Genomic DNA, 576,716 nt, shown 5'->3' with positions numbered 1-576,716 from the left:
TCACTATTTTGACCCCTATTTTTTTTTCCCTAGGGAAACATGAATGCAAAGGGTACCATATGTTTATGAAGTTAGCCAGAAACAAAAGGACAGATTCTGTATGGTCTCTCTAATATGAACAGACATTAATGAACAAACTTTGGGAGTTAAAAGCTGACAACACAGGCGACCAGGAGATAGAAAGAGGGCAGAGACCAGCCATTTGATGCTGAAGGACTACAGAATGTTTAGGATTGATTGCATAGATCCAGAAATAGATAGCATAATACTGTGTGATGGTAGCACGGTATTGTAAGTACACTGAACAAAGATGTCTGTGAGAAAAGCTGAAAGAGGTGGGATAGGAGAATGTATGACACCAGAGATAAAGATAGATGATAAAGACTGGGACTGTATAACGTGGTAAAAACTGGAGTGGCCAATGACTTACTAAATATACAAATATAAAAATGTTTTTGCATGTGGGAAAGCAAATGAATGTCAACCATGTAGAGAGTTGAAAAGGGGATGGTATTCAGGAAAAAACATAATCAAAGCAAACTGGAGTCCATGGTCAACAGTAACATTGTAATATACCTCCATTAAAGGAAACAAAAGCAATATGCCAATGCTAAATGTATATGAGAGGGGTATATAGGGGAGGAATATGGAATTCTTGGTAGTGGTGTTATTTGCTGTCCTTACTAGTATATTGTATTGTATGATGTTATTTTTCTTTTTATCATTTTTTTTCTTATTGCTAAAAAAAAAAAACAATTTTTCTTGTAGTACTCAATAGGTTCAAGTGCTGATTGTGGTGATAATTATTATATAATTGTTTTCCTACAATTTTATAGAGTTATATTCACATACCATACATTTATCCACAGTGTACAATCAGTTGTTCATGGTATCATCATAAAGTTGTACATTTGTCACCACAATCAGCACTTGAACCTATTGAATCTGTCCTTTTGTTTCTGGCTAACTTCATTCAACATAATGTCCTCAAGGTTCACCCACATTATTACATGATCCATGTCTTTGTTCTGTCTTACAGCTGCATAATATTCCATCATGTGTATATACCACAGTTTGTTTATCCACTCGTCCTTTGATGGACATTTGGGCTGTTTCCATCTCTTGGCAATTGTGAATAATGCTGCAATAAACATCGGTTTACAAATGTCTGTTTGTGTCTTAAGTTTCAGTTCCTTTGAGTATATACCTAGCAATGGAATAGCTGGGTCATGTGGCAAATCTATATTTAGCTTCCTGAGGAACTGCCACACTGTCTTCCAGAGTGGTTGCACCATTCTACATTCCCACAAACAATGAATAAGTGTGCCTCTTTCTCCACATCCTCTCCAGCACTTGTCATTTTCTGTTTTTTGGATAATGGCCATTCTGGTAGGTGTAAGATGATATCTCATTGTGGTTTTGATTTGCATTGCCTTAATAGCCAGTGAAGTTGGCATTTTTTCATATGTTTTTGAGCCATTTGTATTTCCTCTTCAGAAAAATGTCTATTCATGTGCTTTGCCCATTTTTTAATTGGATTGTTTGTCTTTCTGTTACTGAGATGCAGGATTCCTTTATATATTCGGGATATTAAACCCTTATCTGATATGTGGTTTCCAAATATCATCTCCCATTGTGTAGGTTGCCTTTTTACTTTTCTGACAAAGTCCTTTGATGTTCAGAAATGTTTAATTTTGAGGAGATCCCATTTGTCTATTTGTTCTTTGGTTGCTCGCACCTTGGATGTGAGGTCTAAGAAACCACCGCCTATCACAAGATCTTTAAGATATTGCCCTACATTTTCTTCTAAGAGTTTTATGGTCTTGGTTCTAATGTTTAGGTCTTTGATCCACTTTGAGTTAATTTTGGTATATGGTGTGAGATGGACATCCTCTTTCATTCTTTTGGAAATGGATATCCAGTTCTCCAAACATCATTTATTGAACAGGCTGCTCTTTCCCAGTTGCTTCGGCTTCACTGCCTTATCAAAGATCAGTTGTCCGTAGATGCGAGGGTCTACTTCTGAACACTCAATTCGATTCCATTGATCAGTATATCTGTCTTTATGCCAGTACCATGCTGTTTTGAGCACTGTAGCTTCCTAATATGCTTCAAAGTCGGGTAGTGTGAGACCTCCCACTTCAATCCTCTTTCTCAAGATATTTTTGGCTATTCGGGGCACCTTACTCTTCCAAATAAATTTAGTTATTGGTTTTTCTATTTCTATAAAGTAAGTTGTTGGGATTTGAATTGGTATTGCATTGAATCTGTAAATCAGTTTAGGTAAAATTGCCATCTTAACTATATTTAGTCTTCCAATCCATGAACATGGTATGTTCTTCCATTTTTTTAGGTCTTGTTCAATTTCTTTTAGCAGTTTCTTATAGTTTTCTATGTAAAGGTCTTTTGTGTCCTTGGTTAAGTTTATTCCTAAATACTTGATTCTTTTGGTTGCTATTGTAAATGGGATTTTTTTCTTGATTTCCTCCTCTTGTTGCACATTACTTGTGTATAGGAACACTACAGATTTTTGCGTGTTGATCTTGTAGCCTGCTACTTTGCTGTATTCATTGACTAGTTCTAGTAGCTTTGCTGTAGATTTTTCTGGATTTCCTACATATAGAATCATGTCATCTGCAAATAGTGAAAGTTTTACTTCTTCCTCTCCAATTTGGATGCATTTTATTTCTTTTTCTTGCCTAATTGCTCTAGCTAGAACTTCCAGCACAATGTTGAATAACAATGGTGATAGTGGGCATCCCTGTCTTGTTCCTTATCTTAGAGGATAAGCTTTCAGTCTCTCCCCATTGAGTGTGATGTTAGCTGTGGGTTTTTCATATATTGCCTTTATCATATTGAAAAAGTTCCCTTCTATTTCTATCCTTTGAAGTGTTTTCATCAGGAAAGGATGTTGAATTTTGTCAAATGCCTTTTCTGCATCAATTGAGATGATCATGTGGTTCTTCTGCTTTAATTTATTGATGTGGTGTATTACATTAATTGATTTTCTTGTGTTGAACCAGCCTTGCATACCTGGAATAAATCCCACCTGGTCGTGGTGTATAATTCTTTTAATGTGCTGCTGGATTTGATTTGCGAGTATTTTGTTGAGGATTTTTGCGTCTATATTCATTAAAGAAATTGGTCTATAATTTTCTTTTTTTTGTAGTATCTTTGTCTGGTTTTGGTATTAGGGTGATGTTGGCTTCATAGAAAGAGTTAGGTAGCTTTCCCTCTTCTTCAATTTTTTTGAAGAGTTTGAGCAGGATTGGTACTAATTCGTTCTTGAATGCTTGGTAGAATTCACGTGTGAAACCATTTTGTCCTGGGCTTTTCCTTTTTGGGAGCTTTTTGATGACTGACTCAATCTCTTTACTTGTGATTGGTTTGTTGAGGTCATCTATTTCTTCTTGAGTTAATGTTGGTTGTTTATGCTTTTCTAGGAAGTTGTCCATTTCATCTAAGTTGTCTAGTATATTAGCATATAGTTGCTCATAGTATCTTCTCATTATCTCCTTAATTTCTGTAGGGTCAGTAGTTATATTTCCTTTCCCATTTCTAATTGCATTTATTTGCATCTGCTCTCTCTTTTTTTTGGTTAGCATAGCCAGTGGTCCATCGATTTTATTGATTTTCTCAAAGAACCAACTTCTGGTTTTGTTGATTCTCTCTATTGTTTTCCTGTTCTCAATTGCATTTATTTCTGCTCTCATCTTTGTTATTTCTTCCCTTCTGCTTGCTTTGGGGTTAGTTTGCTGTTCTTTCTCTAATTCCTCCAGGTGAGCAGTTAACTCTTCAATTTTTGCTCTCTCTTCTCTTTTAATATAGGCATTTAGGGCAATAAATTTCCCTCTCAGCATCTCCTTTGCTGCATCCCATAAGTTGTGATAAGTTGTGTTTTCATTGTCATTTGCCTTGAGGTATTTACTAATTTCTCTTGTAATTTCTTCCTTTACCCACTGGTTTTCTAAGAGGGTGTTGTTTAGCCTCCATATGTTTGTGAATTTTATGACCTTCTGCCTTTTATTTATTTCCAACTTCAATCCATTGTGGTCTGAAAAAGTGTTTTGTATAATATCAATATTTTTAAATTTGTTGAGACTTGCTTTGTGACCCAACATGTGGTCTATCCTAGAGAATGTTCCAAGAGCACTTGAGAAAAAAGTGTATCCTATTGTTGTTGGATGTAGTGTTCTATAAATGTCTGTCAAGTCTAGTTCATTTATCATACAATTCAACATCTCTGTTTCTTTAGTGATCCTCTGTCTAGATGTTCTATCCATTGATGAGAGTGGTGTATTGAAGTCTCCAACAATTATTGTAGAGGTATCTATTTCTCTTTTCAGTGATCGCAGTGTTTGCCTCATGAATTTTGGGGCATTCTGGCTTGGTGCATAAATATTTATGATTGTTATGTTTTCTTGATGAATTGACCCTTTTATTAATATATAGTGTCCTTCTTTGTCTCTTTTAATTGTTTCACTTTTGAAGTCTAACTTGTCTAATATTAATATAGCTACTCCTGCTTTTTTCTGGTTGTTGTTTGCAAGAAATATCTTTTTCCAACCTTTCACTTTCAGTCTATTTTTGTCCTTGTGTCTAAAGTGAGTTTCTTGTAGACAGCATATAGATGGGTCCTCTTTTTTAATCCATTCTGCCAGTCTGTGTCTTTTTATTGGGGAGTTTAATCCATTTATGTTTAGTGTTATTACTGTAAGGGCAGTACTTTCTACTACCATTTTGTTTTTTGGAATTTATATGTCATATCTTATTTTTTCATCTCCTTTTACCTTTCCTGATAATCTTCATTTCTGCACTCTTCTCCAACTCTCTCTCTCCTGTCTTTTCCTATCAGCCTCTAGCACTCTCTTTAGTATTTCTTGTAGTGCCAGTCTCTTATTCACAAACTCTCTCAGTGTCTGTTTGTCTGAAAATGTTTTAATCTCTCCCTAATTTTTTTTAATTCAGTATTATTGAAATATATTCACAAAACCATACAGTCATCCATGGTATACAATCAACTGTTCACAGTATGATCATATAGTTATGCGTTCATCACCACAATCTATTTCTGAACATTTTCCTTACATCAGAAAGAATCAGAATAAGAATAAAACATAAAAGTGAAAAGAGAATACCCAAACCATCCCCCCATCCCACCCTATTTGTCATTTAGTTTTTACTCCCATTTTTCTACTGATTTTTTTTCAATTTTTTAACTTTGTTTATCAAAAAATTAAAAACAAACAGGCAAACAACAACCAAAAAAACCCCACAATATTTCAAACAAAGCAATGGATTAAGGAAAACAAATAACCTAAAATAACTACTTTGCTTCCAATATGTTCCTACCATACCCCAAGAAAATTAATAAACCATGTCCAAACAGAGGAGTAAGAAAAACAAATAATCTAAAATAGCTACATTGCTTCCAACATGTTCCTACCATACCCCAAGAAAATTAACAACCCCTAAGAAAACAAAGGAATAAGAGAAAAAAAAAACCTAAAATAACTCTATTGCTTCCAACATGATCTTACTATATCCAAGAAAGTTTACAAACCATAATCATTCCTGAGCATTCCCATAACATTGAGATTACCCTCCATAGTTTATCTGTTCTTATTAGATTATCATTCCCCCTCCACTAATTGGTATCTCTAGGTCCCCTACATTCTACAGTATAAAACATTGTACATTTTTCACAGAATTCACATTAGTGGTAACATACAATATCTCTCTTTTTGTGCCTGGCTTATTTTGCTCAGCATTATGTCTTTTTTTTTTTTTAATCTTCATTTTATTGAGATATATTCATATACCATGCAGTCATACAAAACAAATCGTACTTTCGATTGTTCACAGTACCATTACATAGTTGTACATTCATCACCCAAATCAATCCCTGACACCTTCATTAGCACACACACAAGAATAACAAGATTAATAAATAGAGTGAAAAAGAGCAATTGAAGTAAAAAAGAACACTGGGTACCTTTGTCTGTTTGTTTCCTTCCCCTATTTTTCTACTCATCCATCCATAAACTAGACAAAGTGGAGTGTGGTCCTTATGGCTTTCCCAATCCCCTTGTCACCCCTCATAAGCTACATTTTTATACAACTGTCTTCGAGATTCATGGGTTGTGGGTTGTAGTTTGATAGTTTCAGGTATCCACCACCAGCTACCCCAATTCTTTAGAACCTAAAAAGGGTTGTCTAAAGTGTGCATAAGAGTGCCCACCAGAGTGACCTCTCGGCTCCTTTTGGATTCTCTCTGCCACTGAAGCTTATTTCATTTCCTTTCACATCCCCCTTTTGGTCAAGAAGATGTTCTCCGTCCCACGATGCCAGGTCTACATTCCTCCCCGGGAGTCATATTCCACGTTGCCAGGGAGATTCACTCCCCTGGGTGTCTGATCCCATGTAGGGGGGAGGGCAGTGATTTCACCTTTCAAGTTGGCTTAGCTAGAGAGACAGGGCCACATCTGAGCAACAAAGAGGCATTCGGGAGGAGGCTCTTAGGCACAACCATAGGGAGGCCTAGCCTCTCCTTTGCAGCAACCATCTTCCCAAGGGTAAAACCTGTGGTAGAGGGCTCAACCCATCAAACCACCAGTCCCCTATGTCTGTGGTCATGTTAGCAACCATGGAGGTGGGGTAGGCGAATAACCCTGCATTCTCCACAGGCTCCTCAAGGGGGCACTACATCTTTTTTTTTTTTCCTTGTTTTTTTTTTTTTTTAACTTTCCCTTCTTTTTTAAATCAACTGTATGAAAAAAAAGTTAAAAAGAAAACAAACATACAATAAAAGAACATTTCAAAGAGACCATAACAAGGGAGTAAGAAAAAGACAACTAACCTAAGATAACTGCTTAACTTCCAACATGTTCCTACTTTACTCCAAGAAAGTTACCTAATATAGCAACATTTCTGTGAACTTGCTCCTCCTATATCCATCAGAAATTAACAGACCATAGTCATTCCTGGGCATCCCCAGAACGTTAAATAGCTTATCTGTTCTTCTTGGATTATTGCTCCCCCTTCCTTAATTGCTCTCTATTGCTAGTTCCCCTACATTCTACATTATAAGCCATTTGTTTTATATTTTTCAAAGTTCACATTAGTGGTAGCATATAATATTTCTCTTTTTGTGCCTGGCTTATTTCGCTCAGCATTATGTCCTCAAGGTTCATCCATGTTGTCATATGTTTCACAGGATCGTTCCTTCTTACTGCCGCGTAGTATTCCATCGTGTGTATATACCACATTTTATTTATCCACTCATCTGTTGAAGAACATTTGCGTTGTTTCCATCTTTTGGCAATTATGAATAATGCTGCTATGAACATTGGCGTGCAGATATTTTCATGTGTTTCTTGGCCATTTGTATTTCCTCTTCAGAGAACTGTCTTTTCATATCTTTTGCCCATTTTATAATTAGGCCGACTGTACTATTGTCATTGAGTTGTATATGCAAGATATCAGTCTTTGGTCAGATACATGGTTTCCAAAAATTTTTTCCCATTGAGTTGGCTGCCTCTTTACCTTTTTGAGAAATTCCTTTGAGGTGCAGAAACTTCTAAGCTTGAGGAGTTCCCATTTATCTATTTTCTCTTTTGTTGCTTGTGCTTTGGGTATAAAGTCTAGGAAGTGGCCGCCTAATACAAGGTCTTGAAGATGTTTTCCTACATTATCTTCTAGGAGTTTTATGGTACTTTCTTTTATATTGAGATCTTTGGTCCATTTTGAGTTAACTTTTGTGTAGGGGGTGAGGTAGGGGTCCTCTTTCATTCTTTTGGATATGGATATCCAACTCTCCCAGCCCCATTTGTTGAAAAGACCATTATGACTCAGTTCAGTGTCTTTGGGGGCCTTATCAAAGATCAGTCGGCCATAGATCTGAGGGTCTATCTCTGAATTCTCAATTCGATTCCATTGATCTACATGTCTATCTTTGTGCCAGTACCATGCTGTTTTGGCAACTGTGGTTTTATAATAAGCTTCAAAGTCAGGGAGTGTAAGTCCTCCCACTTCGTTTTTCTTTTTTAGAGTGTCTTTAGCAATTCGAGGCATCTTCCCTTTCCAAATAAATTTGATAACTAGCTTTTCCAAGTCTGCAAAGTAGGTTGTTGGAATTTTGATTGGGATTGCATTGAATCTGTAGATGAGTTTGGGTAGAATTGACATCTTAATGACATTTAGCCTTCCTATCCATGAACATGGAATATTTTTCCATCTTTTAAGGTCCCCTTCTATTTCTTTTAGTAGAGTTATGTAGTTTTCTTTGTATAGGTCTTTTACATCTTTGGTTAAGTTTATTCCTAGGTACTTGATTTTTTTACTTGCTATTGAAAATGGTATCTTTTTCTTGAGTGTCTCTTCAGTTTGTTCATTTCTAGCATATAGAAACATTACTGACTTATGTGCATTCACCTTGTATCCCGCTACTTTGCTAAATTTGTTTATTAGCTCTAGTAGCTGTATCGTCGTTTTCTCAGGGTTTTCTAGATATAAGATCATATCATCTGCAAACAATGACAGTTTTACTTCTTCTTTTCCAATTTGGATGCCTTTTATTTCTTTGTCTTGCTGGATCGCCCTGGCTAGCACTTCCAGCACAATGTTGAATAACAGTGGTGATAGCGGGCATCCTTGTCTTGTTCCTGATCTTAGAGGGAAGGCTTTCAGTCTCTCACCATTGAGTACTATGCTGGCTGTGGGTTTTTCATATATGCTCTTTATCATGTTGAGGAAGTTTCCTTCAATTCCTACCTTTTGAAGTGTTTTTATCAAAAAGGGATGTTGGATTTTGTCAAATGCTTTTTCAGCATCTATTGAGATGATCAATTGATTTTTCCCTTTTGACTTGTTAATGTGTTGTAATACATTGATTGATTTTCTTATGTTGTACCATCCTTGCATGCCTGGAATAAACCCCACTTGGTCATGGTGTATGATTTTTTTAATGTGTCTTTGGATTCGATTTGCAAGTATTTTGTTCAGGATTTTTGCATCTATATTCATTAGGGAGATTGGCCGATAGTTTTACTTTTTTGTAGCTACTTTGCCTGGTTTTGGTATTAGATTGATGTTAGCTTCATAAAATGAGTTAGGTAGTGTTCCATTTTCTTCAATGTTTTGAAAGAGTTTGAGTAAGATTGGTGTCAGTTCTTTCTGGAAAGTTTGGTAGAATTCCCCTGTGAAGCCATCTGGCCCTGGGCATTTATTTGTGGGAAGATTTTTGATGACTGATTGGGTCTCTTTGCTTGTGATGGGTTGGTTGAGGTCTTCTATTTCTTCTCTGGTCAATCTAGGTTGTTCATATGTTTCCAGGAAATTGTCCATTTCCTCTCCGTTATCCAGTTTGTTGCCATACAGTTGTTCATAGTATCCTCTTATAATTTTTTTAATTTCTTCAGGATCTGCAGTTATGTCACCTTTTTCATTCATTATTTTGTTTATATGGGTCTTCTCTCTTTTTGATTTTGTCAGTCTAGCTAGGGGCTTGTCAATCTTGTTGATCTTCTCAAAGAACCAACTTTTGGTGATATTTATCTTCTCTATTGTTTTTTTGTTCTCTATGTCATTTATTTCTGCTTTAATCCTTGTTATTTCTTTTCTTGTACTTGGTTTAGGATTGGTTTGCTGTTCATTTTCTAGCTTCTTCAGTTGACCTATTAGTTCTTTGATTTTGGCTCTTTCTTCCTTTTTAATATATGCGTTTAGTGCTATAAATTTCCCCCTTAGCACTGCTTTTGCTGCATCCCATAGGTTTTGGTATGTTGTGTTCTCATTTTCTTTCGTCTCTATATATTTAGCAATTTCTCTTGCTATTTCTTCTTTAACCCACTGATTGTTTAGGAGTGTGTTGTTTAACCTCCAGGTATTTGTGAATTTTCTAAGTCTCTGATGGTTATTGACTTCTAATTGTATTCCATTGTGGTCAGAGAATGTGCTTTGAATAATTTCAATCTTTTTAAATTTATTGAGGCTTGTTTTATGTCCCAGCATATGATCTATTCTGGAGAAAGTTCCGTGAGCACTAGAAAAGTATGTGTATCCTGGTGATTTGGGATGTAATGTCCTGTAGATGTCTGTTAAATCTAATTCATTTATCAGATTGTTTAGGTTTTCAATTTCCTTATTGGTCTTCTGTCTGGTTGATCTATCTATAGGAGAGAGTGATGTGTTGAAGTCTCCCACAATTATTGTGGAAACATCAATTGCTTCCTTTAGTTTTGCCAGTGTTTCTCTCATGTATTTTGTGGCACCTTGGTTGGGTGCATAGACATTTACGATTGTTATTTCTTCTTGCTGAATTGCCCCTTTTATTAGTACGTAGTGGCCTTCTTTGTCTCTCAAAACATCCCTGCATTTGAAGTGTATTTTATCTGAGATTAATATTGCTACACCTGCTTTCTTTTGGCTGTAGCTTGCATGAAATATTTTTTTCCATCCTTTCACTTTCAGTTTCTTTGTGTCCCTGTGTCTAAGATGAGTCTCTTGTATGCAACATATTGATGGTTCATTTTTATTGATCCATTTTGCGAATCTATATCTTTTAATTGGGGAGTTTAATCCATTTACATTCAACGTTATAACCGTGAAGGCATTTCTTGAATCAGCCATCTTATCCTTTGGTTTATGTTTGTCATATTTTTCCCCTCTGTCTATTAATATCCTTTATTGTACCCATACTGAATCTCTTTAGTATTGAACCTTTCTCCAAGTCTCTCTGTCCTTTCTTTGTTTCTCTGTCTGTAGGGCTCCCTTGAGTATCTCCAGTAGGGCAGGTCTCTTGTTAGCAAATTCTCTCAGCATTTGTTTGTCTGTGAAAAATTTAAGCTCTCCCTCAAATTTGAAGGAGAGCTTTGCTGGATAAAGTATTCTTGGCTGGAAATTTTTCTCACTCAGAATTTTAAATATATCGTGCCACTGCCTTCTCGCCTCCATGGTGGCTGCTGAGTAGTCACTACTTAGTCTTATGCTCTTTCCTTTGTATGTGGTGAATTGCTTTTCTCTTGCTGCTTTCAGAACTTGCTCCTTCTCTTCTATGTTTGACAGTGTGATCAGTATATGTCTCGGAGTGGGTTTATTTGGATTTATTCTATTTGGGGTTTGCTCAGCATTTATGATTTGTGTATTTATGTTGTTTAGAAGATTTGGGAAGTTTTCCCCAACAATTTCTTTGAATACTCTTCCTAGACCTTTACCCTTTTCTTCCCCTTCTGGGACACCAATGAGTCTTATATTTGGATGTTTTATATTATCTATCATATCCCTGAGGTCCATTTCGATTTTTTCAATTTTTTTCCCCATTCTTTCTTTTATGCTTTCATTTTCCATTCTGTCATCTTCGAGGTCACTGATTCGTTGTTCAGCTTCCTCTAGTCTTGTACTATGAGTGTCCAGAATCTTTTTAATTTGGTCAACAGTTTCTTTAATTTCCATAAGATCATCCATTTTTTTATTTAGTCTTGCAATGTCTTCTTTATGCTCTTCTAGGGTCTTCTTGATTTCCTTTATCTCACGTACTATGGTCTCATTGTTCATCTTTAGTTCTTTGAGTAGCTGCTCTAGGTGCTGTGTCTCTTCTGGTCTTTTGATTTGGGTGCTTGGGCTTGGGTTATCCATATCGTCTGGTTTTTTCATATGCTTTATAATTTTCTGTTGTTTTTGGCCTCGTGGCATTTGCTGAACTTCATAGGGTTCTTTTAGGATTTGTAGACCAATTGAAGTCCTTATCTCTAATTTATCAGATCTAGAGCTTCGTGGAGTACACTTTCTCTAACTAACCAGCAGGTGGCGTCCACGAGCCACCTGTTCTCCACAAGCCAGTTCTCCCCTGCTTAGCCTTTTTGGTGAGTGGGGGAGTGAGTCTTGTGGGGTCCAATTGGTGTACCAAGCTTGCGTGTGTAGTTGGTGTTGCCTGCCCTGTATATGGGGCGTGTTTCTGGGCAGTCAGGGAGGGGCGGGGGTGGCTCTAACAATCAAATCTCCCTGGTGATCCTAGAGTTTTAAAGCTACTGCAATAGTCTAATCCTTCAGTTCAGTCCCGCCACAGTTTGTCTCTGCGACTGACCCACAAGTCCTTGGTATTGGCGTATGGCTCCTGAGACTTGCAAGTGGGCCCCTCTTCCAGGCTGTGCACCCCGGGTCCTCTGTTGAGGGATGACTGTGCTATGTCACAGGTGAGTGCCGTCCCCCCAGGGCAGTTCTGGGCTGCTGGGCTGTGTAGGGAGGCTCCCAGTCTGCTGAAATGATGGCTGAATGGGGCTTTGTTAATTCACACTGCTCTACCTTCCCAACTCTGGGACAATCAGCTGAGGTTGCAGGGAAGGCTAATGTCCACGCCCAGTTTTGTGGTGTGTGCCTGTTATTTGAAGCACTTCCGTCACACTGGGTTGTCTGGGGCAGTTCTGGGCTATGGGGCTGGCGATGGGCAGGAGTGTTTCCTGTCCACCAGGATGATGGCTGTGAGCAGACACCCCCCTTTTCTTGGGAAGTTGTGGTGTTTAGTGAATTTTCTCAGCCACTGGATTATTGCATTTTGTCTCAGAGCTCTCCTAGTTCTGCTCTTGACTTGACCTGCCCAAATTGCAAGTCTTTGAAGCTTTCTGTATTGGGCTTCTTAGAGTAATTGTTTTAGAAAAAGAAAAAAGGTTTAAAAAAAAAAAAAAAACGGGCCCTCCTCAGAGATCTAATGGGTTATTGAAATGCTAGGAGACAAAGCAACCAGGACCATTAAGGAAAGGTCCACAGGGCAGAGAGATCAGCTTTTCTTTGGGATTTGCATATGCGCCTCAGGGCCCTTCCCCTTTCTATGTTCGCCAGAACTCCAAAAATCCTCCGCTTTTATTTTGGAGTTTTTCATGTTGTGTTTTTTCTATGCCTGTCTCCTCTCTGCTGGGCTGGCTGCTCTCAGATTTTCTGGTGTCTGTTCTCAGTCTATCTATGGTTGGAGTTTGGATTAGTAGAATGAGTTTCTGATAAGGGCTGACACTGCAGTTCTCCCTTCTCCTTCCCGGAGCTGACAGCCCCTCCTCCCCCGGGACTGAGCCTGGCAGGGAGGGGCGTGGGTCCCCTGGCCGCAAAAACTTACAGATTTCTCTGATCTCAGCAGTTCCACGTTTTCATGAGTGTTGTATGAAGTATGCCCAAAGTCAGATTGCTCTGTGGTGTCCAGTCCACGCAGTTCCTGGCTTTCTACCTACTTTCCTCTCTCCCTAATTTTTGAAGGAAAGTTTTGCTAGATATAGAATTCTTGGTGGGCAGTTTTTCTCTTTCAGTATCTTAAATATATCATGCTACTGTCTTCTTGCCTCCATGGTTCCTGCAGAGAAATCTGTACATAGCCTTATTGACCTTCCCTTGTATGTGATGGATCGCTTTTCTCTTGCTGCTTTCAGAATCCTCTCTTTGTCTTTGACATTGGACAATCTGACCAGTAAGTGTCTTGAAGTAGGTCTATTGGGATCTATTCTATTTGGGGTACATTGTACTTCTTGCATCTCTAATTTTCTGTCTTTTATAAGAGTTGGGAAATTTTCAGTGAGTATGTCTTCTATTACTCTTTCTGCCCCTTTTCCCCTCTCTTCTTCTTCTGGGATACCCAATAGCACTTATATTTGTGTGTTTCATGTTGTCAGCTCCTTAAGACCCTGCTCATATTTTTCCATTTTTTTCACCATCTGTTCTTTTGTGTGTATGAATTCGAATGACCTGTCTTCCAGTTCACTGATCCTTTCTTCTGCGTGTTCAAATCTACTGTTGTGTCCCTCCATTGTGTTTTTCATCTCCTCCATGTGGTCTTCATTCCCATGAGTTCTGCCATTTGTTTTTTTAAGTTTATGAATTCTTCTTTGTGGTCATCCAGTGTCTTTTTTATCTCTTTCAGCTCTTTTGCTATATCTTCCTTCATTTCGTTGAATTTATTTAGCATTAGTTGCCTCCACTCCTGTATCTCAGCAGAGCTATTAGTTTGTTCCTTTAGCTGGTCCATGTTTTCATGTTTCCTGGTATGGCTTGTTATCTTAATTTGTGTAGGCATCTGATTTTCTTGATTAGTTTATTTTGGAGCTTGTTTTCTATCTTTTACTTAGTGGTTTGCTTGTTGGTTGGCTTTGTTCTCTGGCCTCTGTTATTCAGTTCAACTTATTGTAGACCTCTAACTTAGGTTCTATTTAGTTGACCAGAATTTTTCCCCTCTTGTTTTTTCTGTTTCTTGCTCTGCCTCTACATAACCTTTTGGTGAGTGGGTCTCCTCGCATATGGTTGACCCTAGTCAGATTTTCCCAGTCTGCTGAGGCCCAGGTCTCATTGGGAGGGTATGGAGTTTTCCTGAGAATGAGACCCTCCTATGAGGCCTTTAGAATTGGTGCTTTTCCTCTCCTGTCCAGCAGGTGGCGCTTGCCAGCCCGCAGCTCCCCCACCAGTGTAAGGAGGTATGTAGACTTTAGTTCTCCTGGTGACTCTGATCCTGTCGGGGGCGTGGCTGACTGAAGCCGGAATCTGAATTCCAGCCCCTGGGGTCTGAGTTCCCAGAAGGAGGACTGCCAGTTGAGCTGGACCTCCCTCCACTCTCCCAATCCTCAGAACTCCAGTTGTCTCTCAGGGGCACTATTCCCTTCTCCCCTCTCCTCTTTGGGGCCTCTCCAAGTAGATTCCTTGGTCAGCCTGAGTTGCCAATTAAAGACGGGGGTGGAGACCTTCAGTAGTGAATACGGAACTCAAAGACGCTGTGGGTACTCTGTCTCCCCCCAAGCCCAGCCTAGTCCCTCAACCTGGGCTTTCAGATAGAAAATAACCACATATATTACTTTTATATTAAAAAAAGAAATAGAAAAGAAAAACAAGAAAAAGAAAAAAGAAGAAAAAAAAAAGAGTCTCTTTTAAAAGTCTTTCCCCAGCCTGGAAGTTTTGTCAGTGTTGGAATAGAGCATTTAAAGATATGCTCCGGGGTATTGTCTGATAATTACTCTCCAACAGCTTCAGTTCCACCCCTGCTGGGGGCTATTGAAATGCAAAAAGATAAGGGATCAGTGAGAAGCCAGAAGGGACAAAATGTAGGGGGAAAACAAATGGCTTTTTTGGAGTCTGGGAATGGGTGCCCGCTTTTACGTGCCCCCACTTCTCAGAGCCCAGCCCTTCTTTAGCAACCCAGCTCCCAAAATTAGCTAATCAATTTGTTAATTAATTCTGTAGTTGAGGCTGGGTTGAGCCTCCCTTCTTGCCCTCAGCAGATTGCTGTTTTTTGGTCCCCCCCCCTTCAGGGAGCCGGCAGCAAGACAGTCTGTGAGGTCTGGGTGGGGAGGGGCGCCAGACCCCTGGTCCGGGGAACTTACAATGTTCACTGTGATCTCAGCTTTTCCTCCAATTCCAAACTTGCGTCTGATGCGTGACTGGTTACTGGAGACCCTGAAAACACTGTTTCATATAGTTCTTGGGTAATTGCCAGCTGCTCTAGGGGAGAGACGAAATTCTGCTCCTCACCACTCCACCATCTTCCCATTGTTCTTACATACCACATTTTATTTATCCACTCATCTGTCTGTGGGCACTTGGGTTGTTTCCACCTTTAAGCTATTGTGAATAATGTTGCTCTGAACATTGGTATACAAATATCTGGTTGAGTTCTTGCTTCAGTTCTTTTGGACATATACCTTGGAGTGGAGTTGCCAGGACATATGGTAATCTTGTGTTTAACTTTTTGAGGAACTGCCAAACTGTTTTCCATAGTGACCATACAATTTTCAATCCCATCAATGTGTACAAGGGTTCTAATTTCTCTGCATCCTCACCAATACTTATTATTTTCCAGATTTTTAAATAGTAGCCATCCTAGTGAGGGTGAAGTGGTATGTCCATAGGGTTTTAATTTGCAGTTCTCTGATGACTAATGAGGTTGAACATCTTTTCATGTGCTTATTGGCCATCCATAGATCATTATTGTTTTAATGTTTATCTTTTGGGTTGTGTACTAATTTCCTATTGCTGCTGTACCAAGTGACCACAAACTTAGTGACTTAAAAGGTACAAATTTATTATCTTACAGTTCTGGAGGTCTTACATGAGTCTCCGTGAGCTAAAATCAAGGTGTCAGCATTGCTGCACTACTTTCTGAAGGCTCTAGGGGAAAATCCATTTCCTTGCCATTTTTTTTCAGCTTGTAGACAGGCCACCCACATTCCTTGGTATGTAGCCATCTTCCTGCATCCTTAAGGAACCCATGAAATTGGATTGGTTCAACTGAGTAACTAAGAATAATTTGCACATCTCAAATTCCTTAATTTAATTACATTTATAAAGTCCCTTTTCCATCAAGGGCCTTCATCATGTGGCTTTGTGCCACTTTCCTGGCCTTGTGTCCTGCTACTCTCCTCTTTCTTGCTCAGACACTTCTTGCACTTCTGAGTAGACCCATCCATAATTTACTCTCACCTCAGGGATTCTGCACTGGCTTCTCTTTCTCTGCTGGAATACTCTTCTCTAGATGTTCACCTGCTCCATCTCTCACTTTCTTTAGCTTTCTGTCAAATATCACCTTATCAGTGAGAACTCCCCTGGCTACCCCATATAGGGCACCACCCTCTATCTGCTTACCCTGCACCATTTTTGTTTTCACAGCACTTTGCCCCACCATATGTTTTTATCTATCATATCACTGAGATCCGTTTCGATTTTTTCAATTGTTTTCCCCATTCTTTCTTTTGTTCTTTCATTTTCTGTTCTGTGGTCCTCAAGGAGGCTGAGTTGTTGTTCAGCTTCCTCTAATCTTGTATTATGAGTATCCAGAGTCTTTAATTTGGCCTACAGTTTCTTTAGTTTCCATCAGATCTTCTGTTTTTTTATTTACTCTTGCCATATCTTCTTTACGCTGTTCTAGGGTCTTCTTTATGTCTTTCATATCCTGTGCCATGCTCTTCTTCATGTCCTTTATATCCTGTGCCATGCTCTCATTGCCTGTCTGTAGTTCTTTGATTAATTGTGTCAAGTACTGTGTGTCTTCTGATCTTTTGATTTGGGTGTTTGGTTTTGGGTTCTCCATATCATCTGGTTTTATCATATGCTTTAAGATTTTCTGTCGTTTTTGGCCTCTTGGCATTTGCTTTACTTGATCTTTAATTTGTCAGAATTGCAGCTTGGTGGCGTACACATTCTCTAACTAACCAGCAGATGGCGTCCGTGAGTCACTTATTCCTCTCAAGTCAGTTCTCCCCAACTTTGTCTTTGTAGTGTGTGGGGATCTGATTCTTGCGGGGTCCAACTGGTGCACTTAATTTGGGTGTGTTGTCGGTGCTGTCCGTCCTGAATGAGGGGCATGTGTCTGAATGGTTAGGTAGGTAGGGAAGCTTTAATAATCAAACCTCCCAGGTGTTCCCGGAGATTTAAGGCTGTTCTCTGCCGCTGACCCAAAAGTCCTTGGTATTGGCGTAGGTTCCTTAGGATATCCGAGTGGTTTCCTCTTTCCTGCTCTGCTCTTCCAGGACCTCTGCTGAGGGAGGGAGGGCTCTGCCATGTCAAAAGTGAGAGCCAGCCTCCAGGGAAGCCCTGGGACACCAGGCCATGCAGGGGCATTCCCAGCCCGCTTCAAAGATGGTTGAATGGGACATGTTAACTTCCCCCTTTCCACACAGCTCTTCCCTCCCAGCTCCAGGACAATCAGCCATGGGTGTATTAGAGGCCACTGTCCACAGCCGATGTTGTGGCTATGCGCAGTGCTGCAGGAAAGACTCCCTGTCACAATGGGTTTCTTGGCGTGGCTCTGTGCTGTGGGTTCAGCCCCAGGCAGGAGTGCCCCCGCCTGCTGGGGAGATGGCTGCAAGTTGTGCATTTTTTTTCTCCTTTTGGCTCCCCTTTGCTCCCCTGGGCCTGAGACAATCAGCAGTGGGTGTGGGAAGGGGTATCCTCCACGCCAGACACCAAGGCATTAGCCCAGCCCGCTCCCGTCATATCTGCGGCTGCTCCCGGGCTCTATTTTTTTTTTTTTTTAAGAACTAGTCCATCTCCCACCATTTCCCCACACTGCAGCATGGCCGAAGGACTTTTAGCTGACTCACTCACTCGTTTCAGAATGCAGACTCCTGGTTTCACCAAATGCACGGTCCCCGTAGATTTAGCAGACCTTGTCTGGCTGGTGCTACTCTGGAAGTGGTGTTCTGGGTCACTTTCTGGTTTTTATCTAGTATTTTTCATGGAGGTGTTTTTTGCCCTGTCTCACCTAGCTGCCATCTTAGGTTCCTCCTCCACCATATGTTTTATGTGTTTAATAGTTTATCTCTATTATTCATCTTCAACTTGAACAAAATTCCATGAGGATAGGAGCTTTGCCTATTTCATTCATTACCAGACACTTATTACCTGGAACAGCTCCTAAGGTAGGAATCTCAGGAGAAAGACCAGACGGGAAGTGCTGGGAAATTTTGAGTATGGTGACTTTTGTGTTGCACATTGGACATAATGTATCCAGCTGACAGCTGGGGACTTATGCGTCTGGAACTAATGGGAGAGACATTAGTTTGTTGAACAATATTTGATTAAATCCATGGACGTAGGTGATAATGTCCAAGAAGAATATGTATAAAGAGAGAGGGGTCAAGGATGGAATTGTAAAAGCCACAGATATTGAAGTAAGACATAAGGGCTTTCCAAAGAGATTAAGAATGAGTCATCAAACGCATAACCATGTTATCATACTGTGGACAGTGGATTGTATATCATGGATGATTGTATGGTGTGTGAATGTATTTCAATAAAACTGAATTTAATAAAAAAAAAAAAAAAAAAAAGAATGAGTCATCAGACTGTGCCCTTTTCAGTTATGCTTGTTTGTGGGGAGAATGGGCCATTATATGTGTCCATTGAGCTGGGTACATCTGACTCCAGCTATTGCCCTGAAATTACTGGCAATAACACCAAAGATCAGCAGGTCAGTCGAATCTCCCTTAACAAGTTGGAGGAGATAGTAACCTGGCCTTAGACTACATCCTGGCTGGCTGAAATGAGATCTACTATTGCCCTTGAGATTATACACAGTTGCTCTAATCTGGGACTGGGGGACAAGGGTTAAGGTCAGTACTGCAGGCTGGTCTCTATTCTGCTCAGGGTCCTGCTGCCAGTAGCCTTAAATAATTACTGTATGAGACACATTTCACGGATTTGGTACCAGCTTCTGCTGGTCAGATTAATTAGAGTGGCCACTGGAGTGACATGCTCATATAAAACTTCAAGTTTGGCGAAAAATGTGTAACAACAAGGGGTAAATGATTGGGAGAAGCAATTCATCATGGGCCGTAAAAACAAAAAAAAAGCTCAAGTAAATAATAATGATAACAATGAAGTATCAACATTGTTTCATTTGTTGTGACATGTGCCTTACTAACTTAAGAAGTTAACAATACGAGAAACCAGGTGTGGGCTTCTAAGGAACTCTTGTACTATTTGTGAAACTTTTCTGTAAATCATAAACTATTCTAAAACAAAAAGATTATTTTAAAAAATATGAATGAGCCATCAGGGTAGAGGAAAAGGGTGTCTCAGAAGCCACGGAAGTAGAAATCGATTAGGTGAAAGGGATGAAATGCTGCAGAGAAGTTAAGTGAGATCATGGCTGAAAATTGCCCTTCGGGTTTGGCTTCTAGGGAGGCCTTTGTCCATGCTGGTGAGAGCTTTCGTGGAATGAAGGAATCAGAGTTCTGTGGATGAAGGAGTTAACAAGAGGTGAGGGAGTGTGGGCTTCTCTTTCAAGAAGACTATCTTTGAAAGGAGAGATTTCCTAACTAAAGGAGAGGTTGGGCAGTAAGTGAATTGCTGTTTTTAGGATGAGAGGCACTTGGACATGCAGCCTAGCACCGGAAATGAGCAACTGGAGCTGAGGGCAGAGGTCAGGGCAGACTTTGGAGTTCTTGGCTGTCTACACAGGGATCTTCTAGACTCAGTGTTGGACAAATCTGCACCCATAGAGGTGTTTTTTCCTGGGTCTTCAGCACCAGTGACAATAGGAAAAGCCCCATAGAATCAGTGGACCCTTCTGTTGTGTTCCAAGGGAGGGGGAAACCCCAACTTCTTTTCTCCAATTTTATAGATCTGATACCTAAAGAATTAGCAAAGACTCATACATTCCTCTTTTTATAATGTCCCTACAGAATCCAGGCCAAATATTCAAATATAATCCTTGGAATGGACAGACTGATATTACCCAGAGTTCCTCAAGATATAACACAGCGTTCCCCATGATAAACATGCAAACCAAGTTCTAGTAATTACCAGAGTGGGGGGAATAAAAAACTTAAAAGGAGTGAAATTTTTATATTTGTTTTTTAAATATCAGATTCTCGTAGGTGAAATTTAAGCCTCTGTAACTGATTAAACCCTTTTTTGTGTATATTGATGATATGCATTGACACATTGTATGCTGAGTGTAAAATAATTTCACAAATGTGTGATGGTGGGAGCTGTCTCTACGTAATGTATTGTGTATTTGTGGTGATCTGAGGCAGGAGGATTTGCAAGTGTGGTAAAATCAGTTTTTGTGGTTGGCCCACACTTTTCTCATTGAGTTTTAGCAACCCATACCCTGTGAGAACATTGGTATAAGAGCAGAGAATGTTGCATTCCCTGCCGTTACTGGTTTGTAGACAATTACATAAGACAGCACCCCTTTTCTGAAAGTAATAGCAAGAATAATTCTGTCTGAGGACTTTGCTGGAAGTGAAAAACAGCTTTAAGGGAAAAAACAGTGGTCTATTTTTTTTCCTTTTCCCATATTTTAATTACCAGTATTGCACGAATACAGCATACACTTTATATACATACGTCTTAAACTTCATTTTCAATTTTTCAGCAATTCAAATACACAATGTATGATCATCTTGAGAACACAAACAACACAACATGAAAGAAGATTTAGAAAAGAGGTTCCCAGTAGTTAGTCACTAGTGATTCTGTAGATTTTCTTTTTAGTGTTTTCCACTAGAATTTAAAAATGTCCTGCCATGGCTCTGCAGGAATAAAGCTGCCTGAAATGGGAGGCAATGAAAGAAAAATGGACCCAGAGGTAAGAAGAGATAACAAGGAAATTCAGGTAAAAGAATACGATTTGAAGCTAGATATAAGAACACTCTTCCACCAGAGTATACACATCCAAATAGGGACTACAGGAAGAAATTATATCTTTCTTAATTTGATTCTCAAAATTAACATACCAGATACATAGTTCCTACTCACCTGAAAGGAAAACTCTCTTCACAGCATTGTATAAGGAATGGAGGGGCACAGAGAAAATGGTGGGAAGGCAACTGCTTTTGAGATACTCTGGGTGATGGGTATCAATCTTGGGTAAACATTCCCGACTAAAGCTGTGACTCTCCAACCTCCTTCACAAATCATAAGAGATGTAAAAGCAACTTGCTATTGAAGAGCTCGATGGATTGGAAAAGAAATGCCTATGGGAAGGGGTCAGATATGCAGGCAGCAAGTCAATGTGGATACTGAACAAGAGTTAAGGCTTTCAACTGCTCTGCTCTTTAGATCAGTTTAAACACTCAAAACCCTTCAACTTTAGGTCAAATAATGGTTAAATTAAAAGTAAAACTGTGTTTCAAATGCAGCAAATAGCTGGAGCTGCAATAAAATAAACACTTCTCTAGATTATAACTTGGAGAGCACAGCCCCTTGAACTTCCTTCATCTGTGAGACACCCACCAGCCAAAGATGTTGCACTAGCCAACGAACAGAAGGAATTAGTGGAGATGCCACCAGCACCACCCTCTTATCATAGATAGAGACATGTAAACACACAAGAGGGTGATGGAGCTGCATCCAACGCTGGATGTTCACTGAATAGGATAAGCCTGAAGGATTATAGCCAAGACCCAGGAAACAGGTCTTTCTCCATATCTACTTCTATCAGAATTCTGAATTTGGAAACACTGAGGTCAGTCCGTTAATTTTTATAGCTTTGGGTTAGTGGAGAAGGGAGTTTCAAAGTTTTTGTCTCTCCTGAAATTGCTAAAAAGGGCTTCACAAAAAGGCACACAGGTTTGTGAGATTATTCTGAAATAAGTTAAGGATTACAAAAGATGGAGAAGAATTTTACAGATGTTAGAGTTCATTATCCCCTCAAATAGACCTTGGCTTTTAAAATCCTGCATAATCAGCCACAATGTGATAAGATTCATTATTCTTCCTCCTTGGTAGTGAACATGGGAGGGCATGTAAAGGGGTGTGACAAAACCAGCCTGAAAGCAGCAGAGAAGCTATGAAAAAGATTGCCCAGTAATTTTGGTTCTGGGGAGATAAGGGGTTTTTAACTTTCCTCACAGATTGTTGCCCTCAAGATCATTTTTATTCTTCAAGCGTGTCCTTAAAGTCCTGCCATTGCTATTCAGAACTGGACCCAGTTGGATGGCCGTGGAGCCTGGTTTAAAGCAGAGCTGGACACAGTGCTCAAGTCTCCCCACAAGTCATTGCCTGCAGAAACTGGAGCTCTTGCTGGTGTTGTGACAGGAGCAGGAAAATCCAAATCTGAAAGGATATCTGCATCACTGTCTCCCTGATTAGATTTTGGAGTGGGTGCTGGGGTGACATGATTACTGACGGCAACTGAGGGGGATGGGTGGGAAATAGTGACTGTGCCTCCAAGTTGGGGTAGGAGTAAGGTTAGGCCTCCAGCTCCTGAGGTCCTGGGCTTAGAAGCCCCTCCTTTCTTGGTTGTAATGTTCCCATTACTCAACTTGATGGTCTGTCCTCCCTTGAAGCCAAGATCTAACTTGGGATGAGTGTCCATTTCCAGACATTCTTTGGAAATTTCAGATTCCTGCTTTACCCACTTGAAATAGTCTTGCAAGGCAACATCACCTGATCTATAAGGCCAATGCTAATGAAAGCGCTATGCCCAGTGTCACCCTGGATCCGAATTACAAAATAGTGGTTGTAATTTGTCACTGTCTCCACAGCAATGCTTGATATTGTTCTACCCATGCTTCAGTAAAGAGCTCCCCTGAAACTTTATCCTGGAGTTTGATATAGGCAATCTTCCCTTTTGAAGTGATTTGGAGGCAATCAGTCCAATCAGGTTGGTCTAATTTCCAGTCAGATGCCCTCTAGCCGAGGATGGAGACCCAAGGCACTTACTGTAGATGCTCACATCTGCTTCGCACCCAAGACAGACTTGGCCGCCATCTTGCTCTGCTTGGTGATCTAATTTTGAAGCAATCCCTAGCAGAAGGCTGTTGAGAAACGAGGTATTCAGAAGAGCTCAGCAGAAGAGTCCACACTTAGCACACAAGGAGTGAACTTGGTACACTTAGTAACAAATCATGGCTTTTGTGTGTACAGAGCTAGGATCCCTCTGGATAGATTAAAATAACAAAACAAACAAACAAACAAAACAACCCACAGATTTCTTACCTTGACGTTTTTGGTAGTGGGAACAGATTCACCCACTCTGTCTAGTACCAACAACATCTTCCTTCTCTTCAGGCAGGGCAAGTCTGGTCTGGAAACTGGAAAGCTCAGTTGAAATCAATCTGAAAATTCTACAAACCACTTAAAACTAGTAAAAATTATGGTAATTTTCAATACACTGTATGCTGAACGAGTAGCATCTCCTTAATCAGAATATTCAACTATGATACTGTCCTTTATGGGTATTGAGGCCACAGGGCATTTTCCTGCTGACCCTCAAAAGGAAACCCAAACTCCTAGGAATTTATGCCATATATCTTATTTTAGGAAATTTACCAGACCTTGGTCTTTTGCATTTGTGTGACTCATATCATGAAGAGTATGTTAAATATTAAAGTCTTTCTAAATAAGCCAAAAAATATTTCTTCTTTCTTTACAATTAGAATGATTTGGCTCTTAGAGTTATATGTGATGTTAGGTTTCCTCTGGCTTCGTTTCATTTTATTATTTTGAAAAAATTATGTATTATTGTGCATCTGTGCTATTACTTTCCTTGGGCTTAAAGATGTCATAGCAGACAGAGCCTTTTCTTAAACTGAATTTCTCTTACTAGGGACCTATATGTTTTGGAGCTGGCAAGGACTATTAGTTTTCATAATGCCAGCTGTCACAGATAATTCAGCCTGCTCAATTCTAATACATTAGCGGAAGGCATAAGCAGTCCCTAGAGAGGAGAATTTTCAATATCAACCTTTTCTCCTTATATCGGTGTTCAGAAATTTCAATTATAACATTTTGGGAAGCAGACAAAAATGGTAATAACAGAATTAGATAGCGCTTTCCACATACTCATTTGACGTTGATCTACATTTAAATGGGTGTCCCTACTTCTTGAGGGTTTGATGTGTGCAGAGCGAAGTATGGAGACTGGAACTGACAGAGGATCTGCATTCCTAATAGCCCAGCCTGCTAGGATCTTTTTGTTCCAACTCTTAAGAATGAAACAAATGTAGAAAGAGCAGAATACTGGAGAGTGGGCTTGTTTCCTATTGCTACTCTTAACAAATTACCACAAATTTCGTGACCTCAAACAACACAAATTTATTATTCTATGGTTCTGGAGGTCAGACATCTGACACAGGTTTCACTGGGCTAGAATCACAGTGTCAGCAGGATGACATTCCTTCTGGAGGCTCTAGAGGAGAATCTGTTTTCTTGCCTTTTCCAGCTCCCTGCACTCTTTGGCTCCCGGCCCCCTTCCATCTTCAAAGCCAGCGGTGGTCAGTGGAGTCTTTCTAGCTGCATCACTTTGACTCTGACTTCTCCTGCTTTCCTCTTCCACTTTTAAGCAACCTTGGGATTACATTGGGCCCATCTGATAATCTAGGATAACCTCCCTATTTTAAAGTCGGTTGACTAGCAACTTTAATTCCACATGCAACCTTAGTTCCCGCTTGTCATGTAGCCCAACATATTGACAGGTTCTAGAGATTAGGGTGTGGACATTTGTGGGGGGTGGGGGGCATTATTCTGCCTACCACAGGGGCCAGCTGGGTGTTCTCTTCTCATCAGAAAGGTAGGTAGGTTTGTCTCAAACTGTCTTGTCTAGGAAGTACCTTTTACTGAATCATTGCAGCACTGGGTGGGGTAAGAGACAACACTAATTTCAGCCCAGGCCCAGTTTTTGCCTGATTATCTCCCCCATTCCCCCTGAATCCTTGGCTTGCAGCTACAGCACTTCAATAGCTGCCTCCACCATCACGGCGTTCTCCCCTTATGTGTCTATGTCTCTTATCCCCTTTTTATAAGGACTCCAGTCATATAGATTAAGGCAGAATCACCCTGAATCTCTTTTACCTTGTCTAAGTAGGATCTTCAAAGATCCTATTCATATGTAATTAACACCACTGAATTGTATATTCTAAAAAGGATAAAGAGGGAAATTTTAGGTTGAATATGTTACACACACACACACACATCACATAGAACTGTATAACACAAAGAGTGAACCCTAATGGAAACAGTGGACTAAAGTTAATAGCTTAATTATAATTATATTGTTTCATCAATAATAATGAAGATACTGCCCTAATGCAAGATGTTAATAATAGGGAAAATTGTGTGTGTGTGAGGGGGAAGTATATGGGAACTTTGTGCTTTCTGCATGATATTTCTGTAAACCCATGACTGCTCTCATTAAAAGAAAAGGGCAAAAAAAAAAAAAAATTAAATGATCCTATTCATAAGTGGGTCCACACCTTAACTAAAAATAACATTTCAAAGGTCCTATTTCCAAACAGGCTTACATCTTTAGGAACTTGGATTAAAACTTGAACATATCTTTTGTGGGGGTTTCAGTCCCCAACAGAAGCAGTTTCATTCTGCGAGAGGGCAACTGAATCAGAAAGCAAAGGGGGACTTGCCCAAGGCACGTAGCAGAGGGTCCACTCAGACAGAACCTGCCTCCGGTTACTCTCGCACCAGGGCTCTCTCCACTCTCTCCTGAGTAAGTTTAGCGCCTCCTGTCAGAGCCAGTACCTTGGGATATTTTTACTTGTTCCCTGCCCACACTACTCGTTCGGAGATTCCTTGAAATTCAATTCTGTCACAATTGGGGGCTGAGAAATAATGAACTGAGAGTGAGCAGGGGTAGGTGTCATCAGAAGGTGACATTTTTGACAGTATGTCCAGAGACCGCTCTTCATTACCGTGGCTTATTGAGACCCTCTATTGCCTTCTGTTGGAGTGATTTGCAGCAAGAGTAATTGTGAAACTTTCCCTCTGGGAAGTTTCCCTCACACTTTGATGTGATAAAGGAGATGAACAGCCTTAATTTAAGCTGAATTCAATTGTAGCCTCCTTAAACCCCAGAGTTAGGGCACAATTGGACAGTGTGTCAAAGGATTCATTAACACACATGAGAGACTTGTTAGAAAGAATGCATGAGTGAGGGTTGGCCAATTATTCTCGTGTTACCCATTCTGTCGTACTCTAGGTTGCATTGTTTTTCGCTGTGGTGCTATCCTTAGCTGTGGCCAATGTGTGTTTGCTGTTCAAATCCATGGAGGTAGTTTAATGTCTCTTTACTATATTAACTTAGCAGTGCTAAACACATTGAGAAGAGAGCCTCTGAGAGTAGAGAGCCAAGCAGATTAGTTGTCCATTTTCTTCTCTCAACACGCTGTATATAATAGCAAATAATAAAATCTCCCCATCCTTTTTGGAATTACAATGTGTCCAGATCACTGTTGAGAGCTTTCCGTGCATTAGCAAACATGTCCTGAAAACAGTCCTATGAGAGAAGAACGATAGCTCTCCACACAGAGATGGGGGATTAAAGCAAGGCGTGCACTGTTGGGAAGTGGCAAACATAGAACTCAACCCTAGGTCTCTCTGCCTGAGGGAACCTACTGCTCACTTCTGCTCAACTCTACCTTCTCATAGTACTGACCAAATCTCACCCCAAATGGGCTCCTTGAGTGCCAGGACCATATCATTCACCTTTGAATCCTTAATTTCTAGCTTGGTGTCTGACAGCTCAATAAGTGCTTCTTAAATGAATTGAGTGAATGAATGAGTTTTAGCCGTGATTGAGTTGCTCACACTGGCATTTTTTTTTTTAAATTCAGTTTTATTGAGATATATTCACATACCATACAATCATCCATGATGTATAATCAACTGTTCACAGTACCATCATATAGTTATGCATTCATCACCCTAATCTATTTTTTAACATTTTCCTTACACCAGAAAGAATAAGAATGAGAATAAAAAATAAAAGTAAAAAAGAACACCCAAATCATCCCCCCCATCCCACCCTATTTTCCATTTATAGTTTTTGTCTCCATTTTTCTACTCATCCATCCATACACTGGATAAAGGGAGTATGATCCACAAGGTTTTCACAATCAGTCACCCCTTGTAAGCTACATTGTTATGCACTCGTCTTCAAGAGACAAGGCTACTGGGTTGGAATTTGATAGTTTCAGGCATTTACTTCTAGCTATTCCAATACATTAAAACCTAAAGAAGGTTATCTATATAGTGCATAAGAATGTCCGCCAGAGTGACCTCTAGAGTCCATTTGAAATCTCTCAGCCACCAAAGCTTCACTTCGTTTCATCTCACATCCCCCTTTTGGTTAAGAAGATGCTCTCAATCCCATGATGCCAGGTTCAGGCTCATCTCTGGGAGTCATATCCTGCATTGCCAGGGAGATTTACACCCCTGGGAGTCAGGTCCCACGTAGGGGGGAAGACAGTGAGTTCACCTGCCGAGGTGGCTCAGTTAGAGAGAGAGGGCCACATCTGAGCAACAAATAGGCACTCAGGGGGAGACTCTTAGGCACAATCATAAGCAGGTTTAGCCTCTCCTTTGCAGTCACGAGCTTCATAAGGGCAAGCCCCAAGATAGAGGGCTCAGCATACCAAGTCGTCAGTCCTCAGTGTTTGTGAGAACATCAGCAATAATCCAGGTGAGGAAGTCCAACACTTCCACTTTTTTCCCCCAGCTCCTCAGGGGGGCCCTGCATATATATTTTTATTCTCTGCACAAATTACTTTGGGATGTGTTGCTATTTCACTCTAACCTACACAAACCTACCATATCTCACTTCCTACTCAAAGTTCCATGTAATTGTGGTGTTTGAACAAACTGACTAGAAGTTATATTGTTTAGAAGATACAGATCCTGCACCAAATAAACATCTCTTCCCTTGCAGACTGGCATTTTGATATCCTTTCTCTGGAGGAATTTCTTCCTGTGCTGTAAGAAGTTTCGCTAAAGTTAATGCATCTCAGCACAGTATCTGAAGTAGCTCTGTGGGATGGTTCATCTTTGTCAGGGACCCATCTATAGGAATCAATAATTGGCCAATCCAGGGAACAACTTGGTGTGATGTCACTGATCCTTTTGAAGAACAGGCTGTTGCCTTTTTGTCAGAGTAAGTAATTTGTTTTTCAGCTTTCTTGTTCTGGTACAGAGGGATTTGAGTTTGTGGGTAAATGATTCAGCACTTGGTTAATCAACCATTCTACATGGCAGCAAGCTTTTTGAATATTTGAATTGATTTTTTGGATTCCTCTCTTCTTCTGTCCTATTTAGCACCTCCTACACCTTGATATCTCCATTTCCTAAAATTCTTTCATCTTGAATTTCTCCTCCACATTCCCTTTCTTCCACTCAAAAAATCTCTGGGGAAAGCTACCTCTCAAATGTTTTCTGGTAACCAGAATGGAGCTGAGTTGTCATGTTGTTGCTATGGAGAAAGTGTGTTTTCTCATTGCCCTATTATATTCAGGCATATTCCTAGTCTAAAATGTGAGAGTGATGCTGTATGTGCACTCCCTTTTTAGGTCTATTGTTTCTCAGTAATATAATCTTAAATTTGCTGTTTTGTTTAGTTTTCATATTTTTTATTGTGGTAATATATAAATAACAACATTTGCCATTTTAATCTTTTTAAGTGTACAATTAATTTAGTGGCATTAATCACATTTGCAATGTTGTGTTACCATCACTGCCATCCATTATTAAAACTTTTCATCACCGTAAACAAAAACCCTGTACCCCTCAAGCAATAAATCCCCATTCTCCGCTTCCACTGCTTCCTGATAACCTCTAATCAACCTTCTGTCTCTATGGATTTGCTTATTCTAGATATTTCATATGAGTGAAATCATACAATATTTGTCATTTTGTGTCTGGCTTATTTCACTCAGCATGATGTCTTCAAGGTCATTCAGGTTGTAACTTGTACTAGAGTTTCATTTGTTTTTAAGGCTGGATAATGTTCCATCATATGGATGTACTCATTTTGTTCAGTTATTCATCTGTTGGTGGAAAATGGGTCACTTCCACCTTTTAGTTATTGTGAATAATGCTGCTATAGACATTTGTGTACAAATATCCATTTGAGTTGCTGTTTTCCATTTTTTTTTTCTGGAATAACTTAGAAGTTGGGTTACTGGATCATATGGTAATCCTATGTTTAATTTTTTGAGGAACTGCCAAACTTTTCCCCACAGTGGCTGTTTTATTTTTAAAGATTTTCATATTCTCCTTTTGCTGTCCAGTGTAATAGATGGTTCACCTCATTGGTTGAGGTAGTGGACCATGAATCAAACTTTGCTCCTTCATGGACTGCATGTATTCTGACTCCTTTTATGTGGAAAGAAAAAGCTCAAATTTTAGATATATTCATGGAAGCCATACAAAAAGGACATATGTGTGATTGTCCTAGTTTGCTAATGCTGCAGAATGCAAAACACCAGAGATGGATTGGCTTTTATAAAACGGGGATTTATTTCGCTACACAGTTACAGTCTTAAGGCCACAAAGCATCCAAGGTAACACCTCAGCAATCGGGTACCTTCACCGGAGGACGGCCAGTGGTCGTCTGCTCCAAAGCTCCGGCCTCAAAACGGCTTTCTCCCAGGACGTTCCTTTCTAGCAAGCTTGCTTCTCTTCAAAACATCACTCCCAGCTGCACTCTCTTTTCTCTCTTTGAGTCAGCTCATTTATATAGCTCCACCGATCAAGGCCCACCCCGAATGGGTGGGGCCAAGCCTCCATGGGAACATCTCATCAAAATTATTTCCCACAGCTGGGTGGGGCACACTCCAAGCAAATCTAACCAACACCAAAACTTCTGCCCCACACAAGACCACAAAGATAATGGCATTTGGGGGACACAATACACTCAAACCGGCACATTCCACCCCCTGGAACCCAAAATGGCATTATCTTTCCAAATACAAAATACATTCATTTATCACAAAAACTTAAATCATTTCAGTAACAAAAGTTAAGTACAAAATCCCATCAAAATAAGTTTAGGCTTGGTCAGTTCTAAGGCATAATTCCCCTCTAGCTGTGGATCTGTGAACCTAGAACAAGTTATGTGCTTCCAATATACAAAGGAGAGACATTCATAGGATAAACATTTCCATTGCCATAAGGAGAAACAGTAAGGAAAACAGGGTTAACAGGAGCAAAACAGTTCCTAAAACCTGCAGGACAAAGTCCATTAGATTTCAAAGTCCGAGAGTCATTTACAGAACAATGTTGCATCCTTGGGGCTTGAGAGAGCGGGAGCCTAACCCTTCCTAAGGGCCTTTTCGGCAGCCCTTTCCTCTCCAAACGCTTGAGTGAGTGCTCCAACATATCCACACACTGGGGAGACCACCTTCTCAGCCCCACCCTCCTCAAACATCGGGGCAGCTCCCGGATTCCCTTCCATCTCCGGGGCACACGCTCAACCCCTTCAGAACAGTGTGGTGGCAGCCAGGCTCTCCCCAATTCCCTGGGAATGTGCTCCACCCTCTTTGGGGCTTGGGGTGGCAGGACATTTCCTGAGCAAGGAGGCGGAAGGCCCGCCCTCTACCTCCAGGGCAAACTCACCCTTTCCCTGCGTGTGGGCTGCTCCACTCTCTCAGCCCTAGACCTCCTGACTCCAGACCTCAACCTCCATGGCTCTGTCTTTGAAGAGATTTTTCCTTTAATTTTTTCCTTGTCTGTCTCCTCCAGTCCAGACCGGCAATGGCTCTGTCTATAAAGATCTCGCAAAAATTCTGTTGGCTTTGCATGAAGCATGCAGGGGTCAAAGCCATCAGACAATAGGACTTTCCACAAATCCTTTCTGGATAATTCCATCTCCAATCCTGGCTTGTACTGAAATGGTGGCTGGGTTCCATGTTTGGTTACATCCTCACGTTGGGCTGTAGCTTCTGGGATTCCACCCCCTGGAAGCTCGTAATTTTCCAAGCCATCAGTTTCTGGTTTCTTGGAACCCAAGAGTTCAGTTCTAAGTTTATCTCTCTCTGCTCGCATTTTACTATAAGCTGCAAGGAGAAGCCAGGATATATCCTCCACAGGTAGTCTGGAGATCTCCTCAGCTAAGTATTCCAGTTTGTCACTTTTAAATTCTTCCTTCCATCTGATACCAGGACTCAATTTTGCCAAATTCTCTGCCACTTTAAAACAAGGTTCGCCTTTCTTCCAGTTCACAACAACACATTGATCATCTCTGTTCAAGGCCTCATCAGAAGTATCTTTAGAGTCCATATTTCCACAAACAGTCTCTTTAAAGCAGTTTAGGCCTTTTCTATCAAGCTCCTCACAATTCTTCCAGAGTCTTCCCCTCATCCATTTAAAAAGCCGTTCCAGCATGTTTGGTATTTGCAAACTCAGCAGCAAAAGCACCCCACTTCTCTGGTACCAAAATCTGTCCTAGTTTGCTAATGCTGCAGAATGCAAAACACCAGAGATGGATTGGCTTTTATAAAACGGGGATTTATTTCGCTACACAGTTACAGTTTTAAGGCCACAAAGCATCCAAGGTAACACCTCAGCAATCGGGTACCTTCACCGGAGGACGGCCAGTGGTCGTCTGCTCCAAAGCTCCGGCCTCAAAACGGCTTTCTCCCAGGACGTTCCTTTCTAGCAAGCTTGCTTCTCTTCAAAACATCACTCCCAGCTGCACTCTCTTTTCTCTCTTTGAGTCAGCTCATTTATATAGCTCCACCTATCAAGGCCCACCCCGAATGGGTGGGGCCAAGCCTCCATGGGAACATCTCATCAAAATTATTTCCCACAGCTGGGTGGGGCACACTCCAAGCAAATCTAACCAACACCAAAACTTCTGCCCCACACAAGACCACAAAGATAATGGCATTTGGGGGACACAATACACTCAAACCGGCACAGTGATGATTGCTAGTTCATTCTGTATCCTCACATCTAGAGGCTGTCTACTTCCAACTGGGTTTTATTTAAGAGTAGTGAATGCCTGGGGATTGATAGATTAATTTTTTTTTTTTTTTTTTTTTTTTTGCAGCAAGATCCTTTCTTTGGAGGAAACAGTATGGAAACCCAATATGGATTACAATAACTCAGGTGGGAGAAAGGGGCTCAGAGCTCACCACTTCTCTCCTTCCTTGCTTTAGTCCTTCAGGTATATCCAGACAACCCCTTGGGCATGAAGAATCCAGTTGGAAATCTATTCTAAGGGATGCCGCAAAGATGAAGAGACTACAGCTCTTTCTTTTGGGAGCTAACAGTTGAATGAGGGAAGTGTTATGTGAATTACATACACCTACCTGTTAAAAAGTGTGATAGTTGCTTTAATAGCAGTAAAGTAGGCCCTGGGATGGTGGATAATACCGTGGGCATTGCAGACTGGTCTGAATCCTGGTTCCACAGTTCTCTCTGTGACCTAATTAAAGTGCTTAGCCTCTCTGGGCCTCAATTTCTGATCTGTAAAATGGATGTGATGTTACCTGCTTACTTTCTTCAGGGTTGTTGAAAGGATCAGGGATAGGATAAGATATAATGACTGCAAGCTCTTGAGCCAGTACCTGGCTAGTTGTAGAAGTATTGATGATGATAATACTTGTGAAAATAATAGCTAACCTTGAATGATTCCTATGTGGTAGTCACAGCCATAGATAACTCTAAAAAGTTTGTATGAATCACCTCAGTGTCTTCACCAAACCTCTGTGAGGTATCTTACGCATAGACAAGGACATTAAATAACTCTCTTAATGTCTTATACATTCATGTGTTCACTCATTCACTCAACAAACATTGTCAAGCACCTCTTATGTGCCAGACACAGGTCTAGCTTTGGAGGGCACAGCAGTGATCTGTGCCCTCAGAGAACTTGCATCCTGACAGAGAAAACAGACCATAAACAGGTAAACAAATATTTATTACGTAAGATGGTGATGAATGCTATGACCAAAATAAGGCAGGATGCGGTGGAGAGTGACTGGAGGGATAGGTGGACCATTTCAGACAGAACTGTATTGTCCTCTTGTAAGGAATTACTGAATGAAGTAAGGAACAGGCCGTCCTGCTATCTGGGGGGAGATCATTTCAGGCAGAGGGAAAAAGAAGTGCAGTCAGTGAAGTGGGAGAATGATTGACATGACTGAGAATCCTGCCTGGAGACTCTTTTTGGTTATTACTAATATATCAGACCCACATCAAAGTGGCAGAGGCTAGAGATTAAGAACGTGCCTCTAGTGTCAGATTGCTTGAGGTCAATCCTGACTCCACCGTGAACTAATTGTGTGACATTAAGCAAGTTACCTGAAATCTCTGTGCTTTTATTTTCTCATCTGAGGATAAGGATAGTATCCTACCTCATAGTGGTATAATGGTTAATAAATTAAGAAAATGTAAGTAATAGACTTACAGCAGTGCCCGATACATTAAATTTCCAATAAAAACATTTGACTTGCTTAGAATGATTTCTAATCACACAATAAGAACGATAAAATTCTGTATGCAATGATATGGAAATTCTCCAAGATATATTGTTGAGTAAGAAAAGCAAGCTGTGGCACAATGTGTCTGATGTGCTAAATTTGTGTATAAAGGTTGGGGGTAAAATATAAGGATGTATTTGCTTATCTATGCATAAATAGTCCAGTTAGGAAAATGGGAAAGCCTAGGTATTTCAAACAGAAAAAAAAAATTTTTTTTTTTAGCTAGAAAACCTTTAATACAAAGTTGGAATAAAAGATAACAGATCTTAAAATGCAAAGGTATAATACATTATGGATGCATTTGCTAATGTTTGAATGAATCATGGGGGGAGGGGGTTTGAAAGCCAAGGACACTAAAATAAATCCTTGAAGTATGGTAAACAGAAACCAAAAACAATAATGCTCTTCTCTGCTTTTACCCAAGGGTGATGTGTGTATACGTGTGTGTGTGTGTGAATCTGTTAGTGTTTATGGGTGCACAACCAGAGGCTGCTCCCAGGGATACTTCCCTGCCCTCGTGGCCCATGGGTCTGCTTACTCTCCAGATGCAGAGCTAGCCTCAGCTTTCTCTGTCCTGCCATTGACAAGCCTTGCTATTATTTCCATCTGCCTGATTCCTAGACAGCTCACATCCTGCGCTCTCTTGGAAGGCCAGACTGGGTAAATCAGGCTGTGGACGGGCCCTCACCACAGCAGGAAGTATTTAAGATGATTCTGGCCAAAGAGGGATTTTGTCACACTGTCTACTGGTTCTGCTCTGAATATGTGGTTCCAGGGTCTCTTCCTTCCTGAGAACTTATTTGCTTACATGGATTCCCTTCTAGCTCTGAATAGATTCTGTCTCCCAGGAGCTTCCCAGATGTAGCCCCTGGAAAGGTCCAAGATCTACCCTCTTAGTCTTACTGTGGGACTCCTGGACTGGGACGTCGCTGTTTGTCTGCCACGGATCTTTCCCTCCATCTCTTGGGAACCACTATGCCTCCCACATTGCACACAACTCTTGGTGAGACTCCCAGTTGAAGTTTCATGCCCTCCCTTAGCATGCTTGAACTTTTGTGCACACTCACAAGTGGCACGTGAAAATCCAGGCCAATCAGAATCTCTCTTTAAGAATTTAAATCTTAAGCAGATTGACCTGAGGATGGAAAGTGGTTGGGGCAGTGGCGTGAGCAGTTGTCCAGTATTCTTACTTTTGAGATTCCCTGAGCTGCCCTTGTTTCTGATTGCTCTACATTCTAAGGTTTGGCTTTTCCTGAATTTTCGTGAACTGTTGAGTACCCTTCCCAAAATTTCTTTTTTATTGTTCAAATTAGCTGGAGTCAGTTTCTATTGTTTGTAACCAAAGAACTTTAATCCATTCAGATCCTTATTTATTTGAAACCACAACTGCCCAAGGGCAGGATGGCAGTCACTGAGATAATAAAGCCCTTTTTGTCTGAGTCTAAAGACTATCCACTGAGTGTTAGAATGAGACTATTTCCATCATGGTCATTTGAACCTAGACTGGCAACCTTTCTTTTTTTTTTTTTCTGGCCTAGTCCCAGTGGTCTCTCTTGTATAGGCCCCTGGTGGACTGTGCTGACTTTACCTGTCCCGATGCACATTGACAAATGGCCCTCCCTGCTTGGATGGGCATCTGCACATTGTTCTCTTCTCAACACCCCATTCTCTGTCTAAAAGTAATTTCTACCAAGTACAGCATGGCAACCTTTCTTAGGTTCTGCTCTCCTAGTTACTTTGATCTAGTGTGAACAAGAAATTAAGAATCAACAAATGATTATGTTTACTTAATCACTATATAGGTGTTTTTCTTTCTATATTGTATAATAGGCAGAAGTTAATACCATTCATGGTTGCATAGTTTCAGCCTTCTGTCCATGTATTGGTATTGGTGTATGTTGAAGATGTTAGTCAGTATCCACCCACCCACCCACATCCCACCCTTAGAAATTCCAAACAGAAATAATTTAATATAGGGAAACGGTTGCAAGGTGTTGGAAATGCTTGAGGAGCCAATGAGAGAAGAAGAGGGACAGGAATTACAGAAAGGAAACAAGGATAAAACCCTGGTATCAGAAGTGCCAATTCCCCCAAGTTGGAATAGATAAGCCGTAATGAGCTATTAGAGACCCTGGCATAGTCAGCTCTGCAAAGGAGGTGCCGCCTCCTCCAGGACTAGAACACTTCACAGATGCTGCTCCTATCCAGGATTCTGACTCTCTCTTGCAACCACAGCAACTGCCAGCTCTATCATCAGAGCTTTACTGTCCCAACTTCTGATCTCCTATTGACAGAAACTAAGAAGAAGCCAGCTGGGCAAGGGAGCCTGGGAAAAGCATTTTGCAGACTCTATTACAGAGGTAGAGAAGAGAAGATAGAAAAATGTGTTTGAGGCTGAGAGATACACAAATGTTTGTCACAGTTGGATACTCTTTTTTTAATGGAAAAGTTGTAGGTTTACAGAAAAATCATGCAGAAAGTACAGTGTTGCCATATGCCCTCCCCCTCTTATATACACAGTTATGACAGCAATATATACCTGGTACTTTTGTTAAAATACATGAAATAGTATTATTATAGTTATACTAATAATTGTAGTCTATAGTTTATGTTAGGTTTCACTGATTGTGTTGTACAGATCCATGGCTTTTAAAAATTTGTTATTCTGGTAATAGATACAACATAAAATTTCCCATTTAACCACTTTCAAATACATACTTCAGTGGTGTTGACTACATTCACAATGTTATCAAAATCATTGATTACCAAAACATTTTCATCAGCAAAGCAGAAACTCTGTACCAATTAAGCATTAACTCCCCATTACCTATTCTCATCCCAACCCCTGGTAAACTGTATTCTACTTTCCAACTCTATGAATTTGCCTATTCTAATGATTTCATTTCAGTGAGATCGTAACAATATTTGTTCTTTTGTGTCTGGCTTATTTCACTCAGCTTAATGTCTTCAAGGTTCATTCATGTTGCAGCATGCATCAGAACTTCATTCCGTTTTATGGCTGAATGATATTTCACTGTACGTATACACCACATTTTGTCTATCCATTCATCTCTTGATGGACACTTGAGTTGCTTCCATCTCTTGGCAATTGCAAATAATGCCACTATGAACATCGGTGTGCAAGTATCTATTGAGTCCCTGTATTCAATTCTTTTGAGTTGGTACCTAGAGTGGGATTGCTGGGTCAAATGGTAATTTCTTAACTTTCTGAGAAACAGCCAAACTGTTTACCACTGTGGATGCAGCATTTTACATTCGCATTAACAATGAACAAGTATTCCTTTTACTCCATCTGCATCCTCTGCAACACTTATTATTTTCCTTTTTTAAAATTAGCCATTTAGTAGTACCATGATATCTCGTGGTAGTTTTGATTTGCATTTCTCTAATGGCTAATGATGTTGAGCACCTTTTCATGTGCTTATTGTTCATTTGTGTATCTTCTTTGGAGAAATGTCTACTGAAGTCTTTTGCCAATATTTAAATTGAGTTGTTTTTTGTTGTTGTGTTTTAGGATTTCTTTTTTTTTTTTTCACAATAATTTAAAATTTATTCCGGCTATGATGCCGGTTATTCTGACTTTAAGGTAGCATCACATGGCATACTTCTGATCCATTCCTGAGACATTCTGTTGTACTTATCTCTGTTTTATGGATTCATGCCATCTCGGGCACTAGGGGTCATCTGGGTTTGGATCACATAGCAGGGAACAAATGGGTAAAAGAACTTTAGAAATAGTTAAAGCAGGAGACCACTGTGATCTTAGAATATTGAGACAAATGCTGCCATTACTGTTAATAGTTGGATGATAAATTCTTGTAAATGCAACCTTAGGTGGTTTGAAGGGGTAGTCTGTAGGAAAATTAATTGTCAAAAAAGAATATACCACCTTGATATGGGCTATCATTAGGTCCCATAATTGTGGCTTGCCAGTGAAACGTACCATCCCCAACTGGACCTGCAAAACATTGTGCTGGTGGGTCATGGGCCAGTCACTAAGTTCCTTATTAATCCGTTTCAGCACCATAGTCTGTGCTTTTCATCTGGTTCTGCACTATCTTGATGTGTGCTCAAAGGCCCAGCCCAAACTCTTGGTTATCAGGGCAGCAGGGAAGGATGGTATCTTCGTCTCACACCGGTTCTGCCAGACACAGGTGCAGAGGGGCTGGGGCCTCCCTCAAGCTGCAGTGGCGCCTCCTCCCCACATGGCACCTGGTGCCTCCCCCAGGATTTCTTTAGATATTTTGGTTATTAAACCTTTAGCACATATGTGATTTCCAAATATTTTCTTCTATTCTGTAGGTCATTTTACTTTCATGATAAAGTCTTTAGGTGCACAAGGTTGTCATTTTGATGAAGTCCCATGTATCTATTTTTTCTTTTGCTGCTTGTGCTTTTGGTGCAAAGTCTAAGAAACCATTACCTAACACAAGGTCCTGAAGATGTTTTCTTATGTTTTCTTCTAAGAGTTTTATGGTTTGGGTTCTAATATTTAGGTCTTTGATATATTTTGAGTTAACTTATATATAAGGTGTGAGGTAGGAGTCTACCTTCATTCTTTTGCATATGGATATCCAGTTTTCCCAGTCCCATTTGACAGAGACTATTCTCTCTCCATTGAGGAGACTTAATGCCCTTGTAAAAATTAATTTGCCATAGATGTGAGGGTTTATTTATAAGCTCTGAATTTAATTCCATTGGTTTATATGTCTGTCCTTTGCCAGTAGCACGATGATTTGATTACTGTAGCACTGTAACAAGTTTAAAAATAGGAAATGTGAGTCTTCCAACTTCATTCTTCTTTTTCAAGATGGTTTTGGCTATTCAGGGCCACTTATCCTTCCATATTAATTTTATTTTATAATTTTTTATTAGAGAAGCTGTTTGTTTACATAAAATCTTGCAGGAAATACATTATTGAAAAATAGCATTGAATGGTACCTTTGCTACAATTGATGAAAGAATATTATTATAATTGTACTATTAATAGTCTGTATTAATTGTACTATTAATATAGTTTACATTAGGTTTTACTGTTTCTGTTGTACAGTCCTATATATATTTAAAAATTTTTTATTCTAATAACATTTAGACAACCTAAAGTTGCCCCTTTTAACAACATTCAAATATATAAGTCAATGGTTTAATTACATTCATAATGTTGTACCATTATCACTACCATGCATTACCAAAACTTTTCTGTCATCCAAATAGAAACTGCAAATTTTAAGCATTAACTCCCCATTCCCTACCCAATCCCAGGTAATCTGGATTCTAGGTTCTCAATCTGTGAATTTGCTTATCCTAATTATTTCATATCAATAAGACCATAAATTTATTCTTATAAAGTTGTTCATAATATTCCCTTATTATCCTTTTAGTATCTGTAGAATTTATACTGATATCTCTCTTTCATTCCTGATATTGGTGATTTGTCTTTCCTCCTTTTTTGGCTAGAGATTTATCAATTTTATTGATCTTCTTAAAGATCCAGATTTTGGTTTCACTGATTTTCTCTACTGCTGTTCTGTTTTCTATTCATTGATTTCTCTCTTAGCCTTATTTCTTTTCTTGTACTTTCAGTTTCATTTCCTCTCTTTTTCTCTAGATTTTGAGATATTTCTTTATTTCTAATATAGGGCTTAAGATCTTGAGTCCATCGCTTACCCAGTACTTGTACCTCTTCCACATCATTCTAGACAGAGAGTATCAAATATTTATTGAACCACTTATAGTAATATTTACATTTTTCTTTGTGAATTAATAGGTTGATATTCTGAATTCATATATTAATCTCTGTATATTTAGTATATTTAGTAAATATTGAGTGCATTCCTGAAATTAAACTTCTTTTGGTGTGCTCCTAATCAGGTTTCTGAGGCTCTAAAGTATGGTAAATTTACCAAGGCAATGATGCCTTTCTGTCAAATAGCCAGATGCCTTCCACAGACAGATTCTTTTACATTACCTTGTCAAGGAGCCTTCCTTCTCTAAACTGATCTCTAGTCTTATCTCTTTTAGATTGCAGAGTCCTTGTGGACATGGGACTGTATCTGATTCCTTCCTGTGTTCTCTGCAGTACCAAACACGGTAGACACACAGTAAAAATTTGTTAAATTAAATCAATAATTTTGAGGTTAAAATGTTCTTATATTAGAGCACTTTGCCTTTTTAATTTTTAATCCAGTAGACCTAGTTATAACTTCTAAAACAACACAGAATTATTCAATATAAATATCTTGCATATCTTTTATTAAACTTACAATACAAAATACAAATATTGTAAATATTTTAAATGGAATTTTAAAATTTCTTTTTCCAGTTGTTTGCTTCCAATATTTAGAAATATAATTGATTTTTGTGTATTAGCCTTATATCCTGCAAACTTGCTAAATTTATTTATTAGTTCTAGTAGTTGTTTTATAGGTTTCTCAGAGTTTCTAGGTAAACAACCATGTCACTTAGGAATAAAGGTCATTTTACATCTCACTTTTTTTTTGTCTTATTATACTAAGAAAGACCTGCAGTACAATTTTCAATAAAAGTGGTAAGTGTGAACGTTCACAATGTGTTCCCAATCTTAGAGGGAAAGCATATGAAACTTCATTACTGATTAGCTATAGAGTTTTTGCATTTGCTCCTTCTCTTCCTGGTATATTTTCACTACTTAAAGGCCTCTCATTGTGGGTGCCTTCTCATTTCCTTCTGTATGTATTTTTCAGATATTTTCTTTGCAGTCACCATGGGACTTAAATTTAACATCCTAAATGTATAGCAATCTCATTTGATTTGATACTAGCTTAGTTTCAATAGCATACCCAAACATTTTTCTATACCCCTTACTCCCCCTCCTTTCTATCATACTTGTTACAAATTGTATCTTTATACATGTATGTCCAAAACCAAAGATTTATCATTACTTTTATGCATTTACATTTTAGAACCTATAAGGAATAAAAAGTGGTGTTATGTACCCCAAAATACAAACAATAGTACTGGCTTTTATAAATACAAATATGATAGATAGGAGGCGGGGCAAGATGGCAGACTGGTGAGCTGTATGTTTTAGTTACTCCTCCAGGAAAGTAGGTAGAAAGCCAGGAACTGCGTGGACTGGACACCACAGAGCAATCTGACTTTGGGCATACTTCATACAACACTCATGAAAACGTGGAACTGCTGAGATCAGCGAAATCTGTAAGTTTTTGCGGCCAGGGGACCTGCGCCCCTCCCTGCCAGGCTCAGTCCCGGGGGAGGAGGGGCTGTCAGCTCCGGGAAGGAGAAGGGAGAACTGCAGTGGCAGCCCTTATCGGAAACTCATTCTACTGATTCAAACTCCAACCATAGATAGACTGAGACCAGACACCAGAGAATCTGAGAGCAGCCAGCCCAGCAGAGAGGAGACAGGCATAGAAAAAAAACAACATGAAAAACTCCAAAATAAAAGCGGAGGATTTTTGGAGTTCTGGTGAACATAGAAAGGGGAAGGGCCCTGAGGCGCATATGCAAATCCCAAAGAAAAGCTGATCTCTCTGCCCTGTGGACCTTTCCTTAATGGCCCTGGTTGCTTTGTCTCTTAGCATTTGAATAACCCATTAGATCTCTGAGGAGGGCCCGTTTTGTTTTTTTTTTGTTTTTTTTTTTTGATTTTTTTTTTTAACACTTTTTTCTTTTTCTAAAACAATTACTCTAAGAAGCCCAATACAGAAAGCTTCAAAGACTTGCTATTTGGGCAGGTCAAGTCAAGAGCAGAACTAGGAGAGCTCTGAGACAAAACGCAATAATCCAGTGGCTGAGAAAATTCACTAAACACCACAACTTCCCAAGAAAAGGGGGGTGTCTGCTCACAGCCACCATCCTGGTGGACAGGAAACACTCCTGCCCATCGCCAGCCCCACAGCCCAGAACTGCCCCAGACAACCCAGTGTGAAGGAAGTGCTTCAAATAACAGGCACACACCACAAAACTGGGCGTGGACATTAGCCTTCCCTGCAACCTCAGCTGATTGTCCCAGAGTTGGGAAGGTAGAGCAGTGTGAATTAACAAAGCCCCATTCAGCCATCATTTCAGCAGACTGGGAGCCTCCCTACACAGCCCAGCAGCCCAGAACCGCCCTGGGGGGACGACACTCACCTGTGACATAGCACAGTCATCCCTCAACAGAGGACCCGGGGTGCATGGCCTGGAAGAGGGGCCCACTTGCAAGTCTCAGGAGCCATACGCCAATACCAAGGACTTGTGGGTCAGTGGCAGAGACAAACTGTGGCAGGACTGAACTGAAGGATTAGACTATTGCAGCAGCTTTAAAACTCTAGGATCACCAGGGAGATTTGATTGTTAGAGCCACCCCCCCTCCCTGACTGCCCAGAAACACGCCCCATATACAGGGCAGGCAACACCAACTACACACGCAAGCTTGGTACACCAATTGGACCCCACAAGACTCACTCCCTCACTCACCAAAAAGGCTAAGCAGGGGAGAACTGGCTTGTGGAGAACAGGTGGCTCATGGACGCCACCTGCTGGTTAGTTAGAGAAAGTGTACTCCACGAAGCTGTAGATCTGATAAATTAGAGATAAGGACTTCAATTGGTCTACAAATCCTAAAAGAACCCTATAAGTTCAGCAAATGCCACAAGGCCAAAAACAACAGAAAATTATAAAGCATATGAAAAAACCAGATGATATGGATAACCCAAGCCCAAGCACCCAAATCAAAATACCAGAAGAGACACAGCACCTAGAGCAGCTACTCAAAGAACTAAAGATGAACAATGAGACCATAGTACGGGAGATAAAGGAAATCAAGAAGACCCTAGAAGAGCATAAAGAAGATATAGCAAGACTAAATAAAAAAATGGATGATCTTATGGAAATTAAAGAAACTGTTGACCGAATTAAAAAGATTCTGGACACTCATAGTACAAGACTAGAGGAAGTTGAACTACGAATCAGTGACCTCGAAGATGACAGAATGGAAAATGAAAGCATAAAAGAAAGAATGGGGAAAAAAATTGAAAAAATCGAAATGGACCTCAGGGATATGATAGATTATATGAAACGTCCAAATATAAGACTCATTGGTGTCCCAGAAGGGGAAGAAAAGGGTAAAGGTCTAGGAAGAGTATTCAAAGAAATTGTTGGGGAAAACTTCCCAAATCTTCTAAACAACATAAATACACAAATCATAAATGCTCAGCGAACTCCAAATAGAATAAATCCAAATAAACCCACTCTGAGACATATACTGATCACACTATCAAACACAGAAGAGAAGGAGTAAGTTCTGAAAGCAGCAAGAGAAAAGCAATTCACCACATACAAAGGAAACAGCATAAGACTAAGTAGTGACTACTCAGCAGCCACCATGGAGGCGAGAAGGCAGTGGCACGATATATTTAAAATTCTGAGTCAGAAAAATTTCCAGCCAAGAATACTTTATCCAGCAAAGCTCTCCTTCAAATTTGAGGGAGAGCTTAAATTTTTCACAGACAAAGAAATGCTGAGAGAATTTGCTAACAAGAGACCTGCCCTACTGGAGATACTCAAGAGAGCCCTACAGACAGAGAAACAAAGAAAGGACAGAGAGACTTGGAGAAAGGTTCAGTACTAAAGAGATTTGGTATGGGTACAATAAAGGATATTAATAGACAGAGGGGAAAAATATGACAAACATAAACCAAAGGATAAGATGGCTGATTCAAGAAATGCCTTCACGGTTATAACGTTGAATGTAAATGGATTAAACTCCCCAATTAAAAGATATAGATTCGCAGAATGGATCAAAAAAAATGAACCATCAATATGTTGCATACAAGAGACTCATCTTAGACACAGGGACACAAAGAAACTGAAAGTGAAAGGATGGAAAAAAATATTTCATGCAAGCTACAGCCAAAAGAAAGCAGGTGTAGCAATATTAATCTCAGATAAAATAGACTTCAAATGCAGGGATGTTTTGAGAGACAAAGAAGGCCACTACATACTAAAAAAAGGGGCAATTCAGCAAGAAGAAATAACAATCGTAAATGTCTATGCACCCAACCAAGGTGCCACAAAATACATGAGAGAAACACTGGCAAAACTAAAGGAAGCAATTGATGTTTCCACAATAATTGTGGGAGACTTCAACACATCTCTCTCTCCTATAGATAGATCAACCAGACAGAAGACCAATAAGGAAATTGAAAACCTAAACAATCTGATAAATGAATTAGATTTAACAGACATATACAGGACATTACTTCCCAAATCACCAGGATACACATACTTTTCTAGTGCTCATGGAACTTTCTCCAGAATAGATCATATGCTGGGACATAAAACAAGCCTCAATAAATTTAAAAAGATTGAAATTATTCAAAGCACATTCTCTGACCACAGTGGAATACAATTAGAAGTCAATAACCATCAGAGACTTAGAAAATTCACAAATACCTGGAGGTTAAACAACACACTCTTAAACAATCAGTGGCTTAAAGAAGAAATAGCAAGACACATTGCTAAATATATAGAGACGAATGAAAATGAGAACACAACATACCAAAACCTATGGGATGCAGCAAAAGCAGTGCTAAGGGGGAAATTTATAGCACTAAACGCATATATTAAAAAGGAAGAAAGAGCCAAAATCAAAGAACTAATGGATCAACTGAAGAAGCTAGAAAATGAACAGCAAACCAATCCTAAACCAAGTACAAGAAAAGAAATAACAAGGATTAAAGCAGAAATAAATGACATAGAGAACAAAAAAACAATAGAGAGGATAAATATCACCAAAAGTTGGTTCTTTGAGAAGATCAACAAGATTGACAAGCCCTTAACTAGACTGACAAAATCAAAAAGAGAGAAGACCCATGTAAACAAAATAATGAATGAAAAAGGTGACATAACTGCAGATCCTGAAGAAATTAAAAAAATTATAAGAGGATATTATGAACAACTGTATGGCAACAAACTGGATAATGTAGAGGAAATGGACAATTTCCTGGAAACATATGAACAACCTAGACTGACCAGAGAAGAAATAGAAGACCTCAACCAACCCATCACAAGCAAAGAGATCCAATCAGTCATCAAAAATCTTCCCACAAATAAATGCCCAGGGCCAGATGGCTTCACAGGGGAATTCTACCAAACTTTCCAGAAAGAACTTACACCAATCTTACTCAAACTCTTTCAAAACATTGAAGAAAATGGAACACTACCTAACTCATTTTATGAAGCTAACATCAATCTAATAACAAAACCAGGCAAAGATGCTACAAAAAAGGAAAACTACCGGCCAATCTCCCTAATGAATATAGATGCAAAATCCTCAACAAAATACTTGCAAATCGAATCCAAAGACACATTAAAAAAATCATACACCATGACCAAGTGGGGTTTATTCCAGGCATGCAAGGATGGTTCAACATTAGAAAATCAATCAATGTATTACAACACATTAACAAGTCAAAAGGGAAAAATCAATTGATCATCTCAATAGATGCTGAAAAAGCATTTGACAAAATCCAACATCCCTTTTTGATAAAAACACTTCAAAAGGTAGGAATTGAAGGAAACTTCCTCAACATGATAAAGAGCATATATGAAAAACCCACAGCCAGCATAGTACTCAATGGAGAGAGACTGAAAGCCTTCCCTCTCAGATCAGGAACAAGACAAGGATGCCCGCTATCACCACTGTTATTCAACATTGTGCTGGAAGTGCTAGCCAGGGCAATCCGGCAAGACAAAGAAATAAAAGGCATCCAAATTGGAAAAGAAGAAGTAAAACTGTCATTGTTTGCAGACGATATGATCTTATATCTAGAAAACCCTGAGAAATCGACGATACAGCTACTAGAGCTAATAAACAAATTTAGCAAATAGCGGGATACAAGGTTAATGCACATAAGTCAGTAATGTTTCTATATGCTAGAAATGAACAAACTGAAGAGACACTCAAGAAAAAGATACCATTTTCAATAGCAACTAAAAAAATCAAGTACCTAGGAATAAACTTAACCAAAGATGTAAAAGACCTATACAAAGAAAACTACATAACTCTACTAAAAGAAATAGAAGGGGACCTTAAAAGATGGAAAAATATTCCATGTTCATGGATAGGAAGGCTAAATGTCATTAAGATGTCAATTCTACCCAAACTCATCTACAGATTCAATGCAATCCCAATCAAAATTCCAACAACTTACTTTGCAGACTTGGAAAAGCTAGTTATCAAATTTATTTGGATAGGGAAGATGCCTCGAATTGCTAAAGACACTCTAAAACAGAAAAACGAAGTGGGAGGACTTACACTCCCTGACTTTGAAGCTTATTATAAAGCCACAGTTGCCAAAACAGCATGGTACTGGCACAAAGATAGACATATAGATCAATGGAATCAAATTGAGAATTCAGAGATAGACCCTCAGATCTATAGCCAACTGATCTTTGATAAGGCCCCCAAAGTCACTGAACTGAGTCCTAATGGTCTTTTCAACAAATGGGGCTGGGAGAGTTGGATATCCATATCGAAAAGAATGAAAGAGGACCCCTACCTCACCCCCTACACAAAAATTAACTCAAATTGGACCAAAGATCTCAATATAAAAGAAAATACCATAAAACTCCTAGAAGATAATGTAGGAAAACTTCTTCAAGACCTTGTATTAGGCGGCCACTTCCTAGACTTTACACCCAAAGCACAAGCAACAAAAGAGAAAATAGATAAATGGGAACTCCTCAAACTTAGAAGTTTCTGCACCTCAAAGGAATTTCTCAGAAAGGTAAAGAGGCAGCCAACTCAATGGGAAAAAATTTTTGGAAACCATGTATCTGACAAAAGACTGATATCTTGCATATATAAAGAAATCCTACAACTCAATGACAATAGTACAGTCGGCCCAATTATAAAATGGGCAAAAGATATGAAAAGACAGTTCTCTGAAGAGGAAATACAAAAGGCCAAGAAACACATGAAAAAATGTTCAGCTTCACTAGCTATTAGAGAGATGCAAATTAAGACCACAATGAGATACCATCTAACACCGGTTAGAATGGCTGCCATTAAACAAACAGGAAACTACAAATGCTGGAGGGGATGTGGAGAAATTGGAACTCTTATTCACTGTTGGTGGGACTGTATAATGGTTCAGCCACTCTGGAAGTCAGTCTGGCAGTTCCTTAGAAAACTAGATATAGAGTTACCATTCGACCCAGCGATTGCACTTCTCGGTATATACCCGGAAGATCGGAAAGCAGTGACACTAACAGATATCTGCACGCCAATGTTCATAGCAGCATTATTCACAATTGCCAAGAGATGGAAACAACCCAAATGTCCTTCAACAGATGAGTGGATAAATAAAATGTGGTATATACACATGATGGAATACTACGCGGCAGTAAGAAGGAACGATCTGGTGAAACATATGACAACATGGATGAACCTTGAAGACATAATGCTGAGCAAAATAAGCCAGGCACAAAAAGAGAAATATTATATGCTACCACTAATGTGAACTTTGAAAAATATAAAACAAATGGCTTATAATGTAGAATGTAGGGGAACTAGCAATAGAGTGCAATTAAGGAAGGGGGAACAATAATCCAAGAAGAACAGATAAGCTATTTAACGTTCTGGGGATGCCCAGGAATGACTATGGTCTGTTAATTTCTGATGGATATAGTAGGAGCAAGTTCACAGAAATGTTGCTATATTAGGTAACTTTCTTGGGGTAAAGTAGGAACATGTTGGAAGTTAAGCAGTTATCTTAGGTTAGTTGTCTTTTTCTTACTCCCTTGTTATGGTCTCTTTAAAATGTTCTTTTATTGTATGTTTGTTTTCTTTTTTAACTTTTTTTTTCATACAGTTGATTTAAAAAAGAAGGGAAAGTTAAAAAAAAAAAAAAAAACAAGGAAAAAAAAAAGATGCAGTGTCCCCTTGAGGAGCCTGTGGAGAATGCAGGGGTATTCGCCTACCCCACCTCCATGGTTGCTAACATGACCACAGACATAGGGGACTGGTGGTTTGATGGGTTGAGCCCTCTACCACAGGTTTTACCCTTGGGAAGACGGTTGCTGCAAAGGAGAGGCTAGGCCTCCCTATGGTTGTGCCTAAGAGCCTCCTCCCGAATGCCTCTTTGTTGCTCAGATGTGGCCCTGTCTCTCTAGCTAAGCCAACTTGAAAGGTGAAATCACTGCCCTCCCCCCTACGTGGGATCAGACACCCAGGGGAGTGAATCTCCCTGGCAACGTGGAATATGACTCCCGGGGAGGAATGTAGACCTGGCATCGTGGGATGGAGAACATCTTCTTGACCAAAAGGGGGATGTGAAAGGAAATGAAATAAGCTTCAGTGGCAGAGAGAATCCAAAAGGAGCCGAGAGGTCACTCTGGTGGGCACTGTTACGCACACTTTAGACAACCCTTTTTAGGTTCTAAAGAATTGGGGTAGCTGGTGGTGGATACCTGAAACTATCAAACTACAACCCAGAACCCATGAATCTCGAAGACAGTTGTATAAAAATGTAGCTTATGAGGGGGTGACAAGGGGATTGGGAAAGCCATAAAGACCACACTCCACTTTGTCTAGTTTATGGATGTATGAGTAGAAAAATAGGGGAAGGAAACAAACAGACAAAGGTACCCAGTGTTCTTTTTTACTTCAATTGCTCTTTTTCACTCTAATTATTATTCTTGTTATTCTTGTGTGTGTGCTAATGAAGGTGTCAGGGATTGATTTGGGTGATGAATGTACAACTATGTAATGGTACTGTGAACAATCGAAAGTACGATTTGTTTTGTATGACTGCGTGGTATATGAATATATCTCAATAAAATGAAGATTTAAAAAAAAAAAAAAAAAAAAGACATAATGCTGAGCAAAATAAGCCAGGCACAAAAAGAGAGATATTGTATGTTACCACTAATGTGAATTTTGTGAAAAATGTACAATGTTTTATACTGTAGAATGTAGGGGACCTAGAGATACCAATTAGTGGAGGGGGAATGATAATCTAATAAGAACAGATAAACTATGGAGGGTAATCTCAATGTTATGGGAATGCTCAGGAATGATTATGGTTTGTAAACTTTCTTGGATATAGTAAGATCATGTTGGAAGCAATAGAGTTATTTTAGGTTTTTTTTTTCTCTCATTCCTTTGTTTTCTTAGGGGCTGTTAATTTTCTTGGGGTATGGTAGGAACATGTTGGAAGCAATGTAGTTATTTTAGATTATTTGTTTTTCTTACTCCTCTGTTTGGACATGGTTTATTAATTTTCCTGGGGTATGGTAGGAACATATTGGAAGCAAAGTAGTTATTTTAGGTTATTTGTTTTCCTTAATCCATTGCTTTGTTTGAAATGTTGTGGGGTTTTTTTGGTTGTTGTTTGCCTGTTTGTTTTTAATTTTTTGATAAACAAAGTTAAAAAATTGAAAAAAAATCAGTAGAAAAATGGGAGTAAAAACTAAATGACAAATAGGGTGGGATGGGGGGATGGTTTGGGTATTCTCTTTTCACTTTTATTTTTTATTCTTATTCTGATTCTTTCTGATGTAAGGGAAATGTTCAGAAATAGATTGTGGTGATGAACGCATAACTATATGATCATACTGTGAACAGTTGATTGTATACCATGGATGACTGTATGGTTTGTGAATATATTTCAATAAAACTGAATTAAAAAAAAATACAAATATGATAACTTAACTGGAGTTCTTTATTTCTTTGGGACACTTCAGTCCATTATCTTGTATCTTTTCCTTTCAGTCTGAAGAACTCCCATTAGCATTTCTTGTAGGGAATATCTACTGGAACAAAATCCATCTCCTACTGGTTTTGAGTTGCATTTTCTTGATTTGGCACTCACACAGTTACTGCAGCATTTTAACTGTTTTCTGAAGTTTTAAGAAAAATCACTCTACCAGTTTTTGCTAGTTGCTCAGATTCTTTCAGAGAACAGATTGTGGAGTGTCTTATACCTCTATCATGTTTGACTGGAAGTCAGTAGGCTAGTTCTTAACCCTGATTTTGGTTAAAGCTCCAGGTATATTTTCACTACTGAAAGTCTTTTTTTGGGTCAAATATGCTAAACTGGCACAAGGACTAAGAAATTAGTTCATCTAACTTAATCCACTTAGTAGTTTTAAAATCTAAGAGAAAGATTATCATGCCCCTTAGTGTTCTGGTTTGCTGAAGCTGCTATTATGCAAAACAATGGATTGGCTTTTTTTTTTTCAATTTTTATTTTGAAATAAATTCAAACTTACAGGAACAGTTGCAAAAATAATACAAACCCCATATACAGAACTCCAGCATACCCCAACCTCCCTCCACCAATACCCCAATCTACCAACTTTAATATTTTGTCACTTTACCATGTCTTTCTTTCCCTCCCTCCCTCCCTATCTATCATCCATCATCTATTGCTCTGTCTTCTGAACATATGAGAGCAAGTTGCACACATCCTTGAACAAAAATATAATTCACATATACATTTTTTATGAACAAGAATATTCATTTATGTAATCACATTAAGTGTAGTTAAGAAGTTCAAGAAATTTAACATTGATATAAAGCTTACATTCTATAATTCATTTTTTTCTTATGTCCCAATTGTGTCCTTTTGAGCCTTTTCTCCTCTATTCTTAGATCTCATCCAGGATCATCTATGGAATTTAACTGTCATTATCTATTTAGACTGTCTTTTTTTTTCAATTGTGGAAACATATCTACAGCATAAATCTTCCCATTCCAACCCCTCCCAAGCATTCCATTTAGTGGTATTAATCACATTCACAATGTTGCAGTGCCATCACCTTCCCACCATCCATTACTAGAAATTTCCCTTCACCCCAAACAGAAACCCTGCACTCATTTCTTGTTGATTCCCCATTGCCCCTTCCCCCACTTCTCGTAAACCATACTCTACTTTTCATCTCTATGATCATATTCTCTGATACTTTCTTTGTGTTTATGGTTGGGCTTAAATTTATCATCTTAAGTCTATAACAATCTTGTTTTCTTTGATATCAACTTAACTTCAATACACATAAACTATGTTCCTATACTCCTCCATTCCCCCACCTTTATGTAGTTCTTGTCAAAAATTATGTATTTTAAATTGAGTCCAAAACCACTGATTTATCATTACACTTTATGTATTTTAGATCCTGTAGGCAGTAAATAGTGGAGTTACAAATCAAAAATACAGTAATGTTGGTATTTATATTTACCATGTGATCTTTACTGGAAATCTTTATTTCTTCATGTGGTTTCAGTCAATTGTTTAGTGTCCCTTCCTTTCAGCCTGCACAATTACCTTTAGCATTTCTTATAGGACTGATCTACTGATGATGAAGTCCCTCAGCTTTTGATTATCTGGGATTGTTTTCATCTCCCCCTCATTTTTAACCTCCAGGTGTTTGTGAATTTTCTAAGTCTCTGTTGGTTATTGACTTCTATTTGTATTCCATTGTGGTCAGAGAATGTGCTTTGAAATAATTTCAATTTTTAAAAATTTATTGAGGCTTGTTTTATGTCCCAGCCTATGGTCTATTCTGGAGAAAGTTCCGTGATCACTAGAGAAGAATGTGTAACCTGATGATTTGGGATGTAATGTTCTATGTATGTCTGTTAAATTTCTCTTTATCTCTCTCTCCTTTCTTTGTTTCTCTATTGGTAGGGCTCCCTTTAGTATCTGAAGTAGGGCAGGTCTTTTATTAGCAAAATCTCTCAGCATTTGTGAAAAATTTAAGCTCTCCCTCAAATTTGAAGGAGAGTTTCACTGGATAAAGTATTCTTGGTTGGAAATTTTTCTCTCTCAGAATTTTAAATATGTCATGCCACTGCCTTCTCGCCTCCATGGTGGCCACTGAGTAGTCACTACTTAGTCTTATGTTGTTTCCTTTGTATGTGGTGAATTGCTTTTCTCTTGTTGCTTTCAGAACTTGCTCCTTCTCTTCAGTATTTGACAGTCTGATCAGAATATGTCTTGGAGTGGGTTTATTTGGATTTATTCTATTTGGAGTTCGCTGGGCATTTATGCTTTGTGTATTTATATTGTGTAGAAGGTTTGGGAAGTTTTCCCCAACAATTTCTTTGAATACTCTTTCTAGACCTTTACCTTCCTCTTTCCCTCTGGGACACCAATGAGTCTTATATTTGGATGTTTTATTTTATCTATCATATCCCTGAGGTCCATTTTGATTTTTTCCCCACTCTTTCTTTTGTTCTTTTATTTTCCATTCTGTGGTTCTCGAGGTCACTGAGTTGTGGTTCAGCTTCCTCTAGTCTTGTACTATGAGTATCCAGAATCTTTTTAATTTGGTCAACAGTTTCTTTTATTTCCATAAGATCATCTATTTTTTTATTTACTCTTGCAATTTCTTCTTTATGCTCTTCTAGGGTCTTCTTGATGTCCTTTATATCCTGTATCATGCTTTTCTTCATGTCCTTTATATCCTGTGCCATGCTCTCATTGTTTGTCTTTAGTTATTTGATTAATTGCTCCAAGTACTGTGTCTCCTCTGATCTTTTGATTTGGGTGTTGGGGTTTGGGTTATCCATATCGTCTGTTTTTTTCATATACTTTAAAATTTTCTGTTGTTTTTGGGCTCTTTGAATTTGCTTTACTTGATAGGGTTCTTTTAGGATATGAAAGATTATGCAAACACCAATCTCTAATTTGTCAGATCTACAGCTTGGTGGCATACACTTTCTCTAATTAACCAGCAGGTGATGTCCACGAGTCACCTATTCCCCTCAAGTCAGTTCTCCCCAACTTTGTCTTTGTGGTGTGTGGGGGTCTGGTTCTTGTGGGGTCCAATTGGTGCATCAAGTTTGGGTGTGTTGTTGGTGCTGTCTGCCCTGAATGTGGGGCATGTGTCTGAGCAGTTAGGGAGGCAGGGCAGCTTTAATAATCAAACTTACCAGGTGTTGCTGGAGATTTAAGGCTGTTGAAAGAGTCTAAACCTTCATTTCAGTCTCACCACAGATTGTCTCTGCCTCTGACCCACAAGTCCTTGGTATTGGTGTAGGGTCCCTGGGATTTCCAAGTGGGTCCCTCTTCCTAGCTGTGCCCTTCTAGGACCTCTGCTGAGGGAAGATTGTGCTACTTCACAAGTGTGTGCCATCCCTCAAGAGAAGCCCTGGGCCACCGGACCATGTAGGGGCATTCCGGCCTGCTGTAAAGGTGGCTGAATGGGGCATGTTAACTTCCCCCTTTTCACACAGCTCCGCCTTCCCAGCTCCGGGACAATTAGCTGTGGGTGTGCGAAAGGCTATTGTCCATGCCCCACATTGTGGCATGTGCACAGTGTTGCTGGAAACACTTCCCATCACTCTGGGTCCCTTGGTGCAACTCTGGGCTGTGACTCTGGTGCCAGGAAGGAGCGTTCCCAGCCCTTCAGGAAGATGGCTGCAAGGGGCATGGTTTTATTCCCCTTTTGGCTCACCTCTGCCCTCCTCACTCCAAGACAATTAGCAATGGGTGCGCAAAAGGCTATCTTTCACACCAGATATTGAGGCGTTCACACAGCCCATTCCTGCCACCCTTCACTGTGTGGTTCTCGCTGCTGTATCTGCAGCCACTTGGGGTTTTTTAAAAAAGAACTAGTTTGCCTCCAAACACCAACCCATGGTTTCCCCATACCACAGCATGGCTGCCAGACATTCAGCAGGCTCACTCACTCGTTTCAGAATGCAGACTCCCAGTTTCACCAAGTGCACGGTCCCTGTGGATTTAGCAGACCTTGTCCAGCTGATGCATTGATGGAATTGGTGTACTGGGTCACTTTTTGGCTTTTATCTAGTATTTTTCATGGAGGTGTTTTTTTTGCCCTGTCTCTCCTAGCCACCATCTTAGGTTCTTCCTGGATTGGCTTTTGTAAAGAGGCTATATTAGGTTACAGATTTACAGTTCTAAGGCCATAAAAGTGTCCAAACAGAGGCATCAACAAGAAGATACCTTCACTGAAGGATGGCCAGTGGCATCTGGGACACCTCTGTCAGCTAGGAAAGAACATGGCTGGCATCTGCTTGTCCTTTGCTCCTGGGCTGCATTTCAAAATGGCTTTCTTCAAAATGTCTCTGTCCTTCTGTCACTCTTAGCTTCTCTCAACTCTCTGCTTGGTTCTCCCAGAGCATTTCTCTCTAAGTATTTGGGGGTCCTCTCTTAGCTTCTCTGGGTCAGACTCTGGGCTTCCTCTCTTAGCTTAGTATCTCAAAAGCTCCTTCTGTCCAAATCTACAAGTGTCCGCATGCATCAGAGTCTCTGTGGGCTCTTGAGCTCTCTTAAGTATTCCAGTAAACTAATCAAGACCCACCCTGAATGTGTGGGGTCCATACCTCCATGGAAATAATTTAATCAAAAGTCTCACCCACAGTGGGGTGAGACATCTCCATCAAAAGATTCCACCCAACAAGATTGGATTAAAAGATCATGGCTCTTCTGGGGTCCATAACAGTTTCAAACTGGCACACTTAGGCTATCTCTCTGACATGCTCATTGCCATAACTAGGATATTGACAGCAGATTAACAGTCAATTCAATAACTGCTAAATGGTATTCAACTCACTAATGAGTTACCTTATGAGAAACTTGATGAATTATTCTGTGTGACTGATTGTAGGAAGGAAGATGCAAGTCATTAAGATATTAAATATACAAGTAAAAAGTTGACATATGTTGTAGCCAGCTGATGATCCTCACCTTCTGGTCCTACCCTTTTGAAGTCTCCTCCCACTTTGTTTAAAGGGTGGTCTGTGCAAATAATTGAAAATGATGGGAAGTGATAATGTGCATCTTCCAAGGTTAGGTCATAAAAGATATAGTTACTTTCATAGTAACTTTTTATAGTTACTGGCATCCTTTATAAGCAGAATGAAATCCAGACAGAGAGAAAACCACAAGAAGCAAGAAGCTGAAAGTCAGTGGAACCCAGAAGCAAAGGGAGAGGCCAGGTGAGGCTGCCATGTCCATTACGAGGTGACAGAGGAGCCCAGGACCAAGGATCTCTGGGAGCCAATACCAGAATGCCAGTCTTTAGGAAGAAAGTATTGCCTTAATTTGGACTATTTTTCTAACTTCAAAACCATGAGCTAAGAAATTCCCATTGTTTAAGCCATCCCAATTCATGGTATTGACTTGAGCAGCCAGGAAACTCAAACGATACTCAAGTAGTCTTATGGAAAACACCGTATGGCAAAGAACTTAGTCTTCTTGTCAACAGCAAGCCAGGTGAATAGCCAATCTGGATGCATATCTTCCAGCCTCAATCAAGCTTTCAGGTAATTACAACCCTAGCTGATGTTTTGACTACAACTTTATGAGATACCCTGAGCAGAACCATCCAGTTAAGCTATTCCTGCTTTCCCATCACATAGAAACTGAAGTAACGAATGTTTATTGTTGTTTGAGGCTACTAAGTTTTGAGATAATTTGTTACAAAAACAATAAACAAATGCACATTCTATTATGGAAACACAACTTGCATTCTATTATGGAAACATGACTTGCATTCTTGCTTAGATGGAGCTAGACAGAAGCTCTGAAATGATGATCAGGTTTTAATTTTGATATTTTTACCTGATAGTCAAGGTCTGGCCTTTCTCAAGAAATCACTAGCTATCTCATCTCTGTATGCCAAAAGAAATACTTTTTTTTCCTGGAGTTTGTGACTATGCTACATATGACACATTTATCAGGAGTTGTAATTTAAGGTTCTCACTTCGCCTCTTCACAAAGGACTTGCTTGGAGATTCTGTGCTTATTCATGCTTCACAGATTCAGTCAATCCATCCACACCAATTTCAAATGTCTCTGCTCTGAGAAACTGTTTAAACTCTCTCAGTTCTTCTTTGCACCTAGTACTTACCTCTATCATTGCAATAAACCTTTGATATTACAATTATTTGTTTCCATGCCTCTCTACCATACTATTGTGCATGTTCTTCGAGGGCAAGAACCATCTTTTATTTATGGACATTTGTAACCCCAGAATCTAGCACACATATAACTGGGTTATTTTAAGCTAATGATGAAGGAAAACACCAATGAAAGTTCTATAGATAAACGTGTAAGTATCTAAATACCCACACTGTGGGAAACTTTACATTTGTATCTCTCCATATGTTTCACTTTTCAACATTTGTTTTGTCACCTGCTATTTGGATGTTGAAGCCAGGCAGCTCAAACTCCTGGCTTTCTGGTGGTTCTTGTTAGTGGTGGTCAACTTTGTTTGCTTTTATCTCTTTGCAAAACCTGATCACGCTGTGCTGTTTAAAAATTATGCTTATAATAAACTATTATCTAAAAATTTGCTCTGGAGCACAAGCATCTTTATTTAGACATGCAGAATGACAGGCAATGAAACCTGTCCTAAACTAATTAATCAGTCTTGGTTCTCCTAGAGATTTTTTTTTTTTTTTTTGGTGCTGTAGTTACATCTTCCCTCAGCCTAGGATCTCTCAGATAAGGCTAGTTATAGCAGAACTTAGATAACAAGCTGAATGCCCCTATGGGAGGGATCAGGGATTATTTACTTGTTCCCAGTGTTACTTGATCTTGGATAGCACTAGACTGGTTCACCATCAGACTCTGTTCTCAAATGAAGCAGACATAATATAAAAGTTCTCAGTAACCTGTGCCTCTGTGATGTTTGCTTCTCCCATCTGATACACAGTATTTTTTCAGAAGAATCCTTTTATATCTCTTGTGAATGCTGTGCATTGACAGCTTCTGCTTCAGACCATAAAACACCAGAGAAGAGTGAAACTCTCCAGAGTTGGTCTGGCTTAGCGTTTATAATAGCCCTTAACATGAAAATGAGCCACCCCAACTCAGGGCCAGGTCTCAGTTGGGTACTACAGGCAGAATAATGCCTGGCACTCTTTCAAACAAAATTCATTTAAATGATTTCTAACATGTATAAAGAGGAGAGGAAAGTGCTTGGTCAGAGGAAGAGAAGAATGGGCACATGAGGATTCTGCTCAACTTCCTTTCTATTGCTTTCACCCCAACCCTGCATACCCCATGTACTATGCAGGTTACCACATCCATCCTCCTTTGAAAACAGTTTCTGGGCCTTGTCTCATTCTCATTCCACCTTCATCAGCTCCTCAAATTATTCTTCCATATCACAGGCAGTATCTTATGAGAGAAGTACTAATAAGTACATCTCAGTACCTGTCTTGCAAGGTTTCTGTGTCAGTTTGAATGTATTATGTCCCCCAAATGCCGTTATGTTTGATGTAATCTTGTGTGGGCAGATCTATCAGTGTTAATTAGACTGTAATTCTTTGAGTGTTTCCATGGAGATGTGCCCCACCCAGCTATGGGTGATGACTCTGATTGGATAATTTCCATGGAGGTGTTGGCCCACCCATTGGGTGGGTCTGAATTAAATTACTGGAGCACTATATAAGATCAGACAGAAGGAGTGAGCTTGCTACAGCCAAGAGGGACACTTTGAAGAAAGCACAGGAGCTACAGATGAGAGACAGTTTGAAGACGGCCTTTGAAAGCAGACTCTTGCTCCAGAGAGGCTAAGAGAGGACAAATACCCCAAGAGCAACTGAGAGTGATATTTTGAAGAGGAGCTGTGGCCTAAAGAGGAACGTCCTGGGAGAAAGCCATTTTGAAACCAGAACTTTGGAGCAGACGCCAGCCACGTGTCTTCCCAGCTAACAGAGGTTTTCCAGACACCATTGGCCACCCCTCCAGTGAAGGTACCCAATTGCTGACATGTTACCTTGGACACTTTATGGCCTTAAAACTGTAACTGTGTAACCAAATAAACCCCCTTTTATAAAAGCCAATCCATCTCTGGTGTTTTGCATTCCGGCAGCATTAGCAAACTAGAACAGTTTCATTTCCCCAGTATGTTTTAGTGTCCCTCACAGCCTGGAACCCTGGGCAGAGATTTCATGGCCCACTTTCTCAATCTTTCTCTGGATAAAAATATTGTTTATGTGACCTACTTTGTCCTTGAATCCATCAAATCTGTATTTTTCATGTTAAGCTTCTAAAAGAGTAGTTGGTGCCTTTGTTCTGAAGCCGACTTCGATCCTCTGTTCTCAGTCAGGCCATGATCCCATCTCAAAAACATAGCAGACTGCCCCCTATCTCCTGTGGCCCCATCTCTACTCCACTGGGCTAAAGGCCTCACATCTTTACCATGTAGCATGGCCCTCTTGGTTCTACTTCCACAACCCTGGGATCCCTAGACCAGTCATGTGGGCCACATTACATGGCCCCTCCAGGATCCCTGCACTCAAATAATAATCCCTCCTCAAATAACAGGGAAGACTTTGCCACCTCCCACCTGCTGCTGAGCAGTAGCCCTCTTAGCCAGTTAGCATCTGCTTCTAAAAAAGAGAAAGTTCACCCAAACAACATTCCACATCTGCCACCTTCTGGCCTGCATCATCCAGAGGATAAACCATCTAAACCTCCACCAGCACCAAGCCATTCTACCTTTACAGACCTCATCACTGGGTCCAAGTTCTCACCATTGTGCTTTAGGCTCCAGGGACTAACTCCACCATCTCTCATCCATGCAGAACTCTTTTCAGTCAGTCATCCATTATTTTCTAATATCTCAACCTATTTTGCTTTGTTTGCTACACTGTTCTCCACTACTAGATACAAGTCCCTTCACCCATTTTATTAGGTCTCCAGGAACTCATCTCAGTGGACAACAGAATCTGTACATCCTCAAATTCTTCCCTTCATTTTCTTTGTTTCCGTCTCATCTCCTTCATTGCCTCCTCTTAACATAAATTTTGTCCTCTGAGGACACTGCTTCATCTGCATCCCTCTCAAGTAAGGGTATTTATTTTCCTACCCCCACACGTCAGGCTAGAGAGCTGAGTTCTCCTGGTTCTCTGGTGCCTATCTCAGGCCATTACTCCCCTGCTCATTTATAGAACTTCAATTCCTTCTGATCCTGTGTCATTTGTTTTCTCCACCATCCACTTCCACCTTGCTTTGATTTTGAGACCTCCTTTAATTCATCCTTACTCATTAGTTTTTCACATCTGAGACTTAACTTCTTCTCCACATCTACTCCTGTCCTCATCCTTGGTGATATCAACGTGTTATCTCTCACCCTATCTTCTTAGTTTCTTGACCTCCCCACTTCCAGTCACTTTTTCATCCATTTTTTTTTCACAGCCACACACAGACACGGTCATAATCTGGTCCTTGTCTTCAACAGAAATGTTACCATGAACATTACGAGTTCAGACACCCTGTTCTCTAACCACCATTGCCCATCTTTCTAGTTCACTTGCTTAAGAAGCCCCAGGGAAACAACTGTTTTCTCTCATTGCAATGTGAAAGTTAGCTTTTGCTATATAGCCGTCTATCCCAAAAATGAGTGCTGGGTTCAGCTGGGCATTTCTGCAGTTCTGGATCAGGGACTTGACTGATCTCTCAGCTGTGCTCTCTCCAGCATCTGGCTAGCAGCTGGGTGGCTAGGCTGGCTGGCGTGGTCATGATGATCTCCCCTGGGATATTTGGGACAACAGGGATGGCTGGAGTCACTCTCTTAGTAGTCTCTTCTCCATCAGCAGGTCAGCTTGGGTTTCTTCCAGTGCAATTCTGAGGGTTCCAAAAGCAACAAAAGAGAAGCATGGAAGACTCTTGAGATGTAGGTTTAGAACTTGCACATCAGTTGCATTGCATTCTGTGGGTCAAAGCAAGTCATAATGCCAGACCACGTTAAGGAATGGAAAAACAAACTCTTCCTCTTAATAGAAGGAGATGCTAAGCAGGGTGGTCAATTTTGCTCTAAAAGACCTTCAATTCACTGGCCCTATCTCTCTCTCTTTTTATTTCCTGGCCTCACTTTTGTCCTTACTCAGCTTACATGTTTTGAGTTCATCATTATAATCACTCCTTTGAAAGGGCCCATGTGACTTGACCTTTTCTGCATCCAATATGACCAACTTAGTAAGTCCACAGCCCTAGAGAACCATTCACCTTTTCCTTGCCTGCTTGCATGCTGCTGAATTCTACTGGAAAAAAAATATTGTATAACTGAGTAGACCAGTGTTCCTATAGATAAATTTGGTATCTGAAAATTGGCACTCAAGACTGGATGGGAGTCACAGTTCATTTCTTCTGTAGGATCCCTCTCCTGCTTTTCTCAGTGACTCTTTTATACTCCTTCCTTATTTCTCTAACATCCTCATCCTCTCCACTAATGACCTCCTCTCATTCATCATAGAGAAATTTTAAATCTCACTGTTGAGAGTATCCTTCTTTCCTTCAGCAGGTGAAGATGCTGTGCTAGTTAGAGTTCTCTAGAAAATATAACCAATGGGAAATATGTATATGAAGAGATTTATTTTAAGAAACTGGCTCACATGACTGTGGGCTGGCAAGTCTGAAATTGGTAGGGCAGGCTAGCAAGCTGGCAGCTGAGACAGGAGTTGATGTTGCAGTCTTGAGGCAGAATTTCTTTTCTCTGGGAAACCTTGGTTTTTTCTCTTAAGGCCTTCAATTGATTGGATAAGACCCACCCACACTATTGAGAGTTTTTTTCCTTAAGGTCAACTGATAGTAGATATTAATCACATCTACAAAAGACCTTCACAGCTACATCTAGACCAGTGTTTGACCAAACAGCTGGGCACCAGAGCCTAACAGAGTTAACCCACAAAATTGGCCATGACAGATGATCATGGAAAACTCTTCCCTGACTTTACATTCTTCTCTAGCAACTGCCACCATTTCTGTCCTGCCTTCATTGCCAGGCTTGTTGAAGAAGTATGTTACACATGCTACCTTGGATTCTTGACCTTCTACAGCTTTTCAGTCTGCTCCAATCTAACTTCCACTGTCAAATACAATACACATTTTTCCTTTCCTTTCCTTTTCTATCTATGCAGTATTTGATGTTGTTGTCCAAAGTTCCCTTCCCAAAATGTGCTCTCTCTTGGCTTCTCTGACCCCACTCATTCCTGGCATCCTTCCCATCTTTCTGACCACCTCTTAGTTCCATTTGCTCACTCCTCCTCCTCTATATTATCACCAAGGTCTGGGGTTCTTTAGGGGTCTGTATTTGGGCCCTTTTATAATAACTGTTTAGGTGACCTCATCCATTCTCATGGCTTTAAAACTCATTTGTACACTGGTGAGTACCACATTTATATTTAAAGCCAAGACTCCTTCCTGGAATTTCAGGTCCATGTATCCTGTTGCTTACTCAACCTCTCAGGAAGTGATCAAACTGTCTGCAGTTTAACATAACCTAAATTGAACTTTTAAAATGCTCTCCAGTGTGTTGTTCCCATAACCTTTGGCATATCAGTAAATGGTACCACAATCTATCCAGCTTCTCAATTCAAAAACTAAGTTATTCTTGATTCCTCTCTCTTCTTACTTCTCACATCCAATCCATTAGTAAATCCTGAAAATTCCACTTTTAAATTAAGTCTCAAATCAATCCATTTCATTCTATCTACACTGCTACCTCCTTGGTACCAACAGCCATCATTTCTCTCCTAATTTACCATGATATTCACTGATCCTACTGGTCTTTCTAATTCTTTTGCTATTCAACTTCCATTCCAACCCTACACAGTACTCAGAATGAATTTAATAAATATGTAAATAGAATTATGTCATTCCTGAGTCTAAAGCCTTTTAATGATTTCTCAATGTCCTTCATATACAACCAAGTGTCTCTCTTGGTCTTCATGGTTTAATCTCTGACTTACATTTCAAATTTTATCTCATTTTGCTTTTCTCTCAATCACTGTGTTCCAGCAAATGGCCTTCTTTTAGTTCCTTAAATAACTTTTTTTTAATGCTGGGCATGATTCTCAGTATTTCACACAGACTAACACATTTAATTGTCACAACAATCCAATAAAAAAGACACTAGTATTTTCTCAGATGATGAAACTGAGGCATGGAGATGTTAAGTAACTTACCTAAAGTCACACTTATAATGGCAGAGCTGGGGCTTGAAAGCTAGACTGTATAAATTAGACTCGTTTTTTTTTAACCACCACACGCTACAGCCTCTTGCAAGCTCTATTCACTCCTGCCAGGAGCTCTTCCATCTTAGGATCCTTGTGTAAGCTGTACTTTCTACAGGGTATTTTCTTCCCCTCATCTCCACTGCCCTGGTTCTCTAGGTCTCTGGTTCATTCTCTCCCTTTCTGCCTCAGCTTAAATGTCTACCTCAGAAAGGCCTTCCCTGCATTTTATCTGTGATAACCTCCTTCTACCCATTCAGTATCCTGTTTGTTTCTTCACAAAACTTCACACATTTTTTTTTATTGCGTGTTTATTTTTTTTTAACTCAGTTTTATTGAGATATATTCATGTGCCAATTTGAATATATTGTGTCCCCCAAACGCCATTATCTTTGATGTAATCTTGTGTGGGCAGATGTTATCAGTGTTGATTAGATTGTAATTCTTTGAGTGTTTCTTTGGAATGTGCCCCACCCAGCTGTGGGTGATGACTCTGATTGGATAATTTCCATGGAGGTGTTGCTCTGCCCATTCAGGGTGGGTCTAAACTGATTAATGGAGCCATATAAATGAGCTGACATAACAGAAAGAACTCAGTGCAGCTGTGAGTAACATTTTGAAGAGGAGCTACAGCCGAGAGGGACACTTTGAAGAAAGCACAGGAGCTGCAGATGAGAGGCAGTTTGAAGATGGCTGTTGAAAGCAGACTCTTGCTCTGGAGAAGCTGAGAGAGGACAAATATCCCAAGTGCAACTAAGAGTGTCATTTTTGAGGAACTGCAGCCTAGAGAGGAACGTCCTGGGAGAAAGCCATTTTGAAACCAGAACTATGGAGCAGACACCAGCCACGTGCCTTCCCAGCTAACAGAGGTTTTCTGGACACCATTGGCTATCCTCCAACGAAGGTATCTGATTTCTGACGTGTTACCTTGGACACTTTATGGCCTTAAGACTGTAACTGTGTAACCAAATAAACCCCTTTTATAAAAGCCAATCCATCTCTGGTGTTTCGCATTTCAGCAGCTTTAGCAAACTAGAACAATTCACATACCATACAATCATTCAGTGTACAATCAATTCACAGTACCATCATATAGTTGTGAATTCATCACCACAATCAATTTTTGAACATTTTCATTACTCCAAAAAAATAAAAATAGGAAGAAAAATAAAAAGAAAAACATTCAAAACATCCCATCCCCCTCATTATTCATTTAATTTTTGTCCCCATTTTTCTATTCATATGTCCATACACCGTATAAAGGGGGTGTGAGCCATAAGTTTCCACAATCACAAGGGGTCATGCTGTGTAAGCTATATAATTATACAAATCATCTTCAAGAATCAAGGCTACTAGGTTGCAGTTCAACCAGTTCAACACTAGGAGAAGTTCCTCCTAGCTTTTCCAAATACACTAAAAACTAAAAAGAGATATCTATATAACGCATAAGAATAATCTCCAGAATGACCTCTTGACTCCATTTGAAATCTCTCAGCCACTGAAACTTTATTTTGTTCCATTTCTCTTTCCCATTTTGGTCAAGAAGGCTTTCTCACTCCCATGATGCCAGGAGCAGGCTCATCCCTGGGAGTCATGACCCACATTGCCAGGGAGATTCACATGCCTGGGAGTCAGGTCCCATGTGGGGGGAGGGCAGTGAGTTTACCTGCTGAGTTGACTTAGAGAGAGAGCACATTGCCTGCTTATTAACGTTCTAAATATCTTCCCTGTTTGACTCGAAGCTTTTAGAAAGCTGATAATGTCTGACTGCCTCACTTTAATACCCCAGCAATTAGTACAGAGCCTGGCACTCACAGAATTCAATTATAACTGTTGAATGAATGAATGAATGAATGAATGAATGAGTTTTTCACCTGTTTGGGATAGAATGGGATGCTCTGGGAGAATTTTATTGTTGAACGGTTTCATGCTTTTATGTAGGAAAGAACTTTGTATGCTCTAGAGGCAGTTGGACATATGTCAAAATCAAACCAATGTTTACATTTATATCAAATGTCTGCACTTGTAGTCTAATCATTTCCAATTCTTCTCCGTGTTATTTCTGGTGTGCTAAGTTTAATATTTGTGGATGGAGTTTTGAGTTGCTTTAATATTTGCTCATTCTTATTTTCTTAAATGATCCCTGACCCAGTGATCCTTGACCTTCTGTTCTCTCTCTCTCCCTGCTCCTCTCTACAGTAATAAAAGACTTAGGCAGAGGCGGGGCAAGATGGCAGACTGGTGAGCTGTATGTTTTAGTTACTCCTCCAGGAAAGTAGGTAAAAAGCCAGGAACTGCGTGGACTGGACACCACAGAGCAATCTGTCTTTGGGCATACTTCATACAACACTCATGAAAACGTGGAACTGCTGAGATCAGCGAAATCTGTAAGTTTTTGCGGCCAGGGGACCCGCGCCCCTCCCTGCCAGGCACAGTCCCGGGGGAGGAGGGGCTGTCAGCTCCAGGAAGGAGAAGGGAGAATTGCAGTGGCTGCTCTTACCGGAAACTCATTCTACTGATTCAAACTCCAACCATAGATAGACTGAGGCCAGACACCAGAGACTCTGAGAGCAGCCAGCCCAGCAGAGAGGAGACAGGCATAGAAAAAAAACAACACGAAAAACTCCAAAATAAAAGCAGAGGATTTTTGGAGTTCTGGTGAACACAGAAAGGGGAAGGGCGGAGATCAGGCCTTGAGGCGCATATGCAAATCCCGAAGCAAGGCTGATCTCTCTGCCCTGGGCACTTTTCCTTAATGGCCCTGGTTGCTTTGTCTATTAGCATTTCAATAACCCATTAGATCTCTGAGGAGGGCCGTTTTTTTTTATTTTTTTATTTTTTTTAAATCCTTTTTGCTTTTTCTAAAACAATTACTCTAAGAAGCTCAATACAGAAAGCTTCAAAGAATTGAAATTTGGGCACGTCAAGTCAAGAGCAGAACTAAGAGAGCTCTGAGACAAAAGGCAATAATCCAGTGGCTGAGAAAATTCACTAAACAACACAACTTCCCAAGAAAAGGGGGGTGTCCGCTCACAGCCACCATCCTGGTGGACAGGAAACACTCCTGCCCATCGCCAGCCCCATAGCCCAGAGCTGCCCCAGACAACCCAGTGTGACGGAACTGCTTCAAATAATAGGCACACACCACAAAACTGGGCGTGGACATTAGCCTTCCCTGCAACCTCAGCTGAATGTCCCAGAGCTGGGAAGGGGGAGCAGTGTGAATTAACAGAGCCCCATTCAGCCATCATTTGAGCAGACTGGGAGCCTCCCAACACAGCCCAGCAGCCCAGAACTGCCCTGGGGGGACGGCACTCACCTGCGACATAGCACAGTCATCCCTCAACAGAGGACCCGGGGTGCACAGCCTGGAAGAGGGGCCCACTTGCAAGTCTCAGGAGCCATACGCCAATACCAAAGACTTGTGGGTCAGTGGCAGAGACAAACTGTGGCAGGACTGAACTGAAGGATTAGACTATTGCAGTAGCTTTAAAACTCTAGGATCATCAGGGAGATTTGATTGTTAGGGCCACCCCCCCCTCCCCGACTGCCCAGAAACACGCCCCACATACAGGGCAGGCAACACCAACTACACACGCAAGCTTGGGACACCAATTGGGCCCCACAAGACTCACTCCCCCACTCACCAAAAAGGCTAAGCAGGGGAGATCTGGCTTGTGGAGAACAGGTGTCTCGTGGACGCCACCTGCTGGTTAGTTAGAGAAAGTGTACTCCACGAAGCTGTAGATCTGATAAATTAGAGATAAGGACTTCAACTGGTCTACAAACCCTAAAAGAACCCTATCAAGGTCAGCAAATGCCACGAGGCCAAAAACAACAGAAAATTATAAAGCATATGAAAAAACCAGACGATATGGATAACCCAAGCCCAAGCACCCAAATCAAAAGACCAGAAGAGACACACCTAGAGCAGCTACTCAAAGAACTAAAGATGAACAATGAGACCCTAGTACGGGATATGAAGGAAATCAAGAAGACCCTAGAAGAGCATAAAGAAGACATTGCAAGACTAAATAAAAAAATGGATGATCTTATGGAAATTAAAGAAACTGTTGACCAAATTAAAAAGATTCTGGACACTCATAGTACAAGACTAGAGGAAGTTGAACAACGAATCAGTGACCTGGAAGATGACAGAATGGAAAATGAAAACATAAAAGAAAGAATGGGGAAAAAAATTGAAAAACTCGAAATGGACCTCAGGGATATGATAGATAATATGAAACGTCCAAATATAAGACTCATTGGTGTCCCAGAAGGGGAAGAAAAGGGTAAAGGTCTAGGAAGAGTATTCAAAGAAATTGTTGGGGAAAACTTCCCAAATCTTCTAAACAACATAAATACACAAATCATAAATGCTCAGCGAACTCCAAATAGAATAAATCCAAAAAAACCCACTCCGAGACATATACTGATCACACTGTCAAACATAGAAGAGAAGGAGCAAGTTCTGAAAGCAGCAAGAGAAAAGCAATTCACCACATACAAAGGAAACAGCATAAGACTAAGTAGTGACTACTCAGCAGCCACCATGGAGGCGAGAAGGCAGTGGCACGATATATTTAAAATTCTGAGTGAGAGGAATTTCCAGCCAAGAATACTTTATACAGCAAAGCTCTCCTTCAAATTTGAGGGAGAGCTTAAATTTTTCACAGACAAAGAAATGCTGAGAGAATTTGCTAACAAGAGACCTGCCCTACTGGAGATACTAAAGGGAGCCCTACAGACAGAGAAACAAAGACAGGACAGAGAGACTTGGAGAAAGGTTCAGTACTAAAGAGATTCGGTATGGGTACAATAAAGGATATTAATAGAGAGAGGGAAAAAATATGGCAAACATAATCCAAAGGATAAGATGGCCGATTCAAGAAATGCCTTCACGGTTTTAACGTTGAATGTAAATGGATTAAACTCCCCAATTAAAAGATATAGATTCGCAGAATGGATCAAAAAAAATGAACCATCAATATGTTGCATACAAGAGACTCATCTTAGACACAGGGACACAAAGAAACTGAAAGTGAAAGGATGGAAAAAAATATTTCATGCAAGCTACAGCCAAAAGAAAGCAGGTGTAGCAATATTAATCTCAGATAAAATAGACTTCAAATGCAGGGATGTTTTGAGAGACAAAGAAGGCCACTACATACTAATAAAAGGGGCAATTCAGCAAGAAGAAATAACAATCGTAAATGTCTATGCACCCAATCAAGGTGCCACAAAATACATGAGAGAAACATTGGCAAAACTAAAGGAAGCAATTGATGTTTCCACAATAATTGTGGGAGACTTCAACACATCACTCTCTCCTATAGATAGATCAACCAGACAGAAGACCAATAAGGAAATTGAAAACCTAAACAATCTGATAAATGAATTAGATTTAACAGACATCTACAGGACATTACATCCCAAATCAACAGGATACACATACTTTTCTAGTGCTCACGGAACTTTCTCCAGAATAGATCATATGCTGGGACATAAAACAAGCCTCAATAAATTTAAAAAGATTGAAATTATTCAAAGCACATTCTCTGACCACAATGGAATACAATTAGAAGTCAATAACCATCAGAGACTTAGAAAATTCACAAATACCTGGAGGTTAAACAACACACTCCTAAACAATCAGTGGGTTAAAGAAGAAATAGCAAGAGAAATTGCTAAATATATAGAGACGAATGAAAATGAGAACACAACATACCAAAACCTATGGGATGCAGCAAAAGCAGTGCTAAGGGGGAAATTTATAGCACTAAACGCATATATTAAAAAGGAAGAAAGAGCCAAAATCAAAGAACTAATGGATCAACTGAAGAAGCTAGAAAATGAACAGCAAACCAATCCTAAACCAAGTACAAGAAAAGAAATAACAAGGATTAAAGCAGAAATAAATGACATAGAGAACAAAAAAACAATAGAAAGGATAAATATCACCAAAAGTTGGTTCTTTGAGAAGATCAACAAGATTGACAAGCCCCTAGCTAGACTGACAAAATCAAAAAGAGAGAAGACCCATATAAACAAAATAATGAATGAAAAAGGTGACATAACTGCAGATCCTGAAGAAATTAAAAAAATTATAAGAGGATATTATGAACAACTGTATGGCAACAAACTGGATAATGTAGAAGAAATGGACAATTTCCTGGAAACATATGAACAACCTAGACTGACCAGAGAAGAAATAGAAGACCTCAACCAACCCATCACAAGCAAAGAGATCCAATCAGTCATCAAAAATCTTCCCACAAATAAATGCCCAGGGCCAGATGGCTTCACAGGGGAATTCTACCAAACTTTCCAGAAAGAACTGACACCAATCTTACTCAAACTCTTTCAAAACATTGAAAAAAATGGAACACTACCTAATTCATTTTATGAAGCTAACATCAATCTAATACCAAAACCAGGCAAAGATGCTACAAAAAAGGAAAACTACCGGCCAATCTCCCTAATGAATATAGATGCAAAAATCCTCAACAAAATACTTGCAAATCGAATCCAAAGACACATTAAAAAAATCATACACCATGACCAAGTGGGGTTCATTCCAGGCATGCAAGGATGGTTCAACATAAGAAAAACAATCAATGTATTACAACACATTAAAAACTCGAAAGGGAAAAATCAATTGATCATCTCAATAGATGCTGAAAAAGCATTTGACAAAATCCAACATCCGTTTTTGATAAAAACACTTCAAAAGGTAGGAATTGAAGGAAACTTCCTCAACATGATAAAGAGCATATATGAAAAACCCACAGCCAGCATAGTACTCAATGGTGAGAGACTGAAAGCCTTCCCTCTAAGATCAGGAACAAGACAAGGATGCCCGCTGTCACCACTGTTATTCAACATTGTGCTGGAAGTGCTAGCCAGGGCAATCCGGCAAGACAAAGAAATAAAAGGCATCCAAATTGGAAAAGAAGAAGTAAAACTGTCATTGTTTGCAGATGATATGATCTTATATCTAGAAAACCCTGAGAAATCAACGATACACCTACTAGAGCTAATAAACAAATTTAGCAAAGTAGCGGGATACAAGATTAATGCACATAAGTCAGTAATGTTTCTATATGCTAGAAATGAACAAACTGAAGAGACACTCAAGAAAAGATACCATTTTCAATAGCAACTAAAAAAATCAAGTACCTAGGAATAAACTTAACCAAAGATGTAAAAGACCTATACAAAGAAAACTACATAACTCTACTAAAAGAAATAGAAGGGGACCTTAAAAGATGGAAAAATATTCCATGTTCATGGATAGGAAGGCTAAATGTCATTAAGATGTCAATTCTACCCAAACTCATCTACAGATTCAATGCAATCCCAATCAAAATTCCAACAACCTACTTTGCAGACTTGGAAAAGCTAGTTATCAAATTTATTTGGAAAGGGAAGATGCCTCGAATTGCTAAAGACACTTTAAAAAAGAAAAACGAAGTGGGAGGACTTACACTCCCTGACTTTGAAGCTTATTATAAAGCCACAGTTGCCAAAACAGCATGGTACTGGCACAAAGATAGACATATAGATCAATGGAATCGAATTGAGAATTCAGAGATAGACCCTCAGATCTATGGCCGACTGATCTTTGATAAGGCCCCCAAAGTCACCGAACTGAGCCATAATGGTCTTTTCAACAAATGGGGCTGGGAGAGTTGGATATCCATATCCAAAAGAATGAAAGAGGACCCCTACCTCACCCCCTACACAAAAATTAACTCAAAATGGACCAAAGATCTCAATATAAAAGAAAGTACCATTAAACTCCTAGAAGATAATGTAGGAAAACATCTTCAAGACCTTGTATTAGGAGGCCACTTCCTAGACTTTACACCCAAAGCACAAGCAACAAAAGAGAAAATAGATAAATGGGAACTCCTCAAGCTTAGAAGTTTCTGCACCTCAAAGGAATTTCTCAAAAAGGTAAAGAGGCAGCCAACTCAATGGGAAAAAATTTTTGGAAACCATGTATCTGACAAAAGACTGATATCTTGCATATACAAAGAAATCCTACAACTCAATGACAATAGTACAGACAGCCCAATTATAAAATGGGCAAAAGATATGAAAAGACAGTTCTCTGAAGAGGAAATACAAATGGCCAAGAAACACATGAAAAAATGTTCAGCTTCACTAGCTATTAGAGAGATGCAAATTAAGACCACAATGAGATATCATCTAACACCGGTTAGAATGGCTGCCATTAAACAAACAGGAAACTACAAATGCTGGAGGGGATGTGGAGAAATTGGAACTCTTATTCATTGTTGGTGGGACTGTATAATGGTTCAGCCACTCTGGAAGTCAGTCTGGCAGTTCCTTAGAAAACTAGAGATAGAGCTACCATTCGATCCAGCGATTGCACTTCTCGGGATATACCCGGAAGATCGGAAAGCAGTGACACGAACAGATATCTGCACGCCAATGTTCATAGCAGCATTATTCACAATTGCCAAGAGATGGAAACAACCCAAATGTCCATCAACAGATGAGTGGACAAATAAAATGTGGTATATACACACGATGGAATACTACGCGGCAGTAAGAAGGAACGATCTGGTGAAACATATGACAACATGGATGAACCTTGAAGACATAATGCTGAGCGAAATAAGCCAGGCACAAAAAGAGAAATATTATATGCTACCACTAATGTGAACTTTGAAAAATGTAAAACAAATGGTTTATAATGTAGAATGTAGGGGAACTAGCAGTAGAGAGCAATTAAGGAAGGGGGAACAATAATCCAAGAAGAACAGATAAGCTATTTAACGTTCTGGGGATGCCCAGAAATGACTATGGTCTGTTAATTTCTGATGGATGTAGTAGGAACAAGTTCACTGAAATGTTGCTATAGTATGTAACTTTCTTGGGGTAAAGTAGGAACATGTTGGAAGTTAAGCAGTTATCTTAGGTTAGTTGTCTTTTTCTTACTCCCTTGCTATGGTCTCTTTGAAATGTTCTTTTATTGTATGTTTGTTTTCTTTTTAACTTTTTTTTTCATACAGTTGATTTGAAAAAAGAAGGGAAAGTTAAAAAAAAAAAAAAAGAAAAAAGACAAACAAGGAAAAAAAAAAAAAAAAAAAAAAAAAAGATGTAGTGCCCCCTTGAGGAGCCTGTGGAGAATGCAGGGGTATTCGCCTACCCCACCTCCATGGTTGCTAACATGACCACAGACATAGGGGACTGGTGGTTTGATGGGTTGAGCCCTCTACCATAAGTTTTACCCTTGGGAAGACGGTTGCTGCAAAGGAGAGGCTAGGCCTCCCTGTATTTGTGCCTAAGAGTCTCCTCCTGAATGCCTCTTTGTTGCTCAGATGTGGCCCTCTCTCTCTGGCTAAGCCAACTTGAAAGGTGAAATCACTGCCCTCCCCCCTACGTGGGATCAGACACCCAGGGAAGTGAATCTCCCTGGCAACGTGGAATATGACTCCCGGGGAGGAATGTAGACCTGGCATCGTGGGATGGAGAACATCTTCTTGACCAAAAGGGGGATGTGAAAGGAAATGAAATAAGCTTCAGTGGCAGAGAGATTCCAAAACGAGCCGAGAGATCACTCTGGTGGGCACTCTTACGCACACTTTAGACAACCTTTTTTAGGTTCTAAAGAATTGGGGTAGCTGGTGGTGGATACCTGAAACTATTAAACTACGACCCAGAACCCATGAATCTCGAAGACAGTTGTATAAAAATGTAGCTTATGAGGGGTGACAGTGGGATTGGGAATGCCATAAGGACCAAACTCCACTTTGTCTAGTTTATGGATCGATGTGTAGAAAAGTAGGGGAAGCAAACAAACAGACAAAGGTACCTAGTGTTCTTTTTTACTTCAATTGCTCTTTTTCACTCTAATTATTATTCTTGTTATTTTTGGGTGTGTGCTAATGAAGGTGTCAGGGATTGATTTAGGTGATGAATGTACAACTATGTAATGGTACTGTAAACAATCGAAAGTACAATTTGTTTTGTATGACTGCGTGGTATGTGAATGTATCTCAATAAAATGATGATTAAAAAAAAAAAAAAAAAAAAAAAAAGACTTAGGCAGCCTGAGAGGGAACTGAACTCTTTTGTCATTTTATATCCCTTCAACATTGCCACAGTAGTTTCTCTAGGGGCTTTCCTGAATTTATGTTTGACTGGTTGATAATTTCTGAAAAGCAAAATAAAATTTGCAGCTGTCTCAATAAGCTTAAAAAAATAAATGATTTCCAAATTTGATATGTGTGAGGCCTGCCCTGGCATTATGGCTTTTCTTGAGCTAACCCAATGACCAATGACCCATCATGGTGTAAGCAAGTTCACCATCAACAGAGAAGCAAATCAATATTTTCTGTGCTGGGCGTTCACTCTGATATTTCTTTCTATGAGAGAACAAGAACATGTAGTCCCAAATCCTATACCAGAAGTTAGTGGTTGCCTAGCAACATCATTCCCAGCACAAGTTCATGGCTTTCTAAGTGGAAGAAAGGCAGAACCCTACCCTCTTTTCTCCCTCAGCTCCCTGTAAGCCTCTTGTATTTTCTCATCACGTTGATCTCAGGTTGACTGAATGCACATGAGATGGTATATGTAAATATTCTTTCAGACAGTCAAATAAGATATAGGATGGAATTGTTACCTCCCTTTTAATCTCTGGCTCTTTAGTGCAGTGTCTTTGCCACCAGGATATGAATCACTGATTTCCAATTTCTGGTATATTCTGCTGCTGCAGACAGAACTGTGAACATCAGCCCCAACAAGCAAATGAACCACCTCCTAAATTCTTTTGTTCTTTCTTTGGGAGATAAATGGCATCTATTATTTTGGTCTGTTTTTGGCCACTTATCTCTCAAGCATGGTAAGGCTGATTTGTTAGAATCTATATTTGTGACTGCCCTTCTATTTCCTGGAGAGTTTTAACTATCTAGTTTGGCTTTTTCAGGTATGTCTCTGTGTGCTGGTTTGAAGCTGTTATATACCCTAGAAAAGGCCATGTTCTTTAAATCCATCCCTGTGGGTACAGACCTATTGTGGGTGGGACCTTCTGGTTCAATTGAGATGTGACTCACCCAATTCAAGGTGGGTCTTAATCCTGTTCTATGGTCCTTTATGAGAGGATAAAGGACAGAAACACCAAAAGAGATGCCAAGAGAGCTCTGAGAGAGAAACACCCAGAGAAGCTTGGAAGAAAGCCCCTGGAGAAGCTGAGACAGCCACTGAAGCCAGGAGCTGAAAGCAACGAAACCCAGGAGTGAAGGACCAGCAGATGCCAGCCATGTGCCTTGCTATCTGACAAAGGAACCCCTGAAGCCAGTGACCTTTCTTCAGAGAAGGTATTGTCCTATTGATGCCTTATTTGAACATTTTCACAGCCTTGTAACTATAAATTTGTAAGCCAGTAACTTCCCATTGTAAAAGCCAACCCATTTCTGGTATATTGCATTCTGGCAGCTTTAGCAAACTGAAACACTGTATGTTCTATTTTGTTTTTTAAGAACAATTTTGAGGTTCTTGATACATATTACCAAAATGTTTGCTAAACAGGTTATGTGAACATTGTACCCATCAACAGTTATGAGATTCAAATTCATTTGAAGCAGGTGAGAGAGAAATGGAATTGGAGCATGATTAGCCAGGACTTAAACACTGGGAGTCCCTGGTTGTTCAAGAATTTATCATCTTAGGACCTATAATGAGATTCAGTATGGATGTATCATGACACAAAAATATTTTCTAATCAACTGACCCCTAAGCAAATAGTCCCTCAAAAAACATCCCTTTAACACTAGCATCTACAAACATCCTTATCAGATTCTCTGATTTCAGATATGGTTCCAAAAATATAATACAAGTTGATTACAAAGTGAAATGGCAAGTCTTGTTTATATTATGTCCCAAAGTAGAACCGCTTTTACCAAGAGCAAAACCGTTATCAAATGAGGATCTGACTGATTTGGATCTGACAACAGCATCTTCAAGAATGATTTCAGGATAGGAGTTTCAGAAAATAATCTAAGTATCAACTAGAAGAGAGGCCCTTAAGGAATTTAATGAGGTTTTCTAATATTTTCACAAAAATTTAAAAGACTCCCTTTATGATTATGTTGCAACTCAAACATAACAAATGTGGAACACCATATCTGATCTTTTTTGAGGGGGATTTGTACACACACATAGATACACATATATACACACCCACTAAATACACATACACACTTTTTATTCTTCAAGAATTTAAAATGTAATCTAAAACTTGTTTTTCTTAGTCTGTTTTGTTCCTCAGGATAAGATCCCAACCAGATGTTTCTGCCCCACATAGCAAAGACTTGCTGTAGACCACTGTGGGTTCTACATAATTCCTTCCCTGCTGGCCGTGCTGCCATCCATTTCACCTCCACCAAAGAAAGCACTTCAGAATTTAGGGGTGGGAAGGACAATATTCAATAGTTCAAGTTTTTATTCAAGGTAATCAACCTAAAACCTTAAAACTTTTAACTATTACTCATACTCAATCCTTACAATACACTTCATAGCAACAGTTCCTTTTTTAAAAAAATAACAATAGTTTTGAGAGTGGATGAGTCATTCAGATATGGGGAGAAAGTGTAATTTGTCTTTATATTTTTATCTATTTTTCTAATGTCTACTTTTTGTTTTCTAACATACATATTAGCACAGGAGTACATACATATGAGTTATACATCTCCATATTGGGGCTGTGTACATGATTTTTATTTTTTATTGGTAGGATGCAAAATCAAATATTTTGAAGGCCCCTGGTTGAAGAGGGGTGAACTGAGACTGATTCCCAATCTTAGCAAACTGGGGAGTAAATCCTTTCTCTTTTTTTTTCACTCTACTGAAGACTCATGAAGTATGAAAGCCAGTCTGCTGGACTGCATCATTTACTTCACGTGAAATCAAGCACTGTCACTTGCTTCTTGCTCCATTTCATACCTGCAAGTTAGGCCCCTATGGGGCTGGCTTCCAAGCATCTTACTGACTTACAAAGACAATATAAAGGAGACTATTCTACTTGGTATAACATTTTATCTTTTAGTAAACTGAGGTTATCCAATCAATGAGAACTGATTAAAGTGTTCTCTCTCAGCCCCAGGAAGCAATTAAACACTGACTAAACATAGCTTAGAAGTTTGGAAAGAGTTATAACAGATCAGTGATATCAGTAGTTAAGATTTTTATAAAGTTTAGAATCCAGAAACTCCAACAATGATTACAATTGATATTTCTTTAACAAAATACATTTGTAGCACAAATAGTTCTTAAGTTGTACATTTTAGGTTTTGCCAACTTCATCAAAATACTTTGGGGACATCTGCATCCATATTTCAATTGCATGATTATTTCTTTGCCCATTCTTCTCTCTTTTCTTTCCCAAATAACTTCTTTCAGATATGGTTCAAGATTAGAATTTATCCTCATATTTTGTCCACTGCTATTTAGGCAAGATCTACTGTCTCATGGTCAGGTCCAGTGCTCTCTTAATCCAAAACACACTGTCACTATAAAAGTTCTCAGGAAGCCTTCTTATGGGTTCTTTTACATCTTTGTTCTTGGCTATCATATCATCTCAACCCTGCAGCATTGTAATGCCATTTTCAAACACCGTCCAGCCACCAACCTGCAACAACAGGGTGGCCTGTCACTTGGACCCTAGCGCAAAGCATTGCCTACTCTACATTCTATTTTTTGAGCCACCTTACTTCTTTTTCTTTATGTTCTATGCCTTCAAAAGTTTTGTGTCATGTACTTGGTAAAGCAAAGCTAAGAACTCTAAAAAGTCAGTTGAAAATTGTAAAAACATTTAATTGTTAGGAGACAAATATCCATAGGTCCCTCACATTTCTGCATGACTTGTGAGCTGAGCTGATAGTCTTTGTGCTAGACTATCTTTTTAAGAATGTGTAGTTAACCTCTTGCAAGACATAGGTAGTGTATTATTTAGGGTTCTCTGGGGAAACAGAACCAACAAGAGAGGTCTGTAAATATAAGATTTTATAAAAATGTCTCATGCAACTGTGGGGGATGCACAAGTCCAAATACCATAGGGCAGGATGCACGAGTCCAAATTCCATAGGGCAGTATGCACAAGTCCAAATTCCATAGGGCAGGCATTGAACTGGCAAAACTGATGAAGGTGTTTGATGAACTCCTCAGGAGACGCTGGCTAGCCAAAGAAGAAGAGGAGGTTCTCTCTCTTTCTCCCTTAAAACTCAACTGATTGGATTAAATCCAGCTGATTGGATTTTCTTATTGCAGAAGACATGCCTTTTGTTGATGTAATCAGTCACAGACACGATCAATTGGCTGATGATTTAATAAACCAGCCACAAATGTCCTTGCAGTAGCGGTTAGGCCAGTGCTTACTTGATCAAACACCTGGACATCATCACCTGGCCAAGTTGACACGTGAACTTAACCATCACAGGTAGTATCTTCCTCTGGAGCAAAGGGCAAATTTGCCTAGTCTGGGAAAATAAAGATAATATCTCCCTCCAGAGCAAAAGAACAAATTTGCTTACTGCCCATTATAAAACATATGGGTTCCCTAAGCTCCAGGTTCCTTTCTTTTAACACATTCTACTGCATATGTAGGTATGATCTTGCTGTCTGCACATTGTCTGGTTGGAATTAGGGTTCAGAGAACTGGTGTAAATGCTGATGCTCTGACTACTGCTATTGCTGTGATCAATAAGGCCTTTCTCTCTGACCCAGGAGTCTTGTATCTTCTTCAGCATCTATGAAATTGTGGCAGCTAATATGTTGGCTTGAAAGTAGAGCAAAATTTGAGACTTCAGAGTTCTTGGAAGGTTCTTGGTGGCTTAATGCTTACTAGTTCAGTAGATAATATGTGTTGGTCTCAAGAAACATTTCTTTTAAGGAATGTTTAGGGATTTTAGAGGCCTGAGATGAGTTACTACCAAGGAAGGACCAAGTTTGGGATTCTTTCAGTACAGATACGGTCAGAGAACTGCCTTAGTCAAAAATCTTTGAGATCCTCATTTCCAATCATATTGAATTAAAACTTCCTCACTAGCATTCCATTACCAAGATAATATGGTCTTGGCTCACCTTACCTTACTATGTATGCTCAAAGCTCTAGAAAACTCAAATGTTCGATGCAACTAATCTACATCACTAGACTGTTTCTCTTCTGATATTCTATCAGTGGGTGGTGCTCTAATCTACAGGTGATCCAAAATAAATCCTGGAAATCCTTTGTTCTTTCTTTCCTGTTCTTCACCATCCACATCCAATCATTAATCTCCTAAATATTTCTAGTCTCTTAAATATGTCCCCTATTCTCAACTCCTACTAACACAACTCATTTCTTATTTATACCATTGCAATAAGCCTCCTACAAAATTCCTTTTTATATATTTAAAACCTATCCTCCAACCTTGGTTAATACTAGTATGATCTATCTGAAGTGCAAACCTGACGCATCTTAGCATGGTCTCCATAACCTGACCCTTTAACATCTCCTTGCCATCATATTTATTTTATGCTCTGTGGATGCAGTTTGGCTAGTGACGGAGAGCAAGGGCTGGAGTGTCCATGCTTGTATTCTCATCCTTGCCTCTATGAGCTGAGGGACCCCGGGCAAATTTAATTAACATTCTTTGCTTTCATTTCCCCATCTGTAAAATGGGAATAAAAAGAGCACCTGCCTCATCCTCATTGTCAGAAGGGTTAAATGAAATACTTGTCCTGGCCCAGATTGCGTTTGTGAAGAGCATGAGTCAGTGCTGCTGTGAGACTGAAAAACATGCCAGTCACTGAAGCAAATGTAGATTTATTAGGTCTTACGAACAGGAGAGAGTCTGGTGGTGGTGGTGGTTCAGAGAGGTAGCGCTCCACAGAGGGGTAGGAGTACAAGGGACAATATGTATACGATTTTAGAACAAAGCCATTCCATATAGTATAAGGACATCAGGCCACTAGAATTATCAAAGGATCTTAAGACCTGATGTTCTACTAAGATTAATGTTTAAGACTAAGATACAGTCGGTGTAGTCTGGCTCCCATCCCTTTACATCTGTGATTATGTTCTTTCCCTCCAGGAAGGCTGGACCTTTCTTGACCTTTGTCCTGGTCATGCAGGCTGCTACTGCTTGGGGCTTCATTCTTGTTTAGGAGGGACCCAGGCCCTGAGCCGCCACAGGGCTTTTACTCCACTATTAAGTATGTGGCACATAATAGATGTTCTAGATTGTGAGCCATGTTAACATTGGACTGCTTCTTTCCATCTTATGCCATGTTTTATTTTCAACTCTTTGTCTTTCTGTATTCTGTTGTTTTTCTTGAAATGCCTTTCTCCTTCTTTATCTGTGATATAGTGTTTGTTAACATGGGCTTTGGGTTGAGACTAAACTAGGTTGGGATTCAGACACTTTCATGTGTTAACTGTGTGACATTGTAAAGTGCCTAGCACAATGTGCTCAAGAAATGATTATCATTATCCTACTTATCTGCCAAGATTCAACTTGGGGGCAATCACTTCTGTGTCAGTTACTAGGTTCTCACCTTTTAGCTCCAAACAGGTCCTTCTACAGCTGGCTGAGGCCAGGACTTTCCAACTTGCATCTCTGCTTTGCTATAGGCTCCCTGTTAGACTCCACCCATGGAGGGTGGTAGAGGGAGACTACGGGCCAGAGGAGGAGGGAAGGGGCTTGCTCCTTCCGGTTTGTTTCCTGGGTGCCTCTTGGTAAGAGTTCCTATTAGCCGGCAACTCTTCTTCACCTAGGATATGATACCTTAGAATTTTCTTACCTTTTCACAGGACAGGGACTAAGGTAAGGCATTGAGGCCGTCACCTCAGACACCAAATTTCAGGAAGTGCCAAATTCTTAGGAATCAAGATAAATAATATTTTAATTCAATTTTTTTTAAATAAAAAAATCCATGGTGAACAAAACATTAAAATTTTAAATGGAGTCCAGTGTCACGCCAAGTCATAATTAGTGCCTGAGACAAAAGGGAAAATGTGTGCCACTGGTTCAATAGAAACAAACTCATGAATAATGTTTTCAAAATCTCCTTTTTTCCAACTGAGAGAATTGCCATGCTTTACAATTTCTCCTGTCACCGTGATGATAGTAAATAATTGTTAATTAGCTTAAGTCGATGTAAGATGATAAATTAGATTTTGGTATAAATAAAACATTTAGCATAAAATATCTTTGTGAGTTTTAATACACTTACTTTCCAATTTTTAAGTATTTTTCAACTACTTTAGTGTTCTGGAGAGAAATGCCATTAAAAATACATATAAACACATATATACGGGCACTTTTTTTCTTTTTAACCTCCACCACCAATGTGGCTCAGCACAGTCTTGCCTTTTCATTTATCTAGTTCACAATTTTATCTGTAGTTAACAATTTCCACTGTTGAAACAGCTGTTGTTATTTCTCTCTCGAATGTACCCTGACCTTATCAATATAACTTCCAAGAACAAAGTAGACTTCCTGTTCTCTTTCTTACTCCTGAACTTGTTCCCATGTTTGTACTTTGCTCATTTTTTATCAACAAATTACTGTCTCCCCTCCCCATACACATACAATTATATCTTCCTCCCCAGATCCAATCCATTCTTCAAACTCCTTTTCACATGCCATGAAATCTTTCCTCATCTCCTGCAAAATGAATGTTTTTCTTTCCATGGAACCATGGTGCTATTTTGGCATTTGTACCATCATATTCTGCCCTGCTCTGTTATTTGTCCAGTTTTCCCATTCCTCCCCACCTCACACCTGGATTTTAAACCTTTGAGGAACAGGGACTGGCTTACCTGTGATCTTACGCATCTTTGAACATTTCCTACTTGGTGAGGTTGGCTCTTGGGTCGCTGTGCACAGAGAGAATTTGAGGCACAGCTAGGTTGTGATGTTTAAAATGTTTCTAAGCAGATTTTTAAAATTATTTCTCTCTACTTTGCCACTGCGGTGGAAGTTTTCTTCCTTATGTGCCACCTCTGCCTCAGTGCTTAAATTTGGTTCTCAAAAGGGATGATTAACTCCTCCTCTTTCCTTGGCTGCTGAGCACAGGGTGTCATTTAAAAGTCAAGAACAATTTCCACCCCCTCAGAATTAAGGAGAGTGATTTCCAGGAAGTAGAAAGTCCCTATGGGATGTGTAACAGTGGGAGCCAAGTAACCCTAATGTGCATAGCTTTGTGTAACAAGAGCAGGCTGTTTTCATCACAGAAGAGATGGGTTGTTGGCAGGTCCCTTAAGGAAAAGGCCAAGGTAATTGCGACCAGTGGGGATATTCTGCTTATTTCTAAAGCAATAAAAACACCTCTTGCAAAATCAAAACATTGGTAACTGCCCATCCCCAGCCTCCCACATGCCCCAACTTTGTTCTATTAGAAAAGTCAGAGCTTTTTCTGACCCACTGAGACTGGGGGTATTTTGTAAGAAGTTTGTTTATATAGGATAAAGATGATATTTTCAAACTTGGAAGCCAACTGATTTCAGACCAGAAAAAGAATTTTCCAAAAATAAATCTGCAAGGTCAAGTTCCAGCGTCACAGAATGGGTAATTTGGGCAAACTTAGCCAACCACAATAGAAGATGGCATATTAAATTACTGCTCTGGAAAAAGAATTTGTGTTTATAGACTTCAGGCATCTCAGGAACTGTGAGTGCAGTGTGAACTGAGAGCTTTCCCTGAGAAGCTTGAATCCTTGTAATACTGACTGCTGACCCACTTTAAGCTATTTGTCTCCAAACTGTAGAGGGAAGGAACAAGGTTACGCAGGTCATAGAAGAGACTCTTACATCTTGGGTTATTTATGTGCCTACTGGCATGCATTGCATTTCCAGCCTAGGGCTGGAACATTATTTATTGAAGAACGATGGATAAAAGACCCAAAGTGTCATACTGGATTCATGGTCCTTTAAGTGCCATTTCAGAACCTCAGTGGGATTTTCTTTTAGCGTTGGACACATTAACTCTCCTTGATCACTGGAACATTCTTTGTGTTACCATCCTGTAGGTAAGGGAGACCTAATATACACCTAGAGACAGTCAAGGAAAATAAGTCCACATCTCCCTAGGTCTGTTTCTTTCCATTTTTCCTTCTCATTCATTCATTCATTCATTCAACCAGTACTTACTGAGAGCAAACCATTGTATGGAGCTGGTATAAAGGGTGAATAGGAAAGACATAATTTCTGGCCCAAGGAACAGCCTTGTCACCCCAAACACTCAAGCCTAAGTGAATTAATATATTTCCAGATATTTGGAAAGCATTCTTAAAGTGACAGCCTCTCACATGAGAAGTTTTAGATACCCTTGGTGCACCAAGTTGAAGCTTCAGAAAGTTGGACTTGTAGTTTTATGTGAAAACCCAAGTTACTTTTGAAGCACCATAAAGAGAGACTTCTTTTGTTCTTCTTCCTCTTACCAGTGGTTTCAACCAGGGGTGATTTTGACTCTCAGGAGACATTTGAGAATCTCTGGAAAACTTTTTTGCATCACAACTGAGTGGACAGACGCTACTGTCGTCTAGTGGGTAGGGGCCAGGGATGCTGATAAACATCCTACATTGCACGTGACCGTCTTCCACAACAAAGCGCTCTCCAGCCCAAAGTGCCAGTAGTGCCAGGTTTGAGAGAACCACTTTTTTACAACCATATTAACTCATTTTTTTCCTATTTAAAATCAAAATGGATAGCTTTGGCGTAGAATGTTTAATATGAAAGGATGTTATACTGGCTGAGTTCCTAGCTTATATTTCACATTAACAATAATAAATTGTCATTGGCATTTCCATGTACCTTGACTTGTAGAATATTTTTCCAACACTCTTTCACTTGTTATCATATCAGATGTTGGAAAATAGCTTATATTTGAGTCCCAGTAGCTCTACCTGACTCTACTTGTGAGCAGGCAACGCCTTTGACTTTCCCCTTCCTGCTTCTAACGGCCTCAGCAGACAGCCTGTGCATCTGCCCAGACACCTCTCTGCCTCTCTCTAACAACAGTGGGCGTTCAGGATCCTTATCTGGGAGATGGAGAACCCAAAACCAAAAGCTGAAGACTTAATCAGGTTCATTCAGCAGTGTTTGCACATGGGTTTTCTGTCTCTGACTACACTTACTAAATTATTCACCGCCCCCTTCATGGGAAATGTGCAATATAGATTAGATAAGACCATTATCTATAGTCCCCTAAGTGGGGCAAAGGTTAAGTTTAGCCAAGAAGGTGATCTATACTTGCTTATTTCTTTTATAACTCTACATGGAGAATTAAGAGATGTTTCAGCTAAGATGGCAAGGAAAGAAATCTAGTATGTTTAATGCCCCATTTGTCATTATTGTTCTTCAGGTATGGAAATATTAGTTTAAAAATTCTGTGTGTCCAGATCAGACATTGGATCAGAATAAATTTTAAGTCATTAACTCATTATGATTTGATCATATAAAAAAAGATCGGCATTGCTCCTATTAGGACTCTCTTAATGTTGCCAGTTTTGAGTTCCTAGGTTCTCAGCCATGCTGTGAGAAAGAATTCAAGGGCACAGCACGGGTTGAGCAAGCAGGTAGAAAGTTTATTAAGTACACATGCAAGAAGGGCATGCGGTGCTCTCTCAAGAGAAGAGGGAGGTAGGAGGGAGATGAGAGGCTCACAACATGCTGGGAAGGGTTTGCTTTTATTATAGCTTTTTGTTCCTTTTGTGATTTTCATTAGCTATTTTACTACCCACCCCTTGTTTCTCCTTGTTGATGCTTGATCTTACTTAGATAACTCACTCAGGCAGGGAAGGTTGGCCCCAGGTGCTACACACCGCTGTTCTCCTCAGAGATATCTTTCACCTTGTGGCCTGACTTAGAATTTCCCCTTTGCTCATCAGTCAGCCACCACCCTAATTCTATCCCTGCCTCACTAAAAGTGAAATGATCCATCCAAGCCAAAGAAACTGGACTATAAAAACAAAGGTCAAGAAGTCTAATGGAAACTGTCATAGGTTGAATGTTAAGGAGTTTTTTAAAAATGATATGCTAGAGCATGGTTTCAGTTATAAAGATCATAAATTAAAATGATACTCTTTATACAAGTAGTAGAACTTAAGGCCTTGTTTTCTTTCAAACCTTACCTAGATGGTAACTTGTCTGAGATCACATAGCTGGGGAGGAGGAGGATCAGGTCCTAGCTCAGATCTTTTTGTTCTCCATTTGAGTAATCTACACAGGTTTCTGTTGATTTAAATTGTTCCATGGCTACAACTGAGAATATCTTCAGGACTTAGCCATTGTTCATTGAGGCCCTGGTGGTCTAGGTTTTTTGTCAACAAGGCATTTGAGAAAACTTGGAGAGTCAGGAGTCTAACATCTGGTCTCCGATGCGGGTCTGGAGGGCTGATAGAATTCTAGCACATTGGCCAAGGGCAGATCTGTGCTTTGCCAGCCAGAGGCAGTGGAAGCCATAATACATTTTCAAAGTTGGAGGACCTGGCCACCTAGGGATCAGCCAGTAAAGTCATGGTTTTGGATCTGCCCCAGCTCCTGAACACCTGATGGAGCACCAAACCCCAGCAGGACCCGCTTTAGGTAGTCTGGGCCCATCCTGGACACCCTACCCAAATCTGGGGGTTAAGAAAAGTTTTCTGGAGGAAGTGGAGCTTCCTAAGAGATGAGGGGTAGAGTTAGCCAGGCAGAGAGAAGACGGCAGACTACTCCAGGGGAAGGAACGAGCTTCAGCAAAGCCTGAAGACAACATCAACAGCAGCATGAAGGAACAATTTGACCTATGTAGTTTGTAGTTTTCATGTAAATGTGACCACTGAGAAATGGAAACTGAGGTGGCTAATAATTTTACAGTGTCTTTTTGAGTTGGACACAGAAAAATACTTGCTTGCATTATGGATTTGTCCCTTACCTCAGTAAAAGGTGGTATGTGCACTAGCTTAGTACTGGAATTCAACAGCTTAGTATTTTGGGATCTTTACTGCCCACCTCCCCTGGGCATCTTTGAGGCTAAGACTTGTTTTCTCACCAGGGGCCTGAAACAAGATTATAGTATATAGTCTATGGAAAAATCACCAATTTTCCTTTATACCAACTTAAAATGCAAATGACTTTTTAGTGGTGAATAAATTGGATGTAGTAGTAAATACATTTTCTTTTTTCTGGGTTATGAAAATCTGAATGCCTCATTTTATGACAAAACATCCTCTGCAGCCAAGAGTATTTGTTAATTGTCTTTTGGTCTCAAAGTTGCCTGGCCTAGTTTCTTATGATAAAAATGACTTGGTAACCCCAAGCTATGCTTTCTAAACATGGCTCTCGTAAAAGCCAAAAATTTTTATGATGCATTTGCTTCATTTGGTTGAAGCCAGTGTTCTCTTTGTACAATTCATAACTGCTTTCTGTTAATTATCATGACTTTGTGTATTAGAATAGGATTTAATGGCGTTTAGTTGACTAAAGCATGGACAATTGATGGGACATGCCCAATGTTTCAACAATACGACTTAAGAAATGAAAGGCAGTGGTTTCTCACATTCATATATCATACATAAACATTAGCACTCTAGAAGAAAGCTCAGTGGTTCTTTGAAATAATCTGGAATTAACAGATGTAGCCCAGTTGTCTGTTTTTTGTCTGTGTTACATTCCAATAAATCTAAGAACTATAGGTTCAGGATCTAAAACTCAGCAGAAAAGCTTTGAAACCTCAGAGGCAGTGACAACAATAGTCACAAGTTGTGATTGAGATGTATCAAATCTCATGCATACACTCATGCATGTTTTCTTTTTACTTATTTCTTTTTTTAAAGGGGAAGGTCCACAGTTTTCTTCAAATTCTCAGTGGTTCATCCATGAAAAGAAATTAAGAACCATCTGTCTGCAAATCTGTATGATAACTGATATTACCATAATAACACTAGAATGTAAACTCCATAAGGGCAGGTATTTTGTCTATTTTGTCCACTGCCACATCCTAGCATCTGGAACATAGTAGGTCCTCAATACACGTTTGTTAAATGAAGGAGCAGATAACAGAAAAGCACAGTAAGATCTCAAATTTTCTATTAAATAATGAAACAAAACCAAATTTTATTCAGTACAAGTTTTTGATTTCTTTTTTTTTTTACACTGGAGAACCAAATGTGATTAAGGTCACATGACTAGAAAAATTAATTTTGCAAATATTTGGCTAAATGGTAGTTTCTCCACTTTTAATTTCACCCATTGGCTCATGATGCCAAAGGACTTGTGTTTTGTGCTGTACCTTGTAATTACCTGATCATATGTTAATTTTCTTCAGGTCTGGAGGAAAAAAGCAGCTCAGACAGCCCTTCTTTCCATTGCCCTTGGAGTGTCTCCTAGTGGCAAAAAGCAGGCATTGTAGTCCAAGGAAGCATACTGAAATTTCATTCATTCATCCATTCACTCATTTATTGCCTACACATGTTTCAAGAGGAATGTAGTGATCCCATTGCTGTGGGTTTGGGTAATGTTATGAAGGAAAAATTTTGCTTTTCCCAACATTTATCTCTTTTCTTGATCCCAGAAGATTTGTGGGACCACAGTTTGATGGCAACAGAACATATATTCAGTGTTGTGCATAAGCTTTTAATAATTAGAAAATAAAGTATGCCAAGGAACTATATTATACAGCACATCTATATAAGAGTATTCACAATAAAATGTATCTGTTTTCTTGGCACAAACAAAAGATAAAAGTCTAATAGTATACAAGGTTTAAAAATACATGTTAAAGAACTCTGTTGTAAATTGTTTAACATTATTATCAGGTTATAGGGCTGGTGAACATTAATGAAAGATCAAAATCAGAGCATTGAAGGGTAAATGGGGGACGGTTAAAGTAAGCAAACTGATCAGGAAGCTAATTGTGTAAAAATACATGGGGTCCCAAAGATAACCATTTCCTCCTGGATTTGGCCAAATTGATTTTCCCCCAGAAGACTGCAGATAGAACACATGTCAACAGTGAATTTACTGTTCTTTCTCAATTTCTGGGTTATCTGGCAAGTTTCATTGTTCCCAATTGTTTCTTCCTTAGTTTATATTTTGTGCCATTTACAATCTAAATCGACTCAAATTGGGACACCAAAGTGGTTTCACTGGAAATAGGTATCTCACTGTCCATGAGGGGAATTGGCCATTTCTAAATAATGACCGCAACCCTGAGGATTACCTTGATAATCGTCCAAATGAGGGACAGACACACAGCCAATCACAGACACACACAAAAGTCACACAGACCTGGTCAGATATTTTATACATCTCTGCTGACTTTCTTTTTTTAAGTTTTGTACTGGTTTTAAAGCAATTTACTTTGAATTAATTTTGGACTTATAGAAAAGGTGGAGAAATAGAACAGAACGCTCCCCTGTACCCTTCACCCAACTTCCCCCAATGTTAGTATCTTACATAACTGAAGCATAATTATCAGGAATATACTACTGGTTTGAATTTAAATTACTGTGCCCTACCTGACGGTGCTGCTGCCGTATATATCTCTCTCGTCTCATTAGATCTCCATCGCTTCTTCTATTTCAGAAAGAGTAAAACAGGTCTAGAGAGAATCCATTCATGATTGGCAGACCTGGGACAGGAACTCATTCTCCAAGCTCTGGATTCTTTTGGCTGGGTTCTTTTTTCTCAACAGCCTTAGGCTTCATTTCTTTTCTGCTCCGTGATGCCAAATGACATCTTTTTAGCCTGGGGCTCAGAATACTGGCTTGTTGTTCCCATATTAAGAACTCTCAGAATCTTCTTGCCAGGGGCTCATATTAATAACCCAAATCTCCCGCTGGTACATAATATCCAGTATCTAGTAAGAGGTTTACCCCCTTTTTAGTTAATGTCATTCCTTTAAAATAAAAAAGAAATTAAATATACATATCATGGAGCTAATGTGTCCAGAATATTTATTTCAAATTAGTTCCGAACCCTAGCCCCTGGTTTGTTATAATGGTGTTCATTGTGCTTAGATATGGTGACTATTTCAAACTGAAGGCAAGGAGGAATATAAATAACTCAAGAAGATTGACTTGAAGAGTCATATTTCTAGCTCATGGTTTCTTGTTAGTGTACTTCTCTAGCCTTGTTGTGTTGCATGTGTCTGTCTGTGTTTTGGGAGAGTATATGGCATCTTATCAAGAGCTGTTGGCTTAGGGTCGTGCCATTGCTGTCATCTTCCAAATCAATGGCAAACACAAGACAGTGGCTTTGTGTTCTCCATGACAATAGCCAAATCTCCCCTGGGATGTTCTTCATTGAGGAATATAAGTAAAATCCATTAGAAGTTTCATGTTGATCTTTCTCCTGTTACAGAGATTTTTTTAGCAGAAAGTGCCTTGGTTTTCCTAATTCAAGAAATGAAGGAAAAAGCCAAACATTGTAAAAATTTTCAAGGATCTATTTGCTATTCCGATTGGCAAAGAGTTATTTACCAGAAGCATTTATGGCTTCTCTGAGATCTTCCTACTGTTAAAAGAAAAACGCATGCAATTTAGGATCTCACCGCTTTACTGAGCATCAGTAAGGCAGCCTCTCATTCAGAAAGTAGAAGGGAGCATAACGGAGGAGTGGAAAGGGGGAGCTTATGAAGGTCATATGCAGAAGCAACTGAGGAAGTGTTCTGATTGGTTGACGTTAAGTTTGCATTTTACGTTGCCGGGGGTGGGTTTTACAATGTGGGGAGATGTACATTGATTAGTGTGGTATGTCCAATCTCATAAGCTTTCTCTCCTGGACTGAAACTGGTTTATCACCAGGTGTTGCTTACCTGCAGTTCTGCAGGGTGTATTCCACTGTTCTATTTCTTTGGAAAGCCTCTGCAGGTCAATTGTTTTGTCTTTTGGAAAATCCTTTTTTGGAAAGGGGTTCCTCCTGGCAGTGCCCAATACAGGTGGCCATTTTATTTTACTTAACACTAACTTACCTTGCCACTCCCTCCCTCCTCCAAAAAAAAAAAAAAAAGGGAGAGAAACCAAGGATTGTTTCAATTTCCATTAGAGCATCACTGCTCGAGAAATGATTAGAAACCACTGGGTCATGTATTGCAGGGGCACTGTGGGCCTCTGGCCCATCAAATTTAATCTAAAATGGCTCCACACTAGCAGTTAAGAGCCAATAATTACATCATTAACTTTTGAAATGTCTGAGGCATTTGTGCTGCTTTCTGAAGACTCGACTGCTTTGCTGCAGGAGAGAAGAGACAAGATCTAACAAGGGCGTTGGTGCCTGCTAAGTTTTTTCTCTTTCCATGACAGTGAAACATTGTACTGGTTGTGGATAAGACCCTGTGTTTTATCAGGCAAAGAGAGGGAGAGAGAGACTTACCCACTCGCCCGCTGGGCCACCCAAAGTAAATATCCTCTGAGTCTTGGCTGGCTGCAGACTCAGAGCCTTCACCTTTATTCCTCTCAAAAGTTTTACCACGTCTAACCAAGAACTTTTTTTTTTTTAATTAGGGTCTTGCTATTTTCTTTCCCTTAATTAAACCCACTCTTACATATGATGACGAGTAAATAAATCTATGTGTAGCAAACTATATAAATTTGCCAGACTCATCTGTTCAATTTTAGGAAAGATTTAGAAGACAGCGTAGAAAAAAATATTATGTGATAGCCTTTGAAAAAGGAGACATTGGATTGTTCTAGAAAAGTCACTGTGGAATTGAGGGCTATTATTGTCAAAATGATTATACCAGGAAAGGCAACATACATTTAAAAAAATCATGTAGTTATGTGTCTGAAACTACAAGCAGCAGGATGCTTTTTCATCCATTCCAGTCATCAGAATATTTTCTTCTTTTTTTTGCCTCTGGGCATTTAAAATGCAAATGATTCCACCACCCACAAAAACCATTAGCATAAACAATAAAAAATAAGTGATCAGACCACACAGCGATAGCATTGAAATTACTTTAGTAAAATGCAGATTATAATGAGGGTGTTAGTTTCAGAGCTCTTTGCATCACAATAGGCTGAACCATCTTGAACTTTAATTCTGGGTTCTTTTACATATGGCTGTTGTCCTGTTTTCTTTTTCTTTTCTTTTTTTTTTTTAAGAAAACATCTGGGCTTCGTTACTTTTTGCTGTTTTTATTGCTTTTTCCCAAAGTTTTCTGATGTTAGAATTTTGTCCACTGTCTAGAATAGGAAAAAAAAAAAATCCCTCTAGCTCTAGTTCTAATTGTTTCTCCTCTACAAAACCAAGTGTTGCCATGAAAATGATTGGCCAGTCAAGATATGTGGCAATATGTGGCAGATTTTTGTTTCCACGCTAAAAGGTAATTTCAGAGAAGCGCCCCTTTCCGTTCTTGACTTCTGAAAGGCAAAACTAAGACAGTGAGCACCTTTCAGCATTGCAGGGACAACCAAGGTGTCTTTCTGTCCTGGGCAACCAAGCCCCGTGGTGCATCTGTAGCTTTAGCTTAACTGAGGTAATAAAATTCTTTTTCCTCCTTCCTTCTGGAAAGAAGGGGCAAGAATACTTCTATGATATGTATTTTCCTTTCCTTCTTTTTTGCCTTTTAGAAACTAAGGGTTCTTCTTTTCTTTTCTTTCTTTTTTTTTGTTTTCATTCCTTCTAGTAAACTATCAGTAGCAATTTTCAGGCTCAAGCCAACCCTTGGAACATAAGCTCATCTGCTGGACCAACTAAATCATATTTATGTAAACTCTATTGAGGATGGGGTGGGGAACTTTGTAACACAAAGGTGAGAGAAATTTACACATGCCTTATCTGTGTGGCCTATTGAATGGCAACTTCCTGTTTTACATTAGTTAAAAGCACCCTTAAACTCAGCTTTCTTTGATGTAATTTGAAACTAATACACAATGTCTTTATACAACTTGGCTGTGGTGTTTATGATGAATTTGGCCATTGCAATCTAACATTTACCAATGTAAAAAGTAGCACATACTTTATCCTGCCTGGTAGCTGGGAGTAAAATTGGAGGATACTTTTTAGCTCCCTCTCTCCCACATGGGTCATCTCTCCCCTTAAGATTAGCCTAAGTGCTTTTGGAAAGTTTCCAGACCCCAACATGGGATGTTCTGCACTATACCATTGGGGAGGGGTAGCAAGCTGAAGGAAACAGGGTAGACTGTTGGTGGAGCCAGACTTTGTTTTAAGAGATGGCATTGTAAGCCCTAATATGGAGTCCTAAAAGGACAAAGAAATGGATGTCAGAGCTGATGCAAGAGGGGTAGAGAACTGAGCAGAGTCTGGCACAAATCCTCCGTAATCCACAGGCAAGTCACCTCCTACCACTGGACCTTAGTTTACCACTCAGTACAATAAGGGGATCAATCTAAACAATCTCTAATATTCCTTTAACATTCTTTGACCTGAAACACTTGGGTAAAATTTAGGTAGCTGGAGTGAGGCAGGCAGCATGGGGACCTAAGGAATACTTCATTCATTTTGTTAAGCCAGCCATAAAGTCAAGTATAATACAGTCAAATCTCATTATTTGAGGATTCTGTATTTGCGAATTTGCCTACTGGCTAGAATTTACTTGCAACCCCCAAACCAATCCTCACAGTGCTTTTGAAGACATGTGCAGAGTGTCCGGAAAATTGAGTTGCTTGATGTGTGTGTTCCCAGCAGAGGTCAACCAAGGCAGTGTTCTGTCTTCTTGTTTGAGCTCCCATACTGTTAACATTTTCTCTTCACGGTATATTTAGTGCCATATTGTTTTTGCTTTGCATTTTTGTGTGTTTTAATGGTGATTTCACTGCTTAAATTAGTCTCTGAGTGTAGGGCTGAAGTGTTGTCTAGTATTCCTCAGGGCAAGAAGGCGAAGGCTGTATGCAGAGCCTTACAGAGAAAATGTATGCATTAGATAAGTTTTGTTCACACATGAGTTATAGTGCTGTTGGCCATGAGTTCAATGGTAAGGAATCAACAATATTTATTAAATAAAGTGTCTTTAAACAGAAACACATAAAACAAGGTTATATCTTTTATTGGTTGGCAAAAATTTTGTGACCAGAGGCTTGCGAGAACCTAATCTTGTATTTCCCCTATGAGCAGTGATTTAGTATTTGCTAATTCAGTGTTCATGGCAACTGTATAGAACATAACTAGCACAGATAATGAGAATCTACTATATATTCCTCTTCTCTTGCAGGTGTAGATACAAAACCTTTAGCCAGAAACATTTTCAGACTCTTCAGATATATGATTCTTCATATATGCAGGCCTCTGCTAAGTAGGAACATGCTTGATGGCCTCTCCTAAGAGTCGAGTGTTTTTTACCTTTCTGTTTGAAAAAGACACTGCCTTCCAAAAATGCAGAGAGTTTAATAGTAGACAAAGTTCAAAATGAACCAGGAGTGAGTAGACACATGATTATTAATATACACTGAAATTGACAAGGACCTCTTTTCTCGTGGGCCTATTTCCTTGTAGACAATTCTTGGAACTTCTTAGTGGTTCTATACTGTATGTATCTTTGGTTGAATACTCTGGAGGTATTTCTACTTCACCGAGTTTGCCATTTTTCTCCCTCTTCCTAAGTATCCATCTGTGCTGGTTTGAATGTATTATGTCCCCCAAAACACCATTATCTTCGATGTAATCTTGTGTAGGCAGAGTATCAGCGTTGATTAGATTGTAATTCTTTGAGTGTTTCCATGGAGATGTGCCCCACCCAACTGTGGGTGATGACTCTGATTGGATAGTTTCCATGGAGGTGTGGTCCTGCCCATTCAGCATGGGCCTTGATTAGTTCACTGGAGCACTATATAAGCTCAGACAGAAGGAGTGAGCTTGCTACAGCCAAGAGGGACACTTTGAAGAATGCACAGAAGCTGAGAGAGTAGCTGCAGATGAAAGACAGTTTGAAGACTGCCATTGAAAGCAGACTCTTGCTCCAGAGAAGCTAAGAGAGGACAAACACCCCAAGATGTCACAACTAAGAGTGACATTTTTGAGGAACTGCAGCCTAGAGAGGAATGTCCTGGGAGAAAGCCATTTTGAAACCAGAACTCTGGAGCAGATACCAGCCATGTGCCTTCCCAGCTAACAGAGGTTTTTCAGACACCATTGGCCATCCTCCAGTGAAGGTACCTGATTGTTGATGCCTTACCTTAGACACTTTATGGCCTTAATACTGTAAATTTGTAACCAAATAAACCCCCTTTCTAAAAGCCAGTCCATTTCTGGTGTTTTGCATTCCAACAGCATTAGCAAACTAGAACACCATCTTTCAGGGTTCCATGCAATTCACCAAAGCATCTTTCATCATTTCTAAGCTGAAGTAAAATTCTTCAGTAATAGGCATACTTTTCATCAAACTATTGCTTTTGAGCTCTATCCCTTGGCATGAAAGGGGATTTGGCCTTAGATAAAACCCTCCATTTGGGCGGATGAATAAAACCTACGGAGGCAATTTAGGAGCTTTTTGCCAGGCCCTCCCACACATTTCCCCCACTCCTACACAGAGGAAACTACCACAGGAAACTGATGTAGGCAAAGACATTTTATTTAAGCTCAGTCAACATAATATGAAGAATGTTTTAAAATATTTGCTCTATGAATGATTCTTGGGAAAGCAAAACAAAATATGTGGCTACATCGGTTCTCCCTAGATTCTACATAAGATTTGTGCAAGTTATTCCCTTCTCATTTTTCCACCCCCTTGGCCCTTCCCCTGTGCTAGCTGACAAAGCCTGCCAACTTGAATTCATTCATTTATTCACCACAACAAATTCTCACTGAGCAACCATCATGCTTGAGGCATTGTTCTAGATCCTAAGGATTCATCAGTGAACAAGACAGACAAAAAACCCCTGCCTACCTGGAGCTTACATTGAATGAGGGGAGGGGGCGGCATGTGCAGTAAGCACATAAAGGAGTAAAACATGTAAGAGTCAGAAGAAGACATGAAGAAAAACACTGGAGGGAAGTAGTGTAGGGAGTGCTAGCAGGGAGGTGGTTCTGTTTTTGTTTTTGTTTTTGTTTAATTTAATTTTACTGAGTGTTCACATACCATACAATTATCCAAGGATCCAAAGTGCACAATCAATTGCCCATGGTACCATCATACAGCTGTGCATCCATCACCACAATTAATTTTTTTTTCCAATTTTTAGAACATTTTCATTACTCCAGAAAAGAAATAAAGACAAAAAAGAAAACTCAATTCCTCCCCTACCCCTAACTATCCCCCCTCCATTATTGATTCATAGTATTGGTGTAGTACATTTGTTACCGTTGATGAAAGAATGTTAAAATACTGTTAACTGTAGTACATAGTTTGCAATAGGTTTATTTTTTCCCTATATGCCTCTTTATTATTAGTGTCTAGTTATAGTGTCATACATTTGTTCTACTTCTTGAAAGAGATACCTAATATTTATACAGTTAATCACAGACAATGTCCACCACAGGATTCACTGTTTTCTACATTCCTATCTTTTAACCTCCAACTTCCCTTCTGCTGACATATGTGACTCTAAGCTTCCCCTTTCCACCACATTCACGCACCATTCAGCACTGTTAGTCATTCTCACAATAACATGCTACTGTCACCTCTGTCTACTTCCAAACACTTAGGTTCACCTAGATGAACATTCTGCTCATAATAAGCAACTGCTCCCCACTCTTTAGCCTAGTTCTATATCCTGTTAACTTATATCTCATGTCTATGTGTTTACATATTATAATTAGTTCATATCAGTGAGACCATAAAATTTTTGTCCTTATGTGTCTGACTTATTTCACTCAAGTAGTGCCTAAGGTTTTCCTCATCAACCCATTTTTTAAAGACGGTTTTGTTCACACATCATACTTTTCATCCTGAGTAAACAACTGATGGTTCCCTATATACATATTTATGTATTCACCACCATCACCACTGTCTATATAAGGACATCTCCATTTCTTCCACAAAGAAGGAGGAAGAGTCAAAGAAGGTAGAGAGACAAAAGAAGAAAAAGAAAGAAAGAAAAAACATAACAGCTAAAAAAGCAATGAAAGGAAAGATAGAATTAAACAAGTAGAATAAAAGAGTCAGACAACATAACCAATGCCAAGAGTCCCATACCCGTCCCTTATATCCCCTTCTTATAGGTATTTAGCTTTGGTATATTGCCTGGGTTATATTAAAGGAGGCATAATACAAAGTTTCTGTTAACTATAGTCTATAGTTTTCATCCTATTTTTAACACCTTGCAAGGTTGACATTCACTTATTCTCTCTCATGTAAAAACATAGTTGTACATTTTATCACAATTGTTGAGCAGTCTAGGACTGAGTTATACAGTCCAAGTCTTTATCTTTCCCCTTCTCTTCTGGTATCCCACATGTTCCTAACCTTCCTCTTTCAACCATATTCATAGTTATCTTTGTTCAGTGTACTTACATTTCCATGCTACCATCACCCAAAATTGTGTTCCAAACCTCTCACTCCTTTTTTTTCCCTGTATGTTTCATTTAGTATTTCCTGTAGAGCAGGTATCTTGTTCACAAACTCTGCCATTGTCTGTTTGTCAGAGAATATTTTGAACTCTCCCTCATATTTGAAGGACAGTTTTGCCAGATACAGGATTTATGGTTGGCGTTTTTTCTCTTTTAATATCTTAAATATATAATACCACTTCCTTCCTGCTTCCATAGTTTCTGCTTAGAAATCCACATATAGTCTTATCAAGCTTCCTTTGTATGTGATGGACCACTTTTGCTGCTTTCAGGATTCTCTCTTTGTCTTTGATGTTTGATAATCTGATTATTAAGTGTCTTGGAGTAGGTCTATTCAGCTCTTTTTGGGGTACACTGTGCTTCTTGGATCTGTAATTTTATGTCTTTCATAAGAGATGGGAAATTTTCAGTGATTATTTCCTCTATTATTGTTTCTGCCTCTTTTCCCTTCTCTTCTCCTTCTGGGACACCCATGACATGTACATTCATGCACTTCATGTTATCGTTCAATTCTCTGAGATGTTGCTCATATTTTCCCATTCTTTTCCCTATCTATTCGTTTGTGTGTAGGCTTTCATGTGCCTTGTTCTCCAGTTCCTGAGTGTTTTCTTCTGCCTCTTGAGAGCTGCTGTTGTGTGTCTCCATTGTTTTTCATCTCTTGTGTTGTGCCTTTCATTTCCATAGATTCTGCCAGTTGTTTTTTTGAACTTTCGATTTCTACCTTATGTTCGCCCAGTGTTTTCTTTATGGCCTTTGTCTCTTTTGTTATATCTTCCCTGAACTCATTGATTTGGTTTTTGATTTGATTTAGCATATTTTTTTTGAAAATCTTTAATAGATTGTTTCATTAAAGTGAAAGAATATCTCAACTGTATCTTGACTGAGGTGTAAGTTTGTTTCTTTGACTGGGCCATATCTTTGTTTTTCCTAGCATAGATTGTAGCTTTCTGTTGTCTAGGCATCTGGTTTCCTTGGTTACCCCAGTCAGATTTTCCCAGACCAGAACAGGTTCAGGTCTCGGAATGGGGTTATATTCAGGGTATATCTTAGAATAATGACAGACTTTCCTGTGAGATTTCCAGTTGCTGTGCTTTTCCTAACCTGCCCAGAAGGTGGCACCTTTCAGCCTGTCACTCCCAACTGCTGTAAGGAGGTGTGGCCTCCTTAGTTTCTGTTTTGGCTGTTTTCCCCCAGGCTCTGGGTTCTGATTCTGAAGGGAAAGCTGGTCTCCACCTCCTTACTCTTATGGAAGATACACCCCCTAGGGGGTTATCTTCTGCACTTGAACAGTCTCTCTGACTCTGTTATCTCCTCCCATCTGGGTCAGAGTGCTGAGAACTGAAAATGGCTGCATTCTATCTTCTGAGCCCCCCCAGGTTGAGAGAGAGAAAAAGGGACAGAAAGCCCCCTTTCGGAGCCAGTACACAGCCCCCCAGTGTCACTTGTCAGCCAGAAGGAACACCCAGTCTTCTGGGAGCCCCCTCCCAGGACAGATGAGTCTTCTGCTTCTTTAAGGTCAGTCACCACTAAAAGCCTCTGTCTGTGTGTTGGTGGTTTGTAGCTCGTGTTCAGCAGTCCACATTTGTTAATTAAAACCCCAGTTGGAGCTCAGCTGAGCTATATTTGCTTGCTCAGAGAGTGCCATGTGGCTCTCTACCACAGTGAGGTTTTGCATCTCAGCCTGCTGTGGGGAAGGGTCTCTTGGCATGGTTCCGCAGCTTTTACTTACAGATTCTATGCTGCAATCTCAGCCATTCCTCCCAATCCAGATTAGAGTATGATGTGTGGCAGTTACGGTTGTCCCCCAGCAGTTATTCCAAATTCTTTACTACTTGTTCCTTGTTGTTTATTAGTTGTTCCAGGGGACTGATTGAATTCCACTCCTCTCTATGCTGCCACCATGCCCCTTCCCCCTCTATTCATATTTTGGTGGTTCAGTTTTAACTAAGGTGGTCAGGAAAATCATTACCAAGATGATTTTTGAGCAAAGACTGAAGGAGGCAAGGGACGAGGTGAATGAATAACCAGTGGGTTGTGAAGGAAAGACTCCAACATTTTTGGTCAGAGCAACTGGAAGAATGGGTTTGTCATTAATTGAAAAGGGCAGGATTGAAAGAGGAGCAAAACATCTGGAGTCTGATTTTGGACATTGTACGCATTTCCTATTGCTGCTGTAAAAAATTACCATAACCTTGGTGCCTTAAAACAACACAAATTAATTGTCTTTCAGTTCTGGAGGTGAGAAGTCCAACACAGTTCTCATGGGGCTGAAAATAAGGTGTTGAAAGGGCCTTGTTCCTTTCTGGAGACTCTGGAGGAGAATCCATTTTCTCTCCTTTCCCACCTTCTAGAGGCTGCTAGGGTTTCTTGGCTTGTGGCCCCATTTCTCCATCTTCAGAGCCAGCAAAAATGGCTTGTTGATTCTTTCTCACATTGCGTCACTCTGAAACTGGCTCTTCTGCCTTCCCTTTCCACATTTAAGGATCCTAGTTTACACTGGGTTTACCTGGGTAGTCCAGGATAATCTCCCTATTCTAAGATCAGCTGACTAACAATCTTAATTCCATCCACTATCGTAATTTCTTCTTGCCATGTAACCTAACATATTCTGGAGATTAGGACATGGATATCCTTGGGAGGCTATTATTCTGTATATCACAGGCATGCCAAATGTAAGATGTCTGCTAAATATCCACTTGGAGATGTGAAACAGACAACAAGAGCCTGGAGTTCAGGAGAGAGGTCTAGACTGGAAAATTTAAAAAGAAACTGCCCTTCCCCAAGCATGAAGTTGCAGCCTTATATGCTCTAAGCAGTCTTTTATTAATAGTTTCTTTTGCTAGGAAGTTCAAGAGAAGGAAAATGGACATCACACCTACTTATTCCCAAAACAATATGTATGTTTTTCCTAATGTGATGATTTAAAAATAGGTTCACAAGTTCTTTGACAGTCCTCCCATTCCCATCAAGAGTTGGAGTCTATGTCCCCTCCCCTTCACCGAGCAGGTCTTTGTGACTGCCTCAGCAAAAAGGTACAATAGAGGTGATGCCCTGGAACTTCCGAGGCCGGAGCATACTTCTGCTCCTACCGCCTAGGACAGTCACCCTTGGTGGGGTCACCCACCAAGCTATGAGAAGGCCCAGACCTCTTGTAGAGACACATGCAGATAGGAAATGAGGCCCCCAGCCAAACTCCCAAACTGACAGCTAGCACCAACTCACCAGCCATGTGAGAGCATCATCTTGGCAACAGATCCTCCAGGCTTCAAGCTGAGCCGTACCTGCTCATGCTGATGCCTTTCCCACTGAGTCCTGCCCAAATTGTAGTATTACTGTATAAACCATTGTTATACAATAATTGTAAACTGGAGACCTAATGTATTATGTCTTGAGGGTGGGACCAGGTCTTTTCTTTCTTTTTTTTTTTAAACCATTGTATCCCCAGCACCTGGCCTTGTCTCAATGCATACAATAACTTTAGCAAATGAATAAATGCACCAAGACAAAGCAGTTGTGGCCATCTGAAAATTAGAGGAGGTAAGTTGGGAATACTGTGAAAGTCTGGAGACTTCTCTTTCTGGCAATCTGAATAGAGATATAAGAGCACAATGTTCAATTGAATTCAACGTTCAGTGCTACATCTTGAACTCTCCCCAGAGTAGCTAATGCACACATACCGTTTATTACCTATCAGGCACTTTTCTAAGCACTTCTAATATATTAACTCATTCTTCATAACCACCATATGAAGCACTATTATGTTACATTATAGATGAGGAAACCCGAGGCTAAATAACTGGCGAAGCCTGGCTCAAGAGCCTGTACTTCTGAGGCATAGGCTAAACTGATTTTTACTAAAACATAAAAACAAACCAAAACAGTGATTTGTGGTCAAAGATGTTGATTCAAACATTATAATAGTAAGAAACTTCTAAAGTCAAATTAAATAACCCTTCGCAGTCATTAAAAATGATTATTTTAGGAAATTATTAAGTAACATGAGAAAATGTACATATTAAAGGAAGTGAAGAAGCAAAACATGGGTTACAAGATATAGAAGAAAAATGGTAAATGCACGTGATTAAAAAATATTGAATGTATATATGAAAAAATATTAACAATCTCTGGATGATAGTATTATGAATTTTCTCTTCCTACTTTCTGCATTTTCTACAATTTTCAAAAATTGCATTTATAGTCAGAGTTCATATTATTAAAATAAAAATAGGAATTTGGACCTGGAACTCAGGGAAAAGGTCTATGCTTATTACATTGTACCTCAGTTACAATTAATCTTCTCCAGGTGCCCGAGATTACTCAGCAACAATGTACAGAAGACAAGCCTGAGGACAGCACTTCATGTTCTGTCAACCTGTAAGGCAGCAATTCTCAAAACCTTTCACAGTTTACAGTCACGGAGGTGGGTGGTGCTGCTTATTCAAAATGCACAGGACTTTTTTTTTTTTTTTGCAAGACTTACAGATGAGTCGTATACAGGTGAATGAGAAACACAGTTCTGAAGAATAGCACCCCATGAAGAATTCAGGAGGAGGAGGAAAACAAGTCATGGCTGGGAAGACAAAGGACTTTTGAGACAATATATATAAAATGTACTAAAAAGCACATTGGGACGTAATGGTTCTTCACCCAGGCTGAAACTCAGAATCACCTGAGTTTAAAAATATACTAGTATTGGGATGCTCTGATAATCGTGGCCTAATCTCCCCCCACCAAGAGGTAGTAATGCTGCAAACTTCAAATTATGTATAAGAAGAAAAAAAAACCCAAATTCCAACAGAGCGCCCACTGTGGATCTGCTGTAGCAACCACAAACCTCTGGGTGCAGAAACCAAGGGAGAGAAGTCTGAAAGATGGGAAAGAGTTGAGGGAAGCAGAGGAAATACAGACAAAAGCATCTCTAGAAAGAGAAAGTGAAGCAACATATGCAGAATTCTGAATCCAGATTAGGATCTGGTAGTCCAGCTCTGGGTAGACAGGGGGCCCGAGGTGTATGATACGGAGGTTTAGAGCTGGAGAAGCATTGCTTCTGGAGGAGAATCTGATATATAGAGAGAAGTGGTGGCCCTTGGAGAAGGGGCAGTGAAGGAAAAGAAGGAATTAAGAGAGTAAAATTAAGGATGCTGCAGAAAATAGAAACAAGACACACATTTTCTGTCCTCCCTCTGGCCCCACCCATCCATAAAACAAACTGCACACAAGGCAGTAGAACTGACAGTGGAATGGGTTCTTAGAGTAAGAACACTGTCCAGGAAATAAAATAGGAAAAAGAAAAAAGGAGACTACTTCCATACAGAACAACTGCAAAAAACTGGAAATTGTGAATAAAAGTTTTTCTGCTGGGTGATGTCTTCCCCTTCAAACTACTGTGAGGCTAACAAATGTGCCACACTAATAAAAGCTGTTAATAATAGGGGGGTATATGGGAACTCTGTATTTGATGCATGAGTTTTATGTAAACCTGTAACTTCTCTTTAAAAAAAACAAACTTGGAAGCTGAAGAAAATTTTAATACAATACTCCAAACCCAATTAAATATCCTCTAACTTGCATTTGGGGATATGGAATGCACCCTGAATTAGAAATACAAAAGCTAAGCAGGGAAATCAACCAAAAACAGGAAGGAATGAAATGCGAGTTGACTGAACTCAGGAAAGAAATAGAATAAGAACGACAAAGTCGTGTCAGAAATAAAAGAGATTACAAGGTGGCCAAAGGATGATGGGTTCAAATGAAAACTTAATGAAGGGCATTGAACAAAAGAAGGAAAATAACCAAAAGAATGACAATAAGATAAAATAAAAAGGGTTAGAGAGAGAGAAAGAGATTGAAATGGAAGTTGGGCAAAGGAGGTTGAATATTCATATTATTGGTGTCTCTAAAGAACATTAAAAAGAAAAAAAAAAAAAAAAAGGAACAGAATACTAAAAACTCTAATCCAATCCAAAGTATCAGGAATTAAAAAAAGACCTAAACCTACACATTGAAAGGTATTGGGTAAATTGATCTTAAGGATAAAGTAAATAATAATAATAATAATAATCATAAAATAATCCTCAGAGCCTTCAGGCAAAAAGATGAAATAATTTACAAAGGCAAGAGAATTGGATTAGGACCACATTTCTCAAAAACACTAACCAAGGTAACATGGAGACATATTTTCAAGAAACTCAAGGAAAACCAAAAGCTATCAGTCAAGCTGAGTTTTAAGACCATAGAATATCAGTTTTGGATGGGCCAGAACTCCAGAAATGTTTTACACATGAATCCTTCCTAAGGAATTTTCTGGAGCGGGAGCTTTACCCAATCAGAAGATGTCTAGGACCTCCTCATGTGCTGGAGAGCATTCTACATATTCACCTGTAGAGCTGACACTAAAACAAGGGATAATGGGTTGAAGAACAAAATGTAAACATTATCTGTTCTAACAAAGTGGAACAAATCCAATTAAAAATTGGGAGAAGGGACAAAAAAGGAGAAAGTAGAGTAAAATCATTGATTGTTGCATAGGTAACAGGTGGGAGCCAAAGAATATCATTTGGAACACAGGTAGTAAAAAGGTTAAGTAAGAAAAGAGATTAAGGGCACTACAAGAAGTACTAGTACAAAAGTAAACACTAGAATAAAAATACAAAGTTCCCTACGCACCAAAAGAAAAAAGAAGATGAACCACCGAATAGAGAAACACAGTAAATATCATAAACTCAGAAATGAAAATATATGACAGAACTGAAAGCAAACATCGCGGACATAGCAATAAAACTGAACAGGCTTAACTTGCGTATTAAAAGAAAAAAATATTCGAATTGGCTAACACACTTAAAACACAGTGATTCACAAAGCTAAAAATAAAAGGATAAGCGGACAGGTTGCAATCTTGATGCAAGTCTTTAAGCCAAAAAAATAAAGGCAAAGATGATTTGCAGATACAAAATCACATACGAAAGGATGTCCAACTTGATTCATAATAAGGTAAATGCAAATTAAAAGTACTCTGAGATCCCATCAGATTGGCCAAACTAACTTACTCCCCAAATCCCACTGATCTTTGGCTTGGGAAACTGCTACTAAAATTCTATTTGGTAACACTTCAGTTTTGTGCAAATTATCCTATTAATCCCCAAGGCTATCCGGCGAATCCTTTCAGTATACCTTAATTTAAGAACCAAAATTATAGGGTATTATCTTGTCATAATTCCTTTACATCTTTTAGTTTGAAATTGTTTTCATTAGCTCTGAAATGATCAAAGCTAAAGCTTGTAGTTAAAGATTGTTGAAGGCTAGACTGCTATGAACACCCAGACAATGTCATGTTTGAGAAAGTTTTCTTTTTGTGTGTGCCATTAGGATTAATATGTCCCCCTACTAGCTACCTCTCTTTGGCTCAGGCAAAATGGAACTATCTTACACACAGTGTCGGTCGCATATCACACCTTCATACAGAAGTCACGTCTAATTGCCTCAAACAGATTAGGGAGATACCCACTTTCTTCTTTTGCAAATAGGACACGCAGATAAGTTTTAATGAAGTCTTTTCTTACTGCCTATGAGATGATGAAACAATTGTGGTTAATTTTCTGTGCTTAGTATTTCAGTTTAAAAGGCTGTGATCTAAAGCTAAAACGTGCTACCCGAGTCTCACGTTACTCGGATTCCAAGGCTGACACAGCAAACACAACCAGGTAGATGTGTTCTTTGACTTTTGGAACAGCAGTCGGATAGGTGTCCATCCCCAGTGAAAAATTAGGTACACAGACACTGTTTGAAAATATAGAGCAGTGTTTCTAAAATGGAGGTGATTTTGTCCCTCTAAGGGACATGTGCCAATGTCTGGAGACATTTTTGCTCGTCACAGTTGAGGGTGCTACTCGTATGTAGTAGGTAGAGGCCAGGGATGCTGCTAAATATCCTATAATGCCCAGGAGAGCCCCCCCCCACCGCCCCCAACAAAGAATTATTCGGAAGAAAATGCCAATATTTCTGAGGTTGAGCAATCCTGCTTTAGAGATAACTATCAGCTGGTCTTAACTTTTCTTTTCTTAGAATTTTTTCTCTTCTTACTTGGGAGGAACTTGAGGGCCAAGATACGGCAGCACAGTCTTTTGGACTGAGTGAAAACTGTTAACTGGTCTTATGAAATATTTTAGCCTAGCACTGGGATAGGCGTGTTGACCCTAATTTTCTACTCAGACTTTCAATGAAGACATAATAGGATTGGGTACCCAACATTAGATGAAAGAAGAATGCTCACTCCTCTTTTAATCACTAAATAATCAAAAGGAAGTTACCATAGAAACAGTCACACCAGCACAAGGGCACTCCTCCAAGAATGTATTTATTTACATGAAAACACCATTTTATACAAATTGAAGACAAATTTTAAAGAGTTTGTCCAGGCATGCCTTCCCATTCCCTTATTTTGCCTATTCCCTTTTCATTTTCTTTTGATATCATAAATAAAATGTGTTAAGCTGGTTAAAGGATGTGGAATCTGCCTCTTCCCCACCAAATATTACTTTGAGTATTTAATTTCTATAGTCATCTTTCAAAGAAAAGTCTTGCCCAGGGTTGTTTTATTTAATTTATTTATGTAATAGAGTGTAGAAAGCTATCATATCATACGCAATGATTCTGTACAATCACCTGCAGAAAATTTTTTGGAGAAGTCTTGGTAATTTGAGACCAGCAGAGCACTCCCTCCCCCCTCCCCCTACCAGTAAAAGTGCTTATAATGAACAGGGTTTCTTTTATCAAAGATCCAAAGATACATGGACACAAAAAGTTTTGATTCTCAATGCCTAATGTGTGCACATAAAACAGGCACAAAGAAATAAATGTGTATCCTTATAATTCCTATATCACAAATATAGCAGAAGCAGCAATCTGTACATTAAAATGCAATCATGGAAAAAAAGTTCTCAAAATCATTTGGAATACTTAAAAAGGTTTTAACTTTAAAATGCATAGTGATCAGGAAAAGAATACTTAGGCAAGAGAAGCAGCTAAACTCCCACGTTCACATGAAGCATTCCCCCATCGAGTCTTAAAGCATATTTCAATTAGGACTTAATTGGGTCACAAGCCACAAGGATAATATACATCTGGCTAAGGGACTACATGATAAATAATCAGGAGAGAATCTATTCATGCACTAGTTTGATACAGCTAAATTCTTTACAGTACACAAAACCCATTAATAATGTAGTATAGAGACCAAAATGTAAAGAGAGAGAGTACATTACTGATTTGTGTATTAATTCAAGTTCAGGCATCTACTTGTGTTACAGCACAGCTGTCAAAAGGCGATAATGAGTAAGTAATAAAACAGAAGGGTTTGTTTCTTTCCGCGTTACTCTATAAATGAACACCGATGGGTAGTGAAGCAATGGTTTTGCTGTCCAACTTCAGAGGCGGCTGTGGTGGTGCTCTAGTTTTGCATCTGCTCAAAGAACTTGTAAGTTGGATTTTCATAGCCGTTCTGCTGCATCTTAGAGAGATGGCGCTCTTCTGGGGTCACAGCAGCGTCAACCTGAAAAGCAAGGGCAATGAGAGATGAGTAAAAAACAAACATCACTCTGTAAAGAGTGAATATATATACCCCAATGTTCATAGCAGCTCTATTCATAACAACCAAAAGGTGGAAGCAACCCAACTGTCCATAACCAGGTGAATGGATGAACAAATGTGGTATATACATAGGATGGAATACTACTTGTCCATAAAAAGGAATGAAGTTGCAAAACATGCTAAAAATGAATGACTCTTGACATCAGGTTGCGTGAAATAAGCCAGGCATAAAAGGACAACTATTGTATGACTCCACTTCTATGAAATACCTATGCAAATTCATAGATAGAAAGTAGATTACAGGTTACCAAGGGTGGGGTGGAGGTTGGGGAATGGAGAATTATTGCTGAATGGATAGTTTCGGTTTGGGGTACAAAAGGAGGATGGTGGTGATGGTAGCACAATATTGGGAATGTAATTAATGTCACTGAATTGTACACATGCAAGTAGATAAAATGGGAAACTGTGTTGTAAATAACATATTACCACCATGAGAGTGTAAAAAAAAAAAAGAAAAGGTGAACATGTAGATGTAATAAAAAGATAGAGCTCGGTACTCTTATTTTGTCAAGACTGCAGAACACTCATTATTTTCTCTTCTTTCTTCCCCACTTGAACACCTCAGAGCAGAAAACCTGTGTCCACTCAGATACTCTATCTGGTCTCTAGCCACCAGATGGCGCTTAATGCCCTTGACTGGCTGAGTCAAGCTTGCAAAAAAGCTCATTCGTTGCTTACTCAACTCACCAATAACTGGATATATATGTGCCATATATGTAAATTTTTTCCCCAGTTGGCTCAATAAAGGCCAAACAATCACAATGGAAGACTGTTTTATTTGAAAGGGTGGTGGGAAGCCAGAAAAAATCCAAGAGTATCATGGAGATAGATAGATTCAGCAAAGTATACTAGGTGATACTCAGTTCTGTGTCCTGGACTGCTCAATATTTCCCATACTGATTTCAATCTGTCCTGTTTTCATTCAATTTTCTATGTCAGACAGAGGTCCAAGATTCTTTTAGTTAAAATAATGGTGTATGCCTATCAAAGGGGCACAGGAAAAAGGAAAAAATGTAACAAGGACATGGCGGTGGTCTACATTATAGATTATCTATCTCTTTCATTGAGCACTAAGATTCTATAGAATTGTGTCTAACTAAAGGTTTTAAAAACAGGTCCTGTCTGTTAATATGGCGCTTTACCTTCGAGATCAGGCCAGTAGTTGTAAACTCCCCTCCCTCCCTCCCTTCATTCCTGTTACAACACAGCTGTGTGTGGGCATTTACTACCAGAGACTGGGTAGGGCATTTATCCCTGGAATTGGGGTAGGGGCTGCAATTGTTTCTACTATATTCGCAGTGTACAGAAAAGAGGAGGTACGGTCGTTGTCGAATGAATAAAAACTTAGTTTTCTTAAGTTTTAAAAAAATAATTCTCTTCTGTAAAAACCACGGGAAGATGAAGAGAATAAACATTGAGAGAGAATGAAGAAGCATGATTTCTATAAAAGTTTAAAATGGCCTTTTTTCCAAAGAGATACTTCTATACTGTACATGATGAAATTGGGCACTCCACATCATTTTTGGGAAAATGCAGACTCACTACTGCTGAGTGCTGCAAATACATTTGGCTCCATACACAGCTTTCCCCCTGTAACAGCCAATTTGTCATGATTCTGACTTCACAAAGCTTTTCCACTGAGGCCTTGTTCTTGAACCCAATGAGGGAAAAACCAGAGAAAGATGCGCTGGCACCAAGACACTGGGTCAAGGAATGGAGTGGGTATGTCACAACCAGAAGACACCAGCTCACAAACAATTCAGACAAACAGATTTGTTGATATAATCTGCTTCCCCCCACCCCACCCCATGGTCACTTTCTTTGACCCCATACCATGGACTGATTGACTTTTTAAGTCTGGGTATAAATTGGTTTTACCACCTTGGCTACACTCAAGGCAGCTGGAATAGATCCATATACTGCCCCCTCATGCCTTGGACCAGAGAGTTCCCCCCCTCATGTGCCTCCTTTCTTAAATTCCCATCCATGGAAGAGAACCAAAACATCTTGTGTGCCTGCAACATATCCTCAGAATATTTCAGTGACAGGACCAGGGGTTTCCCCTTACAACAGTCACCAACAAGCTCTAACCAAAAGTCAATACTGAGAGGACATTGTTTAAATGGAGGCTCAGCATCACTGCCTTCAGGGGAATAACTCAAAGCTGCTTTTCCCACCTTACTCCTTTCCTTTGATCTGTACTGTTGTCAACAAATGAGGTCACCTTGCTTTAACTGACAATTGTGAAATATGCCATGAACTTGTAAGTTAAAATACCACTACTAAAGATTAGCATCAACACAGAAAGATTTCATTCACTCTCCAAATCTGCTTGCCAGGAAATAGCCTGTCTACAGCATGCCATTGAACCTGGGACATCTTTTTGCTCTGTACCATCTCTTAATGGAATGGAGGTTTCAAAGAGGGTGAGTGCCAGGGTTAGAAAAAATGTATATCTCTTAGGATACCAGGCACAAAGCTGCTATGTTTTTAAAGTAGGAAAAAAACCACATCATACTGTTTGATTGTTGGAATATTATACTTTTATCTCCTTCAGGAGGCACATCAAACTTCACAGGGTCTGTCGACAATGATTTGCATTCATCAAGGGCAGGGAAACACCTGGTGATTTAATGGCTTCTCTCCTCTTCAAACTCCAAAGCCAAACTCTGTAGAGAGCCCCCTCAGAACTCCAAGGCTCAGAGGTGGGTGTGAAATCCAGGCATCTAACTTTCTCGTCTTTCTTTGGCTTCCTTTCTTTTTTTGAATCCTTATTACCCATTGCAGCTGGGACATGGCAGCTCATGTTTCATTCCTGCAGTGGCGGCTTAGTTCTCAGACCTCCCAGGGCTCAGGATCGCCAGAACGGATTATCATTTCAAGATGACAAGGAGTTTGGATTGTACCTTTTAATCCCCAAACTCTCCAAAGCCAGAAGCTAAAACCTGGGTACTCGTGTCCATGGATAAATCTACTACTAAAGCAAGAGCACTGGACAAAAGTGAACCTTTCTCTCCAGCAAGGCTTCAACCACGACTTGCTCATGGCTAAGCTACGGCAGTGGTGTGGGCCACCGTGCCAAGAAAGGCCTGTCCCAATACAACACCTGGATTTTATTTCCCTTGCAACATTGCTGGGGGAGGTTGAGCCAGAGGTGCTTGTTTTGGAAGGTATGATAGAACAATGAAGTTGGGAACAGAATCCCCACACCCTCCCACCGAACAAGCACAGCTGCCACTTGGTAAGATGAAACCATACAAACACACTGCCTCTGAACATTCTCTTCTGACTTCCTGGATTAGATAGCAGTAGAAACTGATTTGAAGTCTTTATCCAGCCACAGGTGCTGTGTACTATGTCTTCAAGAGAGACCCCTGTGCTCCTTGCACTGGTGCTGTAGAGCAAGGCTTCAACTGCCTTTTGCTGATGATGCACAGCAAAAAAGCTAAGCCCAATAGCCTGACCCAACTTGTTCTCTACCAGCCTTGTACAGAACTTTTTGTTATGGATTGAGTTGTATCCCCCCAAAAGATTCGTTCAAGTCTTAACCCCAGATCCCTTCAATGTGATCCTATCTGGAGACAGGATGCTATTAGTTAAGATAAGGTCACCCTGAATTAGGGTGGCCCCTAATCCAATATGATTGGTGTCCTTAGAAGAAAATTTGGACACTGTCAGCTAACAGAGTGACATGGAGAGACAGAGACAGAGATGGAGTTATGCCACCAGCCAAGAACCATCGATTGCTGGTGAGTCACCACCAGCACCCTACAGACCTCTGAGAAAGCATGGTCATAGTGACACCTTGATTTTGGACTTGTAACCTCTAGGACTACAAGACAAATTCTTGTTGTTTTAAGCCACCCAGACCATGGTACTTTGTGGTACTTAGGTAAGGAAAATAAAGCACTTTTGACTACTCCTAAATTTATGTCCCCATCCTACCTGGACTTGACTCTTTGGAGCCATTTATTCCTTCACTATATCAAGAGGAATTTATAGCTCAATCATCAGACTGTAGAGGCGAAATTCTTTTTGGGTCCATTTAGTGTAATCTCTTTTATCATAGCGCTTCTAGTGTATTTATTTTAAGGTTGGAGGAGGAGCCGTCAACACCACATTTTAATTATTAAGTATAGTAACCAGCGGGATGTGTGCTTCTAGGTGCTAATCAACATACATGGGTCCCTTTATTCACAGTACTGAGTTAGTCCAAGTAAACGAATCCCAGTCCCCTAAGATTTTTCACTTCAGGTCATGTAAGTGAACCAGACAAAGAGGGTAGAATGGCTAAGTCTTACATAACAACAGTGTGTAACAGCATCAAAGGAGTTGATGAGACGGGAAGGGAGAACGAAGGCACAGAAAAAGGCAATGATAAACTAGTCATTTAACTCATCCTTCCGAGTAACCTCCCAGCTTTGATTTTCTGCTCAGCAACTGTGCATGTGTTCATTTCCTCAATTATAATTCTATCTCTTTTTAATTAGTTCTAGTTATGCTTATTGCCAACATCAAGTAATTCTTCAGGCAGGCCCCGGAACTCCTTTGCTATCCCTCTGTAATCAATTTCTAATTTCTTCTTTTGACTTTCCAATTTACTATCTTCGGCTGTTCATTTTAAATCACAAGCAAATTTTTAGCCCACCCTCCTTTTTTCTTCTCCTTGCTTCTGATTTTACCTGACGATTCCCTCTGACTATTCTACGACACTCATGTTAGTTGCTTGGTGTTTCAGTCCAGTGGTCAGCTTCTATCGGGAGGACAGGACCCTAAGTACATGGCACATTCATCAGGAAAGTCATATATCATAGCTTTGTAAAAGCTAAATAAGCAACAAAATGAGGTTTCTGGCATCATCACAAATTTAATTAAACTAAGAATGGTTTGGAACAGATTTCCTAGAGGCTAGTGAGAAATCTAACTCACTGGAAACATCTGGACTTTTCTCTAATCGAAAATGCATTGGATTATATCTGGGGAAATCTGTACTTGGACTTATTAGTAGAGCAACATTGGGCCAAATTCTCCTTTCTGGTCCTCCATCTTTTTATTTACAGAATAAGAAGATCAATTTGACAGCTCTTTGTAATTTCTTTCAGCTCTAAAAATTACACAATTCTCAAAATGCATTAACTTACTTTCTCTAATAGCTTGCTAAAAATTTGCACATACCGTGAAGTTTTCTCCCCTCACGAAAATTGTATGTTAAAGGCATGAGAAGAACTTGTTTGTCGAGTTTTTTCCACTCCACTTACTATGTATCATAGTAAGAGGAGGCATACTCCAGTCTATAGTTACTCTTTTTAGTTGTAACGTACTTCTGTGCTGTACATTCCCTTTACTCACAGATTTGCCCTGTGTGGAGAAATAGTGTAAAGGGATACTACCATTTGACACTTTATTTTTCTTAAATACGTCAGAGCAATCACAATTCTTTAAGCCAAGCATTATTATTAGTATTAGTTTGATAATTTCAGTACAAACTTTAATAATTTGAGGTAGCAGTTAGTTTGATAATTTCAGTACAAACTTTAATAATTTGAGGTATAGCACACAACCTCAATGCCTTGGACATAATACTTAGAATAAACTGGGATAAATGAAAACCAAAGAAAGAAAAGAATCGTTGCAACTTGGACAACTTCTTTTTACCAAAGAGATACTTGGATGACCTCTAGCCTAATGCTAAGCATAATTTCCCTCTCAACCTTGCAACTTCAACTCCTACTTTACGTTTGCAATTCTCACTTGCAAACAGGCACCCAGTTTTACCTACCTCTACCACACCATGATGGATGGACGTGTACTGTTTCTTCTTCAGCATCACCAAGGTTATGACAATCACTGTTGCTATGACAACACCACCCACCATGAGTCCAATGATTGCACCTTTGTTTGAACCCACATCTTCTGCAAAGAAAACCTTGAAAACAAATCAAGAAAAAGGACTGTCATTGCACGAGACATTTGGATGAGGTGTGTGAAAAGTTTCAGTATATTTTCTGCCGTAACTCGATCTCAGGCTATCAGTTTGGGTTGGTTGGTCACTTTACTATTTTCTACTTTCTAAGAATGAACATTGTAGTCTATAGAACATAGCAGGTTTAAAACTGGAAAACCTAATGTGTGACTCTTAATGAATATGCTTTAGGTTTTTTTCAAACCCTCAGATTTCCTTGGAGAGAGATTTTTAATACACAGGAAAAAGTAATCTAAAACAAAGGAGTTCACACAGAACAAAAAACACATGTGGTTACCTACTTTCAGCAACAATAATTCAGCAGGATACTAATTAACCTTGAGAAGCATAATGCTTAAAAGACAGTTATTTCAAGGGGAAGAAGTAGTAGCAGCAAGAATTTTAATAATTACACATAACTCATGCATTTTTACTATGTCATCTCCAGAAACTAAAACAAAAACCATTGCTTTATTCTTGCTATTTATTTGGAATAAACATAAAAAGAATCTGGAGGACACTGGAAAGAGGAAATTTATTCAGTAAGATAAATTTATTGTGCTACATTTCTTCCATATTTTTTATAAAAGCAGGTCATTATTTTTCCAACTTTATCTACTGAAATGGAATGATAGAACCACTTGGAATTTTTATCATCTTGTCATATAAGGAGATGATCTTATGCCAGATCGAGTAAAAGAAAAAACAAACAAAAAAAACCCTATTATTAAACATATGCTACATTTGTTATATAAATAAATGAAAACAGTTCCTTAATTTTTTAGTATCACCTCAAGATAGTAAAAATCACTGAATTTCATAGCTAAAATTAGTACTAGAAATCTGAAAAGACAATATAAAATACAGCAAATAAAGCAAGTTTCTTAAAGAGTTTTTACTCATGGCATATCTGCAACAAAATTAGAAACTGTTTATAATTATTCCCCTTAGTAAACAAATATGCTAGCTCAACATATTATTAAAAAGTAAATCATTAATTAGCTAATAATGCTAGTTTGAGGTAATCGGGAATAAATGCAAGTCTGGACATCTTCCTATGTCTTGAAGAAAATACTGTAATTTTGTAACATTCATTGCACCAATTACAGTGCATTATCTTATCAGCTAGTTCAGTAGAGGGAGCTGATTTTTCTAATTGTTGCCACTGCCATTAGTCACTGTCACATTACAGGAATAAATGCAAGTGCAGAGATGGCTGGGATGACACCAGCCCCATAAAATGCAAATCAGCACATTAATCTTCAGCTCTGCCCCTCTGGCTCCATCCTGCCTCTTCAGCAGAATCCCAGGCTTTTTTTTTTTTCCCCAACTACCTCAACATCAGTCAGATCAAATGCACCTCTGATTCTATAACAATGAATACTGGATTAACCTGCCAATGGAAACGACGATTCAAAAGCTAAGTGTCTTTTTGCAACAAAAATTACGGGAGCTAAAATGCAAACCTCAACCTCAGCTCAGTTTCTTTTTTTTTTTTTTAATTTTAATTATTTGTTTTTCTTCCAACTCAGTTCTGATTGCCTACAATTTAGAGTGAAGAGACATAAACAATATCTTAAAAGCATCTTTTCGAGTGTAATTCTAGGATTTATAAACTTGATTTATGACTATTGAAAAGTTATTTTCCCCTTGCAAAAGTGTCCCCTGCCCTCAGAAAAACAAAACACACAAAAAAAAAACCAGACAAAAATAAACTCACACACGGAAACAAAAATAACAGAAGTGCTTGATGGAGTGGGAGTATGTCTCAAGTATTATTAACACAAGAAGTGTTTTATTACCATTTTTGTTCACGAGTGACTAGGCAATAAAGTTGCCTTCTTTATTATTTTAACCTCTTTCCTATGCTCCCTGATAAGACAGAACCGGAACAGAATCCAGGATTTCATTTATCTGAATATCTAAGCTTCTCATAAAGGATTTTATACAGCGTAGGGTGTTGCCTGCAAAGGAGATGGTTGCTTTTTGATTTTGATTTACTCCAATTCTAGCACTTTGGGGTCAGGGTGGGGGTGGGGGGAGCAACCTCATCTGGAAATTGTCCTCCTTGTCCAAGCCTTAGAAAAACAGCACTGTTGGGGTCAACCTGCAGCCCCGCTCACCTCCTGCCTCCGCCCACCTTGGCAGAGACCCCAAGATCCTATCCAGGAAGGAGAACTTAAACAGTGGGAGTGGGGAGAAGGGATGGGAAGGAGGGTGAGAGGGAGAGATGAAGAAGCAAAGGGAGACATGTAACAAATATGAACTTAAGTGGATGGCTCTAAAAGGTGTTTGGTGAAACCAAGTAGAATTTGGATGTGTTTATTTGAGATTCTGAACCTTTAAATGCACCTACCCTTTTAACATTATTCAGACAATGCAGAATCTGTGAACAGTCTTTACAATTAATACTTTCAAGAAATCAGGCAATTAGTGCAGCCAGTCGAGTAGGTGTGATGTGAAGATTATGATTGCTAAGTCCACGACTTGTGCAAATGGATGCTATTCGAACTGAAACATTCCCAGTACAGTGAGTGAAAATTAATTAAAATGGCTGTTATACAAAACTTAATTCCACTTTAATTCCTGTGGAAGCTTAGCTGCCTTCTAGTCATAAAGAACTATGGAGGCTCTTTTCCATTTCTTCGTATTTTCATGATGATCCTACCAGCAAACGTTTTATTTTTACTTTTTTCTTAATGTGATTTCGGGCACAAGATGAAAAGGAGATAATGAGTCATTTGGCAAGATGAACACCGTAGCAGAAAGAGGTAAATTATTTTACTTACCAGTTTTTGATGATGAACTTCGTATCCTGAATCATGTCGGAACTCTGCATCCATCTTCACCTCAGATATCTCCTCCGTCTTAATATTTGTCAACCCTGAGCCTGTGTTATATCATAATCAGCAAATGCACAAAAATCAATTAATTTTATAAATTTATAAACAATAAACTTACAACACAAAAACTGCTTTCTAGGCCTGATGTTAGAAAAATGACTTCCTAAAACTTTAACCACTACCTATTTTAGACAAAAAGAAACAAGGTTTTAAAGAGTCCCAAACTAAGGCTTCTTCTGCCTTTAAACACATGCTATGCTTTTTTTTATAAAAGGGGAGCAAAAGCAGAAGTAATATGCTTTTTTGGAGGCTGGCAAGGATCTGTTCCTATTACATGCTAGCTTGGTTTAGGGGCTGACTGCTTAGCTTATCATCTATCTTTATCCATGTGCTCTCATTCCTTCAGAAAAAAATAACTTAAAAGACTTTAAAAATGAGCATTAATTACCTGGTAGAACAAAACTGCTACTTTGGGACTTTAGTTCCAGTTACAAATAAATTATGTTCATGTATTGATGCAATGAAGCACTGTAAAAATTCTATCATTTAGTTAAATGTTATAGATAGATTCATCTGGTGAATGAAGAGTTTGAGTATGAAAGTTTTGAAAAATGCGTCTTTGGGACTAACAGAATTTAAAATTACTAACTCTTCCTTCTCTATATAAATTGCTGTATATTCTCACATTAATAATCTCTTTAGTTTTATTCACATATACAATCCATCCTAAGTGTACATAATTTTAACAAATTTCATTACTCAAGTAATAATCTGAAGCTTAAACACAATGCAGTCGTTTTTTAAATGAAATTGACAGTACAACTAAAATATCAGTTTCCATGCTGTAGTATTTAAATATATATATAAAAAAAAGTCGTAATCTTAGGATGAGAAGGACCTTTAAATCATCTCCTATCAAGGGGCAGACTCTCAGCTCCTCCTTGAACAGAGATGAATATAACAGTTCCAGGCAGCTTTTTTGCCTACTAGAACCTTTCTTGTATTAAACCAAGTCAATTTTCCTCTAACTTGCACTGTTTCAGCAAATCTAAACCTTCCCTTCCCACCGCAGTCTTGAACAGGTTTCAGATTCCTAGAGGTATCATGCTTCTAATGATGCTTCTTTTACTCGGCCACACGTTCCCAGTTCCTTCACTCCCAAGGAACCTAATTCCTTGCTCTTTCTAATCACTCTTATAATCTTGTCCACAAGGTGCTGGGAAACTTGTCACACACCCTGCTGAAACTGAAAAACACAATGTCCACAGCCCAAGATACGCCAGTGGAGCCTATACAAAAGAAATGAGAATTTGGCAAGACCTCGTGACCCTATTCCTTTTTATTCCTTGTTCAGTTGCTCGAAAAGCTTCCACTTAGTAACCCATCTGAAAACTGTCCCATGATCAATGTCACCCTATAGCTGGCTCGTTGATTGTGAAGCTGTTTTCTCTCCCACCTGCCTGTCAGTACATTTTCTTATCCCTGGCTTTCCAAATCTTCTGTTCTCCAGGATTCCACACAGATCATGGACAGTGGTTCTATTTTTTCACCTTCAAGTTCTTGTACCCTTTGATTTGTCTGGGTTGTAAGGACTTGGACTTAGCCAGAGAGGTTTGGTGGTTCTAAAATATGTCCACAAATTCACTGATACTGCTCCCTTCAAGAAGTGGCAGTTCATTCCCTTCCCTTGGAAGGTAGTGCCTTGCTTCTAATCAACAGAATAGGAAAGAGGTGATGGTGTGTGATTTCTGAGCGTAGGTTATAAAAGGCATTGCAGCTTCCTTCTTACTCCTTCTCTTGGATGTCTTGGCCTGGGGGAAGCCAGTTGCCATATTGAAAGGACATTCAAGCAGTCCTTGATGGCAACTTCAGGAGAGACCCTGAGCTAGAAACACCCACCTCAGCCATGCCCCAAATTCTGACCTACAGAAACTGTGAGAAACTTAACTGTTTGCAGGTGCAGTTGGTTGGGGGCCAAGGAACTCTGGGAGCCTGATTTTTTTTTAAACTATTATTAATTTTATCTTAAAGGCAGAAGATTAAAGACTTTTAATCTTCCTGGCTCTAATTTTCATAGGGCTGTGACACTAATACTTTTTTATTCCTCAATGGTTATATATCTTTTTCTTTCTGCAAGGCCTTTTAAATTCTGAGATCCTTGTATAAGCCCACAGATTTCTTTAGTCTTCCAACTGTTTCTGTCATCAGAATCTAGCAATGCAATAGTTAAAATTGTATTTCCAAGATTTAAAAAAAAACCTCTCTGAACAGTCTTCTCGTTTAATCCATGGGACCAAATAATTACACCAAAAAATAAACCAACACTGTTTCTGAAAGCATGCAGAGAATAATTTTGATGGTCAAAAAAAAAAGAAAATCCAAATTCATGTAACAAGTCAGAATGACAGATAATTAATTTTTATAGCTCGATTATAGCTCAACAGTTTAAGACACTCTTGGCTGAAACAGTTCTTCTAGTTCCTTTTTGTTTGGCATGTATAGTCATTTATTAAAACGACTTTCTATAGTTGAAGGAAATCTCACTAAAATGGATAATATCTAATCAACTTGCATACAGGGAAGCATCATCAATGAAAAGTTGGTATTGCATGTAATGAAATGTGATGGGTAGTTTCAAGTAAGTTGCAGTGACTTTTGCTTCAAGGCTTGCCAGTACTTTTGTGAGTTGTGCTAATTCTATTTCAAGCCCTAGTGACTTTAGTTCTCTCTTTTTTCCTCTACGTCATAATGTGTGGAGTCCCCAAATTTCGCTCTTTTGGGGGTTAAGGGAACTGTATCCTTCATGACCCCTCTGACATGGCTTGGGGTCAAGGTTCTCTATTTATTAGGACTGGAGAAGAGTAGTAATGAATTATTTCTTTAATAATAATTAACACAAAGGGAAGCTTTCTATCCCACAAGAAGAGCATGCTAATCTATTTTTCTTCTTTAATCTTGTTAGACGGTGTAACCTGCCTTTCAGAGTCTATTTTTTTTTCCTGGAAATAAGCCCAGGAGAAGTAGCTGCAACGGGCAACTAAAACTCTTATCAACTATGGCAAGACATCAGCACTGCTATTACCATCCCCCCCATTTGACACTACATTCTAGAAGCTTCAGTGCCCTGGCTTTTCAGATAAGAAGTCAAGGAGAAGTCATTTTCCTCAGTCATGTTATGCAACATTGTGTGAGGGAATGTGCCCCCCTCCACCCAAAGGAAAAAACAACGAAAAACAACAAAACCCTTTCCTTACTTGTTTCAGAGTGATAAAATGTGATTATTCAAAAACAACTGCACCATGTGATATGATATGACATGTCACGACAATCCGGGGTAGGGTTTCTAAGTTGGAAAGTCCAAAGATATAATTTGGCACATTACTCAACTCTGTTATCTCATAAAATGTGATGACGAAGAACCAAAACTCGTGCTCAAAACATAGGGGGGATTAGGCCACCTGCTTGATAAGTCACCACAAACATAAAAAATAAAGCATATGTATGCCTTAATACTTACCCAGTAAACACCCCAATATACCTTAACTAGAATCTTCCTCACTTAATATTTGAGCATTCGTTCCCACCTGTGGCCATTCTCTCATCTGTATAAAATCATTTCCCTCTTCTTTGCCAATCCCTGTGTCTGAAATCTTTCAAAGCTCGCTAGACCTCCTCATTAACCAAGCCCTTGGAGGGTCAGTCCTTCCTCTGCTCACACCTCAGAGCACAGGCATTTGCACTTTATGTTGCTTTGCATTCCCCTGCCTTCCTAATTCCAATTCCACCTTTCAAATTCCAACTTGCAAAATGTGCAAACTGTTTTCCCTCTACTATACTTCAAGCTCCGGAGAGCAGAAACCTTATCATTTAATTTCTTTTGACTTCCCACAGCATTTAGGGCACTGGCCTTTATGAAACTCAAAATGATGATTGTACGCTTTGTATGACTGCATGGTATGTGAATATATCTCAATAAAATTGAAATATTAAAAAAAATGAAATGATACTCATTTAAATGGACTTTCTGAATTACTATTCCAAAGAAGATTTTTAGATGGCTTTCTCCTGCCTATATATAATATCTCTAGCTATTTCCTTAAAACAGATGACTCTTGACAACTTTTGAAAATGTGTATCCTTTTCATGTTAGAATAAAAAGAAAAAAGGGAAAAAAGTTTACTTTGATGGTATCATCCTTTCCCGGTTATATCAACAGGCACATATAGGCCCACCTTGCCCACTGTAGGAACTTAATAAAATTGGTTGATTGAGTACTTCTAAGTCACATATTATGCTTGCAGATGAAAAGCATCTCTTCTTTTAAAAATGAAGTAGGAAATGCCATGAAAAACGTCCCAAGGCAAACGACCATTCTCTGAGCTGGCCTGGGATGCAGTTCCTAAAACTGAGCCATCAGTCTTGGGCCCCACCAGTTGGCAGTGCAGGATGAGAATGTCAACTTCTGGCACCCTGAAATTCACTGATGTGACACTGGCAATAAGGAGGACATTAGGATAACTGAAACAGCCTCCTACTTAATATAATTCAAGTTCCTTTTCAGAGCCCCACAGCCAGAGATTCATAAAATCAGCTAGATCAGCTGTCAAGATGTGTCACTCCACTTGCCTCTGCTGCCACCAGTAATCACAGTGTGAAGGCATGAAGATGCCACAAAGCAGACTCTCAGAGCCTTTATCAATGGCTCTGGTTGGAAAACAGACGTGGCTCCAGCCTACACTGGCGGCGAGCTTGGCGAGGCCTATTCCTGGTTCTGCTGCTGACTTGTATCCATATCGGGGGGCAAAGATCAACCTGCATGTATTGATATCTTTACATGAAGTTAACTCCTTGTTTCTTGACTACTGTACGGTGACATTATGAGGATAAAGAAGACAATAAATACGGACAGATAAGAGCTGTTGGGAGTGAAGTCTCCCTAGAATATGCAGAACTGTCAATTTGATAACTTCCCTTCTTTTCTCGATTCACTGAAAATACTGGCCACTATCAGTTGGGCAAAACTGTGCATGGCATAGATTCCAGGCACGTGTGAGCTTTGTTGTGATATGACGAGATTACTCTTAAAACTAACTTTGAGACCAACTAAATACAGAACAAAGGGTGGGAATGCTTTCTTGAGAAGCTGTAAAAAGTGTCTATTTTGGTGTTAATGGAATTTGTAAGTAATGCAAAAAATAAAGGACTCGTATGCAAAATTATGCATATGCATCTGCTATGTTATTTTTAGTCACTCATTGAGAATAAGTGTATCCGGCCCAAAAGGAGAGAAAAAAAGAAATGTTTCTAGCTCTAGAGATATTCTAATTCTGATATTTTTAGGAAATCATGTGTACCTCAGTAACTGGTTAAAGTGTGAGCCCAGTTCAATTAGAAAAGGAGCTACCAGGATATCAAACAAGAAAGAAAAGATGAGATATTGACAGTAATGAGTTACTGCAAGGTAAAGTTTTAACTTGTGTGCCCTTCCATTTTTGAGGATACCTCTCCATTTTAAAAGGAAAAAAAAAAAAAGGCAAAGGAAAAAGAGAAGCTGGAAGGGCTTCAAAGGAAAAGCCCAGGGTTAAAAAATTAGATTACTTAACCAGGAACTAGGAAAATGGAATGTAAGGAGATGCACAAGTGGAATTTAAAAAGTTTGATTTCCACGGTCATTTCCAATAGTCTTTCACAGTATCTGTAGGCTTAGAATGAAGAAAGGGGGTGACGTCTGCTCAGGCTCAAGCGCAAGATGCCAACGGGGAGAAGTTAAGCGAAGTCGTGTACCTGGTCGAGTGGTCAGTCCTCTGTCGGCCGCAGGGCGCGCGTCAACGGGTTCCACTGGGCCCAGGAAGCAAGACACAGAGAAAGCAGACAAGACAAATCGAGACAGTAAATAATGGCCCCTGAACCCAGAGCAGGGAAATGCATGTGCAATAAACAAGCTATCTAAGAAAAGGGGAAGCTGGAAGAGAACCACAGTGCGTTAATCCGGAACAGAAAAGACTGGCAGGGAGTACTGCTTCAGTTATAGCTCTTGACACGTCAATCTTACTCCTTAGTTTCCTAATAAAAGTAGTCACCAGTTTAGGCATCAACATCAAAGAAAGGGATTGGCGAGTGTGGCTTTCCCTCTCCACTAGCTTAGAGATGGTTTCTTGGCTTTGATTTGGAAATAAAATATCTGTTTACCTAGATTATACGCAGCCCAAGAGGAAACCTTAAAGATACCTCCTTTTACAACTCTACAATCTCATCTTATTTTACAGTTAATTTACTACAAAAGGACTCCATTAAATCTCATGGGAAAATGCAAATACAAATTTATCAGGATAGGAAAACTTCACCACACAATTTGCCATTTATTGAATCAAATATGTTCCTAGTTTGAGGATAGAAGAGGTAAGTAAACCAGAGAGTTTCTCTTTCTTTTTTTAAAGGCTGGTTTCCATTTGACAGATGCCACACAGTTGACATGTGTGAAATGTGACTATTTCCTTCTATATTTGTCAACTTTCAATTTTTCCAAGGCAACAGTGATCACTTTTGCACACCATTATCTGGCAATTTCAAGGTGTTTGTTTCTTGTATATATTTCCTTTCGCCTGGTACCAAGTCTTTAAAGAAACAAGTGATAGAGAGAGAAACAAAGCTTTTAGGATTAATAAATGGACAAGGGGCAAATGAAGCCAAGGTGGTGGTGGGGTGGGGTGGGATGGGGGAGCCCTTTGGTAAGGACTAGGAAATGTCAAGGTGAAAAGGTAAGAAAAGGTGAGTCCAGGTGTTGATGGGAGGGAAGGGTGTACGGCTTTTGGATCTGCAATGCTGATAAAACCATACAGCTTACGGACACATGTCCAGGCAGCCAAAGGTGGGATTAGAAAACAAAGCAATTTTGAATGTCACACACTGCCAGTAACAGTGAGGTGCAAGACAGCTGCTGCAAGCCAGGTTTTCAATATGAGAAGAAAACGTGGGAAAATGTTTCTGAGACTGCTAAGAAATATGGATAAATCAAAAGGGAAAGGCGCTTTAATCACGTAAGGAGGGTGGAAGCTTCAGCTGCCCTAGTTTTAGCTCAGACCCCAACACTTACAATGAAAATGATCTTGGGCAAATGACAACTTCTGAGGCCAATTCTTCATATATAAAATAGAAACAAAAGCAACTGAATCTTCTAATTGTGGTGAGGAGCTAAAAAAATGGTTTTTAAAACCTGTCTCATAAACTGTCAAATATTATAAAATTGTATTTATTAAATATCCTGTTAATTATATTTTCTGACAATGATTGCTGCAAGGATGATCAATGCTAGTCCTTTATTCACAGATTACAATAAGGCATTTCCTCCTGCAGCTCAAAGACACATTTAAACAAAGAACAATACGTTTCTTTTTTTTTTTCCAAGTGCAATAACATATAGGAAGTGAGTTTATTACTCCTTGTAAAATGGAGGTAGTAATTGAAGGGTTATTGGATTTTTAAAGAATTTCCTGGTGCTTCAGGTGCAAGTAGGAACACACCAAACCACACTCAAAGAGCAAATAAGTAAGTGGTGATGATATAAATCAACAGTTAACTGATCTGAAAATGTATTCTACTCTGCAAGAAGCAGTTGTGTCATGGTTTACTGAAGGTTGCAGAACAGCTGGGAGCCCCAGGTTCCACTGCTAGCTCTAGAACTTATTTTCTCTGTGATCTGGGTCGCAGTCTTTCTGAGCTTCAGTTTCAGTAAAAATCAACAGGGGTTTTTCCATGGCTCAAATCTGCGAATACGTGACAGAACCTTACCAGGAATAAAATGCTATTTCACAATTACTTAAGGGAATATTGAAAATCAGCTAGTGTGCAAAGAAAACAGTTTGAAAGATAATTACCACAAAATGTTATTGTTGGTTATCTCGAGTAAGGACATTATTTCTAAAAATTTCTCTGCCCCCCTTTTATTATGCAATGTGAACATGTTCTTTGAAAACAGTAACAAAACTTCTATTTTTAGAGAAAAAAAGTTTTCAGTTAATTTTTAGTGAACTAAATCCTAAATTCCTTTAGCAATTTAAAGGTGATTTTATATGAATAATCAAAAAATAAGCAACCCTGTGTTCAGTGAGCATATTAAGGAAGTTTTTCTTTTGTTCTTTTAAAGCAATTATAGCATTACAGGAAAAAAAAAGGAATATACATCAAAAAGACAAAGTAGTACATTATTTCCAATCTATTGCAAATGCTTTCTAATTTTTCACTCGCTGAGCCAGGAAGTAACTTCATCAAGATAGAGTGTTAATAATATTTTACACTGGCTGTTTAGAAAATTAAAAATAGGAAACAGATCATCTTAAAGAGTTGGAAGAAAACTTAAACAGAAATGCATTATTCTCCTGTCCTTGGTAACTTTGAATCAGATTCTTTCCTGTAAGAGGAGAGAAACAGAATGATAGAAAGTCTGGGAATTTTGAGTTTATCTGCAATACACCAGCCCTCAGCTAGCGTGGCCTTGCACAATCTCCCCACCAAGCCTAAGGTAATGGAGGAATCAACGGGAATCCAGTTTTACATACAGATAAGAAAGGCCTGATAAGGCCTGGCTTATAGTTTCGATGAAAGAGTTAATTCATTTAATCTCAATTTCACCATTTAAAGAGGTTTGCTCATCGCTTCTTAATGGCTAATTAAAAATATACCAGAATGCAACTCTGCTCTGAAATAAATATCTACAGTTTTGCAGGACTTGTTGGTCCTCTTTAAAATTATTATTTTCATGTACATGTATTATATGCATTCTACATTGATCTCTGTGGCTGGCCTCCTTGGGCAGCCATGGAAAAGCAGAACAAACACTGCTGCTATTGACACAAATGCTTTCAGCCAGATGGTTTCCCGCTCCTTGAGAAGAGTAACTCTGTAATAACAGCATCACCACAGGTTAGCCACTCATTTAGGTTCTGTGGATCTGAAACTCGAGAACTAAAAACTCCTGAAGGCCAACTGCAGCTGTTCAAGTGCCTATAATATTGGCAAACTGTATGCCTGTGATATTTCTATTTCTTTGACATAGGTTATAAGAATGCCTGGGCATCTTGCATTCCTTTTGGACTTGACAGATTGTTCTTGAGAAAAACAAGTTTTTGGTAAGCATCTGAAGCTTTGGTGATAAGGACTGCATGAACAATTAAAGGAAACCCTTCGAGAATTTCAGCGAGTTCCAACAGAGATTCACAAAGGAACAAGATCCTGGGGAAAAGGAGAATGGGTGGGGGAGAGGGACACGGGGAGTGGAGAAAAGGGGAGGTTTTAGGACTGTATCATTACATGGTTTGGTAAATTCATTAATTTTCCAGAAGGATACACTGTTTGGGTCAAGTGAGTGGCTCTCCCCAACACAGGTTGGTGAAATCTCTTCTGATAAGATCCTGATCCCATTAAAAAGAAAAAAAAATCCCATGGAACATTTTCTATGTTCCAGGTACTTTTTAAAGAATTTTTCATGAAGTCTCATTTAAACTCACACCTGATCTTGCAAATTAGTAACCTTGCTGTACACATTAGGAAACAGCCAGAGAAGCTAAGTAAGCTGCCCACCATTGCACAGCAGAGCTGGGATTCGAACTCAGATCTGCACAATTCAGGAGTGTGGGTCAGTGCTCACCCATGAGATCCTGGGAAATGTGACAGTGTTTTGGACTGTCACTTTGGCTGGGGGAGTGAAGTACTGGCTTTTTATGGACGGGACAATGCTCTGCATGGGGCAATCTCACACAACTCAACACTGTCCTGTACCTAACACAAGTTTCTAATTTCTTGCTGGACATTTACGTTATTTATGGTGAGTCCAGAACCAAACTCAATTTTTTATATAAACACCAAGCACTTTTGTACCGTTTTAATGTAACCTGAATTTTCTAGGAACACACCACTGGGTAAATAAAGGGAAGATTGTTTCATTGAGACCTTTACCAAGAGTTCTTTACTATTTTCAGAAATCATGTCCCTAATGTTGCTCCTGGTCATAAAACCTGAATTGCCAAAAACAGCCCCTTTTAACAGCCTGAATTTGTCACATCCACACAGGGCAAACACCCATGTTACTGCTTCCACTAGAAGTTGGGCCTCAGCACTTAATATGTTGAAATGTACATTGTAAATTATACCCATTATATTGATTTGCTCCCCCAAACTTGGTCAATTTTATTTAAAGACTGTTACGGAGGCTTTTCAAAACATTCGTATAAAAAGGATGTTGGGTCTGACTGCATTAAGAACCACACTTCAAGACTTTGAAGTCTTTAGTACTATTGCTTCCCAATATTTTTATGCAAGACTTTGCTGTTTATCAGTAATCGGTCTTTATTTAGCCAGCTCTTTTGATGAAGCCTAAACGAAGTAACAGCTGTATGCTGGCATCTTGGTCAAGGATTCAGTGGCATTGATTAAGGTTTCTGCCCAAATGAGTATCCTGGGAATAACGTGGGAAGGGGAGATTGTCTCCAAGGGTCAGTGCTGCAGTATGTGGTGTAAGGAAGTTGAACGCAATGGCCACACGCCACCCTCAAAGCTCACCCTTGATGACGGGCATCTAGTGCATCACTCTTTGGCTATCTCCAGGCTGTTCTGTTCCTGGCCTGTCAAAAACTGATCACTTTGGGGAAACCTAATACAGTTAATCCAGTCTTCTCTGGTTTATTTGGCAAGAGAGGAAGAAAATTGTAGCTTTTACAACATGCTTCTTTACTAGGACTGAAACTATTATTTCTTATTTGATTCAGGGGATTGGTAAGATGAAGGAGACCAGGTAAATAGTGGGCATCTTGAGGACAGCCTCAGGGGACAGTGGCAAACCCTGGATTTAGGACGCTGCTTTGGTGAAATCCTTCCTTCCTATATTTCTACTTGAAAGGAACAATCAGTATCCTTTTCTTCCCCCCTTAAACAAAATGGGTCATTTTGGCTTCTGGTTAAAAAAGTTAATATAAGCAGAATGCTCAGTAGAATACACATAATTTTTAGTGTAGACTGAATATATGTACATGAAAAAGATGAAATTCAGGGAGCATATAAAGGTAGATTCATTTATTTAATTGTTGGTCTTATTTATACTACCTTTGTGGTAAATCCAAAGTTAAACTTATCTCATTAAAGAGACCCAGGAAGTAAGCAGTTTGATATTTCACATAAAGCAGTTAAGCTATCAATAGTATAAGAAAATAAAGGGAAGATCTGAAATTCCTTCTAAGTTCTGTTGTTCTATACTGTGCTATATGGCACCAAGCTCACTGCATCTCACCATATTCACTGAATTTGTTGAACTCGTTTCCAAAAGAGTTATTATCAACAAGGGCCCTGGATCATCTTTTATCTTCCTTAGACTCTGTATACAGTATACATTTCTAAAAGATTCACAATATTTAAGGGAAATACCAAGTTTTAAAACCATACGCAGTAATTTCTTTAAATGAATTTCATTCTGATGCTCGATTATCTTACCTTTTGTTTATAATTTTTTTCCATAAACTTTAAATAAATTATAAACTATAATTCCATAAACTATAAATTATAAATTCTAGGTTTTATTACTTGAAAGTATATGTGCATGTGTGCTTAAAGATTTAGGAATGGTTTGAAATATATTTTGTCCTCCTTTTTCAAAAGTAACAAATAATGGAAAATGTTAAATTGGAGCATTTTAACATGTAGAACTTACACACTTGGAAAGCCAAGTGAAAATGCCTTACATTATGAGAAACTGATAGGAAATGCTTTATAAATTATAATTATAGAATCACATTGTAGATAAGTTTTCAAAGGTAGAGTAACTTTTAATAAAAAGAGAAGACTCTAGATATTTAAAAATTTTCATGAAAATTGAACATAAATGACAAGCTAAACTTTACTTATTTGCATTATGGATGGCAATTTTCTACCAAAGTAGGTGTGTTAGCAATTTTTCCTCAATTAAACAACCCAAAGTTCTAAAGGAAAAGGGGAAATACTAGTTGTCTATTCAATTTAAATAAATGAGATTTGAGCATTTTTCACAAAAATTTCTTATTACAGACTGAATGATGAGGACTTATTGCCAAAATATACCTACCATCTATAAAAGATATACAACTTAATAATGAAGTTACCCAGTTCTTTATAATTAAATGCCTTTTGACACTTTTCCCTCTTTATGAGTAAGAATTATTTCCATAAATTGTAAAGGCTTAATCATTTTTGCAGCAAAAATAACATTGCTGTTCATATTTGATGGTATTACCACAAAGTACCCTTTTTCAAATTAAGAAACAAATTTGGGGTGATTACTCACATTAAGAAAATAGATTTTCTTTAGTTCTTTAAAAACAAACAAACAAACAAAAAAACAAAAACCAAACTTCTCCAGTGCACTTTAGTTCTAATATCTGATTTGGATTTAGTCTGAAGAGAGCACTGATTACATTTGATGAAGTATTCATCTTACAAATATGAAGTCACCATCGAAGTTTGCTATTTGAAGAAGGAAATCTCAGGTAAAATCCTACATATTGTTGAAAACCATATCACAAGTATCTAGGAATCAGATTTCATGTATTAGTAATTTTATACTTCTAAAAATGATGAGGAATTTTAAAAAAACAAAAAACATGCTTTCTCCTAAACAGGTATTATTTGAAAGTTTCTAAGAAACTCCTGTGAAAGAAAATATAACATTCATTACATAAATTTTTGATGAGAAAATGCTACATCTTTGAACTATAACAGGAAAATATATTCAGAGTAATGTGCTTCTTCGTTTGACAGCTGCTTTAAATTTAACTTTCGGAATATAAAATTGTTTAAACTTTATTCAATATTATGTTTTATTTAGAAGTGGTTCTCTACATGTTTGCTTTCAACATTTAATCCCATCTGAAATTTAATGTAAGAATAAATATCCAAAGAAGACTATTTTGGTGCCTTTTAAATCTCCATTTTTTAGATTCTATCAAAACTTTTCTCCTTGCTTGGTGAACTGTGGTTTCCGTAATTTCATCACTGTCCTGAAGGAATCATTAGTATATCCTGTTTTCTCTGAAGGTGGCCATTCTTGGCCACTGTCTTATAATCAAAAGTTGAAGTGAGCTTGCATTGCAGAAACAACAAAATACCTCTCAATGGGGAAGTATTTTTAAAAATGTGTATTGAAAGTCATCATTACTCAAGAACATTAAAGAGATATCATACACTCATTCTAATATATCTGTCTATCTGCCTATTTGTCTATCTTTCTATCACCTATCACAAATCTACTATTTAAATTTCTATCAGTATGTACTCCTGTATTATTTGTTTGATTCATTATTCTCATTTCATTCAATGGGCTGGAAAACTTTGCAATCATTGTTTAGTTTGATGCTCATGTTGTCCCAGATTTGATCAGTGGGCGTTCCTTCAAGCTGGTTCCTGCGTACTTTTATATATCTATCTATAGATACCCATCTCTCTTTCTATCTAGATATAAATTTAGATAGATGGACACATGTTTCTATACCAAATGCTTCTCTTCCCTCCAGGACCCCTACCTTCGTTTTCGGTATTGGCAGGCACAGAGTCCACCCCCACAAAAGGATGCCAGGGCTGGAGATCATCCAGGCTGAACTCTCCGTTTGCGGGCAGAAGCTCCACAGTGGTTTTTGTTTCAGTCAAAGACGGCATGAGGGCATCATTTCCATAACTGATTCTTGGTTCGCTGATCATGTTGGCCAAGACGTCATCCGAGTAGTTTTGTTCTTTCTGAAGCAGTTCGTCTAAACAAAACAAAAATATCTCTTTGGTAAGTAACAATTACAACCACAGCAGCAGCACCTACCATTTGCTGTCAAAGCTTAACGGCTTTACATGCATGATCTCACTCAGATCATGACTTGGGTACCACTGTCATCTCCATTTCCCTGATATCAAAACTGAAGTTCACTTTTTTTTTTTTTTAACTTTTGCCAAGTCATAGATACCAAGTGGCCAATGGGATTTGAGATTTGAACCCAGGGAGAATGGCTCCAGTGGAGAAAGAATCTCAAGAGCTAAAATGCCATCTCCTCTGACACACAGTGAGATTCTCTAGGACACAAATGACCTCAGAGGAATAAACAGTGTGCTTTGGTATGGTGTCAGGGGCTGAAGGCCATACCCAGCGAAGTCCTCAGTTTTTCCCTGAACAATAAGTAATATGGGATACACATAACTGCCAGGCAGCCTGCGCCGTTTTGTAGAGTTCTCATTGTTTTGCCTTGAAGAAATCCGCCTTCCCCAAATGCTCACTTGGCTCTGCATGATGTACGTTCCGAGGGAACAAAGTAACCATCCCCTTACTTTCCAGATGCAGCCCTGCAGACAGGAAGCTGTGCAAGGCCTCCCTTCCCTGGGCTGAATATTAAATATCCCTGGCTCCCAACATTTCTCATGTGACCTGATACCAGATACCTTGACTTTCTCCCCTGTAGCTTTTCCTTTCCAAAAAATGCTATCAGTATTCCTTAAATTAAAAATTGACGAAAGAATATCAACATTATGGACTATAATTTACTTATCTAAAGGTCTTGTAGTCTAGTAAAAAAAATTCCCAAACCATACAATTTACAACCAAATGCATTTGTTGCTGGGGTTGGTTGCGGAGCTTAGAAAATAACCCTGCATTAAGTATAATTATTGCTCTAAAAAATGACCCTGGGGTATCACAAGATTTGCAAAGCTCTTATTACACTTATTACAAAGATTGATCAGGTTTTTCAGGCTGTTCTCCTTTTAATCAGGGACCCACCGACAGCGTATGTGCTATTAACAATAATGTTTGATTAACAGGAATATTTCATTTCCTAATCATGTGTGTCAAGTTTACTGTATTATATATTTCAAACCAATCACATGTTAATATTATTGCTATGGAAAACAAAGAAAGTAAGATCAGGTTTTAAATCTGATACATAAAATTCCACAATCATCCTTCAACTTCTCTTTAAAATTAACAAAAAAAGTGTCTGAAAAATGAAAATTCTGATCAAACGGATTCACTAAAACAATTTGATAGAACAGCATTAAAGCAGGGGATTAACATTCTTCCATGGAGTCAGTTTTACCGCCAGATCTTAGTTTAAATGACAGAATCTCAGGCAAAATCTGTCCTTCTGAAGTCTAATTTGAGTTATATATCTTCTGCTATGGCACCATTCTAAAATTCAATATTTGATGCTTGCTATGACCTTTACCATGCAGATAAAAGGCCCCCATTAGATTTCTTTCAACCTTCTCACATCTTACAGAGTCATGGGTAAATGGCCAACAACTTAGCCAATGTCTGATTTAATAAATTAAATGGGCATTTGTGTTTTACATAAATTTTATGCCTGTGGCTGTTAAGCACTTAGCTAGATTACAAAGATGAGATCCTGACATAATTTATCTTAAGAGTGGGTATAACCTCCACCAGAGCTATCAGCTCTTTGGGGACAAGTTGTTCTTGTTGGTCCATCACTTACCCTGCTCCTTCATCTGGGATTTTTTTCTCTTGCCTTCCATACTTACAACTGGGCTTCATTTTCCCTGTGACCCCTTCTCAATAATATTCTCCCTCTCTCTTTTTTCTAATGGTCAAAAAACATATTTAGAATTAGCCAGCTGAACTCAGTTTAGATGATCCCAATTTTGTTGGCAACATCCAAAGCATCATAGTCAAGAGCCAGTCAAACATATGCTTTCTTCTCTCCATCAGGCCTGAGCAGGGTGTTGACCTTGGCCATGTCAATGCAGAGAGCTTCCTCACAGCCTATTTGATCTGGTGCTTGTTGGCATGGCAACCAATGAACACAAATTGTTGTCTACCATCTTCTTCACGGCTGACTCAGTGGTCAAGGTGAACTGGATGATGGCACAGTGCTCAAGCTTGTTTCTTCTGGGGGCACTCTCCTGAGGATACTGGGGCTGTCTTCGAACCTGCCAGAAGGTGGGTGAAGTGCCGAACTTCTTTCAGTACTTTCAGTACTGCCTTCTTGGTTTTCAAAGCCTTTGCTATGGCTTCTGTTTTAGGAGAGCAAGGGGCTTCCTTAGCTTTCGGTGCCGTCTTAGTGAAAAGCTCAATAATACTCTTGTTCCTTTTTTCTAATCTCTCTGTCCCTATCTTTTTTCCATAGCATCTCTTTGCATCTTTCTATACAATTCTCTCCTTGGAAATCCCATACACTCTTGAAATCCTCAGGATCTCCTACTTTTGGATGATTCTGAAATCTATTTCAATTGTTCTGACTTCTCTCTTTGACTCTGGTTTATATATCTCTAACAGCTTGCTGGATATATTAACCCAGATATTCCTCCTCATCTACAAAGTTAGCACATTCATAGCTGTACTCAATGTCCCTTTTTTCCCCTACCCCCCACCCCCACCCCGCCTTCTTGTTTGTAATCATGGCAGCACCATTCTCCCAGTCACTGAGGCTCAAAACTTTCAGAACTGCCTGTGACACTTGGGATTTCTGTGTGCCCCATACTCACACTATTGATGGCTCCCTTTTACTTAAATTTCTAAATTCTCTCCTATCCAACTCTTGTTCCCCTTTTCTACTACCATTACCCCCTACCCCCAGACCAGCATTACATTTTGCCTGGTTAATTTGAGGGTCTCCTCAATTGCTCTCTCTACTCTAATTTTTACCCCTCTTTGTTCCCCTGATATTTTCCTTATACAGAGGAATGGCACTTCCCCATTTCAGTGGCTCCCCATTTTCTACTAAATAGAGCCCAATTCCTTTCGGCAGATGTTGAAGGCCCTTTGTGATCAGGGTTTACCCCATCCTTTCAGTCATGAGGCCCAGAGCTCCCTGCTGCTCAGTCTGATTTGTGCTTGGGTCATCCCCATAGGGGATCACACTTTTATTCTCTGTTCCTGGGATGCCCCTCTTCCGTTTCTGCTTATCTAACTGATATGCCAGCTCAAACACCACTTCCCCTATGACTGTCCTCTCAACAACTTTATGAAGCAGGTTATGATTATCCCTATGGGTCTGGAAGCTGAGGCCAGGAGAGATAAACTAAATTCTTCAAAGACACATGGCCAGTAAACTCAAGTTTTGGGCTGTATTACACCAAACTCCACATATTTACCACGACCTATTAAGCCTTGTACAGAACTAGAAGAGGTGGCTCATTTGTATGCTCATCGTGGGCTTGCTCATTTACAAAGTAAATGTAGAAACCAAGTAGTATATTTTAACTTGATTCTAATGTCTTCAGTAATGTCGTCCTCACAATATAAGGCTTACTGGGCTGCAAGCCGATTTAAATCACTACTAGCCCCATGGAAATGGTTATCACTTTCTTCTCCCTAATAGCCATTTCCCAGACACAGCTGGAGGGGGATTTTTATATCCATCTTGACGCTTGGCAGTAAAAAGTTAAGAGCAGGAAATTGTCACAGGTGGAAAATCTTCCATCTGTACTTTATGGACTATCCAGGCTATTCCAGGTTAAGGTAAACAGAGACAGTTCTTTTTTCTCTTTCATTTTTTTAAGGTGTTGGCAGAAAATTTCCTCCAAATGGCTGCCAGAATGTTAATTACTATGGTAGTTTGGCTGGTTTCTTATATTCATTTCCAGAAAATGAAGATGAGAGAATAAAACCTTAAAGAAAAGTTGCATCTTTTGCTGAGGGAAAAGGATTTAGGCTTTTTCTTAAAACAGCAGAAATCCATGTTACTGTCTGAAGTTAGGAGATTTATAGAAATAGGAGATTTAGAAATAACCACCCCTAGTTATGTGATTTGGAACAATGAGGTCAGAGTGTGGCTTTAAGGAAAACAGAGGGAAGAATGATGGATTACCATTAGCCAGAGTAGGATTCAATTTTGTGATCATAAAATGACTAAAGCAGGCAGCCACCTTTTGACCTCATTAAGGGCTCAAGATTTTACCAAGAGCTATCACAACTGGCATTGGGCAATTCTGCCTGTGACAAAAATCCAGAGCCAAATATGATGACTTCATTGCTAATTCTGATGGGGTCTTCATCTTTGACTTCCGTGGTGAAACTGATCATACAGACAGGACACTTGTACTGTGTTGATGGCCCTGATGGATTATCCTTTTATCTGAATTAATTTAGTATTTATTGCAATGCTATGAGGACATGTATTGGGGATTTCCAAAACTTTTAAACATCTACATTTCCCAACTACCTCATGAAACTAAGAAACCAGGCTCATTTACCCCGACTTTTTCTGACAGCTATTTGTTATTGCCCAAAATTGCAGCCATGACCTTTGGAATCGAATATTTTTTCTATAATACGCAGGCACTTGAGCCTTAAGAGTTAAAAGTGGAAATATTTAACTGAGTTCAATAATGATAATGTTTAACATATGGTTTAAGCAATAATGGTGCTACTTAAGTTCAAATATTCAACATATAACCAACCCTATTTTCTTGCCCTTTAAAATTGCTTTGAGGATGTATATTAAAGTAAATCAGAGAAAAAAAAAACCACTACTTGGCTATCATGGAGAATCTTTAAAATATTTAGAAGCAAGCAGCATCAAAAGATAACCCAGTAGTGGTATCAAATGGTTAGTATATTTTTTTTTCTGCAGAAGAAATAGAATTTCATCGTAGCTCATTTTTAGAGAAATGGTGTCATAAAAAGATCGCTGAATGCTAAACAGATAAATTCTAGACAATTATGTTACAATTCTTCTTTTAATTATTAATCTTCTACCTAAACTCCTTTTAATTGTCATATTTTAGACAGTTTAGGTTTCTCAAGAAAATTAAAGTTTATAGACATTCAATCAATTTTATTTTACATGGTTTAGTTTATTATCACTGAACTCTCTCTTCTATGTGTGAAACATATTTGGGGTAGAGAGGGAAATTTTCTCCAATTAAAGGAAGTGCAATCTCAGCCTTTCCCCAATAAAACTCAGCTATTAAAGGTCTGGTTGGGAAGACTTGTGAGAACATGAGCTCCCCCAGGCTTGCTGGTTTTTCTTCTATCTAGAATCTAACCTGCACTGCTTTTATTATTTTTTCTATTTTCTGATTTTTCTGGTTCCTGGTGGAAAACTATGCATTTAACTGTAGCCTCTCGCCAAAATGGAAATTTCCTTCCAACCTCATCTAACAAGGGATTCTCATATGACCAAGTCTTATTTTTAAAATAAATATTTACTTATGCATCTGTCAGAAATGACTGAGGATTACACCCCTATACAGTGTGCACCCCCCTGCCCCATGGCTGCACTGGAAGTACTGTAAAAGGGATGTCATTTTCTCCCTACCAAGAAGCGCCACTATTAATCAGATGCCAACCATTCTAGGCATATTGCCCACTCCAGGGTTGTGAGATCAGATTTAATTTTCTAGCCACGGCTCTGCATGTCTGATTCATGGCTCAGCAGATAAACACCACGTTGTTTATTATACTGAACGTCACTGTGGCCTTTCTGCATTCATAAAATCATTGGGGGAGGCTGGATGACATAGTATCTGTAGTTCCTTCACTTTAATCCTGTGATCTATATCCTTGCTACCTGGGCATCCCCTGGGAGCTTACTAGAGATGCAGAATCTCAGGCCACCCCTAGACCTGGGAATGAGACAGTGTAGGTTAACAATCCCCTGGTGAGGCTCTGCTCTCCAGCACTCTGCCACTGCCAGATGTGTGCCTCACAGCTGAATACACGCAAAAGTACCAGCACACAATGGCCTCAGTCATAAAAGACAAAACAAGCCTGAAAACAAAACAAAACAAAAAAAGTATGAAGGATGGGCATGGGCAACAAACAAAATTGCCAGAGAAAATGTCACTCCCAAATACCTTTAAATCAGGTTCTTAGAAACCCAGTATATCTGTGGCCTTGAATCTTTCACTCACTTTAACATTTCTGAATCGGAAAGCTACAGGAAAGGAAAGACCGGATATGAATTTCCCCCTTCACCAAACCATTAGGCAGGCAGGCAATCACAAACCAGCCAGAGCAGGAAAAGTGTTCAGGAAACCGGTGACTGTTGTTCTGACTTTGAAAAATCAATGTACTTATGAGGGAAGAAGGTATCATGGGACATAGTTCACCACTGTGCTCTTGCGGGAAAAAAGCAGCTATCCCTCCACTGGAGGAGTTTTAAACAGATCAGCCCTAGTTGGTAAACATGGACTTATGCATGGATCAGAAACTCTTTGGAATGCTCATTTGGGGAAAAATCACATGTGGTCTTCAACTGATTATTATACATGGTTGGGATGTTCTGATCAGTTTATTCCTCATGTTATAGCCACACTGATGGAATCGTGTCATGCTCTCACACCTTGATGGCGTGGGATCAATTGCATTAGTAATACCTTCCATTTCTGTGGCCTTTTCATATTCATCTATCTGCTTATCTGATACCCATGAAAAATCCTTACAGCTGGATCACTGGTCCCATAAACAGTGGCCTAATTCGACATCCATCCTGAGATATATATTTACGACTAGCAAGTGACAGAAATGGGAGCTGTAACAAAGTATGCTGATTTCCAGTGCAACCATCTCATTACTCACTACTTTTATGGAGAAAATGGCTTTTTAAACCTTGATTAAATACCATAGAGGTATTAACCCATCTGTTACTGCAGGCATCCTGTCTTGCATACATTTATTTTTGATGGATTTGGAAAGGGATGAATTAAATTGTAGAGGTCTCCCGCTCCCCCCCATATCAAGAGGTTAAAGCAATATTCCAAGGTTACAGAGCTTCTTGAGGTCAGAGCAGAGCTGAAAGCAAGGTTATCTGATTCTCAGATCCACAAATATGTGATGCTCTCTTCTCTTGTAATTGAGGCTGTAACCTGCCATTTTCCTTTTGATGGTCAATCCTCAGTAACAGTTGATCCCTCTGATAATCTAGCTCCCACTTCTTTAGATTTCCACTTTCTCTGTAAGACTGGCATGAATATGATAACCACAGGAACTGCCATTGGGTTTCACTGACACCAAGTCAAAATTTAAACTAATTTAGATTCTTCCTGATTTTGACCTGTTTAAATCCTTTGAACAGGATGTTGACTCTGTACCCTCAATTGCTCCAATTATCCCTTCGCATCCACAGTGTGGAACGAGGATGACCCAAGGCTGAGGGTGAAATGGCACTGTAAGATGCAGCCATTTTCCAACTCGGGAAAAAATTTATGTCACAAAGTAATGCTGCCCCACAAATCTAGCTTTTATTTTTGACCCCCAGAAAATTGGGTCATCCATTTTATTTTTAGCACGCTGTCAATCTTGGAAATCTGTCCGAGTCAAAATTCAAACTCCATGTCTGAATCTGGGTTTATTTTTCTTTCATAATTTCTTGGCCACAGATTTTAAATGGGCCATGCTTTATCCACTAAAGGCAACAAAATCATCTCTGGAGGGGGCATGAATAAGGTAGCTCACCAAGTTGTGAAAATATTCCTTATTACAAGTGATATTTTTCTAAAGTGTCACTCATCTGGCTTAAGACCGAGGGTATGGAAGAAGAACCTTTCAATTTAAGACAAATTTCCTTTTGGTTTTCAAACAACCGAGACAAAACGACTTCAATCTACCGATGGCATCAGCAAGAAAGCATGGTAAAAATCAGCCAGGCTCTGCTCTCTGGCATCTAAAAACAGACAATTTTCTTCATGTTTACTTGTGAAACATGTGTCATGTCCTCACCTCATTTCCAGCTGTATCAGGAATCTGATATAGCTTCACCTGCTAGGGGAAAATCGGCACGCATAGACTAGTTGAGAGATGTATGCTTTTAGGACCAATTTAAGGATTTTCAAGGTAATTCTGACTATATGAAATTCTCACCGTAATTCAGTTTTTAACAACCTGCAGCGTAAGCTGTGACATCATTGTGATTCCTCCTTTATTAATATAAAAAATTAATCTCTCATTACAAAAGTAATATAAATTCAATGCAAAAAAAAATGCAGAAAACAAAAAAAAGTGAAACAACAAATAAGTCACTTGCAATCCCACTAGAGATAACCAAGAGTAAAGCTTTACTTTTTTAACGGTTGTATCCTTTACAGAATTGATAATTTCATCTCTTCCTCATCATTATTTTATTATCTGATTTTTATGACTGTGGTCAATGAGAACAAATTTTGCGAGACTGCTGAGGTGTGCTGAAGGCCACTGTGGATTCAGATTCTTTGGTTTCAAGGACACAGCAATGGAATATCATGAGGCTGACTTTTCTCTTGTTTCATTCTACAGTATTTATTTTTCAAGTTTCTGGTAGGTTGTTCTGCATAATTGGTACACTTTGTTTTATTCTAAGTAAGTTCTTACGTGCTGAATAAATTGGAAAAATGAAAACTGAGGTTTGTCATATCTGGGAAGGTTAATGATTTTAGTGAGGACAAGAATGTAAAATAAGGAAGATTACTTTTTAAATATTCAAATGACAGGTGTACTGTTCTTCCATACGTTACTACAAAGACAAAGTCATGCATGATGTATGCAACCTGGGCTTATATTCTCCTGTAGGTTTTACTGGTGGAGTTGGGATGTTGCGGGGTCAAGCCACAACACCCCTTCTTCTCTGCTTGAGGTCTGAACCAATTAAGAGAGCACACAGAATTTAAAATATCACCTTTATTTCTGGACAAAGGCCAGATCTTTAGTAGTCCAACATGCCTTTTATTTTTTATTTTTTGGTTTACATCATTTTTTACTTTATTAAAATCTATACACATATTTTTATATATTAAATCATTATAGAATTCATATTTTTAGGCACTGAGTCTCCAAAATTAAGGTGCCTACTGTACTTTGCTCTCGGATTTCAAACATTAAAACATGAGAAGTAATACTCCAACTTACTATTGGATTGCGAGCTTAAATGCAGCAGAATAAATTAGGAATGCTCAGCAATCTCAAGTAAGGAATTACCAGGCTAGAGCCTGAATGAATAATCTTGACATGGGTTGATTATCAGTTGGTTTGTCCTTATTACTCATCAACCTTTTTATTTACAAACCTAAATGGAATGAAAATTCCCCCTTTACAGAGATACTAACAGAAGAGACACATCCATTCATTCTCCATAACTCTAGACATTTATCTTGTTATCTTTCATGTCTTGAGCCTCTTACTGAGCAGTGAATGTTTATCTGTGCACAACCCATTTCTCTTTCTGATGGAATTTTCTTTGGAGTCAGTGGAGCTGTCGCTGAGCAATTCCAAGCGTGCTTCATTAGGTATCTCGGTTCTGCATGGAGAATTCTCAGAGATCATACTTTCAGCTTTGGCTCCCATGGCTGCTTCTAAAACTGTTAGAATCTTATCAAGTTGGTCCACCATAGACTTTGCATCTTCTTTAGTGAAGCATGTTGGTGGTTTTATTTTAAGCACATTTCTATGAGGTTCATCGGCACTGAGAAGCGCTTGCTTTTCTTACATCTTGTAGATGATGTGTTGAGCTTTGGCTGTGGCGGGGGTCCTTTTCTGCTGGTCCTTCACTAAATCAATTCCAATAAAAAGGCCAACAACCCTGATATCTCCTTATCAAAGTGTGTTTAGCCTTCTGCTTGTCCGGTAACTCAATAAGGTAATTCCCTACACGTGTGGCACTTCCTTGACGGTCCTCATTTTCAATTATATCCAGCAAGGCCAGGCCAGCAGCACAAGATACTAGATTTCCTCCATACACGCTGAAATACTCCATCCAGAGCTACTGAAAGCCTCTGCAACTTCTCTGGTTGTTGCCACACATGCTACTGAGTGGCCGTTGCTCACTGGTTTTCCCATTGTGACGATGTCTGGAACAAAGTCTTCGCCATGCATTTGGAAGCTCCAGAAATATTTCCCAATTTGGCCAAAGCCTACTTGAACTTCATCAGCTATAAACACAACTTCTGCTCTGTGGATGTGTTCTGCCACTTTCTGGAAGTAGCCTGTTGGAGGAATTATTTGTCCACCACAACTCTCCATGGACTCAGCAATAAAGGCAGCAATCTTTCTTCCACTTTTATGAGCTTCTTCAATAATATTCTTTGCCTCATCTACATAAGCAGTGGCTGGGTCTGCAGGGTCTTCTCTACATTTTCCTCTGTAAGTACCTGAATTTGGTGCCACAAGTACAAATCCTTTCTTGACAACTTTGCCCCTTCGAAATTTATAAGGACTGATCTCAATTAAAGATGAAAGGTGACCATGGTAAACATGGTCGAGAATGATCACATCTTGGTGGCCTCTGTACTGCCGAGCCAGGAGTAAAGCTAAATCATTGGCTTCAGAGCCTGATTTGTAAAATAGCAAACAGAGAGTTTCTCTGGCAGGGTTGCTGAAAGGCGTTTGGCATACTCAACTATGCTGTCGTGGAGAAATCGAGAATTTGTATTTAGCAGTTCCATTTGTTGCATGGCAGCTTTGACCACTTCAGGGTGACAGTGTCCCACATGGGCAATGTTGTTGATGCAGTCCAAGTACTGTTCATATTTCTCAACAAACATGTACTGCCTCTGGGCTTGCACTATTTTGATGGGATCGCAGCAAAGAAAACTTTACGTGAGGGTCCAATGTGCTTCCTCCTTAGCGCCAGGGTGTCCTGCTTGCTGTAGCACTCGCACATGGTGGTGGGTCCGCCGGGCTCTGCGAGGAGTCTCCCCTGTCCCGTGGATGCACTTCCCTCGTGGGTGTGGGGCTGGCCTCAGTGGCTGGCGTTCCTCAAGTTTATTCCCTTTTGGGTTCCCTTGCCTTGGGCATCTGAGTTTCCTGGTGACAGTCCATATGCCTTTAAAAAAATTTTTTTTCTTGGGTGTCAAGCTGATTGTGGGCTGGATTTCAGCCCCAACTTGTAGTCTCAGCTGCACAAGAGAAGGGAGGGAAGATTCCTAGAGGGCTGCTGCTGAGACGGACTCACTGAGTGGAGCCCCGCAAATATGTCCTATCCAAGCTGCACAACTGTTAAGCTGTGGTTCTGCCTGACCAGCACCCTCTTCCAAATTCATGAGGAAGTCTCTTACCCACATAAGAGAAGACCTGGGGGTGGACCAAAGGAAATCAAATGAATGGAAAACAACAATGCACCCTCGCAATAGGTAGAAGCCATTCTCTGCTATGTTGTCAAGAAAGCACATTTTAACTGATTCATATTTTTTAAATTCTTAATTGGTGGAATTTTATGATGTAAAGTACTGGTTAGGAAGGCTGTTTTAGCTCATGGAAGAAAGGAAGATTTTCAACATCCATACCTAGTTAACTTCACTTAAAGAGCCTAAAGGACTTATGCTGATAATTGTAAGGGCAACAGGCAAATGTGGCTAAGATCAACACAAGTGTATCATCATAATGGAGGATGACCTCCAGTTCCTACAGACAGCACAGCATCTCTGTAGACATGTAGACATTATTTGAAATGTTCTTTAGGCAGATAAAAAATTGAAAAACCAAACCCTCTCTGTTGCATACTGGCCTATTTGTGTTTTCCTTAAAACATAATACTTGCTCTCTGGTGAACACGTCTAGCTATAGCAATGGTCCTTCCTATTTTTTTTACATTAGCTTATTTATGACTTCCCTCAACAATATATATATAGAGAAATCAAGCCAGGCAATAGGAATGGCTTGGCCTTTGGATCTTGGAGATGGATGGCAAGTGCCCAACTTCAGGCAAGCATTAACAATGCAGAGGGGTGGGAGAAGCTGAAACGATTCACAGTAAGACAAATCATCTGGAACCCAGGAAAATGAAACCACTGTATCAGACAACACTGATGTGAAATGGGGATGATATCATTGATGGAAGCTCTGCTATCAAGTTGCCTATTGTCCTTCCTGGTGACTGACAATAGTGACAGTCCTTCCTGGTGACTGAACAATAAATCCTGGTGTTAGAAGGTTTGTCCCATTCAATGTGCTGGAAAATTACCCCAGTGAGCCACTGCCTCCCATGGATCTATGGCTTATGGGCCTCAAATGGGAAATCCCACCCATCTCTCCAAACTGTTTCTGACTGCCCATACTTGCCAGTCTCCGCACAAGACCTCATTCAAGAATTCTAGTAATTAATGCACCTCAAAATCTAGAGCTCTCTACACTAATTGCATAGTGCTACCACCACCACTCTATTTTTTTAGTATGGTTTAAACAGTCTGTATTTGAATACACTTTAAGCTTCATCATAAATTAAAAATGATTCACGTTACGGTTCATTTATACATGTCTTTTCATTCTCCAAGTGTGGTAAACATTAATTAACCCTGGCTAATTAAAACAGCCATGGTTTACACATTTACTCATTAATCAGACTCAAGCAAATGCAAAGCATTTAAAATCTTTCATAATTTACAACAATTAAATATGGAAATTATTTTTTTTAATGAAGAGGACATAAATTCAAGACATGCAGTCTTTTGCTAATTTGATTGTATTTTAGAAAGAAAGCTGGGCAATATTTCAGAGTCTTAGAAGTCAAGGGAAAGAAAAATTGCCAATGTTAAATAAATATTAACTGCTGATATGATAAACTTTTCTGGTTATAATTAACATACTGGAGTAGAATGTAGTTTCTTATTAAGCCCTATATTCAGAGCTGGAATTGTATATATTAGGGTGAATAGGGAGCTCTATAATCTTTCTAATAAGTCTAATCTATCCCCATTTGCCCAGAGATTATTTCCCTCCTGACACCAAGATGTGTGGCAGTGGGGACAAAATGATTCCTTTGCTTCACCTCTCTGCTTCTCTCTTCCATCACCCCTTCCACAGGGAACACTATTCCACCTCTTGCCTTTCTTGATTTTCAGTGGCTGCAATATCTTATCCTGTTAAGACCACGGGAATTTTGGTTCGCAGTGAAGGATTCCAAGGAAGTGAAAGGGCCTCAGCTTCAAATAGCTTGTAAACACAGAGGTTGTGTCATTTCCTCTCTTAAGTAGCCTGAAGCTGAGCTGTCCCTGGCATAATGTGTGGCAAATGCCTGGCAGGTTTCAGGGTTTACTGACTCCCGGGTGATGAAAACACAACCATGTCTAATGCCTGACTGGGTTTGCTGTTACATACCTATGTCCAGCAACCAAATTTAGTAAAGTTGAGACAGCTAGAATAAATCTATAAAATTAGCATATCTATTTCAATTTTGGGTTAACATTTGAGAAGTTGGGTCTTGTACCCTAAAAGTCCTTTCTACTGTTATTCTGCTATGGAAACTGGATGGTGACTGGATTAGAATATTTTATGGAATGAGTGATCTACAGCAACATCTAGTTTATTTGTGATCCTGTGGCTCAAGATATAAGAAGCTATGGCTAACAATACCTGGCTATGGATTTGTCATGATAAGCTCTATCATAATAGCCAGGCTGTCCTCACCCTTTAATACTGCAAATGCTAGGTGTGATGGTTAGTTCATGTGTCAACTTGGCCAGGTTGAGGGTGCGCAGGTGTCTGGTCAAGCAAGCTCTGGTCTGTTACTGCAAGGACATTTGTGGCTGGTTAATAAACCAGAAGGCTGGTTTATTAAATTATCAGTCAATTGACTGCACCTGTGAATGATTATATCAACAAAGGGCATGTCTTCCTCAATGAGAGAATCCAATCAGCTGGATTTAATCCAATCAGTTGAAGACTTTTAAGGGAAAAAGAGAGAGGACCTTCACTTCTTCTTCAGCTAGCCAGAGAAGAATTTTCTGAGTTTTCTGAGCCAGTATGCTGTCTGCTCTACAGAATTTGAACTTGTGCATCCCCACAGCTGCATAAGACACTTTTATAAAATCTTATATTTATAGATATCTCTTGTTGGTTCTGTTTCCCTAGAGAATCCTAACTAATACACTAGGCTTTGATCACTCAAGAGACAAAGATAAGGGTGGGATAAACTAATCAAAAACAAAATTAAAAAAAAAATCCATTACATCCTTCCACAGCATGTATATGCTCTTTACATACGAAAAAAGTCTTGGATTTGAAGTTCATAAAAGGCAGAGGAAAGGAAGTCTAAGGAAAACCTATTTGGAAGACTTAGGGTGCAGAAGCAGGAACAATGTCTTTCACGCCCTCCTTAATGTCCTTAGGATAAAGAACCCCCATGCACTAAGCGGATGGTGGCTGAGGCACTGGAGCTATTCAAAAGCATGATTTAGCCCCCTCTAGTCACACCCAGACAAAAGGAAGATCAAAAGCCAGAACAGCTTTCTCGAGGGTATTCGGTTTTCTTTCTTCCTTATTTCTTCTTTTTATTTTTTGAAAAGGTGATGGCTGAGAATAGAAAAGACTAGTATAAATCACCAAAGGGGCACAGGGATGTGCAATGAATTTCTTGTACTGACTGAACCTTTATCAGAAATGACAAGGCTGTGAACTTTTTCAGATGTGATTCACTTCAGGGTTTAAAAGCACACTTGACCTTTGGGCTTTTCATTTTCTTTACTTTTTATAACCATTTTGCCAAGAAAATTTGTCTCAAGTGCGCTCCTTCTTCCACTACAGGTGGAGGGAACAAAATCCCAAAGATGGTTTCCCCATGTGTCTGGGACATTTACAATTATGTGGTGTATTTGCTGTGTTTACAGTTTGGGGTGCAATGGCAGAGGTAATATGTGATTGTTATACCAGGTCACTAAGTAAGATATTTTAAGAAGCAGAGAAGTATAATTTGTTCTCCTATGTAAGCTTCAAAACACATACACTGTTTTGCATAACAGAATGAGTTGCCTTTCAGTTTTGGCACGTGAAGTTGGTACACAGCATGCTTTATTTTCCTGGTAATTTTCTGTTCAATTTTCTAAGAAGAAACATGTTTCTTGACTTAATATCCCACTCTCTGACAAGGCCCCAGGACAAACTTTCATAATTTGTCATTTACAATGCTCACAACTCCAGGCTGTATTTATCAATTTTCTCTTTCATCACTTATTAGAATAATTTTACTTTGGGTTTGAAGAGAACTTGAGTGGATACTTTAAGTAAAATGCGAGGATCAATAAGGGAAAGTGAAGACCTTAAAGAGGGAGGAAAGGCTCCAGTAAATAGAGGAGTAGATTCATAATTTATAAGAGCAAATAAAAGGGCAAATGGGGGCAAAACATTATCAAAGATGGCATTTCATGACTTAAACCTGCCCTACTCTTGAACTGTATATTCTCTTTAGATACAGTTGATCAAAGTTAATAAAGCAGTTTATGACATTATCTCTTCATAGGTAGTAAGAAGTCTTAACTTGGATGAATAAAAATTAACCATCAATTCTATCACACACAAAGAAACTTTCAATGTATTGGAACTTAAAGGTTAATAACACTTCACTTTAATATTTTATAAACATCACCGCTTTGGAAATAATCATGAAAAGAAATATATAAGGCTAATTCACCAGGACATTAATTTTAAATGATCACATCTGCCATTCTTCTATGTTCAGGACCGATAAAAATATATAAATGTAACCTATGAATCTTTATATTTTTGCTATTGTGTGTAGGAGTTTTAAAACTTCTGACCATTTAAAAATCACCTGGGGGTATGTTTTAGTTACTCCTCCAGGAAAGTAGGTAAAAAGCCAGGAACTGCGTGGACTGGACACCACAGAGCAATCTGTCTTTGGGCATACTTCATACAACACTCATGAAAACGTGGAACTGCTGAGATCAGCGAAATCTGTAAGTTTTTGCGGCCAGGGGACCCGTGCCCCTCCCTGCCAGGCTCAGTCCCGGGGGAGGAGGGGCTGTCAGCTCCAGGAAGGAGAAGGGAGAATTGCAGTGGCTGCTCTTATCGGAAACTCATTCTACTGATTCAAACTCCAACCATAGATAGACTGAGACCAGACACCAGAGACTCTGAGAGCAGCCAGCCCAGCAGAGAGGAGACAGGCATAGAAAAAAAAACAACACGAAAAACTCCAAAATAAAAACAGAGGATTTTTGGAGTTCTGGTGAACACAGAAAGGGGAAGGGTGGAGATCAGGCCTTGAGGAGCATATGCAAATCCCGAAGCAAGGCTGATCTCTCTGCCCTGTGCACCTTTCCTTAATGGCCCTGGTTGCTTTGTCTATTAGCATTTCAATAACCCATTAGATCTCTGAGGAGGGCCGTTTTTTTTTTTTTTTTTTTTTTTTTTTTAAATCCTTTTTGCTTTTTCTAAAACAATTACTCTAAGAAGCTCAATACAGAAAGCTTCAAAGAATTGAAATTTGGGCACGTCAAGTCAAGAGCAGAACTAAGAGAGCTCTGAGACAAAAGGCAATAATCCAGTGGCTGAGAAAATTCACTAAACAACACAACTTCCCAAGAAAAGGGGGGTGTCCGCTCACAGCCACCATCCTGGTGGACAGGAAACACTCCTGCCCATCGCCAGCCCCATAGCCCAGAGCTGCCCCAGACAACCCAGTGTGACGGAAGTGCTTCAAATAACAGGCACACACCACAAAACTGGGCGTGGACATTAGCCTTCCCTGCAACCTCAGCTGAATGTCCCAGAGCTGGGAAGGGGGAGCAGTGTGAATTAACAGAGCCCCATTCAGCCATCATTTGAGCAGACTGGGAGCCTCCAAACACAGCCCAGCAGCCCAGAACTGCCCTGGGGGGACGGCACTCACCTGTGACATAGCACAGTCATCCCTCAACAGAGGACCCGGGGTGCACAGCCTGGAAGAGGGGCCTACTTGCAAGTCTCAGGAGCCATACGCCAATACCAAAGACTTGTGGGTCAGTGGCAGAGAAAAACTGTGGCAGGACTGAACTGAAGGATTAGACTATTGCAGTAGCTTTAAAACTCTAGGATCATCAGGGAGATTTGATTGTTAGGGCCACCCCCCCTCCCCGACTGCCCAGAAACACGCCCCACATACAGGGCAGGTAACACCAACTACACACGCAAGCTTGGTACACCAATTGGGCCCCACAAGACTCACTCCCCCACTCACCAAAAAGGCTAAGCAGGGGAGATCTGGCTTGTGGAGAACAGGTGGCTCGTGGACGCCACCTGCTGGTTAGTTAGAGAAAGTGTACTCCACGAAGCTGTAGATCTGATAAATTAGAGATAAGGACTTCAACTGGTCTACAAACCCTAAAAGAACCCTATCAAGTTCAGCAAATGCCACGAGGCCAAAAACAACAGAAAATTATAAAGCATATGAAAAAACCAGACGATATGGATAACCCAAGCCCAAGCACCCAAATCAAAAGACCAGAAGAGACACACCTAGAGCAGCTACTCAAAGAACTAAAGATGAACAATGAGACCATAGTACGGGATATGAAGGAAATCAAGAAGACCCTAGAAGAGCATAAAGAAGACATTGCAAGACTAAATAAAAAAATGGATGATCTTATGGAAATTAAAGAAACTGTTGACCAAATTAAAAAGATTCTGGACACTCATAGTACAAGACTAGAGGAAGTTGAACAACGAATCAGTGACCTGGAAGATGACAGAATGGAAAATGAAAGCATAAAAGAAAGAATGGGGAAAAAAATTGAAAAACTCGAAATGGACCTCAGGGATATGATAGATAATATGAAACGTCCAAATATAAGACTCATTGGTGTCCCAGAAGGGGAAGAAAAGGGTAAAGGTCTAGGAAGAGTATTCAAAGAAATTGTTGGGGAAAACTTCCCAAATCTTCTAAACAACATAAATACACAAATCATAAATGCTCAGCGAACTCCAAATAGAATAAATCCAAAAAAACCCACTCCGAGACATATACTGATCACACTGTCAAACACAGAAGAGAAGGAGCAAGTTCTGAAAGCAGCAAGAGAAAAGCAATTCACCACATACAAAGGAAACAGCATAAGACTAAGTAGTGACTACTCAGCAGCCACCATGGAGGCGAGAAGGCAGTGGCACGATATATTTAAAATTCTGAGTGAGAGGAATTTCCAGCCAAGAATACTTTATCCAGCAAAGCTCTCCTTCAAATTTGAGGGAGAGCTTAAATTTTTCACAGACAAAGAAATGCTGAGAGAATTTGCTAACAAGAGACCTGCCCTACTGGAGATACTAAAGGGAGCCCTACAGACAGAGAAACAAAGACAGGACAGAGAGACTTGGAGAAAGGTTCAGTACTAAAGAAATTCGGTATGGGTACAATAAAGGATATTAATAGAGAGAGGGAAAAATATGGCAAACATAATCCAAAGGATAAGATGGCCGATTCAAGAAATGCCTTCACGGTTTTAACATTGAATGTAAATGGATTAAACTCCCCAATTAAAAGATATAGATTCGCAGAATGGATCAAAAAAAATGAACCATCAATATGTTGCATACAAGAGACTCATCTTAGACACAGGGACACAAAGAAACTGAAAGTGAAAGGATGGAAAAAAATATTTCATGCAAGCTACAGCCAAAAGAAAGCAGGTGTAGCAATATTAATCTCAGATAAAATAGACTTCAAATGCAGGGATGTTTTGAGAGACAAAGAAGGCCACTACATACTAATAAAAGGGGCAATTCAGCAAGAAGAAATAACAATCGTAAATGTCTATGCACCCAATCAAGGTGCCACAAAATACATGAGAGAAACACTGGCAAAACTAAAGGAAGCAATTGATGTTTCCACAATAATTGTGGGAGACTTCAACACATCACTCTCTCCTATAGATAGATCAACCAGACAGAAGACCAATAAGGAAATTGAAAACCTAAACAATCTGATAAATGAATTAGATTTAACAGACATCTACAGGACATTACATCCCAAATCACCAGGATACACATACTTTTCTAGTGCTCACGGAACTTTCTCCAGAATAGATCATATGCTGGGACATAAAACAAGCCTCAATAAATTTAAAAAGATTGAAATTATTCAAAGCACATTCTCTGACCACAATGGAATACAATTAGAAGTCAATAACCATCAGAGACTTAGAAAATTCACAAATACCTGGAGGTTAAACAACACACTCCTAAACAATCAGTGGGTTAAAGAAGAAATAGCAAGAGAAATTGCTAAATATATAGAGACGAATGAAAATGAGAACACAACATACCAAAACCTATGGGATGCAGCAAAAGCAGTGCTAAGGGGGAAATTTATAGCACTAAACGCATATATTAAAAAGGAAGAAAGAGCCAAAATCAAAGAACTAATGGATCAACTGAAGAAGCTAGAAAATGAACAGCAAACCAATCCTAAACCAAGTACAAGAAAAGAAATAACAAGGATTAAAGCAGAAATAAATGACATAGAGAACAAAAAAACAATAGAAAGGATAAATATCACCAAAAGTTGGTTCTTTGAGAAGATCAACAAGATTGACAAGCCCCTAGCTAGACTGACAAAATCAAAAAGAGAGAAGACCCATATAAACAAAATAATGAATGAAAAAGGTGACATAACTGCAGATCCTGAAGAAATTAAAAAAATTATAAGAGGATATTATGAACAACTGTATGGCAACAAACTGGATAATGTAGAAGAAATGGACAATTTCCTGGAAACATATGAACAACCTAGACTGACCAGAGAAGAAATAGAAGACCTCAACCAACCCATCACAAGCAAAGAGATCCAATCAGTCATCAAAAATCTTCCCACAAATAAATGCCCAGGGCCAGATGGCTTCACAGGGGAATTCTACCAAACTTTCCATAAAGAACTGACACCAATCTTACTCAAACTCTTTCAAAACATTGAAAAAAATGGAACACTACCTAACTCATTTTATGAAGCTAACATCAATCTAATACCAAAACCAGGCAAAGATGCTACAAAAAAGGAAAACTACCGGCCAATCTCCCTAATGAATATAGATGCAAAAATCCTCAACAAAATACTTGCAAATCGAATCCAAAGACACATTAAAAAAATCATACACCATGACCAAGTGGGGTTCATTCCAGGCATGCAAGGATGGTTCAACATAAGAAAAACAATCAATGTATTACAACACATTAAAAACTCGAAAGGGAAAAATCAATTGATCATCTCAATAGATGCTGAAAAAGCATTTGACAAAATCCAACATCCCTTTTTGATAAAAACACTTCAAAAGGTAGGAATTGAAGGAAACTTCCTCAACATGATAAAGAGCATATATGAAAAACCCACAGCCAGCATAGTACTCAATGGTGAGAGACTGAAAGCCTTCCCTCTAAGATCAGGAACAAGACAAGGATGCCCGCTGTCACCACTGTTATTCAACATTGTGCTGGAAGTGCTAGCCAGGGCAATCCGGCAAGACAAAGAAATAAAAGGCATCCAAATTGGAAAAGAAGAAGTAAAACTGTCATTGTTTGCAGATGATATGATCTTATATCTAGAAAACCCTGAGAAATCAACGATACAGCTACTAGAGCTAATAAACAAATTTAGCAAAGTAGCGGGATACAAGATTAATGCACATAAGTCAGTAATGTTTCTATATGCTAGAAATGTACAAACTGAAGAGACACTCAAGAAAAAGATACCATTTTCAATAGCAACTAAAAAAATCAAGTACCTAGGAATAAACTTAACCAAAGATGTAAAAGACCTATACAAAGAAAACTACATAACTCTACTAAAAGAAATAGAAGGGGACCTTAAAAGATGGAAAAATATTCCATGTTCATGGATAGGAAGGCTAAATGTCATTAATATGTCAATTCTACCCAAACTCATCTACAGATTCAATGCAATCCCAATCAAAATTCCAACAACCTACTTTGCAGACTTGGAAAAGCTAGTTATCAAATTTATTTGGAAAGGGAAGATGCCTCGAATTGCTAAAGACACTCTAAAAAAGAAAAACGAAGTGGGAGGACTTACACTCCCTGACTTTGAAGCTTATTATAAAGCCACAGTTGCCAAAACAGCATGGTACTGGCACAAAGATAGACATATAGATCAATGGAATCGAATTGAGAATTCAGAGATAGACCCTCAGATCTATGGCTGACTGATCTTTGATAAGGCCCCTAAAGTCACCGAACTGAGCCATAATGGTCTTTTCAACAAATGGGGCTGGGAGAGTTGGATATCCATATCCAAAAGAATGAAAGAGGACCCCTACCTCACCCCCTACACAAAAATTAACTCAAAATGGACCAAAGATCTCAATATAAAAGAAAGTACCATAAAACTCCTAGAAGATAATGTAGGGAAACATCTTCAAGACCTTGTATTAGGAGGCCACTTCCTAGACTTTACACCCAAAGCACAAGCAACAAAAGAGAAAATAGATAAATGGGGACTCCTCAAGCTTAGAAGTTTCTGCACCTCAAAGGAATTTCGAAAAAAGGTAAAGAGGCAGCCAACTCAATGGGAAAAAATTTTTGGAAACCATGTATCTGACAAAAGACTGATATCTTGCATATACAAAGAAATCCTACAACTCAATGACAATAGTACAGACAGCCCAATTATAAAATGGGCAAAAGATATGAAAAGACAGTTCTCTGAAGAGGAAATACAAATGGCCAAGAAACACATGAAAAAATGTTCAGCTTCACTAGCTATTAGAGAGATGCAAATTAAAACCACAATGAGATACCATCTAACACCGGTTAGAATGGCTGCCATTAAACAAACAGGAAACTACAAATGCTGGAGGGGATGTGGAGAAATTGGAACTCTTATTCATTGTTGGTGGGACTGTATAATGGTTCAGCCACTCTGGAAGTCAGTCTGGCAGTTCCTTAGAAAACTAGATATAGAGCTACCATTCGATCCAGCGATTGCACTTCTCGGTATATACCCGGAAGATCGGAAAGCAGTGACACGAACAGATATCTGCACGCCAATGTTCATAGCAGCATTATTCACAATTGCCAAGAGATGGAAACAACCCAAATGTCCTTCAACAGATGAGTGGATAAATAAAATGTGGTATATACACACGATGGAATACTACGCGGCAGTAAGAAGGAACGATCTGGTGAAACATATGACAACATGGATGAACCTTGAAGACATAATGCTGAGCGAAATAAGCCAGGCACAAAAAGAGAAATATTATATGCTACCACTAATGTGAACTTTGAAAAATGTAAAACAAATGGTTTATAATGTAGAATGTAGGGGAACTAGCAGTAGAGAGCAATTAAGGAAGGGGGAACAATAATCCAAGAAGAACAGATAAGCTATTTAACGTTCTGGGGATGCCCAGAAATGACTATGGTCTGTTAATTTCTGATGGATGTAGTAGGAACAAGTTCACTGAAATGTTGCTATATTATGTAACTTTCTTGGGGTAAAGTAGGAACATGTTGGAAGTTAAGCAGTTATCTTAGGTTAGTTGTCTTTTTCTTACTCCCTTGCTATGGTCTCTTTGAAATGTTCTTTTATTGTATGTTTGTATTCTTTTTAACTTTTTTTTTCATACAGTTGATTTGAAAAAAGAAGGGAAAGTTAAAAAAAAAAAAAAAAGAAAAAAGACAAACAAGGAAAAAAAAAAAAAAAAGATGTAGTGCCCCCTTGAGGAGCCTGTGGAGAATGCAGGGGTATTCGCCTACCCCACCTCCATGGTTGCTAACATGACCACAGACATAAGGGACTGGTGGTTTGATGGGTTGAGCCCTCTACCATAAGTTTTACCCTTGGGAAGACGGTTGCTGCAAAGGAGAGGCTAGGCCTCCCTGTATTTGTGCCTAAGAGTCTCCTCCTGAATGCCTCTTTGTTGCTCAGATGTGGCCCTCTCTCTCTGGCTAAGCCAACTTGAAAGGTGAAATCACTGCCCTCCCCCCTACGTGGGATCAGACACCCAGGGAAGTGAATCTCCCTGGCAACGTGGAATATGACTCCCGGGGAGGAATGTAGACCCGGCATCGTGGGATGGAGAACATCTTCTTGACCAAAAGGGGGATGTGAAAGGAAATGAAATAAGCTTCAGTGGCAGAGAGATTCCAAAACGAGCCGAGAGATCACTCTGGTGGGCACTCTTACGCACACTTTAGACAACCTTTTTTAGGTTCTAAAGAATTGGGGTAGCTGGTGGTGGATACCTGAAACTATTAAACTACAACCCAGAACCCATGAATCTCGAAGACAGTTGTATAAAAATGTAGCTTATGAGGGGTGACAGTGGGATTGGGAATGCCACAAGGACCAAACTCCACTTTGTCTAGTTTATGGATGGATGTGTAGAAAAGTAGGGGAAGCAAACAAACAGACAAAGGTACCTAGTGTTCTTTTTTACTTCAATTGCTCTTTTTCACTCTAATTATTATTCTTGTTATTTTTGGGTGTGTGCTAATGAAGGTGTCAGGGATTGATTTAGGTGATGAATGTACAACTATGTAATGGTACTGTAAACAATCGAAAGTACAATTTGTTTTGTATGACTGCGTGGTATGTGAATATATCTCAATAAAATGATGATTAAAAAAAAAAAAATCACCTGGGGAGATGAGGAAAATGCAGATTTCTGCAGGTCCGGGGGTGGGGGCAGTAATCTGTATTTTTAACCAACAACTCTTCAGATTACTGGCTTCAGTTGGCCTCAAGTATACATTAAGGAACTCTGGCTTCAAGGATTACAATGTCAACAGGTAACAGAAAATGAGTTTTCTCCTGAGAGACCAGTGGGCAAGTTCTCGGGTGCTTTTCAAATCCAAGAACTGTCAGAGAAACCAAATGTCAGATACACTTCTTTATCTGTTGGCCCGACGGCAAAAAGGTAAAGAAATCACCCAGAGCAGTGAAGAAAGCTCAAGGCCCAACTAGTGTCTGTCAGCTAATCACACTAGCATCTCCTATTAGTGGTTTCAAGGACCTCAAACCCAGATTAACGAGGCCTTATATACAATGCAGAACATCGATCGGACATGGTGTAATTTGATTATGGGAAGAGGCCCATCTCTTGATTTCACTTCAAACAAATTTAGAAAACAAAGCCCCTCTTACATTTTCAAACAATATTTGACTTACATATGGATGCCATGTTAATCAAAAGACAGATTAGTTAGGCCTATTATTATTTTTTCTTTTGATTACTGTTAGGTAATCCACACAGTCTTAATTTCTCTTCATTCACCTGAATGAGGAAATTGAGGTACAAGAAAGGCTTCTGCCTCAAGATGGAAAGAAAGCACTCAAGGGTTGAGAGACTGGTTTTCTGCCCACAGGAAGGCGAGAGAAATGAAGCAGAGCCATAAACTATCCACTTCACATACATTTTGGCAGGACCTAAATGCTAGTTTAAAAACATCTCTCCCACTTCCCACCCTCTACTTATTTTTACTTTTTTTGGAACAGCTTATTTCTTCAGTTTTCCTGATGATAACTGGCACTGAAAACAGAAGTTTGCGAACTACTCAAGTTGATTCTAAGCAGACAAGTAAGGAGTTATTATTGTTATTAATATACTTAAAACAATTAATTAACTTTGGTTGGTTTGCTCTAAGAGTTCTCAATATTTAAAAAGATATATGCCCACCATACAAAATATTCGAAGTATGGTGTGTGAATATACCAATGAAATTGCACTAAATTAAAAAAAATTTTAATTAATTAAAATGGAAAAAAAAGATACATGCTCAAGAACTTCTAGAATTTGTTTTAATTGACATCAACTACCCTAATAAACCAGAGGAGAGAAGCACAATAGTGTACTAGGAGGTATCTCCTTTCCCTTCCCCAGACTTATATGGAAACTGAGAGCTCTAGAATATAAAATCTTAGAAGAGAGAGGCTCTTAGCAACTCTTGCTGATGATTAAAACTGATGGCTTCAACCATTTCCATCTAAAAGTTTCTTGAAGTTTTGCATTTCCAAACAACAATTCATATTTCAATTTCTCTATAACATTAAGGACACTGAACCCCAGACTCCACGAAGATATAAAATAAAAAGGAGTTTGAGAAGAGGAAGCCGAATCTGTTCTGCATTGTTTCCTTTCTTCATAGTTATTTTAAAGATAATAATGTTTTTTTATAAAAATGTTTAACTGAGGAGTAGAAAGTGACAAGCAGAAGGCCCTGTCTGCAGAATACTAGTATATCTGTAGAAGTATACTGCTAAATTAGACAAGATTACACATCTTAATTTATTAGGTAAAGCCAAATAGTCCCATACAAGGTTATGGTTCCACACCAATGCAAGGTGTTAATAATAGGGTGGTATATGGGAATCCTGTATTTTATGCAGGGTTGTTCTGTAAGCCCACAAATTCTCAGATAAACAATAATTTAGATAAATGAATAATTCCCTAATAAAGAAAAAAAAAAGGTTAGGGCCATTTCCTGATCAACAGCCTATGAAAGCTCCTTTCCCCTTACCCTTGTCATGACAAGGAATGACTCATTTAAAAAAATACCAATCAGATAATTAAAAATATATATAAACATGGCTGTTACGATTTGTATTATCAAATCCAATGTATTATCAATCTATGACTAGTCACCAATCATATGTCTTTTTTTTCTGTGAATTGGAGCTGTTGTATTTTATAAATTAATTAAATTTATTAAATCATTTGGGTCTTTGCCTTAAACACTATAGTGGCACATAATTTTATCACATGGAGTATAGTTAAATCCAATTGGCATCCCAATCAGGATGCTAGGACAGACCCTGACCTATAGATTAACTTTTCATCAGTCATCTGGAGAGCTTGTTAAAACATAGATTCCTGAGTCCCACCAGCGCTGATGATCCAGGAGGTCAGGGGAGGGGCCTGAGAATTGGCATTTCTCACACATTCCTAGGTGATGCTGATGCTACTGGTCCACCTAAGGACCCGACCTTAAGAATTATTGCTCGAAGTCATGAATTCCTTGCTGAGAGGTATATACAACCCCTAACTTACATCTCAAAATTTGTTTCAGGAGATACAAACACATGTGAGATTTGATTCATACACTCAAAGAGCTTAAAATTAATGGACAATAGTTGGCACGTACACATCAAAGCAGTTCTGTACATATGCAATGTATATGCTATATAATCAGACAGCTATAGACCACTTTGGTAATCAAAGAGTTAAAGGGGGAAGATGACATGAGAGTTGAGATTTTTAAAGCTGGACTGGATCCCAATTGCCCGAGACTGGGAATGGGCATTGTAGGCAAATGGAATAACATGAATAAATGCATCCAGGGGTGTAGACAGAGGATCAGTGTGGTTGGAAAGCCAGGTACATGAGGGAGAATGAAGGGAATGACGCTCTGCTTTGCCTGTTCAGGGTTATACTGAAAATAAATTGGGACTAAAAGAAAAATGCAAAGTCTATCATCAAAATGAGGATAACAAGTTAATAACACAAATGTAGAAAAAATATCCACAAATCTTTCATTAGATTCTTTTTCTTTATTCTTTTAGTCCCTTTCTAAATACACTCGAGTGTCAACAATTTAACTGTGTTCACAACCAGGAGAATGATTCACTTCCATAACCTGGGAGACGCCCCAATGAAAGGCTCAAGCCATTTATATAACTAAACCCTTTTTATCTGATCCCTCACAAATGATCAAGACTTGGCTGATGATTATGTCCTTATGCTTTCAGAGAAATTTTTACTTTTCCTCCATAAAAAAATCTAAGGGTAATTATTACATTGATGAAGACATATTTGTTGTCACATTTCATGTGTTTGTATATGATTTCTAAGCAAATATGGAATACTAGCATATCACAAAAATCCCACAAAATACACAATGTACCAGATACTTAGGTTGTCCTTAAAGAACCTAACACTGGCTTAAGTATTCAAAGGTGTTGAATCCTTAAGCTTGGGAAGCATCTCATTACTGAATGAAAATGCTAATGAAGAGAGACCTTCCTTGCAACTATAACATTTTGAATGAGAAGTTACTGAAGCCAAATGTAAAAATCCAGCTTGTTTAACTTGGTTCCAATAGTCTGGTAGAACAAATATCACTGGATACAAAGACAACGAAAGTACTTTCGGTCTTTAGTCTTATTAACCAGGTGTATGACCTAGGGCACACAATGGTAGATTTGAACAGACAGGAGAAAGGATCAGTGAGCTACAAGCCAGAGCATCTGAATTCAAACAGACAAAAGAACACAAAGAGAAAAGAATAGGAAAAATTGAACAGGGTCTCTAGTTGTTTTTCTGGGAGAGAAGTGAGCCCAGCTTCTTCCTCATCAGTAATAATGGATCCTCCCCGAACATGCCTTTTGTGGGGGTCATTTCCAACCCCCAACACTTTAGATAAAGGGAACTGAGAGAGAAGCTATGCTCATCGGTGTATGGGATGTTGTCTTGGAGATTATGAGAGAAGAGGAACTTAGTTTTCAGCTGGTTCAGCCACATTGTTCCATAGACTCAGAGAAACTATGCAACATGCCCAGTAGCAACTAAAAGAATCAAATACCTAGGAATAAACTTAACCAAGAACAGTCTCTTTAACACATGGGGCTGGGATAACTAGATTTGCATAGGCAGAAGAATGAAAGGAGACCTCTACCTCACAGCATTTACAAAAATTAACTCTAGATGGACCAGAGACCTAAATATGAAAGCCAGAACCCCAAAACTCCTAAAAGAAAATGTAGGGAAGCATCTTCAAAATTCTGTGGGAGGAGGTGGTTTCTTAGACCTTACACCCAAAGCACAAGCAATGAAAGAAAAAAGATAAATGGAACCTCCTCAAAATTGAAAACTTTTGTGCTTCAAAGGACTTTGTCAAGAGGGTGAAAAGGCAGCCAACCCAATGGGAGAAAATATTTGGAAACCACATATCTGATAAGGGTTTAATATCCAGGATATATAAAGAATTCCTACAGCTCAACAATAAAAAGACAAACAACCCAATTAAAAAATGGGCAACATGGGATGGTTTGCATGGTATGCGAATACATCTCAATACATGTACATTAAAAAACAAACACACAAAAATGGGCAAAAGATGTGAATAGACATTTTTCCAAAGAGGATATACAAATGGCTAAAAAGCATGTGGAAAGACGTTCAACATTACTGGCTATTAGGGAAATGCAAAACAAAACTACAGTGAGATATTATTTCACATTTACTAGAGTGGCCATTATTAAAAAAAACAAAAACAAAAACAAAAAAACAAAACCCAGAGAACTGCAAATGTTGCAGAGGATGTGGAAAAATAGGAACACTTATTCACTGTTGGTGGGAATGTAAAATGGTATAGAAGCTATGGAGGACAGTGCGGAGGAAGGTAAGTATAGAACTACCATATGATCCAGTAATCCCACTACTAGGTATATCCTCAGAAGAACTGAAAGCAGGGATGTGAACAGTCATTTGCACACCGATGTTCATAGCAGCGTTGTTTACAATTGACAAAAGATGGAAACAACCCAGGTGTCCATCAACTGATGAATGGATAAGCAAGATATAGAATATACATATGATGGAGTATTATTCAGCCATAAAAAGGAATAAAGTTCCAATGCATGCAACAACACGGATGAACCCTAAGAACATCATACCAAGTGAATAAGTCAGACACGAACGGACAAATATTGTATGACCTCACAAATATGAACTAAATATAACTAGTAAACTCATGGTGTTAATTTCTAGAACATAGGTCACCAGAAGACAGAGTGAGGGCAGAGGATAGGAGTTGATTTTTAATTTTTGCAAAATATGTAATAGGGTTGATTAGAAATGTTTGGAAATGGATGGAGGTGATGGGAGCACATTATAGTGAGTGTAACTAACAGCAATTATATGTGGGTATGACTGTGGTTGATAGGGAAAGTTAAGGATCATGTATTTCACTAGAAGGAAAGCCAGAGTGCGGGACACTGTTATCGAGTTCCAACTTGGCGGGCCTGGGCCAGGGGAACTGATCAGCCCCTAGGAAAGGTAGTGGGGCACGGGTGGTAGCGCCCTCCACGGCCCCCCGGGCCTGAGAAAGTGGAGCCGAATGTAGGCCCCATTTCCTCACCCCAAAGTAAAACCGTCAGGGGAAGCTTGCCAGAAAAAACCGCCCCCTTTACCTTGCCCGCCCACTCCCCGTTACCGGAGCAACTCCCGCCCCTTTTCAAACAACCTCCGCGCCCTCTCAGAACCAATCCAAACCTTTAACCTCTACAGCTACCCCGCCCTCTAAACCGCCCGATATAAGCTTGTACTCTCCCCTAATAAACTCTCTTGGCTTCTTCACCCTAAAAGAAACGTGTCCCGCCTGTTCCTTCTCGCCGCCCTCCACACCTTGCACGCCTCCGCCGGGGACCTGGCCAAGTCCCCCGCCTCGCCCTCGCCTCCGGGAAAGAGCCCCCGCCGCCGGTACCCTCCGAGCAGTCCTGAGAGCCTAGGATTTAGCAACCGGCCGCCACCCCCCCCCAGACGAGTCAACTGCGACCGCAACTGGCGCCCAACGTGGGGCCCGAACCCACGACCCTGGGATTAAAAGTCCTCTCCACGCAGCGGTCCAGTAAAACCACCCGCTCGCCCGAACGCCTCTCCAACTCCCCTTCTCCTCGCCTGCAAGGTAAGGGCCGCCTCTCCCTCGCCGCCCCGCGGAGCCGCCTCTCCCTCGCCGCTCCACGTCCGGAGCCGCCTCTCCCACGCCGCTCCGCGCCCGGGCCGCTCTTCCTTTCCCGCATTAACCTGGCTCTTGCCCCCGACTACCTTTCGTCTTCTCTTCCTATGTCCCCCCCATTCCTCCTAACACTCTTCCTCCAGTAGCTTTCCCTCTTCCCCTCCATTACTTTGCTGTGGCCCTCTGTGTCTTTGTTTCTTTGTTTGGCGCGGTGTGCCTCTTTGCGACCGCCCCCCCAAACTGCTCTCGCTACTAGAGGGTCCTGCTTTCTATTCTCGCCGTCTCCTTCGGCCTCGCGGCCACGGTTTACCTCATTTTCTTTACTCAATAATCAACCCCCCTTTTTCTTTTCTCCCTCCGCTATGGGTAATCGTCTATCTGCACGCCAAGCACCCCAAGTTCGCGCTCTGGCGGGTCTCCTAGACACACATCGCTGTAAGGTGTCTGTCCGGCAGCTGCAAGTATACTGGGACCTCCTGCTGCCCTTTAACCCATGGCTCACCACTTGCCATCTTTGGGACCCTGTTACTTATAATCGCCTTATTGATCGGGTCACCAACGCCATGGAACATGAGAGCAAGCGCTTCCCTCCCGGCTTGCTCCCCACCTTAATAACCGTCCGCTCCTGCCTTCAAGGCTCCCTCCCCCCTGATCGAGACCCCATTAAATCCAAGGAGGCCCTATCAACCCAGTCAACAGATTCAGACAGCGATACTAATGTAAACCACGATTCAGACACAGAATCCTTAGTCGAGCAAATTAACAACGCGCTCGAAGTCGCCCCCCAAAAACAAGGCAATACTAAACCTCTCCAAAATGGCGAACTTCCTCCTTCTTCTTCCACTGAGGGGAGGAAGTGCTCTAGTGATGACGTCAGCCCTAAGCCGGGCCGGAAACCGCGTGCGCTTTACCCCGCCCTTTCACAGGGCGGAGCTAGTCCGCCATCTTGTGTCTTAACCACGCCTACCGCGCCGCCATCTTGCGACGCTTGGGGCCTCCCACTTCCGCCTTCCCCTTCAACAAGCTCCCCCTCGGAGCCGCTACCGGCAGCTGCCGCCGCTCCTCCCACCCTGCCGACTAACAACCCCTGGCTGCCTTCTACACCTCAAGGCAACCCTTGGGGCAACGCTGCCCCTGCCCCCACCCCTGTGCCAGGCCCTCTGCAAGCGCGTCCTCCTTTCTCTCATGCTTTTCGCTGCTTTCCTCTTAACCTTACCCCCACACCACAGAAACCGTACGACTGGTATCCCATTGACTCAGATACTATCAAGCAGCTTCGCAGGGCCGTCAAGGAGGACGGGTTAGGTAGCCCATACGCTTCCCAAATACTGCAGAATCTCGCCATGGACTTTTGCCTCCCCCAAGACTGGGCCTCGCTTGCCCGTTCCATTCTTAACCCCGGCCAGTTTGTTGATTGGCGTGCTCACTTCCAGGCAGAAGCAGCTAAGCAAAGCGAGCAAGACGCAGCCACTGGAGTCTATCATCACTCCGAAGCCTACTTAGGCACGGGAGCGTTTATAAATGCATCTGCTTACATTAATGTACCTGCCACCTTTTAGCCTATCCTTCGGGTAATCGCCTTGCGAGCTTTTGCCAACTGTTCCGCCTGTCGGCCTACCAAATTCACCAAGCTCCTCCAGGAGCCAAATGAGCCTTTTGCCACCTTTGTCTCCAGGGTTGAAGAAACCTGCGCCAGGAAGGTTAGTGATCCCCAGGCCCAACTGGCTCTCACTCGAGAACTCATTCTCGAGGGAGCCAATCCCCCTTGCAAGCAGGCTATTCTTCCCTTGCGGGAGAAAAGCCTAAACGATTGGGTACTCGCCTGCAGCGCCTTTGACCCAGCTGCCGCGTCCCTAGCCCAGGCTGTCTCTGGCGCTGTCACTGCCGCCTTAGCCGCCACCACCGGTTGCTTTAAGTGCGGGCAGAGCGGTCATTTTGCCCGGGAGTGCCCCAATGCAGAAGTCAACCGCCCGCCTTTCATGCAGCGCAATGGGCGCCCCCCTCCCACTCCTTGCCCACGCTGCCAGCGTGGCTATCACTGGGTGCGCGATTGCAAAAATAACCCCAAAACCCTCTGCCGCTGCCCTGGTGTCAATCAGCGCCAAAATGCTGAGCAAGCTTTAAACTCCAAGCGGGGCAAGCCTCAGCCCCATCCCTAAGAGGCAGCGTGCCGGCCGGTTCTAATAAAACTAATCACTTCACCGGCAGTAAAACGCTTCTCTGGACAGTCCCTATCACTCCAGAAAAGCCTACTCGTAAGTTAAGAATAGAGGGGCAATGGTACACGGGCACGCTCGATTCCGGGGCAGAAGTCTCTTGCATGCCCGCTCAGTATGCCACCATGTGCATGGTTCTCGATGGTCCCTCAGTAGTGGGAGCCACTGGTACCTCCACCTCTCTCCAGGCCATAGGGCCCATTAAGTGGGAGGATGAAGAGGGCCACTCAGGCACCTTCCGCCCGTTATTTCTACACACCATAGACCAAATTTTATGGGGCCGTGACATCCTCGCCGCCTCTGGGGCAGTGCTTACCATGCAGCCCCCCCAATAATGTGCGCCACTGCTCGTTTAACACCTCCAGCGCCCGTTCCTCTGCAGTGGGATACTGAGGACCCTATATGGGTGGAGCAGTGGCCCCTTCCCACGCATAAATTAGTAGCACTCCAAGCCCTTGTCCAAGAACAATTGGACGCTGGCCACATAGAGCCTTCTACTAGTCCCTATAATTCACCAGTGTTTGTTATTCATAAAAAAGCCACAGGGAAATTTAGGCTCCTCAATGATCTGCGGGAAATCAATAAGCATATTCTTCCCATGGGTTCCCCGCAGCCTGGCCTCCCCCATCCGGTAGCCATCCCGGCCCACTATCATGTAGCCACCATTGACATCAAAGACTGTTTCTTTTCCATCCCGCTACATGAGCGAGACCGCCCGCGCTTTGCCTTTACAGTTCCCGTCCCCAATCACGCGGGCGCGGCTAGCAGGTACCAATGGAAAGTCCTCCCTCAAGGGATGCGTAACAGTCCGGCCATCTGCCAAATGTATGTTAATCACGCAGTGGCCCCCCTGCGAAAGCGGGCCATGCTCATCCATTACATGGATGACATCTTGGTGGCCTCTGAGGACGCCGAGGCACTTCCTCTAATCCTCAAAGACCTCACCACTAATTTAGCTGACCTCGGCCTTACGGTTCAGCCCGATAAAGTTCAAATTGTGCCACCATTAGCCTTCTTAGGGTTTAGTATTGATAGAACCATTGCCCCGTCCGCTCCCCAGCTGGACATACCGGATCGGGTCACTATCACTGAGCTTCAACAGCTCTGCGGTCAGATCAATTGGCTCCGCTCTGCGTTGCCGATCACCACCGCGCAGCTCCAACCACTCTTTATGCTGCTGAGTGTCCCTGAAGCCCCGCCGCTAGCAATCTCCCGGCGCATTAAGCTCACCCAGGAGGCAAAGGAAGCCATTGCTGCAATTAACAAGGCACTCGCCGCCTGCTGTCTCAACAGGTTCAGCACTAAAGAGGGCAATCTTATAGCACTCATCCCTACGCCCGGCACACCCATGGGCTGCCTGTGGCAGGAAGGCCCTCTACTTTGGGTGCACCCTGCTAAAAGCCGGCTTAGAAAAATTTGCCCCGCAGTGCGGCTCTGGATCAGCCTAGCTTCAGATCTAGTTACCCTGGCTGTTCATGTATTCGGAGAGCCGCCAGAAAAAATTGTTTGGCCCCTAGACGCAGGCCAAACCCGCCTGCTTATACGTGATAACCCGGACATGCAAATCCTCTTAGAAGGATTTCAGGGAGAATTCAGCTGCCACTATCCTAGCCATCGACTGTTACAGGGGCTCGCCAAGCTTCCCTTCCGCAGCCCCTTCCATCCTTTCCCCTCCTCTGCACCCATCCCGGGTGCCACCACCGTCTTTACCTTCCGTTTCGCCTTCCTCTCTTATTCACAGGACCACCCGGAACCCCGCCTATTCAGTTATGTCAACCTTCATTCAGTCCAAGTGGGGGAAATTCTGGCGGTGTCATACGCACTAAACGCCCACTGTAACCACCCAGTAAACATTTTCACTGACAGCCTCTACACTTATCAGGTCTGCCGAGTCCTCGCGTTTTCCACCTTTTTCCCCGGGGACTCGGCCATTGATAAAGCACTTTCTACCCTCAGGAGCATCCTGGAGCATCGACAAGATCCTTGGTTCATTAGCCATATTCGTAGTCACTCAGGCCTTCCGGGGCCCTTGGCTAATGGCAATAGTATAGTAGACCAAGCGGTCTCAGCTCAGACTACCCAAGCTATGCTAACTCACACGGCAGCCCCTCCGGGGGATGCTGTTAACCAGGCTAAGTTATTGCATTCTAGATTTCACTTTTCGGCTACGTCGTTGCATCATTTATGTGGCCTCCCCCTAGATACCTGTAAACATCTTGTCCGCAATTGTGCAACTTGTGCGCCCTTTGCGCCGCTTGGCCCCTTGCAACCTCAGGGAGTCAACCCACGAGGCCTAAAACCCAATTCTAGATGGCAAATGGATGTAACTCACGTTCCGTCCTTTGGGCGCCTCAAGTATGTACATGTAATAATTGACACCTTCTCAGCCATGTGTTATGCAGTCCCCCTCGCCGGGGAAACGGCCAAACACTGTATCAAGGCCCTAAGACAGGGAATTCTCTTCATGGGAGTCCCCTGGGACATAAAAACAGACAATGGACCTGCCTATCGCAGTGCCTCCTTTGCGGCCTTTCTCCAGTTATACAACATCACCCATCATTTCGGCATCCCCTATAATCCACAGGGGCAAGCCATTGTGGAAGCAGTCCATCGCCGCTTAAAAACACACATTGAAAAAGAAAGGGCAATGCTCCCCCAGGCAACTCCAGGGGACCTTATCATAGCAGCCCTTATTCACCTTAATCTACTCACATTCAATAAAGAAGGACTTTCGCCCCTACATAAACATTGGGGGCCCTCGTATAGGCCCACCCAGGCCCCGATGGTCTACTGGAAGGACCCAGAAAATAATGCCTGGAAGGGTCCCTCCCCACTCCTCGCCCAGGGGCGCGGGTTTGCTTGTGTTTTCCCAGATGATGCAGCACAACCAATCTGGATCCCGGGAAAAGCAATCCGACCCGCCACCAGCAGCCAAACGGCTGACAAGACGAGAACGCCGCCGTCTCCGCAGCCTAACATACCAGATGACAACCTTACAACTGGACCAGGAAGGCCGTCCGAGAGCACCCCCGGAGAGGCCTGAAAACTCGCAAGAGGAAAGACAAGAAATCGTCCAAATCATGCGCCTATACAGACAGGCAAAAGCCAGCCCCCTACACCTTCACAACCCTCACCCAAGCATAGCTTCTCTTCTAATAGCCATGTTAACCCTCGCCTCTTCTACACAGGCCAACCCCCACCAGCCTTGGAAATGGACACTAGCGTGGTGGGAAGATAACATAATTATACGAACCAATATCTCTATGCAAGTCTCCTTTTCCATTTACGCCTCCGACCTATTCTCCCCAGGTCGTTTCCCTACCAGTCTTAACCAGGCCCAATATTACATGTGTCCCCAAGTAAATCTTGGAAAATCATATTGCAACTCCCCAAAGGACTATTACTGCCCGTACTGGGGGTGTGAAACAATAGCCACAGGTTGGAAACCTCCCGTTTCTGATCGTTATCTAACCCTTACTGAAGTTGAAAATGCCTGTATGTCCAACAACGGTCTGTTTGAGTTTCTCACCTGCCCCAAAAAGCTTATACTCACCGTGCAGCTTCCTACTGATCCCTCTTGGCTACTCGGTCGAACTTGGGGCTTCCGAATTTACTTTCCAGGAGGCGACCCAGGTTCCCTTATTTTGATAAAAAAGGAGGCTGTACTAAAAAACCCCTCTGCTATCGGTCCCAATAAAGTCATTAACCCCCTTTTTCCACAGCCCTCCAGCCGCACCTCAGCTCCAACCAGCCGCACCTCAGCTGCAAACAATGCATCGCCAACCCCACCACCCCGACCTCCTCTACCCCCCTCTCGCTACTCCTCTCGCTACTCCTCTCCCCTCCTCGGCCTTATCCAAGCGGCCTTCACCTCAGTGAATTCCTCCAACCCCAATCTTACCTCCTCTTGCTGGCTTTGCCTCTCCACTTCCTCCCCCCTGTATGAGCCAGTTGCCTCCAACCTCTCCTTTTCAGAAAACACAGAGGACAGCCCCTCGGAATGCAATTGGAATACCTCTGCCGTCCCCCTAACCTTTCATTCAGTCTCCTTTACAGGAAAGTGCATCCGCCCTCGCTCAAGTAACTCTCCCAACCTCACAGCTTGTGCCAACTACTCATCTCCCAGCAGCTCTGCCAAATTTCTCATTCCTCATAACTCCTCCCAATGGCTCTGCTCCTCTACAGGACTTACCCCCTGCCTTAACGTGCAAACCATCAATATAACTAAAGAAACTTGCCTCCTAATTGTCCTTATCCCTAGGGTCCTGTACCACAGCGAGGAAGACTTCTTCCTCCACCTGGAAACAACTGCAGTTCCTGCCCCTCTGCAAAAGCGAGAGCCCATCACCGTCCTCACGATTGCCTCCCTCCTAGGTCTTGCAGGCGCTGGCACCGGAATCGCTGCATTAGCCAGTCAAGGCTCCGCCCTAACTCACCTCCGGGCAGCTGTTGACGAGGACATTCGTCACCTACAAGACGCTATTTCCCATCTTAAAAATTCTATCAATTCCCTCTCTGAGGTCGTGCTCCAAAACCGCCGAGGTCTCGACCTTCTCCTCCTCAAAGAAGGAGGCCTTTGCGCCGCCCTAGGAGAAGAGTGCTGTGTATATGCCAATTCCACAGGTCTCGCCGAAGACAGCCTAAAAAAGGTCCGAGAGGGACTAGAACAACGCAAAAGAAACCGTGAAGCCACCAACTATTGGTCCCACATCTTTACCCCCCTCCTCCCATACCTCCTCCCTCTCATCGGCCCCCTACTAATGATTATTCTAGCTCTCACCCTAGGACCCTGCATTATCCGCAGAATTGTCCAGCTTGCTAAAAACCAAGCCAATGCTGTCTTTTCATCATTTGTGCAAGTCCAGTATCAACAACTTGCCTCCACTGAAGAAGCTGACCCTCCACAGCGTCGCCACCCTCGTCCATCCCGCAAGCAGCGAGGCCCCTCTCGAATGCCCGGGCGCCGCACCAACGTCGAGCTCCAGCCTCTCTAACTACCATCTACCCCTATCCCTTCCCCCACCTCCCCTTTCCCTCATCCCCTGGCGGATCTCTCCGGTAAGCTTCTTCCTCTAATTAGAAAAGAAGGGGGAAATGCGGGACACTGTTATCGAGTTCCAACTTGGCGGGCCTGGGCCAGGGGAACTGATCAGCCCCTAGGAAAGGTAGTGGGGCACGGGTGGTAGCGCCCTCCACGGCCCCCCGGGCCTGAGAAAGTGGAGCCGAATGTAGGCCCCATTTCCTCACCCCAAAGTAAAACCGTCAGGGGAAGCTTGCCAGAAAAAACCGCCCCCTTTACCTTGCCCGCCCACTCCCCGTTACCGGAGCAACTCCCGCCCCTTTTCAAACAACCTCCGCGCCCTCTCAGAACCAATCCAAACCTTTAACCTCTACAGCTACCCCGCCCTCTAAACCGCCCGATATAAGCTTGTACTCTCCCCTAATAAACTCTCTTGGCTTCTTCACCCTAAAAGAAACGTGTCCCGCCTGTTCCTTCTCGCCGCCCTCCACACCTTGCACGCCTCCGCCGGGGACCTGGCCAAGTCCCCCGCCTCGCCCTCACCTCCGGGAAAGAGCCCCCGCCGCCGGTACCCTCCGAGCAGTCCTGAGAGCCTAGGATTTAGCAACCGGCCGCCACCCCCCCCCCCCAGACGAGTCAACTGCGACCGCACCAGAGAATAAAACATGGGGCTGTATAATATAGTGAACTCTCTTGAGGGTGAAAATATTATAGAATTGATTGTGGTGATGAATGCACAACTCTGTGAATATACTAGAAGAGAGTGATTGTACACTTTAGGTGGATTGTATGATATGTGAATTTATCTCAATAAAACTGCTTAATATATATTAAGAACCCCCGTTCTTGTGTGAACTCATTGGCAAATAGAACCTTTGAAGATATTATTAGATAAGGTGTGTCCAAACTGAATGAGGATGGGCCTTAATCCAGTATGGCTACAGTCCTTATAAGCAAAGGAAACTGGACACAGCCAGAAGCTGCAAGTGAAGACACTGCCATGTCACCGCCATTTGGAAGAAAAGCCAGGGACCAAGGATTGCTGGTAGAATGCCATGGTCTTCACGGAGAAAGCATTAACTTGTTGATGCCTTGATTTTGGACTTTCCCTAGCCTCAAAACTGTGAACCAATAAATTCCCGTTGTTCAAGTCAACCCATTGTATGTTATTCATTTTAGCAGCTGGGAAACTAAGACACCAAGTCCTACTGAGATGTTTAATTTTGGGTTAAGTCTTATATTATCCAGAAGTTTTCAAATCATAACTCTTAACCTTTGTTTTGTTATAATTTACAATTCTTATCTGAAATTTACCTGGTGTCTTGTTTTACATATCTAAGGGGTATGTACTTTCTCACCAAGCAGATTCTAAGTTATGTGAGTAGGAAACATAATGTCCTGTCCTTGTGATATGTCTGGCACTGAGCACAGACTCTGGAATCTGATAGGTGTTTAATAAATATTTATTTAAGATCCTAAGTCCCTGATTAATTTTGGATTTCCTTGTTTTTCATAATGGCAAATGGTTAATCAGGATGATGTGAATATAAGTCATATACACTCACGTGCTTCTGAAACCCTCAAAGAACACTTCCCAAATAGAGGGTGGTGAAACAACTATTCCCAATGACATCAATGAGGAAGTTAGTTTTCATTTTATTTGTCAAAGGCTGTTTGATAGTAGAAAACTAGAGTTATTTAAAAAGTATTAAATTCTCATATATAAAAACATAGAAAACTGGTTATTGGTATCCTTGGGGATTTATGAAGAGGAAGAAATGGATGTTATTTGGTTAGTCATTAGTCAAAGAAAAATTTTTACAGTGAAAAGGTCATATTATTAATGATAATACTTTGAAGTCCAGCCAGATTAATGTTAGCACATGACACTTTTCTTACAGTGCAGGTCATGTGAAAAAGTGTGGGTATGGCAACTTTCCTTTCTATCAAATATACTCACTATAAGTTCAGAGTAAACCCATTTCAAATCTTTCAAGGCACAGTGGTCAACAATAAAATGAAGGGAGAGAAACTAATTTAGAATTTATCCCAGCATCTCTTTCTTAAAAACAAACCCAAAAACAGAATGTGGAATTTGATTTGCTTCTAGAGTTTCTTCATTACATACAGTACGGAATACTAATAAATATAATCAGATTCATGTTCCACATTTCCCTTTTGCACTTCTAGCTCTCCTCTGCTCGTGCCCCAGGAAGTTCCTTCATAACTTGAGAAAGGTTCAAAAGGAACTCATTTTGCAATAGGCTGAGAGCTTCACTTCACTATTACACTCTCTCAAAGAGAAGAAATGAATAGCTTGCCAAGGCCAGGCTAGCTAAGCTATTGATTCCGAGATGCATGAAACATGCAGCTGCTCCTCTGTCGTCCTCTACCATGTGCATGTCTCTGGTTTCCAGTGCCTAAGGACCAGCTTTACCAAGCCCAATGCCACAAAGCAATCTAAAGACATAGACTGACCCCTGAGACATAGATCTGCTTTCAGGAGATGGATAGACTCAACTAAATGCCATCCAAACAACAATCAAAGATACAGAGCCATCATAAGATGTTACCAGAGGCATGTATTTCCATTTCAAAGAAATAATAAGGTGTAACCTGGTTCATAATGGTAAATGGTTAATCAGGATGATGTGAATATAGGTCACATACACTCATGTGCTTCTGAAACCCTCAAAGAATTACTTTCCAAATAGAGAGTGGTGAAACAACTATTCCCAATGGTATCAATGAGGAAGTTAGTTTTCATTTTATTTGTCAAAGGCTGTTTGATACTAGAAAACTAGAGTTATTTAAAAAGTATTAAAGTCTCATATATAAAAACATAGAAAACTGGTTATTGGTATCCTTGGTATAATTTTAATAATTATTAAAAAATTAAACATGTTAGATAAGTTAGTTTAAATCCACTGTCACAGGACAATGCATCTGACAATAGTAGTTGAAATTAAGTTAACAACCTGGCCTTGCTCTTTGGCCACCTGTTTCTTGCTCTGAATCCAAAAGACTTCATGAAAAGGGTTTTGACTCATGCCAATTCAACATTCCTTTGGACACATTCCCTAATTTGAAATAGGTTAAAAGATTGATTGTACTCTTTTAGATGAGACATTATACCTCACCTTCTATGATTTCCTTTCTGAAGCAGCCCATGGGATACATCACAAGAGAAATGCTAACAAAGAATGACTGAGCTTACTTGGGGAAGACCTTGCAAAATGTCTGAGTTGAACAGCAACAGGCATATTAACATTCCTTCCCAAACTCTGTCTCACAGGCCAAACAAATTCATCTCATTCTCTGTTAGGCTATGTGGAAACATATTTCAAAATTGATCTCAACTTGGAGTTATCTCTACATTCAGGGTGGCAATGAATCCTGAAGGCAGTTGCTTGTGAAAAACAGAATTGACTGGCCGTTGGTTCCAGTCTAAAATCATCGGCAGTTCCCACAATGCTACATAAAAACCAGGACACATCTGCTCTGGAGTTATGTCAAGAATAAGCCCAGCAGCCAACACTGTGGTCTGACTTCACACCCCAATCATTTCAGTTAGGATTTCTTTTTGGATTTTATTCAATTTTCAGTGTCACACTTGAGTGCTGGTGAGGTGAGCTCAGAAAACACATTTAGAGCCACACTGGATCATCAATGAAATCAGCAGAGCTGGAGTGGATTACTCGGCCTTAGACTGGACACCTGGGCGAGGGGCCCGCAGGCAAATAAGGGGATGGTCGGAAAATGACACGTCACAGTCATCATGGTTTTAAGAAGTTTATAAGGAAATTTGCTGGAACCTTACCAAAACTTGGAATAAAAGGTGACAGTGTCCTAAACAGATTCCTCTATTTATAGCCTCCTTTCCTGAATGTTCAAAGTGGAATCACCGTGAGGTGGATTTCTGTTACAGTACATAATATTTTGTTAAAACTTCAGCTTAGAAAGAATTCCCCTCTACGGAAGGCAATGAGCCTTCCAGTTTTGAGAACTACCAGATGTGGGAAACCAGGAAATCTATTTACAGAGGATAGTAATGTGTTGAAATGTCTATTTCCATGAGTTCCAGACTGCCTTTGGCCCACTATGCTTCTTGGTGGCCAGTGATCTTCAGTGCAGAAACATACAGGATATTCTCTTTCCCTCCAGGAATGAAATAGATGAGCGACTGCTTAGTTTTGTCTCTCCAAAACTCTATGCTTTGTAGATGATAAATAAGTGGCCCTCCCATGGTAAAAAAGAAGCGAAGAAAGAGAAAGAGTAGAGAGACAGGGACAGCAGAGCAATATTAAGAGAAAGAAGGAAATGTACAGGGAGAGAAAGAGAAATCAGAAAAACAGAGTCAAGGTAGCAGCAAAGAAAGAAATGCTCAAAAAAAAAAAAAAAGAAAATATGACAATGGGACTAGGAAAAGATATCCAGGAAGACATGAAGGGATAATTTTAAAGACATGGAAGATCCAGGTGGTAAAATAAGGGAAAGATGAATTGGTCAAAACTGACCTTTATTGATCTGATTACCCATTGCCAAAGCTCTGTGAGAAGAGGGATTTTGGTCTAAATGAAAGTTACATTAGCAAGGCTAGCTGATAGATTTGTTGGTTTAAGATTTTGGCAACTAATTATGTATAACTAATTATGTATAATTTAAATGATTAATGAAAATAAATGCATGAAGACAGCCTGGCAGAGTGGAAAGAGGGAGTCTTTCTAGCCACATACACTCAGGAATATAGTCTGGGTCCCCCAGCTTTGGGGGAAGAGATGTAGGCAGTTTATGTAATCACCCTGAGCCTCAGCTTTCACATCTGTAAATGGGGCTTCCATACACTGTGTTGCATAATTGCGAGGATTAAATGAGGATATACATATAGAACATCTAGCATTGTGTCTGCCTCAAAAGCAAGTTATCAGTGTAAGTTCACTACTTTTCTCCTGCCCATGCATTATTTTAAAATCATTCTCTCTCCCTTACAATGCATAGACCTTTTAAAAATAAATAAAGATAAGAGGAAAAATATGAACATGGGGCCCTCAGACTACTATACAATCAAAGGAAGGAAATGCCTCTTGGCTGCCTATGATACAAACAAATGCTCTTTTTTCCAAATACTTAAATCAGCTGTAAATATAAAATCTGCATAAATTTAAAATTCATTTCCGATGAAATAAAAAGAATAAAAGGAGAATAAAATAGCTCTCTCTTACTTTATTTACTCCTATGATTTTTTTTTTTTTCCTCCTTGATACCCTTCCTTGATTAACAATCATACATAAGAACATTCCAAATTCTCAAGAGTACGAAATGTTGCATTTGGTTGAAATGGAAAGTGTTGTAAAGTTTATTTTAAACCTAGTCTACTTTGAATTGATTAAATTAAAAAAATCAATAGGTTTATCAGGAACAGACAATGGAGACACTGTCTTTGAAATAAGCATACTGAATTTTCCCCAAGGAGTGAACAATTTTATGAAGAGGCTGCAGTAGAATTATAATAAAAAATTATAAGCATTCTTTCATTAGTCCCTTGCCATGTCTTTCAATCCTACAGCATTCACTATAGATTTATTCAGCTGGAGAGCCTTCAAACATCTGGTTTAAAATAATTCATGTTTTTATTACTTTTGAATGCTAAAAGGAAAAAAAAAAACCAACATCAACAAAAAAAAAAACCAGTGTATGAATCAATTATGCCTTCCTTCCTCTTTTCCTTCCTACTGCCTTTTTCATAAATTGGTCATTATAGTGTTCTGTGAAATATGCCTCTCTAAATTGAGAGCTACAATATTTTTAGCCTTGAGGGAGCTGCAAACTGAAGCACTGCAATAAAGAACCTCAGTGCCAACAGAAGGGGTAGAATAGAATCCTTTTAGCATAGATCAAAGGAAGGTTTAAAGGGCAAAGAAAACCAATCATTTCTAAATAGCAATTTGATCCAGCAAAGGTAGAGCTGAACAATAGTAAGAGTGAAGGTATTTTGCCTTTTTGAAGGGTTAAAAGATGATTACGGCAAAATATGGATATTGAAGAGAAACCCTATTTTCATTATTATTTTTATGAAATAATTTTATTATTGTTGAATAAAGGAAATAAAGTTCTAAACTGCTTCTGTAAATAGATTAGAGGATTCTTCCTTGAAAAACAACACATTAAGCCTTTCTTTGCAGCAAGAAAGCCTCATAATTTGCATGCAAGTGACTTTTAAAAAAAGGTAAATAAGAAATAATAAATGACTGTGCCTAGGAAGCTGCATATAATTCTTATGGAACTGGAAAATAAATATTATAAAATAATAAAAGGTAGGTTTTTAATAAAGCAATTTTCAGGGCAGTTTTTATTATTCCTACTGGTGAAGCAAATAAATTAGTTCAGATTGTAGATAACAGAATGGTCACACTGGACGACACGACGCAGATCAGGCAGATTACAACATAGTGTCATGGTATGATACAGAAGCATGTTGTGAAATTTTATTAATTACAGTCTTTAAAACATGGTTTTATTCACTTTATTTTCTGATACCTTTACCAACTGCATTCATTGTGTTGGCTTGATCAATGACAGTGTCAGAGAACACTGTGGCTGAGGAAAGAGATTTGGTTTTGTGCACTGCTGTACTAGGTGCTAAGGAAAGGAGTGAGCTCATTTTGGGTCCTTAAGGGTCACTGAGGAGTCTGCTGACCAAGATGGCCTTAACTTCCCTTTAGCTTGAGTAAACTTTTGACAAGGGGCTTCTTCCTGACTTCAGGCCCCTGGCCTCCCTCTCATTCCAGCCTGAAAGGATCCATACCAGGCGGTTCCTTACCTCCCCTTTCGCCACTTCTGGCCCTTACAGACTGCAGGTGGCCCAATTACTGGACAGAAAAACATTCCAAACCAAATGGTCTTAATTGCAACCTCAGTAAATCACCCACCCATCCCCGAGATCAACCCCCCAACCCTTACTCTATTCCAGTGCTTTTCCTCCAACCCATTCCCAGTCCTTAAAAAGCTTGTTGTCCTGTTTCCAGATTTGAGTTCTTCTCTCTTTCCCATAGCACCGTAAGTGTGAATAAAGTTATCCTTGCCTGTTTCACATTGTCCAGTGCAATCTTCTTGACACTGCTTAATCATCCTCAGTTAAGGAGTATCTGCCTTGCAATCTGGGGATTCTTATGGCTATGATTACTGCATACCTTCAAAGTATGAGGCTGTCTGTTGTATCCTGAGGATACAAAGATGACCATGAACTCACGGAATAGGAAGGTTGGAGAACATATAACAGATAATTAAATAAATACAAAATACACATGATATTAGTGGTGGGTACAGTTTTTGAAACTGAGGTAAAGAGGAAGAAAATTCTACCTATGAGAGCAGAGAGCAGAGAGAACAGGGATGTTAGAATGGGTCAGACGTTAGCTCCAAATTACTTTGATCCTCTTTGATCTGTGTTGGGCAAGTTAGTGACTTCTCTAAGGTTCAGTGTCTTCAACTGTAAACTTGGGATGATATCACTAATTCACCAGCATCCTCACTAGCCTGTACATTGATTGTATTTGTGAGAATTTCAAGAAAGCCCCACTTCTAGAGATATAACCCAGTGCCAGAGCATTTCGCCCTGTGAGTGGGATGCAGGCTGGGTTTCAGGGTCGAAACTTCCCTAAACCACATGCCACATCTATATGTGGTGGCCCTGTATCTCAAGGATGACTCTGATTTAAAAAACCCAGACCATCGACTTTGGGACCAACGGACACTCATTAATGACGTGGGTCACTCAAATGCCAGCTCCTCTCTTTCACTCCCTATGCAAATTAGTTTAAGGTTTTACATGTGCATGGGCATTCCAGATGGCTCTTGCACAGTGTAACATTTTGAGCAAGGAAGGACCATGAGCAAGATTTAAGTTGCGTTTTAAGCAAGGAATTTGGGCTTTCCTGAAGAGGATGAATTTGGGAAGCTGCAGTGAGATAAGAAGCAGGGTGACTGATTGGGAATCTACTCAAAGTGATGACAGTGAATAAGGATCAGAACTAAGATAACAGAAGCTAAGAGCAGGGATTACACACGAATATAAGAGAGTTTATAAGACTTCCTATTGATAAGAAATCATGGGTGAGGGAGAAGAAGGTGTCATGGATAAGATCAGACAACTGGAAGGATGGTAGGGGAGCCATTAACCGTGATAGAGTGTAGAAAGACTACATTTCCAGGCGACACATTGAGTTCTCCTTTACATACATTGATTTGAATTTTCAATGTGTGCAGGATATTCTGAAAGTCTGGAATATGGCACTAGGACTCTGTGGCTAGACCTATAGCCCTGGGATTTACTAGAGTTAATAGTAAAGTCAGAGAAGCATGCTGGTGAAAAAGGGGCCTGGACAAGAAGTCACTCCCTTGGTGAACCTGATGCTCTAGATACACTTTACTGTAGTCATACATTAGACGTCACTGCTCACCTTTTCCCACAGCATTCCTTCTTTGTAGCGTGGCTCCCTTCTTCCACATTTTCTCCCATAATGGAGAATCCTATACTATAGGGAACATTAATTTACTGAAGCAGGTGTACTTATGTCACTGAAGATGCTGGCAGTTCCCCAGATTAGTGAAAACTTCATCCAGTGAGTCAGCACCTGTTACTGTAATTTAATTATACTATTGTATTTCTGCCTGGATGTTTTACAGCATTATATGTAGCCTAATTGCCCATATTTATAAGCATGAACTTTAAAACAAAGGGCAAGGATTGGTAGATACTCTCAGATCTTGTCCTTTTGTCGGCAGCTGTGAATTTTAGTGTCCTTTCTATTTGGACTGAACTGACTCCAAATTCAATGCTGGACTAGATACAGACATGGCAGATAAATGCAAATCAGACTAATGACAAAGCATTTAATCAGACACTATTAGAAAATGTACAAGATATAAAGTGGAAGAAGTGTGAAGATGCTATTTGGAAAGTGAGCTAAAAACTTTTACTATGGAAAATTTCAAACATATACAAAGTAAAGAGAATAATATAAGAAATTCCAAATAACCACTGCTGACCAGTTAGCACCCATGGCAAGACTTGTTTCATCTATACCCCTATTTGAAGTTATTTTCAAATGTTTCATTACATGAAGAACAACTGTGAATGACAATTAAGCTTGATCCAGAAAAACTATTTTCCCCAGCAATTCCTCTTCTCTAGCTTTGTATTAGGAGCTCACATGAGGTACAGGTTTAATTAATGCAAGTTCAGTATAATTACCGCAAGCTTCTCTTTCAATCTGTAACAGCCTTTAAAAGTGGAAGCACCCAAAATTCCAAATGGAAGGCTTTTTAAAAGATTAGCCTTCAGGATTTGGGATCTAGTATACTAAGAATGACAAATAGATTTTCTAAATAACATGCTTTTAAAATCCAACCTAATGGTGTAAGCTTTCTTTTTAGAAGAAAATTTCATGATTCTAATTATCTAAATCTCTCTCTGACACTGAGATTTGAAGTTTACTGTGTTGCTCTGTTCTACTCTTGGGCATTTTGCAGCACTCAAGATATGGGAATCACCATCTATTCTATGTAAGTGTGACTCATTAATTACTGGCTAATGTTTTCTATAGTATATTGCCAAATAAAATTAAGTTCTAATAATGTAATTCGAAAGATGTCAACCATAATTATTGGGAGAGAGTGGAATACTGGCCATCAACTTTCTAGTCCTTTGAACTAACTTATTCTTCTATGATATGGACTCACTGGCAATACTTCACCTGAAGTGTCATGTGAAACTACACCTGTAAGATAGCTTTAATGCAAAAATATATTAGTCCAGAAGATTTTAGTTTCAGTTCATTAAGAATGAGATGATTTTGTTGTTTTTGTCCCTTCTACAAATCATTGGAGGACTTTTAAAATACTAATTTAATATGCAATATTTTATCAGTTCCTTACTGGTGTCTACCCTACAAGTATACCTAACAAGTATATTCATTTCCTTAAAGAAAACTTTATAGAGTGAAAGACTAATTGGAAACCCCTGTCCTCGATCCATTGAAGTATCCACTTAAGCTCTTGCTCAACAGTGAGTTGCCCCTTCTGAACAAAAGGTGATGACACATTATGAAGTTTCTTTACCAAGTGGTACCCTGCAGTGTATGTATTTCTCTCCCACAACAAACAGTACTGAATAGACTAATAGTCACGTGAGATATGCCAAACACCTGACAGTATTATAAACAACATTTATAAGGCAGCATTAAGTTAGAAAAAAGCATAGAATAGCAGTGGCATGAAATAAGATGAGCTGGCTCGCCCTTAAGTGGGGTTTCAGGTTTTGAAATTACTTCAAAGAAGGATTTCCTGTAATGGGTGTACTGATATACAACATCCTGAGTGTTTTGCTCTCAGACGATAACCTGCATCTTTTACCTACCTAATTAGCAAAGGGCAAGATTCCCTATGGAGCAAGGTAAACAAATACGAATCACTTATGTGCTGTCACTATGCACCAAGTCTCCAGTATACAAGCAATTGCTTTGGGTTGAAAGATTCACTAGCCTAACAGTCATCTGTGTCCCTATGTGAGGTAAAGTTAAACAAATATGGGCATTTGGGGAGTTTACTGAGAATCAGGTTATATGAAACTTTACTCCCTTTCTAAGGAAAACTGATTTTTGAGAACTTACTCATGAAATCTTAAAGATGTCATTAGGAAAACTAGGGACACACAAGATAGTGGATGCACAATATTTTTGGTTCTGGTTTTGAAAATGTATTTTACTTATGTAATATGTTGTCACTGTGGAAGCTAATGGATATATGGAATATCTCTGTATTATTTTCCAACTTCTTGGGAGTCTACAGCTATTTTCAAATAAAAAAATTTTAAAAAGATAGTGGAAATCTATTTTAATTAAGAGAAAATTTTAAACAACGATGTGGTTCAGAGAAAACTCAAGGCTATTTTTCTCTGCCATCAGAGAGTTACGACATACTGAAAATCACATCAAAATCAGAGGTCATAGTTTTGTGTTTCGGCTGTGCTACCTAAGATGTGCGTGACTTAAATTCTGAGTTTGGGCTTCTGTCTGTGAAATGAGGAAATCATACCACCTATGAAGACATGGTGAAGAATCAAGAGACAAAAGGGTTGATTTTTTTTTAACTGTAAGATACCAAACCATCAATACTTCCAAGATTGTCCAAATTAGAAAAAAATTGGTACCGATAATAATAAGCAACCCATTATTACAGAAATATATCCTAGGCCAAGTTACATTTCTCCCAGTCTTATAAGTATGGACAGTTAAAAAATGATGCAATGGCTGAAGGTGAGAGCTAGTTCCATACCCGAAGTTTCACTGCAAAGGGGAATTTGGTCTTTCCTTCTACTTTTTTGATTCCTAAGGCAGAACAATTTTCTACAGGAGAAAATATGTTTAAATGCACAGCATGAAAAGAAGAGCTTACTTACCAACTTCATCCTGAATCTCTTCAGCCACTGCAGGTACATTGTAGAGCAGGGAGAGAGACTGGTTCATGCGCTCATAAATCACACGCAGGTGTGTCATGACCTGCAAAGGAGGACAGCTCCAGGTAAAACCTCTTTGGGATAGGAATACTTTTTCTTATCAGACACCACAGAAAAAGGATAACTATACACTTTTAAAATAAAACTGATGAAATGCTACTGGAACTTTAAGCTGAAAGAATGTCCTGATTTTTTGTTCTTCTATCGTTTATTCTAACTTTTCTTCCATTGTTTGCTCTGCTTTAAGGCTTATTTTTAAACTTCCCATTATATTGCACCCATGTTAAGACAGCAGATCTGAAAGACCACCTCAGATTTATAATATTGAGGCTCCCTAAAACCAAAAAACCTTGAAGCTCTAAATCTATTTCTTTGCAAATTCTGCAAGTCATAGGAACAGATTTAAATCTGATGGGGTATTTCACATTAAATATATATTTTTTACATCTTCTATTTAGGAAATGTAAAAATTTCAGATTTCCAGAGGGAAATCCTGGTTTTCAACTTTTGAGAAGCTGGGGGTATAAAACACATGATCACAAAGCTTCATTTCAGCTGACATTAAATCCAAGCATTGGGATAGCAACCGAGTTTATTATTGCCTGCCACAATTCAGTTGAGCTGGTTTTGGAGGCTTTGGTTAAGCAAACTTTTGCTTTTTTCATTTCATTCATCAGAATTTTAAACAGTTCCTTAAGAATCAGCAAGAGTACACAATTAAGATTTATATATTCTTTATTATTTTCATAACTCATAAAATGCCAAATCACATACTGCACTAAGACGAACCTTTAGAATTGACCAGGTGTTAATGAGCTCTTGACATATATGTATAACACCCATACCTGCTCTGGGAACACCTGGACATCCCATCACCAACCCAAGAAACAGGAATACTGGATGGTCAAAGCTGCAAATGATTAGCACATTCTGCGCTTACCTGGGACCGGATCTGGGCAGCTTTCTTTGGGTCCACCATGCGCACATGTTCAAAATGCTTTAAGGTGTGCTGCCTGTCTTTCTGCTCAGCGCGGACATACTTCTTTAGCATGTTGAACACGTGACGAGGCTGTGGGGAAAAAAAGCAGAAGTTTTTTTCACGTTTGTTCAAAATATTGCTTCTTCCAGTGGTTTTGTGCCATAGGTCAGAGTTCCCACTAATTCATTCCATGATGTAAAAGCATCAAGAATCAGTTCTTGCAATTCTCCTTTTTACACATTTATCCCACTCCTTTCTTAATGGGCAATTACTTAGTTGATTGGCCACTTTTCTGCAACAGCATTTAGTTTTTGCAGCATATAATATCATTGTTCTCCTTAATCAACACTTTCTTTTTAAATGGCAGCATCCTGCGATAGAAAAAGGGTAGATAGATATGGGAATTGGAATTAAGTTAGGTCCTTCCCTTCTCTTGCTTAAATATACTGACAGGGACATATATAGAACCACATTTCTGCAAGCACAGTCATATTATCAATGGTTATCTTAGAAGTAGTTTTACAAGTAATCCCAACATCAGTAGCATATAATAGTAGGATAATCAAAATGAGAAAAACAATAGGCAATTTAACCACTACAAATCTGGAGTCCAAGGAACAACTGATAAGCTCTAAGAGACACTACAATTTTTCTAGGAGAAAAGCCAATACTAAACTGCAGTTATTCTACTTTGAAATTTAATTAAGTTCTTTGTAAGCTATCAGATTCTAATCCTTTCAGCAACAATTAAGTTTAAGTGCTTCTGTTTTTTTTTTTAATTTGGTTCCACTTCATTTTTATTCCAGTTTTACTTTAAAACATTCATAGCAATAAAATAGGAGAAAAACTCTTTTGTCTTCAACAATTCTGTTGCTACATGCACTCTACCACACGACCTTGTAAAACGATTTCCGAAGACACACTTTCTTCTTTTTTTTTTTTTTAAGTCAGTTACAAAGGTTCGTGTCACGAATTGGCAAACCTAGTTATTACTAATCTTTGAGTCATGGGTCCCTTGAAAATTGGTGGGAAGGTACAGAATTTCTTCTCAGGGCTGGGAGAAGAGAGATTCCTAATACTTTTGTTCACATTATACAATTTGCATGGGAGGAACCACTCCTCCCTCTTTCTGCTTTGCTAACTACTTCTCATCATTAAGGGGCTGAAATCCCAGGCTGAGTTTGGAGCCATTTTTTCCCATGAAATGCTGTGCAAATCCTCATTATTTCACTTAATACCATCTATTAAATTATTTATGTTTCTGACTCCCCTCCTAAAATGTCAGCCATATAAAGGCTTTACTTTGCCTTATTCTCTTTCTTTATCAGGTCCCAATCACATAGCACATGACACAGGGAGCGTGTTTTGCATGTCTGTTACATGCTCACCATAGAGGCCTCATTCCTGTACTTGGGAGAAAAAATACAATGAAAACAAAATAAACCTGTGCCCAGCTGCCTTGCTCATTTCTTCTATCTGAGAAGGGATGTGCCTCTCTAATTCCAAGGCAGGCAGACAGCACAGCTTGAAACACAGCTTTTGGCAGCACATCATCACAATTCTAATGTGTACTATGAAATCTGATTGAATCTACAAATCAGATGGCCTTCTAAATCTTAAAGAAAAGCAGTAAAAGTGATAATCAATAAGCTTATATAAAATATATATTTAGAAGATCATAGGTTTATACACACTACCCAAGAAGAATTTTTAAAAGGTCAGAAATTAAAGACCAATTATTGTTGAATGTGAAGACATTGCACATGGAGGATTGTGCAATCAGGATATTACTTACCCTTGACATTTGCTCATTATAATGTCCCAAGGTCTAAAAAATCCCTCTAGCTCTAGAACAATTATACTGTGATAATTCGGGATCATAACCCATCACTGGTGCAGTTGACTAGCTAGTATTAGAGTTTTCTTAGTTGCTCCAGTTCATATTTTTCTCTTAAAGAGCATTGATTGTTTAGAATGTGGATATTTTTTTCTTTAAAGAGCTTATATAAGGAAAACCACTTGAAGTTAAAAATAAGGCTGGCTTTTTGTTGTAGTTTTATTTTTTTTTTTTTGCAGTTAGTTATCTATGAATGCTTTGATAAAGGTATTTTGTCCTGAAAAGATTGCCAGCAAGAAACATACATGTGCACCAAAGGTGTTAAGGTTCCACGCTGGTCTTGGCATTATTGTATTAAGGTATATCTGTATGCAGAGGATGGGGCTGCAATTTCTGATAACCGATTCTTCTTTTTCTTCCACTACCACCACAAACAACATTCATTCCCACCAGCTAATTATTAATAAAATTATCTAAGCATTCTTCTTCTCATCTGCGCAATTCAGACAATAATACCTTTCATTTAGAGTGTTTGAGAGGATTGAACATGCTCTGTGTTAGCTGCCCAGCATGATGCTTGGTCCCTAGCAGGCATACAATAGATATTTATTTCTGCTACTCAGTCTCTGCCTCAACTCGACCCCCACCCCTTTGTATTCCACTTATTGTCTGCTTAAATGAAGAAGGCACTGATTTAAGTGTTTTATGCATCAAATTTTCAAATCGTTAAATTTCATAGCAACCCTGTGACAGAGGCACAGCTGTTCTCTTCCCTTACACACGAAGCAAGCTACTTAGAAATAAGGTTAAGACACGTAGCTGGTCCAAGGTTATGTAGCTATTCAGTGTGGAGCAAGAACAGGTAGACTAGCTGTCTAGCTCCAGAGCCTGTGCTCCTAACTAAACATCATGCAAAATGCCTTTCCAGGAGAATCTAAAATGGGTCAAGTTGATGGCAGTTCTACAAAGTAACTTGTAGTGTTGAAAACAGGAAGAAAAAATTGAATGTTTTAGAAAAGAGAATATGTTCTAGGAGACCTCATCTGAATTCATAGTTCTTACAAACTCAGCTAACACTCTTTTTGAGCGCTTTAATATCAGCTCTTCTAATTGTGTGGAAGAGGATTCAGATTTACCTTGTTTACTCTCTCGATTACTGTCCTAAGTGTTGGGTTTTTGCTATTCTTTAGCTAATGTGCCAGATGGAAGAAGGGGATATAGCAAGATAGGAAGGTCCTCTGCCGATCTCCTTAAAAGTTAGGATTACTGGAAAGTAATGAAAGGTATTAGTTAAAAGTTAAGATTTTGTGACATTCACAGATCCTACTTCTAAAGTCATCCTTATCTTCCATTAGCACGGAAAATCAGTAAGTTCATGTGTTTTCTACCACTTATCTCATTTAACACTGACATTTCTTTATTTGCTTCCATTTAAGAAATATATTCCTGACTTCCCCCGAAATCCCTTGAGCTGGATAATGAAAGAGCAGCACACGAGGCTCTCCTGATTCCCCAGGCCCTCCTATGGTTTTTTCTCTTTCACTCTGCCAGGGAACAAAGCTTCTGCCCAGTTAATGAGCTCTGCAAGCCATCATAAGACATGACCTCATCACTGTTTATATGAGCTCAGATACACATTATGTGTGTATCTCTGTAAACAGAAGCCTTTTCTTTCTGATGCCTATTTCATAAGCAAAGCCTCAGGACATGAGAAAATTCAGGAAGACATTAGGATGTCCCTCAATAAATGAATTACAAGGATCTGCTTGGTTGATTTGGCTATGTAAAAACATTTCTAGGAATCATGCTAGAAAGCGAAAAACAAAATAAAATATCACATGAGCTCTTATGCTGGGGGAAGGCAGGCAAATCATACCAAATAAAAGGGTGCTTTTTTCAACACCTCAGATATAAACATTATTTTTAGTTAAGATAGTTCCCCACATTTTTATAATTATATTTGCTTTAGGCTAAAAGAAGAAAAAAAAGTCCTACTTTGGTATAGGATTAATGTATATTTCATTCAAAATAGAGAAATAATTACCTTCACAACTTTTAGCCAGGATATAGAATTATCAGGGCTCTGAGCTAGTTATATTTAGAGCCATATATTCTATCACAGAATAACAGGGAAACCTGATTATTAAGGGTGGGGTGGGGTAGGGTGGGTTATTATATTATGCTAGGTAGGACAAGGATGAAGTTTTTAAAGTTTTAATGAAAAACCTAGATATTCACACAGAAATGATAGGGGAAAAAAATACCTGGTCTCTCTATCAAGCACATTTTATCAAAGTACTTGCTAATACTATTGCGACACTACTCAAATTTAAGACAGGATTATTCATATAATTAGAAAAATAAACATAAGAATTCAAAGGAAGGTTATAAGGATGTTAAAAAAAAAGAAAGCTTAAGCAACATTATGTTTTAATGACTTTTCATGTGATTTGAATCACCCTCAAATCTTTAAATCTTCAGTAACTAGTAATAACAATTTTTCTGGCAAATTCCTATTATTTCACAATTTAAATCTCTATTTATTAATACTACAATCTGGTTATACTGGCATTGGATTGCTAATCATTAAAATTTATAACAAAGACTAGAGATAATAGAAGGAAAAGATCTGCTTCAGGGGGACTAATTATATTCAATCCTTTTAATTGCCCCTATTGTTTGGAAAGAGTGTTTAGCCCATAATTACACAGTATCTATTTACAACTCATGTGGCACTTTTCAATTTGCATTAAATTCACCTCACAATCTCACTTCAATTTCCTAAAGAAATTTCTTAAAGGATTAAGAACAGGCATAACTAAGATGGATTAGACATCATTACTAAGAGAGCAAGAGAGCAAGAGAGAACATTCTTGAACATCTTGGAAAATTAACCAATGTCCTAAGAAGAGGAGAAAAACAGATCTCCACCACCTGGCATAGTTCTTGGCACAGTTTTGTTGCTAATAAAGGATTTTAAATTAAATTAATAAATAACCTAGAGCTAAATATAATTTCAGAAGTAGTTTCAGTAGCATAATACAGCCTTCATGGTATCAGAGCAGAAAATAACCGAATCTCCACTAAGACCTGCATTCTCAATTTTCATGGAACCTATTGATTTTTACAACCCCATTTGATCTATGTTGAGGTCCCTTGGGAAGATTGTTTAACTGAGAATACTTTCCAGAAAATACACTTAATACACTCTACTGTATAAAACAAACTAGCCTCAACAAGATGATAGATTTCATTTATCTCAAAATATGTATTAGCTTATAATCTCACTGCTTGTGGTTTGATGTTGGATTCATGTAGGTAATTTTGAAGGAAATGTTACAGTCCTTCCCTATAAAAGGTAATATATTTTAATTAATTTTTCCACTTCTCAGATGTGTAGCCTTTTTCATTCAGTTCTTTTACATAGTTTCTCAAATTTGGTGTTCCTGAGACTTGGGATGAATCACATAGATTTCACTGCTGATGATGGACAGGACTGACTCAAGCCAATCACGTCTGAATATGGAACTTTTTATTTGACATGTCAGGGAGGCAGCATATTAAAACATGTTCATTCATCCTCACAGTCCCACTGATGCTTGATGTAGAAATCTGGCATCGCATCATAATAGACACTTGTGTCTTGAACCATGGGAGGGAATGAACTGTCAAGAGCCTTTAAAAGCCCCGGGCATAATGCTGCCAAGATGGAAGTAAATGCCTCACTTGATGGGTCACACTTACCCTTCAAGGTCCTGAGGAACCTATTCAGAAAACTCTCTCCTGGAGTATTAAATTGCACCCTAGCGGTTTCCCACCCTTACGACTGGGGAAGTTAATCACCTACCAAGGAAAAGCAATTCTCTCCTGATTCACAAATACAGAATTTCCAACTCTACACCTTGGATTTCAAGAAATCTTGAGCATATAATGTAAAATGTTCAAAATCTCTGTGTAGGTTTAAAAACCAACTCAAGAGAGTTAAACCTCTCTGTGCTGGAGAAGGTCTTAGTTGAGCTTATTTTCCCATGATGCACATAATTTCATGTGCACCCGCAGTATTGGAACAATAAGTAACAAACTTCAAGACATCTGAAAAAATAACATTTTTGAAATCTTCCACAATAACCTTTGGATCACAATCCTTTTGTTTTCTTTTTTAAACTCAGGGAGTTGAGCTAAAAGTCCACTGCAATATTCATACATCTGTATTTCTTCAGAAAGCACATAAATGATTTGTGTAGTTTTAAAATATGTATAAGTAGGCAAACAATGATTCTATACCAAGTTGAACACAGACATGCTGAGGAAGCAACAGAGGAAATTGCAGTAGATTCTGGTACTCTGTCCCGCGAAACAGCGGTTTTCAAGTTTAGAGAGTGAGAATGCACTAGATTGGAAACACTGGATAAGCAAACTTTATTAATCCACTTAGCTCATGCTGCCACAGCAAAACTCTGCATGTGTCTAAGGAGTGCGTACCGCGTCCCTTCTCAGATCTGCTGCTTTGGCTTTGTCCTTCCCACTGGAACTCAATGCAACAGCTTCCAGAAGAATGTGAAGCCACCTCCCATCTTTCCTTATTCCACATCCCAGAGTCTCACTTCCCAACAGGGACACATTTCCAAAGCTTTTGTAAATTTTGCCTGAGCAATCTTTTTCCTCTTAGGGAGAAAGTCATTTACCTTCCTCACAATCTCATTTCAATTAATTCTTTTGTTTTTTCTAATTACTGCTAACAAAAGCTAGAACGGTATTAATTGTAAAAGAGAAGTCAAATTAATCCAAATTTACACATGGAGGAGGAAGAGTCCCTTCAATTAAATGGCTTTTTCCCAGTTACCAGTTATATAAACGGTAAACCTGTAGAATTGAAGACAGGTGCTTACACTCTAATATAAAATGGAGAAAATAAGAGTGGTTTTAATCCTGGTCACTCACAAATGAATCATAGGGTTTATAAGTTTTTCAGTGATATTTTGCTAATTCTAATGGGTCAGGTCTTTTGGTTACATAGGCTGCAGCTATAAATATGTGAAGACAGCATATAGAAATGAAATTCAGGCCCTGGCGCAACACACTATAAAATAAGTTATTTATGCTCTTGGACAAACTTTAGTGGACACTGGACATAGACCTTAGATATGCTGATCTAAGAGCAAAGAAGGCACAGAAACTGTTTGAACTTATAGGTTTTCAATTCTTGTTTGGTCAAGCAGTGCAACATGCTGAAGCTTTAAAAGAAATGTTGAACAGGATTATTAATGCTACTCAGAAGGCAAAGACAGGAGTTGCAGAAGAAATCATAATCAAAAGTTATTTTCAATACCAAGACCCTTGGGAAGTTTGTCAAGTGATCAATCTGATCATCCAACTAATGCCATACCCTGACATATTTTATACTTCTTAAGAGAGATTTACAGCACTACGCTTTAATCTTGCATATTCATATTTGGATTTTGGCATTCTTGCTTCACACATCATCCTCTAATTTGTTAACATGTTTAAGGATAAAGCATATGTATATTTCTTTGAATTTTACATTCTCTGCATTTATACCTAACCACAGTGCCTTGACCTACTAAAAATTTCAGTTTTATGTTGATTTAAAAACATTTATATATGGAAACTCATGAAAAAGCTTATGAAAACCAAAATATACCCTAAGATCTTTTAACTGGGATCTATGTCAATCTTCAGAGAATGAGTGAACACCCTCAAATGGACAAAAAATTACATGTGTGTGCGCTCATATTTTTAGGGAGAGGAACCCTTACAGAGATCTGCTCTAAGGCAGATGTCCGTAACCCCAAGCAGGTGAAAAAAAAAAAACAAACCCTGAATCTTTAAATAATGTGCCATGTGTTTTGTCTAAAATAACTACATATCCATGTTTTCATAATGGGTTTTCATTTGTAAGGATGAAACAAAATTAGATATTAACATACAAATATGTAAACTTTCCTGGAACAAAATACAGCATCCCAAGGCTATAGGCTTTGACAACATCCAAGAAAGAACTATTTCAAATATGAAGGCAGTGATTGAGGGGGGCTCTGCAGGGAAGGAAATCTGGTTTCAGGTACAGGGCAGCTTTCATGCTAATGCCTTAGCTACACACTTCTTCATTTTATATTTACCTTAAGCCAATTAAAAACAGAAAACACAGTGTCTGGCTGAATAGTTCCCATTGGTCTTAGCAAAATCTGTCCACTGAGCTTGGTAAAGATTCAAAGCAAGATAAGGAGGTAATGCCGAGGGGCTTTAACAAAATAGTAAGCCAATGCTTCAGCACAGTTTATATGATTCTGTTTAATAAACACTAATTCTTCTCTTTTTTTTGTACCCAGTGTTTGGTACTGGATCTGTCCTTAAGAGCTTAAGATAATGAGTTCCTTTGTGCCCAGTAATTTATATAAATTTCAACCAAAAATAACTGATGAATGAAGGAATGAATAAATAAGATACAGGGTAATTATTTATACTTTTAAAAGATATATTTTTCAAACTAGTTTTTAACTTTTACATGCTGATTACCCTTGCAAAATTCTGATTGTATTCAAAATTTGATGGTAGAATGTTTTAAACATTCCTCTGTCCCAGTACCTCCACATATTAAGAATTGAGCAAATGATTCTTAACTTATTTATTATATTGTGGTATAAATGCAACATTTTTACCTTGGAGAGGAATGATATTTACATATATTCTAAAACTGAATTGATATTTCATTTGAAAAGAAGTGACTAGTAGAAAAGAAAGGGTTGTAGGGAAAAGGTCAGTTAGCAATATTTTATAAAAAACTAAAATAGCCAAGTGTGCCAGTTTGGATGTATTATGTCTCCCAAAATGCCATGTTCTCTGATGCAATCTTGTGGAGGCAGACATGTTGGCAATGACTGAGTTGGAACCTTTGGATTGGGTTGTTTCCATGGAGATGTGACCCACCCAACTGTAGCCTGGGCCTTGATTAGTTCACTGGAGCCCTATAAAAGCTCAGACAGAAGGAGCTCATTGCCAGCTGCAACTTACAGAGACATTTGGAAGACAGCCTTTGAAAGCACAGTTGTGCTGACGCTTCGGAGGTACTAGTCCAAAGTTTTCCCCAAGAAGCTGATACAGAGACATTCTGGAGAACGCCATTTTGAAATGCAACCTGGGAGCAAGCAGACGCCAACCACATGCCTTCCTAGCTAACAGAGGTTTTCTGGACGCCAATGGCCTTTCTCCAGTGAAGGTACCCTATTGCTGATGGCTTACCTTGGATACTTTATGGCCTTAAGACTGTAACTTTGTAACCAAATAAACCCCCTTATAAAAGCTAATCCATTTCTGGCATTTTGCATTAACAGCAGCATTAGCAAACTGGAACACCAAGTTTAGAGGCTCACTTCTTTTCTTTCTTTCTTTTTTTCTTAAGAAAACTTATCATTATACCCACACACCAACACTACCACTGATTCAATAGCCTGTACTTGTCTGAGATCAATTTAATGGAACCTCCTCACACTATCAGGTGCCTCCCACAAAACACCCATTAATTGCTGCCCTTTCATTCCTTCCAGTGATCACCCCCTCTTACTATAGAATTCAGCACATGGCTTTGAGCACAATCTCAACTTAGTGACAAAGCCATGATTCTTAATTAAAAGGCTCAAAAATCATTGCACTGATGTTCCACTGAAGAATTCTGTGAAGATATTTTCAGGGATTTCAGTAAAAGTGAACATTTGGCAAACCTGTTCAGAAACAAGAAAGGAAAGATACTGGAACTCTACAGCAAAACTTTTTGCCCAATTAAATCCTGAGAGCCTGAGCGTGAAGCAGCAGACACCAGCACAAAGCGAATCTCAGCATGACAGGATGGCTGCAATTGTGAAAGGCTGAACAAAGAACAAATCAAACAAAACCACCCTAATCAAACACGGATGGAACTGACAGATCACGCATGAAAATACTTCCTAACTCTCACTTCCATTTAGAAAATGCGTCAGAGTCGAAGTCAGAACAAGTGATTATGTTTCTGTCTAATGGGAGATTTAGGTATCTGTAAAAACATCAAATATCCCAGATGTACAAAAATGTGTTATACCCCATCTTTAAGGAAAATATTTTAGTTCTACTAATTAGGACTCCAGGACTGGTTTTCCAGACAGTCCTACAACAAAAAATTTATTATAAACAGAATTTCCTATTTGGGCTTTGATTTAACTGTACAGATCCCACATTAAGCTTAATTTCCCTTCAGACTAAAGGGACAACAACCTTGTTATCTTTTCTCCATCTATGAAGGATAAGTTGAATCCTTAAAATTATAAGAGGGAAGACTCAGGTAATATTTAGCTTATATCACATGAGGACATGAGCAACTTGAATGAGTACTGAAAAAGTAACAAGCAGGGGGCACAAAATTGTAGAAGGTTGGCTAATAAATGAAGGTAGTATGGCACTGGTAGCTCTTAAGTTTGGAATATGGGAAGACTCAAAGGGTGATGGAAATTCACAATGTGTGATGCAGCTTTGGAGAACAATTTAAGTTTCCTGGAAAAAAAAAATTCCTTGGTGTTCTAAGTAAATTTTTTAGGAAAGTGAAAAAGTCCAAGGGGGAGGAGGGTGGGGCAAGATGGCAGAATAGAGAGGTGTGGAATGTAGTTAGTCCTCTGGGGCAAGTAGTAAACAGCCAGGAACAACTAGTAAATAGTCTGGAACAACTGTTGGGGGACATCCATGACTGAACACACATCATACATCAGCCTGGAATGGGTGGGCTTTGATATCGCAGCACAGAACTTAAAGTAAAGCTCCTCAAACTGCGGAGCTGGTGCATGACCCCCACCAGCAATGCAGGCTGATTTGCAAAACTTCACTGTGGGAGAAAGAATCAGTCCCTGCCAGAGCAAGGGAATGTAGCTCAACCAAGCTCCAATGGTGATTTTAATTAACAAATTTGGATGACTAAATACAAGCTACAAACACAGATAAATCTGGAAAAAGAAGGAAAGGAATCTGAGGTTCCTCCCTGCAGAGAGGAGACAGGGCTGACGGGGGCAAAAAAAAAAGATTAAGAAAAAATTAAAGAAAAATAAAAAGTAAATAATTAAAAACAGAGGTGTTTGGAGACAGTTGAACTCAGAATACTGGAAAACAGCTGCATCACAAGAAAAGGGGCACATAGAACTGGGTACCAACACCAGTTGATCGGCAAAACTGGAGGGCTGGGGACTGGCTCTGAAAAGGGGCTTTCTCTTTTTTTCCTTTCCTTTTTCTCTCATTCTAAGTAATTCATTAGAGAAAGCCTCAGGCATTTTCAATTTTCATTGTTGATCCATGTAAGGGTGAAGTTAACAGAGTCACAGAGACAAAGGAAGAATTCAAGTGTAGGAGATAACACTCTAAGTAAAGCAGGGCAGGGCCCAGCTCCCACAGAGAATTCAGAACCCAGGGCTTGGGAGGAGGGGGGTGGAGGATAAAAAAACAGAAATAATTTAAGCTTGGCTTCTGATACCCATGGCCCCTGGCTAGGACAGGGTCCCCTGAGAATTAAAAGGACCATACCTCTTTGCACCAGGGCAGAGCTGTGGGCTGACAAGCTACACCTGCTGGGCAGGACAGAAAAAGCAGAGTCTAGAGGAAGGCCTTACAAGACATCTCACAATCTGCTGGGTCTCACCCTCAGGGAAACCTGATACTGAATACAGCCTCCTCCTGAGACCTGGTCTGGGAAAATCTGACTGGGGAAATTGAGGAAACCAGATGCCTAGACAACACAAAATTACAAATCACATTAGGAGAAATGAAGATATGGCCCAGTCAGAGGAACAAACTTAGCAGGAGATGGAAGAAATTGGTGGCATAGAGAAGAGTGGAAGCTAGTTAGACCCCCTGGAACAACTAATAAACAATTAGGAACAACTAGTAAATAATCTGGAATAACTGCCAGGGGACAACCATGACTGCCCACACATTGTACACCAACCTGAATTGGGAGGAATGCCCAAGATCACAGCATAAGTAAAAATGGCGGATCCAAGCTGGGAGCCCCTTCCCCCCAAAGCCCGAGCTGCAAAACCTCGCTGTGCTAGAGAGCAGCACTCTCCGAGCAAGTGGATATAGCTCAGCTGAGCTCCAACTGGGGTTTCAATTAACAAGTGTGGACTGCTCAATAAAAGATACGAATCCCCAACAAGCAGGCAGGGCTTTTGGTGACTACTGACCTTGGAGAGCCGGAGGGTGGCCACAGACTGGCCCTAAAGGGGGCTTTCTGTCCCTTTTTTGGCTCAGTGGAGAGAGCCTCACCCATTTTCAGTTCTCAGGGCTCTGACCCAGACAAGGGTGGAGACAGCACAGGCAGGGCGACTATTCAAATGTAAACAACCTCTCCCTAGGATGTGTCTTCCCTAAGAGGAAGAAGGTGGTGCCAAGCTCTACTACCTGCCTTCCATTCAGACCTTACTTCAGAGCCCAGGGGAAAACAGCCACACCTCCTTACACTAGTCTGGAGCTACAGGCTGACAGGCGCCACTGGGTGGGTGGAAAAGCATAGTGACTTGAGGCCTGACAGGGTGTACCAATCTTCTAAGACACCCTCAGGGAAACTGGATACTATTCCCTCCTTCCAAGACCTGAGCCTGTTCTGGTCTGGGAAAACCTGATTGGGGTAACCAAGGAAACCAGATTCCTGGACAACAGAGTACTACAACCTACAATAAGAAGAATGAGGTTATGGCCCAATTGGGGGAGCAAACTTACACTTCAACTGAGATACAGGAATTGAAACAACCATAAGGTAGAAATTGAAAGTTTGAAAACAAACCTGGCAGAATCTATGGAAATGAAAGTCACAACACAAGAGATGAAAGACACAATGGAAACATACAACAGCAGATCTCAAGAGCCAGAAGAAAACACTCAGGAACCGGAGAAGAAGGCACCTGAAAGCCGACACGCAAAAGAACAGGTGGGGAAAAGAATGGAAAAATATGAGCAATGTCTCCAGGAATTGAACGACAACACAAAACGCAGGAATGTACGTATCATGGGTGTCCCAGAAGGAGAAGAGAAGGGAAAAGGGGCAGAAGCAATATAGAGGAAATAATCAATGAAAATTTCCCATCTCTTATGAAACATAAAATTATGGATCCAAGAAGCGCAGCATACTCCAAACAGAATAGATCTGAATAGGCCTACGCCAAGACACTTAATAATCAGATTACCAAATGTCAAAGACAAAGAGAGAATCCTAAAAGCAGCAAAAGAGAAGTGATCCATCACATACAAAGGAAGCTTGATAAGACTATGTGAGGATTTCTCAATAGAAACCATGGAGGCAAGAAGGAAGTGGGGTGATATATTGAAGATACTGAAAGAGAAAAACCACCAAACTAAGAATCCTATATCCAGCAAAACTGTCCTTCAAATATGAGGGAGAGCTTAAAACATTCTCTGACAAACAGACAATGACAGAGTTTGTGAACAAGATATTCGCTCTATAGGAAACACTAAAGGAAGCAATGCAGACAGAAAGGAAATGACAGCAGTGAGAGGTTTGGAAAACAATTTTGGGAGATAGTAGCACAGCAATGTAAGTATACTGAACAAAGATGGCTGTGAGTATAGCTGAAAGAGGAAGGTTAGGACCATGTGGGACACAAAATCTAAAGATGAAAGATAAAGACTGGGACTATATAACTCAGTGAAACCTAGGGTACTCAACAGTTGTAATAAAAGGTACAAATATGTTTTTACATGAGGTAGAACAAATGAATGTCAACATTACAAGGTGTTAAAAATTGGGTGGGATTGGGGGGGAAATACAATCAAAGCAAACTAGAGACTCTAATTAACAGAAACATTCTATTATGCTTCCTTTAATATAACAAAGGCAATATTTCAAATCTAAATGCATATGAGGGGGGCAGTGGTGCATAGGGGAAGGGTATGGGACTCCTGGCACTGGTGATGTTATCTGACTCTTTATTCTACTTTAGTTTAATGCTGTCTTTCCTTTGGTTGCTTCCTAGCTGCCATGTATGTTTGTTTTTTTCTCTTTCTTTTTTCTTTTTCTTTTGTCCCTATACCTTCTTTGACTCTTCCTCCTTCTTTGTGGAAGAAATGGTGCTGAATACATAAATATGTGACTATACAGGGAAACAATGACTGTTTACTTAGAGGGGATGTATGGTGTGTGAAAAAAAACTGTCTTAAAAAATGTCTTAAAAAAATGGGTTGATGAAGAAATCTTGAGGGCACTATACTGAGTGAAGTAAGACAGACACATAAGGACAAATATTGCAGGGTCTCACCGATATGAACTAATTATAATATGCAAACTCATAGACATGAAATATAAGTTACCAGAATATAGAATGAGGCTAAAGAATGGGGAACGGTTGCTTATTATGAGCAGAATGTTCAACTAGGGCGAACTTGAACGTTTGGAAATGGACAGAAGTGATGGTAGCATGTTGTGAGAATAACTAACAGTGCTGAATGGTGTGTGAAGGTGGTGGAAAGGGTAAGCTCAGAGTCACGTATGTCACCAGAAGGAAAGCTGGAGGTTAAAAGATGGAAATGTATAAAACAGTGAATCTTATGGAGGACAATGTCTGTGATTAACTGTACAAATATTAGAAATCTCTCATGAACTAGAACAAATGTATGACACTGTAACTAGAAGTTAATAATAGAGGGGCATATAGGAATCATCATCATGAGGCTTTAATTTTGATAAACTAATCCAGTGACCCAAGAATATACTGGAAAAGTTGATTGAGAAGGTAGTATTGGGAGTTATAAGTAGTGTTTTTTCTTGTTTTTTTTTTCTTTTTTTTCCTTTCCCTTAGTCTTCAGGAAAAAGGTAAGTTGACCTGAACAACCTTCTTTTGCACTGGGAAATGAATAAATGTTTGAAATACTTTTAAAGAATTTTTTAAATAAAAACTCTGAAAAATATTAAATATCTGTAACTTATATTGACCAACTTTCAATGTCATAAGTGTATCCTAATCTTATGTATGTTTAACTGGAAAACATAGATTATTATCTTTTGTTAAATTATGTATACTCAGTGGACCAATATAATATTAAAGTATGTATATATTATATAATATATAAATATATCTGTATCTCATGTTCACTTGTGTAGGATGAATGTCTTAGAGTTGTTTGTGATTATATTTTACATTGTTGATTTTGGCTCCAAAACCTGTGCTTGAAAAGGACAGATAAGTATCGATGAGACCTAAGTGGCACTACTTACAAAGTTTTAACTATCTTCTACATACTTGCTCAGTCGATTTGGGCTCTCTTTATACAATTTTCTCTGTTTCAGACTTCCAAATTGTAGACTATAATTATGAGAATAAACTTTAAGTAAATAATAAAGCATCCTATTCACACATCCTATTCAAAAAAAAAAATAATAGAGGGGCATATAGGAAAAAATATACAACTATTGCAAACTATATATCGCAGTCAGTAGTATCTTCTTAACATTCTTTCATCAAGAGTACCAAATGTGCTATACCAATACTATGAATCAATAATGGAGGGGAGGTGGTTAGACGTATGGGAGGATTTGAGTTTCCTTTTTTTTTTTTTTTTTTTTTGTCTTTATTTCTTTTCTAGAGTAATGAAAATGTTCTAAAAATTGAAAAAAAATTAATTGTATTGATGGATGCACAGCTGTATGATGGTTCCATGGGCAATTGATTGTACACTTTCAATCTTTAGGTAATTGTATGGTACGTGAACAGTCTCAATTTAAAAAAAAAGAGACTGCTGGAAGAAGTATACATTCAGTGGAGTCTGCATTGGTACAACCACTTTGGGAGACTATTCAGCATTGTCTACTAAAACTGGATATATGCATACTCTATGATCTGGCAATTCTATTACCAGCTATATATCCAATGGTAAAAAATGTACATATATGTACCAAAAAGCATGGATAAGGATACTCAGAGCAGTATTATTTGTTATAGCCTAAACTGGAAACAAATGCAAATGCCCACCAGTGGTGAAATGGATAAATTTTGATAGATTCACACAATGGAGTACTATACAACAATGAAAGTGAATGAATTACAGCCATGCACAATGGCATGAATGAATCTCACAAACATAATTTTAAGGGAAAAAGGAAGACACAAATAATGCATTATGTATAATTTCATTTATATGAAGTTCAAGAACAGACAAAAATCCATGGTGTGAGGAGTGAGCATGGTGGCTTCCTTTTCAGTAATGGAGAGGAGGTGTGAAAGAGTCTCCACCTGGCTGGGGTCTTGACTGGCCTCCAAGTCACTGTCACTGAGACAGCTGGGAAAATCCAGACTGCCTTCCCTAGAGATGTGAGAGGAGAACTGGGTCCACTCTGGGACATGGGGCAGGGACAACTCCATTTCCTAAAACATGCCCTATGTCTGTCTGCCTTTTCATTTTTACCTTTCCTAATAAAATTTCAAAAAAAAAAAAAAATCAAATCGACAAGTTGAGGGAAGATATGGCAAAAGAGATGAAGGACATAAAGACGACATTGGGTGAACATAAGGAAGAACTCGAAAATTTGAAAAAACAAATGGTGCAACTTATGGGAATGAAAGGCACAATACAAGACATGAAAAACACAATGGAGACATAGAAGAGCAGATGTGAAGAGGGAGAATAAAAGATACAACTTTGCAAGGTGTTTAAAAATGGGGTGATTTTGGGGAAAAAATACAGTCAATGTAAACTAGAGTCTATAGTTAACAGTAACATTGTCATATGCTCCCATTAGTTGTAACAAAGGCAAAATACAAAAGCTAAATGTCTATAAGAAGGGGATATAAGGGAAGGGTATGGGATTCTGGGTGTTGGTGTCATCATCTGACTTTTTTTATTGTTATTTTATTTTAATTTTATTTTTTCTTTAGTTGCTTTTTAGTTGTCACTTTTTTCCCCTTTCTTTTTCTCTTTTCATTTCACATTTTTTTTTTTTTTTTTTTCTGACTCTTCCTCTTTCTTTGTGGACGAAATGGAAATGTCCTCATGTAGACAGTGGCGGTGAATGCTTAACTATGTGATTATACAGGGAACCACTGATTGTTTACTTAGCTGGGAATGTATGGTGTGTGAATAAAGCCATCTAAAAAATAAACAGGGACACAAGTGCTGGAAAAAATGTGGAGAAAGGGTCATACTTAATCACAGCTGGTGGGGACGTAGAATGGTGCAGCCCATAAGGAGGGCAGTGTGGTGGTTCCATAGGAAGCTAAGCATGGGGTTGCCGTATGGTCCTGCAACTTGGTTACTGGGTATACACGTGGAAGAACTGAAAACAGGGACATTTGAACAATGGGGTTTACGGTGTCAGTATTCACAATTTGTAGTGGATGGAGGTGGCCTAAGGGTACATCAACTGATGAACGGAATGGTGAACAGTGGTTTATACATACAATGGAATACTGAGCTGCTACAAGAAGGAGTGACACTGTGAGGTGAACGGACACGGAGGACAGGATGTTGAGTGAAATGGAAAGAAAAACATTATAATGCCTCACTAACATGGACTAAATATAATGTGCAAACTCTGAGAACTGAGTCTGAAAGCATAGGTTATCAGGGGAAGGTTTACTGTAAAGGTTCCTAGATCGTAAACTCTTACAGCAGTTATAGCTATTCATGAGTTGTAATGGTTATTTCTAAATTCTGAGATGCTTGAGCTCTTTGTGTACAATCTGGTTGGTCCCTGGAACTTTGGGTATCTGTGTGACACCTGAGACCCAGAGCCAGAGTCCAGGAGCTGTGATGTCAGCATTACTCCATACTGCAAATGTTAAGGAGTCTGAAACAAGAGATAGGACTTGAATTACATATGAACAAAATGGACTTGGTTAGGACTAAGGTAAATCACACTAAAGGGTAAAGGATGATAGTGAAAGTGTTTTTAAAACTTCAACTTCTATGTGAGACAAAAGGAAGAGATATTTATTAGGTGCAAAATCTATATTTCTTGTAACACACTATATAATTTAACTTGCATGGTCAGTTTATTCAAACAACACAATTACACGGAACATTGAATAGGGAGTGAAATCTGGTTGGTTTGTACAGGTTAGTGTGAAGCTCCAATACATCTCAAAGTAATCTGGGCAAAGAATAAAAATGCATTTGCAAAACCTCCTTGAGGGACTGGGGGAAAATACGGAAATATTAAATTTCCCCACCTCAGGAATTAATGATATTCTCAGAAGCATTGGAGGCTACCAATTTAGAAGGATGAGCCCTCGATCTTGGGGCTTGCCCTTTTGAAGTTTGGTATTTCACAGGAGAGGCTAAGCCTACTTAAAATTGTGCATAAGAGTCATCCCCAGAGAACCTCTTTTGTTGCTCAGATGTGGCCTCTCTCTCTAAGCCAATTCTGCAGGTAAACCCACTGCTCTCCCCACTATGTGGGAAATGACTCCTAGGAGTGTAAATCTCCCTGGCAACATGGAACATGACTCATGGGGATGAACTTGGCCTTGGCATCATGGAATTGAGAAATCCTTTTTGGACCCAAAGGGGGAAGAGGAATGAAAGAAAATAAAGTTTCAGTGGCTGAGAGATTTCAAATCGAGTTGAAAGGTCATTCTGGAGATTATTCTTATGCATTATATAGATATCCCTTTTTAGTTTTTAGTGTATCGGAATAGCTAGAAGAAAACACCTGAAACTGTTGAACTGCATCCCAGTAGCCTTTATTCTTTAAGATGATTATATAACTATATAGCTTACACTGAGTGACTGTGTGACTGTGAAAACTCTGTGGCTCCCACTCCCTTTATACAATGTATGGACAGATGAATAGAAAAATGAGGACAAAAAGTAAATGAATAATGGGGGGATGGGGGTTATGCGATGTTTTGGGTGTTCTTTTTTACTTTAACTTTTATTCTGATTCTTTTTTTGTGTGTGGTAATGAAAATGTTCAAAAATTGATTGTGGTGATGAATGCACAAGTATAGAATAGCACCGTCAACAACTGATTGTACACCGTGGATGACTGTATGGTATGTGAATTTATCTTAATAAAACTGAATTAAAAAAAAAAAAAAAAAAGCCCAAGTGGTTGACTTAAAAGAGGGACTTAGTCCTCAGAAGAATAAGAGCTTATCCTTAATACAAAGAGGCAACTTGACTCTTCTTCCTTTCTTCCTGGGGAAAATAAAACTGTTTTAACAAATGTAATAGTTGGAATTATTATTTATTTTTACTAAGCATATATATCTATATGTGATTCTAAGTATTAGTCAAAACAATTGCACTCTAGAGGCTGGGCATTCATTTTATCAGCCTGTAGGCATGTGCAGAAAATTCCAGAAATAAAGCACATGCAGATATGGGGACTTACAATATTAAATTAATAGTAGAGCAAGGAATTCTACATACACTGAAATATTATCTCATAAAAACTTATGAGTTTGAGTTTAAAAGTAAGGATTAAATCTGACCTTCAGAGATAGTGTGTGCAAACAACCCATGTTTCCGAAACCCAAGTTTAGAAGTCTGGGTTCAATTTGGTCAGGGATGGAGGAATAATTATCCTGAAAGGAATAAAACACCTGCACAATCCACAGAATCAACATGCTTTCAATTATTTATTTACATTCAACAAATATTTACTGACTATTTTATATTTTACAGGCACTGTGTAAGATCTGAAGGAGATCTCATAAATATTTATTTATGGTTACAGTGGCGACCTACCACAGATAATACTACCTGGCAAGGTCTAGATTTCTGCCTTTCAAAAGCAATGCATAGAATTCCTCAGAAAGTATTTAGAACTTTCTGGCATTTTTCAAACTATGTACTGAAATGCCATGTTAAATCATATTTTAAAATTTTAATAAAATACTCGGATAAAGATGGTAACCTAACAAAAATGGCAGGTAAAGCCCAAATTACAGACCTGTGATTAACCACTCCATACTATGTGTGAAAGTCCTATGAATTCCAAAGGAACCCATGGCTTACTCAATAGCAATCTGCTTTTTTTTTTTTTTTTTGACAGTAAGATGATCTTCCTAATACAGTTTTAAATTTTTATTTCAAATAAACATGTCATCTAATTCCATATGAAGTGATCAACTGGCCCACAACCACTGGCATTATGACTAATCTAAAATTACCCCTTCTGGTGAAACATGAAACTTTGGCAAACATTCTCCTTGCCACTGCCTTTTCTGGGATGGCTGATGAAACTAAAAGTTTTAAAATGTGCATTTGGTAAAGACTCCATTCAGCCTACATTTTATGTTTAGCTCTATCAATGACTATTTAGCAAAGATCTTTCTTCCGAGATTGGACTTCTAGTTAGAAAGCTTCACTAAATGTCAGTTATTAAGATTTTGATCTCAACAACCCTGCACTGTTCTGACTAATGATCCCAATGGCCCAACCCCATAGATGTGTTCTCGAGAAAGAAAGAGGAACTAAGGAACTTTTTATATGCAAGGGCCATTAACAGAATTTTACTGAGCAGGGTCTTGCTAGGACTGAGCTTTTTTCCAAATAGCAAATGAAAACGCTAATGTGCGTAATCTTTTCCAAAAGCTTTGTTGAGCGAAGACATGTGGGCTAGTGAGAAGACACCACAGTGGCATTCTACTCCCTCCCTTATTAGCAGGGCCTCCCAGGACCAGCCACTCACCCTCCCGGGGTTTCTGTGAAGTGGTCAGTAAAAAGGGGTCAATATTATCTGGATATCTGGAAGGGTGCCACAAACTCTTTAATGATTTCCTCACAGTTTTCAGCACTATAAACTTAGCATAGAAAGAAAAATACAAAAGGTGAGGAGAATCAGTGCAAGTGGATGGCTTTTTGGTTTGGTTACATAATGTATACATAGACTTCTAGATGGAGTAACTAACAGGGACTGGATTTACCCTCCTGTTTGAAAAAAACAAAAATTGGACAAAATGCATGTAACAATGTTTTTGGAAGAATTAGACATCAAGCAATGATGAGCTCTGAGAGACAGGAAACAAATGACGTCATCCCTACAATCGACCAGGTTTCCTGCCTTGAGAGAGTTTCCAGGTGGCAGCTCAAGGAGAGGGTACCAGGTGGAGGCTGCTGGGCTCCCTGAGTTAAAGACCTGGAGAGAGAGTCTGGGGAGACCCAGGTGGCTACAGTTCAAAGGTAGCGTATTAGAGAAGAACTAGAGATGTGCAGAGGCTTCCTCTGGAGAATGCAGCTGAGTATTAATTAGCACATGCATATGGAAAACACTACCCGAGAAATAGTACAACTGAAGGGTATATTTAAAAATCATCAAACTGGGTAATTGTTTTGTATATATGTGTTACCACAATAGAAAAGTAAATAAAGTAAACCACTGAATCTACACCTCCCTACCTAAAAGATCCTACCTGAGGGCTGGGAAAGAACCATGTGAAAGGATGTAGAGGGAACAATGCCTGGTGCTCAAGCAGGGTCAGAACAGTGTCTGGTCCCTCCAGCCAGACTGGAAAACCTCAAGGTTCATAATGCAGTACTCAAAAGGTCTTGCCTCAGCATTGGAGAATAATTACCCGTAGATTGATAATTGTTCCCATCCCCCCAAACAAATTTTAAAAGCAAATTCCAAAAGAATCAAACTGTTTCCAAATAACTTAACTGCATTCCAAAACAAAGTCCAAGAATATCTGAAGGAATACAAAAATATCCAATATCCAAAAAGGTAATTATTTACAATGCCTGGCATCCAGGAAAAATTACAAGGGGTGAAAGGATGCAGGAAAATACCACCCATAAAGAGGAGAAAAATCATTCAGTCAACATCAACCAAAATCTGACAGCTTTAGAATTAGCAAACAAAGATATTAAAACAGTTATTATAATTTTCCATAGCTACCAAAGGTTAGAATATGGACGACATAAGAAATAAAAAAGGAATGAACTTATAGATGTCAAAAATACAATTTGTGAGATGAAATATAGCTGGAGGGATTAACAGAAGATTGAATGCTATAGAAGAAAAGATGAGTGAACTTGAAAACCCAACAATAAGTATCTAAAATGAAACATGCAAAGAAAAAATAATTAAAAAATGAAATGAACAGAGTGTGAGATGAGAAACAACTTCAAATACATGTTAGTGGAATTCCTGAAAGAGAGGAAAGAGGAGACACCAGCAAACAATGTGAAGAAAAGAAACTTTCTAAATTTGATGAAAACTATCAATCTAAGATCTAAGAATCCCAATGAACCCCAAGCACATGAAACATAACATGAAACATAAAACTACACCAAGGCACGTTCATCATAAACAAATTGCTCAAAAACTGTGATAAAATCTAAAAAGCGGCCAGCCAGGAAAAAAAAAAAAAACAGGTGCTATTTATAGAGGAATAAAGATAAGAACAACATCAGCTTTCTTGCTGGGAACAATGCAAATAAAATGATAGTAGAGTATAACCTTTAAAGTAGAAGAAAAACCTCTCAACCCAAACAGCCATACTTGCCAAGAATATTTCTCAAAAATCCAGGTAAAATAAAGACATTTTCACACACACAAATCCTAAAAAAAGTTCACTGTCAGCCTAACAACACTAAAAGAAATGTTAAAAGAAGTCCTTCAGGCAGAAGGATAATTACACCAGATGGACACATGGATCTATACAACAGAATGAAGAGAACCAAAAATGGTAACTATATGGGTAAATATGTGAGATTTCTTTCTTATTGTTTAAATCTCTTTAAAAGATAATGGACTGCAAGGAAAATAACAACATAGTATTGGAGAGTTCAAAGATCAAGAGAACAGAAACGGAAGCACTCTACTGTAAGATTCTAATACAATATGTGAAGTGCTATAATATTACTTAAAATGATAACATATCACTGTGGTAAGTTAAAGGTATGTTCTGTAAACCCTACAGTAACCATAAAAAAATAACATGATAGAAGGTTATAGCTAACAAAGAAAACAAACAAGAAAAAGGGAATGAAGAGCAGATGGAACAATCAGAAAAAAGAAACAAAAATGGAAAGATAATAGATGGAGATGTCACTACATCAAGAAATACATAAAATATACATGGTCTCCTCAATTAAAAGGTAGCAATTGTTAGACTAGATCAAAAAGGCAAGATCCAACTATATGCTGCTTATGAGAAATGCATTTCAAATATAAAGACAAACAGGTCTAATGAATGTAAAAGGATGGAAAGATAGATTGTGCTTTCAAGAAAGCTGGACTGCCTAACCTTCAACTAGGTGCTTCCGGAAGGGGGAGGTAGGTTAGGCAGGCCATAGATGCTCCATTAGTTAAATCTCCTACCACTGAGTCTGGTGGATTAACCAAGATCTCCGACTTCCAACAACAACCACCCAGTCTGTGAAAAAGGGGGAGCCCTGGAGATACTTTGCCAGCCAAAAGACAGCTTGCCAAACTACTTCTCCCAGCCCTAATAACATAAAAGCAGAGGGCCCTTTGAAATTATCGTTTATGTAATCACTTGTTAAATCATACTTTTGAAAGTTATAATCTTCTGTATATATGTTATATTTCACAATGAGGAAATAACTGAAATTGAGGAACTGTAACCCATAACATTCTTTGAAATTTGCTCTCAAACTATCTGTTAAATTGTACTTTGAAAGTTATCACTTTTCTGTATATATGTTATATTTCACAGTAATAATAAAAAAAGAAAACTGGAGTAACTTTACTAATATTATACAAAATAGACTGAAGAGCAAAGCTAATTATCAGGGAAAAAGAAGGTCATTACATAACAATAAAAGGGTCAAAGAGGACATAAAAACTCTGAATCTTTATGCACCTAACAACAGAGCTTCAAAATACACAAAACAAAACTGACAGTACCGGAAAGATAGATATATCCACAATGACAGAGATTCCAATATCCCTCACTCAATAACAGATGGAAGAGTAGACTTAATGAACACACTCCCCCTCAGAATGTTCCTCACATCCAATGTAAACTCTCCCACTGAGCCCCATGGAGGAAATCTAGGCCTGCATGCCTTGCCAGCTTTCTGGGTATCAATCACCGAATATCATAAATTAGCTTGCCTGCTGCTGACGTCATGACTGACAAGGGATTCCCCCAGTGAATATGGCCACTGCCATACTCTGAGAGCAGGAACTGAGTTCTGGTCCCTGTTGGGCCACTAAAAACCTTATAACTCAGCCAAGTCTAAACTTTCTCTAGTCGTTAGCTACATCACTTAGACGAGGGGCCGGGGCTCAGTTACTTCTTAATTCCTTCCATCTTTACAATTTTGTGGTACCTTGACTAAATCTCTACACACCATCACCTCAAGAAAGTCAATTCATCTTGGGAAGCCTCTCGGGCTTCTCTGCGGAGAGATGTGAGGTTCAGTTAGGCCGAGAAGATGCATGGAGGCAGCTCCCTGTGACCCTTCAAGTTGAGAAGACGGAATGGCTGGAGATTAACCATTTGCTCCCAGCATTTCTCCACACATCTCCTCACGGCCCTCAGTTCCGAGTGCCCTCCCTCTGCCCCCCACTACTGTCTGTTCTGTGACCTACAGCGAAGGTGTGAGGCGAGGCCTCAGCAAGACGTACCCGAGGAGGAACGGCCTGGAGAGCGGTTATGTAGTTCTCCAGAGCCAGCCGGCGGCGGTCGTTGAGCATGGCTTCCACTCTGGCCATGTGTGTCTCTACCAGCTGCTGCCTCTCGTTTGCTGCCTCTTGTTCCAGAGATTCCACTTTTTCTTGGAAATGCTGCCATTGTAAACACACACACATGACAACTGGGAATTGAACAGGCAAGATGGGGCAGCAAATTCGTCTTTCAAGAGTGCTGTCATATTCCATTTTCTTCAAGTGATGAAAACAATCCTGAAGACTGTACACAATCGTTCCAAATTTTGATGACTTCAGCATGTTTCAGGAATTACCTCCCTTTCCTGCACCCATCTCCTAAAACCTAATTACTCATTGCAAATCAGTATTTCACAGGGTTGCTGAAGACTGACTTGACTGATGATAATGTAGGATAAATTTTTGCATTCTTAAAACTCTAAATTACATTGCATATTTTAAAGAACGCTTACTTCTCTCTTTGAAAGAATGTTAAGTGCTCATGATAATCTCTTGGTTTACTTAAAGTAATTTTGAGAGTGGTTTCAGACAAAAGTCTGAAGTCAGATAAAATTTTTGCTAAGGGGGAAAACGTGGTAGAAGATCATGGTGACTGGAAAGATATTCATTTTACTGATACAAAGTAGACTGCAAGCAACAATGTGTGTTTTATGGCAGTGGATTATAACTTGAGTTCATTGGGAACAAATACAAGACAGGGCATTAAGCAAACCACATAATTAATAGATGATGATTAGGAACAGCCCAGACTAACAGGAATATGAACCCACGAAGTTCCAGCACATGCTGGAACACTTGAAAACACAGAATATAAAGAGGTTCCTGGCATTTCCTGCTTGGAAGGGGAAGGGAGCACAACTTACCTGGATAACTGCCTTTTTATCAGCTTTAGGCAAGTTCTTTGCTTGACGTTCTGCCTCTTCCCATTCTCTCATGACCTATACAATAAAGAAAACATACGAGTGAAAAATCTTCAGTTCTTCCTTTGGATATAGCTGTAATGAGCTGAGTTATATTTCTCTTCTATTTTTGTCATTTTAAATGCTTTTTAAAATCACATTACTTTCTTGTCTGAACAATATTTGACGTCTCATTAGGCCGTAAATAAACTAAAATTGCAGTATACTAAACATAAATGTTCACATTTATTGTAGGAATATGGCCCTGTGAAGCAAAGATTTTTTTTTTTTTTTTGCTGAGACATGGCTGAAAGTCATTTTGATTGAACAAATGTCAACTACTCATGATAAGTATATACTTTTTGAACAGCATCTTTCAATTTTAAATTGAAAACATTAGTTTTAGTCTTTTATGAAAGCAAGATAAAAAAATAAAAAAATTTTGTGTTTGAAGCAGTATAGGGGAAAAAAGCAAATACAGTATTTTATGTATATGTGCACATGCCATAAATATGGTGTCAGAAAGAAGTTCAATGAAGAGGGAAGACAAAAAGGATATCTATTGCCAGAAATCCTGAGCTCCATTCCTTTGAAGAATTTATTAGGGTCCTTTGCCTAATCCAAGTCATGGACAGCAATGGCTAACTCTAAATCTCTCCAGAAATTTTAAGAAAATACACATTATCATTTTCTGAATGCAGCAAAAGAAGGATTCTTGGCAAGTAATGCTAATTTAGTAACCAGACTAATCTGTTTTGCAGCAAAATAAAGCTATCCTCTCAACCTTGATGTTGAACCAGGATTTCCCTAAGTGATACATACTCACTGACCAGAAAGCAAAGAGGAAAAGTCTGCACCTGCACATGTTGTTGGCAGAAAATGATATTACACTCTTGCCACCCAAGTCTGCCCCTTCCTTTTCAAATGTATTAGTGGATGTTAACTGGAGTTTAAGTACAGCTTAGATCTGAGCTAGGGAAAATGAAGAACAGAAAGATCAAGTAACCAAAATACCAATTTGTTGTCAGATGTACACATGCATACTATGTGGACTTCTGAAGGATAAGAAAACTTGGTTTTTGCACTGCAAGAGCCTATTATTTATAGGTATTTATCCCCCAAGAATTGATTTTTCTGATATCCTTCAAAATCACAAAGAAAAAGAGGCTTGGAATAAGAAACTACAGATATAGAACATTTATGAGATAATATCAAATCACCATGTTAGCAATTTTTTTGGCCACTGACTTCTGAATGTGGTTTTAAGAAAAATCATGGAGCAAATAGGATGGAAGGAATTTTCTATTACAGTTGAAGAACATATCAAAAATAACCTCAGTGTTCACAGCAAAAACGGGACAAATGCCCTCCTGCCATGAGCAAGAACAGAACACACAAGAAAAGAAACATACTGTCCCAGAGGCTTTGCTGTCTCTGGGTTAAGGAAGGGTACCTGTGGGGAAGGGGGATATTGAAGACTACCTTTATCTATAGGTGAGATAAGCCTTGCAATAAAAATATTTCAATTTACTGTTTTGAGAATGTTCACAGAGGCAGTGTTCCACAACGAATTCCAAATAATTTATATCTGCTAGATACTATTCACAACATAGCAACATAACAGAAAACTACAAGTTTAGAGATGTTATGGCCCTCCACTTTTAAAAACCAAAATTAGTTTGAGACAGAAGCCAAATGTCTTATTGGAATGTGAACAACATTATGTTTACATTTTTACCGGCTCACCTAATTCATTCAGAATCTAGACTTTCAGCTTTGAGCTGGGGATACATGGAATACTGAAAGAGATTCACTTAGCTAACAAATTGAAAAGAAGCATTAGTAAAGAAATGAACTCAAGTTCTGATTTTCAGAGCATTTTAGCAATATTCTACTTTGCAGTTTTTATTTTTGTCTCCATTCCCACTCCCCCACAAATAAGACAATCCACCTATACCAGCACTCTACGCCAAAGTACTGCAAGATGAACTCACATCTTCACTCCACAGACCCTTTAAACAACGGCTTTGATTGGGGGACACTAATAGAAAACATTGGACAACCAGATCCTACCAGATCCTGTATTAAGTGCTTTGCAGGATTAACTCATTCCTCACATTCACCTGTAACATATTAGGTCTCACTCTAATTCCCCTTTCATGGACCAAGCTAATTTAGCTGCTCTAGGTCAAGCAGATAATGAAGAAGGAAGGGCTTGAACCAAGACCTGTGTGTCTCTGAAGGCCGTGCTTTCCCCTCTAAGGCCCACTTTACCATTAGAAAATGGAAAATCTAACAGGAGAGCTAAGTTAATTTACTTCTGGTGTTAGAAGATAGGGCTATATAACAATGTGGCCCCTTGTCTTAAAATCAACACATTTAGAATAATGGAAAATTTCATATCAAAGGACTTAAATTGAAGGATATATAAAGTCAGAAGTAATAAATATAAATTGTTCAGATGCCAATTTATATTTGCTAGATACTATTCGCAACATAGCAACATAACAGAAAACTACAAGTTTAGAGGTGTTATGGCCCCCCACTTTTAAAAACCAACAACAAAAAAGCAATTTCCATATTTGTAAGCAAAAAAGTAATAACAAACACAACAAAAATGATTTAAAACATTTTTTTTTTAAATTTAAAACTCCAGGATCCAGACTGTGAAGTTGGTTTTTATAGTCTTATAAAGCAATTTCCAGTGTGTGCACAAAGCTATCAATATCACCTGATCTTCAAAGACTTGGCTGATTCATAAAGAGAAAATGGCATTTACTAAGCAGAGATTTAAGAGGCAGGAAATCTCAAAGCCAAACAGTGCCCAGAATTCAGTACCACAGACTTTGAAGATAAATGTTGATCTCAGATGTATCAGTTTCCTAAGACCACCGGACTCTAGTAGACAGAATTCTTTGCTTACGGATAAAATCTTTTAAGTCATCCCAGATATATTTATGAGATAGTAAGATAAGCTATCAAAACTTGCATGAATTAAGCCAATAATTAACCAGATGTACTAGAATAAAGTTGGGTTATTATTCCAGGGAGAGCTCATATTTGAAACTAACATTAGAGGATCAAAATGGCTACGATATACTGAAAAAAAATCCAGAGTTTAGAGTGTTGGTCTTTATAGTTTAGACTATAAAGGCCAACAAAAATCTAGTATTTAATGCATTATTTTTTTAAAAAAATAATGATGATGTGTGTCCAAGAAAGAAATGCAACATTAGCAAGGTGCATTATACGAGCTTATTTGAACTCAAAGGAGTTTAGAATACAGCTGGAGAGATAAGACATTATATTCCCAAAAATTCTCTAATAAAACTGGGGTGCAAATATTGAGAGATAAATGGAAGGTAAGAATAATGCCTGTTCTTCCCATCCTGAGGACTATGTGGGGTATAAGGAACTGCTGAAATATGCCAATGTGAAGAAAAGTGGGAGGGCATTTCCAAAGAAGCAGCTGAGAACACAGGGAAGCCCCAAATGAGTTTAGAGGTGGTGAGCAGAGTGGCCAAACCAGAACAGCAGCTTAATGCTGCAGGCAAGACCGTGACAGCAACATGATGGCAGTGGAAGTGGAAGAGGTAGACTGGTTTGAAGGACAAGGTAGTGAAAGAAACACGGGAATAGGAGCAAGAAAAGCTTGGGTTCCAAATGCCATCTCCATGCTACTTCTATCTAGCTTTGTGCTAGAGGAAGCATGTGACTCTCAGAACCTCTATTCATTCCATATCTGTCACTTAAGGGACTAGAGGAAATGATCATTATGATTCAGCTTAATTTATTTAAGTTTCTATGGTTCTATGAATTAAATTTACAAGAAATGATAAGTTCAAAGTTACAAAAATCTAGTATTTAATGCAAAAATATTTTTAATATAAAAATATTAAATATTTTTACCAAAGGACATCTTAATGGATTTTAATTTACAATGTGATGGTGACAGATACCAAGTATAGACACAGTAATAAAACCAAATATCTTTCTTCACTGTAGAGAATGTTGTACACATAATTTAATCTGTGATTGCAAAATCCTACTTCAAAACTAAATCTGAGAGTCGAAGACAGAAAATTAATGAAAGACATAAAATTACAGATTCAAGAAGTGCAGCGTACCCCAAACAGAAAAATCCGAAGAGACCTACTACAAGACATTTGTTAAACAGATTGTCAAATGTCAAAGACAAAGAAAGAATCCTGAAAGCAGCAAGAGAAAAGTGATCCATCATACACAAGGGAAGCTTGATGAGAATATGTGCTGATTTCTCAGTAGAAACCATGGAGGCAAGAAGGAAGTGGGGTGATATATTTAAGATACTGAAAGAGAAACACTGCCAACGAAGAATCCTGTATCTGGCAAAACTGTCCTTCAAATATGAGGGAGAGTTTAAAATATTCTCTGACAAACAGACTGAGAGAGTTTGTGAACAAGATACCTGCTCTACAGGAAATACTAAAGGAAGCACTACAGGCAGATAGGAAAGACAAGAGAGGGAGGTTTGGAGAAGAGTGTAGAAATGGAGACTATCAGGAAGGGTAAAAAGAGAGAGAGGGAAAAAAAAAATAAGATAGGATGTGTAAAATCCAAAAGACAAAATAGTAGGTGGTAGCATAATATTGTAAGTTCACTGACAAAGTTGAATGTGAGTAGGGTTGGAAGAGGAAGACTACTGTCATATATGACCTTAGAAGGAAAGACAGACAATAAAGGCTAGGATTGTATAACTTAGCAAAACCTAGAGTAGACAATGATGGTGACTAAATGTATAAGAATGTTTTTACATGAAGAACAAATGAATGTCAACATTGCAAGACGTTAAAAATGGGATGGTACATGGAAAAATACAATCAATGCAAATTAGAGTCTATAGTTAACAGTAACATTGTAATATATGTCCATGAAATGTAGCAAAGGCAAAAAACAAAAGCCAAATGTCGGTAAGAGTGGGATATAAGGGAGGGGTATGAGATTCTTGGTGGTGGTGTTGTTTCTCCTTTTATTTTACTTTGTTTCAAATTTTTTAATTCTTTTTTTCCTCTTCTTTCTCTGTGAAAGAAATGGAAATGTCCTCATTTAGATTGTGGTGGTGAATGCAACTATGTGATTATACCACGAACAAGTAACTGTTTCCTTAGGATGGACTGTATGGTGTGTGAATAAAACTGTTTAAAAAAATAAACGGAAAGATACAAGTGCTGGAGAAAATGTGGAGAGAGGGATGTACCTATTCACTGTTGGTAGGCAAGTAGAACGGTGCAGGCCATCTGAAGGGTAGTGTGGTGATTCCACAGGAGGCCAACTATAGGGTTGCCATATGATCCTGCAACCCTGTTAAGTATGTATTTGGGAGAACTGAAAACAAGGACATGAATGGACATTTTACACTGGTATTCATGGTGGCAGCATTCACAATTTGCAATGGATGGAGATGGTCTAAGGGTACATCGACTGATGAACAGAAGGGTGAACTGTAGTGTATGCATACAATGAAATATTAAGCAGCTGCAAAAAGGAATGAAGTTGTGAAGCATGCAACTAGATGAAAGAACCTTGAGGACAGTATGCTGAGTGAAATAAGCCAGAAACAAAAAGACCGATATTACAACGCCTCATTAATATGGACTAAATATAATGTCCACACTCTGAGAATTGTATTTGAGAGCACAGGTTATCAAGGGGAGGCTTATTGTCAAGTTTCCTAGAGAGTAAGCTCTTACAGCAGTCACATGTATTCCTGAGTAGTTATGGTTATTTCTAAATTCTGAGATGCTGGGCTCTTTGTGTACAACCTGGTCGTTCCCTGGAACTTCAGGTACCTGTGTGACATCTGAGACAGAGCCAGAGTTCTGTAACTATGAAAGTCAGAATTAACCCATACAGCAACCATTAAAAAAGCTGAAAGAGATCAGACTTCAATTAGATATGAATGAAGCTGATCTGGTTGGGACTAGGGCAAATAATACCAAAGAGTAAAAGACAATATGGACGGTGTTTTAAGACTTTGACTTCCATGTGAGACTAAAGGAAGAGATGTTTATTTGGTGCAAAATTTATATTTTCTGTAGCACACTATCAAATTTAATTTGTATGGTCAGTTTATTTGGACACCATAATCACATGGAACATTGAATAGGGAGTGAGATCTTTTTGGTTTGTACAAGTTAGTGTGATGCTGGGATACATACCAGAGTAACTTGGGAAGAGGATAAAAAAAGTATTTGCACAGCACCCATAAGGGACTGAGGAAAAATGTGGAAATATTAAACCTTTCCACCTGGGGATTCCTGATATTCTTGCAAGCATTGGGGACTACCAATTTAATCGGCCAAGCCCTCCACCTTGGGGCTTGCTTTTATGAAATATCTTTCTGCAAAGGAGATGCTTAGCCTACTTATAATTATGTCTAAGAATCAGCCCCAGAGAACCTCTTTTGTTGCTCAAATGTGGCCTCTCTTTTTAAGCCAACTCTGCAGGTAAAGTCACTGCCCTCTCCCCTATATAAGACATGATTCCCAAGGGTATAGGTCTCCTTGGCAACATGGGACATGACTCCCGGGGATAAGCCTGGCTGGCCCTGACATTGTGGGATTGAGAGAGCTTTCTTGACCAAAAAGGGAAGAGAAATGCAACAAAATACAGTTTCAATGGCGGAGAGATTTCAAATAGTATTGAGAGGTCATTCTGGAGGTTATTCTTATGCATTATATAGATATTCCTTTGTAGTTTTTAGCGTATTAAGTAGCTAGAAAGAAATACCTGAACTGTTGAACTACAATCCAGTAGCCTTGATTCTTGAAGATGACTGTATAACTATATGGCTCTTAAAGTGTGACTCTGTTATTGTGGAAACCTTGCAAATGACATTTCCTTTACCCAGTATATAGACAGATGAGTATAAATAAATAATAGGGTAGGATAAGGGGTATGGGATATTTTGAGTGTTCTATTTCCTTTTTTTTTTCTTTTCTTCCCTTTTTTTTTCTTTGAGTAATGAAAATGTTCAAAAACTGATTGTGGTGATGAATTCATAACTATATATTTCTATACAGAGTTCAACTGATACTGTGAGCTACTGATTGTACACTTTGGATGATTACCTGCTATGTGAACAAGCTCACTAAAATTGCATTAAAAAACAAACTAACTAAAGCCAAATCTTTCCTAGGTGGCATGAACATGAGGTTGCAAGAACAAAAACAAAAACAATAACAACAATGAAAGCCCACACCACAGTCAATGCCCTTATAGGAAACATTTAAAATTAAAACTCATAAAGTATTATGAGATACTCATAGAGTATTTAAAAAGATTTGTATAAAATTAAATACCCTACTCCTACTCCCAGGCATCTATCAGCCATTGGGGGAGACTGATGCAGAGGCAAGCCATGAGTCCTCCAGTATCACAGGGCTGAAGGACCTAAGAGTAATTTACCTGAGACATTCTCTCACGATGCTTGGCCTCAAGCCTCTCTTTGGCTTTCTGGAAATGGGCATGTTCATTCTCATCTCCAGGTGTCTCAAGATACTTGTCAACGGCGTCGGGAGTGCTGGCTGCTGTTGTAGGAACTATGAAGTAGAAGAAAAGGACGATGAGACTCAGAATATCCAATCATGTAAAAAGAATGGCATATTTTCAGGTGCTTTCCAGAACAAAGAATGTAGTAGAGAAGCACATTCAAGATGTTAATGCTGTTTAAAAGAACACCATAAGACATTTTGCAACACACTGAAGATGTGTTTCACCCTTTTCAAGTACTGGGTGAAGGAATATCCTCAAAATAGTCTGTTCTACAATTATAGTATTATATTTAAAATTCTTTGCAACCAAGTGTGCATAGAGCATAAACAGTTGGTGTTGAAGAATACAGACATGTTTTTCCAAATTCTCATGAATTGCTAGATTAATTTTTACAATTTTGAAACTAAATGATGATATCAACATCACAACTTAAAATTCCTGCAGAAATCAAAGAAATCTCAACATTAGCCTATGGCAAAATACCCAAACCTTGGTGTAATGGTAATTTCTGAACTATATATTTAGATATCTTGATTAAAAAGCCACCCAACCTGAGAAAGAATTTGGAACTCAACCAAAGAAACATCAATGTCAATAAATTGTCCTTTCTGCCTTCATAAATTTGGTGCTAATCAACCAATTCGTTACAGTAGTTGTCAAAAAGAACGTGATATTTTGAATTCAACTGATATTGCTGAGAAATACTGAGTTGTAACATATACTGCTACATTATGTGGACACATCAATGCTCATAAAATGGAAGTGCTCTATAAAACAGAAATGTCCGAATTTGTGAGCTAAGTGAATTATAATGCTTATAAAAGCAGTTTTCCAAAAGATTAGCAATGAATAGTGAGAATCTGGAGTATTCATGAACTTTACTAAAAAAAGGAAAAAAAAAAAAGATTAAGGTTTTGACATAAAGAAGAAAGCCTGCTTGACCTGAAAAATAAAATGAGCTATTTTCATCTTTACCATGCAATCAGGTCAAATCATTTTAAGGGTTTTGTTCAAAAGTATTCAAGTATCACCAAATATTCTTATCTAATTATTTGAACTATTATTAAATACAATATAATGACTATCCCAAAGTTGGTTTGAATGAGAAACATTTATGGGTAGGTCATTTTAAAAGTAAGTGCTAAATTAAATGCCTTTTAGACATGCTTCAAGAAAATGCAATCGAAAGTCTCCATGATTCTAAAATCATGAAGACTTTTTTTGGTTAAACAATTAAATACCTTCATTTTTAAAGAGAAACATTCATTCTGATTTCTTCCTTTCTACTTCAATGGCTGTTTAATACTTTTCATGTTAAAAAGGTGTCCATTCAGATGTTGCTTTCAATTGGAAGGAAGCAGGGTATAATCTGGATGATTTTTCAAAATAAATGTTTGTCCACCCCTCTCCCCAATAAACCCCATCCCTAAGGGATTTTGTTTCAAGTGGCCTGGGATTGGCATGGTCCATGCGTATTCTGAAAGACTTCTGTGTGTGGCTATTGATCCTGCATATATTTCTGTTCCTGTCTCCATGCAGTAAATGGGTGGGGGTGGAGGTGCTCATTTCTTCTATCATTGGCAGTAAAGGGCAGCAGGAAGGAAAAAGCATGGGCTCTGCAACGAGGCACAACTGGATATGAATCCCACTTCTTTCACGTACTAACTGTGACCCAGAGCAAGTAACTTAAACACTTCATGCCCCAATATCTTTAATTTCAAATTGCAAGAACATGCCTAAGTGATAGGACTGTTGAGAAAATTAAATACCACCCCGTGTGTCCATTAACTGGCAGAGAGGGTGATGCACATGGTGCTTCACACATGACAGTTCCCTAGTCAAACCTCAGAGGTCATGCCAACCACAGAAATACATCAACTACTTTTATGTCAAGTCACTGAAAATGAATCACACACAGGACCATAAGGTGTCTACTGGAAAAATAATATGTATTCTTCTCAAACCTATGTGAAAAGTTTGAAATGACTGAAAATAAGTGAGTTCTTATTTTAATTTTCAATCTTAAATCCCATTTGTAAAAAAATATCAAAGGTAAATGTTTTCCTGCATAAATTCAAGCAAGTCAACATGCAAGTATTTTTAACTTAATCATTTTCTCAACTTATAACTGAAACTGATTTATCTAGAATTTTAAATTTATTTCCCATGCTTTTAATCATGTTCTGCTTTTACTTGTAAAATTCAACTGAGAACAACTTAAGTAAAAGCAGAACATAAAGCAATGACATCCTTTTGGCAAAGTACAATCTGGCAGAAGGAAATAATTAGGCAAATCACATTTTACATTTTAAACAAAGGAAAATGTACAAATGTTTGGGGTTACAATCACTGATCAAAAGAACCATTGGCTTATAACTGTTGTAATTTTAGCATGGTGTACCTTTTGGAAAACCAGAATTATAACTTACTATATAAGTAGGAAAGGTTCCTACCTACATCTTTTGGTTTGCAATTTTTGTCTACAAAATTGCTATTGGGAGGAGATAAAGAAACTTCAATCTGAGTCACTATAATCTCATTGGCCTAAATGGAAATGTAGCTTTATAATATCTATGAATAAAAGAATAATAAAGAAATTGATGAGAGCTATGTTTAATAGGATTACAAACATTTCAAGTACTAAATGTGGCATATGGAAATAAACACAAATAATGTATTACCTATTTATTCAATTTAAGGGAGAAATATTTGTCTGTGAATAAATCCCTGTTAGCAGTATCAGTTACTTTCTTTGGCTGAGGAATTTAAGAGAGGTTATAATCTTCAATTCAGACTTTAAGCAATTCATAATAACACGCCACCTTGATTAACATAAAAGTGAGCCACGTTTTTCTATATTCATACCAGTCAGCAAACCAGATCATTTACTATTCAAGAAGAGAAGATGGCAAATTGTGATATTCTAATACGTATTGAAAAAATTTTTATTATCACTGTCCTGCAGCTGGTGAGGAGAAGTTTGCACAGAAAGTTCAGCTTTTAGTTCTCATATGCCTGTATTCTAGAGATATTTTCCTAACAGGACTGGACAGCTATAGTGTGATAAAGAAAGTCCAAGGTAGGCCAGGGAAAGGAAAACAAAGGTGGTGGGTGGGGGAGAAGCTGGGTCTTATCTTTTCAAGGCGTTTCCTTTTGGGGAGGGAGTGGCCCAAAGAATGCCAGGATATGTCTGGAAGCACAAATTGAACAGGACACTGTCTATTACAGTTCACTTAAAAGGGGAACTAACAACTTAGAAAGTGGAAACAAACTGGCCTAGGAAGGACTGCTTCTTAAACTACCACAAAGCAGGGACTCTGGATTTTTCAGTGGTATTTTATCCAGTTCAGAGTCCTCTCAGGTCCCTTCAGAAGCCATGATATGGGCTCAGATTCTGGAGTTGGCCAAATGATAAGAGTCTCCATTCATTAATGTTTACCATGCTAGGTGCTTTACTTGTGTTCTCATTTACTAGGTAGGGAGAGAGAGGGAAAAAATTAACTTATTACATTTATTGTATAAGAAGACAGTATCACTTAGCATGCCCCCTCACATCTCCAGACACAAAAACGACTCAATTTAGGGTTAGATAAACCACGAAGTCTACAAAAGTCCAGGGCACTGTGGAGCTTTTCTGTTTTCTAAATAAATAAACCGCTCCTGACCTTGATTGCTACCTGGTAAATGACTTCCTACCAAAGTTTGGCAGCAGAATTAGATCTTTTCCTGATATAAAACGGGTCAGAGCTTGCATCCAGCATTTGTAGCTCTAGGCTCTGACTCATACACGCTCACCTAAGCCTTCTCTCCAAGCAAGCTTGCTGGACATGCTCACCTCTATGCAGAAAATGTGTATTTCTTAGACTTAAAACAGAGGGTAAACCTCTTTGGCTCTAGGTTTTTGACTCTTAGGTGCCAAATAATTAACAGCACCAATACCATCATATGCATGGGTTTTTAACCTTTCAAATGACCTTCATATATTTATTTTCTTATTTCCGTCTCCTAGCAGCCTTGTAGGATATGGTTGGATACAAAAGGCATTGTCACCCTTTCTTTCTAGTAGTGAGAATGGGTGTCAAAATACACATACCAGATGAAAAACTGAAACAGGAAAGCATTTCCACTTCCCAGTACATTACTGACTCAAAATGAACATTCTGTTTCCCCAAATTCAGTGGCATTTTGGACGAGTAATGATTTCATTATAATCCTCATCCTTGGTCCTATAACTCTGGGGTCACAGGTCCCTGAGAAGCTGAGGCAGCAGCTCTGACTCCCTTGGATGTGTGCATTCATTCCTTTATTCCTTCATTCAACAATTGCTACAGTCCCTACTACGTGTGAGGCACACTGGAGAAATCCATGAGGAAACAAAGATCCTTGCCTTTGTGGAATTATATTCTAGTGAGAGAAAAAAAATCAACATAAAACTAAAATTAAAAACAAAACAAGAAATCATATCATTTTTTAATAATGTGGTTTGTATTATAGAGATGAAGAAAAAAAACATTAGAAAATTAGGGTTAAGGAAAGATCAAGAGTGCCCGTGAGAAGAGGGGAGGACCACATCGGTAAGTACGGGGCTAGGCTGGGTCTCCTGGAGACGGTGAAATGTGGACAAGGAGCTGAAGGGGGTGAAGTAAGAGACACGGTTATCTGCAGGAAGAACACGGCAAGCAGATGGCCTGAAGAGGCGAATGTGCCTGGCGAGTTCCAGGAAGAGCAAGAAGGTCGACGGGGCCAAAGCTGAAGATGCGAAGGAGAGTTGTAGAAGAGGCAGTGAGGAAACAGGGGCAGATCAGGTGGGGTCCGAGGCCACCGGAAGGACTCTGAAGAGCCAAAGTAGGGTTGTGAGGAGGGGAAAAGTGTGACATGATGTGTTTTAAAAGGATCACTCTGGTTGCTGAGGGAACAAATGTAGGAGAGGGAACTTTTAAGAGTAGAAGACAAAGATGAGAGAGATTTGGGCTGGGCGTGGGGTGGGGGGAAGCACGGAGGTGGTGAGGGTTTCTCATGCATGGTGTCTACCACGCACACACTTTCACACACACACACACGAAGGACTACAGATTTGCTTCTTTCTCTGTCCCCTAACCATAGGTAATTGAACACTAAGGGAGAAATTGCTTTAATAATGATGCACTGATGGTTGTCACAATCTTCCACCTCACACTGTAATCTCCTGTTTTCTGAGAAAAAAGCAGTTTTGCTTTCAGTTTATTCATGAGCCCTGGCCCTGCCCCAACGTTCCTGTCAGAAGATACACCACCATTATTAAAGACATGATGTCAATGAAACACTTCCATTCCCGCTTTTCCCCTGAGAAAAGTTCATAATTTTAGGGGAAGTTGCTTTAAAACAGTGTGAAACCTGTTCTTATCTTCAGAATGTGGTGGAAATCACTCTCCTTGCCCATCTAGAGGTGCAAACTATTCAGATACCAGGAAACTTAATTGCACGGACACCCATTACCCTCATTTTCAGTCCTGATTTTGTAATCACCACAGAGCACTCCATTTCATATTCTTACTAAAGTCATTATGACAAATTGCCGCTGTCATTTTGATATTTGTTTGTTTCCTCAATCTCCAAGGTGACACATAATTTTACAGTCATAATGGGCTGAGGATGTGAAAGAATAATCCCCCCACTTTCAAATATTAACCACTGTGACCACCCACATCAGGCCAAAAGGCTGAATGAACGGCATTTAGTCAAGATACTAAATTCTAACAAGAATATTTAGTCAGTCTTCTTTCGTGAGTAGAAAGGCAATTTATCTCTATACTATTGACAACAGAAGATTAAAGTACATGAAAGACCTATATAAGTCAACAACTTATCATTGAAAATGCTCTTTTATACAGAGCTGGCAACGCTGTCACTTGAAATGGCTCTAATTTATACATCAGAAGTGACAATGAGGATAATATATACCCTAGGTGTAACACATACACGAAAGATATTACAGAATTTAATTTCAAAACATGGCAGAGATTTCAGATCGCCAACCTAACAACAGCACGCATACACACAAAAAAATTCCCTCCATTTATCTGATACTGAAATAGCTGATATCCCTACTAAAATTAAGTATTTATCACCCCCGCCAGGTCCTAGATAGAACAGCCATTTATAATGTGAACATGATGTCTGTGAACCTTATATGTGGTACTAGACTCTCCCTAAAAAAAAGAACAAAGGCATCTCCCCTGATATTCTCTCACATCACCCTTATTTTATAGCCAGTGCAATCATCGTTGACTGAGAACACTATCAATGAATTGTGCAGACATAAGGTAATAAAAATGTAATTTATGCTGTGTTTACTCTATTCTAGTCAAGGTACATTTCTTTTTTATGTCTTGTAGTTACGCCTGACATGGGTATTTCGACAAATATGTGAACTGAGCGTGAAAATATGAACACTGGTGTTAAATATTTATCAGTATTTCTACCCTACTTAGCACAATGCACCAAAATTTAAAAGTGACCTCAAGTCTAAATTTGTAAAATATATGTGAGACAATGGTGATAATACTGGTATCTAGAATGCTTTAACCTTAGGTTATCGATTTTTTGTCAATTTTTTAGACGCTATTCTCAACTTCATTAACGGAGGCTCACAAAGAGATAACCCACCATAGCTGTCTGACAAGCAACATATGAATTCAGAAAGTCAAAATGAAAAAAAAAAATAAAAAATTTTTTTTAAAGTCAAAATCTTCATTAGTTTCCACTTCTATAGAAATTGCAGCAGTAAAAGGCAGAAGGAACTGTTGACTTCTATGGAGTTCGTCTTAATTTAAAACCAATTTCATTTTCCCCCAGTCTTCCAAGGCAATCTTTCTTGACACTTGTATATTTTACCTTACTTTGTTATTTAATTCTATTCCATATCTGAGTCTCTCTGCATCATAACACTGTAAGGTTACTGAAAGCAGGGTACCTGGTTTACTTTGCTAGTGTCTCTCAAAATGCCTAGCTTAGTACCAGCATGTCCTGGGCTCAAGAGTTAACAGCTGTATTAAACCATGGCCCATGGACCAAATCTGGCATGACGCCCAGTTTCTGTAAATAATGTTTTATCGGAACACAGCTATGTCCAGTCGTTTACATATTATCTATGGCTTTCACGCTACAACTACAAAGTTAAGTAGTTAGAGAGACCATATGAACTGCAAAGTCTAAAATACCTGGCCCTTTACAGAAAATGCTTGCGGACACCTGTATTAAACTATCTCCTTATTCTCCTTTGGCAAATAGCTAAAGAAGAGAGCACATACAGAGTGAGTATTCTTTTACTCTTGAGTAAATGGCTCTTTTAAAAAAGATATAATGTTGGTTTGCCGAGCAAAACAATTACTTTGAAACTTAGGGCTTCTCATCACCGTAGCTTTGAGGAAGGAGCCATTCTTTTTACCTTAAGTGTTTCCGAAACAGAAGATTTGGCTTTTCATACTCATCAAATAGTTTTTACTGGCATTGATGTGACACGAAATTCAATGTACCACACCATTTAATGCTTTTAATTGTTTATAAAAATGCATGGTAGGTTTATAAAAATATCATATTCCATTAGACTAGAATGTGCTAATGGAAACTATTACTTGCTACTTCACAACCAGAAAAACAAGTATAACATGACTAAGAACAATGGTTCAAATACGGTGAAAGACTAAATGATTTTGGTGTTATGATAGGATATAACAACCCTGGGGGTAGGTAGCACATCCCACTTGAAGGCTGCACAAGGAGTTATCAACAGTTTGCAAATTGTGAGATTCTGAGACTATCAACTTTTTGCTGGGGGATGGTAGTTTGGTCTAATTTGAAGGTATGTTCCAATTCTCTTTATATTCTCTACAAGTATGCTAATCTATACTGGTATACTTGGGTCATTTTGAAGTGAGTAGAAATCAATCATGCTCCACCCACTCACCAAACCCTACACTCCAGTGTCCTGATCCCAAGGTACATCCTAGATGCCAAGTAACCTGTGTGGTAATGTTACAGGGCATCTCTACAGATAGATATTCTCCAGCATAAGGTGGGATTCTATGAAGTCAACATGAAACAGACAGAGAAGGAAGGGATACTCCATGGGTACATATTCTAGAATAGGGATTTACAGGTTTCTTCTGTTCCCAGAGTAGCTTATATTAGAGCAGAAAAAGCTCATACTATAGCCAAGGGCAGCATAGCAACTTCTACCTTAACCTGCAAATTGAATGCTAGTTTAGTGGTCTCACAAATTCAATTTGATAAACATCTGTCAAAAACTAGGGGCTACTAACATTTCCAAAGCCTCAACATGCCCTAAGATTTGCAGAAACTTGTTTAAACCAGCCTAGTTAAGTCTCTGAATCAGATGTGGGGAAACTTTGCTGGTCCAGATCAGTGGTTTTCAACCATTCAGGGACAATTTTGCCCTCTAGGACACATTTGGCAAAATCTGGAGACATTTTTGGTCATCACAACTGGGTGGGTATGACTGGGATTTAGTGGGAAGAGGCCAGAGATCCTCCTAAACATCTTAAAATGCACTGGGCAGCGCCCCCCTGAATCCCCCTCCTCTGGCAACAAAGAATTATCCGCAAAAAATGTCACTATTGCCAAGGTGGAGAAACGCATCTAGATGTTTGAGCCACAGCTCACTGCATAAGTGAAGGAGCAAAAGATGGGTCACTTGTCATTTCCATAGGCTGGCTCCCTTGGTGCTGTCACTTGACTAGAGATTAGCTTGATGCTCTCGTTTGAGATTAAATGCTATCGAGGAGTTGGGCAGTTGGCCCTTTGAGACATAATCTGATGAGAACTGACACTGGAAAAAATGACCATACACTCATTTTTGAAACATAAACTAATCAACAAATATTTAGGTAGTAATTCTACCATGTACAAACACTCCATTGGGCAACTGGTATGCCAAACCTCTGCATTGCCCTATACCCAACTGTGCAGAAGCAGGGTCGATGTCACAAATATCTCAGCAAGATCCTTTTTCACAACAGGGCAATGACTTTTTAAAAAGTTCAAATGCATTAGCTTATGAGTGAAATTAAAACTCTAAGCCTCACATCTGTTTCTGTCCTATTTGTGTCTTAGAGTCTATCTATTTTAAGAACCAAAAATTAAAAAAAAATCAGTGACTCTGAAATTGCAATGCTTAAAACTGGTTTTTATGACAAACATCCAAAATCTAGAAATGCCTGATTATAATAATTGTGACATTTTCAGTTTAAGAAGACTCGACAGGAAAATTATTATATTTATAACGCACACAGTTACACATTTTCTCCATGTGCATAATCTTTTGTCAGTTTAACTGAAGAACTTTAAAAAAAATATTATTTCGTGTTTATTATTTGACTAGAAGCAATTCAGATTTAGCAACTCATAAAACTAACCACCTTTGTACAGAGATATCATCCTATTAGCCCTAAAATGGTGAAAGAGCAAAAGGCAAGCCCAAATTGCCAAATCAAATGGGCTTACTCACCTTCTAGTTTGGCTTATTTTCTCTGACTCAAATCTGCTGTCTGCATTTGACCTCCAGATGACCATGACTTTTTCAATTCAAATGTGCAGCTTTGCTATATTTAAGACTGCCTAGCTGCTCAGGCTATAAATAATGAGAAATTATATGCTTTCTCCACAGTGTTTGGACTAGCATGGCAAAACCCCTCACTTGCAGTGATTGAATAGTCTCTAGGTAGACAAGAAAATACAGCTGCCAGAATCACTTCATGCTTCTGGAATGGAAAAGTGTCAGGATCCCAAACACAATGTAAATAGATGGAGAAGAGTATTGGGAAAGAGAAAATTATGACAGACACAACACAAGTAATAGTTATGTGTGCTTCATGAAAATAAATTTATCAGTGTTCATTTCCATTCATAAAAATGGAAATATTCTTCTATATGCTAAAATGATATAAAATGAAATTTAAAGGAAAATAATTACTGCTTTGTAAAGGATATGAAAGACATGTAATTTACTGATGCATGCTGTATTTGTGGCATCTAGGAAAACTGTTTTTAATATCCTTCATCATCTTTCCAACATATTACACGGTTTCAGAACCAAATGCATAGACATTTGGCATGTGGAACACAGCCAAGATATTAAGTAGGTTTCAAATGTGGCTTGGGGCAAGTCACTATGCTCTTTAAGACTCTGTTTTGCATTTGCACAAAGGATATGAGAAAATTGTTCACATAGTTTTCTGGGAAAAATGAACTATCTGTGAAAATGCTTGTTATTAGATAACATAACTTGTAAATCAACATATTATCAATCTAAAGTGTTTTCCTAGTCCTTCTACATCCACCCACTTGCCATACTTTCAACATTCTTAGAGAAAAATGCTTTCTGACAATAGTAGAAAATAAGCTTATTGTGGCAGTAAAAGCAACATCCTTAAAAAATTATACATAATTTGAATTAATTTGAATATCTTAGGGAGGCTATTAAAACATTCTAAGTTTATGGTGAAATCTTTTGTAAAATACATAATTCTTCATCTCTGTTTAGGTAGATAAATGCCAATTTTAATTGTAATATGTCTAAGCCAATACTGAAACTGTGTCTCTTCTTCAGCCAATCACAACCATCAACAGAACATAGGATACCTAACCTAAGATGGATATAATCCAAATTTAAAAATGGGCATTTATGTTTGATGTTACATATTTAAACAAACTAGACTGGCTTTTCAACTGAAATAACCAAAAAATACAAGCCACCCTAAGAAGCAGGGTGTTTGGTTGATATAACTGTCTTTATGGGCAGTCCTTTCCCTACTTTTTGATAAAATCTGAAGTCAGGCATCTATTCCCCACCATTGTGCATTCCGGGAGAGGAGGAAGCCTCCTAGGTCTTGGCAACTATCTGCAGACACACACACTTGAAGCCTACATGCACACATTATCCACATACTACAATGCATGCCTATTAAATACCTTTCTGAGAAACCAGTTACTTATGCATACAGCCTTGTTCTGGCTTGAATCTATTATGTACCCGAGTAAAGACTGTTCTTTTAATCCTCTCTTGTGACAGCTGACTTATTGTGGGTGGGATCTTTTGATCAGGTTGTTTCCTTGGAGAGGTGACCATACCCATTCAGGATGGGTCTTGATTAGTTTACCAGGAGTCCTTAAGAGAGCTGAGAGTCAACACAGACCCAGATGCTTGGAAATGCAGACAGAAAGACATTTGGAGATGCTAGGGGTTGAAGCCCAGAATTTGCCCTGGAAAAGCTAAGAGAGGACCCCTAGATGCTTAGAGAGAAACGCCCTGGGAGAACAAGCAAGAATGCACAGGAGCTGAGAGAAAGAAGCTGAGAGAGAGATGCTAATAGACACAGAAGCCCAGAGTCATTTTGGAGACAGCCGTTTTGAAATCAGAACCCAGGAGAAAAGGACCAGCAGACACCAGTCACGTGCCTTCCCAACTGACAGAGGTGTTGCAGATGCCACTGGCCTTTCTTCAGTGAAGGTATCCTCTTGTTGATGCCTTAGCTTGAACACTTTTATGGCCTTAGGATTCTAAATTTGTAATCTAATAAATCCCCTTTATAAAAGCCAATCCATTTCTGGTATTTTGCATTTCCGGCCACTTTAGCAAACCAGAACAGAGAAACCAGTTACTTATGCATATAGCCTCTTAACAAATATTGTCATTTCAGCAGCTTTAAGAAATACAATAGTGATGTTAAATAAAACAATAATAGCATTGCATATACAAGACTTACATACATTAAAGTAAAGGAAATGGATCAAAAAACAGAAAAAAGCTTAGTCAATGTGCTTGGCCTGACATCTCAAGTCCTCTGGCAAAGTCTGATGAAATTACAAGAAAGGCAATGGCAATATATATTTATTCAGAGACAGGTGTTCAAGAAACACAAACATGCAAAGAAGGGGATGATGCTGGAGTTATAATCCAGACATGCAAGGCACCCCACCCCTCCCCCCAGGGAATTACGACATACGTTCAACAGGATCTCGGGGAAGAGGTTCCTGGGTAGTCTTGTGTAAACTTTGGGACACTATGGAAAAAATAAGAGAACATAACTAAAAACAAAAATAGAAGCATGGGAATGATGGCAGAAACTCTCCCATATGATTCCACTGACCAATAAAATAAAATAAAATAAAATAATAAAAAACAAAATAAATAAATAATAGTATTAAACAAACAAACATCCTGAGATTCAGCCTCTTCAGGAAACCAAAATAAACATGTAAACATAAGATGTATTTCTGCAAGAGATCAATGTCTTAGAAGCTGGATAGTCTGTCTCTGATAGTACATGCAAATATCCTGTCAAAGGATTTCTAGCCTCTATTTTCCTTCCTTAGTGACAAGTATCACCAATTCCCATTGATCCATTCTTGACAGCATCTCCATTTGTCTCACCCACTCAGGGGGCAGGCTCTGGCTCTTGGGTCTGGCTAGTTATTGAGGTTTTATTCTCCACTTATATCTAGTTTATCCTTCTACTCACCTTCAGCCTCTCACCTTTGCTTTCTTGACACTTGATTCTCTAACCCACCCTATGAAACTAAGCTCTGCCAGAGTTATCCACTATATCCTGTGCATCTACTTTACCCAAATTTCTCAGCCAAGTGCCTGCTGTCTAGAGCACTCATCCAACCACAGCCCGAGTCAAATCAGACTGAACAATGGAAAGGTTATGGATGGGGCAAATTCGCCACTGCTGATAATTAAAAAAAAAAAAAAAAAATTCTTGGTGCAAAATTTTAAAAATATAATAAATATTTATTTATACTACATGTATTTATAAATGTTATTTAAAAATAGTAATATAGTAAATCCACCTTAGGGGAAAGTGAGAATAAAACTGGAAAAATGCCAGGAAATCCCCTACAGTAACTAAGCTAGTAAGAATCACTGTAACAAAAGCCCTTTGTTCCAGAAGATCCAGGCAACAGAATCCTCTACTGTGCTCTACCATTATCTGACCTAATTAATTTCTTTGTTTGCAACAGAAAGGAGTCTCTGAGCTAGAAGGTGCAATTATCCAACTTTGGGCTTACCAGCTCCCATGCAAGGACAGAGTAGTCATCAGGCACACATGCAACACACACACACAAACACACGTACACACACACAAGGGGAGACCAACAGTAGTTAGATTCCACTTAGCCACTGAGCTCCTTCACAATGCAAGGTCTTAGATGTATTGGCCCTTTTGTTGTTTTGCTTAATCTGACCTGAAAAACCATTTGTATAATCCCTGGGAATCCTAGGCTGTCACCATACCAAGAACAAGGGGAAAAAGGCAATGGAATGGTTCAAAATAGGAAACACATAGTTATTGAGTTTAATCTTTAAGTGACTATTAGTAAACTAATAATAATGATAGTAATAATAATAATAATAACAACAACAAAGTTGGGAATTAGCTTTATAAGGCTGTTAACAAAAGCAGAGTTCCATAAATCTGGTGCACTGACTCCTGAGAACTACCCCAAAGTGAAAAGTTTCAGCTCTCATCTAAGTTATTGTGAATTCCCCAGAGCTTTGAAAATCTTGAATTATATTGCCTTAATTATATAATCTTAAATTATATTGCCTGCCCCTATGCCATTGAAGGTTTCAAAAGTTACATCAGAATTTTCTCCTACTTCTAAGAGAAGAAACAAAAATTTGATGACATAAATATTTGTGCATGAGCTCAGTGGGAACTCTCCAGCATTTGAGATGCATATGCTCCATTTAATCATGCCCCCCTCCCCCCGACACATACAATAAAAGACACACATTACGAAATAACACAAAGGTAGTCATCACAGCAATACACCTCATCAGTGCAACTGAAGCTTCATCAGGCAGCCTTCTAGGGGCAGACCTTCTTTGCACAAGGAGTGCACATGCGTGAACACAAACACAACACATACACACAGACACATAAGTGCACATTTGCAGAAACGCCTGCAGAAGACAAAACAGCAACTCCAGCTTTGTTTAAAGAGAAGCACTCCAAAGTCCCTACAGTTGGCAAGACTTGGCTCCCAGAGCTGGTAAAAGAACGCATCTACAGTCATGCTTTATTAGAGAGAGACAGAGATGTGCGCTCATGATTGAACATACTGCAGAGGCTGGGCAATTTGAGAAGTTGACAGTGATGTGGTTAGTGGTAGCAACAGACCCATTCCCAAGAACCAGGAAACTCAATCTGTTACAAAGAGCAGAGTCAGTGGCGAGAGAGACGAAAGTCGGCCAGGCTTGAGGAAGGATCCACTTACTGACGCTGCCACAGACCGCCATGCAGTATTCCTCAGTGTCAAAGTTGTTTCGGTTGCCGCCACATCCGCCGTAAAAGAACGGGGTGCACTTCCCTTCGGTCACATCAAAGTACCAGCGGGAGATCATTGCTCGGCAGGGCCCCGTCTCGGCTTGTTCAGAGCACACCTCTAATCAGAGGAGACGTGGGAACCACATTTAGCATGAAAAAGGTACTGTCTGGCCATTCATGCACGCACGTTTATTGTTCTTACCGCATTTATCCTCCCAGTGTAACTTGGACTGGGTTTATTGGGCAACATCTCCTTGAACATTTACTGAGGAATTTAATTACCCACCAGGACTTTAAAATTACCTTTGGAACAAAGCACTGCATTCTCATCTGGTTTAATGAGTGTAAGTCTCAGCAGTAATAAAAGGATTCCAGCCCGAGGTGAAAAGATCTTTTAGCTGCCTTTAGATTAATAATAAATGACAGAAGGTATGTGTACATTAAACATATCTTCATTGTAAAAAATAAATGTTGCTTTTAAAATAATTTCAAGTCAGTTTTGAATTGTAAAAGGATTATTTTGGTCATGATGCAAAAGTTTCGCCTTTCATAAACATCTGATTATTCCTTAATACATGGCTGACTTGACTCAAATATAAAATGAATTACTTATATTTTTGTGATCAAGTTTTCGGGGAGCGCAAGACTGTCCACTGACAACATGTGAAAGCATATGCAATATCTGTAAGTATGACTCCAGTTGGTTACATTATATCTAATTTAAGGACAGTTTTCATTTGTATATTTATCTGATCCTTAGACAACAATGTTCCAAACAATAAAACATATATATTCAATCAACAGTAACTTGTCAATACATACTGTGCATTGTTTTACATCAAAACACATCTTACCTGTCAACTCCCCCCAACCACCCTCCATAAGGTCACTTTCATAACCCCCGAGTGACTCAAAAGGTAGTAATCTGTCCAAATCCATTTAGAAGTCTACCGCCCCATGGATGTTCCAATTCTGTTGGGAGTAAAACAATGACCCCGCCAGGTATACAGAGAGCCTGCCGATGCCTTGGCACATGTAAATGTCTTGCTTATTCTTAGTTTTATTAATATGATGGGGTAAAGCATCCTCCTAGTCAAGATATAGGCCCCACACAACCCACAGTCAAATAAGGAATACTCAACAGACTGATCCTAAACAGCCAGTCAAGGACAAAGAGCCACAATGTCAATGTGAAAGAGACCTACCTTTAGTCCCTAGGCCACTAGCACACATACATGCCACTCATTGTTCCTTCCAATAGAGGCAATGAGGTGGTGCCATAACCAAAAGCTGCCACCACCACCATGATGCCAAGAGAGAATGGACAGTAAACAATGAGCTCAGAAGATGAGTGTCAAACACTGCAGGAGAAATATCTTGTGAAATGGACAGCTAAGATTACGCTAGTTCTCCTAGATTATTTTCAGATGGAAACAACTGGCAATGAGTGCATCAAGCGCAGTGTCCCCCATTATTAACTTCTTCCCATTCAGCATTGTTGCTTTGAAGTCCAAGTTCATTAAGCCACTATGTGTTTTTAATTGGGTTTTTGCATAGACTTCTATATGGTGAAAATCTGCTCTGTCAGCACATGTATCCGATCTACTTGTCAGTTTTATTTATCTCTTTTATTATCTTAAAGGCCTGGCATTTCTGATTTATGAAGAGTAAGTTAGTTTCACTAGAGTAATAAAGAAAGTAGCTCCTGGAAGGCAGAGCGAAAAGCCATGACTCTTCCAAACACAGCCAGCCCATGGGGCTCTCAACAGTCAGCTGCCTCCACTCCTGGATCTTATCATTTCTCTCTCAGCTGTAAAAAACCCGACAGGTTAAGTAGGCTTTCACCTCCTTCTCTGTGTCTACTTCAGCGTTCTCTACATGTTCATGCCACATCCTCTTCCATGTTCGTGAGACAGAATAATATCCATCTTCATTAATCTTTCCCTCAGGCTGTGCTAATTGCAACAAGACTACAAAGCAACCATGTCTCTTGAGTTTACACTGTGCTTGCAGCTGGCACTGGAGTTGCAAGCAGCATGGTCTCAGCTATCAAGGATGGTAAAGAATTCCTCCTAGGCGTGGCCCTAAGTTTAGGTAGCTTAGAGTACTGGGGCAAAATTCACTGTGCCTCAACAATTCATGCTGAAACCTACATTTTTTATACCTCTCAGAATAACAAATATGTGTCTTTTGATACTTGTCTGCCACGGACCCCATGGCTCACATCAAAGCAATGCAGAGGCAAGAACTTGTTTTTCCAACCTTCCTATCTACTAAATTCTGTGTAGTAGAATTTTGGGAGGATGCAAGTTAAATAATGGAATAAAAGAATGCCAACTGAAGGAGAAAACCTAAGATATATATTTCTGATAAAGACAACTCAAAGGGCATTACAATATATTGTCATTTTCCTATACCGCCCGGTAAAACAATGGGACATTCATTTTATTTTTCTTCTGCCTCATTATCAAATGGCAATAAAACCATCTGTTAAAGCTAATTTGTAGAAACCAGGCCTAATGAGTTCCAAACAACAAGAAAAAGCATTCAGGACTCAAATTCCATTTAGATGTCAACTAAGCAAGTAGAATAAACTATGGGATGAACCCACAACTCTTGTTGGGTGTCTACAGCTATAAGAATCTTGCCTCCTGTCATTGTGAAAAGGTAAATAAAAGAGTGAAATAATCTCCATTTGGGGATTGTTTTGTTAGCTCTTCTGACCTTGTTGGGACTGCTGGCATTAATGAGTTTGAATGTCCTCAAATAGTTGCATGACCTTGTTGCAGCCTGTGTGGATATCATACGGAAGAAGAGCAATCAATCCCAGAGGTACTGACATGCAAAAAGATATTTAAGATAGTATGGTTGGGAATGGGTATAATTATAATGCCAAATATTTAATGTATTGAGAAAGAGATACACAGCGTTGAGAATGTGTCTCCATCTCTTCCGGCCCTCTAAAAGACCCTTTCAAAATGATTCTGATGTGCCAACAAGAAGAGAGCATCCCAATTGGCCACAGTCAGCAGGCATGGATCTTCTCTTAACATGCAACCCTCTGCCCTGGTGAAAAAGGCATCCCCTCCATTATCAGCTCCGTTGATCAATCGTCTGGAATTTCCCATCCTTCTCCATCAAAACTATGACTAAAAGATGTTTCCTGGAGTGGTAGAGCTGTTTTCAGGGGCAAGTCAGAACAGAATGGATCATTTATAAGTGTTTCCTACTCTGCTATGGGGCATGCAAGTGTTTGGCCTCTCTGACCTTTTCCCTAACTGTCTGTCATCCCAGAGAAACTGTCCTTGTAGGTGAAAAGAGACACTGCTTCACTTGGAAGAAGGGGTTGGGAGTGGAGCCAGCACTGGGTAAGTACAGTATTATGCTAATATTTTACAGGAGGGACTGACAAGTATACATGAGATAGCTAATGAGAACAAGGGGAGGAACTGGAGCACATACTTGGGTTAAAAAATTAAATGATCGATGTCAATTTCATGGTTGTGATACTCCCAGTTGTGAAAACTGGGAGAAGGATACACAGGACCTCTCTATCATTTCTTTAAATGGCATGTGAATCTATGATTATCATAAAAATGAAAAGTAAAAAACATCAAAAACAAACAAACAAAAGACACTGTACATTAAAAAAAAAAAAGTTTCAGTGACATGTTGGTAGTTTTGAATTCTAATCTTGTGTCCTTTCTTCACTCTAATCCCTTCAGAGTGATTCCCCCCAAAGGGCTACAAATCTCAGTTTGAGAAACTTTCTCTAAACAGCTTTCTATTAATGGGAAATCACCAAGAGATTTAACCAATTATGAGTCTAACCAAGTAGAAGAGTATTAAAGCACTGAGTCCTAAAATATATCAATTATAAATCACATGAATAGATTCAGGGGAAAAAACATCTCAAGAGAGATTATGCTTATGTTCATATGGTTAAGAAAATCTTTTTTGGATTAGAAGATTTCTTTCTTCCTAATCTAGAGAAACCATTAAAATATTCTGTGAAAAATGTTTCACATTATCTACTATTTTTACTCAGTGGAAAACAACTTATCATATCATCCACTAAATGTAAAGCATGTAAATTTACACCTGTATGCCCAAACAGAACTCATCAGAAATTAAAACTGCATATTTCTTTTCTCATTTTCCTTCTCCTCTCAGAACCTAATAAATGGAAAGAATAATATTTTTAAATAATTTGTCAAATAAATATTTTGAATTCCTATCCACCTTTTATTTCTATTCAAAGTAAATATTACAGATAATACTGGAGAGAATTTGCCCAGAATAGAAACTGAGATATGTCTCAAAGAGAATGTCTAAAGTTAGAAACACAGACAGGTTTACACGAGCGTCTAAGGAAAGCATGGTAATCCTTGTTGGCTTATATCTAATTTATTAAACTTTTAAGATCACCAAAATACTTTTTAATATTCATTTAGCCGAATTCTGCTTGAGGGGAAGGCTTATCTCTTCTTTTACAATAGCTCTAATTGCTCTTCAATACAAAAGGCCATTTAATAAACTGAAATACTTGTGTATACAAAGCAGTATTAAAGAGTTGATGTGTTTTCAACCATGTTCCAAGCTTGTTACATCTTTGTCAGGTAGGCCCTGGCTGAGGTCTGTGCAGGATTCACTTTAAGTTCTGTTTTTCTAAGAGTCAATACACTACAGCTACAACATACAGCTCCCTGCATTACATAAAATAATTATGCAGTTTATTGTCCAAAATATAATACTCAATCAAAAATATTAACTCTAAATGTATATTTCAAATTGGAGCAAAGTCTTCTGTGAAAAACAAAAGTTAGAAAGCTCATTTCACACTATTTAAAAATTTTAACATGAAGGCAACTGTGAAGTTGAGAAGTAGGATGGGGAAAAATCCCCACTTTGAAATATATGGTAATTGTAAATGCCTTCTTATGAAGCAAAGTGAACGATAAAGAATTAGCTATGATTTTATTTTAAATAAATGAGGTTCAGTTATTCTCAGTCTACTGAAATGTACATACAACAGAATTGTTACAATGCATGGAATGTATGAATTTTAAATTTCCAAATCTTGAGAAAGTAACCACCTAACTAATCAAACTAAATAAACTAGATAGCTAGTTATAGAAACTAGGCACTATATACTGATATTGTTACAAAAAGAAAAAGTATAATTTTCTCCATATGCTTCAAGAATTAAGGAAAATTCTTGAAGTATAAATATATCTGCTTTTCTTTAGTTAAAAATTAGATATATTCCACTTTTTCCCCCAATTTTAAAGTAAAATAAAAAGGATAAATATGAGTGACAAATACAGCTTGACTTTGTAATAAAAAAAATCCTGATTAATGTGGCAATAATATAAAATGAAAGCATCTTCAATTTATTACTTCAAATAAATTTTGATTTATCTGTCTAGCCATTTAATCCATTAATAATGAAAAAGGCTGACCTCAGTGTTGTTTAAAACAACTTTACTTTTTAGTCTGATCAAGTTATTATTGCTGATTCTAAATATTCATTAGACACTTTCATGAGCCTAAGAATTAGAAGTGATATTGTATTCTTTCAGGAATAAGTAGACAAATTTGTGTTTTGTTCTTATAGATGAAAACTTAAAAAGACAACACACTGGAAAACTGGTTATTTTTTTAAGAATATGTATTTCCCCAATGAAAAAGCATATATATACTTTTTTTTTAAATAATAAATTTTATTTTGAAATAAGTTCAATCTTACAGGAACAGTTGTAAAAACAGTACAAACCCCCTACACAGAATTCCATCATACCCCGACACCCCTCCCGATACCCTGATCCATCATCACCTTTAAGATCCTGACACACCACTATCTCTTTCTTTCCCTCCCTCTCCCTCCCTCCCTCCCTAACACCCATCATCTTATTGCTCTGTCTTCTGAACATATGAGAGCAAGCTGCACATATCTTTGAACAAATAATATAATTCACATATACCTTTCCCTTGAACAAGAACATTATTTTATGCAATCTCATTAAACGCAGCTAAGAAGTTCAAGAAATTCAGCATTGATACAAAGCTTACATTCTCAATTTCCTTTTTTTTTTTTCTTTTCTTGTGTCCCATCTGTGTCCCTTTGAGCCTCCTCTCCTCCGATCTCAGATCCCTTCCAGGATCATCCTTGGCATTTAATTGTCATCTATTTAGACTGTCTTTTTTTTTTTTCAATTGTGGAAAGATATATATAGCCTAAATCCTCCTATTCCACCCCTCCCTAGCATTCCCTTAGTGGGATTAATCACATTTAGAATGTTGCAATGCTATCACCTTCTGACCATCCATTTCCAGAAGTTTCCCTTCACCCCAAACCAAAACCCCTACTCTCATTTCTTAACTCCCCATTGCCCCTTACCCCACTTCTTGGAACCCCTACTCTACTTTTCATCTCTTTGGTCATATTCTTTGATACTTTCTTTGTGTTTACCATGGGGCTTAAAATTAACCTTTTAAATCTATAACAATCTTGTTTTTCTTTGAAATCAACTTAACTTCAATAGGACACTTAAACTGTGTTCCTATACTCCTCCATTCCCCCCACCTTTATGTAGTTCTTGTCAAGAATTACATATTTTACATTCAGTCCAAAACCACCGATTTATCATTACAGTTTATGTATTTTAGATCCTGTAGGAAGTAAATAGTGGAGTTATAAATCAACAATACAGTAGTAATGGTCTTTATATTTACCATGTGATCTTTACTGGAAATCTTTATTTCTTTATGTGGTTTCAGTTGATTGTTTAATGTCCCTTCCTTTCAGCCTACTTAGGACTGATTTACTGGTGATGAAGTTCCTCAGCTTTTGATTGGGAATGTTTTCATCTCCCCCTCATTTTTATCTTTTAGGTGTTTGTAAATTCTCCAAGTCTCTGATGGTTATTGACTTCTATTTGTATTCCACTGTGGTCAGAGAATGTGCTTCGAACAAATTCATTTTTTTATTTTTTATTTTATTGAGGCTTGTTTTTATGTCCCTGCATACAGTCCATTCTGGAGAAAGATCTGTGATCACTAGTGAAGAACGTGTGTCCCAGTGACCTGGGATGTAATATTCTATATATGTCTGTTAAAAGTCTCTGTATCTCGGGAGGAATGTAGACCTGGCACCGTGGGACGGAGAACATCTTCTTGACCAAAAGGGGGATGTGAAAGGAAATGAAATAAGCTTCAGTGGCAGAGAGATTCCAAAAGGAGCCGAGAGGTCACTCTGGTGGGCACTCTTATACACACTTTAGACAACCCTTTTTAGGTTCTAAAGAATTGGGGTAGCTGGTGGTGGATACCTGAAACTATCAAACTACAACCCAGAACCCATGAATCTCGAAGACAGTTGTATAAAAATGTAGCTTATGAGGGGTGACAATGGGATTGGGAAAGCCATAAGGACCAAACACCACTTTGTCTAGTTTATGGATGGATGTGTAGAAAAGTAGGGGAAGGAAACAAAGAGACAAAGGTACCCAGTGTTCTTTTTTACTTCAATTGCTCTTTTTCACTCTAATTATTATTCTTGTTATTTTTGTGTGTGTGCTAATGAAGGTGTCAGGGATTGATTTAGGTGATGAATGTACAACTATGTAATGGTACTGTAAACAATCGAAAGTACAATTTGTTTTGTATGACTGCGTGGTATGTGAATATATCTCAATAAAATGATGATTAAAAAAAAAAAAAAAAAAAAAAAAAGTCTCTGTATCTCTCTTTCGTTTCTTTGATTCTCTGTTGGTAGGGCTTGCTTTAGTATCTGAAGTACTGCAGGTCTTTTATTAGCAAACTCTCTCAGCATTTGTTTGTCTGTGAAAAATTTAAGCTCTCCCTCAAATTTGAAGGAGAGTTTTGCTGGATAAAGTATTCTTGGTTGGAAATTTTCCTCTCTCAGAATTTTAAATATGTTATGCCACTGCCTTCTCGCCCCCATGGTGGCTGCTGAGTAGTCATTACTTAGTCTTATGCTGTTTCCTTTGTATGTGGTGAATTGCTTTTCTCTTGCTGCTTTCAGAACTTGCTCCTTCTCTTCAGTATTTGACAGTCTGATCAGAATATGTCTCGGAGTGGGTTTATTTGGATTTATTCTATTTGGAGTTTGCTGGGCATTTATGCTTTGTGTATTTATATTGTGTAGAAGGTTTGGGAAGTTTTCCCCAACAATTTCTTTGAATACTCTTTCTAGACCTTTACCCTTCTCTTCCCCTTCTGGGACACCAATGAGTCTTAAATTTGGACGTTTTACATTATCTATCATATCCCTGAGATCCATTTCGATTTTTTCAATTTTTTCCCCATTCTTTCTTTTGTTCTTTCATCTTCTGTTCTGTGCTCGAGGAGGCTGAGTTGTTGTTCAGCTTCCTCTAATCTTGTATTATGAGTATCCAGAGTCTTTTTAATTTGGCCTACAGTTTCTTTAATTTCCATAAGATCTTCTATTTTTTTATTTACTCTTGCAATATCTTCTTTATGCTCTTCTAGGGTCTTTTTATGTCCTTTATATTCTGTGCCATGCTCTTCTTCAAGTCTTTTATATCCCGTGCCATGCTCTCATTGCCTGTCTGTAGTTCTTTGATTAATCCTGCCAGGAACTGTGTGTCTTTGGATCTTTTGATTTGAGTGTTTGGGTTCGGGTTCTCCATGTCATCTGGTTTTATCATATGCTTTAAGATTTTCTGTTGTTTTTGGCCTCTTGGCATTTGCTTTACTTGATCTTTAATTTGTTAGAATTGCAGCTTGGTGACGTACACTTTCTCTAACTAACCAGCAGATGGCGTCCGTGAGTCACTTATTCCCCTCAAGTCAGTTCTCCCCAACTTTGTGGTGTGTGGGGATCTGATTCTTTTGGGGTCCAATTGGTGCACTTAATTTAGGTGTGTTGTCAGTGCTGTCTGCCCTCGATGAGGGGTGTGTGCCTGAGTGGTTAGGGAGGAAGGGCAGGTTTAACAATCAAACCTCCCAGGTGTTCCCGGAGATTTAAGGCTGTTCTCTGCCGCTGACACAAAAGTCCTCAGTATTGGCGTAGGTTCCCTGGGATTTCCAAGTGGTTCCCCCCTCCCTGCTGTGCTTTTCCAGGACCTCTGTTGAGGGGAGGGGGGCTGTGCCACATCACAAGTGAGCACCGGCCTCCAGGGAAGCCCTGGGCTGCCGGGCTGTGTAGGGGCGTTCCCAGCCCGCTTCAAAGATGGTTGAATGGGACGCATTAACTTCCCCCTTTCCGCATAGCTCCGCTCTCCCAGCTCCGGGAGAATCAGCCGTGGGTGTATTCAAGGCCACTGTCCACGGCCGATATTGTGTCGTGTGAGCGGTGCTGCAGGAAAGACTCCCTGTCAGGCTGGGTTTCTTGTCTCGGGTCTGTGCTTTGTGTTCAGCTGGGCAGGAGTAGCCCTGCCCGCTGGGGAGATGTCTGGGAGGCTGGGCCTCCTGGCTCGGCTCTGTGCTGTGCGCTCGGCCCTGGGCAGGAGCAGCCCCGCCCGCTGGGGTGACGGCTGCGAGGCTGGGCCTCCTGGCTTGGCTCTGTGCTGTGCGCTCGGCCCTGGGCAGGAGCAGCCCCGCCCGCTGGGGTGACGGCTGCGAGGCTGGGCCTCCCGGCTCGGCTCTGTGCTGTGCGCTCGGCCCTGGGCAGGAGCAGCCCCGCCCGCTGGGGTGACGGCTGCGAGGCTGGGCCTCCAGGCTCGGCTCTGCGCTATACGCTCGGCCCTGGGCAGGAGCAGCCCCGCCCGCTGGGGTGACGGCTGTGAGGCTGGGCCTCCAGGCACGGCTCTGCGCTATACGCTTGGCCCTGGGCAGGAGCAGCCCCGCCCGCTGGGGTGACGGCTGCGAGGCTGGGCCTCCCGGCTCGGCTCTGTGCTGTGCGCTCGGCCCTGGGCAGGAGCAGCCCCGCACGCTGGGGTGACGGCTGCAAGGCTGGACCTCCAGGCTCGGCTCTGCGCTATACGCTCGGCCCCGGGCAGGAGCAGCCCCGCCTGCTGGGGTGCCGGCCGCGAGGCTGGGCCTCTCTGCTCGGCTCTGCACTGTGTGCTCGGCCCCCGGCAGGAGTAGCCCTGCCCACTGGGGAGACTGCTGCAAGTTGTGCGTCTCCCTTTGTTTCCCTGGACCTGAGACAATCAGCAGTGGGTGTGGGAAGGGGTATCCTCCACCCCAGACACCGAGGCGTTAGTCCCGACCGCTCCTGTCTTATCTGCAGCTGTTCCCGGGTTTCTTTTATTTTTTAAAAAACTCCAACCCACCGTTTCCCCCCAATGCAGTGTGGCCGAGGGATTCAGCCTACTCACTCACTGGTTTCAGAATGCAGACTCCTGGTTTCACCAAACGCACGTTCCCTGTGGCTTCAGCAGAACTTGTCCTGGTTCTACTTTGGAAGTGGTGTTCTGGGTCCTTTCTGGTTTTTTATCTAGTGTTTTCTACAGAGGTGTTTTTTTTTCTCTGTCTCACCTAGTCGCCATCTTAGGTTCCTCCCATATACTTTCATGTAAACTTTTAACAGAAAAGAATATATATAATTTGTTTGTATATATTAGCAAATAGACCCTATCAAAACGTGTCCAATAAAAAAATACTCTGATCAGGGAAATATATGATTGAATATATATTAAATAGTAACCATATTTTACTAAGTAAAAGCATATAAAATTAGGCAAGCAAGCTTGAACTATCTTATGATAAATCTCACTAAATCTCCAAATATGGTGTTGAAATACAAACAACTGGTGTGAACAGCTGTGCATGGTAATGAAACCACTGATTCATACAAGATGACGGATGCTAATTTGTCACGGAAGTGTCTAGAAGATATCTCAAGTTGGCTAGCCTTTTTACAGAATTGTGTTGATTCTCTGAGTTATGCAATACATCCGTCATTCCAATTATACCTGACCCAATTCTCACGTCTCTCCATGATCAAAGAGTATTTATAAAATGCCACCTGAAGGATATCTACTTCTAAAGTATTTAGACTAATCAACATTCATGTTGGTGACGTTGGTGAGCATTCATAAAAAGTGACCACGCTATGATTTTTCCTGAAATCTTTGATTCCTTTTTGGAAAGGGAATAAATATGTCCTTCACAGGATTGCACGGTTAGTATGCAGCTGAACACGATATTGACCAGACACTTTAGACTCTGAATAAGCTGTGATGCCATGTCCTCTGCTGGAATTTAAGGAGAAGTAATTTCCCTTACTGACTGCAAGTCAGGGGTGCTGGGAAACTGGCTCTCCAGAAAAATGAAAATGAAAACCCTCTGATCTATAGTGTTTGACACTTTCCATAGTGTAAATAGTCCCACCACTGGTATTTCAAGCTATCAATGGCTGTGGTTTACAAAATTCCTGAAGAATTTAACACTCAGCTTTCACCAGCTAGAAGCAGTTGGCCACCAGACCAATGCAAAAGGAAACAAGGCACAAATGAAACTGGTAACCATGACATTTGAAAGGAGATTGTAAGAGTTTCTCAACTCCCTTGCTCTAGAAAATGGAATTAAAAGAAAATAAACTGCTAAGGGTTGACATGGCAGGATTCTCTTGCATCTGCTGGTATTTGATAATATACAGAGAGTAATATATCATCTGTAGAAAAGATGGTTTACCTTTTCGTTTCCCACTATGTGCCTCAATTCCCCCAAACCACACAGTATAGGGGATGTGAAATGCTACGAGAGTCTGCTCCTCAAAAGATAATTTTGGAACAGTAGTGCTGGCCTCACCTAGGATGCAGGCTGCCCTCCAAACCTATTCCTTCAGAATCTGTACTCCGCAAGAGCCGCAGGGGACTCAAGTTGACAAAGTTGAGAATCACTGTGATCCACCGTATCTTATAAGCACAGCTGCATTTTCAAAACTAGACCTCTAAGATCCAATCATTTGACGAAAGGACCAGAGGGGAAGAATTAGTAATGGTTGTACCGATTAGGATTTATCGTTAAAACAAGTCCACAAATGCTTGGGAAAAGAGGGAAGTCTTAGGTTCAAATCCAGATCTCCAAAATTGATTTTAAGGGATTATAGATATATATTTTCTCTACTCTGAAGTGCTGCCTGTCTTAATTTACATTAAAGCAGCTTCAGAACTTCTGCCTTAGATCCAAAACCAAGACCACAATTCCCTGACTCATATTTAAGCCTATGAAAACACCAAACCTCTCAGAAATCTGAATTCAAGTAATATTCCTGTAACATGCTAGAACATTAGAAATATCAAAGCTTTTGTTTCTATTTGGAAAAATAATGAGAAAAGGGGAAAAAAAGATGAAGTAAAAGGGAATAAAAAGATGAGGTAAAAGGGAAAAAAAAGATGAGATAAAAGATCATACATCACTTCCCATCTCTGTCAAAGAAAGAACATTGGATTAGAGAACATTTCTGTTCTTGCAAAAATGATGCTCTAGACAGAGAAGTCAGGGGTTCCAAGGACGGTGCTGTTGTTCCAAGTCCTTTTCAGGGGCAGACTGACCCATGTCCAGCCTCCCTGGTAACCAATTTCTAGCTGAGAACAACAGCACTTGCAGTTGCTCTATGGATGCTAATCACCAGTGGCTATTTTTATAACAGTGGACCAAGGGAGAGGAAATTTTCTTTAAAAAAAAATTGTTATTATTTATAAAGGCAGCTTCTTTCATATCGCACTGCCTGCACATGAATATACAAATTAAAAAAAAAAAATCAAAATTTTATGTTGATTTCTCTCTCTAGATATGAGCTACTAGACTCGACTACATCTTTCAAGTACATATTATTACCTCACTGGATGTATATTTACCATCATTGTTTTAGCATTTTTCTTGTTTATCCTAGTTACTCAAGTCAAATTAAAAAAAAACACATTTATTGAATATTTGCTGTGTACAGAGTTACAGTGACCCTAAAATGTGGCACTTTATTGTAGTAATATTTCTCTGATCATACATTTAAAGACAGGCATCACTACAGATCTCAAAACTACAGCACAGGGGTTGTTAATCAGGGGCAATTTTGCACCCTGCGGAATACGTGGCAATGTCTGGAGACATTTTTGGTTGTCTCCCAAGATGCTGCTAGTGGTTTCTGGTGAGTAGAGAACAGGAAGGCGGCTAAACATCCCCCCTCGGCAGAATTCTCCAGCCCCAACCATTAATGGAGGTGAAGCTGAGAACCTCTGCCATACTCCAAGCGAACACCTGCGTTTTAGTAATTTTGCCCACTCACAAGTGATGAACAGCGCTACTGTGCAGCCATCACCAACACGTCACCAATCCTGGGTGACAAACATACTATCACATTTCCAGAAGAGATGCAGTCCTGAGAATCACCCAACAAGGCCCTTCTTGTTTCTATCATGAAACATCAAGAACTTAAAAGTCACATGCAAGCAAAGTCAAACTTCTGTCCATGTATGTGAAATTTATACCCAGAAAGAATATATGTATATTTAGGGTGAAAGAGAGTGAGAGAGAGCGAGCACCTCTTTGTTCCTTGGTTATCTCTTCACTCAGACTTCAACACCTGAAAGTCATATTGTTATAAATTAAATACAGTGCACTTGCAATATTTCTGCTGCCCTAAACTCCTTTCTGTCATTATGGGGGTCTCTTAATTTTTAAAATTTGGGCTGCTATCCTGAAGACAGGGGTTTTCCTGGACATCACTTTTATATGCTATTCATTCAACCTTGCCTCTCCTTGACTTCTTACTCTTCTAGTAAAAGAATCACAAAAGGTCAACACATTGAGAGGTGACTGGAAGGCAAAGACAAACTTTTATGAGAGTAAAATAAGTCTGAGAGAAGGAGATGGTAATGCAATTATCCATTTAGCTTAAAAACTCCAGAATGCATTTTTTTATAAAGGAACTAAAGATTTCCACCAACCCAAACACTGCTACCCAAAGGCCCCAGGACACTTATTGGCCTTCCTTTATTCAATGGGACACATGGATTAGCTAAAAAAAGGATGCCTATGGAAACGATATGAATGTTTAAATGAACTGTTTGATGACTGGCTAAATTCCTTAGGTTTAATTAACCTTTTTAAAAAAATTGCAATGTGTGAGGAATTTGTATATTTATTTGAACTGAAACTTCTATTGGCAAAACCATTTCTGGCATTGAAGGTGTGTTTTATTTTTCATTAAATACAGATAATTGTATCAAAAGATCTTTGACTATTTCAGGCATTCTAACAATGAATTATGGGAACTGGCACAAATGAGGCACTGCCAGCTGAAATGACAGGTGAAATGTAACTAAACATGACTAGTTAAGCAACATCAAGATCAAAATTGCAATTTTCTATATGGTGACACACAGCTTTGTAAATGTACTAAAACCACTGCATTGTACACTTTATGGCATATGAAGTATGTCTCAATCTAACTGCTATTCAGTATATATATAACACATACACACATAATTTTCTCTCTGTCTTTGCTTCTTAGTCTCATATTTCCCACATATTGGGACTGTTAAAATACATGGAAAGAAGCTTGTCACTGCCGTTCTTCACTCTGCTGCTATCAAAAAGTATATCAAGTGCCTTGACATCAAGGGCTGCCTTGCCACAGGGCACAAAATAACAGGCTGCCACCTGTCATGTCTAAGGCCAGTGCTGACACCGATTCTCTCCACATCATTAGAAATGATGCTACATCCTGGTCCAGCAATGGGAGTGGATCCCATTGGCCTTTCGTCAAAACAAAGAGCTAGAGGTCTGAGGCTTGCTTTCGAGGAAGAAGCCATCATCCCTTTGTCCTGGTCCCAAACAACCCATGGAGCTGTATTTTCATTTTTGTGAAGGGAGCCACTACTGAAACCCTCAGACTCAGGTATGGGAGTAGCAAGACAAGCTCACCGTTTTCCCCAAACTTTGTGAAAAGTCCAATATGAGTGATAAGTAAGAATCCCATTAAGTGAGTGAGTCCTGTGATACCTTGTAAGTGACATGTTCATTACAAAGAAGTACACAACAGAAATGTGGGACTTAGGCTAAGCTTTGTTTCTTCTACCCTTGAGACTGATGCAAGCAGCTCTACTTATAATGCTAAATGGATTCATCCTATTTGGTGCTCTGTGCCCTTAACTGCCTGGTAAATTCCTATTCTTTCTAAAATAATTCAAATGCCAGCTTCCCTGCAATGCCTTAACTGAATCGTCTCTTCCCATGCTGAGGACTTTCTTTCTTCTGTGCTGCCAATGTTCCTTCTCGGCCAAGTCAGGAAGACTCTCCCCATCAGTGCCTGTGCAGGGAGGGCTGGGATTAAGGGAACCCCCTTACTCCTCCCCATGCCCCAGAACCTACTGTGGTGTCTGGTACCCAGGAAGGGCCTCGTCAATGTTGGTGGAACATACAGCAGAAAACCAAATGGTGCTTCTTCTGGATCAAGGGTCACCAGGGGGAGAAGAACAATAATTTAATTCCATGGTCAAGCACCTGGCCCACGGCAAGCAACATTTAGATCAATCTTTTTATAGCTTCACCATCATATGGGAAAAAGAGCCACCTGTATCAGTATCTCTATCGATCCATTTAAAAGACATGAGAAAACAAGACCTACAAAAATTACCTAAACATGTTAGGAGAGACAAAGAAGGCCACTACATACTAATAAAAGGGGCAATTCAACAAGAAGAAATAACAATCATAAATGTTTATGCACCCAATCAAGGTGCCACAAAGTACATGAGACAAACACTGGCAAAACTAAAGGAAGCAATTGACGTTTCCACAATAACTGCTGGAGACTTCAACACACCACTCTCTCCTATAGATAGATCAACCAGACAGAAGACCAATAAGGAAATTGAAAACCTAAATAATCTGATAAATGAATTGGATTTAACAGACATATATAGAACATTACATCCCAAATCACCAGGATACACATTCTTCTCTAGTGCTCACGGGACTTCCTCCAGAATAGATCATATACTGGGACATAAAACAAGCCTCAATAAATTTTAAAAAATTGAAATTATTCAAACCACATTCTCTGACCACAGTGGAATATAATTAGAAGTCAATAACCATCAGAGACCTAGAAAATTCACAAATACCTGGAGGTTAAACAACGCATTCCTAAACAATCAGTGGCTAAAAGAAGAAACAGCAAGAGAAATTGCTAAATATATAGAGACAAATGAAAATGAAAACACAACACACCAAAACCTATGGGATGCAGCAAAAGCGGTATTGAGGGGAAAATTTATAGCACTAAATGCATATATAAAAAAGGAAGAAAGAGCCAAAATCAAAGAAATAATGGATCAACTGAAGAAGCTAGAAAATGAACAGCAAACCAATCCTAAACCAAGTAGAAGAAAAGAAATAACAAGGATTAAAGCAGAAATAAATGACATAGAGAACAAAAAAACAATAGAGAGGATAAATAACACCAAAAGTTGGTTCTTTGAGAAGATCAACAAGATTGACAAGCCCCTAGCTAGACTGACAAAATCAAAAAGAGAGAAGACCCATATAAACAAAATAATGAATGAGAAAGGTAACATTACTGCGGATCCCAAAGAAATTAAAAAAATTATAAGAGGATACTATGAACATCTGTATGCCAACAAACTGGATAATGTAGAGGAAATGGACTATTTCCTGGAGACATATGAACAACCTAGACTGACCAGAGAAGAAACAGAAAACCTCCACCAACCAATCACAAGCAAAGAGGTACAATCAGTCATCAAAAAGCTTCCCACTCCCTGACTTTGAAGCTTATTATAAAGCCACAGTTGTCAAAACAGCATGGTACTGGCACAAAGATAGAAATATTGATCAATGGAATCGAATTGAGAATTCGGAGACAGACCCCCAGATCTATGGCCAATTGATCTTTGATAAGGCCCCCAAAGCCAGCGAACTGGGACAGAACAGTCTTTGCAACAAATGGGGCTGGGAGAGTTGGATATCCATATCCAAAAGAATGAAAGAGGACCCCTACCTCACACCCTACACAAAAATTAACTCAAAGTGGATCAAAGATGTCAATAGAAAAGACAGTACCATAAAACTCCTAGAAGATAATGTAGGGAAACATCTTCAAGACCTTGTATTAGGCGGCCACTTCCTAGACTTTACACCCAAAGCACAAGCAACAAAAGAAAAAATAGACAAATGGGAACTCCTCAAGCTTAGAAGTTTCTGCACCTCAAAGGAATTTGTCAAAAAGGTGAAGAGGCAGCCAACTCAATGGGAAAAATTTTTGGAAACCTTGTATCTGACAAAAGACTGATATCTTTTCATATATAAAGAAATTCTACAACTCAACGATAAGAATACAGACAGCCCAGTTACAAAATGGGCAAAAGATATGAAAAGACAGTTCTCTGAAGAGGAAATAGAAATGGCCAAGAAACACATGAAAGAATGTTCAGCTTCACTAGCTATTAGAGAGATGCAAATTAAGACCACAATGAGATACCATCTCACACCTATTAGAATGGCTGCCATTAAACAAACAGGAAACTACAAATGCTGGAGGGGATGTGGAGAAATTGGAACTCTTATTCATTGTTGGTGGGACTGTCTAATGGTTCAGCCACTCTGGAAGTCAGTCTGGCAGTTCCTTAGAAAACTAGATAGAGAGTTACCGTTTGATCCAGCGATTGCACTTCTTGGTATATACCTGGAAGATCTGAAAGCAGTGACATGAACAGATATCTGCACACCAATTTTAATAGCAGCATTATTCATAATTGCCAAGAGATGGAAACAACCCAAATGTCCTTCAACAGATGAGTGGATAAATAAAATGTGGTATATACACACGATGGAATACTACGCGGCAGTAAGAAGGAACGATGTCGTGAAACATATGACAACATGGATGAACCTTGAAGATATAATGCTGAGTGAAATACGCCAGGCACAAAAAGAGAAATATTATATGCTACCACAATGTGAACATTGAAAAATGTAAAACAAATGGTTTATAATGTAGAACGTAGGGGAACTAGAGATAGAGAACAATTAAGGAAGGGGGAATGATAACCCAGTAAGAGCAGATAAGCTATTGTGGGTAAATTTAACATTCTGGGAATGCCCAGCAATGACTATGGTCTGTTAATTTTTGATGGGTATGGTAGGAACAAGTTCACAGAAATGTTGCTATATTAGGTGACTTTCTTGGGGTAGAGTAGGAACATGTTGGAAGTAAAGTAGTTATCTTAGGTTAGTTGTCTTTTTCTTACTCCCTTGTTATGGTTTCTTTGAAATGGTTTTTTATTGCATGTTTAAAAAAAATTTTTTTTTATATAGTTGATTAAAAAAAAAAAGAGTTAATTAAAAAAAAACAGTGAAAAAATATGCAGAACCCCCTTGAGGAACTGGTGGAGAATGCAGGGGTACTGGCCTGCCCCACCTCAATGGTTGCTGATGTGCTCACAGACATAGGGGACTGGTAGTTTGATGGGTTGAGCCCTCTACCACAGGATTTGCCCTTGGGAAGACTGTAGCTACAAAGCAGAGGCTAGGCCTCCCTATAATTGTGCCTAAGAGCCTCCTCTTGAATGCCTCTTTGTTGCTCAGATGTGGCCCTCTCTCTCTAGCTAAGCCAACTTGGCAGGTGAAATCACTGCCCTCCCCACTACGTGGGATCTGACACCCAGGGGAGTGAATCTCCCTGGCAACGTGGAATACGACTCCCGAGGAGGAATCTAGACCTGGCATCATGGGATGGAGAACATCTTCTTGATCAAAAGGGGGATGTGAAAGGAAATGAAATAAGCTTCAGTGGCAGAGAGATTCCAAAAGGAGCCAAGAGGTCGCTCTGGTGGGCACTCTTATGCACAATACAGACAACCCTTTTTAGGTTCTAGTGAATTGGAGTAGCTAGCAGTAAATACCTGAAACTATCAAACTACAACCCAGAACCCATGAATCTTGAAGACTATTGTATAAAAATGTGGCTTATGAGGGGTGACAATGGGATTGGGAAAGCCATATGGGCCTCACTCCCCTTTGTCTCGTTTATGGATGGAAGAGTAGAAAAATGGGGGAAGGAAAAAAACAAAGGCACCCAGTGTTCTTTTTTAATTGCTCTTTTTCAGTTTAATTATTATTCTTGTTATTTTTGTGTGTGTGGTAAATGAAGGTGTCAGGGATTGATTTGGTGATGAATGTACAACTATGTGGTGGTACTGTGAACAACTGAATGTACGCTCTGTTTTGTATGACTGCATGGTCTGTGAATCTATCTCAATAAAATGAATTTTGAAAAAAAGAATATTCTAGGTTATTTAAAGAAAAAAAAAAGGATTACCTACCAGGCTTGAGGCCATAAAATTAGTAAAAACCCTCTTAACCACTATGGTAGTCTGCCTCTATAATAAAATGACCATAATAAAGTGACCTTAATGAAATTAACTTGAAATACTTAGTATCATATTTATTCTTTCTGTGATCAAAATCAGGGGTTAGCAACCCCGTTCTGTAAAGGGCCAGACAGCAACTACTTTCGGCTATGAAGGCCATATGGCTTTTGCAACTGCTCAATGCTGACTTTGTCTTGTGGAAGCAGTCACAGCCCATATGTAAGTGAGTGGGTGTGGCTGTGTTCCAATAAAACTTTTGTTTATAAAATGGGAGACAGGTCATCGATGGCCCAGGGCCATTGGTTTCCTCACCCCTCATCAAAAATATTATATAAATACAAATTCTAAATTCTGGAAATGCTTAGCATGAAATCATTAGAAAGACGAAGATATGCCCACAGCGGAAGGAATATGCATTTACAAAACAGCACGGGTTAAACTGAACTTGTGTGCATTTATAAACAAAAGTAAAAGGAGAGCATAATTTTGACATTTGTATATGACGGTTTGGTTCACCTGGCTGGGTGATGGTGCCCGGGTGTCTGGTCAAGCAAGCACTGGCCTAACCGTTACTGCAAGGACATTTGTGGCCGGTTAATAAACCAGAGGGATTGTTTATTAAATCATCAGTCAATTGGCTGCAGCTGTGACTGATGACATCAACAAAGGGTGTGTCTTCCATAATGAGGGAATTCAATCAGCTGGATTTAATCCAATCAGTTGAAGACTTTTAAGCAAGACAGACAGAGGACCTTCACTTCTTTGGCTGACCAGCGAAGCGTTTCCTGAGGAGTTCGTTGAAGTTGCCAGTTTGCTGACTGCCCTACGGAATTTGGACTCATGCATACCCATAGTTGCGTGAGACACTTTTATAATCTTATATTTATAGATCTCTTTTGTTGATTCTGTTTCCCTAGAGAGCCCTAACTAATACGTGGTATGATACGAATACCCTGGGGCTCAGCTGGATCCAAATCCTGGCTTTCCCACTTACCAAGGATGTGACTATGAGCAATGATTTTTAACTCTGTAGGCCTCAGTTTCCTTGACTTTAGAAGGGAAGTAAAATTTCCATGAGTCAGCATGTAAAAGGAGCCTAAGGAAGGATCACTGCCCTTGAAAGAGCAAGGGAAGGACTGATCCTGAAAATACACATTTCCAGCAAAGAATTCCGACCAGTTTGCAATAGCAAACTTCCAACAGAGACACGTTTTCTGCTGTGCCCCTCACTATACCTTCTACGGAAGCACAGGGCCCAACAATCCGGAGAACATGAGTATTGGCTGAATAAATGAAAGCAAGGGAAAAACAGAGAGACGAGGGACAGACAAAATTGGTTAGTTAAACCAAAGACTATGTCACTGATTACAATGCCCACCTTTAATCAGAGTTCAGAATTCAAGGTGCAGTCAGAAATTACCCTGACAACTTGAGTTTATGAAGTGTGATCTTTTCCCAAAACAGAGAAAATGAGGGGCAAATATCTAAATATACAACTGTTTAACTCAAATTGGAAACGGTTTATTCTATTCAATACCAAAGTTTTTCTTAATTACCAAAGAGCACAAATAAACTAACAAACAAACAAACAAAAAACTAAAGCTAGCTGGATTTTTGTGCTCACTTTTCAACAAGGCCTTTTCTCCTCTACAATCTTTAACAGGGTTAGGCAGCTTTCATTTCTGTATCACTGAATTTAACACAGCATGACTGAAAATTTTATGACCATGCTGAAATGTCCTCGATTTCTCTTCTTTTTGTCTATTTCTTTCAAATTTTAACAGGTTACAAAATTACTGAGTTTTTGATAACGCCCGTTATGTAGGTAATGATGAAGCAATTCTCTTGTTAAGTGTGGTTGTAGATGACATTTTCTTTCAGGTGCTAAGACATTAACGGTGAAAATGAGATTGTAAGTCTCTTTTCAATATCTCTTCTTTGCCAGTCATTTCTAACTTGTATTTTCAGCACAGAAGCAGGCTACTTGTAATTAAGGCTTTACAAGGTTAGCAATAACCTACAGCATAGCTGCTTGTCATAATTGAAGAACCGTAACTCAGTGACCCACAGGGAAAAGGGCTCCTTGCAGTTGACCTCTTCAATGTTCCAATCTAAAACTTCTACCTCTTTATCGGAATTAGCTGGAAATACAGAGAACTCTCACACACGGACACAACATAACATGTTTTGCTTAGGATCCCTTTCCCAGAAAGAGTTGCCTCAATTATAGCTTTTGTCCACTCAAGGAGTCTTAGATGGGTTCCCATTAAAGGCAACAGTTTATACCCTTTAGACCAGGTATTTGCTTAGAGAGGGTCACTTTTATTGTTCTTCTTGCCATCAATATTATTAACTTGTCTTTTAAGGTTAGTTTCTTTCTTTCTTTTTTTTTTTTTTTTTTACTCTACTCTAGAGTTGTTACTCCTTTTTCCATTTCTTTTTTTTTTACATTTTTTTTATTTTTTCCATTTCTTTTTAAACAGGCCTCATATTTCTACAAAAAAAAAAAAAATACTATACAATATATATGCACTCCTGTCTCCAAAGAGAGACAGAGTGATGGCCTGTGATGGAGGTAGTTACGCCACCAGAAGCTAAAGAATGCCGAGGACTGCCAGCCACCCGCCAGGAGCCAGGGAGAGGCACGGAAGGGATTCTCCCCTTTAAGAGGTTTAAGAGGAAGCATGGCCCTGCCAACACCTTGACCGAGGACTTATAGCCTCCCAAACTGTGAGACAATAAATTTCTGCTGTAAACTGAAGCAAAAAGAATTGGACTAATTGAGAACATAACAAGGTCACATTATCTCAAGAGAATTCTGGGTCTGGATTAGGCACATGAGTTTATGTGGCCTCCTCTCCCTGCAGTGCAAGATTATGCCCCTTCCTGTTTGCCCATCCCCTCAATAGGAGCAGCATCAAAACAAAACCTGTTCATGGTCCACTAGAAAACTGCTAAGGAGCTAAACCCCTGAATTAATATCTGTTGAATTAATCACCTTCAGTTAATGCCCATACTTGCCAGGCTAGCAATAAAGGTTTTCACAACTTGCACCCTCCCCGCCACCCCCCAAGTTCCCATCTCTCTCTTACATAAGACATCTGCTCTAGCTAAATTGGATGAATCTTGTCTTCCAACATGCCATGTACCTTCCCACCTCACTGCATTTACCTTGGTGTTCCTACTCACTCTTAAAAACTCTGTAACAAAATCCAACCGCAAACCTACCACCTATCCCCTCCATGGAAACTTCTCTGATCAATCTTGTTCTCCTTTCCTCCTTGAAGTAGGCTATGTGATTATATGTTTATTACAACACAAATGACTTGCATTTCTTTGACTTATATATCCCATTAGATATTAACATCTATAAGTGTCAAGATATCCTGTGTGTTCTCATCATGTATTCCACTGAGTCAAGTAAAATGGCTTGTACTGAACAGGTGTTCCAAAAACTAATGTTAAATGAATGGCTATTAACTGTTGATGGCTGGTAATTGATGGTAGTTTAACATTGTGAAGGCAATCAACTGCACTGAATTATTTATATAAATGTGGTTAAAGGGGGAAATTTTTGGTTGTATAAATGTTACTAGAATAAATTTTTTTAAAAAAAAAAACATGGGACTGTGCAACACAAAGAGTGCACCCTATTGTAAAGGATGGATTGGAGCTAACAGTATGATTATAAAATTGTTCTTTCATGAATTATAAAAAAGGTACCACACTAATGCAAGGTGTTATAATAGCATGGCATATGGGAACTCTGTATTTTAAGTATTTTGTGCATGACTGTTCTGTAAACCTATAAATTCTCTAATTAAAAAATATCAAACTATAATAATGGAGAAGAGATCACTGGTTAGGTGTGGAGGTGGTGTGCCTATAAAGGTATAATGTGAGGGAGAATTTTGGGGTCATGGCCAACTGTTCCCTGTGGTGGTTTCACAAATCTGTATATACGTTAAAATTGATGGAACTGTAAACCAAAAAAAATGTCAATCTTATGGCATGATAATTTTTAAAATAAAATTAAACAACAACAACAACAAAACCTAATGTTAAGTGAATGGCTACCAATTGTTACGTAAACAGCTATCCCAATGAAGATCACAAGAACATCCATCCCAGGGAGAATGCCAGCTGCCATAATTTGTAGTCATACATCTTTCAGGTTCCAAGAAGGAAAGCCCTGAAAAGTCCATCTTTCCACAGTGGGAAAATTGGAGCTAACAAGTTCATTTGACCAGATCTGCCACAGCAGGTCCTAAGAGGAGTGTGAAAAATACCCTGGGAAGGGATGCCTGGAGTATGTGAAAGAGTAGTTCAGACAAACATGCATTTATGTATGCACATATCTACTTAGACATTCACTTATGTGCTAAGTTGGATAAGAAACTGTCATTGTGTAGGGGATGATAAAGTTAAACAGTCAACTTTATACCATGTATTCTTTATTTAAAGAACACGTGATACTTTCAGTGAATTTTAAATTGAGTGTTCAACTCCAAATAATATCAGTTTTAAAGGCTGCTAGTTAAAGAAATACAGAATCTCAAAAACACAACATTAAGGGAAAGAAGCAAGGCACAAAAGGCCATATAGTATACGATCTCATTTATGTAAATGTCCAGAAAAGGCAAATCTAGAGACAGAGGGTTGATTGGTGGTTGCCTGGGGCTGGGAGTGAAAACAGGGATTAACTGTTCTCTGAGTAAATCTTATGATGTGCAAATGAAACCTCAATAAAGTCCTAAAAAAATGGAATGAAGAGAAGATATTACAGTAATAATTAAGAATCTACTTGGGACCAAGAAAGTAGCCCCTTTTAGGGTCCCATTTAACAACAAAGATGAAACATAATACCTTAATAAAAAGTGAGAGGAAACATTACAATATTGTAACATATATTCGTAATACACTAAAACTCAGCAACACCATATTCATTCAATCTAGTCTGGCACTATTTTTTCCTCTGCAAAACATATATACCCTTTAAGAAACTCAACATCACAACTTACTGGTAAAACAACACACTGTTCATACCAACTACAATATTTGGTTTGTTTAATTTAAACTGAATGCATGCCTTTATCTCATGGAGACAAAAAGAAAGTCTTTAATTCATTCCATTCACAAAATTCTGAAAAGAGGATTAATTAGAAAGAAAAAGAAAGTCTTAAAATATTACTACTATATCTCAAGAAGGCACTGTCACTTCCTCCTATAAAACAATTTAAAGACAATACACATCATGCAAGTTAGAATTTCACAACAAAAAGCAATGTGATGTTCACCACATCTCTTCTTTAATGAGATCTAATTGCAACCACTCAGTCAACTAAAATTTATCACAACTTTCTATAAGCCAGGTGAGGCACTCAGCACAGTACTGAGAAAAATTCAGTCCCTACCCACAGGTAGCTCATGGACTAGGTATTAAAAGAAGCAACAGACAATATAGCGAATTACTGGACTGAAAGAACACCTACTATTGAGGGAATACCAAAGACATCACCTAATTCAGCCAAGAGGACAGGAAGAGTTTATAAAATGAGATGACACCTGGGCAGACTCCTCTAGCTCAATCAGGAATTTGCCCAGCAGCACACACAAGGCACAGAATGCGCCGAATAATCAGTAATTCCAATAATTTGAAACTAATTATTAAGATTGCTTATTAAACAAACAAAAAAGTCCAACAAAGCATGAAAACCTTGTTATATTGAGTTATTTTGGTTGGGGAAGGCATGGGTGGGAGGCTGGATAGAAAATCTGAAACTCTGCTATGATGCTTTATTTTCCCCTGAAAAAATAATTCCAAGCAAACAGTGGATTACCTCTAACCACCTCTTCCACGGACTCCGTGGTGGTGGTGGTCGTTGTGGCGATGCTGGTGGTTCTTTCTGTAGCCTCCTCGAAGGGCTCCTCGGCCTCCTCCTCCACCTCATCACCATCCTCATCATCTTCGTCATCATCGATGTCTTCTTCCTCCACTTCAGCCACTTCCTCCTCCTCTGCTACTTCTACAACTTTGTCTTCACTATATTAGGAAACAAAAAACAGTAACAACCATTTCAACAAACTGCATGAAAGAAAAAAATCAAGCACTTGTAACTTCTGTAATGTCAGAGAGAACACTATAAAATAAAATACATACAAGGCTGAAAATCAGCAGGTTGTAGTTTGAATCGCAGCTCAGCAGCCTGGCAACTGCTTACACTTGGGTTCAGTTCTCAGTTTACACAGTTGCAAAAAGGGGATACCAGCATGGAGTTTACGGTAGTGTTGGGTTTGCTTCTAAAAGCATGTATGAAAGTACTACACAGACCTGCACAGTAGCAGAAACTCGGTAACTGCAGGTGAAAGGAGAAACCTGCTTAATAAATCTGTAATACCCATTAGTCATTGATGCCTATTGGAACACGAGTCGTTGGGCTCCCTATTTTTGTTAATTGCTTAATGCGTGGAGAATATCAGATATCTCAGTTGTCCTCAAATTTCAGCTAGCATTAGAATCACCTGGAAGGCTTATTAAATGAAACACAGAATACCCAGTACCATCCCTGAAGTTTCTGAATCAGTAGGTCTAGGGGAAAGGTCTGAGAATTTGCATTTCTAACAAGTTCCCAGGTGATGCTGATGATCCAGGAAATATATTCTGAGAACTACCTGAAATATGCAAAATACTGAGGATAATGGCAACAAATAACCAGTAATTCACAATAAAACTGAAGGGGATCAGAAACAATATTTATAGCATTAAGTATCTGCCTGCTGGTGCTCAATGGTGAGAAATAAATCAGAAAACTTGGATGGCAAAACAAGGACATGTTTTGTATAAAAAAAGCCTTTTATCATATCCTTGTGGCTATCACGTACCTGTCAGTGCAGCCATTATTTAGAGAACTTGAAAGACAAAGAGGCAGGACTATGTTAAATAGTGAAAATATATTGATACCATCTGGTTGGATGGGAGAAATGTTTCATCCTTGATCAGACCACAAAATTAATAGAGGAAAAAGATTGAGTTATGGTGAGAAATTTCAGCTTACCAGGGCATCTGCCACAAATCTCATTTGAGAACAAGCACAAAAGTAACAGGATTTGGAGCCATTATGCTGCCATTTAAATTTCCGCAGGGAAAAAAAAGAAGAAAGCAGAGGGGAATTATTACTTCAGAGCTGACTCTGGAAAAGCCCACTGTTGGAAGAATTGATAGGAACCTATGGACTTTTGTGTCACCACAATGTGAAGTCTTGGAATGGTCTAGGATGATGGGAAGTAAGATGGCTCAAGACAGTTGAAAGACTTTCAGAACTGAAAGACTGACTGTATAGCTAAAACTAATTTTGCTGACAGTAAAAAGGGAAAGATGTAAAGAGATGAATATAGTACTAAAGGGAACTGTCTGATTAATTCTGAATTTATAGGACTTTTTAAAAAGTTGTATAAAAATCATGTATGAATGACCTCCAGACAGAATATCTTTCTAACTCTGATTACATATGATGCAAGGATAATAAATGAAAGATGCCCAAAAAGTTGGAAGAATGTAGCTGAAAAAAAGAATAAGAAAAATTTTCTTAGGCAGAATAACTTAGTGTGTGAAGATAGACACCAGATGAAATATTAATACAGAGAAGATCCTAACTAGCTATTTTAATATTTCCACAAGACCAAGAAGAAAGAGGTAAGAAGATTAAGAAAACATTGGCATTGATAATCAGAAGGTATAAGCCTTCATCTGCATAAGACATATAGGATGAACAAATTCGTTCCTTGACTTCCTGAATTCTTGCAGAAAACCCTAATACTTTAGGCAACATTTCAAAACAACTCTGGACTTAATAGTTGTTCAGTGGCCCCTAACTTTCCCCAGTATATTACCTCCTTCATTTCTACAAATCTAAATGTTATATTATTAATTGAATCAAATAAAGATGACCCAATTCAAATAATTACTCCATTTATTTTGTTTCAGATCTCTTCTTCATCCAGTCAAATCATGGGCACCAACATTTAATTCTCCAGTTCAAGTGGAAAATTCCAGTAAAGCCAAGGAGACTCCTTAAGTCATGAGTTAAAATGGGATGAAGCGTGCACACTATCTTGAAGCATGACTGGAGTGACAATCTCTCCAAGTACATAATCTAGAATTTAAGACACCCTTCTTCCAGTTGGGAAAATGAAAACACAACCCCAGGCAGCCCCAGGAACCTTCTCTTTCATTTCTCGAATGCTGTGCTTAAACCTCCAAACGGAAAAACATGCTTATGAAAACAGCTGTGTTCAAAGTGATTCACATTCTAGTGTGTGTCTAGCCATGAAAAAGAATGAAATATATGCACACTCACCCATCACTGCACCTGTCTGAGCTATCTGCGGCATATTAACAAGGAACAGAGATGCGTAACAGTTCAACTGACTGAGGAATTAAATTACTCGGCCTAAGAGAACTTGGGCCTACCTCTTGTTACCATATCTTAGACTTCTGGGATTAAATTTAGATGTCCATGAATTCAGTTACCTACTTGGACACCATTAAATCAGTAGCACAGTTACTTCTGAAAATGTTGCATCTTCACCAACAATACCAAACATGACAACATTACAATTTCTGTTGTACTTTTCACAAATAGCAGAAAACACTGAAATGAAACTAATTACTCTTCCATCCTCTCTTTTAAATGCTAGATGGTCTTGTTTCGAGATGTGACTAAGGTGATACTGGTTTTGAAAGCTGATCACAGTGAAAGAAAAAGCAGGGACCCTCCCCTGGAAATGTAAGGCTGAGCTTCATGAAACAATTTCTTTATAGACAATCAAATAACAACCACTCGCAATAAATAACCACTTGGTAACACAGTAGAATATTCCTATCACATCTACAGATTCTGGTGTCTGTCAGTTTATGAGATAGATTTTCACAACATTTAACTATCAGTTATCAGAAACACTTCCAAAGATGAGGGAGCTATCTGAAAATGTTGACCATCTCAGGAGTATCTGAATTTTCTAAGAAGGTCAAAGAGTCAAGAGGACTTTACTATGAAGAAATAAATCACAGATGGTAAAATTTTATGTGTCAGCATGTGAGATATTTCTGTGGTGAAGGATGAACTGCACCATGGAGGTGATGCTCCTTTTCTATCTAAATAAAGTCTGACTTTGATAAAATTCCACTTGTGGTTGCCTCCTCAATACTCCCTTTAGATAAAAAATTATTTTAACAGTTTTAATTCCTTGCAAAACAAGTTGCCATATGAATTCTCTAGAACCGTTATATTTTTTCATTCATTGTGTCTGTTAAGACCGACATTTCTTTTCCCATTGTAGGGCAAAGGAGCGGAAATGGCAGAGAGAAAGCTGTGATTCCAGTGGTTATGTGAATGTGTATAATCACGAGACCTAAACTACAACAGTGATGAAGGGAGAATGAAATAGAAGCACTGTCAGCCCCCAAACTGTAATAGTCAACCAGGGGAGAGGCCAGAGGAATGAGTCTCAACAGGAAAAAGCTCAGAAATGTACATGTTGATCTGGAGAGGGGGAGAAAGTTGTCCCCCAGAGTCAAGAAGAAAATAAAGCAAATAATGGAAAAGCAAAGTAGATTGTTCACCCATGCTCTGCCCTAGTTCTTAATGATACCAGGGTTTTCAATTGGAAGGTAGAATGGCTGGACAAATCAGTTTGTCCCAGAAGAAAGCAGTTATTTGAAATTACTGTGGTTAAATCAGGAAATTAGAACTGCAAGGAAATGAGAGAAATGTAAATAAAGGAAAGGAAACTTATTCTCTGAGGCTCCAAGAAAATGTGGCAAGACTGGGAGGGCTAAGAAGTAGGAAAAAGCCAGGAACTCTCCAACCTAAAAGTGTTGCTAGAAGTCAAAGACAACAAGAGAACACATTGTCTGAGATTCCATGTATATGGGCAAAACTATGCTGTCAGAACTCAGGTGAGTTAGTTAGACCTGGTGGGAGGTGGTTAGTGACTGGATACGAAATGAAGCTTCTAGGGGCTGGCCCAGCTCTGTGTTTTGATCTGGGTTGGGCAGACGGTTGTGTACAGTTTTGAAAAATTCATTCAGCTGTATACCTATGGCATGTGTTCTCTTTGGTACACTACAAAGTTTTGAAAAGAAAGGGACAATGCGAGAGTAATTTCTACACCTTCTTAAACACTCTCATGGACTGATTTAGAATAAGAGCTCTTTAACAGGTAAAACTGCATTTTTCAGAGCCTCCAAATCTGAAAATTACCTCCATTCCTAACCGTCAACTCCATAAAAAGGTGCATATTATCAGGAACTGAAAGCAAAAAAATGTTTGCTGTCTATGTGATGGTTAGTCTTATGTGTCAACTTGGCTAGGCTATGGTACCCACTTAATTTATCAAACACTAATCCAGGTGTCGCTGGGAAGGTATTTGTAGATGTAGTTAACATCTGCAATCAACCGACTTTAAGTAAAGGAGATGATCCTGAAAATATAAGTAGGCCTCATCCAATCAGTTAAGAACAATAACTGAGGTTTACTCAAGGACAAGAAATTCTACCACAAGACTATACAAAATCAACATCTGAGTTTCCAGACTCATCAGCCCTCACAATCACATGAACCAATTCCTTCAAATAAATCTACCTACCTACCAACCTACCTACCTACCTATCCATCCACACACACATACATACGTACGTCATATTGGTCCTCATCCTCTGAAGAAGTTTGAGAAGTCTAGCTATAAGTTTTGTTTGTTTGTTTCTTTTTGTAAATCTAAGGCTCCTTCAGCTGTGGCCTCACAGACTATGCTAAATTAGTTAAGTAACTAATTCTCTAAATTAAGTAACTGTTTAATTCAGGTATTTGGTAAGTGTATTGTATACTCAGAGGTTTCAATTCATCACATATTTTGATGATTATTAAAAAAAAGTTTGTCTACCTTTAGTGTTGTAGTATTAAGACCCACTGTTATCTGGAGGCAGTATCATCTGAAAAGTGATTTCCATAGATTCCTCTTTAACACTCCGATAAGTTTCAGTATAGCTCTCTTGATGATATGCTTTAGGTAGTAGGTATTATCAGTTTATTCAAATCAGGTAATCAGTTAATGACCACTAAGGATCTCTTGAACTTTCTCTTCAGAAAACTGCACAAGCCCTCAAGGCTGACATATTTTTAAGTGCCCCAAAGCCATTCCCAATTCCTTTCTTTGAATGGAGAGTCTAAGAAGACAAATACGCCACATCCCTGCCTCCCTTGCTGCTAGGGAAGGCCATGTGACACCTTCCCAGATAACCAGAAGCCAGAGGACACCTGCTTGGGATTCTAAGAAGGATTTTACTTTCCAGATGAAAAGGTTCCTGCTTTGCAGTCAAAGCCCCTGTCCTTCCACTTTCTTCCCTTCTGGAACAGTAACAGCAATCTGTCAATGCTTAAGTAATAAACATTAGGGTGCACACAAGGGTAAAGATGGTGGAGTGGAAAGATACAAAAAGATGGCATGTTTGCATTCCTGTGCCAGCCCTGGGCTCTCTGCCACATAATTGTTAGGTTTTCTATTATTTTCAGCTAAAGGCACTCCTTGCAGAGGTTCATGAACCCATCCTAGGCCCAGTTTCAGGACATCTACTCTAGGAAGATGACAAGATTGCGACACCCAAAAATCCATGGCTCTGGAAATTAAGAATAAACTGCAGGTCACAACGTTAATCTGAAATTAGAAAGTATTATCATTCTTACACATTTAAGAAATGCCTATTAATTGATGTATGAGTAACAGACACACCGGGTATTAAATGTTAGGGAAATTCAAAGGAGAAAAATGATTTTTGAGTCAGACGGATGTGAGCTGGTAGTGTGTAGCTGGGCCTAGAAGGAAGGGTAGGTCATCAAAAGTGCAAATAGTGATGACGCAGTTATCCACAGGATGCACAATCAGGTAAAATGAGTAAAAAGTCTGACTACAACAGATTTTCATAAATGCAGTGAGTTTTAACAACGAGCCAGGCCAAACTGCAGAGACAAGGTTATTCTTACATTTTCCTTTAGTCAATGGATACTTAAGTAATTTGCATTGAAGAGGATACGTGGAAGACTGACAGTGAACACAAAGTGGCAATGTATTAACCCATCCATCCAACCAACCAGTCTATTTACTGCCGCTCTATGCTGCACATTCTTCATTGAATTGACAATATTTATTGGGCTTTTACCTAGTGCCAGGTACTATTCCAGGTACTGTGAGTATGTGAGTGGATCTGACAAAGACTGCATTCTTGACACTCATATTTTATTGGGGAGGGCACATTACGAGAAAATAAAAAGAAAAAAACATATATTATTTAAAAGTGCTGCAGATCGGCTAATGAAGAGGCAGGGGTTGGCTCTGGGGGGAAGATGGTGGAGTAGGGAGCTCCAGGACTCAGTCCTTCCACCAAAACGGCTATTGAACAGGCAGGAACTGTCTGAGCCAACTGTTCTGGGGCTCCAGAGGCCAGAAGAACACTGTGCAGCATCCCGGGAAGAGCAGGAGGAGGAGGCTGATAAACTACAGTGGAGAACAGTGAGATGCTCTTTCCACGTGGTGGCTGATGACACACATCCCCACTCCCTGCAGGCCGCCTTGGGGTCCAGTCCCTGGCTAGCTTACTGGAGACAGAAAGGGACATAAAAACCCTCTTCCCCAAGAATACGGGGAGGAACAGCTGATCACTGATCATGGCTTTTGATTAGTGAAGTTGGGTTGCTGGGTCCTTGCTCTAAGCTACTGTTTCAACCCTACCTTGGACAAAGGCACAATATGTTGAAAGCGAAAGGTTGGAGAAAGATATTTTATGCAAAGACTAACCGAAAAAGAACTGAGGTAGCTACAGCAATATCAGCCAAAATAGACTTTAAAATGCAAAACTGTTACAAGAGACAAATAAAGACACTATATATTAATAAAAGGGGTGACCCACCAAAAAGAAATAACAATCATAAATATTTATGCACCCAACCATGGTGCCCCCAAAATATGTGACTCACACTGGCAAAACTAAAGGGAGAAATAGCCATCTCTTCAATAATAGTTGGAGACTTCGATACAACACTCTCATCAATAGAACACTGAGACAGAGGATCAATGATGAAGCAGACAACTTGAATAACGTGACAAATGAACTAGACCTAACAGATACATACAGAACATTATACCCCGAAACAACAGGATATACCTTCTTCTCAAGTGCTCATGGATCATTCTCCAGGATAGACCACATGTTGTGTCACAAACCAACTCTCAATAAATTTAAAAGGACTGAAATTATACAAAGCATCTTCTCTGACTGTAATGGAATGAAGCTGGAAATCAATAACAGGCAGAGAACTGGAAAATTCATAAATCGATGGAAGTTAAACAACATACTCTTAAACAATTCATGGGTCAAAGAAGAAATTGCAAAGGAAATCAGTAAATATCTTGAGACAGACAAAAATGAGAAAACAACATATGAAAACTCATGGGATGTAGTGAAGGCACTGCTGAAAGGGAAATCTATAGCTCTGAACTCTTACATTAAAAAAGAAGAGCTAAATCAAGACCCACTGCACACCTAGAAGAACTAGAAAAAAAAAAAAAAAAAAACAGCAAACTAATCCCAAAGCAAGCAGAAGGAAAGAAATAGCAAAGATTAGAGCAGAAATACATGAAATTGAGTATTTAAAAAAACAATATAGAGAATTAATAAAACCAAAAGTATTGACTTGAGAGGATCAATAAAATTGACAAAGAAAAAAAGAGAGAAACATGTATCTGATAAGGGTTTAATATCCACAGTATATAAAGAGACCCTATAAATGAACAACAAACAACTCGATTTAAAAATGGGCAAAGGACTTGAATAGATCTTTCTCCAAGGAAAATACACAAATGGCCAATAAGCACACGAAAAGATACTTGACATCACTGGGTATTAGGGAGATGCAAATCAAAAGCATGAGATACCACTTCACCCCCAGTAGCACGGCTATTACTTAAAAACTGAAAATAAATGTTCAAGAGGATGTGGAGAAATAGGAACCCTTGTACTTTGGTGGTGGGATTGTGAAATTGTGCAGTTATAATGGGAAACAGCTTGGTGGTTCCTGAAAAGGTTAAACGTAGAATTTCCATATGACCCAGCAATTCCACTTCTAAGTATACACCCAAAAGAACCAAAAACAGGTTGTCAAACAGATACTTGGCACACTGATGCTCACAGCACCATTATACACAATTCTCAAAAGGTGAAAACAACCCAAGTACCTATCAATGGATGAATGGATAAACAAAATGTGATATATATATAACACAGGAATACTATTCAGTCATAAAAAATATAGTTCTGATACATGGCACAACATGTATGAACTTTGAAGACATCATGTTGACTGAAATAAAACAGACATGAAAGGTCAAATATTTTATGATCCCATTTATATGAAATAATTAGAATATGCAAATTATTAGTCAGATATTAGAATACAGGTTACTAGGGGTTACCTAGGGCGGATGGAGAATGGGGAGTTAATGCTTAAATCGGTACAGCATGTCTGTTTAGAGTGATGCAAAAGTTTTGGTAATGGACAGTGGTGATAGTAGCACAACACTGTGAATGCAGTTAACGCCACCAAATTGTGTTAATTGAAAGTGGTTAAAATAGGAAATTTATGTTGCATATTCCAATTTTTTTAAAAACCCATAGAACTGTCCAACACAAAGAGTGAAGGGTAGTGCAAACTATGGACTTCAGTTAACATAATTATAATAGTATTGGTTCAGCAACTGTAACAAATATTCTAAACCAATGCAAAATGTTAATAATAGGGAAAACTGTACGGAGGGCATGGAGACTCTTTACTTTCTGCATGATTTTTCTGTTTTCCTACAACTTCTCTAATAATTTTCTAAAAAAGTGATACAAACAAAAAACAGGGCTAAGGTGCTAATGGTAGCTGCAGTAGATGGAAGGGGGGATGTAGGCACTATTCCAAATAGGGTGGTCAGGAAGTCCTTGTGAAAAGGTCATGTCAACCAAGACATGGAATTCTGAAGAGTCAGGCATTGAATAAAAAGTGGAGGGAAATGGTTAAGGAGTAAGATCAAGTGCAAAGGTCCTGGCAGAAGATGAGCTTAGAATGTCCAGGGAGAAAAAACAACAGAGAGCCAAGAGGAGAAGTAATAGATAAAGTATTAGAAACAGGCAGGATGGGACCCATTAATGCCACACTGGTTACTGTACGAAATGTCTTTTAGTACTCTGGTAACTGTTAGGAACAGGAGACCCAAAAGAATGAGATCTGACGTGATCTAGGATGTCCAGCCAGGCATCTGTGAGGCAGGGATGACTGAAACGTGACCTGAACAGCACCCAGTTCCTCAAGCCCAGAGGCTAAAGGCAGCTCTCCCAGCAGAGCGTGCTGAGCACATGCAGAGGCCCTACGGCGGAAGGGAGGTATCAGCTGATGAGAATGCAGTGAGCTCTTGGAAAAGAGCAAATGAGCAATGGCATGGAGCAGAGGTTGGCCAACTACAGCCCTCAACTTGTTCTTTTTGCACATCCTGTGAGCGAGGGATGGTTTTCATATTTTTAAAGGGGTGTTTAAAAAAAGAAGAAAAAGAAGTATATGTGACAGAGACCGTAGGCAGCCTGCAAAAGCTAAAGTATTTACTATCTGGCCCTTCACAGAATAAGTTTGCCAAACCCTAGCAAAGAGGGTGGATTAGGCGGTAGGATGAGTATGGGAAGAACATGCCTTGATAAGAAACAAAGGGGACACAATGAGACAACCAGAAACATCTCGTGAGCTCCAGAGTATCCAGAAATGGCAGTGATCCATGCCTCTTGCTTTTTCATGAAATGTAGACTCCATGGAGGCAAGAGCTTTTGCAGATGGTGGAGTGATTTAAAGTATGAACTCTGGGACCAGTCTACCTGGGTCTGATTCCTGGCTTTGTGACCTTATGCAAATCACTCAACTTCTCTGTGCCTCCTTATCCTCATCCGTAAAATGGTGAATACCTCATATGAGGAACAAATGAGTTCTGTAAAGCATTAGAACAGTGCCTGGGCCCCAATAAGTACCACCTAAGGGAGAAATAAAACAAAGACCCACATGTGTAGTGGAACTTTCTGGCACCCAGCGTAGACACTCAAAATATACGTGTTGAATGAATGAATGGTACCAAGCCTGAATATCACTGGAATATTTCCTATGGCAATTACATATACCATTTGACTTTACTCTTCATTAGAAAACATAAGAGAGCCACATGGTAGGTAGTCTTAGGAAAAATCTTAAAACATTTTTGGGACTCAAAAAAAAATAGAAAAAAAAATGTTCCAGACATGGTATGATGATATTAGTACTATAGAATCCAGTATTAAATTCATGTGCATCCTGGCCACTAAGGTTCTTGCCAGTTCCAAGAATAAACGATGCACAGAAATTTAAATCCTAATATACATTCAATTAAAACGTGCTAGGCATGAAATAACATTTAAGGAAGAATATAAAGATAGTGTTATTAGTTTAAAATAAAGTCAGCTTCCTTAATACATATTGGTAGATTCTACCCTGTTTACTTGTGTGAACTTCTAAAAATGAAGACTAAAACAAGCAAAGAGAGGAGAAGAACATTAAAGCTTCACTTTTTTGTAAACATTTTAAAACAGTGTTTTAAAACAATTTCTCTTTTCTCTGCTATCTCACTGCACACTCATGTTAAGAAGAATATTCTGGAGATAGAGAAAACAATCTAAATGATACCCTTAGGACACAATAAGAAAAATTCAAGGATGTGGCAGTTTATAGAACAATTGGCACAGCTTCTTTGGCATGAAATAAAGAAATCTGTTCTAAATCACAGGAGTTAAGGATGGCAGATGATAGGTTTGGTGGCTAGATCAGATGCTGTGCAGAAAGACAAGCTGTAAAGGACATTTTTGGGGCTCAAGAAAAATCTGATTATAGATTCAGGATCTTATGATATTAAGAGAATTATTGTTAATTTTGGTGGGTAAGATGATGTCATTTGAGCTTTGTGTAAAAATGGTCATCATTTTTAAGAGATATGGTATTTTAGTATGCTTGATAGCTGAAATTTCAAATATTTCAGGATCATAAAAAGTATGTTGAAAAGGGGAAAATGATATTCTGGCAAGACTTAAGAAACATTAAATTTGGAACGTAATTATGGTAAAAAGCTAAATTGCTTTTTTTAAAGACTATCTTGGAGGCAAGGAAAGCCATATATTATCAAAAGCACGCTTTTATCCCGACAGCTTTATGAACCAAATAGGATTAATGGAAGCACCTAAGGTGATAAAAAGTTTGAAAGTCATTTTGAATTCTTGATATGTGGAACAAAATTTTGGTTAATCAGATGCTATGCCTGAAAACTTTTAATGAGTAAATTCTTCATGTTCAAAGATTAGGCTGCTGAGAGGTATGAGTTATCTGTGTATATTTTGGGTGGAGAGGGGTGAAAATACACGCTCATTCCCCATCTAACACATATTTGAGGGTGCACTATTTTCAGGGTCTGCTCTAGGCTCTAGGGATATAGCAGGTTATAAAACAGAAAAATTCTTTGCCCTCTTGGCATTTATATCCTGTAGGGCAGAAAAGATATAAGAAACCAAAGATGTTATAGCAGTAAGTTAAAAGGTAACAAATGCTATAGAGAACACAAAAGCAGGAAAGGTAGCGAAGGATACTGGGTGTGTGGGGTGGGTAGCTGAAGAGACTGCTACAATTTTTAAAGAGGGTCGTGAGGGAAGATGTCCTGAGAGGTGTCATTTCAGCAAAAACTGTGTGTCTAGCATCCTTTTCCATGCTGTCCATATCCATGAGAACTAATGTAAAGATACAGATGGTCTGCTCATGAAATGGCTACAAAGTCCTTTGGAAAATTTACGCAGAAAGAGACCAGACTAAACCCTTCTTTCTTTCGGAGACAGTATGTGAAGTACCTACTCTTAGAAAGAAGAGGTGCAGTGGGCTCCCCTCATCTCTCCTGTGAAAAAAATAAGTGGTCCTATGTGGGAAGCAAACAACAAACCCTTTTCCTTCTAGCCAACTGTAGGAACACCTTATCCTGCCTGATTCTCAGATGTGGAAAAACAGACACTTCATACCATTCATTCTCCGGTGGTACAATGTGCTATTTAACCGTGAGGGGAATTGAGCCTTATATCTAGGGTTGTAGGATTTATAGCTTAAGGCTTCCCTCGCCTCTTTGTTCTAAGGGCTTCAAATAAGTAGAAAAGTATTTAAATTGCATTGTAAAACTACAGACAAACATAACCTGCTAGGATGACTAATATCTTGGATCAGTTAGAACATTTGGGGAAAACATGATCCAAATAAGTGAAACTTTTAGTTTGTTTTGCATCAGTGAGCAAGCTTTTTTCCTCTTCCAACAAGCCTGCGTTCTTGCCTTGGTAAGAAAATAAAAAGAAAAGCATCTGTAGTTGGTACCTGAGAAAAGTGTAGGGTCGAAATACCAAATATTGTCACTCCTTGCACAACACAGCAAATCTAAAAGGGTCAGGGCAATGAAATGAAGGGTAGATGTACATTAGTTTTTAGGTTAAATGCCAGATAACAGCTGCTTTGTGAATTAATTTCCCCTTCTCAAGGTAAGATTACACTTAAAATATATTCCAGTTAAATCGAATGTTCTGATTATCTGGGTCCTAGAGAGGAGTACAGTATGGTGATTAAAAGCATATTTGAACTCAGAACTGAATCTTAGAACATAGCCTAACGTGGACATAATTATTGTAATCGTCCCTAGATTGTAAGCTCTTGCAGCAGTTAACTCTATCCTTGAATTGTAATGTCTATCTCTAAACTTTGAGATGCTTAGCCCCTAGCGTATAACCTGATTGGTCTCTGGAACAATGCATATTTCTGAGACACCTGTAACTCAGAGCTAGAGCTTGGCAGATGTGAATGTCAGTATTAGTGCACACAGCCACTGTTAAAAAAAAAAAAAAAAAAAAAGCTGAAAAAGAGCCCAGACTTCAATTAGTGATATGAATGAAGCAGGTCTGGTTAAGACCAGGGCAAGCCAGGCCAAAGGGTAAAGGTTGAAACTGATTGCGTTTTAAAACTTCAACTTCCATATGAGACCAAGGGAGGAGGTATCTCTTTGGTACAGGATCTAAATTTTCTAAATGGTACAACTCTATAGTCAATTCATTCAAACACCACAATTGCATGGAACTTTGAATAGGAAGTGAGATACGGTAGGTTAGTATAGGCTGGAATGAAATAGTGACACATCCCAGAGTAATTTGGGCAGATAATAAAAAATATATTTACAGCCTCCCCCTCCCCAGCCCCGAGGATCTGGGGGAAGGTGTGGATGTGTTGGACAACCTCACCTGGACTGGTGTTGATGTTGTCACAAACATTGGGACTGGCGGTTTTATGTGCTGAGCCCTTGATCATGGGACTTGCCCTTAGGAAGCTCGTTACTGCAAAGGAGAGGCTAAACTTGCATATAATTGTGCCTAAGAGTCTCCCCCTGAGTACGTCTTTGTTGCTCAGATGTGGCCCTCTCTCTCGCTAACTGAGCCATCTTGACAGGTGAACTCGCTGCCCTCTCCCCTACGTGGGATCTGACTCCCAGGGTTGCAAATCTCCCTGGCAATGCAGAATATGACTCCAGGGGATGAATGTGGACCTGGCATCGTGGGACTGAGAGTATCTTCTTGACCAAAAGGGGGATGCAAAATGGGACGAAATAGTTTCAGTGGCTGAGAGATTTCAAATGGAGTCGAGAGGTCACTCTGGTGGACATTCTTATGCACTATATAGATAACACCTCTTAGGTTTTAATGCATTGGAATAGCTAGAAGTAAATACCTGAAACTACCAAACTCCAACCCAGCAGTCTGGACTCCTGAAGGCAATTATATAATAATGTAGATTACAAGGGGTGACTGTCTGATTGTGAAGACCTTGTGGATCACACCCCCTTTATCTAGTGTATGGATGAGTAGAAAAATGGGGATAAAAACTAAAGGACAAATGGGGTGGGATGGGGGTATGATTTGGGTGTTCTTTTTTCACTTTTATTTTTCATTCTTGCTCTGGTTCTTTCTGATGTAAGGAAAATGTTCAGAGATAGATTGTGGTGATGAACGCATAACTATGTTATAATACTATGGACAGTGGATTGTATACCATGGATGATTGTATGGTGTGTGAATGTATTTCAATAAAACTGAATCTAATTAAAAAAAAAAAAAAAAGCATATTTGAGGTGGTGAGATTGTTTGGCTTTGAGTCCCAGCTCCTGTGCGTGTGTGACAGTGGGCAGGTGACTTTCTCTGCTGTGACTGTTTCATCTTTAAAAAGAGTATTATAAGATTACCTACCTCAGTGGATGCTGTGAGCAGTTAATATATGTAACGTACTTAGAAGAGCACATGGTAGGAATTAAATCTGTACCTATTTACTGTTATTAGACTACAGCTTAAATTTATGTTGATGACAAAAAAATGGTTTTTCCTTTTAATGTTATTAGGTTTTGGGAATGGTATGAAGCATAGCTTGTTTTTCACATACAGTATTTTCCCTGTGTTTATTATTTCAGGAAAAATCTATTAAGACCTTATTCTTTACTAGGGATAATGCTAACAGATGGTGACAAAGACACATAAGCCTCAATTGTTGACAGCAGGCTCAGATTCCTATGGCAGCAAATATAAAATGTATTGTAATAGATGTAATGAGTTTAAGAAAGAAAGTCTGTTAGCAGTGTCGGGGAGAGACAGGTCAAGGAACTGAGGAGGTAACTATTGAACTGGGAAATGAAGAATGAGTAGAAATCTGCCAAGTAGAAGATGATAAAAAGAGAAGAGCACATGCAAATACGTGAATGACAAACAGTGTAGTAAGGCTGCAGGACGGAAGTGGGGGACCAGAACTGAACAGAAAGGGAGACTAACGCTACATGGCGTTACGGAGTTTGAACCTTATTCTACTAGTGATGCAGAGCCTGGGAGAAAAGCTTTAAGTAGGAGAGTGGCAAGATTATTGTATTTCAACAATTATGGGCTGGCAGACGTATGGAGGACAGCTAGGTAGGGGAGTGCCAGATGGGAGGTGGAGAAGGCTCCCACGTAGGCATGTAGAATGAGAGAAGTGAGAGCTTTGAGAAAATAACACGGCAGGGCTGGTGACAGTCTGGATGATGGGGGTTAGGGAAAGGATGAATCTGATGCTTCAAGACAGAGCAGCTGGGTAGATAATGGCGTTACTAATGGTAATAGAGGATACAGCAGAAAGAACGGATGCCTAGAAATGGAAGTTAATAGGTTCCGCTTTGATCGTGATGTATTTGAGATGGGCTAAGATACTGTTGCAGAGACATCCAGCAGACAACTGGGAATGAAGGACTAGAAATTTGGGCCTCAGATACATAGATCTGGGGAGCACTGCTTTTTCCGTTTCCATTAAATATAATTGTACTGCACATTTTTGTTGTTAAAGAGCTGTCATCCCCAAAAGGCCACAGATAATGGACCAGATGGCCACTCACACTTTCTGTATTGCTAATATGTCCTGTTACTATAGCATACATAACTAGAAACTGAATCTGGCCTTCTGAATTCTAATTTTGCTATCCCTCCTTCCTTCTCTCTCCCCTCAAGCATAATTCAGGACAGACTCCTTCCCAATTTGAAGGTCTACATGCGAATTTTCCTGAAAAGATATTTTCTAGTGTCTGTTAAAGAGTCAAGAGCATGCTACTATGTTTAAAACAATATTTTGAGTAAAAACCATTCATTCCATAGATGTTAGTGGATACCGACTGTGTGTCAAGCATTCGGCTAATCTGAGGCTCCAGAAGAGAAAGGATAAGGTCCTGGCCCTCAGCTTACTTTCTTGTGGGGGAAAGAAAAGAAGCAAATAAAATATTAAAAAGTGTGATTAGTGTCAGGATGGGGGCAAGGAGGGGTGTTTTCTTTTGAAAAGAATCATCAGGAGAATCCATTTGGAGAATATGACACTGGCTGTAAGTATGAAAGATGAAAAGACACCCACCAGGATCCTGGGAAAAATCATTACTAAACAGCGAGATTCATCAACTCTGGGGCGGGGAAGAGCCTGCTGAGTTGACCTGTGTGATACTGATCCAGGAGGGAGAGAGAGAGAGAGGCATGGATGACATCCAGCGGTAGGGAGGAGCAAGGTCAAATAAGCTAAAACCCATAAATAATGTAGATGAGGGCCTGGCTCAAAGTCCAGGCTTGGTAATTGTTACCCGTCATTATCATCTTCAGCATCACAACACAAGGCTTCACTATTTTGACTCTATGTATTTGGTTTTAAGTGTACTGGAAAGCCACTAAAACCTTCCAAACTGGGGAGCTGCATGATCCATTTTATGTATATATACACTCTACATTCTGGCTGCTAAATAAAGAGAATGGTTCAAAGTGTGTCTGTGGCAGGGTGTGGGGTGGAGAATTGATGGGGGGAGATAATGGAAGCAGAAATTACTAATACACTGCATGACTCAATCAAGAAATAATGGTAGTTCAGACTAGGATTGGATTTTACTGAAAAAACACGGTTAGAAGTTAGAAGTGGATGAATCCAGAACTGAAAGACAATGAACTGAAGGGATAATGATGAGCCCCAGGTTTCCAGATACAATTCCTAAGAGGTGGCATGGAACCATTATTGAGCTAGAACAGCCTCTAGCAAACAAAGTTGTTGAGTGTAGGAGTGGTGGTGTCATGGAGTGAACTGTTAATAACTGTCTCTTGGACATATTAGGATTCAAATGCCTATAAAATATCCAGGAGAATGCATGTTGGAAGGTGGATTTAATGGTCAGGCAGTTTAAGGAGCAGTCTAGGCTGTAAAAATAAACACTGCCCTGATCAATGTACAACTGGTACGCAATGTCATCAGAATGGATTACAGCAACCTTGTAAATATATTTTCATAAAACCAAAGTGCTTCATTACTACTTCTGACATGTATATAATTCCTTGCCTCCAATTTTTCAATAGTAATAACTATAAAATCCTCCGGAGAACCAACTGAGGCTAACCAATTAATATCCAAAGGGAAACAAATCAATAGCATATTCCAGGATGTAAAAGATCAAAACCATGATATATCTCTCTTTGTGTCTTAGTAATTTGAGTATAAGTGACAATAATTCTTCTAAGACTATTTCTGAAATATAATTTAAATACAAAATTGAAGGTCCTCCAATATGTGGAGTAGTTGAGAGTAGAATGACTTTAATCCTATTTGAATACCTACTGAACTTCTATTTTAGAAGCCTGAAAAAGCCCAAATCCATTCCACATTAATTTTTAAAGCCATTTTCAAATCAAGAGAAAATATGAGAAAAAATATTCTTATTTTGTTTTTGCTTTCTGAAAATAAAAAAAGACTCCTATTTAAATTCATAAAATAAGACTATCATTAGTTGTTTACTACCAAAACCTATTTTGGTAATGTTGTCAGCCTCATTTAACACACAGAGTGTTGAAGAAGTCATTATCTATTAATATTGATTACAATAATTACAAGGTCTATAATACTTTTAAAATACCTAATTAAAAGGGAACACATTATAATAGCCACGACTGTCAAACCAAATCAAAAGAGAGATTAGTCATTGAGCCCTAAGGAGAGACTTAATATTTGACAGTGTGAGATAATGGGTGGGAGAGTCATTTGGCAAAGAAAGCATCAGCCTCACATTGGACTGCCCCCACTTATAATTCTCATATATGCACTGAAAATGCATGAGAAAAAAAGTCTGTTGTGCATTTTATGAGTTCAACAAGCTTCTACATCAATTATTTAACTCAGTTCCGAAAGCAAATACTGTGATTTGTTCTTAGGATTTTTCCCATTTTAGAGGGGCAGACACAGGCTTAGGATGGATATATTCAGTTCAAAGCATATCTTAAATCTTCCAAGACATTTCTGAAGCAAAGATCATCTTATTTACTAATATGTCTTTTCTTTCCAAAAACGCTCTTTAAGTGCATAGCTATTACATTCAGTTTCCATTTTCTCACATCCTGTATTGTTATGCAGATATGTTCTGCCATTATTAAATCACCATAAATGCAAGGTCACCCTTACTCTTTATGATGATATCTTTTCCAGTTTGGTAGATAACATGTGTTTAACACTTTTAGTACCTGATGACATTAAACTCATGACTACTGGTACTGAAGCAACTAACACAAAGAAGGTAGCATCTCCTACTGCATAGTTAGACAATAACAGTACAGTTTTAACTAATAAAATGTCCCCCTCCAGACAAGAAATCTACTAGAGGTTAAGTGAGGAAACAAGCTCATTTTCAGATAGGGGAGCCCATCTTTGAAGGCGAAACAGGACACTAAAGCACAGAAAACCAGCTGGGACTATTTCAAAACAAACAAAGAATCTACAGACCATACAGAAGGGAATTAAATATCTACATTTATATATATATGATTCAGGTGACCACCACTTTCTGCTACTTGGGATAAATCTACTACTTATAATTTCACATTAAACACTGAGAATGCTGAAAATACTACTTTGTAAATGGTAAAAAGGGAAGCCTAAATTAGTTCCTGCTTGGGAATGATCATGTTTACTCTTTTAGCTCTAATCAAAGCTAATAGTTTTGAATATGTAAATTATTTCTTATGTGACTGACTTCCTTCCAAAACAAACACAGGCATTAAAATTTTGCTGTGTTCTTTGTGATAAGTTATTGTGTTACTAGTTTAGGCAGAGAGGAGAAAGTATCCTGTGGTACAGCTTGACTTCCTATTTTAGAGCTTCTGGAAACCAACTTAAATAACTACCTTTAAAATATAGTTCCAGCATATGATTTATTGTTAAACCAAGGATGCGATGAGCCACATGGCGTGAAAACAGGAGACTTCTGCTGATATGTGGATATTGATGCCAACTAAGAGGTTTTTACCCTGAAAATAAATGACAATTGAATAATAACAAGCAAGAAATTAGTTTTTTGGGGTACTACTATGAGAAACCAGTTAGAATCATATGGATCTGCATTATCTTCTATTTTCCTACTATTCTGTGACCCAGAAAATCTGGACAATTTGAAAAGAAATCTTCCATGCCACAGTGGCTTAAAATCCTTAGCACTCTAACAGTCTCCCCTCAAGTACCTCTTTGTTGCTCAGATGTGGCCCTCTCTCTCTCTAGCTAAGCCAACTTGGCAGGTGAACTCACTGCCCTCCCCTCTAAGTGGGACCTGACTTCCAGGGGTGTAAATCTCCCTGGCAATGCGGGATATGACTCCCAAGGATGAATCTGGACCTGACATCGTGGGATTCAGAACATCTTCTTGACCAAAAGGGGAATGCAAAATGAAACAAAATAAAGTTTCAGTGGCTGAGAGATTCCAAACAGAGTCAAGAGGTCACTCTGGTGGGCATTCTTTATGCACTACATAGATAACCCTTTTTAGGTGTTAATGCATTGAAACGGCTAGAAGTAAATACCTGAAACTATCAAACTACAACCCAGTAGCCTTGACTCTTGAAGACGATTGTATAGCAATGTAGCTTACAAGAGGTGACAGTGTGATTGTGAAAATCTTATGGATCACAATCCCTTTATCTAGTACATGAATGGATGAGTAGAAAAATGGGGACAAAAAACTAAATGACAAATAGGGTGGGGGGAGTTTTTTGTAACTTTTTTTTTATTATTATTTTTACTTTTTCTGATACAAAGAAAATGTTCAAAAAATAGACTGGGGTGATGAATGCACATCTGTATGATGGTACTGTGAACAACTGATTGTACACTTTGGATGATGGTATGGTACGTGAATATATCTCAATAAAATTGAATTAAAAAAAAAGTCCTCAGTACTGAATAATCCAACCCTCCCCATAACCCTCACAAATGAATCCTCCTTCAGTACTTCTCATTTGGTGATATCCTCTTACTGGAGCATCTAGTACCATTAGGTCTCTGTAAGCAGAGTGATTACTGCCAGATGTAGCAACCCAACCCTATACTTCAAAGGCATCCCGTCATTACCCGCTTGGAAACCAAAACAAACCCCACTGGTTTGGCCACAAATGTGTAATCTGGTTAAGGCTATTAAAATGTTTTGTTTTTCTGCTCAACATGCATGTGTTCCAAGTTTATTAAATACAGAAATCCAGTATTTTAATAAGACCCCAGAGCTGGCAGGCAGGACCCTCAAGAGAAAATGCAAGCTCTGCTCTTCTCCTACTCATCATCTGCAAATTTAGTTCCCTTTTTTTGTGTACAAGTCAGTGATACAGTTATAGCCTCAAACAGAGCTGGAAGCTGCCAACCCAGCATTACTACAGTTGCTTTTCAAAGTCACGAGCTGCTTCATCAAATTCATTCTTACTTGACTCATTCATTGGCATAAATTTAAGGCTTTAATTTATGTTTTGTATGATTCACTTTGTAACCATCTAAAGTTGTTAGCTTTTTTTCCCCCTTGAGTATTTAATACTACTTCTTAAAATGCAAGGAAGAAAAGCAGCTGATTACATATTCAAAGAAATTTAACTCCAGAGATTCAAATAAGATATATATAAAAAATGAAGCTCCCCCTGCCCCCCGCTCCCATCATCCAATTTTAAAGAAGACAGAGAAAAATACTGACCCATTCCCACTAAGAGATATAAATTCTCACAACAGCCTGATGTCACATATGGCCGTATGAATGTTTCAGTATCTCTGGCTTATTAGGCGACAGTATGTATAACTTACTGCGTGATTGAAGGACAGTTTTCACAAACTACAAATAACCTATTTGTGAAATAGATCCTCTAGACTACTGTGGTGGATTGAAGCTGTATGTACCCCAGAAAAACATGTTTTTAAATTTAGTGTGGATATGGACCCACAGGACAAGTGACAAGGCCACGTCAGTTAAGGTATGACCCACTGCGTTCAGGATGGGTCTTAACCCTTTTACTGAAGTCCTTTGTAATATAGAGAGAAAGCCATGGAAGCAAGAAGCTGAAATCAATGAAACCCGGAGAGAAGGGAGAGAGAGACCAGCAGATGCCACCATGTGCCTTGCCATGCAGCAGAGGAGCCAAAGAATACTGGCAGCCAGTCTTCAGGAAGAAAGCATTACCAGGATGATGGCTTGATTTGGACATTTTCTTGGCCTCAAACTGTAAGCTAATAAATTCCCATTGCTTAAGCCAACCCATTTCATGGTATCTGCTTTAAGCAGTCTAGGAAACTAAAACAACTACCATCTGGTTATTATTTTCTGAGAAATGCTCTCAGTGCACAGAGACCGTAATTAAGTTGGCATTCAACTACACCTGGCACTATGTAACCAACAAATTGTCTAGTATTTTGGGGGGCCAGAGGGCTTATTGTTATAGGTTGAATTGTCCTCCAAAAAGATAGGTTGAAATCCCTGGAAACATGTATTCAAGTTAAGTGAATTAAGTAGGGTTCTTAATTCACTGACTGATATCCTTATAAAAGGGGAGAAGAGGCACACACACACACGCACACACACACACACACACACAACAAGCGAGTGTCATGATGATGCAGGCTGAGATTGAAATGCTACCGCTGCAAGTCAGGGACTGCTGGCAAACCACCAGAAGCCAGGAATAGACAAGACAGGATTCTCCCCTACAGATTTCAGAGGAAGTATGGCCTGGCTGACACCTCAATTGGAGACTTTTAGCCTCCCAAACTGTGAGACAACAAATTTGTGCCGTTTTAAGCTGCCAAGTTTGTGGTAGATTTGTTATAGCAGCCTTAGGAAACTAAGACAGCTTTGGGATAACTGGATAGAAAAAAATCTCATAATCATGCTCATGTGTAGGTTGAGAAAATGTCCCCAATATTTCTGGTTATGTCTATGTGTTATTGTGCCACAACTTCATACAGGACAGGCAGATCAAGACTTCACTGTGAGAGTATATTTCTATCATTCACACTAAAACACTATCAACAGCCTGTAAGTGAAACCATGGACATGAATGTCCTCAGTTGAGAGTAGGCTTAGTTATGTTCTACATTTTGGCATGCTACCTTGGATTGGGGTTATTGGATTACCACTTCCTCTCTACAAACACTCGTGTTAAGCTCATGTGCCCACAAGTTGCATTATCCTGGTCTCATGGATATGAGAAATGACCAACTTATCTTAAAACAATAAACATTAAAATGGTCTAACTATTGATCAAAGAGATGTGCAATTTTTATAATCTAAAGTTATTCTCCACTTGCCTACTCTGTCCTTGAGAAGGCTCATAACTAGGGCAGATTAAACAACATGGAATCAATGTAACAGTAAATAAGCATTTTTAACTTTCCCTTTTATGATCAAAGGTGAATGAATTAATAATTATTTAGAGTTATGATTCATATGTGCTCCTCAGGTAGGGTAGATGAAATATTGTCAACAGAAAAAAATACCGACTATTAGTTACATTCCATTAATGTAGAATTAATACAGTGAGAATCTAGAGAAAGGTTCTGCTGAATTTTAGAGTTGAAATACCTGTAACATTTGCTTGGCACAAGAATGTAAAACTTCAGGTCCTGAAGAACGAGTATATCAGCATAGAGTTTAGGAAAGACGAAATACAACTTATTAAATCATTCTGCAAGTAACCAATAGAGACTAAAGAGCTGTCAAAATTAAATGAGTTCGCATATGCAAAGTGTTTAGAATAGTGTTTTGAACACAGCAAGTCTTCATAATATTATGTATTATGATCATGATTACTAATTGACAAAGGACCCAGCATATACCTTCATGAAACACAATTTCAATGACCCTGAAAGGCAAAGGATGGGGATACAGGAAAGAGGTTACTTTATTAATAACAATGATATAGCATCCAGTACTGGTGAATATGCAGTGATGAAATAACTTCATCACTCTTGATCTCTGCAAAATAGCATGAAGTTCATGGAGATACATTTTAAGTGCTGTCAAAACATTGTTATCTTTTAAACCAGTTATCCAATTTTGGGAAATTTACCCTAAAGCAATTTTATATTACATTATATTATATTATATTTCCCCATAATATATAATATTACATTACATTACATGATATGGGTGGAAAATCTACACTCATTAAGTAATTTAGAAGTGTGTCTGCTATATAAAAAGGGAAGCCAAGAAAAGTGTCTGACAAACTTTAGTGTACAAAATTAAAAGGACAAATACAAAGACTATAAATGGGAAATGCAAATGATAATAGTAGTTTAAAAAATGCAAATTTTATATTTTAACTACAACTGAGTAAAAATATAGGTATATGACAAAAGACCAAAATAAAACTACACAAAACTTACAATAAGGCCAAACAATAAGTGATTTCCCCTGGCCCCAAATCTTTAGAAAAATTATCACCCTTTAGAGATTTTCAAAATTACCTGCAACAGAAAAACATTTTGACTGCAGTTAGTCTCCCAAGCCTTTAAATGCACTGGTTATTTTCAAAGATCAGTTTTTCCCTGAAAATAGGCCAGGATTTACTGTAGTCAAAAAGGAAGTTGTGATAGTAACAGAAGTACAGCTGTTTGACATAATGATTAAGTAGTTAAGTACAAATAAGAGGCCTGAATCATCTGTTGTTATTTAAGCAAGTTTTGATGAAAGAATTTTTAGCTGAGAATGGAGTTACGTTTGGAAAGTTTATTTGGATAGCACACATTCCCATTTCAGTAAAAGCTGCATTCAAGAGGCATACTCCTGGGGTGTTTTGCATTTCTGTCTGTAGGGGATCTGTGTGAGGCAACACCTTGGATGGAAGTTTCTTTTCTTTTTTTCTTTCTTCTTCTTCTTTTTTTTTTTTTTAAAGGAATAATTTCACTGGCTTTCCAAATCTAAAGAAACCAAGAAACCTCTAAACTAAGGTTTTTCATCCTCAGCCCTATTGGCATTTCTTTCTTACAGGGGCTTTCTTGCCATTTTAAGAAACTGTACAGCGTCTCTGGAATCTACCCACCAGATGTCAGCACATAATCTCCACCCCACGCCCTACCCCCTACCTACAAATCATGACAACCAAAGATGTCTCCAGAAATTTCCAAAGGTCTCTTGGTTGGCCAAATCACCCCCAATTAAGAACCACTGCTCTAAACTGCTGTTTATCATTCATTTAAAAAATCACAGAATGCTTGCTAACAGCTAATCGAGTTTAGTCTCATAACTATAACTTTCCCAATTTTCTTTATTTTTTTTTTTTGCCTACTGTTATATTTTGGAGAGACCCCCTTCTTGACACTAGGGAACCAAAAAAAAAAAAAAAAAAAAAGACTTGCTGGTTCAAATAAGAAAGCCACTCCAAAAACGGACTTTTATCCAAAAGCCCAAATGAAGATGAATCCTACCTTTAATTATAACTGCAATTTTCTTTTACTTTTTAAAACAATGCAGAGATATTAAAGTGGTAACTACAGGAAAAGTGCTGAGTTATAAATTTTCCTGAAGTCCCAGCATTTTTTTCAATGTTTTTAGCTTTAAAAGAGATACCTGATGCAATCTCACTTAACTATTGCATGTTTAAATTGATATTCCCTAGCAGTATTTTTTAAGACCAATTAGTTGTGATTATGTATGGTAACCATGAGTTGCCATAGCTATACCTATAGATGTATTTGATGTGAATGCTAATTCAATTCAACTCAAATATCTGTTGTGCATCTAATTTGTAGAAAATTATGCCAAGAATTTTAAGTTATGATGTGACACAAATCTCATGATAAATTTAAACTGGTAAGCAGGATAAGGCTGGTAACTATCAGAATACCATACACCAATAATACCTTTTGACTGTCTTTTTGAGCAGCTGCATTGACTTGTAAGAATTGAACTTTTTTATTTTTCTCTTTCTTAGAGAGGTTTTATGTATTTTTAAATAGAATAAAATTCACTCTATCTTGCAATTACCATGAGTCCACCAGATGCTTTTATATACCTAAGATTCAATATGGATCTTTTTCCTATATTTTGCAACATTTTGCTATTTCATTACCCCAGGAATGATTTCATCATTACTCATCAACTATCGTAACTATCATAAGAAAATGAAAGAATGGTGGAACTGCCTAGAAAGATGATGCAATAGGGAAATTATCATATCATCTTTCAGTTTTCTTCCTGTGTTCCCAAAATACTGCATCAACTTCAAGAGAGTGTAAAACAAATCTGGAACTTGCACTGAATACAGTGGAAAATGAGAATTTTCATTTTCCACATATTTTGGCAAATAGAAGAAAAATGACAGAAGGAGATATTTTGCAATTACTACATGAATCAGAAGACAAATGAAACTGATTACATAAGTGAAATCTCAGACCATGAGTCTACAGATGACAATATTCTAGACATACTATCCCAAACTCAGGAATTGATGAGAAATGTATTTCTAAGAACAAAAAGGAAATTTGGTCTTCTCATCCATCTAGTCATTTGACAGGAAGGGCTTTATCACTCATTATTTTTCAACAAAAACCTGAACCTCTTAGTTTGCTAAAAAGACGTGTGGCAGTATTCTTTCATTTTTTTTTATGAGTTTTGTGTAACAACAACTTTATGGCTGGGAAACAAAATATATTTGGTACATTTTGGAAGAGGAAAAATGCTGAAGGCAGTAGTGTATATAAAGTTGCTTAGAAGTAAAGAGATGATAAAGACGTAAGAAAAATTGATTGGCCTGATTCATTCTCTTCAGTGCTTAAAAATCTAAACTTGAAAATATTTTTGCAATTATGTTCTCTCTTCAAGAAAATTATGAACTGCCAAAGTTTTAAAACTACTGATTTTTAAAATAATTTTTATACTTTTAAAAGTTTTTTAGTTAAGTGAAATTTCAAGTCCAAGGAAAAGACCCAGAAGTATGATCAACTGAAACCTAACAGATGTATTTGAAATCTAGAATCAGTATTTACAAGACGATCATGAACGAGAGGTGTCATTTGCTCCACAAATTCAACAACCACAGTGGATTATGTGGTTTCAGTTGGATTCTGCAGTTCCAGGGAGAAAGTCTTCCACCATTTACTCATTCCCAGGGCTAGAGTGGATCTGTGCTGGGACTACAAGTTAGTTTCCCAAATGAATTTCCCATGGAAAAAAAAATTCTTGCCTATGAGGCCTGTAATCTGTGATACTTTTTAATATAAGTAGGCCACATTGACTGCACAAACAGGTGTTCTGAAGTGGTCTGAGGACTCAACCATCTATAACACTGGAGAATTAAATACTGAGTTTCCCAGAATACACCTACAAATCAACATTGTGAACAATATCTGTTTGGTCTATATTCAATCTTTTTAAAGAACGATTTTTCAGTGAGGTCATAAAATAAAGCTTATCCCATTAAGGATATTTCTCTTAATGCTTCATTAGCAATAGGAAAATACTCTTCTAACAAAACAAGTCTCATTATCTACAAATAAAGTACATTAAACTATGGATCAAATTCTGTTTGGGGAGGATCAGAATTCCTCTTCTTTTTGCCCTTTTGATGAACTGTCATATAGTGTCCCCTGAGGACATTTTAAAGTCAGGTGTGTTAAATTCATACACTGATTCTACATTTCAAGCATCACAGAGGGCTGGCTCCTGGATCTATGAGCTTGCTCATTGGCAGAAGCCCAGCTTGCGTGTGGGCCAGGATGCAATACCATTCTCACTTTGCCAGATGAGAAGGCAAACCTGCCCACAGGGATAACAGAAAAACAGGTTCAAAAATGAACTGCTGCAAGGGACATGGTATCCTAATTAAATTAAGTTGAAACCAACATTTTTAATCCTAAAATGATAAACAATTTAAACATTCAGTGGGTCACCTAAAATGTTAGCATTATTGGGTTACATAAACCATAATGAGAAATAAGCAAGTTTCAAGCCATCCAGACCTACACTGTCTGATATGGCAACCACCAGCCACATATCGCTATTGAACACTTGAAATGCACATAGTTCAAATTGAGAAGTGCTGTAAGTGAAAGACACAAACTGGATTCTGAAGACCTTGTATGAAACAAACAAAAAAAAAGGGGAAGTGAATATCTTATTAATGAATTTTTTGTATTGATGATTCCATATTGAAATAATAGTTTTGGTATATTGGATTAAATGAAATATCCTATTAAAATTAAATTCACCTGTTCCTTTTTACATTTTTTAAAGTGGCGATAAGAAAATTATATACGTGCCTCAGATTATATTTCTACTGGACAGTACTTATCTAAAACTAAGTTTTTGCTAAAAGCCATGAACAGTCCAGGTAGAAGATAATCATAAAAGGGAAGAAAGGAAACAAAGGGATGGAAGAAGGGACAGAGAGATGTTGAAGAGGGAAAAGTTCATTTATTTATTTGACAAACAGGTACTGATCACCTACCAAATGTTGCAAAAATTTACAATGATGACTTATAAATGATATCTGCAGAGCATGAGAGAGGTGATGTTAGTATCCAAGGAGAATGGAGCTGGCTTGGATTGACTGCTATGTGGAAGGTGATAGGTTGTAAAATATGGATAATGAGGTGCAGGTAGTAACATTAAGATCCCAGATGATGTTACATCATGAATAAGAAATACAATTAACTAGTAGGGTTATATGACTTGATACATCAACCTCGCATAACCCAGAATCAAAAAAAGGAGAAATAAATTTTCCCCAGATATGGAGGATAGGAAAAATATGTTTAGAAAATGTGAAGAATGTCAGCAAGTTCAGGATGTTCAATGGAATATATAAAAACGTTGTCCACTGGGGCCATTCTGATTAGAAAGGCCAGAAAATAAAAAGAGGATAATGAAATAAAGCTGGAATTGGGGAGGTGATTATGAGGGAAGGCTGAACTTCAGAAGGACCTGATGGTGCTTCAGGTAAACGATTAAAAGAAAATGGTCAGAGAGGAATGTCAAAGCTGGAAAACCTACAGGCATGATATTTCTATGTGAGGACAGAGTCCAAGTGATGACTATGTGGCAGGGAGCTGAAATGGGATATAAATAAAGGTGACTAGGATGGAGCTGGCTAGCATTTCAATTGGATATCAACTTGAATGTTGACATCAATGAAGATAGTAATAGTAGTTTGCCTGGGTCCTTCAGTTTATCACTGTGGTCTTGGTATTCCACCTGGTTTGGATAATACATTATACAGCTGTCTAGGTAGTATGCAATAGAGCAGATTAAAAGAAAAAATGTTAAAAATGGTATTAATAGTGCGCTATAATTTCGCAATTGTCCCAATAAGGAGAGAGGTGTAGTATAATGGGAGAGATGGATATCAAAGAAGGTACAGTTACTGACTGATGGTAATAAATAAATAAAAGGCCAGACGGGAAGACCTGTGGATCTGTCTCCAGGAAAAGAAAGGGCCACTGAGAAGCTTTCAATTAAGTCAGTAAGTCAGAAGGGGTGTAGAAGGAAAAGATACAGACAGACTGAAATTTATGACCAATAAACAGGAAGGTTTACAAGACATAGAAAATTTCATAAACGGGAGAGAGGGCTTGGCAAAGGCCTCAGTATGAAGTCACCCTTGGTAGATGCAAAAATAGCAATTTTTAATTCCCAAGTCCCTTGTATATGAATCGTCATGTGTGTCAGGTCACCAATCTCAATACAGGGTGCCAAGTACATAGCTAATTCCCTAGACTTTAAACGTCAGCCATGGAGCTTGCATAGTTGACATGCCATAACTTGAGCTTTTTATTCAGTACATAGTAATCAGTACAGGAAAAAAATGAAATCAAGTACCCTAAAGCTCATGAACAACTTAAAAGGCCGTGCAGATTCAAATTTCCCTTTGTAACACTGGTTGCATTGGTCTCATGATGTCAGAGTCCTGGGGCCAAGAGTTTTTTCAAAAAGGCACCCCAAAACTTTCAAGTCTCAATGTAATTAATTGAGGAAGAAGATGAAGACGCTATGAAGAACAGGGAGAACTGGGAAACTCCAACTTTTAGACAATGCAACAATTAAACCTAAATGAGTGGACATTTCTATATCTGACACCTAGAACACAAGTGTGGGGAATCGGTCATGACATAGGCTCCAAATTATTAACTACATGGAAAATAGATCAGAAGCTTTCCCACAGGCAAACCCTGCTCTCAATGATGTTTCCTGCCCTGGGAGGAGGGTTTAGACTACTTAACTTTCTACTTTTAAAACATGGAAAAATATTTGCCAGCATATAGTTTCCTCTTCACTTATTTCCTTCCTGTTGCTTTTAAATTTATTTGTTTGTTAAGCTTTATCTCTTGCTACACTGATACAATTTTTTTAAACCTTGTGAAGAGGGAAACACAAGAGCTTGGCTAACAATAGCAAAGGGCTGATAAAATTGGGCAACAGCCAAGTAAAAGAAACCTGTTTTAGTAACTGATAAGAAAAGGCAGTGAGGGTTCCCAAAGGTACACACTCATGTATAGAATCTGTGCTGCCTATATGAAAGCCATACATTTTATATGAGTATGTCAGTTTGGATACATTACGTCCCCCCAAAAAGCCATATTCTTTAATGCAATCTTGTGGGGGGCAGATTTATTAATCTTTTTTATTAAAGTGTGACCTCTTGATTGGATGTTTCCATGGAGACTTGACCCCACCCATTTAGGGTAGGTCTTGATTAGTTTACTGGAGTCCTTTAAAAGGAGCTCACAAAGAGAGCAGCTGAGAGACACTTTTTGGAGAGATGCTACTGACATTTTGAAATACTAGCCCAGAGTTTGCTCTGGAGAAGCTAAGAGAGGACAAAAAGCCCCAGAGCAACTGAGAGACAGTTATAGAGAGACGCTTGGAAGCTGATGCTTAGAGATGCTTGCTGACACTTTGGAGATGCTATCCCAGAGTCTGCTCCGGAGAAGCTAAGAGAGACAAGCCCACAGACGTTTTGGAGAAAGCCATTTTGAAACCAGAACCCCAGACGCCAGTCACGTGCCTTCCCAGCTAACAGGTTTTCTGGACACCATCGGCAGTTCTTCAGTGAAGGTACTCTACTGTTGATGACTTAGTTTGGACACACTTATGGCCTTAGGACTATAACTTTGTAACCAAATAAACCCCCTTTATAAAAGCCAATCCATTTCTGGTGTTTTGCATAAAAGCAGCATTAGCAAACTGGAACAACCAGTAATGCTAAGTCTTGTGATTCAAATTTAATCTTCTATTTGGAAATCTATGACGCTAGGGAACATCTCCAGAACCCTGAAGGAGAAAGATACTGAACCAATAAAATCACCTTTTGGGGGATGATATTGCAACAAATGATGACTGAACCAGATGAACCAAATAGCTTTCCTAACCCCAAGATTCTGGTTTTATAATTTTATGATTTGAATACAGATGTTTGTTTTCAATTAAAAATGAAAATCGGAATAAAATCACTGAACATACCAAGATGATGAAATTAATATCCCAAAGAAAAAGAAGTGAAAATGCATTTTCTTAATAATAACAAAGAGAAGAATGGTTGAATAATTTTAGCAAATATTTACAAATGACTTACTTCTATCATGAAGGAATAGAATCAAATATTAAGGGGCAAAGGAGGAGGCATTCCTTTATAAACTAAAGTTGACATTTAGCTAATGATTGAAAAAAATGTTTTACAAATATTTCTTAATTATAGACCGAAACAGAATGCCCTATCATTCACACAAGTTTAATTCTCTGTTATACATATTAGTGGATCCCAACTAATTTTGAATAGTTGATCCCAACTCTTGAGATTAAAATCAAATACTTAAAATTCAGGGATTTGGGGGTAGTGAAAATATTCTGTATGACACCTAAATGACATTACACATTTGTCAAAGCCCATAGAACCATATATACAAAGAGTAAACCCTAATATAAACTTTGGACTTCAGTTACAAGTAATATCAATCAATCAATCAATCAATATTAGCTCATTAATTGTAACAAGTGTATCACACTAATGTAAGATGTTAACAATAGGGGAAAAAATGTTTTCCCCTATTATGTGTGTGGCTGGGTGGGGTCGGGGGGGGGTGAGGGAACTCAGCACTTCCTGTGCAATTTTTCTAATGACCTAAAACTGCTATTTAAATAAGTAAAGTTTATTATTTAAAGAATAAATTTTTAAAATTCAATGAAAAAATAAATAAATAAATCAAATAGTTAAAATGAATGCTGTAATGGTTGATCAATTAAATTAAAATTAATAGTATGCCATAACTGTAATGGGGATTTATATTTAGATTTTTTTTATTCCACTAAAAAAAAACTTTGATGGAGTAGGCAGAGATCCTTTGGGTGAAAAAATAGAAAGACACATTTGTTGTAGTAGAGTATGAAAACCACATGCTAGACGTATGGGGATCCATGAGCGTAACACAAAGGTCACCTTACCTCCCGTCTGCGTAGTCTGTGTCTGCTCCGCCCCACCAGACATCGGAGTCATCCTCCTCTGCATCAGCCGAATCGATATTGTCGCTTTCATCAGCCAGTGGGCAACACACAAACTCCACCCCTCGGAACTTGTCAATTCCACATGGCAGCAACATGCCATAGTCATGCAAGTTGGTGTTCTTCTCACTGCATGTCTGCAAAGGGTAAGGGGAATGTGGTGAGAGTGGCAGAGTGATCAGACAAGAGACGGTTCTGTTGTAAGAAAATCCCAAATATAATGACCAACTCATGGCCCCAATATATCAGGAACAAATTATATGAATAATAGGATGTTTTGCTTCATGAGTGGATATACAACAGGGCTTCTTTGGTACCCAATAAGAATGCTGCTGTTACACAAGAGTGGTTTACTACAACACATAGAAAGGAAACTAATTGCAAAAAGAAATGAAGAAGCTCTGCTCTGGTGAAAAGAGATAGAGAATCTAGCTTCATTAGAATAGCAGGAAGTTGACAAAGCTCCAAGTGCTCCAAACTCACTCCTAAGACCATTACAGATGGATGTTTCCTAACTAGGACCTGCCTTTCTCTAGCAATTCCAGCTCCCTTGCCTCAGTTACACAATAACAATCCTGGGAAGAGAAGATATTATCATCTTCAGACACTACAAATCAGAACTCAGTGATTTCTCATTCAATATCTTTCTGTTTTCCTGGGATTTGCTAGATTTACACAAATCTAGCATCTCCTGGTGACAGGGAAAAATTAGTAATTTAACACACATCGGTAAACACTGAAAATATTACAGAATATATTTTGACCTCACAATAATCAAGAGATATTTTATTTCTTAATAACTAAGAATATTTTTTTAATCCAGAAGAAGTGAAAAATGAGATTATCAGATGGGTAACAGGGCTTTAAATTCTTTGGTTTGATTTCTTGAGCTCAATATATTCTTAAACCTCCAAAACACATCTTTATATGAAGCAAGTGAATTCACTGTTTTACAGTGATTCAGCGCATACTATGTTACAAAAACCAAAAAATTTTCTAATTCTTAAGCTGGTGTTTTCTGTCTAACAGCTTTAGGGCTGTGACATTGAGCTCAATCAGGGTTTCTCAACCTTGGCATTACTGATAATCCTTTTGGTGGGGATGGAGGGCTGTCTTGTGCATTCTAGGATGTTTAGGATGCATTCTAGATGCTGCTACACATGATGCTACTGATACCAATAGCATAGCCCCTTCCAGTTTTAAAAACAATAATGTCTCCAGACATTGGCCCATGTTCTTAGGGAGGAGTTCGAGGACCAAATCAACCACAGATGGAAACCATTGTGCTCTAGCTAAGGCAGTTAGCTATAGTAAGTCAAGAATACTATAGAAATTTATTAGAAAAAATTCATAGTACATTAAAGGGACAGAGCAGTTTTTAAAGTGGTAATAGTAGTAAAAAGTGACATGAGATCTTTAGTCTTCATTGTCTTATGTTTTCTATTAGCTTAGCTAAAAGCAGGGGTTAGATTGCTGCTACATACACCCAATGTGGAAAAACGAAGGCAGGTAGCACAACCTGGTGAATGCAAAATTGAATGGCATAATGTAGAAACTGAACTCTAACTGCAACTTTCACGTTGGTGTTGGAAAAGCTACTTCCCTGTTCAGCTATTGTGTCCCAGTGAACACAGGAAAAAAGGGTTAAATTGTAAAATCTTTGTAGACAACAAAAAAAACAACAAATCATAAGTAATTTGAAAAAATAAGGCAAAATTTAAAATTTTTTAAGTGTTAAAGGTTATAATTTTACATTTTATAACATATGGCATAGGCTCATCTTGTTGACTTCTTAGAAATAATTACTCATGGATCATTTTTTTTTTAAATGACTTATTTATAAACACTGCTATTCCTTCAAAACAACCTCTAAAATGTCACTAACATTTGTCCTTGAGAAATCTTTACTTTGGACGAAGAAAGAATTTATGGGCTGGTACCTCTTTGGCGACCGTATGCCAGTGAAGGTGGGTTTCGCAGACATCCATCCTCTCCTGGTGCAAGAATTTGCACTTGTCGGGAACAAGGAGGGCATCACTTACAAACTCACCAACTGGAAGAAAAGAAAACAACTCCTTGTCACTTCATCTTCATCACAGTAGTCTTATCACTTGAGAAGGGAAAGATGGACTAGAACTTAGAGAGGTTATAGAGCTTTCTGAATCACTAAGCAACCCATTTTTTAATACCATTAAAAAAATGTTGGGCCCTGCCTCCTTCACAGCACAGTCCCCTGCCACATCAACCTTCATGATTAAAATATTTCCTACACACTAAAAGTAAAATCTTTCCATAATCGGTATTTCTTGCTACAAAATTAATCACACAAAAAGATGGGTAATAAAAGAATTCATTACCATTCAACTGAAACAGGGAGGAAATATGAAGATGGGCACTGCCTAGGTAATTATTTGAGCAGAATCAGTATAAATAATTAACCACTTCTCTCTCATGGACATTTTAATCTGCTTGTAAAGAAACAAAAATTGTAGCAATTTTCTAATTCCTAGTAAATACAAATACATAATATACATATCTGTGTGTATATGTATAAAGGGAGGGATGGAGGGAGCAGGAGATGACGGAGGGGAAAAAAGTTAATTTAATTATAATATGAAAACAGCTCCTTATTTTTATAAGCTTTTAAAAAATGTTATCTAAAATGCAAATTATTTTTGAACACTGCTGGTACTGCAGATATAAAAAATAAATTAGATACAAGTCTTACATGACACATATCTAGTGAGGGTGGAAGATGGATAAACTTAGTATCTGTTGATTTTCTTCACTGTAGTATCCCAGCTTTTAGCACAGATTGTGTATACATTAGGCAATAAATATGTGTGGATGATGGACAGGTTAAGGGCTATAATGATAGAGATAAGAAGCCAAGTGCTGGGCCAACAGAGTCAGTGACTAAATCTGCTTGGCTGTACTGGGAAAGACTTCAGAGCAGAAGTAACATTAGATGAGTCTAAATGGATGACCAGGAGTTGTCACCTAGGGAATGAATATAGGTTCCAAGAGGTAAGGACAGTATCTGTCTTGATTACCATTATACCTCTAATACCTGGCCCAATTCTGGCAAACATGACCACATTGGATACACTGATGGGCGCCTGGCCGGCTGGCTGGGTGAAGGAAGAGTGAAAGGTACTTCAAAAGGAAGGGCTTTATTGTGCAAAGAGAAAGTAAAGAAAGACAAAACATATTGGTAGAAGAGTGGTTAGAACACAGGGTAAATGCAAAAGGGACTCCAGAAATAAATGAGACTGGAAAAAATGGTTTGGATTCTAAATTTCAAAGAGCCAAAGGTTTTAGATACTATTTTGAAGGCAACAGGCCAAAAAATGCTTTAAATGGGGAATGACATGCTCAAGTTTGTCATTAAGTGAAGGATAAATTTACATGGTGAGACCAGGAAAGCAGGGAGACCACTGAATAGGCCACTGCATTCCTTCAGGCAAAACATCCAAGAACAGATTTAGACCAACACCACCAGCTAAGCAAAAAATACAGGTCGTCCACCAGGCAAGACAGGTATGCATTTTTTTTTTCTTTCACAGTCTTGCTATACAATATTTTGTGAAATGCAACATAAAGGTAAATAAAGGGCCTAAGAAGTGGAAAAAAAAAAGCCTTTTAGTTTTCATTCCCTTTAGATGAAAGGTTTTTATCTTTTTGTAAAAGTTGTAAAAGTTTAGTCTATATGTAGCTCAAACCTGAAGGATGCCTTATGTTATATAAGTACTCATTTTAATAAATAATATTTAGATTAAAATATAAGTAAATCATAGGGGAGAAAAGTCCTTTCATCTTATTTCTCAAAATGTGAAGACCACTGAGGATGCCCACAGCATGGTAAGTGTGTGTTACAGGGAATGCAAGAATTACAAGAGCTGGAGCCCCAAAAGGCTGCTGATGGCTTTTGGTGGGGAAGAAAGCAATGACTGGTGAGCACCTAGAACACAGCAGTAGCTACTGCTGCACATACAGCATTTCATCTCAGCTCCACAAGAGCTCATGATGTGGCCTTATAAGCTCCACTTCCCAAGTGAAAAATCCCTGCCAAGAATCCTATCTAAGGCTAACTACTTCAAGAGATTACAACCCAGTTCCAGAGATACACAATATATAAATAGCTATCACTATTCAATAATATTAATAATTAAATATTGGTAAACCGATATTCATAATAAAAATAATTAAAATAAGGAAAAATGGATATAAATTAATAAGGAAGGAAATAACATACAATACAAATGATTTCACATGGAAAGTAAAGGCAATCTAATCCAGAACCCAATGTATCTTCCCCAGATGGACATGTCTGGGTTCCTAAGATTGGCCAACCATCACTAGACACTACTAAAATTGCCTGATATCTGAGGCATCCCAAAACCCAAGGCTACAGAAGGCCAGAGAAGACCAACTGCCTGAAGGTGCATGCCTCATTTATCCATTCTTAGGCCCTTTGTTTGGGCCACTCAAGCCATACCACTATATTCACAAATGCCAATAATATTTAGTATGTTTTGCTATTTTACAGGTCATTATTGAAAAGATTAACATGAGAAGATAAGGAGAAGATTCTGGACATTCTTGACCTTGACCTGAAAGAATACTCTGGACATAAACTGAATAATGCCTATCAAATGTGTCTTATTTTAGCTGCACTTAGTTTGTCCAGGACTTGATTATAATGCAGTCAAAGTCAGTGAAAGATATTTATCATGATAAAACCTAGGACTCATCAAAAGAGCATGTACTGCATTAATTATACTAAAACACAGTTGTTCATTGTGCATATAAAAGGACATTGCAATTTTTTTAAAAGTTGCAAGATGACATTTCATTTAGAAAGTGAAGATGCTCTTAGTTTTCCAATGGTACACATTGGAAATACATGCCCCCCAAAACAAGATTGATTTCTTAAGGGGTTAATATCAGTTATTTAATAAGCCCTCAGGGCTAATGGGAACATAGAAAATTCACTGAATCCTAACATTAAAATATTCAGCAATTGGACTCTATGGTTGTACAGCCCTGCTTATGTTACGTTCACAATTGATGAAACATACTAGAATATTATATCAGAAATATTAATAAAACCATGCAAATGTATTGAAATCTTTAATAAGAATTAAAGAGGGGTGCTAAAAATAGTGAACCCTTTTTCATAATCTGCCTTAGCTTAACATGGTTTATGTTTTCTCCTTTACTTAATTCTGAAAGAATTATTCTTAAAAAAAAAAAAAACAATGATAATATATACCTGCAGTTTGCATGTAGAAAGATATGCATTTTTACTTTCAAATTAAACCTGTTCACTTGGTTTGATTCTTCAAGAAAAAATTACCAACAGAATTAAGGTGAGACAGACAAAATACCAAAATAAATTAAAGTATAATGAGAGCTCATGTTTGTTTTTACACTGAACCTTAGGAAATTTAGCACCATTTACTTTTTTCATCCATATAATATACTAGGTATATTTATTGATAACTATACAACCTTGTTATGTTCTAGTTTCTTGGTTAAATAATTCACAGTTTTCTACATACATACAAAAATTCCTATTGTAAGGGAGTTTTCAAAGCTATTGAACAAGATTTCAGTTTTGCTTCTTGGCTAAAAAGTCTTTGCAAGAAGAATACTGATGCTGATTCAGGAGAGGCTCTGGGGGCTGCATCCCGCTGGCTCTTTGTCTCGCTCAAATTACCTCATTTTACAGATGAGGCAAAAAGTACCCCAGTCAAGTGACTCACTCACAGAGACAACTAACACCCAGGTCTCTTGGCTCTCCACCCAGGAGCGGTAATTCACCACATTGCTACATAATTCTGTCCCAATGGTCTATTTGGCCTTTGCTTTTATAAATGTGGATTCACATTGTGACTATAGCATATTTTCATGCTATGATCTACAATGTGGCCAATATGATAATAAAACTAGAGTTAAATTTGCTAGCAAGCCATAGTTGGGAAAGCATTCAGCTGCATAATATAGAACACATGATGAACAGTGGCTAAAACACACATGGGATTATTTATCTCACTTAAGAAGTCTGGTATTAAGGCGAAGGACGCTACAGATTTCCAGTGATACCACCAGGGACCTAGGCTATTCCTATATTTCTTCACTGCTGTTCTTAGCTTGTTGGCTTTTGTCCTCATCATCTGTGGTCACAAAATTCCAAAGAAACCTCATGTCTAAGTTCCAGGCAGGAAACAGGAGGGACAAACAAGGGATGAAGGATTTTTGTTTGTTTTTCCCTAATGAAGTTTTGCTGTTTTCCATGGAAGAGGCAGCCTCCCCAGTGACTCCCATCTACATTTTATATACCATGTTATCTGGTCACACAGAGCTGCAAGGGAATCTGTGAAAGTATTTTCAGCTGAGCACCCTGTCACCCTGAACCAAATCTGGTATTCTCTTAGAAAGGAAGAAAACGGAATGAATATTACACAGGCAATTAGCAGTGTCTCCCACATGATGGAATTCAAAGATAAGAAGGCATCATGCCATTTCTTTATGTTGTCTTTTTAGAGATGATTCGAGGAAGACAACAGAATTCTGAGACTCTAATGTGGCCAACTCTAAAACCAAGTGGACACTGAAACCATGGCGCAGGGGTAAATGGGATGGGAAAGAGGAAAATTTCTCAAAATCGAGACTGCTCGATGCTTGAGAATCAGAGCAGGAAAAGAGAACTGACTGACTAAAAAGATTCCAAAACCACATATAGGTTCTTCAAGATTCTTCAAGGCACAGAAATCTCAGATTAAAAAAACAAAAGTAGTTTTGTTTTTTTTCCCCTATGAGAGCCAAAGGACTAAAGGGGGGTGGCCAGAGTCATGGGAGCGAAAATGCCAAAAATGTGCAAGGCCTTTGGATTTCTGCCAAGGTCTTTGCTCCATTCCTTGCCTCTCAAGAGCTAAAGTGGATTCACGAAAGGAGGGAGGGGGGTTTCTAGCAATGGAATTACTGAAAAATGGCAAAGCCTCCTTTTCCTTCCAGGTGTTTGCTCTCCTATGAGGAATGAGATAGGGTCCATATCTGGCACTCAAAGGTTGATGTCTACAGCTTCAATGACTCTGGAATAAGTGCCTGGAACTGCTGTAAATACTTCATGTGCATCATCTCACGAAGTCCTCAGAACAACACGCTGAGGCTGCTACAACCACCTCACTTTACGAGAGAAGTTAAGGCACACAGTAAACGGCAGAGCTGAGAGAATTAAATGAGTTTTTACCCATAAACCACTCAACTCAGTGTCCGGCACAAAGGTGTTCATTTCCCATATTTATAATCATAGCAATAAGAACAGCAACAGCAATAAAGAAAAGCTGTTCTTTCTCATTTACTGATCACCTACTATGCATCAACTGAAGACAATGGGACTTTTCATTACATGGTAACTACCCCGTTACAATCCTATAGATGAAATGGTACCATTTTACATTTAAGTACTGCTTATGATGTGATAAAGAATATTAGCAGCCAACACACTGGGGACCCTACGTAGGATGGCAGAAGTGGGGAAACTGTGATCAACCCTTTCCCCATTTGCATTGGGTGCAGGTCCTGGCTGCGGGTGTGGCTTTCGCTGAGTCCTGTACGGCAATCACAGTCATTCATTCACTGTGTTTACTCAGTACCTCGACTTTTTCTTAGCACTGGAAATACAGCAGTGATCAAAAGATGGGAATATACAAGATTCGGATGGGAAAAGGAAAATAAAACGGAATGTCAGATGGCAACAAATGCTACAGTGATAAGGCAGAGAAAGCGGGTAGAGATTTTTCTCTGGAGGTGGCATTTTGAATAGGGCGGTCAGGGACAGCCTCAGTGAAAAGATGGCATCTGAAGGACGTGAGGGAACACACCACCCAGATGTCGGAGGGAGGAACATCAGGTAGAGGAAGCAACATGCGAAAAGGTTCCCAGGTGATTTCACGCACTCCGAGCAATGCTGAGTAACATGGAAGACTCTGGAGTGGTGGATGGAGAGGGGAGGGAGTGGAAGAAGGAAGACCAATCAGGAGGCTGTTTCAACAATCCAGATGGGAGACAACAAAGGCTTGAACCACAATGAAAGCAACAGAGATGGTGAGGGTAGTTAGTGAGATCCTGGATGTGTGTGAAAGTGGAATCTAAAGGACCAAATGGGGAGTGTGAGAGAAACAGGAATCAATGACGATTCCAGATCCCAGAAGCAAGAACAGGCTTTATACTGGAGATGATACAAAAACTTTATTTATTTATTTTTTAAATTTTCTCATTGCCTATGGATAAGTTGTAACTTTCATATGTTGAAAAATGAGCTGGGAAAATTTTTCTGGAAGGCATTTTCCTTCAAAAAGTGCACAGCTAATGAGCGCTCCAAGAGGGCATGTGGGTGATACACCTCCCTTTAAGAAGTGATGGCTGCAGTCAACATCATTTACACAGTAAATATTATGAAATCCTCCCTGAGAAATTCAAGTGAAGGGAGCCCAGACTCACATACCTCCCATATACACAAACAAACAACAGGTGACTATGAGAAAGAAACAGTATCTGGCCCAGACCCAAAGTAACACTGGTCTTAAAGGAAATAGTGAGAAGGTGGTTGTGATAGTTTGAAGTTATTTGTACCCCTGAAAAGATGATGTTCTTAAATTTAATCCATTCCTGGGGGTGTGGCCCCATTGTAAGTATATCTTTTAGTGAGTAGGATCTTAAGATGTGACCCCCTCATTCAGGGTCATTCTTAAACCTCTTACTGGGATCCTTTATAAGAGAAACTAAGAGAAAAAAGACAGAAAAGCTGAGAGAGACAGAAAATAAGAGAGAAGAAACACACAGAATCTCAAAAAGAAAGCCCAAGATGGAGGAGCCAGAAGCTGAAAGCAACGAAACCTGAGAGAGAAGGACCAGCAGATGCTGGTCATGTACCTAGCCATGTGACAGAGGAGCTGAGGATCACTCGTAGCCAGTCTTCAGAGAGAAAGCATCCCCTGGTGATGATGCCCTAATCTGGACATTTTCATGGCCCCAGAACTGTAAACTTGTAAAGTAATAAATCCTCATTGTAAAAGCCAACTCATTTCTGGTATATTGCATTTCATCAGCTTTAGCAAACTAAAACAACTGAATATAACAAGATAAAAATTTGCTAGTGATTTTGCAGCTTTAAAAAACCCCCACATAGGGATGAGTTGACGCTGATACTGCCACATATGTATGCTAGAATTGAACAGTTAAGTAAATGGATGGCAGATGGTGGAAGATACCCCTATTAGTGGCCTCTTCCATCACTATGGTACATTTGTCACAAGCAATGAATCAATGTTGATACAGTATTATTCACTAAAGTTTATACTTCATTCAGATTGCCTGAGTTTTTATGTAATGTCCTTTCTCTACACCTGGATCCCACCCAGGATACCATATTACATTCAGTTGTCATGTCTCCTTAAGCCTTGGCTTGGCTGTGACAGTTTCTCAGATTTTTTTTTTTTTAATGACCTTGACAGTACTAAGGAGTACTGGGCAGGTATTTTGTAGTATGCCTCTCTACTGGAATTTTCTCAGTTAGACTGGGATTACAAATTTGGGGGGAAAGAAGACCACAGAGATATTAAATGCCATTCTCATCCCACCTGTGCTGGTTTGAATCTATTATGTCCCCCACAAAAGCCATGTTAATGCAATCTTGTGGGGGCAGACTTATTAGTCTTATAATTAGGGTGGGACATTTTGATTAGGTTGTTTCTATGGAGATGTGACCCACCCAACTGTAGGTGAGACTTTTTGATTAGATCATTTTCATGGAGGTGTGACCCCATCCATTTTGGGTGGGTCTTACTTAGATCACTGGAGTCCTTTAAGAGAACTCATGGAGAGAAGAGAGCTCATGAAAGGAAGGAGCTCAGAGAAGCTGAAAGAGACATTTTGGAGAGAAGCTAAGATATGTAACCCAGAGTTTGCCCCCAGGAGAAGCTAACAGCCAACACAGATGCAGATGCCTGGAAATGCTGGGAGATGCAGACAGAAGGACATTTGCAGATGCTAAGCTAAGAGATGAAGCCCAGAGTTTGCCCTGGAGAAGCTAAGAGAGGACTCCAAGGCGCTTAAAGAGAAATGTCCCAGGAGAACCAAGCAGAGAGCTAAGAGAAGCTGAGACAGAAGCCCAGAGACATTTTGGAGAAAGCTATTTTGAAACACAACCCGGGAGTAAAGGACCGGTAAATGCCAGCCACGTGCCTTCCCCAGCTGACAGAGGTATTCCGGAGGCCACTGGCCTTTCTTCAGTGAAGGCATCCACTTGTTGATGCCTTAGTTTGGACACTTTTATGACCTTAGAGCTGTAAATTTTTAACCCAATAAATCCCCCTTATAAAGACCAATCCACTTCTAGTATTTTGCATTTCCAGCAACTTTAGTAAACCAGAACACCCGCTTAATCCAGGGTACATGCTTGCAACATGATTTACCACTGTCAATGGTGGTTTCTGAGCCTGACTTTCATTCTCATGTTCACTACCCCAATAATGTCTTAAAATACATGCCACAAATTCTGAAAGACTGCTTCCTCACTAACCAACCTGAAATTGGTTAAGTTATACATGCTTTATCTGTTGTCTCTTTAAATACCACATTACAAATGCTCTAAAAATGATCACGGTGAGGAACACACAAATATGTGATGATACTGTGAACCACAGAATATATACTTCGGATGAATTGTATGATGTGTGACTATATCTCAAAAAAATTACATTAAAAATTTTTAAAAACATAAAGATACCACTTTAATTCTCATATTCTTGATTTTTATCAATGTCACTTGTATTTGCTGTAATCATTCCAACATCAATTAAAAAATCTGTCTTCTATAAATATACCAAGTGGAAGAAGGTTTAGTGGCATTTGTTAAGTCCTTCCAAATCAGTGTTCAAGCTCCAATGTGCTTCACCTGGGATGCTTGATAAGCATGTGGATTCCTCAGGAATGTCCTCTCTTTGCCTACACTCCTGGATCTGATTTATCTGCTTTGAGATGGGTCTGAAAGCAGACCTCCCCAGAGTCACTCTGATGCAGGTGATTCATGGACCACACTTGGAGAAACAAAATGTTTAGAGCAGGGTTTCTCAACCTTTAATGTAAATACGAATTACCTAGGAATCTTGTTCCAATGTAGGTCTGACTGGACTAGTTTAGAGTGGGACCTAATCCAATAAGCTCTAAGGTGACACCGATTCAGCTGTTCCTTCAAGTAGCCAGGGTCTACCTTAAGATAATCCATGAAAATAATCTCATTAAGGTGTTTTTAATTTTTTAAATTACATGTCACCACATCATAAGACACTTTTTAGAATGGGTCATTCTTAAAAAAAAAAAAAAAAATCAGATTTTTCACGCCTTCAGTTCACAAGCTTGTGCCTGCCCCAAAGGCTTGTCACTCTGGCACCATCTTAAGGACGAAGTGGCCTTCCACACATCTCAAAGAGCCAAGCTGCGACCGTTCTGCCTTTTCTTTCGTTAATCATAGAACTTACAAAATAAGGTAGAAAGAGTTTTAAATTTAGGGCCAGAATGAGAGAAAACTACACACAGATCTCAAGGAATTTAGTGATTCCTTATTAAAAAAGGATGATGCTAAAAAATGCCTCATGGCCAGAGAGGTTCCAATAGGATGAGAGACAAGAAACAAGACAAAAATAAAAGCTAACACAATCCAGTTTAACTAGAAGACATTATCTCTGAATACTAACCGTTGAATATTACTGAATATCACTCTGTACCCAGTTCCATGAAGGATATAAAAGACCTGAGACACAGTCCTACACCAATGAGCAGCACTGTCCAATACAAATATAATGCATTGCACACCCAGAATTTTAAATTGGCTAATAGCCACATTAAAAAAATAAAAAGAAACAAAGTAAAATTAATTTCAGTACTATACTTACTTTAAACCCTAAGTATCTTCAATTTCTTCACTTCAACATGTAATCAATATAAAATATTAATATGACAGTCTAAACTTTTTTTCCATATACTTTTTGATATCTGGTATGTATTTTACAATTTATTATTGGGCAGCACTGGCTTAGAGTCGAATTTTTAAGACCAGAAATATCTTTCAAGGAGTGATGCACTGGATGTGCATAGGTTGGGGTGATGGGGGAAAATCTGAAGTCAAGGATACAGGCCTAAGCCAAAAAACTGTAAAACATGAGTTTGACAGACACACTAAAAAGATGGTGCACAGTTTTCTTTGACGTGCTGTCATGGTACCATGCATTTTAGTCATTGGGTGTTATGCAACTAGGATTCAATTTGTTACTACAATTAATCCTATTTACCAGCAAACTCTCCTTCTTCCACATTTCTTTTCTGCAGTTGTCATATTATCATTTTGTATTTATGAGCATGTGATATATTCAGATGGGGAAATTGACATATGGTTTATCTTAAACTGAACCTAAATACCTTTAGCCTAGTTCAGATTTCTGTAGTCTGAGAGATGAGCTGAAAAGCAGCTATTATAGCATTATCCTCCTAAATTCTCTATTTTTCATCTCAGGAAAAAGGCAACCATCTTCACTGGCTGCTTTCTCCTCCTAACACTCTTCTTTCAGAATTTCTGCCTTATTAAAAAATTCATAGCCTGATAACATTTTAAAGATGCAATTCATTAGGGTTATATATGGGACTTTTAAAAAGCCACATAATTGCTAACAAAAAACCAATCAGGCTGATGCACAGTGAGGCAAAAGAACAACCCGTTATTACTAAAAACCCTAAATTATACAGGAAGGTAAAAATATACAGCATGTTTTTTTTTCCTTATGCCATATGCAAAAACCCATGTGTTAGGTAAGCAATAAAACAGGCAGAGGCACTTTCACATATGAACTTCTCACTGCAGTCAACTGCTCTCAAGTCCCTGACTTGTTCTTTCCAACTCATTACAATCAGGCCTTGCCCCAACTATCTCCTGCAACTCTTCCTTCAAGATCAATAGCAGCAAGGGCATTAGTGTTCTCAGCCCTCAAGTCCCCAGACCTCTCTTCCAAATTAGCAGTATTCATGCTTTCTTCCTTAAATTCAATCTTCTCTGGCCTCTACCAAATGAGACAGCACTTGTTCTCCGTTCTCTGCCTCACTGATCGTTTCTTTCCCTCTCAATGACTCATCTTTTGCTCCCATTTAATAATTCTGATTATACAGTAAGAATCTGTTATCCATCCCTAAGGATTCAGCAACCATCTCTACTCTTTCAATCTAAACTTTCATTTGAAATTATACATTTCCAATTGCTTGCTGGACATTTCCATTAGATAGCATTGCTTTTAGGCTAATGTACTAGAACCATGTACCCAAGTGATTGTCACAACCTGGACCTGGACCCAAACAACGAGCAATTCTTCATTGGGTCAATATCTATTTTATATGGAAGTAAGAAAAGGGAATTGAATGAACATTCAACATTTTGATGGAGCCTGTAATGGTGTCAAAACCCAGGTCTCCTTTCTCACTACACTATGCTTCTGCTTTCTTAAAAAAAATATTTATTGATGACTCATAACCCCATGGGCTGTACCTCTTATCTACTCAAACTATCCATAGTCTTGAGGTTGAACAAACCTTGGACATGTCACACTCAGGACTGTTTTGAAATCTTGCACTCCATTAAACCACTCTCGACCAGAAACTTATCTTTCTAATTCCCCCTCTTCCATTCGCCTGCTACAACTGCTCAGCACAACCCTGTTTTCTCTGGATTCTTCGTCATTCTACAAAGGTTATCAGAGGAAGTCTCACTGCCTTTGTTTCCCTGCCAGGGACCCTCAGCACATACATTCATCACTCGCGCTTATTACCAATCGCCACCCTTATGGTCACGATTCCAGACTCATTTTTTTTCCAGCCTGCTTCCCTCCTAAGTGCTAGACCCCAATACCCAATGGCCACACTATGCTCGAGAGTTTATCAACTGCCCTCCAATAAATTCTCTTGGGTATAACCTAGATGTGAAATGTCTAATTTTAGGAGACAATATAATTTAATGTTCACAGGAACAAATGTTTCTCTACATTTCAAAGGTTTCCCAATTCAAAGTTCTCAGAAAACAAGAGTTTATCTACTAAAAGATGCAGAAATATTTAGGGCTAAAGGAAGTACATGAAGTAATGAAAGCAGAAAAAATGTGTGTGTGTGTGTCACTGCATTTAACAAAAGCCAAAAAGCTAGACAGGACATCAAGATACAGCACTTGAAATTAGAACAACCTTTCACCAGGTATTAAAACACTGCTAAAAGTTCCCAAGGCCCTATTAAAATAAAGGAAAAAAAGAAGTATTAGAGTTCTGTCATTGTACAGGCAACACTTTCTAGGGAAGAGGGATACAACAGCTAATAGGATAAAAAATATATATACTAAGTATGGATGATTTGTCAAGTTCTTCAATAAAAAATATTATTTAGAAATTACCAAGTTCTCTTGAGTCACGTTTCAAATATCATGTGATCTTCAATAGGGATGGATTCCCAGCTAAACTAAAATCTTTCTCTCTGTTACCACGCCACTGTGGATTTAGAAACTGGCACCCAGATTTGTAAACAAGTTTTAGTTCCGCTATTGTAAATCAATATTCCAGGACTTATCACTCCTGAGAGAGCTAAAATAATTGAATTTCTGGACTTCTAAGGAAGAGGATTTGGGGCAGGAAATAACTACATCAAGATTTCCAAAAAGTAGAACACCAGTCTTTCTTGTGCAGAAACTTAACCTGGAGAATTTTGATCCCACTTCTGTAACACGTGTTTAGGTCTGGCCCAACTGAGATATCTGTCTATATCTGCTGAAATTCACAAGTAAAAGTTAGGAAGTACTGTCAATCTCTGTGGTAATAAAACAGAAAGTCCATGATTAATTAAGATTTTATAATAAATAATGGATTTTAAAATAAAGGAGGTACTAGGATCTGTTTATAGATAACCCAAGAAACCCTAGAAAAATCTAAGGTCAAACGATATACGTAATCTGAGACATATGATCAGAGCCTTCCTCAAAACATAAGTATTAAAAACCATTTCCATATTGACAAAATCTCCCAAGTCATATAACAAAATGAGAACTGGGCTATTCTTCAACCCAGTAATTTCCTTTTATCACTACGACTTCAATCTTGGACGTAAAAGGAAATTTCTGCTCACTTTGCTACTTTTCTGCTTGACTGAATTTTATAATGAAAACGTTTATTTTTTTTTGTAGGACAGTGCACAAGTGTCATTCAAATTTTACACACCAGGCAAAGAGTGAATGCATTTGTTTAGATGCAAAAGCACTTAAATATGCTTCAAATTACAAGCTACAGCACATTCTAGGATGTGGCCATTTAAAGGTCTCTTAAACAATAAAGCAAAAAGCATGGAATGAAGGTGCACTCAGGCTTTGAGCTTTTTGAACCAGTTCTTCCATGTCTGAACACAATCAGCCCCACCTTCCTTTCCGGGCCCTCCTCAACCAGGAAGCAGTGAACTGTGCCAAAGCCCATTCCATTACCCCAGATGTCTTCTAGGCCAACAGTCCGAAGTCCATGAAAACTCCATCTTCAGTTTACCTCTCCAGGGAGCAAATATTTGGAAGAGCAAGCATCCCAGACCTGCAGAGTCTTAGCTTTTAAATCAAACAAGTGTTAAATAATTTTTTCAAAATAAGGCTCTGTCTCACATAGAACACACTCAAAAGGCAAATCTCTTATTTTAGGTTTACATTTGGAAATGAGAAAACTGAGTGCGATTAAGGCTTTTAATGAGAGGGAGATTCTAGGGCATCCATGGTATCCTTCATTCCAAACACAGTCTGCCTTTCACTTAAAATAAAAAAGATGGCTAAAATGCACATTAAAGCAATAGTATACTTAAGGTCACAGTTGTTCTAACCCGGAAATGTTGTGGTTTTGGATAAATGTTGAGAAAAGACTTGAAAAGTAAAAGTGATTTGCCACTTTCTGGCCTAAGGCAGACTTCCGATGGTCTAACAGGCCACCTATCCCCATCATCTAAGCTTAAAGTTACCCATTTAATTGATAAATGAAATGTTCACTCAAAGTCACTAACAAGGAAACATCTGTCTGCCTTTGCCTTTCTTGAAAAGAAGCAAAAGGTACTTCCCTTTCTTGGGCTGTCACCCCTTCCCATTCATTCCATTACATGAAAATTTTAGATGTTCTTAATTTCATTTCTGGTTGACATACTAACTGCCTGGATATCTCAAACCCTTCGATTTTAACTTTCCGTAACAGGGGAGTGGGCTATTTAAATAAATCCTTGGAAAATATGTATTTTTAAGGCCCTATATAGCAGGCCATCTCTTTGGGAAAACAAAGCTGAAGGATTGAAAAGGCCAATGCAGCACCAAGTGAGGACAAAGGACATCTTTGATAACAGTTCTCATGTGCAAATAACCATTCATCAAGGGTAACAATAAATAATAGGGAAGAGATGTGGTTTTGGAATTCTGATAAACTGATAAGACGTATTGTCATTCTTCACTCATTAAGCAGCTATTTAACCGGCATTTCAACATTAGGGCAATCTTCCTAATGATTTAATAATCTTCTTCCCAGTTATAAATGTGAGGCCAAATATAAAGGCTCTTCAAGTGTATGGTGCTAATTCTAACACTGAAATCACATCTAAATTTAAAAATATATTTGTCAAGAAATCTTTCACTTATCTAAAAATGCTTTTTAAAGTCAAATTTTAAGAGAATTATGCTTTATTATATATCCTAATTTCTTTAAAAAATGTAAAAAATGACTATACAGTGAATATTTCCTATGGATTTCAGCTGATTCATTTTATATTTGCATACTAGTTGTCATTAATTGGCAAAAAAGAAAAACAAAACAAGCAAAGCAACAACAAAAATCCTTGATTCTGATGATAGCCCTGTGTGAAGACTGTTTCTGCATCAACAGCAGGATTTCTACATTAAACTCATTCAAATCTTAATTCTTATGTATGAAATCAAGTGTCTAAGAGACTTTAATAAAAGCCGAAAACAATTTTATCCTGTTCCAAAAAACAGATTTTTATACTCAAAAGTACTCGACAATAAAACCAATAGAGAAAAATGGGGCAGTAGACATAAACTGACTCATTTGTTCTTTGTTTAGCTCAAGAAGTCCTAATTTAACATCTATTAATACGGAAATGAGCATTCATCTTAGATGAAACGCCCAAGTAAGCTAATAGCCAACACTCTGGCAGTTGTGGCAAATCTGAATTCTTGATAGAGCATCCACAGGAAGAGAGCCAGTAAAAAGCTGGAGGCCTGGGCTGGATATAATGACTCAGGAATCATCAACCCAGGCCTGTGAAACCATTGCACTGATGAAGTTTCCTAGGAAGCATGTGTATTATGAGAAAAAGAATCATCCAGAAAGACTCCTATAAAATACCAACATGTAGGATTTCTCCAAGTGAGCTGCAGAAAAATGAGCTGGAAAGGAGAATGAGAGTCAAGAGGGAGAAAAACAGAAGCAGTAGCATGATCATGATTCTACAGTTGAGACAGGACAGAAATGTGCCCAGTGGATTTGGCAACATGACAGCAAAGAACTGACTCAGCAGAGTTGAAGGGACGGATGTCTGATATAAGCTGACTGTGGAGAGAGTATGACGTTTGGAAGATCAAACAGGAATTGCTGACTTTTCTCTAGGATTAAACTCTTAGGCATTGTTTCATCTACTTTGATTTGAAGTGATCAGCTGTGGGTGATTCAAATGATTTTTTTCAGCATAGTCCATAAAGCCCCAGAGGTTCCAAGGAGATGCTTCTGGGACAAGGTTGGGGGTGTTCAGGAATCCCTATCATAGCCCCCTCTTGCACTTCAATCAGACTGTTCCACTTCTGTCAGTGTTTGATTTCAGCATGAGCTGGGGACTAAGAATCTCCACACTGAAACGCATTGAAAGGAGTTAGGGGAAGATACCGAGTCAAATAATTGAATTACAGACCATGAGGTCTCTGATGAAGAGGGCAATATGAGAAGACTGAAGAGACTGATAAATTAAAAGTTCTTAACAAGTCAAAGACTAGATACATTAAGGCAAAAAAAAGCCTACTAAAAAAATATGTGATTAGCATTTGTAAATTTAGACTCAGCTGACAATTTTGACTAAAAACTTAAGATGACAACATTGGTGGAAAAAGAAAAATGAATTCAAAATATTTAAGTGGTAAAACACAAGATAGCTTCTTGGCAAACTGAACATGAGCCTATTAATATTAAATATGCTAAAAGGATATCATAAGCCCTCGGTTACAAGTACATGTAAAGCTTTCAATAATGGAAAGGTTATATGACTTACTCCTAAGAATCCGTCAACTGAGAAAATAATTATCTTTATAGCTGATAAAGAAATCATGGAATAAATAAGGGGCTCTTAATTGACATCTACACTTTGAAGAAACAATTAAATAAAAACAAGTTTTCACCATATTCTGGCAAAGTATCTAACATTGAGGAGAAAAACTGGGGAAGCTCAATCTGGGTAACATTTTTAAAAAATACATGTAACTAATCAGTAAGTCAGTAGGATACCTAAAATTTTCAATGGCATAAACTGTGGGAAAATGTTAAACCTCTAGAAAAGAAGTGCCTACATCTACACTGGGCACCCAGCAAAACACCACAATCATCTAAGCATTTAATAAAGATCTTTAAATATAATGGTAAGAGTCAAAGTTTGGCATTCATATTTAGTACCCTACTCTTGAGGAACAGCATAAGAAACTGAAGTAAATTTCTGAACTCCATTGCCATTTTGAATAATACTCAGAAGAGGAATTCTGTTAAAACAATTCTTTATCATTAGATTTAAAGGCTAAGGATACTGAAGCCATTATAAACTGATCTAATGGTATGATTTATCTCTCAACTCACATATGCCTCTGGCTTTTTACCAGTTGTAAAAAGATAAGAATGTCATGTCCTTTTCTTAGGATATGAAGACATTTATTTTTTTCCTAATCTGAGTTTCCTGGGTTACTTCTTGGTGCTTAAATATAACCCACCCTTCTTCTGTTGATTAATACTAGAATAAGTAAAGGAAATGACATTTATGATAATTTCAAGGATTCTCTCAGGCAGGCGAAATTGCTGCTCCATGCCCTTTGCCTTCTTAGTGTTTTGGTTACCCCTTCTTTTGTCTTTCCCTCCTTTTGCCAATATTCAGCTAAACCCTTTATTCATTCATTCAATTTACATTTATGAAGTTCCTACACTAAGCCACGATATGTTTGGAGCTTTGAGTATTTCAGTGAACAAAACAAATTCCCAGTTATTGTAAAACTTACAATTCAGACAATAAATAAATAATTATTTCCAAATTTATGAGCACTGTAGCAACATCTTCTTAAGTGTTCAGCCCTGTGGTAGTTTGGAGCTGTATGTAGCCCAGGAAAACACACTCTTCAACTTATTCCATTCCTGTGGGTGTGAACCCATTTTAAGTAGGACCTTTGGATGAGGTTTTCAGTTAAGGTGTGGCCCACCTAAATCGGGATGGATCTTAATCTTATTACTGGAGTCCTTAATAAGCAGAATGAAATTCAAAGAGAGAGAGAGAAAGCCAGGAAGCAGGAAGCTGAAATTCAACGGAAACCAGAAGAGAAGGGAGAGGTCAGAGAAGACACCACATGCATTGCCATGTGACAGGAATCAAAGACAAAGCATTGCTGTTGGCCAGCCCCAGAATGCCAGTCTTCAGGAAGAAATTAATGCCTTGATTTGGACTTTCTTTGAGCCTCAAAACTGTGAGCTAAAAAAGTCCCATTGTTTAACTCGACCCAATTCATGGTATTGGCTAGAACAACCAAGAAAACAAAAATATGCACCATGCACTGTATATTCCCAATACAACTCTATAATTATTCTTTCCCCTTATCAGGTTCTCAGATCCACTGACTATACTACTTTTTCCCAATCTACTATGCTTTTCTGAATTTGCTATTAAACTTCAGAGATGACGAGGAGTTATATCACCAAGTTACCACAGGTTATGGTAACATATGCCAGAGTACAATCACAGTTTTCTTCCAATTTTACATTTATTAATGGAACTAACATAATAAAAATATTTATTCTGATGCACAGAATATACGAGGAATAAACTTGTAACAAGGAATAACCAAGCAGTCATCTTAGAGGTGATTTTAGCCCATTATTAAAATTGATATGAGGAACATAAACAATCCATGTTGAATGTTCAGATATTTTTCTGGACATTAGATAAAAGACAGAAATAAACAAATTTCCAAACTAAAAATGTCATTTCTAGACTATCCTAAATATAAATCATCAACCATCTTGGTTCTATTCTAATTTTCCAAACTTATTTCCCTATACTACCACCACAAACTATTGTGTCCAGAATATTCCCATTATGTTTTCTAATTTATCCCTCTTCATTTTCTCTATATAGCCCTCAGGATTTATATCACATCTCCCCTCTTTCAACCAACTTTTCCCATATGTTCCAGTTCACACTTGTCATCTCCCTATCTCCTATTCTCACAGCAATACTCCATCTTATGCACATAAAAAAAGTTCATGCCATCTGGTTATCAAGCAGATTATTACTAAACACTAGGAATACAGAAGTTTTAACAGACAGTGGTTAGAGAAGAACAATGGGGTCTAGTTTTGATCATGTTTGAGGTCCCTGAACAAAAAGTTGTCACTAAATTAGTAGAGAAGATCAGCATGCTTCCAGAGTAAAAATGATCACGACGACAAAGCTCTACAGTATCTTAAATGGTGATACTGTGCCCTAAATTCTGAAAAATGAGCATAAAGGTGATTTTATGTACTTATAATGATAAATTATACCCAAGGAAAACCATCTCATAAAGTTGATATAGGGTATACAATAATGGCTCTATTAAACCACAGTTTAACTTTACCCAATTCGGGATAAGACAGCTAAATAAGGACACCTTTAATTAACAATGATTTGACTTGCAATTTTTAACATTAAAAGAAATTTTCTATATTAAAAAATGCCTGGAAGTCTTGAAATCAATCTCTTTTTGCTATCCAATATAAATCATCTTCACGAATATCCCTGTAACAAAGAGAGATAATAAAAATCATTCTCTGCCATCTCATTTAGCTGATTCTGCTGCTACTTATGCCTGTTTTCCTAAACTCTGTGCTTAAATAGCTTTTTTTATTGATTTTGCCACTTCAGGTCTCCCTACTATGGAGGATGAAATGTCATACATGAGTCTGGTCCCCTTTCCTTCCCACCATCCTTCCAGTAGAGTTTTTCACGTAAACGACATTTGCTATCTTTTTATCTGATGACTTTAGTATCTTTCAAAGTTTCGTTTTTCTTTTTCTGATGTTAACACTTGCCCCATATTAAAATCTGCTTTGTTTTCTATGGATCCATCACTACTACATCTTTCCCACACTCTCCAACAGATTTTAAAACCATTCTGAGTACAGGCAAACGCATCAGCTAACACATCAATGCATTTTGTCCTGGAGACCTCTCTCTTGGGAACTTCCCATTCTCCTCCTATCTGCACTCTGAGCTGGCTGGGGGCTCTCCAGGCGGCACAGCTGTTGCCTGGAGACCACCCTTCACCAGCAGGTTTCAAAGCCAAAGCCTGAGACTAGCTGACAGGAAAGGGAGGAAAAAAAAAAAAAAAAGAATCCCAGGACCCATCACCAGAAAGAACTGAAAATTTTCAAGGAAAGTGGAAAAGAGAGAAAGTTTAATGAAGCCACTCAGTTACTACCATAATAAGATAGAATTTATTCCTAGATTTACACTTAAACAAATATTGAGAGCTTCCTGTGCCAAGCCCTGAAAATGCGAATGTTTCATAACATCCTTTGATTCAAAAACTGAAATACATCTTAACTCAAACTTTAGATTTACTGTCTTCTTAATGTCAGCCCTTGCATCCATAATGCTGCATTTTTGTGTGTAACTGCAAAAAAGCATAACTAATTTTTCCTCATTGTTTTTTAGCCAATTCTTTTTTTAAGGACAACCGTTAAGTAGTCTTTTGAGGGCATATTAAAATACTCAAGAAAAAATGTTTTTCTCTATTTCATTTCAGTGTTCTTGATATGGTTAACTATTCCCTTCATAATCAATAAAAGGTTAAGTCTTAATGGGTGCAATCTGGAGACAAAAATACACCATACCTAATTCACAATATCAAAACTAAAAATGTTTAAGTCCAAAAAAAGCATTTCCTGGCTCTTCTGCTAGAAAAGAAATACATCAGAGACTTCCAATAATTTGTTATAAGTTCATGTATTCCATATTATATATAAAATATTGTATTGTATTTTAAAATAACTTATTTCAATGCAGTCTGCTAATTAAAGCATAATGAAAACCGGGGTTTCATGGAAAAGGTCCTAAATTAATTCAGTTAATTTCATTTTTTATGTTGGATTTAAGCCACTCTACTACCCCAAAAACCGTAATAGCTGTCCCCACCATTTTAAGCTTTCCCTTTCATTTTACATTCTCTATCTGGTTACAATTATTCATATGGCATGAAACATGGAGCACTAAATCTGAAAATTTTCCATCAGTTTCATATGTAAGTAATATTTTCTAACTGCAGCCCTTTGGAAAATTATTTACTGGCTAAAACAGTAAACATCAAAATTAAAATAAAGACAAGATCTGTTAAGTTTGTTTTGGGAAATAATATGAGGAGATGTGAGTTGTAAAGACAAAAGGGAAAATGTTTCACTTCTCTGTTGGGGTGGCGGGGACGTAAATGAGTGATAGCCAACACTTGAGAAAGGTGATCAGTAATTGCTAGAGAAAAGAGAAAACTTTAATGAAAGTCAATTTCTTTCTTGATTCCCCAGGAGATTCACTTGTAGTCATATACATCAGGAAAAACACCGAAAATTCCAAGACAAAAGATTCCAGTGCGAGGATAGCTGGAAATATTATTGGTTTTCATTTTAAATTTATATTAAAACGAAAGGCTGCAATGCTTGTGGAAGTCATCAAAGTGATTTCCAAGATTAGCTTATGTAGATGTAACAAGGGAACAGCTGTTTACTAGTTGACACGGAAAATTTAATATTTCAGACCATCAGATCTGATGACAGTATTAATCCCAAATAAAAAGAAATTAAAAACTCAAAATAACTCAAAATAAATCCACTATGTTCAACTGATGTGTTTAATAAAGCTAAAGACATTTTTGTTTTTTCTTTAAAAAATAGGTAAAAACAGTTGGAAAATGTGACCCTGTGAAATTTATGTGACTTTTTACTTTTGTGGATGCCAGTCATAGATTGTATTACTGCACTTATATACGTATATATGGAAACAAACTAAACACAATATCTAAAAGAAATTAAATGATAAATGTTTTTCATGAGCTTAGCTCTTCATTATTAAAGCAAACCATTAACTGTGGGGATCATAACAAACTTGAACAGATAACCAATAGTAATCTTGAGTTTTTTTTTTTTTTTTTTGATTTTTATATTCCATTACCTCTTGCAGAAAGCTAAAATATACATATACAATTAGTGGTCCAATTCTGTTATAATTGGTATTTCATATAAAATGGCAAAATATAAATAACCAGAGCAGCAGATGATTCTGCTTACCATATAATGATTGAAATAGTAGCTTTACATTTAAAAAAGGTCTCAACCCTCAAAAATTCTAGCCTTAGTTGTCAAAAAGCAAAAACCGAGTACCATGTATATACATACAAAACACACACACAAAAACTATGTATTTAATCCCAGCCTCAAAAAAGTCTTTACATATAAGTGTACATTTAAAGTAACATCATAGTACATCCACTGGTGAACAAAAAGGCAAACTGTTGGATGTACACACAACAGAATATTGTGCAGCTGCAGAAAGGAATGAAGTCATGAGGCATGCAACTAGGTGAATGAACTTGAGGACATCATGATGAGTGTAATAAGCCAGAAGTGAAAGAACAAATATTGTATGGCCTCACTAATATAAACCAACATAATGAGCAAACTCTGAGAATCAAATTTGAGAGCATAGGTTATGAAGGGATAGAAAGTGGGGAGAGATTGGAAATTCAATGAGTAAGGAGTACAGAATGTACAATAAGGCTCATTGTAAAGGTTTCTAGATTGTAAGCTCTTACAATGGCCACATTGATTCCTGAGTTTTAACTGTTATTTTTAATTCCTGAGATCCTGTGCTCTTTGTGCATAATCTGGTAGCTCCCTGGAACTTGGGGAATCTGCATAACACCTGAGACTCAGAGTTAAGAGTTCTGCAGCTCTACAAGTCAGCATTACTCCACACAGCAACTGTTAAAGAAGCTGAAACAGAGATCAGACTTCAATTAGAGATATGAATGAAAAGGATCTGGTTCAGGCTAAGTTAAATCAGAATACAGGGTAAAGGATGGTATTGTCTGTATTTTAAAACCTAAACTTCTGTGTGACACCAAAGGAAGAGATGTTTATTTTGTCCCAAGTTAAATTTTCTGTAGGATTCAATCTAATCTAACTTCTCTGGTCAGTGTACTTAAACAACCTAATTACATGGAACCTAGAATAGAGAATGAGATCTTGTTACTCTATACAGGTTAATGTAATACCTGAGTATTTTCGGCAGAAAATAAAAAAGTATTTGCAAAGTTTCCTTGAGGGACTGGAGAAAAAAACGTGGGCTATTGGAATTCCCGATACTTTCCCAAGAACCAGGGACTCCCAATTTAATAAGCCACGCCCTTGATCTTAAGGCTTGCCCTTATGAAACTTATTTCTGCAATGGCAAAGCTAAGCCTACATATAATTATGCCTAGAAGTCACCCCCCAGAGAACCTCTTTTGTTGTTCAGATGTGGCCTCTCTATCTCTAAGCCAACTCTGCAGTCAACTCACGACCCTTCTCCCCATGTGGGACATGACTCCAAGGGGTATAAATCTCCTTGGCAATGTGTAACATGACTCCCACGGATGAGCCTGGCCCTAGCATTTTGGGACTGAGAATGCCTTCTTGACCAAAAGGGGGAAAAGAAATGAAACAAAATAAAGTTTCATTGGCTAAGAGATTTCAAATAGAGTCAAGAAGTCATTCTGGAGGTTACTCTTTGCAAGCTTCAACCAGATATTGCAAATTGCCACAGTTTGCCAAGCCCCAACCAACAGTATTCCTGAAAAACCTAAAGAATATCCTAGGTTCTATCTAAGGCTCTATAAATGCATTATTTAACAAGTTTCTTTTTTCAGAAACTTAAGGCCTCCAGACTGTTCCTATGCCAAATAAGCCCTGAAACCTAGAGGTACCAGTCTCTCCAAGAACATCATTCCATTCCTTTACACCATCAGGGAGACACCACTTTCCATTACAAAGAACCTAAAATGGTCATTGCCCAGATATCCCTGAAGACTGAGAGAAGGACCATATGAGAGGGAGGGGGTGTAACTGAGAAATGAGAATTTGACAAATGATTATGACTACTGACCTACTGACTTATTATATAGATATTTCTTTTTAGTTTTTAGCCTATCAGAATAGCCAGAAGGAAATACCTGATATTGCTGAACTGCAATCCAGTAGACTTGATCTTTGTTAATGATTGTATAACCATATAGCATTTATCATGTGACCGTGATTGTAAAAAAACCTTATGACTGTCACTCCATTTATCCAGTGTATGGGAAGATGAATAATAAAATAAAAACATGCAAGAAATAACAATAACAACAACAACAACAATAATATAATAGGTCTGAAATAGGGGGAAAAATACCCTTATGTAAACTACAGACAACAGTAATATTATTACTTTAATAATCTTTCATCAATTGTAACAAACATAACTACTGTTAAAAATATAGAATCACAAAAAAAAGTGTTATCATCAATTGTAACAAATTTTCCACATCAGTGCAAGTGTTAGTGGTAAGGTGGTGTATGGGGATCCTGTATTTCCTGCATGAGTTTTCTGTAAACCGTAACTTCTCTAAAAAAAATTTAAAATAAAAGGAAATATACAGGAAAAAAAATAAAATAACATCATAGTATCTATTATAAATGAATGAAAACAGTAATGCTTTTTAAAAAATTATAATTCATATCATGACTAATTAGCTCTTCCTAAAAACAGAGAACCATGTTTTATACAAAACCTTTAAGTTCCTACACTCAGGACTTTGTTCACACTTTATTTAAATACCTATAGTGCATCTCCATTCTTGCATCTGCCCTTGAAATACTGGCTTCAGCTAGAATCCTCATTTGTACCCACTCCTAGATTATAAACCCTGTAAAAGAAGGGACCACATTTCACCCATTGATCTCCAGGGCTTTTGGGTTGAAGGAGGTCAATAAATACTCATAGAATGAATACACAAATTTGATCTTTCATTAGTCTTTTTGTAAAGTTAATTTATGTGAATAATCAATGAAATGTTTTGCAAGGTGGAAATTTGAAGAAAAAAATTCTTCTAAATAGTCCCTTCATTATTAAAAAACAGAAATTATAGATATTTTATTCATCATTTTTTACAAAAGTAAAGGTAGTCATTTTAAATTTAGGATAATTTATGAATCACTACTTAAATCTGCAAAATTTTCAAGTACAATTAAATAGCATATTTTATTAAACAAAGCAACCACAGTATGTGAGACATTCAGCCATTAATTATGTTCATAAAATCAAATAAATGTAAATATCCATCCACAAATAACTATCATGATATTTACCATACCCTCACTTATAACAACAACCTAAATATCTAAAAATAAGGAATAAACACATTATAATGCCTAGTGTAATGCTGGATTAAAAATTATGCCTTCCCAGTGCTGAGAGGGAAATTTACAGCCCTAAACCCTTATATTAAAAAACAAGAAAGAGGTAAAATCAAAGACCTAACTGCACACCTGGAGGAACTAGAAAAAGAAACAGCAAACTAATACCAAAGCAATCAGAAAGAAATAACAAATATTAAAGCAGAAATAAATGAAACTGAGAATAAAAACAGAACAGAGAGAATTGACAAAGCCAAAAGTTGGTTCTTTGAGAAGATCAACAGAATGGAGAAGTCCTAAAAACAAAAAAAGAGAGAAGATGCAAATAAATAAAATCAGAAATGAGATGGGGGGACACTACTACTGACCCCAAAGAAACAAAAAGGATAAGAGGATATTATTAACAACTGTATGCCAACAAATTAGACAACTTAGACAAAATGGCCAAATTTCTAGAGAAAATCCTGAAAAATCTACAAAGCTACAAGTTCAGCAAAGTGGTAGAAGACAAGTTCAATACCTACAGATCAATAGTGTTTATATACACTAGTAATTAGCAATCTGAGGAGGAAACTAAGAAAAAAAATTCCATTTACAATAGCAACCAAAAGAATATCTAGGAATAAATTTAGTCAAGGATGTAAAGACTTGTATACAGAAAACAACAAAACATTGCTAAAAGAAATCAAAGATGTAAATAAATGGAACAATATTCTATGTTCGTGGATTGGGAGACTAAATATTGTTAAGATGTCAATTCTACCCAAATTAGTTTACAGATTCAATGCAATAACAATCAAAATTTCAATAGCCTACTGTGCAGAAACGGAAAAGCAAATTATCAAATTTATTTGGAAGGGTAAGGGGCTCCAAATAGCCAAAAATCTCTTGAAAAAGAAGAAGAAAGTCGGAGGAGTCATTATTTCCTGACTTTAAAGCATCTCACAAAACTACAGTAGTCAAAATAGCATGGCACTGGCATAAGGATAGATATCAATGGAGTAATGAAAATGTTCTAAAATTGACTGTGGTGATGAATACACAACTCTGTTAATATACTAAAAGCCACTGATAGTACACTTTAAATGGATTGTATGGTATATCTTAGTATATCAGATTTTAAAAAGAGAAAAAAATTATGCCTTCCAAGAATATTTCATTTCACACAAAAAGTATTATAAAAACATTAGGTGAAAAAAAGTAGCTCACAAAATTGGAAACAAAAAATTATATGACTATTAAAAAATAATAATAACAAAACATATATGCAAAAAAAAAAAAAGGCTTATAGGGAAACCAATTATATTTGATTATCTCTGGCTGGTGTTCATATTTTCCAAACTTCATACCATGAAAATAAATTACTTTTGTAATCAGAAAAATTTATTTCAAGAACACATTTGTAATTCTTAGTATTTTATCTCAAATGAGAAGCCCATGAACACATTATTCACCTTTCAATGCAATTACTGATAAGTGCAGGAACAATTCCATTTCAAATAAACCGAGAATGTATTTCACCTATCACCTAGACCCTTAGAGATAAATTCTAAGTTTTAATAAAATACTGACAACACAGCCTACCCACAGGGCATGACAGCAACTTTTCAAAATGCTCTGTTTCTCTTTTTAATGACTCATGTTCCTTAATTATGCAAATGTATCTCCAGTAAAGAAGGCAAAATCAAAGACTTAAGTAAGTCAGTCATACAATGCTATCATAGATCTTTTTTCAAACAAAAACCATAAGTTGTTAAAAATCTCAGAAAGCAGAGACAATAGCAGGTACAATAATTAAAATAAGATAAAAACAGTTTGGAAATGGAGCAAAACCCAACAAAGGTCGCTATACTTTCTTCTTTGCAAAATCTGATAAAAAAAAAAAAAAATCCATCTTCTCAACTCATCCTCCTCCGCGAACTTTAGAAAGCAAATCAAGCTGAAGCCAATAGAATTGGGGCCAATGTGGAGCCTGTGATAGGGGAAAGGAGGCATAATCATGTCTTGGAGTATGATCTGACTAGAAGAGAACCATTTTTATAAGTTTTCCACAATAATCAAATGGGAGGAGCCTTCGCCCTCCAGAAGAAATCTACAGGATAAATTTGCTAAAAACAAATAAAGCTCTCGGATGTAATCTTTGAGAAAAAATGTTAAACACGAACAAAGACAAATCCTGAAAAATTAGTGGTGACTAATGCCGTTTAAAATTGGTTGGAGATAATAAGAATGCAGACATTTAATTTGGCAGCATGACGGTTTTAAAAATAAAATCTATTCTCCCATAAATTAATACTTCTGTGTAAAGCTCATAAAGCATAACTACCACTAGATAAAACAAATTAATGATCATTTCCTGTGTCCCTTCAAGCCTGCTGAATTTTTTTAGCCACCGTCACTGATTTCATAGTCTTTTTCTAATGACAAAAGCAACTCTTTCTATTTATATAGAAATAAATAGAAAAAGGCTTAAATTTTTAAAATCATATGTAATCTCAATGCATGGATATAATCACCATTTAAAAGTTTTATTTCATGAATATTTTCTTTTACATTGTTGAAATCAGATGCTACAGACTGGTTTTCAAACACCACAAACTTGGAATATTCAAAAGTCCCACATGAAGACCACTTAACAATGTCTGATGGCATACTGTCTCTCCAAGGATGGCGCATTACTTTTCCCTAATTAGGAAATGCCCACTGGTTCGGGTCATTTGGTAAGAGATTATGGTGCAGGCTTAAATTGTACAGTTTCTATTTGGAACAATGGAAATGGTTTGGTAATAGATGGTGGTGATTGTAGCGCATTGGAACATAATTAACAATACTGAGATATATATATACATATGAATGTGGTTAAAGGGGAAATGTTAGGTTGTATATATTGGTACTAGAATAAAAAATTTAAAAAAAATTAATGGAACAACACAGTGAACCCTAAGATAAATCATGGACTACAGTTAATAGTGCAATTACAAAATAGTGCTTTCATCAATTGTAACAAATGTACCTCAATTACATAAGATTAATAACTGGGTGATATCTGGGAATCCTGTATTTCATGCATAATTATTCTGTAAACCCACAACTTCTCTAATTAACAAAAATAAAAATAGGGGAACCTGGGTGCAGGGTTATGTGGCAATTCTCTGCACTATCTTCTGTAAATCTAAAACTATCTTACAAGGATTACTTAAAAAGACAGAGAGATTATAATGCAGACCATCCTTAAAAATCTAGAACATTCAAGAATTTGCATCCCTCTCTTGTGCAGATGGCAGGCTCATCGAGCACCATTCCCATCACAGCCTACCTGCACCCGCAGCACATGTGCATCTCCCAGGACATCGCAAGTGATGGGATCCACAGAGCGCAGAGGACCCTGGGGGCCACAGGAGCCATCCCACTCACTTGCTCTCACACTCGGTACTTTGCTGAGTCATCTGGGCATTTACAAGGTCCTAAAGTCGCCAACTCCTACCCCCGCCCCATTCTTACATTTAGGTGAAGTCCTATGTAACATCTTTAATATCTGTGTGATCAGTCTCAGAAAACTGCTGTTTAGCATAAATCCAAAGACCTACCCTAGTACAATAACTGTCAAGAGGATGCAGATAGGTCCTTTTCACACTACGGAAGACTAAGATTACCATAGATAGGTATAATCAACAAAAAAAGCAGCAACCTAGAAAGCCAAGGCATACTTGTCCTAAAATTTTACTAAAACAATAAATTTCAAAATTAAGATAAGAAACCTTCAGTTTTCCACTTGGCTACATCTTGAATAGTTTCCTACTCGTTACTAGTTACATGTTTGGAAAATTTTGAATATAAAATGAAACAGAATGACACTGATACTTTAACTTGTAATTCTTTTGTACTAAGCTATTAACCTGACTTTGTCCCCATAAATTAATAGTAATTCATCTTACACAAAGTGCCTTGCCATTGCTGGTCAGAGGTAAATGCAGAAGAGTGCCAATTTCAATGGTCATCTATTTATACCATGAAGTGTATTCATGCGACTGAAAAGAGATTGAAAACTTTGCAAAGAAAATCTTCTCCCTGAGTAATGATCACAACACATTTTAATCCCATATGGGATAATAAAATGCTCAGACGATTAAGAAAGAGCTTACATTTCTGGTTCCAGAGGTATCACCAAAAGAAAAAGGTGGCATGAGAAAGCTGACTCCATCTCAAGGGAAATTGACTATACCACACTTTCTCCATCTAGACTAGAACAGCAGATACTATAGAGCAAGTATGCACAAAGCAAACTCATGATTTAGAGAAAAATAAACTTGTGCAGCACCAGAGCCTCCATCTGAAAAAAGGTCTAGAAGGTTGCATGCCAGACATAACAGGCATTTTTCTCTCTTCAAGCTCTGTTTGGACTTCTAATACATTTAATGCTTAAGACAATTGTAACTTTGTTTTCTAGGTAATGCCTGTGTGAGAATTATCTTCAGTAAAATAATCCCTTTTGCCTAAGAGATATATTTATTTGGATACAGAGAGAGATTTTAGAAGGTACTTCTGTTGATGTTAAACAGTAATTCTTTGTCCAAGCAACAAGGTAATAAGAAAGAATGTTATCTACGGCATTACACAAACCTAAAAATTGGGGATAATCATGAGACTTGAGGAATGTTTTGGTTCCACATTCTGAGATCATTTAATTATAAAAATTTCACTATGTTGAAAGTAGTTTAATCACTAGTCTAAAGTAGAATACATTATCACACTGAAACTGAACCTTTACAAGGGGTCATGGTTGCCTCCTTTATCAGAATATCTTTTGTGATTTTTTTTAAAGCACTATTTATTCCCTCTAATTCACAGCCTTTTCTTCTATTATTTAATTTTATAAATCAGATAGATATTGGCTCTAATATGAATTTTCTTTCTATATCATAAGGTATGCCAGATTAAGTATCACACATAAGTATGTTAAAATTATCAGGACCAGGAAGTAGTACAAGAATAAAATGTATGTGAGTTATACACCTGTGTTTTTCAATTTCTATTCCGGAAATACAAAATACACTACATATATTCATTAGGGTTATCTTATATCTTGGATAATATATCTTGGGTAATATTTTGGTTTGGGACTTTTGCAATTGTGATGTGCCCACATTCCTAAATTCTGATCTAATCTCAAAAACAAAGTAGAAGACAATGTTAGGTTCACATTAGGATCTAATTTTAAGTCAAATGGAAAACAGACCAGGGATTCAAAAAATGAAAAACATATGACAAAAGATTCAAATAGGCCTGATACTTACTGGAAATATCTAGTGATTACTGAGTACACTAATCATCTATAACAGCTGGTATAACAAGCTAATGTTATATCAGATACTAAATTGGAGCTGGGAAATTTGCTAACATGTCATGAGTTACCTGTCTTCTTGAATTATATATGTCTACATAAAAGGAGTCCTGAATCTATTAAAAAGATGAAAGAAAAATTTGGTGCTTGCTGATGGCAAAGCGTTGGCTACAATCAACTTCTTCCCATCCTTCTGTAAAGTCTTTCAGAGAAAGAATTACCTTATGGGCTCTCCATTTCCCCCCTGTACCTCTCCATCCTGTGCAGCAGGGCTCAATAAATGAAATGACAGATTTTGGTTAAAAAGATAAGGTAAATGTAGGTCATTAAGCTAACATTATTAAACTGGTGCTTGATCGGTGAGATTAATTATTAAAACCTGAATTATTTAGGCTATAGTTTCCCTAAATCATGCATAATGCATTATCACAATAAACGCACTGAGTCATTGTGAAATCACAATAGGGTCATAAAATTATATTCAGACCTGAGGACATTTTGTACCTCTTTTATTCCTTTCTGCAGTGTTTCTGCACTTTTTTTTTTCTTTTCCACTTGAAGTAACTTTCAATTCACTCTTGTCATAAAGTGTAAAGATTTTTTTAGAGGTGAAGCAGCACAGGAAATAGTGTTAGGGAGAGTGACTGTCAGAGAAGACATAACTGATTTTAGGTCAAAGGATAAATAGTTAAAATGGGAAATTTTAGGTTGTTTCCATGTTACCAGAATAACGTTTAAAAAAAAAAAAAGAATTGTACAACACGGTGAACCCTAATGTAAACCATGGACTACAGTTAATTGTACAATTACAATATTAATTGCTTCATCAGTTGTAACAAAGGTACCACACTAATGCAAAGTGTTAACAATATGGAAAACTGCTGGGTAGGGGGAAGGAAGTGGTGATTTGTAAAGTCTGTATTTTCTGCATGATTTTTTTTGTAAACCTGCAACTGTTCTAACAAAAAAGAAAACAGATTTTGGAGTAATGAATATATTTTAAAATTGATTGTGGTGATGAGTGCACACCTCTGTGAATATACTGAGAGTCACTGATTGTATACTTGGGATGGACAATATGGAGTGTGAGAATATCTCAATAAAACTGCAAAGGAAAGGAGGGAGGGACCAAAAACAAAAAAGACAAGGATATTTGTCAGAACTAGAGGCTCTAGATGGTCAATTATAATTTTAATATGGATTTCATCTTTAGCAGAATCAAACAGTTTTGTACAGAATTATGAAGCAGGAAGATATAAATAAAAGGATATTTCAACATGAAACTACTTTTAGAAGATGAGTGCAGTTCTTAGTTGGAGTGTAACACATCAGACGTTATACCCATTAAGGCTTATTTAAAGAGTTACTACTTGCAGTCAATGAGCTTACATTCTACAAAAATGTATTTGAAAAATTCCATAGAATGAGTAAGTGAGAATCAAAACAAAAAAATCATTTACAATGCCTGGCCCATCTAATTAGTTAATTTGTGTTCTACTTCCTAACTTGTACTGAATTGTATGGCCTCTGTACATTATTTTTTACTGATCAGAAAGAAAAAGGGCTGGGGCTTTGTAAATGTTTTAGGAATAAGGAGTTGGAAAATTATTGAATTCCTAAGTTTAAGCATCTGGTTTCCCAGGCCCTCTTCATCAATTACAACATTGTGAGTACTTAAACCACCAAACAAATTCTTCACTCTAATGCCCAATGTTTTCTATGTATGTCTCAAATGATGTCCATGCATGAAAGGAATCCTATGTTATCATGACATTCACTTTTGACCACATATTATATTAAAAGTCAGGCTCTTCATTAGTTATCCTTGCCTTCAATGTTTGCTGTTAGGACTTTTTTTTTTTTTATGATCCCTTAGTCTCCACAAGAAGTCACTGGAATATATATGAATATTTGCCCACAGCCTCCATACATAGAGTCCTATGTCCTTACATGCAACCTTCCACCTGATGAAGACTCATGGAAAACATCTAGATACTAGCTATCCGATTCAAGGCTGCTGATCTCTGCAGCGCCAGCTTGCATAAAAATATCAATGAGGAAGACACAAATAACTACATTAGATTAAATTCGGAATTTGACAGCATTTCCAGCGGAAAAAGCATGCTGTCACATAAAACTACTCAATTCTTAAACTAAAAATAAAAGTAAAATTTGACGTCAGTGAAAGAAACACACATTCAGCTTCAGTGATCGAATAGTTTCCACTAGTTGATCTGAGCAGAGAAAAATTCCCCAACTATCACCAAAATATGAGGAATACTTGATTACTGTAGGAAAGAGACTTTCAAAATATTAGCAAAATGCTATTCTTTCTTCTACAAAGTCTATAAGAAGAAACACACAAGGCCCCAGTCCCACAATTCTAGACATTTAGCGTACATGAGAAAATCACCTAGGGTACTTGGTAAAGACAAGGATTCCTGGGCCCCACTGCCAAGGATTTTGATTCTGTGGTCCCTGGGACCGGACCAGGAATTTGTCATTTTAAAAAGTGCCCGGAGTATGAGGCAGGGGACTCAGAAATACTGTTCCTGTCCTATGAGAGCACTGAGTACCAACTTAAAATACTGGCATTATTAATATTCCAATATCAGCCCTCTGATACTGAGTGGCAATATGCTGAACTCTGCTGCAGTCTGAATACATGACCCTAATTGAAGCATTTTTCCTTTTTATCCCCAAAGACCAGGCCGCCAGGGCCAGCTCACCTAGGCAGCGGTAAGGGATCACAATGTGGGCGTGGGTTTTGCACTGCTTGCGGCCCCTCTTGCACCAATTCTGGATGGTCACTGGTTGGTTGGCTTCCACCACATTGGTGATCTGCAGTTCAGGGTAGACCTGGGAGAGAGCCCAAAAGAGCAAACTGTTACTTGGGGCAGAGCTTTACCGACATGCACCAGCATCAGATGAACCACCATCGTAGTTTTAAAGCACTGCTATCCCCTAGCAGTCAAGCTTCATCTAATTATGATGAAGCTAAAGAAATTAAGAAATGAGGCCTGTGACAAGCATCTAGTCATTCCACTAAAACACTGATGTGACTTTTATTTCATTTGATTGTATCCAGTCAGGATTAAAATATTATTTTTCTAGAAAAGATAAAATAGCAGGCGGGGGGGGTGGCATTATAAACATGAGGTCATCGTTGATGTAAAACAAACTGGAGTGGGGGTCATATTCTGTAATGTCCTAAATAAATATGCCTGGGGATTTTACCTAAATTCAACCCGTCCCTATCTTATTAATTAGACAAAGAGTTTATATACAGGATATGACACATAGCCAACTTTCTTTATAAAATTCCTTCCCTTTATGCAGAGTAATTTACATGGAAATGATGCATCAAAAGTTAACATAGTGTCATTTAGAAAAAGAACTGCAGTCATGAATTCTATCCCCTTGATAACTATTCAATTACAGCCCTTTTTATTCTTCTCAGTAAGTCATGGTGTTTACCCGGCACTTGGAATGAAACACGGAACTCAATCAACTAAAATATATTAGTGAAATATCAAACCATTTCTATTTATTAATAATAATGAGTGGTGATGAGAGAAACATAAAATTTTATTTCTAAAGTGAGCTTTTCCTTGCATAAATCTTGCATTTCATCAGAATTGCTGTTTTTTGTCAAATAAGTACAATGAAAAGAAAGATGCATAAATGAATTAAAAGTATAAGCAAAGTTATATTACAATGACAGGCCATGATATGTAACATAGAGGAGAACGAAAACACGAAGGGAGTAACAGGCAGCTAAAATATTGTAGGGTCAATAGAATATAAGTCCTGGTCGGGGGCAGGAGGGCAAATAATTGTTGTAGTAGAAGTACTAGAGGAAGTGAGGCAGGAGAAGGTGGTATATGGAGAGTCAGAGAGTTGAATTAAGATTTTGGAGGGAGCTGCAGTTATTGGTCATTTACAATAGACCAACATTGGTAACATGGTTACTGGTAAACGGCCACTGGCGGGAATGGCTGATGAGTGATGAAGGTAAGATCTCTGGAGGAATGAAAATCAAGGAACTGAGAGGCTGGGTACAGCAAGGATCAAAAAAAGAGGTTGATATTAAAATCACTTAAAAATTCTGATTAGAGCAGTTGTATCAGAGAGAATTAGCCAGGTTTCAGAGCAAGAAGATAATGTCCAGAGGGTGGACTATAGATATAGGGAAATTTGCTTATGATATCAGTGACATTTAGAAGGCTGAGCGTGATCCTATCTTTATTTTTAAATGCTGGTATTTTGTTCATTGTGTATCTTTTGCAAAACTGAAATTTTTTTTGATTTATTGAAATAATATTTACCTTGATTCCTGAGTACCTCACCTTACCCTCAAGTACCTAAGATCCCTCACTTGCCTCCCCCAGTCCTGAGAGAAATCAGTTAAACAATAAGGCACCAATCACAGGGCAGTGTGGTAAGTGCAGGGGCAGAGCTCAATGCCACGAGGACACACAAAAAGGATATCCAAATCAGAAACCTGGGGTGGGCGCTGAAAAAGTTATGCTAAAGGGTGCTCATAACCTAGTTTCAAATGGATGCAACTACCTCCCCTCTTTAGTTTATTTTATTAAGTATCTTAACACCTCAATGCCTGGATTTCAAGTCAGAGCTAATGTTCTATTTGTAAATTCCACTAAAAAAATGTAATATCCCCACTTTTAAAAAAATATAATGAAAGGTGAAGTGGCTCTTTGTCCAGGAATATAATTCCCTCACCATCTTTACTGTTCACTGTGTCACAAAAGTACAGCACTCAAGAGTCATAAACTCTCTGACACTACAGAGCTGTCCTAAGGGACAAGACTTTATGTGCTGTAAAGTGTGAGTTACAGCACTTTTCTAAAGGGGTTCCAACTGCCACTTCATAGAAATATTACCGTGTGGAGCATTTTCTCAGGAGCTTTCACAGTTTCCTATAAACCCTGTAGCAGGCATAGTCACGGTCAGGTTTTCTTCTCTTCAAATCAAGACCAACCAATTGTTCACAGGGTACAATTTGATCACTAAGAGAAAAGGATCACCTTTTCACCCTGGATACCATCTCCAGATTCCAATGATGATATCTGGTGCAGTAACTTATGAGGCTACTAATTCTCTAGCAGGTCGAGCTGTGTATTGACACATTAAAAACAGTAAGAAGTCTTCTCCCTAAAGAGCACTGGAGCTTATACAGCAATTAGCCAAGCATGGAGTTTACTTCCAGTTCTCATGATGAAATCTAAGGCATGTGTATTATTTCTTATGCTTCAGCTTCTCTCTCCATAAAACAATGGACCAGTGTATAAACAAATAGATATGAAAATTATAAAATTGGAACCATGTAAGTCTTATGCATAATTTGCCTACTTGCCCTAACGATTTAAATAGAAGGAGTAACTTCAGCCCAATTCAACCACATTTATTCGTAGATAAGGAGTTATTTACTGTTCTAAAATCAAGAGGTTATTTTAAAGTAGGGGGAATATCAACAATCATGATAATATTTCAGTACAAGTCTCAGTTACACACGGTGATTACCACATACACAAGCAATCCCTAACTCAGTAAGCAAAAAAACAAAACAAAACATACAACGAAAAAAAAAGTCTAAGAAAAATTCCAAATACTCTACGTAGTTTTTTATTAAGTAGCACCAGCATATGTCCAAACACAAATAAGTATTGCTATGTTGATAAACCAGCATAGCTCATGAGTTTTTGGCAAAGATAAAAATTTAAATAATCAGGCATTCAAATTAAATAACCTCCTGGCTAGATCAAGTCCCTGACTTTTCATCATAATTAACTGCAGGCATTGGCTGAATGTTTTATATGTTCTTTGCAGCAACCAAAATCTTAACATCTGAGTTCTTTAAGCTACTTAGGTTGCATGTTTTCCACCTACAACAAGCATTAGCAAATCCCACCTCTCATGGCCTCCTCTTCTGCAATGCTTCATGCTGAACCCCAATTATGAATATTTCTTGATTATCGAAAAAAGGTAACTATAACTATATTAATAACTACTTTTAATAAAGCAGAAGAACATCCAGGCCCATGTCTGTAATTGAAAAACAAATTGTCCTCAGTTCCTGCAAATTTTCCTAAATTACAGCCACACAGAGCAGTCTCTGTATAAATACATTCACTGTGTTCCAAACACCCTCTTACTTAAGATCCCTTACACCGAACTTTGAATGCCCTAGCCCATTAGTGCTCCCCCACGTAGACAAACCTACTCTGTTCACAGTATAATATAATGTTAATCCCTCCCTCCTACTTGTGGAATGCTGTATGGCATTTATCACAGCATGCCTCACATTTGTGTTAAGAGCATATGTGTAACGCCTTCCAACTGAAAAGGCACTTTCCTGGAGGGCAGAAAACATAGCCTGGCATACTGCAGCCTCCCAATGTGCTTCACATTTACCACTTTGGTTAGAAGACTATGGGGGTGCCTGCCAAACCCCCACTCTCTTCTTACAGTGCCCCTGCTCTCAGTGCTCTGAAGGAGTTCTCTTAAGTGGCCATATTTCAGCTCTACAACTCCATTCCAAAAGCTGATTACAGTCAGAGGAAGCAAACTGTGGATCTGATTCCCTTCTTCAAGGGTTCTGAATTACAACATACAGGCTGTAGCTAGGTAAGAGGGATGCTTAACCAGAAGTCATGTGAAGTCTGAGCCAGGGATGGAGCATGTCAGAAATCCCCAGGGAAGAATGGGAACCTGGCATCTGGCAGGAATAGCTGGTCAAGAGAAGAAAAAGGGGTGACATGAAAAGTGAGAAGCCAAGATGAGAGAGCCACATACTTGAGACAGACAGACAAGAGAACAGAACAGAGACTGCCTGATAACCTCTAACTCCTACGAGGCCTGGCTTGCATTTGGATTCTAAGAGATGCCCCCCCCCCCGCCCCTTGAATAAGTTTTCTTTTGAAACCTAAGCAACTTGAGTAGGCTCATGCTCTTTGCAATAGAGCAAAACCAAAGAAAAAGGCCCAGATCAAAAGTTGCTCCATCAATACTTTCTCCCTGATCCCTTCAACCTGAGCCCAGAGCATTTTATCCTACCACTAGATCTCATCACTGATCACCTTTCTACCTTCTGTTTATACCTATGTGCCTTCTTGCCCTATTAGAATTTATATTCCCTGAACGCAGGGAGGATATCTGATCATTTTTTTATCCCCTCAACAGTCGCCAACATTGTGAAAGCACAAAGTAAGTGCGTGATAAATATTTAAGGAATATTTCCGGTTAAGTTATTGGTAACTATTTTAGAATTCATTCATGATAGGCAAATTTGGTATATATTAAATTCCCATTGGGTAGAATAAACATATCTCTTAAATAAGGAACTCTTAACTGTGGGATTAGGAATGTTTGAGAAAAATAAGCGTCTCAATGCCTTCCAATATTGCTCTTCCAACTATGATGTGGCAAGTTACACAAATTATTGCACCTTATATAAAAAGTTGCAGATTAATACTGATAAACAAAGAGCTGAAGAAGACACTTAGGAAGAATGAAAAGCCAGTCTCTCCCTTAGGGTAAAAGGTACCTGAAAAGCAATCTACCTTTCTAGCCATGGAAACATGTTTTATACTCCAAAGCAAATCTATTAGTACATAAAATAAATTTTCTTAAGAACTGAAGAAATTCGAAAACACCATCAGCCAGGAAAGTGATAGACTAGAAAGAACCTTAGATCCTACTAGAAGTGTCAATCCTTAGCCTAAAATGGTTTTGTCTGCTGCAGAAACAACTTAAAATTTGGTCACCATCAGAACATTTTCACTTAAAACTTTAAAATTGTGAAAAGTCTATCTTCAAATTGGAAATTAATTTCACACAAGATGACATTTAAGTTGTGAAGATGCAAAACAATAAAAAAACACTGATGATATTTAAGCAAGCCAAGAACATGTAGTTATAAAAAATTTAAGACACATGTTGTCAAAAAGCTACAGAAACGTTCCTCTCGTCTTATCATTGAGGGCAAATGGGAAAAGACCAGAAGTTGTTTTTGGAAGCAGGCCACTTGGGGCAAGTGATTAATGTCCCGAAGTTAATGCCCCAAAAGTCTTATTTATAACAAAACTAAATTCCAAATAACCAAGGAAGTTTCAAGAACACAAAATAAAATGTGGCTAATAAAAGACTGAAAACAGTTAATGGGCAGGGTTAACAAGAATTTTCCTATTAATTCTGAGAATAATTTTTTTAGTGTTCTTTCTAGCCATTTAACTTTGCAATCAAATTTTAAACCTTCTCAAGGATATTTCTTTTCAGAAAAAAAATGCTAGAAATTATGTAGTGGAAAAAATGGTATTTTAAACATGTAAGTCATAAGTCAATAAATAATATGTGTTTCATTTTACTCAACTCACACTGGCAAAAGGGATGGGTAATGAATCCATATGAGGAGCCTGCCAAAATAATGCAGACCTAAGATAGAGAACTTAAATTCAAGATTTATCTAGTGACAAGTGACTAGAGTTGATAATTATTGACGTTGAGTGACAGGTTTGTTCTACTATTTTTTTTTCTACTTTTATATATGCTTGAAATTTAGCATTAAAAATAATTAAATGTTGGGAGTGGCTGAGATGGTAAGGCTTATGTTGCATATATGTTTCCACACAAAAAAAGAGCAACTAAAGAGACAATGACAATTAAATGTAATACATGCTTCGCAACGGAGGAGAAAGGCTCAAAAGGATATTATAAGTGCATATGAAAAAATTGGAATACAGACTATAAGATTTATATCAATGTTTAATTTCTTGAACTTGATAGCTGTACTTAAGGTGGTTACAGGAGTGAATATCCTTGCTCTTAGGAAATGTACACAGAAGTATTATGTGTTCAAGGAGCATGATCTATACAACCTACTCTGAAATACTTAGAAAGTAGATAGAAAGACAGACTGATAGATGGATAGGTAGAATGATATGTCAAATGTGACAAAATTTTTAAATTGGTGGGTCTGGAGTGGGGTATGTTAGAATTCTCTGTATGTGTTTTATATTATTTTTGCACTGTCCTGTAAATTTGAAATTATTTCAAAATATTAAAGGCAACCTAATTATGAGGTATTTCACATTCTAAAAGCTTTTACATACCAATTTCTTTTTCTAAGAATACACCAATAGGATAATAAGAAAAATATATAATAATTGATGGTTTACTATGTGCCAGACATCATCGCAAATGTTTTACATATAACATGTCATATAATCCTCTATGAATTAGTGATTTCTCCATATTATAGAAGATGAAACTGGCAGAGCTAGTATTTAACAACTACCATTTGTGCCATTTCTGAGCACTCCACCAGTGTGTTAATCTTAAGTTTTAAACTACTTAAACTTCAGTGTAGAGACGACACCAAAGTATGTTCTAGACAATGTATTTCTGTGTCTGGGTTGAAATGACATACTTTCCCCTTTAAAATTTTCTGGAATACAAAGAAAAATCACAGCTCAGCTTTCAACATAAACTCTTAATAAGAAAAGATATTGAAAACAGAATACCTAATTTAATTGAGATAGAGAACTGGAACCTGAAAATGTTCTCTGCTTACAATGTAATGAGGTGCAGAGACAATATGCAGCTGATGAAATACTACCACAGTAATGGGAAGGACATTTCCACAATGATGGCCTTATCTAAAAAGCAAACAAGGTAAAAGGCTGCAGGGCATTAGCATACTTCCCAATAATCTGTCTCAAGTCTCTTTCTGATACTGCATATAAATATATTATTATATACATACATTCATACTCACAGAGTTAGGAAATATTATCAAGGAACCTTGTTTATAAGCCCCTCTTATAGCAAGGAAGTGAATGTAAAAACAAACTGGTGGCTGGGGGAGGGGTACCCAAATAAACAGGACAGGACAGGAATGTAAAATACAAACAGATGTGGACACACATATCCTATATTCTCATTCTCTCAATTCATGGTTAATTTTCTTATTTTAAAATATTTCAGCTGGCTTCATCTCTTTCAGCTCTAACTCCTATGGTTTGTGCATGCAATCCTTACATCTATTCAAACCACGAACGCATAAAATAGACCTGTACTTTTCCAAAGGTCTATCTATTCAAACCACGAACGCATAAAATAGACCTGTACTTTTCCAAAGGTCATTTCACTTAATATGAATTTTGCGGTCTTTTAAATCCCAAAACCGTAACGTATACATGCCTCTAATTTGTGGGTCAATTTTAGGCCTATAAAGGTGAAGGGCATATACATAAAAAATGTATCAGGGTCAAGAATGTACCATGGCTTCTACCAAATTAGAACCAACCCTCAGAGTTGGTTAGGTTAATTTTTTCAGTTTAATTTAAATTTCTCATTACTGTAGGGTGAAAACAAAAGAAGCAGAGAAGCAATTCTTTCTGGCAATCCCATGCTCAGATATACATTTTAGAGTAGAAACGTGGGCAAAAATAATGACAGGGAGTGCAACTCATCCAACAGACAGTTTCTGGTTTGCTCAGGCACTGGTGTGCCTTGTTCACTGATCCTGTTAATTTATAGATAAAACCACTGTTCATTTAGAACAAGAACGTGAGAGAAACAGAGAGCGCCTATTGTTAGCTGTGGAAAACACTTAGGAAGAAAAAAGTTTACCCATGATCTAAGAAGAGCTGTTATAAACAAAGCCACCTTCCCCTCTCTAATGTTCCCAGCTGGAAACCTCTGCCAGCCCCTGAGGCTTATCTAACAGGTTCAGAAGTGGGTGACTGCGTTCCCGTCACAGACCTGCCCCCCCCCATTGTTGTTCCAGTGCCAACAACACCCTCCCTGAGTCCCTACCTCACAAGAAGCACCCATTTTAAGTTGTCTCCTCAAAAGAGAAGAAGGAGCAATGCTGGACTTAAACAACTGCTCATTTATTTGACAATATTTAACTTATACAACACATGCCAGGGGGGGCTCCTATTTCAAGCAAGGATGTGGACTCAGATTGGTTAAGTAGCTTTCCTGGATTGTTCCGCTGGTGAGGAGCTAGGACTGGCTTCCAATCAAGCCCAGTGATATCGAAACCCATGTTCCCCTCCCTGCACTTTATCCAAGTGCTGCCCTTATCACAGAACCTGTGGGCCTCAAGTCTCCTCTAGAGACGGAGAAGGATGTAGGATTCTCTCTCACATTCCTTTTCATACTAACATTCTGCGATTTGAATTCCCTTCTCTTCCCAATCCAACCTACCCTCGGATATAGGTTATTTTTCTAAAAGTGTCTTGACCAGAAAATAGTCATGCTAAAAAATCTCCCACGGTTCCCAAGAGCTCCAGAATTAGGTCCAAAATCCCAGATACATAACCAAGGCACGCTACTTTACAGCCTCATTCCACCTTGGCAATTTTCTAAATTCTCTCCTCGGTGATATTTATTTGTGTACTTATAAGCTCCTTACGAGGCAAAAAGGGTCTCTTACCACTCAGCAACCCCTGACACAAAATCTTATCTGTAACAGTGCTCAATAAATATTTCCTAAATTTCTGCGAAGAAAACAGATTCTTGAGACGAAGAGTTGGGAAGTGTACTTCCCTTTTTGCTTCTCCCATCCCAAAGCCGTTGGTTTAAGTAAAACAATTTTTAAAAAAAATCTCATTTCATCCAAAAGAGGACAATAAAATCTCAAAATGCTGAATCTTGCTCCTAGGCTGTAGTATATGTTTTGTTTCTAAAACTCCTAGTTCCTCAGGCCAATGTTTGGTTACTGTAACAGTTCACTAAGGCAAGTGGTCACTTTAGGCTGTTAAATGATGTATAATTTATATAGTTATTTCCAAGTTCTTTTCAAGATATCAGCTCTTTTTTGTACCTGGTACAGAACAGGGGAAAGGAATTATTTTCTATCAAAGGACCAGGGAAAAAAATTATTGTGGGTCTGTTGTGATCATTTATTGCTGTGTATAAATTACCCCAAAGCTAACCAGTTTAAAACAATTGCATTAGTTACCTATTGCTGTGTAACAAATTACCCCCAAATTTAGCAACTTCAATCAATAAACATGTATTACCCCGCCTATTTTTTGTGGGTCAGGAATCTGGAAGTAGCTTAGCTGGGTGACCCTGCTCCATCGCTCATGAAGTTGCAGTCAACTGGGGCCTGCAGTGACATGACGGCTTGACTCATCTGCAGGATCTGCTTTCAAGGTGGCTCATGCACATGCCTGGCAAGCTAGTCCTGACTGCTGGCAGAAGACCACGGTCCTTGCCACATGGACACCTCCATAGTGCTACTTGAGTGTTGTTATGATTTGGAAGCTGCTTTTCCCCACAGCAAGTGATCTAAGAGTATGCAAGACAGAAACCGCAGGTCTTTTCTGACCTAGCCTTGCAAGTCACATACCATTATTTCTGAATATCTTATTGATTATACATATCAGCCCTGTCTGGTATAATTATCCATGGGTGTGAATACCAGTAGGCAAGAATCATCAGGGAACCATCCTGGAGACTCGGTATCTCCCAATAATTTAGAATTTGTCACAATTCTGTTGTTGACTGAGCAATTTTTCTTCTTCACATGGTGTCACAGAGCACTGCAAGGAAGGCTGCAAGGTCCAACCTGGCCTCACAGGCATGGCTGGCAGTGGGTGGAAGCTGAGCTATGGCCACTGGTTGAGACTCCATTCTCTTTCTCTTGGGCTTCTCCACATGGCTGCTTGGGAGCCTCAGGGTGGTCAGATTTCTTGTATGGTGGCTGGCTTCCAAGACTACTAAAGCAGAAACTTCCAGGCCTTCTTAAAACTTTGATTCAAACTTGTCCCAGTGTCCCTTTCAGTCCATTCTATTGGTTAAACTAAGTCTCAGGTCAAACCAAGATTGAAGGGTAGAATGGTGCTGGGGAGAGGTGTAGCTGCTCCTTAGCAGCCGAGAGGACACATTACCCCAGAATCACACAAAGAACAATCTAGTTGAGGGAGTCCATTTGCTTAATGTTTTCAGAAAGTATACTTAGTGATCATTTAGGATATTACAACTGAAGATTTAAAGCCATACTAGGTTTTTAACTCTATTGAGTGAACATCATGGTACATCCATCATAAATGAGTAAAAATAAACTGAGGGTAAATCTGGACTATGGGTCAACATTCCCCCAAACTCTTACCTAAAATTCTCTTTAGAATTTTATTAATTGAAAGAAACTGTTTCTGCCAAAGACAAGCACAGCTCCATTTTGGGGGAAGATCTCTCAGTGCAGAAGGGATGCAGAGCCTCTGTCTACACTTCTCCAATTCCCACACCAACAAAGGCCTTCCAACGCATCACTTGTAGAAATGCCTATTAGTGGGCTCTGGGAAAGAGCTACACTTCAGACAAAATGCTTCGTAAAGCATGGTTTCTAGAAACTAATTCTCAGTGATATCCCTGGTCTGTGGTCCTTTATCCTGCAGGAGGCACAGTAGGTTGAAGAAATGAAAGAAAAGCCCCAAATGGTGCTGACTGTAAAAATAAAAAAATATAAAGAAAAAGGCACAGAAAGACAGGAACTTAATTGATGACTGGGAAGAAGCAAAACTACTATAATTGGAGAAGAGGAGGAAATATATGTACCCCAAGAAATTGGAAGATTCAGGATAAAATGCATAAACAAATAACCAATTAAAACCATTCGTTGGGCTCTATACTCTCAATCAAACTTTATGAGGGCTAATAAACCAGGAGCAAAAGTGAATGAGTCAATTTTTGCTTCTCCTCCCTAATTTTGCCCTTGGCCTAGAATAGGACTGAAAAAAAAATCAGAGGGAACAATGCCAATATTAATAACAGCAACAAAACAACCCAATAGCAGGAAATAAAAATTGAGAGAAAAGGACTATGAAGGACACGGACTCAGTAATTCACCATCAAAGTAGTACTATTTGACACATCATATTAAGCTAAGCACCTACCAACAGAATGTGCAGCTTATCCAAGGCAAGCCTTTAGAAAGACAAATTTAACAAGTGAGTTAAACTGCTAGCAAAAAGTCAAAATGGGGTCACGGTCAAGAGTTCAGTTGGTTTTGTTTTGTCCTAGGGATCAAAGACTGCTAACAGCTGCCTCTCTGACTCATCCAGTAGTCTCTAAAACATCTGTGTTTTGGTCACAAGGGGGACTAAGTGAGCACATAAAGAAAAATTATTATTGGGAAAGAGCTACAGTCTACTTTTGGTAGAAAACACAATAAATGAATATCCCCGTTAACTAAAACTAATAATAAAGGTTCCCTTATACATACATTTTTTTTTTAAATAAAGGAATTTGCACAATGATAGATGCCAGAATACAAGTAGATAAATATCTTCATGGTGCTAAATAAAAACACCCATCAATCTGGAATTTTATATCCATTAAGTCATTGTTCAACAGTAAGAACAACTTCTGGGAATAACTAAGATGAAGGTCATCCAACCAAAAGAGGAATCAAAACACCTATACTGGACTACAAAATAGGATTAGAGATGCTTTGGTGAAAACACTGGCTGTAAACAATGAATCCATTCAAATATAGAACCTAATACTGGGAATTACAGCTTCAGAACAGACTAGATTATAAATAACTTACAAAACTTCCAAGAAGGGGTTTTAGAAAAAGTGTTAAGGGTCGCATTTCCTTCATCTTTCATAGCAGGGAATCAATCAGTACTTTCTAAAATGAAAACATGTAATTAAAAATGGAGATGGTTCAACATTTAAAAAATTCAAACTTGAAATGAAAACTATGTTACTTCTAATTTTAAAAGAAAACTACCAAAATAATTACTAAGTGGGAAGTGGCAGGGAGATCCCAAAATATCAATAAGCAGGATGATAAATTGTTTGAGATGTACCATCCAATAGAAAATGTTCAACACTGATCATGGTGAACAGTGAAGTTCAAGGAACATCTCTTCACCCCCACCTTCCAGAAAAAGCCCATTAAAGTCATGATGCACTATGAATTCCCTCAACTACCCACTCTCCAACCTATAAAACTTTTCTAAACCATACCCATTCTGACAGCCCCATATGCCATGCTTCCGCATCCCTTTCCTTGTAACAGCTCCTCCGCCCACACCACATGGCCCTGGTCGGGCTGTCAGTCAGGCCCTGCACCCACATGACCATCGCAGTTCTAAGCCCATGAGGATACAGAGGCTATTCCACCCTTGCATGTGTGACCAAAAGCAAGGCCAACCAGAATCCTTCCCTGGAACTGTAATGCCTGCTGGCAGAAAGAAACTGGGATGCTAAACTGGGATGACATGCTCCCAGAGGTACTGGCTGCCATCTTTCCTGGTCTCCAAGAAAGAACACTTCTGGGCAAGACAAAATCAGGTAAACACACAAAAGAAGAGATAGGCAGAACATGAGAGATTTTAAGAGAGAATTTCTAGGCAGCACTGAGTCCCCATTCCAGTCCCAGAGCCCCCACTTTCTGTGCTTTGATTTTTTTATTCTATGAGTTACTTCCCAGCATCCTTCCCCATCTGTGGGAAAATATATTTCCTATGTATATAAGCTAGTTTAATGGGTTTCTGTCACCTGGTAACTAAAACAGCCCAATTAAACCATCCTTTCTATTACCCTCTCTTCTGATTTGCTAATGCTGCCATTATACAAAATACCAGAAATGGATTGGCTTTTATAAATGGGACTTATTAGGTTACAAATTTACAGTTCTAAGGCCATAAAAGTTTCCAAACTAAGGCATCAACAAGAGGATACCTTCACTGAAGGAAGGCCAATGGCATCCAGAAAACTGTCAGCTAGGAAGGCATGTGGCTGGCGTCTGCTGGTCCTTTGCTCTAGGGTTGTGTTTCAAAATGGCTTTCTCCAAAATGTCTCTGGTCTTCGGTCTCTCTTAGCTTCTCTCAGCACTCTGCTTAATTCTCCTGGGCATTTCTCTCTAAGCATCTGGGAGTCCTCTCTTAGCTTCTCCGGGGCAAACTCTGGGCTTCATCTCTTGGCTTAGCATCTCCACATATCCTTCTGTCTACATCTCCAAGCATTAGCAAGCGTCTGGGTTGGCTCTTGAATTCTCTTAAGTAATCCAGTGAACCAATCACGACCCACCCTGAGTGGGCGGGGTAACACCTCTATGGAAATAATTTAATCAAACGTATCACCCATAGTTGGGTAAGTCACATCTCCATGGAAACATTCAATCAAGAGGTTCCACCCAACAAGACTGGTTTAAAAGATTATGACTTTTGTGGGGGACATTATATTTCCAAACCAGCACATCCCCCATCCCAATCCTTTCCTGTCTTCTCCCAAGACTCATCAGCTACTTATACACTGGATCTCAATTCTCCTTAGTTCTTATGGAAACTTCTCCAGATACCTAAGCCTCATTTTCTTACGATGGACACCCACCCTTCCCACACTTTAGATCCCTTCCTTTACCTACATTCCTCCCTTTAAAAAAAAAAAAACAGACGGAGACAAAAACAAAGCCTTTCCCTAGATGCTGAGTCACCCCACAGCTCTTTGCCTGCCTTCCCTCCAGAGTCCGTAGCTGTCCAAACCATTCATGTCATTCTTCCTGCAACCCACTGAAATTTGACCTCTTCCCACACTATTCCATTGAAATTGGTAACCCAAAATTCAACAATAACCTTTTATTTGCCAAGTCAGAAGAATGTTTTGCCGAGAAAAAAGTGCCCAATGCTTGGAAATGGGCAAAAGAGATTTCTGGGTTTTTTTGCAGTGGAATGCCAATGTTGTCTCACAGATCCAGGGTGAGAGAAAGGGAATTTTCTGATTCTACAGGGTAGGTTCCTCTGACTGATTTGCTATGGACTAGGCTATTCCACGTTGCAGAAACTGAGTGCAATAAAAATGTTTTCTTTCTGTGCAATGCAGGTGATTACAAACGATTCCTGTCCATAAGCATGCAAATGATTCTGTCTGGAAAAGAATTTAAATCTAAGTCAAATTGGACAAGATTTAACATCTTAGAGGCTACCTCCTTAATTAATGAATTAAATGAACTCTTTGACACATGTTCATTTTGTATTTGCACAAGTCCTGATTTTACCCTTTCAAAAATTATTCTCCAAAGTTCTCAGTTTGTATCACACTTGCACTTATCACTTCCTTTCTTTAGAAATCAACCTAGCTTGATTTGTAGCACATAACTCAGTTCTTATCCTATCTCTCTGGCCTCTTCTCACTTATCCTTTAAGTTGCAGTTCCCCAAGCTTCTTTCCTGGGGTTCTTCCAAGAGGCAATGTGAAGAGCAAATGAGCACAAGCAATTGGCACTTTGATAATGCTCCATAAGTGTTAGCTGGTGGTGGCAGCACTGGCATTACCACCATGACACTTTTTATATTGCTAAAGTCATTTTACAACCTCTTCTTTCCCTCTAGATTTCTCCTTTTAAGGAGTATTCTGTTCTGTATTCTACTCATCTTTGCATCCTTAGCACCCAGATATATATCTGGGGGAGGAAGGAAGAGTGAACCACTGGTCTCTAGAAAAGAATTCATACAATCATCTTGCATTAAAATATTTTCAATGAAAACATGTATTAAAAATGGCCCCAAAGAGGCCTTTCCCCCTGATCCCCAACCGCAAGCGAAGTTCTAGTGAAAGGTCTTGGGGACTCCCCAATTCTGCCTCCATTTTCCACTTGCCAGACCTCAAACCCTATAGCTCAGAGTTCCTGGTGGCATGGGGCACAGAAACACAGTGTAAGCCACTTAAGTCGTTTTTAAATTTGCCAGCAGTCACATTAAAAAGTGAAAAACAACAGCAGAAATTAATTTTGATAATATCTTATTTAAGCCAATTCCAAGACATTATTTCAACATGAAATTGTTAATTTGACAATTTATAAGGTTTTTTCATACTAAACCTTCAAAATATGGTATTTTACATTTACAGCACTTTAGTTCAGAGTAGCCACATTACATGTATTCAATAGCCCCAACATGGCTAATGGCTACCTTACCAGGCAGCTTAGGGGCAGAGTCCCCAGCAAGACTGAGCAGGAGGGAACTCTGGTGTTTGGCAGAAGGACCTACAAACAAAGCAAAGGAGGTAGCTACTCTTTGAAATGCAAATCTACAATCATTCCCCTTCTTTAAAACTAAATAAACAAACACATTCAATGACTTCCCTGTTGTCATAGAATAAGGGCCCAATTCATTAAAATGGTTCACAAGGCCTGATGTTCCTGCCCTCTCTTGCTTCTCCAGCATAATGTTTGTCTAACCCATTTTAACACTTTTGCCCCTGTGCTGGTGAGTAGAGAAGGGCAGGTTATACCAGAATTGCAGGGGAAGGAGAGAGAGCCAAAGGGACATACCCTTGTTCCCCCACCCCCACCCCATGCCAGCAACATCTGGCAAAGACCTGGTTACTGTGAAGAACCACTTGGTGGTTTAACCTTGGGGCCTTCCAAGAACGTTCTAAAATAAGAAGTGAAGCTTCCCAGGCAGTGGTGCAATATCCAGGTGGAATAGAAAATAGGCATTCCCAGGGCCAAGAAGAGTTATTTTCATAGGGCAACCATAGATGCATATATAAAAACATTTGGTTATTCACAAGTTAAACTAAGGGAGGAAAATCTTAGATGCAAATTATCATCATGCACCAAAATAGTCATTTACCAGAAGAAAAGACAATGTGGTCAACGGCATTGACTAAATTTTAGATGTAGCCTGTTTGTTTCTAATTCTACTTAACACTCAGATTGTATAACCTGTATGTATCTCCAGGAAAGTTAGAGTATCAAGAACATATAACCATGCACACACATATTTCTGGTTTACCGAATTCATAACTTATCAACAAAACTGTATCAGAGGAATTCTTTAGCAGAATGCGAATATTATTTTCAAAAGGTATAGTTTATTAGTGTCATATTTTGGCAAAAGTAAATCAACTCTAATAAATAGGCAGATAGGATGTTTTTAAAAAGGAGTATAAATAAAGGACTTAAATATTAGTTACAGTTAGCTTTTCACATCATGCTTCATCCTTCAAGAAAAAAATTGCTTGATACATAATATATCGTGATAACGTAGATGCCTGTTTGCTCTTCAAAACACAAGCCTTAAAATTAGGATACCGTCCTTTCTTAAAGAGTGCTACCAAGAAGGCTAAAGGAAATTTTCTGGTACATAAAGGATTATAACATAGAAAATGTGACCAGGCTATGTCAAGAGGGATAGCAATTCCTTAAATTCCTTAAAATGTTCTAAAAATACAAAGAGCCACATGTCCTAGATTAGATAAATGCCTGCGACTCAGTTATTTTAAATGGAATTAATAAGAAAGGACCACCCTGTACAATAATGCAAAGAGGCTAGAAAGAACCACACAAAGAATGAAGACGGCTACGAATTGAGAGGGTGTGGTTTCCAGGATGTAAAGTTGTGAGGTCGCAGGGCAAACAACGAAAAGTAACTGTTGCCAGAAGTTAGTGGACATCACTAGAGAGCACCCTTCATGCTCCCTGTGTCGACCACAAAAGCTATCAGACCAGGTGGGACACGTGAACAACATTTGCCCCCTTCCTCTCTCGTGCTGTGCTTTCACTGCCGTGACTGCAGGACTTTTGTTAGCTTTCCCGGTGAGGAAGGTGAGCCAGCAGATCACCATCCGTTGTTTACAAAGAGTGTGCGCTCTGCATGGTGTACCCACAAAAATAGACAGTGATCGGGGAACCCCTTTCACTAGACAAATGGCCCAAACATGGGCTATTGGCCTATGAAATCTCTACAACAATGGACTATAAAGCTCCATCAGGCCTCAACTTGCTTAAATACAATACTGTGGGTGCTGCACCTGCTAAGGGCAGGACCAGTGCAAGCACTGAGAATCCCAGTTAAAGGGCCAGCAGCTTTACAGCCCAAAAAGAGGAATGGTAATAACTTGTTGCCTGCACCTCAAACCATACAAAATGGGGAAAATGAGGCCCTTTGGCCTGCTGCTGGCCTATGCAGTCGAACTGGATAAGAATTCTAAGTCCCTGGGAACAGGAGTTACCCCAAATATTATACTAAAACCTAAATGCCTATTTAAATCTGTATCACCAATCCAGGGCCTCCTATTCCCATGAGAACTTTATAACCCTTCTTATGCCCCAATTTTATGGTAAAAAAACTCTGGAAATTTGCAAAGGAAAAATATCTGGTATTTCAAACCTCCCCATAATGTTACTCTGTCTGGTACCTGGTTGTCAACCACTGGAACTCTAGCATGTATACTGTTAAATCAGCAAAGATTTCTCTTCATTGTTCCCCATAAACATCTCTCTTTTCACCCATAGTGCCCTAGCAAACACTTCCTGCAATGGGCCTCAGCAGTAAGTCATGCCCACAACTGAACCCAGTGTTGGGTTTGCATGGACTTGTCACCTTTAGGAGCTACAGCCTTTCTTGGACTGTGACTCCTGTTAATTGGACTGTGTAGAACACCCTACTGGCCTGGCAGAATCCAACGCATTGGAAAATAAGACTGAAAATCACAGATTTTATCAATTGTCAGTAGCATCTCTTTCTGGGGTTGTTATTTCCATGCGGGGGACCCCTGGGGTTCTGTTGTCTCTTATCCTGCAATATCTGTCCTATGGTCAACGTAGTCTGCTGCGTGGGATGGACTGTGAAGACCCAGGGCCCGGGGCCCTACCCCCTCCTCCATTACTGAGATACACGCAGGCGCCTACATGACCAGGCAACAGGCCCCTCCCCTACAAGGGGAAAGCATTACAACTTCCCTCACCTAATCACTGTTAGTAACCAAATCTCCCAAGATCCTGTTGTAACCAAATCATGCAAGAAACTCCGTTGTCACAAACCTTTATAAGACTCCCCCCTGCTGCTCTCCCGGCACTCTTTCTTTTTCCCTCAGTTCACTTTCCATAGCCGGCCACAACCGTGACACCATCACCTCCTGTCAGTAAGTCCCTATTAAACCCATGTCCACTTCTATGCCTGGTGTTCTCCGGTCTTAAGGCTAAGCTAGGTTAGAACAAAAGTTAAGTAACAAAAGCAAAGTGCAGAGCAGTGCTTAAGGCAAGCTATCTTTTTCGCAAAAGAAAATGGGAGAAAAAATATATGTCTTTTGCAAGAAGGATAAATCAGGTACAGTGAGTACGTTTATAGAGAGAGGGTGGGTAAGGCCAGTGAGATTATAACTTTTTAGAGTTTTCAACATTTTAAAGACAAAAGTTTCAAAAAGTAAAACGAGTGAGAGTGGGAATTAAAATTGAACATGATCAGAAATAAATGAACCAAAATATATCAAACTGGTAACATAAATAGAAGGGGTTAACTTTCGTCACTTTTAAACATAATACCTTGACTGAATAGCCTTAATGGATATATCGTAAAGATAAAAGCAAGTGACAAGATAATATAATTTTGGAAAACATTTATGTATATTGTAAGTAAAGTAAATAAATATACCAACAGTATAGCAAATCTTTGGGAACCAAGATTTCCACTGTAAGAGAGAAAATACAAATATCAAATAATAAAAGTTAAAAAAAACGAATTCATGTGATCCAACGTCAACTGTTTGGATGCGAGAGAGGACTTACTTCTTGGCAATACTGTAGGATCCCCTCCTTGGTGCTGATGCAGGTTTTGGTTCCAGATGGATCCGACTCCCACTTCCCATTCTGCACATTCATGTGCATGTTCAGTTTACCACAGAACATGGCGATCTGGGGTTCAGCCAGTAGCCCGGCATTTCCGTCAGTGGGCACCTAAGAACATAAGTTTCAGTTAGTTATAGAACCCACAGCTCTGGGGCAGAGGTTGGGGGAAGGCTGTAAAGAGGACTAGGAACCCAGGCAACAATATCAAAAATAGTTCTCTTATTCTTGCTAATTCTCAATTGTGAATCAACCTTGCCTTCAGCACTCCTTTGGATTCAGTATCATGTATGTTATATACATCTCCAACCACCTATAATAGAGTGTTTTCTTAATACTGAAACACTGGAAGAAATTAGCAATAGCAAAAGGAATTTAATCACTGAAGAATTTGTACTTTTTTTCCCACAGAAGATTCTGTGGTACCTGCTGAGAGGTTCTGACAATAAAAAAAATACAGTTTTCTGAAATAAATATAATCACTCCAGAGGAAATCACATTCTCATAATAACCTCAAACTGACACTCATAAAGTACAACGCCAGTCCCTGCCTGGGCCAGGTCCAGGCTGTGCGCCTCTGTCTAGCTGTGAGAGCATGGTGTTAGATGCCTATGTGACAACAATATGATTTTTTGAACAGAAAAATTCAAACATTGCAGAATTATCACCCACAAATTTGACTCACTGTGTGGGATGTCCCACCTGGTTTTCCCCAGCAGTCTCTGCTCACCCTGCTTTCACCTTTGAAGTGCATATTGAGCGCTCCACTTTTCTTGCCCACCCCACCAACCACACTGCAAGGAGCCATCCGTATCTCACCTGGAGTCCGACACGGCCCATGCCTCATGGTAAGCTCCCATAAAGCCTGGCTATTAGCATTGCTGGCAACACACAACATCATGAAAGTAACTTTGCAAAGGGTTCCACCTATATTTTCAAAACCTTCTATGCATGGGCATTTACCTTTATATACATATTTAAAAAACAAAAATGGACCTTCTGAAAAATCTGTACTACCTCACTTACTGAGTTGATATCTCAAAAAGCACAGAAACAAAAATCACAAGAGACTAAAAGAAAAAAAAATCCACAGGAGTTAAATGCATTACTTGAAACAGAGGATCAAAAGACACATTAAGCATTAATAATTGCTCCCTTGTTAAATCCAACTGCTAGGGAAATGTGTGATGCCCATGACTGCAAGAATTAACTTCCAACAGAAGGCACTCATGCAGGCAAGAACTAATAATTTGTATCATTCCTGCAAATTATTCACAGGAGAAAAAGAAACACTAAAATTACTGTGAGAGATTTCAATTAGAGGCCTGTTACAGTCAGTATACAAGCTGTTGGCAAAACCTCTAAAACTGTTTCAGGTAACTTTTTTTTGTTTGTTTTACATTTCTAGTTCTAGTTTGTAGGTAAATTTAACTAAATTCTCCCTCTACACTGCCAGATGTTTAGGTAATTCACTTCAAACAGGAGGCCAGAATATGCTCAAGAACAGCTGAGACTCCCCATAGCATGCAAAAAAGCAGCATAAACAGAACTCTCTAGAAATTTTAATTTCAGTTTTCCTGTGGGAAAAAAATTTCATGAAGAAATCCAATGCCTTGATCTTAGAAATCAGAATGCAAATTTTGCCAATTTTGTTGAAATAAAGTAGTACAGATAATAACTATGGAAGAAAGTTAAAGAAAGTCAAATAGATACCTGTGCGTAAGGACCTATATTAGATGCTACGAAGAATATAACAATAAATACATAAAATTTTCATCTTGCCGTCAGGGAACATACATTCCAGTAAGAGGTTCAACATTATATTCCCCATGATATTTACTCCTAGCTGCCTTTATTCTGCTCAATCTTCAAAATCATTCCCTGTCTCAAACATTCTCTGTCTTACCAGAATCTCAGTACAGTATTCCTAACTGAAGAGACAGACTAACGATCCTTTACCATGGTGAGCAACTAATTTCATTCACCGGGGGCTCTCACAATTCTCTCCCCTTTACTTCCAAATTTCTCCAATCAGTTTCTCCACCATCAGTTCACTATAGCTTCTGAGGAAAGGGTTCTACCTATTGGTCAATCCAATGCCCTCGATTCCATTTCCTCTCCTCAGTGAACTTTTATCAACAATTTCTCTGTGTGGTAGCCAGGCACCAAGATGGCCTCCAGTGATCGGCTGCCATGTTAGGATAGCAGCCGTGTGGCTGACAAACTGACAAACTCACTGCAACTGCAGACCTTGAGTCAGAACCACCAGAAAGCCACGCTCAAATTCCTGACCCACGGAAACCATGAGATGACAAGTGTGTGTTGTTTTAAGCCACTAATGTTTGTTGTTTTAAGCCACTAAGTTCTGTGTTTATCTGTTACACAACAACAGATACTTAATAACTTCCTCTCTTCTACAGCTACTTGGTACAGCCAACAACAGCCTCCATTTCCTCAAATGGAAAAGTAAACAAATGATAAACAAACAAATAACACTTCTCTCCATTCTGTTAGCAAACTTCTTCCCTAGAGGCCAAAGATAGTAAATAGTTTAGGTGTTGTGGGTCTCTGTGATGACTACTCAACTTTGCTTTAAGGCAAAGGCAGTCTTAGGCAATAAATATTTGGCATTGCTGTGTTCTAGTAAAACTTTACAGGGTGTAGTGGGCCTTGGTTTGCCAACCCTTGCTTTAGAGCAACCATCTTCGTCCATTCCTTTCACAACAGTAATTTTTAAATCATCTACACTCATTGCCACCCCTTCCCCATGCTCCTCTTAAAACCCTGCAGTCAGGTTTACATTTCCACCATTTAAGTCAAACTGCTTTCTCAAAGGTTATATTCAGGCATACCTTCTGCTTTATTGTACTTCACTTTTTCACACTTCACAGATACTGTGCTTTTTACAAATTGAAGTTCTGTGGCAACCATGCATCAGCATTGAGCAAGTCTATAGGCACCATTTTTTTCCAACAGCTTGTGCTCACGTCATGTCTCCATGTCATATTTTGGTATTTCTCACAATATTTCAAACTTTTTCATTATTATTGTCTATTATGGTGACCTCTAACTAGTGAGCTTTGATGTTTCTCTTGTAATTGTCTTGGGGCACTGCGAACCACGCAGCAAACTTAATCGATAAATGTGTGGGCTCTGACTGCCCACAGACCGGCATTCCCCCCGTCTCTCTCCGTCCTTGGGCCTCCCTATTCCCTGAGACACAACAATATTGAAATTAGGCCAACTAATTAATGCTACAATGGCCCCTATACGTTCAAGTGAAAGGAAGAGTATTACTTTAAACCAAAAGCTAGAAATAATTAAGCTTAGTGAGGAACGCGGGTCAAAAGCTGAGGAAGGCCGAAAGCTAGGCCTCTCATGCCAAACTGTTAGCCAAGTGTGAATGCAAAGGAAAAGTTCTTGAAGGAAATTAAAGGCGCTAGTCCAGTGAACACACAAACGATTAGAAAGCAAAACAGCCTTATTGCTGACGAAGTTTTAGTAGTTTGGATAGAAGATCAAACCAGTCACAATATTCCCTTAAGCCAAAGCCTAATCCAGAGAAAGGCCCTAACTCTCCTCAATTCCATGAAGGCTGAGAAAGGTGAGGAAGGTGCAGAAGAAAAGTCTGAAGCTACCAGAGGTTGGTTCATGAGGTTTAAGGAAAGAAGCCATCTCCATAACATAAAAGTGCAAGGTGAAGCAGCAAGTGCTAATGCAGAAGCTGCAGCAGGTTATCCAGATCTCGCTAAGGTAACTGACGAAGGTGGCTACACTAAACAACAGATTTTTGATGTAGACAAAACAGCCTTTTTTTGGGAAGAATATGGTATCTAGGACTTCCATATCTAGAGAGGAGAAGACAGTGACTGGCTTCAAAGCTTCAAAGGACAGGCTGACTCTCTTGTTAGGGGCTAATGCCGCTGGTGACTTTAAGTTGAAGCCAATTCTCATTTATCATTCCAAAAATCCTAGGGCCCTTAAGAATTATGCTAAATATACTCTGCCTGAGTTCTCTAAATAGATGTGCTGGGTGACACCACATCTGTTGACAACATGGTTTATTGAATATTTTAAGCCCACTGTGAAGAACTACTGCTCAAAAAACAAACAAACAAACAAAAGATTCCTTTAAAAATATTACTGCTCACTGACAACGCATCTGGTCACCCAAAAGCTGACAGAGATGTATAAGATTAATGTCATTTTCTTGCCTACTAACACAACATCCATTCTGCAGCCCATGGATCAAGGAGTAATTTTGACTTATTATTTAAGAAATACATTTTGTAAGGCTATAGCTGCCCTAGATGTGATTCCTCCGGCGGACCTGGGCAAAGTAAATTAAAAACCTTCTGGAAAGGATTCACTATTCTAGCTGCCATTAAGAACATTTGTGTTTCAAGGAAGAAAGTCAAATTATCAACATTATCAGGAGTTTGGAAAAAGTTGATTCAAACCCTCATGGATGATTTAGAGGGGTTCAAAACTTCAGTGGAAGGAGTAACTGCAGTTGTGGCAGAAATACTAAGAGAACTAAAATTGTAACTGGAGACTGACGATGTGACTAATTGCTGAAATCGCATGAAAGATCTTGAATGGATGAGGAGGTGCTTCTTATGGATGAGCAAAGAAAATGGTTTCTTGAGATGGAATCTACTCCCGGTGAAGGTACCGTGAACACTGTTGAAAGGACAACAAAGGATTTAAAATAGTACATACAAGTAGGTGGTAAAGCAGCAGCAAGATATGAGAGTATTCACTCCAATTTTTAAAGAAGTTCTACTGTGGGTAAAATGCTATCAAACAGCATCACATGCTACAGAGTAATCTTTCATGAAACGGAGAGTCAATCGAGGCAGCAAACTTCATTGTTTTCTATTTTAAGAATTGGCACAGCCACCCCAGCCTTCAGCAACCACCACCCTGACCATATAGCAGTCATCAACATCAAGTCAAGACCCTCTACCAGCAAAAAGATGATGAACCACTGTTGAAGGCTCAGATGATGGCTAGCCTCTTATAGCAATAAAGTACTTTTAATTAAGAAATGTACATTGTATGTTTTTTTTTAGTCATAATGCTATTGCACACTTAACAGAATACAGTATATTGCAAAAATAATTTTTATAAGCACTGGAAACCAAAAAATTTGCATGACTCGTTTTATGGCCATAGTCTGAAACGGAACTCACAATATCTCCAAGGTATGCCTATATGACCTTCTATCTGAGAACACAAATAGGTTTTTTCTCTAATACCTGTCACTTCACCTTCATTGCCACACAGGAATTCTCTCTTGGAATTCTTTTCCCTTGGCTTCTGTGGCACTGACTATCCCAGCTCTTGCTCTCTGATTATCCCTTTCTTGATTCAATCCTCCAATTCCCCAGCACAAGGCATTCCTAAATGCTTGAACATTGGTTCTCTTTTATTTCCTGATTCTTGGCAATCACATCTTTTCTTACTCTTTCAACCTCTAACTGCAGAAGGGCAACTTGAATATAATAACAATAATAATAAATGGCAACAGCTAGCATTTCTTGATTCATTCAATAAATTTAGAGTATGCAACACGCATTAGGCACTGTTTGTAGTGTAGGACAAAGAACAGAAACTGAGGCAAAGGGCTGGCCCTGACAATAGGGTGACCAGTAGTGTAGGACAAAGAACAGAAACTGAGGCAAAGGGCTGGCCCTGACAATAGGGTGACCAACTGTCCCAATTTTCCCAAGATGTGGTACTTTCAAGGCTAAACCTGGACAGCTAGTCAACCTCTCTGCCAAAGAGATCACATCAATGTTTCTTCATTTCTTTCCTACCCTGACTTCTTTTTTATTTCTTCCATTCTTCATTTAGTCATCCTTCCCTCTCCTTGACTTTCCAATTATTACAGTACCATCTGCTTGCCTCTGTGCATATGTTGACTAACAAACAGTGGTTATCTTTTTTCACATCTCTTCAAATAAATTGATTACAGGTGCTATCATATTATAAGAAAACATCTTTGTCTCATGATCTCTTTGTTGTAACAATGACAGTTAAGACTGAAAAATATATGCTTCCATTCCTTCCCAGTTTTCCACCAGGATTTAATATTAACTTTGGACAGAAGTATAGGGAGAATTGTCAGCATTAGCATTTACCTATTTTCTTAAAATGGAGATAGTTTAATAGTTTAGATGTGATTCCTCAAAAATTAGGGCAAACCCTCAAACTGCAAATTGTAAAATTGATTATATGTATATATCTGATACATTACAAGAGGTCCTCCATAAGTAAACATCTAAACCCACAGAAACATGTATCTTAGGCAAAATTATTTTCCCAAACTAACACCAGGTGTGGTGGACACAATGACGTTCAAAGCAATTAGCTTAGAGATACAGAAGCTTTTCTAGTCTTAACTGAAGCCGAACTGGCAAAGAATTCCATACTTTAACATATCCCTGGTTCAGAGAAGTAAAACAAGTCAAACCACCCACAAGGACCTTCACCTGCATCAAATAACCCATTTTAAGAAATAAAGACTGGTTGGTAGAAGCAAGTCAGTCTCTGAAATTCAGTTAGAAGGACACTGCTATCATCAACCAAGATGACCACTTAAGAGATAATACAAAAGTCCAGCAGGTTTACTCAAATCCATTTATCTGAATGAAACCTCAAAGAAACAGTTTAATAAATCAAATGCAATGTCCTATTCAGGACTTGTTCATACCGTCATTCATGAAATTGACATCTCTGGGTCCTAGGCTAAGTTCCTTGCTGCCAGTGAAAATGTTTTCTCTTGCAAAGTCATCCTAAAAATGATCATTCCCGACTTTTAAAATCATCTCTCTTTTTAAATAGAAAAGAAGTACACATACTTTGGAAAAAGGGAAATAAAGCCATTTAAACAACTACTACAGTTTACTTTTGTAATCTCAATACTTTTTAAGGTAACTTCAGACTATTTTTTAGAAATCTAAGATACCATCTAAAAAATTAGAACCTTCGTATAAATGGGCTATTCATGGTATATGCCTTTTGGAGACACTGAATATGACAGTAAAATTGAATAACTTCCCACTGACATCATAAAACTGGAGATACTTCCCATGGGAACAGTGTTTGGTAAAGAACAAAATAATTGAGCTAAAACAATGTAGTGTCCATACATTGCCTCAAAAAACAAGAGCCAAAGGTGGGGCAAGATGGTGGCACAGGGAGGTGTAGAATTTAGTTAGTCCTCTAGAGCAACTAGTAAATAGCCAGGAACAACTTGTAAATAGTCTGGAAGAACTGTTGGGGGACATCCATGACTGAACTCACATTGTACACCAGCCAGGAATGGGTGGAATGGCTGATATTGCAGCACAGAACTGTAGGTAAAGCTCCCTAAACTGTGGTGCTGATGCCCCTCCCCCACCAGCACAGCAGACTGAGCTGAAACATTCCCTGTGGAAAAAAGAAGCAGGTTACCTGGAGCCAGGGAAAGTAACTCAACCAAGCTCCAACTGCGGTTTTAACTAACAAATCTGGACTACTGAATATAAGCTACAAGCACAGATAAACCCAGAACAAGCAGGAAAAGAACCTGAGGTTCCTCACGGCAGAGAGGAGACAGGGCTGGTGGTAAAAAAAAAAAAACAAAACATATATATAATTAAAACCAGAGGCTTTTAGAGACAGTTGAGCTCAGAATACTAGAGAATGGCTGTGTCCCAAGAAATGGAACACAGAGAAATGGGCACCAACACCAGTTGACCAGTGAAACTGGAGGGGCTGGGGACTGGGGGCTTTCTCTCTTTTTCCTTTTTTTCTCTCATCTTAAGTAGCTCACTAGAGAAAGCCTCAGGCATTTTCAATTGTCAGCACCAATCCGGGCAAGAGTGGAGTTAACAGAGTCACAGAGACAAAGGAGGAATTCAAGTGTAGAAGGTAATTCCCTAAAGGGTGTATCTTCCCCAAGAAAAGGGGGGCAGGGCCCAGCTCAAGTGGCAGCCCTCCCTCAGAGAAAGAAACAACTGAAGCTTGGCTTCTGACACCCTTGGCCCTGGCAAGGACAGGGTCACCTGAGAATTAAAGGGACCACACCTCTTTACACCAGTGGGGAGCTACGGGCTGACAAGCACCACCCAGTAGGCTTGATTCTTGCAGATGATTGTATGACTATGTAGCTTACATGGTGTGACCACATGGTTGTGAAAACCTTGTGGCTCCCACTCCCTTTATACAGTGTATGGACAGATGAACAGAAAAATGAGGACAAAAAATAAATGAATAATAGGGAAGAATGAGGGTATAGGATGTTTTGGGTGTTCTTTTTTATTTCAACTTTTATTCTTTTTTGTGTGTGGTAATGAAAATGTTCAAAAATTAATTTTGGTGATGAATGCACAACTATATAATGGTAGTGTGAACAACTGATTGTATACCGTGGATGACTGTACAGTATGTGAATATATCCCCAAAAAATTGAATTTTTTTAAAAAATAGCCTATTTACAGAATGCTCTCAACTACAGAGATGTAAATATTACATTTCAAAATGCTACAAGACTTTTAAAAATAACCCTTTGCTATCAGAAACACATTCCTTTAATGTCACAATCTATACATAGAGTACTGAAGACAAAATGGACTTTCCAGAGCAATTTAGTTAGACTGGTTTTTAAGGAGCTTAAAAACAAATGAACATAAACACATATACCTAATCTGGACCCATGGACAGAGGTGAACTTGGAAACCTGGCACGTAGAATCAATACAATTTACAACCCTGCTTCTTGAACAAGGCTTCCTGCTGTCTTTCCAATCAGGTGTTCACTGTCCCCAAAAAGTTTTTCTTTATCATCATCAAGGAGATCAAAATTCCTTATAGAGCAGGCCTGGCAGCATTCCTCTCCAAAGTCCCAACTGCATTCCCCAACTGCAGGGGAAAGGCAAACAAGGAGCTCTCTGTTTCACTCTCTAAAAAGCCCTGCTTGGCAAGAAGCAGGAAAAGATCTGGCTTAGTGCATCCATGGATTTTATGTAATCTCAATGTCTGTGGCTAATGAAAACCATCTGGTTTCTGCAATTAAATGGACTTCACACTGCTCTGAATAGCTGGTCTCATACAGTGGAGTATTTGATACTTTTAATTAGCTCATGATTTCTTCAGGGTCAGATCCTTCTAGAATATTTTTTTTTTTTTTTTTTTTGGAGGAGAAAAGAATTTATTTACGATCTTGCAAGATGGGGCGTCCAGCCAAACACGCGGAAGGCTGGCGCGCCAGAGGAAGAGAATGGCGATGTTTAAATCTCCTACTCCTAATTCGCAAGTCCCTCCCCTGTTTCCCCATTGACTGGGTACTACAGAGGTTACAGCCTATCCGAGAACACTAACTAATTCATCTTTTGAGATTTTAATTTGTACAGCCAATCCCAGAGAGCCAACTAGCTCATTATTGAGATTTTGAACTGATTAGCCAATGCCCCCCCCCCAAATTTTTATTTTTTTGCTGTGAGTTCCCGCCTCTGATACTACCTCATGTCTCTTTACATCAGGCAGATTCTCTCTTCTCTTTGTCTGGGGCTTGTTTAAACTGGTTTTGCCTCCATTTCCCTTATTCCATGCTGTCTCTATGTGAAAACGAAACTTATTCCTTTCTTACAGATTCCCTCCTCTTTTTTTTTAAACACTTTTAGTTTTCACATTTTAGATTCTCAAATTTGCTAAGGGCTTTTTTTACATTCCTCATCATAGGGATCTTTCTTATTTTTGATTCTAGTGGTTTTGATGGCTTTTTGAACTAGCCTTTGAGCACACGGGATTATGTAGCACCCAGCTGTTATAAACATTTTGGCTGGAATGATAAGGAAAATTAAAATAGATGTTGCAATTCCTTTCCATTTCTCGAACCAATTTTCCAACCATTCTATGAGTGGGTTGTTAATGCTAGAATTCTTTTCTAGTTTCTGAAATAAGGCTGTTAAGCCTTGTAGGGCTTTGGTGATAGTTCCATTAGGTGCAGTATTATTGGGGATGAATGTGCGACAATTTCCCCCAACTATAGCACAGATGCCTCCTTTTTCAGCTAGCATTATGTCTAGGGCCATTCTGTTCTCCCATGCCATTCGGCTAGTGGCATCTAACTGTTCTGCTATTTTTTTTAATGACATTCCTGGTATAGTTGATAAATTTTAGCTGATGATTGACATTTTTATTGATGGTGACCCACCAGAATAAGGATGATTTAAATTCTGCAGCTAATTGATTTCTAGCTTTAAACTCATTAGGAACTTTCTGGGGAACCCCTATACTATCTACAAACATTTTTTTATTGAAGGAACTAGGTACACTTTGTACATTTTTCTTTTCTACTTTGCCTTGGGTTGGTACTTTATTACTTTCAAATGCCAGGGTAAATGAGATAGCCAATTGAACCAGAGCACAGGTTCCTCCCCACCTTTCAGGTAGTGTTGGCCAGAGGATGCCCTTCCCACAGTACCACCAGAGGTCTGCTCGGGATATAGTTAGGCTGGAGAAGTTGCCAGTACTATCCTTGCTCACATTCCACACCTGTGTACACAAAGCCATGGTACCAAGATTCTGGAGCCCTTCTTCCCATCTGGAGAGACAGGCAGAGTGGTTTCCGGGACCAAGGTGAGACGCTGGTATGGCTTTGACACTTCCCTCCTGGACTGGAGGGAAAAGGGAGGACAACGTACTACAACTTTCACCAGGAGTAGCATTTTGAAAGAGGAGTGTTATACATTTAAACTCCCTTTCATGCTTTTTCATCCCCAAGGGGAAGGGCATAATCTGAACAGTGGGTTGTTTGGTTGCACAAGCAAACAGTTACTGCTGTTTAGACTCTGGGTGGTATGTTTGCCCCATTCTACCCAGGCATTTGTATTTCCATAACCTGTCTCTATTTATGTGGTTTGCTTTAAGTCTTTGGCCTTAAGTGTTCTAATGACCTTGGGGTCAATTTGAACTGGAGAGTTAAATTCCAGCCAAGTTTCCCTTAATGGTTTTTTCTCCAACCTGGGTAAGACCCATCCCTCATACTGTGTGGTCCACCAAGCAGTGTTCCAAGGATAACAGGGGTTAGGTGTCTCATAAGTTATACTCTCAAATGTTCGCCCCCCAACAATCTTGCTTTCTATTTGAACAGTCTGCTTACATAAATGCTTATATTCCTCTCTCAGTTGTTGCTGACGTTTTAGATTTTTACAGCTCATTACTTGACAAACATCAAATTGTACAGTTTGAGACTTTAAGCCTTTGACTACACTTATAACCAGCTTAGCAGAACCTGTTACTCCTTGAATATAGAACATTATGATCAGCATAAGCAATTTCATCATTAAGCTATACACAGAGCACAATGCAAACATAGGGTTTAATCCAGCCCTTTCTCCCTTCTAATATGTTCCTTTAACTGTTGCCTATTTAAAGTGATCCTTAGGGGATCTGAGGTAGGAGTCACTTTCCAGGATTCAGGTTGAGTTGCTGGATACTTATCGTCTGGTTCAGGCACCGGTCCCTTCACTCGTGTGTAATGAGTCCAGCCTCTTTCTGCCGTTTGGACTGCCGTCTTAGTTGTCAGCAAGACTTGATAGGGTCCTTCCCAGATCGGTTGAAGTTTGGATTCTTTCCACGACTGGATCAGAACCCAGCTGCCAGGCTGATGTCAATGGGCAGCAAATTCAAGAGGCAGGGTCTGAGCCAGCAGTCCACGGTGCCCTTTTCATGCATGTGGGCCACTCCACTCTCCCAGCCTGAGACCACTTGACTTCAGACCTCAACTTTCATCGTTCTTGGTCCGTGCACGGAGTTGCCTGGTTAACCAGAGGCAGGCCTTTTCTTTTTCCCCCTTTTCTCATCCACAACCGGCAGATCCAAGCATCTGGTCTCGGGCCCTTTAGCTGCCGGAGATGGGCCCCCAATGGCGGAGTCCGAGACCGCTCAATCAGCGGGGCGCGCCTTCCCTTTGTCCACCTCGGGGGTCCCCCTCCGAAGCTTTGGATCCCGGACGAGCCCCCAAGTTGTCGGAAATAAAGTGGTACCTGTAAGGGAATAAACGCTCTCTCGGTTCTGGAGGAGAAAAGAATTTATTTACGATCTTGCAAGATGGGGCGTCCAGCCAAACACGCGGAAGGCTGGCGCCTAGAATATTTTTTTTAAGCATAGGACAGTGATCCTATTTCTACCACATCCATGGTTTCCTCATAAAATTCCAGTTTTCCCTGAACCTGGGTGTAATTCAATTATACACCCCAAATATACCCTAACATTTAGTTTAAAACATGTTAATTTTCCATTTCCAATTTAAGTAACTATTCTCTAGAATTACAATCTAGGGGACCGAGAGTGATCCCTTCCAATTGGCAATTAAGTACATCACTTAATCTTTTACAAAAAACAAGTAGTCATTCTTCAATGGAAACGACTGTCAGGCCTTTAAATGCCAAAAATATCTTAAGTAGAACTAGAACATCTGCAATCGCCTATTTTATCTCTAATAGAGGAGAACTGAAATTAAAATTAGAATCCTAGAACTGGAAGAATCTGCAAAATCATCTATTTCAACTCTAAGGAAATGGAAAAAGGCTCCGGAAAGAGATTTGTCCAAGGCCACATAGCTATGAAGAGGAAGAGGTGGGAGATGGATCTACTCTATCAAGGGTTTTGTTGATGTGACCAAGCTGACTCTCAAATTAAAACAGAAAATTGCAATTTTGCAAGGCTTTGACCCTGTGTGTGTGTGTGCGTGTTTTTGTGGTGAGAAAAAATGAGAAGCTCATCAAAGCATACAGGAAAATGAAATGTGATTACTGAAACTGTGCACAACTTTACTCTACCCACGTGTAGAGCTAGCCACCTTCATCACAGCATAATTATTTCAGAGCTCAACCCCAGCATTAAAACGATTTGCCGAAGTGAATGGAAGTGGAGAAACTGGAACCCCAATGCATTGCTGGTGGGAAGGTAAAATGGTGCAGCCACCGGGACCGACAGTTTGGTGGTTTTCAACACTTTTGACAGTTGAAAGCAGGGACTCAGATTTTTGCATACTGATGATCACAGCAGCATTATTCACAAATTGTCAAAAGAAGGAAGCAACTCAAGTGTCCATCAATCAATGAATGGATAAACAAAATGTGGTATATACATGTGATGGAATATTATTCAGCTGTAAAAAGGAATGAAGTCCTCATGCATGCTACAACATGGATGAACCTTGAAGACATCATGTTTAGTGAAATAAGCCAGACACAAAATGACAAATATTGTTTGATCTCACTGATATAAAATAATTAAAATAAGCAAACTCAGAGTCAGAATCTAGAATATAGGTTACAGAGGTTGGGGGGATTAGGGAGTCAAGGCTTAACATGTACATAGTTTCTATTTGGGACAATGGAAAAGTTTTGGTAATGGAGAGTGGTGATGATAACACAACATTGTTAATGTAGTTAACAACACTGAATTATATATTTGAAGGTGTTCTAGAGGGTAAATTTTGGGTTTTATAATAATAAAACACACAAAAAAAATCCGTGGAATTGCAGAACACAAACAGCGAACCCTAAGTTAAATCATGGACTATAGTTAGTAGTACAATTACAAAAATGTGTTATCATCAATTTTAACAAATGTACCAAACCAATGCAAGGTATTAATAATAGGGTGGTACATGGGAACCCTGTATTTTATGCATAATTGTTCTGTAAACCCACAACTTCTCTAACAATAAAAACACAATTTTTTTAATGACTAGATGATAACATCTAGTAAACTTTTGTAGCTTTCTCTTTAGCAAATCTTCTCTGAAAAACAAATGCATAACTTTCTCCTAAATTAGCTGTTTCCTCAAATCAGAAGTACCCAAATGAATCTGTAAACTAGCAATTCCCAAATACCAGCACTTCAACTCTCAACACAGGTTAATTAAATGTTTCCTTCCTCTGCTTTTCAACTGTGGGCATATATCTACATATGTGTATACTGGCTATGCCATGACATGTCTAGTATGTAATGGCAGTGGTAGTAGTAATAAACATATACACACACATATACAAATGCACACATACATATATATATATGTTTTACTCACAGGGGTCATTTAGACAAAATCTCAAAAGACGGTGCTTTGCTAAAATCTCATTCTGCATCACGTCCAGCTGGAGGACTTGGAAACTTGGGCTCCTCAAGAAACTAGTTTAAACAGCATGTACGTAAAGAAATCTGATGGTAACAAATGAATAATCTTCCAGTGTGAGTTCCATTGGTTCTCACATTTAGCACAGGATTCTCGTTCAACACAGAAAACTCAAATTCTATTACTCCCATTCACTCTAGATGCAAGAAATATTCTTTATATGTTCCACTTCTCAAGTTTTAAACTGTTTTCTATTAAATTCAGCCAAGGCCAGGCAAGAAGATCAGCTGACTGTGGGCACGTGAGTTAGAATAAATGGTTATTGTTTTGAGCCACTGAGTTTTGCGTAAGTTTGTGGTTTCACAGCAATAAAAGAAACTAATTCTGGCATGTATTTGAGGGGAATAATTAAGATGCCAAATGGTAGAATCAAGGCTCGCAGTTATCTCAGAAGGTAGAAACTTTCCCAAATTGAATTTTAAAGTATATACAAAGCCCTCCTTTTTTTGCTTCAAATAATTCTTTTAAGCAGCTTATGATAAGAAAAGCATAGATGAGTAGCAGATCCATAAAAAAGTTCCAAAGGTTTTAAAAGATACTAAAAAAGTTGAAGATACAAAAAAAATTAAAAAAAGGGGGGAAGAAAGAAAGGGAAGAAAGAGAAGAAAATGAAGGACTAACGCAGTCAAGCTTTGTGAATATAGTCTCTTGGAGGGAAAGCATTCTAGAAACAAAACGTTATGAGGGGACTTGAAAGAAAACAGGACTTTTAAAGACAATAGGGTTTTTCAGACCGTCATCTGAAAAACTGAGGGTAAAGGACATTATCTGATGGAAAATCACAAGGTGATTTAAATATGAAAAATAGTGATGGGGAAAGAAGATTTTTGGTTGTAAAGGAATATCAGGATGGTGAGTGACTCATCAATGAGCCATTCAACAGAGATGGACAACCATTCCTCAACCTCAAGGTTCCACAGATTTCTAATTTGGTGGGAAATTAGATAAGGCTAATGGTTTTCCAGATTTTTTCTTTTTTTAAGGAGTGGGAACCTGTGCTCAAATAAAATCTGATGTGAAACCCCCATGCCTTGGACACCTCCCTCCACAGAACCTAGGTAGATTTCTGCCCCCATGCAGTTTGTTAATCTTTGGCCTGGTGACTGGACACTAACATGCTATGATTAATTGCCCTAGTGACTCGCTTTCTTATTGTTTCCTCAACAACTCGTGTTCAATGGCTTACCAGTAAAGTATGTTTTTCTGCTGACTTTTTTACTGCTAGTCTATGGGTCTTTGCTTCCTTCTGTTTCTGCATTTGTGAAAATTCTATTCCCTTACAGTCCTCAAGATACTGACCAACAGAGAAAGTAGTAGCCAAGGTGCATTCTAAGCACTTTAAGTGTGCTACTGTAAGTGAGGAGCAGAAACTTTTCATTTTATTTAACTGTAATTAAAGGAAATTTAAATTTTAAAACTGTCACTCAATTCTATTGAAAAAATATTAAAGCATGTTTAGAATAACTTAGGAAAGCAAATCTATTTTTGATGGTAAATTTTATGAACTCTATTATCAAAATTTTCCAAATAAAATGTAGTGCCCCAATTAATATGTAAGTATTATAACACACTAGATTTCAAAGACTTAGTTTAAAAATAATGTAAAATATCTCATCTTTTATTAATCTTTGTGCATACATATCACTTCCTCTTGGCCTTATTTTTAATAAGCTCTTGGAAAGTAACAACTTCAATTACTTTGGTAGGCATAGACCAGCATATTTATATCCAGAAACTAAATATGAATTTGATATTTCATGTATTATATGAGGTGGAGATTGAATAAGAAAATGGCTCGGCGATGGCATACAAGCCATTCTTCTCTCTTGGTTCCAGTTCCTAGAACTGGAAGCCAAGAATCTAAGTAGAGGCAAACAGAAACATACACAGACTGAAGCTTAAGAGGATGGCAGGTAACTGTTGCAAACTTTACATCTGACTTATTTCGTGCATTTTTTAATTTTCTTTTTTTTTATACCTCTGTAAATAATAATTTGTTTTAAATGTACAGTTCTTTTCATTATATTGTCTTCACCCAATATTTTTTTAAAAGGAACTATTTGTAATCTGAGAACAATCTATTGCTGTTAACAGACCACGCTCCAGCTTGCATTTTACATCTGGCTGGGTGAATATAAAATATTTGAATTATAATTCAGCAAGCAAAGGAGATGCAAATTTTGTCCCCAAACGCTCATACTACAAAGATCACAATCTGCCATACAGCACGTGCTTGCTGAAATCTGCAGCACGGGAAAAGAGGATTCTTGCCACACTTACCCTGGGTCCAGTCCTCTCTAAGATACATGTGCCGGAAAGAGGGTGGGGTAAGAGATGGGGATGCATGGAGTTCTGAAATGTTGTGTCCAGCACTGACCTCTCACTGAGATCATACCAGATTTCAGCCAACAGGCAAAGAGAACAGAAAACAAATCCCAGAGTTAAAGCCTCAATGTCACATGGGTTCCTATCATACTCCAAGAAAATTAACGAACCATAGTCATTCCTGAGCATTCCCATATCATTAAGATTACCCGCAACATCTTATCTGTTCTTATTAGATTGTGAGCAAATTGGAAGCAATGCAGTTATTTTAGGATATTTGTTTTCTTATTCCTTTGTTTTGTCTGAAATGTGTTTTTTTTTAATTCTTTGATAAAGTTTTGAACAACAACAAAAGAAAGATAGAAGGATCCTTTTCGATGATAGCTTCATTTACCTGTCTTATTTTAAAGTTTGAATACCTCTTAGGAATCTGAAGATGGCCCATAAATCTTGGACCATGTCCCAATCTTGAACTTGGTGTCCAACCTTTCTTATTTGAGGTAATTTTTGTATAATCTAAAACAAACAGTCAGTATAGTTTAAAAAAAAAACATATATATATATATCACATGGGTTTAGTGCACAGACATAGGTATGGACAATAGTTATGAATGCTATACATAATTTATTTTATTGTCTTGCAACAAAACTTGCAAGGTAAATTGTTAGCACAAATCCTGGGGTCATTACTCCAATTTGAAATTCAGGATGTTGACATGATAGTTATGATACCTCAACTCATCACTCAGCAGATGCACTTCTTCCAATTTTTATGAAACATCTGTACTCATCACTATCTCATACCATAGGACTAAAACACATCTTTATCATTATCCATAGCACATAATATATAGAACTATAATGGATTTTTCTAGTTCATAAGGACCATGCTAAAATGCTTTGATGTACCACTACACGCAAATTGAAAAGTTTTCACATTCCTATTTTTCTCTTTATTTCTTGTCATTTACCCACTGCTATGTTGCCGCACTTGTAACATACAGCAAAAAACAAACAAACCACCAATAATTAATAATTAAATGGAGAGAAAAGAAAAAGAAACCTTTGAACAGGCTGTGGGTGGAAAAATGAAGGAAAACAAGCTTCCAGAAGAGGTGGTAGATTTATAAATGGAGTCAATTTATCATTAAATTAGAAACACATATAGGAGGGCCAGGCTCACGCATTTGCATCTTAAAAGTTGCCTGTAGAGTAAAAAATGGTGCAGCCACTGTGGAAGACAGCTTGGCAATACCTCAGGAAGCTAAATATAGAATTACCATATGACCTGGCAATCCTGCTACTAGGTTATTTACCCAGAAGAACTGCAGGCAGGGAGTAGGACAGGTTATTTGCTCACCAATGTTCATACTGATATTTTTCACAAACTGCCAAAAGATGGAAGTAGCCCAAATGCCCATCAACTGATGAATGGATAAACAAAATGTGGTATATACCTACAATGGAATATTATTCAGCTGTAAAAAGGAATAAAGTCCTGATGCATGCAACAACATGGATGAACCTTGTGGACATCACGCTGAGTGAAATAAGCCAGACACAAGAAGACAAATACTGTATGATCTCACTGATATGAATTAATTATAATAAGCAAACTCACAGAGTTAGACTCTAGAATATAGGTTACCAGGGGACAACTGGAGGTAGAGAATGGAGAGCTGATGTTTAATTTGTACAGAATTTCTATTTAGGTTGACTGTACAGGTTTGGAAAAGGATGGTGGTGATGGTAGCACAATATTGGGAGTGTAAATAACAGCACTGAATTATGTATGTGAATGTGGTTGAAAGGGGGAAGTTTTGGGTCATGGCCGTTACCAGAATGAAGATTAGAAGACCAACATGGGACTGTATAATACAGTGAATCCTGTTATGGATGATGGATGGGGTTAATAGTAGATGTATAAGAATGTTCTTTCATGAATTATAACAAACGTACACCACTAATACAAGCTGTTAATAATAGGGAGTACAGGAGGAAAATACGCCTAATGTAAACAATGGACTACACTTAATAGTACTATTTTAATATTTTTTCATGAATTTTTACAAAGGTGCCACACTAAGGCAAAGTGTCAACAATAGGGGGATATACGGGAATGATTTTTTATATGACTTCTGTAAAGCTACAACTTCTCTAATTAAAAAACAGTAATAATAAAAAAGACTTGACTATACCATTTGGGCAAGGAAAAAGAAGGCATATTTTTATACCCTTTGTCGTTTCAGAAATCTATTGCCTCTGAATCTATCCCAGCTTATTTTGTTTCTTCCTCTGTCAACTTTGCAGGTTGTGACGTTAGGTGTAAAATGGAGAGAAAATTAGGGCTAGTGTAGGGAGAGATGATTAACAGTTGGTTTGGGGTTGCTGCAGTGAAGGAGCAAGTATCTATATCTAGGCCTGGAACATTCCAGAATACCTATATCCTTTAATATCCTTCCAATTTCTAAATATCAAAATTGGTATGAAAATACTAATTATGTTGAAGGCCCTTATAAAAATTTTCACTTTCCAGGTAAGTTAAAATAAAATGTTGTCCACTGGCGTACATTAAAATCTGAGATCAGCTCTCAGGGACTGGGAAGAGAGAAGTACACATCAAGATCCCTGATAAACTCCCTAGGAAGTCATTTCCATCTGATTTCTTATTATTAAGCAGAGCAGTTCAGAATATTTAGAGAGTTAGCTGGCATGCCGTTATCAATGCCAAATTTAAAGCAGTTGTATTGGAGCCTGTGTTTGACAAAACATAAGCTGAAAAATCTGTGCAAGAATATTGTAAGCAAATTCCAAAAGTAAAATTTCTCAAATAACTAGGCTATTTAAAAATAACAAAAACATCTAAATGGTAGATTACTAGACTGTTTACAATTATCAGTATGAGGAAGATCAAAAGTGAATGGAAAAAAGGAAAAGGTTTCTGAAAGGGTTTTATAGCAGCTCATCTTGCAAGACATCATTCCAGTGGGAAGACAAGGAGAGAAAATAATAATAATAATTAATAATAACTCAATGCAAACCAACTGAGACAGGAATTCAGATATTCATAATTTATTTGTGTCCTTGTATCTTCAAACCTACACACATATGTACACATGTTCAAGTAGGCCTTTAGATAGTAAGAAGCCACCTAAAGTCCATTGGAGCAAGAGAGATTTTAAATATACTACATGCAATAAAGAGTCCCAATATCTATCAGTGAAGTGAAATCTAAAGATTCATGGTCTTAGAACTTTCTATTTTTAGAAATATTTATGGAAATATTTCAGGAAGAGAACATGAAATATTTTACTTTAACATTATATTCTTTGGTTTATTTCCTTCCTTTCAATTTTCCACAAAATTTACTTATCTGCCTTTGCCATCTGCTTATAATTCTCATACTTCAGTGTTTTTATTACTAAAAAACTTGATATAGGAGAAAATTGCTTGGCAAACATAATACAAATTCAGAGAGAATATTAAATTCCTGCAAAAAAGTCCATGAAAGTTTTCAAACAGCATTCCTGGTTCATTAATCAAACTATATTCTGGTAACTTATCACTTTCATGGTAAGCCAAGATTATTTCTGTTCCTCCAGGGTTTCAACATTAAAGAATACTCAAGGTTCAAGTTACAGGCTGTTTGCTTGATAACCATGGGTAGTTTATCCTTCTTAAATAACTTGCCACTAAAGTCCTTCACAAGGAAGCTCACACTTTCTAGGGCTCTCAGACTCACAACGATAATTTTTCAAATCACCTTTCATACCAGAATAGTCTACCAAGAAATATGATTTAGGAGAAAATAATTCTGAAGGGAAATAGTGAGAATCTTTTGTTGTAGTTTTTATCTATAAGGAATGGTTATAGAAACTACTGAAAATCAGGAGACAAAAAGACATATTTCAAGTCCTACTCTTCCACTTTTTGTTTTTTTTGTAGTGACATATACACAGATATATATATATACAACATAAATGTCATTTTAACACATTTTTAAGTGCATAATTCAGTGACATTAATTATTTTACAATGTTGTGCTACCATCACCACCTTCCATTACTAAAACTTTTTCAGCACTTTCAAACAGAAACTCTTTACCCTTTAAGCAATTATCTCTCCATTCCCCTTCCCCCACCCCTGGCAACCACTAATCTACTCTGTCTCTGAGAATGTGATTATAGATATTTCATACAAGTGGGATCATACAACATTTGACTTTTGTGTCTGGTTTACTTCACTCAACGTGATGGCTCTGTGGTTCATCCATGTTGCAGCCCTATCACAACCTCACTTTTTATAGCTGGATAATGTAAGAAAGGAATAAGTTTAGTTTTCACATAAAGACAGCATGGAATAAGGGAAATGGAGGCAAAACCAGTTTAAACAAGCCCCGTGATAAAGAGAAGAATCTGCCAGCCCCTTATATGGAAAAGTAACCATGGTTACTGGAATGTAAAAAGATATGAGGTAAAATCAGAGGCGGGAACTCACAGAAAAAGAAAAAAAAATTTTTTAAACTAAATGAACTCTCTGGGATAGGCTGATCAGTTCAAAACCTCAATAATAAGTAGTTGGCTCTCTGGGATTGGCTGTACAAATTAAAATCTCAAAAGATGAATTAGTTAGTGTTCTCGGATAGGCTGTAACCTCTGTAGTATCCAGTCAATGGGGAAACAGGGGAGGGACTTGCGAATTAGGAGTAGGAGATTTACAGATCGCCATTCTCTTCTTCTGGCGCGCCAGCCTTCCACGTGTTTGGCTGGACGCCCTATCTTGCAAGATCGTAAATAAATTCTTTTCTCCTCCAGAACCGAGTGAGCATTTATTCCCTTACAGGTACCGCTTTATTTCCGACAATAATATTCCATTGTGTCTATATACCACATTTGTTTAACCATTCAATTGTTGACGGATATTGGACTGTTTCCACCTTTTAGGTACTGTCAATAATACTGCAGAGAATAATGGAGTACAAGTATCTGTTTGAGTCCCAGTTTTCAATCCTCTTGGGTATATACCCAAGACTGAAACGGCCAGGTCACATAGTAATTCTATATTTAACCTTTTGAGGAACTGTGAAACTATTTTCCACAGTGGCTGCGCTGTTTTATTCCCAGTCACACTTAATTCTGACGTTAGTTTTGGTGAGACAACATCACTGTGCTGATTTGAAGCTGTTGTGTAACCCAGAAAAGGCCATGTTCTTTTAATCCATTCCTGTGGGTACAGACCTATTGTGGGTGGGACCTTTTGGTTCGGTTATTTCAACTGAGATGTGACGCAACCCATTCAAGGTGGGTCTTAATCCTTTTGCTGTTATCCTCTACGAAGAGAATAAAAGAAACAAGCAAGAGAGCTCAGAGAGAAACACTGAGCTAAGAGAGCCACTGAAGCCAGAAGCTGACAAAGAAAAGCCCCCAGAGGAACTGAGAGCCACAGAAACCAGAAACTGAGCCAGAACCTGAAAGCAATAAAACCTGGGAGAGAAGGATCAGCCACCACCAGCCATGTGCCTTCCCATGTGACAAAGGAACCCCAGATGCTAGTGGCCTTTCTTCAGAGGAGGTATCATCCTGTTGATGCCTTAATTGGGACAGCCTCATCGCCTTAGAACTGTAAATTTGGATACTAATAAATCCCCATTGTAAAGCCAACACATTTCTGGTATATTGCATTCCAGCAGCATTAGCAAACAGAAACACTTACCTTCTTTATCTATCAAGTGGGGGTGGAACCCATCCTGCCTAACTTAAAAGGCTGTTTGCTGACCCAAATACAATGCATATGAAGGTCATTTGAAGGTAACTGGGAAGTGATGATAGTAAAAGTATGTGGGATGCTATTATATGTGGATGCATTTGACAATACTGCCTATTAGTACTATTTTGAGTTATATCTGTTAGAGTAGAAGAAAAGAAAAGGCACAGGTATCTCCGAACCTGCCTAAACATTTCAAGTGAATGCAGCAAAGAATTCCTAGTCCTTATCTTTTTTTTTTAAACATAAACTCAAACAGATGAGAGTTACATCACTGTTTACATGAGATCCTTCTTTGCTCTTTAACACTTCCTGCCTCTCTCTCACCCAGACAAAAGCCTTTAATAAATATTTATGGAAGCCATTAATGAATGCCTGACATAAAAATGATAACAACAATAAACTAGAATGTAAAAATTGTAATTACTGATAACAGAATGGAACAATGCAAAATAAATCCCAACTCAGATACTTGTGATTGTGGCACCAAGAGAGCAAGTTACTTAATGTGGAGAAAGGAAATGCATCGACACCCCTCTCTCAATTCCAAAATGCCAGTTACAGCTCAAGTTTGCCAAGAATTTTCAGGCTTCCCGTGAAAAACAATGGGGCTCAAAAAGAAAGGTGGCTTATGATCCAGTGAATCACTAAGCGTCAGTGTTAATTTCCTGATTCTTTGATAACAGGCAACATTTTTAAAAACGAGATTACCTCACCAGACTCCAAGAATTTCACAAATAATGGTGGCAGCCGGAATTCTTTAATAAAGCACCCAATCAAATAGTTAAACAAATCCTGCAGCTGAAAGCCCTTAACACTACGGAACTGATTCCCTCTGAGATTTCAGCGTAACCTAACACTTTAAGTGAAAGGCTAGTGTAAAAAAATACACCTGAAAATATTAAGAGAAAGAGCCAGAAACTAATTATTGACGGTGAAGCCAAGCAGCTTAGGCCAAGGGTTATCAAACACATGTCTTTCTCACGGTTTCAGAATGTTTTGATTCCTAGGTTAAGTTTCAGCAATGTTCTGGCTTGATGCTTTACACGCAGAGAAATATTTCCCAGGCACCTAACATATAACGAAGGCTGAAGACAGAGGGGTGATGAGGGTGTCTCTGACCTCGATAAACATATAATCTAATTGTGGAGACACAAATGAGGAGGCCAATTCATTGAAAAAAAGTGCTAAAATGATAAAGCAGTGGTATGGTGATGGTGAGGCCAAGGAGCGCTCGAGGAGTGACTGGTTTGACTTGGAGAACGAGGAGGATGGAGTTTTCATAGAGTAGGCAGACCAAGGACCAGAGCAGAAAACGTACACAAGATGAGAAAGTGGGGAGAGGAGGCATGAGAGGTAGAACAGGGATAGGCTCTAAATGGCCTTGAATTCATAATAACATCTGGAGGTACAGGGAGCTGCTGCTGTGTTTCTAAGGGGAGCCTGTGGGGAGCCGCTTTCCGGGTTAGGGCCTGGTGGACACGCCGCGACCTGCTCTAGAGTAGCCCCCGCCCATCGTTTGAGCCAAGATGGCGCTCGTATCCTGCTTCCGCATATGACGCATGAGGCAGCGGTTGCTGCTAGCCTATTGTACACGCTTACGTAGTGCCAGCACATTGGTTGTAACTATTGTATATAAGAAATTGCCCGGGCTAGCCTCGGGGAGACAGCCCACAGGGAGCCGCGCCTGACGGCCGCATAGAGGTTGTTCTCCCACGGGGCGTAGGGCCTCGTGTGGAATATGTAACAGAGAAAGTTTTCTTCCTGGCTCCAGTAAAGGGCTTGCATTCACTGCCATTGTGTGCCTCAAGTGTCAGTTTGTCTGTGTCTCTCCCTCTTTCCCTCTGTTCTCCTTGCCGGCCGAGGACAGGACGCGTGGGACCGAGCGAGAAGGCGCCGGACAAGTGGTGGCCCGTACGGGGACACACATATACCTTTCGCCTCGCTCCTTTTTCATTGCAGCGGACTTCCCGCGCCTGATCAGCGCGAGAAGGTGAGTGTTCCTTTTACGTGAGAGTCAGGGCCCGTGGGTTCTCAGGCGGTCCCGGGGACTCGGAAGAGCTCTCCGAGTGGTTAAAGTACAGTGCCGACTGCAAGCATGGGGCAGTCTGGAAGTTCACCTTTGTTGGCTCCTTTAAAAACCCTCCTGAAGCAGAGGGGTATTTCAGTTAAGAAAAGCTCCCTACAGAGGTTCCTCGATGATGTTGAAACTTTTGCCCCTTGGTTTCCCTCCACCGGCAGCCTCAGTCTGCACTCTTGGCTGAAGCTTGGTCACGATATAGACCGGGCGCGTCAGACGGGCGTTTGTCTGGATCCAATTCTAGTCCCTATATGGGAGACCGTCCGCGCGGTCCTTGAACTGGAGTCGACTACAGGCCTAAGTCCGTCTTCCGCCTTGCAAGAGGTACGGCACGCCCTCCAAGAAACCCAGTCGGTGTCATCTGCGGTCGGCTCCCATAAAGGCAAGCAGCCAGAGTTGAGTGGTAGTAGCTCGGACACCTCTGCCTCAGAATCGGATAGCGGTGACGGTGAGGGAGCGGAAGCGCCTCCATTAATTGATTGGGAGGAGCCTCCCGCCCCACCCACGCGGCCTTCCGCCCCGCCGGCGCCTGTTGCCGCGTCACGAAAAACGCCGCGGCTTCCGGTGGGCTGGTTGAGCGGTTCCGTCAAAGGCCCTTACCGAGAGCTCCCACTAGTGCCCGAATCCGATAATCACGATGGTCCGCCTTTGCGGGACCCGGAACCCCTTGCAGGCGGGCCGGGGGAGGGGCATTCACAGCCGTATCCCCCACCTGAATACTCAGGCCCCCTAGACCCCATATCATCAGAATGTGGAGGGAGGCATTTCTGGAAATGGGTCCCCTCTTTCACCTTTAGGCCTTTCGGTATACTGGGTGGGTACCAACCACTTAAGCCAGAACCATCCCCAGAAATGTACCCGGTTATTATTAACCACCAAGGCAACAATCAATATGAAGCATATGATTACAAACTTTTGAAGGAGCTAAGGCAGGCCGTCCATCAGTACGGCCCCAATGCCCCTTATACCCTGAACATGGTTGAAAACCTCTCCGCCCTAAATCATACGCCCGCAGATATCGTTCAGTTAGCCCGTGCTTGTTTGCCACCAGGCCGATTTATAGATTGGAAAGCGTGGTTTGAGGAGTTAGCTGAGGAACAAGCGGCTAAGAACGCAGCGGGAAGACATGGCGCATGGAATACAGACATGCTGTTAGGAAGGGGAGCCCATGCCCAAAATCAAACGCGGTTCCCTCAAGAGGTCTATGCCCAAATCTTCCGTTGTTTTGTGGGAGCTTGGAAAAAGCTGACAGGTGAGGGAGAGGCTCAAGCCTCGCTCAGTAATATTCATCAGGGCCCCACAGAACCTTTTGTGGACTTTGTAGCTAAAATGCAGACTGCAGCCGAGAGAATTTTCTCAGATCCAGGGGTGGCAGAGACTGTAGTTAAACAAATGATATTTGAACAGTGTAATAAAGAATGTAAGGTTATTTTAGCACAAAACAGAGGAAAACAGCTGACGGACTGGGTTCGGCTTTGCAGAGATGCTGGCAGCCCGTTAACTAATGCAGGTCTAGCTGCCATGCTAGCCAACTCCTTACAAGTGTCTGCAAAGAAATCTAAAGAACTAGAAATGAAGCCCAGAGGATGTTTTCATTGTGGCCAGCTGGGACATATTAAGAGGAACTGTCCCAATAAAGGTCAACCACCTGCCACTCCACAGTTTGGTAGACCATATGCAGCAACCAGGCTATGTGGCCGTTGCCATAAGGGACCTCACCGCGCAGAAGACTGTAGGTCAGCCTTCGATGCGCAAGGTGTGCGCCTTTCTGGCCGTCCTGAACAGGACCCAAAAAACGGGCAGGGGGGGTCCACCCTTTCGGTGGGCCCCCCTGCATGCCATCCGGCGACACGAAGTCCGCCCAAATTCGCGCATCCCCTGGGTCAGCGGGACTGGACCTCTGTGCCACCTCCAGACTCGTACTGACCCCCTCCATGGGTGTCCAGTTGGTAGGGACCTCCTTTAAAGGACCCTTGCCAGCAAAGACTGTTGGGCTCATAATTGGGAGAGCATCCACAGCCCTGAAAGGACTAAGTGTCATACCAGGTGTTGTGGATTCAGATTTCACAGGTTACGTCCAGATTATGGTACAATCTCAGCAAGGTACGCTGGTCATTGCAAAAGGTGACAAGCTGGCACAGCTCTTGCTCCTACCCAGCTTGCATACACTCTTTCAGAGTAGACCCAGACAGAGAGGAGATAAGGGATTTGGGTCTTCAGGGGAAGTTTTTGAGGGCCTCCATATGTCTCTGGAGTCTCGACCCATGCTGACTATCAAGGTACAAGGCAGATCTTTCCTAGGCTTGCTAGATACCGGGGCCGATCGGTCAATTATAAGACAACAGGACTGGCCCTCCACCTGGCCGACGTGCAAGGCGGAAGATACCATCAGAGGAATAGGCCAGGTTTCGGCACCCATGCTGAGTGCCGCTGCCCTTCATTGGGCAGACGAAGAAGGACACCAAGGTAGTTTTCAGCCATATGTATTGGCCCTGCCTGTTTCCCTTTGGGGAAGAGACATTCTTACCCAGATGGACGTTACCTTGACCAGTGGTTGTTCCCCAACCTCTAAGCGATTGCTAAAAGGAATGGGATATGTCCCTGGCAAAGGCTTAGGAGCCTCGTTACAGGGACGTGTAGAGCCCATACAAGCTACCTCCAACATTGCCAAGCAAGGCCTGGGTTTTTCCTGGGGGCCACTGAGGGAATGTTCCCACCCACACCCATAAAGCTAAAATGGAAGACCAAATCTCCGGTTTGGGTGCCTCAGTGGCCCTTATCACGGGAAAAGCTCTCTGCACTACACACTCTGGTGTCAGATCAGCTAAGAGAGGGCCACCTCATTCCCTCCACATCACCTTGGAACACCCCTATTTTTGTTATAAAGAAAAAATCAGACAAGTGGAGGTTGCTGCACGATTTAAGAGCCATCAATAATTGCATGGAGCCTTTAGGGCCCGTTCAGATGGGGTTGCCCCTCCTTTCGGCCCTGCCAGAGCGTTGGCCTGTTATCATCTTAGATATCAAAGACTGTTTCTTCTCTATCCCACTTCACACAGAGGATACCCAAAAATTTGCTTTTACTGTGCCCTCTCTAAACCAAGAGGGGCCCTGTCACCGCTTTGAGTGGACAGTCCTGCCCCAGGGCATGACCAACAGCCCTACCATGTGTCAGTTGTATGTCGCTGCACAGTTGGCCGATACCCGGCAGCAATTCCCCAAAGTAAGGATCCTTCACTACATGGATGATATCTTGCTGACTCATGAAAGCCCAGATCTCCTTAACGCTGCACTATCACATTTGGTTCTTACACTTAGAGAGGTCAATCTCGAAATAGCCCCGGAGAAGATCCAGATGACCGAGATTGTCACCTTCCTGGGAGCGAAACTTACGTCTACTCAAGTCTCCCCCCAAAAGGTGTCCCTCAGGTTAGATAACCTGAACACCCTCAATGACCTACAAAAGCTCATGGGAGACATAAATTGGGTTCGCCCATACCTGAAGTTACCCAATGCCGAATTAAGACCCTTGTTTGACTTGCTTAAAGGGGATCCGGACTTAGCTTCGCCCCGGTCCTTCACCCCTGAAGCGAGACAAGCACTATGCCAAGTAGAACAGGCACTCAGTAGTGCCACATTAAAAAGAATAAACCCTGATAAGCCTTTCGAAGCTTGCCTGCTGCCGACGGTGTCACAGCCCACGGCGGTGCTGTGGCAACAGGGGCCATTACTCTGGATCCACCCCGGAGTTTCTCCAAAAAAGATCTTAGAGCATTACCCTACCGCAGTTGCAGATCTGGCCCTGGAGGCCATCAAGAAGGCCATCCAACATTTTGGCCAACCACCAAAAAACCTTAGAGTACCCTACTCTCTCCCACAAATTGAGGTGCTTACCGGATGCATAGATCAGTGGGCTGTTCTCCGATGCACCTTTTCGGGATGTATTAATAACCAATATCCCAAAGACCCCCTCTTACAGTTTGTCACCCAACATCCGGTAATCTTTCCCAAAGTGACTTCGTCTAGGCCACTAGCGAACGCCCTCACTGTGTACACGGATGGCTCCAGCTCCGGTACAGGGGCGTATTGTGTGGAAGGGGACACTCCCAAAACAGTGTTTTTTCAACCACAAAAACCGCAGTGGGTTGAATTGCAGGTTACTATTACAGTCCTGAGAGAGTTTCCTGGCCCCCTGAATATTGTCTCTGATTCCCTTTATGTCGTAAATTCTCTACAAATCCTAGAAACTGTGGGCATTATAAAATGCTCCTCCACTGTAAGCACATTCTTTCGCGAGCTGCAAAAGACGATTCGTACTAGGCAACATCCCTTTTACACAACTCATATTAGGGCCCATACAGGCCTACCTGGTCCCGTGGCCCAAGGAAATCACATAGTAGATGTGGCCACTCGACAGCCACACGTCTTCCCCGTGCTGACACCATATCAGCAAGCCCGAGAGTTCCACGCCAAATTTCATATCAATGCAGGTACCCTGGCTAAGCGGTTTGGTATACCGCGAGCGGCCGCTAGAGACATAGTCCGAGCTTGTGGAAATTGTGTTACTCAACAGCATATCCCATCTGTGGGAGTTAACCCTAGAGGTCTCGTCCCAGGAGACATTTGGCAAATGGATGTCACTCATCATTCAGAGTACGGAAAAGTCAAATACCTGCATGTTTCAGTAGACACATGTTCTCAAATATTATTTGCCTCTGCTGAGACAGGAGAGAAAGTCCACCAAGTCATTGCACACTGCCTTGCCGCTTGGGCAGCGTGGGGCAAGCCAAAAATGTTAAAGACAGATAATGGACCTGCTTATACCAGTAAAACTTTCCAAAAATTTTGTGATAATATGGGAGTACAATTGAAGCACGGAATCCCTTACAACCCTCAAGGACAAGGTATCATTGAAAGAGCACACAGGTCTCTGAAAGACTTGCTCAACAAACAGAAAGAGGGGATAGGTCACGGCCTATCCCCAAGGGCTCAACTGTCTGTAGCCTTATTCACGTATAATTTCTTAAATGAAAATTCGCAGGGCATGACACCTGCCCTTCAACACACCACCCCGAGTCCTCCACATAGAGGTCTAGTCCGATGGAAGGATGTCCTGTCAGGACAGTGGCAAGGCCCTGACCCCGTGCTCAGCTGGGCCAGAGGCTCTGTTTGTGTCTTCCCACAGGAACCAGGACGTCAACCGGTGTGGGTTCCGGAGAGATTGGTGAGAACCGTATCAACGCCCGAGAGCGCTGAGAAGCTGCAGCCTGACCAATTGGGAAAACCCCAATATGACACAAGAGACCCAACCTTCAACGCTGGTGACGATCAGCAAGATGACCAGCAAGATGATGAGAATGATCCTGACCGCCTCCCCGTCGTCCAGGGGGAGGACCGGTGATCCCAACCCCTATTCCCCTATAAATACCCTCCTGATTTGTTTTCTCTTTCTCAGCAGTGTTGCAGTGGTTCAGGGAGAGGATCAGTTCCTCTGGGGCCTCTGGCACCATCCCCCGACGTTGGCTCCCTTTTCTGCGGGGTCTCCCGCCTCTCCTCAGTTCTTCACTCCTAATTTAACTCTTAGCCTCCATCATCTACCTTTGCCTGCCAATGCTTCCTCCATAACCTTCAACGAGACCTTTCCTCTAACCGATGATACGCTGATCCTTTCATTTGCTAATCGCTCTATAGCTAATTGTTCCTGCGCAAACAGCACAAGTACTGCCTGTGATACCCATTGCACTCAGGTGACTTTTGGAGTCTTGCTAGAATTTCTTAATACCTCGGCTGGCTATCAACAGGACTGTGAGGGGTTGCTTAACAAAAATGAGACGAAAAGATGCCTCAAGTTTTTTGGATTTAGACCAACAGTCCTTAACTGCTCTCGAGATCCTGATGTCCCGCAGCCTTCTCTCCCTCCTTGCGCGCATGACCTGCACAGGAAAGCCACTCTGGAGGACTTCTCTTGGCACAGCTGTATGCCCGTGAGACACCCGTTCCTCTTAAGTGAGGACTGGTGGCTCTGGTCCGTGCGCCCTCACATACGTAATTTCACAGCAATAAGCAAGATCCGAAACTATACTGAGGCATCGGCGTGGGGTACCGTAAACCAATGTCGAGAACCGCTAATTGACCCCATAGCCTCCCGTATCCAAACCTTCGCTCAGCATTTGGTCTGCAACCCCCTGAGGGCATGTCTGGACCTGCGCTATTTCATGCTATTGAATGGTACCCTTACCAACACGTCAACCGACGCGACGGGTAACTCTCCCAATTGTTCTTTTTCGGGTGCAGAGGGAACATATGCGGATAAAAATTGTTCCTTCCCTTTGCACAGGCAGGTTTGTGTGCTCCCTCCCTTCGCCTTTCTACTCTCTACAGAGCCTACCTTCAACTGTTCTAGCGTCCCATGTACCCTGTCTGAATGCTGGAACGGATTCCCTTCCTACGCCATCCTAACCTACCGTCCCAGCTATGTTTGGGTCCCGGTCAATACCACTGATTGGGTAGGCCCTATTACCCAGGTTGTGTCAACGGAAAACTTTCCGTTTTCTGGGCCTTTTAATCCCTCTCTTAACAGGAAACCAAGAAGTGTCAAAAGCTGGCTGTGGAACCTCGGCGGCATTGTCGCTTCAGTGTTCGTTCCAGCAGTGGGGAATGCGGTGCTTCAAGCCTGGACAACGGAGCAGATCGCCCTGACGATGGAAACAGTCAACACTTTAGCCAATGCCACCCGGGACGCGTTGCACGCCCACAATCTAATGTTAGAGTTGAATTCGCAAGCGATCCAGAAAATGCAAAGTGAAATACAGGAACTTGGACAAGAGATAGATGGGCTCTGGAAAACGGTTGTGCAACTGTGTGACACCCGATGGATCCTTTTCAGACTTTGTGTCACTCCGGTCAGGGCCAATGTAACTACTAACACCCACAAAGTCTCTGACTGGCTTAAAAATACTTATCTGCCAACTTTTGCCAATCTTACCCAGCAGGTGGACGTCAGCCTGGACAAGATTGGAAACGTTAAGTTGACCCCCGTTAAGTTCAACCTTGCCAGTTTGGTAACTGACCTGTGGAACCGAGTTACCTCCTGGTTTTCATGGCCCAATCTGACCACTTGGGTTTTCCTCGCTGTAGGGTTGTTGGTGGGTTTAGTAATTGTCAAATGCCTGTTAGAACGCTTGTTTCAAGCACAGCAGCAACTGCGTGTTACCACTATGATGGCTATGTCTTCAACCTGTAGTACTTTTGACAGCAGCTTCTATACTGATCGATCCCCGTCCCGGCCACTCGGGGTGGGGCGCTCTGGGGCCAGGTTCGCGGCAAAGTCCATGGCCGTATCCCGGATATAACATATAGCTCCAGCAGTCTTAATTTTTGTCTCAGGCGAGTCTCTTAGGCGGAGTCCCAGTTGTGGCCAGACTGGGCTCTGGCCATTGCACAGAGACGCCTAGTGACGCCTTTGACGCTGGTTGCCACTCTCCTGCCCCAACCGTCTTTCCCCAGTTACGAGGCGAAGTACTGTAGGGAGAGTCACGTTGTTTCCAGCTCACGGGCTCTCCGGTCTCTATATGAGGTAAGCATTCTGGTCGGTGCCAGAGGTTCCGCCGTAAAATGGCAGGGGCCTAGTCCAGACTCCCCAAAGCACCAAAACATGTAGTGGGTCACTCAAGCCCACGGGAGTACACTCATCAATGGAGACACTGGGTTGAAATATATAAAAAGGGGGGAGATGTGGGGAGCCGCTTTCCGGGTTAGGGCCTGGTGGACACGCCGCGACCTGCTCTAGAGTAGCCCCCGCCCATCGTTTGAGCCAAGATGGCGCTCGTATCCTGCTTCCGCATATGACGCATGAGGCAGCGGTTGCTGCTAGCCTATTGTACACGCTTACGTAGTGCCAGCACATTGGTTGTAACTATTGTATATAAGAAATTGCCCGGGCTAGCCTCGGGGAGACAGCCCACAGGGAGCCGCGCCTGACGGCCGCATAGAGGTTGTTCTCCCACGGGGCGTAGGGCCTCGTGTGGAATATGTAACAGAGAAAGTTTTCTTCCTGGCTCCAGTAAAGGGCTTGCATTCACTGCCATTGTGTGCCTCAAGTGTCAGTTTGTCTGTGTCTCTCCCTCTTTCCCTCTGTTCTCCTTGCCGGCCGAGGACAGGACGCGTGGGACCGAGCGAGAAGGCGCCGGACAGGAGCCAGAGTTGCATCCCATGTGTGTCTGAGGAAGATGCAGGGCAGCATGGACTTTTGTGGGACTCAGGAACTGTTGCATTCATGGGCCCTGTCCTTGCAAAACATTTTCGTGGGTCCCAAGGTAACACGGGCCCTAGGCACTGTGCCTCCCATAGCTAACGGAAAAGTCCGCCCTGGGATGCAAGGAAAAGGGGAGCTATGTACAGATACGTGCAGCCACAACCACAGCAAGGGCTTAAGCAATGTGAAGTAGAACAAGGAGAGTGGAAAATGACTAAAGGAGCAGATGTAAAGGGCAGGGAAAAGTGTAGTAGGGGAGGTGGGGAAGATTCTAGGCTCATAAATTGCAAGGCTGAGAGGTAGAGAACACATGAGGTGAAGCACACATGGGACGGGACCTAAGGAGTTTGCAGGGCCTTCATGGATAATGCAAACAAGCATTAGAGTGTGCAAAATGCTGGAGGGTCCAATCCTATCCCATAGAAGGAAACTGTGCTGCACTAGACATCCCTCTTCTGATTTATTAGCTAACACCCTTTCTGCTTTTTCTGCTGTGTGCCCAACATCACATCAGGACTTCTCAAAGTCAATCTGGTAGATCACTCTGTCTACATTTCATTGCCTTGAGTGATGGGAAATTATTTTAATTTTCAACACTAACAGATGTTCAAGGGACCTGTGCAGGGCTGCCATGTCATCACAGCACACTGTGCCGATGTGACCTGGGGGAAAGAATTATCCAGACCCTCACCATGGAGAGTATAATCTTGTATTGCTAGTGCATTTCTAACCCTGCAGGGAGGGATGTCTTTCTAACATGTCTACAGTGGAATAAGCCCTAAAAACAGAAAATTACATGCAGTACAATGTATATCCTGCCCTTGGGAAGAGAGGCTTTAAATTATGTTGGAGATATTTACATTCTACCAAGAAATCTAACATAATGTTTACATAAAGTATTTTTTTAATGTGTTCACAAAAACCAAGGGAAGTACACAGCTGTGATCAATACACACACACATACACATGCACTCACATGCACAAAATGACAACATGTGGATTCTGGCTTCGGACCTGTCTGCAGCTGCTTATGGTGTTTAATTCTAAGCAACTAGAATTATAAGTGATTGGAATAGAGGCAACTTTTTAGATCTGCTAGATGTTTTACATGGCCTTTTTATAAAGAAGGAATGATATAGGTGTACACCTAAAACTAACCAATCCTGGGGCATTAAATGAAGGTAAATTCTCAAATATCCGCATTATGGGAGCCTTTCCATGTAGCATGGTCAATCTTCAGTCAATGTCAGTTTCACCCTGGCACTCGTCCTGCCCCTAGTGTTCAGTATGCAGTGGTCCTTCATGATGGAAAGCCTGTCAATCCACATGGATCATAACCCACTTTGCTTTTTGATCCCAGTGAATTGTGTCTGAGTAGAAAACTGGGCCGTAAATGGTATTTGGAAATTGGTAAAGACAGGAGTGTTGAGACTTGGCAAGTTCTGGAGATAATTTTAATTGTCACGACTTGGAGGGTGTGATTAGCATCTAGTGGGTAGAGGCCAGGGACGCACTGCATAGGACACCCACACAATGAAGAACTACTGGGCCCAAACAGTCAGTAGAGCTAAGGCTGAGAAATCCCCATCTAAGCTTTTTCCTTATGGGAAAAGAGTCATGTCTTACTAATCTCTATATTTCTAGGACAGTTCTTGCAACAAAATTGGCACTCAAACATTGGATGAACCAAACAGATTTTCCTCCCAGAACATAATGAAATAATCCAACTGAAATAACATAAAGAATTCTGATTATGTAAGTGCTATAAAATACAGCTTGTCATCCACAGATACAAAAAAAAAACAATGTTAATTTTTTCAAGGTAGCCGGGACATCCAAAGACGTTAACATTCAGGAGAATAACCCCTCCATCTAAGTGCAGGGGGTTATTTTGATTATTGTAGAAAAATAATTTTATTGTATTAAGTCCCTGGGGGTCAATCTATAATGGCACTCTATCAATTATGAAGTCTTGAGGGTTAATTATCTCAACTACACACAAAAAACATAAAGGGGTGGTAACTGCTTCTGAGTCAAGTTAACAAGAAGCAGGATTACACACTCATAACTAGGGTTCCAAGACCAAGGAAACCAGCCAAATCCTAGCCAAACATTTCAAAATCAATGATGTACACAAAGGGAGGGGAGAGAGGGCTAAACCACTGGACTCCCTCTTGGTAATTTATTAGTCCTCCAGGAATAACAAGTGTATGTCTAACGGGTTACTTAAATCAAATGCCCTAGGAAAATATAACTAAAACCAACTGTTTCCAGAAACTTCTCTATGTCCTGGACCTACAATTATGAAACTGATCTAATCCATCACTGTCTAGATCACTAGGGGCTTACAGCTGGTTCAGGGTCCCTGTGTCAACCAGCTGACTGAACCCACATCTGGAAGCACCGCCATGAACCTTGGATCAAAAGAAATAGGACAACTTTTATCTCTAGCATTTACCAGCTGTTCAGAGACAAGCTTTTGAACTTAACACTTCATTTCCTTTATCTCCAAAACAGATATAGTAATACCCCACATCTCACAGGTTGTTGCATGGTTTAAAATTAAATCATATACATAAAACTCATAGTAACCATCTTATGGTTAGAGCTAACAATATTGATTCAGCTTGCATCTTACAGGAAAACAGAAAAGAAAGGAACTCCAATAAGAAAAACTTCTTGAGACATCTGAGACTGAAACTAATGAAAATATAGCACTTGAAATCTCCTGAGTTGTTATCTCTACAAAGATGTCTGCTGTTTATTCAGGATTCCTGGAGAGAGGATTTTTCTTCTCTGAAGAAAATGCTGACTATATAAGCAGATATGACATACTGGTTAAAAGAATGTCATATGCCACTTGAAATAGACACCCTTTCCTCATTTATCTGCAAGACGCCTGCCTACCAAGTTGTCTCCAGGAGAGACAAACTAGTAACAACACAGCAGTGTCTGTGTGCTCACTCCCCGTCACACGCTGGAAGCTCAATGTGGCAGATCTGAGTCACCAAGTTTCCACAGTAGTTTTATACCAGCCACAGTATTGTAATTCATGCAATTTAATGGTAAATTTTAGCTCTTTTCAAACTGCCTAAGTCCAGTCTGACAGTTTACAGTTAGTGCATCACAACAATTCTTTACAGGGTTAAGAGCTGTAGCCAATTTCAAAATGCTAAGATTGTGGTGTGTTTTTTTAGGGGGGTGGGGTTTAGTCACAATATTAAGTTTGTATTTTTACATAGACTGTCTCTTATGTAAGAATTTTTGTTGTTGCTGCAAGCTCATAACAATAAGCCATTAAACATATCACTAGGTAACGTGTAATCAAAATAGCCCAATGGTGTTTTAAGACATTTTTTTTCAAAGTACTAATATATCCCTCACTTAATTCCTAATAAATCTGTGTTCCCCAAAACTTTCCAGAGAATGTTAACATTCTCTAGTGGGGAAAAAAAAAAAAAATTATCTTGTCGATCCATATGGGATATGGATCCTTCAAGATGGGTACTACAGGCTTTGAGAAAAATCCTGTACTAAGAAAGGCAGTCTAACTTTTTGTAAATCTGTGCTTCCCAAGTGTATTTAGCCATAGGACTCCTCCACTGTGCATATTTTACATATATCAAAAACTTTGAAGTGTTCTCCTAGGAGGCTTCAGACAGATAATCAAGCAAAATATAACTGGGTCACATTTTGAGTAAAAGTATTAAAATAAAACCAAAAAGAAGCCTTAAATGGAACAACAGGAGTGAATGTTACCAAGCAGCCTGCAGAACTGATGATTGTAATACAGTATGGGATTTGGCTTTAGGCAAAGTAACTATATGACTTGCAGAATGTAGAACAAGAAAAGAGATTTTAAGAATGAAGATGTGTCCCCAAAAGTCAAAAATATTTTAGAAAAAAAAACATGAGTATTCAGAAACATGCAAAATGTAAAAACTAAGAACTTTGTAAGTTCCCAAGACAGCACAAAATTCTAGCTGTTTGACATTTTAAACCATACAGGTAAAAGATATCAAACTGGTTTGTTAAAATAAAAGTTTTATTTAGTGAAGTACATGTGAGAACGCAGGTGATAGGTACATGTTCTTAAACCATATCCTTGGATTCCAAAATCCCCTGGTAAAATTCAGTGCAGTAATACTAAGTAAAAACCAGAAAGGGCAGAAGACATGGATGTCATAACTCTGAATTGAAGCATATACCCAAGGAGCGAGGAATTTAATGCTTTTGTTTCCACAGTTCAGAGACAAGTTACTACTGATTTCACAAATTCAAATTATTATTTTTTCCCATTTTCACACTAGTGGGTCAGCCCAACTTCTGAATTAAATTTCTTTTTCTGCAAAAGGAAGACCTATAGAAGACCTTCACAGATAATATTATACATGTGACATCAGGGAGCTCATCTCCGGTGATAAATAAAAAGGACCAGGTAAGTAAAATATAATTAATGCAAGGCACAGACACATCACTATTTCATTAATAATGTTTTCCTCAAATATTGAATGATGCACTAAATTTTTCACTATACCAAAGCCAAGCTAGTCATGCTTCCTATTAGAAATGAACAGACTATAATTCATTCAAAGGTTGCAATCACAAAGAAAACTAGACACAGAACACTATTCTGTAATTTTTAAGACAGCCAAATTTGTGATTTAAAAAAAAAAAATTGGTAGAATTAGGCTTTTGCAATTATTCACAGATTAGATTTAACCAAAATTCTTAAAACATGTAATGAAAGAAAACCTTCTTGTTTCAGTTCTTTCAAGATCACCAACCTCTATAGTGTCTCTCTGGAGGTAGCAAACACTGACTTTTCAAGAGAAAACCTATGCAGAAAAGAACAAGGATTTTCTCTTTCAGGAGATGTGATCAACTCTGACTTAACAGTTGGAAAGGCACCAACAAACAGTGCCTTTGAATTTGAGGTTCCAGCTCTGAGAATCAAGTGCCTCCCTGTATTTTACAAAGCCAGTAAAATCCTCCAGAAAATCTGTCTCTACTATTCATAATATTTCCTAAGACATTCTGTAACTTTAAAACCCTTAGAAATGCCTCGAGTGTTTGGCTAAGATTATGCTAAAGTCAAATTCCTATTTCTAAATCCGGCAGGACAGGGCAGCACAAATAATGTAAGCTCTGACATCCAAACGGAGACTTAAATTCTAGTTGGCAATTTCTATTTTTAGCAGTAAGCATCCCCTTCCTTCCTCCCTCACCACAGAAAAGAACAAAGCAATAAAACAAAAAGAAAAATAAAAATTCTATTTAAATGGCCAAAACCATCTTTTAGTGGGCGTTCACTACTAAGAATAAATTCTATTATTTTCCTCTGAGTATACCTATTTCAGGGTTATATAAATTTATGTTATCAATAAAAGTAGTAGAAAGGCCCATAAAATAAAACACTCCAACATTTTCCTAAAGAGTACCAATGTGTCCTGCAAAATGTAACCTTATAGTTCACAGTGGTTCTACACTTTTCTTTTCCTGTTAAAGACAACAGACTCTATAGCAAAAAAAGAAATACTCTGCCAGTTACTCAAAATGTCTAGTAACTCCTATTACTAAGCAAAAACAAAGACTATTAAACTCTTGTTAAAGATCAACTCCATAATGGAACGAAAAGAAAATGTCTATTGCACTAAGTAAAACTTAAGCATTGAAGGACAATATCTTATTGTCAAAATGAGCTATTCAGCAATAATTAAGAAAAAGACCCAATTGCAATAACCAGCCCTTCTGAAACGTAAAATCTAATTTATTGGAAATTGGTTTGAAGTAATAGCTAAATATTATTAATAGATGTCTAGATTTCTATATTCAAATCAGAGATCCAACTATACTTTCGCATCAGTGAAAAATATTCTATGTTATATGTGATGGTTAGGTTCATGTGTCAACTTGGCCAGGTGACCCACCTGTCTGGTCAAGCAAACACTGGCCTAACAATTGCTGTGAGGACGTTCGAGGCTGGTTGATAAACCAACAGGCTGGTTTGTTGGATCATCAGTCAATTGACTGAAGCTGTGACTGATGACTCATCAAAGGGCGTGCCTTCCACAATGAGAGAATGCAATTGGCTGGATTTGATCCAATTAATCAGTTGAAGACTTATAAGCAAGACAGATAGAGGACCTTCACTTCTTCTTTGGCTGCCCAGTGAAGCATTTCCTGAGGAGTTCGTCGAAGTTGCTGGTTCGTTTCCTGAGGAGTTCATCGAACACGTTTGTCGAAGATCCCAGTTTATTTACTGAGGAGTTCGTCGAAGTTGCCGGTTCGTTTCCTGAGGAGTTCATCGGACATCTTCCTTGGAGTTGACAGAACGTTGACGGCTCTACAGAATTTGGACTCGTGCATACCCACAGTTGTGTGAGTCACTTTTACAATTTGATAATCAGAGACACCTCTCATTGATTCTGTTTCCCTAAGAGAACCCTAACTAATATATTATATAAGATGAAAGATATGTAGTTGAAAGATTGCCATGTTTAGAATAACACTCAGAATGAGAAATGAAAATCAAACTCAACATCCAATTTATAAAGCTTCATACTAACAAAGTGATAGCTAATTTTGTTTTTCTACCCAGGTTAAAAACAAAAACAGAAAACTAAAGATAAAATTGCTTTTCCATGGTAATGGTAATAAGTTTGCCTCATATATGGTATTTGATGCTCATGAGAAAAGACTCAGTTTAAAGGGAAAAATTAATTATATATTAAATTAAATATATATACCCCATGCCTGAATACTAATTTTAACTCATCTTTAAAATTAATTCTGTGCCTTGCACCCTTTAAGTATTTCAACACACTGGAATCCGTTTAAGCCAAAACCTACATACACACACACCCAAAAAAACCTTCCAATGCACTGAACCAGATTTTTAAATCCCAAGCTATAGAACAGTCGGTATTCTTTAAAAAAATTAAATTTAGTTATCCCCTACATTTTTAAAAAAAAAAAAGCTTCTCCTATTCCTGAAATACCAGAAGATTTTATATTTCCTTTATGCAGAATACTGCCTTGTTATTGTTTGTTTTAGCATCACATATTCTCTCTATAAACATTTAACCTATTGACATACTGCCTTGCACAAAGAACACACTAATATTGGATAAAATTACTTAAATTTCGTTTGAAAATAAAACAGTCAATTATGTTATGGAATATAGTGTTTTGAATCTTAAGACCATTTCTAAAGAAAATAATCTATGTTTAGTCACACCAGAAAATTTTAATACCTGTACCAAATTATAAGTGTTGGTCCAGAAGCCCTGAGTCAAAATGATTTAAGAACTGACATTATTTGATATAGGAAAATGAATAAATGGATTAGTGGTCTTCTTAGTTCAATGTATTCTATTCTAGAAGTTCACTGAATACACTTCATTGCTGAAACTCAATGTCAAAAAGACTATGAATCTGATAGTTTCTGAGTAATCAGTAGCCTAAGGAAGGAACTATTAATAATGTATATTGTATTGTAATTTTTATTAACACACTTGTCAACGTCTTGATTTTATCTGGCCTAATGTTTGGTGCTAGATCCAGATTTATTTTGAATACTTTAATTATTCATTACAATTACTAGGCAAACAAATCCCTATACTATGGATTAAGTGTTGAATCTTGTTGCAAATCTTTTTGCTATGCTTACTGGCTAACAATTAGAATAAAGGAAAACATTCTCCTATTAATGTTAAACGAAATCAGAAGCAATATAAGAAAATTTTCCTCCACCAGAGAGATCTGGTATGGGTGACTAGATGTCTGGCCCTGACCTGGAATTTAAATTGGTTGCGAGATTTCAGATATCAGCTACAAAATAATATTCAATCTTTTATAATCCAATGACTTCTCTGACGTTGGAATTCCTTGCAGGTGTTGAAACAGTACAGCATTTAGATGAAAAGCAATTTGTACCTATCTGTAACTATTTATATACCTACTTCAGTTTCTAGCCCATATTTTACTAATTCTAAAAGGTAACATCTTAACGCTCTTAGAGAAAATGAGAGAGAATAATAAATGTGCAGTATTATTAATATCTGTAAATAACACAGCCTTGGCTACAAAATCAATTAGAAGTCAGCTTAAAGAACACATAATTAATTTAACTGGGCAACCAAGCCACATATTTTCAATGGGCAAATAAGATCAAAGCCATTTTCAGAAGATTTTTTTAAAATATTCATCTGCTCTTGTAATTTCTTCTATGGGAACTTTGAGCTCTTGTTAGTTAACACAAAGTGTGAATGCATTTCTTTTACAAAACAATTTGTTTTTCACAGGAACTTCCTAAGTGTGATTCTAGGGGAAAATGAATAGACATCATTCATTTTTCCCCTTCAGTCCCCTATTCTATCCTCAAGACAGTGATAATTTTCCATGATTATTTTGTAAAATCTATTATGAATAAGACCAACTTCAGAAGGGAGTATTTATGTTATTAACCCAGGAATGATGAAGATTTCCCCAAGAAAACATTGCTGATCATTTTCTTGGAATAAAAGTGATTTGGTGAGGGTCAGAAGAAGATGGTGGCATAGAGAGTGGAATCTAGTTAGTTCCCCTAGAACAACTAATAAACAACTGGGAACAACTAGTAAATAATCTGGAATAACTGCTAGGGGACAAACGTGACTGTCCACACATCATACACCAACCTGGACTGGGAGGAATCCCTGAGACCATAGCATAAAATCTGCAAGTAAAAACTGCAGACCGAGTCAAGAGCCCCTCCCCCAAGGCAGCCCAAACTGCAAAGCTTTGCAGTGCTAGAGCACAGCACTCTCTGAACAACTGAATGTACCTCAGCCCAGCTCCTACTGAGGTTTTAATTAACAAATGTTGACTGTTCAATACAAGCTACGAATCCCCAACAAGCAATCAGAGGCTTTTGGTGACGACTGACCTTGGAGAGCCAGAGGACCTCTCTGGGAGGGAGGGGGAGCCCAGAGGACCAGGTGCTATCTCTTGCCGATGGGTGAAATTGAGGGGAGCCATGAACTGGCCCTGAAGGGGGGCCTTTCTGTCCATTTTTTGGCTCAGTGGAGAAAGCCTCAGCCATTTTCAGTTCCCAGTGCTCTGACCCAGACAAGGCTGGAGATAGCAGAGTCACAGAGACTATTCGAACGCAAATGATATCTTCTCTATATCTTCCCTAAGAGGAAAGAAGTGGTCCCAAGCTCTACTACACACCTTCCATTTGGAACCAGACCCCAGAGCCTGGGGGAAAACAGCCACAGGCCACACCTCCTTACACCAGTCTGGAGTGACAGGCTGACAGGTGCCACCTGCTGGGCAGAAAAGTACAGTGGCTTGAGGCCTCAAAGGGTGTATCAGTCTTCTAAGACACACCCTCAGGGAGACCTGATACTATTTCTTCCTTCTGAAACCTGAGCCTGTACTGGTCTGGGAAAACCTAAGCAGGGTAACCAAGGAAACCAGATGCCTAGACAACAGAAAACTACAACCTACACTAAGAAAAATGAAGTTATGGCCCAGTCAAAGGAACAAACTTACACTTCAGCTGATATACAGGAATTGAAATGACTAATGCTAAATCAATTCAAAAAGTTTACGGAAGATATGGCAAAAGAGATGAAATGTATAATGAAAACACTGGGTGTACATAAGGTAGAAATCGAAAGTTTGAAAAAACAACTGACAGAATCTATGGAAATGAAAGGCACAACACAAGAGATGAAAGACACAATGGAAACATACAACAGCAGATCTCTAGAGGCAAAACAAAACACTCAGGAACTGGAGAACAAAGCACCTGAAACCCTACACACAAAAGAGCAGATAGAGAAAAGAATGGAAAAATATAAGTAACATCTCCGGGAACTGAATGACAACACGAAACACAGGAATGTACGTGTCATGGATGTCCCAGAAGGAGAAGAGAATGGAAACGGGGTTGAAGCGATAATAGAGGAAATAATCAATGAAAATTTCCCATCTCTTATGAAAGACATTAAATTACAGATACAAGAAGTGCAGTGTACACCAAACAGAGTAGATCTGAATAGGCCTATGCCAAGATACTTAATAATCAGATTATCAAATGTCCAATGTAAACAGAAAATCCTCAAAGCAGCAAGAGAAAAGTGATCCATCACATACAAAGAAAGCTTGATAAGACTATGTGAAAATTTCTCAATAGAAACCATGGAGGCAAGAAGGAAGTGGGGTGATATATTTAAGATACTGAAAGAGAAAAACCACTAACCAGGAATCCTATATCCAGCAAAACTGTCCTTCAAATATGAGGGAGAGCTTAAAATATTCTCTGACAAACAATGACAGAGTTTGTGAACAAGATACCTGCTGTATAGGAAACACTGAAGGGAGCACTACAGACAGAAAGGAAAAGACAGGAGTGAGAGGTTTGGAACACAATTTTGGGAGATAGTAGCATAGCAATGTAAGTACACTGAACAAATATGACTGTGAGTATGGCTGAAAGAGGAAGGTTAGGAGCATGTGGGACACCAGAAGGAAAGAGGAAAGATAAAGACTGGGACTGTATAACTCAGTGAAACCTAGGGTGCTCAACAATTTTGATAAAAGGTACAAATGTTTTTACATGAGGGAGAACAAATGAATGTCAACATTGCAAGGTGTTAAAAATAGGGTGGGATTGGGGGAAAAATACAATCAATGCAAACTGACTACAATTAACAGAAAAATTGTATTATGCGTCCTTCAGTGTAACAAAGGCAATATACCAAAGCTAAATGCATATGGGGGAGGGGACATACAGGAAGGATATGGGACTCTTGGCATTGGTGATGTTGTCTGATTCTTTATTCTACTTTGGTTTAATGCTGTCTTTCCTTTTGTCGCTTCCTAGCTGTCATGTTGTTGTTGTTTTTTTATCTCTCTTTCTTTTTTTTTCTTTTGTCTTTCTACCTTCTTTGACTCTTTCTCCTTCTTTGTGGAAGAAATGGAGATGTCCTTATATAGACAGTGGTGATGGTGGTGAATACATAAATATGTGACTATACAGGGAACCAACGATTGTTTACTTAGGACGGAATGTATGGTGTGTGAACAAAACCATCTTAAAAAAAGTGGTCTGATGAAGATATCTTGAGGGCAATATATTGAATGAAATAAGACAGACACATAAGGACAAATATTGCAGGGTCTCACTGATATGAACTAATTATAATGTGTAAACTCATAGACATGAAATATAAGTTACCAGGATACAGAACAGGGCTAAAGAATGGGGGGCAGTTTCTTATTATGAGCAGAATTTTCAACTAGGGTGAACTTAAGTGTTTGGAAATGGACAGAGGTGATGGTAGCACACTGTGAGAATAACAAACAGTGCTGAATGGTCTGTGAATGTGGTGGAAAGGGTAAGCTCAGAGTCACGTATATCACCAGCAGGAAAGTTGGAGGATAAAAGATGGGAATATATTAAACAGTGAATGTTGTGGTGGACAATGTCCATGATTAACTGTACAAATATTAGAAATCTCTCTCACGAACTAGAGCTAAGGTATGACACTATAACTAGAAGTTAATAATAGAGGAGCATATAGGAAAAAATATATACCTATTGTAAACTATATAGTACAGTTAGTAGTATTTTAACATTCTTTCATCAACAGTAACAAATGTATTATACCAACACTATGAATCAATAATGGAGGGGGGAGTGGTTAGGAGTATGGGAGGATTTTAATTTCCTTTTTTTTGTCTTTATTTCTTTTCTGGAGTAATGAAATGTTCTAAAAATCAAAAAAAATTAATTGTGATGGATGCACAGCTGTATGATGGTACTATGGGCAACTGATTGCACACTTAGGATCTTTGGATAATGATATGGTTTGTGAACAATCTCAATTAAAAAAAAAAAAAGAAAGAAAGAGTGATTTGGTGTTTCTTATGACCTAAATATTCCCAAATATCTAAGGTATCCACACAGGATTAAAAATAAATTTTTGCCACTCTACTTTTTATATGATTCTCACTCAAAATTTCCAATATTTTCACACTTTATCAAATCTGTGTATATCCAGCATCTCTTAATAGTTTTAAGAAGTTTTATTATAATCATGCTCTGTATTATTCTTAATCATAATCAGACAGCAGGCCAAAAGTAAAGCCAGGATTAGAACTACCTTCTCAGGTCCATGGCTTACCAAGTAAGTAAAAGTCTAATATGATTACCTATAGAGTAGAAACAGGCCTTCTCACTCAGGAATTCAAGATCTCCCCAATATCAGAGGCAATACACAAACTCAGAAAGCTTACAGGGATTGAAAACCACCACATTATATGCATGACCTCTGTAACTTAAAAACACTCAAGTACATATCAAATATAATTTAATTTTTTACCACTTCCTCACTAGTAATTATAGAACTATGACAAAACATGCAAAACCCAGAAGTTTTCTCCTTAACTCAATGCAAATTCAATCAAATTCATTTTTATAGGTCTCTTTTTATTTTTAACCACACAAAATTTTCAGTTTCATCATAAATCAGGAAAGATGCAAAATTATTTGCTCAGCTATTATCTCAAATGCATGAAAGTGTCTTCATTTGCCCAGACAGCTAAGTCTTCAGAGGTCAATGCAAGCCAAACCTGGAAGATCCTAGAAGCACATGAATATTACTGGGCTTCCCCTTTCTCATCCCATCTCATTTCATCTAAACTAATTTGATTCACAAAGAATTTCATAGTATACAGATTTTTTTTTTAAGTGAAGTTTGTTTACCTTAGTCCACAGAATCTATTTTTTTTTCAGGAAAGCAATCATAAAATTTGTGCTCCTACTTCCCTTTGTCTACGTGTTGAGCAAATTATAAGGCAGACATAGGACCCAGAACACAGCCAGTTGTTTTCTGAAAAAAAATAAAGCTTATTTAGCTTAGATTCAAGTCTTGGCCCTCTACCACCAAGGCAAGTCAGTTTATCTCTGTCTTCAGCGGATGGATCTGTAAAGAAACTTAAAACGGACTTCTCCATCAAAATCGACAAATTTATCCCTTTAGACTGGTTTTCTACCTGTGTTCTGAGGAACCCCAAGGTTCCTTTGAGGTTCTTCAGTACATAAGGGGAGGCTAAATAAGGGGAAAGTTTTGTGAGGTTTCAATTAAAGCAAATGAGCTTTTTAAATCTATTATATAGATTGGAGTCCTATCCAATCTATGTTTTTGTTTAAAACAATGGGTTGGGTTGCCCCCTACCCCTGTTTTTTTTCAATCCAAGTGAAAACCTGTGTCCTATACTTTGATTTAAAATGTTACAATTAGAAATGAAAACCACATGCCAAAAAAGAGTTTTCAGGTTGCTACAAGCATGACATATTCTTCATCTTCTGCAAACTAGTACTTCCCAAAACAAGTGGGAGAGACTTGCTCATCACAACAAGGAAAATAGACACAGCAGGACTCTTCCCTGTTGAGAACACAGCAGAGAGTGAGAACAGAAACCAAGAAAGGTTTTGGGAACTACAAGCCCTAGAATTAAAAACAAACAAAACAAAAAATACAGCTGAATATTATTTCTAAAATTCAAATAATAAAACTCAGTTTGTTTTCCCCCCTTTCTCAAAAAAGTTGTGGGGTTACAGAACAATCATGCATAAAATACAGGATTCCCATATATGATCCTATTATTAACACCTTGCATTGTTAAGTCAGAATTGTAAACTCCTACTTAGCAACAACCTAAAATTATTCTGGTTCCCATCCCAGAGATAAATAAAAAGACAGGGTGGATCCTATTTCTATCCCTTCATTTAGCAGATATGAGTCATGACTGTCGCTCTGATTTTACTGATGAAACAAAATACATACTTGTTCCATAAACAAAGGGCTTCCCTAGGGAACTCAGGAACTCATCTTCCCCAGCAGCAAGAGTTGTCTGATAGTGTTTTTGGGGGGACTCTAATAAATATTTCAAAAATGTGTAAGGGCTTTAATGTAGTATGCAAGGATTGCTTCAATTAGTAACAAAACCTTTTCTAATAATTGATGGCCTTTTTCTGTCTATGCTAGTCTAATTACAAAATGCTGCATCAAATCTTTTTGGAACCTACAGGCAGAAGTATTTACAGGCAAAATGTAAAATGTCTAGAATTTGCTTTAATAATAATACATAAAAAAAAAAAAAAACGTGATGGGGGAGTGCTGAAACAAGAACAGAAAAATGTGATCAACTGTTGAAGCTGGAAGAGACATATGTTTGAAAGTTTCCATTAAAAGATTTTAAAAAATGCTTTTGGTAAGCTGATATATCATAAACTGTACTCAAATATTACACATGTTAATAATTAATTAATCCACATAAAAATATAGGATTAAACCAAAGAATTAAAAGTACCTATAGACCATCATTCAATTTCAGAATAATTTGCCAGTGATTTTTCCAATTGATACAACTAATACAGTGTCTGTTACTCAAGTATTTATGGATTGCAAACACAAAATGGAAGTCTAAGCAACTCAAAAGGCAAACTGATGTTTGTTGGGAACTTCTCCAAGGTTGGCCGAAGGAAAAGGAGAGCTTTTTCTTCTACATTTTTGCCTACTTTCTTGACAAGCAATAATGTGTCTACAATTTTAAGCAGACTGGCAAAAATCTTGATATCCTTATAGTTTTACATCTATCATATTACTCTGAACCATGATTTCAGATGCAGTCTATACATTTCAATGTAATAGAAGAGGCTGACGTATATCCTGTAACTGCAAGGGCCACAAAAAACATGATGCAAGGAATGAGTGATAAATAACAGAAAAACATGTTAATGCACAAAACTATATAATTGGAAAGAAAAGGATGGCAAACCAAAGGTGCATCCCCTTGACCCTGAAAATGAATCAATTTTATCACCTTAATCTCAAATGGAAACTCATTATCAGTAATTGTGAAAAAAAATCATCCCTTACCCTGCGAATGATACATAGGGTTTTTCCTTCTAGAACATCAAAAATCTAGTCAAAATGTGGTACTATGTAAATTTCCATTAGAGGTTCTCACACTTCAGCTTGCATCAGAATCAGCTGGAGAGCTTGTTAAACTACAGAATGCTGGGTCCATCCCAGATCACGCTTTGAGAACCATGGGTTTCTACCATGATCAATTCTTGCAAATTACCTGATTTTAAAAGCAGACACAATTTTTAAAACATATACCATGAGAAACATTTTATTAAGCAGTCTTTTCATAACAAGGGTGTTTTACAAACAGAATGATTACCATGGTCAGTAAAGCTGTATTTCATGGACTAATAAATTAAATAGGTACCCAGGAATCTTGAAACCTCATTCCTACTTTGGTAGTTATAAATTATAACAAAGTTCTAACTTACAGAAAGATGTCATTGTCTGAGGACAGAGTTTCACCTTACTCAAACAGACTTAGTGGCAACTCACTTATGTAGCTGATAAATGGAGGGTCAACACGTTCCTAATTGGTCTGTTTGAAGCAGGGAGCCTTGGCTTCCATCATTTTCAATTATGTTATCAGCTGTGGAATTCTCCCTGTGCTCAACAAACTGTTGCTACAGTGACCACAACTTGACCCTCTCGGAGCTTCCATCCTTGGGAAGGCAACTCAACAGCACATGAGAACTAGCCCAGTTCCCACCAGGCACAACAAAGCCATGCAATTTTGGCATGGATCACACTCTCACAGTGGCCAAGTTGTGAGGTTATACATGTCCAACAGTGGACAACTGCAGCCTTAGGGACTCTGTCCTAGATATAATGCATCAATTTCCTTTGTCGTATTTTCTTAACACAGAGACCAAGATAGGGGTGGGGGAGGGGAACAGAATCCTTTAAAAAAAATTACATTGGCATAAATTCTATCTAAGGAGTACCAGTGATTTAATCCCCACTAACCTCCTCCACATCAGGCCTCTGAAAAAACAGCTGGGGTTACAATTTATTTCAACAAAATCAAAGTCCACTGCAACTACACCAGAATTAGAATCTCATTTAGGTAAATCAATACATGAAACCGCCAAGCATAAGACAGCTGAATCAACACCTTTAAAAAATTCTGGTTTCTCACTACACAGGCAGTCTAATCACAAGAGTTCCAGTGCTGATGGCTTTAGTTTAAACTCCAGTGAAGTTACTGAAAAAAAAACGGCAACAAAGAATGAAAGCATCATGCAGGGGCTGGGCTAACCATTTCAAGTTCCTTTCTACCTTTAATAGTGTTTAATTCTAAGAGAACAATTCCTTTGCACAGAGCATTCTAGATTAGTAAAGATAGGAGATTTGGTATTAGATTGCATTGACTTAAATTCTAACACAACTGATCTTGGGCAAAAGGCTATGATCCGGCCCCCACATTTGTAAAATAGGGGATAAAATAGCATCTATACTTCATGGGGTCAAGGTGAGAACTAAATGAATACATTAAAACAATACTTGGCACCTAGTAAACAGTCCAAAAATAAGAATGATAATGACGACATCTACGTCTGATGTTGCAAATATCAACACAAAGAGTCTAATTAAAACTTGCAGAATGTTACATGTCATTAACCCATTACGTAAGCCTCTGAAATCTGTACAAGCCACAATTTAACTTGAATGTTAATGTTTTACATTTAATACAAATATCCTCACAATGTATCCTGTGTGATGATGCAGCTTTTTTTAAGTTTTACAATTCATGATTTTACCTGTATTGCAGGCGTAGCCACATTACAACGGGAAACAACAAAACCACAGGGAAGGTCATAGGCTGCTTTGGATTTTCTATTAGCTGCCAGTTTTGAAAAATAAGTCTCCAAGCAGGGTTGTAGATGCTTGATATCCTTGACTTTGGGGATAAGAGCTGATGCTGGAGGAGAAGGCAGAGGCTTAAGAAAGTTACCTTCTCTTGCTTATAAACATGGGTGTGTACATGAACAGATCAAATAAAAACCTTCCGGCAGAGCCACTGAAAATGTTGGGCAAGTAGATTCTTGAGCCTATCACCAATGCTAGTTTGCAGCAGTAGTATTAATAACAATAAATATTTACTAAGCTTCTATTGCCAATGCTGGATTGCAGCAGTAGTAATAACAATAAATATTTACTAAGCCTATACTGTGCCCTGTATTATTTCTTCTAATCCTCACAACAAGCCTTGGAATCAGGTGCTTTTTTATTAGACCCACTTTACAGATGAAGAAACCAAGAGGAGGTAAGAAGAGTTTTCAAAAAGAAACAATGCGAACAGTTATTATGTCAAGAGCTCCATGAATAAAACATTCAAGAATTCTGAAAGGCAATAAACTGCTTTCTTTGGAAGGTCCTGGACCTGCACAGACACCCTGTCAAAAACCAATTGCGTATGCCCGATTAGCTCACCCCTATATGGCTGCAAAGAGCCTGCACATGCACGATGCCTGGTCATACAACATAACCTATAGTCAATGCCCCAAGACGGCGCAGTATGAAATGGCACCAGGAATCCAGATATTAGGTCTCAATGATGGGATTTGCAAAAGGAGTTTTGCAACCATTTTTAAGGTGATTATGATGGTGCTCCATGGTGACATGTTTGGGAATATAAGAGGCTTGGTAAATACTCACTAAGGGCTCCCTAAATCTGGCAGGACCCATTCTGGACCGGCAAAAATTATAGCCACCAAGTGGAGCACTAGAGAGACTGAAGAAGCTGTACCACCTTGTATGGGTGTATGGGGTGCTTATTTTCACCAAGTCTTCTACCCACTTCTCTGCAAAACCATATTAGGACCCCTAAGATGCTTCCCCTTTCAAAATTAACATTGCTTCACAATACTGTGCACCACTTAAGAAAATTAATAAAAATAATCCTACTTGAGAGAATACCAGTGGTATTAGATTTTATTGCTAAAGTCACCTAAACAATTTCAGAATAAGCAAACTGTAGTTTATATGCAAAAAGCCAGCATTTGCATGGATTTTAAAAATCACTTTCAGTGATAGGCAGAACTTACGATTAAATAGTCAGCACTAGATTTTTATTAAAAGAGGTGGAATTATAAAACTGTTAATTTAAGGACAATGAAGAGAGCATCAGAAAATACTAAGATTTACTATACTTTCCATAACTAATATACTTTTATAATCAATAGGATGGGTATAGATTCTGGTAACAGTTTTAATCCATAAAATGAATAGGAGAGCAAATTTTAAAAGTATAATAAAAATGCTTGAACTTTAAATATTTAAACAATAACAAAAAAAGGTAAGTAATGAAGGTGACTTGAGAGAGAATAAAATTTTAAGACCAAATTTTATTTTTCTGTTTGTTATTACTGTAGGCACTCTGTATCAAGAGCGTGGGTTTCAACTTCAAACCTAACGTTTACTGCAATTTGGGGCAAATTCTGCAGCCTCACTGAATCTTACTTTGTTCATATTAATTTTTAGATGCCTTTCATATAAGCTGTTAAGAATATCAAATTAGTATAGGGGTAAAGTATCTCAGTAAATTGTAACGGGTTATTCCAAGTATTATTCTTTTTAGTCTCCAGAGGACAGAAAGTCAGTTATAATTTCCATTTGTAAAGAAAATACAAAAGAAGCTAGAGCCAAATATTTTTATTATCAATTCTTTCTAATAACTTTCTGAACTAAAATACAACCAAGAAGTGTAACGAAATCTCAGTGTAAAATTCACTGGGAGAAAGAAGGCATCCATTCAACTGTTTTCTTCTTAGCATCAGAATTCCATAGCTAGAATTAGTGTCAACATGAGAAATTGTATTATAAGCACCAACACTAGAACTTTTAGATTGGAGAAGTTACTCCTGGTGTTCAACATACTGGACGAAATAGGGTAAATGAGCCTCAAGAAATAATTTATGTTTCCAATACTTTCAAAAGCAAGTTTTGATATAAGAACGTTAGGTAAATCAGGTAAAATTGTGACTGAAACAACCTAGTTTTATAAAACTAGCTATTTTCAACTTTATAAACATAAGGTTCCTTTGAAGAACAAATGGAAGGAATCTAGATATATCACATCAAAATTCATGTCTACCTAACACTAGAAAAGTTTTAAATGGTGTGGGATGGATCCTCTTTGGTAAAAAGTCTCCAGGGACAACCAGTCACCTACCAAGTATGGTGGAGCCAAGCAGTCCTAAATCCAGGATGAGTCGGAAGACAGCAACATCTATGTTGCTTGTTTATAATTAAGAAGATTCAAATCAAATAGAAGTTGTTCCAGTTTGCTAATGCTGCCAGGATGCAAAATACCAGAAACGCATTGGCTTTTATAAAAGGGGGTTTACTTGGTTACACAGTTACTGTATTAAGTCCATAAAGTGTCCAAGATAATGCTTTAACAATCGGGTACCTTCATTGGAGGATGGCCAATGGCATCTGGAAAACCTCTGTTAGCTGGGAAGGCACGTGGTGGCATCTGCTCCAGAGTTCTGGTTTCAAAATGGCTTTCTCCCAGGACATTCTTCTCTCAGCTCCTGTGCATTCTTCAAAGTGTCCCTCTTGGTTATGGCAAGCTCGCTCCTTCTGTCTGAGCTTATATAGTGCTCCAATGAACTAATCAAGGCCCAGACTGAATGGGCAGGGCCACGGCTCCAAGGAAATTATCCAGAGTTATCACCCACAGTTGGGTGGGTCGCATCTCCACGGAAACAACCCAATCCAAACGTTCCAACCTAATCAACACCAATACATCTGCCCCCGCAAGACTGCATTCAAGAATATGGCTTTTTCTGGGGGACATAATATATACAAACCAGAACTAAAGGCTTAATGAAAAAAGTGAACATGTACTAACTCTCTCCTCCACTCCACCTTCTCACTATCCAGAGTCAAATTTTGTTACATCCACTTGAACCTTTCAGATATTTTCTATGCACATAGATTTTACATATAATGTTTCCTTAACGCAATGTATCATGCCTGCTTTCTGCAAGTTCCTCTTTTTACCGAATGGTATAGTTTAGATATTTCTATACATCAGTATGGTTATGCCTAATTTTAATTTACAATAGTATAGCATTTCAATGGATGGTGCCACCTAGTGAAAAAGCAGGTTTAACTGACACAATATAATAATAAAATACTCCAATAATATCTTCATCCGGTGCACTTATATAGTATACTACGGTAATTCCTAGAATTGCTAAATCAGGGAGCAGGCAATAAAGAATTAGAAAGATTTCTCTTAAATTTTTGTAAAAATTTACAGTACAAGAATGCATTTCTTTATATTCTAACTGATACTGACAGGACTTAGTTTTGCCAACCAGATGGCAAGAAAAAAAAAAGTTATCTCACTGTTTAAATTTGCATTTCCTGATTCCTAATGAGATTCAGCATCTTCATAGGTTTACTAGCCATATGTATTTTTTCCTGTGAACTAGCTATTAAAGTATTTGCTTTTCTTCATCCATTTTTTTTAGAGAGTCATGCTGAAATATTTACACATAAAATTTTATGACTGCATTTCTTTCAAAAGTTGACTTGAGGCAGGGAGAGGGTTACAGGCAAAGCAAGACTGGCCACGAGTTGATATGAGGCTGGGTGACATGTACGCGGGAATTCATCAAACTATTCTCTTTTGTGTATGTTTTAATCATTTTCATAATAAAAGTTTTTTTTAAGAATGCTTTGCTCATTTTTTCTCAAGTTATTCATTTTGATATTTCTTATTGATTTGTAAGAAAACTTTGTGGAATAAGAAAATGTGCCCTTTGTTACAGGCATTACAAATAATTGCCCAGCTTCTAACGGACAGTCAGATATCCCAACACCATTTACTGAATAGTCCATCTTTTGTCCCTGATGTAAAATACCAGTGTTGTCCTGAACCAATTTCCAGTATAAGTACAAGGTGATTTCTAGACTTCATTCTGTCCCAATCTACTGTGCAGTGTTAATTTCTATACCTTTACAATAAATACATTTTTGTTTGGATTTTTTTCCTGGATCTTCCTATAGGATGAATTTCCAGGATGGATTTTAGAAGAATTGTGTTAATTTTCCTAAACGTTGAATATATTTATAACCATCCCTCCCTGTAGAGCTGCATCCCAAAGACAGCATAGCTTTTCTATTTTATATCGGTATATTTTCGTGTTTCTCCCTGTAGTCTCATCTGTTGCATTTAGACTAGAGATACTGCTAGCAGACTAATGTTAAATAATTCTCTTCTTGGTGTAAAAAATATATATATTTATTCAGCTACTGTGAAAGGTTAAACTGCCAGATTTGTATAACCCTTAAATAATGCCATTTAGATAAGCCTTCTTTTTATGTACAAGCACATGACTCAATTTTTAAAGGACTGTAATATAATCAGTATGAGGTGAAGTGTTTTAAATATAATACACTAATTTTAGACATAAACATTTTAGTTTTACTTTGAGTCTAAAGTTTCATAGGAAGAAGTGATTTCTTAAAGGGAAAACTACACCTTTAAGCTGGCTTGATCAATTTATTACACATAAGCAGCAGAGAGCATCTGTTATCACACAGCAACTGTTACATTAATCCGTGTTGATCAAATCAGCCTCAAAGAACCTGGAAGCAGTTACAGGATGTGGGTGTAATTGGATCCCACGGACTAACACATGATAGGGTCTTACACATGCCAGGCTCAGAGGGAAGAAATGGAGAACAAGGAAAGTGTATCCTTCTAGAAACAACACATCAAAAAACCCCACAGTGTCTTGGGTTTGTCTTGAAAAACTCTATTCAGATTAACCTCCCCCCTAAACAAACTGTTCCATTCAATTCACATTTTGGGAATTAACGAAATTTAAGAGCCACTTGAAACTACCAAAGGTAAATAAATGGTGATTTTCTCCCAAATCTCATGTCTGAATGACCTGAGTAGAGAAACACTCAGATAAAACGTAAACAGAAATGAACATTTTCTGTGTGAACAGAAGATTTAGGTGATTTCACCAGAGGCATGAGCACAACCACGGTTTCAGGAAGCCTCCACAGACACGGCCCTTCGGAAAGCTCTCTCAACTTCCCCCTTCCCAGTTCCCTTTGACAGCGTTAGGTAAGCAATTCCTCCACCATTTTACAGCACGTAGCAGAGATCCTTGAAAGACAGCAGCCAAGAATCTGGGGGTTGTCTCCAGAACAGCAAAGCAAGCCAAGGTGGCTGCCTGTACCGGGTCACCGCTGGAATTGCCAGGAGGTGCAGAACTAGGAAGGACATGGCAGTGGACAGGGAGGAGGGCTGCATCTTGAACAAGCATTCTTTAGATTCCTTCCCAAGGTGGTTTCACTTCTGGGTTCCCTGAGATAGACAGCTCAGGCAGGGACAAACAAAAACAGGAAATTCGTCTCATTGCAACTTGACCACAAACAATGTCCTTGCAGAATAACAAGTCAGTCATTCCTGTTATCTGGTGTCAAATGTTATCAATGAAGAGATGCTTTCCAGCTATGTGATAGCACTGAAATGTGAAACTGCTTAAAAGCAGTGCCACAGACAACTGGGCCTTTCCTGGCCTTTGCATTCTCCCAGAGGTCAAGTGCAGCCATCAAGAACTGCCATCATTCCTTCAGTGCTTGCTACTGGCCAGGTACTGTCTCATGTGCCTTAATTTAACTCAGTGTCTTCCTCCTGACCAACCTATCTACAGATACTTTGCAGATGAAAAGATTTAGGCTTAGGAGGTCATTAGACTACTATTGGAAAGAGATGTGACTCAAACCCAAGGACTGAATGACTCCGAAGCTCACAACCTGGGCTTCCTTGTTTGGGGCTGAGAAAGGGGAAGAACAGGATTGGGATGAAAGGAGTGCTTATAGAAAGACACTCTGGAGACCTATCAGCCCCAAGAATTTTCTGCCAGTTCAGGCTGGATGGTGGGGAAGCACCAGGAACTGCCGGGACCACAGGCACATCTAATTTCTTCTCCCTCGGTTCCCTGTAACACTTGCTTCTTCAATGACCTAACTGCCTAGTCTCTCCCTGCCGAAGCCCCTGAGGAAGTACCAACTGAACTCCATCCTTCACTCCATTTTGCCAAAGGCAGGAGAGGTAAGTGGCTAAACCTGCAGAAGTTAAAGACAGCACTTCTGAATCCTGTCCACTGTTCATTTAGGAGCGTCCAGCTGACAACTAGTCTACCAGCTTGGGACCTGACCTCTTTCTTGCTCCACTTTCTCCTCTGTAAAATAAGCCCCTTCATCGAGCTGCTGTGAGGATTAAATGAGAATCACTTAGAAACAGTGTCTGGCTCATAGAAAACGCTATAACCAGTAAGTAATAATAAAGCCACTCTGCACACTATTTTTCCATATGCCAGAAATGCAGGTGTTCATTCCAGAGCTAGTAAATCACAAACGGTATGACGTGACTGACTGCCAAGTTTCTAATGCAAGTTCTCTCAGCTGGAATGAGAAAAAAAACCTGAAATAAATATAAAATAGTATTTCTCCTTGTCTTAAATTTTAAAATTCAGAGCCAGAGGTGAATTATTATATAAGAGCTCTTTTAAATATCTAGAATACAGAATGTCTTCTATAAAATTCCCTTGATTAAAATGTGCATTCTTCTCCAAGACTGAGTAACTTCAGTAATGGAAGACCCTTGCCACTGAGTTTATAAATGAATCACCAGTAAGAACCATCATTGATAAATTATGTATACCTAATTGGTGGGATGCCTGTAACAGCTTAAATGCTTGTAACATGTACTCCCTTGAGGGACCCCAGCTACTCCAACCCCTCAGTCTTTACATTTGCTGTTCTTTCTGGCTTGAATAGTTTTCTCTGAAATCACTGCCTCCCTTTGGAAAAAGTTTTGTTTAAATGTCACTTTATCTGAGACTCCTCTCTGACCAGGGAGGTAGAAAACTATACCCTCCCTGGTCCCTCTCCAGCCCACTGCTTGTTGCTTGAGTTTTCTTCCTAGCACTGACCACAATGTAGCTCAGAATATACTGCTTGGTGCACATATTGATTTGCTGTCAGCCCTTACAGAGTATAAACTCTGTGAGATCAGGGAGTTGGCCTTTTCCACAGCTGAATCTCGGTACTTGACATACAGAGTTGGTAATAATTGTGTTGAATAAATGGACTTTCCATGTTACATTACTGTTTTAACTGGAATTCCTGTGATTTTCATGGTATAGCTATTTTTTAACTGATTTTTTCAACAGTACCAGCATTTACTCACTACATATTTATAGTATTCCATTTATTTAAAAAAAGTAAACAATAAATATAGTCTTTGCTCTAAAAGCCTATAATATGGAATATAATAATAGAAAACCAGTTAATTGGCCATGAGAATAGTAGTTAATAATATGTGAGCCCAGCTGAATGGATTCACAATTCTATGTCAGGTCATGTGAAAACAGTATCACGTCACATGTTAAATTTAAAAACCTATCTAGTTCTATTTCAAGGCTAAAGATTCTTATCTTTATTAAGTTCAGGAGTGAATGTTTCTGACTTGCTTTTTAACCAGATACAATCATTAGAGACTGTAACAGCAGAGACACAGAAAAGATGTTTTATTTACATTGGTAGGATCACATAACCCAATTAGTGCACTCCCACTGAATGGTGTCAGTAAATTGAAATCACAATTCCACTAACATCTACATTCATGTCGCACCTAGGTTGGCCTGTGAAGTCTGACAACTTACAGTCATATTTCTGCTTACACAAGCAATCACAGAATCATTCAATGAGAGGACAGCTCCTTTGAATTACCAGGTGTGCCGGTTTGAGTGTATTGTGTCCCCCAAATGCCATTATCTTTGTGGTTTTGTGTGGGGCAGGCGTTTTGGTGATGGTTGGATTTGCTTGGAATGTGCCCCACCCAGCTGTGGGCAATGATTCTGATGAGATGTTCTCATGGAGGCGTGGCCCCGCCCATTCAGGGTGGGCCTTGATCGGTGGAGCTATATAAATGAGCTAACTTGGGGGGAGAAAAGAGAGTGCAGCTGGGAGTGATGTTTTGAAGAGAAGCAAGCTTGCTAGAAAGGAACGTCCTGGGAGAAAGCCGTTTTGAGGCCGGAGCTTTGGAGCAGACGCCAGCTGCCTTCCTAGCTAACAGAGGTTTTCCGGACACCACTGGCTGTCCTCCGGTAAAGGTACCCGATTGCTGAGGTGTTACTTTGGATGCTTTGTGGCCTTAAGACTGTAACTGTGTAGTGAAATAAACCCCCGTTTTATAAAGGCCTGTCCATCTCTGGTGTTTTGCATTCTGCAGCATTAGCAAACTAGGACAGATTTTGGTACCGAGAGTGGGGTGCTTTTGCTGCTGTGTTTGCAAATACCAAACATGTTGGAACAGCTTTTCAAATGGATAAGGGGAAGATTCTGGAAGAATTGTGAGGAGCTTGATAGAAAAGGCCAAAACTGCTTTAAAGAGACTGTTTGTGGAAATATGGACTCTAAAGATACTTCTGATGAGGACTTGAACAGAAATGATGAATGTGTTGTAAACTGGAAGAAAGGCGATCCTTGTTTTAAAGTGGCAGAGAATTTGGCAAAATTGAGTCCTGGTGTCAGATGGAAGGAAGAATCTGGAAGCAACAACTTGGAATACTTAGCTGAGGAGATCTCCAGACTACGTGTGGAGGACGTATCTTGGCTTCTCCTTGCAGCTTATAGTAAAATGCGAGCAGAGAGAGATAAACTTAGAACTGAACTCTTGGGTTCAAAGAAACCAGAAGTTGATGGCTTGGAAAATTATGAGCTTCCAGGGGGTGGAATCCCAGAAGCTACAGCCCAATGTGAGGATGTAACCAAACATGGAACCCAGCCGCCATTTGAGTACAAGCCAAGATTGGAGATGGAATTATCCAGAAAGGATTTGTGGAAACTCCTATTGTCTGATGGCTTTGACCCCTGCGTGCTTCATGCAAAGCCAACAGAATTTTTGCGAGATCTTTATAGACAGAGGCATTGCCAGTCTGGACTGGAGGAGACAGACAAGGAAAAAATTAAAGGAAAAATCTCTTCAAAGACAGAGCCATGGAGGTTGAGGTCTGGAGTCAGGAGGTCTCGGGCTGGGAGAGTGGAGCAGCCCACATGCATGGAAAGGGTGAGTTTGCCCTGGAGGTCGAGGGCGGGCTTTCCGCCTCAATGCTCTGGAAAAGTTTTGCCACCTCAGGTCCCAAAGAGGGTGGAGCACATTTCCAGGGAATTGGGGAGAGCCTGGCTGCCACCACACTGTTCTGAAGGGGTTGAGCGTGTGACCCGGAGATGGAAGGGAATCCGGGAGCTGCCCCGATGTTTGAGGAGGGTGGGGCCGAGAAGGTGGTCTCCCCAATGTGTGGAAATGTTGGAGCACTCACCCAAGCATTTGGAGAGGAAACAGCTGCCAAAAAGGCCCTTGGGAAGGGTTAGGCTCCCACTCTCTCAAGCCCCAAGGATGCAACGTTGTTCTGTTAATGACTCTCAGACTTTGAAATCTAATGGAGTTTGTCCTGCAGGTTTTAGGAACTGTTTTGGTCCTGTTAACCCTGTTTTCCTTACTCTTTCTCCTTATGGCAATGGAAATGTTTATCGTATGAATGTCCCTCCTTTGTATATTGGAAGCATATAACTTGTTCTAAGTCCACAGATCCAAGCTAAAGGAAAAGTATGCCTTAGGACTAACCACGCCTATATTTGATTTTGATGGGATTTTGTACTTAACTTTTGTTATTGAAATGATTTAAGTTTTTGTGATATTGTGATGGAATGAATATATTTTGTATTTGGAAAGATAATGTCATTTTGGGGTTCAGGGGGTGGAATGTGCCGGTTTGAGTGTATTGTGTCCCCCAAATGCCATTATCTTTGTGGTTTTGTGTGGGGCAGGCGTTTTGGTGATGGTTGGATTTGCTTGGAATGTGCCCCACCCAGCTGTGGGCAATGATTCTGATGAGATGTTCTCATGGAGGCGTGGCCCCGCCCATTCAGGGTGGGCCTTGATCGGTGGAGCTATATAAATGAGCTAACTTGGGGGGAGAAAAGAGAGTGCAGCTGGGAGTGATGTTTTGAAGAGAAGCAAGCTTGCTAGAAAGGAACGTCCTGGGAGAAAGCCGTTTTGAGGCCGGAGCTTTGGAGCAGACGCCAGCTGCCTTCCTAGCTAACAGAGGTTTTCCGGACACCACTGGCTGTCCTCCGGTAAAGGTACCCGATTGCTGAGGTGTTACTTTGGATGCTTTGTGGCCTTAAGACTGTAACTGTGTAGTGAAATAAACCCCCGTTTTATAAAGGCCTGTCCATCTCTGGTGTTTTGCATTCTGCAGCATTAGCAAACTAGGACACCAGGTCACGTTTAATTCTTTATCTTTATTAATCCCTAACGTTTGTTATTCTTATTTCCTTTAAGTACTATATTATAGCTATAGGACCACCAGGTTGAACACTACAGAAGAGTTGGCAATTTAGATCATTCAATAAATACTTAATATGAGCAGGTATTTATGTACAATCCTTCCCTCTACCACCACTTCCAGCCTAACTTCAGGCTAGAAATGTCAAATAAAAAAGGACACGTCCACAATTATATAGATTTATAAATCTATTAAACATCAAAGAATTTATGATAGCAAGAGATTTAATGTTAAGGAATAAAAAGCAGGATATAAACTTGTGTCTATTGCATGATCTCAAAAATGCCTTAAAATAACATAAAACAGGCATTTATGGGTGGTAGGACTATGCATGTTTTTACATAACTTTTCTAAATTTTCTACAATGAACTGGTAGTACTTTTCAAATTCAAAAAATCTAAGCTAAACATAAAAAATAAAATACAACTCAACCAAATATTTTAAAGTTCTAAACTTCTATTTCTATTGGTTATATTTACTATGAGAAAGAGAAAGATGCTAAAAATATGGTGGATTTTTTTTTTTTAAGTTTAAAGGTTTATAGCCAACTTCCAAGGGAAATAAACATCGGGTACTTTTAACTCATTCCTGCAAGCTGTGAATCCTCTAAGTACTGTCACATACATCAGCATTTGCAAAATTCAGATTCATCAGAATCTAAAGAAAATATCATGCCTGCTTAACTTCAAAGTCAATAGTTCCTTTGTGGGTAAAGCCTAGCCACAGATTAGAAATCTTAAGGTTCAAATAGAAAGATTAAGTTTATCGCTAAATCTAAAAATCACTAAGCCAAGGTCACATGAATAAATTTAAACTCTCTTCAAGCACTCTTACACAATCTACAACATTCATGCTGATATAAAAATTCGATTTCTATTTTACAACAGTGATCCTAAGAAAGCACCAGTCCCCCACCTTCTCTGCCCCACCATGCCACACAGTAAATCTTTCCGTATGTGCTTACATTCTGCAAATAACTACTTTACATGCCAGGAGTGCACTGGGCTTAAGTTGTCAAAAAATATCATTCTTTCTGTATAACTGAATAAGCTATGGGTGCACACACACCCAGCTTCCCAAAAAAAGAAAAAGAAAGCTTAACCCCAGCATTTCCAGGAACAATTACTTACATTTGTTCATGTCTAACATATACAAACAATAAAATGGGTATGGTAATGACAAGTCTATCTCCCTTCTTTTGGTGAGCAGCCGACATTTCAACCAGTGTTCTGAGTCAGGTGCCCTGGGGCCCAAGAGGACATCCTGCCCCCTCTGATGGTGCCTACGCCAAAAAAAAAAAAAAAAAACAAAGTAGTGGGTTCAACATCATCTCACATTACTATTCCATAGAGAGCTTCTGGGTGTACCTAGTACTTTTATTTGGATTAAGGCTGAAAAGTCAACCCAGATCTGGCCATACCTTCCTCAAATAGGTTTCTTAAGGATCATGGCCCAATATTTAACTGATAGCCACAGCCTAAGTTTCATACATATTGAAACTGATGTGGATCTTCACATCTATGGCCAACTGGTTTTTTGGACAAGACTGCCAAGTCCACTCAATGGGGAAAGACAGTTTATTCAACAAACGGTGCTGGGAAAACTGGATATCTACAGGAAAAAGAATGAAAGTGGACCTCTACGTCACATCATATACTAAATATAAAATCAAACTGGATCAAAGACCTAAATATAACTCTACAACTCCTAAAAGAAAACACAAGAAGCATCCTCAGGATCTTATATTAGGTAATGGATTATTATTATATATTATTCAGCCGTAAAAAGGAATGAAGTTCTGATACATGCTACAACATGGATGATTTTCAAAGACCTCATATTGAGTGAAATAAGCCAGACACAAAAGGACAAACACTGCTATGATCTCACTTATATGAAACAACTAAAATATACAAATTCATAGTTAGAAATTAGAATACAGGTTACCAAGGGCAAGTTGGGGGGTGGGGGGGAGTTGGGGAATTAATGCTTAATTGTTATAGAGTCTTCTCTTCAGGGTGATAGAAAAGTTTTGGTAATTGATGTGCTGGTGATGCAACATTGTGACTATAATTAACACTACCGAAGTGTATGCTTGAAAGCGGTTAAAACGGAAAATTTATTACATAAATGGTACAATAAAAGTTAAAAAAAAAAAAAGCACTGGCAGCATCACCATGTGATAGGTTGTTTATTTCATTAAATGATTAACGTGGCTAAAAACAAACAAACAAAAAACCTGATGTGGCAATGTGCAATAGCACAAGGAAAAATCAAGTTAATGAAGAGCTTGGAAGACTGAAGGCTTTGACCCTTAATATTTGGTTCATACCAGGCAACTTAACATCTCCAGATTTCACTTTCCTCATCTGTAAAATACGGGGGCTTAAAGAGGAAGTCTTATCCTACCTGCTCTAAGAGCTATAATTCTCTTCCTGGGGAGTAGACAGGCCAACTTGGCCCCTCTATAGCAGCACTGTCCAATATGGTAGCCACCAGGCACCTGTGGCTATTAAGAACTTGAAATGCATCTGGTTGGAATTGAAATGTGCTCTATGTGTAAAACTATAAAGACTTAATATAAAAAAAAAAAATGTAAAATATTTCATTAATAATTTTTATATCAATTACAGGCTGAAATAATACTTTGGATTTATTGGGTTAAAGAAACATATGGAAATTAATTTCACCTGTTTCTTTTTATTTTTTATGTGGCTACTAGACAATGTTAAAAATTACGTATGTGGGGTTCCCCTAATACTTTCATTGGACAGCACGGCTTCAGAGTCAGCACCAAGCCTAAGTGAAGGGCAGAGGAATTCTGAGGTGAGATGACACCAGGAGAATATCTGAATGGAATACTGTCATTCCCTGGCTCTTCACTAGCAGGACATGTAGAGCTACAATTTCCATGCTATACTTACGAATCACTTGTTTTTAAAACCATGCTATTGTTCTTCTCATTTTGCCCACCAGCAACAAATCAATAGCAATTGGGTCTAAAAATAATCATTTCATTTACTCTTAGGCTAAATTTAATTATCAGCTGCAAGTCTTCAGTATAATCCTAAATGGATATGCCTTTAGACAGGCATTTGTATTCAATTCACTTGAACTGATTATATATTTAAAGTAATAATTTGGCTTACATCAAAAAGATGACCACAATCTTCCACTTTTCAATACTCATGCTTGAATTGAGTAGAAATAATTTAAGTCCAGAAGATTTTCAACTAGTTTTTGCAAACTGTATCAATTTACCCAATACACTGTAAATGATCAGAGAAGCAGAGGAAATTTCTAGAGCACTTGATTTACAAAGAAATACAACAGACTACACACAAAATCAATAAATGTTTACAAGAATCAGGTGAGACAGGAGAAAATACACAAGTGCTTGGCTTCTTTTTTAATATTTTCAAATTCTAACATAATTAAGACATTATAAAAATATAAATATAACAAATTTTCAATCTTACCCACATGATATTGGAAATTACCAACCATGCTCTTTATGGGAAAAAAAAGTATAATTTCAGAATATCACCGGTATAATATGAGAGAAATATACATTCATGCACATATCAGCTACTCTAATTACTGTACAGTTATCTCATATCAATCCGCAACTATTCCAGATATGCACAAATTGTCATCTGATTTCCTGAAGGCAGCACCTGGAAGTGGTAAAAAGATAAAACATTTTCTTGATGGATACCTCAAAATAAAATAAAAAGGAAATGCCATGATTTAATACAATTGATACTGGACTACCCTTTTTCGATTCCTACAGTGAACCAATAGTTCACTAAGAAAAGAAGTAATTCAGCAAATAAAACCAAAAGCAGTTTTTGAGGAAGTGATGGTATTGTAGACATTTCCTCAAGACAGAACCATATAAAATATTCCCAACTATTGAGCCATATTTTAAACAAATCTTTGGGTACTAATGAAATATTTACTGTAAAACCTCCAGTCACACTTTAATATTGATGATTATATCAAGCCTGATCAGAATTAGAGGCTGTTCCCTGTCTTTATTTCATCACATACTTTCTGGTAAATATCTTCTTTTGGCCATTTCTGGAATAATTGAAGAAAAAAACAAGTAAGTAATTAAAAGAACTTTTTAATGGCAATTCCAATTTTACTGAGGTAAATAATATTAAGATTTATTTTCCTTTTTTCCATAGATCTTTCCATTCTGTTTCCATAACACATGTGAGCATAAACAGATCTGAAAGGCTGTGTGGTAGCAGAAAAGTGGTTGGACATGACAGGCAAATCTACCTCAGAAGAAATTCTCAGTATTCACAGGCACACCAAAGCCTGTTTTATCTGCTATTCCTTTCAAAGAACAAGCAGAACAACAAAGTTGCTTTAGGAAAGTCTCAGATCAAATGAAAGATAATTTACCAACAGAGAGAGTTAACTAACACTGCTGTACTATCCACAGGGCCACTGACATTACCCTTTTTCCATCACCCTAATGGGAAGGACTCCCCCAAAAGTAAGTGTGAATCATCTAGGGTGAGTAAGGCCAAAGTGAAAGCTCAAACTTTGAGTTGAGCTTGAGTGTTCCTACCGTAAATATGAAAAGCATTCTGTCCCCACTTCCCCATCAACACCACCACCAAGCAAGATGAGCTTCCCAAGATCTACGTGGTTAGCTAACGCACTTACTCTAATTGCTCACGAACAATCTTCCCTTTGGTTTGGTTCAGAATGTTTATTAAGCCACACATTTTCTCAGGTATTGGTGGTTGTGACCACAGTGCTAGTTGTCACCCAAAATCCCACCACCCCTTTACCTCAGGAAGAGAACCTAGAATGTATTCCTGGTGGCAATGCTCCCAGGTAACAGACTACCTTTAAGGCTACCTTGAAGCTGGGTGTCACCATCAGGCCAAGGACGTTAGCTTAAATTAACAAGGACCCCTGCAAAGGCTCCTAACCTAACAGAAACATAGTCATCAATAGACAGTCATCATTAGGAAAATTTTTCTCCTTCAAATGGCCCCCTTCAAATCATTAGATTTTTTTTTTAGTCTCTAGTGGATTAGAATTAGAAGGAAATAAGTGAAATTGTGGAACTACAGCCCATAATATAATTTGAAATTTGCTCTATAACTACTTGTTAAAGCATACTTTCAAAATTATCACTTTTCTGTATATATGTTTTATTTCACAATAAAAAAAGTTACAAAAATAAAAATAAAAAGTACTCCATTGCTGGGAAAATGAAATTCAAACTCATCATGGCATCCAAAGCCCTTAATTTCTACCATTCCCCATCTCCTCTTCCCACTGTATACCATGACTTCCTTTTGGAACCTCTGCGCCTTGCTGTTGCTTCTGCTTCAGAAGCCCAGCCCTGTCCAGTTAACTTCTACTCATCCTTAAAACCCAATGCAAATGCTGCCTGCCTTCTCTGTGACGGTTTATGCCCCTTAGTTCTAATTTGTGATTCTGCAGCCTCAACTACACTGTACCTAATTATTTCTACATCTCTTTAGGCTGCAGTACCCTTCAAGGCACAGAGTAAGTTACTTCTCAGTTTACTTACAGCCCCACCCAGATTCCAGGACTCCTCTCATAACTTAATCACTGAAGGCATTCATTATCTGTCCATAAAATGAATGGTGGTTTCAAATATTCAAGGTGAGGGAGAGAAAAATGCAGTGAGCACTAAATTAATAGTAAAAGTAAAAAATCTTAGCTCCAAATCAGTGTCAGCATCACAGATGTCAATCACAAAAGCCCTGATAAAATCTGGAGAATGGACAGAACAGATGAATGCATAATCCATTTAAATATCCTGCACTTAGCTGTTATCTTGTCTGCTAACTGCAGAATCGACCGCCTGGATTTGTGTTTTGTGCATTCAACCTTTGAAATGTATGAGCGTGAGAAGTGACAATGAAAAAGCACGTCAGTATATATTTTTAAGTATAAATAATTCGACACTTTGTCTTTAGGATGATATTTTAATCAATATCTTTTTTCTCCAAGAAAAAGATCGTAATTCCCGCCCACCCCCCGCAGGTCTTTACAGGCTATTTATGAACTCAATAAATACAACTAAAAAGCCCACACATGAGAAACCCCCACCCCCAAAAATATTTAATGTTTCCTACCTGTATTCTTACAACTGACCCAGAAAATTCACAATGATAAAAATTAAGAGTCCAGCTCACAGAAGGGAAGTGAAATATTCAAATGGTAAATACAGACAGGAAAAGGAACTGCCTGAAAACAAGGCAGTTCTCTATCAGATCTCATTTTTTTAAGGGCATACTCCCTTAAATAACACAATGTTCATTATCTTTGTCCTAGATATTTTTCAGACCATGCTGATACATTACTCGGTCCTCAGTTCCTGGGCTTGCACTTTCTTACCCATCTCTCCATCCATCTCTATTCCACTGAAGCCACACAGTCATCACCTGGAAATTTCCAAGTTCCCCTCCTCTCACACTTCACTGAACAAGTATGCAGTAATTCCAATATTGCAATTTTGTCACAAAAGTACTCTTCAAAATTGAGTCCTTCACATTTCCTCAACCAGCAATAAGTAAGCTGTCTTCATATTCAAAGATGTTATCAGTCAGCCAAGCCCTGCCAGCAAACCCCAAGGACAAAAAAAAAACAAAAACAAAAACTGTAGTCTTAAAATTTTGGTTTATTTTTAATGGGATTTAAATTTTCTGGATTCTGTAGTATAAGAGGACTTAACACTTGACACAAAACATTAAAAACAAGCTGGAGAAAACACTAGCAAGATACAAGGCTAATCATCATGACCTCAATTAGATTTTCAATGCCTGTCAAGTTAACGGAATATACTGGCATTGGTTCTAAGCCCTTGAAGTTGAAAAGTACAATTATTTTAGTGGATAAAGGTTACAGAAGTCTGTATTTTAAAAAATGACCAATTTTGACCCTATTCCCACTAAGCTAAAGAGTAAATATTAGCTATAAAATGACAAGAAAGCAGCAAACACATAAAAGACAATGACAAAAAACCTAGGCAAGATGGCGGCATAGAGAGGAGTGGAAGCTAAGCAGTCCCCCTGGAACAACTACAAAAAACCAGAAACAACTAGTAAATAATCCAGAATAACTGCGGGGGGACAAACGAGACCATCCACTCATCATACACCAACCTGAATTGGGAGGAATGCCCGAGAACACAGCATAAAATCTGTAAGTAAAACCTGCGGAACCAGGTCGGGAGACCCCCTCCCCCATAGCCCGAGCTGCGGAGCCTCGTGGTGCCAGAGAGAAGCTCTGTCCCAGCAAGCGAATACAGCTCAGCTGAGCTCCAACTGGGGTTTTAAGTAGCGAGTGTGAACTGCTCACTACAGGTACGCAGCCCCAAAAAACAGACAGAGGCTTTGGGTGACGACTGACCTGGGAGAGCCGGAGGGTCGCCTCGACTGGGTCTGAAGGGGACTATCTGTTTCTTTTTCGGCTCAGTGGAGAAAGCCCCAGTCATTTTAAGTTTCCAGAGCTGTGACTCAGGGAAGGGCGGAGACACCACAAGCAGAGAGCGAGACCATTGAAATGCTAATGACCTCCACCTGGGGGCTCTGTCTTCTCTAGGAGGAAAGGGGTGGGGCCCTTTCCATTCAGAACCAGACCCCAGAGCCTGGGGGAACACCGCCATACCTCCTCACACCAGTCAAGAATTATAGGCTAACAGGCGTCACCTGCTGGGCAGAAAAGCACAGTGACCCGAGGCATCAAAGGGTGGAGCAATTTTCTAAGACACACCCTCAGGGAAACCAGATACTGAATATTTCTTCCCTCTGTTCTGGTCTGGGAAAACCTGATTTGGATAAACAAGGAAACCATGCCTAGACAACAGAAAATTACAACCTACACTAAGAAAAACAAAGTTATGGCCCAGTCAAAGGAACAAACATACACTTCAACTGAGATACAGGAATTTAAACAACTAATGCTAAATCAATTCAAAAAGTTTAGAGAAGATATTGCAAAAGAGATAGAGGCTGTAAAGGAAGCACTGGACCTGTATACGGCAGAAATCAAAAGTTCAAAAAACCTACTGGTAGAATCTATGGAAATGAAAGGCACAACACAAGAGATGAAAGACACAATGGAAACATACAACAACAGATCTCAAGAGGCAGAAGAAAACACTCAGGAACTGGAGAACAAAACACCTGAAAGCCTACACACAAAGGAGCAGATGGAGAAAAGAATGAAAAAATATGAGCAACGTCTCCGGGAACTCAAAGATGAAACAAAGTACAATAATGTACGTATCATTGGTGTCCCAGAAGGAGAAGAGAGGGGAAAGGGGGCAGAAGCAATAATAGAGGAAATAATTCATGAAAATTTCCCATCTCTTAAGAAAGACATAAAATTACAGATCCGAGAAGCGCAGCGTACTCCAAACAGAAGAGATATGAATAGGCCTACGCCAAGACACTTAATAATCAGATTATCAAATGTCAAAGACAAAGAGAGAATCCTGAAAGCAGCAAGAGAAAAGCAATCCATTACATACAAAGGAAGCTTAATAAGACTGTGTGCGGATCTCTCAGCAGAAACCATGGAGGCAAGAAGGAAGTGGTGTGATATGTTTAAGATACTGAAAGAGAAAAACCACCAACCAAGAATCCTGTATCCAGCAAAGCTGTCCTTCAAATATGAGGGAGAGCTCAAAATATTTTCTGACAAACAGACAATGAGAGACTTTGTGAACAAGATACCTGCCCTACAGGAAATACTAAAGGGAGCACTACAGGGTGATAGAAGACAGGAGTGTGTGGTTTGGAACACAATTTTGGGAGATGGTAGCACAACAATGTAAGTACACTGAACAAAGGTAACTATGAATACGGTTGAGAGAGGAAGATGGGGAGCACGTGAGACACCACAAGAAAGGAGGAAAGATAATGACTGGGACTGTGTAACTTGGTGAAATCTAGAGTTTTCAACAATTGTGATAAAATGTACAAATATGTTCTTTTACGAGGGAGAACAAGCAAATGTCAACCTTGCAAGGTGTTAAAAATGGGGAGGCATTGGGGGAGGGATGCAATCAGCATAAACTAGAGACTGTAACTAATAGAATCATTGTATTATGCTTCCTTTAATGTAACAAAGGTGATATACTAAGGTAAATGCAGATAAGAGGGGGGGATAGGAGAGGCATGTTAGACACTTGACATTGGTGGTATTGTCTGATTCTTTATGGTGGGTAATGTCCATGATCAACTGTACAAATACTAGAAATCACTTCATGAACCAGAACAAATGTATGACAATACAATTAGAAGTTAATAATAGAGGGGCATATAGGAAAGAACTATATACCTATTACAAACTATATACTACAGTTAGTAGTATTTCAACATTTTTTCATAAACAGTAACAAACGTACTATATCAATACTAGGAGTCAACAATTGAGGGGGGTTGGTTAGGGATAGGGGAGGATTAGAGTTTCCTTTTCTTTTTTTCTTTTTTCATCTTTCACTTTATTTCTTGTCTGGAGTAATGAAAAGTTTCTAAAAATTGAACAAAAATTAAGTGTGATGGATGCACAGCTGTATGAGGGTACCCAGGGGCAAGTGATTGTACACTTTGGATCTTTGGATAATTGTATGGTATCTGAACAATCTCAATAAAAATGGAAAAAAAAAAAAAAATTCTCTGGGGGGCTTGACTTGTAATAAAAAAAAAAAAAAAAAAAAAAAAAAAGACAATGACAACAAAATTTTCATTTTGATGGTCCACTCAATTCTAATAGACAACATCTTCCTAAATGCTACTATTCCATGCAAACATAATCATTTCTAGGCATCCTCAATTCAAACTGTTCCAATCAGTCAGGAGACTGATAAAACATTTTTGCTTGGCCAACTAAATTTCTAAAATCAAATAGCTGCAAATTATTGAACATTATTATATTATTAACATCACTTATGAAACTTTTGAACAATACAATATTCTAGAAAAGGGCTTACTTAAGGCTTTAATTTTTCTCTTCAAGCTTTCTAAGTTAGGTGTCATTCACAATATTTTAACCCTAAGAGAATTTATCTCAGTTTTTAAAAACCAATCACGCAGTGTGGTTGACAGGGGAAGTTTAGAGTCACATATGTCACCAGAAGGAAACATGGAACTATATAACATAGTAAATCTTGCAGTGGACGATGACTGTATTTAACAGTACAAATGTAAAAAATTTCTTCAGTGAACTAGAACAAATGTACGAAACAATTACAAGGAGTTAATAAAATGGAGTAGTACATGGGGGGGGAGGGAACACATCTATTGCAAACTATGGACTATAGTTAACGGTAATATCTTAATATTCTTTTATCAACAGTAACAAATGTACTACAGCAACCAATGCTAGGGACAACAAAAATAGGGGTATGGGATGTTTCAGGTTTTCTCTTTTCTTTTTTTGGGGGTCGGGGGAGGAAGTAATAAAAATATTCTAAAATCAATTGTGGTTATAAATGCACACCTATGTTAGCCACTGATTGTATACTTTGGATGGATTGTATGGTATATCAATATACCTCAGTAAAATTGCATTAAAAATAGTAATAATGATTATAATATTATAAAAGGTATCACTTGTTATATACTATTATAGCAAATCATTCTCTGGGTATTATAGTCCAATTAAAAATGAGTGATCATAAGGAAAAAAAAATCAATGACACAGTTCTTTATCACCACAATATAGAATTTCTAGAATATTCACTGAAAATATTTACTGAATAGTTAGTTAGTGTGCTGGTTTGGATGTATTATGTCCCCCAAAACACCATTATCTTTGATGAAGTCTTGTGTGGGCAGGAAACCTATGGGTGTTGATTGGGTTGGAGACTTTTGATTGGATGTTTCCGTGGAGATGTGATCACTCAATTGTGGGCGAGATCTTTCACTGGATAATTTCCATGGAGGTGTGGCCCCACTCATTCAGCATGGGCCTTGATTAGTTTATGGGGGCACTATGTAAGCTCAGACAGAAGGAGTGAGCTTGCTACCACCAACAGGGACACTGTGAAGAATGCACAGAAGCTGAGAGAGGAGCTGCAGATGAGAGACAGTTTGAAGATGGCTGTTGAAAGCAGACTCTTGCTCCAAGGAAGCTAAGAGAAGAAAAACAACCCACTAAGAGTGACATTTTTCAGGAGCTGAAGCCTAGAGAGGAACGACCTGGGAGAAAGCCATTTTGAAACCAGAACCTGGAGCAGATGCCAGTCACGTGCCTTCCCAGCTAACAGAGGTTTTCCGGATGCCACTGGCCATCCTCCAGTGAAGGTACCCGATTGCTGATGTGTTACCTTGGACACTTATGGCCTTAAGACTGTAACTGTGTAACCAAATAAACCCCCTTTATAAAAGCCAGTCCATTTCTGGTGTTTTGCATTCCAGCAGTATTAGCAAACTAGAACAGTTAGTGAACATTATATGTAAGGCATTTGGGGAATGATGAAACAAATGCAAGAAAACAGTGCAATCACAATCAATATTAACTTCCTACCACTTTTGCCTCTAATATTTAACCACTCCAAAGTAGATCTCCTGTCCCCAGTTATTCATTTACATCACAGTAAATATATAAGTTCTCTCTCTCTAGATCTAAGTTTACATTTGGGAAGTGACCCTATCAGAGACCTTCCCTCGTAATACTACAAAAAATATCACACCCACACCACAGTTCCCACATAAAGTTCCTCTGTGCCCCGTATCCAAGTTAATTTTTTCCAAGTCACTAATACCTCCTGTTTACTTTGTCTACCCTTATTATTAGACTGTAAGGTCCCTTGAGGGCAGGGATCTCAAAAATAGATGTTAAATGAATGAGTGAATTTCCTTCCTCGGGCAAATCCACAAAAATCTAAGTTCCTTTGTTTATGAAGATAAGCTGGTAACTTTTCTGCAAAAATTTTATTTTAATTTAAATTGTTAGTGTAATAAGTACTCATGACTGAGTTATTTTCAAAATGATTACAGTCTGCATATTTGCAAGTTTCTATGGGGGTTTCTTAAGTTATGAACTGTTCATTTATATACTCAGACTAATATTCTACAATGACAAAACTATATTTGATTAAAACAAAAAATAGTAAAGAATGAAATGCAAGAATACAAGGAATATTTGCAAACTAGTATCTCATTTCATATGATGGGCTTTAAGGTTAGTCTCTGAAGACTTAAGCAAAGGTTTCAAAATTAGTACAACAGTTTTAAAGGCTGACACTTCAAAGTAGATAAGGATTCTGTTTTCTTCAAAGAAGAAAAAAATAATAAATATGATTAGGAAACAGTGCTTATCTATTGTTATCTTCTGTGCCTGTCAATTTAATTTCAAACAAAATAACTGAGAAATGACATTTGTAAAAACAATGTAATTATGCTTTCGAAAATTTTAGACTAATCAAAGGTTAATGGACAATGCTATTTTCTTTATTTTGAAGTCAAAATTACATTGCACATCAAGCCCATGCAGACAAGGCAAAACTGCACAAATGAGTTGGTGGTAATCGGGGATGAAAGGGCAGACCTAAAGCACACCAATTAAACTCAAGAGCAAAATTAAACCTCCTGTTTTAATTCCTGTACAATGTCTCCATGGGGTCAAAGTATATTAGTCATTAAAGCTTTGAAATTTAGCAAAGCAACAACAGCAAGAATGAATTTCTTCTTCCTAAATGACTTTTCTTTATAAAGCAGATCTCTTATTCTCATAAAAATCATTTAATGAACTGAAATATAATTCATCGGCCTCTCCTCTCAGATGCCCAATATTCTTTGAGCAAGATAGCATATGGCTTTCTCTAGAAGCTAATTGGGAGTGTAGCATAAATTATCAGATTCTCTTAGAAAGAGAGCCAGGCAAAGAACAATTTCATATTAACAAAACCACCAGAACAAAAAAGAAAAAAAGAAAACAATTTTTCTTGTTCAATCCAATTTATCATCTAAACTATTATCTGAACATGGAAGAAAAAACAGAGAGACTACCTAGAAAGTAGGAGATCCAAATGCTGCTTTGGTTCAGTCACTAACAGGATCTTGAGAAATCACTGCACTTCTAGGATTCATTGCCCTATAAAACTGGCTTACTGTCCTTTCCCCCTTTCCAAAATATTTATCTTGCTTACTTCTTATCCCTTGCTCATAGACCCAACATACGGGGTCCAGCACTATCCCATCCATTCATTCCTCACTTCCCTAATCTGTAGCCATGTTTATTCCAAATGTGGCTACAATAGTTAGACCCTTCTACTTGAACCCTCTTCTTGCCTTCTTTTGGCTAAACAGAATGATCATAAATACACGAACTGATGTCACAAAAACTCACACAAACTCCTTTGAACTTTGCTTGTTATGATTCTTCAACATGTTACATTATAATTTAACCACATTATAATACCAGTTTCACATACTCAAAACTTTCAAATATCCCCTTAGAATAATTTAAAAATAGAGATTGAAAGCCCTTTTATTTTATAAAATATGCTGATTAAAACAAATAAATATATGCCTTTAAATAAGCAGATCACTGAAGGGTTTCAAAGCTGTGATAATAGGACAGGTAATAAAATCTACTTTATTTTGAAAACTGATCTCATTCAGAAAAGCTGCATTCTCAAGAAGTCTACCTTTTTCCATTTCACAGTCCTCTAATGATGACCATTTCAAGTTTCCATTTCAGGATCAAAATTCTTTTGCTGGCATTCGAAATCTTCCACTTCTACCTGAGTTGGCAAATCTCAGACCAAAACAATGCTTGTCACAGCTCCTTGCACATGGCTAATGGGCCAACTAATAGTTAATAACCGATCCAGAGAATATACTTGCTCAATATTAGACATGTGTGGCCAACCACCAGCATACACAACACTTAACATGGTCTTCCGGTTTATGTAAAACTTCTTATGCTTGTTACACATTTCTATACTGTTCAAATTTTTCAATACGCAGAACTATCTTAACTTTTTTAAAAAAGCCAGCTGAAACAAAATATACATATCTAAATTTTTTCTAGTATTCTTCTAAAATCTTTACCTAAGCTGTCCTTTTTAAATTTAAGTCATATTCATTCATTCTTATAAGGAACTATCAATTTCTTTCAAGTCTTAATTGGTCAGTAAGTGAATTAATTAATTGGCTAAGTGAAAAAAAGTTTTTTTTTTTTTTTACTTTTTAACTATGTGAGACTTAAATATTTCCATTTTATATAATAATAGTAATAATAACAATACTAGGAACTAACACATAGTACTGATGTTATATGTATTAATATATACAAACATCACACAGATAATGCCATGTTACGTAGATATTAATTCATATACTGTTCGAAGCACCTTACATTCATATTAACTCAAGTAATCTTCAACAACCCTAAATACTACTCTCATTAATAAAGGACAAAACTGAGGCACAGAGCTATTAAGTAACTTGTCCAAGGTCAACAGCTCGAAAGGCACAGAGCCAGGATCTAAATCAGGCAACTTGCCCCAGCACAGGTCCGTGCTCCCTGTTTGAAGCCGCCTTCCCTGCTCATCTGAGAAACGTGCTGGTGACTCAGTGAAACTGGGCGAACATCACGCCTGGTTCTGAAATCAGTATTATGAATGCGGGAACAACTCCACTCCTCTCCAGAGAACTGGGCTTTTAAAAATCGCTGATCTCCAACTCATTTCAACAACCACCCTCTTTCATATGACACTAAAATCCTAAGGCTAAACCTCTATTGCATGTTTCTTAAAAAGGTAGTCACGCAGAATCCAGCTAAATAAAAAGGCTTCACAGCTCCCTCTTGCAGCTAGGAAAATATATGTGAACTTGAGTCAGTAACTGCCTTTATATCTCATTTTCAACAGTCAGCTGGATAATCTGTGTTACTTTTTCATCGCCAGCCTTTTTTTTTTAGATGAATGATTTTATTCCTAGAGCTGTCAATCATTCTAATTCAGTTTTGAGTGAATTTCTACTTCTAAAAAGATACCAGCAAAACATATTTTTTAACCAGGAATAATCTTGGAAGAGGAATATTTACCAAACATTTTTTTTTAAAAGAAAATTACTAGTGTCCTCACCATAACAGGCATTTCATAAGCTATCCACATGTAACTGAAGAGTTACATAACATTTTTCCCTTCATGAACTATGGATTTCATTTGCAAATCCAGTTTAAGGGTTTAGGTATTATTTGCTTTTCTTTTTATAGCAAAAAAAAAAAAAATTAAGAAATACATATTTTATCTTGTAAACCTGCTACTCGTTCAGGGGTCATTGATCATTCTTTGACTTCAGCTTCACCAGCCTGCCACCCTCTGTCTTTCCCCACCCACCCTTGAGATATGTCTGTATATATCTGTATATGTGAGATATATCTGTACATCTGATAGACTTGCAGGGTGATGCTATTTCCAAGGGTTTGTAGAAGATGGTATTTAGCATCAACCCCCATTCCATACATTTGTATCTGGGATCCCACTTTAAAAAGGAAAAAATTTCATAATCAAGTAGACTGGGAAGAGGTAGAAAAATACCATCTTAAAACAAGAAACAAGACAAAAATTTATCTTTCCTACCCTCCCCACTGCTGCCCAGTGAATCACATTTTTCACATGTTACGGCTCAGGCAAGATCCTTTAACAATTTTTCATCTGAGCTCTCAGGTTCTGTCTTCAGCCCCTGCCTTATGTCTAATTCCATACTTCTCTCCAGAGTGCACCCCACCCCTTTCTTTTCCTGCACAGCATGTCACAGTTCATGAGCATACGTTTATAACTATTTAGTAAATATCTGTCATCCCCAATAGACTGAAAGCTCCGTGAAAGAAAACACTTTGCTTTGTTCACCACAATATCCTCAGAACCGAGGGACTGGGCTTGGCCCAAAAAGGGAATCAATAAAAATTTCTCTAAATAGATGGAGAGATAATAAAATCAAAGCCCACACTTGCTCATTCTCTTACACTTCATTCACTATTTAAGAACCTCAACTGTGTCTGACTTTAAGACACAGGTAATAGAAAGATGAAGACAAAGGCCCTGTCTACACACTCAGGCCAGTCCGTGTGTGAGAGCATGAGTGAACGTGTGTGCGTGTGTCTGGGAAGGGAGAGACAGAAAGGCATGTAAACAAATACTGTATATGCAAGGATTCAACTGCCTTTCTCCAGACCCATCTGGAAACTTACTACCAGGATACTCCCTACAATTATTTCATCCTATTGTTCACTGATCCCTTAAACACAGGACAGTGTAACACTTCTACTCATTATACTACTTAATTTGTACTTTCCTTTTGGCACTTAACACTCTCTATTTGTTTTATAATAATGCACACGTCTCATTTACCCTATTAGAAGGCAAACTTCCGGCAGGGGGCGGGAGGGGCAGACATAAGGTGTACACAGTCAGTCAGACTATTCCTTGTATCTTGGAAGTTTCATTTTATTTTAAAGTATGTTTTTACAGGTTTATCTTTGCATTCGTATTTGAAATAACCAGCTGGACAATGAAAAGTATTAATGAAACTTGGCTTGTAACTCTCTTAAGGTAACACATGTCCCATTAGGTTAAGTTTGTAAAACAGAATGCACGTTTTCTACTGAATTTTCTTATGCTGCTTCTTCACAGAAGACCTATGTTTATTTCTAAAATGACTGACAACTTCCACCTTCATACAAATATCTGTACAGAAAGTCTCTAGCAATGCCACACACAGTAAAACAGGGATCCTTTAGCAACAGGGATAAAGTCTTAACGATAAAGATTATAACCTCTCTATTTTCCTTCAAACCAGTATTCAACTGACCACATTTACTTTTCAATTTTTTAAATGAGTCATTTATAACTTAACCTTGCGATCTATTTAAGTTGCAGGCTGCTCTCCATTTCCTCAGTAGGACCAGGGATCTGGTAGCTTCTCTGTAGTACCAACAACTTTGCAAGTGCTACCAGAGGTCTCTGCTGGTTAGGAGGACACGAGACAAGCGCTTGCCCCCTGCCTGTTATCTGGCTCCCCATTAACCAGCAGGAGACAGTGACTCCTCACGAATGGCCATCAAATCTGCACTTCATTGTTCTACTTGTAGGCGGCTACCTTTAGGGTATTAAAAGTCAGTGTGGGTGGGTTTGCCCATCATCAAGGCAGATGATTCGGAAGAACACAGCACTTAGGAAGAAGCAAGTTTATGTCAATAAGTATCAGGGCTTTTCAAACCCATACTTCTCTGAATATACCAAGAAAAGTTATCAACCCAGGTTATAAAATGCTTCCCCCATAACACATTTATCATTGCTCTTAGTGGTTGCTTTTTCAGAGCCACCTTCAGCAAACCTATTTGGTAAGCTTCACAAAAGACAGCAACTAAAAGATAATTATATCTTTTTAGTGGATACAGACATAGCTAGATAAAGCCCCCTCCAGCCTCATTAAGGTGAAATTACCTATCCTCCCACCAATGCTTGCAGGCCACTGCCAGCAAACTACAAAATGTATTAATGTGAATCTCACCTCCACCCTTTGAAGAGGGTGACAATAACCAGTGAAAATATCCAAAAGGATGGAAGAGCAAAGAAATGCAATCACATAGGCCAGGAAATAAGTGTGAATCATATTTGCCTACATGCTGCCTCCTTTTACACAAGAAAAAAAAGCTTCAAAAACGAAGATTATGATATGCTTTAATTACCTAATTTGTTTTTTAATTTGTAGTAAGAAAATTCAAGAAATTCAAATAATTATAAATAAATGTAAATCCTTGGAGAAATGAGAGTTCCTTAATGAAATGCATATTAATAATTATGGAAAACCCAATTCTTGGGGTCTTAAACTGTCTTAAGACCCAAGGCGATTTTTACCCACTTGTAGGTAAAAAACCAGAAGAGAAAGAAGTTCAATGACCTTTAAATAAGGACTAAAAAACAGTAATGATATGATATTCTGTAAAGCCCAGGTGGAATTACAGAAAATCACTTCTCCGGAAATTCCGATTTTGGAAAATTACCATGAGGTTGGCGAAGAGTGGGAAAAAAAAATGGGGAGGAAGGATTGCAAATGGTAAAATACCAAAAAGGACCCAACCGATGCGAAATGCAGCCTCCTGTGCCCCAACTGTCAAACAAACCTCTTCTACGCATCTTTAGATAAAAAGAAAATAGTCATTTTGCACAAGGCATTAGCTGAATGTTCGAGAGTTGGATGAACAGTGAAGACTTGTTAAACACCTAGTGGTGGGTGGATTTCACCAGGCTGCAGCCTCCACACAGCTTTCTTTGCTGCACTGCAGAGGCGCCATCTTCTCGGTCTTAATCTTCACTCAATTCAATCGTTTTATTTGCCCCCTAAAAAAAAAGACCCTGTGGAGCCTCCCCAGCAGCCTGCGCCCCCCGGGGGCCTAAACCGAGTCCCCAGCGCTGCCAGGAAGGAGGCCGCGCCTTAATCAGACAAACGCCTCCTTTGATGCACAGAAGCCCGTGCCTCCCCACCACCCGCCACTGCCCTTTCCAGACGCACTCCCGAGTCTCCACGGCTTTCCCCAAGGATTTTACAGCCCAGTACACAATTAGCAAGCCTCGGGGGGGCGGGGGTGTAGGGGGCCCCAGGCTTGGCCAGAAAAGCCCCTAACAGCACCAACTCCCCTACCCCGCAGACGCTCAACGCCAGGAAGGGAGCCGGGCTGGAACCGAGTTGGCGCAAGGAGACGAACGCGGCTCCGTCCGCCGCGCCCTGGGCTGGCGAGAGCGGGGTGTCGCGGCTTTTGTTCCCGGGGACCTTCTCCCCTTGGGAGAGAAGCTGAAGGTACGACCGAATGCCCGGGACGTTCCAGGGTCGGGCAGGTGTGGGATGGCCGTTGGTCTCCGACCCTTCCCATCTTTCGCAACTTACACAAAAGGGAGACGCGGAAACGTACAAAGTTTGCCTGAGGAAGGCGGTGCGGAACCCGGGCGCGCACTCCGGCTGTGGTCGCACCCAGACGGCCACCGCGAGCAGCCGGGAAAAGGAAGGGGGAGGAGGTTCGGGCAGGGAAGGGATGGGGGGGAAAGGGAGGTGAGTGGGGCGGAGAAGGCACAGGGAAGCGAGGGGTTGGGGGTCCAGCTGCCCGAGCTGCCCCGACTCTTCGTCCCCAGGGCTCGAGAAAGGGAAGGGCAGCGATGTAAGAGCGGGGAACAGGATCCAGGGGCGCTGAGTTTTCGGTTTTCCCCACGTGCCCCCACCCCCCACCTTTTCTGGACCTCTCTTGCCTCCCTCGGCCCCTGCCACTGCCCCAGAGGCCGAGACTGAGCCGTGATCGGAGCTCAGGGTCGTGCCCTCCCCTTCTCCCCGCTCTGATGAGGACCAGGCGAGGCCGGCGACTCGCCCGCTCCCGCTCCGAGGGCCAGAGCGCGCGTCCCCGGGGTAGGGCTGGGCCGGAGGCGGGGATGCGCAGGGCACCCGCAAGCTGGGGAGTGGGGCGCGGTGGGGAGATGGGTCCCCTTGGCTGCCCCTGGCTTCTTTGGGTTAAAGACTTAGGGGAATCGGGTCCCCTCCCGTGGCCGCACCCCCGCTCCCCGCCAACCTTCCGAAGCGCTGCACCCACCTCCAGCGCCCGAGCCGTCCAGACGGCGAGTAGAAGCAGGGCCAAACCCCGCGGCATCGCAACCGTGCGCGGGGCACCGTGTGCGCTGCTGTCCGAGGCGGATCCGCCGCGCCCTTGCTCTGCGGGTCCAGTCGCCGCCGGCGTCTCGGGTTAGCCCCGCTCTCGCGCCGCCCTGGGTGCTCTCGTCTAGCGCTGCCGAGGAAACTGACCGAGCAGGAGCGCGGCTGCTGGGCTCCGAGCCCGGCGAGTCAGCTGATCCGGCCCACTCGGCTCGGCACCCGAGAGAGACCCCTAGCGGAGCCGCCGGGGAGTTGCGCCTGCTCGCACTGGGAAGGGCCCCTCCACCCACCCTCCCGCAGCCCCCAGCGCCCACAGGTGCAGCGCCCTCGGCCTCTCCAGCACCTTGCACGCCTCCCCGGCTCACGGCCCACCTGAGCTCCAGGAGCAGAAGGAGGGAGCGTCGGGGGCTAGGAGAGGGACGGTGCAGGATCAGGAAAAGGTGAGTCGTAGGACACTTGGGCTCCAGAAAAGTCGGGAGCGCTGCCCGCTCGTTCCCGCGAGCTTGACTCATCCGACCCCGCAGGCATCTCAGGGATGTCATATAAAACACTGCTGCTAGGGTGCGTTTTATTCCGCATTTGGGTTTTCATCTTGCTTTGGAGAGGTGGGGGTTGGGGGTGGAGGGCGTTTCTGGAAGAGAATGGAAACAAGCGAAGCTTCAAGGAAATAGGATTTGCTTTGCTTGTTGAGAGCGCAAAAACCTCATTTTTTTCCGCCCGTCAAAAGCAGCCACGAGCAACCTGGCATTTTCTATCTTTAGAATGAACCAAAGGAGAAAGGCGCAGGACTTGGCAAAGAAGCGGGCGACCCATTTACTCCTCTTTGAAAGGAGAGGGTTTGTTTTTATTTTGTTTTGCTTTTGTTTGATTTAGAGAAGGGGGCGGTCAGCAGAGATTAACAGGCAGAGGTGTGTCATCCATCTGAGGAGGGAATGAAAAGAAGTTAGGAGGAAAGAGATCTCGAGAGAGATTCCTATTCGACCCCCATAACTAGGAGCTTCTGACCTCAAACTCTGTCCTTATTCTTCACTGTCTGCCCTAAATTACAGAAATGAACCTTCTGCAAAGCGAGTTTCTTCAAGAGTAAACAGAACCGTCCAATATCCAGTTAGTGTGTGCCTTGAACTGCCTGAATGTAGCCCCTGCTGTTGACCTGAAAGAGCTTCATCCCCAAGGCAGTCCCCAGAGGGATGGGTAGGAGGGAAGAAGCCCTTGGCAGGGCTGCAGTGCAAGCCTGCCTTTTCTCTCCCCAGCTCACTGCACTGTGGAATGATGGTTCAGCCAGCAGGTTGCAGACTCCCTTCCTGAGAAGTCAGCATTTATCTACCAGCTCCCCAAAATGTTGTCTTTCCCCAAACTAGGTGTGCAATCTTTTAAAGTCAGGAAACAAGCTAAAGAACTTCTCCCAAGTCTGACAGCAAGTGATATGAAGTTAGAAATGCAGTGAAGGGCCTGACAGCAAAACCTAGCTGGATACCTTCACACCTTAGTGCTTCCCAGACACATTTACCCTCATCCTCAATTCCCTGTCTGTCCCAGGTTTGTATGAGCAATTGAAGGCATCTGGATGCAAAGAGGAGCATGACTCAGAGATGGGTAGGGAGCAGGACCAGCCACATAATTTGTGCAAAACGGAAACTCCTTGTTCAAAAATTTATTAAGAATTTTAGAACAGCAGCAGCAGAGCGTTAAACCAAGCATGGGGACGTGGGGTCCTGTGTTATAGCACAGGTACACCCAAAGAAACCAGCCCTGGGAAAGTGGAAGCAGTTTTTAAGAGTAAGGGACTTTCATGAAATTTGAAAACATAGAGGTGAGGTTATAATCTATAAAAATAAGTGTTCTTAGATTTAGCAGTTTCCCTTTCCTTTATTGAAATTTGCCACACCCTCACATTCCCTGGGTAAGATGATACCCCAGGAGAAAGTGATAGCTGCTGATTATATTCGAAATAATAGACATTTCCTACATTTTCTCTACTCAGATAATCTGATGACTTTTTACTACTTTTATTCCACATTTAATGCCATTTCCTGCCCCGAGGTAGATCCCCATCCACTGGACAATAAATAGAGGAGTTTCCCTAGTTACAACACCACAACAACTTTTGGAAAGAGACCAAGAACCAACTGCTGGAAGCACCACAACATCCCCAGCCTAGGCTTAAATGCCTCCATTTGTGAGAGGTTCGCTAGACACAGTGCATTCTGTCTTTGGACTGTTCTGGTTATTAGAACGTTCTTATCCCATTTAAAGCCTACATCTCTTTCCTTTAAAGTCCCATTCATTTGTCCTTGTTGTACCCTCAGTGACTTGAGTAGAACAAGTCTGAGCTCTTCTACATCACAGGACTTCAAATAACTGCTAGCAGTTCTCATGCTGCTTCTGCCCCCAGAGTCCTCTCCTCACAAGGCAACGCAGGCACTCTCTTCAGAGAATAGTTACACTGTGTGAATATATCTCAATAAAATTGCATTTATTTAAAAAAAAGTTACATGTGGTGATACTGTGAACCATTGATTGTACACTTTGGATGGATTGCATGATATGTGAATATATCTCAATAAAACAGCTGGGAAAAAGATAGTTACACAAATGGCAAGGTTTCCAGTTCCTTCTATACCCTGGCTACTCTCCTCTCACTGTGTTCTGGTTTGTCTGTGCCTTTTTACAGTATTGTGCCTAAGCTTTTTTTTTTGAAGCTACATCCTACTATGAACTCTGATTGGTTGCACTTGCTACCATATCTCCCAAGTCTGTATATATCGTGGCTGAGCCTCACCTCTGTCATCTTGTATTTAGGCTGTTATCTGCCCCGGGTAGAATTAACCAAAAGAAATCTTAGCCTAAGTTAGAAGACAGGCCCTCACTTAGAGCAGCTAGGACTTGTTCTGTAATCCCGTCACTAATTTTTGGCCTGTATTACCAAGGACCAATAATTCTTCTGCACTTTTCAGTTAGAAAATTATTCAACTTAGTGGAAAAAAATAGAAACGGGAGAGTTCTCCTTTCTGTCTGTCATGCAATAACATTGCATCATGATCCCCAGGCAGCTGGCTTACCCCTACTGTGATTGTCAGGCTCTGAAAATAAGTAAAATGGCCTTTCACATTTTTCTTAGAAAATATAATCAAGGTCTAAACATGTATTGACATTTAGAACCCCTAAGATTATTACTACATTTTAAGCTACCCTCATATCCATCCTTGAGAGTGTATTCTTTCACCTTTTATTCATGACCTTTTGAAATCAGAATGCTTCCTAAGAAACTAAAGTAATTTCTTTAGCTATTCTCTGGTTGAATATTTGTATCCCTTGGCCACTGCAGATTTCCAAGAGTGTTAAGTGTTATGAAACCCTCTATGGAGGTCTGCCTGACTTGGTATTATTGGTGATGGCATATACTGTGACATATTTGAGAGTTTCATGCACTTAAGCTGTCTTTCCTTCCAGAACTTCATGCTGATTCCTCTTTGTAGACCAGAGTAGATCCTTTATCTCTACTCTGTATCTACAGAAGTCTGAACTGTAAATAACATTCAAACTTTTCATAATAAAATCCTTTCTCCCAGTTATGGATATGTTTTTTCACGTAAGATTTTTTTTCTCTTTTCTCCCTTTTTAATGAATACACATAAAGGAATGCTTAAATTAATTAGCAGTTAACCTACCTACATTTAACTTCATATATCCATTAGACTTGTATGTAGACAGAAGATGTTACATTTTACTTCCCTTTTTCTTAAGTGACTTCTTCATTGATGGGTCTTCACTTCTGCATCTGTGAAGTGTTCAAAGAGTACTACACTTTTCAAATTAGTCCTTCCCTAGTGACTACTCAAAACTACTTCAGAGACAGCCTTCAGATTCAACTAGATGATATTTTACAATTGGGCTTAATGTATTTCAGTAGTAATTCTACAGGACAACAAAATTACATGTTTAACCAGGGGCTACTATTGGTAGCTAATTTCTATAACTTGTTTGAGGAATGATGGTAATTCCACAGTTGCTGCAAGAACTAATTTCAAAGAATATTCTTATACATTACATAATAAAAAGGAAGAACAGGAGAGGAGCAAAATAATGGGTCACGTATGCCAATCCCAGAGGTAGGAAGTATGAAAATCCATCAAATGGCAGGAAGATTTAATGGAATCTTGTGACATTGCACAGGTTTGCTTCTTTAGTGAACTTTGGATAATATGGTGGCTAGATACTGTGGTGGAAAAAGACCCAAGCATTGAGAAAAAGCCTAATCACCACATAGTAACTTTGCAAATAGTTACGGAAACTACCACAGCCTCAGTTTCCTGATCTAGAAAATAAAAAGAAAAATGGCCCCCTCATCAATTGGTATGGTGTTGAACTGAGAAGTCACCCAAGCCAGTGCCTGGCTTACAGTAGAAACCAGTGCCCTTCTCTTGGGAGTAGCAGTTCACAATAACTGTCACCTGGTTGGCCGCCATAGTCATGCCTTTGATCAAGCATTGACCTCGTGGTGTGGGCTGGTGAGGAGGGAAAGCCCACTAGCTCAGTGGCTCTTCACCCAGTGTGGGGAGAAACTGACGTGCTGGTGAGTCCCTAAGTAATATTTGCTAATAAAAGTTCCATAATTCGTGAGTGATTTACATTTTTTATTTTGTTAATATAAATGAGAGCAGACTCAAGATTACGTGAACATCAGACTAGGTCCCTCTACATACCAGTATGCTCTCTGGAGTGGGAGAGAACAGGATGGAGTTGCAGCTAGTATGCTGTGAATTAGGCAAAAACCTGACTACTCCCAGGAGAGCCTGTGCCAGGTATGTGAAAGACAAGCATCTTGTTTGCAAATGGACATATTTGAAACTTTCTAGATGTGCTGAGAGGATTATGCTGAGCTGGCTATCTCCTGCAGAACGAAGGACCACACCCCATGGTCACTCCCCGGAGCAGTTGCTAGAAGCCACAGCTTTCACAGAAAGTCACTGTGGCCTGGGGGACATGGTCAACAGTCAAAGCCAAACATGAAGGCTGAGGGGATCTTATACTACAAGGTAACTAGATTTCTTTGTCTCTGCATAATTCACACCTGGGAGAAGAAGAGAGGTTGTTCTTCGTGTATTCCTCTTATAGGAGAGAGAAGTCCTAGGGAGATTCTGGTTAACTCAACTTTGAAAATCCAGAGCGGAGGCTGTAACTAGAGAAGTGTCTCCTAAACCTAAGCTGGATGGAAAGGTCATAGGAAGATAAACCTTAAGTATTGATGAGCACATTGACATTGTGTCAATAAAGAAAAACAGTATCCTGAATGACAAAACAAACAAATAAAAGCTCCATACAACTTTTATTCCTGAGTGAATATCCAACTTTGCTGTATCCCTCAATTAACATTTTCTGTCCCATATGGAATCTATGCTAATTGAAATATATCTAATATAACTCTTAGAAATGAAAGTGCTGCATATTGTTGGATCAGTCTTTTTCTTTTTTTTTTTTTTTTAACATTTTCACTGTGGGCAGGATTAAAAAAGATATATTCCCTGCACTTTCAGGTCTTATATTTATGTGAGAAAATTTTATATAAAAGAAATGCATAAAGAAAAAAATGTCAATAAGTATACATTTGGCGAGTGTATATTTGTGCATAGATGAGTGAATTTGTCAGAAGAAAATTAGATTCGTATACCCATAGCACTGGGAAGGGTGAATTGAAGATATTTCTGTAGAGTATTTGCTAGTGACCGTAAAGAGAAAAGAGAAGGAGTCAAGAGATGTGTACATTAAGACACAAGCTGCAGCAGAGCAGGATTTGTGAGGGGGTTAATAAGTGGGAGTTAATTGTGGGAGAAGCTCTTCATGTTTGAGCTGAGGAATTAAGGTCAGATGGAATGGATAGCAGTGGGCTACTCTTCATTACAGGTTTGGTTTCCAAAACACAATCTGACATATTCTAGCATTTCTTGAGAAATATCAGTGTGGAGATATAGGGTAGTTTGGAGGATGGAAAAATTTGGGATCAGGGAGAAGGGTGTGCCACAGGTTCTAGGCATGTCCATAGATGAGATCTATGAAAAGTTTTTGAAAACAATCACAGCAGGACACTGTGAGAACTTTACAGACAGATCTCATTGAATACTTCTGTGCTCTCTTGGTTTTTAAAACTCCATTTCACAGATGAGAGGTGAGAGAGGTTAACTCAGCCAGTAATGGCTGAAGGAGTGAGGATTTGTGCCCAGTTCTCTCTGCCCCTGACACAATGTTAATTACAATCTTGAACTGCAGAGGAGAAAAAGTGTTAGAAAAACAAATTTTTTTTGAGTGAGTGGAATAATAACATCAATTTTCAGTCTCTTTGTATTTAGAGATCAGAAGAACATACAATAGGATCAAACTTGAATATGATGAATAAAGATTGAAGGAAGGCAAATGAGAGATGAGTATTGGAGGAGTAACTGTGGGAGTTGTCCTTTGATAATTGACGATTAATCCCCAAGAGACCACTTGAAAACTATTCAGATGAAGTTAACAACATGATGTTACATATAAGCAAACACATTTTCTATTTCCCTTTAAGAATTCAGTAGTCACTTGGACATTTAGTTAATATATGAAAGATAAAGCATATATACCCGTATACATACGATGTGAGAAAGAACTGAGGTACACTTAAATTCCAGGGTCATTTTCCAATACATGAAGGCATTAGAATGATAATGTTTGACAAATAAAGAAGAACTTCTAGCCCAATTTCCAAATGGTGTGTGGAACACTAGTTCCACAGTAGGTTACCAGATGTTACAGACATGACAAGAGTTTTATGATCAAGTAAGTTTGAGAATTAAAGGGTTAAGTAAAATTAAACAAATATCTTTGCTTTAGAATGTCCTGGAACCTGCATTTTGATTTTAAAGAGGGTAGCTTTTGCACAAAGCACACCACCACCACCCCCCACCGCTTCTTGTGTTGTAATTACTGCAGAACTCCTGGGACTAGTGTTGCACAAACAAACTTCAGGGAACTCTGCTTTAGAGGAATTCTAATTGGAATCTTTGGGATGTTTTTTCAGATCCTTGTAGAATGCAAGCTTATATTGTACCTTTTTTTCAAAATAGATTATTTCCACTGAATGGCGTTTCTGCGCATGACCTTGAAGATAAATTAGTAAAAGGAGAGTGTAAAGATATTAGGCTGTCATACATTTTAAAGTAGGGCATAACAGATGCCATAAAAAGCATTTTGAAATTTTAAAGAGTTAAAATATGTGTTATATGAGAGATACCAGATTAGAGTCTTTGAATATTTATTACACAAATGTGCAAGTATATGACCAGCTTCTTCCCAGTTTGGGGAAGAAATGGAAGAGAATCCAAATTACACTGCAAACAGCTTTTCCTTAAATTTTAATATGCAAAAGAGAGGAAGTATTGCTAAGCTTACAAAGGTAAGTCACAGGATAAGACTTCTGAGTTCACGACATTACTTTTAATCACCTAGAGGCAGGGCCCTCCAGAAATGGCTGGACCTCCAGGAAGACTGTGAAGAGTTCCAGGAAGGAGAATTGAAGGAGACAGCTTTTGGATTAATTTTAAAAGAAGCCTTTGCTGAAATTTCTCATAAAGTATACATGGAGAGCAAGGGCATACAGAGATATAGAACTCTCTGGGTCAAAAAATAAATCTGAATTTCTATAGTTTTTCTCTGTTAGTCCTTATTGAAAAATTCATTTACCACTAATAGTGTCAAGCAGCCCTGTCAGCCCTCATTATTGTACCAAAAAGAAAAATGAGGGAAAAGGCTTAGGGAGCCAAGTCTGAAAAGGAATGTTGTCATTTCTGTTTTCCAGCTATCAGTGAAAACAAATTCTGTTATCTAAATCTTGCAAGGCCAAGGGCCCAAATAACCACCTTGTTTTGGTAAGTTTGTGAAGCCTGGTAAGGGATACTGAGTAAACAAAAAGGGGAACTAGTCAGGCCCATTTCACTTCACAGATGAAGCATAAAATGAAAAGGAAATAAATGGAAAAAACAGTGAAAACACAAATCTTGGTTTTCAGATAATCCTAGAACCCTGATCTCTAGCCAGGCATAAATGTTGGAAAATATCAAATTCAGTATTAATTTTTGGCCTATATAAGAAAACAAGTCATAGATTTGCTTTAAGTTGGATGTACCATTTCAGCCTTGACTACTTGGGAGCTCCTGGGAATCTTTTTTTAAATCAGATTCTTTCAACATGGGTGCTTTTACACCAAAATCTCCATAGGACCCTGGAATCCATATGCAGACTGTGTCCAGAGGAAGGCAAACCAAGATATTAGAAACCAACCAAGCTTAACTAATTTTAAATGCTGTCTTATCAGTCTCAATAATTTGACACCTAAAAAATACCTATGAGGTTTATTTTATTAATCATGACAAAGATGCTCAGACAAGCACACTGGAGTGCATCCTCTCATAAGCTTACTTCTGTTTGCAATGAGTCTTCACAGATAAATCATTCAGTGTAAGATTTAGTCACCATGAACCAAAGTACTGCACAATGTGTAGCTTCACTAGTTCCTTGGGAATGAGAACCAGTTGCTATCACAAGTCATGATAACCTTTCTCTGCATAAGTCACACGTTTTGTCCTGATTTTTCAAGCTCGGAACTTTTTAATGTTTCACGTGCTTAAAGAGAAGATGTTGGATAACTTTTCTCTCATTTCTGGCTTCCTTACATATTCTGTGACTTCGTGAACCCTTCCATTTACAGTACTCTTCTGGTTCCTGTGACCTCGAAAAGAATCTGGAATTACAGTTTTTAGAACGAAAGGTGATGTGGTGGTCATCTAAGCCAAAATGCTAATTTGATGGGGACTTATTGGAGACCCAGAGAAATGCAATAGCTTGCATGCAATCATATGACTATTTATTGGCAAAGCTCAGCCCGAGTCCTCCTGAATTCCTGCTCTCATTTCAGCTGGTGGTACTTCCTGGATCTGGTGATCTCACCAGACTTGAGTTATGGAAACAGTGCGGCACTAAGACCAGCCAGACTTTTTGAAATGGTGACATTTTCTTCACCTAAAGTCAAAATATCTTTCCAGAAACTTGGGGGAGTTGTAATGTAACTAAGGAACCACCTGTTTCATCCTCCCACAAAGGCAGCTGTCTCCCTTTAATATCCTTGAGACAATCATCTGGCTTCTGCTTCCTTATTTTCTATTTTGGGGAGTGGTCTTTAGGAAACAAGATTTCACTAGAATTGTTTTTTGTTGTTATATGAAGTTAAAATTTTATGGTGTGGTACATAATGATACTGGCTATGGAGAAAAATTTAACAGGGTAAGTGTATGGGAGAATGTTCAGGTAGGGAGGAAGGGATTGGAGGCTTGTTATTATATGCAGGGTAATTAGGAAAGACCTCACTGGTAAGACGGCATTGAGCAAACACATGAGGGAGGTGAAGGAGGAGCATTTGAAGCTGTTTGGAGCAAGAGGGTTCAGACACAGAGAACAGCTCCTGAGGCAGGAGTAAGTGTGTTACGTTTGAAGAACAGCAAGGAGACCATGTAGCTCCATCAAAGGAATTGAAAGGGATATAGTATAAGGTAAGGTCAGAGAGGTCAAAGGGCCAGATAATAAGGTAGGACTTTGAAAGCCATTTAAGTGCTTTGAGTGGAATGGAATCAACCAGGGTGTTTGAGCAGAAGAGAGACATGATATGGCTTATATTTTAAAGGGACCACTCTGGCTTCTGTATTGACAGAAATGTATAGTGAGGTAAGGGCCTAAGAAGGAAGTCCAATCAGGAAGCTATGGCAGAAATTTAGAAGAGTAGGAAGTGGTAAGAAGAGAGAAGTTTTAGGATAAATTTTGAAGTTTGAGTCAAGAGGATATTCTGATGGGATGGATTTTGGATGTGAGAAAGAGCACAGAGTTGAGGATGACCCAAAGCTTTTGGCCACAGCAACTAGAAGCATGGGGTTGACATTCACTTAGTTGGAAAAGACTGAAGGAACAACAGATTTTACTGGAGGAATCAGAGTTTAGTTCTGGACATGTTACATTTAAGAAGCCTACTCATCTTCAAGTTTGAGATGCTGAGTAGACTGTTGGATATATGAATTTAGAAATGATAGGTGTGATCAGGGTAAAGACACAGATGGTACTAAACGATATCCTTTAGTGTGTAGTGAGAGAAGAAAGAGGGGACTCAGGACTGAGCCCTAAGTTATTTGGAAATTTAGTGGCTGGTGAGATGAGCAGAAGATAGCAAAGTCAGCAAAAAAAAAAAAAAAGGAAAAAAGAATGACAAGTGAGGTAAGAGGAGAATGAAAGAATGGCTTCCAAGAAGGCAAGTTAAGAGAGTGTTTCATGAAGGAGGGAATAATAAATGCTGCAGATACATAAATTAATACAAGAACCCCATTGGATTTAGTGCTGGAGAAGGTCACTGGCAGAATTGACAACAGCTGATTCAGTGAGTAGTAGAGACAAAACTATGATTGGACAAGGCTAAAGAGAAAATCGGAGAGAAGAATTTGAGTCAGCAACTACAAAAAATTCTTTTGTGTGCTTTTGCTATAAAAAGGTCAGAGAAATTGTGTTGTAATTGAACAAAAATGTCAAGAGAGTGTCTTGGTTTTTTATTGACAGATATTACAGTGTATTTTCATGCTGAGGGAAATTTTTTGGTAACAGAAAAATTGATGAAGTAGGAGGAGAGAGAGATAATTTCTGGAACAATGTCCTAGAATAGATTAGAGGGAATAGAATGTAGTACACAAGTGAAAGAGTTGGTCTTAGGACCAACATCTATAACTGTGTCGCCCTATACAGTAGCCACTAACCACATGTGGCTATTTAAGTTTAAAGCAATGAAAATAAATAAAATTTAAACTTCAGTTTAAGTGTCCTTCTCAAGTGCTCAGTAGTCACATGTGGCTAGTGACTACAGTATTGGACAATGCCAACAAATCTTTGGATCATCACAGAAAGTTCTAGTGACAGGCCTGGACTATAGTAATGAGAGAAAGCAGAATGACTTGGCACATATGCAGGTGGGAGTAGAGGAGTGGGGTTTGATGTGGTGGGAGGTCTTTACTCATTGCTTCTATCTTCTCCATTAAATCGGAACAGGTTTAACTCTCTACTGAAAGTTAAGGATGGAGCTTTGAGGAAAGGGTACAAACTATTTCTCTAGGAGGTAGAGATAGTGACTAGACAAGGGGGAAATGGCAGAATTGCTGGAAAGCATTAAGGATCCACTTTAGCTTAGTGGTCTTTCATTTAAGGAGATCAGCCAGCATGGCTGAGTATTTTTCTCCAGTCATGTTCACCTGCATAGATACAGTGTTGAAGTAGGTGGAAGGCTGGAGCTGGCTCAGTGAGTGGTTCTTAATCCTGGCTGCACATTAGAATCACCTGGGAGAGATTTTAAACAATTATTTGGAAGCCATATCCCACAACCAGAGGTTCTGATTTAACATTCTGAAAATGGCACCTGGGCATTTATCTATTTAAAGTTCCCAAGGTGATTCTAATGAATAGGTATGTTTGAGAGCCACTGATTTATAGAAAGAAGGTGAAGGAAGTGTGCTGAGAAAAGATAAGGTGGTGTGGTGGTTTGAAGCATGTTCTTAAATTTAATTTATTCCTGTGGGTTTAAACCCATTGTAAGTAGGACTTTTCCATGAAGTTACTTCAGTTACGGTGTAGCCTACCCCAATCTGGATGGGTCTTAATCTATTACTGGAGTCCTTTATAAGTGGAACAAAATTCAGATAGAGTGAAAGCTACAGAGGGAGCAGCCAGAAGCTGAACATCAAGGGAACCTGGAAGAGAAGGGAGAGACCAGGAGATGCTGCCATGTGCCTTGCCACGTGACAAACTAAAGACCAAGGATCACCAGCAGCCAGCAACATGCCACAGTCTTGAGGGAGAAAGCATCACCTTTATCATGCCTTGATTTGGACATTCTTGTAGCCTCAAAACCATAAGCTAATAAATTCCCATTGTTTAAGTTGGCCCATTTCATGGTATTTGCTTGAGCAGCCTAGGAAACTAAAACAGGGAGTCTTTGTTAATGATGGACGTTGGGTTCCACAAGATGCAATGGAAGGGATTCAAGAGTTGTGGAGGGATGGAAGATGGGATCAGATTGGGAGGTGTTCAGGGCTGATGGGTGGTAATGAATGAGCTGGGAAGCCAGGGCTTCTGCAGTGACTAATACATACTGAGTACAGGGCACAATGATCTTTACAAATTTGATAAATCAACATGGTCCAACAGAAATATAATGCAAACCACATATGTAATTTTAAATTTTCTAGTAGCCTCATTTAAAAAAGGAAGACGAAACAAGTAGAACTAATGTCAATAATATATTTTATGTAGCCCAATATATACAAAATATCATCTCAACATGTAATTCATATAAAAGTTATTAAATATTTACATTCTTTTTTTTTAAACTTAGCCTTTAAATTTTGGTGTATACTTTATACTTACGGCACATCTAAATTCAGACCAGACATATCTCAATTGCTCAGTACCACATGTAGCTGGTGGCTACCATATTGTACAGCATAGGTCTAAATGATGGTTGTCTTAGTTTGGTGGGCTGCTATCACAAATACCACCCAATCGTATTTTGGGCTCATGGTTTGGAAGGCTAGAAATCCAAAATTGAGGCATCAGCAAGGCCATGCTTTTTCTCCCAAAGCCTGTAGTGTTCTGGTGCTGGCTTGCTGCAATTCTTGGGGTTCCTTGGCTTATATCTCTGCCTTCCATTACCTGGCAATGTGCTTGGTCTCCTCCTGAGTGGTTTTCTCTTCTGGTTTCTGCTGACTCCCAGTTTCCTATTCCTTTTGTGGTTTTTTTCTTTATAAGGCCTCAGGTAATATGGATTAAGGCCTACTCTGATTCAATTGCACCAGACTTTAACTAAAAATAATATCTTCAAAAGTCTGATTTACAATGGGTTCACACCCACAGGGATGGGGAATAAGATTAAGAATGTGGCTTTTCCAGGGAATGTAATTCAATCTACCACAATGGTGATGAAGTTGTAAATGTTGGGAGTTTACTATGGGATATTTTTTTCACAATACAAACATACTCTAATATATTCAATCTTATATATATATATATACACACACACATATATATATAAAAACTTTTGTTATCTTGACATTTCTCTCTAGCTATCACAGTATCATCAAAAGAGTTGTCTGTACTTCTCGCATATCACTCTCCCCACAATCTCACCTGAATCCATTTCCATCAAGCATCTGTCTTCACCACTCCCTGAGAGAACTCTTGTCAAGCTGCCAGTGTGACATCTGCATCATTAAATCCAGCCCTTGGTGGTGTTCCCAGGAACACCCAGAGCTCTGGAAGCCTTTTGATGGAGGTTAGAAGGTCATGAAGGAAATATCTTCCCAGGGTCTATAGGTTTAAAACAAGATGCACAAGATCCATCAAAGACTATATTGCAGCCATTATTCCCTTAGGCTGGCAACTCTATGCTTTTTTATGGGCACTAAATTTGCATCAGCTTTTTTAGTATACTTATAGTTCTCTTGGCTCACAGAACAGTTTAGCAAATAGTTCCAAGTGTTTTTCAAATTAACCTTTCATTTAAGCTATGTCTTTCCCATTTTATACTTAAAAAGATTGATTTTTAGAAAATTCAAATATAGTACTTTTATTCATGTAATAATTCATCTTGCTATTTTGTTAAAAAATGACAAGATGAATTATATAAAAATATAAGTAATACTTTAATGATATTGTTTATAACATTGTATTATTTTCTGTCTACTGAGATAATTTTGAAATCTCACTTCATGTACAATATTCTTTGCAGTCACCTAAAATTTCATATGCTTGCCTTGGACACTTTTATGTAAGTTTATGAAGACAGGGCTACTAAGTACCCGTCACTTAGAATGTTATGATGATTGCTCAGCCATGTTGGTTTTACCTAATTATGTCCTTATCTAACCTACTATAGCTTGTTCGTAAAAGTGTCACGAGAACCTTAGTCATATGCCATGCTAAAGTCCAAAAATGCCCTGTCAGCCACATTGGTCTAACAGAGGTTAGTCTGGCATGTATTTCCCGATGAATCCATGCCAGCTTCAGCTTCTAGAGCTCTCTCCTTCTTTGTCTGTGTCTTTTCATGCCAGTCTTTTAATAATCTATTCTACAAGCTTACTCTCAATTGTATGGAGGTGATTTTTCTTATTTTATAATGGTTGAAGTTTCTGACTTTGGAGAAGAAAGGAAGAGAGGTAAGTGAACAGCCCCTTACTATGAAGGTGGCAGCACAGCTGGATTTGATTTATTGGATGTGAATTTAGGATTCCAGAATACTATGTGCAAGAAAGAGCTTGTGTTTCATGGAGGATCAAAAGACAAGAAACTGGGCAATCTACTATGAAAATGACTTTAAATTGCCAAGGGGAACAGAGGGAGGACAGTACCTAAATAAAAGTGTACCAGAACACCAAGGAAGATGGAGAAAGGGGTGTGGGAGGGAGAGAAACAACAGAAAAAAAGTGCATCCTCAGCCATCATCACATGAAGTGGACTGGGGGATAAAACTTGCTTGGATGCCTCCGATGTCTACGTGGCAAGGCTCCAAGTGTGTGAAATAAGCAGTCTGATATTTTAACATGGGGAATTAAATAAGACTTCATAGATGGCACATGTTTTGGTGGAATAAGTCCGCCAACTAGAATAAGGAACAAAAGCATAGGTCTTTTTCTAAAGAAACTGGAAGAATTCTATTGCTTACTCAGCTGGAACAAGTTTTAAAAGCTTTCTCTCCAGCCAGACAGCTTGAATAGCCCCAGACCCGGGAGACCTCTTTGTCATTGTCCAGACCATTAGGGTAGGATTTTAAAACAGGATTCTCACACTGTGGTTTCACTTTAGAACACTGAGTCAAGTTATATTTCTTTATCAGATATTTCACACTCTCCTTTGTTTATTTCCATCTTTGTTCTTGGTGTATGCATTTCTGTCTACCATGGTAGATTTGAGGATACATATTGTGAATTGAGCACAGATACTGTGAGTCAAACACACAAAAGTTAAACTTTGGGTCTGTCAGTCTTCATATGGGGATGCCATGCTGATTAGCTAAATTAGGTCTCATATCCTCCTTTATGAAAGAGGATAATACAACCAACTAATTGTGGGTTATTATGAGTCTTAAAGATGACATATGATAAGTGCTAGGCACATAATGGGCACTCAATAAATGCTAGTTTGGTATTGAAACTGGACTTGGATTAGACAAGGACTCTTAATCTGGTTCAGCTCGTTATTAGGCACAATAAAAGGGAATAGATCACGACATGTTAAATCACACCAGGCTGAGCCCTCACGAGCTCAAATCAGAGCCATGGAAGTAATCAAGGGAGAAACAAGGGCCCAATCTTGGATAACTACAGCAAATGCCTGAAATGATTCTTCATAACATACAGGGAGGATCCTGATGGGTGGTTGAGTCTGAGAAAATGCAATCTTCTCTTGATGCCACTATCGCTGGGGAGGTTGAGAGTTAGTGATTTTACCCTCATGTCCCTAAACACTTTTCTGTAAGAATCCTAAGTTTTCTGAATGTTTATTCACTGAGTTATTAAATACGAAGAACTTACTCCATATCAGGTTCTGTTCTAGGCACTGGGCAGCTAAGTGGGCACTGCAGGTTCCAGTCCTTCCAGAATTGACAGAGCCAGACCATCAGGAAACTACTTTTATTTGCAGCAATCATAATTGTAGACTACCTTTGGTAGGAACACAAAAGTAGCACTTAACCTGCATCTTTCTTGGCTATCTAAATAAACTATCATTTCTTAGCTCTCCTTACAAAATTGCCCATAACTTTTCATGGAAGATTCTTTTTGTAGTGATTGTTTATGCACTCATATTTGCATTCATTCATTCACCCATCCATTTATTCAATAAAAATTTATTGAGTACCTACAATCTGTTGGTCACTGTACTAGATTTGGTGAATAAAAAGATATATAAGACAGAAACTTTGTGTTGGAGAGAGATATACATAAATAGGCGGTTATAATACAATATGGAATTGATGAGATGTTACCAGCAGAGCTTGGGATCACTTGAAAAGGCTTCCTGAAAGGTAGAAATGAACAGGAGGTGGAGGATGAGGGGGGTTGGAATGGATATGGGGGCTCTCCAGTAAGAGGGAACAGTGTAAGACACAGCAAAATTATTAAGTGAGAAATAGCATGGTCCAAGTAGTTGGTGTTATGTCATAAAGTGCTTCTGGGATAAAGAAAATTCAAAGGAGAGGGAATATAATTGCTTGTTGCACAGCCCACAAAAAAAGAATTAATGATTAAAAGAAGAAAGACTGTGCAATAACTTATAACTCTCCACTAAATAACTGTGTGTCATTGGACAAGCTATTAACCTCTCTGTGTGTATCATTTGTCATTGAATATTGAGTGGGAATTAAGCTTCGTGAATATCTCCTTTCTAAAGTAACCCAGGAACTGTTAAAAAAAAAAAAAAAAGCCCCAAAGAACTTTCTAATCTTGCACCAAATATAGGCAAGGCTTTAACAGATACAATTACATAAGATGGAGGTAGGTCATAGATTCCAAATAAATATATTGAAGAAAAGAATTCTGAAAAATGAGCAGATGAATTTCAAACCTGGCTGAAACTGATGCTCCAGTGATACTCACCCACTGATGCCATAGCTTAGAGAAAAAAATCCCTAAACCCCAAGTTCACATCTTCATTTATCATTTCCCATTTCTACCTTCCATCATTCATAAGAGGGGAACCCTTTTTTACCTGACCTCAAATCCTCCCAGTATAGTTGTTTGGGAACATGTGATGCATCACCTGAATATTGTGGATTGTTTACGAAGTTCTGAGCTAAAGTAGAAATCCTATAGCACCCAGAATCACAGATAATGTGGCCATGTATTCCTGTAAAGTTAGAATATTTACCATTCTTTTGGATCACACAGGAGGCTCCATCAGGAGCTGCATCGGATTTTATTCTTAGATATCAGCAGTGGTCACTAGCTGCTGTTTTCTTTTTGGACAGCTATACATCTTTAGCCTTGGTCTCTATTTACTGCCTTAGCTCAAGAGCAGCCAGGCACAGGCAAAAACAAGGAACATGAAATTCCAAATGCCATGGCAACCCTTTATGTTGGGTGAATATCAGCCTCTAGAGCCCTTGCTCTTATCCACTACTCCACATTGATAAAGCAACAAGGAACACTGAGAGTTCCCGTACGATGGGCACAACTGTTCTTGCCAACAGTTCTATCACAGTTTCTCTCACTCTTTTTTTTCTGCCCCTGGTGCCCTTTTGTCTGCAGCACTCTTCAGCAGCTTGTGTGCTGCCCTGAGTCTCTGCATACTTAGGTCCTTTTGTCTGGATATGCATGTGGTTCTAACTTGTGGCTGCGAGTAGCAAACATGATCTCTGCTCCCATATCCTTGTTGGGAGCGATCCTACATTGATTCTACAAGAAATGGAAGACCTCAACAGACCAATAACAAGTAAAGAGATTGAATCAATCAAACAACTCCCAAGAAAGAAAAGCCCAGGACCCGGTGGCTTCATAGGTGAATTCTACCAATCGTTCCAAGAGTAATTAATACCAACCCTGCTCAACCTCTTCCAAAAAATTGAAGAAAGAGAACACTACCTGACTCATTCTATGAGGCCAACATCACCCTAATACTATAGCCAGATAAAGAAACAAAAATTACAGAATAATTTCTCTTATGCATAGAAATGAAAAAATCTTTAACAAAATACTTGCAAATTGAATGCAATAGCACATCAAAAGGAATATACACCATGATCAAGTGGGTTTTATCTCAGGTATGCAAGGTTGCTTCATTAAAAAAAAAGTCCTTTAATGTAACATGCCACACTAACAAAACAAAGGGAAAAAAACCCACATGTCCATTTTCACTGATGCAGAAAAGGCATTTGACAAAATCCAGCATCCTTTTCTTGATAAAATCACTTAAAAAAATAGGGATAGAAGGAAACTTCCTCAACATGATAAAGGGCATATATGAAAAACCCACATTTATCATCATACTCCATGGTGGAAGACTGAAAGCTTACCCTCTAAGATCTGCAACAAGACAAGAATGCCCATTGTCACTACCAATATTTAACATTGTACTGGAAGTTCTAGCCAGAGAAATTAGGCAAGAAAAAGAAATGAAAGGCATACAAATTGGAAAGGAAGAAGTAAAACTTTCACTATTTGCAGATGACCTGATCCTTTATACAGAAAGTCCCAGAAAAATCTACCACAAAGCTACTAGAGCTAATAAATGAAAAATGGATCAAAGACATAGTAGAAGAACTAGAACCATAAAACTCCTAGAAGAAAATGTAAGGAAGCATCTTCAGATCTTGTCTTAGGCCATGGTCTCTAGACTTTACACCCAAAGCACAAACAATGAAAGAAAGAAAAAAGAAATGGGACCTCCTCAAAATTAAAAACTTTGTGTATAAAAGGACTTTGTCAAGAAAATAAAAATACAATCTACTCAATGGGAGAAAGTTTTTGGAAACAATGTATCCAATAAGGGATTAATATACAGAATATACAAAAAAACTCTACAACTCAACAATAAAAAAAAAAAATTTAAAAATGGGCTAAAGACTTGAATAGACATTTCTCCAAAGAGGATCTACAAATGCCTAAAAAACACATGAAAAGATGCTTAACAGCAGTAGCATTAGGGAAATGCAAATTGAAAACAAAAAGATATATCATTTCAGATCCACTAGTATGTCTACTGTTAAAAAAACAGAAAACTGCAAGTGTTGGAGAGGATGTGGAGAAAACAAAATACTTATTCATTGCTGGTGGAAATGTAAAATGGTGTAGCCGCTGTGGAAGACAATTTGGCAGTTCCCAGAAAGCTAAATATAGAATTATTATATGACCTGGCAATCCTGCTACTAATTATATACCCAGAAGAATTGAAGCAGGAACTTGAACAGATATTTTCACACCAATATTCATAGTGGCCTTATTCACAATTGCCCAAAGATGAAAGCAACTGGTGAATGGATAAACAAAATGTGGTATATACACATGGTGGAATATTATTCAGCTGTAAAAAGGAACGAAGTACTGATGCATGCAACAACATGGATGAAGCTTGAGGACATTATGCTGAGTGAACTAAGCCTGCACAAAAGGACAATATTGTGTGATCTCAATGACATGAACTAATTATAGTAAGCAAACTTGTAGAGTTAGAATACAGAATATAGGTGACCAGGGGATAGATTAGGGGTAGAGAATGGGGAGCTGATGTGTAATTTGTACAGAATTTCTGTTTAGGTTGTTTGTAAAGGTTTGGAAATGGATGTTGGTGATGGTAGCACATTATTGTGAGTGTAATTAACAGCACTGAATTATGTATGTGAATGTGGTTGAAAGGGGAAAGTTTGGGTCATGGATGTTACTAGAATGAAATAAGATACAACATGGAACTGTATAATACAGTGAACCCTGTTGTGGATGATGGATGGGGTTAATACTAGAAGTATAAGAATGTTCTTTCATGAATTATAAGAAGTGTATGCTGCTACTACAAAGTGTTTATAATACGATGTATGTTTGGAAAAAAGTCACCTAATATAAGCTAGGAAAAAAATAACGTATCAATATTTCTTCATTAATTGTAACAAATGTACCATATTTAAATAGGATGCTAATTATAGGGAAACTTGATTAAGAAGGTATATGGGAACTGTCTGTACTATATGCTCAATTTTTCTCTAAATCTAAGACTGTTCTAAAAAATAAAGTATATTAATTTTAAAAAAAATGAAATAAAAGAACCCTACTATTAGTCCCCCCACCTCCTAGCTGCTCTGGTTGCTAGCTGTTAGGGGCCCACAGCTGCCCCATTCTCTGGAGAATTGTCCTCAGTAGATGTGGCCACCTCATAGGAAGATGCCTGTGCTGGTGGTGGTGAGTGGGGTACACCTTCTCCCTACCCCTCCAACCAGGGGCAGCACACATGCAATGTATTGATAAGGAAGTACACATGTCCAGCCTCTTTGCTTCAAGGTGGGACAATTTTCTGGTGTCCCTTTTGATCCAAATCTCCCTGTGGGATGAGGGAGAGGCTAGTCTTCAGCTGAAACCACATGTTTGCTTGACTTCTGTGGTAAGCTGAATTATGTACCCCAATTTAGACACGTTTTAAATCTTAATTTGCATTCTTGTGGGTGTGAACCCATTGTAAATAGAATCTCTTGCTGATTTTAAGGTATTTTAGTTAAGGTGTGGCCCAACTGAATGAGTGTGGGCCTTAATTTGGATTATTGGAGTCCTTGATAAGCATAAGAAATTCAGACATAGAGAAAGTCACGGGGAGGAGCCAAGAGCCAGAAGTCAATGGCACCAGAAGTGAAAGGACGTTGACATGTGATATGAGGCAGGGATACAAGCCAAGGAATCCCAAGAATTGCTGGCAGCCGGCACCAGAATGTTACAGACTTTGGAAAGAATGTATCACCTTGCTGATACCTCCATTTTGGACATCTCCTAGCCTCAAAACTATGAGCAAATAAATTCCTGTTGTTTAAGCCAACCCATTGTGTGATTTTGTCACCGCAGAATGGAAAACAAAGACAGCTTCTTCTCGTGCAGTATCTGTTTCTCTCACTTCCTTATAGGTTTCTTCTCAAGCACTTTATCAATAAATCATTTACTTACATCAGAATCTTCATCTCAGAGTCGGCCCCTAGGAAACTCCAAAGAAAACTGTATGTGAGAACACTCATTATTCTCAAATGAGGATAAATATTGACAAATGTTAAAATAAGAAGAGATAAACCATTTAATTAAAAGGACATTTACACATTGCCCAGATATCCTTGAAGATTCAGAGAAAGATCAAATGAAAGGGAAAGGGTGTAACTTAGAAATTAGGATTTAGCAAATGATTATGATTACTGAATCAATATATGGATGTTTCTTTTTAGTTGCTAATATACTGGAATAGCCAGAAGGAAATACCTGAAACTGTTGATCTGTAATCCGGTAGATCTGATCTTTGATAATGATTGTTATAACTATAGAGGTTTCATCATGTGACAATGTGATTGTAAAAACTTTGTGACTGATACCCCCTTTATCCAATGTATAAGTACAAGAGTAGTAAAATAAAGACAAGCATGAAAAAAAACAGTTAATAAATTCATTGTACTGCTTTAAAAAATGGACATTTACAAAGTAATAAAGGATGTGCATTTAATTATATAACAAAAAAATGCATAAATGTTTGGAAATTTTGACATACAGTAACAGAGTAATGTGAACATTGTATCTAATAAGAGGCACAGAAAGTCAAAAGTTAGCCATAGATGATTCCTGTTAAGAGCAAAAGTGTTCATCTATGAACTTATATATAATGGCATTGACCTTGTCAGCTACATCTTATTTGAAATTTACCGAAAGGTGTGCGATAATGGGATTGATGAATTAATTAGCATTATGAATCATGTAAAAACAGAATCTTTAACACATTTTATTAAGTGTTGAGGAAAATCTATTGGTTTGGTTAGGACAAAATTACAAATGCTTTAAATGAGGTTCCCAGAGGGTCAGGAAATTTAAACAATCATAGTTTACCCTAAATGATCAAAACATGAAAAGTACATTTCAGTAGTCCTACTGTGCTGCTCTGGCTTGTATGGCTAGAGGAGTTTTTTTTTACTCCAGAAAAGCACAAAGCCCAAGGATGAATAGAAAGGGACATGCCAAATGCTGAGTCATACACAGGATAAGAAGCTGTGTCCTGACTTTTCAAACGGAAAAGATGATAGCTTTAGGATTGAGGTTCATTCATTTATTGATTCAACCAATATTTATAAAGTACCTTTTATATGCTGGCCCCTGAGCTCATTGTTGAGGTTACAGACATGAAAAAACAGAAATGGCCAAGTTTGCTGCATTGTAATTATTCCTGGTCTTACTTCTGTGCTCTTTGCAAATTATTTCTGGAGTTTATGGACTCTGTTTATATTTGAGTAGTTTCTTAAGACTTTCACATATGTAAAAATGCCTGAATCTTTCCCAATTGCCTTAAACTCTGAAGTTAATTCATATACCAGTAATGGTCACAGAGAAAAATGGACCCGACTTCCCCCAAGAAGCTACTGTTATGGTATTTTAATGGATAAGTATTCTTCCTTATAATACTCTGCATCTTAGTTTCTTTCCCTGAAAAATGAAAATGTCGTTATTCCTCTGGGAGTTGTGTGCTAAGTGTTAGTGTCCAAGTTGTAAAGTTCTCCTGAGATCTTTGGGCATGAGTGAGAGATTAGCCTGTCTTCTATTACATAATAGGGAGTTTAGTGTCTTCTTTTCAACCCTAACCAACCTGTATTCAGTGCTCAAAAAGACTAATATGTGTGACTATCCTTTCATTAATCTGTTTGGTTACAATTTTGAGGATTTTATTTTAAAAAATTAAATATGTTAAGAGTATATGTAGTTTTGCTGAGTATACCAGTTAGGATTCTGGAAGTCACTCGATTGTAACCCCCTAGAGAGCAGGTGCTTCTTCTACTCTGCTAATGTAACTCCTTACACTTCAGTGAATATTTTTACTATATTCTGAGATGAATTAAGAGCAATAAATTTCTTAAGCACTTTAAATAAAATATTTCTATGATTGATCTTCATCTATTAATGAAAGTGTTGTTTTTCTCTTTGTTAAAGAGAAAATGTAAAGATTTTGCATCTTCCTTTTTAAATAGAAATATATAAATGAAATCTGGACTTTGGGAACCAAGCACTTCAAATGTCCATAAGTGTCTTGTATTTTATAAAACCACTCTCTCTTGGTCTATTGTGTCTTAAATTAGTGTCTAAACAAATTCTTTACATGAATTATCTTTATCACTGAAATCTTACCACTCTGTGCCTTTGTCAACTTGATAGTCATCGAGACTAATACTTCTTTAAGGATTTATAGATTGCTGGTTTAAAATCCATTTGCATCAAGTGGATTCTTTATAAAAGAGTAGATAGCCAATTAAACAAAGAAGTAATATTTTGTCTAATGTTACAAAAGAGTTTTTTTCATTTTCTATGTTCAACTCCTGAGAAACTTAACTTGTGAGTAATTAATTATATTACTTAGCAAACTTCTATTCATGTCACCATATTGTTAAAAACTTATATTCTGGAAATAATCCACATAATGAAACAAAGGGCACAAATTATATGCATTAAGAAAACATTAAAATTTCAAATAGTTATAACCTGATTCATAGTTCATTTGTTCTAAATCAATAGTTAACATTTTAAATTGTTAATTTCAAAGAAAAGCCTTAATAGGCAAATTAATTTAGGAAAATTTGAAGTAGCAAATATATGGTTTATAGAAAGGCTACATTTTAATTATAAATTCCTTTCATCACTTCTACAGTAGATACATTTGTACTATGTTTACTGATTCATTGGCATCCTATAAGTAACTTGAATTTTCAATATGATTCATGTTACTGGGGCCAGTCCTCGTGTATGCATATCAGAAGACAAACACAGAGATGGTTGGAATTTAGTAGGTTTTTATCTTTCCCAAAAAGAATCTATTTTCTTAGCAGGTGCAAAACTGGAACCATAAATTGAAACAACAGAGAAATAACATGTTTCCTTATAGTGGGTAACATTGACCATATTTTGTAAAAAGTTCCCATGTATTTAAGACAAGATACTGACAGTTCTATGACAGTTACATGACCGTATGGTAAGCAAAAAAACCATACTAGGCATAATGACAAAATGAAAAAGAAATTAAAGTTGGTCATTTGCAATTTAATTAAGACAATAACTTGCATGCAAATGCAGAAAACAAAAGACAACTTCAAAGGAACATCATTAAAAATTGTGTTGCTCAGTACCCTAATTTTGTAGGAGTAAACATTGAGGCATAATCTCAATGTCATGGTTAGATTGTGGCAGAGCCAGCACTCGACGCTTTGTAGAATCCTCCTTTATTGCATAACACCACCGCCTATGAACAGAAGGATATGTGCCAATTAATTGTAATTGCTTAAGAAAAAGCATTTGAAGAAATGGTGAACTGTAATCACATATGGGCTGAAATAACATTAGTACAATCAAGAATATTTGGGGAAGGAAGCACCATTCTGGAACACTCATCTCAGACTTGTGCAGAATGACAATCTGCAACTTTAGTTTTACCCATTATCAGTCACTCATATAATGAAGCAAATGCTACCAGTGAAATTTAATTCTTGAATCAAATATTTTAAAAAAATTATACACATTTAAATTTCATGGTAAAAAAGAAAGAGTTTACATTTTCTTCAGCTATGGCAGTATCTCTTTCTTCCTTTTGGTTTGATGTGAGGCTGACCTGTTTCACGGCTGAATTTGTATAGAAATACCCAGAGAGAGCAAAATAAGGAGCTTGACAGATATATTTTCCAAAACTATGAAGCTAAATAGAACTGTAGTCTATTGAATGACTTCCCCATCATCTCCTTGGGTGTAGGTTGAGTGATGGATAATATATATATCAAATTCAAGGTGTTCAATTCCTCCCCATTCTCTTTATTATTTACATCATATGATAAGTTAATTAGTATTGGGGTTTTTTGAATAAGTTTGTTTTAATCTAAAGTTGGGATAGGATTTAGAATAAGGACATCACTTAAGGTGCAGCTTCTTTTGCAGACTATACATATTTTATTTTACGGGAATTAAAGTTCATGAATTTTGTACCCTTATTAATATATTTCAGATAATTATAGCAACTCATTATGTTTAAAACATTTTTGAAACAATTGTGATATTACAGAAAAGTTGGAAGAATAATACAAGGAACTTTTGATCAACCTATCCATTTAAGGAAAGCAAGCTGGCTGTCCTATTCCCCCAGAATACCTCAATAGACTACAAACCAAGACATTCTACCACATAACGACAAAAGAACCATCAAAATCACGAAATTAACACTGACTGATTACTAACAGCTAACCCTCAATCCCATTCAAGCTTCGCCAGTTATCCCAATAATATCTTTTATAGCAGAAGGATCCAGTTTAAAATCATCTGCTGCATTTAGTTGCCAAGTCTTTTCAGTCTCAGATTTAGCAAAGTCCTCAGTATTTCCTTGAATTTCATAAGTTTGACAGTTTGGAAGCTTATAGTCCAGTTATTTTGTGGAATGTCTTTCAATTTGGAGTTGTCTAATTTTATGCCATGATTAAATCCATGCATCTTTGGCAGGATTATCACACAAATGATGCTATTTTTTCCTCAACGCTGTCCAGTGGCACATGACTGTGGTTTATCCTATTACTGATGATGTTCACCTTCATAACTAGGTTTAGGTGATAGCTGCCAGATTTCTTTGCAGTAAAGTTTACTCTTTCTCCCTTTATTAAGTAACCATTTTGTGGAAAGTTACTTTAAAATTAAGCAAACATCTCATTCCTCTTCAAACCTTCAGTTTATTCATTTATTTGCTTATATCTCTATAAACTCATGTTTTACTATTTTATTTAATGGACTAATATCCATTACTGTCATTATTTATCCTGATGCTTGAATTTTTACTGTGTAAGCCATTTTGATGACTTCTATGTCCTTTTGAATAGTTTCCATTATTATTTGAGCATTTCTTTACATTCTGGCACAGAAAAATATTCTAGGGTATCATGTACTTTCCCTGTCTCATCTTGGAATCAGTCATATCTCTAAGGAGTCTTGTTTCCTCTTAATGAGAATGGTATTTAGAAGCCAAGATTTGAGTGCCAGACGTACTCAACTACTATTGAGTGTTACAGTTCTCAGACTGTCTTGGGATAAAATTAAGGTATACGTGATTATATGCACACATACATATGTAAATATATAAATACACATATGCAGTATTTATTTCCTATCTATCTATTTTTCTATCTATATCTACCTATTTGTATTGAAATTTACGAGTTCACACAATACCTCTGATTTCATTCCAACACCATTCAGTTAATTCTATTTTCCTCCCATTTCAATATTTGTAACTTCCTTCTATGACAATGAGAAATCTGGCTCCCATTATACTTAATATATTTATTGATTTGATCAAACCCTCCATATGTAGCCAAGGTTCCAATGACATAGCTACTGCCTGTCTCACATGGATGTTTTCCTTACTCTGCTTGTGTTTCCACACTTTGTGCCATCCCTTCACTGAGGCCCCCTCACTGTTTTCAGGCCCTGATACTCTATGCTGGGCAGTCTTCCCATGGATGCCTGTTCCGTTTTGCTAATGCTGCCATTATACAAAATACCAGAAACAGATTGGCTTTTATAAATGGGGATTTATTTGGTTACAAAGTCACAATTCTAAGGCCATAAAAGTGTTCAAACTAAGGCATCGACAAGAGGCTGATGACCTTCAGAACACCTCTGTCAGCTGGGAAGGCATGTGGCTGGTATTTGCTCTTCCTTTGCTTCCAGGTTGTGTTTCAAAAGGGCTTTCTCCAAAATCTTCCTGGGCTTGTCTCTCTTAGGTTCTTCAGCTCCTGTGCACCTAAGCATTTTGGTTCCCCTCTTAGCTTTGCCAAGGCAAACTATGGGGTTCATCTCTTAGCTTAGCATTTCCAAATGTCCTTCTGTCCACATCTCCAAGCATCTCTAAGTATCATCATGCATCTAGGCCTTGGCTTAGCACATCCCAGGGTGTTTTCATCTAAGCGTCAGGGTCCTCTTTTAGCTATTCTCCAAAATGTCCCTCTCAGTTGCTCTGAGCTCCTTCTGTTTGTGAGCTCTTTTATAGGACTCCAGGGATTAAATCAAGACACACCCTGAATGGGTGGGGTCCAAATCTCCATGGAAAAAATTTAATCAAATGGTTCACCCACAGTTGATTGAGTTACATCTCCATGGAAACACTCAGTCAAAAGTTCCAACCTAATCAAGACTAATATGCTCACCCCCACAAGATTGCATTAAATAATATGGTGTTTTGGGGGGGCATAATATATTCAAACTAGCACAATGCCTTTCTCATTGCCCTCAGTTTCTAATACCCTCAGCTGGGCCATGCAGCCCCCATCTCTTAAATTCTGTTGTCCTGTTTGCCTATTTTGCTATGCCCTCCTTTTTGGATTTTTGATCAAGTTGCTTAGGAAGGAAAGGAAGGGAAAGAGAACAACAATGCATTACATTTCTTCTTTTTTCCTTTTTCTTTTTATGTTTTAAATGCAATTTTATTGAGATATATTCACACAACCTATAAACCATCTGTTCTAGTTTGCTACTGCTTCCAGAATGCAAAACACCAGAAATGGATTGGCTTTTTTAAAAGGGGGTTTATTTGGTTACACAGTTACAGTCTTAAGGCCATAAAGTGTCCAAGGTAAGTCATCAACAATCAGATACCTTCACTGGAGGATGGCCAATGGTGTCCGGAAAACCTCTGTTAGCTGGGAAGGAACATGGCTGGCATCTGCTCCAGAGTTCTGGTTTCAAAATGGCTTTCTCCAGGGACGTTCCTCTCTAGGCTGCAGTTCCTCAAAAATGTCACTCTCAGTTGCTCTTGGGGCATTTGTCCTCTCTTAGCTTCTCCAGAGCACAGGTCTGCTTTCAACAGCCATCTTCAAACTGTCTTTCATCTGCAGCTTCTCTCTCAGCTTCTGTGCATTCTTCAAAATGTCCCTCTTGGCTGTAGCAAGCTTGCTCCTGTCTGAGCTTATATAGTGCCCCAGTAAACTAATCAAGGCCCATGCTGAATGGGCAGGGTCACACCTCCATGGAAACTATCCAATCAGAGTCATTACCCACAGTTGGGTGGGTCACATCTCCATGGAAACACTCAAAGAATTTCAGTCTAATCAACACTGATATATCTGCCCACACAAGATTACATCTAAGATAATGGCATTTTGGGGGACATAATGCATTCAAATAAGCACACCATCCAAAATGTACAATCAATGACTCACAGTATCATCATGTAGTGGTGCATTCATTACCACAATCAAATTTAGGATATTTTCATTACTCCAAAAAATGAAATAAAAATAAAAAAGAAAACCCCAAATCTCCCATACTCCTTATACCCTGATTATTATTATTTTTGTCTATAGTTTATTATTTATCTACCCATACAATGGATAAAGGGAGTATCAGTCACAAGGTTTTTACAATCACACAGTCACACATTAAAAGCTATATAGCTATACAATCATTATCAAAAATCAATACTACTAGATGGCTTCAACAATTTCAGGTATTTCCTTCTGGTTATTCTAATACACTAGAAACTAAAAAGAACTATCTATTTGGTTAGTCGGTTTTCATAATCGCTTGTCAAATCCTAATTTCTCAGTTACACCTTGTTCTAGTTTGCTAATGCTGCCAGAATGCAAAACACCAGAAATGGATTAGCTTTTATAAAAGGGTGTTTATTTGGTTACAGAGTTACAGTCTTAAGGCCATAAAGTGTCCATCAACAAACGATACCTTCACTGGAGGATGGCCAATGGTGTCCAGAAAATCTCTGTTAGCTGGGAAGGCACCTGGCTGGTGTCTGCTCCAAAGTTCTGGTTTCAAAATGGCTTTCTCTCAGGATGTTCCTCTCTAGGCTGCAGCTCCTCAAAAATGTTACTCTTAGTTGCTCTTGGGGTGTTTTGTCCTCTCTTAGCTTCTCTGGAGTAAGAGTATCCTTTCAATGGCCATCTTCAAATTGTCTCTCATCTGCAGCTACTCTCTCAGCTTCTGTGCAGTCTTCAACGTGTCCCTCTTACTGCAGCTCCTCTTCAAAATGTCACTCTCAGTTGCGCTTCAGAATGTCACTCACAGCTGCACTGAGTTCCTTGTGTTTGTCAGCTCATTTATATGGCTCCAGTGATTTAATTTAGACCCACCCATTCAGGGAAATTATTCAATCAAAGTCATTATCCACAGTTGGTTGAGGTGCATCTCCATGGAAACACTCAAAGAATAACAATCTAATCAACACTGATAAGTCTGTCCACACAAGATTACATCAAAGATAATGGCGTTTTGGGAGACATAATGCATCCAAACCAGCACACACCTCCTCCCTCTCATTTGATCATTCTCTCAGTCTTCAGGGATATCTGGGCAATGACCATTTTAACTTCTTCACTTTGGAAGCAGGTGCTGACCTTTTGGGGTAGAGGAATGAAACTGGTTGATGTTCTTGGAGAGACTGGTACCTCTAGTTTTCAGGGCTTATCTGGCACAGGAACAATCTGGAGGCCTTAAGTTTCTGAAAAAAATAAACTTACTAAGAATAATTTTATAAAGTCCTAGATAGAGCCCAGGGTATTCTTTAGGGTTTGCAGGAATACTCTTGTTTGGGGCTTGGCATACATGACAATTTGCAATATCTGGCTGAAGTTTGCATAAGAGTAATCTCCAGAATAAACTCTCAACTCTCTTTGAAATTTCTTAGCCACTGAGACTTTATTTTGTTCCATTTCTTTTCCCCTTTTGTTCAGGAAGGCATTCTCACTCCCACAATGCCAGGGCCAGGCTCATCCTAGGTAGTCATGTCCCACATTGCCAGGGAGATTTACACCCTTGGGAGTCATGTCCCATGTAGGTGGGAAGGTGGTGAGTCTATTTACAGAGTTGACTTAGAGAAAGAGGCCACATCTGAGCAACAAAGGAGGTTCTCTTGGGATGATACTTAGGCATAATTTTAAGTAGGCTTAGCTTCACCATTGCAGAAATAAGTTTCACAAGGGCAAGCCCCAAGATTGAGAGCTTGGCTTATTAAGTTTGGGGTTCCTAATGCTTAAGAGAATATCAGGAATTCCCCAGGTATGGAAGTTTAATAGTTCCATATTTTCCCTAGTCCCTCTAGGGAACTTGGCAAATACTTTTTTTATTTTCTACCCAAAATACTCTGAAATGTATTGGGTATTATATTAAACTGTACAGAGTAACAATATCTCATTCCCTATTCTAAGTTCCATGTAATTATGTGTTTTAAATAAACTGACTGGACAGTTTAAATTAGATAGTGTGGCACAGAAAATTTAAATTTTGTACACAATGAACATCACTTCCTTTGGTCCCACACAGAAGTTTAGGTTTTAAAATACAGACAATATCATCCTTTACATTGTATTCTGATTTATCTTAGTCCTATTTAGGTCCATTTCATTCATATCTCTAATTGTAGTCTGATCTCTTTTTCAGCTTTTTTAACAGTTGCTGTATAGAGTAATGCTGACTTTCAGAGCTGCAGAACTCTAATTCTGAGTCTCAAGCATCATACAGATACCCAAATTTCCAGGGAAAACCAGGTAATACACAAAGAGCACATCATCTCATAATTTAAAAATAACTGTTAAAACTCAGGAATAGATATGTCTGCTGTAAGAGCTTACAATCTAGGAACCTTTACAAAAAGCCTTATTGAACATTGCACTCTTTAATCATTGATTGCCCAATCCCTGCCCACTTTTTGTCCCCTGACAACCTATGCTCTCAAATTCAATTCTCAAAGTTTGCTCATTATAGTTAGTTTATATTGCATATTAGTTTATATTTGCCCTTTCAATTCTTATTTCACTCAGCATAATGTCTTCAAGGTTCATTCACCTAGTTGCATGCCTCACAACTTCATTCCTTCCTGAAGCTGCACAATATTCCATTGTATGAATACACCACAGGTTACCCTTCCATTCACTTGTTGATGTACCCTTAGAACACCTCCATCCATTGCAAATCATGAACAATGCTGCCATAAACACCAGTGTGCAAATATCTATTCATGTCCCTGCTTTCAGTTCTCCCAAGTATATACCTAATAATGGGGTTGCAGTATCATATGGCAACCCTATACTTAGCCTCCTGTGGAACCAACACACTGCTCTCCAGAGGGGATGGACCATTCTATTTCCCTACCAACAGTGTATAGGTGTATCTCTTTCTCCACATCTTCTCCAGCACTTGTACCTTTCTGTTTATTTTTAAACAGTTTATTCACATACCAAAGATCCATTGGAAGTGTACTATCAATGGCTTCCAGTATAATCACATAGTTATGCATTCACAACCACAATCTGAATGAGAACATTTATGGAAATGTTTCTTCCACAAAGAAAGAAGAAGAGAGGGGAAAAAAGGTAGAAACAACAGAAATCCCATGTTCCTCCCTTATATCCCCCTCTTATTGTTACAATTAATGAAAAAAATATTACCATGTTGCTGTAAATAGACCCCAGTTTGCATTAATTGTATTTTTTCCATATACTACAGCATTTTTGTCACCTTGCAATGCTGACATACATTTATTCACCCTCATGTAAAAACTTTCACCATCATTGTCCACTCTAGGTTTCACTAAGTTATACAGTGCTGTTTTTATCCTCTGTCTTTTCCTTCTGGTGTCATACATGTCCCTAGTATTCCTCTTTCAACCATACTCACACTCAGCTTTTTTCATTATACTTACAATATTGTGCTACCATCATACAATATTCTGCTAACTATTTATCAGTCTTTACAATCAATCCTGTTGAACCTTCTGCACTCCTTCAGCATCAAATGCCCAATCTCTACCCTCTTTCTATCTCCTGATAACTCACATTCTCAACTTCGACCCTCAGAGTTTGCTCATTATACTTAGTTCATAATAGTGAGACCATAGAGTATTTGTCCTTTTCTTTCTGGCTTATTTCACTCAACATAATGTCCTCAAGGTTCATCCATGTTATTGTATGCATCATGACTTTATTCTGTCATACAGCTGCATAATATTCCATTGTATGTATATATCACAGTTTGTTTATCCACTCATCCATTAATGAACATTTAGGCTATTTATATCTCTTGGCAATTGTGAATAATGCCACTATAAACATCAGTTTGCAAATGTCTGCCTGCATCCCTGCTTTCAGTTCTTCTGAGTATATAGCTGCACCATTCTACATTTCCACCAACAATGAACAAGTGTGCCTCTTTCTCCACATCCTCTCCAGCACTGGTAGTTTTCTGTTGTTTTGATAATGGCCATTCTAGTAGGTGTGAGATGATATCTCATTGTGGTTTTGATGTGCATTTCCCTAAAAGCTAGTGAGGTTGAGCATCTTTTCATATGCTTTTAAGCCACTTGTATTCCGTCTTTGGAAAAGTGTCTATCTATCCCTTTTGCCCATTTTAAAATTGGGTTGTTTGTCTTTTAGTTTTTTGAGTTTGAGGATCTCTTTTTATATCCTGGATATTAAACCCTTATCTGATGTGTGATATTCCAAATGTTGTCTCCTATTTCATGGGCTACATTTTTAGTTTTCTAATGTAGTCCTTTGATGCACAAATCATTCTATTTTAAGGAAATTCCATTTATATATTTCATCTTTCATTGTTCATGCGTTGGGTGTAAGGTCCAGGAAACTACCTCCTACCACAAGATCTTTAAGATATTTCCCTACATTTTCTTCTAAAAGTTTTATATTCTAAGCTCTATAATGTTAGGTCTTTGATCCATTTTAAGTTAATTTTTGTATAAGATGTGAGATAGGGATCCTCTTTCATTCTTTTGGATATGGATATCCAGTTCTCCAAGAACCAATTGTTGGAGAGACTGCTCTATCCTAGTTGAGTCAACTTGACAACTTAATCAAAAATCAATTTTCCGTAGATGAGAGGGTCTACTTCTGAACACTCTGTTTGATTTAATTGGCCAGTATACCTATCTTTATGCCATTACCAGGCTTTTTTTTTTTTAAATTCAGTTTCACTGAGATATATTCACATACCATACAATCATCCACAGTGTACTATCAACTGTTCACAGTACTCTCATATAGTTGGGCATTCACCACCCCAATCAATTTTTTGAACATTTTCCTTACTCCAAAAAGATTGAAAAAAAAAAACAAAAATAAAAGTAAAAAAGAATACCCAAAGAATTCCATCCCCCATCCCACTCCATTTTTCATTTAGTTTTTGTCCCCATTTTTCTACTCATCTGTCCACGCACTGGATAAAGGGAGTGCAATCCACAAAGTTTTCACAATTACACAGTAACACCATGTAAGCTACATATCTATGCAACTATCTTCAAAAATCAAGGCTACTGGGTTGCAGTTTGACAGTTTCAGGTATTTCCTTCTAGTTATTCCCAATACACTAAAAACTGAAAAGGGACAACTATACAGCATATAAGAATGCCCATCAGAGTGACCTCTCAACTCTGTTTCAAATATCTCAGTCACTGAAACTTTATTTTGTTTCATTTCACTTCCCCCTTTTGCTCAAGAAGATTTTCTCAATCCCGTGATGCTGGGTCTAGGCTCAACCGCAGAAGTCATGTCTTGCATTGCCAAGGAGATTTACACCCCTGGGAGTCATGTCCCATTAAGTGGGGAGGGCAGCTATTTCACCTGTCAAGTGGGCTTAGAGACAGAGAGGGTCACATCTGAGCAACAAAGAGGTTCTCTGGGGGAGATGTTTAGGCACAATTATAAGTAGGCTTAGCCTTTTCTTTGCAGTAACAAGCTTCACAAGGGAAAGCCCCAAGACTGAGGGCTTAGCCTACTAAATTGTTATTCCTCAGTGTTTGTGAGAATATCAGTAATAACCCAGGTGAGGAAGTCAAATATTTCCACATTTTCCCCCAGTTTCTCAGGGGGCCCTCCAAATATACTTTTATTCTCTACCCAAATTACTTTGGGATGTATCAGGATTTCACACTAATCTGTACAAATTTAGCAGATCTCACTTACTATTCATAAAGTTTGTTGTAATTATGGTGTTTGAATAAACTGACTATACAAGTTAAGTTATTTAGTATGCTGCAGAAAGTATAGATTCTGCACCCTACAAATGCTATCTATTTCTGGATCTATACAATCAGTCCTGTTGAACATTCTATACGCCTTTAGAATCAAATGCTCAATCTCTACGCTCTTCTTATTTCCTGATAATCTGTGTTCTCAGCTTTAACTCTCAAAGTTTGCTCATTAATGCTAATTCATATTAGTGAGACCATACAGTATTTGTTCTTTTGTTTCTGGCTAACTTCACTCAACATAATGTCCTCAAGGTTCATCCATGTTATTATATGTTCTGTGAGTTCGTTCTGTCTCACAGCTGTGTAATATTCCATTGTGTGTATATACAACAGTTTGTATGTCCACTTGTCCATTAATGGACATTTCGGCTGTTTCCATCTCTTGGAAATTGTGAATAATGCTGCTGTAAACATCAGTTTACAAATGTCCATTCATGTCTTAGCTTTCAGTTCCTCTGAGTATATAACTAGTAATGGAACTGTGGGATCATATGACAATTCTATACTTAGCTTCCTGAGTAACTGACACTGCCTTCCAGAATGACTATACAATTCTACATTCCCACCATCAGTGAATAACTGCCTCTTTCTCCACATCCTCTCCAGTACTTGTAATTTTTTTGTTTGTTTGTTTGTTTGTTTGTTTTTTGATAGTGGCCATTCTGTTAAGTGTGAGATGGTACCTCATGGTGGTTTTGATTTGCATTTCCCTAAAAGCCAGTGAAGTTGACCATCTTTTCATATGTTTTTGAACCATTCATATTTCCTATTCAGAAAAGTGTCTATCCTTGTCTTTGGCCCATTTTTAAATTGGGTTCTTTGTCTTTCTGTCATTGAGTTGTAGGATCTCTTTATATATTCTGGATTTTAAACCCTTATCTGGTATGTGGTTCCCAAATATTGTCTCCCATTGCACAGGCTACATTTTTACTTTTCTGTCAAAGTCCTTTGATGTCCAAAAGTGTTTAATTTTGAGGAGATCCCATTTATCTATTTCTTCTTTGATTGCTTGTACTTTGGGTATAAGGTCTTGGAAATCACACCCTATCACTAGATCTTTAAGATATTTTTCTACATTTTCTTCTAAAAGTCTTCTGGTCTTAGTGCTCATGTTAGGTCCTTGATCCATTTTGAGTTAATTTTTGTATAAGGTGTGAGATAGGAGTCCTCTTTCATTCTTTTGGATATGGATATCCAGTTCTCTGTCCAAGTTGCTTGGCTTGACTGCCTTGTCAAAGATCAATTGTCTGTAGATGAGAGGGTCTATTTCTGAACACTCAATTTGATTCCATTGGTCTGTATATCTATCTTTATGCCAATACTATGCTGTTTTGACTACTGTTGCTTTGTAGTATGTTTCAAAGTCAGACCTCCCACTTCCTTCTTATTTCTTAAGAGATTTTTGGCTATTTGGGGCCAAAAATAAATTTGGCTATTTGTTTTTCTATTTCTGCAAAGTTTTGGGGATTTTAAATGGTATTGCATTGAATCTAAATCAATTCAGGTAGAATTGACATCTAAAGTACATTTGGTCTTCCAATCCATGAACATTGTATGCCCTTCCATTTATTATGATCTTCCTTGAACATAAATGGAATTTTTTTCTTGATTTCCTCCTTCTGTTGCTCATTACTTGTATATAGGAACACTACTGATTTTTGATTTTTGTGTGTTGATCTTGTAGCCTGCCACTTTGCTGTATTCATTAATTAGCTCTAGTAGCTTTGTTGTATATTTTTCTGGATTTTCTACATATATTATCATGTCATCTGTTTGGTATTGATTCCCAACTTCATTCTATTATGATTTGAGAAAGTGTTTTGTATAATGTCAATATTTTAAAATTTGTTGAGATTTGCTTTGTGACTCAACATGTGGTCCATCCTACAGAATGATCCATAAGCATTTGAGAAAAATGTGTACCCTGCTGTTGTGGGGTATAGTGTTCTATAAATGTCAAGTCTAGTACATTTATCATACAATTCAACATCTCTGTTTCCTTATTGATCCTCTGTCTACATGCTCTATCTATTGAAGAGAGCAGTGTATTGAAATCTCCAACTACTATTTTAGAGGTATCTACTTCTCCCTTTAGTATTATCAGTGTTTGCTTAACGTATTTTGGGTCTCTGTGACTTGGTACATAAATATTTATGATTGTTATTTCTTCTTGATGAATTGTCCCTTTTATTAATAGTGTCCTCATCTCTTTTAATTATTTACATATGAAGTCTAATTTACCTGATGTTAGCATAGCTACCATCGCTCTTTTCTGGTTGTTGTTTGCATGAAATATCTTTTTCCAAACTGTCACTTTCAACCTATTTTTGTCCTTCAGTCTAAAGTTAGTCTCTTTTCACAGCATATAGATGTTTTTATCTATTCTGCCAGTCTATGTCCTTTGATTGGGGAGTTTAATCCATTAACATTTAATGTTATTACTGTAAAGGCAGTACTTTCTTCAATCATTTTGTCTTTTGGATTTTATATGTCATATCTTATTTTTTCTCTCTTTTTACCCTATTCATTACCCTTACCAATAATCTTCATTTCTGTATTCTTCTCTAAACCTCTCTGTTCTATATTTTCCTATCTGCCTGTAGTGCCCTCTTTAGTACTTCTTGTAGAGCAGGTCTCTTGTTCTACCATTCTCTCAGTGTCTGTTTATCTGTAAATATTTTAAATTCTTCCTCATTTTTAAAGGACAATTTTACCATATATAGAATTCTTGGATGGCAGTTTTCCTCTTTTTGTATCTTAAATGTTTCATGCCACTGCCTTCTTCCCTCCTTGGTTTCTGCTGAGAGATCTGCACATAGTCTATTTGAGCTTCCCTTATATGTGATAGATCACTTTACTCTTGTTGCTTTCAGAATTCTCTCTTTGTCTTTGACACTTGACAACCTGATTAGCAAGTGTCTTGGAATAGGTCTATTTGGATCTATTCTGTTTGGGGTATGCTGTACTTTGTGGACCTGAACTTTATGTCTTTCCTAAGAGTTGGGAAATTTTCAGTTATTATTTTCTTCATTATTCTTTCTGCCCCTTTGCTGGTTTGTATATATTATGTTCCCCAGGAAAAGCCATATTCTTTAATGCATTCCTGTGGGGGCAGATTTATTAATCTTTTTGATTAGTGTGTGACCTCTTGATTGAATGTTTCCATGGAGATTTGATCCCATCCATTCAGGGTAGGTCTTGTTTAGTTTACTGGAGTATTTAAAGGTATCTCTCACAGAGAGCAGAGAGAGAAAAATTCCCTGGAATATGCCAAGCCAGGACACATGGACATTAGACACTTGGAAGCTAACAGATTTGCTTGATGATGCTTTGAGATGCTAGCCCAGAGTTTGCTCTGGAGAAGCTAACAGAGGAGAAATCACCCTAAGAGATGCTTGATGGTGCTCAGAGATTCTTGGAGATGCAGACAGAAGGACGTTTGGAGATGCTAAGCTAAGAGAAACCCAGAGATATTTTGGAGAAAGCCATTTTAAAACCAGAACCTTGGAGCAAAGTATAAGCAGATGTCAGCCATGTGCCTTCCTAGCTAATAGAGATTTTCTGGATGCCATCGGCCATTCTTTGGTGAAGGTATCCCTGTGTTGATGCCTTAATTTTGACATTTTCATGGCTTTTGGACTGTAAATTTGTAACCAAATAAACACCCTTTATAAAAGCCAATCCATTTCTGGTATTTTTCATAATGGCAGCATTAGCAAACTGGAACAGCCCCCTTTCCCTTCTCTTCTCCTCCTGGGACCCCCATGTTCTAGCTTGCTAATGCTGCCAGGATGCAAAACACCAGAGAAGGTTTGGCTTTTATAAAAGGGGGATTATTTGGTTACACAGTTACAGTTTTAAGGCCATGAAGTGTCCAAGGTAACACATCAGCAATTGGATACCTTCACTGGAGGATGGCCGATGGTGTCCGGAAAACCTCTGTTAGCTGGGAAGGCATGTGGCTGGCATCTGCTCCAAATTTCTGGGTTCAAAATGGCTTTCTCCCAGGACGTTCCTCTCTAGGCTGCAGTTCCTCAAAAATGTCACTCTTAGTTGCTCTTGGGGTGTTTTTCCTCTCTCAGCTTCTCTGGAGCAAAAGTCTGCTTTCAACAACAGTCTTCAAACTGTCCCTCATCTGCATCTCCTCTCAGTTCCTGTGTGTTCCTCAAAGTGTCCTTTTTGGCTGTAGCAAGCTGGCTCCTTCTGTCTGTGCTTATATACTGCTCTGATAATCAAGGCCCACCCTGAATGGGTGGGGCCACACCTCCATGGAAATTATCTCATCAGAGTTATCAACTACAGTTGGGTGGGGCACATGTCCATGGAAACACTCAAAGAATTACAGTCTAATCAACACTGATAGATCTGCCCACACAAGATTACATCAAAGATAATGGTATTTGGGGGGACATAATACATTCAAACTGGCACAACCCATAACACATATTCATGTACTTCATGTTATCAATCAGTTCCCTAGGACTCTGCTCGTATTTTTCCATTCTTTTCCATTCTTTTGTGTGTAGGATTTCAGATGATCTGTCCTCTAGTTCACTAATATTTTCTTCTGCCTCTTCAAATCTGCTGTTGTATATCTCCATTGTATTTTTTAAATCTCTTCTATTGTTTGTTTCATTCCCATTTGTTTTTGCAAGCTTTCAAGTTCTTCTGAATGGTCCCCCAGTTTCTTCTTTATATTCTTCTTTATATTCATCTCTTTTTCCACATTTTCCTTCAACTTTTTGAGTTGATTTAGAAGATTTGTTTGAACATCTCTAATTAGTTGTTTCAGTTCCTGTATCTCATTTGAAATGTTAGTCTGTTCCTTTGATAGGGCCATATCTTCATGCTTCCTAGTATGGCTTGTGATTTTTTGCTGGTGTCTACACCTCTGATTTTCTTGATCAGTTTATTCTGGACTTAGTTTTCTCTCTTTTGCCTAGGGTTTTCTTTTTGTATATGTGTGTGTGTGTGTGTGTGTGTGTGTGTGTGTGTGTGTGTTTCATATCCTTTCTCTGACATTTGATTCTACTTATTCTAGACCTCTAGCATAGCTTCTGGTATGCTGATCACATTTTTCTGCTCTTGTTTTTCTGGTTCTTGCCCTGCCTATATGTAAGTTTTTTGAGAGTTCCCTTTTTTTTTTTTGCATGTTTAGTGGTTAGAAAGAGGCTGAGGCTGAAGGTGGTCTTAAACTGTTTCTGTCTTCCAACTACTGGGGTCTAAACTCTCCAAATAACAGTTACTCACCCCTCTTGGGCCTTGCCCCACTCTTTTTTGGGGGGGGAACATTCTTAAGTCTCTCCAGAAACCCCTTTTACCTCTCCTGGGAATGTGTTTGAGACAGCTGTTTTCCACATTTGTAGGTTGAAACTCTGGGTTTGAGACAGGCTGGTCTCCAATTTTTGTAGGTTGAAATCACTGCTGATATCCCTTGGGGTCTACATTCTCTGAATGAGGGCTGCTGCTTATGCTAGGCCATGCACCCACTTTTCTTAGGGAAGATATGCCCTCTAGGGAACAATTTTCTTCATCTGATTAGTTACTTTGTCTCTTAAGCCTTCCTTAATTCCATCCTTGCCTAGGGCAATGCTGAAAAATAAAAATGCTTGCTGCTTTTGTTAATGGGATGCTAAAAAATAGAACCAAAGTAATAAAGGAAAGGAAAAAAATCCTTTTCAGAGCCAGTTCCTAGCCCCCTAGCTATGCCAATCAGGAGCCAGAGTTGGTACCGGGCTTCATGTGCTCCTTTTCTTGGGGCACAGCCCTGTTCCAGTGTTCTGAGCTCAGCCAACTCTGAAAGCCTCTGTTTTTTTCATCAGGCCCTCCTTCTTGCTGCTAGGGAGAGACCTCCCAGTTTCTTTTGTGTTTGCCTTGGAGTCTTATCTGTACCTAGGGCTTGTATTCAACAGTCCAAATTTGTTAATCAAGTCCACAATTGGAGCTTGGTTGAGCTCTCCTTCCCTTGCTCCTAGTAGAGACTACTTCTATTTCCCACTGGGAAGAGACTCAGAGACAGCCTGCCATACCAGTAGGGGAGGGGCACCAGACTCCACAGTGTGGAAGATTTAATTTACATTTATGTGCTCTGATCTTGGCCATTCCACCTGTTCCAGGCTGGTGTATGATGTACGTCTGGTCATGGAAGTCCCCCAAACAGTTGTTTCAAACAGTTACTGGCTATTTACTAGCTTCCCTGGAGAACAAACTAAATTCCATGTCTCCCTATGCCTCCATATTGCCCCACCTCTCTACATTAGTTTTTTAAATTAAATGCCAAACTTAAAAAAAATTAAGGAATTCAATATATCCTTAAAGGAGATGATGGTCTGTATTTCTCAAAACTTTTTAAATATTAGCTTACAAAAGTGCTGGATGAAGAGTAAGTTTCACCAGCAAAGTTAACAGTGGCTACCTAGAAGAGAAGGCCTTGATCTACAGCTTAAAAGTGGTGGGGGAATAGCCACCAAAACAATTTTCTACCATAGTGAAAGCTTTAAGATCCATTTCTCCACCTTCAGTCAAGATTCATTTAAACATACTTTTTTTTTCCTTAAATCTTCTTTTTCATTTCTTTGCCACTGAGAAATTGTCCTGGATTTTGTGTTTGCAAAGGACTGGCCTTTCTGTAACATTCATGTTAGTGCTCTTAAATAATATTTCTTGGACATTGTAAGTGATTTTAAGTCATTTATTACTTTATTAGTTCATAATACCAGATACATTTTATATGAAGGATGGGGATGCAGAGCCACTTCCTCAAAATATAATTGTTAGTGAATGAGACGGGAGCATAGTGAAGTTAGCATCATCATGTAGAAGCAGGTCATGGGGTGTCCAGGTGGAGCCACAGGGGGAATTTGTCTAAGACTTGAGGGTTCAACACCCTCCTGCCTCAGGTCATTGATCAATGGTCAACCATATGTTGAGAATTAGCATATCTCTCCAAGATTTACTCTAGCCTATCAGGAGAATGCAGAATGTCTTTAAAGTGATAAACCCTAACTGCTTCCACAGAATTGCTACAGTCTATCATGTCAAGTTCTACTCTAGAGGGATTTTTGACTTTATGGATCATTGTTTTGATAAATCAAGATGAGTTCTTTAGAGCGGCCATGTTTTTATTAGGTTGCTGCAATTGCCTTGCTTGCTCAGTGAAACCTTTACTGGAGTCCAGACACAGGAGGGTGACTAGTGTCTCTTCTAAATGATCTGGTATGGCTCCTTTTCCTGTTATTCGTTCCATGAAGCAGAAACCTCAATTTGTTTTTTTTTTTTTTTACTTTGAATATCATTGTTAATTTACTTTGAATATCACTGTTCTATTTCACTTTGTGGAAATGTTTGAAGCAATTTTTTTTATGACATTCTTAATGGAAATGTTAATACTTAAGGGACAAATGTTTTTTTAATTGACCTTGGGGTGGTAAGACCTAGAAATGAATGCTGCACCCTTTCTTAGTGTGACCACAGTTTCCTAATTTGTAAAATTGAGTATTACCATTATCATACATTTTTTGAGCCTCTTTAAAAAAAAAGTAAGTTAAAGTCATTCGGCTTATTGAAAGCACCATGCAAATGTCAGGCATTATTGGTATTTTGTGAAAGTCATTTCTTTATTTATTTTTTTTTTTTTTTTAATCATCATTTTATTGAGATATATTCACATACCACGCAGTCATACAAAACAAATTGTACTTTCGATTGTTTACAGTACCATTACATAGTTGTACATTCATCACCTAAATCAATCCCTGACACCTTCATTAGCACACACACAAAAATAACAAGAATAATAATTAGAGTGAAAAAGAGCAATTGAAGTAAAAAAGAACACTGGGTACCTTTGTCTGTTTGTTTGCTTCCCCTACTTTTCTTTTTTTTTTTTTTTTTTTTTTTATCATCATTTTATTGAGATATATTCACATACCACGCAGTCATACAAAACAAATTGTACTTTCGATTGTTTACAGTACCATTACATAGTTGTACATTCATCACCTAAATCAATCCCTGACACCTTCATTAGCACACACACAAAAATAACAAGAATAATAATTAGAGTGAAAAAGAGCAATTGAAGTAAAAAGAACACTAGGTACCTTTGTCTGTTTGTTTGCTTCCCCTACTTTTCTACACATCGATCCATAAACTAGACAAAGTGGAGTTTGGTCCTTATGGCATTCCCAATCCCACTGTCACCCCTCATAAGCTACATTTTTATACAACTGTCTTCGAGATTCATGGGTTCTGGGTTGTAGTTTAATAGTTTCAGGTATCCACCACCAGCTACCCCAATTCTTTAGAACCTAAAAAAGGTTGTCTAAAGTGTGCGTAAGAGTGCCCACCAGAGTGATCTCTCGGCTCGTTTTGGAATCTCTCTGCCACTGAAGCTTATTTCATTTCCTTTCACATCCCCCTTTTGGTCAAGAAGATGTTCTCCATCCCACGATGCCGGGTCTACATTCCTCCCCGGGAGTCATATTCCACGTTGCCAGGGAGATTTACTTCCCTGGGTGTCTGATCCCACGTAGGGGGGAGGGCAGTGATTTCACCTTTCAAGTTGGCTTAGCCAGAGAGAGAGGGCCACATCTGAGCAACAAAGAGGCATTCAGGAGGAGACTCTTAGGCACAAATACAGGGAGGCCTAGCCTCTCCTTTGCAGCAACCGTCTTCCCAAGGGTAAAACTTATGGTAGAGGGCTCAACCCATCAAACCACCAGTCCCCTATGTCTGTGGTCATGTTAGCAACCATGGAGGTGGGGTAGGCAAATGCCCCTGCATTCTCCACAGGCTCCTCAAGGGGGCACTACATCTTTTTTTTTTTTTTTTCCTTGTTTGTCTTTTTTCTTTTTTTTTTTTTTTTTAACTTTCCCTTCTTTTTTAAATCAACTGTATGAAAAAAAAAGTTAAAAAGAAAACAAACATACAATAAAAGAACATTTCAAAGAGACCATAACAAGGGAGTAAGAAAAAGACAACTAACCTAAGATAACTGCTTAACTTCCAACATGTTCCTACTTTACCCCAAGAAAGTTACATAATATAGCAACATTTCAGTGAACTTGTTCCTACTACATCCATCAGAAATTAACAGACCATAGTCATTTCTGGGCATCCCCAGAACGTTAAATAGTTTATCTGTTCTTCTTGGATTATTGTTCCCCCTTCCTTAATTGCTCTCTACTGCTAGTTCCCCTACATTCTACATTATAAACCATTTGTTTTACATTTTTCAAAGTTCACATTAGTGGTAGCATATAATATTTCTCTTTTTGTGCCTGGCTTATTTCGCTCAGCATTATGTCTTCAAGGTTCATCCATGTTGTCATATGTTTCACCAGATCGTTCCTTCTTACTGCCGCGTAGTATTCCATCGTGTGTATATACCACATTTTATTTATCCACTCATCTGTTGAAGGACATTTGGGTTGTTTCCATCTCTTGGCAATTGTGAATAATGCTGCTATGAACATTGGCGTGCAGATATCTGTTCGTGTCACTGCTTTCCGATCTTCCGGGTATATACCGAGAAGTGCAATCGCTGGATCGAATGGTAGCTCTATATCTAGTTTTCTAAGGAACTGCCAGACTGACTTCCAGAGTGGCTGAACCATTATACAGTCCCACCAACAATGAATAAGAGTTCCAATTTCTCCACATCCCCTCCAGCATTTGTAGTTTCCTGTTTGTTTAATGGCAGCCATTCTAACCGGTGTTAGATGGTATCTCATTGTGGTCTTAATTTGCATCTCTCTAATAGCTAGTGAAGCTGAACATTTTTTCATGTGTTTCTTGGCCTTTTGTATTTCCTCTTCAGAGAACTGTCTTTTCATATCTTTTGCCCATTTTATAATTGGGCTGTCTGTACTATTGTCATTGAGTTGTAGGATTTCTTTGTATATGCAAGATATCAGTCTTTTGTCAGATACATGGTTTCCAAAAATTTTTTCCCATTGAGTTGGCTGCCTCTTTACCTTTTTGAGAAATTCCTTTGAGGTGCAGAAACTTCTAAGCTTGAGGAGTTCCCATTTATCTATTTTCTCTTTTGTTGCTTGTGCTTTGGGTGTAAAGTCTAGGAAGTGGCCTCCTAATACAAGGTCTTGAAGATGTTTTCCTACATTATCTTCTAGGAGTTTTATGGTACTTTCTTTTATATTGAGATCTTTGGTCCATTTTGAGTTAATTTTTGTGTAGGGGGTGAGGTAGGGGTCCTCTTTCATTCTTTTGGATATGGATATCCAACTCTCCCAGCCCCATTTGTTGAAAAGACCATTATGGCTCAGTTTGGTGACTTTGGGGGCCTTATCAAAGATCAGTCGGCCATAGATCTGAGGGTCTATCTCTGAATTCTCAATTCGATTCCATTGATCTATATGTCTATCTTTGTGCCAGTACCATGCTGTTTTGGCAACTGTGGCTTTATAATAAGCTTCAAAGTCAGGGAGTGTAAGTCCTCCCACTTCGTTGTTCTTTTTTAGAGTGTCTTTAGCAATTCGAGGCATCTTCCCTTTCCAAATAAATTTGATAACTAGCTTTTCCAAGTCTGCAAAGTAGGTTGTTGGAATTTTGATTGGGATTGCATTGAATCTGTAGATGAGTTTGGGTAGAATTGACATCTTAATGACATTTAGCCTTCCTATCCATGAACATGGAATATTTTTCCATCTTTTAAGGTCCCCTTCTATTTCTTTTAGTAGAGTTATGTAGTTTTCTTTGTATAGGTCTTTTACATCTTTGGTTAAGTTTATTCCTAGGTACTTGATTTTTTTAGTTGCTATTGAAAATGGTATCTTTTTCTTGAGTGTCTCTTCAGTTTGTTCATTTCTAGCATATAGAAACATTACTGACTTATGTGCATTAATCTTGTATCCTGCTACTTTGCTAAATTTGTTTATTAGCTCTAGTAGGTGTATCGTCGATTTCTCAGGGTTTTCTAGATATAAGATCATATCATCTGCAAACAATGACAGTTTTACTTCTTCTTTTCCAATTTGGATGTCTTTTATTTCTTTGTCTTGCCGGATTGCCCTGGCTAGCACTTCCAGCACAATGTTGAATAACAGTGGTGACAGCGGGCATCCTTGTCTTGTTCCTGATCTTAGAGGGAAGGCTTTCAGTCTCTCACCATTGAGTACTATGCTAGCTGTGGGTTTTTCATATATGCTCTTTATCATGTTGAGGAAGTTTCCTTCAATTCCTACCTTTTGAAGTGTTTTTATCAAAAAGGGATGTTGGATTTTGTCAAATGCTTTTTCAGCATCTATTGAGATGATCAATTGATTTTTCCCTTTCGAGTTTTTAATGTGTTGTAATACATTGATTGTTTTTCTTATGTTGAACCATCCTTGCATGCCTGGAATGAACCCCACTTGGTCATGGTGTATGATTTTTTTAATGTGTCTTTGGATTCGATTTGCAAGTATTTTGTTGAGGATTTTTGCATCTATATTCGTTAGGGAGATTGCCCGGTAGTTTTCCTTTTTTGTAGCATCTTTGCCTGGTTTTGGTATTAGATTGATGTTAGCTTCATAAAATGAGTTAGGTAGTGTTCCATTTTTTCAATGTTTTGCAAGAGTTTGAGTAAGATTGGTGTCAGTTCTTTCTGGAAAGTTTGGTAGAATTCCCCTGTGAAGCCATCTGGCCCTGGGCATTTATTTGTGGGAAGATTTTTGATGACTGATTGGATCTCTTTGCTTGTGATGGGTTGGTTGAGGTCTTCTATTTCTTCTCTGGTCAGTCTAGGTTGTTCATATGTTTCCAGGAAATTGTCCATTTCTTCTACATTATCCAGTTTGTTGCCATACAGTTGTTCATAATATCCTCTTATAATTTTTTTAATTTCTTCAGGATCTGCAGTTATGTTACCTTTTTCATTCATTATTTTGTTTATATGGGTCTTCTCTCTTTTTGATTTTGTCAGTCTAGCTAGGGGCTTGTCAATCTTGTTGATCTTCTCAAAGAACCAACTTTTGGTGATATTTATCCTTTCTATTGTTTTTTTGTTCTCTATGTCATTTATTTCTGCTTTAATCCTTGTTATTTCTTTTCTTGTACTTGGTTTAGGATTGGTTTGCTGTTCATTTTCTAGCTTCTTCAGTTGATCCATTAGTTCTTTGATTTTGGCTCTTTCTTCCTTTTTAATATATGCGTTTAGTGCTATAAATTTCCCCCTTAGCACTGCTTTTGCTGCATCCCATAGGTTTTGGTATGTTGTGTTCTCATTTTCATTCGTCTCTATATATTTAGCAATTTCTCTTGCTATTTCTTCTTTAACCCACTGATTGTTTAGGAGTGTGTTGTTTAACCTCCAGGTATTTGTGAATTTTCTAAGTCTCTGATGGTTATTGACTTCTAATTGTATTCCATTGTGGTCAGAGAATGTGCTTTGAATAATTTCAATCTTTTTAAATTTATTGAGGCTTGTTTTATGTCCCAGCATATGATCTATTCTGGAGAAAGTTCCGTGAGCACTAGAAAAGTATGTGTATCCTGGTGATTTGGGATGTAATGTCCTGTAGATGTCTGTTAAATCTAATTCATTTATCAGATTGTTTAGGTTTTCAATTTCCTTATTGGTCTTCTGTCTGGTTGATCTATCTATAGGAGAGAGTGATGTGTTGAAGTCTCCCACAATTATTGTGGAAACATCAATTGCTTCCTTTAGTTTTGCCAGTGTTTCTTTCATGTATTTTGTGGCACCTTGATTGGGTGCATAGACATTTACGATTGTTATTTCTTCTTGCTGAATTGCCCCTTTTATTAGTATGTAGTGGCCTTCTTTGTCTCTCAAAACATCCCTGCATTTGAAGTCTATTTTATCTGAGATTAATATTGCTACACCTGCTTTCTTTTGGCTGTAGCTTGCATGAAATATTTTTTTCCATCCTTTCACTTTCAGTTTCTTTGTGTCCCTGTGTCTAAGATGAGTCTCTTGTATGCAACATATTGATGGTTCATTTTTTTTGATCCATTCTGCGAATCTATATCTTTTAATTGGGGAGTTTAATCCATTTACATTCAACGTTTAAAACCGTGAAGGCATTTCTTGAATCGGCCATCTTATCCTTTGGATTATGTTTGCCATATTTTTCCCTCTCTCTATTAATATCCTTTATTGTACCCATACCGAATCTCTTTAGTACTGAACCTTTCTCCAGGTCTCTCTGTCCTGTCTTTGTTTCTCTGTCTGTAGGGCTCCCTTTAGTATCTCCAGTAGGGCAGGTCTCTTGTTAGCAAATTCTCTCAGCATTTCTTTGTCTGTGAAAAATTTAAGCTCTCCCTCAAATTTGAAGGAGAGCTTTGCTGGATAAAGTATTCTTGGCTGGAAATTCCTCTCACTCAGAATTTTAAATATATCGTGCCACTGCCTTCTCGCCTCCATGGTGGCTGCTGAGTAGTCACTACTTAGTCTTATGCTGTTTCCTTTGTATGTGGTGAATTGCTTTTCTCTTGCTGCTTTCAGAACTTGCTCCTTCTCTTCTATGTTTGACAGTGTGATCAGTATATGTCTCGGAGTGGGTTTTTTTTGGATTTATTCTATTTGGAGTTCGCTGAGCATTTATGATTTGTGTATTTATGTTGTTTAGAAGATTTGGGAAGTTTTCCCCAACAATTTCTTTGAATACTCTTCCTAGACCTTTACCCTTTTCTTCCCCTTCTGGGACACCAATGAGTCTTATATTCGGACGTTTCATATGATCTATCATATCCCTGAGGTCCATTTCGAGTTTTTCAATTTTTTTCCCCATTCTTTCTTTTATGCTTTCATTTTCCATTCTGTCATCTTCCAGGTCACTGATTCGTTGTTCAACTTCCTCTAGTCTTGTACTATGAGTGTCCAGAATCTTTTTAATTTGGTCAACAGTTTCTTTAATTTCCATAAGATCATCCATTTTTTTTATTTAGTCTTGCAATGTCTTCTTTATGCTCTTCTAGGGTCTTCTTGATTTCCTTCATATCCCGTACTATGGTCTCATTGTTCATCTTTAGTTCTTTGAGTAGCTGCTCTAGGTGGTGTGTCTCTTCTGGTCTTTTGATTTGGGTGCTTGGGCTTGGGTTATCCATATCGTCTGTTTTTTTCATATGCTTTATAATTTTCTGTTGTTTTTGGCCTCGTGGCATTTGCTGAACTTGATAGGGTTCTTTTAGGGTTTGTAGACCAGTTGAAGTCCTTATCTCTAATTTATCAGATCTACAGCTTCGTGGAGTACACTTTCTCTAACTAACCAGCAGGTGGCGTCCACGAGCCACCTGTTATCCACAAGCCAGATCTCCCCTGCTTAGCCTTTTTGGTGAGTGGGGGAGTGAGTCTTGTGGGGCCCAATTGGTGTACCAAGCTTGCGTGTGTAGTTGGTGTTGCCTGCCCTGTATGTGGGGCGTGTTTCTGGGCAGTCGGGGAGGGGGTTGGCCCTAACAATCAAATCTCCCTGATGATCCTAGAGTTTTAAAGCTGCTGCAATAGTCTAATCCTTCAGTTCAGTCCTGCCACAGTTTGTCTCTGCCACTGACCCACAAGTCTTTGGTATTGGCGTATGGCTCCTGAGACTTGCAAGTGGGCCCCTCTTCCAGGCTGTGCACTCTGGGTCCTCTGTTGAGGGATGACTGTGCTATGTCACAGGTGAGTGCCGTCCCCCCAGGGCAGTTCTGGGCTGCTGGGCTGTGTTGGGAGGCTCCCAGTCTGCTCAAATGATGGCTGAATGGGGCTCTGTTAATTCACACTGCTCCCCCTTCCCAGCTCTGGGACATTCAGCTGAGGTTGCAGGGAAGGCTAATGTCCACGCCCAGTTTTGTGGTGTGTGCCTGTTATTTGAAGCACTTCCGTCACACTGGGTTGTCTGGGGCAGCTCTGGGCTATGGGGCTGGCGATGGGCAGGAGTGTTTCCTGTCCACCAGGATGGTGGCTGTGAGCGGACACCCCCCTTTTCTTGGGAAGTTGTGTTGTTTAGTGAATTTTCTCAGCCACTGGAATATTGCCTTTTGTCTCAGAGCTCTCTTAGTTCTGCTCTTGACTTGACATGCCCAAATTGCAATTCTTTGAAGCTTTCTGTATTGAGCTTCTTAGAGTAATTGTTTTAGAAAAAGCAAAAAGGATTTAAAAAAAAAAAAAAAAAAAAAAAAAACGGCCCTCCTCAGAGATCTAATGGGTTATTGAAATGCTAATAGACAAAGCAACCAGGGCCATTAAGGAAAGGTGCACAGGGCAGAGAGATCAGCTTTGCTTCGGGATTTGCATATGCGCCTCAAGACCTGATCTCCGCCCTTCCCCTTTCTGTGTTCACCAGAACTCCAAAAATCCTCTGCTTTTATTCTGGAGTTTTTCGTGTTGTTTTTTTTCTATGCCTGTCTCCTCTCTGCTGGGCTGGCTGCTCTCAGAGTCTCTGGTGTCTGGTCTCAGTCTATCTATGGTTGGAGTTTGAATCAGTAGAATGAGTTTCCGATAAGAGCAGCCACTGCAATTCTCCCTTCTCCTTCCTGGAGCTGACAGCCCCTCCTCCCCCGGGACTGAGCCTGGCAGGGAGGGGCGCGGGTCCCCTGGCTGCAAAAACTTACAGATTTCGCTGATCTCAGCAGTTCCACGTTTTCATGAGTGTTGTATGAAGTATGCCCAAAGACAGATTGCTCTGTGGTGTCCAGTCCATGCAATTCCTGGCTTTTTACCTACTTTCCTGGAGGAGTAACTAAAACATACAGCTCACCAGTCTGCCATTTTGCTGAAAGTCATTTCTTTAAAGATAAAACAATTCATTATGAAAAAATTCAAATGAAAGCAAAGTAATAAATATAATTACCTTAAAAACTGCTGAGATAATTTTGGTTTTGCAAACATAAATTTGTTTTCAGATTAATGAACACAAATGTATTTCCTGTTTTCATGGGGTGTAAGTTTGTAAGTTCCAAAAACTTAATTTCAAAAAGTCTTTGCCTTGCTTTGAAAAAAGTGTTTCATTTCAGGCACAATATGCCTATTTATTCCCTGTGCCAGTTTGGATATATTATGTCCTCCAGAAAAGCCACATTTAATGCAATATTATGGGGACAGATTGATTAGTCTGTTGATTAGGGTGTTAATTTGATTAAATTATTTCCATGGAGATGGGGACCCTGCTCATTCAGGGTGGGTCTTAATTAAATCACTGGAGTCTTATAAGTGAAGCTGAGAGAGACTTTTGGAGAGATGCTTGCTGACAGTTTGAGATGCTAGGCAATTTTTGGAGATGCTATCCTAGAATTTGCTCCAGAGAAGCTAAGAGAGGACCCGATGCTTAGATGCACAGGAGCTGAAGAAACTAAGAGAGAGAAACACAGAGACATTTTGGAGAAAGCCATTTTGAAATGCAACCCAGGAGCAAAGGATCAGCAGACACCAGCCACATGCCTTCCCAGCTGACAGAGGTGTTCTGGATGCCATCAGCCTTTCTTCAGTGAAGGTATCCACTTGTTGATGCCTTAGTTTGGATGGTTTCATGGCCTCAGAAAGGTAAATTTGTAACTTAATAAACCCCCTTTATAAAAGCCAGCCCATTTCTGGTATTTTGCATATTGGCAGCATTAACAAACTGGAACATTCCCCACATTATCCCTAAGCAATAACAGTCTTAAGAGTCTATTAATGTTAACTTTGGGGGTGTCATTTTTTTTTTTCAAAATGAATTGAATAGCTGATTCCAAGTTGTCTAGCTTAGAGTCTTAAACAGTGAAAATAAGAAGCATTCATTTAGAGACTCCATAAGATTCACTTGGATATCACTATAAAAAGGACCAATTACTGTAACTCTTTTAGACAATATTAAGCTTAAGAATATATGAAAATTATCTATCTTTGAAAAACCTACTTCATGAATGTTCAGGCCTAGACTGAGTTCATAAAGTGCATGAGCCAGTGCTGCTGTGAGACAAAAAACACACCCGGCACCGAAGCAGATATAGATTTGTTAGAACTTACAAACAGGAGAGTGTCTCAGTGGCAGCAGTATGGAGGGGCAGTGCTCTTCAGAGGGGCAAGAGTTCAAGGCGCAATATGTGTATGATTTTAGAAGAAAGCCATTCCATATAGTTGAGGACATTGGGGCTCTACAATAATTATTAATGGGTTTTAAGACCTGATGTTCTACTAAGATTTACATTTACAATGAAAATACCATCAGTGCCACCCTGCTCCCATCCTTTACATCTGGGATTACATTCTTTTCCCTCTGGGGAGGTTGTTTTCTTTCTTGACCTTTGTCCTGGTCAAGCAGATTGTTACATGCTTGGAGCTTCATTCCCATTTAGGAGGGGGCCTGGGACCTGGGCTGACACAATGAACTGCGCTGGTCCCAGCAAATTGGAAGTGGCTTTTATCTCCCATGAGCAAACCCACTGTATTAGAGAAGGGGAAGAAGCACCTTGATTGGCATCATACTAAATAATTAAAACAATTAAATAACTAAATATTTTTAAAAGAAAAATGATAATACTGTATTAAAATACAAGTATTTTACTTAATGGGCCATGGTTTAAAGTTAAAGATTTAAAAAAGATTTACTGTTAAAATTATACTAGGTTCTATGTTGTCTCTTTTTAGTTTTCCTTGAAGCAACTGAGACATTATGGTATTTAAATTCTTGTATCTTACAATTGGAAATTAGTATTGAGCTTTCAGTTTTTAAAAATCCTATTGAAACAGTTTGAAATCCTAGCATATTTTTTTTATTTCTGATTATATATCATAAGGTCTCTATAAGAAAACATGTATAGATTTTTTAAAAACAGTGTTAATCACATACCATATAGAATTTTTGACTTTTGCTTTGAAAACCTAGACACAGGTTTCTCCTTAGGTCATTGTACATGGGAGGATTGTTCTATATTCTGGTTTTGGCTTTCAGCAATTTAATGACTGATCGTTTTGTTGAAATCATACAATGACATAGGTAGTCAGATAATGAGAAGCTGCTGATAAGGGCCTGAAATACCTGTTGGATTCAATTATGTACCCCAATTTAGATGTTTTCTAGGTATTGATCTGCATTCCTGTGAGTGTAAACCCAATGTAAATAAGATTTCTTGAAGACGTATTTTTAGTTAAGATGTGACCTACCTGAATGCCGTTGTGTCTTAATCCAGATTACTGGAGTCCTTTATAAGCAGAGTCAATTCAGGCATAGAAAGCCATAAGGAGGAGCCAGAATCAGTAAGTCAGCAGAATCTGGCATAGAAATGAGAGGAAATTGTCATGTGATGGGAAAAGCAAGGAACCAAAGGATTGCCAGCCAGCCAGAAGGCTACCTACCCTGGGCAGAGGCAAGCCTTCCAGGCTCTGAAACTGTGAACCAATAAATTTCTGTTGTTTAAACCAACCCATTATGTGGTATTTGTGATAGCAGCCTAGAAAACTGAGATGCATATACCACACAGGAAACAATTCTGAAAATTGGGGGAAATGTTAATAAAATTAATAACCTTATTTAAAGGTTAATAAAAAATTGAAGGGAACATTAGAGTGTTTTGCTCATGAGACATGTGTCTTCCTGATACCGTCAAGAAAGTGTCTTAGTTTGAGATTCCCTAAAAACAAGGCCTAAACCATATACATGGGCTGAGGTAGTTTATTTGGGTTGGTAATCCCAGGAAGCAGAAGTTAGAGAGTAAGGAGAGTGAGACATGAAGTGGGGAAATCGGCATATTATTGAGCTGAGTAACTCTGTGAACAATTAGGACTCATTTCTGTTGGAGACATTATAAGGAACTCTGTAGAATTCTCCTCAGGAAGTTCCAGTGACGGACAGGGAGGCTGGGGGCACCTATCCACTAATTCCTACCTCCCCTTGGTTGAGGGTTGCCCCTAGAAGCATTTTTGCACCACACACTTCCAGGTTGTACTGGTTTGAGACTATTGTATATCCCAGGAAAGACTATGTTCTTTTGACCCACTCTGGTGGGTGCATACTTATTATGGATGTCCTTTGATTAGGTTGTTTCCATGGAGATGTGACCCACCAATTGTGGGTAAGACCTTTTGATTAGATTATTTCCATGGAGGTGTGACTCCTCCCATTCAACATGGGTCTTGATTAGCTTACTGGAGTCCTTAAGGGAGCTCAGGGGCTGACACAGATGGAAATGCTTGGATATGCAGACAGAAAGACATTTGGAGATGCTGAGCTAAGAGATGAAGCCCAGAGTTTGCCCCGGAGAAGCTAAGAGAGGACCCCCAGATGCTTACAGAGAAACTTCCTGGGAGAACAAGTAAGGATGCCCAGGAGCTGAGAGAGAGAAGCTAAGAGAGACAGAAGCCTAGAGACATTTTGGAGGAAGCCATTTTGAAACCAGAACCTGGGGGCAAAGTACCAGCAGACACCAACCCTGTGCCTTCCAAGCTGACAGATGTGTTCCGGATACCATCAGCCTCTCTTCAGTGAAAGTATCCTCTTGTTGGTGCCTTAGTTTGGACACTTTTATGGCATTAGAACTGTAAATTTGTAACCTAATACATCACCTTTATCAAAGCGAATCCATTCTGGTATTTTGCCTAATGGCAGCTTTAGCATACTGGAGTACAAGCTGTACCTGTTGAGGGAAAGAGGTTGAGCTGCGTTGAGTGACTTCAGAGAAAGTCCTAAGCCTGGGAGATGCCACAGCACAGCACAACTTGAGGTGGGATGTTGGTCACTTGCATGGGATTGTCCTTCTCACTGGTGCTAAAATCCCAGGGGGCAGAGGGATCCAGTAGAGGCCCACATGTGTCTGCCACAAAGAGGAGAAACCAAATGGTGTAAGAGAAGGCAATTATCTAATTATTTATAATATATTTGAGCTAATGTTGAAGCTATAGGGTCACGATCTGTATGGAGTGGAAAATGAGAGTTAAAGGCATTTCCCCGCCAATAATCAGAAGAGCTAATAATGTGATTCTCATGATTAATGTTGAGTACCTAAATTGAAGTTTTTCTGTAATGGCTGAAATCTAATGAGCTATCTCAGTTTGAAGGAAGCAGGTTTTTGGAAACACAATATCATATGTTCTGATCCCAAGTTCATTAAGCAGCATCTGATCTGTAATTTGGTGTCCCAGATGGACCTGCCCTCAGGAAGGGAGAGTCCTGTGCAAATGGCCATTTTCAGACAAAGCTCCAACTAATAGGTTAGCATACTGGATTCTGGTTTGAAGATAAATATGATTTATTTCAAGAAGTTGGCTCATGGGAATTGGGGGCAGGGAAGTCCAAAATCTGTAGTGCAGGCTGATAGATTAGAAACTCAGTCAGGAGTTGATGTGCAATCTTGAGACAGAATTTCTTCTCCTAGAAACCTGCTTTTTGCTATTAAGGCCTTTTAACTGATTGGTTGAGGCCCACTCACATTATGGAGGTGATCTCCTTTACTTAACATCAATGGATTACAGATGTTAACCACATCTACAAAATACCGTCACAGCAACATCTAGATTAGTGTTTGATTAAATAGCTGGATGCTATAGCCTGACCAAGTTGACTCATAAGACTAACCATCACAAAAGGCTATTAGGGTTATAAGCATTTCACTGAATCTAAGATTTTGAATAGTGACCCCAAATCACCTAATCTGAGTCCTTTGTTTTACAGAGGCTAATAGAAAGTTAATAATTTACCTAACATAAATAGTTTGTGAGTGGAAAGGCTAGGCATAGAATCTGCTCCTGCTGGAATTCAATTCAATGTTTTGTGTTGGCAACTTAGATAGTATGCATGTGTCAATTTGCATAATCAATATTTCACTTTTGCACTATGCAGGGTCAATGTTTAAGTAGGCAGTGATAACACTTTCTGACCTTTAGAATTTTAAATCGCTGGGCTTAGTGAAATTCCCCCAGACATACGAATGCAGGCATTTGGAATGTTTTGAATACCAAAATCCCAAGCTGCACAGGTAAAAGATAGGAGTTTTAAAAGAATGCCTTAAAAGCTGGCTAAATAAATCAACCAAAGTTGAAACATTCCTTAACTTGTCTGTGGAATTTTTCTTCCTAGAAGCCAGAGACTACTTTGGGGGAAGTAAGCACCTTCAGCTCTAGGAATGAAATGCTGCATATACATTACGCACTATATAGAAAACACAAAACTAAACTTTGAAACCGAGAAGGCCTGTGATGTGGGTGACCATGGATGTCAGAACAAGCTTAGGGCATTATTGTTAAAGAAATACCTGCAACAAAATAATGTACTACCAGCCTCTGAAATTGGATTTCAGGAAGGTGCCTTGTGACTTTGGTTTATACTTTTGTTGCTGGGGAAATGGAATTTTCACTGTTTCCTCATAGTGAGGAACTAACCTCAGGCCAATTTCTCTCTATGACTAACCAAGGGTGTTTCCTATTCTGCTTAGGAAGGAGATGGGCTCTGATTTTCCCTTATACATGTTCTATTAGTCACTCAGAATCCTTAGAATGGTTCTTCACCGGGTAGCCAAAATGAAGAACCGATACACACTTAGTGGAGATGATACAGACTCTCTTAATATCCTCTGTGTCACCTAGGTCCAAGGCTGAGTTTCTGCAGCAGTAGGTAACATTAAGGGGCAAAGGAGACCTGCTGATGTATTCAGAGCAGCAAGTTCCTCTGAGTGTTCATTCTGCCCTCCGCCCGGGAGCAAAATATCACCAAGTCACAGCACCCCTTGGACCTGTTCCTTCTGCCAGGGATGCCTATATCTGGCCATCGGCACTTGAGAGAAATGAGTAACGAGTCTCAGGACAGAGGGGCTGGGAAAGCAGTGGAGATTGATGTAGACTGTTTCCTGGAAAGGTTAACAGAAACTACAGGGCATGATTTATTGTAACAATCAGTGAAAATGCTTGCGCATGGTCCTCTTGTCTTAATTTTCCTTATTATTGCTTTTATAATTAATGTTTGTTTCCCACGCTTATTATTAATTCAATGCACAAGGTTAGACATGTGCTAGAACTTAGGCTAGATAATAAATTTAAAAACTTCCTTTCATTAGGGAAAATGTCAAATGTATTTAAAAGGGAAGAGAATAGTATAATGAACCCCATATACCTGTCTGACAATTATACAGTTACCAGTTCATGGACATTCTTGTTTGAACTGTGCTCACTCTTCATCTTTCTTCAAATGTTTTGAAGCAAATCCCAGATGTAAGATTTTATCTCTATTAGATTTATCTTTAATAACGTTTAATAGGCTTTTTCAAAGCTAGTTTTAATAGAAATTGCTAACTCCGTATTACCATCTAATATCCAATCTTGTTCAGATTTTACTGATTTCTTTCATAAACGTCTCCACAAGCGGTTTGTTTCAATCAGGACCCACCTGAGGCTCACACATTGCGTTATGCTGATATGGTTATGTCTCTTTAAATCTGTGACTGTTCCCAGTCTCTCTTTGTCTCTCTTTGCTCTTTGTTCTTGCCATTTATTTCTTGAAGAATAGTTTTGGTTTTAAAGCAAAGTATTGTCACTGAAGTTTTTGGATTAATATTGTCATTATTGGTTTATTTGTAATATGATTTTGTGCTGAGGCAGTCAGTGATTCTGATATTTGCTCACCAACATTCTTTTCCAACATCTAGCGCTCTGGGAGGACATGGTGTTTGTCTGTTTTACTCCCTGTGTCCCTAGTTCATTGGCAGGCGTCGGTTGATTGTGTGAATCTTTTTCCTCTAAACCTGCATCACTAACATTCTAATCATTTTAGTTTATAGTTATTGATCAAACTTAGTAGTAATCGACTCAGTTTGTGCACAGGCAACAGCAATTACAAATAAATGGAAGGAGATTCCCACTTAGTGGGTAAACATGTGGCCTTTGGGGCAGCTTGGATTGGCTTTGAAACTTGGTGACATTGGCTGGTTGGGTCACCTTGGCAAAGGCTTAAATGCCCTCACTCTTAGTTTCCTCAACCTTGGGGTCCTGCAACGTTAGGAACCTAGTCTGGCTGACTTTGAGCAGTGTCATGAGAATTATTTGAGATGATTTTGAAAATCCTTAACTCGATGCTCCCCACACAGTGAGCTTGTGGTAAATGATAACTGTAATGATTGCTATTGTGCTCCACTCCCACAATCATTTTTCTTAATACATGTGATATATAGTTAATGGGAAGGATTACATGATGCAAGTTCTGTCTAAAGGCATGAAAGCTGCTTTTGATATTTGACTGCTCCTTGACATGGTCTATGTCATTTATCGGGGGACTTTCTCTTCTGGCACGGATTGGAGGACTTTCCGTTCCAGTGTTGAGCAGAGGATAGAAGTGAAAATACCAGGATTCTAGATCCTTTACTTCTAAGCAAAATTTGGGGGGTTATAGCTGATCCATGTGTGAGTGTAGTGCACTGGTTCCTGTAGCTGATACATGAACTGGCTGTAAACTGAACATTCAGAGTCCTTGGCCTTACTCTGGGAGTTTCAGATTCTATAGCAGTGGAGCAAGCCCAGACAATCTGTATTTTCATGGGTTCCCCAGGGACTTCCTTTGTAGACCTATTTATTTGCACCAAATATTTATTAAGCTTTTCCCATGTGCCAGACCCTGTGTTAAGATCTGAGTTTATACAATGGTGAGCAGTCATGCCCTTTACCTTTAATGAACTTGCACTTGAGAAGAAGCAGACATTAATCAGAGAATCATGCAAATAAACACTTATTCATCAACTCTGCTAGGTGCTAAGAAAGAAAATACAAGATGCTATGAGGCAGTGTAACAGAGGAGTCTGACCTAGTCTGGAATGGGGTCAGGGATTTACTTTCTTCCCTGAGAAAACAATCTTGAACTGAGATGTTATCTAAGTGAAGTGAGGGTAGGCTATCTGCCAGCAGGGCACATGAGGTCAATACGGCTTGGAACACCAGGGTAGAGGGAGGAGGCTGGGGAATTAACCACTTAATATCTGTCCTGAAGATAAGCAGCCAGGGATGCTGACTTTCCAGCCAATCTCCTACTCAGTTGCATCAGAATTTCTCACAAGTCTCCAACACATACTGAGCAATTCTTCCAAATACACTCATCAAAACTGAAGCATTCAGATTGTTAATAGGCCTCTCTCAAAGAGGGTTAGAATTCTAGTTGTCTGTGAATGTTTCTTAAGGCTTCTCAATATTTGGGTAGGGCCAATGATTCATTCACTGAAAGGTGTTTTTAGATGAGAAAAGGATCTGAATCTGTATTACAACTATTTAAGAATTGTGTAGTGCTTGAACGTTTGTTAAGAGTTTTTACTTGCAGTCTCATTTAATCTTCAGCACAGGCTTGTGGATATGTATTACTATCATACCCATTGTACAGATGCAGAAGCAAAGGCTGAGAGAAATACAGACCTACCCTGCATTCCCTTGGTGAGGAGTTCAGTGCAGTGATTGACTGTAAGGGAAGAGTTAATGGCAGGCAGGATCATTTTATTACTCTCATGCCACTATTTTGAGCCTTAGACTATGTGCTCATGTGTAGAAGATGGCATATTACTTCCCAGACATATTACTACCCAGAACTTCACTTAATGATGGAAGTGAGATTCTGTGAACGACCCCTGGGTTTCTTCTTTCTGCTTGCCAAACCCAACCAAGATCTCTCCAGGTATCTGCAGCCCAACACAAAGGAGAGACTTCCAAGGCAATAAAAATGAATTGTTCTAAAGATATTGATGATACTAAGAATTCCTGCCATGTAAGATGGACTATTATTATGCTTTACCACCTGATGGATCTCTTCCCATAGGAGCCACAGTTCTATGCTCCATCTTAGGAGATGATTAAGGCAATTGCTGCTGAAATTGGACTATGCAGTAAAAAGCCCTGCATTAAAATAAATGTAGGGTTTATTCTATCCATAGGAAAAAACAGATGATAATATACATTTATTTACTTTAGGAGCTATAAGACTACTTACCTCCCTCTCCAATATCTTTCTGCCTATCTTGTTAAGTGCCTGAAATTTCCACGGTTAGTCATTGCTTGGAATTTGTAAGGGGTCTTGTATGTAGAAAGCCACTGTCAAAAAATAATATAAGCTACTTAGGAAAAGTAACTCACTGGCATCCATTAAGGCTTAAGTGTTAATTATAATCATGGAATTTGAAAGTTATGACTGAAGGATTTATTGCTATGAAAGCAAAAGCTTCTAGATATGTTTGAATCCAAAGACAAAGCCAAAAGTTCTAATGATTTTAATGATGCAAAAATATCAATAAATTGTAGGATCTCCCCTTACCTCCTTTACTTACCCTAAACTGCTACTATTTCATGATATATTTAAGTGTTTATCATGCTAGCCACTGTGAGGTAATCAAAGATGGCCTCAAGTATAGTGATTCTCTGTCTCCTTTTTATAGCCTTTGTAGGGTTTTATGAGAACTGGTTTTCTTCTTTTCCTTTCCCTGTGAATTTTGCTTGGCTGTTGTATTGGTCCTGAATGTTACACAAGTTGGTCCTGGTTAGAATCTTGTCTTTGTGCATCGCCTTGAACCTCATGTTTAAGGAAGCAATTATTTGTATATGATCTTTATATTTGATTTTGATTATATTTTATATTCTTTTATCCTGAATTTTCCTTTAAAAAGTTCAAAAAAATTGTAGCATCCTGGCTTTATCAAGTTGAATTCCAAATCCTACTAGTTAGCTAAGTCTTTCTTTGACCTTATTGAATTGTCAACAATGCAGTGAATTATTGACAAATTAAGTACATATTCTTTCTAACAGAAAAGTGGAGAAAACAGTGTCCTTGTGTTTTCACATTTCCTGATATAATCATTCTAACTTTGTTTTTCAGTATGTGAAACCCAAGATGAGATCTACCTCTGCTTCTCAGTTTGGCTCCCAAATAAAAGTTCATTTTAGTGTTTCATATTGGAGTCCTGTCACTGAATGATTTTAGGATCCTGACCAGATGGGTTCTAGATAAGGCACATTTTAATGGGGGACACAGAGGGAAATCCAGAGCATGGGAGGGAGAACTGGGCTGCTTTGGATGGGCACCTTAGTTGAAGATCCTGGCTAATCAAGAGGGTTTAGTTACCCACTTGTGGTCTAGATATTGATGCCAGAAGTAACGAAGATGTAGAACATGGGATCGAAGACAAAATTCTTCTAGTTTACACCTTTATTTTGGGAGCAGCACTGGGCAGATAAATGGAAGCAAATTCTTAGTCAAAAAGAGCTTCAACAATTCCTCTTGTAAAGGCCAGTACTATGATAGCATGTCCTTGCAATTTATCATATGTGGGCCTGCTCCAGCAATTGGAGAACCCAGGAAAATCTCAAACACTTTAGACTCAGCTGGAAACCCACGTAACCGTGAGCATGAACTGAGGAAATCATTCCAAACTGGAGTGAAGAATTTCCTGGTCTGCTATTCTCAACCAATAGGCATCAGACCACCTGTATCAGACATTTTATGTTAAAATGCCGGGCCTTACCTTGGCGGGTGAACTTGCTGCCCTCCCCGCTACGTGGGACCTGACTCCCAGGGGTGTAAATCTCCCTAGCAACGAGGATATGACTCCCGGGGTTGAATCTGGACCTGGCATGTGGGACTGAGAACATCTTGACCAAAAGGGGGATGTGAAATGAAATGAAATAAAGCTTCAGTGGCTGAGAGATTCCAAATGGAGTTGAGAGGTCACTCTTGTAGACATTCTTATGCACTATACAGACAACACTTTTTAGGTTTTAATGTATTGGAATAGCTAGAAGTAAATACCTGAAACTACCAAACTGCAACACAGTAGCCTTGACTCTTGAAGATGATTGTTTAACAACGTAGATTACAAGGGGTGACAGTGTGATTGTGAAATCCTTGTGGATCACACTCCCTTTATCCAGTGTATGGATGGATGAGCAGAAAAATGGGGACAAAACCTAAATGAAAAATAAGGTGGGATGGGAAGGGGGTGATGATTTGGGTGTTCTTTTTTATTTTAATTTTTTATTCTGATTCTGATTCTTTCTTGTGTAAGGAAAATGTTCAAAAATAGATTGGGGTGATGAATGCACAACTATAAGATGGTACTGTGAACAGTTGATTGTACACCACGGATGATAGTATGGTATGTGCAAATATCTCAATAAAACTGAATTAAAAAAAAATGCATGGCCTTATCTCAGGACTCCGGTAGCAAACTTTCTATGAAGTGGGGCCTAAGCATCTGCTCACTGAAACCATGCCAGAAGATTCTATGCATCCTATTCTTAATGTAGGGCAGACACCTCTGGGGATGTGTCAAACCTGTCAATTGGGAATGAAGGTAGAACTTTGAGCTAGAAGCTCAAATGGGCTGGAATGCTTGGTAGAGTTTCTTATTATAGATAAAATAGCAGTCACAGCAGAAGCAAAAGTCTTCATAAATTCTTCTGACTGCCAAAGGTGGCATAATTTCCTCTTGTTTTCAAATCTTGATATGTTCTAGAGAAAATTCATTTTTTCATCAAGTGTTCTCAGATAAATAAATGTGCTGAGGCTCAGGGTGTACCTTTAGTCCTTTTAGTGGAATGTAATTTAATAAAATAAAATTTCATTCAGCTATTTGGATGACATCTGTTTGGATAACATTGTAGGGCTGACGGATTTGTGTCTGTGTACTTACACTGTAAGTTATGGTGATGTATATTATTATTTTTATTTCGTTTTACTTTTTTAGAATAGTTGTAGGTTTACAGAAAAATCATGCAGACAATACAGAGTTACCATACACCTCCTACACACACAGTTTTCCCTATTTTTAACGTTTTGCATTAGTGTGGCATATTTGTTAAAATTGATGTATCAGTTATTATTATTAACCATATTATTAACCATAGTTTACAGTTTACACTGGGGTTCACTCTTTGTGTTGTACAGTTCTATGTTTTTTTAAAAAAATTTTTTTGTGGTATCGTATATACAACATAACTTTTCCCATTTTAACACTCTCATATACAGTTCAGTGGTGTTAATCACATTCACAATGTTGTGCTACCCTCGTCAGCACTCGTTACCAAAGCTTTCCATCACCCCAAACAGAAACTCTTTACCCATTAAGCATTAACTCCCCATTCCCTACACCCACATCTGCCCTTGGTAAACTGTATTCTGATTTCTGACTCTATGAATTTGCATATTCTTATTTCATGTGAGATCATAGTGTATTATTTATATGTTGAATTATTTGAAAAACATTTGCCAGGCACTGTTCTAGTGCTTTAGTTATAAACTAATGTAATATTAACTCATTTAATTTTTATAGAGGAGTAGAATCTGATATTAAAAACATTTGCCCATCTGCTTTGGGTGGCAATTAGTAAATAGAGGTTGGGTTTTGGCTTTAGTCAGATGTTGATTTGAGTCTCAACTTTTCCTGTATATGGTTGCATAACTTTTGACATATTATGTAACATCTCTGATGTTCTCCTTTCTCAACCATAAAATGAGTAGACTGGTAAGTTTCTTCTAAAATATAGACATATACCAAATACTCAAGAAATACGGTGCTCTTCATTACACTAGAGGAAGGAGTTGTGTTGCATTTTGTAGTTACTTTATGCTCAGTTATGGTCTCTTTTCTTTCAACTTTTTATTTTGAAATATGTTTAAACATACAGGACAGATACAGATATAATACAAACCCCATACAGAGAACTTCAACATATCCTTACTCCAGATACCCAGATCCACCAATTTTAACATTTTGCCCAATTTGCCATGTCATTCTATGTATGTATCCATGTATCCATCTCTGTCTGTTATCTATCTATCTATCTATCTATCCATTTTCTGACCACTTGATTGTAGGTTATATAAATTCATGCTCCTTGAACACTTAGTACTGCCATGTACATTTCCTAAGGACAAGAATTTTCACTTATGGAACCATCTTAAATGTAGTTACCAAGCTCAAGAAGTTTAACATTGATACAAAGCTTCCAGTTTATATTCTGATTTTTTCATACGTTCCAATATTGTCCCATTGAGCCTTACCTCCTCCCTTGTTGGATTCCATCCAGGATCATGTATTGCATTTAATTGTCTTGTCTCTTTAGTTGCTTTTTCTTTTTTTTTTTTTAATTATGCAGCATATATAAAACATAAACTTTTCCATCTCAACCACTCTCAAGCATACCCACCATTCAATGGGATTAATCACATTCACAGTATTGCTGTATCCTCACCACTTTCCACTACTAAAACTTTCCCATCTCCCCAAACAGAAACCCCACACTCATTATGCATTAATGCCCCATTCCCCTGGCCCCTGCCCCTGACGACCACCTGTACTCTAATTGCTGTCTCTGTGAGCCTGCATATTCTCTATTTTCTTTGTAGTTACCATGGGGCTTAAATTTAACAGTCTCATTTGCTTTGATACCAACTTAACTTCAATAGCATACATGAACTATGTTCCTATACCTCTTCATTCCACCACCTTTATGTAGTTCTTGTCACAGATTACATGTTTATACATTATGAGTCTGAAACCACTGATTTATCATTGTATTTATGCATTTGCCTTTTAGATGCTCTAAGAAGCAAGAAGTGGAGTTACAAACCAGAAATATAATAGACTGGCATTTATATTTATCTATGCCATTACCCTCACTGGAGATCTTTATTTCTTCATGCAGTTTTGATCTATTGTCTATTGTCCTTTCCTTCCAACCTGTAGAACTCTCTTTAGCATCTCCCATAGGGCTGGGGTATTGGCGATGAACTCCTTCAACTTTGGTTTATTTGGGAATGTCTTAATCTCTCCCTCACTTTAGAAAGACTGTTTTCCTGGATACAGAATACTTGTTTGGCTTTTTTTCCCCAGTACTTTAAATATGTCATCCCACTTCCTTCTTGGTTCTGTGGTGTCCAATGAGAAATCAGCATTTAATATTATTGAGGCTCTCTTGTATGTGACAGGTTGCTTCTCTCTTGTGGTGTTCAGAATTCTTTATTTTTGGCTTTCAACAGTTTGATTATGATATATTACAGGTCTGTTTGGGTTTATCCTGTTTGGCATTCATTGAGAGTCTTGCATTTGAATATTTATGTATTTTGTTAAATTGGGGAAGTTGTCGGCCATTATTTATTTGAATATTTTCTCTGTCCCTTTCTCTCCTTCTTTTCCTTCTAGGACTTCCACAATGCATATATTGGTTCCCACAGGTTCCTTAGGCTCTACTCTTTTCTTCATTCTTTCTTCTTTTTGCTCCTCAGACTGAATGATTTCAACTGTCTTATCTTCAAATTCACTGGTTCTTTCTTCTGCCATCTCCAATCTGCTGTTAAATTGCGAATTTTAAATTTCTGTTACTGTGGTCTTCAGCTCATGTTCATCTGTCATTTTCCTGATTTCCTTTAGTTTTTTGTCCATGTTTTCCTTTAGCTCTTTGAGCATATTTAAGTCCATTTTCCAAAAGTCTTTGTCAGGCATGTCCCAGGTATGAGCCTCCTCATTGATGGTTGCTAATGCTTTAATCTTTTCCTTTGTCTGCATTGTCACTTCCAATTTCTTTGTCTGCTTTATAATTTTTGTTGAAACCTAGACCTTTTGAAATTTTAATGTGTTATTCCTGGAATTTAGACTCTGAGGCATCTGTTTCTTAAGCTTGTATCCAGTTAGTGTCATGACAGACCTTTCATTGAATTCCAGGAGCTAATTGAAAAAAAAAAAAAAAAAAAAGATAAAGAAGATGGAAACAAAGAAAATACTTTTCCTGGTCTTTGCAGATTGACCTGTGTAAGTGCTCAGGGCTTATCCATACTATGAGTTTAGAGAATAGCTCTAGGCCTAAGTGGACGGGCCTCCCTGATCCTTTCTATGCATGCATCTTGTCTTGAGCACCTGCATTGGCCCTAGGAATTCTTTCATTTAACTTCATACAAGCGTCCCAACTTTCCTAGGAAACAGTTTCTCATGGTCCCCAGCACTGCACTGCATGTCCTACAGCCAACAATCCCTTACCCCAGGCAGCCACTTGACTACTATCCCACAGCATTCCGTGAGCTGCCTTCTACAAGCAGGGCAACTTCTAGGATGGCAAGTCCCTGCCACCACCAGGCAGATTGGGCCAGACACACAATCTTCCAGTGTTTGCATGAGGGTTGCTTTGATCCCTCCAGTACCAGGACCAGGAATCCTCACTGGGAGTGTGGGATGGCTCTGCACTAAGCCAGTGAGGGGTGGGGCAGGTGCCAGCCAGGGTACCGAGAGAGCCTCCCTCCTGCCGTTTTCAGTGGCCTTTTTCTTGGTTTGATGCTTGCTCTGTTACTGTAGTCCCTTTACTGTTTTCTGGAACTTTGAGAAAGATGTTTCTGCCAGTTCTTTCTGGTTGTTCAAAGCTTCTGTCAGGGGAAGTATCTCAGTCTGCCATCTTGATTGGGGCCAAACACAGTCTGTTTTTGAGGGGGAATATTTCATACTTCATCTGTCCTTTCTTACTCTTATACTTTTCCTTTATTCCTAAGACACCCCTCCTTCTCTGAGGGAACAATGAAACATGATAACAACCACACTATGTTATTAATTTTGTATACAGGCTCTTTATAGTGACCTCTCCAGCATTCACTCTTTTGCCTTAAAATTTTTCTCACAAAAGTTCTCCACCTAAACTCGTGCATTATTCTTAGTTCTCCCACTGCTTCTGTGTGGAGGGAGTCATCAGTAACATGTACCCTTCATTTGGCTCAGGTCTATTTCTCCGCTTTTTCTCAAAAGGTACCACGACCTTTCTAATTAACTGGTTGCAGATGACTGGGTTTGCACATATGAGGCCAGTCAGAAATAAATCTTCCTTGCTTCTATCTAGCCAGTCTCTAAGAGTAAGAAAAATTCCACTGGAAGTCCTAAATCTTCCACCTTCTTCCTGAAGGGACGTTGAGAGAACAAGTCTCCCGTCCTTATGTATGACAGCATTTCTGAATGTGCGGTTGGGGTTTCAGATGTCAAATTTCTGTGCTCTGACCATGGGTGGCAAGAGAAGCAGCCTGCAGTTGTGAGAGAAATTAGCGATTTGAACTGGTAAAGAACAGTATTGATATGTCTGGGGAATGTAAATCATCTCGGTTCTGCAAATGAGCTGTGGATAAATTGTATTTCTCAGATTGAAATCCCATAGTAAGAGGAGGATCAAAGTGGGCCCTGAGTGATAAAAGAACAAGGACCGGAATACATCTAAAGCATAAGAGGAGAAGGAATTAGGTCATGGAGTCCATCATCTCATTCCACATAAAAGGGGTATTTCAGCATGTCCCAAAACATAGACAAAGAAGTTGAGCGTCTTCAAGGGGCTAAACCCATTGCTAAGAGTTAGGGAAAACTGCACCATGGGTTGAGAACAGGGCCCTAGCATAGGACCATAGAGATATTTAGGTGGATGAAAGAGAGTTTGCCAAAGTTAGGGAAGGATCCTCGGGCAAAGATTGGGACAGGCTTTTTTCATCTGGGAATCAGAGTTCTGGAACTCTCCAGAGGACCAAAGGGAGCATTTGCAAAGCTGAAATGCAGCAACTCCGAGCAAAGAGGTTGCTCTCTGGGTGCCTCCACCAGAGAAAATACAAAAGTCAAACTTAAAATTCTGCCAAGCCTAGCATGCCTGAAGGCAACATGAAATGGCTGCAGTTTTCACTCTTGAGGTGAAGCAGCGGGTATGTGAATGGGTTGTTACTGTCCTAGATGAGTAATTGAGATTAAGCATTGAGAGACTGGGATAGCAATTTGGCATTGCTACATCATGCAAGTGTGAAATCAGTGGGCTTATATTGTGTGTGTCTTTGATGGTTTGGATTTCATTTTTATTGAATTTTTTTTTAAATCAGTTTGTGACAAACTGAAGGTAAGACTGGCTCTCCATCACAGAATTTTTTTTATGCCTATGTTTTCTTTTTCCCCATGCCCTCTTACCACACTTAGATCCATCTTCTCCCCAATCACACCCCACACAGAAAAACCCACAGCTTTTTAGGTTTCAGATTCTTTTCCCCTCAAGGCAAAACATTTACAGGAATACTGAATACTGACTTGACGGCAGTAGCATTCCTTTTGAAGTTTCCAATAAAATGACTCTTAATGAAGCAACAATTAGTAAAATCAAAATGTTCACACAGCTGTCAGAGAAAATATGGTGGAAGCAGTAGCAGTCCTGGCTGAAAAGCCCATGGAGGAAGTGGTTGGGTGGAGGAGGTTAGGGAGATAACCTTTGATGGAGAAAATGATGTTGCAAACAATACTTTGATTACTATTCCGTCATTCAGGATGGTTTGCTTGAGTTAATTGAAGATCTGTGAGATAGTTACAAGAAGCTTAAATTCAATAGCTTATAATTACACTGTAGATTTAAAAAATTGGGCAACTTTTTCGAAGGCAAATGTAATTGATGTGTAATGCCTTAGCCATTTTATGGAAATTGGTCAAAATGTACATTTTTCAATCAAAATTGTAAGCTGCGGGCAAATGTGGCACACTGTAGCTGAAGTGAACTGATTTCTGTACAAATTGCAAGTATATTTATGGCCATTAACTTGGTCAGCCTTAGGTCCCAGAGTCCTCATTGACCACCCTTGGTTTGGATCATTTAATGTCCCAGGAAATGGCATTGAGAGAAATGAGGATTTGAACCACATGGAGATAAGTATCCATATTTACTGAGTAATGAGTTGACACATCCAAGAAAACATTTTTTCCCTACAGGAACAATCTACCATCATGCCACAAACTTTTTCCATCCCCTTAGTGAAAATGAATGCTACACTCCTCTGGGGTAGTGGAGGACAATCAGGTTGCTGCCAAAAGACAGCTTTCACACTCCCGCCTGCCTCCAGAAAATGTAGAACTAATTGGTATGCAGCATGAGAGGATGAAATTTGGCAGAATTGGCAGGTGTGAATGCTATTTCTCCAGATTCCACAGAGTCATCCAGGGAAAATGATGAAGATGTCTGATGTGAGACTCTGTTTCCAATTACACAGTGCTGACCACTGCATGACATTGTATACCAATAGAGAAGTTGAATGTTACTGTGGGAAGAACTGACAGATTAGTCTCTTTCTGGGAACTGAGCCTCATGACACCATGCTGTAAACTAACCCATTGGCTGTCTTCTTGTGGAAATTATGGTATTCTGAGATATGTGGTTTGATCACCAATATGGCCAACAAAAAAGTTTTGGAGTAGCTTTCAAAGGCACATTAGATCAATAAGAAAAGAAAGTGTATCCATCTAATGAAAAAATTCCACTTGTAAGAGAATATATTCAACCAGTTAGAGTGTGTGTGTGCATGGACATAGCATGTGCTCATGTGTATTTGTGTGGATGTGTGGTGTAGAGAAAGAGAAAACCATATGTTAAGAGGATTTGCATAGATCTTACTAAAAATTGGATAGCCAAGGTCTGTCCTTTCATTTTGGAGCTATTGGATGTTAAAAATCAAAGTAGTGAACCTCAGTGTGAGTGAAAAGTAAGAGCCAGAAAATATCAACATGAGTTATTATATCAACAGACCAAAGAATTGGCAATGACACAGGGGAACTTTATGAATCCCAGCAGGAAAATTGGTAAGAGTAGTTTCTCTTGGTGTAGCAATTTGAAATGGTTATTACCCATGTATACAGAAACTCAATGGGCTAAAAAACCCAGTTTTTATAAAATCACTTTCACATTGAATTGTTGCCTCCACCCTGCTTTAAAAAAAAAAAAAAAGAAAAGAAAAAAGAAAAACTCACAATGAGCTGAAGTAAGAGATTTTTATCCCAAAGATGACTAAACTGAAAGTATGAAACATTCTATTTTTAGTGGATCCTGACATTTTTTATGGCTTGCATCCCCAGTTGCCAGATAATATGTTCTCCAGTTGGCTGGTTATTATGCTTTAAATCACATTTCACTGTCAACAAACAATGGCATGAACTTAAAGAGTAAAACAAAATCAACTTGAAAACAACTAACATGAAAACTCTGGAGTCTAGAGTAGTGTTATCCCTTAGAAGGCAAGGGACAAAAAAAGAGGAGTTAAAATGAAAAGACAATATTACAGGTTGTTTTCTGGCTATGTAACTGTATACACTTTTTGTATCTATATGATTGTAAGAACAAATGACCAATCAGTTAATTAAATAGAGAAAAAGTTGTCAGCTTTTGTTTGCCATTTATACATATATTTAAGATAAAATATTTATGTATATTTATGTATAAAATCTATATTTGTCAATATATATACTTCTGAGCTTCTCAGCTGATTCCAATTGCATTATATTCTAGATATTTATTTTGAAATCTGACCATTGTGTTCATTAACCAACGAGTGAAACAGAATTCTACATGTAAATGGGCCAGAAACCTTAACATTTTAAGTACTTTCATTTATATTTATAAGTGGTAGGCTTATATTGAATGGCCTGACACTGTGGCATAGAGTAGGCTGACACCAAATACATGTGAAGTATTTTTTTTTAAAGTTAAGTGGACATTTTCTATCTTTTGGAGATGTCCATCTTATTGTCCTAGTGTATATATTAGAATTAAAAAAAAAATTTCCAGATCTTGAACTAAATTTTGTCCTCTGAAATATCTTATTCATCTATTTGAAAAATTAATTCACTTACATTTTGTAAACGTACCCATTTATAGTATTTTTAAAGATTAAATAATATTAAAGTAATCAAAGTCTGAGTGAAGCAAAACAGATGAAATAGAAAATGATAAAAAAGTGTCTGCAGGTCTCCATTTGTGGTTCTTTTCATTCTTCCTTTCTGAATTACCCTTGTGATATAATTACATTTACAATTAATTTTATAATGAAATTAAACATCTGGTTTTGGAGTATTAGAAAGTAAAGGCTAAAAAGAAGCACTCTTATCCAAATGAATAAGTAAAAGTGGAATCTTTGACAGTTAGCATTTATATCTCATCACTAGCAGTTTCTCACTATCAGCATAAGAATTTATCAATGGATAGAAATCTGCTTTCTTGCTTTTGGTGTCAATCAAAAATAGCATCCTGGCATTTTATTTCATGTTTTACAGACCAGAAAATTTTAGCAACCTGAGGACATGTGACTTGAAAACATGAGCAGTGTTGAGAATTATATTCTCTTCCAGTCTTCATGTCTAAAGGCAGCTGGAGAGTTGAACGATTTCCCAGTAAAACACTGAAAGCTAGCAAATATTAAATTCAGCAGCTAAGGGTTTGCCACTTCATAACTGACTATGAAAGTTTTTCATGGTGGGGAGGAGGGCAACAAAATCTAGGTGTTTGGAGTCAGTAGGAATCCTGCTGTCTTTCCTTCATTGAGATTTTCTAAGTAAAACAGTTAATTAAAATCTGAGGATCTCAGTTTCATTAACTGTAAAACGAAAGTTCTGAATAGAAAAACTCTAAGGTCCCTTTCAAATCCCAAATTTGATCCTTGCATGACACTATCCTCATGGAATCTACAAATTAACTGCCCAAGTATTTTATACATTAGCTGTTTTGTTGCCTGTGTGTCATTTGTGGTGTGACCTTGACATTATAACATCTCTGAGTTACTACTGCTACATCTGAATCAGGTTTCTGGCTGAACAGGGATACCCAAGTGCATTCCTGATGTCCCAGGGAGGTTCATAATTGTCCACAGGAACATTTGAGTGACCTTGAAGAACTAATGTTTGTGTTGATAAACTTCTCCGCTTGGCCTCTCTGGAAGCATGTGTATTTTGACAGCTCCAACTTAATAGTGCCAGGAGCTGCTCAGCATTATTCCAATCACAGGTATCTGGAATTTGAAAAGTACAAAGGGCATCATTATAGCTCTGTATTATCTATCATGCATATATGATAGATACTCTTAGAGGAAAGTTAAAGATGGACCATCACTTTGGAGGCAGAAAGAACTTGGTTTAAGCAGCTGGCTGTGTAACCTTGGGGAGCTTCACCTTTTTCCTTTGTAGATGGGGTGAAGGATTAAAGTGAGACCACATTTGTAAAGTATCTAGCACAGTACTGCAGATTCAAAGAATGTTCTCTTTGAGCTGTCTTTCCTTGCTATGCTTACTCTGTTACAAAGAAACTTAATTCAACCTGCCAGCATCTTCAGAATTGGCCTTCTCTTTTGGCTTGAGGTAGGCCACCTGCAGTATACATGATGTACTTACAAAGTACTTGTTAATGTGAATTCAGAATGAGTTGCTTTATTATAACAAAGAAAACAAGCAAACAAAACAAAACCGGAGCAAGAAACATGAGCAAGCCATTTACAACAGAGTAAACACAAATGACCAATAAATAAATCACAAATGGTCCAGCCTCAGCATCATCAGAGAAATTCACAATTTTTAAAAACAACAGTTATATTGAGATATAATGCCCATGCTATTCACCTATTTGAAGTATATAATTCAATAGTTTTTGGTATGTTCACAGAGTTGTGCAACCATGGCCACAATTAATTTTAGAACATTTCATCACCTCTCATAAAACCTTGCATCCATTAGCAGTCACTCTGCTTTTCTCACACCTTTCCTCACCTCCGTAAGTTTTGGGCAACCACTAATCTACTATCCTTCTATACTGATTTGCCTATTCTGGTCATTTCATAGAAATAGAATCATATAATATGTTATTTTTCATGACTGCTTCTTTTACTTAGCATAATATTTTCAAGGTTTCTTCATATTATAGCAGTATATTCCACTGCATGGATATAGCACATTTTGTTTCTCCATTCATCAGGTGGTGGACATTTGGGTTGTGTTCACTTTTTGGCTGTTATGAATAATGCTGCTGTGAACATTCATTAACAAGTTTTGTGTAAATACATGTCTTCAGTTTTCTTGGGTACATACCTAGGAATAGAATTGCTGGGTTATAGGATATCTTTCTGTTCGAGGTATCGCCACAGCGACTGTACCAATTTACAGTCCCGTAAGTAGAGTATGTGGCTTCCAATTTCTCTACAGGTTCAGCAACACTTGATTTTGATTATAACGATCCTAATTGGTGTGAGGTGGTATCTCATTGTGGTTTTAATTTGCATCTCCCTGATAGCTGATGATGTTGAGCATTTTATCATGTGCTTATTAGTTATTTGTATATTCTTACACTGTTAGCAGGAATGTAAACAAATTTTAAAAATAACAAATTTTGGAGTACCATTTGGCAATATGTATCAAAATGTAACATTTTCTTTCTTTTTTGGGCCAATGAATCCACTCATAGAAATTTATCTTGAGATAATTCCCGAAATATGAGATTATTTGTGCTCAAATTATTGCAGCATTATTTACAATAAAGAAAAATTGGAAACACACTCTGCAATAAGGGTTTGTTTAAATAAATTATTGGCATACAAAAAAAATGGTGTACTATATAGCCGTCAAGAATGATGATGTGGAAATAAATAGTTTGATATATAAAATATCCATAATATATTGTGGAGTGAACAAATCTAACTACAGAAAGCATGCCATTTTCTTTTTGTCTTTTACCATTTGCTTCACATTGTTCACATTCTTCTCTTTTTCTTTATGTGTGTAGCAAGATATCTAGTAGGATGACCTTGAGGTGGTAGGATTTGGGGTTATTTTTTTTCTTCTTTGACATTTTCTTTACTGTTAGAATTAAAAAAAAAAATCAGCAGTAACAGTAGTAAAGCTACCTTCAAAGGAAAAATAATTCTGCTCTGCATACATACCTGTTATTTTCCCTCCTTACTATTGGAGAGTAGAAAACATTGACTCTGAATTCCTACCTTTGAGCCATGAGAGAATCCCAATAAACTCTAGTAACATGGAGAACTGGTAAAACAAATGTATGAGCCTGTTTTCATTAAATTTCCCTGGAATAATTATACAAGTTTAATTACAGCAAATAAATTAAAATCAATTCACTGGAATCAATATATACAAAGTCAAATGATTGCTTTTCAGGTCCTAATGGGGTCCCAAGTAGGAACCGTTTACTAGCAGGTATTTCTAGCATATCTATCTTTAAATAGAAATTTGGGAGGGATGGTGAGAGAGAAATCCAGAATGCTTCCCAATCTTGATACTCCTTATCAGCCAGGAGGGTGCAACTCTTCCAGGACTGGTTCAAAATTGTCCGTGGTCTGTCATGGCTTTGTACATGATGCTCCAGATTTGTTGAGAAGGTATTTTTCTACCTTCAGTTCCTAAGAACTCCTACCATTTTCCCAAGACTGGCATCAACATTTTTTCCTTGCCCCCAAGAAAATAAGTTCTTACAGCTTCAACATTTCCATAAATCTTTCTTGTTTTGGTTGATCTCCCTGTAAACTAATTATTTTATTTTATTTCTGTTTATCCCATCACCTGTGTCAGCTTGGAGATCAGAGTCTAGCTTATCTATCTTTATATCCTCAGAGCACTGTGCCTGGTATACCATCAGCACTCATAAATGTTTGTTGAATCAGTGAATGAGTAAATGAGTGAATGAATGAATGCTGGCAAAAGTCAGGTTGTAAAAAGCCTTATCAGGAGTGCTAGGGAGGGAAATCAGAGTCAACTACAGCAACAGGGTCCTGTATTGCCTTAGGTGTAGTGCAGTTGCCCTTTTGATGCACTTTCCTTCATTCCTCAGGTCCCCTTCACACTCTCATGGCTTTCAACAAGCTGTGATTTCCATATTCAACACACACACACACACACACACACATACACACACCAAAACGAAAAGGAATGCCACTTCATGCCTGATGTGATCTTTTTAAAATGAAAAGTGATCTAATTTTTCCTCATTGAAAAAGCAATGTATGTTCAACGTAAACCATTTGAACAATAGAAAAAAAGTATAAAGAAGAAACATCTTGATATCCCACTATCTACAGATGAACAGTTAATGTTTTGCTTTTTAGTTTTTGAGACTTTTACATATATGTGTACATATACAGATGTAATTGAGTGGCCAGTAAGATAATTTTTTTTTTTTAAATCAGGGGATGTTCTTTATTCTTGGAAGGGTCAGTTGAACAGAACTTACATTTTATAAATGTAAGGCAAGCCATACACTCTTGTCCTGGGGAAAGAGTATTAAAAGGTTGTGTATATACAAAAAAAAAAAAAAAAAAAAAAAAAAGGTCATGTATATTTGTGTGGCTTTATCTTCCATTTTACTTCTATATACTTTTCTCTTCAAAAAACCCGAGTAAACATGCACAAAGAATGAAATATTTTTGCAAAGGCATATCAGAAAGCATTAGCCTCATGACTCCTTCCTCTATACTTTCAATTCTTTTTTCTTAAATGTATTTTTAAAAATTTTTTATTTTAGTTATATATATATACACAACCTAAAATTTCCCCATTTAACCAGATACAAATATATAACTCAGTGGTGTTAATTATAGTCAGTGTTGCACATCCATCATCATCACCCATTACCACAATATTCCATCACCCCCAACAGAAATTCTACACCAATTAAGCTTTAATTCCCCTTCCCTAGCCCTCTCCAGTATTCTAGTCATCTGCATTCTAGTTTCTGACCCTATTAATATGCATATTCTGATTATTTCATATCAGTGTGAGCACACAATGTTTTTCCTTTTGTGTTTGGCTTATTTCACTCAAAACTGTATCTTCAAAGTTCACGCATGTTGTTGCATGTGTCAGAACCTCACTCCTTTTCATGGCTGCATAATATTCCATTGTCTGTATATACTACATTTTGCTTATCTATTCATCTGTTGATGGATACTTGGGTTGCTTCCATAGTTTGGCAATTGTGAATAATGCCATTATGAACATTGGTGTGCAAATATCTCTTTGAGTCCCTGCTTTCAACTCTTTTGGCTGTTTACCTAGAAGTATGATTGCTGGGTCATATGGTAATTCTGAACTGTGGGTCACTGCTCTCTTACTTGCTTCCTTAATCCCAGGGGTAGTAGGCTTCTATCCTTTCCTTAACCCTTTACAAATAAATTGGGAGAGCCATAGAAAAGCAATTGAACTACAAATGGAAGTCAGAGACTCAGCCAATGCAAAAAGACTTTCTCATTATTAATCACCATTAAATATTGTGTTCCTGGCTTTTTCTATGGAACTCAAAGTGTTTTACAGCAATGATCAAATGAATCACCCAAACATCCTTGCACATCAGCAGGGAGAATGTGCTATAATAATCACTTAATGGATTGGAAAACCTGCACTGCAGAAAGGTTAAGTGATTTACCAAATATTACAAAATGAGTCAGGATTAGAACAGAAATAGTCCTCAGTGACCCTGATCTGGTCATCAGTCCTAGCTGAATAATCACGTTTGTTTGTCTATTTTAACTCTCTCCACCTATCTTGGGATTTAATCTTCCCATTATTCACCACTGTTAGTTGGTTCTCTTTGTTCCTTCTTATTTTCACTTCATGTGCCAGTTTGAATGTATTATGTCCCCCCAAATGTCATTATCTTTGATGCAGTCTTGTGGGGCAGACATTTTGGTGCTGATTAGATTTCCAGGGAAATGCGCCCCACCCAACTGTAGGTGATAACTCTGATGAGATATTTCCATGGAGGCATGGCCCCACACATTCAGGGTGGGCCTTGATCAGTGGAGTCATATAAATGAGTTGACTGGTAGAGGGAACTCAGTGCAGCTGCAACTGTGAGTGACATTTTGAAGAGGAGCTACAGCCATGAGGGACACTTTGAAGAAAGTACAGGAGTTGCAGATGAGAGACAGTTTGAAGACGGCTGTTGAAAGCAGACTCTTGCTCTGGAGAAGCTAAGAGAGGACAAATACCCCAAGTGCAACTAAGAGTGACATTTTTGAGGAACTGCAGCCTAGAGAGGAACGTCCTGAGAGAAAGCCATTTTGAAACCAGTACTTTGGAGTAGACACCAGCCACGTGCCTTCCCAGCTAACAGAGGTTTTCTGGACACCATTGGCCATCCTCCAGTGAAGGTACCCGATTGCTGATGTGTTACCTTGGACACTTTATGGCCTTAAGACTGTAACTGTGTAACCAAATAAACCCCCTTTTATAAAAGCCAATCCATTTCTGGTGTTTTGCATTCCAGCAGCATTAGCAAACTAGAACACTTCAGAATAATGGAAATGCATCGTGTCTCACAAAATGTTTTTCTATTCATGAGCTCATCTAATTAAGCAAACCCTACCTCTGCTTTCTGTATTTGTCCAAGCTCCTGACTCAAACTGACCTGAAATTGTCAAAAGACACCATATTTAAAATTTAGAAGGATGAGTGAGATTTCCTTTTAGTCACTGTTTTCATTATATATATACCCAAGAAATCCCTGACATCTTTCATTCTTTTATTCAATATTTATTGGGCACCACTGTGTGCAAGATAATTCTAGGTTCTAAGGACATGAAGAAAATTAAGGTAAAGCCCTTAGATGAAGGGGCCTATGGTCTAAACAGGGAAATCATTTACAAAAACAGTATCACAGGTGCCTCAGTTGCATTATGAGCAGAGTGCTCTTAGAATATCAATGATAGAGAAATATATTCTGTGTTGGGGAATCAGGAAAAGCTACTGTGCTCAGTGGTCTCCCTTTGGCCCCCACACTCACCCCTAACCTCTCTCCATCTGCTCTGCACCCCAGGAAGCTAATTATTGTGATGACATCACCCATGCTTCTTTGCTTGACATCTAGGTTTTGGTTGGGGTTGGCAATGTGTGACATCAATAGAAGAACAGAGGGCAAGTTGACACAGGTTGGAGTATTTATTTTCCAAGATCCCTCCCTGCCCAATCACAGTTTGGCAGTGTTTATATTTCTCTATCAAAGGCCAGTGCTCCTTTCCTGAAGTCACAGTAACTCAGTGTCACTGCTCTCTTACTTGCTTCCTCAGTCCCGGGTGTGACAGGCTTCCATTGTTTCCTTAAGCCTTTACAAATCCTCCAGTAAGCTCTCTTCAATCATTGCTGTCAGGAAGAGAGGAAGAGCCTGAAAAGATGAGAACATTTCAGATCAAGAAGAAGTTTCCAAAGTAGGAATGAAACTGATGCAGTATTTCATTCCCATTGACAGTTTGCAATGGGAATTGTGTTTGAGGTTGGTGCCGGAAAGGTAAACAGGAACCAAATAGTGAAAGGCTTCTATGCCATGCTGAGGACTTACTGAAGATTTTTAAGCAGGAAAGAGACCTAAAAATTGGGGAGTTGTTAAGTATGGAAGACGCTGGAAGCAGGGAGCCTAATTGGAAGCCACTGGAATCTTCCCAGTGAGCTAGGGCTTGAGTTAAGGCAACTCAGAATGGAAAGAAGAGACAAGTTTGCAATCCATGTGTAGAAGTTGAAATACTAGGTCACATAATTAACTGGATTCTGAGGAGGATGAGGGAGTACAAGAAGTTGAAGATAACTTCCAGACTATTAGAAAAAGGTTCATTCTTTAAAACAATTTAAAACATTATGGTGTGCTACTTGTGATAAATTTTTTAATTAGAGATAATATGGCATAAATGCTGCCATCTGTTTATTAAATCTCCTGCCCTTGCATTTGGCAGACAATCAATAGTCACCTTTGAGAGGGCTTGCACAGCAGATTTGAGCAGCATAAAACAAACTTGAGCATGTATATCCTTCTCAGGTGTACCCCTCCCACAACTGTACACCTATTCAAGTAACAGAGCCTCTCATGGAGGATAAAAATTCCATGCAAAGTCATCCAGGATTGCAGAGGCGATCACAATGCCTTTGGAGTCCAATTTTTAAACCTACACTGATGTCAATATCTTTTGACAGTTTGCACACTGAAATGACTCCTGAGTCTAAATATAGTGGAACGATCTCCATGCCTGGAAAGAGGAAAACCTACCACCCTCAGACATTCATCCAAATGGAGATAACCAGGTGCTATCATTTCTTCTCTCAAGGGCACTTCTGCCAACCCACCCATCAAATTTCCACGACCTTTCAAAGCACAAGATGCAAACAAACACTTTAATTTTATCATCAGACTACTTCTACATGTTGAAATTCCTAGAGAAAGGTTTGTAAAATATACATGTTATATGTATACAAATGTTTGTATATATGCACGTGTAAATGGGTATAGATCTAAGAAGAGCTGAAATCCCAGAAATGATTAAAAATAAAAGTTCTGCTTTCTGAAATATTAATAATTAGATATTAAAATGATGTAAATGTATTCCAATTCTTTAAAATCAGACCTCAAATGAAACAGATGCTCAAGGAACCTGTCTTTTCTTCCATTTATTAAATCAGAGAGAAAGCGTTTGTTGGGTTTTTATAAGGAAATCATTTTCTTTGAGCAAAGCCACACCAAGTCCAAGGAAGCAATGGTTTTTCCAGAGGTTCTCTGACAAATGCAAACAGCAAAATGTGCATGGAAAAAAAAAAGGGCAAAAACATGTGTATATGCATATTGATGGCATTATTCAAAATGGCTAAAACTCCTCACATTAATGTTCAACAATAGAAAATTGGTTAGCTGCAATGCCTTGGGTATCAAGGTGAAGTTCTTTTGTGCACCCTCATATAGCCGACTATTGATCAGCAGCGTGGCCCAACACTGGGTCACCAGCACAGCTCCCTCCCTTCTCTAGGTAAATTTCTCTCTGGAGTTCTGTTAGTTTCACAAACAGCCCTTGATCACTGCAAAGGTTTCCTTTTCTCTGAATTTTGAAAAGGAAGATTACCTGCTCTTCCAGAATGCACTGGGTCTTCTTATGCAAATTATTCCCCTCACCCCACCACCCAGTTCTGCATATCAAGAAAAAGGGCAGACTTGAAAGGTGACACAGTCCTTTAAAAGTGATGCAGATTGAAAACGTGTTTATGTCTTCTGTTCTCTCTCAAAATACTGCTAAAATGATGATTTTTAAAATCTACCTGCAAAAACAAGGGGACAAAAAGGAGACAACAGCAATCAAGCTTGAATGCCAGAAAGTAGATGGCAAAGCTGTAGCTATAACTGTCTGAGGGAGAAAAAACAGGTCGTATCTGCAGGTCGGGAATCAGAAGGGCACTTGCCTTCTAAACAGCAGCACTGGATGCTGGGAGATGATGAAGCAATGCCTTGAAAACCCCAGGAGGAAATGATTTCCAAATGGGAATTCTATATTGAGTCACACTCTTCTTAGACTATAAGAGACAATAAAGATATTTTTGGAAATGGAAAATTTCAAAAAATTTTACCTCCTACACAGCTTCACTCAGGAAGCTACCACAGGAGGTGCTCCACCAAAAAGGGTTTGCTAACAAAGCAATAGACATGAAATTCAGAAACCTAAGGGTCTGTGATGGTTTGGAGGCTTTATGGACCCCAGAAAATTATGTTCTTAAAATTAATCCATTCCTTTGGGTGTGGCCCTATGGTAAGTGTAGGATCTCTCGTGAGCAGGACCTTAAGATGTGACCCATCTCATTCAGGGTGGGTCTTAATCCTCTTGCTGGAGTCCATTTTAAAAGGATGAAATTCAGAGAAAGACACAGAAAGGTGCAGAAGTTGAGACAAAAAGCCACAGAAACAGAGAGGAAGTTAGGGAAGCCAGAAGCTGGAAGCAGCAAAACCCAGAAGAGAAGGGAAGAGACCAGCAGACATGGCCATGTGCCTTGCCATATGACAGAGGAGTCCAGGATTGCTGGCAGTCTTCAGAAAGAGGGTATCATCTTGATTATAACTTGATTTGAGCATTTTCATGGTCTCAGAGCTGTAAGATTGTTAACTAATCAATTCCCATTGTTATAAGTCAGCACATTTCTGGTATATTGCATTTTTGCAGCTTTAGCAAACAAAACACAGGGTCCAATCAGGACTGGAAACATAATTTCTGGGCCTCGTGCAAAGAAAAAATTCAGGGACCCTTGTTCAAAATTCAAGGATTTCAAGATGGCAGCAGCAGAACATTAAACCAAGTGCAGAGCCCTCCTAAGTCATGAAGCTGGACCAGCGTATGATCCAGGAGAGGGAAGAGGGAAATTCCAGGATGATGGTGAAGGAGACTCTGGGACAACAGTTCTACAGAAAGTCTAGAGAATCGCCAGTCCTCACTGGAGCTAGAAGATGGAGTGCCCAAAGAGGGAGGTCATTGAGGAAAAGAACTAAATGTAGGGATCCCCCAATGTGTCTTAATGTAGTAAGAGGACATTTCCACTTCTTAGACAAAGTATGTGGAAGAATTAACAAGGGTACGGTTAAAGCAACTTTCCAGACCAACTGATTACTGGCAAGTGTCAATATTTTATGTCAAACTTTGCTATAGCACCAAAGGCTTCTGATTAAGCCAATTAAAAGATTTTTCTTTTGGTGGGACATTTAAAGAGAAAGAAGTGTAGTTAAGTAACATTTTACTTAATAAAGTCTGGATAAAGTTTACAATAAAGTCTGGATAAAGTTTTTTTTTGAATTGAACTATTGATTTTTTTTAAATGTAATTTTATTGAGCTATATTCACATACCATAAAATCCATCCAAAGTATACAATCAGTGGTTCACAGTATCATTACATATTTGTATATTCATCACCATGATCATTTTTAGAACATTTGCATTTACTCCAGAGAAAGAAATAAGAAAAATGTAGACCCCAAACATCCCTTCCCCCTACCCCCTCCCTCTTATTGATCTCTAGTATTGCACTCTAACCAATTTTAAGACTTACAATAGAGGTAGGTTAACTAAGTGTAGTATTGTCAGAGATAGGTATATTGATCAGTGGAACAGAATAAAACTTCCAGAAGTAGATCCATACAAACATGGGCAACTTATTTTTTTTTTTTTTTTTTTTTTTTTTTCTGCTATATAGTTAAAAAAAAAGGCTACTAGATTACAGATCAACAACTTCAGGCATTTCCTCCTGGCTATTCTAAAACACTACACACTAAAAAGAAATATCTATATAATAAGTCAGTATTGGCAGTCATTTGTTAAATCCAAATTTCTCAGTTATACCTCCTCCTCTCATTTGATCATTCTCTCAATCTTCAGGGATATCTAAGCAATGACCATTTTAACTTCCTTGTACTGGAAAGGGGTGAAACCTTGTGGGTAGAGGCGTGAAACTGGTTGATGATCTTGGAGAGACTGGTAACTCTGGGGTTTCAGAGCTTATCTGGCACAGGATCAATCTGGAGGCCTTAGGTTTCTGAAACAATAATCTTATTAAGGAAAACTTTTATAGAGATTTGGATAGGGCCCAGTGCACTCCCTAGGGTTTTCAGGAATACTGTTGGCTGGGGCTTGACATACTGTGGTAATCTGTAATATCTGGCTAGAACTTGCATAAGAGTAACCTCCAGAATGACCTTTTGACTTTATTTGAAATCTCTTAGTCACTGAAACTTTATTTTGTTTCATATATTTTCCACCTTTTGGTCAAGTGAGCACTCTCAATCCCAAGATGCCAGGGCCAGGCTCACCCCGGTAGTTGGTGTCCTATGTTGCCAGGGAGATTTACACCCCTGGGAGTCATGACCCACATGGGGGGAGTGTAGTGAGATTATTTGCAGAGTTGGCTTAAAGAGAGAGGCTACTTCTGATCAACAAAAGAGGCTCTCTGGGGGTGACTCTTAGGCATAATTACATGCAGGTATATCTTCGCCATTGCAGAAATAATTTTCATAAAGGCAGGCCTCAAGATTGATGGCTTAATAAATTGGGAGTCCCTAGTGCTTGAGAGAATATCAGGAATTCCCCAGGTGGGAAAGTTTAAATTTTCCACATTTTCCCCAGTTCCTCAAGGAGACTTTGTAAATACTTTTTTATTTTCTGCCCCAATACTTTGGAATGTATCCAGGTGTTACCTTAACCTGTATAGAATAATAGTGTCCCATTCCCTGTTGTAGGTTCCATGCATTTGGGTTGTTTAAATAAACTGACCAGGCAGGTGAAATTAAATAGTGAGCTACAGAAAATTTAAATTTTGGACCAAATAAACATCTCTTTCTTTGGTCTTACACAGAGGTTGAAGTTTTAAAATATGGACAATATCATCCTCTACCCTGTATTCTATTTTACCTCAGTCCCAACCAGGTCCATTTCATTCACATCTCTAATTGAAGTCTGATCTCTTATTCAGCTTCTTTAACAGTTGCTGTATGGAGTAATGCTGACTTTCAGAGCTGCAGTATTCTAACTCTGAGTCTCAGGTGTCTCACAGATACCCAATGCCTGGATAAAGTTTTGAAGCTCATCATAAGGCTGACAGACAGCTGGTAAGATAAATTCAACTCCCAGAATGGGCTGACAATCTTTTTAAAGTATAACAGAAAATTGTTCAAGCAATTGATAATGTACGTTAACACTATTATCAAAGTAACTAGTTGGATAAAGGTAGAAAATGTAGAAAACAGAAAAGTTAGAGGATTGTGATCCTGTATTAAAATGACTAAGAGAAACACCTTGGGTAGTTTGATGGGGACAAAGATTATTATTGAGCTACCAAAATCAATCAGGAATGTGACGAAAATGCTGTTATGCCCATTGGCATACGATGCATGATCAGTTACATAAGAATTTTGGTCTGCTAAGGGAAAAGGATAACTGGTTCCAGGTTGTAGAGAAATTTCATTATTCACGTTGTTCGATGCATAACCTTTTGAATCTGTTTGGATGTCAGTGATCAAGTTGTACAAATAGTTTCCTCCTAATTATAAAGCATTTACTGGGGAGAATATCAGCTTGTTTTTAAGGAATAATTCTGCAAGGCTGCATCAGGGCCTCCTCCATATGCTTTTGGGAGAATGAGGAAATAGGTCATTCTTTAGAATTTTAAGTCCTATTCTATCCTTCCAGGTTGTGGAAAAACATGAGATTTTGCTCCATTATGGCTTTTGGGAATTTTTTATTTTAAAAAATCCAGAACATACAAATGTTTATCTGAAGGCTTAAGCTTTCATGACCCTAAAGGGAAGTTTAAGATTGGATTGTACCTCTGTTCCCGCTCTTTCTCCCCTGAGATCTGACTTTATACCTTATAGCAGTAGGTTTGCATATCACATGGCAGTGTGACCCAGCTGCCTGAAAGTCCTGAATGTCACGCCCAAGATGGAATTAACTTCTCTTTACAAGATGGCAGTTTCCCCCTTATTCTCCTAGATTATGCTAATTTCAGGCGCACCCTTGCCATGAAGGGGGAGTCTAGGCCCCTCGTATTATTACAGGGTTGCTGCTGTTTGGCCCTTTCCGAGAATTCTCAGGAATCATGGCAGCATGGAGTGGGCATGAGTCATACCAACCCAGTCCCTGATTATTGAAGAAATTATTGAGTCAACATAGGAGTTACAGATACATAACATAAACATTTAAATTTTGTTTTATAAACAGAGCTAAATGTTCCTCAGGATATTGGAGAGAAAATTAAAATGAGGAGAAGGACCAGGGCACATCAGAAACAAAGGTCCATTGGGCTCTATACTCCATTGGTAGTGGGTCCCTTAACTCTTTTCTATCTTATTTTTATCTTTTCCACGAGACATGAGTTTTTTCATGAACTTTTATTAATTTGAATTAGACACACTGATCAAAGCTAGGCAAAAAAAAAAAAAAAAAAAGAAAAAAAGTTCCCAATTAGAGGTTCTGCCAAATTGTCTATAATCAATAGATACAAATCGTTTAATGTTGAGGTACTGGAGGTGTTAACATTGTTTGTTCTGCTTTGATTTTTAATAGCCTTTTAAATAAATTGAATTAAATATACATGCTTGTTGTAAAATAATTCAAAAAGCAGAATTTTAAAGTAAACGTCTTCCGATGTCATGCCTGCGGTGGTAGGTTGAATTATGTACTCCCCAAAACACTTGTTCTTGGCCTTCCTGCACATTTCTGTGGGCGTGAGTCCATTACAACAGGATCTCCTGTTGTTGTTATTGTAGTTAAGGTATGACCCAACTGAATGAGGTTGGGCCTTAATGTGGAATACAGGGGTCCTTTATAAGTAGACAAAATTCAGACCGAGAGATAAAGCCAGGGGGAGGAGGCAGAAGCTCAAAGTCAAAGGAACCAGAACGAGAAAGGAGAGGACATCACCATGTGACAGGAAAGGCAAAAATACAAAGGGTTGCAACCAGCAAGGACACTGCCGACTAGGAGGGAGCAAGCCTGCTAACAACCTCCCAAAAGGGAGGACAATAAATTTTCATTGTTTAAGCCCAAAGCAGTTGTAGTATTTGTGATAGCAGCCTATGAAAACTAAGACACCTGCTCTTCTTGCCAACCTGCAGGTTTCCTGCTTGGAGGTTCTCAGCCTCTTTCCTCAGACTATCTCTGTTAGGGGCTTTTCAGAAACCTTCTTTCAATATATACACACACACACACATACACATTATATATGTATGTGTCTATCAGCCATATCGTCATATATGTCACAATATACATATCTATATAAGATATATCTTTTTAATTTTGACAAAAATTGGGACACATTCTATTCACATATTATACTGCAATTATCTTTTGCACTTAATTTAACATTCTGAGCATATTTCCATTTCAGTGTGATAAATCTAACACATTATCCTAATGGCTGTCAAGTGTTCCCCTGAGATATGCCCTAATTTATTGAAATAATTCCGAATTGATTGACATTTAAGTTGTCTCTGGTTTTCAGCTATTATCAACATGCTATGATAAACATCTGTTTTGGAAGTATATATGCAGGATATATATAGATAGAAATGGAATTTTTGGGTCAAGGATATATACCCATGAATTTTGAGAAATATTACCAAATTTTAAAGGGCATCATGCATGTATTCTCCCACCACTACTGTGAGAGAGTATTTGATTATCCATGCCTTTGCCAAAATTTGGCAAGGATGAGTGGGATTTTGATCAATGTTGCTTTTACTTTGGTTTAAAATGGAAACAGCCAGAAAGCAGGGCACAGGGTGTCCACCAGACCAGTGGGTCTTAAAGTGTGGTCCTGAATCATCAGCATCAGCATTACCATGGGAGTTTGTCAGAAATGCAAGACCTCAGGCCCAACCTTAGACTTCCGGAACCAGAAACTGGTGGTGAGGTCCAGCAGTCCATGGTTTAACAAATCCTCCAGGTGTTTCTAACCTCACCTAAGTTTGGAAACCATTGCAGTAGGGCATGGATAAAAGTGAGGCTATAGTTTCCCAGTGACTCCTTTATTTCTCTTGGAGGTGAGCTTGGAGTTTTCTGGTTGAGTCCAGAATCACGTACTCTTTTTATTTCATGCTGTTGGGCTGAGAAAGGGGCTCTCTCAGCACTTGGAAGCAGTGCACCCTCATTTAAGTCAAATCCTGCTGCCCAAGAATTACAAACTTCTGGATTTCATTTCTTACTGCTTTAGGAGAACTACAGTGGACATGGTCAAATATTAACAAACTTTCAGCTTCCCCTTCTATCTGAAAAATGGCATCTTGCTCCTACTTCACATTTTTCTCTTTGATTATAAGTGAAGTTGAGCATCTTTTCATTTTATAGAACTTCACATTTTTTCCTTTATTTGTTGCCTTTATATTTTTTGCTACAATTTCTATTGGTTGGTTGTCTTTTATTTATTAACTTGTAAGAGCTATTTTGATTTCAAGAAAATTATCTTTTGTCATTGAGTTGCAAGTTTGTTTTTACCCAGTTTGTCATTTATCAATTGATTCTAGTTACAGTAAAATTTTACCTCACAGATAAAATTTTTATGTAGTCAAATTTATTAGTTTTTATCTTTATGAATTTTGAATTTTATGTATTCTTAGAAAGATCTTCCCAAGTCTAGGATGATAAAAAATATGCATATTTTCTCCTAAATTTTATGGTTCTATTTTCAACATATAAATCTTTGATGTAAATAGAATTTATTGTGTACTAAAAGTGAAGTATGCATGTGAACTTCTATTTTCCAAATGTTTAAAGGTTATCCCAACATTTATTAAATAAACTGTCTTCTCCCCAATGATATGAAGTGCCATATTAACCACATGTTAGAATATATATTTGGGATTATTTCCAAAGTTTATTCCATTAATTGAGATCACAATTACTTTATATCTCAATTTAGGAAAAAAAAGACTTTCAACCCATCATTTTTCTAACTAAGAACAGAGTATACCTTTACATTTATTTAAATTTTCTTTTTCTCCCCCCCCCCCCCACCACCAGGAGTGATTTAAAGCTTTCTTCAAATGGTATTGCATATGTGTTTTATATTTTTGTGAATTTTTTGAGTAGAATGTTTTCTGCCATTATAGTTTCTTACTGTTGATTGTTCACAAAAGGAAAAGCTTAATATCTTTGTGTATTGATTTCTTAGCCAATCTTCACACTGAATTCTCATATTATTTCTATTAGTTTCTGGAGCATACTTATGGGTTTCCAAGTTTACAATAATCATCTACAAATAATGCATAGCATCCTATCTATTAAGTCAGACTTTTGCAATGGGGTGTATTTTATTGTAGAATATGTCCTTCTTTCTAATTTATGCTTTTAAAAAGGATCACATTTTAAAATGCAATTTTATTGAGATATATTCACAAACCATACAATTCATCCAAAGTAAAAGGAACACTTTTACTGAGGTAAATGTATATACAAAAAAAATTTACCAACTTTTAATTTATGATTCTGAGTTTTGACAAACATATACAATTGTAGTATCACCACCATAATCAAAATATAGAACACATTGATCACTCCAGAAAATCCCCTTATTCTCTTTTACAGTCAACTGCCTCTCCATCCCTGGTCCCTGGCAACTGCTAAATGGTTTTTTGTCACTGTAGTTTAGCCCTTCCTAGAATTTTCTATAAATGATGAAAATTTGAATCTCTCTTTTTTTTTTTCAATTTTACCAGAAAAGTTGTGGGTTTACAGAACAAGCATTTATAAACTACAAGATTCCCATACACCACCCCACCACCAACACCTTAGATTTGTGTGGAACGTTTGTTACAATTGATGACAGTCCCTTTTTATAATTGAACTTTTTTAAACAGTAGTTATCTTTGTTATAATTAAGGAACAATTCTTGACATAGTACTATTAACTATCATCCATCATTTACATTAGGTATATTTTTTCCCCATACACCACCCTATTATTAACACCATGTATTACGAGTCATACTTTTGTTATAATTCATGAAAGAACATTTTTATACTTGTACTATTAACTATAGTCCATCTTCTACATTTGGGTTCACTGTGATATGCAGCTTTATGTTTTGTCTTCTAATTTTTATTCTAGCAACATATTCGACCTGAACTTTTCCCCTTTTAACCACATTCACTATATAATTTAGTACTGTTAATTACGCTCACAATAATGTGCTACCATAACCACCATTCTTTCCCAAACCTGTACAGTCAACCTAAATAGAAAATCTGTACAAGTTAAGCATCAACTTCCCATTCCTGAACTCCAGCCTATCCCCTGGTTACCTATATTCTAGATTCTAACTCTATGAGTTTGCTTATTATACTTAGATCATAACAGTGAAGTTGTAAAATTGTTGTCGTTTTGTGCCTGGCTTATTACAATCAGCAAAATGTCCTCAGGGTTAATTCATGTTGTCACATGTATCAGGACCTTATTCCTTTTTATGGCTGAATAATATTCCATCGTATGTATATACCACATGTTGTTTATCCATTCATTCATTGATGGATACTTGGGTTGCTTCCATCTGTGGCAACTATGAGTCATGCAGCTATTCAGTTCTTGTGGGTATATACCTAGCAGCAGGATTGCCTGGTTGTCTGGTAATTCTATATTTAGCTTCCTGAAGAATTGCCAAACTGTCTTCCCCAAGGGTTGCACCATTTTACATTCCCACCAGCAGTGAATGAATGCTCTTATTTGTCCACATCCTCTCCAACACTTGTAGTTTTCTGCTTTTTAAATAGTAGCCATTCTTGTGGGTATGAAAGATAGCTCATTGTGGTTTTCATTTGCATTTCTCTATTGGTTTGTGATGTTGAGCATTTTTCCATGTGCTTTTTAGTCATTATATTTCCTCTTTGAAGATATGTCTATTCAAGTCTTTTGCTCATTTTTAAATTGGATTGTCTTTTTATTGTTGAGTTGTATTTATTCCTTTTATATTCTGTATAATAAATCTTTATCAGATATGTGGTTTCCAAATATTTTCTCCCATTGAGTTGGTTGTCTTTTCACTTTGTGACAAAGCCATTTGAGGCAAAAAGGTTTTTAATTTTGAAGAGGTCCCATTTATCTATTTTTTTTCATTGCTTATGCTTTGAGTGTAAAAAAAATATTGCCTAACACAAGAAGATACTTCCCTATACTTTTCTTCCAGGAGTTTTATACTCCTGGCTCTTATTTTTAGGTCTTTGATCCATTTTGAGTTCATTTTTGTATATGGTGTGAGGGATGGGTCCTCTTTCATTCTTTTGTGTATACATATCCAATTCTCCCAGCATGATTTTTTGAAGAGACTATTCTTTGCCAATTGAGTGAATTTGACATACGTGCCAAACGTCAATTGGCCATAGATGTGGGGTCTATTTTTGAACTCTTAATTAGTTTCCATGATCAATGTATCTATGCTTATACCAATATCATGCTGTTTTGACCACTGTAGCTTTGTAATATGCTTTTAAGTCAGAGAGTGTGAATCCTCCAACTTTGTTCTTTTTCAAGATGTTTTTGCTTATTTGGGCCCTTTACCCTTCCAGATAAATTAAATAATTGGGTTTTCCATTTCTGCCAAGTAAGCTGTTGGAATTTTTATTGGGATTGCTTTGAATCTGTAAATCATTTTGGGTAAAATTGACATCTTAACTATATTTAGTCTTCCAATCCATGAACATGGAATGTACTTCCACTTATTTAGGTCTTTGGTTTCTTTTTGCAATATGTTGTAGTTTTCTGTGTACAAGTTCCTTATATCCTTGGTTAAATTTATTCCTAGATATTTGATTCCTTTAAATTGAATTGTATATGTAACTAGAATTATTTTCTTGATTTCCTCCCCAGATTGCTCATTACTAGTGTTTATAAACATTACTGATTTTTGAGTGTTGATCTTGTATCCTGCCACTTCTGCTGAATTCGTTTATTAATTCTAACAGTTTTGTTGTAGACTTTTTCGGATGTTCTCTTTCTCTCTCTGTATATATGTATGATCATGTCATCTGCAAATAGTGTAAGTTTTGCTTCTTCCTTTCCAATTTGGATGCCTTTTATTTCTCTCTCTTGCCTAACTGCTCTGCTAGAACTTCCAGTACAATGTTAAATAATAGTGGTGATGGTGGGCATCCCTGTCTTGTCCTAGATCTTAGAGGGAAAGCTTTCAATCTTTCACCATTGAGTATGGTGTTAGATGTGGGTTTTCCATATATGCCCTTTATCGAGTTGAGAAAGTTACCTTCTATTCCTATTTTTCTAAGTGTTTTTTTATCCAGAAAGGATGCTGGATTTTGTCAAATGCCTTTTCTGCATCAATGGAGATGATCATTTGTTTCTTTCCTTTCATTTTGTTAATGTGGTGTATTACACTAAAAGATTTTCTTATGTTGAACCACCCTTGCATACCTGGTATAAAACCTATTTTATCAAGGTACATAATTCTTTTAATGTGTCATTAGATTGGATTTGAAAGTATTTTTTGAGGATTTTTGCATCTATATTCATAAGAGAGATTGATCTGTAATTTTCTTGTCTTGTAATATCTTTATCTGGCTTTGGTATTAGGGTGATGTTGGCTTTATAAAATGAGTTAGGTAGTATTCCCTCCTCTTCAATTTTTTGGAGGAGTTTGAGCATGACTGGTATTTTTCTTGGAATGCTTGTTAGAATTCACTTGTGAAGCTATCTAGTCATGGGATTTTCTTTGCTGGGAGGTTTTTAATGACAAATACAGTCTCTTTACTTGTAATTGGTCTGTTGAGGTCTATTTCTTGTAGAGTCATTGTATGTTGTTTATGTGTTTATGGGAATTTGTCCATTTCATCTAGGTTGTCTAACATGTTTGGAGCATCTTCTTATGATCCTTTTTATTTCAGTAGGGTCAGTAGTAATGTTCTCCCTCTCATTTCTGATTTTATCTATTTGCATCTTCTCTCTTTGTTTTCTGTCTGTCTAGCTAAGTGTTTGTCAATTTTATTGATCTTCTCAAAGAACCAATTGTTGGTTTGTTAATTCTATTGTTTTTAATTTTCAATTTCATTTATTTGTTCTTTAATCTTTGTTATTTCTTTCCTTCTGCCTGCTTTGAGATTAGTTCACTTTTCTTTTATTTGTTCCTCTAGTTTTGTGGTTAGGCCTTTGATTTTAGCCCTTGCTTGTTTTTTAAAGTAAGCATTTAGGGTTATAAATTTCCCTCACAGCTCTAACTTTGCTGTATCTCAATTAGTTTTGATATGTTGTGCTCTCATTTTCATTCATTTCAAGGTATTTACTGATTTCCCTGTTATTTCTTCTTTGACTGATTGTTTAAGAATGTAAATTGTAAATTTTTCAGTTATCTACCTGTTATTGATTTCCAGCTTCATTCCATTATGGTCAGAGAAGATGCTTTGTATAATTTCAATCTTTGTAAATTGATTGAGACTGGCTTCTTGACCTAGTATGTGGCCTATCCCGGAGAATGATTCACATGCACTTTCGAAGAATATATATCCTGCTTTATGGAGTGCAATGTTCTGTATATGTCTGTTAGGTCTAGTTCGTTTATCATATTATTCAAGTTCTCTGTTTCCTTATTGACCTTCTGTCTAGATGTCCTATCTATTGATTATAGTGTATTGAAGTTTCCAACTATTATTGTAGAGGTGTGTATTTCTTCCTTCAGTTTTGCCAGTGTTTGCCTCATGTATTTTCGGGCACTGTGGTTAGGTGGCAGAAATATTTATGATTGTTATTTATTCTTGTTGTATTGCCACTTTTATTAATACACAGTGTCCTTCATTGTCTCTTACAACATCTTTTGACTTAAAGTCTGTTTTATCTGATGTTAGTATAGATACTCCAGATCTTTTTTGTTTACTATTTGTATGGAATATATTTTTCCAACCTTTCACTTTCAACCTATTTGTGTCTTTGGGTCCTAGTTGAGTCTCTTGTAAACAACATATAGTTTGATCATTCTTTTTTATTCATTTTGCCAATTGGTATCTTTTAATTGGGGAGTTTAATCCATTAAAAAGAAGTGTTATTACTGTAAAGGCAACACTTTCTTCATCTATTTTGTCCTTTCATTTTTATAGGTCATATCTTTTTTTTTTTCCCCTCTCTTTTTCCTTTATTGAAGCCTCCTTTTCTGTATAGCTGGACTTTTGTGATGTATCTGACTGTCCCTTTCTGTTTCTGTATATTTTTAAAATACTTTGTTGTTACCCTGGAGTTTATATTACACAACCTACTTCTATTACCTACTAACTTGAAAAGATACTAACTTAGCTTCAGTAGCACATATGTTCTCTGCTCCCACATTCCTCTGTTTTCCCTCTTAATGTTGCTTTTGGTCCACTTTACTACTTTATATTTTGCATATTCATTATCAGGAAATATGCCATTTTCTTGTTTAATTGTATTCTGACTCTTAAAGGAGTTAGAGAGTAGAGCTGTTTATTGAGAATATAATATAATTTGGTTTTGCATGTAGTCTTTAAGTCACCCTTACTGATAATCTTCATTACTTCACACAACTCCAACCCACTCACTCCTGTCTTTTCCTTTCAACCTTCAGAACTCTGTTTAGTAATTCTTGTAGGGAAAATCTTTCATTAACAAATTCTCTCAGATTGTTTATAAGTGAATATTTTAAACTCTCCCCCATTTTCAAAGGACAATTTTGCCAGGTAAATAGCTTTTGGCTGGCAGTTTTTCTTTTTCAGTACCTTGAATATATCATACCACTGCCTTCTCACCTCCATGGTTTCTGATGAGAAAAAGGCATGTATTCTTATAGAGAATCCCTTGTATGTGACAAATTGCTTTTCTCTTGCTGCTTTCAGAATCCTCTTAATCTTGGCCTTTAACATTTTGATTGGTATGTGTCTCAGAGATGGTTTACTAGGATTTATTCTTCTTGGAGTATGTTGCTTTTTTTTTGGACATGTATATCTATGTCTTTCATAAGAGTTGGGAAACTTTGGGCTATTATTTCTTCAAGTATTCTTTCTTCCCACTTTCCCTTCTCTTCTTCTTGTAGGACTCTCATAATGCATGTATTTGTGCTCTTCATGCTGTCACTGAAATCACTGAGACATTGCTCAATATTTTCTATTTTTTCTCTATCTGTTCTTCTGACTGTTTGATATTGATTGTCCTGTCTTCTTGTTCACTGATTATTCCTTCTGCTGTTCAGATCTGCTGTTGTATGCCTCCAGAGTATTTTTAAATTGCTACTATTGTGTGTTTTATCCCCATAATTTCTGTTATACTTCTTTTTATACTTTTATACTATCCTTTCCTCTGTTACTTCCCTAGGAATCTTGATCTGTTGTTTGTTTTCTTTTTGCAGAATTTTCTCCCCAGCTCCCATGATTTGTTTAAGTTCTTTCCCTCTCTTTGTACCCTGTTTTCCTTTCACTTTTCAGTTTTAGGACATGTCTTATGTTACAGCAGTTTAGTTTAAATGCCCCCCACCCCCACCCCCCTTTTTTTTTCTGTGAGTCTTTCCTTTCTCTGGTTTCTTTATGCTCACACATTGTCTTGTTAAAATACTTCATCTTTTTACGAATATTTTCCTTCTTCTCCTTGAGTTGATTTAGGAGATTTGTTTGAAACTGTTTGATTCGTTTGTCCAACTTTGAGTCTCCTCTGAAGTTTTAATTTGTTTATTTGGCTGAGTTGTATCTTTCTTAACAGAACTTGTAATTTTTAGCTACTATCTAGGTGTCTGATTATCTTGATGAGTTACCTGGGAAGGTCTATTTCTCCCTCTTGTCTCGGGTTTTATTATTGATTGGCTTTGTGTTAAGGCTTTTCTTTGATGCCTGGTCCAACTTATTCCAGACCTTTAGAATAGCCTCTGTTTAACTGATCAGATTTTCTCTGCTCTTCTTCATCTATTTCTTGCCCTGGGTATACCATACAATTTTCAAAATTGCAGTTTTTGTGCAATTGTTTCACTTCCAAGAGAAAGCTCCCAGGAATCTTGATCTGTTATTTGCTTTTTGTGCAGAATTTTCTCCCCAGCTCCCATGATTTAAGTTCTTTCCCTCTCTTTGTGCCCTGTTTTCCTTTCACTTTTCAGTTTTAGGACATGTCTTATGTTACAGTAGTTTAGTTTAAACATCTCCCTCCACTCCATTTTTTTTTTTCTCTCTGTGTCTTTCCTTTCCCTGGTTTCTTCTCTGGTAGGGTATCCTGCCCTGGGGAGCCAGATAGGTTCAATACAGAAAGGTGGGCCACCCAGACTTCATTGTGAATTTAGGTGGTCTAGCATACAGAAACTTGTTTGACAGCACTGCCAGCCTCTCTACTGTAATCTCCTCTCTCTCTATCTCTGTCTCTGTCTCTGTCTCTCTCTGTGTGTGTCTCTCTTCCATGTATGTGCCCTTTTGTATGCAGCACACAGCTCACCTCAGCAACTTGTGTTCTGCCCTAAGTCTCTGTGGACTTAGAATCTTTGTCTGGACATGCATGGGGTTCTAGCTCACTGTTGTGAGTGGCTCTGTAGTCTCTGTCCTTGGTGAAAGGGACCTGGGCTGCTGTCTCTGAGCAACTTCCAAGCCACATGAGGCCGAGTGTGTGGGGGGATTGGGAATGGAAGCAGTCCAGTGGGTCCAGGATGTAAATTTTCTACCTGATATTTTTCTTTACTTTGATTCAGTGTTTGTGGAGTCCTTCTCAGTAACTACTGTCCTCCAGAGTTCTAAGCAAGTGGGATTTGTTTTTTTATTCACTGAATCTCCGGGGAGCTTTTTTCAGGAGTTGTCTTGTGTGGCCATATTGATGACATCACTCTCTTGAGACTCTTTTCACAATGTATTTCTTTTTTTAAAATTTTTGTTCTAGTAACATATATACAACCTAAAATTTCCTCTTTTAACCATAATCAAATATATAATTGAGTACTGTTAATTACATTCACAATGTTGTGCTAACCATTACCACCATCCATTACCAAAACTTTTCCATCATCCCAAATAGAAACTCTGTAAAACTTAAACATTAACTCCTTATTCTCTTTCCCCAACCTGTCCCGTTATCCTATATTCTAGATTCTGACTTCATGAGTTTGCCTATTTTAATTATTCTAATTATTGCATGATCAATGAGATCATAAAATATTTGTCCTTTTATGTTTGGCTTATTTCATCTAACATAATGTCAAGATTCATCTATGCTGTTGCATGTATCATAACTTCATTCCGTTTTACAGCTGAATAATATTCCATTGTGTGTATGTAACACATTTTGTTTATCCATTCACCAGTTGATAGACACAGGTTCCTTCCATCTTTTGGCAATCTGAACAATGCCACTATGAACACTGGTGTGCAAATATGTTTGAGTCTCTGCTTTCAATTCTTTTGGGAATATGCATAGAAGTGAGAGTGCTTGGTTATGATAATTCTATACTTAGCTTTCTGAGGAACCACCAAACTGTTTTCCAAAGTGCCTATCCCATTTCACACTCCCACCAATAATGAATGAGTGTTCCTGTCTGCCCACATCCTCTCCAACACTTACATTTTTCATTTTTTTTTTATAAAATAGGAGCCATTCTAGTGGGTGTGAAATTGTATCTCATTGTGGTTTTGGCTTGCATTCTGTACATCTAATGATTATGAAGATATTTTTTCATGCCATTTTTAAATCCTCTTTAGAAAAATGTCTATTCAAGTCTTTTGCTCATTTTTAAATTGAGTTGTTTGTCTTTTTATCATTGAGTTTATATTTTGGATATTAAATCCTTATCAGATGTTGTCACAAACATTAGGACTGGTGGTTTGATATGCCGAGCCCACTATCATGGGACTTGCCCTTAGGAAGCTCATTACTACAAAGGAGAGGCTAAACTTGCATATAATTGTGCCTGAGAGTCTCCCCCTAAGTACCTCTTCGTTGCTCAGATGTGGCCCTCTCTCTCTCTTTAACTGAGCCACCTCAGCAGGTGAACTCACTGCCCTCCCCCCTATGTGGGACCTGACTCCCAGGGGTGTAAATCTCCCTGGCAATGCAGTATATGACTCCCGGGGATGAATCTGGACCCAGCATCATGAGAATGAGAATATCTTTTTGACCAAAGAGGGATGCAAAATGAAATGAAATAGTTTCAGTGGCTGAGAGATTTCAAATGGAGTCGAGAGGTCACTCTGGTGGACATTCTTATACACTATATAGGTAACACCTCTTAGGTTTTAATGTATTGAAATAACTAGAAGTAAATACCTGAAACTATCAAACTCCAACCCAATAGTCTGTCCTCCTGAAGATGATTGTATAACAATGTAGATTACAAGGGGTGACAGTGTGATTGTGAAAATCTTGTGGATCACACTCCCTTTATCTAGTATATGGAAGGATGAGTAGAAAAATGGGGACAAAAACTAAATGAAAAACAGGGTGGGATGGGGGGATGGTTTGGGTGTTCTCTTTTACTTCTATTTTTCATTCTTATTCTGATTCTTTCTGATGTAAGGAAAATGTCCAGAAATAGATTGTGGTGGTGAATGCATAACTATATGATAGCACTGTGAGCAGTTGCTTGTACACCATGGATGATTGTATGGTATGTGAATATATCTCAATTAAACTGAATTTAAAAAATCCTTATCAGATATGTGGTTTCCAAACATTTTTTCCCACAGTGTAGATTGTGGTTTTATTTTCATGATAAGGTCCTTTGAGGTGAGTAGTTTTTAATTTTGAAGAGGTCCCATTTATCCATTTTTTTTTCCTTTTCTTTCTTATGCATTGGCTGTACAGTCTAAGAAACCATTGTATAACACAAGGCACTGAAGATGCTTCTCTACATTTTCTTCTATAAGTTTTACAGTTTTAGTTCTTATATTTAGGTCTTGTATCCATTTTGAATGGATTTTTATATATGGTCTGAGGGAGGGAATTCTTTTCCATATGGTGGTGTAGTTTTCCCAGTACCATTTGCTGAAAAGACTATTCTTTCTCAATTGAGTGATCTTCATCCCCTTGTCAAATATCAGTTGGCCATAAACATGAGGGTTGATTTCTGAACTCTCAGTTCAATTCCATTAATATATATGCCTGTCCTTGTGCCAGTACCACGGTTTCGGTTACTGTGACTTTTTAATAAGTTTCATGATTTGGAAGTGTGAGTCTTCCAACTTCCTTCTTTTTCAAGACGGCTGTGGTATTTGGGCCCCTTTACCCTTCTATATAAATTTGATGATAGGATTTTCTGCCTCTGCAAAGAAGGCCATTGGAATTTTGATTGGGATTTTGTTGAATCTGTACGTTGCTTTGGGTAGAATTGATATCACGGTGATATTTAATCTTTTAATCCATGAACATGGAATGTCCTTCTATTTATTTGATTTTCTTTGATTCCTTTAAGGATGTTTCATGTTTTACTGTGTATAATCTTTTACATCCTTGGTTAGATTTATTTTTAGATATTTGATTCTTTTAGTTGCTATTGTGAATGGATTTTTTTCTTGATTTCTTCTTCTGTATGTTCATTACTAGTGTATAGAAATGCTACTGAGTTTTGTGTGTTGATGTTGTACTCTGCCACTTTGCTGAATTCATTCATTTTCTCTAGGAGTTTCTGTGGATTTTTCATAATTTTCTGTATAGAGGATCATGTCATCTGTGGATAGGGAAAGTTTTACTTCTTCCTTTCCAATTTGGATATCTTTCATTTCTTTTTCTTGCCTAATTGCTCTGGCTAGGACTTGCATTACAATGCTGAATAACAGTATGGCTGTAGGCACATTGTCTTGTTCTTGACCTTAGAGCAGAAATATTTCAGTCCTTCACCATAATTATGATGTTAGATGTGGATTTTTCATATATGCCCTTTATCATGTTGAGGAAATTTCCTTTTATTCTTAATTTTCTATGTGTTTTTATCAAGAATGGGTGAAGAATTTTATCAAATGACTTTTCTGGATCAATTGAGATGAACACATTAACATTCTGTTAATGTGGTGTATTACATTAATTAATTTTCTTATGTTGAAATGCCCTTGCATACCTGGAATCAATCCCACTTGTTCACAGTGTATAACTCTGTTGATGTAGTGTTGGATTCAGTTTGCAAGTATTGTGTTGTGGATTTTTGCCCTGTGTTCAGAAGAGATACTGGTCTATAAGTTTCTTTTCTTGTATTCGTCATGTAATTTTTTTTTTATTGAGATATATTCACATACCACGCAGTAGTACAAAACAAATCGTACTTTCGATTGTTTACAGTACCATTACATAGTTGTACATTCATCACCTAAATCAATCCCTGACACCTTCATTAGCACACACACAAAAATAACAAGAATAATAATTAGAGTGAAAAAGAGCAATTGAATTAAAAAAGAACACTGGGTACCTTTGTCTGTTTGTTTCCTTCCCCTATTTTTCTACTCATCCATCCATAAACTAGACAAAGTGGAGTGTGGTCCTTATGGCTTTCCCAATCCCATTGACACCCCTCATAAGCTACATTTTTATACAACTGTCTTCGAGATTCATGGGTTCTGGGTTGTAGTTTGATAGTTTCAGGTATCCACCACCAGCTACCCCAATTCTTTAGAACCTAAAAAGGGTTGTCTAAAATGTGCGTAAGAGCGCCCACCAGAGTGACCTCTCGGCTCGTTTTGGAATCTCTCTGCCACTGAAGCTTATTTCATTCCCTTTCACATCCCCCTTTTGGTCAAGAAGATGTTCTCCGTCCCACGATGCCAGGTCTACATTCCTCCCTGGGAGTCATATTCCACGTTGCCAGGGAGATTCACTCCCCTGGGTGTCTGATCCCACGTAGGGGGGAGGGCAGTGATTTCACCTTTCAAGTTGGCTTAGCCAGAGAGAGAGGGCCACATCTGAGCAACAAAGAGGCATTCAGGAGGAGACTCTTAGGCACAAATATAGGGAGGCCTAGCCTCTCCTTTGTAGCAACCGTCTTCCCAAGGGTAAAACTTATGGTAGAGGGATCAACCCATCAAACCACCAGTCCCCTATGTCTGTGGTCATGTTAGCAACCATGGAGGTGGGGTAGGCGAATACCCCTGCATTCTCCACAGGCTCCTCAAGGGGGCACTACATCATTTTTTTTCCTTGTTTTTCTTTCTTTCTTTTTTTTTTTTTTTTAACTTTCCCTTCTTTTTTAAATCAACTCTATGAAAAAAAAAGTTAAAAAGAAAACAAACATACAATAAAAGAACATTTCAAAGAGACCATAACAAGGGAGTAAGAAAAAGACAACTAACCTAAGATAACTGCTTAACTTCCAACATGTTCCTACTTTACCCCAAGAAAGTTACATAATATAGCAACCTTTCTGTGAACTTGTTCCTACTATATCCATCAGAAATTAACAGACCATAGTCATTTCTGGGCATCCCCAGAACGTTAAATAGCTTATCTGTTCTTCTTGGAATATTGTTCCCCCTTCCTTAATTGCTCTCTACTGCTAGTTCCCCTACATTCTACATTATAAACCATTTGTTTTACATTTTTCAAAGTTCACATTAGTGGTAGCATATAATATTTCTCTTTTTGTGCCTGGCTTATTTCACTCAGCATTATGTCTTCAAGGTTCATCCATGTTGTCATATGTTTCACGAGATCGTTCCTTCTTACTGCCGTGTAGTATTCCATCGTGTGTATATACCACATTTTATTTATCCACTCATCTGTTGAAGGACATTTGGGTTGTTTCCATCTCTTGGCAATTGTGAATAATGCTGCTATGAACACTGGCGTGCAGATATCTGTTCGTGTCACTGCTTTCCGATCTTCCGGGTATATACCGAGAAGTGCAATCGCTGGATCGAATGGTAACTCTATATCTAGTTTTCTAAGGAACTGCCAGACTGACTTCCAGAGTGGCTGAACCATTATACAGTCCCACCAACAATGAATAAGAGTTCCAATTTCTCCACATCCCCTCCAGCATTTGTAGTTTCCTGTTTGTTTAATGGCAGCCATTCTAACCGGTGTTAGATGGTATCTCATTGTGGTTTTAATTTGCATCTCTCTAATAGCTAGTGAAGCTGAACATTTTTTCATGTGTTTCTTGGCCATTTGTATTTCCTCTTCAGAGAACTGTCTTTTCATATCTTTTGCCCATTTTATAATTGGGCTGTCTGTACTATTGTCATTGAGTTGTAGGATTTCTTTGTATATGCAAGATATCAGTCTTTTGTCAGATACATGGTTTCCAAAAATTTTTTCCCATTGAGTTGGCTGCCTCTTTACCTTTTTGAGAAATTCCTTTGAGGTGCAGAAACTTCTAAGCTTGAGGAGTTCCCATTTATCTATTTTCTCTTTTGTTGCTTGTGCTTTGGGTGTAAAGTCTAGGAAGTGGCTGCCTAATACAAGGTCTTGAAGATGTTTTCCTACATTATCTTCTAGGAGTTTTATGGTACTTTCTTTTATATTGAGATCTTTGGTCCATTTTGAGTTAATTTTTGTGTAGGGGGTGAGGTAGGGGTCCTCTTTCATTCTTTTGGATATGGATATCCAACTCTCCCAGCCCCATTTGTTGAAAAGACCATTATGACTCAGGTCAGTGACTTTGGGGGCCTTATCAAAGATCAGTCGGCCATAGATCTGAGGGCTATCTCTGAATTCTCAATTTGATTCCATTGATCTATATGTCTAGCTTTGTGCCAGTACCATGCTGTTTTGGCAACTGTGGCTTTATAATAAGCTTCAAAGTCAGGGAGTGTAAGTCCTCCCACTTCATTTTTCTTTTTTAGAGTGTCTTTAGCAATTCGAGGCATCTTCCCTTTCCAAATAAATTTGATAACTAGCTTTTCCAAGTCTGCAAAGTAGGTTGTTGGAATTTTGATTGGGATTGCATTGAATCTGTAGATGAGTTTGGGTAGAATTGACATCTTAATGACATTTAGTCTTCCTATCCATGAACATGGAATATTTTTCCATCTTTTAAGGTCCCCTTCTATTTCTTTTAGTAGAGTTATGTAGTTTTCTTTGTATAGGTCTTTTACATCTTTGGTTAAGTTTATTCCTAGGTACTTGATTTTTTTAGTTGCTATTGAAAATGGTATCTTTTTCTTGAGTGTCTCTTCAGTTTGTTCATTTCTAGCATATAGAAACATTACTGACTTATGTGCATTAATCTTGTATCCCGCTACTTTGCTAAATTTGTTTATTAGCTCTAGTAGCTGTATCGTCGATTTCTCAGGGTTTTCTAGATATAAGATCATATCGTCTGCAAACAATGACAGTTTTACTTCTTCTTTTCCAATTTGGATGCCTTTTATTTCTTTGTCTTGCCGGATTGCCCTGGCTAGCACTTCCAGCACAATGCTGAATAACAGTGGTGATAGCGGGCATCCTTGTCTTGTTCCTGATCTTAGAGGGAAGGCTTTCAGTCTCTCACCATTGAGTACTATGCTGGCTGTGGGTTTTTCATATATGCTCTTTATCATGTTGAGGAAGTTTCCTTCAATTCCTACCTTTTGAAGTGTTTTTATCAAAAAGGGATGTTGGATTTTGTCAAATGCTTTTTCAGCATCTATTGAGATGATCAATTGATTTTTCCCTTTCGAGTTTTTAATGTGTTGTAATACATTGATTGTTTTTCTTATGTTGAACCATCCTTGCATGCCTGGAATGAACCCCACTTGGTCATGGTGTATGATTTTTTTAATGTGTCTTTGGATTCGATTTGCAAGTATTTTGTTGAGGATTTTTGCATCTATATTCATTAGGGAGATTGGCCGGTAGTTTTCCTTTTTTGTAGCATCTTTGCCTGGTTTTGGTATTAGATTGATGTTAGCTTCATAAAATGAGTTAGGTAGTGTTCCATTTCTTTCAATGTTTTGAAAGAGTTTGAGTAAGATTGGTGTCAGTTCTTTCTGGAAAGTTTGGTAGAATTCCCCTGTGAAGCCATCTGGCCCTGGGCATTTATTTGTGGGAAGATTTTTGATGACTGATTGGATCTCTTTGCTTGTGATGGGTTGGTTGAGGTCTTCTATTTCTTCTCTGGTCAGTCTAGGTTGTTCATATGTTTCCAGGAAATTGTCCATTCTTCTACATTATCCAGTTTGTTGCCATACAGTTGTTCATAATATCCTCTTATAATTTTTTTAATTTCTTCAGGATCTGCAGTTATGTCACCTTTTTCATTCATTATTTTGTTTATATGGGTCTTCTCTCTTTTTGATTTTGGCAGTCTAGCTAGGGGCTTGTCAATCTTGTTGATCTTCTCAAAGAACCAACTTTTGGTGATATTTATCCTCTCTATTGTTTTTTTGTTCTCTATGTCATTTATTTCTGCTTTAATCCTTGTTATTTCTTTTCTTCTACTTGGTTTAGGATTGGTTTGCTGTTCATTTTCTTGCTTCTTCAGTTGATCCATTAGTTGTTTGATTTTGGCTCTTTATTCCTTTTTAATATATGTGTTTAGTGCTATAAATTTCCCCCTTAGCACTGCTTTTGCTGCATCCCATAGGTTTTGGTATGTTGTGTTCTCATTTTCATTCGTCTCTATATATTTAGCAATTTCTCTTGCTATTTCTTCTTTAACCCACTGATTGTTTAGGAGTGTGTTGTTTAACCTCCAGGTATTTGTGAATTTTCTAAGTCTCTGATGGTTATTGACTTCTAATTGTATTCCATTGTGGTCAGAGAATGTGCTTTGAATAATTTCAATCTTTTTAAATTTATTGAGGCTTGTTTTATGTCCCAGCATATGATCTATTCTGGAGAAAGTTCCGTGAGCACTAGAAAAGTATGTGTATCCTGGTGATTTGGGATGTAATGTCCTGTATATGTCTGTTAAATCTAATTCATTTATCAGATTGTTTAGGTTTTCAATTTCCTTATTGGTCTTCTGTCTGGTTGATCTATCTATAGGAGAGAGTGATGTGTTGAAGACTCCCACAATTATTGTGGAAACATCAATTGCTTCCTTTAGTTTTGTCAGTGTTTCTCTCATGTATTTTGTGGCACCTTGATTGGGTGCATAGACATTTACGATTGTTATTTCTTCTTGCTGAATTGCCCCTTTTATTAGTATGTAGTGGCCTTCTTTGTCTCTCAAAACATCCCTGCATTTGAAGTCTATTTTATCTGAGATTAATATTGCTACACCTGCTTTCTTTTGGCTGTAGCTTGCATGAAATATTTTTTTCCATCCTTTCACTTTCAGTTTCTTTGTGTCCCTGTGTCTAAGATGAGTCTCTTGTATGCAGCATATTGATGGTTCATTTTTTTTGATCCATTCTGCGAATCTATATCTTTTAATTGGGGAGTTTAATCCATTTACATTCAACGTTATAACCGTGAAGGCATTTCTTGAATCCGCCATCTTATCCTTTGGTTTATGTTTGCCATATTTTTCCCCTCTGTCTATTAATATCCTTTATTGTACCCATACCGAACCTCTTTAGTACTGAACCTTTCTCCAAGTCTCTCTGTCCTGTCTTTGTTTCTCTGTCTGTAGGGCTCCCTTGAGTATCTCCAGTAGGGCAGGTCTCTTGTTAGCAAATTCTCTCAGCATTTGTTTGTCTGTGAAAAATTTAAGCTCTCCCTCAAATTTGAAGGAGAGCTTTGCTGGATAAAGTATTCTTGGCTGGAAATTTTTCTGACTCAGAATTTTAAATATATCGTGCCACTGCCTTTTCGCCTCCATGGTGGCTGCTGAGTAGTCACTACTTAGTCTTATGCTGTTTCCTTTGTATGTGGTGAATTGCTTTTCTCTTGCTGCTTTCAGAACTTGCTCCTTCTCTTCTGTGTTTGACAGTGTGATCAGTATATGTCTCGGAGTGGGTTTATTTGGATTTATTCTATTTGGAGTTCGCTGAGCATTTATGATTTGTGTATTTATGTTGTTTAGAAGATTTGGGAAGTTTTCCCCAACAATTTCTTTGAATACTCTTCCTAGACCTTTACCCTTTTCTTCCCCTTCTGGGACACCAATGAGTCTTATATTGGGACGTTTCATATTATCTATCATATCCCTGAGGTCCATTTCGATTTTTTCAATTTTTTTCCCCATTCTTTCTTTTATGCTTTCATTTTCCATTCTGTCATCTTCCAGGTCACTGATTCGTTGTTCAACTTCCTCTAGTCTTGTACTATGAGTGTCCAGAATCTTTTTAATTTGGTCAACAGTTTCTTTAATTTCCATAAGATCATCCATTTTTTTATTTAGTCTTGCAATGTCTTCTTTATGCTCTTCTAGAGTCTTCTTGATTTCCTTCATATCCCGTACTATGGTCTCATTGTTCATCTTTAGTTCTTTGAGTAGCTGCTCTAGGTGCTGTGTCTCTTCTGGTCTTTTGATTTGGGTGCTTGGGTTTGGGTTATCCATATCGTCTGGTTTTTTCATATGCTTTATAATTTTCTGTTGTTTTTGGCCTCGTGGCATTTGCTGAACTTGATAGGGTTCTTTTAGGGTTTGTAGACCTATTGAAGTCCTTATCTCTAATTTATGAGATCTACAGCTTCGTGGAGTACACTTTCTCTAACTAACCAGCAGGTGGCATCCACGAGCCACCTGTTCTCCAGAAGCCAGTTCTCTCCTGCTTCGCCTTTTTTTTGAGTGGGGGAGTGAGTCTTGTGGGGCCCAATTGGTGTACCAAGCTTGCGTGTGTAGTTGGTGTTGCCTGCCCTGTATGTGGGGCGTGTTTCTGGGCAGTCGGGGAGAGGGGGTGGTGCTAACATTCAAATCTCCCTGGTGATCCTAGAGTTTTAAAGCTGCTGCAATAGTCTAATCCTTCAGTTCAGTCCTGCCACAGTTTGTCTCTGCCACTGACCCACAAGTCCTTGGTATTGGCGTATGGCTCCTGAGACTTGCAAGTGGGCCCCTCTTCCAGGTTGTGCACCCCGGGTCCTCTGTTGAGGGATGACTGTGCTATGTCACAGGTGAGTGCTGTCCCCCCAGTGCAGTTCTGGGCTGCTGGGCTGTGTAGGGATGCTCCCAGTCTGCTGAAATGATGGCTGAATGGGGCTTTGTTAATTCACACTGCTCCACCTTCCCAACTCTGGGACAATCAGCTGAGGTTGCAGGGAAGGCTAATGTCCACGCCCAGTTTTGTGGTGTGTGCCTGTTATTTGAAGCACTTCCGTCACACTGGGTTGTCTGGGGCAGCTCTGGGCTATGGGGCTGGCGATGGGCAGGAGTGTTTCCTGTCCACCAGGATGGTGGCTGTGAGCGGACACCCCCTTTTTCTTGGGAAGTTGTGGTGTTTAGTGAATTTTCTCAGCCACTGAATTATTGCCTTTTGTCTCAGAGCTCTCTTAGTTCTGCTCTTGACTTGACGTGCCCAAATTGAAAGTCTCTGAAGCTTTCTGTATTGGGCTTCTTAGAGTAATTGTTTTAGAAAAAGAAAAAAGGATTAAAAAAAAAAAAAAAAAAAAAAAAGGGCCCTCCTCAGAGATCTAATGGGTTATTGAAATGCTAAGAGACAAAGCAACCAGGGCCATTAAGGAAAGGTCCACAGGGCAGAGAGATCGGCTTTTCTTCGGGATTTGCATATGCGCCTTAGGGCCTGAGCTCCGCCCTTCCCCTTTCTGTGTTCACCAGAACTCCAAAAATCCTCTGCTTTTATTTTGGAGTTTTTCGTGTTGTTTTTTTTTTTTTCTATGCCTGTCTCCTCTCTGCTGGGCTGGCTGCTCTCAGATTCTCTGGTGTCTGGTCTCAGTCTATCTATGGTTGGAGTCTGGATCAGTAGAATGAGTTTCCGATAAGAGCAGCCACTGCAGTTCTCCCTTCTCCTTCCCGGAGCTGACAGCCCCTCCTCCCACGGGACTGAGCCTGGCAGGGAGGGGCGCGGGTCCCCTGGCCGCAAAAACTTACAGATTTCGCTGATCTCAGCAGTTCGACGTTTTCATGAGTGTTGTATGAAGTATGCCCAAAGTCAGATTGCTCTGTGGTGTCCAGTCCACGCAGTTCCTGGCTTTCTACCTACTTTTCTGGAGGAGTAACTAAAACATACAGCTCACCAGTCTGCCATCTTGCCCCGCCTCCTCGTCATGTAATTTTAATTTACATTTCCCTAATAACTAGTGATGTTGTGCATCTTTCCATATGTTTTCTTCCATTCATATATTTTGTTTGGTGAAATGTCAGTTTAAACTTTCTTCCCAATTTTTTATTGGTTTGTGTGTCTTATTGAGTTCTAAGAGTTCTTTATATATTCTGGAAACAAGTCCTTTATCAGCTGTATATTTTGCAAATATTTTCTTCCAATCTGTGGCTTTCCATTTTATTTTCTTAACAATATCTTTTCACAAACAAATTTAAAATTTTTGAATTCCAATATATTAATTCTATTTTTGCTTTCATGGTTTAGAAATTTTGCCCTTCCCAGGGTCAAATTTTTTTTCTGTGCTTTCTTCTAGATATTTTGAAGTGTTAACTCTTTCATTTTGGTCTGTGCTTCTTTTAAAGTCAAACTTTGCATATGGTATGTGGTGATGGTTAATGTTTTATTGATACACGACTATCCAACTTTCCAGCACCAAAGAGTATCTTTAATTATTTGATTACTGTAGCTTTAAACTAAGCTTTGAAGGCAGTGATTAAGACTTCCAACATTGCCGTTTATTTTCAAAAGACTGCCAATTTTTCTTTCTTTCTTTTTTGACTATTCTAAGTGTTTTGCATTTTCAAATAAATTTTAGGTTCTGCTTGTTTATTTCTACATCAAGCATTGCAGAGATTTTGGAAAAGTTTAGAATCTATAGGTAAATTTCGGGAGAATTTTTATCTTAACAATTTTGAATCTTTGGTAGATGGACACAGTATATTTCTCCATTTATTTAGTCTTCTTTAATTTCTCTTAGCAATGTTTAATAGTTGTCTGTGTACATATTTTACACATATTTTGTTAAATTTATTCCTATTTCATATTTTTTATTATATTTCAATGGTATTTATTTTTAGTTTCCAATACTTCATTTTGCATATATAGGAATATAATTGATTTTCGTTTATTGACCTTGATAAAATTGCCATTAATTATAGTAGATGTTTTGTAGATTCCTTAAACTTTTCCCATAGACAATAATGTTGCCTGTGAGTAAAGAAAGTTTCATTTCTATCCTTTCCAATGTGCATGCCTTTTGTTTCTTTTTCTTATTTTATTGTGTTGGTTAGGAACATTTGTGTGGTGTTCAACAGGAGTGATGATAAAGGACACCCTTGCCTTGTTCCTAATCTTAGGATGAAAGCATTCAGTCTTTCAACATTAACTGCGTTTAGTTTTATATATATATATATATATATAGATGTCAGTTATCAAACTGAGAAGTTTCTCTTTTATTGCTAGTTTGCTGAAGTGTTTTGTCATAAATGGTTGCTGAGTTTTGTCATATATTTTTTAGGCATCTATTGAGATGATTGTATGGTTTTTTATTTTTAGTGTATTAATATGATGGCACATTGTTTTCACAATTTAAACAAACTTTACACTGCTGAGATAAACCACTTGATTATGATGTGTTATTCTTTTGTATATTTCAATTCACTAAACTACTGTTAAGGATTTTTACACCTATGCTCATGAGGGATATTGGTCTTTAGATTTCTTTTCTTATAATGTCTTTCCCTTATGATAATTTGAAGGCTTTTCCATCTGATATTAGTTCTTCTACTGGCTATACTTATGACTTTAAATAAATGTGTACTTTAAACTCTATTTCTAGGCATATCAACTTTAAATAATAGCTTATTTAAAGCTATTCTGGTTCTGGTTCTGGGTAAGATGAAGTAAACACCCTGCCCCTATCTCTCCTACTTAATACAGATTTTAAACCAGGACAGAATGCATGAGCAGCTACTTAAAACAGTGAAACATAAATCAGAGCATGCGGTCACGTAAGAAGAACAGAATTCAAAGTACCACTTAAACATTGGTGATTTCACAATTTTTTTTCTTCTGCTATTTCATGTCCTGGAGTCAAGTTTGCCTGAAACTCAAAACCTGGGTGTGGGCATTGGCATGGAAAAACAGAGGACAGAGAGAGCTCCAGGAGAAGCCCACAAGTGTGCCTCAAGGAATGGGATAGGTGTCTCCTAATGGTCAGTGACAGTGGGGGCAAGCCCTCATTTTTTTTTAAATTCAATTTTATTGAGATATATTCACATACTATACAATCATCCCTGGTGTACAATCAGTTGTCCACAGCACCATTATATAGTTGTGCATTCATCACCACATACAATTTTTGAATATTTTCATTACCCTACACAAAAAAGAATAAGAATAAAAGTTAAAGAGGAAAAGAACACCCAAGACATCCCATCCCCCATCCCTCCCTATTATTCATTTACTTTTTTTTCTAGTATTATTTATTTATTTATTTTCAAATCTGTTTTCATCTTATTTTTCTTGATTAGAGAAATTGTGGGTTTAAAGAAAAATCATGCATGAAATGCAGGATTCTCACATACTGCCCTTTTATTAACCAGTTGCATTGGAGTGAAACATTTTTTATAACTGATGATAGCACATTTTTATAATTGTACTATTAACGATAGTTCATGTTTTAATGTAGGCTTCACTATTTGTATAGTATAGTTACATTATTTTTTAAAAATTTATTGTTACCACATATACAATCTAAAATTTCCCCTTTAAATCACATTCAGATATATATTTCAGAACCATTAATAATGTTCACAAAATTGTGCTACCATCACCACCATCCATTACCAAAATATTTCAATCATTCCAAATAGGAAACTTGTACATTTTAAGCTGTAACTTCCCTAGTACCTATATTATAGATTTTGATATTATAAGTTTGCTTATTCTAGTTATTTCAAATCAGTGAGATCATATAGGATAGATCCTTTTGTGTCTGGCTTATTTCACTCAAAATGATGTTTTCAAGGTCCATCCATGTTGTTGCATGTATCAGGATTTCATTCCTTTCTATGACTGAATAATATTTCATTTTATGTATTTAACACATTTTATCTATCCACTCACTGGTTAATGGACACTTCTGGCAATAGTGAATAAAGCTGCTATTAACATCAATTTGCAAATATCACTTCAAGTCCCTGCTTTCAATTCTTTGCAGTATGTATCTTTTAGTGGGATTGCCAGGCCATATGGTAGTTCCATACTTAACTTTCTGAGGATCTGAAAAACTGTCTTTCACAGTAGCTGCACCATTTTACATTGCCACAAGCAATGAATGAGTGTTCTTATTTCTCCACATCCTCTCCAACATGTTATTTTTCATTTTTTTTAGCAGCCTTTCTAATGTGTGAGATTTGGTATCATATTGTGGTTGCGTTTTGCATTTTCCTGGTGGCTAATGAAGTTTAGCATACTTCAAAGTGCTTTCTGGTCATTTGTACATCTTTCTTGGAGAGATGTCCAGTCACATGTTTTGCCCATTTTTAAAATGGGTTGTTTGTCTTTTTGTTGTTAAGTTGAAGGATTTCTCTACATTTTCTGGATAGTAAACCTTTACTGGGTGTGTGGTTTCCAAATATTTTCTCCCATTGTGTAGGCTGATGTTTTACTTTTATGATAAAATCCTTTGAAGCACAAAAGATTTTAACTTAGATGAGGTCTATTTTTTTCTTTTGTAGCTTGTGCTTTGGGTACAAAGTCTAAGAACCATTGCCTAAAACAATGTTTTGAAGGTGCTCCCTTATATTTTTTTCTAGGAATTTGATAGTTCTTGCTCTTATATTTAGGTTTTTGATCCATTTTGAGTTGATTTTTGTATATGGTGTGAGTTGTTCTTCTTTTTATGAAAATGGAGATCTAGTTTTTTCCAGCACTATTTGTTGAGGAAACTGTTCTTTCCCAATTGAACGGTCTCTGTCACCTTTTCAAAAATCAGTTGGCCATAAAAATGAGGGCTGATTTTTGGGGTCTTAATTCTATTCCATTGGTCTCTAAATCTGTCCTTGTGCCAGTATCATTCACTTTGATTTCCTTGGCTTTGTAATAAGCCTTAAGATAGGTAAGTGTGAGACCTCCAACTTAACTCTTCTTTTCCAAGATGGCTCATATTATTCAGGACTCCTTACACTTCTATATAAATTTGATGGTTGGCTTTCCCATTGTTACAAAGAAGGTTGTTAGAATTTTGATTGGGATGGCATTGAATATATAAATTCCTTTGGGTAGTATTGACATCTTCCAGTCCATGAACACAATATCCTTCCATTTATTTAGGTCTTCCTTAATTTATTATAGCATTGTTTTTTAGTTTTCTGTGCACATTCTTGGTTAGAGTTATTCTTAGATATTTGATTCTTTTAGATGCTATTGTGAATGGAATTTTTTTCTTGATTTCTTTTTCCTATTGTTCATTACCTGTGTATAGAAGCACTACTGATTTTAGGGTATTGATCTTGTTTCCCACCACATTGCTGAATTCATTTATTAGCATTAGGAGCTTTGTTGTGAATTTGTCTGAATTTTCTGTACATAGGATCATGCCATCTGCAAATAAGGAAAGATTTACTTCTTCCTTTTAATTTGGATGCCTTTCATTCTTGCCTAATTGCTCTGGCTAGAACTTCCAGTAAAATGCTGAATAACAGTGGTGAAAGTGAGCATCCTTGTCTCATGCTGATCTTGGAGGGAAAGTTTCAGTCTTTCATCATTAAGTATGATATTAGCTGTGTGTTTTCATATATTCCATTTAACATGTTGAGGATGTTTCCTTCTATTCCTAGTGTTCTAAGTGTTTTTATCAAGCAGGGGTGCTGGATTTTGTCAAATGCCTTTTCTGCATCAATGTAGATGAGCATGTGATTTTGTTCCATTATTCTATTAATGTGGTGTTGTGCCGGTTTGAATGTATTATGTCCCCCAGAAAAAGCCATATTCTTTGATGCAATCTTGTGGGGCAGATATAATAGTGGGGATTAAGTTGGAATGTTTGGATTAGGTTGTTTGCATTGTGAAGTGCCCCAACCAACTGTAGATGATAACTGATGGGATATTTCCATGGAGGCGTGGCCCCACCCATTCAGGGTGGGCCTTGATCAGTGGAGCCATATAAATGAGCTGACTCAAAGAAAAGGAACTCAGTGCAGCTGTGAGTGATGTTTTGAGGAGGAGCAAGCTTGCTAGAGAGGAACGTCCTGGGAGAAAGCCATTTTGAAACCAGAACTTTGGAGCAGACGTCAGCCATGTGCCTTCCCAGCTAACAGAGGTTTTCCGGACGCCATTGGCCATCCTCCAGTGAAGGTGGCCGATTACTGATGTGTTACCCTGGACACTTTATGGCCTTAAGACTGTAACTGTGTAGCCAAATAAACCCCCTTTTTATAAAAGCCAATCCATCTCTAGTGTTTTGCATTCCGCAGCATTAGCAAACTAGAACAGGTGTATTACATTAATTGATTTTCTTATCTAGAACCAACCTTTCATAGCAGGGATAAATTCCACTGGGTCAAGGTGTATAATTAAAATGCTGTTGGATTTGATTTTTTGTTGTGATAAGCAGTAAAATGAAACTTTTAGAAGGTAATATCTGAAGAGAATATCTTCATGATTTTGAAGTAGATAAAGAGTTCATCAGTAAGACATAAAAAGCACAACCATCAATTCAGCGGTGCGAAGTTGCCGGTGGTGAAACAGTTCCACAGCACTCCCCAGGCGAAGCCTACAGCAAAAACGAGGCCTCCTCAGGCCCTGGCCTATTCATTTACTTTTTTTCTCATTATTCTATTCATCTGTCCATACACTGTATAAAGAGAGTGGGAGCCCCAAAGTTTTCATAATCACACAGTCACACAGTATAATCTATATAGTTATGCAATCATTTTCGAGAGTCAAGGCTACTGGGTTGCAGTTCAACAGTTTCAGGTATTTCCTTCTAGTTATTCCAATACACTAAAAACTAAAAAGGTATATCTATATAATGCATAAGAATAACCTCCAGAATGACTCTACTTGAGATCTCTCAGCCACTGAAATTTTATTTTGTTTCGTTTCACTTCCCCCTTTTGGTCCAAGAAGGCTTTCTCAATCCCACAATGCCAGGGCCAAGCTCATCACCACTTACACTCTAGATACCTTTACGATAAGCCTTTTCCTGATAACGTATGCTCTCAGACTCAAGTCACAGAGTTTGCACATTATATTTAGTCCATATTAGTGAGGCATTATAATATTTTTCTTTTCATTTCTGGTTTATTTCACTCAACATACTGTCCTCAATGTCCATTCACCTCACAACTTCACTCCTTCTTGTAGTGGTTCAATATTCCATTTGCAGACTGCCACTCCACTCGTCAGTTGATGTAGCCTTAGGTCACCTCCATCCACTGCAAATCGTGACTAGTGACACCATAAACCCCACTGTGCAAATGTTCCTTCATGTCCCTCTTTTCAGTTTTTCCAAGTATATACCCATTAACCAAGTTGCAGGAGCATATGGCAACCCCATGCTTAGCTTCCTATGGATCCACCACACTGCCCCCCAGATGAGTTGCACCATTCTACTTTCCCACCAACTGTGATTAGATACATCCCTTTCTCCAAATTTTTCCAGTTCTTGTATCCCTCTGTTTGTTTTTTAGATGGTTGTGTTCACACACAATACATTCCATTCTAAGTAAACAATCAATGGTTCCCTGTATAATCACATAGTTATGCATTCACCAACACTATCTATATAAGGGCATTTTCATTTCTTCCACAAAGAAAGAGGAAAAGGTAAAAAAAAGTAAAAAGAAAAAAGAAAAAGAGAGAATAAAAGTGACAACTAAAAAGCAATGAAAGAAAAAATAAAATTAAAATAAAATTCAATAAAAAAATCAGAAAACAACACCAACAGCAAGAATCCCCATACTCCTCCCTTATATTCCCCTCTTATAGTCATTTAGCTTTGATATATTACCTTTGCTACAATTAGTGGAAGCATATTATAATGGTACCATTAACTATAAACTCTAGTTTGCATTGATTGTATTTTTTTCTTCACCACCACTCCATTTTTAACACCTTGCAAGTTGACATTCATTTGTTCTTCCTCATGTAAAAACATATTTGTACATTTAATCACAATCATTGACCACTGTATGTTTCACTAAGTTATACAGTCCCAGTCTTTATCTTCTATCCTTCCCCTGCCATCCTACCTGCCCCTAACCTTCCTCCCTCCACCTTATTCAGAGTCATCTTTGTTCAGTGTACTTACATTATTGTGTTACCATCACTCAATATTGTGATGCAAACCACTGTATCCTGTCTTTTCCTATCTGACTGTAGTGCTTCCTTTAGTATTTCCTGTTGAACAGGTATCTTTTCACAAACTCCTTCAGGGTCTGTCTGTCTGAGAATATTTTAAACTCTCCCTCATTTTTGAAAGATGGCTTTGCTGAATATAGAATTCTTGGTTATAGTTCCTCTCCTTCAGTATCTTAAATGTATCATGCTGCTACCCTCTTGCTTCCATGGTTTCTACTGAGAAATCTGCACATAGTCTTATTGAGCTTTCCTTGTATGTGATCGATCACTTTTATCTTGCTACTTTCAGAATTCTCTCTTTGTATTTGACATTTGATAATCTGATTATTACATGTTTTGGCATAGATCTATTGGGATCTGTTCTGTTTGGGAAACACTGTACTTCTTGGATCTGTAATTTTATGTCTTTCATAAGAGATGGGAAATTTTCAATGATTATTTTCTCCATTATTGTTTTTGCCCCCTTTTCCTTTTCTTCTCCTTCTGGGACACCTATGACACATAAATTCATGTGCTTCATGTTGTTATTCAATTCCCTAAGATGCTGCTCATATTTTTCCATTCTTTTGCCTATCTCCTTTTTGTGTATAGGATTTCAGATGTCTTGGCCTCCAACTCATGAATCTTTTCTTCTGCATCCTTAAATATGTTGTTGTATGTCTCCACTGTGTTTTTTTTTTTAAATCTCTTCTATTGTGACTTCCATTCCCATAAGTTCTGCCTTTTGTTTTTTCAAACTTTTGATTTCTTCCTTACATTCACCCAATGTCTTTTTTTATCTTTCATCTCTTTTGTCATGTCTTCCCTTAACTCATTGATTGGATTTTTGAATTGATTTAGCATATTTGTTTGAAGATCTTTAATTAATTGTTTCAATTCTTGTATCTCAGTTGAAGTATAAGTTTGTTCCTTTGACTGAACCATATCTTTGTTTTTCCTAAGGTGACTTGAAACCATTTTTTGTCTAGGCATCTAGTTTCTTTGATTACCCCAATCAGATTTTCCCAGACTAGATGGGCCCAGGTCTCAGGAGGAAGGTGTAATCAGTATCAGGTTTCCCTGAGGGTGTGTCCTAGAATATTGAGAGACTTTCCTGTGAGGCCTCTAGACTCTGTGCTTTTCCTGTTCTGCCCAGCAGGTGTCAATTGTCAGCCCATAGCTCTTCAACAGTGTAAAGAGGTGCAGTCCCTTTAATTCACAGTGTACCCAGTCCTGGCCCAGGCTGAGGTTGTCAGAAGCCAAGCTTGAGTTGTTTCTGGCTTGTTTGTTTGTTTTCCCCTAGGCCCTAGGTCTGAGTTCTCTGAGGGAGGGCTGCCACTTGAGCTGGGCCCTGCCCCTCCCTTTCTTAGGGAAGATACACCCCCCAGAGAGTTATCTCCTACACTTGAATTCCTCCTTTGTCTCTTTCTCTTAATTACACCCTTGCCTGGGTCAGCTGCTGATAACTGGAAATGCCTGAGACTTTCTCTAAGGAGATGCTTAGAATGAGAGAAAACAAGGAAAATGAGCAGAAGTCCCTTTTCAGAGCCAGCCCCCAGCCCCTCAGTTTTGCCAGTTGACCAGAGTTTGTACCCAGTTTTCTGTGCCCCCCCCCCTTTTTGGGACACAGCTATTTTCTAGTATTCTGAGCTCAGCTGTCTCCAAAAGCCTCTGTATTTATTTTATTTATTTTATGTATTCTTTTTTCTTCAGCCCTGCCTCCTCTCTGGAGGGAGGAACTTCAGATTCTACTTGCTCAGGTCCCATCTATCTGTGCAGATTGCATTAAGTAGTCCAAATTTAATTTGTTAAATTAAAACTGCAACTGGGATTTTGTTAAGCTATATTCCCTTTCTCCTGGCAGGGACTGCTTCTTTATCCCACAGAGAGATTTTGCATTTTAGTCTGCTGTGTCTGGGGGAGGGGAGTCAGCTCAGCAGTTTTAACTTACAGTTTTATGCTGCGATCTCAGCAGTTTCACCCATTCCTGACTGGTGTACAATGTGTGAACAGTCACGGATTTCCCCCAATAGTTGTTCCAGACTATTTAGTTGCTCCTGGCTATTTACTAGTTGCTTTAAAGGACTAACTAAATTCTACACCTCTCTATGCCACCATCTTGCCCCACTCCCCCAAGCCATCATTTTTTTCTCTGCTACCTTGTGCACACATCCTCAGAGAAACAAAATTGACATTGAGATCACAACCCAGAAAAGTTTGATAGGAATTTGTAGCCTGACCCAACAAGATCAGCTGCTAAAACAAAACTAACATTTTCCATGGGATTAAACAAAACCGGAGTCTCATATTATACAAAATATCTTAGATGCAATCTAAAATTACTTGGTGTCTGAAGGACCAAGAGAATCTCAATCTCAGCTCATATGGGAAAAGACAATCAACCGAGGTAAATTCTGAGATAACGCAGGCATTGAAACTATATAAGTTCTTTAAAGGAAGTAAGGGTGAATACTTTTTAAATGAATTGAAAGATAGAAAATTTCAGCAACTAGATGAGCCAGAAAGAGATTTTAGAGCTGAAAAAATAATAATTGAAATGAAACCTCTCTTGCTGGTTTCAATAGCAGAATGTAGATGCCGGAGGAAAGAGTCAGTGAACTTGAAGATAGAACAATAGAAATTATAGACATAAGAGAAAAAGACTTGAAAGAAAAATGATCAGAGCTTCAGGAACCTGTGAGACTCTACCAAAAGGTATAATATTTGTATCATCAGAGTCACAGAGGACAGAGAAAATTTGTGGTGCAGAAAAAATATATTTGAAGAAAAGTGATGGCAACCTCCCAAATTTGGCAAAAGAGAAACCTTTAGATTCAAGGGAGGTCAGATAACCAAAACAGGATAAACCCAAAGAAATTCATGCCCAGACTGTTGAAAACTACAAAGAAAAAATTCTTGAAAGCAGCTAGGGAAAATTTCATTGCTTATCAGGGAACAAAGATTCTAATGTCTCATTAGAAACCATGGAGATGAGAAGAAAGTGTATCAATATTTTTGAAGTGCTGAAATAAAAGAAATGTCAACCCAGAGTTTTATATCCCATCAAAATATCCCTCAGGAATAAAGACCTTCTCAGATGAAGAAAATATAAAATAATTTTTTGCCAATATACTTGCTCTAAAAGAATTGTTAAATGAAGTTTTTCAGACAGAAAGGCAATGCTATGTAAAGGAAACTTGGAATGCCAGGAATATAATATCTTTAACTCCCTGATATGAAGATTAAGAAATTAATGTACTTCAACTATTTTCTAATCCCATTTCCCCCCAGTGCTAATTTTTCTTAGCTATACTCCTATTTATATATCCCAATGTTCATGAATATTCTCAATTGTTCAGCCTTACTTCGGTATTTTAATCCATTTGGTGCAAACCACCAATACTTTTATGCAATGAATTACTCCTTTCTGAGTTCTTTTGATTCAAGCACTTGTTTGATGAGAATTTATCATCAAGTGCTCTGCCCCCCTTTCCCAAGAAGGGCTGTCATAAGCTTTTGGCTCTCAATTTTTTGGCTTCAAGTGTTGCTATGAAGAAATCTGAGGCCACTCTGATTTTCCTCCTTGTTGGCTGAATCGATTTTTCTGACTGAATGTTCATATAATTCTATCTTCATTCTTCAAGACAAGCAACTTCAACAGAATATATCATGTTGCTTACTGGAATTAATTTATTTTTCCTGGAACTTGGAGCACCCTTTTGATAACTCAGATTCAGGTCTCCCTTTATTTCAGAAAACTTTTCTTCTATTTAATGTTTTAGTGTTATTTCCTGATCCATTTGTTTGACTCTCTTTGTTGGTCTAGTTTATGTGGCTTTATTTGGTCTCTTTTCCGTATTTGTCTTTCCAATTACTTTTGTTTCTTTGTTTCTTGCCATTGAAGTTTTCTGATTTTTGTAAAACTTTATTCCATGTCTCCTATTAAAAAATAGTAACTATAATCTTTTTGCATTTCTGTACCATTTTTTATTTCATATTGTTCATGGTGTTCATATTGTTAACTTTGATTTATTTTTGTGAGCTCTGACAGCTCACTTTCACCACCTTCATTATATCCTCTTTAATTTCATTGTCCTCACAAAATTCTCCTTTTTGGATAGTTCTTTTCCCTTTCTAACTTATTTGAGAGTGTAAATAATTTTTGTCTAATTTTTTTCTCTTTCCTGTGATGATTCATCTGATGTATGTTCTTTTTAAGTTTTTTTTTTTTCTTTAAAAAATTACACCAGAGGCAAATGAACACATACTGTGGCATACCATGGCCAGGCTTGCTGCTTGCAGTCTTTATGCAATATTTTCCATCCCTAGATGGAAAAAAGAGAAAACTGACTTCAAGATTAAAGAGATTGGATCTAGGTGATGAGAGGGTGGTTACATTATTGTGTAAGGCAGGCATCTGCACTGGGATGTGACTTCCTAGGTTGGCAGGGAAAAGCACCTGAGTGTGCAAAGGGGAGCAGGGGTGGTCTAATGGCAACACTTTTACCCTTAACAACCTTCCCTTTGCAAGGAAAGCTCTAGGGGACCACGTTCACATGACCATCAAGTAAATCTCTGCTTTAAGTGGCTGAGTGGTTTATTTTACCTTGGTTAGGTAAACACTTGTCACTACAGCAAAACTTTTCCGTGTGTATAATTTCTGATAGTCTCCACATATACTCAGTTTAAAAAAATCAAACAAGAAAAAATATAGATAGATAAAAGTGAAAGCTAGTCTTCACTTCCTCCCAATCCTTCACCTCTTCCCTGTCAAAGAAGTAACTGCTATTTAACAGTTTGATGCATCAATTTCTTGACCTTTTTCTGTGTATGCTTATAATAAGAATTTTCTGTTTTTCTTACATATCTTGGTGATCTTTCTATGCTAGTACATATCTTTTTTTACTAAACAAAACAAAACAAAACAAAACAAAAACTTATAGTATTACCACACTGTGGGTGTGTTATTTTTCATTTTCATTTAACCATTATTGTTCTTAGCCATATATTTACCCTAAAATGTCACAATGCATGGTCTTTCCGTAGCATACAATTTAGGTCTTTTAGGTAGGTGTTTCCATAGCATACAATTCTGGAAGTGGAACTTTTAGGTCAAAGAAATGCATAAATAAAATCTGATAAATACTGAGAAATCATCCTTCAAGAAGTCTATTCCTGTTTACTGTCTCACTAACAAGTGTCTGTTTCCTCACACCCTTGTCAAAATAAAACATTATCCAGCTTTTTATTTTTACCCATTAGTAGGTTAAAATATGTAACTGATTGTTTGAAAAATTTGCATATCCCAAATTACCACTGAATTTCAGTATTTAAAAAAATACTCATTACACACATTTCTTCTGTGAATTCTTCTATTTTTAATAGTTTTTTTTTCTGTTCTTACGGATTTCTAGCAGCCCTGTGTATGTATTAGATGTAAGTTCCTCATCTATTATACATGTTGGAAATATTTTCTCCCAGAATGACCCTTTTCTCTGGACTACTTTATTTATAGTATCTTCCCTTATTCAAAGTATTTGAACTTTTATATAGTCAAATCTTTTTTCTTTGTGGCTTTTAGGTCTTTGCTTATAGAAGCCTCCCCCACTTTAAGGTTAAGATATATAATGTTCTCCTATATATTTCTTAATACTTACATAGTTTTTAATGCTTTTAATATTTTATTGTGCTTAGTTTTTAGTGTGCAATTTATTTTTTGTGTGCAATATGGGGGTAGTAATCTCACTAAATTTAACCTAAATTGCTAGCCTATTATTCTAGGATCATTAATTGAATTGTTAGTCCTTTTATCCCTGGTTTGAAATATCACCTGTTTTATCTTTTCATATTGATCTATTTATCAATTCTTGGACCAATGCCACATTGTTCTTGATATTTAGAATGGGAGGGCAAATCCCTCCTCATTATTCTACTTTTCAACATTGTACTGCCTATTTCATTTTATTTCTTTCCATTTCATAAAATATCCTTTTAGAATTTTTATTGAGAATTGTATCAGACTTATATATGAATTTGGAAAGAACTGATATATATATTTTTTTTTAATTCAGTTTTATTGAAATATATTCACAAACCATACAGTCATCCATGGTATACAATCAACTGTTCACAGTATGATCATATAGTTATGCGTTCATCACCACAATCTATTTCTGAACATTTTCCTTACATCAGAAAGAATCAGAATAAGAATAAAAAATAAAAGTGAAAAAAGAATACCCAAACCATCCCCCCATCCCACCCTATTTGTCATTTAGTTTTTACTCCCATTTTTCTACTGATTTTTTTTCAATTTTTTAACTTTGTTTATCAAAAAATTAAAAACAGGCAAACAACAACCAAAAAAGCCCCACAACATTTCAAACAAAGCAGTGGATTAAGGAAAACAAATAACCTAAAATAACTACTTTGCTTCCAATATGTTCCTACCATACCCCAAGAAAATTAATAAACCATGTCCAAACAGAGGAGTAAGAAAAACAAATAATCTAAAATAACTACATTGCTTCCAACATGTTCCTTCCATACCCCAAGAAAATTAACAACCCCTAAGAAAACAAAGGAATAAGAGAAAAAAAAAACCTAAAATAACTCTATTGCTTCCAACTTGATCTTACTATATCCAAGAAAGTTTACAAACCATAATCATTCCTGAGCATTCCCATAACATTGAGATTACCCTCCATAGTTTATCTGTTCTTATTAGATTATCATTCCCCCTCCACTAATTGGTATCTCTAGGTCCCCTACATTCTACAGTATAAAACATTGTACATTTTTCACAGAATTCACATTAGTGGTAACATACAATATCTCTCTTTTTGTGCTTGGCTTATTTTGCTCAGCATTATGTCTTTTTTTTTTTTTTTTTTTTTTTAATCTTCATTTTATTGAGATATATTCGTATACCACGCAGTCATGCAAAACAAATCGTACTTTCGATTGTTCACAGTACCATTACATAGTTGTACATTCATCACCCAAATCAATCCCTGACACCTTCATTAGCACACACCCAAGAATAACAAGAATAATAATTAGAGTGAAAAAGAGCAATTGAAGTAAAAAAGAACACTGGGTACCTTTGTCTGTTTGTTTCCTTCCCCTATTTTTCTACTCATCCATCCATAAACTAGACAAAGTGGAGTGTGGTCCTTATGGCTTTCCCAATCCCCTTGTCACCCCTCATAAGCTACATTTTTATACAACTGTCTTCGAGATTCATGGGTTCTGGGTTGTAGTTTGATAGTTTCAGGTATCCACCACCAGCTACCCCAATTCTTTAGAACCTAAAAAGGGTTGTCTAAAGTGTGCATAAGAGTGCCCACCAGAGTGACCTCTCGGCTCCTTTTGGATTCTCTCTGCCACTGAAGCTTATTTCATTTCCTTTCACATCCCCCTTTTGGTCAAGAAGATGTTCTCCGTCCCACGATGCCGGGTCTACATTCCTCCCCGGGAGTCATATTCCACGTTGCCAGGGAGATTCACTCCCTGGGTGTCTGATCCCACGTAGGGGGGAGGGCAGTGATTTCACCTTTCAAGTTGGCTTAGCTAGAGAGACAGGGCCACATCTGAGCAACAAAGAGGCATTCGGGAGGAGGCTCTTAGGCACAACCATAGGGAGGCCTAGCCTCTCCTTTGCAGCAACCGTCTTCCCAATGGTAAAACCTGTGGTAGAGGGCTGAACCCATCAAACCACCAGTCCCCTATGTCTGTGGTCATGTTAGCAACCATGGAGGTGGGGTAGGCGAATACCCCTGCATTCTCCACAGGCTCCTCAAGGGGGCACTACATCTTTTTTTTTTTTCCTTTTTTTTTTTTTTTTTTAACTTTCCCTTCTTTTTTAAATCAACTGTATGAAAAAAAAGTTAAAAAGAAAACAAACATACAATAAAAGAACATTTCAAAGAGACCATAACAAGGGAGTAAGAAAAAGACAACTAACTTAAGATAACTGCTTAACTTCCAACATGTTCCTACTTTACCCCAAGAAAGTTACCTAATATAGCAACATTTCTGTGAACTTGCTCCTACTATATCCATCAGAAATTCACAGACCATAGTCATTCCTGGGCATCCCCAGAACGTTAAATAGCTTATCTGTTCTTCTTGGATTATTGTTCCCCCTTCCTTAATTGCTCTCTATTGCTAGTTCCCCTACATTCTACATTATAAGCCATTTCTTTTACATTTTTCAAAGTTCACATTAGTGGTAGCATATAATATTTCTCTTTTTGTGCCTGGCTTATTTCGCTTAGCATTATGTCTTCAAGGTTCATCCATGTTGTCATATGTTTCATGAGATCGTTCCTTCTTACTGCTGCGTAGTGTTCCATCGTGTGTATATACCACATTTTATTTATCCACTCATCTGTTGAAGGACATTTGGGTTGTTTCCATCTTTTGGAAATTGTGAATAATGCTGCTATGAACATTGGCGTGCAGATATCTGTTCGTGTCACTGCTTTCCGATCTTCCGGGTATATACCGAGAAGTGCAATCGCTGGATCGAATGGTAACTCTATATCTAGTTTTCTAAGGAACTGCCAGACTGACTTCCAGAGTGGCTGAACCATTATACAGTCCCACCAACAGTGAATAAGAGTCCCAATTTCTCCACATCCCCTCCAGCATTTGTAGTTTCCTGTTTGTTTAATGGCAGCCATTCTAAAGGGTGTTAGGTGGTATCTCATTGTGGTCTTAATTTGCATCTCTCTAATAGCTAGTGAAGCTGAACATTTTTTCATGTGTTTCTTGGCCATTTGTATTTCCTCTTCAGAGAACTGTCTTTTCATATCTTTTGCCCATTTTATAATTGGGCCGACTGTACTATTGTCATTGAGTTGTAGGATTTCTTTATATATGCAAGATATCAGTCTTTTGTCAGATACATGGTTTCCAAAAATTTTTTCCCATTGAGTTGGCTGCCTCTTTACCTTTTTGAGAAATTCCTTTGAGGTGCAGAAACTTCTAAGCTTGAGGAGTTCCCATTTATCTATTTTCTCTTTTGTTGCTTGTGCTTTGGGTGTAAAGTCTAGGAAGTGGCCGCCTAATACAAGGTCTTGAAGATGTTTTCCTACATTATCTTCTAGGAGTTTTATGGTACTTTCTTTTATATTGAGATCTTTGGTCCATTTTGAGTTAATTTTTGTGTAGGGGGTGAGGTAGGGGTCCTCTTTCATTCTTTTGGATATGGATATCCAACTCTCCCAGCCACATTTGTTGAAAAGACTATTATGACTCAGTTCAGTGACTTTGGGGGCCTTATCAAAGATCAGTCGGCCATAGATCTGAGGGTCTATCTCCGAATTCTCAATTCGATTCCATTGATCTATATGTCTATCTTTGTGCCAGTACCATGCTGTTTTGGCAACTGTGGCTTTATAATAAGCTTCAAAGTCAGGGAGGGTAAGTCCTCCCACTTCGTTTTTCTTTTTTAGAGTGGCTTTAGCAATTCGAGGCATCTTCCCTTTCCAAATAAATTTGATAACTAGCTTTTCCAAGTCTGCAAACTAAGTTGCTGGAATTTTGATTGGGATTGCATTGAATCTGTAGATGAGTTTGGGTAGAATTGACATCTTAATGACATTTAGTCTTCCTATCCATGAACATGGAATATTTTTCCATCTTTTAAGGTCCCCTTCTATTTCTTTTAGTAGAGTTATGTAGTTTTCTTTGTATAGGTCTTTTACATCTTTGGTTAAGTTTATTCCTAGGTACTTGATTTTTTTAGTTGCTATTGAAAATGGTATCTTTTTCCTGAGTGTCTCTTCAGTTTGTTCATTTCTAGCATATAAAAACATTACGGACTTATGTGCATTAACCTTGTATCCCGCTACTTTGCTAAATTTGTTTATTAGCTCTAGTAGCTGTATCGTCGATTTCTCAGGGTTTTCTAGATATAAGATCATATCATCTGCAAACAATGACAGTTTTACTTCTTCTTTTCCAATTTGGATGCCTTTTATTTCTTTGTCTTGCTGGATTGCCCTGGCTAGCACATCCAGCACAATGTTGAATAACAGTGGTGACAGCGGGCATCCTTGTCTTGTTCCTGATCTTAGAGGGAAGGCTTTCAGTCTCTCACCATTGAGTACTATGCTGGCTGTGGGTTTTTCATATATGCTCTTTATCATGTTGAGGAAGTTTCCTTCAATTCCTACCTTTTGAAGTGTTTTTATCAAAAACGGATGTTGGATTTTGTCAAATGCTTTTTCAGCATCTATTGAGATGATCAATTGATTTTTCCCTTTCGAGTTTTTAATCTGTTGTAATACATTGATTGATTTTCTTATGTTGAACCATCCTTGCATGCCTGGAATGAACCCCAGTTGGTCATGGTGTATGATTTTTTTAATGTGTCTTTGGATTCGATTTGCAAGTATTTTGTTGAGGATTTTTGCATCTATATTCATTAGGGAGATTGGCCGGTAGTTTTCCTTTTTTGTAACATCTTTGCCTGGTTTTGGTATTAGATTGATGTTAGCTTCATAAAATGAGTTAGGTAGAGTTCCATTTTCTTCAATGTTTTGAAAGAGTTTGAGTAAGATTGGTGTCAGTTCTTTCTGGAAAGTTTGGTAGAATTCCCCTGTGAAGCCATCTGGCCCTGGGCATTTATTTGTGGGAAGATTTTTGATGACTGATTGGATCTCTTTGCTTGTGATGGGTTGGTTGAGGTCTTCTATTTCTTCTCTGGTCAGTCTAGGTTGTTCATATGTTTCCAGGAAATTGTCCATTTCCTCTACATTATCCAGTTTGTTGCCATACAGTTGTTCATAGTATCCTCTTATAATTTTTTTATTTTCTTCAGGATCTGCAGTTATGTCACCTTTTTCATTCATTATTTTGTTTATATGGGTCTTCTCTCTTTTTGATTTTGTCAGTCTAGCTAGGGGCTTGTCAATCTTGTTGATCTTCTCAAAGAACCAACTTTTGGTGATATTTATCCTCTCTATTGTTTTTTTGTTCTCTATGTCATTTATTTCTGCTTTAATCCTTGTTATTTCTTTTCTTGTACTTGGTTTAGGATTGGTTTGCTGTTCATTTTCTAGCTTCTTCAGTTGATCCATTAGTTCTTTGATTTTGGCTCTTTCTTCCTTTTTAATATATGCGTTTAATGCTATAAATTTCCCCCTCAGCACTGCTTTTTCTGCATCCCATAGGTTTTGGTATGTTGTGTTCTCATTTTCATTCGTCTCTATATATTTAGCAATTTCTCTTGCTATTTCTTCTTTAACCCACTGATTGTTTAGGAGTGTGTTGTTTAACCTCCAGGTATTTGTGAATTTTCTAAGTCTCTGATGGTTATTGACTTCTAATTGTATTCCATTGTGGTCAGAGAATGTGCTTTGAATAATTTCAATCTTTTTAAATTTATTGAGGCTTGTTTTATGTCCCAGCATATGATCTATTCTGGAGAAAGTTCCATGAGCACTAGAAAAGTATGTGTATCCTGGTGATTTGGGATGTAATGTCCTGTAGATGTCTGTTAAATCTAATTCATTTATCAGATTGTTTAGGTTTTCAATTTCCTTATTGGTCTTCTGTCTGGTTGATCTATCTATAGGAGAGAGTGATGTGTTGAAGTCTCCCACAATTATTGTGGAAACATCAATTGCTTCCTTTAGTTTTGCCAGTGTTTCTCTCATGTATTTTGTGGCACCTTGATTGGGTGCATAGACATTTACGATTGTTATTTCTTCTTGCTGAATTGCCCCTTTTATTAGTATGTAGTGGCCTTCTTTGTCTCTCAAAACATCCCTGCATTTGAAGTCTATTTTATCTGAGATTAATATTGCTACACCTGCTTTCTTTTGGCTGTAGCTTGCATGAAATATTTTTTTCCATCCTTTCACTTTCAGTTTCTTTGTGTCCCTGTGTCTAAGATGAGTCTCTTGTATGCAACATATTGATGGTTCATTTTCTTTGATCCATTCTGCAAATCTATATCTTTTAATTGGGGAGTTTAATCCATTTACATTCAACATTATAACCGTGAAGGCATTTCTTGAATCAGCCATCTTATCCTTTGGTTTATGTTTGTCATATTTTTCCCCTCTGTCTATTAATATCCTTTATTGTACCCATACTGAATCTCTTTAGTACTGAACCTTTCTCAAGGTCTCTCTGTCCTTTCTTTGTTTCTCTGTGTGTAGGGCTCCATTTAGTATCTCCAGTAGGGCAGGTCTCTTGTTAGCAAATTCTCTCAGCATTTGTTTGCCTGTGAAAAATTTAAGCTCTCCCTCAAATTTGAAGGAGAGCTTTGCTGGATAAAGTATTCTTGGCTGGAAATTTTTCTCACTCAGAATTTTAAATATATCGTTCCACTTCCTTCTCGCCTCCATGGTGGCTGCTGAGTAGTCACTACTTAGTCTTATGCTGTTTCCTTTGTATGTGGTGAATTGCTTTTCTCTTGCTGCTTTCAGAACTTGCTCCTTCTCTTCTGTGTTTGACAGTGTGATCAGTATATGTCTCGGAGTGGGTTTATTTGGATTTATTCTATTTGGGGTTCGCTGAGCATTTATGATTTGTGTATTTATGTTGTTTTGTAGATTTGGGAAGTTTTCCCCAACAATTTCTTTGAATACTCTTCCTAGACCTTTACCCTTTTCTTCCCCTTCTGGGACACCAATGAGTCTTATATTCGGACGTTTCATATTATCTATTATATCCCTGAGGTCCATTTCGAGTTTTTCAATTTTTTTCCCCATTCTTTCTTTTATGCTTTCATTTTCCATTCTGTCATCTTCCAGGTCACTGATTCGTTGTTCAACTTCCTCTAGTCTTGTACTATGAGTGTCCAGAATCTTTTTAATTTGGTCAACAGTTTCTTTAATTTCCATAAGATCATCCATTTTTTTATTTAGTCTTGCAATGTCTTCTTTATGCTCTTCTAGAATCTTCTTGATTTCCTTCATATCCCGTACTATGGTCTCATTGTTCATCTTTAGCTCTTTGAGTAGCTGCTCTAGGTGCTGTGTCTCTTCTGGTATTTTGATTTGGATGCTTGGGCTTGGGTTATCCATATCGTCTGGTTTTTTCATATGCTTTATAATTTTCTGTTGTTTTTGGCCTCGTGGCATTTGCTGAACTTGATAGGGTTCTTTTAGGATTTGTAGACCAATTGAAGTCCTTATCTCTAATTTATCAGATCTACAGCTTCGTGGAGAACACTTTCTCTAACTAACCAGTAGGTGGCGTCCACGAGCCACCTGTTCTCCACAAGCCAGTTCTCCCCTGCTTAGCCTTTTTGGTGAGTGGGGGAGTGAGTCTTGTGGGGTCCAATTGGTGTACCAAGCTTGCCTGGTAGTTGGTGTTGCCTGCCCTGTATATGGGGCGTGTTTCTGGGCAGTCAGGGAGGGGGGGTGTGGCTCTAACAATCAAATCTCCCTGGTGATCCTAGAGTTTTAAAGCTGCTGCAATAGTCTATTCCTTCAGTTCAGTCCTGCCACAGTTTGTCTCTGCCACTGACCCACAAGTCCTTGGTATTGGCGTATGGCTCCTGAGACTTGCAAGTGGGCCCCTCTTCCAGGCCGTGCACCCCGGGTCCTCTGTTGAGGGATGACTGTGCTATGTCACAGGTGAGTGCCGTCCCCCCAGGGCAGTTCTGGGCTGCTGGGCTGTGTAGGGAGGCTCCCAGTCTGCTCAAATGATGGCTGAATGGGGCTTTGTTAATTCACACTGCTCTACCTTCCCAACTCTGGGACTATCAGCTGAGGTTGCAGGGAAGGCTAATGTCCACACCCAGTTTTGTGGTGTGTGCCTGTTATTTGAAGCACTTCCATCACACTGGGTTGTCTGGGGCAGTTCTGGGCTATGGGGCTGGCGATGGGCAGGAGTGTTTCCTGTCCACCAGGATGATGGCTGTGGGCGGACACCCCCCTTTTCTTGGGAAGTTGTGGTGTTTAGTGAATTTTCTCAGCCACTGGATTATTGCGTTTTGTCTCAGAGCTCTCCTAGTTCTGCTCTTGACTTGACCTGCCCAAATAGTAAGTCTTTGAAGCTTTCTGTATTGGGCTTCTTAGAGTAATTGTTTTAGAAAAAGAAAAAAGGATTAAAAAAAAAAAAAAAAAACGGGCCCTCCTCGGAGATCTAATGGGTTATTGAAATGCTAAGAGACAAAGCTACCAGGGCCATTAAGGAAAGGTCCACAGGGCAGAGAGATCAGCTTTTCTTCTTGATTTGCATATGCGCCTCAGGGCCCTTCCCCTTTCTATGTTCACCAGAACTCCAAAAATCCTCCGCTTTTATTTTGGAGTTTTTCGTGTTGTTTTTTTTCTATGCCTGTCTCCTTTCTGCTGGGCTGGCTGCTCTCAGATTCTCTGGTGTCTGGTCTCAGTCTATCTATGGTTGGAGTCTGTATCAGTAGAATGAGTTTCCAATAAGAGCAGCCACTGCAGTTCTCCCTTCTCCTTCCCGGAGCTGACAGCCCCTCCCCCCCCGGGACTGAGCCTGGCAGGGATGGGCACGGGTCCCCTGGCCGCAAAAACTTACAGATTTCGCTGATCTCAGCAGTTCCACGTTTTCATGAGTGTTGTATGAAGTATGCCCAAAGTCAGATTGCTCTGTGGTGTCCAGTCCACGCAGTTCCTGGCTTTCTACCTACTTTCCTGGAGGAGTAACTAAAACATACAGCTCACCAGTCTGCCATCTTGCCCCGCCTCCCAAGAACTGATATATTTTAATATTGAGTCTGGCATCCAGAAGCATAGTTTGCCCTTCTATTTATTTAAAGCTTTTATAAATTTTCTTCAGTAAAATTTTATAGCATTCTTCATAAATGTATTGCATATTTCTTATTAGATTTACTTATAAATACATTAGAATTTTCTTTCTGATAATGATTGGATCTTTAAATGTCTTCTATTTGGTTTACATGTATAAAAAAGCTACTATTAATTATTATACATTCATCTTGTATCCATGTAACTGAACCTTCTATTTGTTCTACGAGTTTATTAGTAGAGTCTCTGGGTTTTCACTCACTTTGTCTGACAATAGTGATAGTTTTGTCTTTCTCCTTCCAATATTTATACCAATTTTTTTACTTCTAATAATTTGAAGTTTTTCAATTTGAGATTGGTGCCTCTTTTGTATTGTTAAATTCCTTAAAGGCTTAGTTTTTCTTATTTGCTCTTATTTGTGGTTGAGGATCTAGATTAAATTGTATATTGGTTTTGGAATGTATTTTCTCAGCCCAAATGAGGAGTCCTGTGTATCTGGCAGTTAATACAAAGTCTAATTTCCTCTGGTGATTAAACAGAGGAGGAGGAGAGAAGCATGGCCAGGAAAGTGACACGCTGACTTGACATCTAGGTATGGGGCTCCAGGTACTTCTTGGCAGACAGAACTCTACTTTTTTTTTGTCTATAGTCTCACGTCAGAGTTAAGATGGGGCACTCATTACTGTAATCAGGGGACAATACTGTAGGTAGATGAATTGTGGCTTGCTGGATTATTGGTTTCATCTTTTAATTCATTATCTCAAATACTGTCCTGGCTCTCCGTCCTGCTTCCAGTGCTCTGACCTTGAATTATTCTGGAGTTCTATCAGGAAAATACACTAGATTGGGATGATTTATTTGTCTTCTGAGAGGGGTTGTGTGTTCGTCTGGCCTTTTGAAACATGCCACGAATCTATTCCCTACTGCTCTATCACTTCTAGAAACCCCTCATTGTTCTGGTTGGCCGGTAAACCTTTGTTTCCCAATGATGCTGTGAATTTGCTTGCTTGTTTCCTTTCTGGTGGTGGTGTTGGATTATATTCATGTACAGATTTCATGCTAAGCCCTTTCTGATTAATTTCTGTCTCTAAAGTAAAAAAAAAAAAATAAACTTTATTTTTTGAGCAGTTTTAGGTTTACAGAAAACTTGCATAGAAAGTACAAAGAGGTAGCATATCGCTGGCCCCATGGCCCCTCCGCCCAGATTCCCCTGTTATTTACAACTGGCATTAATGTGGTGGTATATTTATTACAATTGATGTACTAATATTGATTCATTATTATTTGTTAAAATGCATAGTTTACACTCTTGAAATTCATACTTTGTATAGTTCTATGGATTTTGACAAATGGATAATGTCATGTATGTACCGTTACACTATATAAAGAATAGTTTCACTGCCCTAAAAATGCCCTGTGCTCCACCTACTCATTCCTCTCTCCTCCCCCTGAATCCAAGGCAATCACTGATCTTTTTACTGTTGTTACAGTTTTGCCATTTCCAGAATGTCATAAAATTGGAATCATACAGTATGCCACTTTTTCAGACTGGCTTCTTAGCAGTATGCTTATTTTTACTGTTATTTTAACTTTTTATTGTAGTAACGTATATGCAACTCAAATTTTCCCATTTTAATCACTATCAAATGTACAGTTCATTGGTATTAATTGTATTCACAATATTATGCTACTATCACCAACATCCATTACCTAAACTTTTTCAACATCTCAAGCAGAAACTCTGTACCCATTAAGCAATAACTCCTCATTCTCTGCCCTCTCTCCCATGCCCCAGCACCTGGGAACCTGTATTCTACTTTCTATCTCATTGAATTTGTTTATTATAGGTATTTTATGTAAGTTGGATCACACAGTATTTGTCCTTTTGTGTCTGGCTTATTTCTCTCAAAGTGATGCAAAGTTTCATCCATGATGTATCAGAATGTATCAGAACTTCATTCCTTTTTACAGATGAATAATATTCCATTGTATGTATATACCACATTTTGTTTACCCTTTCATCTGTTGATGAAATTTGGCTATGAACATTAGTGCACAAGTATCTGTTTGAATCCATACTTTTAATTCTTTGGGGTATATACCAAGCAGGAGGATTGCTGGTTCATGTTATAATTGTATGTTCAAGTTTCTGAGGAAATGCCAAACTGTTTTACACAATGGCTGCTTCATTTTACAGTGCTACCAACAATGGGCAAGGGTTTCAATTTCTCTGCATCCTTGCAAACGCTTGTTCTTTTGTTCTTTTCTCTCTCTCTCTCTCTCTCTCCCTCTTTCCCTCTCACCCTCTCTCCCTCGCCCCCCCACCTCTCTCTCTCCTCTCTTTTAAAATAAGAGCCATCCTAGTGGGTATAAGGTGGTATCTCATAGTGGTTTTGATTTGCATTTCCCTGATGACCAATGATTTTGAGCATCTTTTCATGTGCTTACTAGCCATTTATGTATCTTCTTTGGAGAAATGTCTATTCAAGTCTGTTGCTTGAATTTTAATTAGGCTGTTCATCTTTTTGTTGTTGAACAGTTTCAGTTCTTAACATATTTTGCATATATAAATGGTTTCCAAATATTTTCTCCCATTGTGTAAGCTGTCTTTAACTTTCTTGATAAGGCACTTGATGTACAGATGTCTTTAATTTTGGTGAAGTGCATTTTATCTATTTCTTATTTAGGTGTCATATCCAAGAAATAATTGCCAAATCCTAGGTCATGAAAGTTTTCCCCTATGTCTTCTTCTAAGTGCTTTATATTTCTAATGCTTATGTTTAGGTTATTGATTCATTTATATTTAATTTTTACATATGGTGTTGAGGTAGGGGTCCAACTTCATTCTTTTGCCTGTGGACATCCAGTTTCCCCAGCACCATTTGTTGAAGAGACAATTCTTTCCTTGTTTAATGTACTTTTTACCCTTGTCAAAAATCAATTGGCATTGATGATTGGGTTCATTTCTACGTGTCTATATTTATGCCAGTACTGCACTATTTCAATAGCTGTGGTGTGTAGTAAGTTTTGAAACTGGGAAATGTGAGACCTCTAACCTCGTTTTTCTTTTTCAATATTGATTTGGCTATTTAGGATCTATTTGGCCTGTGGTTTTCTTTTCTTGTGCCGTCTTTATCTGGCTTTGGTATCAGGGAACTGTGGAGCTCATGGAATGAGTTAGGAAATAATACCTGCTTTTCAATTTTTGTGGAAGAATTTGAGAAGGATAGGTGTTAATACTTCTTTGGATATTGGATAGAATTCACCAGTGAAGACATGTGGTTCTGGATTTTTTTTTTTTACTTTGAGATTCTTGATTTCTGATTCAATCTCTTTACTTGCTGTAGGTCTGTTGAGATCTCCAGTTTCTTATTGAGTCAGCTTAGATAAGTTGCATGTTTCTAGGAAATTTTCTATTTCATCTAGATTATCTGATTTGTTGGAGTACGAGTGTTCATAGTATTCTGTTATATTGCCTTTAATTTATGTAAGATCAGTAGTGATGTCCTCACTTTCATTTCTTATTTTAGTTATTTGCATCTTTTTTCTTTTTTCTTTGTCCATCTAGCTAAACATTTGTCAATTTTACTCATCTTTTCAAAGAACCAACATTTGGTTTCATTGATTCTCTCAATTGTCTGTTCTCTATATCATTTATCTCCATTCTAATCTTTACTATTTCCTTCTTTCTACTAACTATAGGCTTAGTTTGCTGTTATTTTTCTAGTTCTTCTAGATGTGAAGTTAGTTTATTTCTTTGGAATATTTCTTCTATTTTTAACATCGACAGTTATAGCTCTAAATTTCCCACTAAGCACTGTCTTTGCTGCATTCTTTAAATTTTGGTATGTTGTATTTTCCTTTTCACTCACCTGTAAGAATTTTCTGATTACCATTGTGATTTCTTCTTTAACCCATTTGTTGTTTGAGTGTGTTGTTTATTTTCCTCATATTTGTGAATTTTCCAGTTTTCCTTCTGTTGCTGATTTCTGGACTAATTCCACTGGTCAGAGAAGATGATTTTAATCTTTTTAAATCTACTAAGATTTTTGACCTAATATATGGTCTATCCTGAAGAATGATCCATGTGAACTTGAGAAGAACATGTATTCTGCTGTTGTTTGTTAAAGTGCTCTATTTACGTCTGTTAGATCTAGCTGTTTTTTAGTGTTGTTCAAGTCCTCTGTTTTCCTACTGTTCTTCTGTCTAGATGTTCTATACATTTTTAAAAGTGCTGTATTGAAGTCTCCAACTATTATTATAGTACTATTTCTTCCTTCTGTTTTGTCTGTATTTGCTTCAAGTATTTTGGGACAGAGTTTGGAGTGCATGTAAGTTTATATTTTTATATCTTCATGTTAGATCAATCCTTTTATTGATATATAAAATCCTTGATGTCTTTTGTAACATATTTTGACATAAAGTCTGTTTTTCCAATATTATATAGCAGCCTCATCTTTCTTTTGGATATGTCCTCTGTTGTTTCATTTTATTCCTTTGAATGGGCAATCTCTTCCTGTTTCTTAGTATGCCTTGTGATCTTTTGTGAAGTCTGGGTATTTGAAAATTTTGACATGTTAGTTCTGGAAGTCATATCTCCCCTCTTCCTCATAGTTTTAATGTGGATTGGCTCAGTGTTGAGGTTATTCTTCATCGTTTATCCCAGTTTATGCTGAACCTACAGAGCAGTCCACAGTGAAGAGCTAGGTTCTTCTTAGGTTTTCCTGAGCATGAGTCTTGTCCTGGGAATGCATAGTAACTTTCAAGATTCCCCAGAATGTATGGCTGTTTCCCCTACAAAGCAGGAGTTTCTCTCCTTAGCTTCTCTTCTCAGGCTCCCATGTATGGCTCTGCCCTTTGTCTCAATCACCATCTTTAGCCCCAAGTGGCTGCAGTCTGCTCCTCTCTGCTCCACATCTCTGCTCCACCCTTTCACACATTTCTCTGCCCCAGGTAAATTCTGGGTTAGGTGACCTATATGTGCCCTGAGTTAGTATTCCAAGGAGTGGATTAGGGCCGCTATATAAAGACACCCAATTTGCTTACCTAGGTGAACTGATAACCAGTCAGTAGGGACCCATACTTCAATGTGTGTAGGCTTACAAGTTGCATTGGGTTGCACAGTCTGTTGCCCTGAGCCAAGGGTGGGATGCATGACAAGTAAACTTGACAAGTACATGCAGATTTCCTGCCATTGTTAGGTTTTCTTTTTTCCTTATTCAGCATTGCTGAGTTGCCATTGTCTATCCTGGATCATTTTCAAGTGTTCTGGGAAAGTTGATTTTGACAGATTCTGCCTCCAGTTTTCAGTTTATAAGACAGTGCAGGGAGTTGTTTGCAGGGGACATCTTACTAAACCATCTTGCTGATGTCACCATTCTCTGATGAATTATTTTCCTCAGTTAGGGATGTTGCCAACCAAACACACTAATTTTCTCAAGAACTGCATGGATAGGGGATGAAGAGTAACTGGGAGCAGCATCTTATTTACTATTTAAAATGATAAGGTTTTATTTTGTCTTACTATAATAAGGCTCATCATATAACATGTAGAAAATACAGAAAAACAAAAGAAAGAAAAGCATTATCATAATCCTAAAGTTATAGTTATTGGCTTTCAGTCTTCTCTATATGCATATTTTAACATACTTGTTTCCTATATTATTAAAAACACTCATCATTAAATCCTTACTTTAATAACATCATAAAATATAATCAAATTGATCCTCCAAGGGTAATAATTCCATTTAGTTGTGTTTTTTTGTGATAAAATTTACATACAAATGTACAAATCTTAAGTGAAAAATTTGATGAGTTTTGATATGTGTTTGCATCCATGGTGTCTTCATGGCCTCAGTCCAGATATAGAATATTTACATGACTCATTTTAATGATGCAGTGATGAACTATAAGAAACTGGATTATTTATTTGGGCTATAGTCCCAGAAGTGGAAATTTGTTATGGATTTTACCAAAATGCTTTTCAAAGTGTTAGACCCATTTAAATTTACACATGCCAGTGGAGAGTTCCAGTGTTACTTCATTCTTTCTCTGTTATCTCCTTGATATTTTTTGACTAGCCTTCAGCAGGAAAGCTGTACTATTTTTTCCTGCAAGCAAATTGTGATTTTCTATGTTAATACCTATCTTCATCTCACCTCAGCTCTGTTTGTGTGTATGCACACATAAATGTGTAAAATTCACTATTTCTGATTTCACAGACTTTGTAGGACTCTTCCTGCAAGCAACCATCAATGTAACCATGGCAATTGTTATTCCCAACTCACTCCAGTGTCTTCCTCATGGAATCACATCTCAGCAGCTCTTTTCTGTCTTCTGAAAGAGACTGAACTGTTTCTAGTCACATGGATTCTAAAACTCATGAGTCCTGATTCCCTTCTCCCTTTTTCCAATTGATGTCAACTTCTGTCCGTTCTGCCTTCCTAGCTCTCACATCTCTCCCCCTCTTTCCAATTCCATTCTCACTGCCTTATTTTAGCCCTTTATGATTTCCCATTCTCACTACCTTATTTTAGGCCTTTATGACTGACCACTTAAACAGTATAGTTGGTTCATATGACTTTTTTCCCACACAAATCTATCTGACCAATAGCTACCAGATCAATCACTCTTGAGCGTTGCTTAAACCATGCTACTTCTCAAAATATTTTAATACTACACAATGGGTTGGCTTAAACAACTAGCACTTATTGGCTCATTGTTTTGGAAGCTAGAAGTCCAAAATCAAGGTGTTGACAAGGCCAGTCTTTCTCCCAAAACTGTGCAGCATTCCAGTGCCAGCTTGCTGCAATTCTTGGGATTCTTTGGCTTGCATCTGTCTCCTGTCCCATGGCACTCTCTCTCCTGGCTTCTGCTTTTCCAGTTTCTGCTGACTTCCAGCTTCTGGCTCCTCCTTGGGGGCCTTCTCTTTATAAGGCTACTGTAACACAGATTAAGACCAATCTTGATTCAGTTGAACCATACCTTAACTAGAAATAACATCTTCAAAGGGGTCTATTCACAAGGGGTTCACACCCACAGGAATGTGGATTAAGATTAGAGCATGTGTTTGTTGGGGTATATAATTCACCCTATCATAAAGAGTCTCCGAAACCCTTATCCTGGCATTTAAGTCCTTCTAGAGTCTTCTGACTTCTATTTCTCTGAATCTCTATCATGAAATCTGTGTTCTAGCCAGATGGAGCTACTTGTTATTCTCATATTTAACACAGTTCTCTATTGTTCTTTGCTTTACTCAAGCTCTTGTATTTTTCTGAAGTGTTTTATACTCCTCCAAGACTTAAAGAGTTTCCAAATTTTGTGTGTCTTTCATAATCTACTTTAGTTATCATTCTTTCATGAAAGTTTTCCTGTAAGTTCCAGGAAAATAACTTCTCTCTGCTGAATCACTGCAGTATTTTATTATTACATTTTTGTTTAGTGTATTATTTTCTATCTTGAATTATAACAATTTATTGAATCTCTTAACTACCTTATTAGATAGAAATATTCTTCAGTGTGTCTCAGGTGTGATTTATTTTCTATATCTTTTCAATGCCTTGCACAGAGCAAACCCTCAGTAAATAAACATTTATCGGTTGAGTATTTGGGAGAATTTGAATTTAGAGTTCTAGGATATACCTTATGAATTTATTGGGAAAACATACCAATCTAGCATTTGCCCTTTTAAGAAAGGAGTTATCCCTTGAGGTACATAGTGAGCGCATTTAAGAGGTTTAAAGACTGATACACTTCTGCAGGTATATTCTTGTTCAACTTCCAAATCACTTCTGAGTCAAGGCAGTGGAGATGTTTTAGCACTTAAAATAGAAACACATAGGTCAGTGGAGAGATGTATCCTGTATTATTGCTTCAAATGTACAAGAAAATGGAATCAGTGTATGCCTGTAGTATTATAGCCATGTCTAAAGTCAAACTTTATTGCTCTAACTTCTTTTGATCAGGGATAGCCATATGGAGTAAATATTTATTAAACTATCATAGTGCTTAACCAATTCATCTGCTAAAATGATAAATTTTAATGATAGAGCCTCTTATCTATGGTGGTCTTATATTTGCTAAACTTAGTTTTTTGTATGTGTGTACTTCTAATACAATTGTATTGTGATATTTCTACAACTTGGAAACACTTGCAATGTAGCTTTTTTTTTTTTTTTAACCTCCTTTTTTACTCTTTTCCACACCATGCTTTAAATATACAGAACTCCCACTGTTTGAAATATGACTATTAAATTGCTAACTCTTCTATGGTATTTTAAAATATGCCAAAACCAGATAGTAAGTTGGCCTTGTTTTGCTATCCCACCTATGCACAAAGAAACAAAACCAAATCCCCTGAACAAAGAATCTAACTCATTACTCCTCAATAGCATTTCAAAAATGGAAAATGTATAAATTTTAAGAGCTGAATGTGAGGGAAAGATTTGTTGTCTTACCCTGTAGCTGTGGCTCCTCGTCCTGGAGGACAGTGGAGACCCACAGAGGCTCACATCTCTGCCCACCTCCTCCTTCTCCACCTGCACCATTCATCTGAATAAATTAGCCTCATAGAGAGGGAGATGACAGCAGAGCGTGCACCTGCAATGTCGTGTGACTGCTCTAGCTTAGTAAGGGGCTGCCAGGGAAGTACTTTTTAAAAAACAGGGGAAGAGAATTGTCAAGGTTCGGCTCCTTGTGAAATTTACCTGTCAGAACAGATGATGTATTTGGGCATAATACGCTCCCAGCTTCTTCTGGCAGTGTTCTCCCTCATTTTCAAGGCTTTCATGATTTTGCTGCAACTTATCCTTTAAAGGGGCTTTTTTTTTCCTCTCCTGTGTCCCCATTGAACATTAGTCCTGAGAGGTAGGAGATTCAGTTTAAAATGATTTGCTAGCCCCTCTAGGATCTTCCTTCCCTCTAGCATCTGCCTTCCCTCTTCATCCTCGTTTTCAGCGTGACATCTCACTGCTAGTTTGGTTTGTCTGGAACTTGGAAGAGATTTGGCATAATTTTATCAAGCCTGGTTCAGAGAGTGGTCGGCTTTTCCAGGAATAGCCTGTGGAGTGATGTGAATTTTGATGATGCATGGAAGGCAAGGGAGCATGATAATGGCAGTGATTGTGATGTACTGTCCATGGGAACTGCCTGGGATATTTATCTGTTCTGAATAATAGATGAGCAGTTAAGGTTAGAAAATGAAATATTCATCCAGAAGGGTTCATTTGCAAATGTCATAATATTGACTTACACTTGTAGAGTTCTTCTGCCCTTTGACCCTCACCACAAACTTGAGAAAGAATTTATTATTATTCCCATTTTATAGATGATGCAACTGAAGCACAGAGAAATCACATAGGTGGTAAGAGATGACATCTGTATGGAATCTGGGGCTTCTTGCTCTGGTCCATAGATTTTTCTAGCATCTAATATCCCAAATGGGAAAAAAAATTCATCTACAGTGTATCTGCCCTTGCTTTCTCTGAAATAGTGAATACTAATGTGGTGGAAGGGAGAGTGGAGTTTCATGAAAGAAGAATTTATGTGTACAGAGAGAGAGAGGATGCCTGTTTAGAGTTGGAGTCTTTAGTGTAAGTTGGGCTGCTTCTTTGATTTTGTTTCATAACTAAATGATACTAGTGAGTGGAATAAAGACCCTGATTCAGTATCTGTTCTCCAATTCCTTGTGATAAACTCTAAAACCAAGGGGAATTATCATTTGCCTTAATAGATTGTGCTACATATGTACCCAGACACAGCAAAATTCCAATTAAGATAGTATTGATTGCTCATAAATAAATGCCATCCATTCAAAATCAATGGTCACTGAACTTCTTTCAAAGATTTTTATTGTGAGCCCTCTTGGTCCTTGTAGTTTGCTTATTAAATGTTCCAGGGTAATTATATGTCCATTTAACATGGGAAATTCTTTCTCTATTAATATATAGTTTTTGATTTTAGTCTAGTTAGCACTATAAGTCATTGCAAATGAAAGTCAGTGGACTCTTACAAACTTGAATGCATTTCTTTACTTGTTCCCAGGGATAATTTATATTCCTTGTTCCTCAGATCCCAAAGCAGGAAACATCTTCGGTTAAAGCTAAACAGAAAAACAGAAATTCCCCAGAATAGCAAAAAAAAAAAAAAACCAGGAAAAAAAAAAAAGAAAGAACATGAAATATCTCTTAGGGAAAGTATGACTGGATCCCTGGGGGATATAATTTTTCATGTCCAGGGGCCCGGGCTACTGTACTACTGTGAAGGGTCTGCGGAATATCCCAGAATGTTGTGCTTGTGAAGTTGGAAAGGGAGACATATTGGGAAGCTACCAAGAGTCAAGCTGAAGTCTGGCAGCAGAGAAAGGGGAGTTGGGTAATCTCAAGGAACACACATTTCAGAAGACAGATGTGATCACTGTGTGAGGCTGGGTGAAATTTATCTTCCAGGTCAGTGGCTCACCAGGGACTGTGAGGTAACCTGTGGCCAATCAGGATATTCTTGTGACTAATGTTAATCTTTCAGACTCCAGGGATTTAACCCCATTACTTCTATTGGTGTCACAGCTAAAGTCCATTAAGGAGAAGCAATCGAACAGATTCTGCCTCCTTTGCACTCCTATTCTGAAGCGAATTGTTCATTTATTTAACTAATGTCTGTTTTCTGTATTAGGGACTCCTTGATGGCTGGAGGGTGGGAGTGAGGGCAGAATTCTAGAAAAGAAGTGCGTAAAATGGAATCATTCCTTAGAGACCAGTGTAGTCAGGTTCTACTCCCAGCTCTGTCACTAATTGGTTGCATGACTTTGGGCAGGTCGTTCAATTTCACTCTTTGTTTCTCTATAAAGAAAGTTGTACCGAATAACCGACCCCTTTCCAGAACTAAAATTTTTTATGCTATAGGCTCTAGAATGGTATCTCCCAAATTTTTTACTTATGTGCTCCATAAAAGAATTTTTAAGTTGACATGTCATAAATTTAATTAGTGTCAAAAGTTGTAGTTTTGTATTGTATATTGCTGAAGGACTTTAAATAGGTCTTTTGTCAACGTGTGGAACTGTGAATTTAGCTCATTCGGTTTATGGTACCTGTCGCCATATCATCTGATTAACAAAGCCAGTGCTTATGGTCAAACTGTTCAGTTAATTTGATTTGTTTTCTGTACGAAATAGTCTGGCTTTATTTTTTAGTTCAGATAAATATGTCAACATGCATCCTGGTGAAAACCATCTCATTTGGAATGCTAGAACGAATAAGTAATTAGATACTTAGAAAACTAGTTAGGTGGCTAGTTAAAACAGGAAGCTTTGTCATGAGTTTGTCAGCCCCTCAGAATTCTTGATTTGCCCTCAAAAGACTGCGCCTCAAGAGCTATGTATTCTCCAATTGTTCCTATGTTTAGTGTCTTGGAGGTTTGTAAACTATAGGGCAAGGTACCCGGGAGTTGCAGGATAAGTGAGAGGTTAATCTTTTCTTTTGTAAAGGGGAGAAGAGTGATTATGAAATGGGAGGTAGGAAAGGAGAATTAGCAGTATGCAGACACATTATCAGGCCAATATGTCTTGGAAACAATGCATATGGAAGTTAAGGATCTGGAAATAGATTCACTTAAAACCCTCCATGATGCATATCCCCTGGGAAGTCTTCACGTAGCCCTCCAAGGGGTACACAACTCAGAAGCAGAGAGGAAGGACAGGCATATGATACTTTCCATTGCTATTTCATGCCAAACATATCAATAGGGCCAAATTCACAACTACTGTCTTTTGTAAGCATCGGAAACCACCACATATTAAGCATGCTCCCTTTTGAAATGAGTTGGCCATCATATGACGTTTCTATGATAGAATTCCTAGGTCTATCATTTGAGTCTTTTCACCTGATCAGTTAATATTCACTGAGAATCTAATGTGTAGGTGCTGCTGAAAATATAAGATATAATTTATTCATGTTCAGATTCCAGTTTTGTAGAAATCAGAATGCCTAGAGGGAAAACAAGTACTGATTAAAAGCAATTACTTTTGAAACATTTGCTTCTGGGTTTGAATCCTGTCTCTGCTATTTTAGTTATGGGGATCTGGGATAGCCTCAGTTTTCTCATCTGTAAAAATGGGGGAACGATGCCTCCATCATAAAGTTTATGCTGATTTCTTCATTTGCCATCTTCCCCCATTCCCAGATCCATTATTTCATTTTCTCTGTCATGATTTATTCCTTGGGAGGCAGCTCTCTGCAGACCACACCACCAGGGCTCCCTTGCCAGTTAGTTGGCTTCCAGTTGCAGCCAAAGAGAGGCATTAGTGGTGAGGAGAGGGTGAAGGAGAGAGAGCTGGAATAATTCTTCTGGACTCCCTTCTGGCTCTGGGCCATGCTTTAGGTAATGGCTGGGTCCCTCCATAGCTACAGCTTCTGCTGATGGCTCTACCTTCGTATTTCTAAATCTGGTTCCCTAATACTTCTCATGCCTTTAGGCCTAGGAGTGGTAATAGCTTCCCTCTGTTTCTGGTCTTTGACAATGTCATGATAAAGAATTTTTAGCTATTTGAAATGGATTCTGATTCTTGGTGATACCCTAGATGCTTGATACTAGGTTTTTGTTCTTTCATTCATTCAACAAATATTTATTGAATCCACTAGAATTCAATGCATTCTGGTGTGTTTACTGCTGTATCTCTAGTACCTAGACAGGGCCTGACATATATTAAGGGAGCAATAAATATTTGTTGAAAGAATAGTTGCCATATGGGTGCTATACTTGTCCCTGACGATTGAGTGTTGAACAAGACAAACTTTTTGACCTCATGGAGCTTTCAATCTAGCTATGAAGTTTTATTGAGATTATGCAAAACAACACAGAGCTTGGCACCCACCTACTGGGCTGCCCCATTTAAGAAATAAGCTTGTTCTTTTTTGCTTTCCCGATAGCTGATCATAAATATCCCTGCACTTGTCCGTACCTCCTTCCCCTCCAATGTGGCCAAAGATGTAAGCTGAGGGAGAGGCAATCATGCAACAATTGTGGCTGCCAAGGGAGCCTAGGTTACCTTCTAGGGTCGTTTACTGGACCAGTTTGCATCCAATCCAGGATTTACCGCTTCTATTTTATAGTGGATTGCTGCTGACCCAGACCAACCCTTTTACTTAGTGGATTTGACAAAACCCAACTGATGGGAAGTTAGGGTCCACAAGGTCACTTAGGGTCCCATGGTGAGGCACCACCAGGCCCCAAGAGCCTGCTAGAAGCTGCTTTTTCAGTGGTTACAGTTTTGAACTGCAGATAGCATGGCCTTGCTTTAGAAACCTAGAGGTCTACATCATGATTTTCCTATTGAGGCCTGCTGTAAACTCCACATGGAATCTTTTCCCACCACACGTACCTCCAGCACCAAAGGTCTGCCAAGCTGTATGGCGTAAAAGACAGGGCCACGTGGACCACAGACAGGACCTGGTGCAGAGTCATTTACTGTTCTGGGTCTTACTCAAAGCTACCACTTTCCTGTCATCTGGTAAATGGGTCAAAATGGTATTCCCAAGTGGGGAATATGCTGTCTCTGGAAACTGAAATGGCTTATAAAGCAACATGCTTCTTTCTCAGAAGGTGTAAAATGCAATTGTGTATCCTTAATTGTGGAAAGTATGCTATGGAATATCCCAGACTACTGGACTTTTGGAACCATCACTGATGTGGTGGCCTCCTGAAACTTCATAGGTTTTAGTGCCCATGCTCTGGTACAGCCTTGATTGTGCTTACCACTTCTTGATCACCTTATTCAATCAATATCATGTCAATAACATAGTGAACAAATGTGATGTTCTGCAAGAAGATGGTCCAGATTCCTTTAAACCATCTTATGACAGAGGGTGGGAGAGTTATGTAGCCATGGGGCAAGAACCTAAATGTATTTTTTGTTGTTGTTGTTCTATGTGAATGGAAAATGGTTTTTTTATTGTCCTTATGATAGAGATAGAAAAGAAGGCAATTGCTAGATCAATGGTAGTATACTCCCTGCCGGAAGCTTTGTTAACTTATTATAGCAAAGTTACCATTTCTGGCACAACAGCTGCAATTGGAGCTCCTCCTTGATTAATTGTCCTCTACCGCAATCCATATGGCTTTAGAGGGAACTGATGGGTGATCAACTTGGGAAATCATGGAGACCACCATCTTTGGTGTCTTTAAGTTTGTGAAGGTGTCACTGTCATTCCCACCAGGATGTGCTATTGTTTTGATTTACCATCTTGGCTGAGGAGGGAGCAATTTCAGGGCTTTCACCAGGCCTTCCTCACTGTAACAGCTCTTATTAGGACTGCATATTAAGGAATCAATGTGGGGGTTCTGCCAACTACTAAGTATGTCTATTCCAATTATATATTTTGGGTCTGGTGGAAATGACTCTGGGTGGGTCCATGTACTCAGTGGTTGCACTGTAAGTGGGCCTTGGCCAAGCCTCTGTTTATTAACTGGCCTCCCGATGTTCCAGCATTGGGAAGCATGGTGGTGCTTTGGGTCCCCAGTTATCAATGTCAATTTGGTTTCATTCAGTTCTTGAAAATTCTGAGTATTTCCCTTTCCACAACACGTGTTTACTTGAGTAAATGACATTAGGTCCCTTTGAAGAAGGACTTGGGAAATGCTACTAACTATCCTTACCATGGTGTTTCAGAGTCTTTCTTTCCTTAGAGCGACCAGGTCTCTGCTTTAGTCAGGGGAACAGTGTGTTGAGAAACTGAGCAAGGGAGACTGACTTCTTATTGGAGTGTGTGCTCTCAGCTTCCTGATTATCCTGATTGTAAAAATTAAGCAACACCCTCATTAGCTGCCCATCTATTTTGTCTCTAGAAACATGTATTCTATTGACTATCTCCATAGCGCTGTGAAGGTCAGGCTACCACGGCTGCCACTCCAACCTTGTCTTTCATTGTGATAATTGTGTTCACTTACTTCTGAGGATTAAGTGCTGCCATTTGGTCTCTATTCTTCTAGGATTCCATCATCCCCATTATTGTGAGGGACCCCAGCCCCATAACATAGTTGATCATTAGCCCTACTCAGGGCAGGCAGACACATGGATGCATAGTTGCACAGAACCCTTCACTCAGAAGGGCCTTATATTTGGTTTCATGCTCTGCTGTTGTTGTCTTAAAATTCATAATATTTTTTTGCATGGTAGAATATATATGAAACATAAATTTGACATTTTAACCGTTTTTAATTGAACAATTCAATGGCATTCATTACTTTTACAATTTGTGCCACCATCACCTCCTTTCATTACTAAAATTTAGTCATCACCCCAAACAGAAACTCTGTACCCATTAAGCAATAACTCCCCAGTTCATCTCCCGTGGCCACTGGTAATCTCTAGTCTGCTTACTTCCTGTACAAATTTGTTTATTCTAGATATTTCAAATAAGTGAATCATGCAATATTTGTCCTTTTGGGTCTGGCTTATTTCATTCAGCATAATGTTTTCAAGGTTCCTCCATGTGGTAGCACATATCAGAACATTCTTTTTTGTAGATACATAATATTTTAGTGTGTGTATGTGTGTGTGTGTACACATTTTATTTAACCATTAATCTGTGGATGGACACATGCTGTGATGAGCATTGGTGTACAAGAAATTCTTAATGTTTTTTAAACAAGGGAGCCCATATTTCCATTTTGCACTGGGTCCCATAAATTATGTTGCTGATCCTGGCTCTGCTCTTCAGACAACAGCCGCTTCTGAGCTTCTCAGCAATGCTGGTGACCTTATAGTGCATTCTTATTGTGTTAGCAAAGGGAGTGTTTCCTGAGCTTCCTGAAGAAAATAGTAGGCTCTATGCAATATATCCACTTTACCATGCCCAGTTTTCCGAGCCTTTTGATTCATTCTTCTACACCCTCATCATGACAGTTCAGACGTTTCTACTTCGCGTAATGTGGACACTTGTTTTGTCTAACTTTCCAAGAGCCATCCGTCTATCAGGATCTTTGCCAGAGTGTTTAATCTGAATTTTGGGAGAGTTCTTCCACATTAATAAACTCTCCCTAATTCAACTTCATATTCCTTTCCCTTCCTCCTTGATCCAGGACTCTTTCCAGGATCCATGTTCACAGGCATCCTCTCCAAGTTCCCGCTAGTATGTGTTAGCCAGGTCCTGCAGCAACTTAGCCGCTTTCACTTTTGCCTTGGGTTGGTGCCCAATCACCCTTAGTCAGTCATTATTTCTCGTCATGAATTAGCAGTGCTCAATAGCGCCCAACTCCCTCTTTCTGGTTGCCTTTCTTTCATTTCTCTCCTGTGCCGGACACATTGTAGTAACCAGTGCTTCCCATTCCAGCTGGTGTCCCATTCCAATGTACCAGCAGTGAAAGTTTTAACAATTACACTATGACATGCCAGGGGCTATCTATGCTCCACCTGTGCCTAGTGGTGAGGCCCTCAATGCCAGCCAGCTGGCAGGTGATCCAGCTCCAAAATCCCAATTTAGAGTTTTCCTCCTGGAACCACTCCTGGCATCAACTATCTTAGGCTGGGTTCCTTGGAAAGAGATTCTAAGATGAGGAGTTGCAGGTAGAAGCCGAATGTTCACTGGGGAGTATTCTTGGGAGATAACACCAGTAATGAATCCAGGGTAGCAGGCAAGACAGAGAAGCTGACCTCAAATACAATTGCAAACAAGGCTGCAACAAATCCCAAGGAGACCTCTGCAACTGGCATTGTCCTCCAACTTCTCTCAAGTTGGTGCAGGAGGTCTGGGCCTTTATGTCCCTATAGTGGCCAGTCTTTGGCTGTGGGACCACCATCCAGGAGGTATATCCTTGGACGAGGCAGTTCTCCATGGCAGAAGACAATTTATAGTGTGGATGAAGCTGGGAGCCTCAGCAGCTGGGAGCTGGATGATGCTTCTCTGAAAAGAGGCTCTGGGCAGAACACCACAGCACTGTAGCCAAATGGCAGTCTAGAAAATAATGTCCCACTGAGAATGCATAAAACGATCTAGAATCTGCTTTAAACACATTTTCTTGAGTGTCAATTTTCAGTTCACAGACTAGATATTTACAATGTGGCAACAAGGACATTCCAACAATGGTTACAGCAATGGCAAAATTGGACGTTATAAAATAAATATGAAAAGTTTTGACAGTTTTATCTGCATTAACTTAAACATTTTGTTTATGTTCGTTATTTGGCATAACTCCTGTGTTTCCTGAGAGTATTTCAGAATACACTTATTTAATTTTCCTTTCTCTGCCATTTTTACTTCATTTGTTCCACACATTTACTTTTCTGTAGTTATGTGACAATATAAATAGAAGAAGAACTCAGAAATTCTACTCCAAATGCTACCCCAAGCATGGCTTAGTGATTTCAAATACCAGGACTGCTATATTACGTTCTCTCTCTCTTATATTTGTAATGAGGCTTAACTGCCATTGTTCTTAGGAAAGAGTCTAAGAGGAAAATTTCAGCTATTCTCATCCTGGAGAGTCTTGAAGCAAAAACTAATATGCACTGCTAAGCAAAGTCTAATCAATAGGACAGAGAAGCTGTTAAATTTTGTCCAAAATGAAAGCTTTGGATGGGCTGGCTTGGAATCTGCTCTGCAGATTGGCTATGCAGAGGCAATAATATTTTATTATTTTTTCCTCCCTTCAAAATTATGCAAAGGTCATGGTGCATTATGAACTTTTATTTTAAAATTTATTTTTTCCCCATTTTTATGAATCAAAGAACACTATTGTCTGAAATAGTTTTCTTACTAGATTTGGATTTTAATTGGCTGTCAGAAATAGTTAATCACAATGAAAGAATGATGTTTTCCTGCTCAAAGCTGATGAGCCTGATATTGTTTATGAGACAGACAATTGTTAAACACTCCTGGCCTGTGACCTGTGACTTCCTATCAACTTGTCCCTTTTTGGAAGGAACAGGATGTTCTTCCTGTCTGGAACTTGGCTCTGCTCAGCTGCACTGCCCTCTAAAACACATGCCCAGCATCCCAAATGCTTCACTGACAGGCACCACATTATAGAGGGCAGGTGGGTCAATGTCATTGGCGTCTATGTGAGTGATGTTCATCATAAATAACCTGTGCTAGGCTTATTCGAGATTTTGGAATCTTCCTATTCATGACAGCACAAGAACCTCACATACACCTGTTTTGCTATAGTGGATAAAAACCTCATCTCATCTAAATATTCTAGTTTCCAAAACAACTAGCATTTTAAAAATTATTGGCTTCCTAATTAAAAAAAATAGATATTCCAAGTGTCGTTTCCCACTTTGGATCTCCCTGTAATAGGTACAGAGTTCTTTGGACGTCTAAACAACATAAAACAATTCTCAATCATCCCACGTGGCAAATGAAGCAAGAGGTGGTGATTCAATCCGTCTCCGAAGACACCTTTGAATTCATCACCACAGCATTAAGCAAGATTGAGAAGGAAGGCAAAGTCTCCTCATTCTAATTTTTCAATTCTAGATGAGAATATTTGTGATCATAACCTTCAAAACCACAGCCGGTGGCCACCACGTGTTTCCTGGGGATGCTCATAAAAATGCAGGTTCCCTGCTTATTTAAAAGAGCTACGTGGAGGCCAAGCCACAGCTGCATTTCTCCCATTAAAGCAGAACTCTCACGGCCAGAGAATACAGACAGCTCGGAAACACAAGAGGGATGGAGTGCAAGCAATATTTCTGGGCTGTTCTCAAAACACCTCATTATCTGTCTTTTCTATTGCAATAATTTGTAAGCAGGCTGCCTCCTCCATAAACAGGCCAGCAGGAAAGCAGAAAGCCATGTGAGTTATTGCATCTCTACTGCCAGGGACTTGGGAGATAACATCAATTTTCATGCATCAAAATTTGGAAATGTCTTTGAGGGAATCTCGATTGGAATTAGACTGTTGGAAAATACTGGGCTACTTGAAGGAATGTGGAGAGATTCTCATTTCATGACACTTCCTTGCCTGGTATCCTCATGAATGAACATTATTGCTATAAAGCAAATGTTAACTGATGGTTTTTAGCTAATGTTTTCCAGCAAGATTTGGGAATTAAAATATGAACAGAACCTCAATATAGCTATTTATTGCTCTGTCTTGCTATGATCATTACTCATTTCATACACAATTATGGTGAAGGCTCTAGGCTGAGCCTAAGCTGTGTTCATGCTGGGCTTCCTATAGATTTGGATCTGTCTTGAGTGCTGAAGGAGCCCTGAGAAGATAGTGGGGTAGTGGGGATCTCAAGTGTCTCTATCATTTACTCTGGATGGGCCACTTCCTCTCCCTGGGCCCTGTGAAGAGGGACTACAATAAAAGATGGAGTAAATATAAAAGAGTTGTCCCTCCTAAACCTCTGTAAGATATTCAATGCACAGCAGCACTGCTTTGAGGTCTTTATTGCAGAGTATAACCTTAGAAGACAATGACCTGAGGGTTCATAGGCAGACGGTCCATAGAACAAAGTGATGGATGTAGCACCTGGCTAAACCCACCTGGACCTGGTATGAGGGAAAGCTGGAAAGGCCACTGGGTAGCACACCCTGGTGTCATGAACAGCACTGAGACCCTTGGTAGAAGCTTGAGGTCTGCTCAGCAGCTTTTCTGTGTTTTCTCCATGACCAGTGGTCCCTAAATAATGGTGATTTTGCTCCTCCAGAAAATATTTGGAAATGTCCGGAAACATTTCTGGTTGTAATGACTGGTGGTGGGGGTGGGTGGGTGTCATAGTTGCATCTAGTGGGTAGAGACCAGAGATGCTGCTAAACAGTCCACAACAAAGAATTATCACATCTAAGATGTCAACAGTGCTGAGGTTGAGAAACTCTGATCTATGACTATATCATTACAATGGTCTGGAAGAAGAAAGGAGGAAAGTGGATGTAGTTTGGGCAAAAAGAGGGTCCCTTCTACAGGCACATCTGAGACACCCTAATTGGGACTCCAGAACTTTGTCCCTTTGTAGGCTTTCAAGTCCTCTGAAAGGGTTGTACCTCATTTTTAAGATCACAATTACCTGGTATAAGGTGATATTGATGTCAGTTGCTTGGCAGCTTTATTCCTTCTTTAATTTAGTTAACAGGAATTTGTCAGTTGTCCATTAAATGTAGGGTACTCTTCTAGGCAAGAAGCAGTCAAGAACAAGACACAATCTGTAGAAAAATACCCAGTATAACAAGAGAGTATAATGGGAGGTCCTAGCCCAATTTTGGGTTCAAAGAAGGTTTTCCCTGAAGAAGAGATGCTTCAGGTAAGATCCTAAGGATGAGTTCAGGTGAGTGGATGGGAGATTGTTCTGGGTAGAGAGAAGGGTGTGTGTTAATTCTGTGAAGAAAAAAGCATGACCCGGTGGAGGAAGTGAAAGGTCAGTGAGACTAACAGATAGAAAGAGAGGAAGTCTATTGTGTGCATGTGTATATGTGTTTATATTCTAGAAAATAAATGCGTTGGCCAGCTATTAATTCCTGTTTCTTTGGAAAATATTGACTGTTTCTGTTCAGTTTCTCCAAAAGTATCTTAAAGGATTAACATTTGTTTACTGTGGCCAGAAGGAATATTTTCAGTTTCTTTTCATCAGAAGAAAAGTTTAGATATATTTGTGGGAGGCACTTTAGTCTCTAATTGGGGGGGTGGGTGGGGAAGAGAGATAATGGAAACTGAATGTTTTCTGTGTGGTCTATGTGTCTTAGGATTTGATAAATTTTAGGTGAAGAGCATATCTGTTCTTTATTGTTGTGTAATAAACTATCCCAAAACTTAGTGGCTTAAAACAGTAACAGTCATTTAATTTGCTCATAAAACTGCTACTGGGGCAAGTCTCAGCAAGGATGACATAGCTCTGCCCTACCCAACATCAAAGAGTGGATTTAACTGGGAGCTGGTGGATTTATGTTCAAGATGACTTACTGGGTACCTGGTGCTGGCTCTCAGCTCAAACTCAGCTGGGGCTGTTTCTCATCATATGATCCTTTGTTCAGGTTGCTTGGTCTTCCTTATAACATGGCAACTGGGTTTTAAGAGCAGGTGCCCTAAGTGACCAAGGCAGAAGGACATGACATTTTTATGAGCCAGCCTTGGAAGTCACATTGCATCTCTTCTGCCATTACTCTGCTGGATAAGGCAGCCACATAGGTCCATTTAGTTTCCAAGAAAGGGACAGAGACACCACAACTTCATGGGAGGGATGTGTGTAAGAAAGCAAGCAAATGGGAACTATTTCTGGGGCCATATTTGGAGACTACAATCAAGTAATTCAGTACGAATTTGGGTTCAAATCACTTTCCTTTGTTGAACCAAAGATAAAACTCTAAAGGAATATAGAATAAAATTAGAACATTACATTCAATTGATAAAAATTGATCAGTTGGTGAAGTTACAAATTCTAGGAAAAATGATTGGTGAATCTTAGTGTTAGCTTCAAATTTTAGATTCTTTGGGAAATTGTTTAGGTTCATTTAGGCCCCAAATATATAGATCCATTTAAGATCTCAAAGTTGCTTATGTTAGAATGCTGTTAACCTAGAGTAGTTTTGTAAAAACAAAAGGCTTTGTTGTTAGAGAAGTGATTTTATATATATACATATATATATATAATTTTTTTTTCCCCTTATTAAAAGCTGTTGTCAACAGAACTTTTTTCCCCCTCCTGGTTATGAAAGTGTATTTCTCTTGAGAAAAATATTGTGAACAAAATCAATATATACGGTAAACAAGACACTTGGGTATTGGTTGGTAATTGAACAAAGCTCCCTGCCATGGAACATACCTTGCTTTGATGTTAATTTTTCCATTTTTTTTTTTTTTTTTTTTTTTTTTTAGAATGAAAGTTTCTCAACATACGAGTTTTGAGCAAACAAAATGGAAAACTCTAAACTAGACCACTGTAAAACTGGGGACTGGGGAAAAGCAACATTTGCTATAAGAATACTCTCTTAGTTCACCTGAGATGAGTAGAGGTTTAGGAAATTTTATGATCATTGGCATCCAAATTTGCAATAGATTTATAGGTCACTGTTAAGAGATTTGAATTTCACAGATTGAGTCAATTGTCTGGGGAAGTCGTTGCTGCTTATTTTGCAGGCTGTGCTATCTATCTCAACATTAAAATTCGAGGGATTTCTTAGATGATATTAAGAGATTAACTCATGTGTTGAGCTTACAATAAAGTCCTTCAATGGCAGCTCTTGACTGAAGCAATTTCCATAATTATATTGACCCATGAAAATGTCCTTGTCAGATGCACTGCATCATTATATCACAGAAATACAAATATTGTTCATCATGTGAAGGCAGAGGAATATACCAGTGTGTTCTGCAGAAGGCAGGGAGCATTTGTTCCAGAAGATCTGTAGATTTCTTTTGTTAAAAAATGGGTTGCAGGTCGGGTTTCCCAAGAAACAGACCTGAAACGAGGCTCTGTGCACATTATTTGGAGAGTGCTTTTGGGATCAATACTTCTGCAAGAACGAAGGGAGTAGGATTGGACAGAGGGGCAGTTGATCTTCAATGCAGTTGCAACAAAGACCTCAGCTGATTCCATGGGAAGTGGTGTACCAAATAGAGGCAAAGGGGTCAAGGCCTTATACCCCAATATCAAGCAATTATTGGACATGGGCTGACTCAGAAGAGGGATCTCAGCTTTGGGTGAACTGATGCTCTTCAGACACAAGCAATTCCTGGAGAGAGGCTCCACTGAGAACTTCCAGCTGGGAGTGTTCCCAGCAGCCAGGAGAACGAGTGTCTCAGTGCTGAAGGGGACACACCCACACCACAGCAACTACCGCACAAGCTCATTTGAGCCACCGAGGGCTGCACTAAGAGCACCACGCAGAATCTAGATGCTCAAGATGATGAGAGAAGGTTCATTTCGAGGGAATACATTGTCATTCAAAACCCATCAGAATTATTTCCAAGATCCAGAACTCTAGTTCACATCACAAGGTGTTGTTGATTAATTACATGGCAGTGAAATGTTAGTTTGTGCCATTTCCAGAAGTTACCATGCAAGATGCTTCAAACTTCTGCAGATTTGCTACAGTTCCCACACCTAGTTGGGAGTACGAGATGGAAATGAATGCACTTTGGGTGATTTTTGTTAGTAATCATTAAAGATAATTTAAATCATTAAACATGCTGTTTTCAAGCCCCTTGGTCTTGCTGCTCAAGGCCAAGTTGATTAGATGAGGGCTAGAGCTAAAAGACTGTGTTGGAGATGTATTATTTTACTTCTATATGGAAAATTTCTCCTTGTCATTGTGAAATGAGTATCACAGATGTCTTTGAGAGAAGAGCTGGTTCACACTTACTAGGAGTCAAATCCTAGTCATTCATAACATCAGAGTGTCCAATTATAGACTCCATCTATAGGGAGGTAATATAGAGATATTAAAATCGTAGACTCTGGAGATGAATTGCCTTGGGTCAGAGTATAGCTCTACCATTGTTTTGCTTGGTGTCTTTGGGAAAATTACTTAAGCTCTCTGCTTCTCAGTTTTCTCATCTCTAAAATGGTTATAATAATAATGATTACAACAAAATAATAATAAGACTAGCATCCTTGTCATAAAACTGTAAAGATTAAATGACTAATATATGTTTATGGCAGAGAGTAAGCACTTTTTAGACATTTGTTATTATGATGCTTGGCTGTTTTCTTGGAGAAAAAATATGAGGGAGCCAATTTTCTCTCTGTATCAAATTATTGCACCATTTTTTTGATGCTGGAGGTGTGCCATTTGTTTTAAGGAAAAAATTTATTATATGATGTTAATTGTAACAAGAGTCAGTATTTTTGAATGACTTCATGGTTGACACATGAAGATTTTCCTCAACACTCACCTGGAAAAAACTTAAAAGAAAAACATCTTATTCTAGATCTTTGCCAAAAGATGTGAGAGAGGGAACTTTCATATGTCATACACCTTCAACATATTGTCTCATTTAATCTTCAAAGGGGATTTATTAGTTTACAAATAACCTAAGTTCTATGACCATAAAAATGTCCAAACTAAGTCATCAACAACAGGATATCTTCAATTAAGAAAGGCCAATGGCATCCAAACATGTCTGTCAGCTGGGAAGGCACCTGGCTGGGGTCTGCTGGTCCTTTGCTCCCAGATTCTGGTTTCAAAATGGCTTTCTCCAAAATGTCTCTGTGTTTCTGTCTCTCTTAGCTTTTCTCTTTCAGCTCCGGTGCATCCTGGCTTGTTCTCTCAGGGCATTTCTTTCTAAGTGCCAGGAGGTCCTCTCTTAGCTTCTCCAGGGCAAACTCTAGGCTTCATCTCTTAGCTTAGCATCTCTGAATGTCTTTCCGTCTGCATCTCCAAGTTTCTGGGTCTGTGTTGGCTCTTAGCTCCCTTAAGGAGTCCAGTAAGCTAATCAAGACCCACCCTGAATGGGCAGGGTCACATCTCCACGGAAATAATCTAATCAAAAGATCCCACAAACTAATAGGTCTGCCCCCCCCCCAAGAATACATTAAAGAACATGGCTTTTTATGGGGGTACATAACAGATTCAAACCAGCACAGATGGCACTGTAATTTTCTCCGTCCTGCAAATGGAGGAAAACAAGACTACTAAAGGTTACCAGTAGAAATGGGAACAGAGTTTTGGATTTGTAAACAAGTCAGTGTGACCTTACTGCAGTGCGCAAAGGTGGCCCCCTACTGTGTAATTGAGGTCCAACAGTGTAACAATGTATGTGCAGAAAACAGATGGGCCAGACTGCTTTCCTCATAGTGACCAGCTGTCAAGGTGTTTCTCATGGGATGACTTCAGGATGGCAGAGCCATTAGCTTTGGCTTCTCTGGGGCCATCTGTCTTTGCATTAGTTAGTTATTTATTGCAGTAGAACAAAACACATTAAAACTCTTCTGGCCATGTAATTGCTAAATTACTTGTCATATGTCTCCCCAAGAATATAAGGCAAAGCCATCCTTGCAAAACAGAATTAATTTTTGCTGGCTGAAGTTGAAGTTATCTAAGCAAGAAATGTGTTAACATTTGCCAGAGGCCACTGGGAATCAATATATTTTTGTTGCAAGGCGTCTTGTATTGTAGTTCTCTCTTGGGCATTTGGAAAAAGGAGAACCAGTGGCTTTGGTGATGAATTATCCTCTTGAATGCCTGTTTCTACTCTTTTTTCCTACAGGACTGTATGCTGATTTAGGAAATTAGCTTTGCATTTTTAAAAAACTATAATTTGGAGTAGAACTACATTTAAATAAGAAAGAAAAAGGTAAATATGTGGTTTTGAAATTTCTAGAATTTTACATTTGGACAATTCTTTGTGCAGTTGCTCAGTTCACATATGTTCTTTTTCTATAAATAAAATGATTCGCAATTTTTTCTCTGTTACAGAAAGTCTCAAAGTTTTCCCTGAGGAGTAAATCTTGAGAGAAACAGAGCAGTGAAATTTCTTTTGGGGAATTTGTGAAGAAAAGTATTCAATTATTTAAAAATAGACCAATCTAGAAGTCATGGAAGAAATAATGTTTCTACTGTGTTTTAAAAATAAAAGAGACTCAGTGGATATGCACGGTTCTTTGCATTTATTATGCTAAAGAAATTCAGGTAGAGGATGACACGGTATAATTAAAACGAAAGAAGGGGTTGGCATGATGAAAAGACAAATCAAAGGAGTAAAGGAATGAAAAGATCTTTTTCTATGTATAAAATCAACAAAATCCTGCAATGCAATGTGGCTAGAAGAATTAGCAGAGAAATTAATTAAGCAGGAATATGTGGGAAAAGAACCATTCCAGAAGATCAGAAATAGTACAAATACACAGTAGATATCACATCTTTATATAGTAGGTGTGCTAATATTCATGCCCCTCTACTGGTTCCTTTGAACATGAGATTAATCGAATAAATTAAAAAAAAATTTACTCTTTCCCAAGTCAGTGAAAATGTAAGCCAATTTTTCTACTGAGCCATTTAGCACTATGACCAGATGGTTAAAGAAGATAAATGGTAAGAGTTGAGTTTTGAATTTTAGAGGAAACTGCTGTGGGTTTTCAGTTTGGTTCAATGAACTTCACAGTGCACGTTTACATATGAAAAATGATTCCATAATATTGTATTTAATTTACTAGGCAAACAGCTCGACTATATATTGTGGCTTTATGGTGCCAAAACAGCTTAGTTGGTCTGATAAAACAACAAGTAAATTGGGGGTGGAGAAGAAGGGAGTAATAAATCTGTTATCTGTCAACTTGAAGAACAAAGAAAATAATTGCCTACTTCCTTGCATCCTCACCACAGACACACACCTTTCAACAAGGTGAATTTACATTGTATAGACAAAATGTGGTTGCATCAGTACTTGGTTATTGATTAACCTTCCTTAAAAAGTTTAAGTTCTTTGGTTGCCTTGATTGATTTTTTTAATTGTCAGTAAAATTCTTGAAAAACGCTGGACTTATGTAGATACAGTCTGAATAATCATATAAAAATTTAACCATTATTTGGATACTCACTCTATCAAGGAATATTGTTAAACTGTTGGAATATCAATTCAATTCTGTAACCATTAAAAATAACTGAAAAAAAAGAAAATGACTGATTGACCCAGTCTAGACCTTCTGAATGAGACTCTTTGGGAGAGGAATCAGAAATCTACCTTATGACATGCATCTCATAAAAGTTTAAGAATGTTATCCTGGTGCTATATATCTGCTTTTCTTAAAATATAAGAATTAAAGAGTTCTAAAGTTAGAAAAGAATGAATGACACCACAAGCACTGAAACAAGAAAAAGCAATGAAACAAAAGAGAATTAGAAGAAATTGGGAATGAAATGTGTAGGAATACAAAAGAAATGAAAATAGTTACTCAAGGAAGCATTTCAAGATGAAATCAAAATAATCTTTGGTGAGTCCACCTAGGTAGACTGCTATTTCTAAAAGGATTTAATTTTTGAAATCTTATTTTTAGAATTAACATAGAGCAAAATGCCTTTTTTTTTTTTTTTTTTTTTTTGGTGTATAGTTCTATAAATTTTAACTCATGAATAGATTTATGTTACTGCTACCATAATCAGGACGAGAACAGTTCCAGCTTCTCCACAAAAATTCCCTCATGCCTTCCCTTTGTAGTCATATCCTTACCCTTGCTTCCACTCCAACCCCTGGCAACCACTGATGTTTCTCTGTCTCTATATTTTTGTCTCTTCAAGAATGTCATACAATAAAGTCATACAGTGTTTAGCCTTTTGGAGACTGGCTTCTTTCAATGGACATATGTCTTTAAGATTCATCCAAGTTGGGTGTATTAGTAGTTCATTACTTTTAAGTGCCGAATAGTATTGCAGTCTATGGATATATAATACTTTATTTACTGATTCACTTGGTGAAGTACATTTGGTTTGTTTCCGGTTTTTGGTGATTACGAATAAATCTGCTATAAACATTCATGTACCGATTTTTGTGGGAACATGGTTTTGATTGCACTGGGGGCAAATTCCAGTGGTGAGATTACTGGGTCATATGGTAAATATATGTAACATTATAAGAAACTGCCAAACTGTTTTCCAGGAGGGGTTTACCATTTTGCCTTCCCACCTGTAATACATGAGAGTTACAGATGTTCTGCATCCTTGTTAGTACTTGGTTTTGTCAACATTGCCTATTTTAGTCATTCTAATAGGTGTGGAATGGCACCTCATAGTGGTTTTAATTTGCATTTCCGTAAAGATCATTGTCAAACTTCTTTTCATGTGCTTATTTGTCATCTGTATATCCTCTTTGGTAAAATGTCCAAGTCTTTTACCTGTTTTTAAAATAGGAGTGTTTGCTTTCTTATGGTTGAGTTTTTAGAGGGTTCTTTTTGTTTTCAGGTACAAGTCCTTTTCAGATAGGTAATTTGCAAATATTTTCTCCCAATCTGTAGATTGTCTTTTCATTCTTTTGACAGTGTCTTTCAAAGAGCAAAAGTTTTACATTTTGATGAGGTCTAAGTTATCAATTTTTTCTTGTAGGGATCATGCCATTAGTACCAAATCTACTTTTGGTGTCATGGCCAAGAACTCTTTGCCTAATTGAGATTCTGAAGATTTTCTCTCTCTTTTTTTTTTTGGAAAAGTTTTATAGTTTTACATTTTACATGTATGTCTATGACCTATTTTGAATTAATTTTTGTATGAGGTGTGAGATTTAAGTCAGAGTTCAGTTTTCTGCCTATGTACAGGATTTCCAATTGTTCCAACACCTTTTATGGAAACAACTGTTTTCTCCAATTGCCTTTGCAGTTTTGTAAAAGATCAGTAGGCTGTTATGTGGGAATCTACTTCCGGACTCCATCCTCTTCCATTGATCTATGTGTCTATCCCTCCATTAATAACACACTACATCGTTACAGTATATCTTAAAATCCTGATTCTTCCAGTTTTATTCTTCTTTTCCAAAATTGTTTTGACTATTCTAATTTCTTTGCTTGTCCATGTGGATTTTAGCATCAGCTTTGTCTAAATATACTAATATCCTGCTAGAATTTTGATTGCAACTGCATTTTATCTCTAGATCCATTTGGGGAGAATTGACATCTTTACTATCTTGGGTTTTGCAATCCATGAACCTGATATGACTACTGTATTATTTAGGTCTTCTTTGAGTTCTCTCATTAGCATTTTGGCATTTTCAGCATGTAGAACTTGTATGTGTTTTGTTGGATTTCTATCTAAGTATTTCATTTTTTTTGCAGCTATTATTAATGTGTGTATTTAAAAAGTTTTTTAGTTGCTAATTTTTCAATGCTAGTTATAGGAATATGATTGAGTTTTGTATGTTACCTTGTATCCCATGACCTTGCTAAATTTACTTATTAATTCTAGGGTGACTTTTTTTGATTCCAAGTGATTTTCTACAGAGAAAATCATGTTGTCTGTGAATAGGGACAGGTTTATTTTTTTCCTTCTAATCAGTAGAATTTTTTTCCTCCTATTCTGGCTAGGACTTTCGGATGATATTGAATAGGAGTGGTAAGAGCGTACATTCTTTCCTTGTTCCTGTTCTTTAAATGAAAACATTTGATTTTTTTCACTATTAAATATAATATGGATGCAAATTTTTTATAGATGCTTCTTATCAAGTAGAGGAAGTTTCTTTGTATTTCTAGTTTGCTGAGTTTTTATCATGAATGATTGTTGAATTTGCCAAATGCCTCTTCTGCAACAATTGATAGGATCTTGTGATTTTTTTTCATTAAGTGTTAGTTAATAGGACAGAATACATCAATTTATTTTCAAATGATAAACCAATCTTGCATTTCTGGAATAAACTCCACTTGGCCAGGGCACAATGATTTTATGTATTACTAGTTTTGATATGCTAATTTTTAAAGGATTTTTTTTTTTTTAATTTGCCTAGTTCATGAGGGATATTGGTCTGTAGTTTTCTTTTTCTGCTTTCTTTATCTGGTTTGTGTTGGGGTATTGCTGGCCTCATAAAATGAGTTGGGAAGCATTCTCTTCTATTTTCTGGAAGCTGTTGTGTTACAGTGTTCTTTCATCTTTAGATATTTGATAGACTTGACCAGTGAAACTATCTGGGATTGTAGATTTCTTTTTCAAAAGGGTTTTGTCTATGAATGTAATTTCTCTAACAGTTAAAGTATTGTTCAGGCTATCCATTTCATCTTGGGAGAGTTTTTGAAGAATTGGTTAATTTCATCTAAGTTGCCTTTATGTGCATAGAGTTGTTGATATTATAGACATGATTATTTTAATGTCTGCAGAATCTGTAATGCAATGCCCTCTTCCATGCCTTATATCAGTAATTCATGCCTTCTCTTTTTTTCCTTGTCAGTCTTATTGGAGGTTTATCAATTTTATTGATCTTTTCGAAGAGCCAGCATTTTGGTTTCACTGTTATTTTCTTTTGTTTTCTGTTTTATCAATTTCTGCTTTCATCTCTAATATTTCTTTCTCTGCTTTCTTTGGATTTGTTTTACTTTTCTTTTTCTAGTTGAGAACTTTGAAAAGAAGAATGCTTATATTATTGAGCTGAGATCTTTCTTCTTTTCTAATTCAGGCAGTTCTTGCTTTGCCTGGTATTGCAGGACTAAGAAGTAACCATGTAAACTGAAACTGTGCAAAGTAATGTCAATAGTCAATGTAAAAATGATGATTTTTCCATGACTGCTAAAATTTTTTATGAAAACATCATAAATATTTAGCAAAATTAAAAAAACAGTAAAATTAATATTTATTGAGTACATTGTGGTTTACAAGATTAGAAATAATTAGCATTGAAGTTTTTATTTATTTATAATAACTTATTAAAAGTGGTTTGAAATTCTTGCTGTATAACATCATATGGAGCAAGCATCTTTCCCATGCCTTAGTGAGTTGTCTTACTCCTTTTTAAGTTTGGGTTAGCTTCCATCATTTTCTCCTTTGTGTTTACAATGTCATGAATTATTTCCAGTTTTTCCATCAAGTAAAGTTTTGCCAGGGTCACTTCCTCTGAGACATCTTCACCATTTTCATCACTACCACTTTACTTATTTATGTCAATGAACTCAACCTTCACTAAGTTCCTTTGGCTGTATTTCTAGAGTTTCCTAAATGGTGGCAGTGTCAACATTTCCAAGTCTAGCTATTTCTTCTATAACTCCTTTTATATTTGAGTGGTATTTCACTTCACTCTTTTGCTGCACTTCTATCTTTGTTGACCAATTTAATCTTTTGATTATCTATTTTTTAAAATATCATGTAGGTTTATCACTGGGAGACAAGGGGACAACACAACTGTCTGCTTTGCTGTCTGTGCATGACTAAATAACAGATGCTCAGCAAGTTATCACTGACAGACTTTGAAAGAAGTAATTGATTAGTCACTGATCATGATGTGCATCTTTTACATAGTGATTTGTGGACAGAAGTTACAGCAGCAAAGTTTGTAATTTATTTAATTACCGTAAACATATTGTGGCAACTATAATTTGAACAGTGTTGTAGGGATACTTGCAGTTTTAATTAAACCAAGGTAGTTGGAATTTTTGCATCTTGGAACTGTTTAAAGCCAGGGCTGTCTATATAAACATTTATCACTATAAATTTTCCTCTGAGCACTGCTTTAGTTGCAGTCCACAAATTTGCATATGCTGTATTTTCATATTTATTTATCCTTTCCAAACTATTTTATACCTTTCCTTCAGATTTCCTCTTTGGCCCATGGCTTTTTTTAGAAATTTGTTGTTTAATTTCTAAGTGTGTGGAGGTTTTTCTGTTATCTTCCTGCTATCAATTTCTACTTTAATTCCATTGTTTTCAGAGAACATACTTTGTATGATTTTAATACTTTAAATTTGTCAAGGATTTTTAAAAATAGCTTTATTGAAATTTCATTCATATACCATGCAATTCACCCATTTAAAGTGTACAATTCTATGGTTTTTAGTATATTCAGAGATATATGCAACTATAATCACAGTCAATTTTAGAACATTTTCATTACCTCAAAAAGACACCCTGTGCCCTTTAGCTATCACTCTGAGGTTTGTTTTATAACCCAGGGTATGGTCACTTTTTTTCTTTTTCTTTTTTTTATTTCAGGTGCATTTAAAAGAATGTCTACCTTGTTGCTGAGTAGAATATTTTATAAACGTCACTTAATTACAGTTGATTGATTTAACAACAGTTCATTCAGTTCTTCTATATCCTTGCTAACTTTCTGAATATTATTTCTGTTGATTTCTGAGAGAAGAGTTTTGAAGTCTCCAATTATAACTGTAGATTTATCTTTTTCTTCTTTCAGTTCTGGCAGATTTTTTTCATATGTTTTGAAGCTCTGTACTTAGACGCATATACATTTAAGATTTTGTTTTCTTGGTGAATTGATCCTTTTATCATTATGTAATTTGCCTTTTTATTTTTCTTTGCTCTGAAGTCTACTCTGTCTCATATTATTTCTACCACTCTAGCTTTATTTTGATTAGTGTCTGTATGGTATATCTTTCTCTATATTCTTACTTTTAAACTACGAATTTCATTATATTTATGATGAGTTTCTTGTAGGTAGTATATATTTGGGTCATGCTTTTCATGTGTGTGTGTTTTAAAATCCATTCTGACAATTTCTGCCTTTAAATTAATGTGTTTAGCCCACTTACATTTAATGTAATTATTGATACATTTGGGCTTAGGTCTACCATTTTATTATTTGACTTTTTTGGGAGAGGATTCCTTCTTTTTGTATTCCTCTGTTTCTCTTTTCCTGCTTTCTTTTATTTGAAAAAGAGGTTTGCCATAATAGAAATATGCTCTTCTTCTCTTAGTACAAAAATCCAAATGTATCAGGCACTCATTTATCAAATAATTCAAAAACTTTGCTCTTCTAATACATGACATGGAATGTGTTAATGAGGAATTGAAATTTTGGATGGATAAACTTTTAGGGACGACACACCTACAAATGTTAGTTCTCCTTTATCCTTCTCCATATCTCTTTCTAGATTCTGACAAAGCAGTAATGATAGTTGATCCATTTGTAGCATTTACAATGCTTTGAAGTTTTATTTTCTTCTTAAATAATAATAAAGATTTGTTAAGTTTCCTGAGGGAAAGTTTTCCTGGAATATGAACTAAAATATTGCCAACCTATTCTGCTGCTTCCTTAAATTATTTTCTTCCAGCATTTGTTGGAATTTTAAAGATTTGGCTTTATTTTAAGGATGTATTCAATTTCCTGGTATGAAAGTTTCTTAAAATAAACTTTTGGTTTTCAGAGTTTGGTGCAATCGTGCCACATGTTGTAAAAACATTTAGGAAAAGAAACTTTGGTGAGTAGACATCTATATGTACACAAAATAAGAGTTCTAACATTTTATGTGTTCAGTAAATGCAATACTGGAAAGAACATATCAGTGACAGTCCCAGCTAGAGTGGCCTTCCCGAATTATTCTGGATGCAAAAACAATCTGTTTAACTGGCCTCAAGGAACCTCATTTACCCCACTGCTGATAAACCCTGAGTCCCAGTGTTTTCATCAGCATCATTTATAATCCAATAAAATCAAAGATGAATGGATGTCAATTAAAAAATCACTCATATATATTAACAGATCTGACTATAGCAAAAAGAGCTGGGTTTTATGTAATTTTCCTTTTGTAACAGAGAGGCAAAAATTTCATTTTGAACAAAGGGAAAGAGGTAATTTATGCTAGTAGGAGAATGACAGAGACAGCTAATCTGATCTATGATTTTGTTTTGATATAAATTGTAAATTCCTAATAAGAGTCACATCATTTCTTGGTGTAGATGTATCTTCTTTCTAATATTTTTATCAAAGCTTTTAGCAAATATACCCTTCACTTGAATTCCCAATATACTCCTGGCTCAGACACTTACTCACACAATATGAATTGTTTAAATTAGCAAGAATTATTAAAAAGTAAGAAATCTAGATATTTCCCCCTAGTTCTCAGAATAATGCACATAATAGCCCTCTGTTTTAAAGGGAAGATGGAAGATATGGGTATTTAACTGAACAATTCACCTGGATAACATGACAAGACAAGTCAGTCAATTAATATTTTTAAATACCTAAAGGTATTGATTCTAACATTTCCTTTCTCCACTATTTAAATTATCCAAAAATTTAGCTGATAGTATTCATGTTAGATTTAACTTCCTCTTTTCTCTTGTTGGTAATGGTTGAAAGAATCAGACCAAAACAGAAACACATATGCAGATTTAAACAATTAACAAATGGTTCATCCAATCTTAAATATGCCAGAATATGCCATGATATCCATGTAGATAGAAGAGGGCTAAGTAAGGAAACTGGAGAAATACCCATATTTAAGAAGTGGGTATAGGAAAACAAACCAGCAGAAAATACTTGAAAGTATGATCAGAGATGGAAGGAGAACTAGGAGAAAGATTTTTTAGAAGATAATGGAAGAGAGAAGGAGGGACTAAATAGAATAAATTTGTAGAGAGGCACCAACAAGAGGTTGTTGAAGTTGGTAATCAGGAGGTATTAGGGGATCATGGGAAGAAGAGCCCCAGTAGATTTATAAGGTTGAGAAATAAATTAAGAAGAGAATGCAGGGAACATGGTTCACTCTCCTGAGAAACTTAGCAGAAAAGAGCAGGAGTAAAACTGAGCAGAAGTAGATGCTTAAGGGAAGGATGTTTTAGAAAAGTGGTGGCCTAGGCACATTTGAACTGAAGTGAAGTAAGCAGTAGAAAAGGGAACTTTGAAAGTCACAAGACAGATACTTCTGGAAAATGAATTCCTAAGGCTACAGAACCACTAAGCACAAGCTCAGGTGGAAGGGTGTGACTTAGGAAGCCTCTGAATCAGGAGGGAAGGAAAAAAGGCCAGGAAAATCCATGAAAAAGTTGAGATATACAAAGGAGAGCAGTTGAGAGACTTTACCACTGATGGTCTGTCTCTTATTTGTGAATAGAGCTGAGTTGGTTTTGATAAAAATACTGGATTAGATTGTCAAAAATATATCAATGGGAGGGGCAAGATGGTGGCATAGAGAGGTGTGGAATTTAGTTAGTCCCCTGGAGCAAAAAATAAATGACCAGGAACAGCTAGTAAATAATCTGGAATAGCTGCTGAGGGACAACTATGAGTGTCCACACATTGTACACCAACCTGAATTGGGTGGAAAGGCTGAGAGAGCAGCATAAAATCTGTAAGTAAAAACTGCAGAACTGTGCTGGGAGCCCCCTCCCCCCACAGCAGGCTGAGGTGCAAGACCTCACTGTGGGAGAAAGCAGCATTCCCAGAGTGGGCAAATTAGTGTAACCAAGCTGCAACTGGGGTTTTAATTAACAAATGTGGACTGCTGAATACAATCTAGAAATATAGACAAACCCCTAACAAGCAGCAAAGTACCCTGAGGTCACTCCCAATGGAGAGGAGGTTGGGCTGGTGGAAAAAAAATCAATAAAAAGAAGGAAAAACACACAGGCTTTTAGAGATGACTGACCTTAGAGCCAGAAAATGTCTGTGCCCCAGGAAAGGGAGACCAGAAGACTGGGTGCTCTCTCTGACTGATGGGCAAAATTGGGGGGCCATGGACTGGCTTTGAAATGGGGCTTTCTTTCCCTTTTTTTCTCTCTCTCAAATTGAGTGGCTCAGTGGAGAAAGCCTCAGCCAGTTTCAGTTTGCAGCTATCTGATCCAGACAGGGGTGGAGTTAACAGAGTCAGAGAGACAAAGGAGTTATTCAAATGTAGAAGGTAGCTCTCTAGGGGGTGGGTCTTCCTAAGAGGAAGGAAGTTGAGCCCAGCTCTAGTGCCTGCCCTCCCTTCAGAACTCAGACCCCAGGGCCTGGGGGAAAATGGTCAAAACAGAAACAACCTAAGCTGAGAATTAAAGGGGCCACACCTCCTTACACCAGTCAGGAGTGACAGGCTGACAGGTGCCACCTGCTGAGCAGGTTATGCAAAGCACAGTGGCTAGAGGTTTCATAGGAAAGTCTGTCAATTTTCTCAAGAAACTGAATATAGCCACATTCTGAGACCTGAACCTGTTCTGGTCTAGGAAAACCTGATTGGAGTAACCAAAGAAGCCAGATGCCTAGACAACAGAAAACTACAAAATACACTAGGAAAAATGAAGATATGACTCAGTCAAAGGAAGAAACTTACACCCGAATTAAGATACAGTTGAGGTACTGTTTCACTTTAATGAAACAATCAATTAAAGATTTTCAAAGAAATATGGTAAATCAATTCAAAAACCAAATCAATGAGTTCAGGGAAGATATGGTAAAAGAGATGAAGGGTGAACATAAGGTAGAAATTGCAAGTTTGAAAAAACAACTGGCAGAATTTATGGAAATGATAGGCACAACACAAGAGATGAAAAACACAATGGAGACATGCAACAGCAGATTTCAAGAGGCAGAAGAAAACATCCAGGAACTTGAGAACAAGACACCTGAAATCCTACATACAAAAGAACAGATAGGGAAAGGGATGGAAAAATATGAGCAACATCTCAGGGAACTGAATGACAACATGAAGCGCATTAATGTTTGTGTCATGAGTGCCCCAGAAGGAGATGAGAAGGAAAAAGGGGCAGAAGCAATAATAGAGGAAACAGTCAATAAAAATTTCCCATTTCTTATGAAAGACATAAAATTACAGATCCAAGAAGTGCAGCATACCCCAAACAGAATAGATCTGAATAGACCTACTCCAAGACACTTAATAATCAGATTATCAAACATGAAAGACAAAGAGAGAATCCTGAAAGCAGCAAGAGAAAAACGATCCATCACATACAAAGGAAGCTTGATAAGACTTTGTGGATTTCTCAGTGGAAACCATGGAGACAAGAAGGAAGTGGGTGATATATTGAAGATACTGAAAGAGAAAAACTGCCAACCAAGGTTCCTTTATCCAGAAAAACTATCCTTCAAATATGAGGGAGAGTTTAAAATATTTTCTGACAAATAGACAATGAGAGAGTTTGGGAACAAGATGCCTGCTTTACAGGAAATACTAAAGGGAGCACTATAGACAGATAGGAACAGGAGTGAGAGATTTGGAACACAATTTTGGGTAATGATAGCACAACAATATAAGTACACTGAAAAAGCTGACTATGAGTATGGTTGAAAGAGGAAGATTAGGAGCATGTGGGACACCAGAAGCAAAGTGGAAAGATAAAAACTGGGACTGTATAACTCAGTGAAACCTAGAGTGCTCCACAATTGTGATAAAATGTACAAATATGCTTTTACATGAGGGAGAACAAATGAATGTCAACCTTACAAGTTGTTAAAAATAGGGTGGTATTGGTGAAAAAATACAGTCAATGCAAACTAGAGACTATAATTAACAGAAACATTGTATTATGCTTCCTTTAATGTAACACAGGCAATATACCAAAGCTAAATGCCTGTAAGAGGGGAATATGAGGGAGGGGTCTGGGACTCTTGGCAT

At 38.6% G+C, this 576,716-nt stretch overlaps 1 protein-coding gene, 1 long non-coding RNA gene and 3 pseudogenes across 7 annotated transcripts; 1 reads left to right on the top strand and 4 right to left on the bottom strand.

The window, feature by feature from the left end:
• Window positions 1-22,384: 22,384 nt before the first annotated feature.
• Window positions 22,385-23,466, bottom strand: LOC119505355 (annotated as a pseudogene).
• Window positions 23,467-37,271: 13,805 nt separating this feature from the next.
• LOC119505289 lies at window positions 37,272-37,728 on the bottom strand (annotated as a pseudogene).
• Window positions 37,729-102,476: 64,748 nt separating this feature from the next.
• On the bottom strand, window positions 102,477-413,257 carry LOC119531590 (amyloid beta precursor protein). 6 transcript variants are annotated; one of them, XM_037832974.1, is made up of 18 exons: window positions 413,059-413,257; window positions 333,463-333,630; window positions 314,634-314,763; window positions 281,682-281,794; window positions 279,685-279,878; window positions 248,094-248,296; window positions 222,876-223,043; window positions 220,595-220,651; window positions 208,506-208,639; window positions 201,024-201,098; window positions 200,122-200,280; window positions 175,661-175,789; window positions 174,664-174,763; window positions 126,130-126,354; window positions 118,376-118,429; window positions 112,538-112,638; window positions 109,566-109,712; window positions 102,477-103,688 (listed from the first exon to the last, which is right to left on the bottom strand). In XM_037832974.1, exons 1-18 carry the CDS (start codon window positions 413,113-413,115, stop codon window positions 103,587-103,589), a joined length of 2,316 nt encoding a protein of 771 aa, XP_037688902.1. In that variant the 5' UTR covers window positions 413,116-413,257; the 3' UTR covers window positions 102,477-103,586. The 6 variants fall into 6 exon arrangements, with proteins under 6 accessions (XP_037688902.1, XP_037688912.1, XP_037688919.1 ...); XM_037832984.1 differs by lacking the exon at window positions 118,376-118,429; XM_037832991.1 differs by lacking the exon at window positions 220,595-220,651.
• Window positions 135,186-137,653, bottom strand: LOC119531610 (annotated as a pseudogene).
• A 4,626-nt stretch (window positions 413,258-417,883) lies between the features above and the next one.
• LOC119531628 lies at window positions 417,884-420,665 on the top strand. Its single transcript, XR_005216362.1, has 3 exons — window positions 417,884-417,922; window positions 418,018-418,156; window positions 420,597-420,665. It is a non-coding gene; the product is annotated as an uncharacterized LOC119531628 (long non-coding RNA).
• The last annotated feature ends 156,051 nt before the right edge of the window (window positions 420,666-576,716 follow it).

This window comes from Choloepus didactylus, chromosome 1 (assembly GCF_015220235.1).
Source record: "Choloepus didactylus isolate mChoDid1 chromosome 1, mChoDid1.pri, whole genome shotgun sequence".
NCBI lineage: Eukaryota > Metazoa > Chordata > Mammalia > Pilosa > Megalonychidae > Choloepus > Choloepus didactylus.
The sequence above is the reverse complement of the archived record's forward strand: the minus strand, read 5'-3'. Positions and strand labels throughout refer to the sequence as shown.

What these genes read in the sequence shown, in the direction of transcription:
- LOC119531590 (XM_037832974.1), bottom strand. Translation starts at nt 413,115, where the DNA reads ATGCCGCGGGGTTTGGCCCTGCTTCTACTCGCCGTCTGGACGGCTCGG. An exon ending in ATAAAAAGGCAGTTATCCAG is followed by an intron (nt 200,281 to 201,023) that starts GTAAGTTGTGCT and finishes TTACAATGGCAG; the next exon opens with CATTTCCAAGAAAAAGTGGA. An exon ending in TCCATCATGGTGTGGTAGAG is followed by an intron (nt 103,689 to 109,565) that starts GTAGGTAAAACT and finishes CTTGCTTTTCAG; the next exon opens with GTTGACGCTGCTGTGACCCC.